The sequence below is a fragment of the Melozone crissalis genome, unplaced genomic scaffold, assembly GCF_028551555.1.
Source record: "Melozone crissalis strain CALT ecotype California unplaced genomic scaffold, PUWL_Pcris_2 ptg000029l_1, whole genome shotgun sequence".
NCBI classification, from domain to species: Eukaryota; Metazoa; Chordata; class Aves; order Passeriformes; family Passerellidae; genus Melozone; species Melozone crissalis.
This window is the reverse complement of record NW_026535807.1, coordinates 8,921,481-9,378,141: the sequence shown is the minus strand read 5'-3', so window position 1 is coordinate 9,378,141 and position 456,661 is coordinate 8,921,481. Positions and strand designations below refer to the sequence as shown.

The 456,661-nt window shown below is 51.8% G+C and overlaps 32 protein-coding genes and 1 long non-coding RNA gene across 47 annotated transcripts; 24 read left to right on the top strand and 9 right to left on the bottom strand.

The window, feature by feature from the left end:
• Positions 1-14,561: 14,561 nt before the first annotated feature.
• Positions 14,562-25,440, top strand: CCDC174 (coiled-coil domain containing 174). Its single transcript, XM_054280874.1, has 11 exons — positions 14,562-14,638; positions 16,059-16,163; positions 16,858-16,958; positions 17,843-17,901; positions 18,811-18,991; positions 20,506-20,601; positions 21,439-21,575; positions 21,955-22,049; positions 22,290-22,437; positions 23,225-23,359; positions 24,399-25,440. Exons 1-11 carry the CDS (start codon positions 14,597-14,599, stop codon positions 25,436-25,438), a joined length of 2,139 nt encoding a protein of 712 aa, XP_054136849.1. The 5' UTR covers positions 14,562-14,596; the 3' UTR covers positions 25,439-25,440.
• A 3,781-nt stretch (positions 25,441-29,221) lies between these two features.
• LOC128939901 (uncharacterized) lies at positions 29,222-32,066 on the bottom strand. The gene is made up of 4 exons (XR_008483266.1): positions 32,009-32,066; positions 31,877-31,932; positions 30,070-30,157; positions 29,222-29,557 (listed from the first exon to the last, which is right to left on the bottom strand). It is a non-coding gene; the product is annotated as an uncharacterized LOC128939901 (long non-coding RNA).
• A 36-nt stretch (positions 32,067-32,102) lies between these two features.
• Positions 32,103-36,291, top strand: CCDC51 (coiled-coil domain containing 51). Of its 2 annotated transcripts, none has more exons than XM_054281129.1 (5): positions 32,103-32,121; positions 33,496-33,738; positions 33,863-34,209; positions 34,516-34,680; positions 35,415-36,291. In XM_054281129.1, the coding sequence occupies exons 3-5, from the start codon at positions 33,892-33,894 to the stop codon at positions 36,189-36,191; spliced, it is 1,260 nt and encodes a 419-aa protein (XP_054137104.1). In that variant the 5' UTR covers positions 32,103-32,121; positions 33,496-33,738; positions 33,863-33,891; the 3' UTR covers positions 36,192-36,291. The 2 variants fall into 2 exon arrangements, with proteins under 2 accessions (XP_054137104.1, XP_054137105.1); XM_054281130.1 differs by lacking the exon at positions 32,103-32,121 and adding an exon at positions 32,304-32,686.
• A 7,651-nt stretch (positions 36,292-43,942) lies between these two features.
• Positions 43,943-121,088, top strand: PLXNB1 (plexin B1). 4 transcript variants are annotated; one of them, XM_054280790.1, is made up of 38 exons: positions 43,943-44,002; positions 65,513-65,574; positions 81,872-83,015; positions 87,554-87,736; positions 88,152-88,280; positions 90,050-90,150; positions 90,812-90,944; positions 91,641-91,797; positions 94,635-94,743; positions 94,842-94,950; positions 95,527-96,390; positions 96,522-96,647; positions 97,742-97,864; positions 98,819-98,912; positions 99,164-99,330; positions 100,356-100,507; positions 102,289-102,394; positions 103,570-103,706; positions 104,327-104,503; positions 104,695-104,863; positions 105,979-106,221; positions 107,462-107,638; positions 107,970-108,118; positions 108,481-108,581; positions 109,338-109,555; positions 109,743-109,921; positions 110,411-110,477; positions 111,034-111,180; positions 111,649-111,826; positions 112,620-112,723; positions 113,381-113,465; positions 114,193-114,359; positions 114,710-114,870; positions 115,112-115,259; positions 115,961-116,025; positions 116,107-116,182; positions 116,502-116,576; positions 117,119-121,088. In XM_054280790.1, the coding sequence occupies exons 3-38, from the start codon at positions 81,882-81,884 to the stop codon at positions 117,221-117,223; spliced, it is 6,615 nt and encodes a 2,204-aa protein (XP_054136765.1). In that variant the 5' UTR covers positions 43,943-44,002; positions 65,513-65,574; positions 81,872-81,881; the 3' UTR covers positions 117,224-121,088. The 4 variants fall into 4 exon arrangements, with proteins under 4 accessions (XP_054136765.1, XP_054136763.1, XP_054136764.1 ...); XM_054280788.1 differs by having other exon boundaries at positions 65,513-65,784; XM_054280789.1 differs by lacking the exon at positions 43,943-44,002 and adding an exon at positions 46,117-46,175 and having other exon boundaries at positions 65,513-65,784.
• Positions 121,089-123,477: 2,389 nt separating this feature from the next.
• Positions 123,478-133,754, top strand: LOC128939896 (SRSF protein kinase 3-like). The gene is made up of 12 exons (XM_054281123.1): positions 123,478-123,553; positions 125,007-125,108; positions 125,256-125,364; positions 125,844-125,931; positions 127,348-127,435; positions 127,684-127,790; positions 129,672-129,834; positions 131,032-131,117; positions 131,551-131,658; positions 132,067-132,136; positions 132,217-132,309; positions 133,567-133,754. Exons 2-12 carry the CDS (start codon positions 125,063-125,065, stop codon positions 133,752-133,754), a joined length of 1,146 nt encoding a protein of 381 aa, XP_054137098.1. The 5' UTR covers positions 123,478-123,553; positions 125,007-125,062.
• Positions 133,755-134,912: 1,158 nt separating this feature from the next.
• SETD5 (SET domain containing 5) lies at positions 134,913-211,166 on the top strand. The gene is made up of 25 exons (XM_054280686.1): positions 134,913-135,000; positions 160,791-160,965; positions 164,745-164,850; positions 165,728-165,939; positions 166,260-166,318; positions 166,723-166,910; positions 167,947-167,985; positions 169,498-169,740; positions 174,688-174,836; positions 175,155-175,272; positions 175,696-175,805; positions 176,090-176,336; positions 176,528-176,608; positions 178,895-179,203; positions 180,034-180,351; positions 180,977-181,219; positions 184,556-184,685; positions 185,883-186,154; positions 187,509-187,565; positions 188,979-189,446; positions 191,271-191,554; positions 194,242-194,375; positions 197,827-197,900; positions 198,078-199,411; positions 211,155-211,166. Exons 2-24 carry the CDS (start codon positions 160,895-160,897, stop codon positions 198,672-198,674), a joined length of 4,509 nt encoding a protein of 1,502 aa, XP_054136661.1. The 5' UTR covers positions 134,913-135,000; positions 160,791-160,894; the 3' UTR covers positions 198,675-199,411; positions 211,155-211,166.
• Positions 201,529-213,473, bottom strand: LHFPL4 (LHFPL tetraspan subfamily member 4). The gene is made up of 4 exons (XM_054280685.1): positions 213,016-213,473; positions 203,837-204,073; positions 203,633-203,649; positions 201,529-203,321 (listed from the first exon to the last, which is right to left on the bottom strand). Exons 1-4 carry the CDS (start codon positions 213,419-213,421, stop codon positions 203,313-203,315), a joined length of 669 nt encoding a protein of 222 aa, XP_054136660.1. The 5' UTR covers positions 213,422-213,473; the 3' UTR covers positions 201,529-203,312.
• A 1,543-nt stretch (positions 213,474-215,016) lies between these two features.
• MTMR14 (myotubularin related protein 14) lies at positions 215,017-246,146 on the top strand. The gene is made up of 19 exons (XM_054280885.1): positions 215,017-215,145; positions 215,214-215,359; positions 219,665-219,773; positions 220,797-220,872; positions 221,597-221,657; positions 222,172-222,294; positions 222,820-222,893; positions 225,646-225,716; positions 226,298-226,372; positions 228,684-228,750; positions 229,724-229,809; positions 230,035-230,111; positions 230,350-230,386; positions 231,842-231,912; positions 232,536-232,585; positions 232,769-232,907; positions 235,612-235,788; positions 242,456-242,611; positions 245,791-246,146. The coding sequence occupies exons 1-19, from the start codon at positions 215,017-215,019 to the stop codon at positions 245,966-245,968; spliced, it is 1,902 nt and encodes a 633-aa protein (XP_054136860.1). The 3' UTR covers positions 245,969-246,146.
• Positions 246,147-246,520: 374 nt separating this feature from the next.
• Positions 246,521-253,343, top strand: CPNE9 (copine family member 9). The gene is made up of 21 exons (XM_054280774.1): positions 246,521-246,620; positions 248,083-248,123; positions 248,207-248,253; positions 248,458-248,561; positions 248,745-248,784; positions 248,913-248,915; positions 249,375-249,451; positions 249,667-249,730; positions 249,843-249,946; positions 250,027-250,131; positions 250,496-250,537; positions 250,661-250,736; positions 250,807-250,860; positions 250,974-251,035; positions 251,316-251,362; positions 251,443-251,624; positions 251,818-251,945; positions 252,061-252,163; positions 252,238-252,295; positions 252,440-252,513; positions 252,627-253,343. Exons 1-21 carry the CDS (start codon positions 246,544-246,546, stop codon positions 252,777-252,779), a joined length of 1,641 nt encoding a protein of 546 aa, XP_054136749.1. The 5' UTR covers positions 246,521-246,543; the 3' UTR covers positions 252,780-253,343.
• Positions 253,344-254,032: 689 nt separating this feature from the next.
• On the top strand, positions 254,033-265,766 carry BRPF1 (bromodomain and PHD finger containing 1). Of its 2 annotated transcripts, none has more exons than XM_054280742.1 (13): positions 254,033-254,642; positions 255,532-256,491; positions 258,708-258,864; positions 259,944-260,075; positions 260,413-260,541; positions 261,499-261,811; positions 262,306-262,617; positions 263,593-263,880; positions 263,970-264,117; positions 264,639-264,775; positions 264,877-264,995; positions 265,102-265,256; positions 265,341-265,766. In XM_054280742.1, the coding sequence occupies exons 1-13, from the start codon at positions 254,047-254,049 to the stop codon at positions 265,522-265,524; spliced, it is 3,630 nt and encodes a 1,209-aa protein (XP_054136717.1). In that variant the 5' UTR covers positions 254,033-254,046; the 3' UTR covers positions 265,525-265,766. The 2 variants fall into 2 exon arrangements, with proteins under 2 accessions (XP_054136717.1, XP_054136716.1); XM_054280741.1 differs by having other exon boundaries at positions 262,303-262,617.
• A 346-nt stretch (positions 265,767-266,112) lies between these two features.
• OGG1 (8-oxoguanine DNA glycosylase) lies at positions 266,113-267,806 on the top strand. Of its 2 annotated transcripts, XM_054280764.1 has the most exons (7): positions 266,113-266,312; positions 266,395-266,687; positions 266,763-266,942; positions 267,029-267,207; positions 267,282-267,423; positions 267,516-267,565; positions 267,639-267,806. In XM_054280764.1, the coding sequence occupies exons 1-7, from the start codon at positions 266,203-266,205 to the stop codon at positions 267,699-267,701; spliced, it is 1,017 nt and encodes a 338-aa protein (XP_054136739.1). In that variant the 5' UTR covers positions 266,113-266,202; the 3' UTR covers positions 267,702-267,806. The 2 variants fall into 2 exon arrangements, with proteins under 2 accessions (XP_054136739.1, XP_054136738.1); XM_054280763.1 differs by having other exon boundaries at positions 267,516-267,806.
• Positions 267,807-267,945: 139 nt separating this feature from the next.
• CAMK1 (calcium/calmodulin dependent protein kinase I) lies at positions 267,946-271,544 on the bottom strand. Its single transcript, XM_054280758.1, has 12 exons — positions 271,477-271,544; positions 270,937-271,050; positions 270,091-270,222; positions 269,792-269,866; positions 269,584-269,722; positions 269,363-269,489; positions 269,193-269,268; positions 268,987-269,099; positions 268,805-268,883; positions 268,620-268,707; positions 268,412-268,538; positions 267,946-268,335 (listed from the first exon to the last, which is right to left on the bottom strand). Exons 2-12 carry the CDS (start codon positions 271,020-271,022, stop codon positions 268,280-268,282), a joined length of 1,098 nt encoding a protein of 365 aa, XP_054136733.1. The 5' UTR covers positions 271,023-271,050; positions 271,477-271,544; the 3' UTR covers positions 267,946-268,279.
• A 673-nt stretch (positions 271,545-272,217) lies between these two features.
• On the bottom strand, positions 272,218-274,851 carry TADA3 (transcriptional adaptor 3). Its single transcript, XM_054280755.1, has 8 exons — positions 274,336-274,851; positions 273,961-274,211; positions 273,686-273,791; positions 273,392-273,533; positions 273,161-273,264; positions 272,950-273,059; positions 272,633-272,818; positions 272,218-272,553 (listed from the first exon to the last, which is right to left on the bottom strand). The coding sequence occupies exons 1-8, from the start codon at positions 274,540-274,542 to the stop codon at positions 272,361-272,363; spliced, it is 1,299 nt and encodes a 432-aa protein (XP_054136730.1). The 5' UTR covers positions 274,543-274,851; the 3' UTR covers positions 272,218-272,360.
• A 267-nt stretch (positions 274,852-275,118) lies between these two features.
• On the top strand, positions 275,119-277,084 carry ARPC4 (actin related protein 2/3 complex subunit 4). The gene is made up of 6 exons (XM_054280770.1): positions 275,119-275,216; positions 275,401-275,519; positions 275,847-275,958; positions 276,030-276,125; positions 276,265-276,435; positions 276,872-277,084. The coding sequence occupies exons 1-6, from the start codon at positions 275,214-275,216 to the stop codon at positions 276,875-276,877; spliced, it is 507 nt and encodes a 168-aa protein (XP_054136745.1). The 5' UTR covers positions 275,119-275,213; the 3' UTR covers positions 276,878-277,084.
• Positions 277,085-277,509: 425 nt separating this feature from the next.
• TTLL3 (tubulin tyrosine ligase like 3) lies at positions 277,510-280,773 on the top strand. Its single transcript, XM_054280750.1, has 9 exons — positions 277,510-278,022; positions 278,147-278,458; positions 278,582-278,710; positions 278,778-278,892; positions 278,990-279,097; positions 279,351-279,519; positions 279,608-279,756; positions 279,833-280,079; positions 280,154-280,773. The coding sequence occupies exons 1-9, from the start codon at positions 277,819-277,821 to the stop codon at positions 280,695-280,697; spliced, it is 1,977 nt and encodes a 658-aa protein (XP_054136725.1). The 5' UTR covers positions 277,510-277,818; the 3' UTR covers positions 280,698-280,773.
• A 1,192-nt stretch (positions 280,774-281,965) lies between these two features.
• On the bottom strand, positions 281,966-283,883 carry RPUSD3 (RNA pseudouridine synthase D3). Of its 2 annotated transcripts, none has more exons than XM_054280766.1 (9): positions 283,795-283,883; positions 283,355-283,422; positions 283,234-283,278; positions 283,049-283,145; positions 282,853-282,960; positions 282,700-282,784; positions 282,504-282,630; positions 282,293-282,432; positions 281,966-282,212 (listed from the first exon to the last, which is right to left on the bottom strand). In XM_054280766.1, exons 1-9 carry the CDS (start codon positions 283,881-283,883, stop codon positions 282,042-282,044), a joined length of 930 nt encoding a protein of 309 aa, XP_054136741.1. In that variant the 3' UTR covers positions 281,966-282,041. The 2 variants fall into 2 exon arrangements, with proteins under 2 accessions (XP_054136741.1, XP_054136742.1); XM_054280767.1 differs by lacking the exon at positions 283,795-283,883 and adding an exon at positions 283,652-283,680.
• A 15-nt stretch (positions 283,884-283,898) lies between these two features.
• JAGN1 (jagunal homolog 1) lies at positions 283,899-285,070 on the top strand. The gene is made up of 3 exons (XM_054280768.1): positions 283,899-283,985; positions 284,185-284,282; positions 284,362-285,070. The coding sequence occupies exons 2-3, from the start codon at positions 284,194-284,196 to the stop codon at positions 284,822-284,824; spliced, it is 552 nt and encodes a 183-aa protein (XP_054136743.1). The 5' UTR covers positions 283,899-283,985; positions 284,185-284,193; the 3' UTR covers positions 284,825-285,070.
• IL17RE (interleukin 17 receptor E) lies at positions 284,964-289,065 on the top strand. The gene is made up of 17 exons (XM_054281202.1): positions 284,964-285,002; positions 285,089-285,301; positions 285,379-285,394; positions 285,654-286,028; positions 286,114-286,220; positions 286,292-286,415; positions 286,487-286,626; positions 286,708-286,776; positions 286,877-286,943; positions 287,032-287,219; positions 287,375-287,422; positions 287,524-287,569; positions 287,687-287,835; positions 287,906-287,974; positions 288,052-288,103; positions 288,178-288,279; positions 288,458-289,065. The coding sequence occupies exons 1-17, from the start codon at positions 284,964-284,966 to the stop codon at positions 289,063-289,065; spliced, it is 2,412 nt and encodes an 803-aa protein (XP_054137177.1).
• Positions 289,066-289,091: 26 nt separating this feature from the next.
• IL17RC (interleukin 17 receptor C) lies at positions 289,092-294,336 on the top strand. Its single transcript, XM_054281201.1, has 17 exons — positions 289,092-289,129; positions 289,613-290,211; positions 290,294-290,667; positions 290,854-290,965; positions 291,032-291,076; positions 291,235-291,374; positions 291,567-291,629; positions 291,782-291,836; positions 291,935-292,119; positions 292,199-292,249; positions 292,332-292,377; positions 292,488-292,600; positions 292,710-292,778; positions 292,858-292,915; positions 293,060-293,155; positions 293,231-293,269; positions 293,729-294,336. The coding sequence occupies exons 1-17, from the start codon at positions 289,092-289,094 to the stop codon at positions 294,334-294,336; spliced, it is 2,691 nt and encodes an 896-aa protein (XP_054137176.1).
• A 689-nt stretch (positions 294,337-295,025) lies between these two features.
• On the top strand, positions 295,026-298,176 carry CRELD1 (cysteine rich with EGF like domains 1). Its single transcript, XM_054280756.1, has 10 exons — positions 295,026-295,202; positions 295,668-295,750; positions 295,829-295,939; positions 296,024-296,115; positions 296,213-296,389; positions 296,476-296,571; positions 296,661-296,744; positions 296,857-296,952; positions 297,036-297,179; positions 297,284-298,176. Exons 1-10 carry the CDS (start codon positions 295,026-295,028, stop codon positions 297,502-297,504), a joined length of 1,281 nt encoding a protein of 426 aa, XP_054136731.1. The 3' UTR covers positions 297,505-298,176.
• A 95-nt stretch (positions 298,177-298,271) lies between these two features.
• PRRT3 (proline rich transmembrane protein 3) lies at positions 298,272-302,806 on the bottom strand. The gene is made up of 4 exons (XM_054280743.1): positions 302,734-302,806; positions 300,822-301,942; positions 300,590-300,730; positions 298,272-300,154 (listed from the first exon to the last, which is right to left on the bottom strand). The coding sequence occupies exons 2-4, from the start codon at positions 301,921-301,923 to the stop codon at positions 298,413-298,415; spliced, it is 2,985 nt and encodes a 994-aa protein (XP_054136718.1). The 5' UTR covers positions 301,924-301,942; positions 302,734-302,806; the 3' UTR covers positions 298,272-298,412.
• A 747-nt stretch (positions 302,807-303,553) lies between these two features.
• Positions 303,554-327,435, bottom strand: IHO1 (interactor of HORMAD1 1). Its single transcript, XM_054281200.1, has 8 exons — positions 327,380-327,435; positions 320,077-320,236; positions 318,571-318,728; positions 316,723-316,771; positions 315,981-316,068; positions 308,626-308,729; positions 306,660-307,853; positions 303,554-303,793 (listed from the first exon to the last, which is right to left on the bottom strand). The coding sequence occupies exons 1-8, from the start codon at positions 327,433-327,435 to the stop codon at positions 303,554-303,556; spliced, it is 2,049 nt and encodes a 682-aa protein (XP_054137175.1).
• Positions 327,436-331,870: 4,435 nt separating this feature from the next.
• KLHDC8B (kelch domain containing 8B) lies at positions 331,871-335,154 on the bottom strand. Of its 2 annotated transcripts, none has more exons than XM_054280759.1 (5): positions 334,756-335,154; positions 334,051-334,215; positions 333,635-333,859; positions 333,274-333,387; positions 331,871-332,489 (listed from the first exon to the last, which is right to left on the bottom strand). In XM_054280759.1, the coding sequence occupies exons 1-5, from the start codon at positions 335,126-335,128 to the stop codon at positions 332,293-332,295; spliced, it is 1,074 nt and encodes a 357-aa protein (XP_054136734.1). In that variant the 5' UTR covers positions 335,129-335,154; the 3' UTR covers positions 331,871-332,292. The 2 variants fall into 2 exon arrangements, with proteins under 2 accessions (XP_054136734.1, XP_054136736.1); XM_054280761.1 differs by having other exon boundaries at positions 333,286-333,387; positions 334,756-335,150.
• A 1,299-nt stretch (positions 335,155-336,453) lies between these two features.
• LOC128939659 (uncharacterized) lies at positions 336,454-340,617 on the bottom strand. Its single transcript, XM_054280765.1, has 5 exons — positions 340,422-340,617; positions 339,965-340,350; positions 339,167-339,327; positions 338,628-338,760; positions 336,454-337,148 (listed from the first exon to the last, which is right to left on the bottom strand). Exons 1-5 carry the CDS (start codon positions 340,573-340,575, stop codon positions 336,942-336,944), a joined length of 1,041 nt encoding a protein of 346 aa, XP_054136740.1. The 5' UTR covers positions 340,576-340,617; the 3' UTR covers positions 336,454-336,941.
• Positions 340,618-340,834: 217 nt separating this feature from the next.
• On the top strand, positions 340,835-346,033 carry CCDC71 (coiled-coil domain containing 71). Its single transcript, XM_054280757.1, has 2 exons — positions 340,835-340,875; positions 343,274-346,033. The coding sequence occupies exon 2, from the start codon at positions 343,335-343,337 to the stop codon at positions 344,505-344,507; it is 1,173 nt and encodes a 390-aa protein (XP_054136732.1). The 5' UTR covers positions 340,835-340,875; positions 343,274-343,334; the 3' UTR covers positions 344,508-346,033.
• A 7,892-nt stretch (positions 346,034-353,925) lies between these two features.
• LOC128939664 (laminin subunit beta-2-like) lies at positions 353,926-366,951 on the top strand. Its single transcript, XM_054280773.1, has 35 exons — positions 353,926-354,086; positions 354,825-354,874; positions 355,375-355,550; positions 355,654-355,777; positions 355,887-355,960; positions 356,062-356,250; positions 356,329-356,392; positions 356,466-356,671; positions 356,751-356,871; positions 357,108-357,296; positions 357,421-357,600; positions 357,985-358,097; positions 358,188-358,267; positions 358,431-358,587; positions 358,785-358,937; positions 359,030-359,188; positions 359,265-359,386; positions 359,511-359,631; positions 360,125-360,311; positions 360,489-360,632; positions 361,042-361,273; positions 361,619-361,782; positions 361,862-362,086; positions 362,829-363,043; positions 363,129-363,225; positions 363,681-364,059; positions 364,143-364,327; positions 364,399-364,628; positions 364,714-364,917; positions 365,259-365,403; positions 365,489-365,700; positions 365,788-365,925; positions 366,141-366,317; positions 366,408-366,564; positions 366,707-366,951. Exons 2-35 carry the CDS (start codon positions 354,844-354,846, stop codon positions 366,838-366,840), a joined length of 5,484 nt encoding a protein of 1,827 aa, XP_054136748.1. The 5' UTR covers positions 353,926-354,086; positions 354,825-354,843; the 3' UTR covers positions 366,841-366,951.
• A 186-nt stretch (positions 366,952-367,137) lies between these two features.
• On the top strand, positions 367,138-377,394 carry LAMB2 (laminin subunit beta 2). 2 transcript variants are annotated; one of them, XM_054280736.1, is made up of 33 exons: positions 367,138-367,325; positions 367,494-367,657; positions 367,749-367,884; positions 368,076-368,149; positions 368,251-368,439; positions 368,515-368,578; positions 369,463-369,665; positions 369,753-369,873; positions 370,179-370,367; positions 370,438-370,617; positions 370,694-370,806; positions 370,896-370,975; positions 371,053-371,188; positions 371,363-371,518; positions 371,630-371,757; positions 371,840-371,957; positions 372,073-372,265; positions 372,339-372,482; positions 372,589-372,820; positions 372,896-373,059; positions 373,139-373,360; positions 373,913-374,127; positions 374,218-374,314; positions 374,383-374,755; positions 374,826-375,010; positions 375,085-375,326; positions 375,393-375,596; positions 375,689-375,833; positions 376,130-376,337; positions 376,418-376,559; positions 376,637-376,813; positions 376,888-377,047; positions 377,131-377,394. In XM_054280736.1, exons 1-33 carry the CDS (start codon positions 367,268-367,270, stop codon positions 377,265-377,267), a joined length of 5,349 nt encoding a protein of 1,782 aa, XP_054136711.1. In that variant the 5' UTR covers positions 367,138-367,267; the 3' UTR covers positions 377,268-377,394. The 2 variants fall into 2 exon arrangements, with proteins under 2 accessions (XP_054136711.1, XP_054136709.1); XM_054280734.1 differs by having other exon boundaries at positions 376,885-377,047.
• Positions 377,395-377,725: 331 nt separating this feature from the next.
• USP19 (ubiquitin specific peptidase 19) lies at positions 377,726-398,911 on the top strand. 4 transcript variants are annotated; one of them, XM_054280737.1, is made up of 26 exons: positions 377,726-377,821; positions 381,760-382,004; positions 384,938-385,066; positions 385,616-385,749; positions 386,061-386,468; positions 386,793-387,060; positions 387,190-387,346; positions 387,448-387,519; positions 388,038-388,153; positions 388,480-388,694; positions 388,976-389,177; positions 389,260-389,393; positions 389,583-389,741; positions 389,823-389,933; positions 390,089-390,199; positions 390,354-390,455; positions 390,670-390,810; positions 390,973-391,091; positions 391,339-391,476; positions 391,565-391,929; positions 392,582-392,692; positions 393,219-393,435; positions 393,754-393,906; positions 394,014-394,177; positions 394,258-394,436; positions 396,258-398,389. In XM_054280737.1, exons 2-26 carry the CDS (start codon positions 381,896-381,898, stop codon positions 396,489-396,491), a joined length of 4,248 nt encoding a protein of 1,415 aa, XP_054136712.1. In that variant the 5' UTR covers positions 377,726-377,821; positions 381,760-381,895; the 3' UTR covers positions 396,492-398,389. The 4 variants fall into 4 exon arrangements, with proteins under 4 accessions (XP_054136712.1, XP_054136715.1, XP_054136714.1 ...); XM_054280740.1 differs by lacking the exons at positions 377,726-377,821; positions 396,258-398,389 and adding an exon at positions 398,733-398,911 and having other exon boundaries at positions 378,243-382,004; positions 388,486-388,694; XM_054280739.1 differs by lacking the exons at positions 377,726-377,821; positions 396,258-398,389 and adding an exon at positions 398,733-398,911 and having other exon boundaries at positions 378,243-382,004.
• Positions 398,912-399,891: 980 nt separating this feature from the next.
• On the top strand, positions 399,892-405,526 carry SLC6A8 (solute carrier family 6 member 8). Its single transcript, XM_054280749.1, has 14 exons — positions 399,892-399,997; positions 400,271-400,489; positions 400,838-400,969; positions 401,561-401,834; positions 401,912-402,044; positions 402,281-402,415; positions 402,507-402,610; positions 402,714-402,838; positions 402,918-403,030; positions 403,110-403,247; positions 403,558-403,660; positions 403,749-403,849; positions 404,034-404,204; positions 405,017-405,526. The coding sequence occupies exons 1-14, from the start codon at positions 399,892-399,894 to the stop codon at positions 405,146-405,148; spliced, it is 1,986 nt and encodes a 661-aa protein (XP_054136724.1). The 3' UTR covers positions 405,149-405,526.
• Positions 405,527-405,661: 135 nt separating this feature from the next.
• On the top strand, positions 405,662-408,213 carry LOC128939657 (epidermal differentiation-specific protein-like). Its single transcript, XM_054280762.1, has one exon. It carries the CDS (start codon positions 406,964-406,966, stop codon positions 408,020-408,022), a length of 1,059 nt encoding a protein of 352 aa, XP_054136737.1. The 5' UTR covers positions 405,662-406,963; the 3' UTR covers positions 408,023-408,213.
• Positions 408,214-409,085: 872 nt separating this feature from the next.
• On the top strand, positions 409,086-415,204 carry QARS1 (glutaminyl-tRNA synthetase 1). The gene is made up of 24 exons (XM_054280744.1): positions 409,086-409,233; positions 409,550-409,697; positions 409,771-409,880; positions 409,987-410,062; positions 410,346-410,410; positions 410,618-410,671; positions 410,869-410,926; positions 411,026-411,097; positions 411,265-411,350; positions 411,567-411,653; positions 411,748-411,847; positions 411,968-412,046; positions 412,167-412,275; positions 412,357-412,487; positions 412,614-412,706; positions 412,835-412,972; positions 413,046-413,133; positions 413,211-413,354; positions 413,426-413,530; positions 413,898-413,990; positions 414,208-414,335; positions 414,529-414,595; positions 414,802-414,927; positions 415,030-415,204. The coding sequence occupies exons 1-24, from the start codon at positions 409,087-409,089 to the stop codon at positions 415,078-415,080; spliced, it is 2,355 nt and encodes a 784-aa protein (XP_054136719.1). The 5' UTR covers position 409,086; the 3' UTR covers positions 415,081-415,204.
• A 1,092-nt stretch (positions 415,205-416,296) lies between these two features.
• On the top strand, positions 416,297-441,957 carry QRICH1 (glutamine rich 1). Of its 3 annotated transcripts, XM_054280745.1 has the most exons (11): positions 416,301-416,378; positions 417,346-417,406; positions 420,842-421,171; positions 428,424-429,440; positions 431,732-431,909; positions 432,494-432,648; positions 433,409-433,523; positions 434,851-434,959; positions 435,306-435,457; positions 436,151-436,241; positions 437,077-441,957. In XM_054280745.1, the coding sequence occupies exons 3-11, from the start codon at positions 420,863-420,865 to the stop codon at positions 437,267-437,269; spliced, it is 2,319 nt and encodes a 772-aa protein (XP_054136720.1). In that variant the 5' UTR covers positions 416,301-416,378; positions 417,346-417,406; positions 420,842-420,862; the 3' UTR covers positions 437,270-441,957. The 3 variants fall into 3 exon arrangements, with proteins under 3 accessions (XP_054136722.1, XP_054136720.1, XP_054136721.1); XM_054280747.1 differs by lacking the exon at positions 417,346-417,406 and having other exon boundaries at positions 416,297-416,378; XM_054280746.1 differs by lacking the exon at positions 416,301-416,378 and having other exon boundaries at positions 416,957-417,406.
• A 1,603-nt stretch (positions 441,958-443,560) lies between these two features.
• On the top strand, positions 443,561-456,021 carry IMPDH2 (inosine monophosphate dehydrogenase 2). The gene is made up of 14 exons (XM_054280753.1): positions 443,561-443,695; positions 443,790-443,838; positions 443,934-444,035; positions 444,257-444,331; positions 444,788-444,994; positions 448,107-448,194; positions 448,744-448,943; positions 450,004-450,094; positions 450,744-450,839; positions 454,375-454,518; positions 454,686-454,830; positions 454,916-455,059; positions 455,434-455,517; positions 455,779-456,021. The coding sequence occupies exons 1-14, from the start codon at positions 443,598-443,600 to the stop codon at positions 455,798-455,800; spliced, it is 1,545 nt and encodes a 514-aa protein (XP_054136728.1). The 5' UTR covers positions 443,561-443,597; the 3' UTR covers positions 455,801-456,021.
• The last annotated feature ends 640 nt before the right edge of the window (positions 456,022-456,661 follow it).

The following is a 456,661-nucleotide window of genomic DNA, read 5'->3' as shown; positions in this document are numbered from 1 at the left end:
CATATTTCTAACCAGAGTTACCCATCAGTTTAAAGGACAGTGATGGGAGTGATGGCACCTGAAGGCTTATTCCAGCCAGCTGGAGCAATCACTTCTAAGAGACATTTCCTGAGGACTGTTGGCAGCAGGAGCACAGATATAGCTCAGACCTGCTATACCCCACTAACAGCACAGAAAAATTCACTGACATAAAAATATATTTTTGCCCACATTTACCTTCAAACTGGAAACATAAGAAAGGATTGACTCCCCACCCAGCTAAACTTCCTAAAGAGCTCCTTTCCTTGTGCTAAATACAGCACATTTGCACAGCTTGTTCCCTGGAGGAAAACAACACCCCCTCCACCACCACCCCTTCCCTGCAATTCTTCTGTACTTTTGGGACTCACAACAAATCACAACTCCACAGCTGGATTGGATCAGGGCACATCATGCTAATTTAGAGAAAGTTTGTGATATGCCCCAAATACTCTGATAGCACAACTCAGAAGCTTTTTTGAGAAGGACTAATCTGAGCCAGGATGAATCCTAGGGAAAGGAAATGCTGCTTCTTCAATAGTTAAAATGCAGCACACAGAGGCAAGTGCTGCTGAGTTATATGACTAACTCAACCACCCACACAGGCAAATCACCTGCATTTCTGTGCCTTGATTTCCTCAGCTGTATTTTATAATTGCATGATGATGACCAGATTCTGGGCATTAGAAAATTATTTCCAGGAAAGCGATTGTTATTGATCCAATATTGTTCTCAGGAAAAGTAATGAGAATCTGAAACAAACATGGTAGAGGAAGGGGCTCTTAAAAGTAAGGTTAAATTGGCACTTTTTGTACCTAAAAGCTCCTCCAGTTTTGCCATTTACACTGGTTGTTCTCACAAAAGACTCTTTCCCTGAAGTGTCTTTAGACTGTCATGGCTACAGCAGTACTGCTTTTTAATGGACACTACTACCACAGAAATTATTAAACGTGAAAATAGCAGGCATCATTACTAGATGAAAAAGCAGCTCAGAGGTCTTAAGAATAAAATTTGACATATCCATTATTGTAGAAAGAGCCAAAGCTAGTGTGGTGAGATTTTCTTGAGCACTAACTTCAGTACTCACACAGGAAACCGGTTTAGAGAAAATGAAACATACCTAGAAGTACCAGTAGGGAATTCATAAGATTCATAAGCACAATCACAATACTTCTTTGGAGGGAATTTGTGGAGGGACATTTCAAGCAGCAGAAAGCCCAAAGAAAACTTCAGAAGTGACTAGCTATGTCACTGAGCAATGTCTAACCTGTCTGTATAACTGAAATATCCAGATATTAGGCAAGATATTAGGCACCACTGTGACATGGATACTGCCACAACTTTAGAAGGCACTGCTGTCCTCCTCCATCCTGCAGAAATGGTTATCAGACAAAATTTGTGAGGCAGAGATTGCTCTTTGGCCACATGGCCCAGGACAGGATGACCTGATTTGATTAACTGAGGATTTTCTGTGCCCTGTGCATTGGCTGCTTCAGCAGCTGGTGGTCCTTGCCCCACTGAGGAACACAGAGTACAGCAAGACTAAACTCCTAGCTGCTCCTAAGCTGGGCAAAAGGAAAGGTCTCTGCCCTGCAGTGCGTGCAGCCTAAATAGGCAGCATGGCTCAGTACAGAAACCAAGTTTTCCTTGCATGGGTATCGGGGAATTGTTGTCATCTTATTGCAGGGGTTCCATACTATTGGGTCCTTATTACAAGTTTCACACCTCCTTGGTGTTTCTCATGGGCTGCTCCTCCAAGCATTGACTCTTTCTTCTTCACAAAGCAGCCAACTGACTTCAAAGCCTCTCTTAACCAGCACACCCACTCTTTTATAGCATCTTCTTCTCATTGGTTACACCTGTGGCTGTTAAAGTCAGGCCTGTTCCCAATCTTTGATAATTGGCCCAGCTACAACCCCTTAGGGGTAAGATTACTTTCTACACTATCTTTATTTTCTTATATTCTATCCCCCTACAGGGTATCTCTCTAGGGCTGGGGGAACAATGGGAGGTCTTGAATTAGAGGTTTGCTCTTAATGGGTTGTAGAGAGCATGGTCTCTATGGTCCTGGGTAGCCTCAAACCCTACCTCTCCCTCCCAGCAGTTTTCAGTGGCACACAAGAGGGGACAGTTGGCTCCACTGTGCTTTAAATACCACTATAGCTGTAAGAAAAATAATATTAAAATACCATGTTTTCCAATCTCAGGAGCTGGCAACTGAGCAATGGTTCAGGCCTGTCAAAGCCTTCAAACCAGGATTTGCAAATGGGATGGATCTCACCTGGCCTGCACACTGCTTGCATGTGGTGGATGATAGACAGTGATGCCACTTGTGTGGCAAGAGGAGGCTCCCATGTAAAAGTCCCATTTTCCTGCAGGGGTTAAGGGAGAATGTCCAGGCTTTTTATCTTCAATTTTGTCCTTGACCGCTTTGCCTCCAGACAGCTCCAGCTCAAACTCTCCTGTCATGTGTTCCCTCACTCTGAGGGTCACTCATTTCATCATCTCACAGCGAGAGTAAGCTGGCTCCCTGCAACAAGGAAAGTCAGTGAAATGAGTCAATCTCCACTTTCAGCCACAAGCCAAATGACTTAAGAGTTCCTCTCTTGCCAGGTCTGAATCCATGAGGATCTGGCACTGGGGAGACCCTTAGGAGTGGTGTTCTGTCCACCCACCATTCCCAGAAGCTTGAGTGAAGATGTATCACTAGTGAGGTGGCATTGCTTCAACAGTGATCTGGAGTGAAACCCTCTGGGGAAACAGAGAGGACTGTGGGCTCCCTCCCCTCCATATTGGCCTGGCGCTACTGCCAGGCAGCACTCAATAGTTAAGATCAAACTAGAAATTACTTTGACCTATGTAATCCTACACAAAGGAAATCTATTTAGGTGTCTAGAATAATCTTTTCCTTTCTCACTCCCACTCCTAGACTTAATTAAGTAAAAGATAAATTTTCTTTTTCTACCAAAGCTGGGCTACTTTGCTGAGTATTGAAGCAGTGCACCCTGTGTCCTTACAGCTGTACATGGAGCAGGCAGGGACTATAGGAAATTTATTTCCATCCCACTGTGATATGTAAATAGCACATGACTGCATTAATGCAGAACCAGTCTCTACTTTCACCTCTCAGGCACATGGAAGGGTAGTGGGGATACAGAGCATCAATCTCTGTCACAGCACAGCGTCACAATGGGTTTGTCTCACTGGCTGCTACACTCACTTTTATACCCATACACAGCAGTGAGATCATGGAATTTAATAATGATCCTGTCATGGTAGAAGGTGAAAGGCAATTTTAAAATGAATTATCTTCACTTTGCTACCACCAGAGGTTGATTAATAGCAACTTTACTTACTAATCCAACTTGGTTCTGTTTTTGCCTTAAATTCAGGCAGTGCAAAGAGTTTACTTCTTTTCTTGCCTGCTTCTTGTCAGGCACTTCTTACTATGGATTTCTGCAGAAGTGTTCGTGTCCAACTAGGTTCTGAAGGCTGGAAGCAATCTGTCATTTTGACACTTCTGGGTGATACTCATCTCTCTGAATGGCTGAATACCTTTTAGACAGATGCCTTTGGATTTCACTGGCACAAGAATACACCCCATTTATGGGATCCTTGAGGATATGGTCACCTCTGTGCTCTGTTTGTGCTGGAAGGGAGCTGAAGTGCTCCTTGTTTCTGTCCCAAAGGCACACTTGGACTCAGCTCAGGAGCTGATTCTTCACCTCCTCTGCTGGAAATCATAGCATAAGCATGAAGGGGCTCAGACCCACCCTTCTTCTTCTTACAAAGTCATCTTCCTTATACAAGAACCCTACAAAGTACATGTACAACAAGCTCTGAGTGCTGAAGCAGTGAGGCTGCCTGTGACCAACCAGCCCAGGGGTTTCCGTGCTTGATTCTCTACTTCTGCAACACCACTGTCAGCAGATCTCTTCTCCTGGGCACAAGGCCTGTCTTTGCTGAGATGACTGCTGGGCTGATGCTAGCGCTGAAGCTTTGGTTTTGCTTCCCTTGAGGGTTCTTAACTTATAGATGCTGTTTAGAGCAAGTCACAGACACCAGTCACTTTTTCTGCCAACAACACAACATTGGCTGTCCACCTTGTTCTCAAACCTAGTCTTGTCACTTCCTGCCAATGCCCCACCACAGAGACCATCCCCATTTACCTGCCAGCGACCAGCACACAATACGGTGCTGGGAGGACCACAGTGCAGCAAGACAGAGAAGCTTTACATCTTCCTCACTTCATGCCCCAAACTATCAGTGTTGAAACAAGACTCCAAAGTCTGACAGCAGGATTTAGGGCCCTACAGTGCCCCCAGCTCCATTGCAGCTGCTGCCTATTGATTTCCAGGCTACTGAAACATGTCAGAAATTCAATATCCAAGGTGGCCATGCAATGTTACTCTGTGTACTACCCTCCACATGGAATCAGACAGCAGAGTCTGAAGCGTTAGCAGTTGATACAACTGCTTAATACCATTAATATTTGTTTACAACCATGCAACATAAGAGACAATACTTCTGGTCCCATCCTGTGTGAAAATCTCTGCAATTCAGCCAGTAGACAGCTTTGTCTGGGTCATTGTGAAGCTGCTGTGTGATCTGGAGTGTTACTTTGGAAGACAGGAGAATTTAAAAACAAGATTGAACTCGGTCACAGCAATGAAGAGCCATTTTATAACTTTTGATTTAAGATGGAGTTACTGGAAACATGTTCTTTCTTTCAAACTGCTTTCAGAACACCCTCCTTTCCTTTATCATATTATTTTTTTCCCTGCACACGCCATGTGTTGCCTTAGACATATACACAGCATCACTAATAAAATGTCACCATTTGCACCATGTCCAAGTGTTTACCTTCATAAAGCCACATAACCCTCTCAAGCAAGAACTGCGTTACCACCATTTACCCACAGCAGAAATCTCCAAACCATCCCACTGCTGCATGGAGGTTTTCATCCCAGGCATCCACTTAGCAGCAAGATTTGCCTCTGGCTATGTAAGGTTTCATCTCTGCTCCTCATTGCAGAGGTGCCCCAGGGAAATTTTACAGATCACTTAAGTGAAAGAGCTATCAGGTATTGGATAGTTGGCTCTGCACCTCCCAGAATGCCAGGTACCAGACAGCCTGGGAAGGTTTCCCATTAGGACATGCTCTACATTTTGCTTTGTTTTCCTGATTGACAAATTGTTCTTTATGTGAAAGGATCTTTAGGCTGTACCTGCACTCCCAAACTGCATTTTTCTTGGTTACCAGCTGTGCAAGTAAAAAAAGTTGATCACCAGGGATTTGTCATTTCTTCCAGGAATAGGTCAGTGTCTTTTAACAACCATGAAAGAAATACACAATGGAACTACTTCTGTGCCTTCTATTAGCATGACTACAGCATCTGCCATGCTCAGAAGTCCATTCAGAACTACAGTGGAAGGGAAGTCAAATCCAATCCCAGCTGCTCTGGACAGTCAGACTCAGGGTAGCTGCTGGCAGGTTTGACTCCCAAAAGTTTGGCCCTGCTGATCCAACAGTATCCAGAATCTTATGAACCAGAAGCTGTGGAAAATGAATTTATGAGGTGAGTTACTGTTGTGCATCACTGGCAGATGACTCAGGACATGAAGACAGGCTTGGATCCAGCCTTCACTCATGCTACAGTCTCAGGCTCCCTCTTTAACCAGAGTTGACATTAAGCACTCATCCATTCCACCAAAACCCACTGCACTTGATAGTAAGCAGAAAAACACCATCCATCCATCTCTCAGTAAAGCACATGACTGTTTGAATCTCATGGAAACTAACTTCAATATTGCCATTAGAAAAAATTAAGTGGTTTTCTTTTTTCTGGTTGATGAACAGAAGCAGTTCAAGCAAAGAGCAGGGTGCAGAAAGCAACACTACATCTCTGTCAACATATGTTAAAAGTCATTACTGTGACTGTCTTGCCTCCTGGTCCCTCTCATTGTGACCCAGCTCCAGCTGTCAGTAGCCCATTAATGACTGCAGTCTATTTCAGATCAGAGAATGAGGCAAGAGAGTTGCAAATCATTGATATTGACTGTTGGTCTTAATGGAAACACTCTGTAATTTTGCATGTACATTCAAAAGGGATAGAAAAATACAATAATTGTCATTTCAGTGTTCTGATGTCTTCCAAATCAGCTGGCAAGGAAATGAGCACTGTGGGCAAGAGCTAAAAAATGTAAAACCCCTTTCACTTCTTGCAGAGTGGGCAAGTGTTTCATAAAATACTGGAATTCACATTTTGTATGGCTCCTTGGTATAGTTGAGGGGTTGCTTGGCACTCATTAAGCCCTTAATAAAGAAATCATTGGACTTTTGCCTGATGTAGTTATTCAGTTTGAAGTATTATTCTAGTTCTCATTCCACTTGTCTATATTTGACTAATAGCAGCAATGCCACACACACTTTCAAGCTCTCTCTATGCACAGAGACTCAATATTTCTTTTCTCAATTATTGCTAAAATAACATCTACAATCAGTCTAAGCTTTCATTATACATATAGCAACACTTTGGTGCCTTCTGGGGTTCTATTTTAAGTAACATTTGCATGGGAAGGCCTGTATGGGGAGTAGCCTTCATATTAGGGGCTGAAGGCCCATTCAACAACAGGACAGGGATCACTCAAGCAAAAGGAACATGGATTTCCTTAGGATGTGTGTTTTGGTGTCTCTAGAAAGCTAACAACCCTTTTGGATAACTCCCTACCTATTTAATCTTCAATCTCAGCCCTTGCAAAGCCATTGTCATCTGGGAGATTGAAAGGATGGCTGCTATTTCAGTCTCTTAACATAAAAGCACTTGTCCAATCTTTATTGTAAAGAGCTGGACAAAGTAGAACTCAAAACTCGAGTCCCACTGACTCTCACCAAACTTAGACTGGCAGCTGGAAATCTGGGGCCAGCTCTTCTTGCAGTTCTGGGTTCTTCACTTGTCTTATTTCTCACCCAACTTTACATGAGACCGGAGGAGTGGCGAGAGGAAACCAATTTACCCCTCCAGTGCTGGCGAGATGACAGGGAGGTGCAGGGGAGACATTCATTCATGCGAGGTCCCCTCTGCCAAGGGCTCACGGTCCCGCTGAGACGGGAATTGCACAGCTCAATGACAGTCTCGCAGTGCCATCTACCGCCCTGAGGTCCCTCTGCCAGCGCGAGTGACAGCTCCGGGACATCGCTGCACAGGAGAGCCGGGGGAGAGCCATCCACCGCTATTCCTTTCTTCCATCCACCGCTATTCCTTTCTTCCATCCACCACGATTCCTTTCTTCCTTAGACGCTGCTCTCTCTTTTCCTGGGAAAATTACCTTAAACAGCATTTCGAGCCTCTCCTCAAACAAGCCTCTCCTCAGCTAATTTGTTCAGAAAGACAACGTATGTCTTCCACTTCATGGTTTTGGAATAAATGACAGGATGATGGATGGTGAAAGAACACTTTATTGCACTGTAGAAAATAAAGAGAAATCCAAACTAAAGTGGACCAAGGCTTTGAGCTACAGTGAGGGGAAAAAAAATCCCATAATTCCAAAACACCTAACAGCAGCTTTTCACTACCAGAGTGTCTGAGAAGGATTATATATACAAGATAGTTTTGTTCTCTTAATAAATTAATCATAGCTGCCACTTAGCCATCTATGCAGGCAGATGGTGGATGACTGCAAGGTAATCAATGCCCATATGGTAGAGAAACCCCATCCCCAATTATGCTGATTTAAATCTCTTTGGTGCATCAAGATAAAAATGACCCCGTGCCAGAGATGTGTCCTGCCTAAGTACACAGATCTGATTTTTTCCAATGCATCAGGAAATCACACATACAGCAATAATTTGTTCTATTATGCCAGCCCATTTTCTGCTCAGTGTCAAGAACCAGACCCTCCATAAACAGTAATTGTGTAGAAGTGATGTCTTCATGTTTGCATCTCAAAAATTCAAAGATCATTCATAACCACAGAACAAAGATTTATATATAAATACTTTTTTAAAATTCTTATTTATTAATTTATTCTTAAAAGAGTCACATCTTTACATTTCTAGCATTTCTAGCCTGGGAAGACAAATGAAAGACCTCAGGCCAGAGATTCCTGTTGGTCTAAGGGAAAAAACCATGCTGCTTTGTACTGAACAGAAATCCCACCCAGTTCAGATTGCAATGTCACCATCCAATACACATTTAAAAAGCATCAACTGCAATTCAACATTATTGTGCAAAGACTAAATTATTCCCCTTCTCCAAAGTAGCCTAGTAATGTGCTATAGGACCCAGATTTCTGCCAACATGTCACAAAACCTGAATCTGCTGCCATGAGCCTGCTGGTTTAAAATAATTCAGCTCAAACAGCAAGATATAAACAGAAGCATTTTACAAGAAGTGATATAAATATGACTTAGATCATCATTGTGACACTAAATGAACATAAATAACAGGGTTTAAACTCACAGCTAGAGTGTAGCCTCTTTGGAAAGTTACAGCTACAACGAGCATGTGTCTCTTTACCTGACACAATGAATAGCTCAGTGTTTTCTTTAAAAGAAAAACAGACCATAAAGTAGGTACATGAGGTTTAGAGCTCCCAAATGTTATGCTCTGGTAGATGCTTTTAATAGACAACTTTATCACCATAAAAGCTCTGTTAGGCCAGGTTCAGATTAAAGAGAGAGCTGTAAGCAAAGCAGGTATGCATTCACTAGCAGCATCTAGACCAGCAGTTTGGAAGGGGAACAGATTTCAAGCTGGAAATGTGCTTTCTTATGGGAAAGCTACACTGTGGATTCATTTCTTTTAAATAAAAAGTTACAAATTTTGGGATGAATCCTGCAGTTTTAACAATATCTATGAGCAGAAAGAAGCATTGAACTCAACCCCTTCCCATGGGCATGCCCTTGATTATAATCTCCCCTTTGCTGTCATGCTCCCCTCTTGCCTTACCTCTGCCCTGCATTCTCCGCAGACAAAACACAAGGCACTTCCTCCAGCCTGGCATCCCAGACCTAGAGACAAAGAAATACAAGTCTGTAGTGTCTCAAAGGAGTTTGCAGATGTGCAGCTGGAATACAAAACCCAGCTTCTTTATAGGGCTACACCTTGACAAAAAGAGACAATTCCATCCGTGCTTGCAAGGACAGGAAAACTGCTGCCTGCAAAGCCTGACTGTGAACCACCCAGGCTGCTCTTTGCTGCAGGCATGGAGCAACCTCGCATGTCCACAGCAGGAGAAGCAGATGGTGAAAGAAGGGTGGACAGATGAATGGGTAAATCACAAGGAGCTGAGTAATTCCTTACAGGGTATGTTTGTCTTTTATGCCAATCAGACAGAAACCACAGAAAACACATGCAGTCCAACAAATTAGAATTCTTGTTAAGGGGATCAAAATAGCCGCACACCAATGAAATTGGTAAGCCAATTTCCTTTGGAAGTTTCCTTTTTATATCTTCAGTGTAGAAAATATATCTATTGGTATCTCTTAGTCCAGGAAAACAGCAAAAACCTATTATTCTTTTGAACTTATGCTCAATTTTTTTTATGTTCATCAGACTTAAGAACATGCACACATTCCCCAAAGGAGGAAGGGTCACTATGACCATTTGCAGCAAAGCTCACTAAAATGCATACTAAAAAAATCATGGCTATCAATAACAGTTTTCTAAGCTAATTCTGGTTGCAGTAACTATGTCACTCCTACAGATTCTGTTGCAAGATGACATTAAGCCTATTTCTGATTGAAGCACTTGGATGCTCTTAGGAAATCCCTACTTTCAAGCTGTATTTGAGAGGAATTACAACTTCTATACAACTAGCACATAACAACATTCCCTCTCTCATAACATGTATGAAGACAGAAGAGAGGACAACACTGTAGACACAAGCCATGATTTAAAATGCATCATAAAACTGAGCATAAATACAGGTTCCCAGAGAACAGGACAAGGCTTCTTTAGATTGCCATTCATTTAGCATTAAGTCATCATCAGATTTTTTTTTCCTTTTTTTTTTTCTTGGACTAATTTTTAGTTTGCAAGCAAAACTAAGCACAAAAGCAATCTGGCATTGCAGCTTGTGACCCAACAGGCAAAAAACCAGAGCCACACACATGCCAGTTAAACACTTACTGTGTACCTATTCCAGTTTTGACTTTCTGCCTCGGATCATGCAAAAGAGCTCAAACATTTATCAAACCCCTGGGATTTTTTTCTCCTAGTCTGCATACCTGCCAATTACCTACCCAAATGATTCTAGCTTTTAGCCTTCCTGAAAAAAAAATCCACAATGTCCATCTAGACCTTCTACCAAAGGGCTTTTGGTTTCTTTTTCTGTTTGTTTTGCTGCAGCAATTGCCCATTTCTGAAAATACAATACAAAAATAGAAAAGTCTATACTACGGTCCAGGTCCCCTTAGGAAAATATAGAGAAGTAAATAAAACAGATATGCTGGGACTTGGTTTTGGGAAGAGATGTCATCTTTTCTAGGAAGGAAAGAAACATTTTTGGACTTCTGATGCTGCAAGGATTAGTTTGCAAACAGTTTTTCTTGATCCACAGTCACTTTTGGCCTCACACACACTAAGACACACAAATTCCACAAATACTCCTGCTAACCAAGAGCCTGCAAACTATGGAAAGCAAAGAAAAACTTTCTCTATTTCAAAAAAGATTTTTTTTGTTTACATAACACAAATTCTTCCATACAATAACTTCTGAGATGAAGAGACTGAAAAAAAAATATAAAAGAAAGCCAGAAGGAATTTCTGCATCCCTCAGAAAAACATGGATGGGTTGTCTTATGTTGAGTGGCTCTGAAAGTGTATGAGGACTGAATGCCCTAGCACTAGAGCTTATCTCACAAAATGTCCAGCTGTTATTTACTCAGAGTTTTATTTCATCTTAAAGCTAAGATGTAGAAAATAAGATAGAATATCAAGGCCTTAGGGTAGGATGAAACCTTAGTCTGAGATAAGAGAATCAGTCTCAGAAAAACAAAACCTCCAAACATCAATATTATTTGGTCTGGGGTTCCTGCAAGTTCTGGTTGGGGGATGTAGGAGAAATCCTCACCAAAGCTTTGAAACTGATTCATTTCAAGTTTGTGCAGCACCTCCCATCAATTTCATGAGACAGTGAAACATCACTGTTTTATAAAAAGTCCCCTTAGAACAATCCACTGTGATCCTCAATCTTCCTCAAAAATAATAAACAAGCTTTTTGTGTTGATGCAGCTCTGTGGAAACAAACACAATTAGACCTCATTCTAAAATGAGCAGCAGGATGTGATGAATCAATTATTCCCCAGGAATTCAGGGCTATCAGAAGTCTGAGATCAGACATGGTAGTCTATACAGACTTATTTTTATCAGAAAATCCTGATAAAAATAAGCACAGAAAAGCCACATTGAGCTTCTACTGTACACTGAAACAGATTCCTCCCCTTCCCCACCTCATTTCTTTATGTTAAGCTGTTTTACATCACAATTTGAAGTGTTCTTATTACTCCTTCACTGGAATTTTATTAATTCCTGTGGGCTGGATTAAAAGCATGCACAGAATAGCCCTTCACAGGTTAGAGTCAACATGGAGCATTTCTGGGGGTGGCATAATGTGAAAGCTTGTCAGCTCTTGGGCTGTAAATCCCAGGCCACTGAAGCGACACACGGTGCTCCCAAAGCCATCTGTGGTGTGTGCTCTCAGTGAATCCCCCAGCAGCAGAACAACCCCACAGCTGGGCAGGAGCAGTGTCCCCTCTGTCCCAGAGCCTGGCAGCACAGCAACCCCACAGCTGGGCAGGAGCAGTGTCCCCTCTGTCCCAGAGCCTGGCAGCAGAGCAATCCCAAGGCTCCAGCAGGGCTCCCCTCTGTCCTGCTCTGTTTTTCCCTGCCTGCTGATGCTCCATGAGAGAGAACCTGAGCTGAAGGTTATCTCATCATATAGCAGAGGTGGCCTTTGAGTCCTAGTAAAATAGCTGTATTGTACTTGGATATCTGTATAACTGTTAACTCTAAGCAGGATATGTAAATATCTCTATGTAAAACCTGGTTCTGGAAGTTAAAGAAAAGGGGAAAATATAGTAGAGGTGGCCTTTGAGTCCTAGTAAAATATCTGTGTTGTACTTTAATATTTGTATATAGGCCTTGCCCCAGTAAGTCCCAGTTGTTCTTGATGGGCTGCAGCTGTGGCTAGTGAAGATAACTGGGATAAAAGGGGGTGGGTTGGCTCAGTTAGGGAGAGCCTTGGAGGAGCCCTGACTCAGAAGCAACAACATGCAGAAGAAGGAGTCTGTGCTGTGAAGGTCTGCAGCCATAAGACAACACTGAGGAGGTATGGGACTTTAGAAATATGATAGCAACAGTATGGGACTCTAGAAATATAATTACAGCATCATCACACATGTTCTGTACAGCATCACTGACACTGCCTCATTCCCAATCCAGGCATGCCTAGCCAGACCTCTGCTACCCACAGAACAATCCACTGCTTCTTGCAAGGACACAAGTGCCAGCTCTGCAATCCTCACAGCAGCACGAGCCAGCTTGGAATTTCTAGGATTAATTCCTTTTTCCACATCTTGTTGTGCAACTCAGTAGCACAGATTTTCCTTACAGACTTGGTGATGAATCTCACTAGAAAGGAACATTTTAAGAACCAACCCTGGCCTGGGTTTGGGCTGTTTTTCCTTCTCAGTGTTGTCACTAGATGAGGTTTGAGCAGGCAATAATAAGTGATTTGTTGAAGTGTGATTTAATTAGAACAGCACAGATGTTTTCATTCATTTGTCCTATCTTCCAGTAATGTGCATTTCTCCTCTTCCATTGCAGGTTAAAATACTTCATGGCACTAATATGACCTGCACTTCCCTGTACCTGATGTCTCTCACCAATTCCCCTTTTAAACAGCCAAAACCAAGACAGCTTCATTGTCAGAAATTGCTTCATGAAGGCCAGAAATTGTTCTTTCTCAATTGCACACTTCACACTCCTGGAATACAGGTGCAGCTTTCTTAGCAACTGATTATCCCAGTCAGCATTGCAATTCTGTGCCCATAAAGTATTAAACACAGGCCTGACCCAGCTTGCCAAACACAAAAGTAATACATTTCCAAACTCAGAACTGTATCTGGTGCTTCTATCAGCTGTCACACTGCCAAGCAACAACACCAGAGCACCTTGTATTTTTCCACTTTATTAAAGACAAGTGAGAGGCAGCTTCTTGCAACCACAGATAACTGTGATCTTCATTATTTCAATTAAAACCTATCAGAGAGTCCTTTTTCTCCATGGGGATGAAAAATAATATAAAGTGTTAGACAGAATAATTAAAACTCTGGACGTCATTCCCCAAGAGCTCCTGTGCTCCTCTCTGAGGTTGCAGAGCTGGATCCATCACATGTAGGTAGGTTTGTCCTTGCTGTTTCTTTCAGGTCTCATCTCTGTGCACTCACTTATCAACTAAGGCAGCAAAGAGAGTTTTAGTTTGGGTTGGTTGGGTTGGGTTTTTTAATGGTTGTGTTTGGGGGTTTTTTGGTGTGGTTTGTTTTGGGGGTTTTTTTCTCTTGATGATACCAAACCCCTCAAGTTCTGAGGCTCTCAAGGTTTTGATAGGGGGTTGAATCAAACTTTGCTCTTTCTTTAGGTGTTAATCAGTAGCTATGGCTGGATGGCTATGATTAGGCAATTGCATTGTGAGCATCATATGTTTGGCTAATCTGCTGTTTTAAGAAAAAGAGAAGGGAATCCCCAAATGAATGGGCTGTCTGGATGAGAGGCACCAGGAGTGAAGTCAGAACTGAGCAGTACTTGGAGAAAGGTGATTCTGGCAGTAGGAGATTGAGGCAACTCATTGACCATCTACTCAAAATGGGCCCCAGACCCAAATGGAGGAAGAACTGTGCCTGCAGACTGATGAGCAGGAGAAGCAAGAGATGAACTAGCAAATAGGGGAGTTGGGTAATCTGTAACCAAGGAATGTTGATGCCTTTTTTTATTGAGTTGTATAAAGAGTGTGAAGTTTGGATGATTGGTAAATTAACTTTCCGTGGGTCACCACTCAGCTTCTCACTCTGCACAAACGAGAATAAAAAACAGGAATACCTGGCCTCAGCATGTGACTTGGCTCTGGCACCAGGTAATGAACCCATGTTGATGCCAAATTTGAACCATCATCTCGCCTATCCCAGCTCTGGGCCAGCCTGCAATCCTGTCAATTTCTGGCCACAGGGCAGTCCCAGATCCGTCACAACAGCAGCACCTCCAGCCCCGCGGCCCACAAGGGCATTTCCAGCGGGACGCCGGAAGGGTTTGTCCCGCACCCGGGAACAAATTTTCCCTCATTTTCGCCCTCAGTTTGAGCGCAGGGATTACCCAAAGGCAGACAAGCCCCGGACGGGAGCGCTCCGCCCCGGCCAACCCACCCCGGGCCGAGCCAGGGACCGCCCCTGACCTTCCCAACATGGCGGCGACGAGCCGGCCGCCCTCAGCAGCACTGTCGCGATAGCGCCGCGCCTCCGCCGCGCTTTACGGCAAGGCCGCCCGGCGGGGAGGGAGGCGGTGGCGGGGCCGGTCCCGCCATGGACCGCAGGAAGAAACCGCTGGACGTGGCCGCGTCCTCGGTGAGTGACTGAGCGGGGAGAGGCGAAACGAACTCCTCCGCCCGCCCAGGAGGCTTGTAGCGCTGTGAGGTGTGCTCAGCCGCGGGGCTCCCGCGGGCGGGGTGGGCCTGGCCGGCGCAGGCCGTGAGGCTCCACCGGGGACCCGCGGGTGCCGCCGCTTGCGGGGAGAGCGGCGCAGGGGAAGGGCCGGAGCTCTGTGTGCTCTCCTAACCCCGCTGCCGTGGGCAGTCACTGCGGCACATGCTGGGTTAAAGGGCTGTTCAAGGCCGTGTGCTGCATGTTGGGTCTGTGACAGTGTCGGGGCTGGGAGTTTGTCCCCTCACCTTCCTCAACAGGCACACGCCCTGCGCTCCGAACCCGAGTCTGCCCGGCCTGGGTTTGCTCGCATTCCTGGTGCAATTAAATTAAATTAGCCCATAACAAGGAACATAATTTTTCCTAAGGAGCAGAAGATCTGTGCTGTGGAAGATTAACTTCCCACCCTTAGGGATGGTGAGGTGCTGACCCTCGCTGTTCTCCAGGACGCTCACGAGAGCTCCCAGACACTTCAGATGAAGAGCTGTGTAAATAGTCAATTTATGCTAATAACTGTTAATGTTTCACAGTTAACTGTGAAATATTTTACATTGAATTTTTGGAGGATCACCTCTAAGCAGAAGGGAAAACGAGTGATTTTTAAGACACTGCACTTGGTTGTCCCAGCAACTTGAAAAGCCAATGCTTGGGACAAATATTGATACCAAAGTTTTGCACTTTTCTGGTTTAATGGGCAGCTCTGAATTTTTACATCTGTAGGACTTGCAGGAAAAAGTAGGAAAATACCCTCTTACAAACTAGCTTTGTAAAGATAACACCCCTGCTGATGAGTTCCTTAATAAAAGCTGAGGTGGACCTTGGTCACAGATGGCAATGCTACTCATATGTTTATTTAAAAAGAAGGAGAAAAAAAATCCAAAACTATTAAACAGTGCATAAAGCAGTGGGGAAAATATATGTTTTACTATAGCAAATTTTTATCAGTTATTTTCTGAGACAGGATTTTATTTATTATCTAATGGTTAAAAGTTCCCTTTTCATATTCAGTAGTGTTTTTCATTGCTCCTTCTCTATTTGTTTGTCATTAGGAGGCTGATAAAATCTAGACAGAGCTGTGCCTCTGTTATCCTCATTATGTAGCAAAGGATCAAGGCTATCTTTGGGGATTGTTTTAATCCCTAATCATAATTTGCATTCTGTGGTTTTTTATTTTGTTTGCTGTAAGAGGTGGTCTTGGTGTTCAGATCGGTGCTTCCACATAAAAATGCAATCAAATGCTCCTATAAGTGTAACTAGCAGGTTGTTTTCCTAGAGTTACAGATATTTATTGCAGTAACTGATGTCTGTCATCTGTTATTTATGTGTTGTTTTGCTGCTGGTGTAGTTGGTGGATCTCAAAGCTGAACTTTTCCGAAAGCAAGAGGAGTTCAAGAAAGAAAAGCTGTTGAAAGATGCTGGTGTCTTTGCAAAGCCCAGAACCTCTAATAAGGTAAAATTAATCTTCATTGTTGGTTTTGCCATTCTTTCTCCTGAAAGTAAGGAAGTTAATATTCAAATCTAAATAATAGTAAATACTCAGCTGTGTTTCTAGTCAAATATAAAATGTACATGATGAGAACATTCTTTAAAGTTCATTTCTAGGTGAAATTCCTGTGCAGAAAGCTTAGTATTGTGCCCATCTAAATCCCCACTTAATCTTCATTCCCCAATGATCTACACCCTTTAATTATAGGAAAAGATGTTTCTTTTTTTATTGGAGGATGTTGTATGATGCTGCAGGATGGAGGATGAGAGATTCTTCTAGACTCACTGAATTTCCTTGATAAATGCTCTGCTATCTGTTTGTGGTGCACAATAATGAATACAATGTACACAATTATCTCTCTTGTTTTGCTCAATACTGCACTTTGGCTTTTGTTCATTCTGTAGCTTTCTAGAAGCAGAATGTGCTGTTCCTGCCATATTTGAAGCGCATGCAGCATTTAGAGTGTTATGCTGCAAACAGGCCACCTGATTGTATTTTCTATCTAAAATGGAGGCAATAGAGAATAGAAACATTTTTTAGCTTTATTAGTATTTATTCAAGTGCATCATTTACATTATAGAGTTGAAATTTTTTTTTAATTGTTACCATTTCAATATTTTCATCTATTTATTTGTTGTTAAAAAATTGTCCTCTGCAGAAACCCAGTATCTGGACCAAGCAGAACACGGGAGTTGTAAATCGAGCTGCGAAGGACGTTGAGCAGAAGGCAGAAGAGCAGGATATATTGGATAAATCAAGGTAGCTCTTAGGCTCTGTAAGAAAGGAATGCTTTGCAGAATTTGTTCTTTGGTATTTAGAAAAGCACAGAAAGAAGTTTTTTAGACCAGCAGTTCTCATTAGACCAGGCAGTAATTCCAGTATCATCCATACTTTTTACCAGTAGTGTACAAACTGCATCCCAGCAGTCTCATGCTCCCATGACCTCACAGCTGTCTAAATTATCACAGCTGTCAGGGTACTGATTTTTTTTTTTAATCATCTTTAGAATTACCAGCCAGTGCAGTGCAATGTTAGAATTCTGTAGCAAAGTGTTTCTTGGGCTTGACAGAAAATAGCTTACATTTTCAAGAATTACCTCATTTTCTAAATGAGTTGGTTGAACAAAAAGATATATGTGGAAAATGCCATTTATAAATAATTTGCTGTGGTTCTATAAGCAGTTCCGTGCTCTTTGAAATTCCAAAACTTAGCTAAGGTTTTCTCTTTAGTTTCTAAGATTAGGTGTAACTTTGTGTTATCTCTTTTTTTTTCCTGTAAAACTGTCTTTCAGTGTCTGCAAATAATGGTTTCATTTCCAGTATTTATCTGACAGACCACAGTACTTAGATAAAGGTGGAATTCTTGTAACAGCATGTTTCTGCCTACTTGACAAATTACATTTGAGAATAAATTTGTAACTTCACTGAAATTATTTTCAGTATAAATTCTGGAACTGGAAAATATTGTATCTTTAGAAATGCTAGTGAAGGTTCAAAACAAAAGCCAGGCATAAGTCAGCTTCTAATGAACACCTCAGGCAGTCCCATGATTTTCCTATTCCATTTATCTAAACCTAAATAGGTCACTTTAAAATGTGCTTGGAATTGGTGGGATTGCAAGGTTCACTTTTTTTTTTTTTTCAGGAAGAAGCTTGAAGAGAAAGCAAAGCTGTATGAGAAAATGACAAAAGGAGACTTCCCAGGTGAGCAATACTATTGCAAAATAAGCATTTATATATGTATAAATTTTTGGAATTATTATAGAAACTGATTGACATGGTTTATTCCACTTTTAAAAGGAAAAAATATATATTTACTGGAGAAAATAAAATTACTTTTGAAGGGCAGCCTGACCAGGTAAAGCACTGGAGGCTTGTTTCACTCATTCATTAAGTGGGTGAACTATGTTCTGGTTTTTCAATACAGTATCTTAGAAAGACAAAAAAATTTGTTCTCTATTGTGCAATCTTTGGATTGCATTGCTGATGCTCTGTCCTGCATTCTGATTGTTGGGCCTTTATGAGGAGGAGAAGATCAGGAGAGGAGTCTGGCTGGTCCATATCTGAATGCAGCTAATAGGGATAGAGAATGCTAATCTGTTCCTTTCTTCTCACACATTCAGTCCCTTTCAAAAAGTAATTATTAAAATAGAATACAAATCTCCGTGCAATTAATCTGTTCTCTTTATCAGCGTCCATCTTCATCCACATGACCCCACCACTTTCCTCTACTTTCCTAAAAAGTACCCTCATGAATGCTTGGCTCCTGCCAACATACCAAATGTTAAACATCAAAAAAGTATTTGAGCCTTGACAAATCCTTTGCTTATGAAACAGTTAACAAGCAAAGAGTGTTTTGCTGCAGAGAATGCAGCCTTTTCTGTACTGCACACAATGCCCTGAAACTTCGATTCAGAAATAGACGTTATCACTGTGGAGCCACTTGATAGCTCTGGGTTTGTTTGGCACTGAATGGGATTTAAATATTCCCCAATACTGTAGTCAAGGGCAGTGCTGGCAGCTGAAAAGCTGATTGTAGCTATTTGGTATTGATTTTGTGCTCAGTTCTGTTCTTTTCATGGCTGTTTGCTAAGAATCGATTTTCTGCCTTAGATGAAGAAACTGAGGATTTGTACCTGGTGGATTTCACTCAGAAGATCATAGACAAACAGCACGAAGTACAGGAGCTGCAGCAGAGTGAAGCTGCTGGGAGGACTTCAGAAAGAGACACAGATGAGGAGGAAACTCAGCCTGAAGCAGACATTCCACCACCAGAGGACCCGGATGAGGAATGGTTGGTGCTACTGATTAGGCTCATCTGCCCTGGCCACTCTTATTCTTGAGAAAATACTTTTCTTTTTTAAAATGTGTGAAGTGACGCCTTTGTTTTTCGTGTTTGTTTCATACTACACATTGACAAGGAGGTGTTAACATTCTTTCATTTCTCCTATAAAGACAGTACTCCATGACACTTTAATTTCCACCCACATAGGTAACACTGCAATAGAATTTACATCTAGGATCTTGAGAAATTGCAATGAAGGCAATGTACTAAAGGGGGACAACGTCATCTCCTCTCTTATTTTCTTGAATAGTTTATGCAAATAGTCGTCACAGTGTTTGGTGCCATTTTATGCTTTGATGTGCTGAATTGAAATGTATTTTAGCAAAACTTGAGGATTTCATGGTATTTATCTTCCTTTCTTTAATTGTGAGTGACTTAAAAATGAGCAGTCATTTAACTGTACAACCTTCTCTTAAAGGAGAGAAACTCTGGTTGGAATAAGAACACGATTTTCAGCATTTCTTCCAATTTGCTGCAGCACAGCAAATAGTCTCTGACAGTTTTCTGTGTCATTCCAAGTTACCACTATTTTTTCATCTGAGACATTAGGAATAATTATGAAACTAGTCCTGACTAAACATTTTCATTTCCCATTTGTTTAAAATGCTTGTGGAACAAGAGATTTTTCTTCTGATAATCAGTTTAAACCAGCAGTAACCAATACAAAACAGCACTCCCATTCTTCAAATACTAAAGTGTAGATATCCTTAGAAACTAAGTAAAGGACTTACTGAAAGCACAGATCTTGAAAAGTTTGGGGGTTGGGAGCTAGATTGCCAGTCATACTTTTTCAGATGTAATATTCTTTAGAATGGGATAATTGAGGCAGCTTGATGCTAAAGAGCTTTCCACATTACAGGACAGTAAGTGTAGCTCTTAACAGCTTTTTCAGCAACTATAAATCAGATGTTCAGTACTATAAAGGGTTGAATAAGAAGCACAATAGCTTCAGAGGAACATTTTGCTTGTGTTTTAGTCAGCCTTTGTTATGCCAATTGAATGCACACTATCAGTCTGTTCTGAATGGCCTTTAGACCAATAAATGAAATGTATTGTAGCAATTTCATATCCACAAGAAGCCAATGCTGCATCATTATCTTCACCATGGGAAGCAAACAGTAGGCTGAGTTCTGTTTTGTTGTGAAAACTACGTGACATGGTTACTTTTGAACATTTTGTACACCATTTCATTGCCCAAGTGAACAGGGGTCTCAAAGGGAGATGGAATAAATGTCTGGTAGAACTGTCATATGCCCCATTCAGAACTGTCCTCTTAGTCTGGGGGTGTGTTAAGTGAAAAGCAGGAGCAACTGTCACACACACATTGGGAGGTGACAAATGCTCTTTGGAGATCTCCTTTGGAATACTCCTTGGAAAGGGTTAATGCTTCTGTCTTCTGGGTAAGATTTCTGTTAATCTGCAAATAGAAGTTTTGCATCACTTTTCTTTTTCTTTCATTACAGGGTTGATTATGTTGATTTCTTGGGCCGATCTAGACGCTGCATGAAGAAGGATTTACCAAGTCTACTTAAAATGGATCAGGAACTTCAAGGGAAAAGGTGTGGTTTCTCTAATGGAGCTGCTTGTTCCTCTCAGTATTTAACATTTTTTTAAATGAGAAGGAAGAGAGGCTGAGCTTTGTCACTCCATTCTCAGTTCTGAATTGATGTTACTGCTTTCTCTAGATTTGCATAATTTGTAGAGAAAGGTTTTAAGCAATCTCAGGTATTTGTTGCATCTTTTAAAAACTGGGGTCTTTGTATTTCCTTATACCTTCCATAAAATGCCAGGAAAGTGATTCCAGTTCTGTTTAATGTGGAAATTGATGATAGTCTTTTAGCAATTCCAAATTCTTCATGATGTTCAAAGTGAATTTGTTAGACCTCCATTTGTTTAGTTTTGTTCTTCTGTTAAACAGCTGTTTAACAACTCTTTTGTTAAAATTACTTCCATACTAATATTTGGGTATTGATATTTGAATATTAATATTTTGAGTCAATCTTTTGGGTAAAGCATTGTTTTGTTACTTTAAATATCTTTCATTTTCTTACATTAAATCTGAAATGGTCCTATATATGAATGCTAGAATTCCCACAGATGCTAATAACTGATTGTTTCTTCTCCCATTTTGTGATTTGATAATCATTTCATAAATCTTCTGAGAAATAATAATATTTTGTCTTTTAATAACCATGTTCTACTTGTTTTAGAGGCAGCTTTGTATTTCTATCTTGACCACATACCATAGTCATCAGCATTGTATCACTAAGTAGTGTCTACAGTGATCTGTGTTTTGTGGAAACTGCAATAGTGGATCAGACTAAATCATACTTGCACTGTTTGGTACTGACAAACTGGTAAATTCTGCTCTGTAATCCTTAATTTGTTTTAATTAGACAAGAACCTGATGGGAATACTCTGTTATCTGAAGACATGAGAAGAGAACTTCAGAGGCAGCAGTGGGAAAAGGAAGAGGAAGAAGCACTCAGAAAACCCATGGGACCCATACATTATGAGGACATCCGAGAAAATGGTACAGTGCCATACTTTGTATCACTTACCTTTGTATCACCAAAGAAATCAGTTGTAGAGGGAGCAAGGGAAAGTTACTTCCTGTGCCTCTGTGGCAAAGTGTAGGTGTGTGTTAAGCCACATGGGTAATAACTGTTGAAAGTTACCAGTACGTAAGTCTAGATTTATTTTTTCTTCAAATTGTATTTTTCTCAAATGTTTCTCTACCTCCTTCTGTGTTCTCCTTCAAGAAGCTGCACTTTATGTATTATCTAAAGCAATCTAAAACCAATCCAGTGTTGGTAATAATTCCACACCTGAGAGCAGGGTGCCTGGAGGCTGTAATTACTGCCAACTATAAACTGAATTTAACTGAAATCTGTTGTTTTTCTCCTTGTCAGAGGCCAGGCAGCTCGGTGTTGGTTACTTTGCCTTTTCTCGGGACCAAGAGCTCAGGCATAAACAACGGGCAACTCTGGATATGCTGAGGGAGCAGGTATGAGAGGGAAGAGCAGACTGGGCTGCCAGGGCAGGGTGGTTTCAGTGGTTACTTCTTTGATTTGTTGTGTAAGTGATTAGGTGATGCCTGCAACTGAGTCCAAAGCAATTTGGCTTCTTTTTTCCTGTTGAAACCTGATGCTTGCTTAGGATTGCTTTTAGTTGTTTTGTGAAGGAAGATATGTACTTGTTTATAATAACAAAGGAAGAATAATTCGTGTTTTGTTTTGCTGTTAAGACACTTGATCAGAGAAATAAACGTGAGCAGCTGAAGGAGAAGAGGAAAGCAGCTCTAGATGCAAGGCTGTCCAAACTCCGAGCACGGAAGATTAAAAAGTTAAGGGAAGCTGGATTAGAGGAAGAGGCAGAAAAACTGGAGAATGGAGGTATGATCTGTTGCCTTTTTAAATTAAATACTTGCTATTTCACCTTGTTCTTGATCTGTGGACAGACAGATTCTAATTTATATTCATTTAGACATTCAATATATTGATATTGTGTATTCTGTATATACAATTAACATAACTGTTAGGATAATGAGAGCTGATGTAATTGTGTGTAGATATAAAATCATGCCAGAAATAGCTTAATAATGCAGGTAGAAATACAGTATGTAGATTGTAGCCTTTTTCTGATTCACACCTGAGAGCTGGAATTACATGGGTTGATTATGCAGGTTGAGGCTAGAGCTGCTGACATTGTACTGGCCTTTTCTTCTATGAAGATGAGGTAGAATAAGTAGTAACAAGGCATTTTGATATCATTCAATAATACACTGTGACAGTTTCAGTGCAGTGTGAGAGTTGGAGATACAGCTGACTCTAGGATTTAGGATAATGAATTTGAATTCTAATCCTGTGTCTGTGCTGTCTCTCTTACAACACTGATAGTCAACTTGTACTGTCTGTCTCCCACTGGAAAATGTAGCTGTCTCAGAATTCCTTGCAAGTGATTAACTGTGAAGTGTTCTGGAAATGAAGAACAGCATTGTGCCACTGCCCACTCTTATGGTTGTTCAGAAGAATAAGATGCAAATTGTTTTCTCCAGTAAATGAAATAGAGATACTGTTCTTATTGGAAATACATGGAAATAAATGTTCCTATTTTTACCTGTGAGTCATACAGATTTTATTCTGTAACTGACAATCTCTACTGTCTCTTCCTGTGACACAGAGGTGAAAGGTGCTGCTGAGGAACCAGAACCTCCAAGAGTTACTGCAGCAAGTAGGAAGGTGGAGGTCATCATCCAGGAGAGGAGAGACACAAAGCCTGGAGTGCCTTATGTCCGAGAGTGGGATAAAGGCAAAGGTAAGGAAATGTGGATTCAGGAGCATTGTTGGGAAAGAGCATGTACACTGCCAGTTCCATTTCTGTTTTGTGACCAAAGTATGGTGAGACTGAGAAGCACTGAAATCTTTTCTGCCTCATACTGATGACCTCCAGTGTCCAGGGCACTGACGAGGATGCCTTAATGCCAGTAGCTGCTGTAATGTCCCCAAAAGTTTTCTTCTATATGAGTTACTGCATTTCTAAATGATCTTGACAGGTTGACAGAATGACAAATTCTGTAGTTCAGAAGATGTACAGTGTGATCTTTTCTTGATATATTCCTGTGGTTTCTGCTACCTGATAGGATGTATCACACAAATAGGTACAGCACAATACTAAAACATGATTCAAGCAGAGACCACTCCAGTGCCTGTGTCCCATTTTGAAGCATCTTCCTTGCCACAAGTGATAGCTGTCTTGTAGGTACTTCCCAAACCTATTAACTCATTTTGCACTATTAATCTAAGCTCATGCACATTCTTCTAATCTGATTCATGACTTCTAAGTAAAAGCAAACAAGGAATAGACAAAGCACATAAATGCCCACCTTCTTTAGTACCATAACAGCACTATTCCTCCTCTATGCAATACTGGTATTTCCAGAATCTTTATACTTTTCAATCTTTATGTTCCATTAATGAACATCACTGTGAGGGGAAACTTCATGATTCCATTAAGCCCTCAAACTTTCAGATCCTATCTCATAAATCTTTATCCTCTCTGACATTATTTTTTTCCTTCTTCTGGTGATGCCTGGTGTCTCACCAACACCCAGGCAGCACTGCAGCAAATACTGCACTCAGAAAGCAAAGGACAGCTTACTCTAAAATGCAAAGTGAACTAACTGGGGTTCACTGAAGGAATCTGCACTAGATTCTTGTATTTCCATGTAGATTGAGGTGGAAAAGGAACTTCAGGTGGCTTTACACAGTTGCATCTTTGTTTGCCAATTTGTTTTCCCTCCTGCCTGACTGACCTTCAGACCTTGCTAAATCTGCCATTTTCCTGTTTCCAACAGAACTGATGTTTGGACAATGGGAAAAGAAACAGGAAGAGCTTAGAGATGAGCGAGACCCAGAATTTGCACCACCTTCTGATTACTTTTTGGGACAAAAGAAAGATGATTATCTCCGAAGTCGGAATTTGAACAGTTCTGAAACCTCCTCTGAAAAACTGGAAACAGAGAGAGCACAAAACCCACAGAGGCCATCGGTGCCAGGGGGCAGTGGCAGCAGCACTGGAGATGTGCCACCATCACCACAGCCTTCCAACAGCAGCGTTCCAGTTCGGCCAGGCTCAGCAGAGCCCAGTGGCCGTGACACTCAGGGCGTGTCATCAGCAGAGGATGACAGCAGCGATGACGAGGACGTGCCACCACCAGCACAGGCTTACGGCTTCAGTGCCCGAGGTGTGCCACCCCCACTGCGGGGTTACGGCTACAGCGCCCGGGCTGTGCCACCCCCCATGCCAGCCTACGGCTATGGCACTGCCCAGGTGCCCTTCCCAGTGCAGGCCTATGGCTATGGAGCACCAGCAATGGTGCCACCAATGCATGGGTACGGCTATGGCACTCCCGAGGTGCCCTTTGCAATGCAGGCCTATGGCTATGGCACCCAGGGTGTGCCCCCAGGAATGCAGACCTGCAGCTGCAGTGCCCAGGGTGTGCCCCCAGGAATGCAGACCTGCAGCTGCAGTGCCCAGGATGTGCCACCAGGAATGCAGACCTGCAGCTGCATTGCCCAGGATGTGCCACCAGGAACACAGGTCTGTGACCTCAGCAGCCAGGATGTGCCACCAGGAATACACACTTGTGGATGCAGCAGCCAGGATGTGCCACCAGGAACACACACCTGTGACTGCAGCAGCCAAGAGATGCCACCAGGAACAGACACCTGTGACAGCAGCACCCAGGATGTGCCACCAGGAACGGAGGACAGTGGCTGCAGCACTCAGGATATGGCACCTCCAGCTCAGACTGACAGCGGTGACACTCCAAATCAGGAACCACTTTACCAAAGTTTAGATGATATGCTCTCTTATTACAGACAAGTGACTTGAGCTGAGCAAAAAGATAAACAAGAACCATGATCTAAAGAACTGGAATATAATTATGTGCTCAGCAGAATATTATTTTCCCACATATGGGAAAAAAAAGTTTCTGTAAGTACATCAGAATAAATCTCCTGGACACCTAAGCTGTTTAACATCACAGCTGTATTTTGCCCTGTTGGTTTTTTTATTCTTCCCTCTTTACTAAAATTCAACTCTTTGACACTTGGGCCTGAACTTAAGGGTATATTAATTACTTGTTAGCAAGAAATAAACTCATTTAGTTGGTTGCTCCCAGCTGGCTTCTGGTTTGGAGGTGCTACAAGTTCAGTGACATCCATAGAAACAGTATGGAAATGGTAGGTCCTCTGCTGTCAAACACACAATGATTTTGTTCCTCACTTAATCTCTTCTCTTTAAGGAAGTGCAGAATATTATCTAGTGAACAGTGGTGGTTCACCTGGCCTCTGCATTCCTGAAATCTATATGTAGCTCATAATTCTATGCAGCATTTTAGAGTGGAGACATTGCAGAAACCAGTAAGTAATGATGGGTAGGCTGAAAATAAACAAAACACTGAAGCAGAAGCTTTGACACCTGAAATTCTTACTGGTTTAGAAGATCCTCTCATAATTCTCCAAGTGTGTTTTTCTTGCATAAGGAGTTACATATATGGCTTTATTTAATACTTTTTTTCCAAAAACTGTGATACTGGAGTCATTAAATATAAAAGCAGACCAATCTCTACCAAACTAACTTTTATTTCAGAATCTTAGTAAATGAGAATACTTACTTGCCATGTAGAAGATTGTTATTTCTGAAGGTAATTTAGATCACTTGTATTTTAAAAGCCTGATACAAGGATAAGACCTAGCAAAATAGGTTAGAATGGGCAATTGCATAGATTGTTAAATGGCAGAGATAAAATAGTGAACATTTAAATGCAACAGTGAACTGGCCAAAGAGACAAAACTGATTTGCTCCTCTTGTGTGCTTCAGTCAGATCTCAGGCTGCTCTGCAAGCCTGGTGAACAGCAAGATGTTCAGTGTGACTGAAGAATATGCAGAACATATTCTGTCCTCAAATTCTACTTTAGCCTCAGCTCCTACATCACTGCCTTTTGCACTGGAATTTGCGGAGCAGGAACAGTACATTACAATTATGTATTCATTTAACCTCAGAATACGATTCTGAAGTAATATAATACCACTATCCCAATTTTGAAGAAAATGAGGATGGAAAATGTCTTAGAGAAGGTCACACCCAGTTTTCCAGGCTGGCTGATTTACACTAAGGAAGTTTCCTCTTCTAAGACCTCACAGAATCAGTATCTGGAAGCCATTCAGAGCAGGGTATAATTTCCTTGGAGCTCCACTAACTCTAAAGAGTGGGCAAAGTCTTTTCAAGCACTAGAGCTTGACTTGAATTGATTATGGCAATTGTATCCTTCAATAGATTTCCCTACAAAGAATATTTGTGTCTATTTGCTGCTATTTTAATTGACATCCATTTCCAGCTGCCTTTTGGACTTTGTTTTTTCTGTGCCCTTCAGACTGTGATAATTTTATGTGTATCTATGATTTAGGAGTTATATTGTCTTTGCATTAGTTTAACATTGAGCTGGAGCTGCAGTAAGGAATGAAATGCCATTTATTACATAGTGTTATGTAAAAAGATACAATCAAAGTGTTCCTTTGTTTAGTTTCATTTCCACAGCCTAATATTAAGCAGGAGGGCTCTTGGCCAGGAGGGCGGTTCAGAGCCTACATTAAAGTTAAGCCTGTTGAGAACAGCTCTCACTGCAGTGATCTGTCACTTTGCCATTTGGTCTCCTTCCCTCTTCTCTTGCTTTTTTGTTGAAATGTTTTTTGCATATTGTCTCATGCTGTGGAGCACACATTTCTGTTCACTGTCCTCCCCTCAGACCACCTCAAGTTAGCTTGGCTGGGATCAGCAACCTCATTCATTTCATTCAGTAATTCCTGGGGCAAACAATTCCTTATTGATTCACTGCCAAAGTTTTATTTCTCCCATGTTTTGGAGCATGCTATCTCCCTTTCTCGTTTAAACCACCCCCCAGGTTGCACACCAGTGGGAATGGGGGTGAGGGGGGCAGTGTGGGCAGGGATCTGCCACCACCAGTGTGTGACTGATGAGGGTGAAGTTAAACCAGCTTGTGCTCTCACTGAGTGTGCACAACTGTGAGCACACTGTCTCTGGTTGTGTTTCATGGGTTGGGGCTCTGCCCCAGGAGCTACCAGTGCTGCCTTGTGTTGCCTTCAGTGTTCTGCACAGAGCCAGGAGCAGCCCCTGCTCTATGTCTAAGGCAGCTTTGTCCTACATTTTTGTGTGAATAGCTTTCTGTTACCAAAGGTACTCTTACCCAAAATGCAAGAATGATGCAGTCTTGAATTTCAGCCTTCACACGCTCTATCTGGCTGGCAGGACTCAATATGATGTCCAGAAAAGTACTTTCAGAAATTACAATTTCCTTATTATCACCAAGGGCTGATTTATCCCCTTTTGGAGGACAGCAGGGCTCTGATGTTCCTATGAACCACCGGCACGTGAGATGAGGCTTATACCCGGGGTACAAACTACATGCCCGCAGCTGTGTGAGCTCAGGGCCGATGCCGCAGGGCTCGCCGGCTCCCGGGGGCTCGGGCAGCGGGGGAGCACAAGGCGAGGCCTCACGGCCGGAGCCTCCCGTGCCGCGCGGGAGCGCCCCGGGGCCGCGCTGAGGGAGCGCCCGCCGCGGGAAGCGCTGCGCATGCGCAGAGAGGCGGGCACGGCCCGCGCCCCGCCATTCCCGCGGCCGCCGCGCGGGGGCGGCAGAGCCCAAGGAAGGGCGGGACCCTCGCGCGCGGCCCCGCCCGGTCCCGACCCCGACCCTGGTCCCGGTCCCGGTCCCGGTGCCGCCCCGTGGCAGGGGCGCTGCCGGGGGCCCTCGGCACGGCTGATGGCACCGTAAGGCCTGCGCCTCCCGCTCCCAGGTGTCCAGGGCACCCCCCTTCCCACCCTGCTGAAACGGAGCCTCGCGTTTCAGAAGGAAGGAGGAAACGCCTCTAGTCCTTTAAAAATGTCTTTTTAACAAGGAAACCCTCTTAGTAGCACGCTGTGCAGTGAACACCCAACACCTGCTGTCTCTTCCTTAGGAGCCCAGACTGTGCAGGCCCAGATTTCCCATGTAACTCCCCCGTGCCACTGCAGCCCAAGAGTCTCGCTGTTCTCAGAAGCCATTCCCTCCCTGCAGCCATCAGCTGCCTTGCCTGACAGCAGGAACACTCTCTGTATCACCATTTCTCTTCAGTAAGGCCTTTGAATTGATTCTTGCCCCTGTGACTCCCACCTTGGGAACAGCACATTACTTCCTTCAAGTCTCCATAACCAATGTTCAGTCAGTGCCATTCATTTCGTGAATTCAGTTCCTGCTCCCCTCCCTTCTCCACCCCAAAGGCATCCCACGAGTGTGACAGACCTGTGATGTCGAGATGTGGCTCAGGAAAACGGTGCAGTGACAATTTGTAGGACAAAGGCGAGTGTATGTTCAGCAGGCAGTGGGCCTACGGGGCACTGCAGTGCTCCCAAGTAGGAACACAGGAAGGAGTTGTTTTGGAGTGGCTGCCCCAAGGTGCTGGTGATGGAAGTACAACCCAACTTTTGTTTAAAGAAAACTTAGAGCTCTTGGGAGAGCACACCCTGCTATAGCCACATCTCAGACAACTGCAGCTAAACATAAGCCTGCAGAATAAAACTGCAGATTTTAACACTCAGGCCCTGACTCCACAGTGAAAAGAGAGGAGAAGTTGAAATTTATTCTCACAAATTACTAACAAATGACCAGAGGCGCTCAGGCTGCACAAGGACACACACGGTCTTCAGTAAAAGTTTCATTTCTGGTATAAAACAGTAATGCCATTTTTAAACAAAACCTACAGGTAAAGAGAAAGTATCACATCTTAACAAAAAGGATTTATTGTGACTAAACAAAATGTACAATGTTTCCCAAATGACAGAATGTTTTCAAGACTCTCTGAAGTCTGCAGGTCCATTGGTTAACTTGATCACTTCACAGCCTGCAGTTTGATCAAGCTACTTTTTGCCAGACTTCTTTATTCCACCACTGGCTGCCAAAAGAAACAACACAGCTGGTTAGGTGACTGTGACAGAGCTTAGCTCCAAATGCAGTTCCTCATGAAGCTGAATCCCCCCATCAGACAGCCTGCACAGCCCTGGTTCCCACTGGTGAATTGTTTTTTATAATGAAGAAATTCATCCTCTCAGAGGACAAGCACTGGATCTTTTCAACTTGGAGGACTGTGGAAAAAGCCTACATGTAATACATCTGAAAAGAAAAGACTGGTGTGCTAAAAAAAAGGAGAAATGTCCCTGCACATACCAGGGTGCCAGACACAGTGATCTGCCTTGCTGAACCAGAACCTGCATCATCTGGGCATGAAAATGCACAGAAAAAAAATAGCCTCTGTTTGTTTCATATCATCTGTACCTGCCATCAACTTATTTATCTATGTCAAATAACCCAGAGGCACCTGCCTTTTTATGTTTTTCAAGCAAAACCATTAAATTTTTGAAGCCAGCAAGACCCCCAGTTCTCCTGCCAGGATGGCACCTCACTTACCCAGGGGCCCTTTTCCAGCAGCTTTTGCTTTCATCTCCTCAAGTTTCTTTTGCTCCTCCTTCTGTTTTTGTTTGAATGCCAGATCCGTCTGAAGGAAAGAACAGCAGCATTTTTTAACATCTCTTCCACAGAAAAATTCAAAAACAACTAAGAAGCAATGAAAAACAAATGTACTATTCCAGCAGCAACAAACACCTGACTGGACCGAGGCAGGATGGCAGAATAATGCGAAATATGCAGAATATTGCAAAAGTATCACAAAGACCACAAACTGGACTTTAACTCTGTATGTTTGGTCTTTCTGGAATTATTTTTCATTCTGAAATTATGATTCCTCTGGCTGATAGATGTTTGCACTAACACCATTCATGAACATACCCTCAGTGACACATGAAGCCCAGCAAACAGGCACTAACAAAAACATTTGGGCTATAAAGAATGTAAATAAAGTAAGGCTAAAGTAAAAGCATATTTCTTTAAAATCCTCCCACATATATGTCATTTTTGCTGGGTTTAATAAATTAATTCCAAGCAATCTAATGAGACTGCTGGCAAATTGTGCAGGCAAGGCAGCTATTGAGCCTCCTTGCTGGATGGGCCTCCAAATCCAGGAGAAGTCAGACATACTCTGTCCCTCAGATACACATTCTTCACAGACACCAAGGCTGAAAAGGACCCAGATTTTTAACGTGGCACTCAGGACTTTGGGGAAACTGAACTGAGGACCTTGGCAACTGAGATTCCACAGATTCTTCACCAGTCCAGTCTGTGGCTCATCTCTACAACTGCAAAGCTTTCCTCTTCTTTCATTAAAGCCTCCCTTGCTGCAATGTAACCATATTACTTCCCCTACCTACCCCTCACAGAACAGAATATTCTGTTTCTCTCTCCAGGTTTTCCTGTCTCCAGTTGGCTAATGTGTCTTTCCTAGTAAATCAATCCCTCCCATTTATCCACTTCTGTGGGGTTTTTCTTGCAATGTGTTGTTCCCAAGTGCTCACAGTATTGCAGAGCTGAGACAAAAATAAATATTACATCATTTGACACACAAATGTTTCTAACTTGCATCCTTGTAAACACTTTATTAGTTCTACCATTTCTTTAACAATAAAGCTTATTTAGAAAGCTACGGGTTTTTTTCTTTTTCAAAGAGGTATTGTATTTGCCTTTTTCCAAACAGTGGCACCTCATCCATCATGCACTATTCACAGAAATAGCAGCTGACATCCACACTTAAATGTAAGAGTTCAGAGTATCTCTAACACGCAATTCAGTAGTACATAATTTAATACATTCACTAGTACTTAATTCATCCAAACTACACAATAATCCCAGGGGCCGCAGTGATTGACCGAGCTCAGCTCTCAGTCTGACGCTTCTGCATCTGCTGCATCCACCAGCATGGTGGAACACGGGCGGGATGTCATCACGGCATCAGAGAAACACAGAATGGCTCGGGTTGGAAGGGACCTTAAAGATCATCTCGTTCCAAAGCCCTGCCATGGGCAGAGACACCTTCCACAAGTCCAGGTCACTCCAAGTTTCATCCAAGCCAACACTTCCAGGGATGGGGCAGCCACAGCTCTCTGGGCTGTGCCAAGGACCCAGCACCCTCACACGCAAGAATATCTCCCTAATATCTAATCCAAACCGCTTCTCTTCCACTTTGATCCCGTTCCCGCTCGTCCTGTCACTGCCTGCTCCTGTAAATGTCAGCAGGAACCCCGGGCAGCCAGGCCCGCCGGCTCCCTCACGGCCGGGCTCTCCCGCCGCCGCCGCCGCCGCCGGGGCTCTCCCGCCGCCCTACCTCATCCAGGTCCTTCGTCTGCTTCTTCGGCTGCTTCAGCGGCTTCTTCTTGCCGCCTGCAAAGACAGAGGGGACAGTGAGGGGCGAGCGGGGCCGGGCGGACGGCACCGACGGCCCCGGGCCCGGCCTTACCCTCCCGGCCCGACATGGCTCCGCTCGCTCCGCCCGCTCCCGCCGCTCCCGCCGCTCCCGCCGCTTCCGCCGCCGCTTCCGCCGCCGCCGCTTCCGCCGCCGGGCCGGGGCAGGTACGGGGCGCGGCGGGGCCGGGCCGGGGCCGGGGCCGGCCGGGAGGGGAGCGGCGGCTCGGCCGGGTCGGTGGAAGGGCCCCGGGCAGGGACGGGGTCGGTGGTGCGGAGGAAGCCGGCGGCGGGATGCGAGGGCGCCTCGGCAGCGCCGGGCTGCGCTCGGCCCGGCGCGGGAGCGCTGCGGGAGGCGGGAGCGCAGTTCCCGCTGGCCACCGGCTCTGTGTGCGGCAGCTTTTGGGAGTGTGTTTGTCAGAGACGGCAGGCAGAGAAAATGCTTCTTGCGAGGGAGGCGAGAGAGGAACCAGGCACGTAATGTCAGGTTAAGCTGTCACAACTTTCTTGTGTCCTCTAAGCTCAGGCTGAGATCACGTTCATCAGAGTCTGTGACTGCATGCATAGAAGTTCTTCTTCAAATGTCAACTTTCTTCCTCTTTTTTTTTTCTATTCTCCAGTACCCTGAATATTAGGTTAAACTCTTCAGGAAGTAATGCAATTAAGAGAGGGGAATTTTGCACTCTGGAAAAGACAAAATTGAATTGATGTTTGTTGTGGCCTGCAATGCAGAGTAGGTGTTCAGCACTGCTGTTGACAGGAGATGTGTGAGTGATGCTGGCAGGAGAGAGAACTTCTTTCATTTCCATGTTCTTGTGGGTTTGATCTTACATGTTAGGCATGTAAAACAACTGGTAAGATTTTCATAATGCCACTTGGTGTTATTATTAGTTGTTAGAACTAGTCAGCAAGGGAATGAACCTGTGGTGGTCAGAATTTTTCCAGCTGTTTCAGTACTTTTTTGTGGAGATGCCTGTATTAACCACCTAAAATTAACAAGGAAATCTGTTTTAAATAATTTTTTTAAACTATGCAACAGCTATCAAGTGTTCTCAGTAGTTTATGTTTTCATATTATATTAGTCAAAATCTAATATACTCAAATTTCATATAAAACCCGACTGAAAAGTTCTCCAGTTTCTAGTTTTTAGAATAACATGACTCAGTTGAATTCTGAGATCATATTTAAGATCAGTAGACAATAAACCATAACTAGCAGCCTGCTTTTGCAGGGTAAGCAAGAATTTTAAGCTCATTTTAAAATGCAGCCCTGTGTGTTAGAATGCTGTGCGTTCACTGCCTGAGATTTTTCTATTCTTGTGGCTGGTCCTGGTTTATTATTTTGTAGGCAGTCTCATGGGAATACTTGTATTCGGTTCAGCACTTCTGGGTTTTCCCTCTGTCCTTTGTGTTTTTGTCTTTGCATCCTTCAGCACTTCCTGTGTCTGTGCAATGTAGATAAAGAGAATGATCGAGCCACACTTCTTTTTTTATCAAGATTTTGTCCCTTCTCTGCCTTTTTTCCTTTTCTGTTCTTTTGCAGAATTGTGAGTACCTACCTGAGGCACAAACCACATTGTGCAGCTCAGTGCTCTGCTGAAGCACCGAATTTCTGAATTTCTCTGAAGTTACTCCTGCTGTTCCTGGATCTGCACATGATCGCTGCTCACGCCGTGGGTGAATTAGCAGTCAAGAAGCATGAAGCATGGTGGGAATACTTCCTAACAGAAAATCAGGAATCTGTGGCACAATTGCACTTTGTTGAAAATTTTGGAAAGTTCTCTAGGTAAGCAGTGGTGTAAAAGTAGCAATGGTTTAGTCATTCTTGAATTGATTTATTTTGGCACACGTGTAGTTGAAGAGCTACAAATCATCCATACTTCAATAACTTCTCTTCTTCTTCCTTGTAGCACTTTTATTTAGTAATTAAATTGAAGACATGGGGCCTATGAAATACAAATCAAGTGTGTCCTCAGTGTCCTGTGGTCTGCAGTATCACCATTCATTGCTGAAGTGGAGTCCCAAAGTGAATTTACATGTGGTGAGGACTTACTGCCCATCGGCGCCCAAGAGGCCCGAAGCCAAGTCTGCAGTGGAAATGGCCATGGGTCTCCTTCATCGCATCACAGAATCTGGGACTGCTATGGGGAAAAACTCCCTCCAAAAAGTGTCTGCAACGTGCAGGAACTGGTGGGACAGATACGAAGAATTTGTTGGAATCAATGAAGTTCGAGAGGCTCAGGGGAAAGTGACAGAGGTAAAGATGGAGTTAATGTAAAATTTTTAAAATAGAGCTGTATGAAGCATAAACACTGTCTGAGGCAGAAAAGGTTATCCAAGGAGAATTCTGTCTTTTTCTGCTTTGGCTGTCTGTGCTGGTACTGTGAATGTGTTCTAGGCTATGCATGTAGTAAATAGAGCTTATCCTCTGAATTGAAATGGAGTGTGTTTTATTTTGTTGGTGGTTTTTTTCCTCCCTCCACAAGAAAAAAAAATTATATATAATTAGCAATTTAGGTCTGTATGGTAGTAAGTCTCTAAAATAAATGCTCTTTCTTCTCAGGCAGAAAATGTCTTTATGATAGCTCGAGGGATAGTTCGAGAGGCCCGTGAAAATGTAGAAGCGCAACAGATGAAACTGAAGGAAATTCGGGATCGCTTAGACAGGGTCTCTCGGGATGACACCCAGTATTTAGAACTGGCTACTCTGGAACACAGGTTGCTGCAGGTAATTTGTTGGTACTTAAGCATTGGTGAATGTGTTGAAAATTTGTGTGCTTTGTTTCCTCACTAGTGATTGATTGTTTTTGTAGATGCAGTTCAGTTCTGAAGTGATCATAGTTAATTTGTTAGGGTAGTTGTTTTACTTAGTTGTTATCAATGGTTTGATCCCCTGTGCAAATTTTATATGTTAATGCCAAAGTAGAGTAGTAAATTTGGAGAATCAAACTGAAGATAATGAGCCTAGATAATTAATTGTTGTAGTGGTGACCTGTACATGAGTTGTTAAGAAAAAGCTGCCATTCGGTTAATTAACTCTCCATGCAATGAGAGAAGCTCTTTTTTGGCTAACCCATGGAAGTTCTCTCAGCTGCTTTCTGCTGGTGTCTGGAGAAGTTAGCAGGGCTGAAACAGTGAACATTATGGGGAGTGAAAGACCTTGCTCACTCATACCCATTTGCTATCATCACGTGGCAGATTCTCATGTACAAGATCTTCAGCTGTGATTCCTGATAACCTTTTCCATTTCTCAGACTTAGAATGATGCTTCATTGACTTAAGTAGGATTAATAAAGAAAATCCCACAGGCAAGGGAAAATTTCTGAAGCTACTAATAGATGTTCCCAATTTCCATTCCTTCAACTGCACTGGAGTTTGGGGATTGGTTTGGTTTTTTTCCTTTAGTATAGACTTTATAGCTTCATATTATACCTCCTCTTTTCATCACTCTATTTCTTGCAGGAAGAGAAGAGGTATCGAGCTGCATATTTAAATGCAGAAGAATCTGAGAGAGAAAAGTTCTCTCTCTTCTCTGCAGCTGTCAGGGAAAGCCACGAGAAGGAACGCACAAGAGCTGAAAAAACAAAGAACTGGTCTATTATTGGCTCTGTGCTGGGAGCTGTTATAGGTGTTCTTGGTTCCACCTATGTCAATCGTGTAAGGCTGCAAGAATTGAAGGTCTTGGTGCTTGAAGCACAGAAGGGCCCAGTAAATTTACAAGAAGCCATCAAAGAACAGGCCTCCAGCCATTACTTGCAGCAGAAAGATCTCAGTGATGTCATAGAAGACCTAAAAAAGGTGCTGCAAACAACAGCATCGAAGGGAGGGAAAGAAGGGGCTTTGTTAACTAGAGAAACCAGGAATGACTCCATAAAAATAGATTCTCTTTTAATGCCTTTAAATGAGCAGCTAAACTACATTAAACAAGTCAGTTCGTGTCTGGGGAGTTTACAGCAGCAGTTTAACAGTCTGCAGGAAAGCATCACACGGGTGCTGTCGGAGCTGCAGAGTGTCAGAGTCGCCATCCAGTCCCGACCTACAGAAAGAGTGATGCCAAGGCCTGCAGGGGAGGGCAAGGGCCAGGCTGCTGCTGTGAGAGATGTGATTCTGGAGCTGTGTGATACCGAGCGGAGACTGGAAACGCAAATCAAGAGAAGTTCTATTTACAGCACTGCACTGACATGTGCTATGTTTGCCATTACTCTGCCTGTACTCTATATCATCCTGAAAGGGAACTGATCCCTAATTAATTGCCACAACTTAGTAGATTAATAAAGGAAAACTTGCACTCTGAGTACCTGGAGTACAAGTCCAAATAAAGCTGCTGTAGTGTTTCTCATTATGCCTTCTCCTGTATATTTGAAATACTTGAAAAGCCTTAGTCCATTACTGCTGCAGGCTCCATGTCAAGTCTCTGTCACACTGTGCTTTTTAACAAGCAAAGGAAATGCCACAGCTTGGTCTTCTCATTTCATTCACTGTTTCACTCTTACTGTCTAGTCTTGTGTATCAAAACAGCACCCAAGATGCCCCTCTCAGCCCCAAATTGCATCTGTGAGGCCCAGAACGGCCCCTTCAGACCCTGAGTTGTATCCCTGCTTGCTCCCAGTGCCCCACATCATCCCACAGTGGTCCCAGTTGTTCCCATCAGGTTCTAACTCACCCCAATGGGCCCCAGTTTGCATCCCCGGTGGCCCCAGTAGCCCAGGACAAGCCCTGCAGTGTAATCAGATACAAATCCTGGGTACCCTGACCCACAGATCCCTGTACCCAGCCCCAAGCCACCCTGCAGCCCCCAGCCACCTCCCAGACCCCTTGAGATTCTGGGGTTCAGACACAGTTATTGCTGGGACAGACAGGTTTTGGGGCCTGGCCCATGAACTGGTGTCCCTTCATGCCCACTGTGCCCCTCTCCCCCAGGGGTGGGCACAAGGAGGATTCTTCTTCAGTAGCACAGTGCCAGAACTGAGCTGAGGTGAGCCCCCCAAGTCCTGCATCCCCTCAGAGACATCACTGTTCCCCTGTCACCTTCCCCAGGACACCATGAAGTCCTACTACATCTTCACCACCCCACACTGTGGCCACCAAGTAACAGAGCCTCAAGATGGACATGATACAACTGATTAAATATAAAGTGATTTTCACTCTAGAGCTGGATTTGTGATTTCCTGTTCCAATTACTCCTTTGCTCTGTCATTGATTTAAATGCCTCATGTAAAATTCTCTGTATTTTGCTCTTTATTTCTTCATAGTTTTGCCATTTGTTCATACAAAATCATTAGGAGTTATCTTAACAAACAGCTGGATGATGAATTTAAAATACACTGAAGCTACACAAGGTAACCTTTTCTGAGGATGGTTTGTCATGAAGTATCCAAAACATTTCTGAAGCTTCAGCTCTGTTATTGATATCTCCATGTCCCTTCAGGCAGGGAAAGAGGGAAAGGGTTCAGATCCAGAGCTGTATTAAGTATGATAGTGTTTATTCTGACAATATAAGCCAATTATGCTTTCTCTGCAGCCTCCTTAACCCGTCATTCCCAAGGTATTTTGTGGTTTTAGCAATCATCTATGGAGCAATCACTTTCTTATCCTGCTCATATCTCATTGGAACTTTCTCCAGGTTTGTTGTTTTGGGGTTTTTTCCTAATCTTGTCCTACCTGGCAATTGAAATGTTACTCTACAGCAGGTGCTTTTAAGCCAGTACATTAGCAGCAATAGACACAAACTACAAAATAATATTTGGAAAGAAGTGAAAGGTCCAGCTGCGTGTTTTTCCTGGAAGGACGAAAATTGGCTGATTGAGGCTAAACACTTGCTTGAGCAGTTAAACATCAGTATCTGTGTGTGGCCTCACACAAGGTTTCTGCTATGGCTCAGATAAGAGATCGTTTTCCCCCTGTGATGGCAGCAGGTAGGCAAATCCAGTGTGGGACTCCTGCTTCACAAGCTCTTCTGTGGGACCTCTGCAGGCAAAGGAGCAGCGTGCTCACTTCATGTTGCAGTGCTTTGTGTGAGCAACTCCCCTGTCTGGTGCACACTGCTGTGGTGGGGCTTTCTCCTGCTCTAACAGAGTTTGAAGTTTTGATTGCAAGCTCCTGAGACTGCAACATCTTTGGGACAGGATCTTGTGGCACCACCTTCGTTTGGTATCACTGGGTGCTAATGACAGAACAAAGAAACAATGTTAGGAATGATCTTTGATGATTCACCACTTGTAAGAGAAATATGAAAGTGCAAAAGGTGTTTTTGGGAAGTGCCACTGCTGATTTATACATTGATTATTTAGAGTGTGAAGTGAGTAACAAGTATTTGTCAGGGAAGCAGTTTGATCTGCTGGCTTCAGAACTGGGATAAAAATTCCCTTACACTTATCTGTATCAAGAAATGTGCATACCAATGAATAGAATTTTTCAAATCTATAATATTTCATTTTATCATTTCACAAGTATTTTTGCAGGTTATATTTCTTGCAGGAGCTTGATGAAAATCAGACAACTGTGTAGTTAAAGGGGAAGGATTAGTACAATGGTTCTATTTGCAATTTGCCACACTAGTCACTGAAAATTTTGTTCTGGCTTGAGGTTTGGGGTATTTTTTCAGTTTAACTACGTAAACTTGGCCCCCCTTACTATAACTGGCTGAATTTTTTATTTGACATCACTGAACATGTGGATTGTATATATCAGCATGGTTTTTAAATGCTGAAGGTTAGGCAGCTAAACTTGAAAGTCAGGGAGCACTCACTGAATTGTACTCAGTGGCATCAAAAATGAGTAGAGGTGTGAGACCAAACTTGTCTATAATAAATGAGAATACAAAACTGAGGGCTGTTTATTGCTCTAAAGAAATCTGCTTTTTACCCATTTAAAGAGAGTATTATGAGAGTTTGTAGCTTTAACTCTATGTATAGTTACAGGAAGAAAAAGTCAGTCAAGGACTGTATGAACAGTCAATGAACAGTGGCAAACAAATCTGTGATAAATGATTGTTTGAAATAACACCTGAAATTTGAGAAGAGCTGCAAGGTGTATGCATCAAGACGAAAATAACTGGTCATTTGTAGGAAGTTGTGAAGACTCAGGAACAGATCCTGTGTGCAGCTGGCAGAGCTCTGTGTTACAATAATTACCATGGCTCACTTAGTTCTGCTCTTCCTCGCTAAATCCTCCTATGTGAAGCGACAGCAGAATAATTTCAATTAGGGAAAAACCCTTGTAATTAACTGTGACTATATAATAATTAGGAGAGAAGATTTATGTATTCCCTCAATCCTGGATTAATCATCACTTCATTGTGGCAATGATCTAAATGTGTAGCTTGGCACTGCACTGTATGTGCACCCCAAAGCCAGAAGGTGTGGCTGCAGCAGTGGCAGCTCTGCCTGGGCTGGCTGAAGGCAATATCCAGGAGGATGCTAAAACATGGACTGTATGTATAATCTGTTTTGTGCTTTGTGCTTAAACCTTTGTCATGGTAACACAGGCAGCAAATACCTGAGTTTGAACAAAACCAGCACAGCTGTACAGGGGGTGTTTACCTGGGCACTCACCTCAGTTCAGGTACATTTGCAGCAGTGATTTATACAAGCACATGACATCTCAGTGCATGTTTCCTGATGATTCAGCCAGGACTAAGTGAATACTTTTTGCCTGTGCTCTTCAGGTCTATTCTAGTAAAACCAAAAAAAAAAAAAAAAAAAAAAAAAAAAAAAAAAAAAAAAAAAAAAAGAAAACACACCAAAAAAAAGTGCCCCCCTCAAAAAAAAAAACCCAACCAAGAAAACCCCACACACCACACACACCAACCTGTATTTTGTTGTTCTGTGGTATACCTTTGGGTTATTAAAAAGGTTTATAATGGATAGCTGAGTTTCCATTTTGGAATGAGGTCTCTCAGCAGATCCTTTCTTCAATGAGTAATTTCTGCTTGCTAAGGCTTTTGGAGACTTGAATTCTTACTCTGTGAGCAAAGACCTCTCTAGGCAGGATGGTTCAGCCCTGGGCCCCAGTGCCCATCCGAGGGGGATGGTGGCTGCAAAATCCTACCCAGGACTGAGCTGGGTGCTGTGTGCAGCTCAGAGGAAGGCAGTGCTCATTCAGATTAGTTCCTCTGTCTGGCAGGACACAGAAGCTGAATTAGGAGAACCTGGTAAGAGCAACAGGAAGCCCTTTGATAGATATTAACTATAGAAAAATGGGTGGCAGTGGCCTGAGCTTGGCCCTTGCTAAGCTATTTTGGGTTCTTACTGCTCCTTGAGAAACCACCAGTAACTCAAAAGCAAACAGCTTGTGGCTATGGAAATAACTGTGAATGAGGTCACTGCAGACTTCTAACAGTAGGTGCATTCTGAAGAGAAAAGCTGCCCTTCCTTCAACTCATGAAAGAACCAGAAAATGTTGCTCAAGAAGACAGGACAAAAGCAGTTAGATGTAGTGTAACAATCAGGATATATTTATTTATTTATTTATTACTACTTGGGTTTTGGATGTTCCAATATTTTAGGATCCTAGTCGGAAGTTGCAGGTGCTCCTGTTGATTTCTTTGTATCTGTTTGTTTGGAAAAGACAGTTCCTTTCACAACATGCCTTCTAAAAACAAACACTTCCCTCTTTGTGGAGCATAGGAGTGGTAGAGATGTCCTGTTTACCTCAGAAAAAAAGTTTGAGATTTGCTGTAGGAATGAGGTTTGTGAGCTAGGAAAAGGCAGACAATGCTGGATTTGTCCATATTATATTTAGAACTGTGTTTTATTGCCAGATTTTTGCTAGGAAGTTACATTCATGACCTCACTCCTAAAGCAAAGAGAAGTGAGATTTCTGGTGCTTGGCAGCTGGATGATCTGAGAAGGTCTGTGCTTAAACACAGCAGCAGGGCTCCAAGATAAAGGGATTGCCACGAGCATCCCAAGCGTGTTCTGCTGTGTTCTGCAGGGAGGAAGGCAAACCTATGCAAATAGGTGCGTGCCCAGTCCCTTGCTCTTCCCCTGCAGGTTCTGGGGTGTCGGCTGTTTTTTACTCAAAAACAGATCCTTAATCATCAACAAGCTGCTGCCAGCAGATCTGTAGGTGCCCAAATGGCCATTACAAATACCTTAATGCTGTTTCTGAAAGTTCTGACAACTGGAAGCTTGAAAGGAATGGAGTCAGATATGAAATAGGGCAGATGTAGTTAACCTTCAGCTGGTCCCTGAATTACTGCTCTAAATACACTTTATTCCCAGAAGCTATAGACAGTATTCACATATCCCTTGTGACTTCCTTAACTTGTCTCATCCCCTGCTTGGAGGGGAGGAAGAGCAAGAAGGAAATCAAAAGGAGCATAAGCAGCTGCTTGCCTTGTGATTATCATAATAGTTACGTAAGAAACTTAGCCAACCTGCTTAGAACCAGACATTAACAAGAGTTTTTACAGAAAATGATCCTTTAGGGATTTAAATATACCAAAAACAACACAAGAAAACAAACCTTCTGAACAAATGGAAATCAAAAATTGTTTTTATTTGTTCTTCAAAATGTCTGTTCTTTTGTGACACCATTTTCAGCTGTGTAATGTTTGAGAATTAGCTTTTTTCTCTAGGGTTTGATTGGTTTGTTTGGGTTTTTTTAAGAACTGCAAAATTTTTGTGCAGACTGATAAAAACTCTTCCCAGGAGGGGGAATGGTTAATCCCACAGGGGTTTTACACCACCCTTGTCTCTCAGAAGGGCTGCAAGAGGGGTGGGAGGGGGGCACTGTGACATCCCTAAAGTGCACAGCAGCTCTTCTTGCCCTGCTCCCAAGGCAGGGCCTGTCTCCAGCTCCCTGCACCAACCCTGCCATGGGACAGAAGCAAAAGCCTTTCCTTTCAAATGTGCTCTCACAGGGGTTTTTGCTGCTTTTTAAGTGAAGCTTGCAGATGTTTTTTACCGGACAGAAGGGGCTGCAGGTTGGGACTGGCTCTGGAGGAAAGGCACAAAGGGGATTAGTGTTTTGAGTCAGGAATGGGTTGGAGCAAAGAAAAGTTAAGGATTTTTTTTAAATGCTCTTAGTCACCAAAACTGGATTTTGGCAGATGCAATTTGAGTGCAGTTAAAATGTGTCTGATTAGTGAGATGATAATTCTGTGAGCTCAAAGCTAAACAGGGATTCAGTGAGTGGGGTGTGGTAATAGGATGGCTTTTTCTGTGCTGGGAGAAGAACAAGTAAGGGATCATTTCCTCATGGGAACCCTCACGGGTTCTGCACACAGCATAACCAAGGAGCAAAGGTCCAGAGAGGCAGCCAGCAGTTGCCTCTGAAATAATCCTTCCTTTGGGAGACCACGGTCATGCTGCCAGATCCTGGGGACTGTTCAGCATCTCTAAACTTTCAGAGTTTTTTTTTCCTTCATAAAATTTGGGGGCTGGGAGTAAGAGAGACTGATGTATTGTAACAAAGACAGTAGATGTTTAATGACACTTCTGAACGTGGGATTTGTACCAACTATGTCCCTCTGAAATGTCAGAAATGAACGTGGGAGGAAAGCCCAATTCAGACTTTCAGAGCAGCATTATGCCTTCAATGGAGATGTGTAGCTTCATCTGTAGCCAAAAAGGAGAAGTGATGGGCACCCCAGCATAAGGCAAATTCTGTATTTTGCACAACCCAGGCCAGTGCACCCTTCCTCAGTTTGCTTTTACCTGCAGCTCCTGTAACACTTCTTCACATCCTCAGAGATGTTTTCTTTCCTCCACACAGAATTTGTGGCCGGGTGCTTAAGGCATAACTCCATCTTTTGTCTGGGGTTGCCAAACATCTGGCAGTCAGCTCAGCAGGCAAATGACCAGTACTTACAGCCAGTCACTGCATGTATAGCGAGTCAGTTGTTAGACTAACTGTATATTCACTGATCAACAACACAGCAGAGCACAGCACATCTGGGGAACACAGAAGTTACAGTGTGAGAGAGAAAAATGGGGGCTTTAATTCTGTCCCTCTGTAGAACTGTCACTGACAGAACTTACCCCTAATTCAGAGAGAGGATTTTATGCAGTCAGTTCTCAGTGGCAAGAAATGCCTTTGTCTCTTTCACAGAGCACCAGACTCTGCTCTGCCCATAACTGGAGCTTCCAGCTTCACAGGAATAAAAATCACAAAACCAGCAGTCAGTTTATATTATACATATCACTTCAGGCGCTTCTGCTTTATGGTGCTTTTGTCTCCACCGACTTCCAGCCAGAATGGTATGTCCTTCGCTGTTTTGCAACTAGAGATAACTCTGCTTTTGTCACATTCTTCAATCTCGCTCGTGTGCTCGTTCCCACATGCGCTGCAAGCTGGAGCTGGGCTGTGCCTAAGCGTGCCGTTGCTGTGTGTAGGGGACACGCTGGCAGGTTCTGCTCCCGGTGCCCCGTGCCCTCCCCACTCACCCGCACCTCTCACCGGTGGGAGAGCCGAGCACAAAGGCTTCTCGAGCCTGACCGCAAAGTTACATTGCTGCAAACGCAGAGGAGAGATAAATGCTGCGATTTCTCCCAAAATACACAGCTTTAAGCCCAGCTCTCATCAGCGGCGCCGGGGACCCATCTGGCGCGGGACTGCGCGCTCGGACCGGCCGGCACCGCCGCTCGTTTTGGCGGCAACGTGCAGAACACTCCCGCTGCCCGGGCCTCGCTCGGTGCAGGCGGAGCTCGCCGTGCCCACCGGCAGGAGCTTTGGCTGCCCGTGCCCAGCGCAGGAGCCCTTGGCCGGCCGTGCTCACCGGCAGGAACCCTCGGCCGCCGCCGGCCCCCGGGATGGGGATCCCGGGCACGGCCCGGGGCGCGGAGTGGCCGCTGGCCACGCCCCCTCCCCGCGCCAGCCAATGGGGTCTCGCCGCCGGCCTCGTGCCGGAGGGGGGCAGCCGGATCCTGAGGGGCGGGGCCGCTCTGGGGGCGGGGCATCGAGGGGAGCGGACGGCTGCTATTGGAGGAGCGCGACCGGGGGGCGGGGCGGCCGGCGGGGAGAGGGGCGGGGCGGGCGCTCCGCGGCTCGGTGCGGGCAGCGCTCGGCGGCGGCGGCGGGAGCGGAGCGGGGCGGCCGCCCGGCAGGTGAGGGGCGGCGGGCACCGGGGCCGCGGGGAGGGGAGTGCGGGCTGCTGCCGCCGCCGCGCCCGGCCCGGGGCGGGGAAGCGCTGCCGGCGGTCAGCGGCCGGCGGCAGGTGCCGCCCGGGGGCCGCGCTTTGTCTCCGCGTGGGGGGATGGGCGCGGCCCCTCCGGAGCGGCGGCGCCTCCCGGGCGGGGCGAGGGGCTCCGGTGGGTCGGGAAAGCCCCGCTCCGAGCCGCCCCCGCGGCTGGCTGTGCGGGGAGCAGGGCGGGGGTCCCCGCGGCTCCGCGCCCGGAGCAGCAGCAGGAGCGGGCGCGGGGCTGGCGAGCCCCTCCGGCGGCGGTAGCGGAGCCGGGAGCGGTGGGACCGGGGGAGTCCCCGGGAGCTGGGCACGGCTCGGTGCGAGGCGGCTCCGCGCCCAGGGTCCGGCTGCCCGGGCGGGGGGCGCTGCCCGGCCCCGGCCCCGCTCCTCGGAGCGCCCTGACCGGGCAGTTCCCGCTGTCTGCAGATCTCGTTCTCCACCTTGAGCACGTTCCGTTTGAAAGAGTTTGCAGCAAGTGTTTGGGCCCCTCCGAGCAGGTGTGTTTTGTGTTCCAGGAGTTGCAATTTGAGATCTTTATTTTCTTAAATCTAAACTTTCTGTGGCTGCTGCTTTATCTCAGGGCAGCAGTCTGGAGCAGGAGTAGTCCTGGGAGAGTATCCGGAGCGCTGCGCTGGTTACAAAGAGGAAGGGGCTTACAACCCTGAGTGTTGTAAAACAGCGGGGTCAGTATTTTACTTAAACAAGTGCTCTATTCTGTGTGAGGCTGAATGGGATCTGCTCAGTTGTGACCTCACTTTTTGAACAGGGATCACAGAAGTGTTCCGCCTTGTGTATGAAATGCAGAAATCAATGACTTTTATTAATGATGTGTCTGTGTGACGTCAGGGGGCTAAGCCAGTGATGGAAGCATTCACCCTGATTCAGAGGAACGCTGATGCACTGAGATGTTTTGCTACGTGGTTTTGCATTGTAATGGGGAATTGGTGTTTTCCCCTTGCTACAAATGGGGCATGGAATTTCACAGGTTTTAACAGGGTCACTTTGAGAGGCCAGCAATGCCTAGCAAAATCACAGGAGAAGAGAGCAAACAAGTTATGGATTGAGAAGAATCAGGCAGGGAAGGTGACTTGTAGGCAGGTTGGTGCTGAGCAGACTATTTCTATGCACATCCACACCTGTGTGCAGCTGAACTGGACTCTGCAAGCCAAGGACTTGCCCTGAACTGAGATTTGGCCAGAAAGCATTTACTATAGCACAGTCATATATGGAATTTTCTCTTTAAATTTCTTCCTAACATGTGAAAAGAGTTAGGTTAGTAATACGATTAACAATATTTAATAAGATTAAAATCACCAGCATAACTCTTGAGAAAGGTGGGTGCAGACTGTCAGCAGTTGACATTTTTAATCTCTGCTTTCTCCCATGTGAGAGCTGTAAAGAGTTCAGGCTCCAAGACTCTGCTTGCTTTTCAGAACAGAAAAATTCTGCCCTCGCCTGCTGACAGTTCAGGTATTGCCTTACCTTTCATGTCCACCAACAGCATCATATTCCCGGCGCGGCCACGGGATGTTCCCATATAAGGGCAGAGGGAATAGCTGACAGAGGCTGTAATGAGTGTGCAGAGCTGTTCCCCTCAGTGCCAGTCTTTGTGTGAAGCGGGGCTGTTGCTGGAGTGTTGCTGCTGCTGGCACGCTTGGGCTTTCCTGGCAATGCCAGCAGAGCCTGCAAGGACTAAACCAGCCTGAAAAGTATCTGTTGCTGCCCAAGGTGGCCCCGTGAGCCTGGAGAGAGGCTGCCTGCCAAATTAAGCAGTGCCAGCTGTATGTTGGGTGTGCTCTGAAGGAAAAAGCACCCACCCAGGTTGCCTGTGTGGGGTGTGTGCTATCCAGCACTGTCCAACAGAAGACAAAAGTAATGGTACTTTCTGTCCTGCACTGTTGCTGTTTGCTTTCTGGAGTGTTCCTGTAGCCAGCAGAGATGGGTACAGGGAAACATGGTGTCTTTTTCAGTGTAAATTTCAGTGTCAGCTGGAGAGGGAGAGCAACAGACGAGGACAACTTCAGAAGAAGATGAAGCAGCCACTCCCCAGAAATGCTTGAGATTTTTTTCTGGTAAAAGCTTTACTGCTGAATTGGGTAGTGTACATTATTTCTCTTCTGTCATCTTCTCTGTCTCAGTCCTTCCTGCTGCCTGTCAAAGCAAACTCACAAGGACATCAGTTTCTTCTCCTCACTGACAGCCTCTCCGTCTGTTCTGTTTTCGTTTGTAGCTGTTGTTTTTTTTGCCTCCTGAAACTTCACATTGTTTGTTGTAGCCAAGTTCTGAGCCGAACCCTCCCAATCTTGCATAAGGGCATCTTGGAGGAAGATGATAGGACTTTGATTCATCCCAGCTTGGAGGCTGTGCAGGGTGGCAGCAGTCAGAGGAGGCATGAGCCTGCCTGCTTCCCTGTAAGAATTAGCCCTCTAGATACAAGCTGGTTTCAGGAAGCAGGGCTTGGACTGGCGCCCTTTTTGCTCACCTGGATCTTCAGTGAAACTTCTTTGTGCTCTGTGTGCTGGGATCTGGTGCGTTCTACTGACTCTCCTTTGCATTTCCTATAATCTGTTTAAGCCCTGGATTTGATTTGCATTTATTTGTGGTTCTTGTGAGTATCTGATTGCAGGATTACTGTATCTGAAAGGATTCATCTTCTGCTGTTCATAAAAACCACAGGAGGGCTGCTTTTGCCTTTATGGGAATGTGCCAGCTGCTCTTTCATTGTGCTGATATCGTTTTCCCTGTCCTGTTACTGGAGGCGTCTTTGATGACCTGATGGTTGTGATGATGTCTTTAGAGAAGATCCATATTGATCATTATTTGAGCTTTGTCTGGTGTTGTCTCAGTGCTGGAAGACAATTCCTATAAATTCTTGCATGTGTTTTTCAGAAACAAGTGACTGAGGCAGTGGGAGCACGTGCACAGTCTTGTGACTGTGATGATACCGCTGTTCTAGGAAGCAGAGTAGATGCTTAATTTAATTGGGAAACAGCAAACTCATGTGTTGCACTGTGTTTACTCCAGCACAGTGGGGAAAGCCAAAGGACCTTTCCTGGTGGCACACTGAACCTGGGAGGCTCTCTAAAATCAGCATGGAGGGGGTGGTTTTGCTACCTGCATTTTTCTCTGGCACCGTGAAGGATCAGCCTGCGTGCTGTGGTTTGCCACAGTGATAACTGAGATGCTCCCCTGCTTAATAAACTGGCCAGGGTTGGAGTTGCTGGAGCTCAGACTTGCAGAGCTGCAAAGGTGCAAAAACACGAAGGAGGATGTTCCAACCTGTACCAACATGCAGCCCTGACTAATGGGAGAACCACAGTGCTTTGGTATGAGCTCTCTGAGGCTCTGCCTCCTCTCCCCAACTGCTGAAGTAATAAATGCTGAGGGCTTGTTTTCACTGCTAATAATTTTTTTTTCAGCCAAGTAGTAACTAAGACATCTGAGCTATTCTGAGGTTCCAGGAAACAATTTAGGTATTCTTTTCATTAACTAGAAGTAAGTGCTGCCTCCCAATGCTTGTGAAGGAAAGAAAAAAGAAGAAACAAATGGTTTCAGTTTAGGTAAATTTTTTTGTTGTTGGTTTGTTTTGTTTTGGATTTTTTACCTTTTTTTTGTTTGGTTCTTTAGTTTTGTTTTATTATTGAATCAATTTTTAAATAGTTTCTAATATCCTGAATTTAATTTTAGACCTTCACTTTCAAGTCCTGCCTCCCAATCTCAGGAAAGAAAGAGGGGAAAAGGAAGCAGAAAACAAATTTTTGGCAGTATGATCTCATTTTAGATGTTGATCAAAATGTGAAATGAATCTTCTAATGAAACAGATCCTAATGAAATTTCCAGATGCCAGACTTTAATTGAATGGGAACTTTTGTGATGTGCTTGCAGTATAAAAACTGCAAGAACTGTTAGGATCACTTCTTCTGTGCCTGGTAAATGTGAGAGATTTTGCTTTGCTTTTGGCTCTGAAGTTCAACTGTGGAACAGCCTGGAACTGTTGAATTTCCCCTGGCTCTGCTCTTCACCAGCACTGCTGCTCTCAAAATTCTTGCAACTTCATAGCTACTCCCTTTTAGAAAATGATAATTCATTTCCCTTCTTGAAGTATCTGAACGCTGTAATTTTATCTTGCTACTTGTATCTATTCCTGGTCTATCTCGTGTGGGAAGTCTCCAGTCCCTGTGTCACAGGCTGTAAGGGGATTGATCTTTGGGGGTGGTGGTTTAGTTAGGCTGGTTCTGTACTGGGGACTGGAGTTCAGGAATTGTGTCACCACTCGCTCCAGATACCCACACAGAATCTGTGGTGAGCCTCTGGGATCCACAGCTGTAAGGTATTGACTGAATGGTTTGCTGCTGCTTTGTATCTGCAGGTGCAGACAATTTCAAGTCATCACCATTCTCCCTCTCTTTGCACTTTTCCTTAATTCTGAAATTAAAGGCAGTGCTTCTGGGTTTCAGTGAAAAAAAAACCATGTGTGTCAGCTTATTTCAGCATAATGTGGCATTGAGGCTCAGTGCTGGGGCTCATCCTGCTGCTGAAGTTACTCCAGGGAGAATGCAGTCCTTGTGTCCCACCCTCCCCTGCAGGGTGGCTGTGCCTGCAACCGTGCAGGTGGAGGAAGCTGATTGTGTTCAAGCATTTATGTTGATGAAACTTGTTTTCTGACTAAATTGCATGTCATTCTATAAATAGAATGGGTATGTTTGACATCTTACCCTGTTATAATAATTCTCAAAATTACTACATAGAAGTAGTGTTTTCAGCTGAGGGTTTCTGCCCATGTGTGTAATTTCAAAATAATTTTTGTTTCAATCTCTGCTTTTTTAGCTTTCCTGCACTGCACCATTTCCCAGTTTGGTTAAGTGACTTCCCTGCTCTTTGTGTGGAGCTACATTAAGAACTGGAGTGCCACCTGTCTCCCCCCCTCTGATCCTGACTCCAGGAGGTTGTGTGCTCTTGAAATCTCTCTGTGCTTGCAAGTGCCCATGTCCTCATCCTGCTGTGTGAGACGCTGCAGAATTTTTGGGTTCTCTAGTTTCCATAAAGAAATGCCAACCTCTGTGGACAGCTGGCCAAGCAAATGCTTGAGAAAATGCTCCTGGCATTGCCTGCTGAGTGTTCTGCTCAGCTGGAAGTCCTTCAGACAAAAAAATATGAAGCAGAGGAACCATGGCTTCAGAGATGGCCCTGCCAGACCAGGCTTTGTGAGAAATAATGTCCTCACTGAAGCTGTTGTAGGGTTTTGGACAGCTTGGAGTTAGTTAATGGTCCTGAAACAACTCTCTCTTTAGTACTTTCAGCCTTGATCCCAAGATTTTTTTGCATTGAACCTTCTTAAAATGCTGGAAAGATTGATTGTGTTAGTAAATTATGAAATTATATGTGAGAGCATTTTGGTAACACATGTGATGAGAATTTTGATCATCTGTTTGCTGTCTTCCACACACCAATCATAAACTCTTCTCACCTGCCTTCTACTGTCTCCTACTTCTAGTGTAGCCAAGAGTTGTGTGTGCTGGAGATCTCAAGTGCAGAAGCAGTTCCTGGACTTTTGAATTGTGCTGACATCAATATTTTGATCTTTATTTGCTTCCTGCTTGACTTTTTGCATACAGATTGCATTCTACTACTGAATGATTCTACCCCAGAGAATGGTAAAGCTGATCTGCAACTGAATTAATTGCATGAAATCTCTGTGTGCCACTGTAGGAAATGGAGAAGTACTAACCAGGGGCTTGCTTTATTTGCCAGATCATTTCAGCATTTTGATAGAAATTGATGAAATGAGGCTGCAGAAGGGCTGAAGTACCTGGGGAGACTACAGCCTTTGTGAATTTATGTTCTGATCCTTAGCTGAAACGTATTTTGAATTGCATTTTACGTCAGCCTGATACTTGAGAGAGATTTAAGACCAAGATTGCAAGGGCTTTTTGCTGTTTGTCCTGCGTGGCAGTGCAGCTTTCTGATGGCTGTGATGGAGAGGTGTGGTTCCCTTGTGTGGCTGTGCCTTCTGAGGCTCTAACGGGTAACACTGACTCGTACTGTTTATTTCCTCCTTTGATCTAAATTTTTTTCCTCTCTTATGGGGATTTGTAACCAGAAACTGTTCCCCAGATGTGTGACAGCCAGCAGAGGTGCATGTGCAATTTCAGAATGGCCCTGGGTGATTGCTACCAGCTTGTTCTCTTGGCAGCGCAGGCAGGGTTGGAATTGGCAGGAAGGCAGAGCAGCCCCTGAGGCTCTGCCATCCCCGAGTGCCTCGCTGTGCTGAGCTCCTTGGCCTCAGTCACAGGCAGCTGCAGCCCCAGAGCTGGAGTGTCTGCTTGTGCTTTGTGCCCAGCACTGCTGGGATGATGCAGAGCTAAAGGAAAAGGAGTGGTGGGGTAGAGCAGCTGCCATACAAATGCTGCTCTTGCTCTCTGTGCTGCCCAGAGGACAGGTACCTGCAGGATGACCTCCCACAGCAGCACAGATGGGCAGTAGGGACTGTGCTGCTGGCATTGTGGCCGTATAAGCAGCTGCACAGGACCAGATGAAAGAGCCATTTAGCCTGTTTTGCTTTCTCTGGGCTTGGGACAGTCAAGTCTCTGTCCTCACAGTGCCCAAGTCACCATGGCCCCTTCCTTCTCCTCTGAACTGGTCTGCAGGGGAGGTGAAAGCCTGTGTCAGTAGCCTCAGTAACAAGCTCAGCAGAGTGCCACAAACATAAAGGCTTCTGACAACCATGCTTTCTTGCTAATTATGTTTTTTAGTTATTCCTGTATGTTGTAGTAGCAGTTCTGTTGTAGATACTCGAGCTTTTAAAATGCATTTTCTGGGCATAGAACACAGACAGCTCCCTGCCATCGATGGTCTTGCAGGGAATTGTTCTGTTTCATTGTGGGTCTGATGCCTGTCTGTACAGGGTGGTGGCATCATGAGGCTTTCCTTAATGACCTATACTGATAATGGCCACTGTTCACAATGTTTAACTAGGCTCCACCACTGTGGAGAGCTGCCTCTCTTGAACTCTGTGAATAAGGATTGTGAAGAGTGGAAAGATTGGGCAAGTTGATTGACATATCACCTAACAGTGTTATTTTGGATCTAGTTATCCAAATATATCTACACCATCCCACCATCACAGACCTGTTGTAGCAGAGCTCTTGCCATGGACCTATGAATGCCAAACTCATTAGCTACAGACAAATAACATTGAATAGTGTTTACCCTCCAGTGGGTGACAGGGATGGGAGGAATTTGTGTGCTGGTGCTGCTCACGCAGTCCCAAGAACATTTCTGTTTAAGTACTTTTGCACTTTGGCATTCTGTTGCTGATCAAAGGTTTGTGTCTGTGCCTGGTGCAGGTGTTTAGCATCTACATGCAAGTCCCAGGATGCTGCTGGGATGCTGCTTTGCACTGAGCAAAGCTGTTATAGGAGAATGACCTGCACTCCCAGTTCTGTGGTTCCATCCTTTTCCTGAATGTTGGAAAGCCACTGGGCTGTGCATCTGTTTCCCTTCCTCCCAGTGAGATCCTAACGGGTGCTCCAGTGACAACTACAGACACTGTGTTCTGCAGGCTGCCACAGCCTGTTTGATCATCAAAACACAAATGACACCTGGCTGTTCAGCTCTGGGATTGTAATCTGCATCCCCGAGTGCACCATGTAGAAAGTACCAGAAGGCACCAGGTCCTAATGAAGGAACTTTGCCCAAAACACAATGTGTTTATTTTAAGCAGGTAGAAATTTTATGTCTGCAGTGATTCTCAAGGGAAATGGTCTCAAACAGCATAAACACATGGACCTTGTTATTCCATTCAGTAATGAAAAATACATCTCAAAAACCTCTTTTCTGTGTAGAGAAAAAAGAAAACTTTTTGTGCTTGTGAAACTCTTATCTCTACTGGGAACTGTCCTCTGAGTTTCTGCCTCACAGACTGAAATAGAACTGTTAGCTGACAAAATAGTACTAATGTCTTGGTGACCTATAGGAAGATTTGTGTTTATCTTCAGGCTGCTTTTCTGTGTATGCTCTGAGAAGTCTTGTGCCTTTGGCCTGTTTTGGACAGAAAGGTGAAAAGCTCAAGTGGAGGAAGGGGAATTGATCTTTTGAGAGCTGCAATAAAAAATAAAGTATTGCAGGACTTTCCCTCTAAGGGAGCAAAACACTCCCTTTTAAATGAAGACTCTGTTTACATGTGTTAATTCCCTTTGGGTTTTTGTGGGATGGAAAGGTCACTTTGTATCTATCTAAGCTATGAAAAAATCAATTGTTTAATCAATTTCTAAAGTAGGTTTAGTGAAAATGACTACTGTGGTGTGGCTTGGGCTTTGATATGTGGAGGTGTCCCAAAAAGCTGCTGGAAAAGTCAATGCAGGGCATTGCTGGACATAAGCTCACAGAAATTGTAGGGGAATTTTCTGTCCCATTCAATATGTCCACGGGGTGGTTTTTTTCCCCTTGCACAGTCCCAGCGTGGCTTCCTCCTGGTGTTCCTATTGAAAGAATGGATCGCTGTGAGCAGATCAACAAAGGCAGTCATGCAGTTCACTTGAGCAGTCATGCATAAATATGAGCAGACTTTCTGCTGTTCAAACTGATGGGTAGCCATCCCTGAAACCAGTTTTCCATGGGCTGCTTGTTCCTGCTGCTTGGAGCTGTCTTGGTGATCTTGTCCCTGACAGACAGGCAGGTATTGGTGTTCCCAGGTAGCTGAGCCAGGGGGTTCACAATGGGAAATAAATTTCTTGCTTTGAAAATACCAAGGTAAGGATTGGTAAAAGGCACATGTTTCATTCTACTATTGCTTTGCAATTATTTTCTTCCTAGTGGTGTGACAGACAGAGCCCTTCCAGCTGTCACACTGACCCACAGCCAAAGCTGTACCTGCCTTTACACAGAGCATAAACTCTCTGCCTTGTGCTCTTTGCACACTTAGGTGTGGGTTTAGTGTACAACACCAAATGAGAAGTAACACAAAATAAGAAGTGCCACACAATGGAAATCTGGTTAGAGGTGGAAGTTCAATGGGCCTGCTGCTAGAACAGAAGTAGAGGAAGGTACCAGTCCTTGTGATATGGAGTGCCTGGTTAACACCTACAAGGGATTAATGATTTTCATGCAGTCATCCTGAATAAGTCAGGTCTTTGGGGAGGTTTGAGTTATAATTTTGGTGTATACTTCAGAGGTGTATCCCTCTGAAGGGATGGATTGTGTTAATAGTAAGAAAGTGCTGCGGGAAAGGAACACGGCAGCAGGTGACTGTTCATGTGTTTCTTGGATGTTTGACTTGGAGCCATAGAATGGCATGAATAATTGATCCGTGCCAACACCAACAGCATACCTCATAATTATTTAATTAAAATAAAAGGCTGATGCTTTTGAAATCATGGGTTACTGGGTGCATTTCAGAAAGTGGTATTCCTAGCAGGTGACTTCAGCCAGCATCAGTAGTGTACTCTGCTGTTCAGTAGTTCATCAGTATTGTGAAAATAAGTTTAAAGCCACTGCTAATGTTGATTCAGCAGAGAAGCAGGCCATGCTGAGGACAAATTCAAAACCATGGCTAGAAATGATAGGAATGTTGGGATTTTCTTGCTTGAATATTCTGAATAGTATGTAAGTCTTTGGCAGAATGGGGGAGGTAGTGAAGTTTACCTTAGAGGTTTTGGAGAAATGATTAAATGGTGATTAAGAAAGATACGAGCTCCTTACCCTCAGTAGAGTCAGATAATTGACTGTTAGTGAATTGATACCATCTTTGCAGCCTGATTTCTGTAGCTCCTCTGTTATGCAGTAAAATGAGTCCAGTGAAATTGCATCCATCTGATACAGGCAAGTTTGGACTTCTGTGTGCCAGAGATGCTGATTTTTCACTGGTTGTGCCTCACCAAAGCAGTGACCCTGAAGAAGGGGAAGGAGATGGGGGGAGGACAATCAAATTGATATTTAAAAAAACAAACAAAAAGTAAAATGCTGTTCAAGGACTCAAGAAAAGATGCCTTGTACTGAGACACTGACAGGACCAATCTGTTGATTGCCAAAAAAGCTATTGAGAGGTGAGTTGGTTAAAACATGTGCATAATTGACTCTGAGGAGCTCCTCTTTAATCCAGCAGGGAAGGAATTAATGGCTCAAGGCAGAAGGCAAACAAATAAGAAATTAGTCTGGCCTCGCTGCCAGAAAGAATGATGGAGCCATTGTAGCAAACTGCAAGCAGAGTAGTGAACTTAGGTTTTGACCTCCAAAGGCCTTTAGTCTGGATGCCATAAACCACTACATTTCACAGAACCACTTAATGGGCTTTATGGAGGTGTGAGTGGATAAAATGGAACAGTGCCTGTGTGTTAGGCAGGAAATCAGAGCGGCTGTACCTTAAATTATGTGACTCTGACTAGTCCTGGTGCAATTGATTTCTGTTTTTCTGTGCTTTAGAAAAAACCCCAAGACCAATTCAGTCATGTTCTTCATCCCTGTTTGTTCTTTTCCTTCCAAACTTTTATGTCTAGATGTTTTATGCACCATTAGTGGTACATCCTGGATGTAAAGAATATTGTTCATGACAGGAGTGTCAGCTTCAGGCTTGTACTTCAAATATCTCATGAAAATGAAATCTTTATATTTTTTATATTTCTTAGAAATATCAGTGTAATGGTGAAATAGTGTATCTCACCTGTCTTGCAGTATTTATTTTATTGATTAAACTTTCTAGGAGAGTAGAGTTTTATTAAGCATTTAATGTGTAAACCCACGTACCCTAAGGAATTATGTTAAATTCCAGTGGCATTTAAGTAATTCAGTTTCATAATCTTCTCTTGCATTCAATGTGAAAATCCTATACAAGAAGCAAATCTGATGAATGTTGTAATTTAGCCTCTGATTGTTTCAGAATAACTTGTGATTGTTTACAGGCTGAAAATGAAAGAACTTTACAAGGCTGGGAAATCATTGTGCTCATTTAGTTTGATGCTGTGTAAAGCAAGGCAGTGGCCTTTCTTGAATTCAAGCTAAACATTCAAGTTGAGACTGAAAGTTAACAAAGAGAAGAGTTGCAAGTGATGGAGAGCTTGCCCTACTAAATACATTTCAAAATACCTTTGAGAAAAGAAGCTTGAAAAACAGACCTTGGTCTGCTCAGGCCAGAAATATGCAATTAGCAAATTATTAACCTTGTTGTGAATGGTTTAAGTAACGTGGTACTTGTTCTATTTCACTTCTGATTGACTATATAATAGCCACCATCAGCAGTCTCTGCTGTGTGCTGGATTGCAAAATCTGCTAATTAACACATTCGTTTCATATTGCTGCTGCCAATGTTTGCATTGAAGAACGTGGCTTTTTTTGGCCATATGGATGGGTGGGAATATCAAGATCGTGTTATGGCTCTGTGCTCATTCATGTGTGATGCTTTGTGCTCTGTTTTTCCCAAGACATCTAATCAGGCTTGGGGCTGAGCAGTGCCTTTTTGGAGAATCTTTAACTGAAAGGTCAAAATAAGCACAAGGCTCAGAGACAAGTCTTGCTGTCACTCTTCCCAGCCACCCCCCGCCCTCCTTTGTGTGTGTCTCTCCACTATACATATGTAGGAGTCCTTCACCCTGCACATTCAGCTGTTCTTTCTTTCCTGGGACTCAGGGTTTTAAGCGCCACTCAGGGTCTTCCCAAACAGAGCCAAACTCCGCCAGCTGGATCTCCCTCAGGCTGGGGGTGGGTGATTTGTGCTGTGGGAGCTCCTGGCACTCACCTGCTGATGGGGCTGCTGCCTTTGCACCATTGCTGTGCACTGTCAGCTGCCTGGCATCTCTGTGTCTCAATTAACCTCGTGTAGGTAGAGCAGGATTTACCCCAAAGGCTGTATTTGCCTATGGACTGGTATCTGGTGCTTCTTCAAGGGAGTGGGAAGGAAAGTGTGCCTTACAGTGGTCTCAGTGAGGGCTCCAGATGATGCCGTGGAAGCTGAAGACTTGGATTTGCAGTCCAGATCGGGTCTGACATGAGTAAATTTGTTCACACTTACCCTCTGCTACCTCCCATCCATGCACTGGAAGTGTTACCAGGAAACTCCCTGTGGGAGAGCATACCCATCACGAGGGGGAGATGGTAAAATCTGGGTATTTGTTCCAGCTCTTGGGGGGCATCTGAGGAAGATGCCTTTGTTTTATTGAATGAGAGGTATTTTATGGTATTGATGGGCTTGTGCCTGTTGTAAGAGCATTTGAGGCAGGCAGCTCTTTTGCTTTTGCTGTCACTATTTCAGCCCTGCTTGGTTTCTCCTTTCCCTTACCAAGTGCAACTGAAAACGAGGTACTGAGGCAGCCCATCTAGTTTTTTGTATGCAATCTAACAAATATTAGTGCTGGAAACTGGGCTCTTGCTGCTGTTTGTCTGGTAACATTACCCTCTGTTGTTTCCTTGTGCTGCTTTTGAAAAATGCTGGTTTGGTTTCTCTTTGAGAGGTGGTTGGCCCATAAATGTATTCCAACCCACCTAATAATTCTTCTCTCAAATCTTTCATCAGGTTTTTTCTGTTATATAGTTTAAAAGGAAAAAAAAAAAACCCAAATGCCTTCCTTTACCCCTGGAAACAGGAGTCGTCTTGTTCTGCTGAGCTGAGTGCTGCTCACACTGATCACTGCTGTTCCCTTTGTCTCCGTTTATTTTAGAGTTAAGTTATAAGCTGTTTAAGACTAGGCTATTTTTGTTCTGTATTTTTGCAGGATCTTTTACATGGGTCTTCTAAACATGAAAATAAATGCTCTTAAAGGCAAAAGTACCATCTGTATCAGGGCAAGATGGTCATTGCTCTGAAAATGAAGCTTTGTGGGTTTATTCTGATAAACCATTTTGGCAAGCACATGCCTGCACAGAGGAATGCCTGTGTCAGGGCTGGGCTTGTGACCATCTCCTGTCCATGTTGGGTTGCCCTTTGTCAGTCAAATGCCTTAGGGTATCACCTTCTCTCGGTCCCTCTTTGACAGTAGCCGTGGTGCTCAGCAGGGGCTCCCTGGCTGTGTTTGCTTTAGCTGGAGAGGTGTTTGCCTTCACTGCAGAATTCCAGTTTCCAGCTGCCAGGAAACCTGGAGCGCTTTTGTTGATTTGTTAGGGCACAGTGCACCTCAGGAATGCCTTTGCTAAGGAGCTGGGAGTGATGGAGGGGATCCTGCCTGTTGCAGTGTGAAGCCTTCATGCTTCCCTCTACAGAAACACCAAGCAGGAATCCCCCAAAGCAAGGCAGGGCAATAGCTCACTCGCTGACTACTTTGGAGGGTGTCAAAGTGAGACTCACTTAGGTCTCCCTGGCACAGAAGTAAGGCAATGAATGATAGCTGCAATTTTAAGTGAGTTTTTGTGGGAGATGATACTGTGAATTTCCCTACCAGAGGGTTTGTATGCATTTGGTCAGTGTTTAGAGCTGGCATTCCTGAGCCACTGACTAGGGCTTTTTTCTGGGAGTTGGCTTTGGGCCAGCTAAATCTTTTGCACTTGGAAGAAGCAAGTTTCAACCTCTTTGGATTTGGAAACTTCTAAACATTTTACAGTACGGATACAACAATGGATTTGGCTTTTTAGCTACCTTTGGAGACAGCAAAAGTCTATGCACTACAAGTTTAAAAACCACTGACGTGAGCATGTCTTCCTGTAGTGGGTTCAGCAGAACACCTTCATCCTCTCTAATGTGTTGCAGCCATCTGATGTGCACCCCTTTCCTTTGCTTGTATTGTATGCACACACAAATGCACATTTCTGGACTGTCTTTCACTTGAGATTTTGGAGGCTGTTGCCCTAGGTGATCTGAAAATGTTTGGTGTTTGTACAGGGTAGGGTGGTCAGCTGGTCACTTTGTTTTGATCAAGTATTTGGTAGTTGCAGAGTAGGTTGTGTTTATGGGGCATTGGTGCTGAGAAGGAATTTCCTTTCCTGGCTGAGGTAGAAAGGCTGTCCACGTACAGCTTTATTCCTTTGCTTTAGCATTCCTTGAGGTTGTTTCCCTATTTTACAAATGCATCTTTTGAGAACTGCCAGGAAAATGTCTCTCTCAAATGGAAATGGAAATTTCTGAGCTCAGAGGAATGAAAACCTTTGGGTCTGTGCTCACTGAGTGAAAAGAGGATTACCAACCAGCCATTCTCCAGTGTGCAAAGCAGTGGAGCAAAGTCTGCAGAGACCCTCTGAAAGTTATTGGCTTTCCCAGGGAAGGGTGCTTGTGAATAGAATTGAATGAGGTTGCTTGCGTCCCTCTTGGCTTCCCTGCTGCAAGGACAGAAAGCAGTGAAACTTGGAACTCACTAGATGCCTGAATAAAATGGGAAATGGGTTTTTTAAAGTAGATTCTTTGTGAACAGGTCTAGAGCCAGTGTTCCTGCATTACTGTAAGAGAATTAATGGGTTTGTGACTGCATTTCGGCCTGATAAAAGCAGGGAGGCAATGCTGATTTTTTCCAGAACTGCTTGAAGGGTTCAGAAATGAGGATGGTATGCTGGAGCAGATGCAGATGGCTTATTTTCACTGGGGACTGTTAAACCTGCCAAAGTGTAAACTGCATCTTAACAGGAAGATGTGAGACAAGGTCTGCACATCTCTCCCTCCTAATTACTACAGCTCAGCTGCTGCTGTCTCTTATACTTACACATCTGAAAGGTGACAATGACAATGTCTTGAATGGCAAAGCGATAGCAAGAAGGGTCTGTTTTGTTTTTTTTTAGTCTGCAACAAAGAAGTTATTCAACCAATAGTCAAAAATATCCCTATGAAAAATCTTTCTCCCAGAAACTGCATCTGTTATTCCAGAAAATAATCATAATTTCTGTAGATTTTGATGGCTTGTCTCCTGAGTGACTACAGGTAATGCAGCAATCAACTCTCTCCTCTTGCCCCTACCAACAGCCTCAGGAATGTTCACAACAGCAGTTGGACTTCCATTTTTGCTGTCCCTGCAGTTCTGCACTGGGTTGCCTCTGTACACATTATCTCTTTCAAGAAGTTGGAAAGCTCTTCTCACTTGTTCTGGCAAAAATCTCCTGTAGCATTTTCACAGTAGTTACTTTAGATGCCAAAACCCAGACTTTCGGATCTTCATCATTCATGGCATGCAAAAGATGAGGTAGTTTTTATGACCTCCTCTCAGAGGAACAGGTACTTCAGAGGGAAAGATGGTGCTGTGGTTGTGATGGCATTGCAGTGGTACAGCCAGAGTGGAGGCAGTGGCAGCTCCCAGCAGGGCTGCAAGTGACTGTTGGATTTGGTGTTTCTCCCTGAAAATCTGTTTTAGGTCAGGGTCTCTGCTGGCTGTCTTGTTGGTTAGCTACAAATGTGTTCAATCTTCCCTGACCCTTCCTCTGTTTCGCTGTATCCCTGTAAATCTGGTTCAAGAAACAGCTTTGTGGAAGTTTGTCTTCCTGCCTCCCCACCTGTTCTGTTTAGCTCAGGAGAACATGCTGCCAGGGCAGGATGGGCTCTGATCAGACACTGCATGGGCTGATGGGGCTCCTCTTCTCTGGGGACAAACACACAGCAGAGAAAGGGCAAAGCAATGCTAAAACCACAGATTTTTGTAGGTGAGAGGAGAACGTCCTTCTTCATAGCCAGTTCACAAATAGGGAATAAAAGTTGAAGCAAGGGGATGCTTGTCCATTTATATCAGCCTGGGAAACGGTGGATTTCTCTCTTGAGGCCTTTGCCTCAGGCATCTTGCCAAAAGGCATCTAGTCTCTATTCACTTCAAACACATACAGTTCCTAAGCCCAGAATGTGCAGAAGGCTCATGAACTGTGATCAGCTGAAGGCCAGAAAGTATGACCTGGTGCTTCATAAAAATCAATGAATTGAAGAGCTGTGACTTCTGGATGCTTTGGAAGTATGAGCAGCACCTGCTGTGCAATGTGAACCTAAAGAGCATCAAAGGGTAATCAGCTCAAACATGGACCTAACCTGTGTTTATGGTAGGAAAGTATCCTGGAATCTGTACTGAAAATTAGAATTTGCATAAGTGAAATTATTTGGCTGACACATGCAGTTGCTTTCTTTGTGGATCCTGTGTATGGGATTTCTTTCTTCAGAGCACAAAGAATTCAAGACAAATTTTACTTTGGAGCTAAAAGGCGTGTTTTTAGCAAAGGCAGTGCGAGCAGTGTTGGGACAGACTCCAGGTCTTTGGTGTTCCCGAAGAAACGCAAACAACTGCAGAGAAGGGTATAGCTCAGATCCTTTTGCCAGCATGCTTAGCAGGCAGCCCTGTACCAGATCTGGTTCAGGCTTCCACAAGTGACCTCTGTCACTGAGCAGGAACATAAAGAGCCTCAGTGAGCTTTGGCTGAACTAGGCTTTTGCCTGTCTGCTCTGGAGAGAGAGAGTAACCTCAGTGTTCCCTTCCCTCCCTCCCTCAGTGTGTCTGTGAAAATACTAACTTGATTTAGCTGCCAAAAAAAGACATTTGAAAAGTGTACATTGCTCTCCTGTGTCTCAGCTTCTGTAAAATATGGGTTATGGTTGGTTCCTGGATGTGGCGCTCAGTAATTTTACAGAAGAGAAAACGGCACCACTGCAACTATCCACACAACACTTAATACAGTGAGGTCTTAGTCTGTGCTAGGGCTCCAGAGTGCTATTCTGGGCATTATGAACCTGATTATATTACACACAGAGCTCAGATGGCGCAGAGCCACACTCAGGATATTAACTGTTTCTATTAAGCTTTGCATTTAGAGATCCTTCTGTCAGAGCAGGGGGGCAATGCTCAGGAGCTGGCATTCCCACAGCAGAACAGTGTGTGTGAGCCTGGTTAGGGAGTGTTTTGTGTTTCATTTGCACAAGGGATAACCCGAGTTCCAGAGCTTGCTAACTTATGGGGGCTCAGTGTAATAATCTTTTCAATGTACTTGTTTTTGTAGCTGCAGGTGTTGTGGAGGAGACACTTACTGATGTAGATGTGCAGGAGAAACTTTACAAAGTGCTTTAAATGTGTCATAAGGGGAAATCCATACATAGTGTGTCATCTGTCAGAGAATGTGATAAAGTGGCATTGACTGTGATTACTTGTGATTCTTGACAGCCTGTGCCCCTGAAAGAGTGTTTTTAAGACTTGTTTTAGTTTGTGATGAAGGTGGCTTTAGGAATAGTTAAGGTCCTTCCGTTTCTCTTTAAAAAAAAAAGTTTCTTTTCATGGTTTTGTTTTGTGCTGTTTCAGAGTTTGTAAAAACAAACACCCTGAAAGCCCAAACAACAACAATAATAAAAAAAACCCTTTGTGGATCACCTCTGTGAGCCAAACAAAGTTGATGAGTTTCTCACTGTTTGAATACACATTGTCTGCCAGGTGGGAACTGTGCAGCTCTTCCTTCCCTCATCACCCTGCAAGTGCAGGAAGAGATAAGAGGAATTTATTTAATCCTGCCCTCACACTGGCTGAATTTGAAGCACACTACCAGACAGGTATGCTGAATTTGGAGCCTAAAAGGCTGCCTTGAGTAGGAAAGGAAGGCAGAGAGTAGGGGTATGAATATGAGTAACATATCCTGTTGGGGGATATGAGGCACTGGGATAGTGCTAGTGGGAGAAGAGGGATGCTGGATATGGTAGCACATGCTTTTGGGAGAGTAACCTCTCGTCTTGCCCTGGAGGTAATGAGAATTTGCCTTTGCAAGGCTTCAGATTAAACCCTCTTCCCAATAAAACTGCAGTTTGCAGCTCCTTTCTCTGTGCTGGGAGAGATGCAGCTGTTGAGCAGGGACTGGCTTCTGTGCAGCCAAGTTATTCTTTGTAGGAGACAGAAACAAGTGGATGGAGGTTCCCATTTGCCATGTGGATCCACGTGCCACTGTTCAGTTCATGCTTTGGCTGATGGAGAGGGGCTGAGTTTGCGTGTGTTTTTCTGAAGACTATCCCCTTTCTCAGAAAGCAAACAGCTGACATCTTGACCTTGCAAAGGCTTGGACATCTTTACCTTTTGAAAGCACTGCTCTCCAAATGTAGGTCTGTAGTGCAAGAAATGCACGTGATGACCTTGGTCTTTCTGTGCCTTCTTGGCTACACTTTTTGTCTGGGATGCCAGTGACCCTGAGATCAGATTTCCCTCTGCTGTTTTGTGTTAAAAATGAAGAACAAACTGTAATGTGCGGAAACAGTTTGTGTGATGGAACCCATCAAAATAAACTAGAGGGGATGGTGGTGCTTGAGAGAGCTTGGCTGAATCTGGTAATTGGGCTGGTGTGAGAAATCGTTCATCTATCACACTGGGGATAGCGGGAAGGAAAAGGGCAGCCAGGAAGGGACTGAATGGAAATCAGTCCCCGAAATAAATATTGCATGAGTGGGGCATAAAGAGTCTCCTTCAAATCAGATTCTGTGCCTGAGCCTTCCTCCAGAATTTCCTGCAATTTAGACAAATGACCAGCTTCACATTTTTTTAAGTGGTGTTTGTGCTGAACACTTGCAGCCGTGCGTTCCCATCCAGCTGCTGAGCAGAAATCCTCGTTCTTCAGTCTTGCTGGGAGCCGCTCTGCGCTTTTTTGTGGCAGCAGCTTTTTGCAATAGGAGCCCCCCCCGGCCCAGGATGGCTTTTTCTGTGAAAGCAGGCAGCGAGGCCAGGCAGACATTATCCCTTGCCGGAAGGAGGGACCCGGGCTCCCTGGGGAGGAGGGACGGGGAGCGGGTGATTCATTGCAGCTGGCTGCAGTTTGGCCTCCCCTCTCTCTTTGCCCTGGGTGCCAGGGAGTGACAGCTTGTGGGCAGCAGGCCAAGCTGTGAAAAGAGGAGTGTGTGAGGCCTTTAGCTTTCTCATGCTTTATCAAGCTGCAAAGAATAGCTCGATATTCAGCCAGCGTTGGTGCAGGTCAGGAGAATGGAAATGCGGACTTAACTCCTGACATGCTGGCTGATGGCTGACCGCAGGCTCCGCGCCCGTGAGAGCGCTTTGTACCGCAGCGTGTGGGGCAAAAGGGAGGAGAAATGCCTTGATGATATGATAAAGATAACTTTTTTGTTAAGTGGGTAGCCTCTGGGACCTTCTGGGAGAGTGGAAAGATGAAAAAAGGGCTCTTGTGGCTTGCTGGCTGTGTGCTGGTGGAGGATGGAAACACTGGAAAGTAGAGCTGCAGCAATGACGAGCGTCCTGGGAAAGTGAGAGGGACTGTGATGGACGAGTGGCAGGGCTGTCCCTTCCCTGCTGGCACAGCACTGTGGGCTGCGGTGTCCGTGCCGAGGGCAGGACGGGGCCATGCCGGGATGTCCCCGGGTGCCGAGGTCCTGCCAGCCGGTGCAAGGCCTGCCCGCCGGCGCGCAGGGAGTTAAGCTCCGCATCGCCCGGGGGTGAGCCTACTTCGGGGTGTTGAGCTCCATTCCCACGGCTTTTCCTTTCTGAGGGCTGGGGGAGGGATCGCCTGGAACAAGTAAAATGCCTGGAGGCTGGAAAACAGCACCCCGGCCCCTCTGGCCTTGTGTTAGTCTGGGAGGGATCTGCGCTTCGCGGCAGGCTGGGCAGCGGCTGCCAAGGCCGGGGTCTGTCCCTGCTGGGCAAGAGCCGGGGTTATTTCTCTCCTTTACCAAAGAGAGATGGCTTTGCAGGCAGTAGAGTGCCTGCATAGGGACTGAATAACAGAATTATCAGCTGGAAGGACGTAAAGTAGAAATGAAGCCCGAGCAGTCCTGTGGGCAGATCCCAGTACAGGGTTAACACACAGGTGTTGTGGCTGAGGGAGAGCAGCAACGCTGCGTTCCCTACTGCACATGCACATTTCTCAAAGGCATAAACGAACGGAGTCCTTTCTTCCCGATGCTGACTCTACCTTCTCCTGCATCACTTTGAGGTGTTTGAAGTCCTGAGGAGCAGGAAAAGGGCAGGTGAAAGTCTGAGAGGCTGGGTGAGGGAATTAGTGAGTGCTCAGAGAGCAGCTGCGGCTACCTGTGAGCCTAAATCCCACTCTTTCTCCATCAGCAGTGCAGGGGTGTGGGAGAGCAAGAGAGCTTTGCCACATCCCAGTTTGCTGTGGAGCTGAGTGTGTCCGTGTGAGGTACTAATCCCAGCCAGCACCTATCTCCCACCAGAGGGAGAAGGGAGTTTGTGTACCTGTTCAGCCCCTAGAAAGACTCTGAAGTCCCCTCTGAGGTGTAAGGTGTGCAGTCCCTATTCTCCATAGGGACTTTTGAATTCAATGCAGGGTGAACTGATGTGAGCAAATGAGACCCAGAAGCAGCATAAAGGAGAGATGAGCTGTGGGCTCAGAGTTTGATTCTGCTGGGCTGTGTTTGCACTGTACAGACCAGCTTTGTGTTTATGCCAAAAGCCTGACAAAACTGTGGTTAGAGGCTGGAGTTTTGCTTGTGCTTTGGGTGTCTGGCCTTGCATCTGCCCCAGATCTTCTTTGCAAAGAGTGAAGTACTGTGATCCTCCCACTTGCTGTGCTGGCTCCTGTGGCAGGAGGATCTGAAGGGGAGAGGGTTTGGGGGGCAGTATTGCCTGTGTGGGCAGAGGCTTTAGGTAGCTTGGGTTAGCACCCAGGTACAGACCTTAGTGGTAAAACAGCAGGGTGCAAATATTCTGCAAATACCAGACTCGTGATGGATCTTGTTGATTATTAATGCCAGAATCCTAAGACTGGTGGGCTGGAGCCCTTGTTGTCTTTTCTGCACCCAGGCACCTAATAATGGTTGCCGAGCTTTGCTGTGAGTGTTCTGCAGCTCTGTGCTCTGTCCATTTATTCACCCAGCACTGTGAAATGTGGCTGGAGTGAGAGCTGGGGAATCAGGCGGATCTGAGCCCTGTGCAAGGCAGACCTGCAGTGGACGCACAAAGAGAAACTCTCCCTGGCTGCGAGGTAGCTTGGACCCAGGTGCAGGGAAGGCACCAGCGAGAGCTGGCTCCCCTGCAGGGACAGGGGTGTGTTCCCATTGTGCCTGTTCCGGTTTGCTCCTGTCTGGCCTCTTCTCATTATTCTCGCCTTGAGCTGTCTCAGGCCCAAAGGCAAAGTGCTGCAGAAAGCTCTGTGGGCTTTCCCTGGAGAGATGCGGGGTCCTTGGAGAGTGGCTGTTCAAGGGAAGCACTGCAGTGGGCTCAATTGAGGCTGTTTCAGGCTGCACAGCTCTGAGCTAATCTCCCAGAGGCAGAGACATTACTCACCAATCAGGAATGTGTCTGTATTTTTCCTAATGAGAACAAAACATTTTATCCCTGTTCATTAGCGGAGAGTTAGCGTGTGCAGTTGCTATGCCAACAGACTCCTCTCCTCCGCAGACACACACTGGGGGTGTCCTCCATGCCATGGTTAGAAGGGTGAGCAGGAAGGCTGGTTCTGGCAAGAAAAAGATCCCATTGTTTTCCCAGGGCTGCCTGGACTTTGTGCAGCTGGCCAGACCATGCCTTCTCGGAAGAAGGGAACCACAGCAGGAGTCAAGTGCAACAGATTTAATTTATTGGAAAAATAGTCTTTGCATTTCATGCTCTGTTGTTTTTTCCAGCTTGAGGCACACTCCTCAGTAAGAGAAATGAAGGTGTCTCAACGTTCCCAAGAGCCCAGATGGTAAGCAAAATGTGCCGGGAGTCAGCCCTGGGATGCCCATGGACAGCTGCAGCCCGCTGGGCTCCTCCGTGTTCCTGATCCTCTCCGTGTGTGTGGCCCCTGTCGTGCTGGGCAGCCTCTGGATGCTGCTGCGTGAGGAACCCACCTGACCAACTGCACCACCTGTGATTAGTTGGACGAGTTCTCCCGGCACGTGGTCTGCTGGAGTGAGTGAGTGGCTCTATGTGGGAGTGTTCACTTGTTCCCTTTGCAAAGGGAACATTCTCTTTATGCAGGGAAATCCTGCCTAAATCCCGTGAAGGATAAAGGACATCTCTTCAACACAAGCTCTGTTCTGTGGAGTTCTGCTGTAGGCACATGTATTTACTCCAGAAGTTGCCTATTTGCTTGTCATTTTTTTCCTTTTTCACCCCAACTTTCTTGAGAGAGTGATTGGGAATTGTGGGTTGCAATGCTACCAAAGTCAGGCCACTGCACACCTTTTGCAAGTCTTCTTGGCACCTCTGGTGCTGCACTTGAAATATAAAAACTAACTTTTATACTTTAAATTTTCTGTAGAAGGGAGTTAATTTAACCTACTGAAGAAACAAACCAAAAAAACCAAAACAAAACCATGAGTTTCTGATGGTGATCTATAAGTAGAAATGGGCCAGTGAGTGTTGCCAAATGTGAAGACAGACTCCTGGAGCAGGAGTGATGTTCATCTCTGTCTGTCAATCACCATGGAGTGTGATGAGCTGCTCTGTGCTGGCTGAGCTTTGTGGTGTTGACAGCTATAGACCCTTGAAGAAATGTCTCCCTGAAACTGAATTCTTTCAGGCTGCTTCCTATTAAACAGGATAGTTACAACTCTGCTGTCAGTCTGCCTGGTGAAGCACTCTGTAGGTGAATACATGCAATTTGAATATGGGAATTTGAATATCAAATGTAGGGTGGTACACCAGAGATCCCAGACTGAATGAGATGCTGGAGATCTGCAAATCTGCATGAACCTCTGTCTGGGAAGTGAAACCCTGGCACCTGGATACTAGGAGCTGATGCAGATGAGTCATTGACTTTTGCACTGGAGAGATGAGTATCATGTTAGAGCACTGGGAGTACAGGAGCCCTTCATCTGAAGGATTTCTGCTTGTTGGATTTGCAGCTCTAACGTCAGGAGAAATGAAATCAGCAGAAATAAAAGCAATGAACAAAATGAGACAGCAACCCCCAGCCCAGACCTCTCTGGGGTGCAACCTGAAAGTTTGGTAGTAGACCTGGATGGAACTCTTAGGTAATAAAGAGCAAGTTTGCAGAAAATCTCTTTTAATCCACACATCCAAGAATAAATGCTGAATACATGTGACAAATGTACAAAGATTGGAGAGTCTGGTTGCCTCAGCTTTGCATTGCTCTGGGTGGTTCCAGTAAAACCATTAACTCAAAGCAGTATGAAATAGGGAATGAGTAAGTACTTGAGATGACTTGAATTCAGGCCAGTCTCTTCTGGATCCATGCTTTCAGGGTATGTAAAAAAATACAAGATTGTAAGGAGGCCAGAGGACTGTGTGTTGTTGTATTCTTTGAGATTACTGAGGTGATTCTGTCCAGATCCTATTGAAAAAGTGCTCCAGCAGAACAGAAGTGCACTAGAGGACATGCTTTTTAGTACCTTGAAGTGTGAAAGATCATGTCTGAACAAACTAACTTCTGAAATGTGAGTTACGGTTATTATCTGAGTCGCGCTCAGCTTCATTCCTGTGCAGCCGGAGTAGCGACTTGGTGTTACCTAGGAGAGTGTTACTTGTTCCCTCCTCTTCCCTCCCCTCCCTTTTAAGCAGTTCAGGGACTGCTTTTCTGCCCTATTTTCTGTGCACGACCGGTTTTTAAGAATAAGCACAACTGCAGTGCTGTGTGCAAGGCAAGAGTTCTTCAGGAGAAACATTCACCTTTGCCTCTGAAAACACCTCAGGTGCTCACAGAACCTTGGGACAAGAGTTCTTTGTTTTTATCAGGACCAGCTATGGGCCATTTGTGGGGTGAGGTGTTCCTTCCAAACCCTTAGAGTGTGGTTCAAAACCCTAAATTGTGGGATAGGTTTATATTTTTAAGAAGCTGTTAGCACTGAGTATTGCAACGCTAGGTAATATATTGCTCTGTTGGGTTTTAATGGCCCTCTTTATCTTTTTCTAATTCCAGTTATACTTCTACATATCTGCATCTTTGAAAAACACTTATTTGGCTCTTAATAGTAAAACTGGCAAAGGAAAGAGTGAAGCCAGGAAAGTTATTTCAGCCTGACAGGAAAGTTTAGGTTGCTTACTCAGCTAAGCATGTATTATTAACAAACTTCTATATCTCATAAACAATGTGGGAAGCAATTAGTGCATTTGTGAACGAAATCGCTCAGGATTTTTGGGAGTCACAATACACACAGTCTCCAAACCCAGATATCCTTATATGACTCTGCAGGAGAACAAGGTCTGGTAAGAATACTGTTCTGTGTAGCATCAGGAAATCTATAAACACTGTGCCCCTCCTTGAGGAAAAACTGCTGGATTTAAATGTTCATGAAGAATGCGTGACAGAATAAAGCTCTGGCACACGGTCTTGTGAGGGATCCACCCTTCATCAAGGCAGGCTGATTCAACCATAAGATAATTTGTATTTTCAAAGAACTAACAGGGAGAGAAAGTTTTTTAAAAATACTCCATGTTCTGGTGGAAGAAGGATGCAGCTGAATTCTGTGGCTTGAAAGTAAACTTACTTTTGAACAAACTCAGTTTAAGGAGTTAGGCTGAATATTTTAACAGAGAGCTACCAGGTGGGCAATTCACTATAGAAGTGGGGAATCCCTGCTGTATGTGATAACCATCACACTAGTTCCTCCAGCTCTTATGGAAGTTGAGTTTTCTACAGCTTTAGGAAAACCATTGCCATCTTAATAGAGTTATCTTCAGTTTTTAGAAATGGAACAGCAGCAATAGTGAACAGAGGTGAGTGTTACCTTCCATACAAAGCATGACAGAATAAGTCGGGATTCTTCCACCTGAAAAACAATAAATGACAATTATCTTCAATTCCTGAATCACCTGGAAAGTTTAGAGGGGGAGGAGCCTTTTTTTTTCCTTTTCCATTAGAAGTATGAACAGGTTGCATGGAGTAAGCTTAAAACCAAGTAACAACTTAGTCCTTGATGTGTGCAGTTAACCTGGGAAGCTTCTTGCCACAGGATGTTGTGAATGCCAAGTATCTGTGTGTATGTGAGGACATGGGGCAGGTCTGTAGAAGAGGGAGCTATTGAAGGTTACTTAATGCATAGAAACCACCTTAATCCCAGGAAGTCCCTGAGCTGGTCATTGTTGAAGCCTGGGAGAGTATTCAGGGAGGTGAAGTGCTACCATGGGTTTGCTTCAGTCTGATGTTTCAGGCCAGAGCCAGACAAGTGCAGCCTGGTTTGTCAGCATGGGTGGGAGGGGGGATGCTAATAAAACTGTAAAAAAAAGGGAGTGGCACAGCTGGTGTTCTGGGTTGGTTCTGTGCTGCTGGTGATGTACAGCATGCACCTCTTGTTGCTGAAGGCACTGCCTTGGGCTGCTGGAGTCTGCAGGCTGTTGACTTGAATTTGAGGAGAGGCAGAGAGTATGTCTAGGAATTACACAGGTAGGAAAAGTGGTGTGAAGATGAATATTGTAAGCAGAGAAGCTGACTTTCCCCTTTTCTCTGTGGCAAATGCTGTCTCTGTTATTATGGGATGGTAGGTTTTATTGAGATACAGAGGCTGCCTTTCTGCCAATAGCCTACATCTTATTTGTGTTAACTTCCCTCCTTTGAAAGGGTGTTTCTTGCTTTGTAATGGACTCTAACTTCATTTGAGCTAAAATGGGTGATAAGCTGATGCATGAACAGTAAAACCTCTGTTCCAAAGCCTTTTCAAACTAAAAATGTCATGGCCTACGTGAGGTTCATACTCTTCAGAAGTACTCAAAACACTGGTCCTATTTTAAGTCCTGTCTAAACATTTAAAAATAACTCAGAAACAGGGCTCACTTCTAGATGCTTCACCCTTGAAAGCCAGCTCTTGCAGTTGGTTTTAGATGCTTACCCAAATGTTCAGAGGGCACAGTACAGAATAGCCCTGGTTGTTCCTTTAAACTTTTAATTCAGAAGGAAGAGAACAACGTCAGGCTATCTGTTATTTTGTCTCTAGAGACAAGGTCTCTGCTGTTTTGAGTTTTGGGAGTGGGGGGTTTAAAACTCTTTGTTGACTGATTTTGCTGCTGTGATCCCTGGGGAGCAGCTCTGCAGAGCTGACCGGTAGCGGAACTACGGTGCTGTGTATTCTTGGAGACAGCTCTTGTGACTGAAAACTGAGTTGGTGTGTTTTGGAAGCTACAGCCCCTCTCCAAGGACACAGAAACAATCTTGTGTGCATATCGTGTTCTCTAGTGAACAGTACTCCATGCAGTGGCTGAGGAGTTGGGTGCTCAGATTACTGACAGACCTGGGGCTAAGGGAGAATGCAGGTGGAGGGGACTGAAGTTCCTTTCCTGCTGATTGCTCCCCCTTTATCTTGATTTGGTCAACTCTGATGTGGGAAGAAGTTTCTATCCCAAACCCTAAGTCTCATCATTGCAGAGTAGCAATGTGCTCAGTTGTTACCCCATTTATGGAGTATTTTTCCTGGTTTGTTCTCATTTTCTGAATTATTGTTTTCATCAGTAACTTGGCTCAAGCAGAGATTCTCTCTCAGCTTGCTCCTGTGTGTGCTGGACCTGTCTGCCCTTCTCCAGTTAGTCTGTCCAGATTAGTTTTAGTTTGAACCCATCTTTAGCCAGTGTGATCTTTTCTATTCCTAGCTGATCCATGATTTTAACTAGTGTATTTCCCACTAAGCCCTTAGAAGATTTAAACTAAAACTTTTTCATGAGGCTAAATTTGTGTCAGCCCCACCATGGACTCCAGGGTTGACATTGGGTGGCTGATTATTCAGTTTAGTCCATATATAAGTCTGAAAAGTGCTGTCTGAGCCACACTTTTGTGGGGTTTTGATTAGTTATCTGTGCATGGCAGAGTAAACTGTTTCCTTTCCCAGAGGAAGGCACAGTCCCTGCCATGTGTGTGGAGTACACAGCTTAAAAGGACAGAGGAGGGCTGCCTGGAACTGGGACAGTCTGCAGACAGAGCTGTGATGACCACAGGCTATGGTTTATCCTTCTAGCACAGATGTGCATACTTCTCCCTTGTTTCCTTCCTCTCTGTTCTCTCTAGCTGTTCCTTCTAGCAGAGGAGCAGCCACTCAGCTGTAGAACTCAGTGCTGTTCCTGACAAACTACTGTAAATCTGGTTTTCCTGTCTCCTGGGCACTTTTTTGCCCAGGGGTGACCCTGGCAGGCACCATGGTCTTGAAATGCCAACAGTCAGCCAGTTATACTGGCTGAAGTTCCTGCTCATAGCAGTTTGCATTTCAGATTGGCACTGCAGACCTGTTTAGTGCATCTCTGCAGCCCTAGGGTGAAGGTCTGGGCTTCTCTCAAAGGGGAAAGGATGAGCCAGTCAGTCCTGCTCAGCCAGTGGCTGTCAGACTGAGCAGGTGGGAGTGTAGCAAACCAGATGAAGAACAGTCTCAACCAAAAGTCTTTAAAATTCATGGCTCTCGTGAGCAGGTAGCTGGTTCTGAACCTTTGTGCCTCTAGGAGAGCACCAAAGAAGTTTTCGCAGCCCTGAACCAGGAGCTCAAATATTTTGCCAGTAAAAGTTAGGATCTCCTTAATCTGAGTGAACAGAAACTTGTGTTTGTAAAGCCACTTGAAGGTATAAAATTTCTTATTGGGAATTTTTTCTTGTTGTACAATTCCTTGTTCTGGATAAGATGTGACCGGATGTCTGCATGTTAACAAAATAACTGGAGAACTCTTGTTCTGCATGGTTTATTTCTCCAAGTACCAAATCTTGCAGGGTCCCAGCTTCTGCTTCCTTTGCCACTTAATTTTACTGTTGCTTATTTTCACTCCTTCAGGCTGTGGACCCACTGTGGTATGAAGGGAGAGCATTGCCTGTTGTGCCCAGCAATAGTTCTCTCACCCCTCTCTATATGCAGTCTGGTGCTCTGAATTTTATCCTTGACACAAGAACTTCCAAGTGTGGGCCGTGTGTGGCATGGAGGGCTGTGACTGTGCAGTAGAAGAGTAAGGCTGCATGGCTGCTGCCAGCCTGTGACTCCTCAACCATGAGCACCTTGAATGCCCTTCATGGATGGTCCCTGGGCCACCATTCCATGTTGGACTCCATCTGAAAGCACTGAATATCCAGCCTGCATGGGACAGTCTTTGTTCAGAGCTGTTGTGACTGGGGTAAAGTTGATCCTGGCCCTCAGGTCTACTCTTAACCTGTTCAGGCTTCTGCACTTGTGTGGTGAGAGCTGTTGTTCCTTAGATGTGTTATGTAGGTGTGAAGCTTCCCAAGCTTGGGAAGGTCCCCAGGCTTTTTGAACAGCATGGTGTGTTGTTATCTGTTACTGGCTTTATGAAAGCCTTGGCCTTGGCTTCCTGAGGTGGAAGAAAATGTCTGGTCACCTCAGTTTGGATCATTATCTAACAGACCTGTGTAACCTAATTGCCAGACTATTGAGCCTGGTAGTTCACAGCTGATGACTGAGAACCTTGCAGGCTGAGGCACTAATTCATGGCAGATAATTGATCAAAGCGTCATTTCTGATAATGCTTTAACATAACTTGAGTAACACAAGGTAGAATATACCTCATCTTGGTCTGAAGGCAAACCACAAGCAGATTGTGGTAGTGATGTGGAGTTCTGTTTATTCTGCTGTCTCTTCTGGGTGGGAGGGGATAGGTACTACTCATGTGGCTGCATTGCATTAAATGTATTTGCATGTTGCTGCCTGTATTCATGGCTACAGCCAGAATGGCTGACACTCTTGGAGTGAGAGGGGAAGACTGTCAAATTGCTGTCAGGATGTATGGTTCTCCAGAAGATGAGGGGAGGGTAGAAAAATGAATTTTATTTTAAATGAAGGAAAACACCAAGAAGAATTCTTCCTGCCCACCCAGGGCACATTAGTTCTTTATAGATCTATTGTGGTACTAAATCTGAGACTTAAGGGTGTCAAGAAAATTTTCTTAACAGAGCACCTTGCTCTGCTCAGTGTCTTCAGAGCAAAATGATTTATTCAAGACAGGCTATAGTGCTTAACATTTCTTATTTGCATCTTGACACCTGGATGGTGGAGCTCGGGATGTGGTCCTTGTGTGTCTGTCTGTGGTCTGTACCACTGCTGGCATGAACTCCTTCTGTGGTGAGCCTCTGTTCTCCCTTCCACTGTGCAAACCTGCAGGGCTGATGCTGGCATGGAAACCAGGGATTTTCCTCTTGGAGTGAAAGTGAAGGACTGGTGCTTTTTCACAGGAGTTTCAGAGGATGTTTGAGGCTTCTCTCCTCTCTCGCTGGGTTACTCCAAGGCCAGGCTGGATCCAAAAGAACTTGCCTTGGGGGTGTGGCCTTTGCCTCTGTGAGAGCTTGGTTAGGGGTCACGGTCCTGTCCTCTGGGAAGCATGTGCTGGTTGCAGAGATCTCTCTCCCTTCTGCAGGGCATCCTGCCAAGGAAAACAGACTCTAAGGCAGAAGGGATTATGTGGAGATCGTGTGCTGTCCTGGCTGTTTGTGGATGAAGCAGCTGGACATTGCTGCTTTATAGAAATTGGCACAAACAGCTCTGGCAGAGCAGGATTCTGGCTTTTGTAGCTGGTGGAGCCAAAGCTGAGAACAGGAGGATCCTGGCTGAGGCTGGGAGAGGTGCCCCTAATGACAGGGAGGGCAGTGTGGTTGGGAAGGTGTGCCTTGTTTGAGGTGGAGGTTGGTAAAATATGAATCACATGTGTTTGAAGTAGTGATGAAATCCCAGATGAAGGTTTTCTGTAATACCTGGCCAAACAGTCTGGTGTGCTCCAGCTTTCCTTTCTCCCTGCTTAGAACGGATGGTCCTGACCTACTTTCAGCAGCCGTGGTTCTGCCCAAGGCTTGGCTGCTCCGACGGCACACACGGATCCGCTGTGTTCCCTCTGATGAGGAGTTTCCATCAAATGCTGGCAGACAGGGAAGAGCTGTTCCTGAAAGAGGGGCTGTGGGTGCACTCAACTTGGATCTGCCACTTCTGTGCTCTGTGGCTCTGGCCCTGGGTTTGCTTTCCCATGGTGTGCATTAACTTTTGTGTTGCGCTGTCAGGATTCAGTTAGATGGTATCTGAATGTTGACATGAGAGATTCTGCCTTCAGAAACAGCCAGGGAGGTTAGGCTTCCAGCCTTCTAAATATGTGATTAGGCAGGGCTGGAGTACATTCTTAATATTTAAAAATAAATAAAGTCTATAAATGTACCATAAAATAGAAGTTTAAATAGAATATCATCCTGGGGCAAATTGCAAAGCTCTGTGTAGCTCAGTGTCCTGCCTTTGACAAGATCCAGAGGCAGATGCTTAATGAGGACTGTAAGAAACAGGGCATGTATAATGTGGTGGATTTGTTGTAGGGTTTGTTTTTTTTTAATTTTTTCCCCACCTCTATTTGCCTCCCAGCTTATGACCATCATCAGTTTAGGGCCCTGCTTGGCATGAGGAGTTCTATCTCATCATCTGATCTCAACTATGTCTATTCTCCATGAATTTATATAATCTCTTTTCTCTCTTGTTTATGTTTCTGGTCTCCATGACATCCTACAGCAGTGAGCTCTACAACTTAATTATGCATTTTAAATGTTATTTGAAATATTCTACATCCAGCGACAATGTCCCTGAGCTGAATTAGGAAAGTTGTCTGTAACTTTGGTGAGTGCTCTCTTGTTTCTGTGTTGTAAAATATGGCAATATAACCATGTAATTCCATCAATAACCCCATGTTTTCCATCTTGACACTGTCATGTTTCAGACCTCTTGACTTTTCCTTATCTTCCCCCTGGTTGTTTCTTTGTCTGTCCGAAGTCCTGCTCTGCTCAGTCACTCCTTATATGGAAGCTGCTCCATGCTTTTGGTCATCTTTGTTGTCTCTTTTGTTGTTGTCTCCTTTTTCAGATGTGGGAACCAGAACTGCCTTCAGCATTTGACAGCATAATGGGGATATGTGTTTTCTTTCCTAATTACCCTACAGGCCGTATTTGCCTTTTTGCTTGATACTCAATACTGGACTGACCTATGAAGTTTTCAAAGTTTTTCTGAGTGATAACAGCTAGTTTTGATCCTGTTGTGTTTATGTACTTAAAATATTTTTTGTTGGTTTTGGTATTGACATTCTAAGATATTGTGTAGTTACTTTTAAGTGCATGAGTTTTATTTTTTACAGTCTTTGAATTTGATTGTGATTACTTTTTTTTTAATAATAAAATTTGCCACTTCTAGACATATTCCTCTTCTCAGATCTTACGTGAACATACTGAACAGTGCAGATTGCAGAGTAAGTTCTTGGCAGATCTCACTGATAACCCACATCTGACAGGGAAACACTTGTCTTTTAATTACTTACTAAATCATGATAGGGACAGTGACTTGATTTCCACAATAGGTTAACTTTTTTTTTCCAAGAGTCTTAGCTGACAGTTCTTTTAAGATCAGTTTATTTAATATTAACCAGATTAAAAATTGTCTCTTGGGTCTCAGTTAAACAGAAATGAGAAATCTGCACTTGGAATTTCCTGGGTGCTGAAGAGGTTTCTCTGTGCTCCACATATTCATCTATATTTTGGGCAACAACTGGCTAACTGGCTTCCTGAACTCATGCAAGCAAATTTGTTTTTATATGGAGTGATGGGCTTAGATTTATGTAGATTATCATAGAAACAGAGAATTTGCTCAGCAGACCCAATTGCATGGCTAACTTCAGTGAGCCCTGCTTTCCTTACAGGGTTTTATTAATGCTGTAAACCTGTCTAGGCTCTTTGGATATGCTCTAATAGAATGGGATATTTTTTTCCTAACTAAGTTTTTTTTTCCCTAATTGAAAGTTAAGTCACTGATGCAAATGTAACATGTGACGTGGCAGCTAGAAGATCAAGGGGTTCTTGTGTGGATCAAGGGGTTCTTGTGTGGGTAAATGGAGAACTGGTGGGTTCAAACTGGGTAAAATAACATTTGAGTGCAGTGTCAGCCAAAGGAGTGGCCTGTCCAGGTCAGGTCCTGTCAAAAGAAATGCTTATCCAGGTCAGGTAGCTAAAAAAGTAGGGTGTTGACAAATTGGGATGAGATCAGAGAGCTACTAGGGAAATTAAGTCTTTCTGACTGAAGAAGCTCAGACCACTTAATGTATCCATCCAAAGGATTACACGTGGCTGCAATCTGTGATTTGGGAAAGCTCAAAGCTGGCAGGATGTGGAAGGGAAGGATTGCATTATGCTTGTCTGCCCTTCGTCTACTTCTTAGGCATCTATTATTATCTGCTGCTGCAGCTAGGGTTTCTGTGTAGGTGGACCTCTGTCAGACTTAGAATAGCTGTCTTTATCTTCTTGCCCAAGGAGGATTAGGAAGGAGGATTAGTTTTCAAACCGTTCATACAAAAAGTGACTAGAAGCTTCTTTGAGTTGGAAGATTTTGTGACAAGTTAGACAATATGAGAAGGCATTTTACTTGGGGTAGAGAGCCCTCAGGCATCAGCTTGCTGGGTTAAGGTGGTAGTTTCTATAACTTAGGAGCCCTAAGAAAAAATCCTGGTATCATGAGGAGACTTAAATCAGGAGCTCATGGGCTAGAAGGGATGTTCACTGGTTTTCTTTTGATTACGCAGAAAGTTGGAGCAGATCCTAAAGGACTTTAATCTTCAAATGTGTAACACCAGCAGGACGTTATCTTTTGGTTGTGTTAAGATGCTGTGAAACTACCAGCTGGCTTGATTTTCCCTTTTAAAAATGCACATGCAGCATGGTCTTGAGTTCACATTGAGTTAGTGTTTGAGAGGATGGTGAAGTGGAAAAGTCAATCCTTGATTTGCCATGATAGTGTATATGTGAAGAAAGCTTCTTCAACAGTAAGCATCTTGTGGTTACTTTATATTCCTTGTAAATGTTTATGTAGTTGGTCTTGGTTTGTAAAAATTTCACTATTTAATGTTGTATTAATCATTAACACTTCATGAGCTAGTTGTACTGGAAGCTTAGTATTTATAACACATTTTCATCAGTGAAAGGATAAAGTTTGGTTGTGCTAGAGCTGTTTAGAGGAAATACCTGTTCACTATCATCAGTGAATTCCAGTACAGCTGGAATTAATATTTAAGTAGTCCCAGAGAGGTAGAAGCACTTTCTGCAGTTTTTCCAAAGAGCAATGCAGGAGCATTATTGAAGTTATCACATAGTTGACAATATTTTGTGAAACATTCTTTCAGTATAGCTTCAATCGCCATCCAGAAAGATACCTTGTAATGTTCAGCAATAACTATCAAGGATTTAGAAAACATAATTTTCCCAAGTATTTATCCAAGAATGCTATTAATTCTGGATATTAAGACAGAATTTCTGCCACCTTGCCATTTCATATTTGATACTGTCTTTAAGGGTTTGAGGTTTTTTAATAAGTTATTTTGACCTCATCTTTGGTGTTATTCACATCTGGTATAACAGAGCTCCCTTGTCTGTGCCAGTCCTGCTCTGACAGGATTGCTTGAACTTGGGATTCTCCTTGGGGTCAATTTTACTTGGAAAACAGTGGTTTGTGTTCATCTCTGCTGAAGCTTTTTGCTACAAGTCTTCTTAAACAACGGAGCAGGGAACTGCCCTGGTAGTAAGGCAAAGACTCAAAGAAGATTTATTTATTTAATGGGAATGCCATCTTTCACAGCAGAAAACAGCAAGTCTCTGTTGAGCATATGAAGCTTAGAAGGCGGCTGTAATTCAGGGCTTTTGTGCAGAAAGCATAGCAGTGGTCGTGTTCCTGCTGCTGGGCCGTTTGAATGTGCTGGAGCACAAGGGTCATCGTGCAGCTGGAAAATGGTGCTTTTAATTTTTAAATCTTTTCGTGCTCACACTGTGGGTTGGTTCTGCAAATGATAAGGTGGAAATTGCAGGTGCACATTTCAGAGAGCTATTTTTTTTCCCAAGGCTGATTTTGCTGGGTTTGGTGGTGAGTATAAAATCTAGCCTAGAAGTTGGAACATAACTGACCTCTCTATGTTTGGAGGATAGAATGTGGTATTAGGGAAATTATCTGGGAGGATTGGAATAATCTCTATGTGTTGATACGCTGTTAAAATGTGCCCAAATGAGTTCTGGGTTTGTTTCTTTATTAAATAAGCAAAGTTTCTCAGAGGGATACGTGAGGTCAGAGAGGTAAAAATAGTGCTACAGAAAACACGATCTTACTTCAAATTTTAAGTAACACAATAGTGCCATTGCTTTAATGTTACTGGTTGTTGTTAGGTGGTTGTGATATAAATATTCTGTGGCAGAACTGACTAATCCTCCAGCCCTTCTGTTGTGATCCAGATTAAATAAATAAAACTCAGCCGTATTATTTGGATATTAATATTTTACGGTGAGTTAGAGGCAGTGTTCAGAGTATTGTCTGGAACATTTTCCTGTTTAACGGGAATTCATCAAAAAAATGGAATATTTAAAATGAATCTTTAAACCTTGGCAATTGCATTCAGAATTAATTAAAGGCTACACACTTTTAGTGCAATCTGTCTACAACAGCTGTGTTATACACTAGCAGTGAGCACAGGAAGCAGAACGGTTCAGTAAATCCATAAAGAGCTCTGTAGTGTAGCCTGTCATGAAACCATCAGATTTAAATGTAGGTTATCCTCCTCCTTCCTGTCCTCCCAGAGAGGTTGTCATGGGCTTAACTGAAAGGCAAGCATAAAAAAGACAGTGATGGCTGTGCTTGAGAAACAGCTTGGAAAATGGAATCAAAACACACTGCTGGCTTTTCTTCCCTCTCTATTCTCATGTAGGGTGCAAATGCTTCCAGCTACTGATAGCTAGACAGTCATGCTCATTGCTAATGTATGTTTGCTCACCTAGCAATAAATACAAGTTCATTTGCTAATGGGTCTTTGTAGCAAAGAGCAACAAAGAGCACTATATTCAGTGTTTATCCATTGTGCAGGGTGATTAGAACCAGCCTGCAGAACATGCTGTACTACCATTCTGTTTTGTTTTCTCTGTTCTCACAGAGTCATGAGGACCAGACAGTAGTTTCTTATCTGAATCATTTTTAAGGACTAGCTTTTCACAAAGTGACTTCCAGGGGAGTATTGATGGCTGAAAGAAGAGTAGCTATATGTTAGAGCCTTGACCACAGCAAGATCTGATTATGGTCTGCTGGAATGAAGGACTAGTTGATTTTCCAACCTCTTTCCAGTACAGGTGCTCCAATAGGTAAAATGTTTTCAGTGAAACATTTGGAGCAGGTTCAAATACAGATCAATGAGCTTGTAACAAGATCCATGTTGCTGGAGTTGTGTCATGTGAGTTGAAGTAATGGTTAGCTCTGCCCTGGCAGTTGCCAATGGGGCTCCATGGGACACAGGGCAGAGTCGTGCAGCTTGTAGGCATAACCTCTAGCCAGAAAGCCACTGTTTCAGAATCCATAAATCCTGGAGACACATGCCCATTTTACTTTGTAAGTGTTGGCAGAGGAAGGTTGCATTAGCTAAAAGAAGATTACAGATTCCTCAGAGTGGTGTAGCTATAATGACATCTTGTGATTCTCAGCTGCTTCCAGATCAAAGATTCTCTTCTCCTTGTCATTGTTGCTGTTCACAACATAGTCAAGCTCCTGCTGTTGGGTGGCCATCAGCCTATTGCTTTGTTTGCAGGGATTTTCAGCTTTGAAACTGAGGAGACTCCAGACAGTCGTACAAGCCATCATGACATCTGCATGATGGCAGTGCAGAGGTGTAGAGACAGTTGTGTGGTTAGGGGGGTTTCTTAAATGAAGTTCTCTCCTACAGAAATGATGAAAAAGAGTTAAAAATAACTGTCATGTTGGAGTTGGAGCAAGATCTTTTCTGCTGATCTAAACCTGAGGGGATAGAGTCAAATTACATCTCCTTCCTTCAGTCTGTGTGTATCTTCTTGCTGGGTTTTCCCACATAGCGTCTCCCACACGGTGAGGGTTTCTCTCAGGTGCTACAGTGCACTCGCTTACCACTCTGGAAAAGAGACTCCTAGGGTAGTTCAGGGCTGTTTGCCAGTCTGGGTGAAGCAGAGTGTGTTCATAGCTCTGAAGCAGAAAGCACTAAGTGTCCATTATCAGGGCAAACAAAAGCCCCAGTGTGCACGTAGCCTAAACACAGCGCTGGTGGTGTGAATCAGTGGCTGTGGGCTCTGGGGGAAAGCTGCCAGCCCAGAGCCAGCATTCCTGTGCCTGGCCATATCCTGACAGTGCTGCCTACTTACCTACAAGAACCGTGTGAAGTGGAGCTTTTCCAGAGCTTCACAAAGCCTATATTTAATAAAGTGTTGTTTTTGTAATACCTTCTATCCGCTGGATTTCACAAGTAAACTAATCCTCTCAACTGGTCTTTAGGTAGAGCAAAGATGCCAATTTTACTGACAAAGGAGCTGGAAAGCAGACTTCTGGGGGGCTTTTCTGCAATAGCAGGGGAGTAGAAGATGGATCCAGAGTCTTACAGCTGTTGTTCTCAGCATTGCTACTGTGTTTTCTGCACATTGTGTGCTGGACATTGTATAGAATGAGTGTAAGACACAGTTTATGGGTTGAGAAGTTTGTGGCCTAAATTGGATAAGTCCTCCAGTAAATGCTGGAGTAGTTTCCTCTTGAAATGCTGCAGATCTTTTTCTGCCTCTGTGATTTAAGCACTTCTGAGCTAAATCACTTTGAGCTTATGAGGAAGACCCAAGAGGGCTGATGCCCTAGGAGGGGAGTGATGATAGTTTTCTTAACTTTTACTACAAAATTAATATCACCCCTGAGGAGCTGAGTTGCCAAAATGAGCCCAGCAGATTACAGGGCAGTTCTGGAGGAGATACTGTACTCCTCAGCTCCACGGAGCCTCTGACCCAGCTTGGCAGCTGTGCAGCTCTGTGCAGCTTTGATACCCTGCCTGCAAGAGGGAGGGAGGGCTGGAAGGAAATAGATTCACAGCTGCATCACCACCTACTTCTCAATTTAAATGAGGTGGTACTCATAGTAAATTATTGAGTACTTGCAGCTGTCTCCCTTTCTCCATGGGGAAAGTGTTAATCAAAATGCTGCAGGTACTTATTACCACATTTCCACCAGGCTGTGGGGATCCCCATCTTGTCCAGAGCAGTTGTTCCCATCCATGGCATGGCTTGAGTGGATCACAGTAGGTTTCAAAAGGAGTTGTTCTAAGTATTCTCTGGAGAGGAGCTGAACAGGTCTGGTGATTCCCTGGGTCTGTCCAACATCTACCCTGGACTTGCTTGCAGTTTGAGACATGGGAAGGAATGGAGCATTGTCCACAAAGCAGGCATGTTTAAATCACCTTTCATAGTACTGGGAAAAGTGCTGTGGAGAAATGAGTGTCTGTAAGAGACTTCTACCCCAGAGAGAGCAGTAACAGGTGAACAGGTAAAGGTGATCTCCCCTCACCTGGATGTGCTGTGTAAGTTCCCAGGAAAATGGGGACCCACAGGGTCTGGTTTGGCAGGACTGAGGGCAGACTGGTAGCCCCAGAGGGAGGCTAGGAGCTGAAGTGACTGATATTCCAGAGGCTTAATCCTGGCACCCAGGCTCTGCTTGGGTGGGTGATGCTAGTGGCAGAGATGGCATGAGAAGGTTTCTTCTGAAGCATGGGTGGAACAGCCTTAGACCCACAAGAGGCTGTTGATAGCCATAAGTGATAACAAAGAGAGGGTTTAATTATGATATCTACTTCAAGTACAGAGTGAAGGGCTTGTAAGTTTGCTCCAAATTGGATCTCAGCTGCAGTTTATTTAAGCAATGGTCCTGCAGGTTGCGTTTGTCTTAGACAGTGGTTTGTTTTACTGTGGTGTTGCTCATTAATACCATATGCAACATGCTGGCTTCTATGGAAATTTGGTCCTGTCCTGGAGAACTTCCAGTACCTCACCATAGCTCAGCTGTGTAGGAGTCAAGTTAAATGTGGATTTTTCTGATGTTACAAGAGTAGTGATCAGCTTCAATGTTGCATTTACTTGCAATATTGCAGCTTCTCCTGAGGATGCTGTGCCTGTCATCTTGATGTGGATCTGACTGAATTAAATCTCTGATACTCCTGAAGGCCTCTTGCTGTGGGTGCTATTGAAGGATTTTGAGTATAAATCTTACTTCTGGCTCCAAGGAGTTATAACAGCCTTTCCTCTCTTGCAGAGTGTTTACCATGCCTCTGGGAACGTTCCTCCTTCCTGTTCTCTGTTTCTTGGGAGCATCAATTCCACAGGGACTGCAGTATGTCACATTCTCACGCAATGCTACAAAATTCCTCCACCTGTCCATGGACTTGGAATCTGGAACCATTTACTTGGGGGCCACCAACTTTCTTTTCCAGCTGACATCTGACCTGCTGTTGGAGAACATGGTTCAGACTGGGCCAGTTCTGGACAGTAAGGATTGCCTCCCACCAGTCTCAAAGCTGGAGTGCCCTCAGGCACACCTCACTGACAATCACAACAAGCTGCTGCTGGTGAACACTGTGCAGAAGGAGCTCATTGTGTGTGGCAGCGTCCACCAGGGGATCTGTGAGAAGAGGAGCCTGGAGTCCATCGACCACGTCCTGTTCCGGCCAGAGAGCCCTGGTGACACTCAGTATGTGGCTGCCAATGATCCCAACATCACCACTGTGGGACTCATCGCCTACTCGAAGGATGAGGTGCCCTTGCTGTTTGTGGGACGAGGGTACACCAGCCGAGGAGTGGGAGGAGGAATTCCTCCCATCACGACCCGGAATCTCAGGGCCCACGGAGGGGATGTTCAAGCCACAGACTCTCACTCCATTTTCTCCTATGAAGAAACGGCAAAACTGGCTGTGGGCCGGCTGTCAGAGTACAACCACCATTTCATTAAATCCTTCACTTACCACTCCAGTGTCTATTTCCTCTTCTACCGGCGGGACCTCAAATCGCAGTCGCGCGAGTACAAGACCTACATCTCGCGCATCTGCCTGGATGACTCCCACTATTACTCGTACGTGGAGTTACCTCTGCTGTGCCAGAGCAAAGGCAATACATACAGCCTGCTGCAGGCAGCCTATGTCACCCGGCCGGGAAAGGAGCTGGCCCAGGGACAGCTGGACACTGAGGGCGAGGTGCTGTTCGCAGCTTTCTCTGCCTGGCAGGCTTCCTCTGGGAAACTGAGCGAGGAGTCTGCGCTCTGCGTCTACACAATGGAGGAGGTGGATCGCCTGACCAACTGGACTAGGGATGTTTGCTACATGAGAGATGGCAAGTCAGAAGAAGGGACAGAAGTGGCATATATTGAGTATGATGTCAGTTCCAACTGTGTCCAACTGCCAGCGGTAAGTGGCTTTGTGCTTTTGAGCAGTCTGCAGCTTGTTCCTGTGTTGCTCTGTGTTCCTGAAGTTGTCTTGCTTACACAGATGGACGTTGAAATCTGGGTTAAAAGCCTTTGGGCTCAGTCTGTTGTGCCCCACATGGGCAGGGTTCCTTACAGAGGGAGAGGAACTGTATGTGGCAGTGGGAAGAGCATCTGGTGTGACCTGGCCCTGAGGCCTGTCTTGTGGCAATACCAGGCCAAGGGCACTGAAGCTGCTGTTCAAGTAGTTCTTTATCTGTGTCATCTCCTGGTCTGCACTGCAGGGAAGAAGAGGAGCTTGTGTATGTGCTCCTCTGTGTGGGGAAGGGAATTTGAGGGGTGTGCTGGGTCCCTGTTGCTTATGGTGAAGTGTACCTCAAAACAGCTTCCTGCAAGGGCACTCAGGAACAAAAAGGAGCATTAGCAAAACCAAGTGTCATCAAAGAGATGTTCAAAACCCTCCTGGATGTGCTCCTGCGTAGCAGGTTTTAAGTGACCCTGCTTTGGCCGAGGGATTGGACTAGATGGTCTCCAGAGGTCCCTTCCAACCTTAATAATTCTGTGATTCTGTGCAAATCCCAGCTTCCTATAGACTGCTTTAGTCCTGCAGACTTTTGGGCACAAGAAGGACCTCCTCCTGAGCTGGCTCTTTTTCTCCAGAGCTGTAAAAGAGGTGATAATGCTTTACATTCAGTGACAAAAGCATGATGGGATGTTGCAGGATAAAAATTTAACCCAAAGTGGCTGTGACCCTGAATTCTCACCATCTGCCAGCCACACTGGCTGCAAAATCAGAGACAGTGATTCAAACAGTGCAGCAGTGCTCTCCTGGATGCAGTGTCCTGGCATGAGGCTCTGTGACCATGAGCAGCCTGTTTGCACCAAGGGTATTTCAGGTCCTTAGCAGAGCAGTGTGTTATCTTGTATCTTCCCTCCACAGAACAGGCTGTCCAGAGAATTGCCTCTTCCCAGCCTGGTACTGCAAAGAGCAAAGTGTTACCACAGAGCTTTAGAAGTTTCTGAGGTTGGTTGTGTGGTTCAAAACCAGTCTTAAAATTATGGTTTTCCTTTCACTAGCTAAAGTTGACTATACAGTACTTGTGGGACAAGGGAAGGGTAAAGAGCAGGCTTGGAGCAGTATGAGTGAGGGTGGGAGGAGTATGTAAGAGTTGGGAAGAAGGAGACTGCCCAGCTTGATGTCCTGCTTTCACTGTATTTCTTAGGCATACCCTGTGAGTCCTTTGAAAGGCCACATGGAATGACAAGTGATTTTCAGGGGAGCTTAAGGGGGTTAAATATTGAACAGGTATGAGCAGATGAATCCTTCTTTCAAAATGATGTAGAGTACCTTTATACCAATTGATCCAGTGGAGCAGTGGATGCACAGGGTGGGAGGAAAAGGCAGTCTGTCTGTGATTCCTGGTGCACGATCCCAGGGTCCCACCTGCGTGGTTTGGCTTGAGTGGGCTGACCATAATGTGATGTCTTATTAACAGGTGTGTCCAATGAAATGTAAATATCCCAACAAACCTGATCCTGCACCATTCAGCGCACGGTAGCGCTTGTCCTTCACATTGTATCCAACATCATGGAAAGGTCTGTGCCAGCCCCAGCCTACTCCAGTCAGGGCTGAGTGCAAGCGACTGTCAATGGACATTTTAGGCAGGAATAGTTTTAACTTGTTTTCAGTGGTGGCAGCTTCTGCTGGATGTAAGGATAATGCTAATTAATTTCACATTTTTCTGCCTCCCAACCAACTAGTGCGTAAGGTATGCCCTTTTCCTTAGTTAGATCTGCCTCTGGGTTTCAGTCCAAAAAGGGATGCTAAAATTGAGTTTTATAGTTCAATACAATCTCTTGAACTGGGGGAAAAAAACGCCAGCTTGTTTTTATAAGAATTTCAGACCCAGTTCATTTGTTCAGTTTGCTGGAGATTCATTAGTTATGAGATGCAGGAGGCTGTGTAGATGCTGTTTAGTGACTTGATAAATTGGAAGTGTGAAACATTTCTACGAGGCTTGGGAAGGCTGCATGTATTCTGTGGGTGTAGTTTTCAAGGCATGGATCTTGTCCTTTTGTTTTTAGTCCTCTTCATGCATAGATATAGCTTGTCCTATTGTTGTTTCCTACCTGTGCAGATAGGATACCCACAGCAGAATTCACAGCAGCAGCTGCTGCATTTCATTAAGACACTGGATGATTCCTCAAGTGCATTTTCTGCAACGTTGCCAAGATGTTATTCATTGCAAGCAATTCAAAGAGCTTCTATGTAAATTTATATAAGTACTTTATACAGACAGCCCCTGAGAGGCCACGGCTGGGCTGTGCCAGTGCTGGGAGAGCTTGCTCAGGTCATGTTGGTTTATGGTAGATAAAAGTTGTGTGTGAGGTGATTTGCCCTTGGCATCACATAAAGGCAACAGCAGTGCTGAGCACGACTGGCTTACAAATATTGCTGACTTGTATGTGGACATTTTTTAAGCAGTCTTTGAAAATTCAGCCAGTAGTGGGGTCATTAGGCTCCAGAATTTGTACAAAGGCTGCAAAAGATATCTAGAATCCCATTCAAAATAAGCAGTTAATGCTTTGGAGCATGGAATTTTGGCAGCGGCCTGCTTCCTAATAAATCTTAAAGGAATTGGATAGCTGGAAAAATAGAAGTCTTTAAGTTACAAGAAGATGATTGGAAGAAGTTTAAAAATCAAATGGCAGGCGGTAAGAAAAATATATACTACTAAAATTGAATGCTAGTTTAGAGGATGTTAAGAACTAGCAATTGTTAAAAGCTATAACCTCCTCAGACTTTGTCAGAACCTCACACCAAGTGTGCAGAAAAATAATTGAAGTAGTATTTGAAAGGAAAACAATAAAGCAGTGGACTGAAAGCAGTGCTAGTCTAACTGGCATGGTTTGTTAATAGGACAGCTGTGTCAAGCCGTGCTTCCCTGCTAAGACAACAATGCATTTGAGAAGGGAACAGAGCTGAGCCGGTTAAATATATTTTAATGTGGGATTTCCATAGACCTTACCAAAAGCTGCTGATTGCTTCTAGTTTCTCCAGGAAGTAGTCAAGTATTTAAAAAACAAAGCCTACAACAACACAAACCACACCAAAAAAACTATTAAAAAAAATTGAAAAAAGAGAAATGGGAGGAGAGGGGAGAGAGGGCCAGGTTTTCCATGGGATCAGTGAGTGGAGATGAGCAGACAGCTCAGGAATGCCATGAGGTGCTGTTATCATGGGTCTCTGACGGGGGCAGCTCCATTGCCTGGTGCCGGTTGGTACCGCGCAGCCTGAGCTGCCAAATGCAAAGCCACAGACATCAGGCAGAAGGAAAATGTAACCCTGCTCACAGGGAGTCTAAATTGAACCACATTGCCTGAGGCAAGAGACAGAGCTGGAGTCAGTATGGACTGCACAGTTAATGTGCTGCTCCATGCTTGGCTTTGTCAGAGTAATTAGTAAGGGGCTGGAGAGGAGAGTGAAAACATTATCCATAAGGGATTTCATGATGAAAATCTTGAATTTACACAAGGCACATTTTTGAAGACAAGACACTGATCAATTAAAAAATGGTGTTTAAGATACTAATTGTTGAGTGAACAATCCTGCATTCAGTCTCCAAAAGGATACTGTAAAATTGAAATGGACATGGAGCAAGGCATTAAGAAAGATATAAAGCACACAGGAACTATCCCAGACAAGACTGAATTTGTTACTTAGGAAAAAGATGAATCATAATGGGATATCTTTTCTCTGCACACAATAAATAGTAAATAAGTTTGCAGCTTTCGTTGTCCCTCTTTATAATGCAGTAAGTGAAGGTTTGGTGGCACTGGGAGGGAACTAACTGGAACAGAAGAATGATTGATGTTTCTGCACAGAGCAGTGGAGTTAATGTTCAGAACTCTCACAAGACTTAGAAGGATTGAAGTGTGCAATGTCTCTTGTATGTGCTCTCTGACTCCTAAGTGCAGTTAGTTAGCTCTTTGGAGCAGGTTGTGTCCCACCCTGTGTTTATGTATGTGCTGATGCACTGGGATTCTACTTCAGGCTTAGAATTTAACTTGTAGGGGTTACAGAAAAACCATGCAAATTGCTTGAGGTGAAACTTGTCACAAGGTGGCTTTGCACTGGAAACAGAAATTCTCTTCTTTTTCCTTTGTTCAGAAAAATACAAGTAATCTTCCCCAAAGCAGTGTCATGTCAGTGTGTAACAGCAATGTTTTTTGGAGAACTTGAGGGAGTTTCAATGCATTTCATTACTGATGCTGAATGAACTGGCTGAAATGTCTGCAGGATTCTGTGAGGGTACAGACAGCCAACATACCTAAACTAATTATTAAAATATGGGTGGTTTTGCCCTCAGTAAAAAAAGCTTAAGAGGAGTTAAAACTGAATTCACTCCTGGAGAATTTGGGTAGAAGAGGCAATGGTGGGAAGTGTTAAATGTGCTAATGTTATTTGTATCTTTTTTTTTTTGGTACTGATTTCCCTGTTCTTTTCACTCCTCCAAAAAGGACACCCTGTATGCCTACCCCTGTGGCTCTGACCACACTCCCAGCCCCATGGCCAGCCGGGTACCCTTGGAAGCTGCCCCTCTCCTGGAGAAAACTGAGGCCCGTCTGACAGCTGTGGCAGTGAATGTGGAAGATGGCCACACCATTGCTTTTCTGGGAGACAGCAGAGGAAGGCTGCACAAGGTATGATCTGCATGCAGCAAAAAGGATTAAACTAACCAGGGGTGCTCAGGTAAAAGGGGAAAAGGGCAGTGTTTCTTTTTGCTTGGGAAGTTGGCTTCCTATTAAAGATCATTGCTATCACATGGTCTCTTCTCACCCTGTACTGCCTGTGGAAAATGTGAATGCCCCAAACATGGTCACATTGCCTTTGGTTACATCTGCACTGAGCCAGCAGCAAGGCTGGTGCATCCTACATGGTTTGCACAGGTATTTCTGGGCATGTGCTTCACATGGCTCAAGTCACTGCACAGAGGTTCTGGTGGGAGATTAAAATCCTTGCACACAGCAGCAGTTCCAGTTTGTTCCTGTTGTAGAACAGGTGCCCCCAGCTCCTGTGGTAGTGCTTTGCCTGCTCACAACTGTGGCTCTCTTGCAGGTGTACTTGGGAGCCCAGGGAGAGGCACACACCTATGCTTCAGTACCTATCCAGGTGAACAGCATGGTGAGTGGAGACCTGCTGTTCGACCAGTTGCAGGAGCACCTCTTTGTCATGACCCAGTCAATGGTAAGAGCAATACAATCCTTTCCACAGAGGAGCTGAAAACACTGGATGTCCAGACAAACTGCTGGCAGGAGCAGGGGAGGCAGGGGAACTGCACCTGGCTAAGCCTGTGCTGGGCAGCAGCTGCCTGCCAGTCTTACAGGAATGGGAACCTTTCCCAAAAGCTGGAGGAAGCATGGAGAAAGCCTGTTAGCCTAATCCGTGGCTTGTTTGCGTGTGCATTTTCTGAAGTCTGTCAGGCTGTATCAGCAGTGATGGAGGAATGTGAACTGCAGGCTGTAAAAAGCTGCTCTGCTGGCATGAGTACAAGGGACCACCAATTCCTGGATTCCTGTGTTGAGCAGGAACTGTTTGGACAACAGTTTGCATCTCCATTTGAGCAGAAAAAAGCCTCTGGGTTCATATGTGACCCATCTTGGTTTTGCAGGAGTTTAAAAAGAGAAAAGAGAGATTTTGTGTCACTTCTGTTTTTAATCAGTTAAAAGATCAGGCTGTTCTTCTGTAACCTACAAAGAGCAGAAATGTGTGGGAAATGTCTTCAGATAGCAGAGGTGTTCTCTGACCAGGGATATAATAACAGTCTTGCAGATGAAATCAGGCTGTGGAAGGACGCATGTGAGGCACCTTTCTCTTTACCCCTGCTTTCTGTAATTCCTTTTGTGCCTAGAGGCAGTTGGAGGAGAAGAGGCATTGCAATGCCTCAGGCTTTTGGGATATTGGTGTCTGCTGAGTAGGAAATCCTGCTATGGATACTTTATTTGAGAGGATTTTTACCACCACTTGTATCAGCTCCTTGAACTGGAAAGAAAAGGATCCTGCTAGCAAAGGAAAAACAGTCCTTGAGTTACTCTGAAGGAAAGAACAAACAACAAATGAGAGCCACTACTTCCCTCTACTCCCCCAGTGCACTTTGAGATACTTGTAAAATTTGTAACGCTTCAAAGCAGGAGTTGAAATCTGTGAGTGGAAGAAGATTAGGGAAATCTGAAATATATCCTTAACAGTAGTTATTCTGCCAATTAAAGTATGCAAATTAAATCATGTACTTAGCAAAAGTAATAGGTCTGGGATTAGAAGTTGGTATTTCAAAGTAGATGACAGTAGTAGCTGAAGTGTAGTAGCAGATTAAAGAGGGCAAGAGGCTGAAATCAGCAAGGAGGGTAAGTTAAAGCAGAAGAATTTTGCAAGTAAAATTTACTCTGAGATGGCAGAAAGTTTTTGTTCCACGTTGATCAAAGCTTCAGGGTCTACTTTCAGTCCAAATGATAGTTCTACCAGGTAGAGCTGGGCAATAGTGCAGATGGATTCAGAGGCCACAGCTGTAGCTGCTGTCTCCAGCTTCAGTCACCTGTGTGTCAGGAGAGATGGTCTCACATGACAGAGTCCAGAAAAGCAAAAGAGTGGATGATATTCAGTCAGCTACTCTATAATTCACTTTGTTAAAGTGCAGTTTTATGACTAAATACAATTTCCTCCTTGCAAAATGTGTTGCAGAGTAACCAATGAATAGCAATACAGTTTGCTTTCCTCAGTGTCTCTCTACAGCCTGATGCTTAGATGTCCTTCATCTGTATGTGAAATGGCCATTCACATGGGCTCTGGAGACTTGTTCTCATTTTGTTTGTCTTTAAGGGTGGATAAATTGAGGATCAAAAAGTTATTTTGATGAGCATGTGGATGGTGAGACTTGCAAGTTAGGCATAAGAAGCCAGTGACCTGGGAGCTGTGTTGTGTGTGCTGTGTTTTCCACTTTTCATTTCTTTCTCTGACAGGTGGTAAAGGTTCCCATAATGGAATGTTCCCTGTACTTGGACTGTGAATCCTGTCTGGCACTGAAAGATCCCTACTGTGGCTGGTGTGTCCTTCAGGGAAGGTAAGATAGATCCCTCTTCACTGTAAGGATTTTGGAGGGGAGGTGCCTAGGGATTGTCTTTGCTTCCTCTCTTCCTTATTTCTGTGTCTAGATTTTACCTATTTTTAGTTCCTTTATAGGATATTTGCTCTAATTTACCATTCCTCTCTCTGCTTCCCTAAAACACTGCCAGCAGCAATAGCAGTTGCATATAAGGGCATCTTTCCATTGTTTTTTGGATCTTTGGCACCACTCACAATTCACCTGTTCATCAGATTTCAGCCTGGTTTTAGTCTGACTTCAGCTCAAACTACCACATTGCAAGTTTAGAGAAACTAGCTTGTCCCTTCTTCTGGTGTCTTATTTAGCACTACTTGTTCCCCTACTGACGTTTCTTAATGAAACATGGTTTATTCCAGTGTCTGTGTCTGCCTGCTGCCTCTGCTTCCCTGTGGAGAGTCACAGGAATTAGTTCATGACCCCTGAAGCCCAAAAGTGCTTACCCATCTATAATTTCACAACAGCTCATCCTGTTATTGAAGGTGGTGGGAGGCTGGGACTTCAGTGGCTTGTGCAGCAGCTTCCCCAAGACTTGCAAGGCTTGAGACAGGCAGTGTCTGCTTGCAAGCCAAGCACAAGCTGCTGCTCAGGTCTCTCATGGATTCTTGCTGTTTCCCTGCAGGTGCAGCCGTCGCTCCGAGTGCTTGCGGTCCAGGCTGAGTGAGCAGTGGCTCTGGAGCTTCAACTCTACACAGCAGTGTCTGTCTGTCCAGTCACTAACTCCAGCCAACATCAGCAGAGAGGAAAAGAGAAATGTGAGTGGGGGCTATCCTCTGATGGTGCTCAAGCTTATGGAAAGTCCTCTGCAAACTGAGGAGTCAGAAGTCTTTCTGTTGCTTTCACTGGGGTGCTGAAGCACTGAACCTTCAGGCACATTGTCTGCCTCACATGAAGGACTTCTCTCCTGGGGCAGCCAAGCTGTTCATTCAGTTGTTTGGTTGTTTCTTTGTTTTCTCTGAACCTAAATGTCCTTGCCTGCTAAGACTTACTGGGTATTCTGGAGTATGTGATGCCTGCTTGGATGGGGATCCTCCTTGTTTTAGTATCTATAAGGTGCCTGTGTCTGTGCTTTCAGTGTTTCTGTCACTTGCTGTCAGGAAGGCCTGAAAGGAGTGGCCCAAAATTACAGCTCCTGTCTGGCATGTGATAGATGACAGAAAAGCTAAGAAGGTGCTGGAGTGATTTGAAGTCTGTCATTGTGTCAGGAGGTGGCAAGAACCTGTCTTTTGCTAGAGGCTTGGGCAATGGGGGAAATTGTCAGTTGCTGGAGGGATGCCAAGCTCAGTTCAGGAATAGCAAGAGATGATGAATGGAACAGTCAGTCCTAGGAGACATTATAGGAAAATGAGCATTGTTGTAGGTAACTACTTTATGAGATTCTTGAAAAAACAGAACAAGAAAATTATATTAAATGAAGGCAAATTATTTACTGGATATTACTGAACTGACAGATATTCTTGGCCATCTCGGACTTACCTTCTCTGCGTGAGGAAGAATTTTACTCGTGTTATTTCGAGGATTACGAAAGCCCAGCAGTTCTGACAGAGTCAGGGATCATGTGCCCTTCTCCAGATCCCAGCCAAGCACCAGCTTTGCCAACAGGAACAGGTTAGTGAAATGCTTTAAATGGAGCATGATAGCTCTGATAACATTGTTGGGAGAGAGTATGTTGTAGGCCATCGTATTGGCAGGATTAACAGCCATGAATGTATGTGGACTGTCAGCAGGTGTTCATTTCATTCCTCATAATATCTGTTTGCTTTCTACTTGTGTCACACACATCCTGTGCTATTTTGGGCTGTTGCCAAATTCCAGTGCCAAATTCTGATAGTTGGAAAGGAGATCCTGTTTGAAGGGGTGAATGCAAATCTGAATGTGATCTGAAATGCAGTCTAGAGAGTGGCTGGTTTGGCAGCTTTTTCCTAAATCTGGGGAGAAAACTCTCATAAATATTGCTTTATTATTAAAACCAAGCAAAATGCAGCCTTCTCAAAATCCATGTAGTGGGAGAAGGAAGTACACATAAGGAAAGGCAAGAAGAGACCTTAAAGTCTGCTAAAGAAGAGTCCTTAAAGATCTAAATAAATCTTCAATGCAGCATAACCTCAGAAAATACACAGTCAGCCTGTGAACAATAGTTGGCTGAGTATTGCTGATTGGCCACTCTAAAGAACCTGGAAAGTTCTCAATTTGTTTTCTTTGCATTGGATTTTACCCAGCCTGTCAGTGTGAGCTCTGATGAGCTGATCTCTTCAAAGAGCTTGCTCATCTGAAGTAAAAGGCAGGTGTCCATTGGGACACATTCCACACCATTCACCGAAATGGCTGAACAGATTTTTCTGTGCAAGTATGCAGCTGGCTAATAGGTATGAAGCAATCTCCATGGACATAACATGACACCAGAACTCAGCTAACACACTCATTCAAACTCCTTCATTTTCAATATTGTTTGCAGCATTTTGATGCCTGGCTTTCACACTGCTTTAGTTGGGAACAAGCCCACCAGATCTCCATTCAGGGTGGTCAGGCAGAGGGAAGAGGGCTTCATGCAGTGCCACTGCAAGCAGAGTGGGCAGGATTTGCTTCTCTGTGTAGTTGTATGGACTTGAATGTAAGCACAGTTGAGAAAAATCAGTGTAGATAAAGCCACAGTCCAGTTCTCATTATTCTAGGCTTCAGATATTCTTATCAGCTCCTTTGTAAGTCAGCCTTGCTTTTATTGCAAGATACCTTTCCTACATGACTCTCATATTGTGTCTGAGACTTATCAAGTGGCTCCTGTTGTGTAGCATGAGCTTGCTGGTGGATGGTTTCTGTCTGTTTGATCTATTTGTGTTGTCCCTTTGCTTCCGCAGTGCTTCTCCCACTCAGTGAGCAGGCCTTCCTAGCACAGAGCTTTGCTGTTTAACTGTGCCAGCTTCTTCTTCGTGTTCTCTTGTTTCTCAGACTTCCTCTCTCCTTCACTGTATTGTTATTCCTTCTCTGGCTTCTGTACTCTGCTAAGATGAATTTGAAGCTGGTAACGAGATTCATGTATTGTTTTCTAAATGAGATCTCATTAGGGCCTCAGATACCAACACTTTCCTATTCCTACTTATAATACTTTTCCCAGTTCACTAAAATATTTGCCATTTTCTTGCTTTATTTTAAAGGTTGCATACCAGCTTATCCATCATGTGTAGCTCTTGAGCTCCAAGTTAGTAGCACAAACTCTTGCTCTCAGTCTGCAAGTGCTCGACCTCATCCTCTGTACTGTCAAACAGCATTATTGGCAGTCATGGGAAATAATGGCCTTTCTGGAGAAAGGAGTATTTATAAATATGGTGTCATAACCCTGAAATCCTGGGAGGTGTTAGCCCTTCCACCACTGCCAAATGCAATCACCTCTGTGACAGTGATAGGAGTTGGCAGTATTGCAGTGACTCCAGCCTCCAGCTGCATAGGATATACCCTTATTTTCTGCACATCCTGGGTTTCAATGCACCCCCATCACTGTTTTGTTAGCATACTTCTGCCCTGGCCATCCTGTCAGGAACCCAGCTTAGACCTGACTGGTTTTTCACATATTGTTTGTTTTGCTGTGACTAGAGATTGCTTGCTAGAGGAGCTCTGAAATCTCATTCTGAGAGGAACAGTGCACAAGGTTCTTGTTACTTACTTTTATTGCAAACTGCCCTAGTGAAACAGCAGCTCCTGGGGTTGAGCAGAGAATGCAGTATGCTCCCATTATTTGGAGAACTAGTAACCAACTCTAAGGCTGAAGGCATTTGTCTGGGACAAGATTAATAAGCTGATTTAATACTGTCTTATGCAAAATATCTCCTTCCAGTTGATGCTATCAACTGCAGTAAGATTTGACCATCTCTGCAGCTATTTGGTCTACAGAAAACAGTGACAGTCTCTTCCCAAAGAGACCAGGGCTATCCTTAGGGTTGTAATTGATGTGAGACCTGGATTTTAAAGCAGATAAGCCTTCAGTCGTGTCAAGTGAGATTACAAATCTTATAAACCTCTTCCCTGACTCACTTCTTAGTCTGGTCATAGAACAAAGCTCTCAAGGTAAAGGCAGCATGTGAAGGGCACATCAGTTCTAAGGTTTCATTTTCCTTTGGATGACAAAAGAAGGCAATCAGCTTTGAGCCTCAATGTTACTTCTGCCTGTAATACAGAGATGGCAGTGGAATTACAGAGATAAAGGTGGACAGATCTTCAGACTAGGCTTCTTTCCCATGGGTTGGCAAGAGCTATCACAAACTACTCCTGATGAACTTGTCCAACCTGTTTTTAGTGTCCATAGGATAATCCAGTGATTGAGATGCTAAAAGCCTGGAAGGGAATCTGCCTCAGTGTTTGACAGTGTCTATCCTAAAGCATTCTGCATCTCCTAACAGTATGGCAAACTTGTAGGGGCTCCATTTCTAAGAAATTTTTATTTTCATTTTCAGATCATGTCACCATAAAGCTTGTAGTGCGTTTCCATGACATCTTCATTGCTTCTGTGGACTTCTCTTTCTATGACTGTGCTGCAGTGGCCCTGCTGTGGAAATCGGCACCGTGAGCACCTGCTTTTTCTCTTCTGTAGTTTTAGGGAGGGTGGCTGTCCCTTTCTGGGTTGTCCTGTCTTAGCAACTACTTTTCTGTCGTTCTTCCAGGTGCCAGAAGTGTGTGAGCAGTCTCTGGGGATGTAACTGGTGCATCCAGCAGCACCTCTGCACCCATAAAGCGACCTGTGAGGAGGGAACCATTATCTACAATGAAAGGGTATGTCTCCTGCTCAGTCCTAGTCCTGTGTGCTCTCACAGCCCCAGTGGATGAGATCTTTTCTCAGGAAAAATAGCAGCTGTCAGTCACATCAAGCAAGGAGATGAGCTGTTGGAGCAAAGAGGAGCTCTCCTTGGAGTGACATGAGGCTCTGCATCCCTGATCGATACGACAGGTTTCTGTCCATCAGAAGTACCATCAGATGAAGCAGGTCACTGTCCTGGGGCTATGCAGCCAGTGTTGTCAAAGTGGAAGGACAAGAGCAAGCTGGCAGGGAGGTGGAACACATGCCCAGTGTGTGGCTGTCACAGGTGGCCTTGCATTTTTGTGGAGGATGAAGCAGACCTCCCTCTGAGAGGCAGGCATCTGTGGGAAGAGGGAGTGTTGCTGGATCTTCTGCACTGTGAACATTCCCCAATCCCATCACACAAGATGGTACAAGATATAGCTCTCATTAAAATCCAGAGGGTGGAACAGTGTCTTGTCTATGGGAAGTCATACAGAGTGTTTTTCTGCTTGGGTTTTACTGTTTCATTTCTTTCCCTCTTCTCTGCTCACCGTGTTGTTTCTTTCTAGGCTCAGATCCCAACCCTGATCGTGTATCCCTCTCCAGCTGCTCCCCTCACCAAATCCTCCACCGCAGCCCCCACCATGGCCACAAAAGCCGTCACCACCCCTGTGCCCGTGAGCCCCAGCACTGTGCCCCACACGGAGGCCATCCACGTCACGCCCTCCGCAGCCTGGGAGGTGACCACGGAGCCGGCGCGGAGCCCCAGCTACACCCACCTGAGCCTGCCCACCGAGGGCGCCTCCCTGCACGCTGCCACGGAGGCCCCGCTGCCACCGCCGGCAGACAAACCTGTCACTGTGCCAGAGACAACTTCTCCTGCTGCATCTGTGCTCTCCAGCCCGTCTAAGAACATGGATCGCATGGCCTTGCCCACTGAAGGGCCAGCCACAGCCCAGGAGGCCCAGCACACAGACCCACCCACCACCACGCTCGGGGGTAGCTCTCTGCACACATCTCCAGTGGCAGCTGTAACACCCTCCCCTCACGTCACGAGTTTCAAGTGGCCTCCAAGTCCTTTTCCTACCACAGAGGCACTGACATCTGCCATCTCATCTCCCCAGACCCCCAGCCAGGTGCCAGGGAGCCCTGTTGTCTCTGATGATGCTCCTGGATTGCCGGGAACTGAGCTCCCTGTATCAGGGCTCCCAACATCAGCTCCCCCAGAGTGGCTGCTGGAGGAGGGCACAGAACTCCAGGACACAGAGGACTGGATGGATTTGCTGCAGGCTGAGAATGACACTTCTCTTTTCTCTGCTTCTACTCTTCTGTCGGGCGATGGTGATTCTTCAGAGAGGGATGTCCCTGAATTTCCCAGGATCCTTCACCCTGACCTCGACTATCAGTATGATGCCCCTGAGTTTTGGGAGGAGGTAAGTTACTGGCCTTTTGTAATTCATGGTCTAAGGCTGTAACTCTTTGAAGTTTTCTTACAGATTGCTAATCTGAAATCTACAGATTTCAGCACACAGGAGGGGTTGTGTCCTGTGGGTTTTTTTTACAGAGTGAGGAGCCTAGCTGGGGTCCAAATGCATGTCCCTGTGTGCAGGGAATCCAGGGATCTTCGCTGTTTCCAGTCAATGTGGCGAGGAAGATAACCCTGCTGGGAAAGAACTTCCACCTCTATCAGGTAGGCAGCTCAATGCCATCACCATCAAGCAATTGCATTAATGCAGGGCACTGTTTGGACAACCTGGCCACTGGGCTGCTAAAAATATGTGTAAGATACAGGTGTGACTCTGCCTTGGTTTCTCCTAGAGGAATAACTATTTCTGTGCATAAAGAATTCCATAACTGGACGTCTTCATGTGTAGAAGGTCACCCAGAGAAAGGGAGAGTACAGGTGTGCACCAACCTGCTGGAGAAGATCTGCATGCATTTGGATTAAATTGCACCTGTGCTGCACTGCAGATGGTAGTTCTTGGAATAACTTTCTGCCGAATCCATCCTGTTTGTTTGTCTCTCCATAAGTTAAAGACAAGTCATCTGTTCCCTTTCCTTTCTGGCATGCTTATGTTAATGTGGCTATTCCTGCCATACCTGAAACTTTTGCAGTGGGGAAAACCACCCTTGACAGCTGTTTCTTGGGTGTGCCTCTGATAAAAATTCTCTTTGCTTCTCAAGACAGAAGATGATTTAGTAACCTTTGACAAAAAAACAATTCAGAACATGCAGCCCACAGTCTAATTGTTACTTTATACATTAAAGCTGACACACTGCACTGCTCAGAGGAGCAGAGCTGGTTCCAGAGAGATACATATCTAGCTTTTTTACAGGAAGTATCTAAGCTATTTGGTGGAAAGTTTACAGGAAAGAGACAGGGAGGAGAAATACACACTTAATGGTTTTGACATGCTCTCTCCTAATCTGTGTACTCTATTCTTCATCTCCAAGCTAGTGTTTCACAGGGATGTACTGGCATAACTTCACAGTCCCACTGTTTGGTTTTTTTTATTTCTCTCTCTGTGCTAAGTTCTCCACACAGTGGCACACACACTCCTTTCTAGGTGTTTTGTGTTGGTTTGCCCTTCATGTATGGAGGCAGTCACTGCATAGAGAGCCCTTGAATATAGAATAGAGTTGGCATAACGAGGGAAACTAGAGGAGCATGCTGCTGGCTTGGTGGCTTGGGGGAGGTGCTGAACTGGAGAGGGGCAGGATGACACCTGTGCAGCCCAAAGCTCTGTGTCACTGAGGAATGGTGCCATGTGTCTCCTCCTGCAGGACCAGCAGTGGGACTATGAGTGTGTCTTGAATTTGGAGGGGAGGACAGTGGTGATGGAAGCTTATGTGGAAGGAGAAGAAACAAACAAGTCCCTCTGTTATATCACCTGCCAGATGAACCAGGTGAGTGCTGTGCCATTTCACAGTTCATGCAGGTTTTACTCAGCAGGAGAATAGGATGGAAGGTGAGCTCTGGAGAAAAGAGCATATTTTGCAAAAGTATTTGTAGGCTATTTAGCACTCTGGGGCCTTTAGCTATGATGCTGCTGCCTGCCAGTACTGGTACCTTCAACTTCAGGAAGATTGTGCAGCCTGAGCCCTATGATCTGTTGCTGCACTAGCTGTGGCAGGGATGGTGCTGTCTCTGAACTGGCCAGCATGGTGCCACTCCTGCTTTAGCTTGAGGCACTGTTGTTTGTCATTCTCTGCATCATGACTCCTGTGATGATTGTTCTTTTGTGAGAAGAAAAATGCTGGTTTGTAGTACTGATTTTATCCTTGGTGATAGAAGCAGGCCTGTGGATTATAAAATTATCAGGGAAAGCTAAAACAGACATGTACACTTGTGGATGCTGGGTGAATTTTACTTAAGGCAAGATTTGCAAGCAGAGATGTTATTTTTACTTCACAAACTCATATAGTTAAGGGAGAAGAACAATACAGGCTCTTGTGCACGAGCCCTGCAGACCAATTGTGATCCTACATTGTCAGCTCTACTGAAATTACATAAATGCCAGCTTGAGCAGCTTTCTGAGCAGGTGGCTTGTAGATAGGAATTGGCCACTTAGGAATGCAGTTAGGAAGTTAGACGAGTATTGTTGTGAGCACAGACTGGGTTTTCAGTGCTCATCTTGGTGAACCAAAACCTGCTGCTCTTTCTAGAGCAGAATTGTGACTGTGAACCATGAGGACAAGCCTGTGCTGCCACTGCCCCAACTAACACAGCCTTGTCTGCATGCATGGAAGTTCCATGTAGGCTGTTTGTGCCATGTGCTGTTCAGTATTGAGGCTTCTTGCCCATTCAGCTGGTTTGTTTTTGCCTGAGTTAAGTCCTCTTGATGATCTTTGTCTTTGCAGTACAGTTACACAGCACCTCAACTCGAGTTCAATGCTGTGGTGTTTGTGCAGAGGCGGCGGCACCTTCGAGTGGACAGTGCTGCAGATCTTCATGGTAGGAGTGCAACACCTTCCCAGTAAAAACACAGCAGATGAGGTGGAAGGGAATTGAGAAATCCTCAAATGAGGCTTTTTATACTTGTGGTAGTCCTATCACAAGAAAACTAAGGAAAGCAGAGCTGCACTTGTGTTACTTGTCACGGGGGCAGGAGGAGGAGTGGGATCTGTACAAAACCCCAGGTTGCTGGGTTATGCTGTGCCCTGTGGGGATGTTTGCAGGTACCTCTGAATTTTTCTCCTTTGCAGTGACTTTTTACAACTGCTCTGTGGGACACGCTGATTGTAGCCGCTGCCAAACAGCTGACTCAAAGTACAACTGTGTGTGGTGTGGAGGTGACAACCCCAGCTGTATCTTCAGGGGCTCTTGCAAGGAAGAAATTGAAGACCTGTGTCCAGCACCTCTCATTCACTCTGTGAGTAATTTGCTCACTGGTGTACTGCACACAGGGCAAGGAGGGCTCTGTTCTGCAGTGGAAATCAAAGGGCTGTGAACTCAGAGAGCAAACAGTGCAGCTCATTCATTTATTGACCTTCTGAAGAGGAAGTTCAGTTGGAGTCCCCAGTGTTGTGAGAATTCTAGACTGTTGTTGCTGGGCTTTCAGTTTGCTAATAGAGAACAGTGGGGAATGATTCATTTCTATCTCAGCTGAAACTGGCACACCAGAATCATTCAGGAGCTGGGAAATGGTCCACAGGATGGATCCTCCAACTGTCCTGAGCCAGACCCTGGAACAGGTTGGCCCAACTAAGCCTGGGGCAGAGGAGGGTAAAACCTAATGGCAACAGCACAGCAATGATGGGAAAGGCATGACAGGTTCCTGGAAATAATTATTTTTTGTCTGTTTATTTTAAATGTTTCTTGCTAACTGCCACATGACAAGTGTCTGTAGCCATGTGTCCCTTTTGCTGTCAGCTTGTCCTCCCTTCAGTGGCACACAACATCCATGTGCTGCATCTTGTCTTAGTTTACCTTGGATGCTGCTCAGGGACAGAGCTTTGACATTTGTGCAGCATGCAATTCATTGTCGTCCTGATGCTGAGGGGGGAATGGTGCTTGCTGCTTCAATACTAGTAACATGTATTGGCTTGTGCATTCCCACTCTTCAGCAGAAATGCCCTGTGGAGTGGTCAGCATGTTGATGGGAAGGCAAAGTAGGGCAGTCTTTGCCTTCTAAGTGGATTATCACCTCTGGGTGGGGACTGCTGGCATTAGCGAGGTACGGGAAAGAAGGCTCCAACTGTGATGTTCTTTATGGACTTTCTTCTGGTGAGACTGCAGCCTGGGACTAGTCCAAGCCAGTAAAAGGAGTCAACAGCAGTGACCTAACAGGCAGAGTTTGCACCAGGGCAGCTGAAGGGCCCTGTGCTGTAGATCAGTCACCAGACTGTGGAGGTCTGAGATGCTGTGACATTTACCCGTGCGCGGATGTCTTTGCAGGTGTACCCCCTGTCTGGACCAGTGGAAGGTGGCACTAGAATCACCATCACTGGCTCAAACCTCGGGCAGAAACATCAAGACATTGCAGAAACTGTCACTGTTGCAGGAATTCCCTGTGCCGTAGATGCTCAAGAGTATGAGATCTCTAGCAGGTAGAGTATCTGTGAAACCTTCTCCCAGAGGCAGGCGCTGGCTTTTCCCTTGGCTGCTGACCCAGCCTCAGATGTCTTTGCCTTTGCTGTAGTAGGTGCTGAGCCCTGCACATTCCCAGGAAATACCCTGAGTAAGGTCACTGTGTGAGCACTTGCTGAGGCAGTGACCCTAGAGAGATAAGGGTGTGTACAAGGTGACAGCCAAACAGTGATGCTGTGTTCCAACCACACTGCCCAGACAGCATGGAGCTGTGGGCTCAGAACCCTGCAATTTCGTGGGTGTCTCACTCAGCCACAGGAGATTTCAATAAAGCAAAGGACATGGCTTGTGCAAGTGCCACTGATAGGGAAATAGCCTGACTGTGTTAACACAGGGTGAGGATGGGAGCATGTGGTTGAAGGCGCACCCCTAGACTGTCAGTCTGCACTTGCTAGCAAGACTTCCCCCCAGGAACAAACTCAAAGAAAAGATCCTCCCTGCCAGGGACAGATGAGGACATCCTGGTGGGCCCAGTGCCAGTCTTTTGGTGGCCAGGAATGCCTGACAGGTCACACAGTGGTTGTAAAAGTAGTGGCAAGGAGAAGGATGAGAAGCAGAAAGACCTATCCTCCTGAATCTGGCTCATGTTATTGATAGAGAATTGTGCAGCTGATGTGTCTGGCCAGGGCAGAACAAAATAATAAAGCAGTAGTTAGGTTTTAAGAGGTATGAATGGGGGATAAGGAGAAAAGGACATTTGTGTAGTTGGCCCGTGGCAGGGCAGGTAGGTGGGAGCTTTGGACAAGGGAGGGAGAGGAACCAAACAACCAGCAGGAGAAGAGGAGGGAAATTGTGAGTAAACTCTTATCAGAGCTATCACAAACATGTTTTTCCATTTCATGGTAGCAGTAGTTGTAGCACCCTTCCCTCTAGGAGCCAGGTAAGATCCTGCTGAGAATGGCTTGCTGTGTTGAGCAGTGTTGTCCTGTGTGCAATTTGTTTGTCTGAATCCATCTGCTTTCTGTTTTCATCCTAGAATTAGAGCTTAATCTTTCTGGGGTTAGCACTGTCTGTGTTCTGTATCTGTAAATCACCTGGCATCACAGGGTCTTGGTTTGGACTGCACTGCCTAAGTTCAAATTCCTCAGCCTCTTTAGTTGAGGGGATATAGCTGTGAACCTGGAACCCGCTCCTGAGCAAGGCCCAGACAAAATTAATCTGCTATTCAGGAGGGCTGGGAAGTCTCCTGCAGATTAGCTTTTCTGTTAGCAATTGAGTGCTGTAACATGGGACTCCTTGCTGCTCTGTTCTAAGTACAGTTTGACTTTTCATCAGGGCTGGGAGGAATGGCTGGTGCAGATCAGGGGATCTGGCTGGTTGCAGAGGCCACTGGCTGAAGACCAGGTCTTGAGTCTTCTCCTGCATCAGACACAGCACTAATGTGTGGATTGACCACTGCTGGCCTGAGGTCCCTCCAGATGCAACTGATTTTGATCAGCTCTGGAATATATAAGAGTTCTTGGACTCTGTGTATCTGTGACACAGTGGGATTCACCCTGTCTGTCCCAGAAAGAATAATTTTAGATAGGATGAGCCTGTTTGGAACCAGTCCCTGCTTTTTTCTGCTGCACCTAACCCAGCTTTTTTAGAGGTGTTTCTTAGTGTTTGGTTGCATATTCTGAGCACCAGATAAGGCTGGAAGAAGGGAACTGAGGCTGCTAGATGTTTTTAGGCCGTGCTGCAGTGGATGCAGCTCCCCTGCTCTCCCCTGGTGTGACTTTGGTCTTGCATTGTCCTGCAGCATCGTGTGCGTCACCGGCGGGAGCTGGACCGAGAGGTTTGGGCACATCGTGGTGGAGGTGCCTGGAGGAGGCCGTGGGGTTTCTGGTCATGTTTTCACCTATCAGGTAATAGAACTAAAATACCTCCCCTCTTTTCCCAGTACCTCTGCTAAATGGCTGTTTATGCATTAATTTACAGGACTCTATCAGGTACTTGCTGCTGGTAATTTTATGATTTTTTTTTTTTTACAATGGTAGCTGTTAAATACTTAAAGATACTCTGTATTTTTCCTCTGTTTCCAACTTGAAGACTTTTTCTTTGATGACTTAACATCTTACAAAGACTGCTGACTTTTCTTTTTGTTAATATGCAAATTGCTGTTTGAACATGCTTTTATCTTCTGACCTTCAGCAGCTGGTGGCAGTAAGTCCAAAATTCCTGTGCATTATGTGGAGCAATGCTTCCTATCATTTTTAAACATGTTTCTGATAACTTTTTGATATCTTAAACCCAGCAACTATGAAATAATACTTAAGTAACTTTTAAATACAATTGCTTCTTTTTCTTCCTTTCTGTGCAATTTATAAGAGATTCTGACAAGTCTTGAGTTGTTCCATTTTTGGTTTGATAGAACCATTTTATGTACTAGATTATGCTTGTTGCTCTTCTTTTGGTTATCACTAGGATGCTATTTAGAGACTAGCAATGGTGTACATGTTTGCTTTTTATCCTTTAGTCTCTTTCCTCCTTCTTACTTCATGGATCTTGCTTTTTGTTTGTCAGCAGTGACTTACTTGTGTCACTTGGCTAAATTTTGCAGCAGCTCCTCAGTGGTACTAAGTTTTTTTTTATTACAGCACAGGTCTCAACAAAAATTCTTAAAGCTCCCTGCTGTTAATCTCCTCATCTGTTAGGCAAACAAGCAATTTATTTTCTACCTTGTTTTTCCTAAACTGAGTTATTAATCCAGTTACTGATCTGAACAATCCCTTTGGACTGTTAATCCTCAGGTTTGTGTGTGAGGCTCAGAGCTCTGCTGTTTGCAGCATCCATATGCCTTTGGCACTCTGTGGAGAGGTCCTTGATTCATGGTTCTTGCTGGTGTTATTGATCCCTCCTCTGCTCAGTGAAGTAGCTGCTGGAGTACAGCTGAGGCCTGGCTGTGGTTTGGATCTGTAGCTTCTATTTTCAGAGCATTGTAGGCTACTGAACACATTCTGCTGTTTTCTTTCCTTGTCTTGTCTTTTGAGGTCCTTGTCATTCACTTCCCATTTTTTTTTTTTTTCCTTCCCTCTTCTAGAATCCAGAGCTGAAATCCATTGTTCCAACCCAGGGTCCCAAAGCAGGAGGAACCTGCCTTACCCTTCTAGGCTCAAAGCTGCTGACTGGGCATCCTAATGAGATCAGTGTCCTGCTTGGAGACCTCCCCTGCCAAATGTAAGATCAGAACTTGCCAGTATGCCATCTGTGCACTGTCCTAAGTCCTTCCTAGAGCCTCCCAGGGTGTGATGCTGCCTGGAGCAGCTGGAGCTCTGCTTTCCTCTGTGTTTCAGGGGATCTTCCCTGTGAGGGTCATGGCAGCAACCTCAACCATCTTAGATACTGGCCCACCTTCCCTGGGCATGAGCAGGCCTGCACACTTCTGTTCTGCCTGTCCCTTGACAGGACTGTAACCCACCCTGGCACTCTGCTTTTGCTGGTTAGGAGCTGAAGTTGGCTTCTGCAGCCTGATTCCAAGAGCTGCTTGCTTCCTTGCACCCAGGGACACATAAACCTGCCGCACCTCACTGCTGGTGAGGAGGTGCACATGCCTTGGTAGCATGTGTCCAGTCCCTTCAATCTGGACACTGATTGTACCTGCTTTTTGTCTGTGTGCTGCTCCCAACAGCTGCCCAGCAATTGTTACTTGCACAGATAAGGCACAAGAGCTTTTATCACGAGATTCAGGAAAATAGCAGAAGAGGTTTGCAGAATCTCTGCAAAGAGAAAGACACAGTACTATAAAATTTGTCTCTGCAGTGGCTGTGTTAATCCCTTGTTTTTCTTGTCTCTCCAAGCCTCTCTGAGATGACAGAGGATCAGCTGGCGTGCCAGACAAGCCCCAGCAATGTGTCCACAGAACTCCCAGTCACCATCAAATACGGGGAGCAGGAGCGGAGATTGGAAGGATCCCTCTTTAGATATACTCTGGATCCCAACATCACTTTTGCAGAGCCACCTAAAAGTTTCCTCAGGTAGAAAGAATGAGTGTCCCTTCCCCTGGGCAGTATGCTGGGGTTGCAGCACCAATGTCATGTCTCTTGAGTAGCACTTTGGGGTGAAGCCAGGCTTGTCAGAATGAGCATAAACTGAAGGATGGGAGCATGGACAAAACTGAGTTAATGAATTACAGGTGAGTCAGATCACAACTCCTTTTGTCTTTCAGTGGAGGGAGAGTGCTCAGAGTTCATGGATACAACTTGGATGTTGTACAGAAACCAAAGATCCGAGTTACGGTTTCTCCATCTGAACGCCGGCGCCGAGGAGTGGGGCGATGGCGAAGGATCGTCCCGGACTCTGAGTGTCCTGAGGGCTCTCTGTGCAGCATCCAGCAGGTAGCACAGCACTCTGTGGGGGTGTGGGTGCACAAGGGTTGATGTTCCACCTCTGAAGAAGTGGCCTTTCTGTCCCTAGGGCTTTTTTCCTCCCACCACTTGCTGTTATCTGCTTGGATTGTGCTAACAGTCTTGGCCCATGGAAGTGTCCTCTGCCCAGCTGAGAGGTTAAGCACTTCCACAAACATTTCCATGGGCTGGGTCTGCCTCTGCCTAGAGATGTGCAGGACTGTGATGTGGGACAAAAATAGCAATGCAGCAGTGTGGAGATAAAGCAATCTACATCTGAGCCAGAGAGCTTGTGTTGCTCAATGTGTCTGTGCTTCAGATTCTTCCTTTTGCATATTTCAATCTGTCTGTGTAGTTCCTGTGATGTCTTTCACTCTGACATACAAAACCAGGCAGTGAAATTACCAGCACCACAATTATTTTCTGCTCTCCTGCTGCCAGTCTGCTGAGATGGGTCATTACAGAGATATTGATGTGGTCATCAAGGTCACAGAGCATGCAGCAGAGTTTGCAGAGGTAGAGGGTGGTTTGACAGCCCGAGTACAAGAAGGATTTGCATCATTAGTGCAAATGATGAAGGGCTTCCTGTCATAAATGTGCTCCTGATGCACATGCATCAATAAAAGCTGGTTTTATCAATGTTCTCATGAAAGATTTGTGACTGTAGGGCAGAAAAAAAAATACTCTAATGCTTTCATTGAATGTATAAAACATATCCAACCAGGCATGGGAACACATTCACAGAAGCATTCAGTCTGGGAAAACAGCCTTGTATTGAAGATGTTTGGTCCTATTCTCTCAGAGCAGGGAAATCTAAAGCTGGTCTCTCTCCAGAATTTGCTGCCAGGGGAATGTCAGAGCTGATTCCCACTGCTGAGACCTTCCAACAAAACCAGTGCTATGAAAGCTTTCCTTTAGAGGAACATGGGGAATTCCTCAGATCTTGGATTTTTCCCCTTTACAGTTAAGCAGGGTTCTTCTGGCATTTCTCCAGACTAGAAGAATGCAGACTGGCCCCAGATTGTTTGGGGTGGAAAGTATTGCCAAGCTGCAGGAGAAGCACTGGTGTTCCATTACTGACACTTTTTTTTGCCTTTTCCACTTAGTTTGAAGAACCCTGTCTCGTTAACTCTTCCTACCTGATCCTGTGCAAAACTCCAGCCATTAACCTGCTGTTGAGGAGTGTCCGAATCAAACTGGAATTTATTCTGGATAATCTGAGCTTTGATTTCAACTCACTGCATCCCATGCCTTTCTCTTATGAAGTCAACCCCATCCTAAAACCATTGAATGCTGAGGACCCTGCCAAACCATATCGTCACAAGCCAGGAAGTGTCATCTCTGTGGAGGTAAGACAAAAACCAGCTGGAATTCATGTTCCTTGTATGAAGTTTTAAGTTGGTGTCCTGCAGCATCCAAAGTTTTTAAAGCATTTGACAGGTTGCAACCTGTCACAGCATATCTGCTTTGGCCTGTGAGAAACAGTTCATGAGGGAAAAGTGCATCAAAAAAGCCTCCTGAGTCCATAAATCATTTCTAGGGCTTCATAGGGCTTATGGAAACTTGTGGTTTGTTTTTGGGGTTTTATTTAATCCTAATAAACTGTTTGTATATGAGATATTAGTACTACATTATCCCCACATCCTGTTCTCAGCTGCTGACTCTATCATAACTACTTCGGTTTTGTCCAGAAATAACTTAGGAGTAAAAGAATCTTGCCAGTGAGGAAGACCTGTTACTAAGTGAAGGCAGAAACATCACTCATTAAAGATGATACAGAAGAGCACAGTGACTCTATTTTACTGTACATGCAAGAAAAAAATTTTCAGGTATTTTGTTTGTATGGAAAGGTACTTTTCAGTCCAGTACTCTTAAAGAAGGTAATGGCTGCAGCTGTAGGTGCAAATTCTCCACGTGCTGTCCTTTTGTATATGGGTGAAAAACTATGAGGATGTAAAAGCATAGAAATGCCTAGACCACTGCCATTGGAGTTGAATGCATCATGGAGGTGTAGGGCAGTTTGAGAAGACTGGAAGAGAACTTTAAAAGACAAGGAGGTTGATCTGTCAGCCTGTTGGGATACCCTGACAGAGCTCTGGGCTTAGAAAGCATTAAAGCATAAAAATGTAATTAACATCAGTCAGCATGGTTTTATTAAAAAAAGAAAAAGTCTTAATCCCCCAAAATTAAAGCAAATAAGAGAAATAGCACAGATATGTTATACCTTTGAAAGGCATTGATTGACTCAGCTGAGTGTGCAGGTTAACTGACATGAGACTACCTTTTTAAATATACAGAGTGAAGAGCTGAGCTTAGCTGGGTTTCGCTGAAGAGCCTTAAGAGGACAGGCTATTTATAACTGTACTTATGCAGTGTGCTACAGGTCCTAAAGCTAAATCTAAATCATATGCAACTGAATTTTTTAGCTTACAAACTTAACTCCTGCAGCCTATTCACATGTGAGCCTAAACAAAGAAGAAAAAAGGCTGCTTTCATCTCATGGTATTGGTCTCCTCCATCCTCTCTGAAGCCATGGTAATACGTAGTTGTTTTTTCACCGATCTCATGTGCTGTCCAAATGTATTTCAGGGGGAAAATCTAGATCTGGCTATTTCCAAGGATGAAGTTATGGCTATGATTGGGGAAGGCATCTGTGTGGTGAAGACACTAACAAGGAATCACCTGTACTGCGAGCCGCCCTCGGAGCAGCCGGCTCCGCGGCACCGCACCAAGCGCGAGGGCACGGACCTGCTCCCGGAGTTCACGGTAGGGCATCAGCAGCACTGCCAGGAACCCTGGCATTTCTAGAGGCATGTGCAAGAAGTGGTAGTGGGATGTGAAGTTAGGAAAGGTACAAGTCCTGCTGAGGGATGGGGAAGGTAACAGGGGTGGCAGGGAACTGGTCTTGTTCTCAAATTCTGCTCTTAAAGGCTAAAGTTGTCTGAAAGTAAACAGTATAGCTGGGTTCGCTGCTGTGGGACAGCTCTTCTGGGCAGCTGTGCGCCCCCTGTGCTCATTCTGGAGAAGCCCTGTGGCTTTGTATTTCATTCCTGCACAGAGGAATGGAATCATCATGGCTAATGCTTACTTCTCACAGGTTCAGATGGGAAACCTGAACTTCCTCCTGGGCCGAGTGCAGTATGACACAGAGAGCCAGCTCACCTTCCCGCTGGAGGCACAGATTGGTTTGGGTGTTGGTGCATCCTTTGTGGCACTGATTGTTCTGGTCATTGTCTTCATATACAGGTAAGAAGTGCTGGCATGGGTGAGGCCTTTAAGTTCCTCTCAGTGTTTTTCAGTGGGTGTCACCAAGCGTGTACATCTTGGGCCTAAACAAGGCTACAATTTTCTTTATTTTGTGCCAAATTCTGAGCCCCTGGTGGTGTTGGATGCAGGAGGCATGTTGCACTGCTAGTCACAGTCTGCACTGTGGTTCATTAGAATCTAACAGGTGCTTCAAGAGACGCATCTAGTTTATGGTATGCTGTGTGGTGTCCTGCAAAATTGATGCTTTGTAGAAATTGCCTCAGCCCTGGCAGCAGCATAGCAGTTGGCAAGGACAGTCCCTGGGCTAGTGCCACCAAGAACAATTTTCCTTCTTATTGCAGGAGGAAGAGCAAACAGGCTCTGAGGGATTACAAGAAAGTTCAAATCCAACTGGAAAATCTGGAAACAAGTGTTCGGGACAGATGCAAAAAGGAATTCACAGGTCAGTCACTGAGCTCCTGGGTTTCTGCAGCTTCAGGGAAACTTGGAGAACCACCCTCAACACTACCTCTCTTCCCATTCCTGTGTACTTGTCTACATAGCTCAGAGCAGGTGATAATTTATCCTGTGCCAGTGCATAGAAACGTAGAGCCAAATTCTTCCTTTTTTAATTGTTTAATTCAGGGCACAGTGATTTATACAGACCTCTCTCATTCTCCACTTCATTCTCCAGACTCAGGTGAAGAGGTAAAAGTCAAGACAGCACAATTGGAGGGATCTTAAGGACAACTACTAGCCCAATCTTTGTGTAGGGCAAATTGAATTGCAGCCCATATTCTAAGCTTACATGCTTTATACTTCAGCTCTTTACAACTGTGGGGTTCTGAAACTCTGCAGGTCACTGAGACTGTAGTCTCCAATTAATGTGTGAAGGAGTGAGGAGCAAGTATCTAATACTCTCTCTTTGCTGTAGGTAATGCCTGTAACCACAGATGTGTTGAACAGTGGCTTCCTCTTTACAAAATTGGAAACCAGCTCCTGATTGGAACATTCCTCATGCTATTTCTCCTGCTGCCTAGTCTAGCTTTAAATGTTCTAGCAATGAGACCCCAATATGCCTCTTCCTGAGAGGAAACATCCTTCCTGTTTCTCAGTCCCATGCTGCTGGCCCTGGTTCTTCCACTTACGTCATGCTCTGCACCATCAGTTGAGATCATGTCAGTTGTGTCATCCTCATGGGCATTTTCCTTTCCCTCAGACCTGATGACTGAGATGATGGACCTCACAAGTGACCTTGTGGGCACAGGGATCCCCTTCCTGGACTACAAGTCCTACGCAGAACGCATTTTCTTTCCTGGCCACCGTGAGTCCCCACTCCAGAGGGACCTTGACATCCCTGAGTGCCGACGGCAAACAGTGGAGCAGGGCTTGGTCCAGCTCTCCAACCTCCTCAACAGCAAACTTTTCCTCACAAAGGTAATGTCCCTCTCTCTGCTGGCAGCCTGCTGCAGGGCCAGAGCCATGGCACTGGCAGCAGGAGGTGGGCAGTGTCTGTTAAGGTTCATTCCTTAATAGTTATCTGCACCTCTTCTTCCAAGAGCCAGCAGCTGTGACTGCTTTGTTTGCAGCAGAGTCACACATTGGCTTTTCTGTCTCCCACCAGTTCATCCACACTCTGGAGATCCAGCGCACTTTCTCTCCCAGAGACCGGGCCTATGTGGCATCGCTGCTCACGGTGTCGCTGCATGGGAAGCTGGAGTACTTCACTGACATCCTCAAAACACTCCTGAACGACCTTGTGGAGCAGTATGTGGCCAAGAACCCCAAGCTGATGCTGCGGAGGTGAGTGAGCCAGCCATGGTCCCACTCCTGAGGGGACAGAGCCTTTCTGCCTGGTTGGCAAACTCTGAAAGGCTCTGCCAAGTCTTCTAATCCCACTTTGCTGTTTAGAGGTCTCTTGAGTTCACAGTCATGCCATGTTTGGAAGCTGAACTGAGATATCTCCCATGTTTAGATCCCAAATAGTCTCCTACCTGGTCATCCTTCTGATCTGAACACATTTCCCTTGTTTGAGACCAATCAGAGGCTTGCCACTGTTCCTGCTTCTTGTCTCTCCAGTTCTGTAATTTGGTGCCTCCTTCAGGCTGACAAGTGCTTCCAATAAGCAGAGATGTAAAAAGCATTAACTGTGCTGGTCTTGAAAGGCTTTTTTTCCTCTCCATTCTGTATCATGACTCAGAGTGCCCTTCTTCCAAACCAAGTGATCTTCACCTTCAAATCTCCCCTGGTTCTGCACCACATTCCTGTGACAAACCTGATGCTCTTTTTCAGGACAGAAACAGTGGTAGAGAAGCTGTTGACCAACTGGATGTCCATCTGCCTGTACGCCTTTGTGAGGGTGAGCTCTTTGTCCCATTGTAGTGTAGAGGGGCCAAAAGAGGGGAGACAGGCACAGCTTTGCTTTGTGCCTCACTTATAGCTGAAATAGTGCCAGGGTCACCTTGTATTTCAGGGTGAGGAATAAGGGCTGGGCTGCTCACTGGGAATGGGGATTCTTAAATCAGCATCAATACCACTTGTTTCCAGGATGTGTCACCAGGTCATGGAGGCCTCAGTGTAGCTCCTTTATCTTGAAACACACAGGACACAGGCTGGTCTGTGCGTGGGGGGACAGATGCTGGTCTAATTCCTTTTCTAGAGGGCTGGGGAGGAAGCAAGGATTCTCTCAGATTAGTGACACAGAGGCAGAACAATGCCTTGGTGATGTGCATTTCTCTGGTAGCTGGACAGTGCACTTTTCCTGTGCAGGGAGCAGGAGCTGTTGGCACAGGCTCTGTCTTTGCCTGCTGTGGCTCAGCTGCTGTATCCTCAGTCCTGCTTGATATCCATGTTTCCACGCCTGAGGCTCTGCTGGGAGGAGCAAGCTGAATTTCTCTCCTTCCTTTCCATGCCAGGATTCTGTTGGGGAGCCCCTTTACATGCTGTTTCGAGGAATCAAACACCAGGTGGACAAAGGGCCAGTTGACTGGGTGACAGGGAAAGCCAAATATACCCTGAATGACAACCGCCTTCTGAGAGAGGACCTGGAGTACCGCACTCTGGTAAGTGCCAAATCTTCTGTCCTCTTGTACAGCAGGGCTGGATGTCTCTGCTCCCATAACCGAAGCACAAGTGCAGCACATCCTGCCACTGTCTCCTGGGAGCCAGGTTTGTTCCAGCAGCACAAGTAGATGATGAAGAGCTCTGCTAAATCAGGCGCTTTTGCCCCAGGCTGATAGGAGCCTTCACCACACTCATCTGGTGTACGTGCTGTGCTGTGTCTAGAAATAAAGGAGTGACGTTGCTGATGGCACATCGAAGCTCCTGCCCAATGCTCTTGAACCGGCTTCCAGCTCTTGACACAAGGCTAAGAACACAAGACTGAGGTGTTTAACATCTGTGATGTTTTATCTTCTGAATCTCCCAGTGAAAGGACTAGTTGTTAACTTGCCTGAGTGCCAGCCATCAAAGGTGTAAATGTGTCAGATGTAATCTTATCAGCTGAGTAGCTGTGACCTTTTCTTTCCCAGACCTTAAATGCTTTGACACAAGCAGGAGTTGGTGCAGGAGGGGCAGAAGAATCTCAAGGGATTTCTGCGAAGGTGCTGGACTGTGACACCATAACGCAAGTGAAGGAGAAAATCCTAGATCAGATCTATAAAGGGACGCCATACTGTCACCGGCCAGACCCAGACACCCTGGACCTCGGTGAGCAGAGCTCTTTGGTGACAAAACTCAGTGAGGAAGTGAAGGAATGGTGGCTCAGTGTCTGTGCACAGCAGCCTGGCATGTGACATTTGTCGTTCTGTGCTGAGTGTGCAGAATCACTGACCACCCTGGCTGGGCAAAACAGGGAGGAGGCTGTAACAGAAAGAGGTAGGGGTGGGAAAGAAGCAATTGGGGTCACCCTCTTTCCCTTCATGGTGTTCTTTGCCAGACTCAGACCACAGCAATGGCTTGGTCCAAGGGATATGGAAAAAGTGTGGGAGGGGAGGAGGATTTGAGTGTAGTGCAAAGATGCTGTGGGCACTTCCTGGCAGCCTCTTAATAATATATGTCAGGGAGGATTTTGTCCATGGTAGCTAATGAATGATAGAACTTATATTGGGAGAGAAAACACTCAGTTTGCTGTCTTCTTAATTCTGTTGATTTAGGGATGAGAAGGTACTGAGGAAATAGTAGCTGATAAGAACTATGGGTGCATGTTTGTGGTTTGAGCCACCTCCCTGGAGAGTCACAATCTGACAGAATTTGTAGGAACGTGATAGGTCGAACATGGGAGGCCATGAGGCCACCTGTCCTTGTGCTCAGAGGGGTCTGTCCTGGGACTGCAGGACTCAGCATCATGACAGACACTTGCTCAGGTTATGTTGTCTGTGAAATAGCACAGGTAAAAGCTGACAAGGAGCAGAGGGTGTTTAATGAGGTCAGCCAGGTTGACGCAGATGATGGCTCGAATGAGCAGTTAATCCTTTCCTTTTCTGTGTTTCAATGGCTGTAGAGTGGAGATCAGGGCTGGCAGGTCATCTGATACTGTCCGATGAGGATGTGACATCTGTTGTTCAAGGAACTTGGAAACGTCTTAACACTCTTCAGCATTACAAGGTCAGAACTCACTCTGCCATTGCCATATCTCTCCTCTCATCCTTGTACACACTGTCAGGCTCTGTTTGTAGCTCTGGCTCCTGGTGAACCACTGTCAGAAGGTTGGACCTTTCTTGCAGAGCATATTCAAATTAAGTTGTTACTGTGGCTGCAGCCTGACTTCCTCAAACACAACCCTGTCCTTACCCCATACCTGAGATGTGGGCATGTGTAGGGCTTGGAAGGATAGGCACAAGTTCATACTGCAGTGAAGGTGATGTGCTGGATCTGTTCCTGTTCCAGGCCAGATCAGTCAGGAGGTGATGACACACTGAGCTGCCAAGTACCTTCTAACAATGGAAAGAGGGATTTTTTTAATTACCTTGCATCAGTGTGTTGTATCTTGCAGTATGTTAGTACCTTGCTGCAACATGTTCTAGATCTGAATGACCTCAATCCCTGAGTATTATCTTTGTTGTACTTTGAACATTTGTTCTTTAATTCGTACAGACAAGATTTTCTCACCCTCAGGAAAGACAGTGATGGTGCCTCTAAATCCCTATTTCTGTCCCTATTTCTAGTGATGGTACAGCCTGTTATGCTCTACAAGCACTTGCCTATTATGCTGATGAGAAACCTGCCATTTGCTTTGAATATTGTTGTTTTCCTTGTGTGCAGGTGCCTGATGGAGCAACAGTAGCACTCGTCCCACGCCTGACCAAGCACATCCACAGGGAAAATCAGGATTACATCCCAGGAGAAAGTGAGTTTGATGACTTGTTCTCATCAAATTACTTCAGAGCACTTGCCAGTTAGTGGAACAAGTCTCTTGATGTAGCCCCAGCTTTATGCTGATATAGAAGGCTGACACATGCCTTGGATCCTCATAGGATTGTCAGGCAATGTGAAAGTTTGGTCAGGTGAGGTCAGAGAAAAGCAAAAGTGTGAGAGCAGAGGAAGGCTGGGCTGGGTGTGAAAATGCAGAACAAGCACAGTTGTCTGACTCTCTAGGGCTGACCACAGTCTGCAACTTGCAGAAATCTTTGTGCCTTCAGGTGCTGAGCATGGCCTGAGAGGGATGATGGGATGTCAGGCAGTTTCCTTACAGCCTGGCAGAGTGGACAACTCCATTGATACTCCTGTGGCATGAGGGATAGTAGCCACAGGCTGCAGCTTAAGAGATTGAAATTGGATATGGAACAAAACTTCTTCAGCAAAAGGGTGGTTCAACCCTGAAACAAACCACTGGGGTGGTGGGGGATCTCTGTGTGGGGAAGTTTCCAAGACCTTGAAGGTTTTGGGTGAACAAAGACAACCTACTGTATAGTTGGCAATGTTTGTACTCTGCAGAAAGCTGGATAGAGGCCTCTAGAGATTCCTTCCCATCTGTGTTTCTGTTATACTGGGAAATCTTGCTTTCTTGGGCCTCACCTGGCCAAGGTCTACTGTGAGAGAGCCAACACTCATCTGTAAACAATTGCTTGGTTTAGAAACACCAATGCTGGAGGATGCAGATGAAGGTGGGATCAAACTTTGGCACCTGGTAAAACCAACAGAAGAGCCAGAGCTTCCCAAGCATCGGCGTGGGAGCTTAAGGGATCGGGAGCGGGCCAAGGCAATCCCAGAGATCTATCTGACACGTCTGCTCTCAATGAAGGTGAGAAGGAGCACAGATTGTGTTGTGCTTGGGATCTTGCCTTCCTTCATATCCCCCAGCAGATTGCAGGGGTGTGTTTGAAGATGAAGCAATACCCTTTACCTGCAGTGGCTTTGGGAACATTTGAGTCTCCTCTACATTTTGCTTTGTTCACAAGGTTCTCCCTGACCTCTGTTCCACACACCACAGGGGCCTTCTTTCTCCTTTGTTGCTGCTCCCTTCATGGGGGTGGAGTGCCCTTGGATGGATGAGGGGCTGTCACTGAGAAGAGGGTGACCTCTCATCTTTGAGGCCTAGGCTCTCTATTCCCCTCTGCCTGTGCTGACCCTGTCCTGCTTGATTTTCCACAGGGCACTCTGCAGAAGTTTGTGGATGACTTGTTCCAGGTGATCCTCAGTACCAACCGCCCTGTTCCTCTGGCAGTCAAGTACTTCTTTGACCTGTTAGATGAGCAGGCCATGCACTATGGCATTGCAGACCCTGAGACCATCCATATCTGGAAGACAAACAGGTAGGGTGTTCCTGAGGGCCCTGGAGGAGGCACTGCTGACTTGCTTCGAGCTTGCAAAGTGACAGCTACCTCTGCCTACTGAGGAGGAGCAAAATTCAAGTGCAGGGCAGCAGACCATAGGGTGAAGAGTTGGTTTTGCTGGGACAGCAAAGCAGAGAGATGCAGTAACATGTAGAATATCTTTCAGCACTGTAGCTGCCACCTCTGCTGATGCCCTTTTGCACTTCTGTCCTCTCTACAGCCTCCCCCTGCGGTTCTGGATCAACATCATCAAGAACCCCCAGTTTGTTTTTGATGTTCAGACATCGGATAATGTGGATGCTGTGCTGCTGGTCATTGCACAGACCTTCATGGACTCCTGCACAATAGCTGACCATAAGTTAGGGCGGGTGAGTACGGAAGAGAAGGGACCTTGGCTGGCACAGAGAGTTGAGTGCTGCCTTAGGAAGGCAAAAATGTTTACATAGCACCATGGGGACAGCAGGCCAGGCTCCCCCTGGCTCCCATGTGCAGCTGGAGAGGAAAGGGGACTCTTGGGAAGAGAGGAGGGAGGATCAGATTTTGTTTAGCAACAAGAAATTGTTGAGGAATGCTCTTTATTTACAGCTTGCAGTTTTTTGGGGGACAGAGCTGAATTCAGTTGGCTGTGGCAGACAGTGGGAGTCACAGGAGGTAACTTGGGACATTCACATTAGCCATTAGAAAGGCTTTCCACCATCACTACTCACCCTGTGCTGAGGGTGGAACAGTCCTGCACAGGTCACCACAGATGGGATGGGTGGATCTCTGGAGCACATCAGGCATCAGCTGTGCAAAGCCATAGCCAGTGTGATCTCATACTGGTGATCACCCAGCTCCAGGGGGAAGGCTGGACTAGGGATCCTGGGGTGCCTTCATCAGCTCATCTCAAGGTGCCTCAGACTGCATTACTAGAAGAGAACCTGTTATTTGAAGTGCCTCTCCATGCAGAGGACAAAAAATTCCCAATCCTGAACAAATGGCAGAAAATAGAAGTGTGTTACCTGCTGAGGTTAGTCTACAGCACAATAAAAGAGCTTTTCATAACCCATTCTGGTTTTGGATGTTCAAGGACTCTCCAATCAATAAGCTGCTTTATGCCCGGGACATTCCTCGCTACAAGCAGATGGTGGAAAGGTAAGTGATGGGTGTGAGGGGCTGTAGTTCCAGCAGGGAGGAGGGGGAACCATGCACTAATTCCTGTGTGCCCCTGTCCAGGTACTACGCAGACATTCGTCAGACCATCTCTGCCAGTGACCAGGAGATGAACTCTGCCCTGGCTGAGCTGTCACGGGTAAATAAAAGTATTTCAGAAGTCACCTGGCCCCTCACCTGTGCATCCAGGAGAGAGTTATTAATGCAAAGATGAGATATTCCAGCTGAGTGTGCAGCTCTGCTCAGACACACTGACTGTGCCTAGTGGCTGCCCTGCACCACAGGGAGGGTGAGGGTCTGCCCACCATGCACTGGAGAGAAGAAGGGGTAGTCAAGGATTCAGGGCAAGAAATACAAGAATTCCTGTTGCTTTCTTAATGAGTTGTGAGGACACAGAATTTGACAGGACAATTGTTAGATGTCTCACAGTTTTGTCTAATTTCTTTTCTTATAAACAGAATTACTCAGGTGACCTCAATTCCCTGGTGGCTCTACATGAATTGTACAAATACATCAATAAGTACTATGACCAGGTGAGTGTGTGTTTCCAGCAGGTATGAATATACCTTTGTTCTTCCACCACCCAAACAAAAAAACTAAAAAAATTAACAATTAAGAGCAGCCAGACTATTCCAACACTGTATTGTTTCATTGGCATGCATAACTCATGTCATGAGTTTGTTTCATTCTTATCAAAGAGCAAGGGAGGAGATCAGCAAAAAGAACTTATCTCTAACTTGGAGCCTCTTGGGATTTCATGTGTGCTTCTTTATTTTTACTTCAATATCCAAATATTCTACTTAAAAAAGAAATGCAGTTAGTTGAGATTAATTTACTAAAGACTTAATTTTCAGGTGAGACGTTAAGCTTTTTTTTTTGCTGTGTGAAGTCTGTAAGTTAGTACAAGGAATCTAGAATACTTCTTATGTGGTTAATTTGAGATTAATTACTGCATACCCACTCTAGACTAGAGCATGCTGAATTGCAGCTTGAGGTTCTCCATAGTGCATGGTGTTCAGCTGGTTGGGTGTTGTGTGCTGGAGAAAGGCTGCCAGTGAGCTCTGTCTGGTTGCAGATCATTACTGCCTTGGAAGAAGACCCAACGGCACAGAAGATGCAGCTTGGATATAGACTGCAACAGATTGCAGCAGCTGTGGAGAATAAAGTCACAGATTTGTGACAGGCACAGACAGACTGCTCTCCCCTGGCTGAATGGGGACAGTGCTCATCCCAGTTGATAAACAGGGTGTCCTGCTGCCATTGGAACCAGACTCTCCAAGGAACCTGCGGGTGACGTGAGCAAGGGGATGACCAAGGCAGTACAAAGTACAAGCGTCCTTGCATCTCAGAGAATATTTTTTTACAGTTTTTTTTTCTTTTTAAAAGCAAAATGAAACAAAAAACAAGGACAAACTCTGGTTTTTCCCTGGCAGACTGCTGAGGGACCACACAGGTCCTTCCTACAGATGTGAATGTGCCAAGTTTGCAAACCATGTTCTTGAAGAGCCAGGTGACAACACCAAGCACTGTCTGTGGAGTCTTCAGCCTTGCATGGATGCCCTTTCCAGTGCTGGAATACTCCCTGCTGCAACCACTCACTTCCTTGGGAATCAGGAAGCTTTTCTTGGGTTGATCACTGTGCTAACCTCTTTCCAGCTAGCAAGCACTCCTGAGAAACTCCTTGCAGCAATGTCCCTGCTGGTCCCAGATGTTGGATGTGGAAAGGAGAATGTCCAATGGTGAAGATCTCTTGTTCCCCAGTGTCCTGGTCTCTGACAGCTCGTGTGTGGCACCTGCTTGGCTGGAATGTGCTCACCAGCATGGGTGTTTGCCACAGGGCCCACTGTAAATGAACAGCACCCCTCACCCTTTCCCTCAGGACAATTGCAGTGTCTGAGAGTCGCTACCTGGCTCGCTTCGGTCTCCACTGACTCAGCTCGGATCTGTCTTCCTGGTTCCTTGTGGTCAGAGGTTGCCCTGCTCTTTGGAAAAGCACAACAAATGCCTTGTGCCACTCCCCCTTCCTCCAGTGTCCAGCTGTTCTGCTGCTCTGAACTGGACTTGTAAATACCCTCAAAGTTAATGTATTTAAATGCTAAAGGAGAATGTTTAACTTTGTGGCTTTGAGACAAAGCTTTTCTTGGAGAAGTATCTCTGTGCACTTCTACTGACAAACGTCTGTCAGCACTGGAGCAGTTTTCTCCACTGCTTTGTCTGCAGGGATAACTTGTGTCTCCCTTGTTGTACCAGCAGCTCGGCTTTCCCCGCAGCTCAGCCCCAGGCTCTCTTTGTGCTCTTCTCTTAGGCTTGCCTTACACCTAACTCTCAGCTCCACTGCTCAGACTCTCCTCTTGTGGCACATAGAAGGAGTATTTGGTGAGCTGTGAACTCAGAGGAGCTGTCAAGCACAACCATGATGTTCCCAAGGAGGGTTGGGTGTCCTGCAAAAAGGAATGATTTGTGCATGGAGGAGAGGGCTGGAGCAGGCACAAGCACAGTTAGCTGCCAGCTGTCACTGGGCAGCTCCTCACTGCTCCCTCCTTAGTTCCTCCACTTTGTGAACAGTCCTCTGCCCTTCTAGGAGCTAATTTATAAGGATGATTTACTTGTTCTCTTTCCTGCTCACCCCACCCCTGCCCCCCCCAGCTGCTAATTCCACACTGATGTCCTGTGTGCCTGGGGCAGGTACAGGTCTGACTCCTCTGCCGCTACTCTGAGGTGGTGATTGTGTGGGCCAGGAGGGAGCAGAGCTAGAACAGAGCAGGATCACATCCCTACCTCTCTTTACATTGCAAATAGCAGTAATTCCAGGTGTGCTCCATCAGCCCTGTGGCTTTGTGTGAGTTCTGAGCAGTTGCAGAATTGTTCTTGGAGCAGGCTAATGCTGGCCTCTGTTCGTCTCCTGTGAGCCTCTCTCAGCAGTATAGCAGTGTTCCCAGGTGTGCCCAGAGTATGAGCATCCCTGTGCAACCTTCTGCTCCTATCCTGCTGCACAGAGCAGCAGGGTGGCTGGCTGGCTGCTGCCAGGCAAAAATGGGGCTGCAGAGTTTGCCTCTTTGCCCAGGTGAGGACCAGTTAGGATCTTACTCCTGCCTGACCATCCATTTCCACAAAACTCATGGGAACTTAGCATCTCTGAAACCTTTGTCTTGACTAAATCTGATTGAATTGGTCACCCCGTAAAGCTGAGGAAAGGACAGCTGGATGGGAAAAAGCCAATACAATGCATGTTAGTAAAGCCCATTCTTTTAGGGACTGCAGGAGATTCCTTGGTTTGAGGCAGGCGCAGGTATAGCGGTGGAGTAGCATTGTCCCTTTGTGTGTTGGTGGATGGACTTTCTGCCCTAAGAAACAAGGCGTGGTTTGTGGCCTCTCCAACTTGCTCAGTGTCTGCCAGACACCACAGAATCTCTGCTGGATTTCTGGCTCTACAGACTGTCAGTGTCTGCCCCTATTTTTGCAGAATTATCTCTGCACTTTCCCAGAACAGAGTGGCTTGAGGCTTAATTCTCATTCCACCTCCCACTGGTATCCACATTCTCCTTGCTTCTGTGTTCCTGGATGTTGGAAATCATCTCCTTTCTCCAAGTGTATCTGTGAAAGTCTGCTTTTATTAGATTGATAATCAAGACTTAAAAATAGAGCTAAACATAGGTGATTGACTTACTTAACATGTTCAGCTTGTCCTTGCATGGCTGGGCAGGACACAGTGCCCAGTGCAGGTGCAGTGAGGGTGGACAGCTGGTAGTGCCCATCTCCTCCCATCCATTTGTCCTTGGTGTTGTAGATACAGCATCCTGCTCCCTGAGGACACACTGAAGGCCCTCACTGGGATCAGCTTGGGTGTTTAGGCATGGCCCCTCTTATCTCCGTCCGTGCCCTTCTCCTGTGGCAAAATCCATTTCTGTGGCAGGGTTCTGTTGCATTTAAATTTGCACAAAACAGGTTTTATTATGAAATTCCCTATTGCAGGGAAAAACTTATTTATTTATTCCTCCTGATCCTTCCAAGTTTTTTCCAGTCTCTGCCTGATTCCACAACCAACCGGACATTCCTTGGCAAGGACAGAGAATCCTGTCTGGATGTTCCTGTTTGCTCACAGGTAGCAAGTTCAGTGGGCACCAGCAGAGAGAGCCCTGCTACCGCAGCCTGCTGTGGGACACAGGGATGTCACTGCTCCACTGGGACTCCCAGGACCTCGATGTTCCCTGTGGCAGGCACCCAGCTCTATTTAGTGCTGTGGTCAGAGGGAGGGACTTGCTTTTGCCATGGTCTGGGTGAAAGGCTGAGAACTGATCAGTGTTAAGATAAATCTCCATTTGTGCATTTGAATGTCTCCTCCTTTGGCTCGATGAAGCACAGCTGGTGCCCACGTGATGTAGATGTGAGAGCTCCTCCTTTCATCTGTCTGATGGCAAATTTAGGCTGTACCTGAAAGCTTTTTGATTTTGGTAGAAATGATGGCTGATTTTTTAAAATGAAAATAGAGGGTTCTTGAATGCTGCTGCTTTGGTGGAATGCCATCTTTTTCAGGGTGTGCCCTGGTTGCAGCAAGATGCTTTTTTTTGTTGTTGTTGTTGGATTTTTTTTTCTCTTTTTTTTTTTTTTTTTTTTTTTTTTAATGTGTGCCTTTCTTGTGGGGATGGTTATTTTGGTTTCCAGAACACCCAGGGCATTTGCTCTTGTAGTCTTTTTCCTGGTCTGTGTCGTGGTGACTCTGCTCTGTCCCAGCCTTGTGACTTGGTGTCTGTCTGTCTGTTATGGTATGGCCTGACCTGCATTTATGCCCTGCCACACCTTAGGTTCTGCTCAGAGCGCCCAAGGTACTGTCTTTCTCAAGTTTGAATTAATAATTAATATAAAAAGCTTGAAAAAAAAATCTGAATTTTGTTACATAGTGTAATAACTGTTTGTAGATACTGTTCTGAGATGTAGGAATCTATTGGTGATATAAGAGGTTTTGTCTGTAAATAATCAGTTTAGAGTCAAAATGATTTTAATAAAGAGAATTCTTACACAATAATTCAATAAATTTTAATATACAATCTCTGTGTCGTGCTGGTATTGCGTGATGATGCAATTGCAAATTACACAGAACGTATTTGCCTCTTTTTCTTCCTAAGTGGAAACTGTACTCTGAAGCACCAGGACCTGGAAGCTGTGTGAGGAGTGAGGCTTTTCCCTCCTCCCTAGGCTGTGTTTCTTCAAGATAACCTTGTGCCTCCTTCCACCTGCATCCCTCTGCAGTTTCCAGAGCTCAAATACCATCCCTGCCCAGGGGAGCAGGCAGCCTCCCTCCACAGTTTGGCTGGCCCTGGGGCCGCATGGTGCCCTGGATGTGGTCTCTCACTGTGGGTAAGCGTTGCTGAACCTTCACTGTTGTCACTGTTGGTCACCAGCATGAGGCAGAAACCGGTGCCCCTAATTTACCAAAACAACTTAATTCTTAAATGAATTTCACAGTTCTTCCCAGACAGCAATCTGGCTCCTGGCCCATCTGTCCTCTTTTCTTCCCTCCCCTTCCTTTGCTAGCAGAGTTTTGTACAGTCTGCTTCTCCCCCTCTTTTAGTCCCTGCTCTCTGTACCCTGTGTGTCCTTGTTGCCCTTTTAGGGGTCACAAGCCACTTGTCCCCTGCCCGCTGCCCCGCAGGCCTCAGCGCCCGGCCTGGCGCAGCCTCTGCCCCCTCCCTCGGTATTTTTAGTGCAGGGAAGGCAGGTGAGAGCAGAGGGGCACAGGCAGGGGAAGAATCACTCTGGGAGGCCCTGGCCTGGGTTTGGCAGCCTGGAGCTGCAGCAGAGCTACTGCAGGCAGGGTTAACCCTTTGCTGCAGGGCTGGGGCCTGCTCTCGGCAGCCTCAGCCAGGAAACCCGAGCTGGAGCTGTGCGAGCCCAGGGCCCCTGTGAGGGGGAGGCCAGGCCGTGCCCAGCTCCAGTGTGAGGCTGCAGCTTGTGGCAGTGGGGGAAAAAAAATGTGATTCTTACTGTGTGTGGCCTTTTCCTCCCCTGTGTTGGGTGGTGCTGGGATGCTCACGTCCCTCCAGGGCTGTGGGGAGGATGCTGCTGTGTTTGCTCTCCAAGAGACAGGAACAGGGGAAGCAGGGGCTCTGTGGCCACCAGCACCATGCTGTGATGGTGTTGGACTGTGTGCAGGCACTGCTGGAGAGGCTGAGGTTCCTCAGGCCTGGCAGTGTGGCACAGGGGCTGGTCTGGGAGCAGGGATGGCTCTGCCAGGCAGAAGATGGTGCCGCAGAGCACGTCCTGCTGACACACTGCTGGGAGCAGGGGGCAGAGTCAGGCAGCCCCACGGTTTCTGGGTCTGGAGAAGGCAGAGCAGAGGGGGAGGATTTCTCTGTTTCCATCTCGGTAGAGCTGTGAATTTCCCGCTATAAATAGTTGCTGTGGAGACTGTGAATCTCCTGCAGGCTGACAGGCCTGCTGCCAGGGAGGCAGGGAGAGGCCAGCAGTAAAGTGAATCCACCGCAGCTGTCTGAGGTCCCCTGCTCTCCCAAAGCCAAGGTTGTTCCCAGAAGTGGTGCTGTGATCTGATACCCTGCCCCACTCCTCACCACGTCCATCCAGTGATGCAGAAGTTTGGTGGCCTCAAGGCCATCCCTCCTGGGGCAGTGCAGACTAAAATCAGAGCAGGACCAGCTGGTATCTCACTTTGGGGAGCTCCAGAGCGAGCCAGATGACAAAGGGAATGGCGTGTCCTACCCGTGAGCTGCTGCAGGGTGAGTCTGTGCTGGGGCCTGGGGCTCAGAGCCCTGCTGGGGCTGCTTGTGTGCTGCATGCTGTGACTTGCAGGGGTGCTGTGCTCAGCCAGGGCTTGTAGCTCTGTGGTGGTGCAGGAGCTGAAAGTGTGTATTGCCCTGCTGAGTTCTGCCACTCCAAAGGTCCAGGTGTCATAAGGCATGACTGGTGTTGGGCAGGTCTGTACACTGTTCCATGCAGGTTGGGTGGAGGAATCCAGGCCAGATGTGAAGCATCATTCCTTGTCCATGGCTCTCACAAACCTGGCAGGAGCAGTTCTTGGGCTGAAGTTCTCTGAGCTAGTCCAGGCCTGCAGCAATTCAGTGGGTTCTGCACAAAACAGTTGGAATGACAAAAGCAAAATAAGTTGTATTTAATGTGAAAGTGTCAAGAAATGAAGGGTTAAAAGCACCAATTGTCCTTTATCACAAAGCTTAGAAAAGTGCATTTCACTTTCCTGTACCAAGTTGCATAGCAACACTCTTCATCTTTTGCCAGTGCTTCCATCCAGAGAGGGTGGATGGAGATAAATCTTGCATGCCCGAGGACACACTTGGTTTGCCTCTGCAGCAACAGGGCTACCAGGGCCTGAACTGCCCAAAAGCTCCATCTGCCCTAGGGCTGAGTCTTGCACTTTGGGTCTGCCTCTGGGTCCTGTTTTCTGACTGAAGTCTCCTATCACCAGAACACTCCACCAAGAGAAGAAGTTGTTGAACTCCCATCTCCACACACCCATGAGTTTTCCTTTGGCAGGTGAATGGTAAGCTGCATGATTATAGCTTGCTTGCTCTCAGCTCAGGCCCTGCTGTCCTCATGATGTGAACAAAGAAGGCTCAGGCAGATGCTGGTGGTGCAGGAGTGTGTGAGGGTACCGATCAGCTTAGTCTGTGCACAAATAAGGAAAATTTTGACTTCAGTTCTGTTTCATAGAGATGTCAGGGAGCATTTAATGTAAAGAGTGGCCTGACATGCAGCATCCAGGGGGTTTATACCCAGAGACCGATTCTGAGCAGCATAAATGCAAGGGTAAGAGGTGTAGAAATGTGAGGAGGGGGAGGCATTTTGAGCTCCTTTCAGACTTCTGTGCAGGTATGGGTAAACAGAGTAACCCAGAGCTTGCTGGGTGCCCAAAGGCAGGCTGTGCCTCTGGCTGCTGTGCTGGGAGAGGAACATCAGCACATGGAAAGAAACTTCAATGTTTTGAAAAGTCAAAACATTGAGTCAAAACAGGTGCTCTGTCTCAGCAGCTGGAAGATGTTACAGCTCCAGAACAGCTCCCTGCCACCAGCACAGTCAGCCCTCTATAACTATTTCTGAAAATCTCCTGGTTCAGATGAGTTCTTAGCTTTAGTGACCTGACTTGGAGGATTTAAAGTTCAATATTTCTACCTGTGCTAATGCTCTGTGGGCATTGCTATCACCTGTCCCTAGCTCTGACAATGTGTTAGCCTGAAGCTTCAGCTGTACAGCCAGTGACATTTCCAAATTATGAAAGGCTGGGTTGGGAGTGCCCCAACTACTGTGGCTTAAATCTGTATTTCATGAGCAACAAGGGCTCTGGGCTGCTATTTCAGGTGACCAGTACTGAATGCAGCCCTACCTCAGTGCTGCAGCACTGGGGGCAGCAGTTGGGTCAGTCTGTCTGTGCTGTCTTGGTGTTTATGCTTCGGACTGTCATAGTAACAAACCCCAGGAGCAGCCCCTTGCCAGGATGTCCTGTGGCCTTGCTGGGATGTCACAGGATGGTCAGTGACAAACCCGTGCTCCAGCCCCAGGGCTGCACTGTGGGCAGAGGAGCGGCCCTGTAGTGTTAAGAATGCAAGTTCTGTTTCACACCCCTCTGGAGCAGGAGCCTTCTCCTGCCAGCCAAATCCCAAATTCTCTCCTCAGCCAGGATGGGGGTAGGGAGGAGGTGCTTTCCCTGCTGTGGGAGGGGATCCCACAGACCCCTCTAAGCCCCTGAAAATACACACTAGGAAACCTGAGACTCCCACCTGGCCCTGGCCCGGGACCAGCCTGCCAGCTTTCCTCTTCTGAACTCTTAAAATAATCCCTGTCTCCCTGAAGTGCCAAAAGTGTTTCTAACAGACTGACTCCAAGGTTGCTGAAGGGATTGGGAAAGAAAGGGGTGAGGGCACAGCAGAGGTATGGCCACCCTGCAGCTCTCTTGAAAGGAATAAAGTGCTGAAGCTCACACTGCCCGTGTCCCACAGCTTGGTGTCCCACTGCCTCCATCCCCTTGTGCCAGGACCTGCCGTGCTCCAGGGCCATGGAGGAGCAGGTGCAGCAGGAGATGCCATCAGCCCAGCACACAGGTCAGTCCTTGGCCATGGGGCTCCAGAGATGAGATCATGCCAGGCTAGAGGAGGCCCCTGGGACCTCTCAGGCTGTCCTCAGCTGCTCCTTCACTCTAAGAGCATTTAGAGATGTCATTAATGTCTCTTGGTGATGGTTTTCCACAGGAGGCCACTACCCCATGCAGGAGGGAGAGGTATTCAACACACGATACCAGGTGCTGCACAAGCTGGGATGTGGCACCTTTGCCACTGTCTGGCTGTGCCAGGACATGAGGTGAGGGGCTGAATGCCATCCAGGGAGGTGGGAAGGGGTGGCTGATATCCTGGGGGGGGGTTGGCCCCTCTTGCAGAAACAGCAGAGCACAGTCTGTGAGTGTGCCAGACATCCCTGAGCACCGGGGACACCTGACAGCAAGACCAGTGGGGTGCAATGAGCAGAGCCAGTCCCCAGAAATCAAAGAATGTAAATAAGGTGGCATCAGTCCTTGCTCTACATTTTCTTTTCTTGTTTAGACCCTGCAGTATCCATGTTCTTTTTCTCTCCAGTCCCTTGCTGGTCCCTGGGGCAGTTGTGCTGCCAGGTGCCAGAGGGAGGGATGCCCATGGGCCTGGCATGCTGCAAACCAAGGCCAAGGGTGCCTGCAGAAGGGCAGCCCCTTCCCTGGGGAGCCCAGGGCTGACTGGGAGAAAAGGAAGTGCTGCTGGTCAGGGCCACTGACATGCACTGGCTGACAGCTGTGGTTCATTTCCCAGGAGGAAGAAGCAGGTAGCTGTGAAGGTTCTGAAAAGCAGGGAAGGCTTTGCTGAGAGTGCCCAGGATGAGGTTGCTTTCCTCCGCTGTGTAAGTGAATTCTGTGGCTCTGTGCTGTGCTCCTGGGTGGCCACGGAGTTCAGGTTTGAGTATCAGCATCATCATCCCCTCTGCCTGCAGGTCCCAGTCCAAGGAGCTAGGTGGGGAATAGGAAAAAACCCTATTTTTTTTCCTATTCCCCACCTAAAAAAGCTGGGGAATTAATAGAAATCACTGGCCTCTGAAACAGGAATTTTCTCCTTCCTGCATCATACTGGGACATGTCCCACTTGCCTTGTCAGCCCATTTCTTTTAGCTGAGACTGAAATCCAGCAAAAAGGAGGAATCTGCAGAATGATAAGGTGGATAATCAACAGAAGAAGGTGGTCATGATCTTAAGCAGGACATGGGAGCATGTCTTCTGTACCTGTATCATTCACAGAGGAACATCACTCAGGGGACATTGCTGTACCACAACACTGATACTGAAGTAAAAGGAAATATCTGCAATAGAAAAAGATACGATGTACCAAAACATAATAAACATCTGAAGTCAGAAAGCTTCTTCTGGCCTCTGCTAATGGAGATGATAATTAGGTGCCTGTATCTGGGTTGTAGCAGGTTGCCTTTGAAGTTGGCTTGAACTGCTAGTTCTTGAAAGCTTGTGGTTACAATTCTTCCAGTTTGTTCATATACAAAGTTACATCAGCTTCAGATGAGAAAAAGCTATTAAATTCTGCATTTTAAATTACTCTGTGGCCTTTCTCCAACAGGTTTGAGGAAGGTTTAGTTAACACCTGTAAATCTGTAGGCCCTATCTAAAAGGAGATGAGCCAGATGCAGTGATGCAAGAGGAAGTACCAAGTGGCACTAATTTAATGCAATCAGAGGGCTGCTTTTCCACACATCAGCACAACCCTGTGTAGAGAGTGAGCCTTACCCCTGATTTATTATTAATTCTGAGAGACATGCCTGCCTATTCAGCAGCACACAGCTGTTTCCCAAGGCTTGTTCCCACCAGCACTGGGGCTTACTGCCTGCAGAGCTGCCAGAAGAGATGATCTGGTCTCTGCTTCCAGGGCTGCTCACTTCTGTTGTGCCAGAACAAACCTTCTGGCACTGGTGCAGGTGGATCTGGCAACTGCAAAATGAACCAAACCAAAACCCTGGCAGTTGTGGCCATGAAGAGAGGAAAAAGCCAGCATGAATTGCTGTACCAGGGTAAGTGCTCTGGGAGCACAAGCCCCCTGGGAGAGCACCTCCTTGTGACCTTGTGATGGTCCCACCTGGTCAAGAGCAAGACAAAACATGCAGAAACTCATTCCTGGTTTTCCTGATGTTGTTTTCATGGGATTTGTCACAAAGTGCCAGAAGAGAAAGTCTGTCAGACAGGATAAAACAGGTGCAAAGTGTCCTTGTGCACATATATGTCTCTGATTGCAGCTTTCTTGGAATCCTCCCCCTCAGGTAAGCTGCATGAAGAAGAAGGACCTGGCAGGAGAAAACATCGTCTGTTTGTTAGACGACTTCAGAATGATTGGAGAGAATGGTTTCCATATCCTTCTGCAGAGAGTGCTTTTCTGGGCCAGCAAAGCCTGGGCTTGCCTTGGAGAGCCACGGGATGGTGTAAGGCTGAGTGCTGTGCTGCCATGAGGAGGATGGGCAGGGCTGCAGCTGGACCAGGGCACATGGACATGGCTGGAGGGGAGAGGCTGAACCAGGAGGTATTTGGTTGCTTTGGTGAAAGGCAAAGGGTTGGTGGTAACGCCTTTCCTTGTTAGTGAATCCCTAACTCTTTCCCACATGCTTGCCTGGTATTTGAGGTGCTGGGTCCTTCCATTCGATGTCTGATGGGAAACTACACAGCCCAGGGACTGCCCTTGCCTTTTGTGAAAAAGTCTTTACAGCAGGTGAGAACTCAGCTGCAATCAGGCAAGGGTGCCAAGGGGCTGTTGGCTGTGGGACATGCCACAGTCTTCCTCCCAAGGGGAAGGACTTGGGAGTTACTGCCTAAGCCTGCAGCCTCCTCAGGTTTGGGAAGCAGTCAGGGCCACAAAGTGCCAAAAGTCTGCAGATGAACACCAGGGACTCAGGGCTGGCACTTCTGTTCCCATCAGCTCAGTAATCATTGGGTTCTCTGCTGCTTGTAGAAGTAGCAGGGGACAAACAGGCTGCCATAGTTCTGCTTCTTGTGGGCAAACCATCTCTGCCCTCCTGCTGCCCAGAGAAGTCCCCTCTGGCAGTAATGCCGGGCTGCTGGCATTTGCCTTGGCATCCAGCCATGGGTAGCACTGTCAGCTCCAGCAGCTTTCTGCATGGTACCACTGAAGGCACTCAAGGTCTCCCTTCCATCTTTACATGAATTTCTAAATTGCTGATTTGGTCAGCTGGTTCTCTTTCCATATTGAAGTTTCCCTGTGCAGAGCCAACTTTTCTTTCATCCCCTGTAAGGATGTGTTGTGCCTATTCAAAAGATGGTGAAAAATGAGTTTCTTCAGGGCTGGCTCTGCTTAAGGAATGGGAAACCTGAGTGGGGCCTCAGAATAGTTAAAATTACTTTTTGCCTCTTGTGCTGAGATTCATCAGAAGTCTGCACACTTGCCAAGATGAAGATTTGCTACCCTGATTCCTGTGCCCTTCTAGGGATACTAAGAGAGAAAATTGCTTCCTCCTTCATCCTATTTTCTGTAGTAGCCACTCCTTTCTCTAAAGAAGCTCCACTAACACCTGAGTAAGTTACACAAAAATGTAGTGGCATTACCTCTGTGCTCCATTTCATACTCAGGCTTTTGCTTGATACATTATCTGCTTTAACTGTAAAATCTGTTTTGTTTTCCCCCTTCAGATCAGCACTGGGGCAGTATTTACTTCTGATTCATTCCAGTTTAGTTATTTAAATCTTTCCCCACATTTCACAGTTACCATTTAAGGCTGATATTTCCCTGGGGCTGGTGTTCATCCCAGAATAGAATTTGATAATACAGAGAATATTTACCAGTCCTTTATGACTGACCAGAGTGTTAAAAAACAAACCTAAATCTCCCCATAGCCTTTTCTCTGTTACTGATTTCTGATAATGAGTGTTCATATCTGGTAGGTGTTGTTTATCTCTCCCCTATGACAGGCCAGGCTCTCCCTGCTGCATCACAAGCTGTTCTTTCCCTACATGGCTCTCCTGCAGGGCCCTGAAATCCTCTCTCTGCACTCACTCATGGTCTCTCCCCCTCCTGTCTATGTTATCCTGTGTCTTCTTCTTTCCTTGTATGATGGGACACCCTCTCATGCCTGTCATTGACACCAGTCCCTTTACATGTCACTGTCATTCAAATGGAAGTTGGGGGCTGGTTATAATCAGTGGCAAGACACAGAGGTCCCAGGACACAACAGCCATACAAACAAGAATGATTTTCAGGAGAAAGTTCAGCTTGGTAATCATAATAGCCTCCTCATAGCCCCCCCCCTCCTCCCACCTCCCTGGGCTTGCCCATCTGTGGACTGTCACACTGCCTCTTGCTGTGTGTCACCCCAAAGAGCCCTTTCCTCACTGGGCTGTCCAGGCCTCCCCCTGCTCCTGGGGCTTTGCTGTCGAGTGGGGTGATGAGACCCTTGTGCCTGCTCCCATTGGCCACCCCAACAGGAACCTTTTATTGCCAGGAGTTACCCTGAGTGCCCAGACTGTCCCTGACCTGCACTCCCACCGTGCCTGCTCACTCTGGGGGGAGAGAGCTGGGGCAGGAGAGGCAGTGGGGACCCTGCCAGGCCTGGTGTGACAGTGCTGCCTCCTTGGCCAGGTGCTGGCAGGGCTGCACTTCCTGCACAAGTGCTGCCGCATCATCCACGCAGACATCAAACCGGAGAACATCCTGCTCTGTGGGCACAGCAAAAGGCTCCAGAGGCTTCTCATGGCCACACTCCACTGTGACCAGGGAACAGGAGGGAGGCTAAAGGGAGCAGGTGAGCACTCCGGGGCTTTTTTAACAAAAAAGACCAGACTTAGGTGTTTATTGGCAGGAGAGAAATGAGAGGCAGCAGGTACAGATGCCTTAGGAAAGGTTCACATCTCCTACAACAGCCAGTACAAAACATGACAGCCAGTATAAAACATTATAGGCAGCTGATGCTGCTGAAAGGTCTCTCCTTTCTCTGCTTAACACAAACACCAGGCTGGGCTCAAGGCACCTACAGAAGTGTGGTGGGTTTGTGTGAAGGACAACTACAGGTCACAGATATCTGTTGACAGCCCCACCACGACCTCAGAGTTCACTCTCAAGGCTTTAGGTACAGGACAATTCCACGTGTCTGATGTTTTCAGCTGCTGAAAGGTTTACATACAAAAAGGCGTGATCAGAAAGCTGTATGACACTCCTGCTCTTTATTTCCCTCATTTCTGAAGTTTGTGGGAGACTTGTATGTGCTGCTAATCTTCAAGGCCTTCTGAGACATAATTTATGTGCACAGAATGGTGTGAATATTGAATAAGATGTAGAGCTGGAGAGTTTCACGAGAGATTATCTCATCTCCCAGCAATGAGACCTTTCATATTATCCTTGCACTGTTCTCCTGTGAGCATTTCTCCCATGACAGTGTTGTTTTGTCTCTCAAACTCTGGGGCAATCAGGGAATGCTAAATTAGTGACCGAGTCTTTTGCTTGGAGCAGAAAAGCACAATGTTAAGCATAGGCTGACAGCTCACTGTAAGACACTAAGCCAGGAATTACCTTTTTCTGGGATCGTATGGAAGTGTAACCTCCACATTGCTTGCCAAGCAGGCTGTATCCAAGGCCTGTGACAGCCAGAGTTGCTGAAGGCTGAGGAGGAATTACAGATGTTTTGGTTCTGACTGGTGCTCTCCTCTGGGCCCACAGTAATTTAATCTTGGTGCTAGAGGAACCCTGCAGCAGGACAGGAGCATATGGTCACACTGTTCCACTCCAAGCTACTGTTCTCCCAAACGTTCTCTTATGTTTTTACTGGACACCAGGTTTTTTGGGGGGGTCCTTCAAAAAAGAGGGGTGGCATTTATGATACAAAGTATTTAGGAGCTTTTAGGCCAAGAAACTTTAAGGGAAGGCACACATACCTCTCCTGTGGTAAGTGGTGTGTACCTGCTGGTTCAGAAAGACCTGATTTCTCTTTGTCCTTTCCATCTAGGAGGTGATCTTGGCAATCAGTTGGAAGAATCTGATTTAATGAGCATAGAGGTGAAAATTGCAGATCTAGGAAGCGCATGCTGGACAGTGAGTCTGCTCCAAGTCTCAATCCCATGACAATGTGGGATGCTGTGTGCTTCTTTCCATCTCACACTGTGTGTGTGTGTCTGTCTGTCCCTTTACAGCAGAACAGCTATTTCAGAGATGCTGATATTGGGGGCTGTTGTGTTTGCCACTCTCAGCTCCAAGCTGTGCACAGTCTTCCTGAGTCACTGTCAGTTTTGGATGTCTCTCCAGCTTGCAGTTAGTCCCTACAATTAGAAATGTATAACTATGTTCAGTGTGAAATGGTGGGAGGTAGATTCCCACTGGTGTCAGTGGGGCCAGGAATGTGCTGGCTGTGCCCTGTGCAGAGCTGAGAACACGCATTCATTTGTGTCCCCAATGTCCTGTCACTGCACAAGAAGCTTGTGTCCCCAGTGCTGCTGTGACTGGTTTAAGGAGTTTGTTTCTCTTTTAGTACAAGCCTTTTTCCAAGGAGATACAGACGCAGCCGTACCGGGCCCTGGAAGTGCTCCTTGGGTTAGACTACGGCACCCCTGCGGACATCTGGAGCACAGCCTGCCTGGTAGGACTGGGACAGCACTGCCTGCAGGGGAGGGGACAGACCTCACCTGGCCAGGGCAGCGTGTCCTTAGCATCCACCTGTCCATTTATCCTTCCTTTCTGAGAAGGCAAAAGGGGCTGTTGGCACTCGTTCACTTTAGGGCAAAAGTCTGCTGCTGGCACAACCCACTCCTAATTTAGTTTAAGCTCTAAGGCAATTCACATTCCATGTAGATTAGCTCAGAGGCTTGCCTGCATCAGGCACAGGCTGCTTTTAATCCTGATGGAGCTAAAGGTGTTGTTTGATTGTGGTACAGATCGAGCCAGTGTATTTCCAATCAGTTTTGTGTGATAAAGAGGGCAATATCAGTTAGTGGGCAAGGAAAACTCCAATACAATTAGTGAATTAACAGTGCTACTCCATTTCTAGGCTTTTGAAATGGCAACTGGAGAGTGTCTATTTGATCCTCAACCTGGGAAATACTTCTCCAGAGATGATGGTAGGACTCCATGAGTTTTATTCATTTCACTGACAGAAGTGTCACAGTCTGTATCTAAATTTTGTCTTCCCTCCATCTAGATCATGTTGCTCGTATTATTGAACTCTTGGGAAGAATTCCTTCTCAAATTGTTTTCTCATGGAACAAGTCAACAAAATTTTTCAGCAGGCCAGGTAAGAACTGGCATAAGGAAGTTTATTTTAAAAATCACTGCAGATTTCTGACACACTCCTACTCAGCTCATGCTGAACTCCCCCAAAAGTTACGCACACAATGCAGGCTACAAGCAGGGATGGAACATAAATGGAAATTCCATAAAGAGCAGTAACACCCCCTGCCCTGCCCTCTTTGCAATCCATGAGCATTCCAGAGATGAATGCAAAATCCTGAAAAATGGTCGTATCAAACACCAAACAGGGAAAGCATTTCCATTCTTTCTCCTTTGGATCTGGAGAAAATGGAAATACAGACAGGAAACAGCTCCGTGCCAAGAAGGCTGAAGAGTGTGTAACAGGCTGCACTTCACCCATTCACTGAGAGAGAACAATGATGACCAGGAATGGGACACTCATATCCTTCCAATGTGGCTGCTATATTTAGTCTTCTGACCCAACTGCAACATCTCTTCTGCTTTATTCTCCCCAGTTCCTTTCTCTTTGACTCATGAGTCTTGAAACCCTTCTTTGACCACAAGGCATCACATGACTCCACCCTTCTGCAATTTGGCCTATCATCCTTCTCTGCTTTCATGCTTACCAGCCTACCCACAGTTCATTCAGTGCTTAGAGCTGGTCCCAGGCTGGAATTTAATAAGCACCTCCCTGCACATCCATATCCTTTGCTCACACTTATGTCTTCTATGGTGCTCGAAAGAAATGAGTCAAAACTAGTTCTACATTCACTCTTCCTGTGAACCAACTAGGCCTGACCACGCATGCCTAACCTGAATCACTGTATTTACACCATGCACTCCCCAGGACGAGGGGTGCTCCTCGCTCAGTCATACACTCTGCTGGGCCCCACAGAGCTGGCTGGCATGTAACAAACTCAACAAGAGTCTTGCAGGCTCTGACACTGAAATAGCATGATGCATTCGGGTGCCTGTGGACAGGCACAGGGTACAAGCAGCAATGGCTCTGGCATGGTTATTCTGGGAACACTTTGTGCACTCTTGGCACACTCTCACCTAAGAAAAGTACTCAGGAACAGGGAGACTCCAAACACTAGCTTGAAAAGGGGGTTCCTGAGAAGCACCCGAGAGCCAAACCTGCAAGGGGCAGCGCAGGTGGAGCTTACAGAGATAATTCCAAGAAGAAGGCAAAGATCTTTCGGGATGCTTTGGGTTAATTCTGAGGCGAGGCGAGGCGAGGCGCGGCAGCCTCAGCCGTGCAGGTGTAACTGAGGCTCTGTGCCCACGCTGTTCCTGCCAGGCGCGCTCCTGCGGCTCTCCCGGCTCTTTCCCCGCAGCCTCCCCGGCATCCTGGCGGACCGGCACGGCTGGACACCGCAGGACGCGGCCGCCTTCGCCGCCTTCCTGCTGCCCGCGCTGCACTACGCGCCCGAGCGCCGCGCCAGCGCCGCGCAGAGCCTGCGGCACGCCTGGATCGCCGCACCGTGACCCGAGCCGGCTGTCCCCGCCTCGCGGGACCCGCCGCAGCCACCGCACCGCCCTCCCGCGGGGGCGGCGGGGCCGGGCCGGCTGTCGCGGCGGGGGCGGCTGCCCGCCCGCAACCCCCGAGCGCCGCCTCTGCCGAGCAACCCCGGAGCGGGGCGGCGGCTGCGCACCCCGGCGTGATCCCGCGGCTCCCTCCGCGCCCGGGCTCCACTCCCTTCCTCCCGCGGCCTGCAGCGCTGCGGGCCGCACGCATCGCTCACTGCGGGCAGCCGCAGCCGCGGGCCCCGAAACCGGGCGGAGCCCCTAGGCCGAGCTCGGGCACCGAGCGCCGCGGGGCCCCTCCTGCCCGGCTCGGCCGCCCCTCCTACCGCGGAGGGGCCGTCCCTCCGCCTCACTGCCCCGCGGCCTTTGTTCGGGGCACCAGGGACGGCGACCGGCCAGCTGTGGGAGCGCCGGCCCCGCCGGCCCGGCCCGAGTAGGGGCGGTTTCAGCCCCAGGCGGCCCCGCCGGGACCCCGTGACGGGACCCCCGGCCCGGCCCCCCTCCCACTCAAACCCGCGCGCGCGGACGTGCCGCGCGGCAGGCCCCGCGCGCCGGCGCCGCGCAGGCGCCCTGCGCCCCCCTCCGCCCAGAGCTCCGGCCGCCCCCCGCACCGCCCCTTCGTTCTGCCACGTGTCCCGACGCGGGAGTCGCCCCGCGCCGAGCGATCGCGCCCCGCCGGCCCCGCCCCTCGGCACGTAGCGCGGCTCGCCCGGCGGGCGCTGCCGCAGCCCGCCCGCCCCGCATCGCGTCGCGTCGGCGCTGCCGGCGGCCGCCCCCCTGCTCCCCGCGCCGAGTGGCAGCGCCGCGCGCCAATGTGGCGCCGGGACCGTGGGGCGCGCGGCGGGGCGGACGCGTGGAGCCCAATGAGGCGGCAGCAAAGGCGGGGCCGCGAGGCGAGGTCGCCAATGGCGAAGGCGGGAGGGCGGGTCCGTGGCGGCGGCGGGCGCCCCGGCGGGGCGGGACGCGGCGGCGTGACAGCCAACGGGGAGTGGGGTGGGCGTGCCCGGGGCGCCCCTGGCGCCGGCGCCGGGGATCCCCGTGTACCCAGTGCCGTTTCCGCCCGGCCCGGGGAGAAGCCGCCGCTGCCGCCGGGGGAGGGGCCGCCGCTGCCGCGGCTGAGCGCTCGCTCTCACCGGCTGCCCGGGACACGCCGTGGCGCCGAGCCGGGCCTGGTGCCGCGCAGGGGCCCGGGGAACGGGCCGGCCAGGTAGGCGCGGGCAGGCGGGAACCGGCCGTACCCGGCGGCGGGAGGGAACGCTGGGGCGGGCGGCTGGGCGGACGGCCGCGGGGGCTCCTGCGCGGCCCGCGGCCTGACGCTCTGCTCTGCGCTGTCTTGGCAGCCCGGTCGGCAGCGCCCCGCCGTGCCCCCGGAGGCCCGGCCCGAGCTGACCCGGTCTGGCCCGGTGTGCGGGCATCATGGCGGGCCCGGCGGTGCGCGGGCTCGGGACGCTGGCGGCCGGTGCGGTGCCAGGGCCGGAGTTGGGGCTGGAGCGGCCGCGGGGCTTTGTCGGCGAAGGCGAGCGCCGGGGAAGCTCCTCTGCAGTCCGGCCTTCTCCGCGCCCCCGTGTCCTCGCATTGTCCCGAGGGGCCGCGGGAGTCGTTGTCCGGCTCGGGGCAGCCTCCTGGCTGTGGCCGCCCGCCCCGAACCGCCGGCCCCTCCAGGCCTCGGTGGAGGCGGTGTTTGACCTGCATTTTCTGCTTTCTCATGGTGCCCGCGCGGCGCCTTCCTCCGTAACCCCGCTCCCGGCGCCGGCGGCTGCAGCGCGGATCCTCCCGCATTTCCTCGCCCGTCACCGCGGCCGCCGCCGGCGCGGGGGGGGTTCCCCGCCGCGGTGCCCGCGCCCCGGCCCCGCTCCGACCCCCGACGGCACCGGCAAGGTCACTGTCGACCGGCGGCTCGTCCTTGGGTGCCGGTGACCGGAGTTCACCGCCGGGCCGGGTGGGGAAGTGGCGCCGGGCAGCGTCTCGCCGTCCCGGGGGAGGGAGAGAGGCGAGGCCGCGTGTGGCCCTGTGCAAGGGGGGGAAATGGGTGTAGCAGCGATAGGGGGTTCGCAGCCCCTTCCCGGCCGTGTCCTCGTGTTCCTCTGACACCAGCGGAGATCCTGGCTGCGCTGCTGGGGGACAGAGCGCGTTCTGCGGGGCTGGAGAGGTCACGGGGTGCTGCACGGCTCCTGGGGCCGCTGCGGGCTCGGGCCATGATGTAATGAGAGCGTTGGGGGTACGGCGGGGGCGAGTCTCTCTCCTTGGGTGAGGGAAGAACTTGATGTTGGTGTCTGATGGTGTGCTGGTACGTTATGGATTTCAGGCAGTTGCCCCCACCCTGGCTGGGTGTTGCTGCCGGAATCTAAATCCAAAAAAGGAATTTCTTATTTATTTCAATAATCAGAGATTCCTCTTTTCACTTGTATAGGAAATACTAGGATTTCTTTTTTTCTTCTTCTTGTGGTTGACCCAGGAAGTCATCTTGTTGCCAGCATTCAGGGTTTTTTTTTTGCTGTAGAGGTGCAGGGAGGAGGGTGTTGCTGTGCTCTGGATCCTGTGGGTAAGCGTTGAAGGCAGTGACAGCAGCTGCTGTTGGCTCTGGAGCTCTGGTTGCTATGAGAAAAGCTTCACTAGACTTGGCTGCTATCTCCAGGGAAGGACAGCAGAGCAGCCTCCATTAGTGTAGTGGTAGAGGGATGGCTCACTTATGTTCAGCAAAGGCCTTTACTTTTTGGGCTGTTTCCACAGGCCTAAAGCAGAAGCAGGGATATGTTTTGGTCCTGTGGGACAAAAATGTCCAAGGTGGGTTTCATCACCGTTCTTGAGTTAATGGAATTGCATTAAAGTGTGGGTTGGAAGCCCCAAGTTACCCTTTCCACATATTTTGGTCTATGTGAAAAGTAGGGCAGCAAGAATTGATATGATCTTCCTGTGAAGTGAAGGCTGCAATTGTGTCTTTTTTGAACTCCAGTCTCCTTCCCAGCCAGTAACAGAGCCAGATGCTTTTCTTATTGTTTGTATGTCTCCTTCCTCCCCTCCCAGCGCCTGGGCCCCACTTGCCTTATTGACTGGAATTTCTGCTGTGTGCAGTGGGTGTGTGCAGCAGACACCAGCCTGCTAGTGCTGAGGAGGGATTTTCCATTCACAGACCAGGGAACTGTCAAAATAAAGTCCCGACTCAACTTTAGGACTGGAAACAGAAAGTGGGGAGAGGAGTTTTCCTCTGCTGCAGAGTACAATTTATTCTCTGAGCTTCTTACGTGCTTTTATGTCAAAATGTATAGGAAATGTTGCTCTGCTGTGGAATAGGGAGGTAAAACTCCTGTGGATAATGGGAAAGATTCCTCCCTTTCCGTTGACTCAAATGCTTGAAGGAACAGTTTGCAGGAGGCCATTTTTGACGTGACTCTGTATTGTGGAATCTGCCAGCTCCCATCCACACTCTGTCTGCCTGACTGCAATAGCTTCCTTTTTTTTTTTTTTTTAAAGGAAGAATGAGTGCCTTTCTTATCTGCTTAACTAACCATTTGGCACTGGCCCCTGTCTGTATGATATTGTGCTGTCGAGTTAGAGCTATCAGCATATTCCAGTTCGTTTGTTAGAGATGAAACTGTTAGTTGAGGTATGCAGCATGGGAATACATTAGCATTAGAAAACACTGCCATCTTTGTAAACTAACACCTATCAGGGGGAGCCCCTTGCCCTGGCCTGACTTACCCAACTCAGAATTACTGTGAGCTCGAAGCAAAAAATTCCAGGACCAGAATAATGTGAGAGATTAAAATATGCCCTTAAATCCGCTTGACTGGCAGCAATCATGTGGTAGATGCCAAACTCTGAGTAGCTTTTATATCTGAGGATCTGTAGCACACAAATTGCCTCACAAGGTGGGGTGAGCAACTTCTAACCCCCCTGAAACACATCAGTCTCTGGGGCTGGAGGTGTCATCTGCTGCCTAACCTGGAGTGACATAACACCAGTACTGAACTCTGAATTTTGTGAGTATGAAAACTGCTCCTTGTTTTAATGAAATACAGAAAGTGGTCTTCATGGCCCTGTAGTCTTTGTTTACAGTCTCTCTGTAGGTTGTTTACAGTCTCTCTGTAGGTTATAATGGGAATTGGTCCATTGCCTCACATTCTGTTGGATAACTGGCACTGCTTTGACAAGGCCCTGGCTCTTCATTTTACTGTCAAATCCCAAGTGACCTGAAAGTAATATTCCTTAGCTAATGTTGTCTGATATTTCCCTACTGCAAGGTGGGGTGATGAAATCCCATGTACATTTGAATCACTTTTTTAAAAGAGCCTCAGTTACTGCAAGATTTTATTTTAAAACTAACAGGTCTAAGTTGAAAAAACACAGGAAAGGGACGGCATTGAACAGGAATCTCAGAACATGCAAAAGTTATGCTCTTTTTTTCTGGAGGGAGAAAACCCAACCAGCTATCATGGATTTAAATTTTCCAAATGTTCCTTGAAGTAAAAAAACCCAAACATTTTAAATTCAAAGTTCCAGGTGCAGAATGTGCAAGGGAGAACTAAAAGTGTGATGTCCCAGACATGTAATTTATTAATCTGTCCAGTCTGTGCTTTCTCCCATTTTGGATGATTAGACTTTTACAAACTTGTGTTGAATGATGTGATGAGATAAAAATGTTTCTATCTATTCTGGCAATATTAAAACAAACATAATGACTGTTCAGAGGTTTGAAAATTCAAAAATCATTGTTCTCATGACATTATTGCTGTATTACAAAAGCACATTTGTGTTTTTACTCTGGTGCTGCTTGTGTGTGTAACTCTGAAATTTTGCCAATGAAATGCTGTGTTGTGTGCAGTGTATGAGAAAGATTGCAATAGGCAAACTGTTCTTTATGTGTACAAGATGTAGTAGCAGTGCTTGGGTTGAAATGTTACACATGCTAAAGTGTACAGTGTGTAAGCTGTAAAGTCTCAGTTGCCCCTATGAAACTTCAGCTGCTATTTGATTTTAAAATAAAAATTCTGTTGTGTTTTACTTGTCTATTTAGTTTTTTTTCCCCCTCTTCCAAATTAAAAGAAAAATAGCTATGGGTATTACAGCTGTTACAGATTCTACAGCCAGTCTTTGGCTCCCATGACCAACTTGTGGCAAGAGTTAGCACAGTAAGTTTGCACTTGCATTGTTAGGGACGGGTTTGTATAAATCTGGCTTAACCTAAACCTTTTGCTTGTTTTGATCATGGAAAAAGCCCCAGACCATAATGCAGCAAGAGTTCAGCATTTTGAAACTGTGGGAGCTGAGATTTTTTTTTTTCCACTTTTTCCTTTTAATTCCTTATTGAAGTTGCTTGGGGGATCTTGGTTAGGGTTGGTTTTTTTTCCACAGGATTTGCTATTTTGGTGGCAATTTTCCAGTATTCCTGTAGCAAATCAGCCGAGCTGCAGCCCCTGTCCCTGCTGAGCAGGGAGAATGTGCAGTGCTCCAGGCCTCCCTGCTGAGCTCACACAGGGGTGGGACTTGCTAAGCTGCTGAAATCGCAGCTAATGCCCACTGAGCATGCTGAGAAACAGTTTTTCAACTGCTCCTAGTTTAAATTTTTTTTCTATAATTAGCAAAGATGCTCTTTGTCTCGAAGGATGATCTATGGGACAAATCAGGAGGTTCTGGTTCATCGTCCCCCTTCCCCCTCCCGAGCCAGTGGTGAAGTAGTATTTTCCTGTAACAAAAATAGCTGAAGAGATTTTTCCCTCACTTCAACTGATGAGTCTGAACTTGAAAAGCTGTAGCCCAAAAAAAGAAACCTTCAGCAAATAATAGTCTTAATGCTAGTTTCTGTTGCCACAAGTCCTATAGGAGCATCAATATGGTTCTTTAAATTGTAAATCTGCATCATTCTGATCCTTAAATCTAATTTAAATGCTGAAACAAGTAGAACAAACAAACTATATTTTAAATAATATATTTGAGAAATAAAGTATTTCTTGGTGAGTTTTATTTCCCTCCTGCCAGACATGCACAAACCCCAATTATTTTAATGAGCAATATGGGAAATATTCAGCAAAGTGTACTGATGTACTCAGACTTGAAGGTGGAAAAATGTGGGAGGATTTGTCAGCGGTTTGAGTGGCAAGCTTTTAGTGAGCGGGAGAAATAATTTCTTTTGTGGTCAGGACTCTAATAGTCTCACATTCACCAAACATGAAGAAAAAAGGGGGGACTGAGAGAGAGGAACGTAGAAGAGTGGCATTGAGAAATGGTCAGGAATTTGACTTTTAGAGTGAAGTTCAGAAATGATCTGTTGTTTATGCTAAAGTGTAATCCTTATAAACTTGATAACGTAGACAGGTCTTGCATTCCTCCCTGAGGGTCACAGAAGGGCTAAGTTTAGCAAAGGGGAGTTATCCCAAACACTCAGATCTATCTAGTTTTCAAGGCAGGAAACTTTTCTGTTTTCATCCTGTTCTAAACAAGCCTAGGGTTTGTTTTTTGGGTTTGTTTTTTTTCACTTACAAGCAGCCTTTTGAGGCAGAATGTGAGTTAGCTTTAAAACCAAAATGCCCTAAAATATTTCAAAGTAATTTCATAGTAGAAAGGTCACGGTGCTTTTGATGTGTTCATATTTAGAACATGATTACAATTGCAATCATACACATTGACAAGAAGATATTGTCTGGATTTGGTAGCTGCTCGTTTAGTGACTCAGGCCTATTCCTGTTGTCCTCACAGAACTCATACCAGGGTTTTCTTCTGCAGCCTTGCTATTTACAGGACAAAATGTTTTCAGTGACCGTGCCAGCAACCTGGAAAACAGTTTGAAGTTCTTTCTGATTCTTTCTTTCTTTCTTTCTTGACTTTAAAGCAAGCAGTTTGAAATGCAACTTGTTGATAGGGAAGGCGTGTGAGACCCTGCCACCCAACTTTTTAACAGAACACGCCTGCTGCTACTGATTCAGTAAAGGGAAAAAAAAAAAGAAAAAAAGAGGATGCAGCTTGGAATTTTAGTTCATTGGCATCAGATTATGTGGCCTCTTGGTTTTGCATGACTTTGAATCATGAAAATAAGTGGCAGAGAATTTTTGAGGATTATGTTGATGGTCATATTTGGATAAGGAAGCCCACATAAGACAGTGTTGCTCACACTGCAGGACAGAAAGTCACTTCTTGCTTCTGGGAGCAGAATATGGGAGGTGCAGAGGTTATAGCTGGTGGAAGTGCAAGACCTGGAAGACTGAAACTTCTCATCACAGATCCAGGTAGTGCAGAGAATGGGAACATAGAGGCATATTTTTCAGTGTGGTCATGTTTCCCAGAGCTGCCTCTGCCGAAATTACATCTTTCTGGGAATGCTTTAAGTCAGTTTTTAGGACTGGAACCCCAGCAGGATGCTGGTGTGGAAACTGCTGCCAAGGAGCAGTTCTCAACTGTTTTTATGGGAGAGAGTGAGGAGGTGAGAACGTATCCTTGCTTGTAGGCAGGAAGGAGTACACTGGGAGAAGTTTGAGAACCAGTGATTTGGGAAACTGAAGTGCCCTGGGGGTTCAACATGGAGCCCTTAAAATAGCATGCCTCAACCTGAGCTGCACTATCAATTTATAGATACTTGGAAGAGTGCACAAGCCTTTTGCATTTGTGTGGCCTTTAACTAAAGACACTAAAGCATTATTTGCTGTGTTTCAGTGGCATTGAATTGGAATAGCTTATAATGTTACAAGAATGCTTTCAGTAACGTGGCTGTAGATTAACTTTCACTACAGGTAAGATCTGGAAGCTTCCTGTATAAATTAATCTGAAGTGAGCCTTTGAAGAAAAGATGACTGCTTGATGGAGTTAAGCAGGCTCTGTTTGACTGGAGAGGAGACTGGCTTGCTGGCTCAAAGTTCTCTTGCAGTTTTATGAACTTAAGGATGCTGGGGTTCAAGATGGCCTGGAAGTTAAGAGGGAACAAGGATATTTGCAAGGTGAAAGTCAGGTTCTGAGCTTGTCACAAACTCGCTTTGTTGTGCAGTTCTTCTAATTTCCACCTCAGGCTTTGCTTGTATATGGAAATTTGTGTGTTAAACTGGAATGGGTGTTCGTGACGCACAGTATATTCACTGCACAGCTTTGTGCAGGTTTTTGGTGCACAGCAGTGTTCCATGGCAGTTCAGGCTGTTCTTCCCAATGTCACTTTTGCCTCTCTTCTGGCCCATGCCTGCCCTAGTAGCGAGCTATTCAGGAAGATTATGATTCAGAAAACAAGTGCATTTCATTTTTGAAAGGAAGAGTTTTCTGCTGGCTTCTGCCTGAACTGCTTGACTGTGGGGTCAGGTTAGCACCAGTGCAGGGAGGGATGGGGAGGCTGCACTGAAGCCGTGCCAGCTGAAGTCAGCTTGAAACTATTGCAGAACTGCACCCTGCGAGCGAGGTTACTCCGGGTGAAGTTACACGAGACAGCTGAGCATATCCAACTGCTCTGCTGCTGAATGGGGGAAGTTTTGTTCCCCCTTGCTCTCTCACCCAACGGGGAGTTCTGCCTTTTTTGCCTGCCAGCTCTGGATCCTGCTGGATTCCTTTTCTGAACTCCTCCAGCTTGCTAACCCAGCAGAAAGCTGTGTTAGGGTTATTTTATGTTTTGGGTTTTGCTGGATTATTTTTTTGCCAAGATAGTGAGCTGAACTGGCTCACTGAGAGACTTGTCAGGCATCCAGAGCCCTCACAAAATAAATAGGGGAGAGCATATGGGTGGAAGTGCAGAGGATGTGGTGGGGACCGGAGAAGGGGAACAGGGTCTCCGCCTTTCGGTGCCGCACCCAGCACGGCCAGCTCAGGCTGTCCCCTGGAAGTTCACTCTCTGAAAGGAGACTGAGCCACCATCCCTGCATGCTGACAAACCTGTGCCAGTCCCCGAGTTTGTGCCCTTGATCACTGTGTGTGGAGTGCTTTATTTAGACAAAGCCTTAGTTAGCTCCCTGCTTGAAAATTGGTGATGTAGTCTTGCCTTCATCTTGTTTGTTTGAGAAGCTGGTCAGATGTGACTTTAATGTAGGCTTGATCTGTGATGGTGGAGAAGTGTTACAGCCTAAGCTTGGGGCTTAACTGTTTCAAACCAGCAAAATATTGTAGGTATACTTTTGCAGAAAGTCAATACAGCTGAAAGCTGGAGTGATGGCTCATTTTGGAAGATGAAAAAAGTTAATTGGTATAAAAATATTACTAATCTAAGTTAATGCACAGATACACAATATTTCTTTTTTTATACACAATATACCACACAATATTTCTTTTTTTTTAACCTAGGAATTAGAAAGTCTTTGGTTTGTATTTTCTTGCCAGTTGTTACGGGTAATGAAATACCAAGGTGTGCAGAAAATTATAAATTACTGAAGATACACTGTCAACAGTATAAAAAAAATACATGGTGTGAATTCCATATAACTTCACTGAAAATATATAAAGTATGACTGGAACAACACAAAAATGTAATTCAGCCAAGGCCAGTTGCAGCAGAAACTTCAATCCTATTTCTTTAATATGAAAAACTTGGTTATAGCAAATTTGAAATAAAGCAATTGTCTGTGCACTACAGATCCTGTTGGGTGCTGCTCTGTCTGCTCACTGCGAGCTGAGGCTTTGTCTCATACCTGGTGAGACTACTTGGTCTAACACAACTTGAGGCAGCATTTTGGCTGTTTGTGTTTGAATAAAGGTATTTAAATGTTAGCATGTCATGACATCTCCAAACGTGTATTGCTGTGCAAAAAAAATTCATGATGGGTGTGAGCAGTATGTCTCATAAGCAAGAAATCTCATCTGTTGCAAGGGTAATGTTTTATTTAATGAAAACATTTGCAAATAGCCCCAAATCAATCACTTTGCCATAAGGGAACCAAGCAGAGTGTATGTGCTGCCTTATCGTTATAGCTGACAGCAGCTGTGAGTTTTTGCAGTGGGGAGCTGAACGCCCAGGTGAGCGCTGGGTGATGTGTAAGGAGAGCTCTGGGGACTCCATGGGAGTGCCTGTGTCTGCTCCCACCCATGCCCCAGGCTAAGGACTCGGGCTCGGAACACATCATTCATCTGTGACAGAGGCTGGGCAGGAGGTGGAAAGTTATACTAGGACGTTGCCTTTTGGGGTATGCCATCCCAAATCTGTCTCTTTAGATATGTCCCTTATCAGTAGGATCTCTGCTGAGGTTAAAGCTGTGACTTGTGAGATAGGCAGAGGAAATACTTTAACTCTGCCCTGCAGTGGTGCTGTTTGGAGGGGCTGTTTGTCGCCTGCTCTGCCTGAGGTGGGAGGCGCTTGGATGCCCAAGTCCCAAGGCTGTTGGCATTCTTTTCACACCTGTGGAAATCACCATTAGTGCTGCTAAGAGTGGTGCTTGTTTTCTTTCAGCTTAGCTCCTGAAACACTTGGAGCATGGTGTGGGTCACTCAAAGTGCAGAAGCTGAGCACAGAAGTGTTTGCATCTGACAACACAGGTTTGATCTCTGGTGGATTCTCTTTGGCCACTGCAGGTTCAGAGTATCTTTTATGAAATGTTCAGGTACAGAATTTGTAAGAAGATTAAGAACTCCCAAACTGAGGAAGGACTTTCCCCACAGGCTGCCATGGAACAACATAAGAGTTGAAATTGATGTGTCACAGTTCCTGTTTCCTGCTCCTGCATTTCGAAGTCATATGCAGACAGCAGTAATAAACTAATAAAGAATAAAGCACTAGCATGTTCTAAAAGTGAGACTATGCATTGAAACCTGCAGTCATTAGTTAAGCCTCTCTTGGGTGCAGCTTGGGACTGTCAGCTTGAAACTGGTCAGCAGAAATTTGTTGAATCACACATGGAACGAGAATCCCAGGGAGAATGAAATGGGATATCCAAATGTTCATGTAGTGTAGGTTCTGTGGTTTTTGCAGAACTGTATGAAAGTGTAACCAGGTTCCTCTCCGTGAAATCCTTCACTTGAAAAAAAATTTTAAAGTTTTTAAACAGTGTGGCACAGCAGAGACGGATGGGGAGCAGGCTGTTCTTGTAAGCAAAGTTTGTAGCTTTCTGTTGCTCCTCCAGTGTCAGAGTTGAGGCGTCATTCCTTTTTCTGAGTAATAGTGAAGCAGTCTGTTCCCATGAGAGTCACTGGGCTGAGGCAATACTTGAAAGGAATTCTAAAATTTTCAGTTTCACATGAAGAGAAGGTTGTGAAGGAGGAAAAAAGTAGCTTTGACACATATTTTAAAAATGTTGGAAACTTTTTGCTGAAGCTGTTGAGAGATGGTTGTTACTGAAATGGTACATGATTTTAAAATGTAGAAATTTGTCTTAAACAATTGGACTTTCTATGAAATTCTGTTAGTACTGAAAAGGTGTCATTTAACTTTGCTCAAAATCTCTGCAGTTACACTGATCATTGCTGATTTTTGGAGTCTGCTGCTTCCCTCCTAGGATATGTGTGTGGGTCCTTAGCTTCTAGTGATCAGGAATGAAATGTGTGAAATGGCCAGTGGCTGAAATGTTTTTCAGGTGCTTTTTGCCCCCTGAAAGTTCAAGATGAAATGCTGGCAAGATGAAGGGCCCCCACTCCTGTTCTGCTTAGAGCTAGATACAGCCCTGGCTTTCATGTCAGAAACACTGTATGTGACATCTCAGGAGTGGTATTTTGATCTTACTGATAAAAATATTAAGGCACAAAAAAGGACTTGCATAGGACATCTTATAAGCAGTGTGGAGGTACAACATATTTGGTTTGGGGGTGTTTTTGGCTTTTGGTCTAGTGGTGCAAATTGCAGTTTTAGGTGGCTGTCTCACCCACACAAGTCATCACCTCTGCCTACATGTCCATGTTCTGTGGTGTTGTGTTCCTTCTCTATGTACCTTCACTTTCTTTCAGTGAAGCTGTCAGTGGTTTTAATACTGCTGTTAGTAGGTGTGGTGGGGAGTGCATTACGTGGTGGATACAGGTGAAAACACCTGTGTGAGTTGATGATGGGAAAGCATGGCAGTATGAGCCAGGCTGTTTTCCCTGCCTGTTCTCACTAGCTTTGTAATGCTCCAAGGTAGTTTGGGTTATGAACAATGCTGCTACTGATTTGTAGCCACAGGACTGATAAGCTGTGTAAAGGGGCCTTCAGAGTACTTTGGCAGACTGTGTTTGGATATGTAGTGTGCACAAAATCTATCTGCATTACTCAGGAAGATAATTCCTGTGTTCTGTGTTTAGATCATTCTCCTACCCAGCTCTTACCCAGCTGAGGTCTCAATAGTTCTCAGTTTTTCCATAATGACAAAATCAAATTAGCCCTATGAGTGGTGCATGTGAAATTCCTTTTGGTTAAAGCACATTGCCCTGAATATTTCCAGGCTCTTTTTTTCTTTTTTTCTTGTGAAAATTCAACATCTTGTGTTTGGAAGAGAAAGGAGAAAAGATGCATATGAGGAAATGCTGTTGTTTAAGGTACAGGGAGGAACAAGTAACTTGTTTCTAGAACATAATTTGTCCAGCTGTGAGTTAGTCATCTTCAGTCTTATATAAAATGCATCCAGTCTAAATAGTTGAGCATCTCCCTCCTGAATGCAGCAAACCTTTGATGCTTATGTGAAGATGTGAAGCTGTAGCAGGCACAAGGCATCATCTTAGCAGTACCTTCATACTTGGGAACCTGCAGCATCCATCATACTGTCAGGCCTCATTTACTCATGTGATGGGTTTTTTTTTTATTTTATTCTGTTCCACATTTTTTTCAAGCTTAAAGAAATTCCTTGCTGTTGGCAGAGAATACAGCACTAATAATTCCAGACAGGAGAGCAGAGAACGTAACGTGAGAACAGGGTTGACTCTTGAATCAGACTGAAGGTTTTGTTCATCTCTGACAGGGCCAAAAATTGATGTTTGAGGAAGAATGTAAGGTGAGGAGATCACAGGATCTTGGCTAATGTTACTAATTTCAGTGTCGTAGTTCCTGCTGTTACTTTACATGCAGCCCTGCTCTTAGTCACTGGGATTTCACATAGCTGTTCTTCAAGGAAAGGGGGATAACTTGACTATTATGAAATGCTTTTATATGGATAAATGTATTTCCACACAGGTCCTTTGTTTATATAATTATGGAGGTTTTGGAGGGGTGGGGGAGATTTTTCTTAGTGACAAGCAGGAACTTGTAAGCTTTGTAGGAACTGGCATGTGTGAGTTGAGAGATATTCTGTGCTAGTTAAGGTATGATGAACAGCCTTGTTTAGGTAGTCAAGAAAACTGATGTTGTACAGCAACAACAACACTGCTGAGTGTGTTGTTAAATAAATGTATTGATAAAGAGAGGTGTTGATAAATCTTATGACTGTGGACATGGAAGATGACTTAAAATTCTGTCAATACATTTCCCATTAATACACATTTCATGAAACTGGGGAAGCTGGCATCTTCAGTCACATATGTATGCAAGGGAAAGTCTCCTTAGGAGGGGTACTCGGAGCTGTGCTTCACTTGGGTAGTTGGAGCCATTCTTCAAAGGCTTCTGAGAAAGTGTTTGATGTAGTTTTAGTTCTAAAAAAAAAGTTCTGCAGTTTTTTCATTAGAACTAGAAGTACACTGTGCTCACTGTGAAGACTTAATGGCTTGGGTTGATGCTGCTTGGGGACCCCAAGGCTGCAGTGCATTGCATGATTTTTGTGGTAAATCCATATACTGTTTTTGAGGCTGTACTTGACAAACATGGCCTAGCTCTCCATGTAAGCTGCAATGCCAAGTGTAAAAATGACTAGGTGAGATTTTCCATTCTTTGTTAGGTGGAAAGTCAGATCATCAGAAGGTTATTTTTGGCCTTAAAATACATAGTTACACAAAGACTTAGTGGCCCTGGAGAAGAAATGAGCAGTGCCCTGAGCAACTGATCCAAGCTGGCCCCTGCTTTGGGGGTAGGGAGACAGTGTTCCAGTTGGTTTAACTTTGAGTGGTCCCTTTAAATGTGGATTATTCAGTGGTTGAGTGCAAGACTGGGTGTAGGAGGTCTGGGGGGTCATGCCTGTTTTGGGTGGAGAGGGCAAAAGGTGGGAGGAAGAAGGCTATACTCTGATACTGGAAATGTTTGTGCTGGAGAAATTGCATTAACAGTGGAGACCTGAAATATCTGAGACTGGAACTTGGCAAGGACACACCTAGCTTTATAGATGTTTGTGAGATGAAATCAGATTTTAATTCACTGTTCTTTAGATTCTTTTTATCTGCATGGCATAAAATATTTGATGATTCTTGATCACTAGAGAGGTGCTAGCGGGTAATAAAGTATATTTAGAGATCTCTGAATTGTTTTGCTACGTTTCAACAAAAGATGTGAATCCATCCAGATGCAAGGTGATGCATTTGTTATCAAAACAGCAGACCCACCTATAAATTGTGAAACAGAGTCTTGGAAAGCAGTAGCTCAAAGGGCTTTAAGGTCTTTACAGCTTGTTGCCTGTGCATTGTACTTGGGCCATTATTTTATTTAAAAGTGTTAATGTGATTCCTGGACATATTGAAGAGGAGGGGGAAAAAAAGTGGGGAAAGGAATGTGAAGCAAAATAAGTAATCTTATAAACACAGCAGTGTTGAGACTGATACTGGAATTGAATTTTGGTTTCCATGCTTCAAGAAGAATGCCAGTGTATTTGGAGAGAATTCAAAGGACAGCTGCAGAAATGATCCAGGGACTGGAAAATAAGCCTCATGATGTGAGGTTTAAAGGAGCTCAACTTACTCAGCTTATTGAAAAGACAATTGAGAGAGGACTTGATCTTTCTGTAAAAGGACTTGTGAGATTTGCTGACAAAGACATAGCAATATCAACTGAGGTTAGACAAATTCAATTTTGAAGTACAGTTTCTTAGCAATGATAGTAATTGAGCATGGGATTTGTTTACAGACAAGGGGAAAGGAGCAAACATTCATCTTAGTCTTTTACGAAAGGCCCAGCATAGTTATTTTTGGAGAAAATACATTGCAATTTATTTTTTTAAATTATGATAATATGCCTTTCCTGACACTGGAGTTTAAGAATCCTTGGAGATTTTGTGCCATGATCAGTTGGTGCAAGTTCAGGTACATGAACTTGCAGTCACAGCCAAGATCATGAAATTAAGATGAATTTAGAGGAGAAATAGTTAAGCTGGTGCTAGAATACTGCCTTGCATAACACACATGAGATGTGAAGGGAACTCTGAAATTTAATGCTTTGTGGTCTGCATCACTGGAACGCAGCTCTTTCCCATACTGTGTTTCTTCAGATGTTTAAGATATGGTTAAGGCTTTCTGAAAGCCCCTACAGAGAAGCCCTGATGTAACTGTGTACACTCACAGTATTCAGATGAGCATTCCTGCATTCCAGTTCCTGCAGCAGAAGTCTGTAAATCTTTTTCATCCTTTTTTAGAAACAGTATGAAAAAAATTGCACAATGGCAATATGATTATAATTCTTCTGAGAGTAAGCACAAACTCTCCTGGTAGGTTTCATTCTTAAATGAATGTAGGATATTATCTATCTCTCAAGTTAACTGGACTTGTTCAGAAAGTTTATTTGTGTTGGAAATAATTGTAAGAAGTGGTGTTCTGATGGCACTTGTTTGCTGGTTTTCATGCTGTCCAAATGAGAGTACTTTAGCAATTCTACTTGTCCATCACATTGTAAATTCACCTTGGGGAATCGAGTGACTCAGTTTGGTAATGGCTCCAGATCATGCTTCTACTTTTTATTTGCAGTTGTGCATTCCACCACTCCCTTGACGGCTGCCAAGTTTCTGTATTTCCATAGATTACCTTGTTCCAGATGCTTTGCAGACATGCAGAGCTCTTAAATTCCCTTCTGGTAGCTCTCAAAATCTGCTGCTTTGTGCAGGTGGAGCTCTCCCGGTTGGTTCTGCCTGAGTGCATGCTCGTCCTTGCCTGTGCAGAGGAGGACCTTGAGCTACCTGGGCCGCTCTTTTCTCCTGTGTGGCTGCATTCCTGCCTCTCCTCTCTTCCTCCTCCATGTCCAGTCAGGGAGGAGCCCCATTGCTGTCACCTCTGCAGCTGTGCAGTAAGAAAATGCTTCTATGTTCTATGGAAGAAAAGGCAGCTGAACATTTTCTATCAATTTGTCACATAAATTGTGCTGTTTCTGAGGTGGGAAAGAAGTTATCTGGCAGCTGGAAGTTTCCTTGCTTAGGGCTAGAGGGATAGCAAACTGCAGGAACGTGTTGGGGCACTACACAGCACAAAGCAAAGACCTCCAGCTTCGAAATCAAGTGCAGCAACCCCTGCTACTCACCTTGTCCAGACAGCCCTGTCTGCCTTAACCTGCAGGAGCAGCTTGCAGGAAGAAGTCATAGCTGCACACAAAAGAGGTTGTGAGGGCTCAGTTTAAGAGTAGGGAAATCTCCCTCTTCCTTGTCTTCCCTCTCAGATGTGTCACTGTCCCCCTCTCCACAGCATCACGAGGCTGATGGAGAGGACCTGCTGGAGAAGGGCTCTCAGTCTGTTTAGCCTGAGCAGCTTTTCACATTTCAACCTCTTTATTTCATCCTGTGGTTGTACATACATGTGCTTAGTTGCATTTATGATAATTATGAAAAATACCCTGAATGTATCACTCTGCTCGTAATTCAACACTCAGAAAAGATGGAGGTACAGACAGCATTACAAAGATGTGTTACAGAACCACTCACTCAGCATGGCTTTCATGTGAGCTCTAGGTGAGCACTCTTGGCCAACTGTTTGATGTCAGTGCTCCTGTGTTACCACCCACAAGCAGTTAAGGTGGTTGATGGTGTGCTGTGTTCTTCTCAAAGGAAGAAATTACTAATTTATGTGCAAGTCATCAGAAATAAATCAGGTTTAAGTGATTTTTGTCTTTCTTCAGTCACTGGTTGCAGTTGTTTCACTGCTAATTTCTGGTCATCTGCATTTACTTTGAAATTGTGTTCAACTGGATTATCTGTTTTTTATCTTCTTAATACAAAAATGGACTATTCAAAAAAGTGATCGTGGCTCTCAGCACTGTCTCGCCAAGCTTTACATTTGTTGCCAGCAGTTAGGAAGTTGGTATTTGGGAGTTTCCTGAATAAGCATTACACCTTTTTCTCTGTGACTGTAAGAGTAAGTCTGTGATTATATTGTTTTACAAAAAAATGTACCAAAATAACTTTTAAAAATTTATATTCCTTAAATATGGTTGGACCAATGTATTGCTGGCTGCTGTCTTATTCTCTAAATCTGACTACTGGGTGAACATCCTCTCTGCATGGAGGATCCAACATGCAGAGCTGGGGCATGCCAAGTCAGTAGTACCTGCATTTTGGGACCAGTGCATATCTTACCTGTGCCAAAATACCATATAATGTGAGATGCAGCTCATCCAGAAAAGTGAAACACGATAAAGAACATCTCTTGGACATTGTTCAGCATCATTGAGTGGTTGGAAGCCCCAGAAGGGGAGTTAAGGATTTTTGGCTGATGCTGCCTTTAGGCCTCATGAGTGCTCTCCACCACTGTCCTACTGACTCAGTCTGCTCTCCAACAGGTTTTGTGCTGGGAAAAGCATATCTGCCAGAAATGTGTGGATTTGCTAGGGGTCCCAGAACCATCTTACATGACCATGAGTGCAGCTGGGCACCAGGTCCTGGGCAAGTGCTACAGTTGGTGATGTCTCCTAGAAAGATGTCCTTGAGAAGGGGATGTGGTGGGACAGTGCAGTGGGCTGAGCCTTGAAACTTGTCACAAAATGGCAATATTGCCAAAATCCTGTACAATTCACTGGATTTTAATGCCTAAGAGTGATTATGTAGCTCTGTGATGGATCTGACTCTTGCCATGTGCAGCACAGGTTGCAGGTGATTTTGTCACCCGGTTTCTCACTCGAGGCCCATCAGACAGACCGGTGTTTGTGGAACGCGGCTCAAGAGCGTTACACAAGCCTGGAGTAACTTCCTTACAACCTGGAGAAAAATGTATTTGCATGATCTGGAGCCCAGGTGCAAGGCTGCAAAACTTGCCGGTCACAAACCACAGAGGCCCGGTTGGAGCTGGAATGGCACTCGGTGATGGTTTGGGCAGGGGCGAAGGGTCAAAACGAGTCCTGTAATGGAAAGCAGGGCTGAACCTTCGCGTGGGAGCTGCGGCTCCATAATTGCCACACTGTGTGATGTTGCCATGGCTGCCCAGGCAGTCCCTGCGTGGTTTCCTGATGTGTGAGAGCAGGCCGAGGCTGCCGGCGAGCGCAGAGCTGCCCTACGTGTTTGGGGAGCTCAGGCGTGCGCTGGCAAGCCGCGGTGATGGGAGGATCCCTGTGTGGGAGATTGGAGGCTTTGAGCTCAGTCTCTTCCCCATCTCTTCCCTCCCAACAGATCAGAGAACGGGCTGTGATTTTTGCAGGACTTTAAAACACCTTTTTTTTTTTTTCCTTACTTATTTCTCTCCATTGCAAAGTTCTTCATTCTGCCTCAAGCCGGGGTCGTGCTAGGAGCGAGGCTGCAGTGTGAAATGGAGAATCCTGGGGGCACGAAGGAAGGCCTGGGGGGGCTTGCCGGGCCTGGGGGACTCTGGCATGTTTTGATCGCAGAGCCTTTGGCTGCCTTGCCATCTGCATAGCCTGTGAATAGTTTTCTCTGGCACAGACCTTGTTCCTTAGTGTTGCATCATCTCTGGGAGAAAGGCCAGGTCCGGAGCCCCAGCACAAAGGCTTTCTGAAGCCGATGAAGCTTGTTCTGTGTGCGGAGCGTCTCTCTCCTTCCTGTCGTCCTTTCCATGAGATTCCTGAAGCGGCCTCCGTCCGACAGCCCCCTCTCAACAGCTGCTTTTTCTCCGCCGCTTCCTGCACACCTGGCTGATGCAACGTCTGCCTGGGAAGCGCTGCCGGAGCCTCCTGTGAAGCGGGGTTGTTTGCCCCGATGGGAGTGGCCGGGCAGGCGGCCCTGTCACGTGGAGGCCCTAAATAGATGTATAAAGGAGACCTCGAGGCACAGGCAGAGAGTATTTAGTGGGATTATGCAGAAATCTTTTTTCCGATACTGGGGCTGGAGGTTGCAGTCCTACTCCTGGCAACTTGTTAGTGGTTAGGCTTCCACTGGTTGTAAGTTCGGGATACTGCTCTGTGCCAGTAAATCCTGCTGATTCCCCTTCTATATTCAGCGACTTCCCGTGACTCTGGACTGTCTGAATTCTCATGGGAACTGTAATTCTCTGGCTTTGGATGTGATCCTAGTTATTGCCCTTTATTGCCGAGTTTCCCTCTGACCTTGCATGTGGTACAGTCTTTTCTCTCTGAAATACCTTCAAAACGCAATTTCAGGGTCTAAAGGTTTTTTTCTTTTTGTGGGAGGGTTGTCTGACAAGCTTTTAAATTTAATGTTTGTCTACTTAGGAAAGTTTAATGGTTGCATGAATGAAACCATTAATGTGAATACTATTGTATCCACAAGCAACAAAATTTAGAACAAGGAACCACTTTGGTCTGTTAAGATTGAACCAATGTTATTTACATTATTTAAATTAACCTTGAATCTTACTTGATCTGTAGCCATTTTCTGGTGTAGGGAGGTCTCTTAAAACCTGAAAACATAGGGATATATATGGACAGGGTGTGGTGGACTGAGCAGTGGTACTTCCAATATTGCTTTTCCTAGTTATCAGCCCCATTGAAGAAATTTATTGCCCCTAGAACAGTGTCTAAATGGGAATATGTATTTTACCTGTTTCTGCTTTTAGTCCAGTCTTCTTGGCATCAGCTGCAATTGATGAGACATGGCAGTGTTTCCTTCCTGCCACCTGTTTTGGCAAAGACTTAGACGAGATGGTCGCAGCAGTAACATCAGCTGCCACAGCTGGATTCACTGGAGGTTGGTTGTCAAACTCTTAAACTCAGAGTATCTGTTCTGAACCTTTTTGTTTGCATTTTTGTGACATACAGGCATTTGACTGTTCTCCTTCACCTCATGGGAAAAGGGAGCAGCAACCTCACAGTATAGGACCAGCATAGCAATTAGGATGTGTTCCCTGCACTGCAGAATAGTTTTGCCCTATGACTGTTACAAAATCAAAAGTTTGTGGAACTGGAAGAGAAAAGGGATATTTTTCCTCTCTCCTATTCCATGTACTTTAGTAATTTTTTGTCTCAACTGTGATGCCTTATGTGTAATCCTTTTTTTCTCTTGTATTACTATATATTTTCCAGAAAATAGTAGAGAACTGTATTTGCAAAAGTAAAATGTAATAAATACAATAAAATATACTAAATTAAAAAATATAATTTTAAATGCTTCATTATTAGAAGAATTTGTCACCTTTGCCAGCAACTTGGAATGCTGTGAGATAGAGCCACTGTAAAGCAATGTTTTTAGCATAGAAAGGGGTTCTTTTTGAGTCTGTGGTATTTTTCTGAATTTCTCCAGTATTTCTGTTATTAATTTAGTTTTATTCTGCTGATTTTAGATTTTCATAGTGTTGTGATATTTTCTTGAAGATTTCCTCTGTTTATGACCCTTAAAATTATGTGGGCTTTAATATGACATTCTTGGTTGGGATAATCCTTTTTGCATTGCATTGTTGTCATTCCTTTAAAACACTGTCTGTGTCACCTGCTCAGCACACTGTGTGTGCAGACCATGCAGATGCTGCCAGGTCCCTTCTCGTCAGTGTGGGGTGCAGGCAAAGTTCCCTGGCATGTGCCTGCCACCTCTAGATAAACATACCTCAGAATAATTTGGTCTGCCATGGATCACTGCTACTCTTGTAATTTGCTTCTACTTTCTAATATGGCATTTTTATGGAATTATCCTTATTAATGACTCTTCAACCAATTTACAAGCAATAGAAATTAAACTTTATAGTAAGGTTCTGTGATGCAAATTGGATATTTTAAGAAAGTCCAAACAAAGCCTTGTTTGGATCTTTATTTCTGGAGCATATTGAACAGTCAAGGATGTGATTGAATTGTCCAGGAGAAAGTATTTCTGGAGGCAAAGTCTTACCCGCCCTTTTTTTATCTCCTACTAAATTTCTATTTTTTATCATAGTATCTGAAATCTTTAATGATTTCAAATGAAAACAGGATTTTGTTTTGGTTTGCTTAATATCTTGACTGCCGAAGCAGCAGCAAAGTTTTGAGGTTATTCTTTTTGCTTTTCACAGTAATTTCTGCAGTCTTGGGTCAGTTGCTAAGAGTACTTGACTATGCATTTTGTAATTTCTCTGCTTGGTTTAATTCCTATCAGTTGCTCTCTCATTATTTGTAGTCCCTTAAGGTGTAGTTCACAGAGGAGTTTAACTAAAATTGATGTTTTCTTCATGAGATAAAATGATGGAATTGTGTTCATGGATATTGTGAAAATTGCCTTAAAATGGCTTAAACCTAGTTTAATTTTTTTATTAAATTTACTTACTTTCCATCTGTTTCCAAATTTTATCAAAATCAGTTTAACTTGCTTGTACCTCATATAATGGCTTACGTAGCCTTCACTGAACAACTTTATCATGCTGACATTGGCTAAGTAGGTGTATGCATAAATATGTGTTGAGGTAGTGTGTAGTGCTTTCACAGGCCACTTCAAGAATAATGGGAATGGTTAATATGATTTCATATCTTGTAGGGAACAACTTGACTGATGCATAGGCCCATGGATACCAAAAGCATTTTTAATCATCCATATTCTAAAAGCAGTAGTCTTGCTATTCCCTGATCTTTGACTCCAGCTCTTGTGAGTGTGATGAGCAGGAACAGCTCTCACTGGGTTCTTGCTTTTTGACATTTTACAATTTTAAAATGCTGTTATTCTTGTTCTAAGAGCTTGTCAGTGTTTTTTCAAGGTTTTCTAGATCCCAGAGAGCAAAATGAACTCTGAACCAAATATGTACATACAAGCATTTCTTTTTGCATATGGTTGGATGCCTGTAAACCAGGGGACAGTTTTGAGAAAGGCCTAAGACAAATCAATCTTTAACCATTGTGCTATACTTGTCAATAATTTGGTTATCGTGGTATGCATAGCTAGTAATGAATTCCAGTGTTGCCTGTTACTTTGATCCTTCCTGTAGCAGACCAGGACTGAGTTCTCCCAGACCCCTTGGGATAGAATTGCTGTCTTGCTTTGTCAGCCCACTAGCAGATGATGTATGGATGGATGTAATGATTATAGTGAATACTTATATCAATATTTCATTCTTTAAAACTGGCACAGTTGTTTCCTTGCTGCTTAGTGAACCCAGCTTGTTTTCAGAGCAGAGCTAAGCATTCCTATTGGTAGATTGAGGCACAATTCAAGTACTTTTAGCAATCTGTTTCACAGTCAGTTGGAGCTAAATGATTTAAGCATTTATCTGCTCTGCCCCTGTGTCTGTGTAGATGTCCTTATAGAGCAACATGTCTGAAATTCAGGGAATTTGATGCATTTTTTTACCTAACTGTTAAATACAGAAAACCTTGATCTGTTTCTGTTTGCTCTAAAGGTGCTTTCCCTTCTGTCAAGGATCTGACCTTGACATGAGGTTTGTGCATGAACAGGGAGTGCTTGGTTGGACTCAGGTGGACTGTGCACATATTTGAGTGGCACTGGCTGATGAGAACACTATGTCAGCATGGTAATGGAAGCTGTTCCTGTTTACATGAGATGTCCCATAGATTTTGATTATTCTGAAATTTCCAGGGGAAAAGAAAAATGAAGAAGATTTAAGATGCTAACACTTGTTACACTGCTCCACATGCCAAGTGATTTGCCACTGGTGCAGATGACAGTGTGAGTATGAACTCATCAGACCTTGCTGTTTCTGTCCCAAATGAGGCTGCCTGAGAGGATGCCAAAGAAGGCTGCATGGCAGAGCTGCTACTACCAGTTTTCCACCAGCTCTGGACTGGCCTGTGGCAGTATGAGGTGCAGGAGAAGAAAGTGCTTTGAATTTTATATGACTGGTAGTCGCGTGGGAGCTTAAAAAATGTGTAACTCATTATACACAGAGCTCATCCTTTGTAGGTGACTTAGAGGCCCATTGCTAAGCATAGAGAAGATGATGGTGGTTATTGTTCAGATATTAGTAATTCTGGGTTGTAAAAAGTCTGGAATCTGTTTCCAGTTTGGGACTTCAATAACTGGAGTTGCTGGGAAGTGTGGGGAGAGGTAAAGGAAGCGCTTGTCTGTTCTTTACTGTCTGCAAACAAGAAGTGGTTGCTGTCATTGCACATAGAGGTGATTTCCCTGTTCTCCCTGCCCTGGCTCACATGTTGAAGTTTTGCATAATCAGAAAATGCTTTTGTCAGTTTGTCCACGATATGGTTGTACCAGTGTTACCTTTTTATCTTTCTTGGCCATGCATAAGACACTGGTTGCACAATGGTAAAGTATTTCAGGCTCTCTGTGGCCACAGACTCACAGATGTGCACTGACCCTGCAGAGGAACAGGATGAATCTCTGTCCTCCCCCTGCTTGGTAGCTGCTTTGCCCTTGAATCTGTGACCGTGGGAGGGTGCAAGGGACACATTCTGTCCCCCCCTGACATTGTACAGCATCACCTGAGCAGCACCAAAGGGAGATGGAATCTGAATTTAGGTAGCACATGCAATCTGTGAGGCTGTGCCCAGGGTTTTTTCTCTGCAGGGGAAATTTTCATGATGCTCACAAATACTCTGTAGAGTCTGTCAGCAGATGTTGCACACCATGGGTGCCCAGCGGTGTCTGTATGACTGGGACATGAGTGAAGACAGGTACAGCCACATCTTGAAGGAGGAAACTCTGGTGAGCTCTTTGACTCACCATGCTTGATTGTCCCTGTTAGTACAGACTTTTAACACCACGAGTAATAAAGTGAGTTTCCAGCAGTAAATTTTCTGCATCTGCTTTATTTGTACATGGATGGCACTGGCTGTGGAAGTGAGCCAATGCAGCGCTGCAGCCATTGCATCCTAAACAGCGTTCTGAAAATTCAGTTCACTGTTACAGCAGCAGGTGTTGCTTAACCTTCCCTTGGCCAGCTTTGATTTATTACAGTCCTTTCTGTCAATACAGGATGTTACCTGAAGTAACTGAATAGCACATATTCACAGTGTAGCCAAGGCAGCACTCGCAGTGGCTCAGTCCCTTGGCATGTGACCTGTGCTGAGAGAGAACTGGGGATCCCAGCTGGGCTGGCTGTGTGGGTGGATGCTCATCTGGGCTGTTCTGATGATGTTGGGGAAGACCAAGTATCCTTATACCAGTATGACTGGTTAAGGAGACTGCTGTGTAGGTGCCAAATGTGGAGGAAAAAATATCTTTAAATGCTGCACTTTGAAAACCAGCTAAATATTATCTACCTGTTAGGCCATCAAAATTCCCATCTCCATTTGATTTCAAGAAGAATTGTGTTGTAAGGCAGACAGATTTGTGCTGTGGTCTGAAGCTCATTAGATTTGAATTAAGACACTGAATTTAGTAAAACTTCTTCCAGTGGCAGCAGAGAGAACTGGGTGTGACCTCTGGTTTTTTTCTCCTTCAGCTGTATTTTTGGGGGTAGAGGTAGGTAGGACCTTGGGGATTGAATGTACAGGAAATTGGCCAGTTTGGTAGGTGAACATGTAGATCTCAACCCCAGAGTTTTCTGTCAGGCTGGTGTTCTGCATGTTAGCAGGCCAAGTGTCGTGAAGTCCAGACTGTAATGTAGCCTGAAGGTGATGTGGTCTTGGACAGCCCTTGAAGCTGGTCTCAGCAATTCGTTTTGAATTGTCACATTGTCACAGTTGAAAGTACACATAAAATAGCACCAAACAGTAAAATCTGAACAAGGGTGATAGTTGGGGAAGTATTGCTGGGTCAACATAAAAGTGAAGTGGAATTTGCCTTGTTTAACCTTTCGATTTGCTATTTCATGTTTCTCCAGTAATCTGCTTCCCAAAAATGGGAGTTCAGACCATATCAGTGCAGTAGCCTTTGTACAATACTGATAGAAAGAGGCTTTCCTATGAGAAGTGGGTGAAAACTTGTCCCAGTTACCCCTGGACTGCCCAGGTATCCTGTGACTCTCTAGTCCAGAAGCTGCACCTGAAATCCTCCAGTTCTGCTGAGTCACAGGCAGGCGGGAGGCTGGAATCCATCCTGAACTGTCAGGCTGCTGCCAGCTGGGTACAGTCATTGGCAAAGGCATGAGATCAATAGAGGGAAAAACATCTAAACAAGTATTTAGAAAGATTACTGGGTGTGGGGAGAGGAAGAGTTTTCCATGTTCCTTAAAGAGAAGGATGCTTCAGACACTGACAAACTTGTTGTATTGCTTTTAACCTTGTGCTAGAGTTTTACGTGACTTGGTTGAAGCAGGGATTGATGTCTGTAGCTTTTAGCTGTATTTTAGGAGCAGTTTGTCTCATCTTGTGGCAGTGTAGAAATCACAACTCTTGTCACAAGCACAAGAAAGGGTAAATAAAACACTTCTGGAAGGTCCTTTTTTTTTTTTCCCCAGAAAACACACTCAAGGACACTGGGCTGTCTTGGGTTGGAACTGCTTGTGAGCTTAGTCCTGCCTGTTTCCTTTTTCATCTCCCACCTCCCTGTGAGACCATTGCTTTGGGGCATAACAGGGAATTGCCATAGACCACTTAGAAATCTTTATGTGCTACTTCTGTAATTCACTGTATGCCTGTCATACTCTCTGAAAGATTTTCCATAGGGATGTATGCTGAAGAAGGAAAGTATTTCCTTGTGCCAAGACAAGTGGCAGACAAGTGGCCTGCCTTTTAAGACAGGAAAAGGCAACATAGCATGTAGCAGTTAAACTTTCTGACTCTCACTCTTCATTTGCCCTTATAGTGAGTGTGTGTTTTTGTTTTTCTGGGGGTTTTGTGTATTAAACAATGGCTGGGCTGTGGTGTCCAAAGGCAGTTCCCTGTGAGAAATTCACTACCCACAGGAAAAGTTGGCTCACGGCCTCTCTGTAGCCCAGGAGGGTTCGCTGGCAGAGCCCCGAGATGCGGGGAGCATGTGACAGCGGGCTGGTTTGTCTGCGCTGCCGGAGCCAGGGAAAGGCGGTGGAAAGTATTCAAGGCTGCCCTTAAAGTTTAACGTGCAGAGAGGGTGGCTGTCACCATTTTTCTTTGGTTTTGCAGCTACCTTTGCTGCGTGCAGAAATGCAGCTTCTTTCTCTTTGTGTTGTGGGGGGGTTCTCTCGAGCTGTGTAGAATAATAGCTCCTTTATGCTCATCTGTGTTACTGAGGCGATTTACATAACGAGGAGCTGATCCCATTTCACCTCCGGCCGCCATCCGACCCGAGGAAGTCCGCGTTTATCGGCAATTTCTCTCGCGGCCGTACAAAGCGCTGTGGTCAGCAGGGAAGGTGGAGCCCGGGCTTCCCCTCACGGCCGGCGGCTGCGCCCCGGTGCCGCCGTGACTCACCCGGCTCCCCGCACACAGCCAATGGTCCCGCCGCATTCCCCAGGCGTCTGACGTGGCTGTGCCGCGGGGAGGTGTCGGGGACAGCCGGGGCCGCTGTGTCAGGGCTCGCTGAGCCAGCGCCGCGCAGTCCGGGATGGGCCTCGTGGCCCTGGGGAGCCCTCGGTGCTGTGGGAGCGGCTGCTCTGCCGCTCACGCTCCCCTGTGCTGTGGGCCTGGCAAATGCACCTCCAAACTGATCTCCAGGGAGAGGTCTCAGCTCGGTCCACCCTGGCATTGTCTAGTTGTCCACAGAGATGGGATTTTCCCTACAGCTCGTTTGGGGAAAGAGTTAGGAAATGCTGATGGAGGGCTGTGGGTGATAGGTGACAGCTGCTGCTTATATGCAGAAGGAGCTAATAGATTACTTATCTGATAATTATTCCTAAGTTTACTTGGGGGAGGAGGGAACTGTCATTATCAGCTTTAAGGCAAAGCAGCTCATTGCATGTCAGTCCAACACTGTAAAAAACCCCCAGCCTCCCCACCAAACTTCTGCCATGTACCTCTTCCCTGGCCCTACATATGAAAATGAAGTAAAAATGATGTGGCATGTCACTGATGGAAATCTATTTCTGCTTTTCTTTGCTATGAAAGCCTTCTTTAGAGGCATCCAGGGAGACCTGACCCCATAACGGAGATGCAATGCTTTGTTTCTACCCCGGTAGGTTTCCCCATGTCCGTGACGTGTTGGCCGAGGCTCTGCGGCTCCTCTCCGCCCTCGGAGCGGCCAGTCGCTGCCCTCTGGACTCCGTGATCCCCGACGGGCGTCATGAGCATTGCAATCCCTCTGGGAGTCACCACACCAGATACGTCCTACTCCGACATGGCTGCAGGATCGGAGTGAGTGTTACCCCAGGGATGAGGAGAAAGGAGAGCGGGAGGGTGCCAGAGGGCTCACCTGGAGTCGGGCTGTAGGATTGGTGCCCGTGCTTTCTCCACTCGGGAGAAAGGGGCTGCTGAGAGATGGGTATTAACAAATGCAGTGTTATGGAAATTGGTAAGTTTGACAGAGGATATGGGGAAAAGGAGAATTCCAGCAGTATGAGGCACTCAACCTTGGGTTTTTTATCAGCTTGGCTAGTAAATCTATACTCAAGTGCAGGCTGTCATGCATTTGCTGTACCCAGGCTTGACGTTGGCATGGTACAAACCAGCTCCTTTTCCAACAGCTGCAATGTGAGGGATCAGCGTGCTGAACCTTCCTCTCAGTAGAGCCTATTAGCTCAGACTTGGTACCAGTCTTGTGTGACTGATTTGTGGAGACCTTTGGAGTTTGACAGAGATGTGAGACAGCATCAGCCTGGGTAGGCACCTTTATTTTGTTTCTGTCCCTGAGCAGACTCCAAGGAGCACACCTCAGAGAGCATCCTTTGGAGTCCCCACCACAGGATCATGTGCAGGGCTCTCACTGCAGCTTTATCTCTGAGGCCTGTTGGAGAGGACTTACATTTCTTTAAAAACACTCTGCTTCTGCAGAGTCAGGAGCATTTCAAAATCAGGAAATACTGCATTGTGATCTCTTCTTAAAACCCTTGTTTGAATGATGTCAGCTAGGATTAGAATATGTTTTTGTCAAGGATGAGAGCAAGGGCTGAAGTTTATTTCTGTGTGCTTCTGCCTCCTGCTTACCTGCATCCTTCTTTGAAACACAGAGTGTAGTATCTCTTTACAAAAATCTACAAATGACGTTTTGGAGATAGGTTTCTCCCATGTATTATCTAGAGGTATCTATTATGCAAATACCTGCATGTCAGCTGGATCAGTGTAGAACAGAAATTGCTCCAGACTATTGATTTTGATCTGTAAGAGCAGTGGGCTGAGGTTTGAATCACTGTTTTTCCCTTCCATCTCACCCTAATTCGACTGTGCATAGAGTTTGACTACATGGTTGTACTCTCTGCAAGACTGCTAATGCTCTTTTTTGTCTGTCTTGGCACTGACCCCATTCTGGCCATTCTGCTTTGTGATGCTTCATTCCATCCTAAAGCCCACATTTTTACATGTTGTTTTTAAACAGAGAATCAGAATCTAGTAAGTCACTCATCTGCGCTGGTTACATGATCCTTCACTTTTCAAGATCTATCATTTAGTACTGCTTGTCACCCTGCTTCTCCCACAGCAGCTCTTTGAAGACTCAACATGCAGGAATTTTAAACTGTTTATGGCAGGAGGAAGAGTGCTAAATAGTTTGCTCATGTACTTTGCTTTCGAAGCTGAGCGTGGTAGGGAGAAGAGCCAGATGTGTCTGCGCATGTGTCCCTTGTAGCATTTAAGTATCAAAAAGACTGACTGTAAACCTTCTGCAAAGCATTTTCTTTTTCCCTTGTCAGAAATTTGTAGGTCCAACTTGAGGCTAGGCTGGAGTGCTTCGAAAAAAGGTGTTTGAAGATTTCTGAATTGGTTTCTCTGCCTGTTTTCTAAAAATTGGGAATGCCAGGACTTCATTCTCCAGGCTTTGCATCAATGCACTGTTACTGCTGAAGTGTCCTTCATGGGTCTGTTCAAAGTTAAGGCTGTCCTTCACTTTGCCTTTGAAACTCTTTGGTTTGATACATTAAGTCTGGGGTACCTGAGCTTTGTACCTCTTAAAAGGAATTTATTCTGAGATGTGCACCACGAAGGCAGTGGGGAAGGTAAAAGGAAAATGAGCTGATCTCTTTACAGGCTGAGCTTTAGCATCTTCCCCAGCCTCTGATACAGAGAGGAGGTGAAAATGGTGTAGGGTGTTGCTGTTCATCTGAGGGTGATATGGAGGCTGCAGAGTAGTTTTCTGTGTTAGTCTGACTGCATATTGGGAGGTGTGGAAGCTCCTTGGCATGCTGCTGCTGAGGAAGCATGGGCCCCAGCGTTGTTGCCCCTGGACACCGTTGCACCAACAATTCTGAAGTTTTATTGCTAATGCTTGCAGAGCATTGCTGGTATTCCAGTCTGACTGTGCTTAGGAATGTGGGTGACTTGGACAGAGGACATATCTGCTGTTTAGAGAGTTTAGGCTCTTTTCCTTCTAATACTGAAATATTTCTGAAAGGGTTATTAAACCTGAATGGATTTGACACTGTACCAATCTGAAAGTCCTAAAGGATTGTTGCAAAGGCTGGATTATGTGGCAAGCTCTACATGGTACCTTTTATTAAGAAATACATCCTTTGAGAGAGAACATCTATATCTCCTGCTTCTGACAGTTTAGCTGGCTGTAGTCACATTGAAAACTGACTGAATTTATCATGTCATGCACCTAAATCCTGAGCTACAGAGATGTTTTTTGCATAGGTGTAATGTCTTCTACTTTCTGCAGTTCTTTGTACAATAAATTATTGCTCCTCTATGTTGCAAAGACAGACCCACCTTACTCCAGAATAAGCCAGAAGCTCAGAGGTTGGTGCCTTGGAGAATAGATGAGGTTGAGTGGCAGGGTGGGGCAAACTTCAGTGCAGCAGAGATTTCAAGAGCTAATAGGAAGTCCAAAGGGCAAGGGGTTACTCTTCTTGGGTGCCTAAGCCCTGCCCCACGTGTGATTGCTGGCCATTGTTTGATGGTGCCTGATTCATGCTGACTATGTAGGACCCACTGAGAATCCTGTGAGATCTCACCAGAGCAGCAGAGGTCTGAGGTAAAGTTTTCCTTTTCTATGTTTTTCTTCCCTGCTTGCTCAGCTCCATGCTGTAATTTTGATGAAGATTCTATCTGCAGACATGATTCAGTAATATTCTGCCATACTCTGATACAGGCCCTACTTCTGATCTGTGCAGGTTATCTGACTTGTATCTTCTCCTTGTAACAGAAGACAGCATGTTTCCTTGCTGGTGTTCTGTCTGTAGCCTCATTATCTAATATCCCCTGCATTGAATTGCAGCTATCCCTTCTCTGAGTAGGTTTTCTGCAGCTTTCTGCTGAGGATATACCTTTGATTTTTAGCTGTTTTTTTTCACCACCCTGTGGTGGAAGAGTGCATTGTACCTTAGCAGCAGATTTCCTGTTCTGCTCATTGCAGGCTGTTGTATAGAACGCACAGGGTGAATCTGATCTGTCTGTGACCACTATCTGTCCAGGACATGGATTTTGTTGTCTCTTTGTAACAGGAATCTCCAGTTCCTGGTAGTTGCTGTCAGGATAGCTGCAGTTTTCATGCAGGCTTTATCACAGGATGTTGGACTCAGTAACAATTGGTATCTGAGGGAGAGAGAAGCAAGTGCAGGTGCAGGAAAGCTGCTTAGCTGCAGTTGAAATAAGCTGTTGCAGAGATGAAATGGCAGTACTGTTCAGTGGCTTTGAGATTAGGCTAGCTGGGTTCAGATGCGAGTGCTGAACTAGACCCAATTTCCTCAACAATAAGGAAACTGAGCTTCTTACCTGCTAATTACCTTTTTAACTTCTCAGACTGAGACCTAGTTTTAATGAGCTATATAGGGTGGCCCTTACTCAGTTCCTTCCCTCTTAAAGCAGGTTCATCCTGTACAGTTTCTGCACACATGATGCTTGGTGAAACGCATGACACCACCTCGATTTCATGAAGTTTCTTCATTTTGAGCTCATGTGTTCAATAGAAAAGAGCAGTGAAATACTGGCACTAAAAAAAATGATGTTGTATTGATGGGTTTTACTTCTGGCCCTTTCTGCAGCCCAGAGTCTGTGGAAGCTAGTCCAGCTGTCAGTGAGAAGAATGTGTACTCCAGCCACGGCTATGGGGCCACCCAGAAACACAGCTATCGCGGGCTGCCTTACGCAGTGAGTACTCTCTCTGCAGTGAATCAGCTCTTTACTGTCTACTTTTACTCTTTTCTGCTTGTTCCATAGTTCTTTGCCTATTAAGCCTTAGGAATTTTGGCTTATTTCTTAGGGAACACTAAGTTAGAGCTGAGTTCTGCCATACGTTTTTCATTTCTGTGTTTATTGTTTGTGAAGTCTCGCATACTCTACAGCAAACTTTATTAGTGTTCTAGGTGATAGATTTTTAACTGAATGAAATAAATGAATGAAGTGTGAATACATATGAATATATAATATTTTCCTGGTGGTAATTTTATGCCCCATTTGGTTTATTGTGCACTATTTATACTTGTTTCAACTGCATAGATTTTCACAGTGGTAACTTAAAAGAATGAGGATCAAGGAGCAGTCAGGAGCATGGGAGGGGGAGCATGGCTTGAAGCTGTGGGATGAACAGGGTGTCACAGAATCATTGAGGTTGGAAGGGGCCTCTTGAGATCACATAATCCAACTTCCCTGTTCAAGCTCTGCCTGAGCAGGTTGCTCAAGACCATGTCCAGTTGAGTTTTGAATATCTCAACAGACAGAAACTCTACATCTCAGGGCAGCTGGTTCCACTGTTTAAACACTTATGTCATCTCAGATTATTAGCAGTACAGCAGTTAATGTCGAAATAGCCTGGTTGTTTTCATAGGTTTTGAGTTTAATTCATTGGTGCTGAAGGAAATAATTTACATGTTTCAGAGCTATTACTGTACCTTCTTGATAGGCTGAGGAATTCAAGCTATTGTTTTACACGAGTTAAATATTAACCTGGGAACTGTGGATTTGGGACTTCAGTTTCTAGGCATCATATCTTCACATTAAAAGTAGTACTGCAAATACTCATTTTCAGGATCATAATTATGGAGCCCCTCCTCCTCCAACGCCGCCAGCCTCTCCTCCTGTCCAGACCATTATACCTCGTGCAGAACTGAATGGCCTGCACTCACCTGATGAGGAGAACTCCGGGGATAGTGAGAGCTCCTCAGAAGGGGAATCAATTCCCACTTGGTGCCACTGCAGTGTCTCTCAAGATGGTTTCCTCCTCAAGTGTGAAAAGTGCAGGTAAGCTTTGGTGCAGTGCAGATCTGGGCTGCTCCTTGTCTTGACTGCTCATACTGAACCGTGTCACCTTTGGGCTGTGGGACAGACTTCCTTTTGCTAACTGGAGCATTCTTTCCAGTGCTTTACCCAGTATTGACCCTCCTCCTTTGCGTTGTCAGCCTGACAAGTGTTGGTGGCACCAGGAGTGGAGATGAGGATGTTAAATCGATGTTCTTATCATCCTGGGCCCCACTGAGGGCACGCATCTTGTGACATCCTGTTGAATTTCAAGTGACTTTACTCCTACAAACCAGCTTCAATTGTGCATTCTCCTTTGGCAGAGGAATGAGCAGGGGGAAGGTGATCAGACTCCGCCACCGGAAGCAGGACAACGTGTCAGGTGAGTTTGAGGTTATAATTCTGATAACAGTGTCTTTATTTTCTTTCTTCAAGACCTTTGTCTTTTGGATGCTGTAATCATTTCACTGTGATCAGTGCCAGCTAATGTTCTTTGCTTCCCAACCACTGGGATTTTCTCCTCTCCTTACGCTTCACCTCAGTTAGCTCTAGGGAAAATCAGATTATCTTGCGAACAGAAAAGGAGAATTTTCATCAGTGCCATTCTGTGACATATCAGAAGTTTGGAACACCTGTTCCCAGTTTGGGTGGGAAAACTGAGGTGGTATAATACTCTCAGGGAAGAGCTATGCAGGGGCAGCAAGTTGTCTTGATGAAAACGGACATAAGGGTAAGCTGTGCTCTCAGGGATGAGAAGCTGTTCTCATGAAGCACTTGTCTCTCTAGGCGGGGACAGCAGTGCCACTGAGAGCTGGGATGAAGAACTCTCGCCCTCCACAGTGCTGTACACGGCCACGCAGCACACGCCCACCAGCATCACGCTGACCGTCAACCGCGTCCGCAGGAGCAAACCCAAGAAGAGGAAGAGGAGTACAGAAAAGGCTCGTGCTGCTCCAAAGGCCAAAAAGATCAAGGTATGTGGAGAGAGACAAGGTTGCTGCAGTTCCTACCAAATGCTGTGCAGAGTGTTGTTATGAGCAGGTTGACAAGCGGGCAGCAGACAAGATATTTTTGTTCTGTCAAGAATTGCTCTTTTGGGTGTAATAATGGGACGCCTTGTATTTGTGACCTGCTGGAGTACGTGGCTGTTGGTTTAAAAATTACCTTGCTGGAGCTCCACCCTTATTTCCCAATGCTGTCCATTCATGCTCAGCGCTTGGACTCAATTACATATTTTTTCCTTTTGCTGTATTAGGATTTGGGGAAGTAGCTTTTGGAGTCTGGCTGTTTGTGGGAAAGGGTCAGTCTGTGAATAGAATGAAAAATGAAGGGAGCGTGGTATTTTTTAGCAGGCTTTGTTGAGGAATTTGGGCTGCAGAGCTTCTTGGCACTGTTCTTCAGGGACAGAGATAGTGCCTGTGTGGAAAACTATGTAGGTAGTGATGAACATTTGTTGAGGGATGACTTTACTGTCTTGTTTATGAGGATCTGGGGACTGAAATAATTTTGAATTGCTTATATTGGAATGCAAGTGTGTGAGCAGCTGGTTCTTTCCCATCATCTGCCAGCTTTACCATGATTTTCCACAGGCTAGGTTTCCCTTGAAGTTCTTCTGGTAGGCACTGATTAAATAAAATACTGGGGGGCAGGAACGATGTGTGGTCTGGAGGGGTTATTTTGTTGTTGTGAACCACCTTAATTCCGTTGCTGGACCTTTCTTGTGTCAAAGCAAGTGAGGTTAGTTGGGAAAGTTTTGGTTTTGATCTTGACATTTTTACTAAGTGTGAGGCAGGCTTTTTTAGTTCAGAAATCCTGGCCATCAAGCTTTTCAGCAGTTTCAACTGGATTTGCATTGCAGAGTCTCTTTTTGTTCAGGTTCATTGTTTCTTGTGTAGGTTTTCCTGTAATTCTTGCCATCTTTTATTAAGGATTGAAGTGAGTGTGAGATTCTAGTTCTTAGGGAATTTATAATACTTTGTTTTTTTCTCTCTCTCCTTGTCTGGGGGACAGGCTTTTCGAGAGGGCTCACGAAAGTCTCTGAGGATGAAGGTGAGTAGAAATGACAACCCTCTGTGTTGGTGGTGGGGCTTTTCCCCCTTTATTTTTTCCCTCTTTTGGTTTCCCTGGGAAACTTCTGATTGTGGGGCCAGCCTTGTAATAACTCCAACCTTACAGTGCACCACAAGGAGGCCTATTCAAAAGGCTATCACAGGAATGGCCCCTTGAACCTTCCATTTGCTTCTGATAGCTTCCAGTCAGATAATGCAATCCAGTTCTGAGAGGTGATTGATTCATGGCACTTGGGAGTGGGGTGTTTGATGTAAGGGATGTAGAACTGGTTGTGGCTGCTCTTCTGTGAGGGCAGTTATTGTTTGATTGCATCAAAGCTATTTCAAGCTTGGACATCAAAGTAGTTCACAAGTTTAATATTGGGAGTCCCTAGGAGTGCTGCCTTGTTTGTCTCCACATCCTCTTACTAGGAATGGATGGGACAATATATTTATCTCTGACTTCCTGCAGTAGTGATAGGTGTGGCCACTGAATAGGAAGGTTATTTGACAAAAAAAGTAGACTTGAACTGTAAGCTGCATTTATTTCTAAACACAAGAGGTGCCTTAAGGTTTGCTCAGCTCCACCTGACCCCAGTCCTGCAGCTGGCAGTGGCTTCTGGCAGGTGGCTGAGAGGAAAGAGGACATGTGGTGTCCCTATGCACCATCTCCATAGCATGCAAGTGACTTGAGAGGGTAAAAATGCATGGCAACTCTTACTATGTTTTTAATATATATGATTAAAATAATGATTGCTCTTCACTTGTCCTTGTTACTAAGACCTCAGTGTCATATGTGTCTCAGTGCTTTATGAAGTCAGTTGAGTTGCTGAGCTCTGGAGTATTTGTTGAGCTACTTCAACTACTGCCAAGTAAAGAATGAAGCTTAAGTCTTTTTCTTTCTACCAGCTTCTGTTTTCCCCTCCTTTACAAGACAGTCTAAACGGATTACCTGATTTTGCCCTCTCTTCTTTACTGTGCTTAAGACTTGCAGTTTTAACCCTGTGGGTATTAGCTTATGCTCTACATTCAGTTTCTTGAAACTCTGGTGACCATTTAGCTAGAAGGTTCAGGACTATTTTTGGATCAGTCACTGCAAAGATTGAGATGCAGTCAGCATCACTAAACATTGTGTTAGCCATTGGTGGGTTGACTGCAGGACAAGCCTACATGAAATTTATTTGCCTTTGTGTGTTCTGTGGCTTTGCTTTTTTAATGTACTTAATTATTTTTCCAAAGTGGCTTACATTTTTTTTTCTGGCCATGTGCTAGCCTAATTTTATTTTATATAGCAGCGCCAAGTACCAACTTTCAAGAGGTCTTAGTTTTGCACAGAAATCTCAGTAGATTTCTGAGTGACACTGTTGTACAATGTTCTGGAGGGTGCAGATGCTGAAAAATGTGTCCTCATAACCAACACTTACATAGCTTGTAGCTTATTCATGTGCTTGGAGCACTGTGGATAGGTTTTCCTGCTGTGTACTATCCATTCATTCTTTGCTGTTTGGTGCAGAATTCCCCTTCTGAAGCACATGCCTTGGATGAAAACACAGCTGAAGGGTGGGAGAATCGGATCCGCCTCTGGACGGACCAGTACGAGGAGGCCTTCACCAACCAGTACAGTGCTGACGTGCAGAACCTGCTGGAGCGGCACCTCAACTCTAATAAAGACTATGTGGGCAAAACTGCTATGCTGGACACAATCAACAAAACTGAGCTGGCCTGCAATAATACTGTTATTGGGTCCCAGATGCAGGTGAGAGCAAGCAGGACAGAGGGGGAGTAGGTCAGGGCATGGTGAGCAGTATTGTAGCTCAGGCCAACAGGCAGAGATTTGATACACAGTGAATCAGAAATCGTGCCAGTCAGAAATTAACAAATATTTGCATTAGACTGAATCAGTGTTGCTAAGTTGGGGATGTTTTGCACATTTCTGTAATGTGTTTAACAGGTATTTTGTCATAAATACTTTGGTCACTGAATGGCCTGAGACAAAACCAGATCTGTCACTTGCTGGAGATAGGAAATTTCCTGCTTTCCACCTGAGTTTTCCAGTCCCCTTTATTTATTTTTTATTTTATTTCTTGACTCATGTTGTGTGGAAGGCTATTTTAAAGAACCTTTGAGCATTATTTCAGTATTTTGGATTATTTGGACTCTTGTAACTTCCAAATACTGCACAACTACAGCTGACTTCAGGAAGCTGGTCTCTCCCTAACTTGCCAACCATGAGCAGTGGTTGGTGTCTTGCCATCTTTATGGAGTGCATGTAAACAAGCAGAAACAGGAAAACAATGTGTTTGTGTGGTGTATGTCTTCCCCATTCATACTCTTGTTAGCTGTTGTTTCATCTTATCTATACTTTATTGAACAAAGTTCAGCCTTCCTACCCAGTTTAGGCTTTCCTGGGCCTTCCTTGTCCAGGAGAATGGAGATAGGTGCATCTGAAAGGGTGGGCTCCAATAGAGAAGTGGGGCATTTCTTCTGTGTAAAGGGAGCAAAGTCAGAAACCTGAATATCAAGTATATGTTTGTGCTTGAATCTTTCTTGTTTATATCAGCTGACTCAGTGAAGTTCATGTGCTCCCTCCTACCTTTCCCTCTGCCTTCATGCAGGTGAACCACTTCAGGCAGAGCACAGATAGTGCCAGTAAGGGAGAGTGCAGAAAGAGGACTTTGGACCAAGCTTTCTTCCATTCTTGCCTCTGGTTCTGCAATAAATAAGATTTCTTGTGGGGGGGGAGAAACATTTCTTTATAGCCTTTCTATAGAAAGCAGGAAATGCAGATAAGAAAAAGTTCTACTTCTCTAGAAATCATAATATTTTTTGAGACTAAATGTAACCAATTCTGTCTGCCTCACATGGGTTTTAGGAAAAGTCCTGAAATAAGTAATAAAACACATGCTGTGTTTCTTGATATGTGTGCAGCACGACACAAGACTATAAAATATACCATAGATAATGTGCTTGTTCTTGCCATGCTCTTTCAGCCTCTCCCTCCCCAGTACAGGCTTAGGTTTTCCCATAGGAAAATGTGGCCAGTATTGCAAATCAGAAGACTCCAAATGTGATACATGCCAAAGAAACAAAAAAGTTGAAACTTGCAAAACTTGTTAGTGAGCTGTAGTTACTGTAAACAAGCTGTTGGCAGGTACTTGTCATTGCACATGCTGGGAAGGTGTCAGGGGTCTTTGTAGTTTCTGTTGGACACTGAGAAAAAACCAGGTGCCTGTCCTGGGTTGCTGCTTGTCACTCCTGTGTCCTGCTGTCTCTGCTCAGGAGGTGGCTGTGGAGTGTTGTGAGGAGGGCACCTGCATAGGTGTGGAGCACGTGCTTTCATGCACTGTGTTCTATTTTTGTTTCACTCATCTCACCTTTGGTAGGCAAACTGAGAAGGCTTCTTGGTTTGCATCAGTTGTCTATTAACTAGGTATCATTATTGAACACAAAAATAGCTTTTCTGTGAGATAAGGGAAAATAGGTACTTTGAGCTAGAAAAAAAATCAGGAGGCTGTGCAAATATACATTTGCCAGCTGTGTAGAAATATTGTTGCTGCTCTCTTAGGCCATGAAGACTGGAGGGAGGAGAAAGGAATAAAAATAATGTTTTATTATGCCCTGCATACTCTTAGTAGTTCACAGAGTCATTTGACTTCAGTCAACAATGATGCAGGTATTTACTTAAAAGAGATTGAGATGTGACCTGAAAGCTTCCTCAAACCAGGAAGAGTAGGGAAAGATGGGTTAACAGTTATACATGGAGGATATGGGATTTTGTTCATTGGAATATTTTATGTAAGACAAGAGGAAATGGTCTCAAGTTGCACCAGCAGAGGTTTACATTAGATATTAGGATTATGGTTTTTTTACCAGAAGGTTTACCAAACTGGAATAGCTGCCTGGGGGAGTGGTGGAGTCAGTATTCCTGGAGATATTTAAAAGACTTGTGGATGTGGCACTGTGGGATATGGGTTAGTAATGGACTGGTTAACAGTTGAACTCGGTCTTAGAGGGCTTTTCCTAAATTATTCTGTGATTTTATGATAAACCAGTTCTCAGCTGTCCTCATGATGCAAGGGGAAAGTTGTGAAAATATGAAGCTGTTTAGTGTTATGAAGAAAATCATCTTAGTCCTGGCTACTGCCAGTTGCTCGACAAACTGAAAGCTGTGAATCACTTTCCTGACTATTGTTGCCAAGCCAAACCCAGGGTTAGTATTTGCCCTTTGCTGCCTCTGATAATTGCTGACTTGAGCTCAAACCCCTGACTGATTTCACATTCTGAAGTGAAGAGCAAAAGGGCCTTTATAAAATAAAGCCACTGAGTATTATGCAGATGTTGCTCTGCAAACATATCAGAACAGTTTTGGCTGATTAGCAGTCAGCAGTCCCTAGCCTGTGACATGAATAAAATCATTTGTTCTTTTCACACATGAAAGCATGGCAGCTAATCCACTTCATATTTCTAAATTCAGAAAATGAAAACAAGCTGAGCTGTGTCTTACCAGAAGAGCTGTGAGATCATTCCTCTTTCACCAAACTCAGATAAATAAGTTACACAGATGCAGAGTTTCTCTTTCCTGCATGGACTTTCTCCTCCTTTGACCACCCCAGCTTATCCCACCTGTATTCCCCAAGTCAGTCATGGGACAAAGGTGAGAGTGAAGGCTACCAGACATTAATTTCTGAAAGATATTATCTTTTTATGCTCTTAGAGTAGTAGAACAGTTTAGGTTGGGAGGAACCACTGAAGGTCATCTGGTCTAACCCTCCTGTGTAGGGCCAGCTTAGGTGAGAAGGTATAAAAAACAAATCAGTGATAGTATAGAAACAGAATTATTCAACTGGAAACACACTGGGTCCTAATTCATCTAGTAGCTTCTGATACTTCTTATCTCCTGTCCTACACTAGGAAATCTGGTCCCATTTATTTATTTGTTGCCATAGTTGAATAGTACAGAGTACTAAAAGTAATTTAGCCACTACTCCATGTAGTGTAAACAGTCTCATCCTACAGCTCACTCATATCATGGGTTTGTTGATCAGAAATCAGAACCAACAGTGTGGCTTCTTAGACTGGAAATAGCATGTTTCTGTGGACTTAGGGAATCCTCTGTGAGCTTCTGTCAGGACCAAGACCTGAAGAGATGAACACCCTGCAAGGCTCTCCAGAGTCTCCAGTATATATATCCAGGTTTTCCCAGTTGCTGGCAGACAGAGTGGTATAAAACAGATAAACCCCATGACAAATGTGGCCCTGGATTGTATCTCAAGAGGAGCTCTGGACCATTACTCCCATCTGAATAGGTTTCAAGTGAATATTTTTATAAAGCTGTCTTCATCCTGGATCTGAGTGAGAGAAGTCAACAGATAGATCTTACTTTACTAGCTCATCCAAGATCTGCAATATAATGTTTTATAGAAACAACAAAAGTCATTTTCTTGAGGGGGTTTTAAACAGAGGAGATAGAAGATCCCAGTCAGAAAAAAGGGTTTAAAAGACCTGTGGTTCAGTATTTTCATGTGCTCAGTACAAGGGTTTTGCTGGGTTCCCAGTGCTGAGTGCTGCCTTAAGACATTAACTTTTATTTCCACAAGGTTAAAATATCATGTGTTCTGTCATTATTCAGGCTGAGCCCCTTAAACTAATTTTTATGCATTTCAGCAGAGTGCTCAGTAGCTGTTTCTAATGAAGGTTCTCTCAGGAAAAATTGAGAATGTGCTTTCAGTAAAATTTTGTGGTTTACTCCTAATTTAGATACATAATTGTCATTATTACCAAAGTCAGAGCACTTATGCTTCAGTTCACTTTGGAAAAGTATCAAAACTGGGCCCTTATGAGCAGGGAATGGAATGGTGAGGAAGGAACAGGCACAGCAGTCATGGTGAGGCAACCAGTCTTCTTCACATAATCTTTACTTACAGAGAGGTTTCATCTGTTAAGTAAGAAAAGTACTTTGTTTTTATGGAAAAAGTCTTTCCTATACCCTAGTGCTTATAATATCCCTTCCATTATTCCATAAAATATGTCATATTTCGATGTCTGTACTTAAAGAATGTTGTGGTTTCATGCTGTCAGACACATTGTTGTGAAAATCAGTTGTAGTAGAGCTGAAGACTTTAACGTATGTTTTAATGAACTGTCACTACTTCATTAAAAATTTTGTTCCTCATGTTAAAAAAAAATTTAAATCAACAGCACTCGTTGAGAAGAGATAAGTAGAGAAGTTTCTGGATGGAGATGGAAATTGCCAGCTTAAGTCTTTGGCCTGTTTGCTGGAATTTGCCATCCTCTGCAGAAGGAAAAGCTTGCATTTTTTTCCTCTGAATGTGTGACAACCCACAATTTAGGGAAGATTTCAATTCTTCTGGCTGTGAAAGTGGCCATAATTGCAAAGCAATTCCCAGTTAGTAGCAAGTGACAGGTCTGGTTATGCCTCCTAGATGCGAGACTGAAATACTCGGTCTAATAGATTTGTCAGACTATTGTTGAAGGAAAGGAATAAATACTGTTTGCTTTTGATAAATATTATCAAGGTTATTGCTCATTACTGAATTATTATAAAATAACCAACATATTCACCTGACAGAGTTTCTGTGTGTTGCTATTAGAATATATTTTCTTTTTATATAGGTAAAATATTCTTCATGAGTTAGAGGCCTTTGGTTCAAATGTTCCTCTTTTGCTCTGGTTTTTGTTACAGCTGCAGCTGGGAAGGGTGACTCGGGTTCAGAAGCACCGGAAGATCCTGAGGGCAGCGAGAGACTTGGCACTAGATACCCTCATAATTGAGTATCGAGGGAAGGTTATGTTACGGCAGCAATTCGAGGTCAATGGGCATTTCTTCAAAAAGTAAGAGTACTATGAAATGATGGGTATGAGAGCATCGTGGCACAGAGAGACTGGTGTCTCTATGGGATAGTGCTCACTTAGAGGGTCCTGTCAGCTGTGCCTTCCATAGAAGTGGGAAATCAGATATATCACCTCAGCTTGATGCTCTGCTTATGGACCAAACCCTCTGAAATAGATCTTTTAAATAGCTGGAAGTACCTAACCCCAGAGCAGTAGTGCTGATGGAAGTTCTGCTTCCAGTGAAGTGAGGGACCTGTTAACAACAGTGCTTTGGGAGTTGGGGTGTTTTGGGACTGAGATGTTGTGTTGTTTCTGCAGGCCATATCCCTTTGTGCTGTTCTACTCCAAGTTCAATGGCGTTGAGATGTGTGTTGATGCCCGCACCTTTGGTAATGATGCCAGGTTCATCAGGCGGTCCTGCACTCCAAATGCAGAGGTAAATTCTCTTTTCATCATCACTGTTACTGCAAATACATGTTTTACATAAGCTTAGTGCTTTCCCTAACTCAAAATGCACTAAGTACAGTAAATTCTCTGTGTCACTTGCCTGTTTGATGGTTTATACTTGGAATATGAGACAGTTTGGGAACATGAGGGAGGTTTTTTTGGAAGAGGAAGATTTCTCTTATGTCTTTCCTTTGGCTGCACAATGATACTGAGGGTAAGCAGGTGGTAGTAGTTGTAAGTGGAAAAGCACAGTATGAGACAAGAGCAGTGAAGCAGGCTTTTCCCTATGGAGAATTTGGGATAATTACTCATAGAGTAGAATAAGAGCTACTTTGCAAAAGGAGACTTCCTTCTTGGAAGTAGGAAATGCAACCTGTGGAGACATCAACTTCTTTCTACTTCGTTTAACAAGGTTCGTCATGTGATTGCTGATGGGATGATCCACCTGTGCATCTATGCTGTTGCCACCATAGCCAAGGACACAGAGGTTACCATCGCCTTTGACTATGAGTACAACATCTGGTGAGTCCTTCACCTCACCCAGGAGCTCTCCACTGCCCTCCTGGACTGGACATCTTCTCCAGCCCTTTCCTCGCATTCTACATATTGCTCCGTTTTCTACTGAATTGCATTTCCCGGCTATTCTGTCCAGTTCTGCTGGCATATTCTCCAATAGAGGCCATAAGGTAGCCTGCTGTCCTTGCTTTGGCACGTGGTGAGATGTTTAGTAGGAGATGTATTGAATGTCTCTGTGCAGGGGTTGAGAAATGAAGAGTGACACGAATTATGTTTGTGTTTTGGAGCAGCAATTATAAAGTGGACTGTGCGTGTCACAAGGGGAACCGGAATTGCCCTGTGCAGAAACGTAGCCCAAATGCTGCAGAACACCTACCTCCACCTGTTTTAGGCACACTCATTGGGGCAGAAACACGCCGGCGAAAGGCCCGACGAAAGGAGCTGGAAATGGAACAGCAGAGCCTTGCGTCCGATGAGAACGGCACTCAGCAAACTGAGGAGGTTCCTGAGGGACCTGCAGCAGTCAGTGACAATGAGGTAAAATCTTTGCCCCCTTGTTATATATGTTAGCATTCAGTGCAGCAGGAGTCTGATCCAATAGCATTGGAATCTGCAGAACAGAAACTGCAGGAAGCGTTTTTTTTAAACCTTTAGCGCCTTAAATTACCATAGAAATTTTGGTAACTTTGGAACAGTACTGGGTTACTTAATCTGGGTTTCTATCTCAGGTGCCAGAGAAGGAGGAGAAACAAGAAGGGGAGAAAGAGGAGCCTGTAGATGAACAGGGAGCCTTGGTCCACAGCAGACGGGCAAGTAGCTCTCTCTGTCTGGGTATCACCCTCTTTAGGACTTACTTGATGCAGTGACCCACAGGTTCAGTTGGATATTTCACTTGTTTGAACACAAATCCCATCTGTCAGCGATCTTCAGTAATTTGATTAGCAGCAGCAAAAGAAAAAAAAGGGGGAGTAAAAAACCACCGAGGTTTGGTTGACTTCAAGTCACAGGATTTATGTTAGGGTGCTGCAGATTAGGAGATACACTATAGATTTGTTTCCTCATTGAAAGGTTTAACTGTTAACTTCAGGGCTGTTCTATAGTCTAAAGCGCACCGTTAGCAGAACCATCAGCACTAGGTTCCAAAAAGGCAGTTGGACCTTTTTTATGTTCCTGCTGCCCTTCCTTATTGCCAGTATAAGAATTTATGGCACTATATAAAACCATAGCATAGTTTGAGTTGGAAAGGGCTATCAAAGGTCACTTAGTCCTACCCCACCTCAGTGAGCAGGGATATCTTCAATTCGATCATACCATGAACCAGAACCTGATTTTTCTTAAAACTTGGTCATTTTTGCTGGGTTAGATTTGTAAACAGGTGTCTGTTCGGTGTATGGTTTCATAAACATGTTGCCATGTGGGGAAAAGAGTGGGATCAAGTAGCAAAAGGCAGTAAGAGGAGTAGACAGTGGTATTGGCACTTATTTAATATATTACTTACTTATATCTTAGTGCTCTGGGATCTTTGATAATACAGTCTTATTTTAGCCTTCATCTTTACTGAGTAGAGCTGGTGTTTTTTTTCTTGTGTTGCTTATGGCTCCTGGGATTGCTGCCTGGATTAGAATGTGTTATGCATGTGAATGGAGCCATTCTGGCTCTTAATTTGTTAATTTAAATAAACAAGAGAAAAATTCAAACAAAAATGCAAATACACAAATAAAATAACCAACCAACCAGAAACTCAAGGGAGAAAAACAGAAAAATTGCTCCCATCCTTTTACCAGCCAACAAATGTATTGAAGCTAGGAATTCCCTGGTCTTTTTTGCTCACCAGTATCATAATCACCTGTCTTCCTCTAATCAGGAATACGAATCTGCCAAGTGTAAATTTCCTGAGAATGCTTTAAATGTTAAGATAGTGCAGCAACCTGGAGAGCCAAGGGCCATCCAGTGGAGAGATGCTTGGATTAACTGATGGATTTTTTTAGAACAGATGAGATAAAGCAGTCAGTTTGCACTGAAATTTGCATGAGAGCAGTCATCCATCAGATTGGCCTTAAAGCTTTGGAGGGAAGATTTCATTTTAATGCAGGGAGGCTGATCTCTTTTTGGGACAGAATAGTTCAGTAAGCCTAAGTGAAGTGTTAGTTTCCTGTCAGTCTGTAAGCCCTGTTTCTGTAGGTTGCACCAGTTAATCTGCTTTAATGCGATTCAGTTTTCTATACTTGGCATCAGGTAAATACCCATCTCTGTAGTTTCCCCAGTCTCTCTCTTTGTGTGTGTGTAGTATTTTTTAATAGAAAACTGTAAAGGCCAGGCTATGGACTCCAAGTTACTTCCTTCATGATAAATCTCAGAAGACAGTTGACCCCACTTCTTTAAACCCACTTGATTCTTGCCAGTCACTGCAATATTATTGTACTGGGCTTTTTATATGCATAGGTACCAATTATTCCTGACACAGCCTGGTGATAAGATTTCCTGTCCTTTGTGTTTACCTAATAAATTGACTTGTTTTGCCTTTCTATTCTCTCATATTCTGTTTTTCTTATCCACTATGTAAGCTGCTTAGACCAGAGCTTTTATTTTTGAGCTGGGTCATCTTCTGACATTCTTGCTGGGAAAAGAATTAATCTGGAACATTTGTGGTGTATTACACTTGCTGCAAATTACTTAATCATGTACATCTATTGCCCCTGGCTTCTGTTTGGTTGGTCATTGGCAAATAGCTGTATTTGTTTCCAAATCATCTCTCCACTCTACTTTTGCTTTCTTACGGTTTTTAATTCTTCAAAATTATGCATTTCCTTGTGGCTGTTTTATTAATATAACTCAGTAGTATCTAAGTGGTCCTATTTAAGAACAAAGTCAAGTTCTTCTACTTGGCTACAAACACATGATTATGTTGTTATTCTGGGAAATTTGCCATATTGAAAAATGCAAATAACTGATAAGAACTGCTTCTCTCTGTCCTCTCTCTGGCTTTTGTCATTGCTATTTGGCAGTTGTTCTCTTTGTGCTGCTTCCCATATCTGTTCTTGCCTTGTTTATGTGCATAATTCACCATGCTTACTTCAATTTCCCTTGTGTTGTAGTCTCGGGAAGACAGGAAGGTGGAAGCCATCATGCACATGTTTGAGAACTTAGAAAAGAGAAAGAGGAGACGAGAGCAACCATCAGACCGTAACAGCACTGATGCTGAAATCAACGTCAGTTCTGAAGCTCCTGAGCTGGAAGAAGTGAAAACAGAGACTCCTGAAACTGAAGATGGAAGTTCAGCACTGAGTGCTCCTCCTGCTCCTCCGCCTCCTCCTCCACCTCCTCCTCCTCCTCCTCCTGCTCCTCCTGTTGCTAACAGTACCAGCAGTACTGGGGTGAACACACGACGCTCCTCACAAGTAGCGGTAAGATGAAGATAGAACTGTTTGCTATCTTGTACAAAGCTCAGGTGCAGCATTTCTGATCATAAGATCATTCAGGTGGGGAGGAGCTTTGTGGGCTTTCTAGCCCATTCTGAGTTAGATAAGGACAGCTCTGAAGCTAGACCAGGCTGATCAGTGTTTTACCCAGTCTTCTCTTGAAAACCTCCAGGGATGGAGATTGCACCTCTTCCAGTTCGTGACTGTTAGGTTGAAAAAAATTTTCCGTGTATCCAGTCTGAACCTCTCATTTCAGTGTATGTCCATTGATGCACCACTGCATCTTCTTAGTGGCTTCAGGCTGTTTGTAGGAAGACTGCTGTTACATCCCCCTCAGTCCTCTCTAGGCTGAACAAGCCCAGCTCCTCCTCCAGGGAAGAGAACTGGTGTGAGCTTAAGTTGGATGCGTAAGTGCAGTGATGAAAAGTTCTTTTCTTTTTGTTTGGGTTTTTTTTTGACCCAGTCTACTTTGGATGAATGTGTTCCCATTTTATGGCAGGGCTCAGACACTTGCCTGGAGTGCTCCATGTCAGCTCAGGTCAGGAATAAGAGCAGTTATCTCAAGACAAGCAGCAAGTTTCCTATTGCTGCTTTCTTCCTAAAGACCCATGTTCTGTCCTTTAAGAATGCAGAAGACAAAACGATAATGTGCCAGTGTTGAAGGGTCCCCAAGGCCATCTTATGAACCAACACAGAGTCCAACAAGATTTTGAGAGTCAGGTAGTGTCAATAAATAAATCTCAATTCTTGATCCTGTATGCAGAGAAAAGGAATACTCTTAGAGGGGCTCAAACTAATGACAGTTTATTTTGTAGGATGCTGTCCCTGAAAAAACAGTGGCTAAGCCAGCTCCAGCAAAACCCTCCAGGCCCCGACCAAAAAGTCGCTTCTCCCGATACCGGACCAGTTCAGCACAAAGACTGAGAAGGCAGAAACAAGCCAGTTCCCAGCAAGCTGAACTCACACAGGCTGTCCCAGAGGAAGGAAGCACTGCCAGCTTGGTAACCACAACAGATGTCAGCAATGTGGAAGGGCCAGGAGAAGGCAGACAGTTGACAGGATCTGACCCAACTGCTATCCTGGCTACAGGATCCCAGTCTAAAGCTGCAGTAAAATACCCCAAAACAAAAAAGGTAAATATGATCAAGTGCTCAAAGTTGGGATGGCAGGATGGCAGGTATTCATTTAGGGCGCAGCAAAGAGGTTAACTTTCAGCTTAGAATTGAAGACCAAGTAGGAATGTGAGTGCAGCTGTCATGTACAAGCTAGAATAAAGTTGGAAGGGAGGAAAAATTGCAGAAGCTAACAGGCAGCTGCCACATACTGGGCATAAATTAGCTGGTTTTGTTTAGAATCTAGTTTTGAACAGGGTGATCAAGTTTTTGGAGAATCTTCTGATAAGATGAATGGGGCATAAAATCAAACTACTTCTGTGACATTTGTTGGAATCTATAAAATTAGAGGGTTTTGAGAAAGTTGTGAAAAAGACAGGCTCCAAAAGACAGTAAGGAAAGCTCTAGAGACTGATTGTGGATGTCCAGTCCTGTTCGTCGTTGTATATAATCTGCCAACAGCAACATTGGGTTGTGTCTCCAACAGGTGAGAATTGGGTTTGACACAGGAAGTCCTTTCTGTTGAGAAGGAGGAGGGTTTTAGCAGTGGGCTGACCTGAGCATTGCTTCCCATACACCATTGTGCCATGTTGCCTTTCTTCTTCACCTGTGCTGATTGCCCTGACCTGTGTGTTTCCTCCTTCAGTACCTGGTTACTGAATGGCTGAACGACAAGGCAGAAAAGCAGGAGTGTCCAATTGAGTGTCCTCTGCGCATTACTACAGACCCAACAGTTTTGGCAACCACCCTAAATATGTTGCCAGGTCTCGTGCACTCCCCACTGATTTGTACCACACCCAAACACTACATTCGCTTTGGTTCACCTTTCAACCCTGAGAGACGTCGAAGGCCCTTCCTGCTGGATGGCATTTACAGCTCCTGTAAGAAGGTATGTTTGCTCGTGTCTTACCTTTACACTGTGTGTGCTCATCTTACTGGCCCTCTTGGAAAGTTGTTGTGTCCTTTTGGAGTTTATTTCTGTGTATTCCCACTGAGCTGATGTGTTGATGCAGTGTCCAGGCTATGACTGCTGACCTCCTTGCCAGAGGTCAGTTTTCATCCTTGCCTTTTGCCATGGTAGAAAAACTGTTCTGGGACTGCCCTTTTAGAAATATGTACTTTCAGATCTGCAGTGGCTGTTTATTATCCAGCATACACAATTCAAAGAGTGTTGATTGCTTCCCTTAGAAAGCTTAATATTAGTACTTTCACAGTCAGAGGATGGTTGGCATTGTGGGGATAGGACAGTGTTGCAGAGGAGCTCAAGAATCCAGTGCCTCAGTTAAGATTCATTTTCTTCGGAGAGCCTTTGTGGTTTAAAAGCTTTAGTTTGCCTTTTCACAAGAACAAGTCCACAGCTCTTTGGCATCACAGACTGCCTATCTACAGCAGATACTTGAGACATGCAGGAAGCCTGAACCAGGCCCAGCTAAGGATCTAGTTCCTCCAGAGATGACCAGTAAATGCCAGTATTTACTCATCTGCAGGAAAGGCAGGGTAGTTCACTCAGTCAGATTTGTATTGGAATCCATCTTTCCTGTTGCCTGCTGGTTTTACTCAGAGACTTTCCAGTTCCTGTGTGATTACCTGAGGACAATTATACAGAAATCTTTTCTTCTCTCCCTGTCTTGGTGGCTTTCAGGTACCATGTCCTGGTTTCTTTGCCTTCCTTTGTTTGAGGGTATTTTTCCAGAGAGAATCTTTGGACTTTACTCTTTTCCACCTTCAACCAATTTGTTGTCATGCCCTAACAGTTTCTTCAGTATTTTCTTCATAGGTAAAGCTCTTCACGGTTGGTATGTAGAGGTATGACAACACCTTGTCTGTTTCTGTGTGCCTGGGCAACCTCCTCATGCATCTTTAAGCTGAGAACTGCAAGGTTTGAGCTTCTTTTGAACCTTAACAGTGTCTTTGAGCCCCAGGGAAGAGAGAAATATCCAGAGCAAACCTGACAGAGTTATTTGGAGTTCTGTGCTTGGTGCAGTTGCTGTACAACTGGCCAGCAAGTTCAAAATTGAGGGAAAACTATTGTCATGGAACAAGTCTTCCAATCTGTTGCTGCATTTGACTCTTTTCTAGTCAAATGTTATTTTCACTGCTGGACAGGGAGTGGGCTAGTCTCACTATTGATGACTTCTGTTTAGTCCACACCTTCTTTGAAGTTGTGTCCAAAACTGGGTGTTGTGTTGCAGCTGGGACATTTTCAAAGCAGAAAAGTTGCTTTGTGTCTTCTGACCTGTACCCAATTTGTGCATCCCAGTATGACTGAGTTTTCTTTGACAGGTTGATTTAAACTCATGTTCAGTTTGTGATTTTGTACGTTGCTAGAACAACTCATTGGTTTTGTAGCCTGTAATTGTAGAAGTGATTGTTCTAGACTCTGCTAAGCTGTGTCATGTTTTTCCCTATCCATTTCCCAATTTAGTAGAAAAATTATTAATGGTGTCATCCAGCATTCTCGTTTCATAATCTGAAAACTTAAATATGGTACCTATTCAATTAAATAGTTATTAAAGCATTGAAAGTTGCTGTGTCCAGAACAGGTGTTGCAGAAATAATTTGTTAGATTTCTGCTTTTTGAATGTAAATAATTATTAGCTGTTCTAGTGAGAGGTTTCATCCATTTCATAGGAGATCCCTAGCTTTTTCTTGGAGGATTATTTTTAGCATTTGGTGGTTTTATGGTTTAACAGTCTGGAGATATAGAAATCTGCTTCTTATGTTCAGGAATGCTTAGAAAACTCTCAGGGAACACCTTCTTTTCAGCCAGCTGAGGTCTAGAAATGGTCCAGAACTTGATGATATGCTCTCTCAAGACCTGATCTGTGTCTTGTCTATTTTTGACTACTCAGCCAAGGAGGTTGATTTATAAAGGCTGTTGAAATAGATCACATATTTTCTTGGATTGTCAGCAGGCCTCATCCTTAAACTACTGAGAACTGTGCCAAAAAACTCAGCTGATGATGTCAGTTTGCATCCAAAGCATGGCAGTGTCTGAACCTCGCAAGGAAACTGAACTGTGAGCTGCTCTCACGTTAATCACACCCTGTGCAGTGACTTGGCTGGCAGATCAGATGCCACCTTTGAGGTAGAGGTGCTCCAGACTGGCTGCCACTTCTCCCTTTTGCTGGCGGCCACAGTGGAAAGCCTTGAGCTCCATTTGAACAGAGAAGAAGTGTCTGCTGTCATTAGTGAAGGCCATCAAAATAGATGCTGTCACCTGCTCTTCATCCTCGCTTTGAAGTTTTCACTTTGAGGATTGTGGCCACTGAGTGTGTGATGTACTTTCACGATAGCTTTGAGGAGTCATAAGACACACGTGTATCTCTAATAGGATACACATTGCTGGCATGCAGATGAACTGTGGATTCCTGAAAGGTAAAAGTACAATTTTAAACCTCTCTAGGACAAGAGGAGTCTGGATACTGGAGTGAGCCCCCTGGGTAAACCACACAAATGAAAATTGCTGTTTGATTTTTTTCTGCAGTTTGCTGTCATTTCACTGGATCACCTGAGTGTTTTCCCCTATGTTGTGGCAGATACCTTTACAGTAGAATAAGCAAAGATTCCTGCCTGCCATCAGGAGTCAGTTTGTATCAAGATACAGGGCTACCATACCCACTGCAGCAGCTGATTTGCTGAGGCTTCAGTTCATGTTCACTTTGTTCACTTGTGTGAGAAACACTCTTAATTGTCCATGTTCAGAAGACTACTGTGACTTACCTTTTTTGTTAGTAGCTGAAGAAACTATTTGCTTTTATCATTCTTTTCTTGGTTTATGCTCCTTGAAAACTGCTGCTTGCATTTTAGTCAGATTTTTTTTTTTTTGCTCAAATTTGCTCTCCTTGGCAGGAAAGAGCTTTTTTACAAAAATCAGTGGTTGTACATAGTTCATTATATTTGTGTCCCTTTTCTTTTAAATGACTATTGTTTTAATAGATTTAGGTGCCACCATCCAGCATTTTTATATTTATAATTTGCTCTTTAATTATCTCTGTTACTGGTGACGATTGCTGCTCACAGAGCCCCTGTCAGGAAGGGCACAGCCCCAGCACAGCAGTGGTGGGCTCAGTGCTCCCACCCAAGCACACACCAGCGAGGTAACTCCAGGCTTCTGAGCAGCCTGCCCTGCTCCACAGCAGTGTGGGAGTTGGAGTGCATCCTGCAGGACTGCAGACAAAGTACCCGAGGAGTTTCACGTTTATGCAGTCTCGTTCTGTTTCAGCGCTGGATCAAACAGGCCCTGGAAGAGGGGATGACTCAGACCTCAGCAGCTCCGCAAGAGAACAGGACCCAGTGTCTATACCAAAGCAATGACAACAGCAGCTCCTCCAGCATCTGCAAAGATGACACAGGTAAGTGCTCAGCACCATCAGGGCAGCATGGGCACTGGAGTCAGACTGGGGAAGGTGCTGAACACCAAAGGGAGCTGTGCAAGTGGCATTTAACGTGTCCTGCTGCCCGATGGCACAGCTTATGGGTAGGTGAGAATGTTGCTTTGCTGTTCATTCAAATTTCTGCAGACTCATTCTAGCTTGAGCATTTGTGATGGAAATACTGTTTCTCAGTATTTCCTTGTCAAAAGATAATCACTTAACATTGCATTATCAATCTCAGTGCTCTGGGATATCTTCAACAATGGAAGGGAGGGGTTAGAGGGAAGAGAGCCCAGGATCATCTCTTTTCAGCAAGGTGCTGTTAGAAGGTCAACTAAATACTTGCTGACTGTGGGAAGGTGTAGCAAAGTCTTACAGGCATGTGTGCAATAAACAAATCACTAAGTAAGTCTCAAGGATGGAGAAGTTAAAATCTCTGAGTAAAGCAACAGAATGGTTAAATATTGTGTCTGAATTTACAGAGAAAGAGAGTGCAGCTCAGCCCAGTCAGGGATCAGTTTTCCAAGGATGCCAGACAGGAAGCTAGACATCACACAGATAATACAAATTTGATTATTGAAAGGTGAGATGAATAGGAAATAAACAGAATGCCAGAACCAATAAATGTACCTCTCGAGCAAGACGTACCCTGTGGAATTTACTGGTGATTTGGTTTTGGTTTTTTCTTTAAACTAAGCATCAAAAATATTATTATTTTGAAGAGAGGTAGGCCTGAGGCAAAGGCTTTAATCCTTAGTGGAAGTGGAAATGTGCTTGGGCTGTATTGATATAGCATATAGAGAACTGTTAGGTTCAGGTAATGAAAACTGAGCTGTCTCTGATTTGTTTGTAAGAATCACAATATGTCCTCTGACCTCTCTCCTCTATTCTCTCCTCTTTTTAACCTTACATGTCTTCATTTCCCCTAGCTCCCTCTTGTGCTTGCTTCTAGTTGAAATATTTGCTTTCCTTGTTCAGTGCATGTTCCTGATGATGTATTGTTCTGTTACCAGTCTCTAGACATTGAATAGAAGTAACTCAGAGGTACTTCATTTTTGGGAGTCTTTTGTAGTTGCATTGAATACTTCATTTGGGCTGGGAGTAGGGGGAAGAGGAGCATGTGATGTGCTCATGTTCAGTGGGTCAGCCGTGTCCTCAGCTCAGTTTGTGTTTCAGACTTGCTGAGTCCCCTGAAGAAATGGAAGTCTCGCTACTTGATGGAGCAGAACGTGAAGAAGCTGCTGCGGCCGCTGTCCCCTGTCACGCCCCCGCCTCCCGTCCCTCCGGTCCCTCCGGTGCCTCCGGTCCCCGGCACCGCGAGCCCTCAGCTGGCCACGCCCTGCTCGTCGCTGCCCGGCGAGGAGGAGACTCGCAATGGCTACGGCGTCATGTTCTCCCCCATCCCCTCTCTGGCTGCCAGCCGCTGCAATACTCCACTACAGTTCGAGGTAAATCCGCCCGGGACTGGGGGTGCTAAAAACAAAACAGCAATATCTGCAGCAGAGCTGGCACTAGGACCTTCCTTTTTGAGTGTGTATTCCTGAGCAGCATCACAGTCTCAGCTTCAAGAGCACCGCTGCCTTCCTCTTCTACTTCACTTCTGGACAGATCTCCTGCTCTGTGAAATGTCAAACTTTGCTACAGCCCAGCCTCCCCTCACTCTGTAGCTATCAGTAACATTAGTCTTATCTTTTTTTTTTTCTATTTCTGCAGAGTAGCTCCTAATTTCTCAGGTTTTTCAGTGACCTTTAATCATCTCCCCCACTTCAGATCTCTTTGCCAATGGGGTTTTCACCCTGCCACTTCAAAGAGTACAAGTATTCCATTTCTCAGAGGCTGTAAAGCATCCTTGGCTCCTCTTTCCTCAAACAGCTTTCAGTAACCCAGAGTATGGTAGCGTTACTTCACCTCGTCTTCCACTATATTCTTTGGTTTTACAGACTGAGATTTTTCAGACTCAATTTTGTAATGTTTTTAGAGTGGAACCAATTTAGAGAATGTTTGTCCCCTCCATATTCATAAGAGTGGCCAAAAGCATGATGCTTCTGCTTTTTTTGTGGAATTTGTCAGAACTTTTTGTTAAGAAATTTCTGAGATTCCTCAGTTTTCTGCTTTGCAGAAGACAGTGACTCCTGCTATATTTCTCTGATAGCAGCACAGCTCTGGGAATCCTGCCTCTCTGATTCTATTTTAGGCCTGCTCAGTAGCATGGAAAGGGAAGTGCTCGGGAAGAGCCCTTAACAGTGCTGTCTCATGCATACACTGCCTTCACACATACAGGTGCCCAGATAATACAACATTTCATAAAGCTGGCTGCTCACACCTCTTCTCTTGACTTGAGCTGAAAGGTGGCCCACGGTGGATTGAAAGAGACATGTTTGTTTTATAGTATATGTCTATGAAATGTCATCTTAGTCTTTGGGGTCTTTAGTTTACTTTCTGGGCTAAGCCAGGCTTTTCTTCTCTCCTCTCCCATATTCTCAGACTAAAAACCATAAGAGTCTTTCTCTATACTTCATGGTGCAAAGTCTGTCTGACAGCACCAGAAATATAGAGGTAGCTGCTGCTTTTCTTAACATTCATGTGCTCTGGTTTGGGTACTAAGTTGCATCATGAGATGCAGTAACCCAGCCCTGTCTGTGCTTCCAGGAAGCTTTAGCAACTACTTAGCCAAGCATGATGCTGTCCAGGCTGGGGCCAGTTGTTTAGAATAGCCATTGCTAACCTGTGTGCTTTTGTACATTGTAATTGCCTCCTGACTTTTGAAGTAGATGAATAACTAGATGCTTTTCCCTCCTCTAGAACGTGTCCTCCCCCGAGAGCTCCCCTGCGCATAGGCCCGAGTCCATGTCACCTGAGGTAGTTCTGGGAGCCTGCTGGGAGGGGAGGGAGGGAGGAGTGTGCAGGCACTGGGAATAAGGGTGGAGCTTTAGTCACAGCAAGGCTGAGGAGAATTTTCAGGGTTATCACAACAAAACAAACTAATTGAAGACTGGAATTCAATTCATTTGTTGACCCTGGTGGGAATCAGACGGTGCAAAGACTCAGTGTGTCTCAGCTACTGAGGTGCAGGCAAGAGATTTGGGGATCCTGGAATTGCCATCACCAATTTCAGACTCAGCCCAGCCCATGAGTGGTCTGTGAAATTTACTGAGTAGTGGCCAAATGACTGCTGGGGAAGGGAAAGCATTCACCTCTATTTTTGACTTACAAGCACACAGTGGTACACCTGACCTGTTCTCTTCAGCCTTGACTTACCACCTACTCACTTGCAGACTGAAATTGTTGAGGAGATGGTAAAATGTAGTATTTTGCTTAGCCTGACCTGTTGTGAAAGATGAGATGAGCTGCCTTGCTCAGTGACTGTTTCATAGTAGAAAATTCGTGCTCATCTCCAAGGTGGTGGATTACTGGGAGCTGTAATACAGCAGGGAGATGTTCTCAGCAACAGCAGGAGGGCAGAGCTGGTGCCTGGTGCTGCTGTGTTTTTCCCTCTGCACTGTAGTCCTGCAAAGAGGATGAAATCTTGTCAGTTGTACTCATTGTTTGAGATCCTGACATATTAATGTGGTGAAGGAGATGATTTATTCTGCTGTCCTGGAGGGTTTTTGGCACTTTAAGTAGATAAATGAATATACTGTTGTGTTATTGCCTAGTGCTCCACAAACTCTGACAGCACAAAGATGATGCCATTGTGGTTTTGTTGGAAACTGTGAAACGTAAAAATGCAGTAAAAATTAAATGAATGTACTATTGTTAGAGATTTCCAAAGTTCACAATAAGTGAAAACAAATGGCATAGAGGTCCTGGATATTTTATTGTTAGGAAGTTAGTAGTGGCTGACTTGGGACAGGCAAGGACTTGGCTAATAAAATAGCAGAAGGACAGCAGATCTGTTCTATTCTCTCCTGGCTACTGCTCTGTATGAGCAGTATGCCTCCGATGTATGAGGCAATTGAAAATGCTGAGTTTAATTCATTAACTGCCTGGGGATAGTGTTGAGCTTTATCCTCTTGCTGCAGAAAGACTGCTGAAGGGGAAGGGGCATCCTGTATTGGACAGCTGAACTGATCATTGTTTAGTCTCAGTCATTCCCCTGTGGAATGAGTACAACAGTGCAGGAAAGAACCAAAGGGGTATTTAGAAAGGAACAGGGAAAAGGGAAGCTAGCATTGTACAGAAGGTTTTCTGACTTAAATTTCTCTCCCTACTTTTGCCTGACCTTTTTCCTGACTGCCCACCCCCCTCCTATATCCTTCTCGGATTTCCCAGGTGTGCCTCCGATCCGAGCTGGATTCCAAGGGTGGCTACCTGGACTCCAGTGCAAACACCTGCCAGGAACGGCCCTCGCTGCTCAGCTTTGCATCCTCTGACGTGGCTCCACAATCCTCCATAAACTCTACTTCAGAGATGAACTTCCCAGGGAAAAGTGGGGAAGCACAGATGCTGCTACGAAGCTCTGATCAGGCTTTTCGGACAGAGTTTAATTTAATGTATGCCTTCTCCCCACTGAACGCTATGCCCCGCGTGGACGGGCCGCTGCGGGGCTCTCCTCCTTTGGCAGACAGGAAGCCCTTGAATTCGGATGCAGGGTGCTGCAGCTCTCCTGCAGAAGGGTATTTCAGCAGACACGAGTCAGGGCTGCTCAAAGAGACAGCACATGGGTCCATGTCCCCCTGCAGCGAGAGGGCTGCTGAAGGCACCAGAGCTGCTCCCCAGAATCCACCACAAAGGAAGAAGGCAAGTACTCCTGTGAAAGAAATCCTTACATTGCCGTGAGGTTTACTGTTCCCACTCAGATTACTGCAAAGACAGGCAGAACAGAGAGTCTGGGCAAGTTATCCAGGCATCCAGTGCCTGGGTGAAAAACAGTTACAAGAGGGAGAGCTACCCTTTAGGCAAGATTTTGATATGAGAAGTGGAAAAAAAGACACCACGGTGCAAATACCTCTTCTGGGATCACAGAAAAAAGAGTAGAATGCTGGCAGCTTTCATTAGCAGTTGTTAAACTGAGACAAGACCCAAAGCAATAACACAGTGCAGCTGTACAGCTGGTGAAGGTGTTATTTATCAGGATGAAAAGGGTTCTTACTGGGAAATAGAGTCTAATGTTTCAAAAGAAAACATGGGCTGTTTACTAGAACATATTAGAACATTTCCATAACATTGCAACAAAAGTAAGATGAAGGTTATTTAAATTTTAGCTCTTTGAAACTAAAAACACAGGAATATAGTTTAACAAAACCAAATACATACTGGTTTCTTACAGCAGCCCAGTGACTCTCATGGGACTAAAACTGAGGTAAAATGTTAAGTCAGGGTAGTGCTGTGATAAAATTGGGTACTCATGGGACAAATTATCAGTGCCTTTTCCTGTGCTTGGAATTTTTTTTATGGCAAGTGTGGTAACTGAGATAACTTGTATAAGGGTCCAGCTGGATGGAATATCTTATTTCTTTTCCATTTCTGGAGTCTCTTGATTTTTTTCTTTGTTTTTCTTTTAAAATTACATTTAACTTAAAACCTTCATATGTTGAGTTACTTTTAGAAATAACTTGTTCAATGTTTTAGCATCATAAAGCCTTCTGTATGGGCATTGAGTCATAGCTGATAAATTCTTCAGCAGAACTGCCTTCTGTGAGTCCTTTATGGCTCCTTTCCTTATAATAACTTTGAGGGAAGGCAGGCTGAAAGGTAAATGCCCAGCTGGAAATATTGGTTTCTTTTTGGTTCTGCTGACCTTGTGTTCCAAGGCTGCTTTATCTTTGGTTGGTGTCTTTGATAAATCTGAGACTGCTTTGCCCAAAACACATTCTACCTTGGCTACAAGCAGTTTGTTTTGGTGGTAGGGCTGAAGTTTGCAATGCCCCCATGGCAGGAACCTGCTCTAAGCAAGTTAAAATTCTGTGCAAGGCTTCACCAAGCTTTTAGTGTTAATGTGGCTGAACTAGTGCAGATGAACTGGGCACTGAAGATATCAGTTTTGTGAAGAAGACTTATTACCTGTTTTGGTGATATTGAAAAAAATTATATTTCAATACAGATATTGAAAAGAATTACATAATGTCGTGAACCAGTGAGACTGTGTGGAGGGTTTTGAGAGGAGGGAGGTTATAGAAGCTTGTTACTTGAATTACATCTCCTGAAGTAATGTGAAAATCCAGGTGGTTAGAGAAGCAAACGAGCTGGATGTTTCTACTGATATATTGGTGATAAAAAGTAAAAGGAGGGTGATCATGGCACTCTGAATTTGCACCACTTAGCTCTTTTCTGGAGCATCTCCACATCCAGCAAGAATTGATAATCCCAGTATGCCTTTTCAAGTTTTACCTGCAGACCCAGAAGATGTTTTTGGACAGTGTGTGGGCCTGTTCCTCCCCGTGTCCTGGTGCCCTGTTCCCTGGCCCATGGCTGTATTTCCTCCTGGTGTCCTGGTACTCTGTTCCCTGGCCCATGGCTGTGTTTCCTCCCCATGTCCTGGTGCCCTGTTCCCTGGCCCATGGCTGTGTCTCCTCCCTGTCCTGGTGCCCTGTTCCCTGGCCCATGGCGGTGTTTCCTCCCCAGGTGTCGCTGCTCGAGTACCGCAAGCGGAAGCAGGAGGCCAAGGAGGGCGGCGATGGCCGCGGCGCGGGGACGCCCACCCGGCAGGGCAGCGGCGCCTCCGGGGCTGACGCGGACGGGAACGGCCCCTCGGGCTCCACAGCACGAACTCCGTCCTCCCCACAAAGTGGCTTCTCCCCTTCTCATCCCTCCCTGCCTCACATTGAGGACGTCAGCCCACCGGACTCGAGGGGCTGTAGTTCCTCATCATCGCTCAGTAAATCCCAGGACAGCATCAGCAGTAGGTGGTGAGTGTTACCCTTCCAAGCAAGCCTGAGATTCCCCTAAGGGAAGGACCAAAGTCCCCAGGGGGCATTTCCATAACAATATGTGCAGTGAGATGGATTCATTTGGGTCTCTTGGTATTGTTCTCTTTCATAATTGCTAAACAGCTGTGAAGGATACCAGCACTCTTCTCAGCCTGTCTTTCAGTTGTTGGTTTAGGTATCAAAAAGCTGTATTGAAAGGTACAAACTTAAGCAGCTGTTGCTCTTCCACAAGTTCCATTTTGAGGTCTCGGGTTGTAAGGTCTTGCCCAGGTAATGAAAGTCTAATGCAGGTCTTTTTTGGCTGAACCTTCACTCTTCTTGGATGTGAGTGATACTAAGTCCGCTCCTGTTCTGAAGGAAAGCTCACAGGCCTCTGTAGCTTTGCACTTGAGAAGCAGGGACTGTGCAACAGCTCCAGCTTTGCTAATTTGCCGGAGTCTGGTCACTGGCATGCCAAAGGCATGGACAAACCACCTTTATCATGGTTACCCTGAGAAGGTTTGATAAAGGGAAAGTCTTCAAATATTTTGAACCTGGTCCAAAACATGAAGTAGTGCACTGAATTGCCAAGTGTGGGATTATGGTGCCAGTGATGGCTGGGAGGTTCTGCTGACTGGATCTGTGTAGGGCACTGGCTCTGCTGCCCTGGAGTGAGGTTCTGGTTGTGCACACCACCAGCAGAAAGGCACACACAGACACACAGCCCCTTTTGTGATGCTGATCTCCACATACATGGCTGGGTCACTGCTCGGGAAATGGCAGGGGGTTGGCATGAGGAGAAATTCAAAGCAGTGCTGAGGACAATGCGAAGTATGAAGTTTGTGTTGAAAGCACTTGGGTGAATTTGGGGGAGTAATAGATCTGTTTCCTTCCTTTTTCCATCACTTTTCAAGCAGAGTTTAATGGAAACAATTTGTCTTTTACCTCTCTGACAGTTTTTTGTCTACCAGAGGACCTTCTGCCAGATATTGGGACTGGCCACAGCTGAGGCAGTCTGCTAATGATTAGTTTATCATCATTATTTTATTTTCAAATATTCTGTAAAAGTGGCAATAGCCCATGTTGTTCTCCTCCTGTGCTACTTCCTTCTGCCTATAAAAGAGTAGGAAAAAAGCCAGCCAGCTGAATGAACTAAAACTAGTTCAGGGTGAGGTGTCAGTGTGGCATCCTTGCTTTAGTACCATCTTTTGTGTTCTCTGAGCTTCATCTGCTGCTCCCTCAGCAGGTCCTGCTCTGGCTTCAGTTTCCCACATGGTTTCAGGAGTAAGTATTGTGTGGGTACAAAGATCCCATTGTTATGGCACACTGGATATAAAGTTGAAACCATGCTGATAGGTTTTGAAGTGGGATTAAGCAGATTTGCTGCCTTTAAAATCCTTGGGTTTCTGTGTTTTAATGGGCATGGCTGACAAATGTACACTCACTTTCTACTTTTAAAAATATATTAGAACCTGTTACTGAGGTAAAGTGACCCAGTTTCGTCTTTCACTCCCTATTCTTATATATCAGATACATTTCCAGACATTCACAATAATATTAGGAACAGAAGAAATTGGTGGGAACTAAAATTCCATGCCCTAATGTGTAGAATCTTCCAGATTTTTGCTGAATTCTGCAATAATTGAGAATAGCTTTCATTAAAATAAAAAGAAAACCACAATGGTTTGTCTATTTCAGTTGCCAGGATAAAGCCATCACAATGTAAACAGATGTGCTGCTGCACAGTAAAGCCAGCCTTGCAGAAAACAAGTCTCCAAGCAAACAAAATATTAAAAAAACCCTAATGGAAAGCACAGTTTTCAATACATCTTAACAAAAATAAAATACAGAAATCAGTCAATATCCAGCTAATATGCATGCTTCCATCATATGCAATGCATTTAATATAACCTAAATATTTAAATTCAGGCACGTTTAAGGCACAAATTCACCAGTGTCCAGAGTAAAGGCATTGTAAAATCCCTAGTCATGGTGATGCTGTCTCTAGGTTAAAAGACACATTTCCAAAGAGATTTGGATGGTTCTGTGCCTGGTAGATGGAATGTTGACCCAGGGGGCTGAGGTTTGTCTGTAGCTCTTGTTTTTCTTCAACAGTTTGGCTTTAGGAAAACCACTCCACCTCTTTGTCACCCTTAGACAAGACACTTATAAAATGGAACAATATCTAGCATTAATCTTGAGTGGAGAGTTTTCACACTACAAAATTAACAGGACAAAGTGGCATTAGTGGGCAAAATGGCCCAGCAAGCTCTGCTCTGGAATATTGCAGTATCCAACTATATTGCCTTGGCACTGTCTTATCATAAAGGTATTGAGTTTGCCTCTGCTTAGTTTCAATGAATGTAATTATGCAAAATAACTGCAATTAATCTTAAGCCAATACCAGGATTTTCAAAAAAAGGTTTGAATCTCAAAATAATATTTCTGTAACCAGGTGATTTACTGAACTGGATGCTCCTACCATGTTTTTGATTAAAGACTTGGTGTTCTGAGGGCAGTAGCATCATGATAGCAGGGACCTGCAGTCTGAAATCCCACTGGAGGTTTTTTACATGGCAGAAGCAGTTGAGAAGTTTGTTCCTCATCCACCTATATATCTGGTGGTCTCTGATCCCCTGTGCACTGGGGATGTTGCTCCCCCTCAGCTGTGCCTGGTTTGGTTGCAGGATGGTGCCGACGTCGGTGGAGCGGCTGCGGGAGGGCCGGGGGATGCTGGAGAAGGTGCTGAGGAGCGGGGCCAAGGTGGCCCAGAGACACGAATCCTCCCCTACCCAGGACTGTGCTCCTGACAGAGATGCAGGTAGGGTGGGGAAACTTGGGCATGTTTGCTTGGAGGGACATGATGTGCTTGGAGAACTTTGCCAACTTGTCTGTGAAGCTGGTTAGTTGTACCTTCATCTTTAACATTATCAAAGCTGCCTTCTGCAAACCAAACTTTGCTGTTATTCAGATATTGCTTGAGCCTGTATCCCTCTCCTGTTGGACCTAGAAGACTTCTAGATTTTTTTCTAGGGATTGAATCCAAGACTGTCTGCACCTTGACTCTGACAGGGACAGCTTCTTTGTCCTTGCACAGATGGGTTAGCACCTCCTAAGCTCTGAAAGAGCTGTCATTTAATTGGGTAAACATTCTGACAACTGTATTACCTCGTTTCTGATCAGTTTAGGGCAAGTATGTATTTCCTTCATTGCAAATCAGGCTGCAGTAAGGTGTGTTTGAGACAAGCTTTGAAAATTGGCTTCTCATTTGGAGTTCTCCTGGTTTTGTACACCTAAGCACATTCTTTTAGTGCTTTTTCTTCATCTAGTCTTGAGAGGAAGTCCTCTTCTCTATCTAGTATGTCACATTTTCATGAGACCCAATTGGGAGTCTTTTCCCTGTCTTTCCCATACCAGTGGAAGTGGTTTTCCTGGTTAATTTTTGGAGGGGTAGGCAAAATTCAGGCTTTTGGAACAGGTCTTTGCCCAATGTTACTTGTACAGCTCTGGCTCTTCAGTGTCACCCAAGACTTAGGATGGAGTTAAACTTTCATCTGCAGTGATAAATTCTTTCTTGTTACATAAACCCCATCCCATTCTGTGTTGTGAAAACCTAATGCTGCAGCTGACAAAAGTCATCTTGTTTCCTTCATCCTAGCACAGCAAAGTACTTTTTTTCTTTTTTTGCTTGCTCTGGCAATTTCTTCAGCAGCTTGTTTAGATTCTTGTTTAGATTCTTTGAGCCACCTCCCCTCCCCCAGTTGCTGCTCTGCTTCTTAGTGAAACAAATGGGTGGCTGAGTCCCTGCTGTTCCTGGTAGCACCTGGAGAAGTTATGAAGATGCACATTTTCACTTGCTGCTGCTGTAACAGATAATATTAACAGGAACTAAAAAATCCCAAAGTTGGAGGGTTTGCTGATGAGGCATGTAGCAGTGAAATGGAATTTGTGTAATTTGTTTGCATTGCACACTTCTGAGAACTGCAGCTGCTCTCAGCAAAACCTGTCACTTCATATATGCTTGAGGTTGACACAGGCCAGTACAGCCAAGAAAAGCAGTTATGCATGTCCTTCCCTTGTGCAGGTATTGAGAATAGGGGAGGAAGATGTTGGCTCTAGCTTTTAAGTTTACATAAAGCAAATTCAGAAAGGTCATAGTTTATTTACCATTGGTAATTTAGTCTTTCAGTAGTCTTTAACTTGTCAAGGTTTCTTTCTGGGAACAGGCACTGCCAGTAAATTGCATAGCCCTACTGGTGTGCCCAGCCTTTTAAGGAACAGTTTCTTCCAGAAATCTTTAGATTTCTTGTGGTTCTCGTACTTGACTTGTGTTAATCACAGCAATCTCTGAATTGAGCAGCTCTCCTGTGCATGACTTTTTAACAAAACATGTCCTAAACTTCTGAATTTTACCATTCTGCATTAGTTGTGATGCTTTGAGAAAGCTGACCTAGAACAGAGGCTAGACAGAGTTAAAAAATAAAGTAGTGATTTATTAAAAGGCCTTAATGGTGGATACACCTTGGGCAGCACAAGAGCTTGGCCAGGCTACACCCAAGATGAACTGAAAATGGCCACAAAATGCATCACCAGTCACAAGGTCTCACATTTTTACAAATTTTGGTCCATTTCCATATTGGAGTTAAATGTGCAATTATGGCTTTAGCTTATGAAGTTCTATCCTCCTTGTTTTTCTCTTTTCAATTCACTGTTGTTTATACTTTTTGGGCCTGGAGCTTGTAACAGCTGTCCTTGGACAAGCTGGAAAAGGATTGTTTTGTCTACTTACCTTGTGAAGAGAACTTGCCAACACATAATATGAAGCTCAGAGTTACACACTAAAGCAGCACAGAATCTGAAAAATATAAAAGCTAAAACTTAAGGTATCACTTGGAATGTCACCAAACAGCCCCTTGCTGCATCAGTGACATTTCAGAAATGGAAGGTGGCACAGGACACATGCTGGAAGCTTCACGCCCCGGTCTCTGTGCAGGCCTGTGCCCTGAGGGAATTTCTGAGCCTCAGGAACAGGCAAGAGCTACATCCAGACCCGTGTTAGCTAAGCCTGCACTGTGGTGTAGCACTGAGAGGACAATGGCAGCAGAACCACGGGCCCTCCTGGCACTGATGCTTGTGTCAGTGCAGCTGGGGCAAAGCCAGACTTGTCTGGCAGAAGCACAGAGCAGACTGAGGCAGCGTGTCCTGTTTCATGACTGAGACACATCTGTCATATAAATTTGATACTAATCCCAGCATGTTCCACCAAGGCATTTCAAACGTGGCTGCTGAGAATCCCTGAGATGCTGCAGATAAACAGTTCTGTCTCATTAGTCTGCAGGAGAATTCTGATGTGAAATCATCTAGTCCCAGCAGCTTCACCCTCCTGCAGAAAGCAGGATCACCATCCTTGGTTACAGGGGTAGCAGCTGAAGCACACAGTGGCACAGTGGCTGTGGCACTGCTGTAAGTGCTTCTTGCCTACCCCAGGTCAAGTTCAGTGGTATGGTAGGGCAAGAAGCTCACCCACCCTTGAAGTGCAAGAAAGGCTTACTCTGTCAGGAAGCATTTTATTCCTCTTGGTGTCTCACATATCTGAGGTGGATCAGAGTGTGCTGTATGCTGCCGGTGCCCTTCAAACCTCAAAGCATTTCCATCATCTTGGCCTGTTAGAAAAACAGGCATTTCATTTCTGAGTTCCAGGAGTATCTCTGTTTGTAGCAGGTCAGTTGGCTTATAAACCATAGTCCCCAAAATGGCAGCATGGGATGTCTGTCTTTGGAAGCATCTGGATCTGCCTTTGAGGAAAAGCCACCACAGGATCCTGCTGACAGCCCTCTGAGCAGGGCAGTTTTGTCTCCTGAGATGTAACTGTATCCAGTGTGGATTCCTGTAACCAAGACTGAGTGAAAAATTAGCGAGTCCCTAGAAACCATCTTCTGCCTCTCATACACTGAAGAGCCAGCCAGGGGAGCCCTGGCTGTATCTGTGCATTATCTCCAGGTGTGATCATTCAGACAGGCTGGTCCAAGGCAGCTTGGCTTTGTGATGAACCAGAGCACACTGGTGTAAGGGGAGTGGCCACTCTTACACATGTGGCTCTTCCCACATGTTAAGGTTTCCCAGTTGTCTTTTGCTGTGTTTCTTCAGTTTCTGAAATGGTGGTGGCTGGGGAGGCTGGAACACAAGGGCTGGACTGTGAAGTGTCATGTGAGAGGAAGCTGCTGTGGCCTCAGTCAGTGGGGTGAGGTTTAACATCTGCCTGTACATTGCAGATGCAGCAGAAGGAGACACTCCAGAAGCCCACAAAGGACCAGCAGTTTACAGTCCTTCTCGATACAGCTACCAGGTAAATGCTTTCATATCTTATCTGCCATTCTGAAATAAAGCTTTTATAAGGAGGGAAACAGTGCTTAGCTGCCATTGTTCACAGTGCTGCACTAAGCACCTTAGGATGAGAGGCAGGTAGGAAACGGAGAAGTCAGCCTGACATGCATTTTCCTTTTTTCCCGCATGCCTCGTTCAGCTGCTGCAGTCTGACAGTCCCCAGGCAGAATCCCAGACCCTGCTCCAGCAGAACTCCTCCCCGTACAGAGGGCACCTCGCCTCTCCTGGATACAGCTACCGAGCAGCAGCACAGAGGACAGGACACAGCCTGTCCCACGGTTCCTCGGAAACATCCCTCTCCTCCACCTCATATTCCAGCCCTGCCCACTCGGTCTCCACAGACTCCTCTGCCCTGTTTGCAGGGAATTCGGGGTATTTCAGCAGCCAGCAGCACTCTGGCAGCGTCAGCAGCAGCCTCCTGAGGAAGAGCTGCCCTGCGGCTGCCAGCCCGGCACAGCAGCCAGCTGGGGACTCTCTGTGCTCGGAGTCGGGCTCCCAGCCCTGCACAGGCGTGTCGGGCTCTTCCTCCGCTCCCCAAAGCGCTCGCTCACTACAGTCAGACTTGCGGACTATCAGCCTGCCCAGCTCGGGCCAGTCTGTGCTCTACCAGGGCTCCCGGGGCGCAGTCATTTCCAGTGCACAACACTATCCGCACCGCGGAGGAGGCAGTGTCCATCAGTACAGACTGCAGCAGATTCAAGGTTCTGGAGTAAAGACTCAAACAGGACTTTCCTAGGGCTGCCTGGACTTCAGGAGGACAAAACTGCCCATAGCTCCTTCCAGTCACCCCTGGAAGTGGTTCCTGGGCTGGTGTTGAAAGCTTGCACCTGATGCTGGGGTGCCAGGGGTCAGAGGCTGAGGTCGAAAATGCACGGGTGAGATTTGTGAGCAGTATTGGCCTCTGGCCTGGTAGGAGAACACAGATTTCTCTGAGGCAGAGACTGTAGCAAAGCAGTTCCCTGACATGTGGGTACATTGCAAAAACAAAAAGAAACAAACAGAAAAGAAAAAAAAAAAAGAAAAAAAAAAGAAAATGGTTCAAGTGCAATGACTGTGGCACAGCCTCTGTCTCTGGTCCGTGCCCATGGCCACAGTCACACATGCAGCACGGACACAGTTCTGAATTCAAAAGCAGTTTAAAGGAAACGTTGGGGGAAGTTAACTCCAATCTCTTTATAGGTCAGGTTCTCAGTGCGTTCTGGGGAGGGCTTTAATCCGTTACGATCATTCCAGTCACAAGCAGACGAGCGCACACGGCTGCCTTTGGGCTTGGGTCGCCACTGCCGCCGCCGGGGCTTTTCCAGGGTATGGGAGAGTCTCCGCAAATGCAAAGAGCACGGGAGGGTTGGAGGTGTGCCTGTGGCTGCAGAGGATCCGGGTGCGCTGTCCTGCGCTGCTTCATTGCAGGTCTGTGGTGAACGAGTGGTTTTGAGGTCGCTTAAGGAATCTGTGAACAGGAGCGCGGCCGGGGCCGTGCTGCCGCGCCGGGACTCTCTGGCTGTGGCGTGCAACGCACAGGGGATGGCCGGAGGCCTGAGCAGTCAAGTGATGCTGCGGCACACGGGGGCTGCAAGGGGCAGTGGTGGGGTGGAGGGCGGGCACCCCGGCCTGTGCTGAGCCAGAGGCTCTCCAGGCAGTGCCATGTGGGTCTTTGCCAGCCGCTGTCACCCACTGAGCGTGGCAGGAGAGCCAGCCCAGACACAGTGCGCTGTGTGTTCAATTCCATACGATTGCCAGCTTCTTTCTCACTTGTTTACTGTAATATCGGGCGTGTTTTTATTTATCTAATTTTATATTCAGTTATAACCATAGTAGGTTAGCTAATATATGACAGGTGTCATCCCTGGTGCTGCAGTGGAACTTCTCCTTTCTCTTGGATAACATAATGCTGTGAGTCTGTCTCCCCTCTCCTTGCAGATGCACAGTCTTCTTCCTCTTTTTTTAGGACTGTTACAGATTTCTCTAATTCACAATTGAAATCAGGTGTTTGTTCAGCCTAGGGGAGACTTTTAAAATATTGAAACAAAGAGTAGCTTTCTCACACTGTCTGGCTGTGAGCGTGTTGGGATGGAACTTGTCACCCCGCAGTTGGGTGTCTGTATACTGTATAACATAGGTGTAAACTTCACTCGGCTTAGCCCTGGAGGTGCAGCCTCCCCTTTCGTGCTCTGAGCAGCACGGGGCAGACGGGCTCTGCCCTGCCAGGCGGCGGGAGGGGGCCGGGGGGCCCTGCCCAGAGGCTCCAGCACCTTCGGGCGCAGCAGGGGGGCAGGAGGGAGGGACCCTGGAAAGCTCTAGGAAAGGTGGGGGCTGTAGCTTCTTACTCTAGTGGAGTTTTTACACCATGCTGTAACATTTGAACTTTCACAAGAGATGTAATAATTTTGATAATAAAAATACTTAACTTGAAAACTAGTATTGCTGAATTTCTTACCACCTTGAGCACTGGTGCCCAGGACATAGGGCAAGAGGGTGAGGGCATGTAAGTCTCTTCCCTGTCTCCTGCAGGGTTAGCAAATCCTTGCAGGAGCAGCCTTGCAGACCTCCCTGCTGCCTTCTGCCAGGTGAAGCTGGGAGCTGCTGTGGGAGCTGCTGTTCCTTAGGAAATTCCCTGAGCTTCTGGCTGGGGTTGTGGGATTTTTGGCTCTGCTGCTGCTGTTCTTCTTGCCCAAGCTTATTTGGGGAGGAGATGGATTTGGAGGATGTCTCCTGCACCACTGCACCTGCTTTAAAACCTGTTTTCTGGTTTCCAGGGTTTTCTTACTGCTTGCCTTTTCCTTAGGAAGCCTGACAAGGGCTGAGCCCGGTGTGGGGCCTTCCAGGCATGTCTGCAAGTGCTGGTTTGAGGTGCCCACGGCTTCTGGTCTTCAACTGCCCTCACTTGTGAGAACGTTCCCCCTGACACTGTGGAACAGCATCTGTCATGGTTCATTCTGTCCTTTTGTGTCCCCCAAAAGAGTGGCTCCATATCCAGGACTCTTTCCCTGAAAGCAGCTGTGGGTAGCACCAGCCCTGCTCGTCTGCCATGTGCAGGGCTCACCTGGGCTGTGAGTGTGTCCCACACCAGGGGAGCCAGACCTGGCCAAAGCTCTCTGCAAGTCCCAGAGCTCCCCATGTTGCCCTCACACAGCCTGGAATGTTCTCCCCACTCTTCTACCAGAGCATGCCATTAAACTGACCGGCCATGTAGTTTTTTTCCATCAAGACACTGGAATATGATGAATTTCAGGAGTTTTTTGATTAATTTCATGGATTTGCCTATCAGTCTGTGTTAGTCAGTGAGCTGACAGACTCATCGTGCACTGTGGACAGGCAGAGGGACAGGTTCAAAGGCTCCTTGGGATGGATGGGATCCTGCTCCACCCCCTGCTTTGTCTGTGGGACAGACCCTTTTTGGGGACTCCCTCTGGCCAGAGCCCCTCCTCGTGTGCCAGCCCATGTGGGCAGAGGCTCAGCTCCACAGGCTGCAGGATGGGCTCCCCACCACAGCTCAAGACATTCACAGGGGCTTCTCTGGCCTCCCACCGCCTTTGGTGATGGCCAGGAGGAACCCATCCCAACCCTCCCCACAACACAGGGCTCCGAGCTCGTCTGGTTTGAATTATATTTTTCAATAAGGTTTTGTGAAACACTGTATCAAACTTTGTACTAAAATACAGATATATTACAGCTACTGTATTCCTTTCTCCACTGATTTTCTTGGTTTGTTTTTCCAATTCATCTGGCAACAGCACTCTCAAGCTGGCAAGACCCGGGCGCTGCGAGTTCCTGTTGACCTGGTTCTGGGGGGCAGCTGTCGGAGGGACGCGGGCACCGCTGGGCTCATGGCTGGCGGAGGGCGCTGGCAGGAGTGCTGGCACGCACTCCATCCCGGGTGGCTTGGGCTCCCAGATGGTGTTTCGGCGCAGCTCCATCCCCCACCGCCACCGCAGGGCCTTAGGGCACCACTTACCTGCTGCAGCCCGCCCCTGGTGCGTGTGAGGCGCTGGGTCCCGCAGGGCCCTTCCTGCCGTGCCCCAGAGCCTCCACGCTGCGTGGGCCCATCCCAGGACCGCGGTCCCACTCTGCTCCCTGCTCCCACTCGCCTGCTCCCTGGCCTTGCTCAGTGTCTCGGTCCAGCCCTGCCAGGGCTCCAACAAGCCCCGGGGGCCCTGCCCTGGGCCCTGCAAGGAGCCCCAGCTGCTCGCACTGAGACACGGCCAGTGCCGAGGACTTTATTGCATTGCGAGGGCGGTGGTGACCCAAGCCCCTGTGGCCAGGGGAAGCCCGCACACACACGCTGGCCTGGCCAGCAGAGCCACAGCCGGGCTGCAGCCACCCGTGCCGGTGTCGGCTCTCGGGTGCCGTGTGCGGGCCTCCGAGGCCGCCGGCGCTGCCCGGGGCAGCAGCCACGGGCTCCCCGCACGCCATCACCGCGGGCCGGCGAGGCACAGCCGGGAGGCCGGGTGGGTACAGGAGCGCTCGGGTACACCCGGCCGTGCCGTGCGGCAGGGAAAGCCTTGCTGTCACCAGTGGAGATAAAGCACCGTATGGGGATGGGGAGGGAAGGCGTTTGGCAACAGCCCGCGGCCGGCTCGGGGAGGGGTCTTGGCGGGAGGGTCCTCCTGTGCCCGCCCGGGGGTTTTGCATGTTCAGCTGCTCCCACTTACCAGGGCTTACATTCAACGGCGGCGCCAGTCGGGTGTCCCAGGGCCGGCAGCAGCGAGGCCCCTGCGGTCCCCGTGCTGAGGGGAGCGAGCAGCAGCCTGCGGCCCCAGCCACGCACCAGGAAACAACCGTGTCCTGGGCTGGACTCCCGGGGCGGGGGGAGAGGGGGCTCGAGTCACTTTACCCTGTTTAGAGAATATGAATTTACATGTAAAAGTAGGGGTTGGGCCCCATCTCGGCCACCGGGTCCCCTGGCTGTGGAGACAGGATCACGGAGCTGTACAAAATGGGAGTGGGGAGGGGTCCGGGACCCGGAGCAGCCGGCACGGGGCGTCACTGGGTGCGCGTTCGGGTGGGAGGCAGCGGGTCAGGAGTCCTGGGGATGTAGAAATCTGTTAAAAACTCCAAGACTGTTTTTTCCTTGAAACAAAACCGCAGCTGGATTCTGTTCTTGAACAAAGCGGGTTTGAGGCATCCTCCCCCGGCGGCGGCCCGCAGGCAGCGGTGGGTACGGAGCTGGCAGGGTGCGTGGGATGGCGGTGCCGGCGTGGACATGGAGGTGGCCATGGATGCGGCGGGCGGCTGGCGCATCCCTGGCACGGGCACCGGGGCCCGGAGGGCGGCGCGGGACGCGGTGTGGCCGCTGGCAGCAAATGAAGGGCAGGACAGGGAGGGAGCGCCCAGGCTGCCGGCCATGGGAAGAGGGTCCTGCTGCGGATGGTCGGCCTTATATCCTCTGCAGGGAAAGCACAGCAGGTTGGGGATGGACTTGGGCTGCCCTGACTGCACCATCGTGCTACTTGCATGTGCCAGGCATATGCCTGTCCCCATCTCTGCCACCCTGTCTCTGCTGCCTCCCTTCCCCATTGCCCCCAGCCCTGCTGCCTGCACAGCCAGGGTCCCCCATCCCATCCCATCCCATCCCATCCCATCCCATCCCATCCCATCCCATCCCATCCCATCCCACATCACGCAGACACCAAACACAGTCACACCCAGAGACACCACAGAGGGAGAGGGGACAAGACAGTGACACTCATGGCTTACCGCAGTGCCAACAAAATCTGTGGAAACAGAAGAGAGAGAGGTCAGGCAGGGCAGAGGCTCAGCAGCTCCCTCCCACCCTGCCCAGCCTGGCTTGCCTTGTAGGTGCCCGTTAAGCCCACAGGACCCTTGCCAGGCTGCCAGAGGGGCCAAGCCCCCGCCCCAGGCTGCTCCCACCCAGGATCCCCCCAGCAGCACGGTGCTGACCTTTGCTCTCTGTCTTGAGCTCCTCGTGCAGCAGGTCGTTCTGCCGGTTGCCGAGAACAAAGGCCAGGAAGGAGAGGATGAGGGCGTTGAGGATGCCGATGATGGCCAGGATGTAAGCCCAGCGTACAGAGCAGTCGCCCAGGGAGTACTTCCCTGTCTTCTCCCCACACATGTCCCGTATGGTCTCTGCATCCCAGCCATCGGGAAAGATCATGCAGCCCAGCACCAGGCAGAGCGCTGCAAGAGGGAGAGGAGGGGGAGGCATCAGAGAATGGAGTGGCAGTGCTGGTGCTGAGCCCCCCAGTCAGTATGTGAGTGCAGCCCATGCCTGGCAGGGAGCCCACCTTGGCCCCACGACAGCCCAGCAATGTGGCAGGTGACAGCCACCACTACCTCAGGAGCCCCAGGGTTTTTGGCTGTCCCAAACCTGGCCCACGCACAAATAGGGACTTCAGGCTCTTGGTTTCTACCAGCATCAGCCACAGGATCGGTGGCTGCCCACGGGCTTTCCTCATCACTACAAGCTCCCTGCACGTGGGCAGGAGCTATCGGTGCACTGTGGGCAGGGATGCTGCCTGGGGAGAAGACTGGCATCCCCGGGAGCCCCCACACCTGACACCCCACACCTGCAAGCACCACTCCCAGAGGGGTCACCTTCCCAGCAGGCCTCCACCCTGCACACTCTGTGCTGAGCAAGGAGACATCAGGGAACACAGGGATGGAAATGCCAAGACAAAGCCCGTGACTATCAAGGTAAGGAGGTGACTTTTTCTGACTACAGCAAGTACAAAAGCTCCTCGCCCCATATCAGCTGGAAAAGCTAAAAATAGTAATGATGTTGGCTGCGGTGCCCTGCAGGCACTTTTGCCCTGAGTTAAGGAAGAAACAAGAGGTTTGTGCCCACACCAGTAAGAAGTTCTCTCTCCATCCCTTTCAGCAAACACCCTCAGGCAGGCAGCTGGCGGTCTGGCATGAGCTTTCTGGGTGCTGGCATGTGCTTTGCACTGCTTTCTATGGGAAGGGAAATCCCAGGAGGGAGGCAAGTGCCTGCAGGGCATCACACTGCACCCAGGAAAGGACAGGGACGCTGGCACACAGTGTCATGCAGCAGCTGCTGCCTGGTCTCTGACTCCTCCACACACATAAACCCCCTTGGTACAAGTGTCTGTAGACAGTGGCAAGCCCTGCATGCTGATTTACTGCAGTGCACAGCCCTGGTGCCACCCCAGCACCACACAGAGCCAAGCTGTTTCTCCAGCACATCACCACCAGGGACACCCAGCCAAGCACAGCCTGTCTGGGACTGGGCCAACCCAAAACCATCCCTCTGAAGGAAACCCGGTCAGCACCAGCACCGTGCACTGCATGGGAAGTGGTGAGGAGCAGCCTGGCCTGCTGCTGACCTGGGCACCTTGGAACAGGATGGCATTAATTCAGCTGAGGGCCTGAATTAAAGGGGATCAGGTGCAGCAAACCTGTGCCAGGGATTGTTCCTGTGAAAGCAGAGATGCTAAGAGGATTTTAGGATCCCCTGAGCTCCCAGTGCAGTGCAGCTGTGAAACAAGCTAAGGTGCTCTGTGACAATCCCCACCAAGGGGTGGGTTTACCCCCACAGCACTGCTCAGGCTGGCACAACCCAGCCTGGAAATGGGCACAGTTGTAAGAAATCTGCTGAAATCATAGAGGAGGAGGAAAGGACTACAGGTACACAGTGAGGCTGGGGGAAAGCACAGAAAGCAGCAGCTCCAGCTGCCTGGGTGGGCAGCAGACCTCAGCAACAGCCACTCTGGGCCCAAAGGAGAACAGGGGCTGTGCCCAAGACAGTAGGCAATTATGAGTTTAAAAGTCAGGCACCAATTTTACCTACACCAGCAAGGGCTTGGGCAGGCTCCCAGCCTTTGTGCACAGCCCTCAGCCAGTCCTTCACAGGAGCAGAACAGCAGCCCCTGGGTCTGTCCCTGGACTCTGCAGGCAGTGTCACATCCTCTGCATTCCTGAGCTATTATTCAGGGTAAAGGTGGGTCCAGCTGCCCAGGTAAAGCAGAAGCCTGCCAAGAGCTCACTGCTCTGAAAACACCACAGGTGAGAGGGTTTCCCAGGACATCTGCAGGTCCCAAACATGGCAGAACAGGCAGCTATGCCATGGCACTCATGGAGGACATGAGAGAGAGGGTTTAAGGCAAAACTAGGGTGGCTCAAAAAGGTAAGGGAGACACTCATGTGGTGGGTTGCCACAGCACAGTCACAGAGGACATGCAGTGATGGCCACTGCCAGGGCACTGCCTGGCTCCAGCCTGGGTCTGCTTGTTCTGATCCCTCTCATCCCCGTGTGCCTGCTCTGTACTGCGCCAGGGCAAAGGGAGGCTGTGCCCTGTCCCACCGAGCAGGATCTCTGCCCATGCCCTCACAGTCCATTTGACAGAATTAAACAACAAATTTACCACTGGGCAGAGGTGTGTGCCCAAGTCACCCCACATACCCAAATGCCTCTGCCTGAGAGCGACTGGCCTCTTCCCAAAACCCCTCACTGCTGTACAGCTCCCTGGAAGTGGCTGTGCTGCTCAAGGCAGGTGCTCTCCTGCTGAAGAGCAGCTCAGTGCTCTCCTCTTCCCATCTGCCCCACGTGTCCCCAGCAGCAAGCTGAGTCCTCTGCTCTGTCACAAACAATTCCCTTTCCTGCACTCCCCAGGCCACCCAGTGTCCTGGAAACACCTTCCCGTGCCTGCAGCAAGCAGTGACTTTGAAAAGCAGAGCAGGAACAGGGAGGGGATCTCACACAGTCCTCGGTGCCTCTCCAACAGGTCTGAGGGATGTGATGTTCTTCCTGCCCATCCCTCTAGCACTGTTCTGCCAGCACCTACCTCCAAATGCCCCAAGCCCCCTTGCAGACCTGCAGGAAAACCTTGGGTTTTGTTTAAAATAGCAAATTTCTATGCCTGCAACCACAAGAAAAACATCAGGTGATGACTCCTATGGAGAGCCACTATTAAAGAGGAAAAAATAACCCAGCTCCTGTCTATTTTGCTTTTAATTCCTGTTCTTCTGAGCCTGTGGGTGCCAGTCCTCACTGTCAGTGGCACCAAGAGTGGCTGGCTGGTCTGCCACACCCCACAGCTGCCATCCTGCCCCTAGGCCCTGGGCTACAACTCCCTTTCCTAGAGTTTTTCCAATTGTAAAGACAGTTTTGAGAGCAGGCATTTCAGTGATCACTGGGACAGGGTGCATGCAGAGGGAGGAGATCCTGCTGGGGCTGGGGCTCTGACCCCATAAAGCTGGCATTTCTTGGCTTTACAGCTGGTTCATGGCTTCTCACTCCTCAGTGCTCCCTTGTCAAGGTCCATTAGAAACAACGGGCATCTCAAGGGCTTTTGATATCCTCACAAAATAAATTAATCAAAGGGAATGCAATGTTATGACTCAGGCTGCAACACTGGAGCAAGATTTAAGCAGAAAGAGGAGTCTCCTCCTGGCAGGACAACATCTCCTGGTACAAGGTGCATTTAGCTAATTTGGACTGTCTGAGTAACTCCCATGTTTGCTGAGTACCGCCGCCCCTGTCCTGAGCAGCTGTGCCTGCAGGATTAAAATCTGATTTTTTATTTACTTTTTCTGTCTAGTTTAGTCTGCAGGGGTGAATGAAAACTGGCTTTTACTGCTTGCCATGGGTGGAAAGAGCTCAGGACATGCCCTGCAGCTGAGGTGGGACCTCCCCCAGAGCACCACACCACCACAGAACACACAAACAGGAAGATGTGAGGTAATGGGGGGAAACCAGCAATCACTGGGTCAAAAAAGAGCTTTTTAAACTGGCATGGGGACAGCACATCCAAAAACCCCAGGGAACAGGGGCTGGGCTGTGCTGTTGGGGTCTAGAGTGGCTGCTTCTCACCAGAAAACCTCCTGAGAGCTGAGCACCAAAAGGAAAGGGGACAAACACAATCCCCCCTCCTCCCCCTAAAAACTGAAATCCCTCAAAAATAAATCAACACTTAGGGCAGCGTGCTCTGGACGGCGAGCACCGGCCATTTACACAGACACGAGCTCCCTTACGGCGTTTTGCTCCACAGGCTGCTTTTGTGCCAAAAAATCAGCGGGATTCAGAATAGAGTTATGAGTTTGTATGAATCAGAACTGACAGTTGCTTTATCTGGAACAACAGTTCAGGGATGTAAGCTCCAGGACACGGGCTCAGCCCCTCCCCGCGTAGCCGGGCACGTCGGGAGCCGCCACGCGAGGGCCGCGCAAACCCCGCGGGGCGGCCGCGGAGCGCACGGCGCTGCACGGGTGCAGGGGTGCGTGGGCTGCAGCCCCGCTCCTGTCCCCCCTGCACCACCTGAGCGGTAGGGGAGGGAGAGGGGAACCTTCAGGAAAGCTTTTTTGGCGGTTCAGAAGGCAGTAATTCAGCAAATGCCGAGGGTTTAGCAGTGTGGTTATTTTTGCTGCAAGGTCAGCAGGTGGAAGTGGCTCCTATACGGGCAATATTTCTCCTTTTGACAGAGAAAGGGCCTGAGGATAAACTGCAGAGTCACAGGATAGTTAAGGCTGGAAGGGACCTCTGTCTCTTCCAACTCTCTTGCCAAGGGTGACCTAGAGCAGGTGACACAGGAACGTGTCCAGATGGGATTTGGATGACTCCAGAGACAGAGACCCCACAACCTCCCTGGGCAGTCCCATTACTCTCCAAGCCAGTTTGCAGGAGTGGGATCTGCCTCATATTTTTTCATTAAGAACTTCAATGAATTACTTTTATATCCATGAAAACAATATTTTGAAACCTCAAAGTCTCTGAAAGGACTTGGTTCTCCAGCAAGTCACAGTCAGGAAGATGAGCCTGTCCTGATGTGGTTCAGCAGAGCCACTGCATTGCTGCCAGAACCAGGGAGGGTCTTGGGGCTGTAGCACTCACCCAGGCCAGATCCTGCCTTCCCTTGGGGCTGAGGCTACACCACCACAGAGCCCCACCATGCTCAGCCCAGCAGCTGCCAACAATTCCCTCATTACTCCTCCCCGTGGATATACCACAACCATGCCCTGCAAGGGATCCCACTGAGGCAGCTGCAAACACAGCTGAGGTGCAGAAGATGAAGCCCTGCTTAGGAACCTGCCTCTGCTCTCAGGCCTTGGAAGGGCCCATCCAAGAGGTGAGTGTAGCTCTGAAGGGAGTCCCCCAAAGCAGAAGAGAGCTCAGGTGGATATGTATTACCACATTCTCCATCAGGAAAGGTGGCTGGACATGGCACAATCAATGCCAAAATGCCACCGATAAGGACAAAGCCCAGCCCCAAGGCCAAGAGCATGACCCAGGTGGGAAGGCACCCCGTGTGTTGTGTATCCCGAAGAGGGAGTGTGAAGGTCTCACCACACTGACTGCTGGACCTGGAACACATGGAAACACTTGAAATGTGGCCAGCCAATTCTTCCATGCAAGCAGGATGGTGTGCTCAGCTGGCTGCCTCTTTTGACCCTCAATGGGCTCTAAGTACAAAACCAAAGGCCCTCTGGAAGCAGCCCTGGGCATCAGTGAGGGTAATCATCCTGATGGGAAGCACATGGATGCAGTGTCCCACAGAGCTGGCTGGGCTGCCAGAGGGGCATCGCTGCTGGGCACCAGGACAACTTTATTCAAAGCTCAGAGTTAACTCACAGGGTGAGTGTCTGTGTCTTATGCTACAGCAGAGTATTGGGGAATCACAGGAAATGCTCAGGCTCCTGGGTGGTCTGGTGGTGGTGTATTCCTCTGCTCTGATTTCCTACAGACAAATCCCAAGGGAGAACACCCTCACAGCCCATTCCTCTTCAAGCCTCATCCCATGGAACTTTCTGAAGGTGCTCCTCTGTGATTTGGAGTACTGGGGTGGCATCAGGTGCTGTCAGTCATACAGTTGTTGACATGCTCATGTGAAGGGCCCATCTCTGGTTTTATAACAGAAGGATTTAGCAAAATCTCCAGTTTTGCGTTACTGGGATTTTGAACAGGGCAGATGGCCACATTTCAATTTGCGATAAAGCAGAGTCTTTCCTCTTAATTAGATCCAGTTTCCTCCTAGGGGGGCAGTGGCTTTTGAGCTGGAGCTTTCTGTCAAGCTCTAATTAAACCCTGCCTTGATTGTTGTCCACTAATTAGACATCGATGATTTTAAGTTTGTTGGTTTTTGGATTTTTTTTGAAAGAGATCCTGAATTCCTCATCCTCCTCCCCCACATCCCTGCACTTGGTTTTTCTCCTCTGAAGAGCCCATCCATGCCCACAATCAGCAGCCCTTTACTCTGCACCAGCCATCTCACAGGGATGGGGTGGGGACACCTCTACTCCATGTCTCTGCCCATCACCTGCCTCACTGGCTTTCACCAGTGAGCCCAAGAGACTTTGGGCCCCACAGTTGCTTCTGCTGTGGTAGTGCAAGTCCTTCTTCTGCTAAACCCTCACTGAGGCAGGAGGAATTTCCTTTCCTTCTCTGCTCCCACAAACTCTCTGCTCTGACAGAATCCTCCAACCTCCCAGCGAGGTCAATCAAGTTTGCCACCATGGTGTGCCAGAGCCTGTATCAGGCTATGTCCCTGCAGTAAATCTGGCCTATGGCACTCTCTCCATAGGTCATGGCAGCTCCTTCTCCATGCTCAGGGTAACACATCCACCTGTGGCTGCCTCACACATTCCCAGGGAAATTCTGCCTGACCCCTGGCAGACAAGAGTCTCTTGCTGGGACACGCCACACCCCCACCTCTGCATCCAGGCCCTCTCTGACAGGAACATCAGCCTGTCCTGTAGGACAGCAGCTCTCTCAGGCTGTCCTGTCTCACGGTGGGGTGGAGGGCCAGTCTGTTAATGGTGCCTTGGACTTTCCCCAACAAGAAGCCATGGAGCCATGCTGCCCTGGGAGAGCTCCAAGCCAACCTGGGCTGGCTGGGGCCAGAAGAACCAGCCCATGGCCCACTGAGCTGAGCACTCAGGGCTCTCACAAGTGCCATTGTCAGCACTACACATGTAATTACAAGGTGCAAAGTGTGACAAGGACAAGCCCCAAGGCAAGGTGAAGGGAACCCAGAGGTGACAACAGCAAAGTGCTGTCATGGCCACCCAAACCTGAGCCAGGACAGGACAGGAGGCACTGGGGAGCAGACCCAGGGCTGCCTCCAGTGCAGTGCCCTCTGCCACACAGCTCCCTGAGCAGCAGCAGCAGCTGGGCACCCCACGCCACTTGATTAAGCTGCCGACAATCAGTAGGATTTGGGCTCTGAGCTTGCTTTAAACTGATAAATCTTCAGGATGGGGAAAATTAAAGATGAGGGAATTTCCTGATAAGCCAAGGCAGCTCCAGGTCTGGCTGTGGTCCTGATCTGGGTGAGGGGAGGTCAGGCTTTCCAGCCCCAGCCAGCTGCAAGGGAAAGAGCTGGGCTAGCTGGAAGCTCCTCACACAGAGGGGCTGTATCCTTCCACATCAAGGACTGGGGCCCTTCTCACAGAGGGGATGAATGGGGTCCGTCCATTAGGAATAAGGGGCACTGTAGGTCCTTCCAGTGGAAGCTCTAGGTCTATTCACACTTAGTATGCAGTGGAGAGTGTTTGTCATACCTGGTAAAACTGTGCAGGGAAGGAAGTGAAGGGTCTTGCTACCAAGGGAAGTTCAACATCATTCTTAAGGATCTTTCTCCCAAAAGGACAGACCCTGTGTGAGGACACCTTGGAAGTCTGTGCATAAGGGGATACTTGGGATCCCTTTCAATACAGGCATCAGGTCCCCTTCTGGGGAAAGGTCTGGGTTATTCAGTGTCACTTTGAGGAGTGAGTCTGTGACAGTTCTGGGGTACATCTACAGTGGGGTCTCATTTGTGGAGGGACCTAAGGAGGATCTATAGACAGGGTCACTTTTGGTGGGGGTTAGTTACTGGGCTTGAGTGGTCATGTCTGGGGAGACATCAAGGGAGATGTATGGTGTACCTCTGTGCGAAGCACTGGAGAGAGCTGGGAGAGGCCTGTGCTCACAGCCCTTTCATGATGCAGGAGAGAGGGGCCCTGGGTGCAACATGTCTGTAAGGGGGAGCTGAAGGGTGCTTTTACAGGGATGGGGGATCCATGCATGGGCTTCTTCCCATAGTGGGGTCCCTCTGGGGACTGAGTGTTCCCCTAAAGTGAGAATCTCTCGGGGACACCCCACATCTCTGGGGATGATGGGAGGCTAGTCCCTGATGTGGAGTGTGCTGGGGTGTCTGAATCCCCAGGGATTCAGGGGGCTGATCCAGTGTGTCCTAGGCCATGTTTAGGGTGTCCCAATGCTGGTCCTTGGCTGGGGTGTACTCAAGTGCCCCAAGGTGGGTCCCTAGCCCAGGATGTCCTGAGGGTCCAGACTGTTCAGTCTGTCCAGGTGTCTCAGGGTAGGTGCCTGTTCTGTGGTCCCCTGAGGTGGGTCCCTGATCCAGCTCTCTGGCTGTGTCCCAAGGAGCCTTATGTCTCCCTGGGGTCAGACCTTGCCTGGGGAATCCCAGGCTCCAGTGCCCCGAGCAGGTGTGACCATAGCTGGTGCCAGTGCCTGGTCTGGATGTCCCAGGAAGCTCCAGAGCATTCTGAGGACATTTCTTGGCTGAGAAGACCCATGGCCCTACAATGCTTGTACCTGTCCAGCTTCCTTGAGTGATCTCAAAGTTCCCTGTGGCCAGCCTCTGCCTGGGGAGACCCAGGAGCCAGTGCCTAGAGCCAGCACCTGTTTGTGGTGCTCTGCCAGTGCCAGTGCCCGGCCTGCTTGTCCCAGGAAGGCCTGGGACGTCCTGGGGCCAGCTCCTGGCTGGGATGCCCTATGGATACACAGTACTTGTACCCAGCCCAGCTTCCCAGAGCAGCCCTTGTGTTCCTTGTGGCCAGGAGATACCAGGGAGGCCTCGGTGCCAGTGTCCCAAACAGGTGCCCATCTGTCAGCACTAGTACCTGGCCTGGGTGTCCCAAGAAACTGTGGGGCTGGCTCCTGGATCCACGGCCCTGCAGTGCTTGGACTCAGCCCAGCTTCCTTGAGCAACCTTGCTGCTCCCCGTAGCGAGGGACCCCACTCCCACTGCCGGGGGTTCCCCGGGTGCCGCACGCTCAGCGCTGCCCATTCTCCCCACCCGTCCCCGCCGCCAGGCCCGGGGCAGGCCGGTGTTCCCGGTGCCGGTGTTCCCGGTGCCGGTGTTCCCGGTGCCGGTGTGTACCTGCCAGCAGCTGCATCCAGGCGCAGATCTTGTAGACGGTGGCGGTGTTGCAGAAGAAGAACAGGGCGAAGCAGGTGATGCAGCCCAGCGTCAGCACCATGGAGAGCAGCACGAAGAACGCGGCCGCCTGGAAGGCGCCCGAGGGGATGGTGCTGAAGTCGGTGAAGGAGCCGCGGCACGACAGCTCCCGGCCCGCCAGCCCGCTGCCCACGCAGTAGTGGAACAGCCCGAAGTACCCGGGCTTGGGCGTGTTAACGCTGTCGCCCACCCAGTAGGGCTGGATGAAGACCACCACGTTGATGATGGCGAAGCAGATGGTGAAGATGGCCCAGAGCACGCCGATGGCGCGCGAGTTCCGCACGTAGTTGTCATGGTACAGCTTGGAGGCTTCCTGCGAGGGCAGCATCCTGCCGGCCGCCGCTGCCGGAGGGCGGGAGGGGCCGGGGCGGCGGGGAGCCCGCCCGGGGTCGGCGGGGCGGGGGGGCCGCGGCCTAAGAGCGCCCGCGGGCTGCCGGGCCCTGCGACACCCGCGCCGCCATCTTGGCTGCCGCCTCTGCGCCCCGCGCGTTCCCGCCGCGCGCGCGCGGCCGCGCGCCCCCCCGCCACTGCGGAGCCGAGCCCAGCCGAGCCCGGGCCAGAACCCGGCCGGGCGCAGGCCAGCCCAGCCCAGCCAGAGCCCAGCCCAGCCCGAGCCGAACCGAGACCCCTCGAGCCCGTCCCCCGGGGATCGGACCGCTCCGCCGCCTTCTGCTGCGCTCTCCTCGGGCTCGGCCGAGCGACGGGCTTGTCTCGGTTCGGCTCGCATCCACTCGGCTTGGCTCGGCTCGGGTCACCGGGCCCATTCCTCTCCCCCGGTCCGACAGGACCGTCCCCTGGACCGACCCCGCCCGGGGTGGCGGCGGGGCATGGCTCCGATAAGTGCTGGAAGGTTCCCGCGTGGCTGCCTTTGGCCGGAGTGCGCCCGCAGGGAGCGCGTCCATCCCCCCGCACCCTTCACGAGGCCGGGGGAGGCCCGCGGGGTGCCGACGTAGCCCCCGGACGGGCAGCAAACCTTCCCCACCCTCCTGGCGGGGACGGAGCAAGTAAGTTGCCACCACTGTGGCTTCACCCCGCTCTGGGGCAGCAGGAGTCGACCCAAAATCTCTGACAGCAAGGCCAGGTACACGGCTGTGCCAGCTCAGATGTGGTGACAGGGCTGGGGTGCACAGCGTGCGCCAGGCTAGGTGTGGTGGATGGCTGGGCTGGGGTAAATGGCTATGCCAGAAGTGTCACACAGGCTGTCAGCACTTGTATGCCGGCAGGTGCCCGTGAGAAATCCTGCCACCGCCCCGTCAGCCTCACAGCCGTCCCGAACCCAGCAGAGACCAAACCACGTCGGGCCAGTTTATTTCTCAGGCAACGAGATGCACCGCGTTAGCTGCAGTTGAACTCGGCTGTCATTAAATGTTTGTGAAGATTCGCAGCTGATTTGCAAATCAGACAAATGCAGATGACAACCACATTGTGCTCCCCTGCAAGAGCCAAGGAGCCTCCGGCTGGGCACGGGCACTGCCCGTCACCCTCGGCACGCACAGCCCAGGCTGGCTCCGTGGCACTGCCCGGGCACACGAGCCAGTGCCGTCCTCAGCCGTGTCCGGGCAGCGATATCGCTCGCCCCGCAGCTCCTCTGCCACGGCTCAGTGCGTGCGACTACACTGCGGGAGGGGCTTCTTTAACTAAAACCCGTTTCGGGACTCTTCCTTTAGGGCAGCGCCCTGGGCACGCCCGCCAACGCCACGGTCGGACCCATTCGGCGAGGCCTGACAGCGTTTGCCGCGTCTCGCTGCGGGTGTAAACGCGGGGCCGGAGCAGAGCCCCGTACCCCCGGAGCGGAGCTCGGTACCCCGGGGCGGAGCGCGGCGCGCCCCGATGACGCCGGGAGCGGGCGGAAGGGGCGCGTCGCGGGCGGGCGGAAGCGGCGGGCGGGACGATGGGCCCGAGGCGGCGGTGAGCGGCGCGGGCATGGCGGCGGCGGCGGCCCGCGGCTGCCCCCCGGCGGGCTCCGGGGACCGCTCCCTGGCCGAGCTGCTGCTGGAGTTCTCCCGGGCACAGTACCGCGCCAAGGACGGCGGCGGTGTCGCTGCTGCCAAGGTAAGGGCAGCGGGGCACGGGGGGCACGGGGAGCGGCGCGGCGGGCATTGAGCGGTGGCTCTGCGCAGGTGGAGCGGATCGAGCGGCGGTGCCTGGAGCTCTTCGGCCGCGATTATCGCTACAGCGTGATCCCCAACGTGCACGGCGAGGTCTGCGCCCACTACCCGCGGCACATCGTCCTCCTGGAGCGCGACGCCGGCGCCAGCCGTGACCCGTAAGGCCCCCGGTTCCCGTGTCCCGTCCCGGGCAGTGGCGCCCGGCGGAGTTGTTGTCCCGGGGAGCTGCCGCGCCCGGCGCTCCGAGGCTCCCGCCGGCCGGGGAAGCCCTGCGCGCTGCGCTGCGCTAATTATAGCCGGTGGTGTCACCGCTCCCGGGACTCCCCTCGCTGCCTGCCGGGGCTCCCGTGGGGCTCCTCCCGGGGCTCTTGGGCCGCCCTGGGTAAAGCTGCCAAGCTGAACCTGTTACTCGGGGGCTGTGGAGGAAACGGGGGTGCTCCAGGGCAGCACCAGCTCCCATGCATGTGGCCCTGGAGCAAACCTGAGCACAGCCTTGGCTCCTGGTGATTGTTGTGTTGCAGCTTGCCCGAAGGCTCAGGGTTGTGAGCAAGCCTGTGTGATGCTCTCCCCACCTTGATGCTTGATGAAGTACTTGTGTCTTGCAGCAAGGCCTCTGATGTGGGAAATTTTAGTCTGCAAATCATCTCGGGGCAGGGGGTCTGATAGGGGCTAGGCAGACAAGACAGCCTAGACAGATATTTCTGTCATTCCAGAGCAGGTTCCAGATTATTTTGTCTCTCCCCACCATGGTGAAGGGGTCAGTGGGCACTGAGGTTTAGTGAGCTAATGGGAAACACTTGCTCAGTTTGGTGCACATGTGAGCCAACACATCTCTGGACTTTGACCCACAAACTCAGGATCACGTTGGTCTCGCTTCTGGCTGAGTATGAGCTGCTGCTTCCAGCTCCATCCACAGCCTCTCATTTTACCTTTTCCTTCAACTAAATATAATGCAGTTTTGCAGTCTGGACTGTGTGTCCATGACAAGAGTGATGTGTTTAAAAGGAGGGTCAGCAAGTCCTTCTCACATGTCCAGCTGCTTTGCCTGAGGAAGGAAAACCATCAGCTGCCGTGCTGACTCGTAGGCTGGGTGCTGTAGGAGGGGGTCTTTGGAAACCAGCCACAACTGACTGCCAGGTGGGAGAGCTTCTGCCTAACAGTTGGATGAGACTAGAAAAGATTAAACCCCTTGCTGCAAAAAACAGGAAACTGAAGTTTGAAGCTGTTAAGTGTAACTAGGGGAAGCTTTAGGGAAGAGAAACTGAATGCTTCTGCTTTTCCTGCTCTTGCAAGAGGAAAGGATGCTTAATTTTTCTGACAAGTATTCAAAACAAGAGTACCTATGCTTGGTACCCCATTTTCTTCTGTGACTTTTGCAAGCCAGCAGTGACAATTAACTGTATTTATACTGATTCTTGGCAAGTTTTGATTTACTGTCTGAGAGTCACAAAAACAGACTACACTTCCTGATTTCAGCATGATGATTTTTGTAAAAGCTGCCAAGTCATTTTTAGACAAATTCAAGTTTTAGTTTAATCATTTTACTCCTATGGAATAATTATGAAATAGAGACCATTGCACTTCTTGTGTTATGGAAGGAAAGAACCTCTTCCAGTGAGCAGAGCACTCCATCCAGGACTGAGTCTGTTTGGCTGCCTCTTGTGGAACCACAGAATGGTTTGAGTTGGAAGGGATCTTAAAGGTCATCCACTTGCAACCCCTACTGCTATGGGCAGGGATAACTTCCACTAGATCAGGTTGCTGAGGGCCCCATCCAACCTGGCCTTGAATGCTCCTGTTTTTATCTTTGTAGTGTTTTTAATCAGCTGGTAAGATCTACTTGAAGCGTCACAACTCCGAGAATACCGAGGTGCTTTGGAAGCAGTTTTCACATGTACAGACTCTTTGCTGTACCATCATTTCTGTCAGTACAGCTGCTTCTGGAGCCATGTGGGGAACACCAAAAAATTTATGTTTTTTAACTCAAATCAGTTCATTCTGTAGCTGGGCAGCTGGGGGAAGAAAGGACTTTGCTTGATCAAAGTTTGCTAACAGTACTCTGAAATCCAGGCAGGTGCAGGAGGAATTCTGTGTGTTTTGAACCTTTTGCTTTAGATTTTACTCCCATTTATGCTGCATTTAATCACTAATCCTGTAAAAGCATTACACCTGTTCTTCAGAGCAGCTTCCCCCTTGTTACAGGAGTCTTGATACAACTGTGTTTGTTTTACCATGTTCATCTCTTGCATTACTGAGGGTGGTTATTGAGATGAGAAGATCTGAGAGCCTTATTTGTAACACAGCCATGACTGCTGGCAGATGGGTCTGTCCAGTGTGTGTGCAGGCTTCCCAAGGAGCAGGGCTGGTGTGCCTGGGAGAGGGGCTCATCCTTGCATGTCCCCAGCAGGGTGCAGGGCTTCCTGCTCACTCTGTGTCCTGGGCTCCTGCCAAGCTGCTCACACTCATCTGCGGGTGCTGCAGAAACCTCTCCAGGGAAGTGCAGTGAGTGACACCTGTTGTCTTGTCTCAGCTCCCAGAGAGGTGCTTCTCTTATAGTTTCTGGTCTTTCGGGTATTTCAGTTTTTCTAACTCTCATTTTCTTGGAAGCAGTGCCGTGGAGCTATTTTGGTAACACTGCATTTAAGTTTTTGTTTCCCTCCATATTTGCTTTTGTAAAGGAAACACAAAGGGAATTGGAGCAGAGTGCAAGATATATCTCTTAATTGCATGCATTCATTTTAAAACAGCCCCACAACCAAATCTGTGCCTCAGAATCTTTTGAGTTTCAAAATAGTTTGGTGTTGGGAATTATACGTGAAGTCATCTCTTCTCACTCTTGCTCACATTTTCCTGCCTTTCCAATTAGCACCCTCATGTTCACATTGTTTAAAGAAGATTAGCTTAGGTTTTTGTTCTTTAAATTCTGGTATGTGTCAAAGGTCTTTGGAGCTGAACAGCAAAATAATTGTATATGCAGGAAAACATGAAAAAACTTAAACCACCACTATGAATTCTGAGAACCAAATCCTTCTATTAAAAAAAAAAAAAGTACTTGGAAGTCTTGTGTTCTGTTTCCCTGCTTCTACTGGCACCACCTTGTATAATATTTTCCATAAACAGATTGATTTCCATTTTAATAATAGGTTATTTTTGTAATCCTTCCCAGAATGGCAGCTGCTGGTACATTGCTCCACACTCTCAGTGATTCTGAAGTTTAGCAACTTTCATTAACTCCATTGTAAAGGTATTAATTTGTTCTTAGGCCAGTGTTGTCCTTTGTGTTTGAGTTCTCCTCCTCTGTTGTGCTCTCCTTCACCCTGATGCACATATTGCTGTGCATCTGCTCATCTTCATCTGCCCTTTCCATCTGACCCTGGTGGTTTCCCTTGCAGCATAGACTCTCCTACTCATCTTCCTGTGCCTCTTCAGGCAGGGGTGGGTCACCAGAATCAGATGCTTTATCTCAGCTGAGAGCCTGTGCTCTGCACAGCAATGCTGGTACTTCTGCATCTCTCTAGGGAATTTCCCATGATCTTATTTTTCCCCTTTTTCAGATTTACCGTGTGGATAATGTATTAACATCCAGAGATCAGGCAGTTCATCTGTCTCTTACACTGTGCTCCATTACTGGGAAGGCTGCCTGGAAATTCTTGTTAACCATCTCCAGGTGCATAGCCATGCAATTTTGTATGTCCAGACTTAACCTGGTTTCTAATATATCACTCTGGATGCTTCTCCAATTCCAACTCTAGTCCTCTTTACATTGACAGTTCCTCCTTGAGGTCTGTGTAGTTCAGAAGTGAGTGTGGATTCCTGTCAATGTAGGATGATACTTAGACAAACTGGAGCAATTTTAACATGTTTCCAAAATGTCTCCCAATATGAAACACAATTCTATTTTACCTTCAACAAGAAAACCAAACAAAATGTATCTCTGCAGATCCAGCTGACATTAATCTTAAGTACCCTGCTCAACCCACTAGCTGATTTAGTTGCTTAATTACCTGGCAACACAAATGCTTGAGGATCACAGAGTGTTCAAGATTTGATTTTCTAATGTATTTCTTTTTTTCTTGCAAAACTATCTCTCTGAGCTGCTTCTGAATGGAAAGGTGATAGCAGGGGAAACAGAACATGTATTTTTGTAGGCACTGAGTGTCCTTCCCTAGTAATCCACATGTTGGTCTGTGGCAGACCCTACTGGTGGTGCTCATGTTTGCCAGTTCCTGATGGTGCCATCATGTACTGTGCATTGGTCTTTCAAAATAAAACAAAGAAGCCAGAAAAGTGTCCAAATGTGTTGGACAGCAGCAGAAGCAATTCTCAAAGTGTTTTCATGCTTACTAACTTCAGAGCAGACTTCTAGGGGAAGGGATGGGATTGCAGCCCAGGGTTTCTGTGGTGGCTTTGCTGAAAAGTGTGTGAGAAGATGCTCTGTACTGACCTGAGTCTCTGTCCCTTAGGTATGAGAGCACTGTGCAGGTGGGCAAACTGCAGGACCTCATCAACCGGAGTAAGATGGCCAGGTGCAGAGGACGCTTTGTCTGCCCAGTCATTCTGTACAAGGGAAAGGTAAAGTGTCATGGGTTACCTGTATTTGCTGAGAAAATGACCTTTCTCTCTGCCATTTGAGCTGTGCTGCCACATCTTCAGTCACTTGTCACTTTTCCAAATGGTGTAAAAATCTGTGCTTAGGTGCAAGCAGGCAGCCTGAAGTAGCAGGTAGCAATTGCTGTCTAGGCTGCATAAGTTGGCATTTCAGGCTCTTCTCCCCCACCAAATCGTGAGCCTTGCACCAAAGGGCTAACTTTTTCTTTTCTCCTATGTACATCCCTTCTGAAATCCTTATGATATTTGGCATTTCAGAGGGGAAAGATAATTATTGTCCCTGTTTGTCCCTTGCTTTTCCCAGCAAGTCTCTTTGAGTAACTTTCCTCTCTCCAGAGAAGTTTCCTTTGTCTATTCCCTTGGGAAGCAAGATTGCATAAATGGTCTTATGAATGTGTGGGCTTGTCTGCATGGGGATCTGTAAGAAAGTGAAATTAGATTCATTTTTATGTGAATTACTTAAACTGTGTTGAAGCCATGTAGGAATAGTCTAATTTAGAATTTAAGTAGCTTAATTCAGTTTTCTCAGTTGAATTTAGAAACACTGTATGAATAGCAAAATCATACCTGTGACAATTTTAATCTGGCTTGATTGAAGCCATTGTGGGCTGCATCTGCTGACCTTTTTTGCAGGAGTGAACTGCCCAGAGTCATCTTGGGACCATCCATAATCTCATCCAGAGGAATGTGGAAATAAGGCTCAAGCAGGGTATTAACAGAGCATGTGTTGCTAACTTGGCAGGAACTGACTGTATTAATGCATTGGAGAACTGGAGATGAAAATATGATTTAAAAACTAGCTACAGATAAAGGCACTTGGGAGTTTGCTGTGTTTGGAGAACTCAATCCTGGACCAGGGTTAAAGGGCAGACAGCTGAGAGGTGATAGCTGTAGATACCAACCCTTCTATGTAACCTGACAGCAAATAGGCATGATAAGGGAATGACTCCTGGAGCCTCTGTGATTAATAAAAAAATCTTCCTCCAGCATATTTGCAGATCAGCAACACTGGCTGGCTGGGGAGAGCTCTATGGGCGCACTGGCTACAACTACATCTTCTCTGGTGAGTGAGGAGCCATTTGTCACTGTCTGCATGGTAATAAGGCTAGTGAGTGCTGGGACAGAGAGCTACACATGAGGCCAAGCTCTTCCCAAAACCAGTGGGAGCTCTAGCATGGGCTGCTTGTATCAGGCTTAGCATAACAGAGCAAAGAATGAAACCTCATGTCCATTTCCAAGCACTGTATACAGGACAGTGCCACACCTCAAAAGGGCCTCAGTGAGGAAAGAGCTTGAGGTTGAAGAGTGAGTTACAGGAAATATATAGGCAAATAAAGGCATCCCAAAGGATTCAGGGTAGCAATTCCCAAACACTGGGGATGGGAATAATGGAGGAAAGAGGATTAGAACTTGCTGTTGCTTGACTAATCATTGGGAATCAGTGCTGCTAATGGTTAGATATATTGGACTCCAGGGAAAGCTCTTAGGGGAGTAGTGGGTGTCTATGGTGTGGAAGCTGAAGCTTGGCTTAAAAAAGCACTGCATACCATTTTTGAAGTGTCCTCTGGCTTTCAGTTATGGGTTTGACCTGCCCAGGTACTTTGCAATGACAAGGAGTGTGGGCTACATTAGAAAACAAGATTTTCAGGAAGAGGCATTATGGGGAACCACACTTAGGTGTGAAGAGAAGGCATTAAGCCATGACCTTTCTGTTTGTATACACATCTTGTCGGATTAGGGATCAAGCTGGTTCACAAAAGCTTCACTTCTTAATGCCTTTGTTGCAGGAGGTTCTGATGATGCTTGGGCAGATGCAGAAGACATTTCTGAAGAAGACTCTGCATTTAGGTTTGTATGAATGTTTGGGGTGAGGAAAAGGGAGTTTGCTGACTGGCTCAGCCATTCATTTCTGCTCTTTCCTAGTTTGGGTTTTGGGCACAGGCTTGAGACCCATCAGCAGGCTCAGGGTCTTACTTTCCTTGCTTTTGGAAAAGAGTCTTGAGTATTAATGGCTGGTTGAAGCTTGCTAATTTATTTTCAGAGGAAGAGCCAGACACAGGAATATGTAGAGCCATTAAAATGCATTTGAAGGGTGTGGCTGTGTTTACTTCACCTAAAAGTACATCTCCAGGCTGTAGAAATTGTGTTGTATCTTATGTGTTTGTTGCAGAACAGAGTGAGATGTGGGAAGGGACCATAAGCACAAAGCTTGCAGTGTCAGTTTGCAGAGTCTGACTTGGCTCATGCTCTGCTGCTTATGGCTGGAAGTGTTCAGGGAAGAACTGTGGCTCATCTGGGAAGAATCAGACTCACCTTGGTCAGTCTTCCATGCTCACCTTGCTTGCCTCATTCTGTCTTGCAGAAATGCAGACTCCCAGCTGTTTGACAAGGTCAGAGGGCACGACATCAAGCTGCTTCGATACCTGTCTGTCCGATACATCTGTGACCTGATGGTGGAAAACAAGAAGGTGAAATTTGGCTTGAAGTGAGTCTGGGTTCTTTTGCTTTTGTGCAGGCTTTGGTTTGCAGCTAGTGTAGCCCTTACCTGTGAATTTGCTGTCAGGTGTGGACTCAGCATCCTGGGAGCAGTCCTTGGAAGAATTCTACAGCAGAATACAATTGATGCTGTAAAGAAAACCACAAGGTTTTAGGGCACAGAAAACTGTATCAATGGGCAACATAGCTGCTTTCATCTGTCTTCTGCAGTCTGAGTGGCTTTTTCCCTGTAGATCTTATAGTAATGAGACAGTCACCCCTTCAGAAGGGAGACAGCAACGGAGCCCTCTGTGCATAGGAACAGAGAGAGCTTTTTCTCCCACTTATCTTAGAGAAAAGCCTTAGTGATTTTGGGCTGTACCTATTTATGTGGATGTGTTGAGTAAGTTCTGCCCCTGCTCGCAACTGAGTCAAGTCATAGCCCAGGGAGGTGCAACAGGTAGATTTTTGGGTGCTGGTGTCTGTGCAAAAAACACTCTGTAAATATCTGCTGTTCTCCTTTTGTCCTGTGCAGTGTGACCTCTTCTGAGAAGGTGGACAAAGCTCAACGTTATGCTGATTTCACACTTCTCTCCATCCCATATCCAGGTACAGGAATGATGTCCAGAGGGATTCACAAGGGACAGGTGACAGTCTGTTTCTGGGCACTGGGAAATAACTCTGGGTGTGTATATGTAAATGACCATGACTTGCTGAATGTTTCCTGTGTTCCTTCTCGAGAAAACTCCTTTAAGCTGAGAACAGTGCAATGAACTGGATGCTCTGGCAGTGAGTCAGCATTAGGCACTCTTTGAGGTGGCAAAATAATTTCCCAGCAGTCCTTATTAATTCAAGCACGGAGCAAAAGTCCCAGAGGTGGAGCTGGTTAAGATGGCCTTTGACATTTCTGCAACTCTAAACTACTGCTTGATGCAAAATACATATCTTGTTCTTTGTTATGTAAAGACCCAATTCTTGAGGGTAATTTCTAGTCTGGTGTTCCAGAGCTCCACTGTAAGAAATCCTCAGTGCTTGCAGAAGAATTCACCTGAGCCTGCAGTGTTCAACAGAGGCAGCCCTTTGCAGCCTGTCTCCTTGGCTGTATCCATCCCTGTGCCTAGCAACCACTGCTGGGTCACTCACTCTTACTGATGAACTGAATATTCCTGCTGCCTGCTGATGTCAGGCTTGGCGACAGGATCAGATGGGAGGCTGCTGTGCTGAGGTCTGTCTGCAGACTCTACTTTCTCCCTAATGCACAAAGAAAGGGAGAGGAGAAAAAAACAAAACTGGCAAAACTCTGGTGGACAATCCAGACCCACACTTCCATGATTGCTAGTTATTGCTCTTAAAGATTTTTTTTAAGGTATGTTTCCTTTTATACAGAAATTAGTGACAATTCATAGAAGCTGCATGAAGATTTTTATTGAGTTTGCCATGCGGGTTGCTTAAGTGTACAGAAATGAGAGTACTACTGCTTTCTGTAGTACATAGCACGGATACATGTTGCTGCTGCACACATCACCAGACTTGGAACATGACAAAAACTGTGTACACAGGTCTTATGTAGGGCTGTAAGGAATGAAGAAGTGACTCTATAGAGTTAAACTGCAGAGTTGTTTCTGTATGGGGATCTGCATATGGTAAGCAATATTATTCAGTGATGGTCCTTCCTCTTCTGCCCTCTGGGACAGCTGCTTTCTTTTAGCAGCTCTTCACTGCCACACTAGAGATAAACCTTATAAAACTGCAAATACTCCCTGCAGATGTTGCCTGATTTCAGCAGTGCTGGTCCGTGGGGGAATGTTGTCATTCTGTTAAATCTAAGGCATACACATCTAAGGATCAGCAACCCCTCTAGTGACTGGCCAAATGCTGTGATACATTCTTATTGATGTTTCCAGGGTTGCACAGAAAGAATTTCTGTTTTGTAACTTGTTTCTGAAGTTATTCTGAGATCCTATTGCCTTAGGTGAGCAAGGCAGTGTCCAAATAGAGTCATAGAATTGCTGTGGTTGGAAAAGACCTTTCAGATAATTGAGTCCAGTTGTTAACTCAGTGCTGCCCAGTCCCCACTAAGCCATGTCCCTGAGTGCCACATCTACCTGTCTTTTAAATACCTCCAGGGCTGGTGACTCCACTCCTTGCAGAGGGTGCACTTGATCCCCTCATCCAGGTCATCAGTTAATATATTAAACAGGCCCCAATACTGAACCCTGGGGAGCACCACAAAACCTGGGGATCAGATAGCAACTGGATTTAACTCTGTTCACCACCACTCTTTGGGCTCAGCCATCCAGACATATTTTACCAAGTGAAGAGTGAGAACTGTCTGAAGTGAAAGACTTGAGTTAAAATGAGGTGTCTGTAGAAGCTTTCGGTGTTTGTGGATGCCAACACTTATGCCATAATCCCCTATTCTTTGCACGAAGTCATTGTTTAATTTGAGTTAAATCTCAACTGACAGACTGTGTCCTGACTGCCTATTTGAGGATTAGTCCTATCCTTGCACAGATTCTTCCCTTAATTTTTTTTCCATTGAAGTTACTTGTGACTTGCAGGGTGGGAATCTCTCTCCATATCTGTGCCTGCCACAGGGGTGTCTGGGTGCTGTGGGCTCTGTGGCACTGCTGAGGTGTGCACAGCACACTGGCAGAGGTGTTTTCTGTAGCCTGCAGGCAGCTGCAGTGCTAATGGTGCTGCTCAGCTGTGACTAAGTGACTGCGGCTTGCAGCAGAGACTTCAAATGGTTGTTTGAGAAGAGCTGAGCCAAAGGACACACTTCAGGAGGAGAGGGCTTGGGGGACAGCTTGGAAGTGGTTATGTACCTCCTTCCTTCAGATAGGGTAAATCCCATGTTTGAAAGAGAAGACTTAAATGTGAGAGAAATCAAGCCGCCTCTGACAGAGCCCTTTCTTGTTCCCTGCAGCAGATGCCCTGTGAAAATTGGCTTTCCCCGGGGCTCTGCCAGCACCTTCTTTTGGTGGCTCCTTCTCACTGTGCATGTCAAGCTGATGCCTTAGATCTGTGCAAAAGTCCAAGGCCCTGCAAAAACAAAGCACCTTGCTGAAACCTTTTGTTCAGGAAAAAATTAAATCAGTCCCTCAAGCTCCCCATTTGCTGTAGTTGGAGTTGCCCTTTGCTGTGTGAGTGTCTGTACTGCTGAGTGCCCTGGGCTGTTGTTGCTGGAGGCCTCAGCACAGTGTACTGAGGATTACTGCTCTTCTCTTCCCACAGGCAGCAGTTTTGATTGGTTTGGATTTCTGGAGCCTGGGGCTGCCAGCACTCCTAGTCCCACAGGCACTTCACTAGTCAGATACCAGTTAGCTGAATCGTTGTTCATTATCTCTTTTTCTTGCAGGCTGTGAATTTTTTAAGGACTACAAAGACCGGGATTATACAGCTGAAGGTCTCATATTTAACTGGAAACAGGTACATGGATGTTACAAAACGGAGAGTTATGTGTTTCACTGGGTTTAAGTCTTGCCTCCCAGTTCCTCAGTGATGCTCTGTATGTCATGTGCCTATTTCTAATCACAAGGAGATATAAGAGATACAGAATGTACTAAATTACTGATTGTAAAATTAGTATGTAAGATAAATTAATCATTATCCTGAAGTCTAGGATGCTTGACCTCTCACGGAAGGTATGGGTTGCTCCCAGTTTTGAATTCTGACCTTACAGATAGTCTTGGTTCTCAGTTCTTTCTTCATATTTTGTCTCCTGCTGAGGGGATGGTTGAGTGGGGCAGTCTTATAGAAATGCAGAGACTAATATGCCCAGCTTTCACTCTTGGGAGCACATAAAAGCTCCTCTGTCCTCTGGTCCATTAGTCGTTCCAAGAGTCTGGGTTTATTCTTACCTCTTCAGGACTTTGCATCCAAAGATGCTTTGCTGAGATGTTTTCTTCTCATGCACCATTTGGCATTTGTTGTCTTGTTTTTTTTTTCTGGAACTCAGTCCCTTTGAGTCATGACTTTTCTCTGACCGACTGTGTCTGGGTTTTTTACAGGACTATGTAGATGCTCCATTAAATATCCCAGTCTCTCTGACCCAGTCTCTGAATATTGATTGGAGCGAGTACCAGGTGAGCAAAGTGGATGTCGCTGTGGGAGGTCAGGGATGCATTCAGGAAGGATCAGGAGAGGTTTGAAATCTGACTTGCTCCTATTGCTGTAATCTGGCTCACTTCATAGCATCCCAGTGGGGGCAAGGCTGCTTGACAGTTCAGAACAGCAGTGGAAATCCTGTACCCAAAAGCTCCGTGGCTTGCTGTGCCCCAAGGCAGCTGACTGTAAAGTCAAACCTTTTTTTGTAGCTTTCAAAAATTTGCAATCCATTAGGGAGATAGGTTGCTAACAAAGGTAAGGAACTAGACAGGGAACAAAGCAGTATTACCTGTTCTCAGTCTCAGCTCAACATGGGCCTGCCCTGGGCAGACTGCCTTGGCTGTGGGAAGTCTTGAGAGAGACTCCTCTGTGGGCAGGGCCAAGGGCACCTTCTTCATGGGCATGCAAGGTGCCTTCCTATGGGAGAGGAGCAGATAATCATAACTGGCCATGACAGGTCTCCACCCTGTACTATGGACAGCGTGGCAAACAGTAATTGAACTCTTCTGTTTGCTCAAGCTTCAAAGTCTACCTTTGTTCACAACAGGGAGTATCACCTTATACTACTGATTAGTATGCTCAGTTTCACACATCAGTGGATCTACCGGGTTTTGAGGGGATTGACTGTGCTGGAGCATGTCACATTATTGTGCCCTGTGGCTGGAAGCACCAGAGAACCAGCAGAGCTCCCTGTGCTGGGCCACTGTTTGTTGTCAGTGATGTAAATACTGTTTAAGTGCCAGCATAAGCAGAATCACAGAAAAGTTGAAGCAGAACTAATAGAAGTAGAGCTTGTGTATGGCTAGAAACTTGTTCACTAGAATACTGAGCAGCCCGTATTTTAAAAAGGATATTAAAAATTGAAGAGGGTGTAATAAATAGATGCAGAAATTATTTGAGGCCTGGAGAACATGCTTCACTCAAAACTGAAGTTCTCAGTCTGTTTAGCTAATCACTAAGGTGATTAATGTGTAAGTACATTTTTAGGAAGAAAATAGTAATTCTAAAGCACTCTTCAATCTGGGGAAGAGGAGCTGCACAGGAAGCAATATCTGCATCTGAAATCAAGCCTTCAGATAAGGACAAGCAGTCTTGCATATTACTTTTGAGGATAATCTGCTGGAACATGCTGCCAAAGGAGTAATGAGCTGTCACCCCTCTTTGAGATGCTTCTCTGGGCAAAGATGTTGCCAAGTGCAAGCCTCAGGCTTTACGTGGGGCAACCGAAGAAAACTTTTTGGTTCATGATACAGAGAGATCAGACTGGATAATTGGATGATGCCTTCTAAAATAAGCAGAAGATGGATTGAATTGGGCAGATAAAAGATTTTGTAATTATGTGTTTTTCTGCTGCAGGCTGACTGTGTTCCCCGTTTCCCTAATGTTTTGTGGCTCTGCAGGCTCCATGGCTGAGCAATATGCTCTGTGTCTGACTCTAGTCTTCAGTGTGGTTACACACAGATGTGCACACATGCAGGCACACAGCAAGGGTTCTGTTGCTTGTGGTCTCATGTCACTTGCACCACTAACACTTTTGCCATGAAATGTGTCCCACTCTGCTTTTTCCTTGCCAGTGCTATCTTATTTCCCTTGAGCTAGTCCTGATTCTGATCAAACCACTGAATTTCCCTGCATCTGCTCGTGACATGATGGTCAAGTGACAAGCTTGGGTTTGTTCTGAGGTTCTTCACCTGTATGTCCTGTAGTACTGCAGTTCTCTTGAGTTCAGAGCCCTTCTGTAGTTCTGCTGCTACTTGGGGGTTACTGAAGAAGTCCAGTGCCTGTCTGGAGGGTGCCTGAGGGTCAGCAGCCAGCTGGGGACATTTTCAAGGACCACAGAGTTTTGAGCAAAGTGCTTGGGTTGTGGGAACAGCCCTCTGGCCTTGGCCTGCTCATCCCATTGTGCTGCTGGTGTTGCACACGAGGCTGGAATGTGGCTCAGCCACTTGGAAAAGTGCACGTGTGCAGAACTGGGCCAGTGCTCTGCAGGTGTTTGCTGCCTCTCTGAGCAGGGGCTGCTCGCAGCTTTGGGGCTGCAGGCAAAGCAGCTCCTCTGCCAGCCAGGAAGACAGGAGAGATGCCCTTTTATTGTTTTGTTTGTCTACCTGTTATCTTGTCCCAGAGTGCCTTTTGCAGAGATTGGGGAGATTGATACAAAGGGGAAGTCTGTCACTTTGAGGAATGGCCATGTGGTTATTTCTGCTTTGCTGCTGTTCTGGATGGAGCAGCTCTGAACTGCAGAGCAGCCTTTGGCTGTGACCCTCACCACCAACATTCCTCTTCCTGCAGAGCTGGGACCTCGTACAGCAGACACAGAACTACCTGAAGCTGCTGATCTCCATTATCAATAGTGATGGTAAGGCAAACTCCTTGCACCCAGCAGTGTAAGTGGAGCAGCCACTGTCCCTGAAGAACAGCTGATGGTATCAGTGCCACTGTGGATCAACCCCCAGTACAGAAGTCACTTTTAATTCAAAACAGGGTGATGGTCCTACCATCTCAGAACTCCAACTCCCCTCTTAGAGAGGGACTTGCTGATTCCTTGAAAACCCTTTCCTCCTGAATATGAAGGGAGATCTGAAAACTTAGCCTATTGTTTTAGTACTTTAAACCTGAAGAGTAGGAACCTTGTGTCTTTGCTTTTTGATTCTTGTTTTGCTGGTTACCTGTGTTTTGTCTCACCAACACAGGATCTCATTTTTGCCTGTTTAAGAGCCCCTTCCACCCCCATTCACCATGGACACTCCCAACTCTTCAAGGAGTGTCCCTTGCCCGGTGTGGCATCCCATTCCCTCTGGGCACTGTGACCTAGCACTGATGGATGGAGCCATGGCTGGCTCTGACAGCATGGCCAGCTATAGTCTCCTGCAGTAGCTGTGTTGGGACACACTGCAGGTTTTCTATGGGGTGTAGGATTTGTGCCTTGTGTGTGCCTCTGCTCAGTGTGCAGTAGGAAGAGTAGTGAGACTGAAAAAAATGTTCAGTTGGAGCTGTTTTCTCACCAGTGTAGGAATAGATTGTGATAGTGGGTTACAGCTGGGGAGGTGTGTGTTCAGGGATAGTAAAGTGATGTTTATACCTAATGACTCTGTGTCCTGTGCAGCTGTCAGGGCCAGGACAGCACATCAGCTGGTGCTGCTGACAGCCCAGGACACTCTGAGCAATTGGCTGGCTGCTGGATTTAAGACACAATGTTCTGGCTGAGCTCTGCTCTTGAGCCTGGTCTGTGGGTACAGAGAGTGGCTTGTCTCTACAGATTTGCCATAAAGAAATCATTCCTTTCATTGCAACATCCTTTTTTTCCCTTCTCCTTCCTGCCCCTGGAGCAGATGACAGCGGGCTCCTGGTGCACTGTATATCCGGCTGGGACCGAACGCCTCTCTTCATCTCCTTACTGCGCCTCTCCTTGTGGGCTGTGAGTACCTGGCTGCCTCCTCTGTTTCTGGGCCTGACTGCTTGGAGGGTGAGTGACTGTCACCAGGCAGTGGTGGTGGAGCTGTTAATGTTCCTTCAGACGTGCTGTCACAGGCAGGTAGAGGAAGATGGGCACCCTGGATCACCGTGACAGTTTTCATCAGATCGTGAATTCCCAAGTTCTGGTCCCCAGGGCTGCTGCCTGAAGGCTTTGTTTGCTTTGCAGGATGGGCTGATCCACACATCCCTGGATCCATCTGAGATTCTCTATCTGACAGTGGCCTATGACTGGTTTCTCTTTGGGTAGGCATGATAAGTTTTACTCACATGTGCAACCCTGTGCAATGGGGGAGAAACCTTGAGGGGTCATTTTATGTTTGTTCACAGCCAAAAGTTGATGTTTGAGCAAGTCCCAATGAGCTGGGACAAGAAGGGCTGATGCCTTTTTTTTTACCTGAGCTCAGGCATCTGGCTGTTCTTGACAGCTTGTGCTCTTGTGCTGATTCTGGCATGTGACTGAGCTTCCCTTGCTCTCTTTCAGGCACATGTTAGTCGATCGACTCAGTAAAGGAGAAGAGGTGAGTGTTGGTCTGGGGCAGTGGCTGAGCACTGCTTTGTGTTCTCAGGATAGCTTTTTATGGTAGCAGCATTCACTGCCTGCTCCTGGTAGTATCAGTGATGTGGCTGGGCTCTAAAAAGATTGTTCAGGTGCTGGAAATACAAGGTAAGAGCCTTGCCCTGTCACTTTGTGATGCATAAGTTGTGGGGTTACTTCTCTCTCAGGCTGCAGTTTTGTTGGGGGGTGTCACTCCTGCCAGTTTCTCTCCTGTGCCATTAGTGTTCAGGCCCCACATCAGAGGGTGCTAGGACTTGCTGTTCAGCTCAGCAGTGAGAAGGATGCTTAAGGTGTGTGACTCCTTGAAAATAAAGCTGGATAGTCTTGTGTGCTTGTCCTGAGAGCCAGCCCTCCTGCCTGGGTGCTGCAGCTGCATGTGGCTTGCATGTCATCACAGGTTCATGGAGCAGCTTGTGCTGGTTCTGGTGTGTGGGTTTGGTGGGATGTGTCTGTGGGTGCACATGTGGGCCTGGAGGACACTAAAAATTAGTGGAAGGAATTCTCTTCAAAATCTTTTGCTGTTGAACAACAAGAAAAGATTGCTCTGACTATAGTTGCAGTATAGAGCGCTATCATGAGTAGAAAAGAAATGGGGTGTTTGTCTAACCCTGTTGCTATTCCCTTGCTCCTTGAACTCTCACCTTACTAAGGAATCTTCTGCCTTCAAACAGCAGAGGCACAACTTTGGCCTATTTTCCATCTTTCAGGGCTACAGAATCCCCTGAAAGAGTCAGTATCATTCCTCCTATTCACTCCTTTCCTGGAGTTCTGCTGGCTCAAGCCTGAGAGCTCTGCTCTGGTGCCTGCTTGGTCATGGGTGGAGTCAGTATCTGCAGCAGGAGAGGGGGTGCCTGGCTGCCTCTCTGCTCCCCACTTCTCCCAGGAGAAGGGCACAGCTCTGCAGGGGTGGGTGAGGTGGCAAAGGCACAGTGGGGTGAGTGATGCAGAGCACACTGGGGTGTGGCAGGGCACGAGCTTGGGGCCACAAATGCTGTGGTACCTCATGCTTCCAGAGGTGGTACTGGTCTGCTGCTGAGGTGGAGCATGTGGCTCTAACCGTGCAAGTCCTGCTGGGTTTGCTGCTCACCTGGGTGTATAAGCAGCTGCTGCCATCTCTGTCCATTCTGCACTGATGGCATAAGTACCTGCTGTGGGCTTGCAGCATGTGTGCAAGGCACTGATAAGGAGACTTCTTGTTCCCTTTCCTTTCTGGGCCTCCCCGTGGCAGGGAGCAGAGGGGCAGTTTACATGGAAGAGAAGGCCCAGGATGGGATGGTGGCAGCCCGTGGCACACTGGAGGCTGGTAGCTGCAGATTTTTTGTTATCTTCTTCCTGCCAGCACCTCCTCATCAAGATAAGAGGCTGCATGGAGCCTCAGGTTCATTCCTGAACCGCTTTTCTCTTTCCCTTTGCTCAGATTTTCTTTTTCTGCTTCAATTTTCTGAAGCACATCACCTCTGAGGAGTTCTCTGCTCTGAAGTCACAGAGGTAAGGAGCCTGTGCTTGCTGCTGCATGGGCTACAGAGCCAGGGAGCTTGTTAGTGCTGCTTCTTTGGGGAGATGGAAGCCCTGGTGTCCTGGCCCAGTTTTCTTTAATTTATTCTGCACTCTGAAGGCTGCAAAACGGGGCCGAGGCTTGTGAGATGCCACGTTGTGCTCTGAAAAACTGTCCATGCTGAAATGTGCTCTCTGCCTAATGACTGTCCATGGCTGCTTTAGCACAGGTGAGCCCAGAGGTGTGTGCTCTGGCTCAAGCAGGCTGCACAGCAAGCTCCATCAGGCACTGGTGGGCACAGAGGGGTGGCTGGTTTGTAACAGACTGCCCGGCATCAAACCTCCTTACTTCAGGAGGGACAGAAAGAAGCAAAGCCCACTCTGGATGCTCTGAATAAGCACATCATGTGCAGTGTTGCTTGTTGCCACCTTCTCACAGCATAGGGAGTTTGGGTTGGGACTGTTAGGAGGCAGACAATGCACACTGGCCCATCTCTCCCCTCTGCCCCTGCATAGCTAATTCCCCACTACTCTGATCTGCCGTGTGTGACAGAGACCTGGCTATGGCCAGCCTGCCCTGGAGTGTGCCTGAGGTAACTTTGTCTTTCCATCCCCAGAAGGAAGAGCTTGCCACCTGGCTTCACCCTGGAAGAGATCTGCATGCTCAGTGAGTGTCAAGCATCAGTGCCCCTGGGTGCTGCTGATGGTTCATTGTTTGTGGGCTTGGGTTTTCAGCTTCAGGATGACCCCAAATGGGTGTGCTGCCTGTGGGGCCTTGCCAGAACACAGGGTAGAGGGAAGTGAATGAAACCAAGCTGGTCTTCAGGTAGCTCTGTTTTCTTATCTCTAGAGCAGAAAGACCGAGGCAGCACCACAAGCCTGAGCAGTGACTTCTCCCTGGGGATGGAAAGTTCCCCTGGAGCAGCTGGGAGCTTTACCTATGAAGCAGTGGAGCTGATGCCAGCAGGAGCACAGGCTCAAGCAGCATGGTGAGGAGAAAACCACTTGGGCTGAACAGAAGGGGCTGGCTCTGGGCCTGATGGAAAACATATTTCTGAAGTGTCTTGCCCTCCAGGTTTGCTCTCTGTAGCATGGAGTCCTTACAGTGGGGGGAGGAATTTGGCTGTCAGAAGTTTTGCTGCAATTTGTACTCCAGAGCTTCTGCATCAAAAGTTGGAGGCCACCCCATGTTAAAAGGCTGCCAGGGTTCTGCAGGGATGCTCCAAAGTTTGTACATGGATGAGAGTAAAGCACATTTGTTTCATTTTCACCAGTTTCACTGTTAAACTTCATCCACAAAGGATTTCATTACTTTTAAAAGATTGTTCCAAACTACCAGAAAAATTACATTTCACAGCAGCCTCCCCAGGGAAAAGTGGAGATGGTTTAGCTGCCCTAAAATGAAGCTTAATCAGAATTTAGGAAAGACATTATACACAGGGAGTGTCTGCAGTTAGTGGGAGCTGGGCTGGGTGGCCAAGAATTCCCTCTAAATTTTAGCCCCTCTACCAGCATGAGGTGTGTATGCTGAAAGCAGGTTCCTGCCTGCAGCACTGCTTAGAGACATTTCCAGGGGAAAACACAGAATTTTCAGTACTGCCTCTTGATAGAGGGTCACAGAGGACTTGCCTGGGGATGCAGGTGACTGTCTGGAAGAGGAGAAGGTGTCTGGCAACTCTGCTGCTCTGGGACAGGTTTTGGACTTGCTTGTGGAGTTTCTGGTGCTGTTTGGGGATTTCAGAGCCTTGCTGTAGGGTTGCCCCTCTCAGTTTAATTTTTCTCTTCTCTCCCTCAGCACATGTGAAGATGCTATTTTATATTGCAATTATTTTAAATTAAATCTGGGTTGTGCTGGAGGCATTTGAAATCCTCTGGGACTGAGCTTGCAGCCATGCTCGTGGCAGCAGCCTTTCTAAAGCACATTGTATGTTCAGTCTAAAGTGCTGAGAAGGGAAAGGAGAGTATCCCTGCAGAATCACAAAATGGAGATGGAGTGTCCCAAACTCTTTGCTAAGTGAGCAACACGGAGTCCTCTTAACACACAGAGCCTACCTATCTACATCAAAGTGACTACATTGAGTAGAGAACAATTTTCCATTTGCAGGGCTGCAGGGTAGTGAGCTGGAAGCATTTGTGTTGCTCTGAGTGCTCGGGACATACAGACTGGATTCTGCTGCACAGAACCTATGTGTGCTTTTTACAAGATGTGAAGTGACCAGAGCATGCTGGAGGAGATATCTGCACTTGTGTGGATCAGGGCTTGATTTTGCAATGTGCTTCCTAACTCTGGGTTGCTCTTATTTCTGTGGGTGACCTCAGGCTGTGATGGGGCCAGCAGCTGCTCTGCAGGGATGGTTTGGGCCATGCTGGGGGGCATGAGCTTGGGAAAGGGGAATGTTGTGAGCCTTGCCATGAGTGCTCAGTGAGAAGACTGGTCACGGGTGTTTTACTGCAGGCTGTTGTGGCTCTGTAGTCTGGAGAATACATAGGGCTTGCTACAAGCTGGATGAGCTGTGCTCTTCATAGCATGAGGGGATGTACTTTGTTGTGTTGCCCTGAAAACAGGTGGCCTCACAGTCTCTGTGCAGGGAGAGGCATTTGATTTTTAGCTGTTCAGACCTGTTTCTGCAGGCTGTACTTGGAGATGTTGGCAGCTATGATAACATGAGATGAATAAAGCTTAAGAGAGGCTGTGGTGTGATGTTTGAGGGTGGACACCCTTCAAAAAATGAAGGGAGGATATCGCACTTTCCACTGTACAATGAGCCTGTCTTTAGCTGCACTTGCTGACGGTGCTTGAGATCTCAAAGCTGAGATCCCCTTCCATGTTTTAGGAAGAGTTCCCCTAGAGTTTATTAGCTTTAGAATTTTTCTTTTTTACTTTTGTACATAGAGAGTCTTTGTCCAATTCTGTGTGGTCTTGGAAGGGGAGAAATTCTTGGGACTCTTCCAGGGGGAAAAAAAACCCAACAAACTGTAAGAAGGAAAATCTTCTGAACGTGGAGCAGCAGTGATATGAATTAGTCCCAGATGTGTACTTGTTTGGCATGTAGTTGGATGGTACTGTGAGCTAAGGCCTGATGCAGCAATGGACAGTGAATCATGACTGAGTCTGAATGTGCTGGCTAGGAAAGAAGCCAGAGCAGTTTGGGCTGTCAGCATAGACAGAGAAAGAACTGAAGTGTACCTACCTCTGGAGTGAGTGTCAGCTGTAAGCACATGGTCAGAAGTGTGGTCAGTTGTGCCCAAAGGGAATTGCTGAAAGGGAAAGTAACACTGTGGTGTGTCCCTGTCGCCCTCAGTGCGCACGAACGCCCACCTGGGCTGACACTGAGGAGTTGGAGCAGATTGAAATGGTCTTTCCCCACTGGGAGGCCCCTTGCTCAAGGCATTTTTGCTGCTAGACTAAACAAAGCAATGCTGTGTGTGTGTGGGCTGATGCATTCTCCCATCGCTGATTTGCAGGTCACGTGGATGGTGGTCTATAAAAGAATGGGCTGAGATGGGCTGAGCTCAGTGTACCCCCTCGCTGAGCCCTTTCCGTGACTCATGGCTCCTTGGGAGGGAGGAGGGCAGGTTCAGTGGAAACAAGAGCTTGTAGCTGCTGGCTAAACTCCAGCCTGTGGTGGAAAGGCTTCCTAGTTGGAGTACATAGAAAAGTCAGCTTTCTTACCCACGTCCTCTATCCCTCAGGAGGAAGAGCTGTGCATCGTCACCGCAAGCCGTGCTCTGGAGCAGAGCACAGCAGTCTGAAGACAGGCTGCCTTCCACAGGGATGGGTGAAGTCAAGTCCTCCAGCTCCTCCTCATCAGCCCATTCTGATAACTTCCTGAGGATTGGAAGCAGCCCACTAGAAGTGCCCAGATCCAGGTGAGGTGGGAGCAGGGCATTTCTCAGCAAAATGAGTGTCTGGTAAAGGGAGCGCAGGGCTGCACTTCTATGGCTCTGAAAACACTGGAGCACCTGTGTTTGTGTCTACAGACAAACAAACCTCGGGAGGCCTGTTCCTCTCTAGTCTGACCTTATCTGAAGTGCTGGCCCTTGAACACAGACACTCCTGCCTGAGCCCCTAGAGGAGCAAGGAGCTGTGCTGATAACAGCCAGCTGTCATATGCCTGTCCTCAGCGCATGCCTCAACTCTGAGCTCTGGCATCTCTGCATCCTGCATGCTTGCAGCTCACAGCACTTTCTCTGTCTAACACATCCACCAGGGTTTGAAATGGCTGTGGTGTTTGGGGAAGGAAGCTTTTCAAACCAAGCAGACCTCACTCTGCATCTGTCCTGTCCCCCTTTTCACCTGCTGACCCTCCTGATGACACAGGTTGGAAAAAGCTGGGTGCTGGTGACAAGCAGAGGTAGGAATCTGCTGGGAGCAAGCTTCGAGCACTGTGCCAGCACAAAGGAGTTCTGCCCTGAAGGCTGAGTGTTCCTGCTGGGGAATGGGGACCCTGGAGCTGAGCCTAATCTCACACCGTAACAAAGGCACCCTTCTGGAGTCTGACACTGCGATAGGGCAGCGCCGAGCCGTGAGCTGGCCTGGGGCAGAAAGAGCAGAGCCTGTGCAGCAAACACTGTGTTCAGGCCAACATGGAATAAAGAGACCCTGAGATAAGAGGTTGCTAACAGCGTCATATGCTCGTGTGGCCTCTGCAGGCTTTCTGATGAGTCTTTTTGTAGTGATTCTGAATCAGCCACCAGCCAAATCTGAGTACTCTCTCATCGTATGGAAAATAAAATAACAAACAAGCAAAGCATTGAAAATTTATAAGACTTTCTTAACAAGTGTCTCACGATTCCAGAGAAAAACCCCAGTGTCTGACAGTTTTCATAAATGAGGGTAACTGTTCTCCCCAGGGAGAGATATCAATAGGAGGGGTTGGAATTGTTGCTGGGGCCCACCTCTGCATTTTCTGTAAGATGGAAAGAATCTCCTGAGAAGAGAATACTGGAAAGAAAACAGCTTGTCTTGGGAGCTGCTTTGTTCACAATGGTAGTGCCACAATTCCTGTGTGTGGTCCCATGCCATTCCCAAGGTCTGACAGGCTTTCAGTGCTTGCTGGTAGCAAGCTTGCAGCCATGCTCAGTAAGAAGCAGTTTGTAATGCTTCAGCCAGACTGCTCTGCAAGAGCAAAGAGAGAAACAGGAGTAGGTGGAAGAGCACCATAGTGAGGGTTAGGGTTGCCTTATCAGGCACTGTCATGGGTTGCAGTTTCTGGATTCTAAGCATGGTATGTTTTCTCCTGAAGGAAGTTCTGTCATTCCACTTGGCCTTTGATCTCCCTGCTTCAGCTGTGATAGTCTGAATTGCTCTGGTAGATAGCACAGTACCTTCAGCCACCATTTTCTACCCTGAAGAAAACAGTAGGTCCCATTTTGGGTGGAGGACTGTGATGCAAGGAAGAGGTAATTTCTGTCTCTTCACCTCCTGAAAAATTGTGGTACTAAGATGGAAAAGCAGGAGCACAGAGAGTGATCAGGATGCCAAAAATACCTTTATTCCTGCAGTGCTGCTGGCAGGTCAACACCTAAGGCTCTTGAGATGAAGAAACCACTATACTTGACTTCCTAATCCTCTGCGTGGCCATAGCAACAAAACACTTTCCTCAACTTCTGCTGCAGTGGTTGAAATGGTTGCTTGTAAAATGCCAGCAGGTGTCCTTCAGGTAGTTCAGGTCAACAGCCCAGTCCAGGTGCTGGCAGGCAGGGGGGCTCTGGAGGGAACAAAAAGGCAAGTCAGAAGGAGACATGAGGATGGCCTGGGAGGGGGGAACTGGGCTGCCCTAAAAGAAGGGGTCACAAATGCCCAGTCAGACATCAGGAGCCAAGCACCTCTCCTGGCCAGGCAATGTCAACAGGCTGCTGCTGTCACATTACCAGCTCATCTTGTGAATCTTGCTCTGATCCAGAGATCCTGAGTAAATTCCAGGATGATTCTTGTTAGGCAAAGCAGTACAAAGGCAATTCCTATCAGTCTTTCTGGCTTATTTCAACATGATGGTAAGATCACATCTGCAGAAGACAAACACACAGGAAGATATTACATAGACTATTTGCAGAGTAGAACAAGGTGCTGCTTGTTCTACAGAGAGCTCTGAGTATGGCAGTCAGTGTGCCTCAGAATGAACCCTCTGCATGCAGTGGGGTTGCAGTTTGCATTTGACACCAGCAGTCTAAGCATCCCATGACACTGCAGAAAAATTCTGTATCTGTGTCAGGGATTTAGCGTGTGTCTACATAGCACTAATGTGGATTAACAGCTGGATAATCTTTGGTTGAATGTGCTTTTGCTAAGTCAATTAAACAAAACCCAAAGTACTATGATCTAAAGAGTCGAGATCTGGAGGAGTTAAATTGCAGAGGATCTGCTTTGACCAGCAGTCACAGAGAATTCCCTTACTTAAGGGCTGCAGATGGCTGAGCTGTGGCTCTGGAGGGAGCACAGTGGGACAGAGGAGCTGCTGCCCCTTGGCTTTGGGTGTTTTGTTGGTAGTGAGAAGAGTGTGTGTGCACTGTGTGTCTTGCTCCTTACAGCCACCTCACTCAGAAGGTGTGTATGCAGTGTGACAGCTTGGGGTAGTGACCACAGCAGGAGAGGAATTGTTTACAGGAATGTTTTCTGGAATTACTGCACGACCGTGCCACAAAATGGGCTTGCTGGCTGGCACATGACTATGTGCTGCAATCAGAAATGGTGCTCACAGAGAACAGGCTGCTGGGGCACTATCCCAGCCTGTAGATAACTGTCTGGGATTCAGCCAGGATTTGCAGTGCTTGGCAGGGTGCCATACTCCTTGCCAATATTGCCCACGCAAAGGTGGGAAGGGCTGCCCTTTACTGCAGGTTGCCACAGTCTGCCTGTACATACAGAACCTACTTAATGCTTCAGATTGAGGCAAGAGCATATGCTGGCCAATGAGCTGCTTCCCAAATAGTCCTAGGTGTGTAGAAATATGTCAGGTGAGCAGGAGCAGCAGGGGCAGGATGGAGCCTAGCTGTTGGCACTTGGCACTCATCTCAGTTACGTATTAAGAAAGAGAAGGATCCCTGACTTTTGCTCTGCCTCCAGGATTGACTCTTCTCTGGCAGGCAAGTGAGTGTCCATGTGCTCTGAAATACTGTCTTGTGCTGCATGTTGCATGGAAAGCACTGACCTAATTAAAGGAACCATTCCAGGTTAGGAGCTGCCAGTTTATGGCCTGCGAGAGGTCCCTTCTTGTGTGAAGGAACAGCTTGCAGCTCATCTCTGTTTTGCTAATCTAATTTAGTTAATCTTGCACTTTTGAGGGAGTTTCTTCCCACTCGTGGACCTGAAGAGGTGGGTGTGTGAAGCTCACTTTGATTCTTTTTCTGTCTGCCATTAGATGTCTGTGGCAGAGACAGCAACTTGAAGATTGGCTGTATCTCATCTCCTCTAACCATGTCAGCTCTGCTGCTGTCCGGCTGCTTCCCAGCGCTCTGTGCTGCCCTCACTCCTGGCCAGCCTCTGGCATGGCTGTCATGTATTGCAGGCATGCTGTTCTTACGGACTTGGGAACTGCTTCTGGTGTCCTGGCAGTTCCAGCTTGTTCCCAGGGCCTCACTGAAGCTCTTTTGGGGCTCTGCAGTAAGGCTTTACAAGAAATATTCAGGGTAGAAATTACAGGGAGACTTTCACCTCTAGCAGTGACTGGATTGCATGGGGGTGCAGTCACCTCAGACATCTAGTCTTGGTCTCAAGCCAAGCTCAGCTTTTAAGAAGCTCTGCTGCCATTGAAGTGGGAGCACAAAATTTCCCATGCTGTGTCTTCCCAGGCTTAGCCCCTGCTGTCTCTTGAGGCTGTTCAAGATGCTTCTTGATTGTGACATTTCCTCAGGAGCCTCCCTTGAGAAGGCTTTGGGAGTAGAGGGGAAGGTCTGCCACAGTATCTTACCTCTGCTGGCCAGGCTCAGCTCTCTGGGCCAGGAAAGAAATTACTGAGACTCATTGCAGAGTCAATCACTTTATTCAATGAATTGACAAGTGTTTATTCTGCTGCCTGGAGGCAAGACACAGAATTGACTGCCTTGACCTCTTAGACCCCAGTGTTGTTGCATTAGATGAAACCTTACTAAGTTTGCACAGCTGCTTGACAGGGTTGGGGACCACAGGAAGGGCTGGAGGACTAAAGAGTCACCAAGTCAGTCTTACAGGAGATACACTATGCTTTTATCAGCCTGTCCATGGCAGAATTCAAAAGATTACTTGTTCCACCTCTAAGAGGTGGTGTAAGATCAGTTTAATCTTAGCTGACAAACGTGGAAGGTGACCAGCAGCTGGAAGCCGTGGCCACACACCCAAAGCAAAAATCAATTTTCTGTTCACCTTCTTTAGCAGAGATGTACCTGACTGGTGTGGTTGATGATATTGGGCAGGGGGATCTTTTTACTGTCCCTGGTGCCCTGGATCATGGCTTGCCATGTGGGCAGAGTCTCCTGAGTAGGCTACAGATACTACTGTCCCTTTGCAAGAGCTGCAGAACTCTGTTCTCTCTGGAGATCCTGTGTAGTCCAGGCCCTCCTCTGCCATTCATGCTTACCCTCTCCAAAACCTTTGTTTCTATCTGGCCACAAACCTGTCCTCTGTTCAGCAGCTTATTGCTTTTTCTGGCAGAATCCTGTCTCTGCCTACTTTCAGCCCAAGCCTATTGCCTGCAGATCTCTTTACTCCTTTAGCTCAATTTTGTGTCACCATGTGTGACACTCCTGTTTTTCCTGTCTGGCTGTGCTGTGCTCTCAGGGAGGTGTCATCTTCCTCTTCACTCTGCACTGAAGCAGCATTCCTCCATGCTTCTCCCTGGCATCCTGCACTGTTCCCACTGTGATTCCATCATGGCACAACACTGTGGGCTCAAACACTCTGCCTGCTCTCCTTCACACTGACTCCCTCCACTTTATCTTCCAAAGGCGTGGAGAGAGGTAGATGTCACTGAACAGCAGCTCCCCTTCCCTTACAAATTCTTTGCTTTCCAGGGAAGGTTATCCCTGTCTGATCTCCTGAAGGTGTTTCTAACAGTGTGTGCTTTGCTTTTGCTTTCAGTGAAGTGCCCTCATTCTTACTCAGGTATTATGTACCCCAGGAAAAGCACCATTTTGCATTACAGGGTTCTCCCAATGCTCTAACCCTCACTCCTCAGTTCACTGAGCAGCCAGAGAGCAAGATCTGTGTGAGACAGGTGAAGCTCAGCTCTCCCTGATTTCTGCTGTCATGTCCTTTCAGAGCCTGAGCTGCCACACAGGGCTATTACCGCCAGACTTGCAGCCATGATGGGAAGCTGATACACAGGGAATTGTGACTCCCTTTCTCTGCTTGTACAGCCAGCTCAGGACATTTCACACTGCTCAAACTTGGCTGTATTGATCAGACTAATTAAATGGCAGGCCTGGAATTAGATGGAGGTTGCAAATAGGTTTCCTGCTGTGCATCTCTTCCCACTCTTGCTTTCCAGTCTAGCTCAGGTCCTTCTTGCTGTGGGAGAGCCTGTCTTTGTGGCTGTTCTCTTGGTCCCTTGGGGAGCAGCTGCAGTGCGCCACTGCTATTCTTAGCTGTGAAGACAGCGTGCAAGTACCTGGCCCAGCAGAGCTGGAGCACTGCTCTCTGCCCAGCAGAACTCAGATAAATTATCCAGAAGATCTTGGTAGTGTGTAATTGAGCAGCTCTGCCACAGGCTGTGCTTCCAGCTATGTACACTCTGCTGTGCAGCAAGGCTTAATAATTGCTTGCTCCCTTGGAAGCCAAGAGCTCTGGCTTTGTCTCAAGTGATTGTGCCCTCTTCTCTGAGATTTTGGAGGGACTCCTCAGATTCACTTGCCGTGTTTCATGCTTCTTTCTTTCCTGGTGGGAGATTGCATACATCAAACAATTATTCTTCCTTGGCTATTTAGCCTGTCCTGAAGATGTTTTGTCACCTGCTTTCTGGCACAGTCCTTTCTTTAATACAGAAATGAAGGGGGTAGGTGTCCTGGGTACGCCTTGAGCCTTGGCTCTGTTCAGATCTGGTGGTAATGTCTCAGGAATGATCTGCTTTCTAACTGCTGCCAGAGCAATGATCTCTGAGTCTTTCCCAGCACTAACCAAGTCACAACCTTGATTTGCCCTGCTGCCCTGGGATGTGCTAACAGCTACAACAAGCAACAGGGGAATGTCCCTTGTACAGCACAGCTTTCACATCTGTGAAGGACTCAGGGCAGGATATGCTGTTCCATCTCACTAATGGGTTTCTCAGTTCTGCATGGCCATCTGCTTCGTGCTGGCTCTCTCCTGTCCAGCTCCTGGTGTGCTCCTGCTGCTTTGTTGGCCCCAGCCAGCTTGGCTCTCCCTTCACTTTCAAAGGAAAGGCTTGGTCTGGGGCCCAGCTCGAGCTGCATGTTGCGCCCTGGTCCCCGCGTGTCACAGCGCTGGCACGGGCGGTGCTGGCCGCGCGCCCGGCAGGTCCCTGGCAGCAGCAGCAGCAGCAGCAGTGAGAAGCTTGTGGCTGAATGCTCTGACTGATGGCGCCGTCTCCCTCTCTCTCTGCCCCAGATCGGCCGACCATTCTCTGCCCGGATCTTCCGTTTCCACAGACTTTGGCAGCTGGCAGATGGTGACAGGGTGTGGCAGTATTCGGGAGCAGGCAAGCCTGAGCGCGGACGCCTATCTCCCTTGCAGCTTCCCGGATGAGTTCTCTAACACTTGCCTGTAAGTGTCTTAAATGCAGGATCTCTCCTTGGGTCTCTTGGCTGCCTGCGAGCGCTGCAACTTTATCGCTCTGGCACTTTCGGAGAAGCCTGGGAGCCCATAACCAACTGTTCCACCTTCTCTGCCTCGATGGTTTCTATCCACAAACTCAGTCCCTGAGCACTCTTTGCTTATGCTGAACACGGAAAGAAAATGGCACTTTCTCTGCCTAATGATGGGGAAGTTCTTTGCTTTCTGTAGGAAGAAGAGGTTTTTCTCTCTTCCTCGAAGATGCTGAATTTGGGTATAATTGAGTGCAGTTGAGGATTCATGTTTGTCAGGACAGGACTGGTAACCCAGATTTCTTGCTTTTCGATTTTGCTCACCTACATCTTCCCACTGGGGTCAGATCCTTGCTGGAGTAAGAGAAGGACTTTCCTTCTGTAACCCAAATTTTGTCTGGGCTTGTGCAGTATCATTTTCAGGTGCTGTGCCTGGTCGATGCAGAGCCACAGAGACCTTGTGTCCTGCCACATCCTGCCATGTGAAATGGCTGGGAGGCACATGCTCCTCCCCAAATAGAAATCCACCTCTGGAAGCTTGAAAGACTGGAGATGCGCTTTAATTGCTGTTAGAGGAGAGCCTTGGTTTGTGCCTTCAGGCTGCAAGCTCTTCATCAAGAAACTGAAATGGCAGATCAGGGGCTGCTGCTAGCGAGCAATGCTAGAGCTGTGCTGCCAGATGCTCAGTCCCTTACTGAGATCTGAGTACGTGCTTTGGAGGCTGAGGGCAGGCGACATGAAAACCCGTGTGTCCTGTGCGACAGCTGCCTGCCCTGCCTCTGTGTCTCGTGTGGCTGCGTGCTGTGCTGCTGAACAGAGCAGAGCAGCTGCCTTCAAGTTACAGTGAAGCTACAAGATCCATGAATTGACAGATCAAAACATTGCAAGAGATGTTGGACATGGCCTGGCCAGGATTTGTTCTTCTCCTTTCCTGAGGACACATTGAGCTGTTCCTGCAGTATTTTGGAGATGGGCAAGGGAGAAGGGACTGAAGGATGGGCATTGAATAGTGACTGCTTTACTGTGTCCTGAGCCTGGCTGTGCTTGGTCACTGCTGATCACCAGCAAGTTGTTGCTGCCCTTGGAGTTGGATCTAATGTCAGAATAGGGAATTCAGTAGAGAAACATGAATCAAAGTTGATAGGCCTTAGGCTTATGCAGTTTGGAAAGTGACTGCTTGGAGCAGTGGATTCAAATGGAAGAGAACAGTAGTGGTGCTTCTCCTGTGGGTGCTCTGCCCTGTTCAGCTATTCACTAAAGCTGTAGGTTGCTTGAGGGCTGGGGACTGCTCAACTGAAGGTGCCAGGACCAGGCACTGCACTGAAAGGATGAAGAGTTCCCAGTGGTGTCGTGTCGAGCTTAACCCAGAGCCTCTACCCTCTCTCTGTTCTGCATCAGCCTTGTTTGCTCGGGACTCCATTGTGGTTTTATCCCAGTTTTTGCAGCCCGACACAGTATGATTTTTTTTCTTTTAATTCCATTTAAGTTCCCACTTTGCATCTTCACTGGCAGCAGCTCGATGAAGGTATGCTTTTCACAGCCTACTTCTTGTGCTTGTGTGGGGCTTGTCAGGGCTTCCTTCGAGCTGGGGCTTTGACAGCCTCCTCTCATCCCGCACCCCAAGCTGCAGGCAAGCGGGCAGGCTGTAGGAAGTGTAGCGGGGCAGAGTGCCGTGGATTTGGCAGGGAAGCGCGACCTGCCTCCGCGGTGAGCAGCTCAGGGCGAAATGCTGCAGCCCGTCTGCAGGTCTTGGTGTGGAGCAGTGGCTGGCTGCTTGACCCTGTGCCTTGGAGTGTCTCGCTCCACGAAACAAACCGAAAGACCCAAATACAAAATCTGCCTTGTAAAGAGGTGCGAGAGCCACGAGCCACGGGACCTCACTGCTGCACGCCCTCGCTTACCTCTGCGCGTGACATCCGAGATCGCTGCACTCGGGTGCAAGTAAGTCCTGCCTTCACGGAGTTTATTTTAAATGCTAGCAGGTTTGCGAGCTCCACGTCCTAATTAGGTTGCCAAAAAGCATCGCTAATGTGTTTAGATATGTTGTTGCCTTTTTTTGCCCTCTGGCTTCTCTTTATTATCAGACACAGTAAACAGCGGCCTGGTTGGCTGCCTCGGCATCGCTTGCTGTTTATAGGCCTCCCACCATATCCTCTTGCTGCTGTTTCCGGACCGAAGCTGTTGGCTGTGGGTGGTTAACACTTCCATTCAAATGAGCTGTGCCAATTTATAGCCAGCCCAGGCGCTGGAAGATTAAAGAGAATTTTTTATGGGGAAGGTTCGCACTGTGCCCTTGGAGTGACCTTTGAGGAATGTCTTAATCTCTCTGGGAACCACTGGCTTGTCGCAGAGGCACCACAGCAAGGATCGTTTGAGGCTGGAGAGCTGGGAACAGCTGCCTCTGGGCTCCAGTCTTGCTTTCCCCTGCTCCCTCGGCTAGTCTTGCCTTCCTTCTGCTGTTTTCCCCCTGCCCCTAACCAGGTGTGTGGATCAGCAGGAGAGGAGAGCAGGTCCCGTGGGAAGTCATGCCCTACTCTGCTCCTGTTTGCCGAGAGCAGCCATGCCGGGGAGCAGAAGTAAAGCGCTGCTCAGCTCTCCTCTTCCTGTGGCTGGAGTGTTCCTTGGGGCTTTTGTCACCTTGTCTGCTCCTTCTCATCCCCCTTCCACAGAGCTGTCTCTGCTGGCACAGGCACACGAGGCTGGGGCTGGTGGAAGTGAGGGATGGTTGCAGATAGGTTGGAAGCAACTGTCCAGGCACAGCACATGTGGACAGGCTTCATCTGTGTGAGGGGAGGGAGCTGGCATAGGGACTGATGTGAGCAGCCACTTCGCCAAAGCACCACTTCGTTTATGAACTGCAACCTTATGAACACTATGGTGGTGGGAGAAACAGGGGACAGTGGGGTGTGTGAAGGAGGAAACCCCGTGGGGAGCAGGAGACTGAGGCTGCAGCTGGCTCCGTGGGTTGGATGAGGAGGCAGTGGCACCAGCTGCCACCAGCGCTGTGGACAGAGCCTTTTTGCCTTGCACTGCCTTAGCCACTGCAGCCCGTGGAGCAGCACGGCCCTGTGTCAGGAGTGAGAGCTGGGATGTGGAGAGCGATGGCTGCAGTCACTGACCTCCCCTTCTCTCTCCTAGACTGGTGTCACCGAGTGACCGTGAGTGTCGTCTGGAGGAAGTGCGCTCTGCCTTTCTGGCAAGCTACAGCCGGACCATCGGCCTAAAGGCCGTGCCCCCCAGCCCCTCAGGGGCCATCGGTGGCCTCCTCGAGCAGTTTGTGCGGGGCGTGGGACTGAGAGGCAGCAGCACCCTCTGAGCACGGCGTTCCCAGACCACTGCCTGGAAAACTGGGGCTGGCACGTCCCCCAGCAGAGTCCTGGGACCCTCTCCTTGGTGCGGGCACCTGCTGCACCCAGCGCCCGCCGCCAGCCCCCCCTGCCTGGGGCTGGGGGGTGCGGGGTCTTCGGCGAGTCTCTGCAGTAAATGACCCGAGCTGTGCCCTCTCCTGCCTCCTCTCTGGGCTGCGGGCGGGGGCTGCGGGGGCGGCGCGGGGGAGCCGCTCACTATAAATAGCCCGGCCCACTCTTCGCGAGCGTCGGCACCGAAATAGCACCGAACCGAGCCCGGGAGGAAGCCCCCGTCGGGGCGGGATTGGGGCTGAGCCCGTTGTGCCCCTGCCTGGGAATCGCGGGCGGGACGTTCCAGTGGAGCCGAGTCCCGGGAGCCGAACCCCCTGCTGCCCGCGTTGGTGCCACCGCTGCCGGCAGGGAAGGGCCGTCGTGCTCGAGCTGAGCCGAGCCGAGCCGTGCCCGTGCCGTACCCGCCCCCGGGCGCGCCTCCTCGGCGGCGCGGGAGGAGGCGGCGCGGAGCATCGGCGGCGCCCGGGCGGGGATGGCGGCTCCGGGAGCGCTGGAGCCGGCGGCCGGCAGCGTGCCGGGCACCAAGGTGGAGCTCACCGTGTCCTGCCGGTGAGCCGGGAGCCGGGCAAGGGAGCGGGAGGGCGGCGGCTAGTCCGTGGAGACGGGTGGGTGCGAAACGCACCGGGATGCGCTGTGGGGCTGCTCGCTGCGTCCCGCTGTCCGCCGCTCAGGACCTGGCTCGAGGCGTTGGGAGCTGCGCGTCCTCCTCTCTCCGCGGGTAGCTCTCGGTGCCAGGGCGTATGCCCAGCGTCCCTCTGCCCTGCTGCTACCCGTCCCTTCCCCTACCTGGGGTCCCACGGGATGCTGTCACCGGGCACGGCTGCGTGAAGCGACCCGATGCCCTCACCCGCGGCTGGAGCGCGGGACGGCCGCTCGTGGGGCGATGTTTGTGGGAGGTGGGTGATGCTGGCGGGACGCGGGCTGCCGGCGCTGGCTGCGAGCTCGGTGCTCGGGACCGGGAACGTGGCAGCGGGATGGGGGCTGCGGAAGAGGGGCTGCTCTGTGCCCCAGCTTCTGGCCAGGGTCCGCCGATCAAGCGGCGGCGGCTGAGCCGGTCTGCCCGCGGCTAAATATAGCCCGTCGGAGGCACCGCTGCTTGCGGCCGGGGCTCCCGCTCGCAGGGACAGGCACAGCGTCCTGCCGGGGGGGAGCGTCCCCGTGCCGTGGGTCCTGTGGCACGGAGTGCCCCGACCGGGGTGGGTGCCTCCAGCACATCCCCGAGCTATGCAAACTCTGGGCCGGGCCGGGGGCTGTTGTGCCTCCCCGCGGCTGAGCCCTGGCCCCCGCTGCCAGCTTCCCTCACAGCAGGCAGAGGGACTGTGGGTCCACGGGACCGGGCAGCTCCAGGCAGGGGCCGGGGGTCACACCTGGAGACAACCCAGGGCAGCCTTCGGCTTCGCAGCCCGAGGACCCAGACCAGGGTGGGGTCTCTCCCCTGCGTGCTAGGGCCAGGGGAGCCGGCTTAGCCCCGCAGCCCCCGCCGTGCCCCAGCCCACCCTGTGCTGCCACCCCGGGGGTGCGGGAAGTATCCCAGCAGAGCCGGTAGCATCCCCCGGCACTTCCCGGTGTCACACCGCGCACAGGACGACGATCAATCGCTCTGCCGGTAGGTGTGTCGGGGGATGCCCACTGGCTGCTCAGCCCCTGCTCCAAGTCTTCTTTCTTCTCACTTCTGCACCCTGCCATTAGCCCAGCTCCTGCTGCCGGGGCGCGGCGGGCACTCAGCCGGCGCCGGCGGCACCGGGGAAGGTTTCATCCTGTAAATGGGTTCCCTGTCATGTTCAATCATCATCAGCGCTGGAGACGCTGCTCGCCGCTTGCTCTGCTGCCCCACCGAACCTTGCAGAGGGAGCCAGCGTGTCTCCCTGGGAATGCCGATGCTCTTATCCATGGGTGCCAGCACGGCCTTCTGGCATGGTGCTGACCTGTGATCAGGGGGACGGACATGGGGACCCGTTGCTGGGCCAGGTGGATGGCACTCAGGTTGGCTCACACCTGGCTCTTCCCCCAGGAACCTGCTGGACCTGGACACCTTCTCCAAGTCCGACCCAGGTGGGTGGCAGAGCCGGGCAGGGAGCATGGATGGCATGGCACAGACACGGCACGGCAGCCTGGCTCTGCTCCTCTCTCCGCAGTGGTCGTCCTCTTTGTGCAGGTCTCGGGGAGCAGCGAGTGGAAGGAGGTGAGCGTGGCCCCCTCTCCTGGCTAATCCCCGGCTGGGTTAAACGGGCCCATATGGCCACCCGTGTCCACGCTAATGATCCCTCCCCGTCCACGCTAATGATCCGGCCCCGCCAGCAGCGCTAATCCCCCTCCGGGATTAGCGCCGAGGCAGCTGCGATGGGGACGGGTCCTGGGGGGGCCGCCCTCACCCCTCTCCCTGCAGTTCGGACGCACCGAGGTGATCGACAACACCCTGAACCCCGACTTTGTCCGCAAGTTCGTCCTCGACTACTACTTCGAGGAGAAGCAAAACCTGCGCTTCGATGTGTGAGTAGGGGGGCCAGGGAAGGGCTTGGCCCCGCTGAGGGTGGAACAAAGCACCGAGTCAGTAATAAATAAGGACAATAAATAAGAATACAGTGTCAAATAGCACGGATGGCCGGGGAAGCGGGGTTGTGTGCTGGAGCATCCCTGCAGGCACCAGCTCAGGGCTCTGCTCTCTCACACCAGCTACAATGTGGACTCCAAGAGCTGCTCCATTTTAAAGCAGGTGAGCACAGCCTGTGCCGGGGGGACACCCCGAGGCTGTGCCCTGTGTGGGTGCTGTCGGGGGGACATGTGCCCCTCGGCAGGCCCTAACCTGCTCTCCATCTCTCCATGCCCCATGGGGACTGGCAGAAGGTAGGTGCCTGCCACACACCTGCCCCTGCTCTGCCCTGGGAACGCTGAACCTGGGAGTGCCTGGTGGGGCAAGATGGGGCCAGGACACTCCATAGGATTGGCTTTTGAGGGGTAAGATGGGTCTAGGGTGGCCCAAGGGGTTCAGGACAGGTCAGGGCATGGAGGGCAGTTTGGGGGAGCAACACAGGATGGGTCCGGGGATGTGAGTTGGCCCTGGGGGCACAGAATGAGTGTAAGGCACATGGAGTGGGCACCTGGGGTAGTCCTGGGGATGAACAATAGGTCCTGGGCTGCAAGTTGGCTCTTGGGTCACAGTGTAGCTTCAGGAAACAGGGTGGCCCAGAGTCAAGTTGATGGCAGGTCCGATGGGTGCATTGGGAGAGAAAGTGGTAGGTGTGGGTGGTAGGGGACTGGGGCAACCACCCTCCATGGTCTCATAGTGCTTTCTTTGGGGCACAGGACTTCCTGGGGCAGGCATTTGTGGCACTGGGAGAGGTGATTGGGTCCCAGCGGGGACGCCTGGAGAGACCCCTAACGTGAGTCACACCCTGTGGTGAGGTGAGGTGGGAGGGTCCCACACTGTCTCCACCACCTGCTCCTCTGGAACCCTCCCTGCATGTCCTGTGCTGGGGATTCTGATCACACTGCCAAGCACCACCAGCTGTGGGACAGAAGCCCCAACCCTGACCTCTTCTCTTGTCCCTGAACTGTCCTCCTTGTCCCCGAGCTGACTGTGTGCCTCTGGTTCCAGGGGTGTCCCAGGGAAGCGGTGTGGGACTATCTTGCTGCTGGCCGAGGAACTGAGCAACTGCCGGGTGAGTACCCGTGTACTGGCTGCAGGGTGGAGAGGGCTGATGGTCCCTCAGTAGAGCAGCTGCTGGTGCCAGGAGTGAGGAGGTGGCTGGCAGTGACAGTCCCTGTCCCCAGGACATCGTCACAATGCAGCTGTGTGCCAACAAGCTGGATAAGAAGGACTTCTTTGGAAAATCCGATCCTTTCCTCGTCTTCTATCGTAGCAATGAGGATGGCACGTGAGCACAGGGACCCAATGGGGCATACAGGGTGCCAACGTCACCAGACGGCATGGCCCAACCCTGCCCTGTCCCCCCAGCTTTACTATCTGCCATAAGACAGAGGTGGTGAAGAACACACTGAACCCGGTGTGGCAGCCCTTCACCATCCCCGTGCGCGCCCTCTGCAACGGCGACTACGACCGGTACAGGAACGGGGACGGGGACATGGGCAGCTGTGGGGCCAGAGCAGCGTGTGAGCAGTTCTTGGTGGGCTTGGCCCTGCAGTGGCAGGCAGCTCAGAATTGGGTCCTGATTGGGTTTTTTTCTCTTTTGCAACCCAAATTACATAAAGGCATCCCCCTCCTTTCCAGGGCCCCCACCATGACCCAAATTTCCCGCTCCCTCCTGGCAGAGCCGCAGGCTGGGCAGGCAGGGCGGCTCTGCTGGAAGTTGGTGGGCAGGGTGCTCACTGCGGGTTGGGCTGTGGGCCTGGGGATCCCCAAATCAGGGGCTGGAGGGGCTGTGCCAGCCTGGCTGATGGCTTACCCTATGTGCCTTCACTTTCAGGACGGTGAAGATAGATGTGTACGACTGGGACCGGGATGGGAGGTGAGGGAAGGGACACCAGTGTTGTATTGCACTAAATTCTTACACACCAGGGTGCTGCTGAAGCTTCCCAGGGCACCTCTCAGCCAGGTGCCTGGCTGTACTGACCCTGTGTTCCTCCTGCAGCCACGACTTCATTGGGGAATTTGCCACCAGCTACCGGGAGCTCTCTCGAGCACAGAGTCAGTTCACAGTGTATGAGGTAGGGTGGTGGGGCAGGGTGAGGGCAGGGTGCACTCCATGCTGAGACTGACTCATCCCTGTGCCTGCAGGTGCTGAATCCCAGGAAGAAATGCAAGAAGAAGAAATATGTGAATTCTGGCACTGTGAGTGGGGCTGGGGAGTTCCTGGGCCTCCTGCCTTCCAGGGGCTGGTGTGGCTCCACCTGCTGTGTGTGCCAGGTTCAGGGGGCTCCAGATCTGATCCCCAGTGCCCACAGGTGACACTGCTCTCCTTCTCTGTTGAGTCTGAGTTCACCTTCGTTGACTACATACGGGGCGGGTGAGTGGGGGGCCGGGAGCCCCCCGGCTCCTCGAGATCCCCCGTGGCTGAGAGTCTCGGGTCAAGGACAGTGGTGACAGTGAAGGTTCAGCCTGGGGGTGACAAGGGGACAGTGGGGCTGGGAAGTAGATGCAGAATGGTGGCATGGGGCTATGGGGTGCTGGCTGGGGAAGGGGGGCCGAGGCAATGGGTCTGGGCAGGGAAACTCCAGCACTGTGGGGCTGGAAGATGGTGTCCCTGTGCCATGGGGCCGGCAGCCTCCCTCACTCTCCCCCTTAAGGACACAGCTGAATTTCACTGTTGCCATTGACTTCACGGCCTCCAATGGTGAGTGCACCTGGTGTCTGGGGGGTCCCCATCACCCTGGGGCTGGCCAAGGGGCGGGTGTGATGGGCACTGTGCCGCAGGGTTGCCATCCCAGCCCACCTCGCTGCACTACGCGAGCCCCTACCAGCTGAGCGCTTATGCCCTGGCACTGAAGGCAGTGGGGGAAATCATCCAGGACTACGACAGCGACAAGCTCTTCCCTGCCTATGGCTTTGGTGCCAAAGTCCCACCTGACGGCAAGATCTCCCACCAGTTTCCTCTGGTGTGTCCTCCCTGTGGGACGGGGCTGAGAGTGAACCCAGATCCCCTGGCTGTGGGGCAGAGCTGGTCTTGGGGTGCCCACAGCAGCTTGGCGGGGAGGGGAAGCACCCTGGCAACATTCTGCCCCAGCATCCCACAGCCTGGGGCACCAGAGGCTGTGGTCCCCCTCCAAGTGCCCCATCTCTGTCCCCCAGAACAACAACGTGGAGAACCCCAGCTGTGCCGGCATTGAAGGCGTGCTGGAGTCCTACCTCCAAAGCCTGCGCACCGTCCAGCTCTACGGTCCTACCAACTTTGCTCCTGTCATCAACCAGGTGGCTGGGTGAGCACTGGGGCGATGTCCCCTTTGCCGTCCCCAAATGCCACCTGTCCCACAGCAGGGTCGACTGCCCCACACCAGTGGGGTGCTTGAGGGCCCCCATCCCTTTTCCCCATAGGACAGCCGCCCAGGTGACCGATGGCTCACAGTACCACGTCCTCCTCATCATCACTGACGGTGTCATCTCTGACATGCTGCAAACCAAGGAAGCCATTGTCACCGTGAGTGCACCCTTGTTGCTGAGTTCACCTCACATGGACACTATCCTGGCTGACACCCTGCCTCTGCTCCACAGGCTTCCTCCCTGCCCATGTCCATCATCATAGTGGGAGTAGGTCCAGCTGAGTTTGAGGGTGAGTTGGGACTTGGGGACACCAGGGAAGAGGGATGGAAACATTTTCCCTTCCTCTGGGATGCCAAAGATATCCAAAGGGCTGGTGTTTCCATCCCCGGTGTTCATCCCACCGAGGCTTGGTGACACCAGCTGTCACCCCCAGCCATGGAGGAGCTGGACGGTGATGAGGTACGGTTGTCTTCCCGGGGACGGTATGCTGAGAGGGACATTGTACAGGTAAGTCTGGCATTGAATCCAGACCTGCTGCGGGTGAGAGATGCTCAGTCCCCCTTGCTGAACCCCACAGCAATAGAGTTTCCAAACTGACTGCAAACTTTTTGCCCTCAAAGTTTGTGCCATTTCGGGATTACGTGGACGACTCAGGCAACCAGGTGCTGAGCATGGCCCGCCTGGCCAAGGACGTGCTGGCTGAGATCCCTGAGCAGCTGCTCTCTTACATGAAGACCCGTGACATCAAGCCTCGCCGGGCAGATCCCGAGTAGCTCTTCCACGAGCCATGGGACTGACTGGTGGGGCGAGGATATGTCACCTTTTTTCTGCCAGTGACCAGGGCTTAACCATGGAGATGTGGCCTCTTTAGGGAGATAATCAGCTGCTATGGTTGGTCAAAACAGGGCTGGGACCCGGTTCTGGCAGTGAGACCACAGGGCTGGACATCCTCGGCTGCCCCTTCCTCCTGCCCGATGTCCAGCAGCAGGGCGGGACTGTTCCTGGACCGTGGCAGTGCGAGCAGGGCCAGCCGGGAGGAACACGGTGTGTGCCACGGTGTGCGTGTCCTTGAGAGCAGCCTGGCCTCTGCCCCAGGGGAGGGCTGACCCTGAGTGCCTGCCTGCACCCCGCTGCTCCTTGGGGCAGCGGCCTCGCCCTGCTCCTGCCTGCGCCCCATTCCTGCCTGCACCTCGCTGCTGCCTGTGCCCGCTCCTCCGGCTCTGCTAACCCGGCATGCCTCACGCCCTGCCGCACGGCCGGGGCTCCCGCCGCCGGGGGTGCCGGGGCGGAGGGCAGGCGGGTCTCTACTGCGTTACCGACTGTAAATAAACTGCTCAACCGGGTCTGCTGCCGTGCTGGGCCAGGGGGAGCGGGGAGAGCGAGGGGGGCGGGAGGACCGGTAGGGCGGGGGTGGCCAGGGAGCCGAAGGTACCGGGCGGCGTGTAGCCGGGCCGGGGGAATCGGGAGGACCTTGAAAATTGGGGTGACCTGGGGGAAGGAGGGGTCCGGAGGGACCGGGAGGACCGAAACGGTGAGGGGGCCGAGGGGGGTCGGGCTGGGGCGGGGCCGGGCGGTGGCAGCGGGGTCTGTGATTCGAGCCGGCAGATTCGTCACCGTCATCGCGGCGCGACCCGGCCCGCTCCCGCCGTTCCCACGTGGCCTCCCCGCGCTATCGTCGCTGCCGCCGCCGCCTTCCCCGTCCCCTCCGTCCTCGCTGCCTCCGGTCCCGCCCGGTGCTGCTGCCCGGCGGTGCCGTGGCGAAAGTGCGGTTGCTAAGGGCGGCGCGGCGCTTTACCCAGGGCCGCCCCGCGCCAGGCGCCGCCGCAGCTCCATTGTTGGGGCCGGCCCGGGCCCGCCGCCGCCGCCGCCGCCGCCGCCCATGGAGCCGCCCGCCCGCTGAGCGCGGCCCCGCGCCGGGGAGCGCCGCCGCAGGGAAGGAGCGGGCAGCGGGGAGCCAGGCCAGGGCGGCCGGGGCCCGGGGAGGGGGCGGCGGGGCGGGGGGCCCGGCCCGGCCCGGCCTCGGCCCCCCGCGGCCCCGCCATGGGTGTAGACTTCGACGTGAAGACCTTTTGCCACAACCTGAGGGCCACCAAGCCGCCCTACGAGTGCCCGGTGGGCACCTGCCGCAAGATCTACAAGAGCTACAGCGGGATCGAGTACCACCTGTACCACTATGACCACGACAACCCGCCCCTGCCCCAGCACACCCCCCTGCGCAAGCACAAGAAGAAGGGGCGCCAGGCCCGCGCCGCCAACAAGCAGTCGCCCAGCCCCTCCGAGACCTCCCAGTCGCCCGGCCGAGAGGTGATGACCTACGCCCAGGCCCAGCGCATGGTGGAGGTGGACCTGCACGGCCGCGTCCACCGCATCAGCATCTTCGATAATCTCGACGTGGTGTCCGAGGACGAGGATGTTCCCGAGGAGGTGCCCGAGAATGGAAGCAATAAGGAGAACACGGAGACGCAGAGCGTCCCGCCCAAATCTGGGAAGCACAAGAACAAGGAGAAGCGCAAGGACTCCAACCACCATCACCACAACGCCTCGGCCAGCACTACCCCCAAGCTGCCCGAGGTGGTGTACCGAGAGCTGGAGCAGGACACCCCTGACGCCCCGCCTCGTCCCACCTCGTACTACAGGTATTGTCCGTGGCTGGGTGCAAGGAGACTCCCAGGCTCATGCCCAGGGTTTGGAGGTGGAATTGGCCCCGCTCTCTTCAAGTGGCTTGCCTGTGGCTCCTGGAAATGGCCTTTGTCTGCCTCTTCCAGGTCTCACAGAAGTGGCTGTATCATGGTTTCAGGCTCCTGGGGCTCTGCCTGGTGTCACATCACAGTTCTGTGAGGTCTGTGAATCTACAGAACTCTCAGTTGCTGCTTAGCTCATTGCCGGCAGTTTGATTGCTGTGCATTTTCCTTGCTGGAAGGGCACTTAAAATCAAAACAGAACCCCAATGTGTCCTTTTGCCTCTCAGTCTCTCTTTGGAGGTATGCTGAGATATTTTGAGAGCCCTTCAGCACCAAGGTGTACCTGTAGGAGTTGTCTGTTTGTGGGCGTACTTTTAAATTGTTTTCTTACAGTACTTTGTGAGAGATTTGGTGGATGCAGTGGCCCCAATTAATACATCAGGCAGGAGTTAACAGAGCCCCATAACTGGAATTAGTGAAACATGGCACCTCCATGCATGGTTATCATGTCTTGGTTGTGAGGCTGCTGCCTCCAGAGCACTGGTACTTGCTGGGTGGCCCATGCAGGCCCCCTCCTTGCACTGATGAGTCTCCAAGGCCTGACCTTGCTCCTTAGACCAGTTTTGTTTTGTCTCGAAGTTGCTGTTGTGCCGCTGTGCTAGTCAGGGTGCAGCAGCACCTTCTGCTTCTGCATATTCCTGCCTTGTCCCTGTTTCTTTATTTTGGCTTATGGCTCAGCTGGAGCATTTGAACATTCCCTCAATCACAGACAAATCCTGGAGTTGGGGCTCAGCAGCTCCAAACATGTCAAACATGGCCTTACTTGCCCATGCTGTCCTTCCAGGTACATTGAGAAGTCGGCAGAGGAGCTGGACGAGGAGGTGGAGTACGACATGGATGAGGAGGATTACATCTGGCTGGACATCATGAACGAGAGGCGGAAGAACGAAGGCGTGAGTCCTATTCCCCAGGAGATCTTTGAGTACCTGATGGACCGCCTAGAGAAGGAGTCCTACTTCGAGAGCCACAATAAGGGGGACCCAAACGCCTTGGTGGATGAGGACGCCGTCTGCTGCATCTGCAACGACGGGGAGTGTCAGAACAGCAACGTCATCCTCTTCTGCGACATGTGCAACCTGGCTGTGCACCAGGAGTGCTATGGGGTGCCCTACATCCCCGAGGGACAGTGGCTCTGCAGACGGTGCCTGCAGTCACCCTCGCGCGCCGTGGACTGCGCCCTCTGCCCAAACAAGGGGGGGGCCTTCAAGCAGACGGACGATGGGCGCTGGGCACACGTGGTCTGTGCCCTCTGGATCCCCGAGGTGTGCTTTGCCAACACCGTCTTCCTGGAGCCCATCGACAGCATCGAGCACATCCCGCCCGCACGCTGGAAGCTGACCTGTTACATTTGCAAGCAGCGTGGCTCTGGGGCTTGCATCCAGTGTCACAAAGCCAATTGCTACACTGCCTTCCATGTCACCTGTGCCCAGCAGGCCGGGCTGTACATGAAGATGGAGCCCGTCAGGGAGACGGGTGCCAACGGTACCTCCTTCAGTGTGCGCAAAACCGCCTACTGCGACATCCACACGCCGCCAGGCTCCGTGCGCAGGCTGCCCGCCCTCTCCCACAGTGAGGGGGAGGAGGAGGATGAGGAGGAAGAGGAGGAGGGGAAGGGCTGGAGTTCTGAGAAAGTCAAAAAAGCAAAGGCCAAGTCTAGGATCAAGATGAAGAAGGCACGGAAGATCCTGGCAGAGAAACGAGCTGCAGCACCTGTGGTTTCCGTGCCCTGCATCCCCCCTCACAGGTACGACCTGCTGCCCTCTCTGGACTGGGGAGAAATTTCTCCTTTCCTCCATGTTTTGTGTCCTCCTTCCCGTGTGGGCATTATCCTATCCCCTCAGCTTTTGCACAGGTACTCTCACTTTGTTGCTGCAGAGGACTGTGGTGGTTTCCTCTGAGAGTCCTGCAGAGAGGCAGGGCCATGCACTGCCCTGCAAAGGTGTCTGGGCCCTCGGCATGGCAGGAAATAGCTGCTGTTAGTTTAGCAGTAGAGAGTGAACTTGGCCGGATGTGTCAGGAAGCAGCTGGAGGTTCCCAGCACTCCTTTCCTGTTGCGCTGACCTCAGGCACTGGAGTAAACGAGGCGGGAAGGAGGAGGGAACTGCTCTCGTTTCTGCTGAGGTCTGTTTTCTCCTGAGGCTGTGTCAGGCAAAAGACAGAAGTGTGGGAGTGATTCAGGCCTGGGAAACGGGTTAATCCCGGGGTTATTTTGGCTCTGGAGTAGAGAAGTTTGGGGTCGGGATCACTGTGCTCTGCTGAGCAGAACTCATCCATCCCAGCAGCCACGTATTCCTTGCTGGGCTTCCTCAGTGCTCTCTGCCAGGCACAGCAGCTGCTGCTCCCTTTCAGCGCTGCCTGTTGGAGCAGGGCCGGGCAGCCACGGGTGCTGAAAGCTGTCTGTGAGGAGGGGTGGCTGGAGAGCACCAGGATCCTGCCTGCCAAGGAACACCACAGTCCTAAGGCTGACTCCCCAGTGTGAGGCCTCACGAGGGGTTATGTTTCTGTCACATTCCAAACCTGTGGTTTCATGGGAAGGTGCAAACACCCTCTAGTTACAGTTGCAACTGCTTTGTGCCTTGCTCTTGTTAGATTGTTGGGCTGGCGTGGAAATCCCAAAACAAGAGCATCTAAGAGCCTTGCCAGAATTTGTCAGTGTTTATAACTCTGGATGTCCTCAGCAGCATGTAAAAGCACATAAGGGCATCCTATGATGTTTTTGGACCTCACTGTCACTCTGCAGCAGGCAACACCCAGTTGAGCACAGGTTGGGCATGGAGCATTGGCTTTTGTGGTGGTGAGCCACCAATCCTGAGCTGGTGAGCTCCTGCGGCAGGAGCTGTGGGGGGCTGTGACCATGGGACACTGTCAAGACTCTTAGACTCTCAAGACTTCTCTCCTGTGCACTTGGATAGGAGCACATGGAAGCCATGGGTTATGCTCTCTGGGCAGCATTCTGGTGACTTGGGGAGACAGGTCTGCCACAAGGCTGCTGGCTTTTTACCATGGTCTGTTTGTGTCCCAGACATGTTTTTGCTCATTCAGGGCTTGCTTCATAGCAAGAGCCTCTTTTTCTTATGTGTGGACATGTTGGCAGTTTGTAGGGTCTTGCTGCTATTGCATTCACAGTGAAAGTACACTGAGCTAGAATCCTGTTGGGATTAATTATTCTTCAGGGGCTGTTGCCAGAATGCCACGTCTTCCTGTGGGAGCTGTGCTTGGCCAGTGATGGCATCTGAGGCTGCTGTCCCCAGTCTCTTCAGCTGAGGCTGATGCAGGTTGGGTCATCCTTTGGGAAAAGCTGTCCCTGGGAGGTGGGCGGGTTCATCCCTTTGTCACTCTACTAGCAGGGCATCTCTGTCCAACTCTGCTGAACAAGGCTGTCCCAGCCCCTCCAGACTATCAGCTGTGGTAGGAAGTAAGCAATCCCTTTTGTGGTGTTCTGGGCTGTTCAGGATAGTCTTGGATGGGACGTCTGTTGTACTCATGCATCCTGCTCCCTCCTTTGCTTTGCCAGGGTTTGAGTTTCTCTGGTAGCATTTGGCCAGACCCCCCATCACAGCAAGTGGCCCTCAGCCAGGTAAATAATGGTTTTGGGGTAGTAGCACCATAACACTCGTGGTCTCAGGCACCATGGGAGCTGTTAAAGGTCCAGCACCCAGTGTGGCTGTCTTGCACCCCAACCTGCCCCAGGCTTTGCCCGAAAGTTGACAGGAAGTAGAAATGAAACGTGAGTTATGGAGAGGCAAGGCTGCACATTTCATGGCATTGAAATGTGTTGTGCCTAGGCTGTGTGACTTGGTGTTACAGAAAGTCCTGCCATATAAAAGGATGTTCTCTCCTTGAAGAACTTCTCAGCTCTGCTGGGATCGCCTTGCTGATACTTGTCCCTAGCTGGGGCTTCTCCTGCAGCAGCCAGGCTTGATTTGTTGATGGACTCTGTGGTTCTTCTCCTTTCCTCAGGCTCAGTAAGATTACAAACCGTTTAACCATCCAGAGGAAGAGCCAGTTCATGCAGAGGCTGCACAGCTACTGGACTCTGAAGAGACAGTCCCGCAATGGTGTCCCCCTGCTCCGCCGCCTGCAGACACACCTGCAGTCACAGAGAAACTGCGACCAGGTAAGGGCTGCCTGGTGGGGCTGCAGGGAACCTGGCTGTGTGCGTGCTTCCTGCGCCTTTGGAGCTGTGGGCTTGGAGCCTTAGCTGCATGCAATGCCTGCAGGTGCAGAATGGGGGTCAGGGGTATGAGCTTTCAGACGAGGGAAGGGCAGCCCCAGCTGCTTTTGCTGCTTCACCTTCTCCTCCGCTCTCAGTGTTCAGAGAATTGCCAGGCAGCGACGCCACTGGCAGCCTGCCACACGAAGGGAATCCTGCCCTCTCAAGCTGCCACACTGAAGGTATTTCCTTTCTTGTGCCTGCATTTAGCCAGTAGTGATGGCAAACCTGTCAGAAATGGCTCTAATATGAGGCCACTGTGCCAGGCAGTGTTGAGAGAGATGGCCAGGGATCTCTAGAAACAGTCTGGACTGAACCAAGGCCTCTCTTCTAGCTTCTGATACTGCTCCAAGAGTGCTCCTTCTGGGTGCTGCTTCCAGCCCACAGTCAGCACTTCACAGATGTGAAATCTGGTGCCAGAGAGAAAGATTTTTTCTTCTGGCTCCCCATCTGAGCTGTAAATCTTTCTGAGCTCTCTGATGACTGTGACTGGGCAGAGTTTTCTCCTAGCTTTGTCTGCTCTTATTATTTTTGCTGGAGAAGAGTTGAGGCTGCTTCTGCTCAGTTTTGGCTATGGCAGGATAAAAGCTGTAATTTTTTTGGTGCTCCAAAAATGAAAGCAGGTAGAGCTGTTGTTCCCTTTTTGAGCTGTTGCGCTTTGTCAGAGCTGTGAGCAGCAGCACAGACCTCTTGGGCAGCTGCAGGCAGTCAGTCGGTCATGTTAGGAAGAGTGTTTCCAGAGGCTGAGGATTTTCACCTCCTGACATCCTAAGGGCTTGATGACCAAGGGGCAGGTATTTAGCTCTTGCCAGAGGTGAGACTGAATCACCTGCCTAGGTTACAAGAAAGGAGCTGTGACCTTGCTGCACCAGCAGGTCAGGCATGGTGGTTCCTTTTGCCAGAGAAGAGCCCCAGCACACAGTCAGGAAGGTGGAGATGGGAGCACATATTCTATCAGCTCATGGTCTCTGATGTTCCCACAGAGAGACACTGAGGATAAGAACTGGGCCCTGAAGGAACAGCTGAAGTCATGGCAGCGCCTGCGCCATGACCTCGAGCGTGCGCGCTTGCTGGTGGAGCTGATACGCAAGCGGGAGAAGCTCAAGAGAGAGACGGTAACGACTGCCCCTCCTTGGGGAGCGGCTGGGGTGGGCGTCAGCAGGGGCTCCTTAGGGTGCTCAGGTGTGCCGGGGTCCCCTCGGCTGTGCTGCGCTCTGCTCCGATGGCTCCGAGCAAAGGTGGCTGCTCTGCAAGGCACAGGTGGGACGCACAGGTGCTGGAGCCGGTGTTTCACCTCTGCTCCCACAAACGGGGCTGAGGGGCGCTCCCTACCCCTCAGCAAGGAGAGGAGAGGGGTTGCTGTCCTGCAGGGCTGCACTGCTGCTCCCTGGGGACAGTCCCCACTGCCTGCCTAGGGCCAGGGGCTCAGCCCCGCTCTGTTCTTTGTTTCAGATCAAAGTGCAGCAGGTGGCACTGGAAATGCAGCTGACCCCCTTCCTCATCCTCCTCCGCAAGACGCTTGAGCAGCTGCAGGAGAAAGACACAGGCAACATCTTCAGTGAGCCGGTCCCTCTGTCTGAGGTAACAGAAAACTACGAAGTAAGAACCCCCTCCCCAGATTTCTACTTCACTCAAACTTGCCCCTTGCTTGTGCCAAGGGCTGCCCAGGGTGTGTTCTGGTCCAGAAGAACCCTGAGCAGCCTGGTGCTGGCTCATGGCAGCATCACTCGCTCACCAGAGGGGGTGTGCAGCAGTGCCCCTCCTGGGTGAGCCAAATGCAGAACAGCTGAGTTGGTGACAGCTGGGGCACAGCACTTGACTCTTCCTCTGTGTGTGTTACTGGTGACACCCCAGGGTCTGTGAGCAGTTGGGGATTCCCGCTGGGGAAGGCAAAGTGCCAGCCCTTAGCACTCAGCGTGCTCTTACCTGTCCTCTTGTGAAGGCCTCTGCTAGATGACTGAGCACAGCACAGAGATGGGTTTGACCCTTAGACTGTCACTGCTGCAGGCAGGAGAGAGAATTCCTGAGACTGTCACTGAGTCCCTGCCTGGGAGCATGGCAAAAGTCCACATGGTCTCTGCAAGGTTCTGGCAGCAGGTCAGCATGGAGGTTTCTTAGCAGATGGGGAGGAAGGCTGCACCATCTCACTTGCCACCTGGATGGCTCTGTTTTACCTTTCTGCACTCACCTTCACCCCTGGGGCTGCACTTGCAGCACCCTCTCCAGGGAATAACATGTAGCATACTGGATCCCAGCTGCCTGCAGGCAGGAGTTGAGGACAGGATGCTGGCATGTGTGCTGGAGCTGTAAAAATGCTTCGGAGTGCATATCCGCTCTAACAGGTTGAGCACAGCACATGGGCTTCCTAGTCCGGAGGCGTTGCTGTTCCTCAAGCTGCAAAAGCAGACGGCATTCCCCGATGTGCATTTGGGCAGAGCACAGGGAGTGATACCTGATTCCTCTAACAACTGTTTTCTTGGAGCAGGTACTGCTAACTGTGGCTCCTGGGCTCTTAACTCTGGCTCTTTCCTCATGCAGGTCCCAGACTACCTGGATCACATCAAGAAGCCAATGGATTTTCAGACAATGAAGCAAAATCTAGAAGCCTATCGCTATCTGAATTTCGATGACTTTGAGGAGGATTTCAACCTGATCATTAACAACTGTTTGAAATACAATGCCAAAGACACGATCTTCTACCGGGCAGCCATCCGCCTGCGGGAGCAGGGAGGCGCTGTGCTGCGGCAGGCTCGCCGGCAGGCAGAGAAGATGGGCATTGACTTCGAGACAGGCATGCACTTCCCCCACTGTGTCACAGTGGAAGAGGCTCAGATCCAAGACATTGAGGATGGTGGGTATTTGGTCCCTGCCGTGGGGTACGAGGGCTACTAAAAGGTAAAGCCTGGGCAGAGTCAAGGCACCCAAGAGTCTGAGCTGCCTCTTCTGGGAGGTTAAGTCAAATGTTGGGCTGTGTGTCCCCATTCCCTGGAGACCTGGGGTGGTTTTGCTAGCCGGGTACTTATCAGCCCCATTAGGTTGGTTCTAGGCAGTGGTTTGTCTATGTGTCCTTTCTTTCCTGTTGCATCCTTGTTCCAGACAATGTGAACCCCAGTATTCTCTATACTGCTGATCAGACGGCTTTCCCCAACTAGCTGAGTTCCCACAGGGCTCCTTCTCTTGGTCTTTTAGGTTAACTTCCCTAAAGGGTCCACAGGTGTTTGGTGCCATGCCAGCTCCTTCTCCCCTGCAGAGAACCTTGATTGCCTCATGCCCTTTCAGGTAGAGGAGCTCCACTGGAGTTCCCAATTTCTTTCATCCATCTGCTCCTCTTTGTTTCCCCAGAAGATGTGCGGCTGCTGCTCTCAGAGAATCAGAAGCACCTGCCATTGGAGGAGCAGCTGAAGATCCTGCTGGAGCGGCTGGACGAGGTCAACGCTGGCAAGCAGAGCATTGGACGGTCTCGCCGGGCCAAAATGATCAAGAAGGAGATCACAGTGCTGCGGCGGAAGCTTGCTCACCCGCGGGACCTGGGCCGGGAGGGGCTGGAGCGGCACAGCTCCTCTGCCAGGGGAGTCCTGCAGTCCCACAACCCCTGCGAGAAGGACCTGCAGACAGACAGTGCTGCAGAGGAGAGCAGCAGCCAGGAGACTGGCAAAGGTAATACTCCCACCAGAACTGCCAGTCTGAGGAGCCATGGAGAGCTGCCTCTGGACAGGCCTGTCTGGGGAGAGGCTGCCCTGGCAGGTGCCTCCTTAGGCAGGAGGACTGTGTGGGCAGCTCCCCACACACACCTCGCTCTTCACTCCTCCATGGAAATGAGGCAGGTGGCCTCTTGTGGGACAGTCCCTTATCCCACATCCCGCTGTGGGGACTCCTCCTTGCCTGTAGTGCCTCCCATAGGGGCGAGTGCTGAGTGTGATGTCTGTGTCTCCGTGGGCTCCCTCCCAGCATGCACACTGGATAGTTTGTGGTGATCTGTGCCAGCCAAGCAGGGGGGATTGGATGAAGGAGGCCATGTCCTGTGTCTGGAACAGCCACAGCCTGATGTGTTCTTGCCCCTGGGGAGGGTTGGCAGGTTGTTGGTATTCACATCTGCGGTCAGCAGTGACCTGGTGAATTCATCTCTTTGTCAGCCAAAGAACTGGATGCTGTTCCAGAGATCACAGTTCCAGCTGTGTGGTGTGGGGCATGAGGTGGATTGTTTCCTTCTGATAGGACCTACCAGCTTGGCTGCGTTGCCTGGTTTCTAGGGGCATTATGGAGCAGGCTGCCTTCAGTGTCCCTTCCTGCCAGAGGGCATGGGAGGGAGTTGCAGCAGCAGCAATTGCTGACCTCCAGCTGCTCTCCCAGGGCTGAGTCAAACAGGCCAGCTGCCAGCTCCCTGGATGGAGATGGTGAGCTGGGCTCTGTGGGGAGCACAGCAAAAGCACCAGGCAGAGCTACCATGTGTCACTAGGCATTTGCCACCTCTGCATCCCAGTCCTCTCATCTAATCATGGAAAAAACAGGTTCTTCCTATAGTGAGGGAGGATCTTCTGAGATCATGTTCATCAGAAACAAAGCTGTTTCGTGATACCACTGCCATGCAGTCCCTGCCATCAGGGCTGCAGCTGACACCTTCTCCTTCTTCAGGTCTGGGTCCCAATTCTTCTTCTACCCCAGCGCATGAAGTAGGCAGGAGGACCTCTGTGCTCTTCTCCAAGAAGAACCCTAAAACTGCAGGCCCTCCAAAACGTCCAGGACGCCCCCCAAAGAATCGAGACAGCCAGATCCCTCCTGGGCATGGGAGCAGCCCCATTGGGCCCCCCCAGCTCCCAATAATGGGGTCCTCTCAGCGGCAGAGGAAGCGAGGGCGGAGCCCGCGGCCCAGCTCCAGCTCTGACAGTGACAGTGACAAATCCACGGAGGACGCTACCATGGGTGAGTGCAGCTGGCCACCTGTGCTCCCACTGGCAGCACGTGGCAGGCTCTGGTGCAGTGGTAATGCTCTTTGTTGGGCTGTTTTTCAGACCTGCCAGCCAACGGTTTCAGCAGCGGGAACCAGCCCGTGAAGAAGAGCTTCCTGGTGTACCGCAATGACTGCAATCTTCCCCGGAGCAGCTCCGACTCGGAGTCCAGCAGCAGCAGCAGCAGCAGTGCTGCCTCAGACCGCACCAGGTACTGCCCCTGCTGACAGCAGTGCTGCCCAGGGTGGCAGTGGGCAGCTCTCAGCCTTGAGCTTCTGGATGAGCACCCCGTTCGGTGGTCCCCATCTTGTTCATCCTGCAGCTCAGCTGCTAATCCCTAGAAGTCTGTGGAGTGTGTGCCTTTTTAAATGTGAAACCTAAAGGTGAAAGTGTGCAGCAAAGCGCTAGTAGGAAGCATGAACTAGGGAATTCTGTTGGCACAGTGGCTGTTCTGTCATTGGCCCTTCCAGCAGCCTCCTGCCTGCGCCTCTAATTCGGAAGAGGGCACATCTTCTGGTCCTCCCAGGTGGAACTGGGTGAGGGTCTGGCTTGCACCCTGGCAGAAGCACCATCCCACCTTTCTGCCTGCTAGGCCTGCCAAGTCCTTCCCGGTGCCAAGGCTGGCATTTGGAGGCCACAAGCCCTGGTGTGCTACCAGCCTGGCCCTCTGGAAAACAGTTTCTGGAAGCTTAACGTGACTCCTAGTGATAGCTCTGCTCCCTGTCTCCGCAGCACAACACCCTCCAAGCAGGGCAGAGGGAAACCCTCCTTCTCCCGAGTGAACTTCCCGGAGGACAGCAGTGAGGACACATCAGGGACAGAGAACGAGTCCTACTCCGTGGGCACGGGACGAGGTGTGGGGCATGGCAGTAAGTACTGGGCTGTAGTAAGTACTGTGGCTGCACAGCTGTGTGCCTGGCTGGCACCATCACCCAGGGGACACAGCTGACTGCCCTCTCCTCCTGTACAGTGGTGCGTAAGGGCATGGGGCGAGGCGCAGGGTGGCTGTCTGAGGATGAGGATTCTTCCCTGGATGCCCTGGACCTGGTGTGGGCTAAGTGCAGGGGCTACCCCTCCTACCCGGCATTGGTGAGTACTGCCTGTGATCGGGGCCTGTGAAACCCACGTCCCCTCCCTGCAGACTGGCTCCTGGGGTCCCTGTTCTCCTCTCAGCCCTCCCCTGGTCGTTTTGCAGATCATTGACCCCAAGATGCCGCGGGAAGGCATGTTCCACCATGGGGTCCCCATCCCCGTGCCCCCCTTGGAGGTGCTGAAGCTGGGGGAGCAGATGACTCAGGAAGCACGCGAGCACCTCTACCTTGTCCTCTTCTTTGACAACAAGCGCACTTGGTAAGGCCAGGGAGCCGAGGGCTTTGGGGGGGTCCCCAGAGACGATTGTAACCCTCAAACGAGGTGGCCCCCCGCTCTCCACAGGCAGTGGTTGCCCCGGACGAAGCTGGTGCCTCTGGGGGTGAACCAGGACCTGGACAAAGAGAAGATGCTGGAGGGCCGCAAGTCCAACATCCGCAAGTCGGTGCAGATCGCCTACCACCGCGCCATGCAGCACCGCAACAAGGTGCAGGGCGAGCAGAGCAGCGACTCCAGCGAGAGCGACTGAGCCGGTGCCACCGGCCGCTCCCCCGCCGAATCTCAGGGCAAACGGGGCTCGGTGACCCCCACCCCGTGCAGCTGGCCTGCACCCACGGGGGGCCGGGGGACCGGGAGGGGTGGGGCCGGTCCCCCGTGCCCCCCCCACTCTCCCATTCCCGGTGCCCGCTCCCCCCAGCCCGCCGCTCCCCGGGATGCTGTTCTGGCCGCCGCCGTGCCCCAGGGCGGCCCTCCGCGCCCCTCACCCCCGTGCTGCCCCCACCCCTGGGCCCAGCCCCTGGCCGGCCCCGCGCTCGGACGTTGTTTGTATTTATTTTGAAGGAAGAAAAAAATCTATTGATTCTTAGAAAATAAACCTCCACTGCGGAGCCGCGGCCGCTGCGGGCGGGGAGGGAGCGGGAGCGGGGGCGGGGGCGGGGCGGGACGGGCATGTGCGGCGGCTCCGGCCCCGCTTCCGGCCGCGAGCGGAAGCTGTGCGGGAGCGGCGGGCGCTCCGCCCGCGCCCGTGTCTCTATGGTGGGGGGTGCGGGGCCGGGCCGGGAGGTGCGGAGCCGGGAGCACGGGCTGGGCCGCTGTGGGGAGGAGTGGGGCCGGGCCGGGGCTGTGGGGCAGCTGGAGGCGCAGCGCCGGGCGGTGTCTTGACCCGCCGCCCCCGCGGGTAGCGGCGCGCAGTTACTCCCCGGCCCCCATGAAGCTGCGGGACGCCCCCTCCGCCTGCCCGTCCCTGTGGCGCTGGTTGCCGTGCCCGCCGGCCGAGCTGCGCCTGGACCTGGTGCTCTCCTCGGGACAGAGCTTCCGGTGAGCCAGCCCGGACGTCTCGGGTGTGCCCCGGCCCAGCTCGGCGCGTCCGAGCTGGCCCCGACCCCCCCGTGTGCGGCAGGTGGTGGGAGAGCAGCCCGGGGGCGTGGACGGGTGTGCTAGTGGGCCGCGTCTGGACACTACGGCAGGACGGGGACCGGCTCTGGTACACGGTGTACGGCGAGGAGGATGAACACGAGGAGGAGGAGGAGGAGGAGCGGGATGTGTGTCCCGCCAAAGCGGCGAAGCTGAACGCCGCAGAGACGGAGCGGATCCTGCGTGACTACTTCCAGCTGGACGTGGGGCTGTCGGCCCTGTACCACGCCTGGGGGGCGGCCGACCCCCTGTTCCGCAAGGTGGCCAAAGACTTCCCAGGTGAGGCGGCCCCACGGAGCTACAAGGGTTGGCATAGCACCTGCTCGGCGTCCCCTCACCGCATCCTGCCTGCAGGGGTACGGGTGCTGCGGCAGGACCCCGTCGAGTGCCTCTTCTCCTTCATCTGCACCTCCAACAACCACATTTCCCGCATCACTGCCATGATCGAGCGCCTCTGCCAGGCCTTCGGCCGCCGCCTCTGCTGCCTCGATTCCCGGCCCTTCCATGCCTTCCCATCCCTCTCGGCGCTCACAGGTCCACCACCACCTCGCTGCTGCCGCTGTGATATCGCCGTGGCCTCGCCTGCGCCCACTCACGTCCCTCTGCTGTGCCCCCCCCAGGTGCTGATGCCGAGGCTCGGCTGCGGGCGCTGGGCTTTGGCTACCGGGCCAAGTTTGTCAGCGGCAGTGCGCGGGCCATCGCTGAGGGGCTCGGCCCCGAGGGGCTGTGCCAGCTCCGCTCCGCGCCCTATGCCGAGGCCAGGAGGGTGCTGTGTGCCCTGCCTGGTGTAGGTGCCAAGGTGGGTGCCAGGACGGGGGTGGGACAGGGAGCAGAGAGCAGCACTGGGGGCTGACTGGGTGCTGCTGGTGGCAGGTGGCCGACTGTGTGTGCCTGCTGTCCCTGGACAAGGCGGAGGCGGTGCCTGTGGACACGCACGTCTGGCAAATCGCACGGCAGCGCTATGGCGTGGCGCTGGGCGGCAAGAGCCTCACCCCCCGGGCCTACCAGGAGATCGGTGAGGGCAGGGCTGCGTACTGATGTGGGACCCTCAGGGATGGTGGATGGTGCAAGTGTACCCTCACTCTGGTGTTCACCCTCTTTCTGCAGGCGACTTTTTCCGGGAGCTGTGGGGCCCTCATGCTGGCTGGGCACAGGCAGTGAGTACCCCCCTTCCTGGCACCCTTGTCCTCCACCCCAAGCCATGCCCACCCCATCATCTCCCCATTCCAGGTCCTGTTCTGTGCTGACCTCCGCAAGGGCCAGAAGCCAGCTGGCAGCCAGCATCAGGCCTGAGAGCTGAGGCTTGGACAGCCATGGGAGTGGGTTCCTCTAGGGACACCCCAGGAGGAACAGACTTGAGTGGGACACTGTACCTGCTGCCAGCCTGGGATGGAGGGGTGTGGGCAGCTGCCTGGTGCTTGCCCACTGTGTGCACGGGGGAAGCTGCTGCCCTGGGCAGTGAAGCTGGAGGGGTCAGGGCTGTGTCCAGCTCCCTCAGTGCAGAGCTGAGCCAAGCACCTTTGGCCTCTTGTCTTTATTACAAGCAATAAAATAGAAACATCCATTTGGAAAATTGTCCTTGAACATGCTGGGGTTGAGGGTGTGAGACAGTGCCAGGCCAGGCGTGGAGGGAGGGAAGGGGTGTGGGAAGGGGCCTGGGACAAAGCCCCAAGCTGGGGGGCTCTGTGGTGTGCTCCTGCCCCGACGCAGAACTCTGCTCTGAGGCTGCAGTGGGGGCAGCTCCACATAAGCAGGACAAGCCAAGCAGGGTGCCTGCACACTATCTCCCCTGCTCCTGCACTGCAGAGCCCCCCACCCCACATGGCTGGACCCCCTTGGGCCCCCTTGGAGGCAGCTGTGTGGGGCCGTGCTCAGTCTGGTGGGAGACGCTGAGCTCTGCTTGGGGGTGGGCGCCCACACTCTGACCCTGCAGGGAGGAACAGGGTGAGATCCTGGTGGCAGCTTGAGGGCTCTGGAATGGGGATAGGGGGTTCGGGGCTCACCATTGCTGGTCCCTCCGACCAATGGTTCGCCAGGGCTCGTGGGAGTTGTCTGCCCAGGGATGTCCTGGCTGGTTCCCAGCTGCAGCTTTCTCATGTGCCTCACCACCGCCGTGGCGTTGAAAGCTTGCTACTGACCCCAGTGTCAGCTGGTATGGGGTGCCTGAGGGGCTGCTGCACCCCCTAGCACCCACCAGCACCCCACACTCACCTTCCACTTGCTCTTTGCAAAATTCTTCTTGATCTGCTCGCTCACTGACTGGTGGATGTTCTTGTCCAGGGCTGTGTCCCCGGCAATCCTGGAGCAAGAGAGAAGTCCGCCAGGGCACCCCTATCCCATGGCTGCTGTGGGGGGAGCTGGAGAGGGGGGCAGACAGCAATTGGTCTCCCCATTACCAGGGATGCTGCAGGGCTTGCTCACAGGTGAATCGCTTGGCAGGGTCCTTCTCCATCAGGTGCTGGATAAAGTCCTTGGCTGCAACAGAGCATGGAGCAGCTCTGAGTGTCCTCTATTCCTCTGGGTACTGTGAAGCCACACCAGGCTCACAGGCCCCACTGCCCTGGTGGTCTCAGCTCACCTGAGTCTGAGATATCATCCCAGTAGGGTGAGTCAAACTCGTACTCTGCCTGCAGGATCTGCTCAAAGAGCTTGGCATCGTTCTCATCATAGAAAGGGGGGTAACCACAGAGCCTGGAGGGGCAGTGGAGAGGGGGCTGCTGGTCCCAGGCAGCCTCAAGGTGCCAGGCCTCCAGGAGGGGAGGGAGTGGGAGGGGGGATACATACAGGATGTAGGCAATGACTCCGATGGACCAGCAATCCACTGCTTTGCTGTAGGGCTTCTGTGCTAGCACCTCAGGGGCTGGGGGGGAAGGCAGCGGTGAGGGGGGACCCCAACCTGTGTGGGGATCCCAACCCCACACCTAGGGTGGTGGCAGCCCGTGGCAGGCGCTCACCCACATAGCCAGGGGTGCCGCAGGCTGTGGACATGACACTGCCACAGCCCTCGATCTTGGACAGCCCGAAGTCGCTGATCATGATCTTGGAGTCCTCATCCATGCTGTAATAGAGCAGGTTCTCGGGCTGTGAGGAGAGGAGGGCAGAGGGAGGGGTGACACTGGGAACTCCTGCTGCCTGGTGCCATGACAGTGCTGTGTGTTCCCCCTCAGCTGCTCACCTTCAGGTCTCGGTGGACGATGCCCATGTCGTGCAGGTATTTGACGGCGTCGAGGATCTGCCGGATCAGGGCGCTGGCGTCGCGCTCCGTGTAGAAACCCTTCTCCACAATGCGGTCAAAGAGCTCCCCCCCCGAGACCCTGCAGGGATAAGCAGCACCTGTCAGCACGGCCCCCCTGCCCCTTCAGGAGCCCCACAACGTCACTCACAGCTGCATGATGAGGTAGAGGTGGGTGCCACTCTCGTAGATGTCATCCAAGGCCACGATATTGGGGTGCTTGATTCTGCAGGGGGAGGCACAGGGGGGTGGTGAGAGGGCACTGGGCTGCCCCCACGCCAGCCCCCAGGGGACAGGGAGCAGCCAGGCTCCGTGCCGCAGGTCATCACGCGCCGCTGGCTATTTTGGGCACTGGCAATAACACGCAGCAATGAGTGCTGGCACCGGGGGGCTGTGCCGGGTGGGGGGCACAGAGTGAAACCCCCACCCCGGTGCTGGGACGGCCCCTACTTGTGGAGGACGGCAATCTCATTCTCAATGCTGGTCTCCTTTCCCTCCAGTGCCTTCTTGGCAATGCACTTGATGGCCACGAGCTTCCGCGTCGCCTTCTCCTCCGCCAGGACCACCTCGGAGAAGGCCCCCCTGGGGGGGTGAGGGATGAGCAGGGCACGGCGGCCACAGCCGGAGCGGAGCTGCCGATGCCGCCGTGCCACGATTGTCATGGCGACAGGCAGAAAGTCCAGCTATTTATAGGAGAAAGGCAAGCAGGAGCGGCTGGCTGGGATGGCCAGACATGGACCCTGCCAGCGATAGGATGCCTGGAACCCTCCACCCTCCCAGGGTGGCTGCACCATCCCCAAATCAGGCAGGGTAAGGCTCTGGTGTTACTGAGGTCGAGCCGTGCTGGGGCTGAGCCCCCATGTGTGCTGCAGTATTCCTCTGCTGTGCCATCCTGGAGCACCCAGGGACACCCAGGAGCCAGCCAGAGCTGTTGGCAGTGCTCAGGTGGGGAAGAGACAGGAGGGACAGGCAGTGTGTCCGCACTGTGCTGGGCTCTAAGCCCTGACAGAATTAACCTGCTAATCCAGCCTAAGAGCCTTACCATGCCGTGGGCACTGCCAGGAACCCCTCTGCCAGCCAGGGGACCACCCTCAGGTACCCTCGGCACAGCCCAGGAACCAGCCAGTGCCTGAGGGAGGTGGCACCTGTGCCCCACAGCATGTCCCCTCAAATGCAAGTCCCACCCTGGGCAAGGATATGAGCTGGTTCCATGTGGAGGATTGGGAAAAGCCTGAGGGGCCAGACCCATCACCACAAGTCACTGTCACTGGCGTGTCACCCCAGTCTGCAACTCACGTGCCCAGGACATCTCGGAAATCATAGATCCGCTGAATATCCTCGATCCTCTTCTTCCAGCTGGGCCCATCCTGCCCCAGCGGCATGGTGCCCTGTAGGGCCACCCACTCCCACCTGTGACACGAGTGGGGACAGGCTGTCAGCGTGCTGGGATGGCATGGGGACACGGGCATGACAGGGTGCTACGGGGCGGTGGCTGTCATCCCGGGGTGATGGGAAGGAGCTGTGCGACGCAGGAGTTTTGGCGTAGATTGTCCCAGCGGGGGAACGCGCTGGGACCCTCCCGATGCCCGCCCATGGGCGGGTGCGGGGCGGGCAGACAGCGAGAGGGCTCCAGACACACGCGTAGGTGCCCGGGGGGGTCCCCACCGCCATTCCCCGCGCCCGCCAGCCGGCACAGCGGCGGCGGGCGGGACACGCGTGGGAGCGGAGCTGCGTGGCGCGAGTGATGCGCAGCTCCGCCGCCGCTACTCAGTGTCCCGCTTGGACACGACCTCCTCCGCGCGTGGGCACGCCGCCCCCGCCCCGGCCCGCCCTTACCGACGGCCCCGGCCCCGGGCCCCGCGGCGGAGCAGCGGCGACTCCTCCCGGCGCGGCGCCGCCGGACAGCGCTGACGTCACGCTGAGGGCGGGCAGACGCGGCCGCTGCCAATGGGAGGGGGCGGCTCGGCCGCGGGAGGGGCGGGGGGGGGGACACGCGTGACCGCGGGCGCGCGTGGACACGCGGGAAAAGCGCGGGGAGGGCGGCGAGCGCGGCATCACCCACACGCTCCCCCCGCAGCTGCCGTGGGGATGCGAGGGCATCCCTCGGGGAGACACGAGTGGAGTGCAGGACAGACCCGGCCCCGCCACTCCTCGTTCCCCTCCCCAGACCGAGCCCACCCCCCCACAGCCGGGCAGCGCTGTCCCCAGTGTCACCACACCGTCACCTGCACACGGCTGCCTTTATTGCCGGTGCTCGCGGCAATAGAAACCACCGGAACATGGAGAGCTCGGCCACCCACCCACCAGGCCCCCCACCCCTCCGGCCGCTTCCCGTCCCCACTCCCCCTAGTCCACCCGTGGGGCTGGGATCTGCCTCTGCCCCGCATCACAGAGAGGGACAGGGGACCGTGGGAATCGCACCATCACATCTGGCCCCTGCAGTGACCTGGCTGATGTCACCGGAGTAACAGGGGAGTGCAGGGGGGACATGGGAATGGAAGGGAGGGACCTCCACAAGTCCACGGAGTGCCCAGCTTGGATCAATGACAGCCCCACACAGGGAGGAGACAGCAGCTGGGCTCCTTCATCCAAGTAGGGAGGCTGAGCACACTCAGGGCATGGGGGAGGCTGTGCCAGTTCTGTCCCGTGGTGGCAGGGCTCAGGCAGGGCAGCCCCCTGCCGGTGAGGTCCACACAGAGTGGGTGGGTCCTTGGTCCCTGCTACCCATCCAGCAGCTTGAGGATGCTCTCCCTCTCCTTCAGGGTCTTCCAGGCCTGGTCCTTCTCCTTTTTGGTGGGCGTGCGCTTCTTTTGCCGGGCAGCCATGATCTTGCGGAATGCATCCATCACCTCGTTGTCGGCCATGCGGACACGCTGCCGCAGCTCCTGCCGGTGCAGCTCCTCTTTGGCCAGCCTGGGGGCACAGGGGGGTGTCAGGCCCTGCCAGGCAGCCAGCCCCGTCCCTGCACCCACCCCAGCCCGCTGGCTCTCACCTCAGCAGCTCGTGCTTCTTGGTGCGGTTGTGTGCGCTGAGCGCCTTCAGCTCCGCCTGCCTCTTGCGCAGCTCAGCCAGCACCTCGTCCTCCGAGTCCTCAGCCGGGCGGTCCTCTGACTCCAGCAGGCCCTGGGCCACCAGCTCCTCCTTGATCCGCCCCTCCAGTGACTTGGTGTGGGGGACACTGCCGGGGTGAGAGTGCTGCTGCCCACCACACGCCCTCTGCTCGCTGTGCCTCGCAGTGGCAGGGAGCCAGCAGCGGGCTCGGTGCACCCAGGGGCAGTGCTGAGCTCAGGGCCCGCCCCAGCTGCTCACCTGAAGGGCTTGTTCTGGCTGCGGGGAGATGTGCCAGCACCGTCGGCTCCCGAGTCCTTGCCGGTGATCTCAGGGATGGGGGAGTCCTCAACAGGGGAGATGATGTTCTCCTAGCACAGGGAGCACCAGGAAAGGGTTACAGCGCTGGGTTTTGTCAGCAATGCCCTACAGTGCCAGGCCACCATGGCACAGCACCATCAGAGCCCCTCACCTCCACAAGGGCCTGCAGGAGACGCTGTGTCAGGGGACCAAAGGGACACCCATCCTCTGGCTGCTCGTGCTGGGCTTCTGACTTCTTCAGGAGAGCATCGACATCTAGGAGCAAGCGGGAGAGAGGAAAAAGCAACCCCAAAGACACAGAGATGAGCAGAGGGCCAAGGCAGCCTCAGCCTTTCTTAGGCCTGGCTCCACTGGGCACAAGGCAGGGGTGGGATTGGGGCACCTTTAGTGTCCAGCTCAGTCAGCGGCCCCAGGACACCTTTCTTCTTGTCAGCAGCAGCTGCAGCCCGGGCTCCATCCTTCTGCTCCTCCAGCAGGTCCTCTTGTGCCCAGCGTTGGGAGTAATGCTTCCCCAGAGGTGGAATCTGCAAAAGCAAGGCTCAGCACAGCTCCTGCAGCCTCTGCCTTGCCTCCCAACTCACCAGTGCCACGGCAGCATCCCAGGCAGGAACAGTCACTGTGAGGTGCCAGAAGGGATGGGGAGAGAGAGCAGAGGAAGGGGCTTAGGAGCTTTCACCTTGTAATGCTCAGCCTCATCCTCCGGCGGCTTGAGCAGCTCCTCCAGGACTCTGACCTCCTCGTTGGTGAGGTCGGCACAGTACGGCTCCACTGATGCCCAGAACCTGCAAGAATGGATGAACTGTGAGAGGGAGCTGCAGGGGAGCATGTGGAAGGTGACACATGTCCCCTTTCCCCATGTGGCCCCTCTCCTCTCGGGCTAGAGGCAGCTCTTGTGCCACGTGCTCCAAGGAAGGAGAAAGATGATCCCAATGCCTCCCAACACCCACCCACCTGTTTGGAGCATCATTTTTGGGGATGCGGGGCACATCAATGGGATCATCCTGGAACTCGTATTCCTGGATCTTGGGCTGCAGGTTCTTAGACTTGGGCCGGCCAGGCCCAGGCCCAGTCCCATGGCCCCCTTTGCCCTCCAGCTTCTGCTTCTTGGGCTTCCCATGTTTTACAGATGTGCCCACATCGTGGTCCTTGCTCAGCTTCAGGAACCGCCGGTCGCCCTTCTTATCCTGCCAGTCCGTCAGGATCTGGAAGAGAGTGGTGTCCCATCAGGGCCCGTGCCCAGCGCTGGGCAGGGCAGAGCAGAGGCAGCCCCTCGGTGGGAAGCAGCCAGACCGAGAGTCCGTCGCTGACCCAGCGCGGCCCCAGCACCTGTGTCTCAGCCTCCAGGACGCGAAGGCGGCGGCTGGCCGAGGACAGCAGCGTCTCCAGCTCCAGCTGCAGAGTGTCCAGCTCCTCGATGCCGATGCCATCGTCCTCCGAGCGGGCCAGCACGGCCGTGTAGCGGGGACACACTTTCACGTGGTCCACCGACTTGAAGTCATGGAACTGCAGCGGGCAGTCCTTCAGCTCGCTCATGGTGGCCGGGCACCGAGTGGGCTCTGGGGGACCGACGGGAACACGGGGGAGCCGGGACGGGGGAAGCCGGCAGGGAATGGAGTGGAGTGAGGGGCTACGGAGGGCCGGGGGGCATCGGGGCTCTGTGGAACCGGGGCAGGGAATCACCGGGGCGCTGAGAGGAACGTGGGGAGAATCACCAGGGCGCTGAGGGAACAAGGCGGGGGGGATCACCGAAGCGCCGAGGAACCCGACGGAGGGATCACGGCGGGGAACCGGAGGGCGATCACCACGGCGCGGCGGGGACGCGGCGGGGGCGGCCCCGGGGCGCAGCGGAGGCCGCGGGGCCGGGTCTGGGCCGGGCGCCCCTTCCGGCCCCGCGGGCGCCCCGCCCCTCGCCGCCCATTGGCCGCACCGCGCCCCGCGCCGCCGCTCATTGGTCCAGCCCGCCCTCCATCTCCCTTCCCTAATATGGAAACGCTGACAGGCCCGTACCAAGCGCGGCGCGGCGCGGGGGGAGCCGCTCGACGTCTCGCCGCCGCCACCCGGCTCCGTGCCGCGGGGGGGGCCAGGCCGCAGGGCGGGAGCCTCCCGCCGCCCCCCCTCCCTCCCGCCGCAGTGGGAGGTGCCGCGCATCCCGGAAGAGGTGATCAGCCACTTCCGCCTGGCCGGCCCGGAGCTCCGCTGCCACCATGGTAGGGCGGGGGGCGCCCCGTGAGGGGCGGCGGCACCGGGGGGGCCGGGGAGGGTCGGAACCGGGGCCGGCGGAGTGAGCGGAGCTGCGGGGGCTGCGGGCTGCTGCTCGGGGGCTGGGGCAGGGGGAAAGACCCGAGCCCGGGCTCCGGTCGGGGGTCTGACGCCGCCGCCGTGTCCCCGCAGACTGCCACGCTGCGCCCGTACCTGAACGCGGTGCGCGCTACGCTGCAGGCCGCGCTGTGCCTGGAGAACTTCTCCTCGCAGGTGGTGGAGCGGCACAACAAGCCCGAGGTGGAAGTCAGGTACGGGGGCGGGAGGGAACAGCAAGAGAGCCCCGCGGAGTCCTGGCTGCCCGCCCCGGGGGCCGCTGGCCCGTTCCTGCCGTGCCTCGGCCACCCCCAGCCCTTAGGCACACGGCCGGTGCCGGCAGGGAGCGGGGAGCGGCGGGGAGGAGGAAGGGGATCTCGCTTGGGGCCGAGGGAATGCCTGCCCTGAGGGGGAACACCTTCGGGACGCGGGAGCATCCTGTAGCAAAGCCCCCACATGCCCTGATCCCTGCGGCTCCCCTTCCCTGTTTCCCACAGTAAATGCTTCCTTCTGAGTCACTCGTGTCCCCCCTCTGTTCGCAGGAGCAGCAAGGAGCTGCTGTTGCAGCCGGTGATCATCAGCAGGAACGAGAAGGAGAAGGTGCTCATCGAGGGCTCCATTAACTCCGTGCGCGTCAGCATCGCCGTGAAGCAGGTGAGGGGGGCTCGGGCAGGGGCTGGCAGCTCAGCCCCCGGGGAAGCCTCACTTCCCTTTTCTCTCTCCAGGCTGACGAGATCGAGAAGATCCTGTGCCACAAATTCATGCGCTTCATGATGATGAGGGCTGAGAACTTCTTTATTCTGCGCAGGAAGCCCGTGGAGGTGAGGTGACAGGGAGGGGACAGAGCAGCTCCTGCCTCTGCCCCTGGCGCTGGGAGGGTGCCCAGTGCAGAGCTGGGATGTGAGCTTGCATGGCCAGCGGTTTGGGTGCTAAACCCTAGGGTGCTTCTCTCTTGTGCAGGGTTATGATATCAGCTTCTTGATCACAAACTTCCACACGGAGCAGATGTACAAGCACAAGCTGGTGGACTTTGTCATCCACTTCATGGAGGAGATTGACAAGGAAATCAGCGAGATGAAACTCTCTGTCAATGCCAGGGCCCGCATCGTGGCAGAGGAGTTCCTTAAGAATGTGAGACTCTGAAATGGGAGGAGGGGTCTCTGATTTTGGGAGTGGGGTGTGGGGTCAATGCCAGTGTGGCCCTTGTGCCCAAAGCCCCCCAGTCCCATTAGTGAGGACGGGGGCGAGGAGGGCTTTTGGGAACCTCTCTCTTGGGGACAGGGAGGAAAGGATGCCAAAGGCACTTGTATCCCCTTTGCTCATGAAGTGCCAGCTTTTGAGACCCCCCAGAGCTGCTCAGTGGCAGCAGCAGCCTTAGGGGATGAGACCCTTTGGTGGGTGCTGAGATGGATGTGCAGTGCCTGGGGAGGCAGCGGGAGAAGCTGAGCACGGATCCCTGTGAACAGTGGCCACCCTCAGCCTCCATCCCAGGTGCCAGGAGGGTGGTGAGGGCTCTCAGAGCGCTGCAAGCAGGCACGGGACTAACAGCCGTGTGTTTTCTCTGCAGTTTTAGGCCGTGGTGCAGGACCCCGTGGCTCCCCTGTGCTTGTGCCCAGCGGGCACCGTGCCTGTGCCTGCTCCCGTTTCTCGAGGATCGCCGGGCGGGGCCGGGCCCTGCCCGCCCCTCCTGGGCTGGGCGGGAGCAGCCCCTGCTTGCGGCAGCGCGGCCCCGCCGCCGCCCCTGTCTCGTCTTGTTTTTTAAACGGTCTTGTTTGCTGTACCCACCGCCTCTGTCTCCTCCCTCCCGCCGCGCTGGGCCACACCGGGGGGTGGGGGAGGGCATGGAATGGGAGCACGAATGGAACTGGAGGGGCACAGTGCAGCAGCAGCAGCCAACAGTGGGGTCCGCCCTGATGGTGTGTGAGGGCCATGGGGGGTGTCAGGAGAGTATGAAAGGACTTGAAGTTGGCCTGGGGGCAGCAAGGGGCTTGGGTTGTGGGGCACAAAAGGGTTTTGTGCAGGGTGTGAGGTCTGAGTGGGGGATGGCTGGCTGTGGATGTGGGGGGGCTGTTTGTGTCCCCCCCGTGTGCAGTGGAGCCATCGTGGTGGCTGGAGCTGGGGCTGTGACATCACAGCGGTGCTGGTGTTGGGGAGCCATATCCTGCATTCTAACACCAGTGGTACTGGGCTTCAGAGGCCATGTCCTGTGCTGCACTCCAACTTCAGTCCCCAGCAGGACAGGGGAATAGGCCAAGCTGCTTGGCACAGAGGAGGAAGAGCCACCCAGAGCTCTCCTCAGGCTGCCATGGGACAGTGTGACCCAGAGAGCAGCACTGCAGGCACACAGCCCTCCAGACAGGGACAATACTTGAGCAGGGCACACTTCAGCCCCCTCACGGCCCAGGAGGCTGGGGACAAGGGTACAGTGGGGTATCCTGGCTCTGTGCACTGCAGCTGGGACGGTGGCACAAAGCTCGGCAGGTCGGAGGCTACCCTTTCAAGGCCCCAAAGTTCATGTCAGAGGCAGGCAGGTCAGTGCTTTCTGCCTCCCCATGCCTGCCCTGTGGGACTGGGGACATGGGGACAGTGGGCTCAGACAGGGCTGTCCTCACAGGGCATTCAGCAGCCACCAGCAGCAGCCACCAGGGTCGCTGCCAGCGCTTGTTTACCCTTGAGCAGATCAAGAAGGCCAAGCTGCATGTGGAGAGGGCCGTTAAGGTGAGGGACCCGATTTCACACACCTCAAATGCCACCTGCTTGCATTTATTGCGTTTCTGGCTCAGGAGAGCCGAGCCAGAGGAACAAGAACTGGGGCAGGCTGAGCCCACTGGTCTCTGCACAGGAGAAGAAGATCTTCATGGTGCAGGGCCCCTACCCCATCATCCGCCAGCTGCTGCGAGCCCGGGGCTGGGTGGAGAGGAAGGCGCCCAGGACGGGCAGACAGCTGGAGCAGCACTGCAGTGACCAAAGCAGGCAGCGGCAGCACACGGCGCCAGGCAGCGCTAGTGCTAAGCAGAGGGAGGTGCTGCTGAACCCACGTGGTGGGGCACAGCCTGTTGTGGAGAGCACAGACCCCCTGCACTACCCATGGCTACCTGCCGAGAAGGAGGAAGAGCAGTGCGATGAGGACCCGCTGTGCATCCACCGCCTCATGGTTAGCAGAGAGGGCTGGGGCTGAGCCCTGCCACTGCCCCAGGCATGGGCACAGCCTCGGACAGGGCACGAGGGTGGTGGAATGGGGGCTCTGTGTCCCACCCTGCCTTCCTCCCTCCGCCAGTCCTACCTGGCACGGGACCAGTTGCCAAACTTCATCTGGACCAACTTCCTTGAGACCGTTGACCGCCAGCTGCTGCAGGAGGACAGCGTGCTGAACCACTATGCCCGGGTGGATGCATTCACCACCAAGGTGGGAGGCTGGAGCCCTTGGGCAGGGGGATGGGGTCCAGTAGGGACTGACAACTTCCTCTAAACAGGAGGGGCTGTGCCTCAGCCTACAAAACCTGCCGTGGATTGAAAAAGCTGACCCCAACGCCTTCTTCCCCCGGTGCTACCGGCTGGGGACCAGAGATGATCGAGAAGCTTTCATTGGTGAGCTGAAGGCTGTTGCCATCCTGTCCCTCCTTGTGCTCCCACTGCCCCAGTGTCCTGCACAGGACTGGCTGGGGATGATGCCTCCCTCTTGCAGAGGATTTCCGCCTGACAGCAGCACGCAGCCTGCTCAAACTGGCCCTGGAGGAGGCTGGGGACAGGCCAGTGAGGACTGAGCAGGTCCCAAACTCTAACAATAGGGAAGGTGAGTACCTGGAGCTAGGCCTGGAGACGATGGCAGAGAGTACAGAGTTAGGGACAACTGATGGCTGAGCTTGGAGGCACAGCCTCTGCTCATGGCTGTGGCCTGGGATCCCCCACTCCCTCCTACTAGCCCAACTCATGGGTGTTCTGCTCCCAATGCCATACCCATGCACCCAAAGCCACCCATCCCACAGGGAGGCTCTGTCCCCAAAGCTGGCATAGGAGTCACATCTCTCACCCCAAGCATTCCACAGCACAGCCAGGCTCCCCCCTGTACCCTGAGCTGGTGGAAGAAGCCCTGGAGGTCTGTAAGCAGCACCTGGGCGTTCTGCAGCACGAGGACATCGACAGGAACACCCCATCCCCCTGCAGGACATGCATCGACTGGGACAACTTCCTGCAGCAATACTACCGTGTGGCACAGTGAGTGCTGATGGGGGGACATCCCCCTGGCATGGGGGAACAGGGGCACTGTGGCAGGGCTGCTGCTGAGGCCCCCTTCCCCCCACAGTGAGGGGGCAGGGCTGGTGCTGACCAGGCAGCAGCGGAAGCAGTGCCAGAACCTGCTGCAGAGCCTGGCAGAGAAGCTGCCCCAGCTTGACATGGAGGGCAAGCTCAACGTCTGGATCCTCAAGCCTGGTGCTGAATCCCAAGGCAGAGGTAAGGCTGGGGGAAGTGGGGAGCACACAGAAGTTGCCCATTTAGGAGGGGTCCCACTATGATGCCTGTTTCCCAGGCATCATCTGCATGACACGGCTGGAGGAGATGCTGCAGCTGGCATGGAGCTGCACTGCACCCTCGGTGCAGGTGGGCAGATGGGTGGTGCAGAAGTACGTGGAGCGGCTGATGACCATCTTCGGCACCAAATTCGACATCCGGCAGTGGTTTGTTGTGACTGACTGGAAGCCATTGACCGTCTGGTTCTACCAAGACTGCTACCTGCGCTTCTGCTCGCGGCCCTTCTCCCTGCATCACCTGGAGCGGTGAGTGCCCACCCCGGCTCCCCACACCCCAGCACCCGGCACCCCCTGACCCAGCCCCGCTCTCCCTGCCCCAGTGCCAGGCACCTCTGCAACGTCTCCGTCCAGAAGTGGTACAAGACATCACCAGACCAGGACCCCCGCGTGCCCCCCGACAAGATCTGGTCAAACAAGCAGTTCCAGGAATACCTGGCACAGGTGGGGCAGGCGGATGCTTGGCACGGGGTGCTGGTGCCCGGCATGAAGGCGGCGATCCTGAACGCTCTGCGCAGCGCCCGGGACCGGGTGCGCTTCCGCAAGGGCAACTTCGAGCTCTATGGGGCCGACTTCGTTGTTGGGGAGAACCTCCAGCCCTGGCTGCTGGAGATCAACTCCTGCCCCACCATGAGCCCCTCCTCGGCAGTGACCCGACAGCTCTGTGCCAACGTCCAGCGGGACACGCTGTGCCTCGTGCTCGACCGCAAGGACAACCCCAGATGTTCCATTGGAGCGTTTGAGCTCATCTACAAGGAGGTAGGCTGGGGGGATGGGGGCTACACACCCCCCAGACACCCTGAGCCCCTCCAATACCTGCTGTCTCCCTGCAGGCAGCTGTGCCCAAGCTTCTGTCAGGACGTGTGAAGCTGCTGGTCAAAGGCTGTTCCCTGAAGAGCCTCCAGTCAGAACAAGAGCAAGCCCGGGACCAGCCCCCCAGGACTCTCCAGGACCCTGTGTTCTCCAGGGCCAGAGAAGCCCGCGTCTCCAAGCGAGCCCAGCGTCATTTCTCCACCACTGCACTCAGTGCCCACAGGCTCCACGTGTCCCCAAGGGCCAGAACCACCCATGCACGCAAGCGAGCACAGCGTCATTTCTCCAACTCTGTGCCCAGTGCCCCCAAGCTCTCCCTGTCCCCAGGGGCCAGAACCACCCAGGTGCTCTGGAGAGCACGGCATCCTTCTCCTAGCACGGTGCCCAGTGCCCCCAAGCTCTCCCTGTCCCCAGGGTGCAGAACCACCCAGGTGCCCCAGAGAGCCCGGCATCGATCTCCTACCACGGTGCCCAGTGCCTACAAGCGCTCTGTGTCCCCAGCGCGCAGAACCACCGAGGGGACCCAGCCCAGAGCAGCCACAAAGAAGCTGCCACCTCTGCAGCAACAGAGCCGCTGCCCTTCCGCCAGCCCTGACCCCCCAGCACCAACAAAGTCTCGGGCCTCCCCTACCAGGAGCCGAGGGCTGCCACGGCTCAGTCACCCACCTGAGCAGCCCCGGATCAGTGGCTGTCCCCTGGATTGGGTGCCGATGCCACCACCCCGGGGAACCCTCAGACACTCCTGGCAAACCCAAGGTTCTGCACGCTCCTTCCCTCCTGCCAAGCCGCCGCAACAACCTCGGTCTGCACAGAGCACCGGGACCCCGTACCTGGAGCAGAAGAACACAGCAGCTCCCAAAGGGATGCAGAAGACTTGGGACACTGAGACAGCCCCCGGAGTGGACAGCACCCTGCCTGTCCTTGCTGAGCCAACAAAGGCTGCCTCTGATCCCAAAGAGATCCCACTGCTGTGTTGTGGTACCCAGCTCCTCCCGTGCTTTAAAATGATTCTGTGATAAGGAGTCTGTCTCGGACCTTCTGTGTGTAACAGCTGTGGGGAGGGGTAGGACAGCCCCTGGGATGGGGCTGTGGGTGGGAACTGGGGCTGCCAGGGCAGAGAGCAGGCAGGAAAAGCTGCCTCTGCTCCTGCCTATGGTCGCCCCTGCCAGACAGAGCTGCGCTGGGTGATGACGCTGCTGCACTCCAGCACTTGGAACCAGGGCAGGCAGAGAGTGGTGGCAGGGCTGGTGTCCCCAGAGGCACAGCCAGGAGAAATGCATCCTCTGTGTGCCAAGAAAAGAACTGAGTGCTGGGCCACCCAGGCAATGGGGGGGATTTTAATGGGGTGGCAGAGAGCAGAAGGGTGGAGTGGGTGTCCACGGCAGCACTATAGGGCTCCTAGTGCTCAGGCAGCCCCAGACAGCGCAGAGTGTGCAGGAAGTATGGTGGTGGGGGGGCACAGAGGGGGCCCTCGGGCAGCACTAGCTCCTGCAGGTGGATGTGGAGTGGGAGGCGATGGAGCTGCTGTGGAGAAAGCCCCAGCCGGGACAGCAACTCGTCGTCCAGGACCTGCAATGTGAGTGGGCAGCTCAGTGGGATGACTGAGACTGTGCTGAAAGCCCCACCCAGCACCCAGCCTGGCCACGGACCTGAGTGTGGGCCGGGGCAGATTCAGGGCTCAGGAAGAAGGGCACTCCCAGCACCCTGCCCACACGGGAGGAGTGCTTGTGGTCACCCAGGGCCGGGCACAGCAGCAGCGTCAGGTGCACCTGGAGCTGTTCTGGGAAGGCTGAGGAGGAACAGGGACAAGGTGAGATTGCAGGGGTCAGGAAGGTGGCAGAGGTGTTGGGGGACACTCACCCGTCCTGGGCTGGAGCTGGAGGAGGGCACAGCCCCCCACGGCACTCAGCACCCGGTAGCGTGTCAGGGTGCTCTTCACATCCTTCCTGGCCAGGCTGCGGCGTCCTGGGGCTGGGACTGGCACCACCTGCAGAGCACAGCCCTCAGCACTCCCTGGGCTACCCCCTGTGCCCCCAGCCCACCGGCACACCCTTACCATGGCTCTGTCCCCCTGCTGCTGCCAGCTCAGCCCTGCGGAGATTTCACCCTCCACCTCTGCTGGGACTCCCACGGTGATGGCACTGCAGGGTAAGGTGGTGAGAAGGGGATAGGACTCCCATGCCAGCATGGCAGGGTCCCAAGGACTCACCGATACGTGGCAGGGTACTGGCCTCTCCAACGAGCATCGGTGAAGAACTGTTGGAGCTTCTTAGTGGTGTGGTAGCAGCTGGACAGGAGGACAAGGCCAGAATACTCCCTGTGGGACACGGCTGCTTGAGACCTGCAGGGGGAAAGGCAGCCCCAGCTCCACCCCAGGACCTCCAGCCTGGACCCTCCTACCACACCTGGCAGGAGCCTTCACCACGTGGAGCTGAGCAGGGAGGCCCAGGCGTCGTCTCAGTGCCGGCAGCAGCGCATCCAGGCTCAGGTCCCCAGGACGCCCTGCAGAGGTGCCGGCAGGTCAGCAGCTGCTGAGCCCCCACGCAGACACCCCCAGCCCTGCAGACCCCCATTGCTGTGCTGTACTTACCCAGAACGGGGAGGCCAGGGGGCTTGTTCAGTGCCAGCAGGGCTCCTAGTGAGGGGAAGTCTGGTCAGGATGTACCTCCCTTACTGTGTCCCTTGTCCCCACTCTCCCCTGTCGCAGGTACCTTCCCGGTGCACCACGGAGCCCTCCAGCAGCCTCAGCGTCTCCTTGGGGCCCAGCAGCCGCCTCCACCTGCAGGGGATGGAGTGGGCAGGGGGACACAGGTGGGACTGCCCTCAGCACCCACCCTGCACCCCACTCTGCGTGTCCATAAATCTCACCCACCACTGTCCGCCCTCCTCTCCACGTGTGTCCGCACCCTCACGCTTCCCCGGCCCCTCTGCTCGCACATCTGCGACCCCACAGGTACGTCCCCAATCCCACAGCCCCCCCATAACCCCAATTCATAACCGCTCTGTACCCACGCGTGTGCATCTCCAGGCGCCAGCACACCCGTGGGCGTGCGCCCCACGGGGGTACACAGGCACTTCTGCACACCCGCACCCCGCACATGCACGCACCCCATGTATCCACCCCATGCATCCACCCTCGCCCCCCGCTGACCCCGCGGTGCGCGTTCCCGGTCCCGGGCGCGCCAGCCCGCGCACGGCGGCGGCGGCACCGGCGGCGGCGGCGCTCCCGGTGCCCGCCATGGCGGCGGGGCCGCGCCTGCGCCGAGCGGTGCCCCCGGCATCCGGAGCCGGCAGCCGCGGCCATAGAGCAGCGGAAGCGCGGGCAGAGGGTCCCGCCCGCAGGTGCGGCACGGCGGCGAGCGGCGGGCCGGGGGTGTCAGCCCCGGGGGATCACCGCGGGGATGTCCCGGAGGGCAGGGCGGGCACGGGGAGGGAGCCCCGGGGCTGTCGCCGTGGGAGGGAGGCCCGGGGGGCTTGTGGCGGGGCTGCGCTGGGGAGGCGGGCGGGGAGGGCGGCCCCGCCTGACGCGGTGTGTCCCCAGGACAGCGCCATGGCCTCCCGCGGCGGTCCCCGCGCCCCCGGCACCGACGGCAGCGACTTCCAGCACCGGGAGCGCGTGGCCTCGCACTACCAGATGAGGTAGGTGTCCCCTCTCCCGGGATCCCGGGGGGACACGCGACCCCAGCAGGCCCTGATGGCCCCGCACTCTCTCCTCCAGCGTGACGCTCAAGTCGGAGATCAAGAAGCTGATCTACACGCATGTGGTCATCTGGCTGCTGCTCCTGGCCCAGATGGTCGTGGGGCACCTCAAGCTGCTGCCCCACGACCAGGTGGCCATGCCCTATCAGTGGGAGTATCCCTACCTGCTCAGCATCCTGCCCTCCCTGCTGGGCCTCCTGTCCTTCCCCCGCAACAACATCAGCTACCTGGTACTCTCCATGATCAGCACCGGCCTCTTCTCCATAGCTCCCCTCATCTACGGGGCCATGGAGATGTTCCCCATGGCACAGCAGCTGTACCGCCACGGCAAAGCTTACCGCTTCATCTTCGGCTTCTCGGCCGTCTCTGTCATGTACCTGGTGGTGGTGGTGGCCGCGCAGGTGCATGGCTGGCAACTCTACTACAGCAAGAAGCTGCTGGACTCCTGGTTCACTAGCACGCAGGAGAAGAAGAAGAAATGAGTGGGGATAGGTGGGCTCCGTGAGGTGCTGAAGCTCTGCAGTTCAGTCCTGTGGGGCAGCGCTGGCGCAGCTCCGGTGGGTGGGGGATCCCCGGGGACCACGGGTGGGTGTCTGAGGCACACCACGGCCCCGCGCTCGCATGCACGGGGGAGACCCCCGAGGGCCGGGGCCGTGGAGGGTCCCTGGGGTGCGCGCCCCGTCCTCCGCGCGTTGCTCTATGGAAATAAAGCACCGTCCGCTCTCCCACGCGTGTCTGCGCCGCAGGAAGCGCCGCCCGGCGGGGTGGGGGGGCCGGCGGGACCGCACGTGCCGGTGCAGGAATGCGGCGGGGCCGGCCCGGGGCGGGGCGGGGAGCGGCGGCGCTCGGCCATGGGGCGCCCGGAGCTGCTCGCCGCTGCCGCCGCGCTGCTGCCGCTGCTGCTGCTGCCGTCCGGGACCGGGGCCGCCGTGACCCGCCTGCGGGTCTCCGCCAACTTCGTGAGCGCCGGGGAAGGGAGGTGGGGGGGAAGGTGGGGGCAGGCGGCGCCGCGCTCACCCCGTCTCTTTGCTTGCAGGAGTGCCGGGCCACCGGTGAGTAGCGGCGGGGCAGGGCTGTCAGCGCGGGGCTGCTCCTGCCCGCCCATACCGGCTCGGGGTGCGGCGGGACGGTGGGGCTTCCCCTGCCCGCGGCTACTGGGTCCGGGAGGATGGGAGGGCGAGGGTGGGGCGCTCCAGGTTTCCGGGGCACCGGGCTCCCCTCTTCCGAAGCCTCCCGATCCCCGAAACTTCCTGGCTCCTGGGGCTCCCCGCTTCCAAAGCCTCCGGATCTCCGGGGCTCCCTGTTTCCCAGCACTCTCGACCCCCAAAGATTCCCGCTTCCGAGGACTCCGAATCACCGAGGCTCCCGGTTTGTCAGGACTCTCGATCCCCGGGGCACCTCCCTTCCGACTACACCTCCCCGGCACTCCCCGGGGCTCTCCCCCTTTCCAAGCCCTCCCAGCGCCCGGGGCTCCTGCTGCCCGCGGGACCCCCGGCGCACGGCCGCCCCCCGTCTGCTCTCCCCCTGCAGCCGACAGGACGCTGAGCCGCCCCCGCTGCCGCCGCCCTCCCCGCCCCGAGCCGCCGCTGGAGCCGCCCGCGCTGTCGCTGAGCCGTGCCCGGCTGTGCCTGCCCGCGCAGCCCTGCCAGCCCTGCCTGCGGGTGCGCCTGGCCCTCCCCGCCTCAGGTACGGCCGGGGGTGGCATCCCCTGGCAGGGGACACACAGCCAGTGCCCCCACCCATGTCAGCACCCCACGCCGGTTTCTCGCAGAGCTCGGCGGTGTCCGGGGACTGCACCTCGCCTTCCGGGAGCTGGGCTCCAACCGAGCTGGCTGGCTGCAGGTGTGGCAGCGACGCCGGGTGTCGGGCAGCTCCGCGGTGAGTCTGCGGGGCGGTGCAGCGGGGCACACCGAGGCCCGGACCCCGCACTGAGCCCCTGCTCCCCGCAGTGGCAGGTGCAGTTCGACTGCTTCCCGGCAGAGAGCGGGCGGCAAGTCCTCGTCTCCCTTCGCACCATCCCAGATCGGGGCTTGGCCCTAAGCTGCAGCCATACGGTCATCGCTGAGCCACCCGGTGAGACTGAAGGGCTTGGGAGGTGTCCCGGGGGGACGCCGGTTCCAGCTGACCCGCTGGCTGCTCTGCAGGGCCTGTCTTTAGCCATGCTTGGCTCCCTGAGCTGCGGGCCATTGATGTGCGGGTGCCCGCGGGTCCCCCCCTCATGGTGCGGCTGTGCCACCAGCTGGCCCTGGAGTGTGAGGAGCTGCCCCGGCCCTTCCACCAGCAGGTAACGGCTCTGCCCCCCGACACCCCCGTCCCAGACTGGGGGACACAGTCCCTGCCAGCTGATGCTCCCTCCGTGTTGCAGGTGCTGGTGCCCGGAGGCCACCACATCTCACTGCCGTATGAGTTCCTGGTGCCCTGCCTGTGCATTGAGGTGAGTTGCCCTCCCCTACAGCCATCAGAGCCCCTTTGCCCTCCCATGAGGAGGAAGAGGGGGCATATCCTGCTCTGACCATCATGTTCTGCTGCCCCAGGCCTCCTACTCCCACCACGACAGCCCACGGAGCAAACACTGCCCCTTCCGTGACCGGCCAGATGCCTGTGAGTGCCTGGTGCCTGTGGGGAGGGGAGCTGAGTCCCAGGGGTGTCCCTGGGTGTCTCCCCACCCCACTGATGTGGCGCCCCACAGATGGCCCCGAGCTGTGGTCCTCGGTGCACTTCCACGACTTCAGCACCAGCAGCAAGGACCAGATGGCAATGCTGCTGAGTGCCAGCTGCCCCCTGCACCCACGGGCCACCCTCTGCTGGAGGGAGGCAGCAGATGAGGCTGCACCCTGTCACGACATCCCCAATTCCACAGCCAGTGAGGACGAGCAGGTGAGGGCTCCTGACCTTGAGATGTCACAGGATGTGGGACCATGTCACTCGCTGGGGCATCCACTGGATCTCAGGGTCCCTGTAGGGCAGTGGGTGGGCACTGTGGCTGTGTGGGTCAGAGATGGTAACTGTGACACACTCTCCATTTGTTCCAGGTGTACGTACTGGACAAGGTGGACGTGCACCCCCAGCTCTGCTTCCGAGTAAGCCCCTGTGGGTGGGTGGGCACCATCTCAGAAGGGGCTGGGGGCTGTGGTGGGTGAGGGCAGCTCACCCTGCCCTTTGCTGATCTCACCTCCTTCAGTTCTCCTACAAGAACAGCAGCCATGTGGAGTGTCCCCACCAGTCAGGTGAGTCCTATGAGCGGGAGGCAGCCCTAGGCTAAGCCCTGCCCTGCTCTGGGGTCCCTTGCACCCCTCACCCTGTCGGGCATCCTGCAACCTCCCCTCTCTCTCTGGTGGCCGCAGAGACTGCCTGGAATGTCTCAGTGAGTGTCTGGGGGCTCCAGCTGCACCTGCACCTCACCTCCCGCATCCCTGCAGCCTTCAGTGCAGCCCTGTGCCAGCGCCGGGGTGGGCAGTGTGAACCCGAGGCCCCGCTCTACACTGTCACACAGGTGAGTGCTGCAGAGCTGGGGGGACGTGGTGGGGACAGACCCGCACTGAGCCTGCTCTTGTGCTTTGCAGCCAGAGGGCTCTGCTCCAGGGGAGTTGGCGCTGCTGCTGCCAGTGCAGGTCCTGGGCAGCTGCGTGCTGGTAAGGCGACCCTTGTGTAGGCATCTCTGCTGTGGGGGACCCAACATGGTCCCCCTCTCACCCAGCCCCTTCCCCAGGTGTGGCGCTCGGACGTGCATTTTGCTCGGAAGCAGCTGCTCTGTCCCGATGGTGAGAGGGGGTCCTGGAGGGGACTCAGGGGGCAGTGGAAATGGGCAGACAGCCCCTTACTGCCCCTCTCCCAGTCTCCCGCAGGCACTTCGGGCTGCTGGGGCTGGTGCTGGCACTGGGACTGGTGGTGACTGTGCTGCTCCTCAACTGCCGTGGTGCCTGGAGGCCAAACGATGGTAAGGAGCACCCAAGGGGGCTGCAGGAGAGACGGCAGGAGGGGCTGGAGTGCCAGGGGATGCCAGTTCCCAGGCTGCAGGGGGTCCCAGGGTGGTGGATGGCAGATGCTGTTGGATCCCAGGGGATGCCAGTAGGACATGGAGCTGAGCTGTCACTGCTGTCCCCTCCACCCCGCAGGTGTCCCTGGCAGGCGCCCCGTGCTGCTGCTGTACTCGCCCGACTCCGAGGAGCACCTGGGGCTGGTGTGTGCCCTGGCCGAGCGGCTGCGCACGGGGCTGGGCTGTGACGTGCGCCTGGACCTGTGGGAAGCGGGCGGCCTGGGCCAGGCGGGCGCCCTGCCCTGGCTCTACGCCCAGCGGGGCCGCGTGGGCCGCCAGCGCGGCACTGTCCTGCTCCTCTGGAGCCGGGGCAGCGCCCGGCTCTTCCGTCGGTGGCAGGTCGGGATGGCCGACGGCACGCCCGGGGATGCCCATGACATTTTTGGGGCAGCCATGGCCTGCCTGCACGGGGAGCTGGGGGCGGCGGGCCGTGGCAGCGGGTGGGTCCTGGCGTACTTCAGCCGGCTCTGCAGCCCCCGCGATGTCCCCCGACCCCTTCGGCCCCTGCCCACCTACCGCCTGCCCCGACAGCTGCCCGGGCTGCTGGGGGCGCTGCGGGGCAGCCCCCCGGCCCCTCGGCACTGCCGCTGGGGCAGGGCTGGGGCCCTCCTGCACCGCCTGCTGGACGTGGGGCCCAGGGAGGGCAGTTCCCCGCCCCGGCCCCCCGGGGCAGCTTCTGGCACCTGAGTGCCCAGGCTGGGCCTGAGCTGGGCATGGCCGCAAGGGGTGCAGGGCGTGGTGCAGCCCTCCGGTGAGGGCAGGGCTTCTGCCAGGAAAAGGCAGGGCTCAGGTGAGCGTGTGCCCACTGCAGCGGCAGGAGGGGCACCCATGGTTGCCCCGGGAAGGGCTGCAGGGGTTCGAGCAGGACTGGCCTCAGTCATGGAGTGTGCTGCTGGGGCTGGAGTGAGCATCCAGCTGGCATCTCTGGCCAGGAGCGGAGATGCTGTCCCGAGCAGGGGCAGCTTTATTCCCACACAGGGACCCGCTCCAGAGGAGAGCCCATAGAAGCACCTTTGGACGGCACAGCCAAGTGAGGAGTTGGGGTGGTGCAGGAAGAAACTGAGAGATGGAGGCTCCCTGCCCTGCCCACGCACAGGTGGCTGGAGGGGCGGGTGCTGGGCACAGCCCGGCCCTGCTCTTTGCCTCGACATCGCCAGCAGGACTTGGTCTGGGGTGGAAGCAATAAAGGCGTCATTTCACCCTGCCCTGTTGTCTCTGTGGTGTCCCGGGGGAGATTCTTTGGTGCCCTGGAGGACCGGGGGCTGCCCAGTGCTCTCTGCAGCACGGCGGGGCAAGAGGACGCACCCGCTTGGGCACAGCCTGTACCGGCACGGCTGCCACACCGTGTCCCACAGCCGCGGCGGCTGCCTGAGGCCAGCCTGGCACCGTGCCCGTGCCATGGAGCCAGCTCGACCCTGTGGGGCCCCAAGCCCTCCGCAGGGGTGGCGGGACACGGAGCCCTCCGCGGCCGGTGCGGGAGCAGCAGGCCCCACCCAGGGCGGCTGCTGACGCCACGCAGGGAGCCGGGTGTCCGGGATCGGAGCAGGAAGCGGGAGCCGCCGGCGGCGGTGGGGCCCGTGGAGTCGGGAGAGGGCTGCCGGGGAGCAGCCGGCGTGGGGCCGGGGCACCCCGAGGCCCCGGCCCCACCATGCACGCACTGGGGCAGCTCCTGCTGGTGCTGGTGGCGGGGTCGGCGGGTGGCCGTGGGGACCCCCGCGACACCCTGGCCTGCTCCCAGGTGGGTTGGTGTCCATAGCGCGCCGGCATCGGGCACCTGGCACCACCGCCGGCCTCACCCCTGCCTCCCCCAGGGCCTCACCTGCCGCCTCTTGGGTAAGTGCATCACCCTGCCATGGCCCCTACCCGACCCGGGGCATGGGGACTCCCCCCCACGCTGCCCTCTGTGTCCCCGCAGACACCGATGTGCTGTGCGGGACAGAGCCCCCGGGACCCCGGCAGGAGCTGGCCCTGGCCCGTCTGCGGCTGGAGCCGGCGCTGCGCTGCACCGAGCCCACGGCCTGTGCGCCCTGCCTGGAGGCACGGGTGCGCCTGGCCTTGGCACCGGCCACCGGCACCGCCGCCGAGTCCCCCCTCTCCGCGCAGCCGGGCACCGCTGGGTCAGAGGACAGCAGTGATGGGGGACAGCGGTCACCAGCGACTGGGGCCACCCCGTCCCAGCCCAACGTTACTGGGCTGCTGCTGCTCGCTGGGCACACGTTTGCCTCATCTCGCTGCGTGGCCGTGGAGGTCTGGGCACCCTTGGGGCCCGCACTGCGCGGCCGAACCGTGGTACGTAGATGTGGGGCACCGGGGTCAGTGTCCCCACACTGTCAGTCCCTGGGCATTTGGGATGTAGACGCTGGCATCAGCGCATCTCTGTGGCATGGGGGTCCTGTTCCTGTGCCCCAGGGAGGTGGGGTGGCAGCTGGCGGTGCCGGTGCCTCACCGCAGTGGGGTGGTGGTTTTCCTGCCCAGGGCTGGGTGATCTTCCGGTGCTTCGAGGCGCCGCTGGGCTCCGAACTGCACATCTCAGCATACATGAACTCACGGGGCCGGCAGAGGCTGAGCCAGCAGCAGCGGGTGCCAGGTAAGCCCCGGCAGGTCCCCTGCAGTGGCCCCAGCCCCTCTGCCCACTGATTCACTGTCCCCACAGACTGTTCGTGGCCCGCAGCACAGGATGCTGTCCCACAGTGCCAAGGTAGGTGCTGGCATCACCCCACCTCGGTTTGCATCCCCTGGGGAGAGCCGGGCAGTGGACACCAGGGGGGAGAGTGACCCTGGGGGTGCCGTGCCCCATGCCATGGTGCTGGGCAGACAGTGCCTGGAGCGGGGTGACCTGAGCTGCCTCTCACACAGTGCCCAGGCTGCGGGTCTCCCCGGGGCAGAAGGAGGTGGTTGTGGAGGTGGAGGGGGCAGCAGTAGGGCACAGCTACACACTCCGGCTCTACCACAACCATAGCCATGGCACCAGTGGGCCAGGGCGTGTGGTGACCATGGTGAGTATGCACCCCATTCCCTGACCCGCTACCTTGCCTGTTCTCTGGTTACTGCCCTCCTCCCCGTTCCCGAGAAGCCATGTCTGTGTTATAGGCAGTGTGCTGGGAGAGGGTCCCCTGGGAGCAGATCCCCCTGGGTGACCCTGCTGGTGGCCATTTGCCACGGGGTGACCCACATCTGGTTGCTGGTAGCAGAGCAGTCCCATGAGCTATGTCCTGCCCGCCGATGAGGTGCTGCCCTGCCTCTGCCTGCAGGTGGGCATCTGACCGGGCACTGTGGGGGTGGCAGGATAAGTGGCCTCTAAAGAGGGGCTCCAAGCTCCATGTCTCCCTCTGGCATCCCAAGGGGGCCGGCCAGATCACGGTCACAGCATGAATGCTTTTCTTGTCTTTTTCCCCATCCCCAGGTCTGGCCGGAAACCCAGGACCCACTGCGGGCCACCCTGTGCCCCTTCTCTCATGGTACCTTCACTCTGAGGCTGGGCTTTGGGGGGCTGGGACACAGAGGGGCTTGAGGGGACACCACAGGGAGTGACACTCCTGTCCTGGTGCCGCTGCAGATGCCGAGGCCTGGGAGCGACTGTGGGCGCGGAGCCGGCTGGTCCTGCACATCGAGGGGCACGTGCTGACCTGCTCCCTCTCAGCCCCCTGCGACCTCCTGGCCGAGCTGGTGCCCTGCTGGCAGCCAGTACCCTCCAGGCCCTGCCAACCCCTGCCTGGCCTGCAGCAGCCTGCCGGGGGGAAGGTGAGTGGGGTTCTGTGGGGCGCTGGGGGCTTTGGGAAGGATGCTGGTGACAGTTACAGAGCGTCCCTTGCACTCACAGGGACCCCAGGAGTTCGGAGGGCTGCGGCCACACCCCAACCTCTGCGTGCAGGTAGGACACTACTCTGCCCCACAGCTGCCCCATGGGCAGCCCCACATCAGCCCCAAGCACTGTTAATCCTCTCTCTGGGCAGGTGTGGAGTGGTGGGCAGGTCCGGCTGACCCAGTGCCTGCGGGACCGTGAGTGTTGCTGGGGTGGGAGGGTAGTGGCAGCCTGTGGGTGCAGCTGAGGGGTGGGACCCCTCCTTGGCCTCCCCTCACACCTACCCAGCCCTCTGGCACATTCCCAGGAGCGCTGCCCGGCCGCCCCGATGACCTCCTGCTGCTGCAGCGTGGGGGGAATGCCTCACTGTGTGCCATGGAGAGGGGTGCCTGCACACCCCTGGCCAGCTTCACCAGCAGGGTAAAAGAGGAAGAGACCCCCATGTCCTGGCAGCAGTGGTACTGGTGGCACAGGGACCCCTGTGTCCCTCAGTGGTGGCACTGCTGTCTGACGTGCTGTGTTGCTGCAGGGAGCAGGGCACCCTGGGCTGCTGGAGCAGGATCTGCAGCAGGATGTGGCAGGGGGGCAGTGCCAGCAGGTCAGTGTGAGTGGGCAGTGGGCTGTGGGCAGTGGGCAGGGACTGGGCAGTGTCTGACGTGTCCCTGTGTTCCCCACAGCTGTGGCACCCATTGAACAGAACTGGGGTTACACTCTGGGCCTGTCCCCTGCACAAGTGTGAGTGTTGACAGCCACGGTGGGGGAGAGGAGGGCTGAGGGAGGGCTGAGGGAGGGCTGAGGGAGGGAACCCCCCCTGTGGAGCCACTGGAGACCTTTGTTGGGTGCTGGGGGCCCTCGGTGGATGCAGATCCTGCCCTGCAGACCTGCGTACCCACTGGGCCCTGGTGTGGATGGGGGTGCTGCTGGGAGCTGCCTGTCTCCTGCTGCTGCTCTTGATGAAGAAGGAGGACATGAAAGGTGAGTGGTGCCCTTCTGGGGGCTGTGCCTGGCCTGGGACCCCTCCTGGGACCTCACTGCCTCTCCTCCCTGCAGGATGGCTGAAATCCCTGAGGGCTGGCTATGGCTCCAGTGGTGAGTGTGTGTTGAGTCTGAGGCCTCGGGGGGAGTGGGCAGTCTGTACCTATCCCAGAGGGGTCAGAGGACAGAGTGAGGGGGTCCCCCACCCAGATTAGTTCATGTTTGCCTGCCTGACAGGGTAGTTAGGGGTGTAGGGAAACGAGAAGAGGGAGAAGAGGGTGAGAACCCTATGGGGGGTGGGAGGGGGCAGATTGCAACCTGCTTCCCACCATGCCTGTCCCTTAGGGTAGGTAAAGGATTTGGCAAGGGGACTGGGGGACTCACATCAGTGGTGGTCTCAGCTGCTTCCCATCGTGGCTGTGCTTTAGCTTGGGTACAGGGGGTGCTGCAGGGCTCGGCTGACAGAGGCAGGGGACGATCTCCCCCACCGTGGGTGCCTCCCAGCATGGCTCCCACCACAGGCTGGGTACAGGGTGCCCAGAGGGATCCGGGCACTGATGATCTCCCTTCCAGGTCCGCTGCAGGGCCGGCGGGCCCTGCTGGTGCACGCAGCAGAGCCGGTGGCGGAGCGGGCAGCGTGTGCCTTGATGGCAGCTCTGCACTCCCTGGGGCTGGCGGTGGTGGCGGCGCCGGGAGGTGGCAGCGGGGTGGCAGCTCTGGGGCCGCTGCCCTGGCTGCACGCCCAGCACCACCGGGCGCTGCGTGACAGCGACACCATCATCCTCCTCCTCTCTCCGGCAGCCGTGGCTGCTGCACAGCAGTGGGACGCCGGGGCCAGGGTTGTGCCGGAGTCCGGGGCCGCTGAAAGCAGCCTCGGGCCCCGGCACAGCCCTGACCCTGGCGATGTCCCCGCTGTGGCACCCTGCGAGGTGTTTGCGGCGGCTCTGTCCTGCGCCATGCCGGTGTTGGCGGTGGCCCAGGGGCACTACGTGGTGGCCCGGCTGGAGGCCCTGGTGCCGGCAGTGCCCCCAGCGCTGCGGGCAGCCCCTGCCTTCGCCCTGCCCGCCGACATGGAGCGGTTCTTGCAGGCGCTGGCGGGCCCAGCTCGGCACAGGGGCCGGTGTCTGGAGCCACACGTGGCGGCCGTGGCCGAGGCTCTGCAGCGGGCGGTAGGAGAATAAAGGGTGACAGTGCTTTTGCTGAGTGTGAGTCCAGCTCTGAGCCCAGCACGGACTGGGATGGGTGGGGAAGGGGTGATGGGGTGGACTGAGATGGCACGGAGAGGGATGATGGGGAGGTATAGGGGCAGGAAGGGGGCTGGGCTGTGTGGGGCATGAAGGGGAAGGGGTTTTTTGGTTGGAGGGTGGATGGGGAAATGGACCAATTTGGGGTGATGATGGGGAAGTGGGCCAGCTCATTGGAGCATGATTGGCAACTGGGACAGTTTGGGGGAAAGTGTGAGAACAAACTGGACCAGTTTAGGGTGAGATGAGGGGGAACTGGGCAAATTTGGGCACAGTGGGAGGGAACTGGATCAGCTTGAGTGGAGGGGGTGAAGGTCAACCCACCTGGTTTGGCTGGGGTGGGAGGGATATTTAGAGGGCCCCTCCCAGGCCAGGCGAGGCCCGGGATGGTGCGCTCCGGGCACCCGGTCCCGCTCCGTGCGGGGTCACCCACTGCAGCCAGTCCGCGCACCCACGTCCCGGGCCTTTGCGCGCGGCCCCTTTAAGGCGCGGGTGGGCGGGCCCATGGCGCGGCGCTGATTGGCTGGGAGCGGGGGGCGGGCGGCGGCGGCGCGCGGCCATTGGCGGGGGCGGCGGCGCTGAGTCAGCGGGCGCGGCCCACGTGGTGCGGGCGGGGCGGGCGCACGATGGGGCCGCTGCTGCCGCGCTCGCCCCGGCGCGGGGGGCCCGGGCTGGGGGGGGCCCTCCTGGGGGCCGCCCTCCTCGGGGGGGTCCTGCTGGCCGTTCACGCCGACCCCGACCCACACCGAGACGGCGCCGAGCCGTGCCGAGCCTGCCGCGGCCTCGCCGACAGCTTCATCAAGGTGCGCGCCGGGGGAGCACAGGAGTGATGGAGGCCGCGGCGAGGGGGCACACGGGGGGTAAAGGCACCGAGGGGTGTGGGCTGACACAGCCGCTGCTTCGGGGGGGAGCTGGGGGCCAGGGGACAGTGACGGGAGGGGCCCACGGGTGGCAGACGTGGGGGACACGGCCTGGAGGTGACAGTGAGCAGGGTCAAGGGGGGTCCTGGGTGGGGTGATGTTGGGGGGCCCAGAGGAATCACAGACCGGGGGATAAGGGTGGTGACAGGGCCCGATGGAGGGGTGGTTTGCGGGGGACAGTGGTGAAGTGGAGGCACTCCTACGGCGTTCCCAGGGGCACAAGGACTGGGCTCTGGGGAGGGGAGAGGGTGGCCGGTCCCTGCAGGTGATGTGTCCTGTGGAGCCCTACGGATGGAGAGGTTATTGGGGGGGTTTCCATGCCTGCACTGCCGCTCCCCTATCACCCAGGGCCTGGAGCGGACAGAGCATGAGGGCTTCGGTGGGGGTAACACGGCGTGGGAGGAAGAGAAGCTGTCCAAGTACCAGCACAGGTAAGTGACCCCAGTGAGGGGCTGGGGCAGCCCAGCTGCTGCAGACATTATACCCCACACTGGCTTGTGTCCCTGCAGCGAGACCCGTCTGCTGGAGGTGCTGGAGGGTGTCTGTGCCCCCTCGGACTTCGCCTGTCACCAGCTGCTGGAGCGGAGCGAGGAGCACGTGGAGCAGTGGTGGTTCCATGAGTGAGTCTGGAGACAGGGACAGGGGGTTGGCAAGGGGCACAGGCAGGTGGCAGGGGGCTGAGTGCTGTATCTTCCCCTCCCCAGGCAGCAGCAGCACCCTGACTTTTTCCAGTGGCTGTGTGTGGACAAGCTGATGCTTTGCTGCCCACCCGGCACCTACGGTCCGGACTGCCGGTGTGAGTAACTGTGGGGTGAGCGGGTGCTGGTGGGACAGAGGGGCTCTCCTGGCTGCTGCCCTCTGTCCCAGCTGCCAACTGGTCTCTCCCCGTGCAGCCTGTGCGGGCGGGCCCCGGCAGCCCTGCAGCGGCAACGGGCGCTGCGATGGTGACGGCACGCGCCGTGGCACCGGCCTGTGCGTCTGCAGCCCCGGCTACGGCGGCCCCTTCTGCGCCGAGTGCGGGGACGGCTACTATGAGGCCTCACGGAACAAGAGCCACCTCGTGTGTGCTGGTAGGTGGGGGCTCTGCCGGTGCTGAACAGCCTGGGTACAGGCAGCTCCCCCCTGCCCGTGTCCACGTGTCTGTCCCTGCCCGCAGAGTGCTACCAGGCGTGCGGGCGCTGCACGGGTCCCGAGGACTCCAGCTGCCTTCGCTGCAAGAGGGGCTGGGTGCTGCATGAGCACCGCTGCATCGGTGAGTGAAGGCCAGGGGTGAGCTCAGGGCCGTGGGGGCTGCGTCCCCAGAGCTGAGGCTCAGCGGGGCCGTCCCCATCTCTCCTGCAGATATAGATGAGTGTGGCACAGAGATGGCGCACTGCCGAGCCAACCAGTACTGCGTCAACACAGAGGGCTCCTACGAGTGCCGAGGTCAGGGGGAAGGGGGGGTTTTCGTGCAGGTGGCTCTTCCCTGCTTGGGGCCAACCTTGGCTGGGCTGGGAAGGAGCTCTGGCAGCAACCCTGGCTCCATTCCCTGAGGCAGACTGCTCCACGGCTTGCATCGGCTGCATGGGTGCTGGGCCGGCTCGCTGCAAGAAATGCAACAAGGGCTACTGGCGGGATGGAGCCAAGTGCCTGGGTGAGTGCCTCCCATGGACTGGGGGGCCATACTGCCCCCTCTTCACTGCCCAAGCCCAGCCTGACCCCTGGCTCCCCCCCTAGACGTGGATGAGTGTGCCAGTGCCGAGGAGCCAGTGTGCACAGGGGTGCAGGAGGTGTGTGAGAACACAGAGGGCAGCTACCGGTGCGTCTGTGCCCAAGGCCACGTCCGCCGAGACGGGCAGTGCGTGGAGGACAAGCCCCCTGGTATGGCCTAATGCAGTGCAGGGGGACATTGGGCAGGGGGTGTGGGACGTGAGGGGGGACTCTTGCTGGTCAGCTGTGCCCTCCCACGAGTGTTGTCCATGCAGATGCCCCAGAGAAGGGCTTCTTTGATGACGTGACTGATGACGAGGTGGTGGTGCTGCAGCAGATGTTCTTTGGTGTGATGATCTGTGCCCTCGCCACGCTGGCTGCCAAGGGTGACATGGTCTTCACCGCCATCTTCATTGGCGCCGTGGCTGCCATGGCTGGCTACTGGCTCTCTGACCGCAGTGACCGTGTCCTCGATGGCTTCATGAAGGGCAGATAGCTCTGGAGCTGCTGGGCACAAGCAGAGGGGCAGACTCAGCTTGGGGTGCAGGGCCTCCCCCAAGCAGGGCTGGCTGCCAAGGCTGCATCCTGTAGATGCTGTGCCCTGCATGCGTCCCCCAGCCCCCCCCCTTAGCATAGGGTCTTGTTTTCCCTGTCCCTGCAGAATGAGCCAGGAGTACCTGATCCTGGGGGCTCCCACACAGCCCCCTCTGGATGGAGGGGTGATGCCAGGCAGTGCAGCATCGTGTGGGGGGCACAGCATGCTGCCCCCAGCTCCTCGTGCTCTGGAGGAGAGGCCGGGCATTGTGACAGGTGAGGGGGTGGAGGGGCAGGTGAGGGAGGGAACCTGCTGTCTGCCCCCAGGCTGGGGCTCCTGGCCCTGTAGGACTCCCCTCCCATGAGGCCGTTCCCTGTGGGAGAGTGGGGGGCTGGGTCCCCCCATGCCCTGAGCTGTGCGGCTGGGAGAGCTGCCCCCCATCCCTGGGCAGAGCCCATCTCCCCTCCCAGGCTGGGGGCCAGGGGCCCCTCGCCGCTGGCAGGGTGCTGTGCTGGTGAGGGGGCCCTGCTGGATGCATGAGTGTGGCCGTTGCATTTGTCCGTGGTTTGTCCGTCGGGGTGTGCCCATCTGTCCGTGTGTCCATATCTCAGGAAATAAAGCTCTGCACACCCAGCTTGGCTGCTCAGGGTAGGAATTGGTGGAGATTGGGGGTGCTGCTGCCCACCAACGCTTTCACATGCCAACAGGACCGTCTCCTCCCAGCATAAACTCTTTATTTCTCTCGTTTGGCACAAATGGAACCGCCCCTGCCCGGCCCTACAGGGGCACAGGATCAGACCCCCGCACCCTCACAGTGTCCTCACCCTCACATCGTCCTTCTGCGCCCCCAGTCTCTGCTTGTCCCGGGCTCAGAGCTCAATGGTGTCGCTGGAGAGGCTGCGGGAGTCCAGCGCCTTGCCGAGGGCTGGGAAGGCGCGGGGACCCTCCCGCTCGCAGCCGGGGGCTCCGGCGGGCACCAGGAGCGGGGCCCGGCTGGGCGCCTCGTCCAGGGGCAGGCTGTCGGGCGAGGACAGCCCGTGGCGCCAGGGGTTCCAGCTGATCTTCAGCGAGCTGCTCTCCAGCGAGCTGGCCGAGGCGGTGACGGTGACAGTGATGGTGCCGTGGGGCTGGCGGGGGCCGGGCAGCTCCGTGAGCGAGCTGCAGCGCACCATGCGCCCCAGGCCGGGGGTCTTGTCGGGGGCAGGGGAGCCGTGCAGCGAGGAGCCGGAGCCGCGGCGGGCCCGGCCGAAGAGGCCGTCGTGCAGGAGGTGGCGGCGGCAGAGCGCCTGGTCGATGCTGCGGCGCAGGTCGATGGGGGACGGCGGGCGGAAGATGAGCTCCCCCAGGGAGGGCGACGAGCCCTGCTCGAAGGCGGCGCAGGAGCGGGCGGCCAGCATGTTGGGGCACTTGGGGCTGAGCCCCGGCATCCCGGTGCCAGCTGCCCAGACCTCGTTGCTGTCCTTCAGAGCCCGCAGCGGCAGCTGCTCCGCCGGGTTGCGGATGAGGTTCTTGGAGATGTCGTTGGCGGGTGTCCGCTCCGCGCCGCTGCCGCCGGTGCCGCCGCCGGCCCAGTCGTAGCAGTTGTTGGGGTATTCGGGTGCCTCAGCTTTGCGGCCGGCGCAGAAGTACCGCAGTGCCTTGGCCCAGCAGGAGTGGCCGGCGGGGCTCCGGCGGCGGCACCGGCAGCACACGGGCTCGGCGGCGGCCGCCAGCAGCGCCAGGGCCGTGCCCAGCTCGCCGATCCGCAGCCAGAGCTGTGCCGCCCAGCTGGGCCGGGAGAAGCGCCCCTGGGGCCCCAGGACCGCCCGCAGCCACACGGCGCTGAAGAGCTGCAGCCCGCAGACCGGCAGCCCCGCCACCGTCGCCGCCAGCAGCGCCCGCGCCCCCGGCTGCGGCCCCGGCCCCTCGCAGGGCGCCCGCAGCGCCCGCCAGCACCCCCAGAGCCCCCCCAGCAGCAGCAGAGCCCCCGCCCCGCAGCCCAGCGCCTGCAGCCCCAGCGCGGCCGGGAGCCCCAGCCGAGGCGGCAGCAGGTCGGCGGCGCCCATCACCGCACCCTGCAGGGCAGCGGCAGCCCCCAGCGCCGGCAGCCCCCGCAGCCGGGACGGCAGCAGCTGGAGCTGGGCCAGGCGCTGCAGCCGCTGGAGCAGGAGGGCAAAGGCGGCGAGCAGCAGGGGGAAAGGGGCCGTGTTGAGCAGCAGCAGCGCCGGGCTGGGCAGGCGGCCCCGTGCCCCGTAGGGATCCAGCAGCAGGAAGGTGGCCCGCAGCAGGCAGGCGGCCAGCAGCAGCCCGTGGGCCCCCACAAGGTGGAGAAGGTGTGGGGGCCGCAGGATGGCTGTCCCCGCCAGCCCGGCCAGGCAGCCCAGCGCCAGCAGCAGGAACACCGCAGCCAGTCCATAGACGTGGGCCTCCCAGGAGAAGCCCAGCTGGCGCTGCAGCTCGGCCCAGCGCAGCCCGCTCGCGTTGGCCCCCGGCGCCGGCGGGGCACGGACCGTGGGCTGTGGCTGCGGCGATGATGGATCCCGGGGCACCGGCTGAGGCGTCGTCCCTGCCCGTCGCCACGTGGCCGAGGGGGCCGCGGTGCTGGAGGCTGCGGGCTGCGTCCCCGGCGTGTCTGCAGGTAGGAAGGAGGACAGTCGGGGGAAGTGGGGGGCTTGGTGCCGCTCGGGCCGCACCTGCACCCCGCACTGCGCTGCATCAAATGTGGCACCCCGACACTGCGGCGGGGGATGCCCTGTGCTGGCCGGGCTTTGCCCACCGGTGCCTCCCGGGGTTTTCTCTCAGGACGCGCCGTGCAAGGGGTGGCACAACCCCGGTCACGTCCCCCACCCCCTTGGGGAAGCCCCCACCCACCGAGCATTTAGCGCTAATCCCTGCGGGCAGGAGTAGATTAGGGCCGCTGTCAGGTGGCAATCCTGATTGAAGGTGTCACTGTGTCCCGGCTGGGCAGCCCAAGATAGCTGCCATCCCCCCGCCAGCCCCGACGCCCCGGGGATGGGCTCCCACAGCGTCTGCAGAACGGATGGGCTTGGACGCAGCCCTGTATCACCTGGGTGCGTTGTCCCGAGCGTCCCCGTGGTGGGATGTGCCGTTGGCTGTGGGGTCGTTTGGGTGGCATTTGGGACACTCACAGGGCCCACGGCGCCCCGGACCTGCTGCGGGGAGCCGACGTCTTCCTCGGGCAGCAGTCCTGAGAGAGAGAGAGAGAGCAGGGCGCTGACACCTGCAGGGCTTGGTCCCCGCCATACCAAGGGGTCCCCCCGCACTGTGCTGGCTCCTACCTGTGCTCGGGGTACCGGGGGTGCCCGTGCTGGAGGCGGGGGGTGGCGCAGGGCCGGTGCTGGGGACAGACCCTGGGACAGGCTGAGGTCCCCGCTGCCCCATAGTCCCAGGGTCCGTCCGGGGGCCTGCATCGCCAGGGCTGGTGGTGGCGTGGCTGAGCGGGGCCCTCCGGGTGCTGCGATGGAGGGACGGGAGCGCCCGAGTCCAGGGCTCAGCCAGCCCCCAGGACGGGGCAGTGTGGCGCAGCCGTGGGGCAGAGCTGGGCAGAGCCGGGGAGGGGCTGGGGGGCCCTCCCGTGTTCCCCCAGCTGCCCACCAGCTGCACAGAGCCAGGGCTGGCATGGGGACCCCAGGCTGGCCCCGTTCCTCCGGGATCAGAGACAGGGGCTGTGCCCGGCGGGACCGACTGGCTGCTGGCTGAAGTGAGTTTGGCATCCTGAGAGAGGCCCGGGACCGCCGTGTGTCCCTCTGCTGCTGTGTGTCCCCCTGCCTGGGCATCTGCTGTCCTCATCCCCGCCGCCAGCGTGGGGTCCAGGGCAGTGGTGGGTGCGGCTGGCTGAGGGTTGGGGGTGCTGGCTGTCTTGGAGACGCTGTGCCTGGACAGGGAAAGGCCCTGCCCTGCCCAGGGTGGCCCTGAAGAGTCTGCTCCTCTGTCCGTGGGCACCTCAGGGCCCGGCGTACCCAGTGCGGAGCCGTGGGGCAGGGGCCTGTCCTGGACTTCAGCTTCGTGCCCTCGCCAGGCAACAAGCGGCTCCTCTGTCACAGCCGGGACTGCGCTGCCGTCCCTCCAGACCTTGCTATCAGCACCTGTCGTAGTGGTTTCCATCTCCAGGGGTGCCCTGGTGCCATCCCCTGCCTGCAGAGGTGGGGACCAGTGCACGGGGTGCTTGACCCCCCAGCGCTCACTCCTTGGGGCCCCGGCACCGCTGGGCTCCCCCGATGCCTCCCAGGCAGGGGATGGGCCTGGCCACTGCTGTCCCCAGGCACGGCTGTGCAAGGGGTCCCCACCTAAGGACAGCCCTGCCGGCGCCACCCCCTGGGCTTTGGCGGGGACCCCGGTGGCCAGGAGCATCCCCCAGGTGACGAGCTGTGCTGCAGCCATGGTGAGTACCGAGTCGACCCTGTGGAATGGGGATGTGGTGAGCCAGGATCCGCGGCAGATGCCCGGGTAACTCGTGCAGCTGGCCGTGATGCTGCTGTGCCCTTGGCCACCCACTGCCCAGGGAGAGAGACAGTGGCTTGGCTGTCCCTTCCCGGGTAGCCCTGGGCTCTGTTCCCAGCTGTCCCCGTCCCAAGTGACCCCATTCCCAGTCTTCCCTTTCCCAGTGTCCCCTGGTGTTCCCCATCCCGGTGTCTCCGGTGTGGGTGGTCCTTGGTGCTTAGTGGCCCCGACCCCGGTGTCCCTTTCCGTCCTTAATGTCCCCTCCCCGGTGCTCAGTCCTGGCGTCCCTCTCGGTGTCCCCTCCCCGGTTCTCCATCCCCAGTGTCCTCGCCCGCTGTCCCCGCCGCCGGCGGCCCCGCTCCGCCGCGCACCGTTCACCTTGGCGCGTCCCGGCCGCATCCCGGCGGGGATGCTCGGTCCGGAGCCCCGCGCTGCCGCCGCACACCGGCTCAGACCCGCCGGGCCGGGAACGGGGCCGGGACCGCCAGGCTGCTGCGGCGGCGGCCCCGCGGCGCGGTGCGGATTACCGGCGGGGCTGCGCAGCGGAGTCGGGCCGCGGCCGGTGCGGGACCACAGCGGGGCCGGTGCGGCCGCCGCATCCCGCCGACCCCACCCGCAGCGCGCCGGGCCGGCTCCACCGCTCGGTGCCCGGTGCGCGGGCCGCGGTGCCGCCAGCCCCCTCCCGCCGCCCGCCGCAGCACGGGCGGCCCCAGAACTGGTGCCCCGGGGGCCGCAGCCCCCCGCGCTGACCTGCCGGTGCTGGTGGCGGTGCGGGCGGGCCGGGCTCTGCGGCGGAGCGGGCGGCGGCGGCAGCGGCAGCCGGTCACGCGCCGCCCCGAGCCGCGGGCACCCGCACGGGAGCCCGCCCGCACCGGGAGGGGGGGCGCGGGGCACGGCCGGGGCCGCCGCCGGGACGGGATCCGCAGGGCCGGCCACGGGGGAGAGCGGGTCCGTGGGGCTCAGCTCAGTCCGGGGCAGGTTCGGGTGGGCTCCCAGGCACGGGTTCTCCGTGGCGCAGCTCCTCCGGGACGTGGATTCCGGGGGGCACCGGGGCAGGTTCCGGGGGTCAGGACGCGGCGGGGCGGCGGACGGGGGATGCTGCCCCTGGGACGGGCCCGGCCGAGGCTGGTCCCGCGGCCGCCGGGGATAGGCGGAGGGAGAGGGCAGTCGGATCCACTAGCAGGGTCCTGAGGGAGGTCTGAGGGGGCCCTGCCCCACACCTGCCCCACACTTGTCTCTCAAAAGCTCAGCACGGATATGCAGCACCCTGGCAGCCACTGGGATGTGGGGCCCTGCCAAGGTTCAGGTAATTGGTTAATCTGCTTAATTGTCCGGCTGGAAAACTGCCCACCCTGCCCAGGCTTGAGCTGGCAATGGTAAGGCCACAGCGTCAAAAAGTCCCATCAGCTCAGGGCTCCATCCTGCAGGGTGACATCTGCACTCCAGCTCCCTGCCTGCACCCCTGCTCCTCCCTGCCTGCACCTCAGCAGTGCTTGAGCCACCAAAGTCTTGGCAAAGTCCTGCCATCCCCATTGCTCCTCTCGCCAGGCCAGCAGGTACATGTGGCACCTCAGGTCCCCATGACAGCACCTGTGTGCCGGCAGTAGCGCACAGTGTCCCACTCCTGCTCCCTGCCACCTCTCCATTTCCAGGGCACTGTGTTCACCACTAGCACATGAGGCATTTCTGGTCCCTGATCCCCTCCTCTGTGGGGTCTGGAGGCCGTGGCAGCCAGCTGAGCACAGGGTCTGGGAATCTGGCCAATTTGGGCACACTGGGCCCCAGAAGGCAGGCAGGGCAGGCAGCTGGTCTGGGGAGGCCACACAGGGGGAGAGTGCAGGCGATCCTGCCCTGCACCAAGCACTGCCAGCACTGGGCACCACTGCAGCTGGATGGTCTCACCTGAGGAAGGTGCAGCTGCAGTGCTGGGTGTGCAGTGGCACTGTGGGGAGGGAGCTGGCTGTGCCCTGTATGCCACAGCCATTGGAGCACCTTCGGCACCAGGCAGGGGCGCAGCAGCCGCCTCCACATCCTCGGTGCTGTCAGAGGTTTCCTCCTCTGCCAAGTGACTCACTGGCAGATGAAAAGCTGAGCCCCTGCTCTGTGCTGCTGCAGCAGCCACGTGCCTGCTGCCTGCACAGCTGGGTGGAGGATGCACCATCCAGTTCTCTCAACCCCTGTGCCCAGGGCCACCTTGGTGTCACAGGCTTTTCATCACTGTTCTCCCCCAAGAAAGGTTCCAAACGCCAGTTTCAGAGTTTCAGAGAAAATGGCCCCAGTTAAATGCCCTCAGACAGACTGGAACCCAGCTTTGCTTTTTTCCTGACCATTGTTTGTGTTTTATTGTTCTGCCCTGTGCCCTCCACAGTTCTTCTTGGCCATGCTGCAGGAGGAACCACCCTGGCACCTTCCCTGGCTGAAGGGTGGGACAAGACCCTCACAAATACTGGTATGGCAGCTCCATGGACACAAAGGGCAGGAGAAACCACACATACCTGGGGCATGGCTGACCCAGCAAGGAGCCAGTGACAGTGAGTTGGGAGTACAGGCTAGGAGGCAGGACCAGCTCCTCCAGGGTGCAAGCAGAGTATCTTGGAAATCCACTGCCATGCAGCATACACAGTTCCATTTTTGTCCAGCAAGGCTGGGAGAGGAGCTGCCATCCTCACAGCCATACTGGGACAAATGCCCTTGTTGGCAGCTGAAACCCTGGAGGAGACCCTGAGTGGGAATACACAGGGGGACTGTGGGGGCCAGGGTGTTATGCTGGGGCTTCGTCCCATGCACCAGGGAGGTTGTCCTGTGCAAGGGGAGGCATTGCTGGCTGCTCCTGCTGTTACTCCTCCATCTCCAGGGATTTTGTTTTGCACTGTGCTCCAGTGTGTGTTTGTGGCAAGGAGCTGCAGGGTCCCCAGGGAAGTCCTGCATTGCACCCCACGGCACTGATGCTCCATCTCTGCGTGCCAAAGAGCCGGTCCCTGCTCTGCCTCTGCACAGGGGCTTGCAGCAGACACCTCCAGAGGTCCCTCCAAGCTCAGCCATGTGCTGCCGAGCTCCCAGCATCCGCACCAGGGGCTGCACAGAGACCTGCACCAGTCCTTGCTAATTCCAAGGCACACGGAGTGGAAAGCCCACCGAACAGGTTTTGCCCAGCGTGCTGGGGGGGCGGGTACACAAGGGCAATGTAAATAACAGCCACTCCTGCCGGCAGCCATCACCAACACCCTTCACTGACAGGGGCATCCCAAGGCTCTGGGGACTCCCCTTATCTAACTATCCCCCCCACCCCAGCTTCTCCTTGTTAATTAATATCACTGGACCAATGTTAAGCTGCAAGGGTGAAGGTTTCTGTCTTTAAATACCAGAGAGGAGCTAAAAAAAAGAATCCTCCTGATTCCACCATCCAGGGGAGTTAAACAGCTAAAGAACAGCTGCCTATTCTCCTGCTGGAAGAGGACTCTACCTCTCCCAAAAAAACAAAACAAAAAAAAAAGAAAAAAAAAAAAAAAAAGAAAAAAACTCAACCCAACATAGAGACACTGGGCTCTGGTGAAGATGAGTTTATTAAAGCCAGAAGAAAGGGATCACAGCCATTTCCCATGGCATAGCTGGATAATTTGAATTTGTGGCATTCTGGTTTTGTCAACACCAAAATGTTTCTTCTGCTGGTAACATTTCAGATCAAAAATCAAACGTGACACCAGTGTCCGAAGCAGTGGGAGCTGCCCACAGTCCCAGCTGGGCACCCTGAAGAGAGTTGCTCTGTGGGAACTGGGACTGTCCAGACATCTCATCTGCTGGATCTGCCTGTTGTATCTTTGGTTTCTGAGAACCACTGGCCTTGAAAAGGGTATGTTGGAGAATTCTTTAATCAGCCAAGAGATACAAAAGACAAATGAAGTAGAAACAAAATAACTTCCTGAATCTCTGAAACTGAGGAATTTCAGCCTGTAAGGAGAAGAGATACAGTACTGGACAAACCTGAGACACTGGGGTTTGGTTTTCCTCAGTTAAACCTCTCCCTGCCAAACATTCACAAACAACTCCTGAGACAAATCTGAACCTGATTGAAATCGACCAGAACAATACTACTCTACTAAAAACCTGAACTTTTACATAGCAAACCAACAGAGATACTCGGAGTGAGAAACAGAGTGAAGCCTCGGGGCACAGCGATAGCATTGTATCAATCTAGCTGAGGAATTTCCAGTAGACCTCGGTGCCAAATCTGACTGAACTGACAGTCTGCTCTGCCAGCCCTCTCCTCCCTGGGAATGTCAGGTACTTCACTGCTGTGTAAATGTGTAACTCAAGCCCATGGCATTTCTGCTGGGAGCAGGGAAGTAAAGCAGCACAGATCCCTTCGGCTTTCCAAGCCAGGGGAGAGCCCTGCTTAGTCCCTTACAATATCTCCAATTGGCAATAGCACTTTCAAGCATGCAGGCCTGAGTCTTGCCTCTGACTATGCCAGTAACACACCTAGAGGAATAAACTGCAGCTGAAATGGTCATCCTGCACTAGGGGCTCTGAGCATGAAACAAACCCCTTCAATCAGAAGAATCACAATCTAACAGTAAAGAGCAACAGGCTGTTTTCTGCTGTGCCTGTGGATTGACAGGGTGTGGTTTCTTGGAGCTTGAGGGGCTTTGGAGGCTGAAGTAGCTCATTTGCTTTACATCTGTTGTGCTAGACAGGGAGAGTACATTCTCCTCGGGAGAGGAATCCAGGAGATACCTTTTTACACTGGAAACATTCATTGTTTTTTTAATTTCAAGACTTCTCTTTCTTCTGCTTTCAGGTTGTTGCAGGCTTTTATCAGAGTGTGGCACTGGTGTGAAATTCTTTGTAAGCCCCATCTGAGCACTGCTGAGGATCTGCTGATGGGGAGCTGCAAAAACCAGGTCAGAATTTTCTGAATTGAGATCAACCAAGTAGCTGTGAAGGGTATTTTTTCTGGAGCTTTCCAAGTCAATAATCCCAGTTGCCTTCCTCTGCTTCAGCCCACTGTCAGCACATCCAGAGCGTTCACCTTTCCCCTTAGTGGAGTGTGTTGTCTTTCTCCTTATTGCTCTTTTCCAGGACATCCTTCCTGGACTCAGTTTTGTTTTGTTCCCTACAGCTGCCTTCTCCACCTCATGGTTTGTGGGCCAGTTGCTGTATCTTTGCCCAGGTGTAGCTTTCTGTGTAGAATGGTGGCAAACTTGAGGCTGCTGCTGCTGTGATATTGTCAGGGGTTTAAACCCTCGAGTGCCTCTCCTGAACGCCTTCCTCAGGGGGGTTGGTAGAGGCCCTTCCAGTGGTACAGGACACTGTTTCCTCTGACTACTCCCCAAAAAGTGTCTGCCAGCCCAGCACATGCAAGGATGGGCAGCACAGCTCTGTGTCTCCAAGCTGCATTTCACCTCCTGCAAGAAGGTGTTTGCTCTGTCACAGGCTGCTGTAGCAATGGGGCTGGCTTTGTCTTCTGAGGCTGGGTTTAGGTCACCCTTAGATGTGCCATCTCCAGTGAGCTGGTTCCCTCCAGGGGAGGCTCTGTTTTGCTGTCCCACTGTCACACAGGGGAAATAAGACCAGCCTGAACAGCTGCAAACTCCCCTGCCTGGGCAGCATGGCTTGTGCAGGTGCTCCTCACTCAGGACACAGTACTGGCACAGCCCAGGGGAGGTCTGGAAAGATTTATCTGCCGTGTGGGGGGGCAGGCTGGCACCAGACAAAAGCGTGTGCTGCCCAGCTGAGGCATTACACGGCGTCAGGAAGCCAAGTTCTTTACACGACTTCAGGAACTGGTCATTCAGCTGGGCTGGCAGGGACTCCAGACCCTCCTTCAGCAGCTGCATACTGGATTTCATATCCAAAATCTCAGCATCTTTCTGGGGAAGCAGAAAGCAGAGCAGAAGCAGTAAAAAACACACAAAAAGGCGCAATAAGTAAGGACATTTTAGGTACTATGTATCAGTTTGGTATTGACCCAAAGATTAGCAATTTGCATCTTCTTGTGTAATAGATATCCTCAAACTCTCCCACAAAGGTGAGAGGTTTGGGACTGGAGCATCCCCCTAACCCAGAGTGTGCCCCCTCTCCTAGGAGCACTGCCTTCTCATGTGCTGGTGTGACACATCCTTGCCAAAAGCAATTCCTGCAGCAGGGCCTTTGGAGAAACCAGCCCTGATCAGGAGGTCTCTGACAGTTCATTCTTGTGTCGCTCACATCCACTTGTTTCCTTTTCATGTCTTTTTTCCTCTCCCTGTGACACACCTGGCTGAAGGGACAAGGTGCTGAGGGACGAGCTGCTCTCCCCTCACAGGCTTGCACTGCACATGTCTCCAGCAAAGGCATGTGTCAGGTGAGGAAGCAGAGAGTGCTCCATCACAGCCTGCCACAACAAGGCACTGTTGGCTTCTTCTCTTACCGACCAGGGCTTTGTCAGAGCTTACAGCACTGTTAGCCAGTGCCTGGGTAAGCCTCTGTCAGTAGCTGGCCTAGAATTAGCTTTTTAATATGTCTTTCCCCTTTCATTATAACAGGAGCAGTCTGCTTTATAATCCACCATTCGAAGGCAATTTAATATTCAGTCAGTATTTTGAAGAAGCAGGAGAAATTCAGAATGAGGACTCAGAATAAAAGATTAATTTCTTCACTTACGGCTGCAAGTCTCCTCTCCATCTCCAGCAGTGCCTGCTCCATTTGGCTTTTTTCTGTCAAAGCTTTCAGCACCAAGCTGCAGTGACTTTGAAGAGCATCTTCCACTAAATAGGGAAATCAATAAAAACCACATTTGGTCTTTCATTTGTAAATGTGAATAAAGTGCTATCAGTACTATTGCTACTCTCTGCATGGCTTGGCATGAATCACCACATGATTCTCCTGCTGTGATCTCCCCAAGCCCCGAGCAATGAACAATGGGGTGGATTTTTAATGGAAGACACTTGACATTTATAAGATGCTGCACATAGTCCAAACCTCATTTACTGCCCTCTGTTAATGTGGCAGCTGGAGAGGAGAGGCTGTGCAGAGCTGCAGAATTTGGTAGGCTGAATGCAGGGAAGGCTGAGGCTTGGTTGTCTACCAGGTGCACAACAGGCATGGCCAAGGCAGGGGGACCCCAGCATAGCTGATCCATCCCTGTATAAACAGCACTGTCATGCAACCAGGTGATGGGAAATGGGGCTTGAACTGGATGGAGGTGTAAGAAGTTAATGGCTAAGAAGTACAACCAGAGAAACTGTGTCACAAATGCACAGGAGGCTGAAAATGGAAGGAAAACTGCTAGAAGGAATAGAGAGAAATTATGAAGGAGTGTGCAAAGAATTGGAATTTCCATTTGCCAGTCATGGGAAGGGATGGGGTCAGAAATCACCTGAACCAGGCAGCTGTGCCCAGCACTTAGTAGTGGGGGCCCCAGCAGAGTCCTGTGGAGGCACAGGCTCCCTGGGAGGGTTTTAAATTGAAGCAAGTTGCTCTTGGCTTCAGTCAGTCTTTTTGAAAAACTGATAAAACCCCAGGGATTTGTGTTATATGATTGTATAACTATATAAATCCCCCCATACAACTTCAATTACTCTTATAGGAACCACTGCTGTGCCTAATACATTATGGGATAGGAACACAGCTTGCATTGTGTGTGGAGATGAAAAATCTTTAGCAATCTTGTGGAAGTCTACTTTAAATTTGTAAATTAGGACAGAGAGAAAGAGCTGAGAAAGAGTGGAGAGGAAGAGCTAAACATGTCTGGTCTTTCCTGTGAAGGGTGCAGGAAGGTGTGTACAGATGGTGAGGAATGTTGGCTGGCTGGCACAGAACAGGATCCAAAGCACTCTTGCTAAGGTAAAGCACTGCCAAACCAATGGGCCAGGATAACTGAAACCCTGGAGTGCTGGAGCACTGCACACCTGAGAGAAATCAGAACAAAGCCTACATTTCAACGAGCTGCTACAAGAGCTCTGCAATTAATGAATCTTCTTTTGCTACAGATCCAAGGTGTTTGATTGACTTTGGTGTCAGAGGAGCTGAGAGCCCATCTGAAGCTGTTCCTGCTCTGCAGTGTTTATCTCAGCTCCTTGCTGAGCACCTCTTGCCCCACAGTGCTGTGCTCAAAGGCTGCAGGGCACTGGGGATCCCTTCTCCTCCTGCTCAGCTCTTTTCATTAAGCTTCCAGGGACTTAATTATCTCAGTGAGCTGTGGCCTTCTGTCAAACTGGAGATGGAATTGGTTAAAGAGCTAATAACTATTAGGGAGCGGCGGGCAGAAAGTGATTGTACAGGCTTTGCTTCTGAAAAAACAGGGATGGTTTTGAAATTTTGGGAAGGAAGAAAGGAAAACAATCTGAGCAATTATGGGCTTAGTAATTTGTTCTCTTATGGTGCAAGGTCTTAGAACAGACTTTGAGGAGAAAAGTACTCAAATATATGAATTTGAGGGAAGGGAAATAGAATAAGAACAAGATTTTATAAAAGGTGTATTGTGATTTAATACTCTAGGACAATGCAGGTGACTTCTTTGTCAAAGACAACACAGTGGCCTTTCTGTAGATTCAAACGAAGCTTTTCACTGGAAGTTGTCATGTAATATAAAAAAAAGGAGAAAAAATAAGGAGAAACTTAAAAAATAAGCCTCAACTAAAGGGAAAACATCAGCTCTTGAGCTGAGTGGCATGAGGGGACAAGGCAGCTCTGACAGGTGCTCATCAAGGCCTTCTCATGAGCCAAACAGGCTTAAAATCTGCTATAGCCACCTGGGTGCAAAAGTCAAATGGCATTCAGTTATTTAGCAAGTGACACAAGGATGTAAATGCCAGCCCCAGAGGCCACAGGTGACACTGGGCAGTGGGGTGAGTGGCAGTGCACCAGCTCTGGCTGACAGAACTGCTATGCACCCCAAGATGTCTGGAAGCCCACATTCCTTCCCAGCTGTCTATGTGCAAGGAAAGAAAGAGACTGGGCTAGACATGGGCAGAGAAAAGCTGCAAGTTAATTAAGTGCTTACATGGTAATCTCCTCTTATGAAAGGAGATTGAAAGTGTTTGTCCCATTCAGCCACGCAAAGCTGAGGCGCGGGGTGGCGCAGGGCTGAGGTGCCACTCAGGGATGGGCACAGGGAATGGCACCTCCTGGCACCAGGAATCCCCTGTGCCCTGCTGGGATGTTAACTTTGCCTCCTCCAAAGGAGCCCTGCTGGGCACAGTGCACACAGCTGTCATTTGGGAGACAGAACCCTGCAGTTGCCTTATCTGTGCATCATCCTCACACACACTGAATTAAAACCACCTCCCAGACTGGAGCTCGAGGGGAATTTCTCCATTATATCAGGATGCACATCACCACATGGCTTTGCCTTGTTCTCTGTAGGAGCTTGACTGATTTCTGAGGATTATCTGCAGGTATTTCTAACAATATGCTGTTGCAGTCAATGTGGTTGCTGTTTTTAATCTTTTAGTGTTTTGCTCTGACAGATTTAGACTGTTTTAGAAACCTGGAAATCTGTAATTTGTAGGATGGGTTTGTAATGGGGGAGTGAATGTTTGAGTGGGCCTTTAAGACATTTCATCTCCCTGATTGGCAACAAAGGCTACCTGCAATCTGACAGGAGGTTTTGGGGGAGCCTGCCAAATTACAAAGAGAAGGAAAACAGTAGTGACTAAAGGAAGAAACTCCTTTCATGTCACTTTATCACCTTCCATGTCTATATCATGAAGATACGGGAAGGGCAGCATCTGCAAGCTTACCTTGCTGCTCTTCTCCATATGCCTAATTTTAGCTCAGAATTATTTTTAAAACTTTCTGGTTTCCCTAATCTATCTATTCTTCTTAAACATACTATCCTCAGTCTAAAAATAGTCCTGCATCCACTGGGCTTGTGATCTGCACACACATTTGACTCAGCACAGCGTGCTGCCGGCAAGCAAGCAGCAGCCAGCCTTTTGAACGTGTTTCGTTTCTACGTGTAGGAGTGTTCTGCAGAAAAAACCCTCAGTACAGAGGAGGGGACTCTCCTTCCCTCCCTGCTTCCATACCCAGAGAAGTGTTCAGACTTGTCAAGCACTAATAAACAAGGTAAAAATAAGTGTTAATAAAGGCTTACCGAAAAAATAGGCCTTGAGACAGCCAAATTAGATCAGATCAAGGACCCTGTTACGTCTTTTTTCTTTGAATATGATCAAGAAGGGCTGCTTCAGAGGTTTTCTTCAAATAAACCCTGCAGCAGATAGTTACTGAATAACTTGATCACAGACAGGAAATCTTTACTCAGTTAATGGGTGACTTATGCACAGACTTGTGCCTCTCTCGAGGTAATTTAAACAAAGCAGTTTTTTACAATCTGAGGCATTGCTGTGTTTTGATTTGCTGTACCCTTGTGTTCTGATGCTGCTGTTTACAATAACAACATTTGGAATATGAAATCTGGCATGAGATAAAAGGCTGAAGGACCTCGGGGTAGGGCTGCCACCCTGTGCTGCAGAGAGTTCCCTGCAAATCAGCCTGTGCCCAGGTGCAGCTGCACTCCCAGCAGCTGAAAACTACAGCCTGAGCAGGCAAGGGAGGGAGCACCAGCCTCCCAGCCCAGGAATATTAAACAGCAACTGCTTCTGATGTCTCTCTATCATCATCTACGCAGCTCATCCTGAGATTGGCACTAGCAGCAGAGCCACTTTAAATAACACTTTGGAAGGAGGTTGGTTCCCCCATGCCCAGATTCAGTAGGGGAAATTGGAGGTGCCATAAACCTGGTGAGACACGGGCAGGGAAGACAGCTCTGGAGCTCACCAGAGCACTGCATGCTCTCCCTGGGCAGCCATGGGGCTGTGCCAGAGGGTGAGAGAGTTGGCTGACATGGCTGCACCCTGCTCAGATACACTCCAAGCAGTCAGCTGGCAGGTTTGTGCTGGCTTAGCCTGGGTCCTGTTCCACAAGACATCAGAGAGAACCTGCATCAGGGGACTGTGGGATGAGCTGCCCCTGATCTCACCCTGTGCTACAGCACACACTGCTCCAAGCCCTGAATTGTGACAATGAGGGGTTCCAGTATCTACTGGAACATCCACACTTCCTCTCACCATCCATACGGAGCTGTTTTGGAGTCTGGTTAAGTCCCTCACCTCAAGTTAAGACTAAACCTCTGGTTAAGTCCCTCACCTTTGTCAGTCACTGCATGTCTAGTTAGCAGCTACATGGAAAAAAACATTTTTTAAATCACTTTCAAACTTTTTGACTGTTCAATCCATACAGGACATAAGGGAGTCTGAATTGGGTGTCCCAGTCTGGACCATACTGTTCAAGGTAAACAAGTTCAAATCTCACCATTTTAAACACAGCATGTCCCCTGGAAACTTTGCCAGCAGCTGCTGGGCATGGGGAATCTGGAAGCAAGTCATGTTTGAAAACTGCTCACTGTGCCCTGCATCTTGTCAGAGAACTGCATCACCTCATACCTCTGCAAGTGACATATTGCACATTATTTTGTCACCCTTGATGGCAGTGTGTCAGAGGATTGCCTGTGGCACTCAGACTGGGAGGATGCTGCTCGTGTGCACTGCAGACAAGGTGTTGTGGAGGATTCAGCTGCTCTGAGCTGTCACAGCTGGAACTACCAGATACAGAACAGCAAAGCAGCAAAAGAGGGCTGAGTGGTGAAAATTGACATTTGTATAAAAAAAATAGAAGACTTTAATAGAAGTGTGGATATGAAAATTAAAATGTGAAAAATATGAAAAGAAACAAGCTACAGGAGTGGAAACCGGAAGGAAATAGAAAATAATGAATGGGCAAGTCAACCAGAGAAACTGTATGTACATAAGGTGGAAGAACTGAGGCCACAGGGTCTGTCTGCCTCTTTACCTCCCTGTGCACTGCCCACTGAGATGTGAGCAAGGCACAGAGAGCCTGTGCCTCTGTGGAAGCTGCTCAGCCAAACCTTGTATCATCTCCAGGGCCAGACCCAGCTCTATCCACAGTGTGCAAGCACATATGGACAAACACTCAAAAGAGAATATTTTAAAAAATCTTCCTGCACAGACCACGACAGCCCAGCAGCACTTGGAAATACATTTTGAAAAATATTTTCTGTTTTGCTCTTGCCTGGTGGCTGTGCAGACTATGCCAAATATGCTTGCTACCCACTGCTAAAAATGCAACCTGAGATACTCCTTATAAGCTTTTAATGAAGATAGACTTGATTTCAAGTTCCACCTTCCTTTGGTTTTCAGAGCTGTTGGAATGTTCTGGTGCACTAGTTCTCTTCATCTTCTGCATTCCTCTCCTACATGTGAAATCCTTCACTGCCAGTGATTTAACATATCTCTGCCATGTAACCCACATCCCAAGGTACTGTATCATCACTCTCTGGCATTCAGAACTTTATTCACTCTGAATTTAGCTCTTTCACCTGAGTTTTGGAATTTTATACCAGTTTTTCAAGGGAACTGCCTCTTTTCAAGGCACTGGCGTAGTTATCTATTTTGTGGGAACTTAATTATCCATCACTGTGATATCAGTCAAATGACAGTGTTTATCTGCAATTAACCAGTGACAGATGAACCTCCCAGAAATATAAAAAGAACAACATTGTGCAGCATGTGATGATTTTCATTATATATTCAACATTCTGCAGCATGATGCATTACAGAAACTGCCAATTTTTCTTTTCAATTGCTTTGAAAATCTAGCAGCATGCACCTCTGGGAGGTTTCTCATTTCATTCAAGGCACATTCATTGAAAATGGATATGGAGAGGAAACAGGACAACTGAGTAAATGATATGGAATGAAGAGGGGGAGCCCTGAACAATAGATTTGATTTTCAGTGCCATGACAACAATTTCTGTCCACGAGCTATGTGAAATTAGGCAAAGTCCTGCTGCAGAGTGGACAAGTTGAGGCACTGAAGTAATTAGAAGGTGGGAAAATGTGTAAGAGGGAATTTGCTGTGCTGGCCAAAGCAGACAGATTTTTGTTTACATTAGGGTCCCACCAAGAGCATTTGCCAAGCACAGCAAGGGAATGTTCTTAGTACAATGAGATTAGTCTTTCAAATGTACAGCCTATCATGGCCTCCAGCATAATGAATCAGACTCCACTCTTTTTGCTTGAGAGGGCTCTGTTGATTTAAAAGCTATCTGTCAGAGATGTGCTTTGTGGGAGCCACATTTTGCCACACAGTAAATACCACTGTGCTTTTGTGAAGGTCTGCTGCCTTCATCTCACAAGATACAACTCACTTCACGTTTCTTGTGTATATTGAAAATGGCCTCTTGCTCTGGCACAGAGCAGAGCAACTCTGAGCAGTCCTGACAGAGTGTTGATAAAGCATCACACCAGCATTAAAAATTAATGTACTCTCAAAGGCTCAGTTCTAAGCTAAATTAGAAACGATTTCTTGAAGCATTTTCCCTCAGTAAAGATTCTGTGATTAGCCACTTGAGAGACAGAGTTGTTCAAAAGTATTTTATATTATTAGCTTTTCTGGAGGTCACCCTTTTATCATGGCAATAGTGTGCTTCACTATGTGCTTCTCATTCAAGAAATGAGCAATACTAGTTTTGTTTACATCCAAAACTTAATCACTTCATGCACAGAGGAGCAATGGAAGACTTCAAACTAACATATGAAAATCTGAGAAAGCCCTAAAAACTGAATGTGGATACTCAGGATATAAATATCTGAGTTATTTTTTACTGTGTATTCCATTAGTACTCCAGATAGCCTAAAAATGATCATACTCCAGACAAAACACAAAACCAGAGGTGTGTTTATCAATTTGAGCACAGTGTCTAGCCATGCCACACCTAAGTACAAGAGAACGGAGAAAAGGAAAAAATGAGATAATAGGAATGGAAAACCTGACAAGTCCATACGATGGATAAATCTTCTTTTCTCTCCTCCCTAAGGGAGAACAGCTGTGAGCAGAATGAGTTGCCCAATTCACCCCAGCCTCCAGACAACATGCTGACATTTGGCAGTTTGACTGTGCCCTCTGCTGTTAACAGGAGCACAGGAAGGACTTACATGTCTTGAAAAGGGTTTCTAGGCCAACCAAACTGGATTTGAGTTTGGAATCAAGCATTTCTTCAAACTTCTCGAAGCACACTGGCAGCTGTAAAAACAAAGGTAAATGGGGAAATTCAAACATTGCCTTTTCTTTGTTTGCAAAATCACATCCCCAGATGCCACAGAACAATGACTGCAACTCACGAAATGAAACAGCCTGAAAATGGTTGTTTATCTGTCACTTGAAACAATTTGTGCAGCTGTTGGTTGCAACCCCAAGGAAGATCTGGGATGGCTCAAAAGGCTCATGAAATCCGAACATATTTCAAAAAAGAGATACTGATCTGTAAAATAGGGTTAATAATAACTAATAAAATGAATTTTAGAAGTGTTGGGTCAGAGACCTTCACCTTCAGACCACAATGACTAATCCTGAGAGTAGACTGCTTTCTTCAGGCAGAAGAGAAAAAGAACTGATATTTGCAGGCTGCCACTACAGCTTGTTTTGCTCTAGAGACCCAGAGAAATTCCACTACTGGCTCTGAGGCAAGTCCCTAAAGACCTTGACCCTAAGGACACAAAGGCAATGGTATATGCAAAAAAAACCCTTACAGTTGTTGGTTTAAAGTATTTGAGTGCTTAAGACACAGAATGTAATATTTTAGATATCAGCATAGCAAAGGAGAGAAAGTGAATACTGAATAGTCTGTAGTATTTCTAACTCTTCATTATTTTACATTCTGAATTTGAAGTAACTTACCTCTTGAAGCTTGTCTTTGATGCTGGAAATAAAGGTGCTTAGGACTTCACTAAAATGGAAAAAAACCAACAAGTATGAAACAGAAATGTAAATTACTGAAGTGTACAAAAATTGAAAAGATCACTGTAAAAATGAGACATGAAACACTGCAAGGCATAATGTAGAATGAAATGTTAGCACAGAAACATGATTACTTCAGGGGGCATAACCCTTTGAAGTCACCTCAGTTGTTTCAGGAAAACATGGACTCTGCAATGTAAAGTAAGAAAAAAATACATATTCACACATGCTCCTATATATCAAATACATGAAGTTATGGGGTTTTTACTTTCAGATTTTTGGCTGTCTGTCAGATTTTTAGCTGGCATTTGCCCAGCTGTCCATTAGCTGCTGGGGTGTGAGCGCTGCGTTATAGGCTCCGGAAGGACCCAGCCTGTGACGTGCCAGTTGCTGCGATACACGGCTATTGTGCTTGGACTAAAATAACTGTGGGAAAAACACAGGAAAAGCTTCAGCATCAACAAAGCCCAGGCCAGGAAGAACAAATACTGCAGATCTTTTTCTCCTGAGATTATGCCTGCGGTTTCTGTTATCTGCCCTTTTAAGTTGAGCCAGCGTATCAGGAACCAGGCTATACTCGTGATTAACTTGCCACACCAAAATGCACGGACGGTTGCTAAGCAAAGTGATAACCTTTTCCTCTCTGAAGATTTGGGTCATTTGAAGTCAATCATTTGAGTGATCTAAATTACAACAGCCAAAAATATGCAGAGGCCAGGTAGAATCTAGTTATAAGAAATCTCTCTAGCCTTGTGGAAAGGAAGATACTAATTTTCTTAGTCAAACTTGAGGGGGATATAAATTGATAAATTATATGCTTATCTTTGAAAAGATAATATAGTTATTTCTAAAAACAGGCTTCTAATCTGGGAGCAAGTCTGGAGTGTAGGAAGAAGCATAATTCATTTAAAGAAAAAATAAGGAATAATTATGAGTGATGCCTAAACATTTAAAAATACTTTGTCATTTCATTACAAAAATCTTCTTCTAATAGGCAATTGAGAATAAAATTTTGTCTTATCAGAAAGGCAGTGCCTATTAAAAAGGCAGGAGAGATACATAGCCAGATTTGATCAAAGGCTTTCAATAAAAACACACTTCACTTTGGATGTTACATTACAAAATGTACAGTGCTAAGAATTATTTATAGGTGCACTGGGGAGTTTGCCATATTTCATTTTTGAGCTTCAAATTGCTGGCTTGTTCCTTGAAGTCCTTCAGGACCTACAGGTACCTGTAATTCTTGACATCTGACAAAGAGTAGATGCAAATTACATTAGCAAATAACACTTGTCTGTTACCAAAAAAAACAATACATAAAAATCTTGTATGGAAATAAAATTCTAGAGATATGTGCAGGTTTATAAAGATGCAATCTGCACACAAGTGTGATTGGCAATCCCCTCATCTGGCCCAAATGTGAAGGCCACCCTCAGAGTCCCTTTTATCACTCCCCACATAGACTATAAAAGTTTGAGAGAAAAGGGTTTTCACAGAGAATCAATACAGAAAAAAGAAACAATGCTGATTAGATAAAGACAAAGGTAAATTCAGGTTAGAGTTTTGCTGTTCAGTGGGGCTTATGGCTGAATGTGTTACATAAACTGCAAATAAACACTATTCTCTTACCTTGCAACTCTTTCTAATTAGAAATTATTTAAAACCTGAAAATACTTTTCTTGGAGAAGTATGCAGATATGCCATATGTGATTTGTAAGAGGGGAAGAAGGAGCTGCAGAGAGTGAAAACCACCAGAAGAGAAAGAATTTCCAGTGGATGTCTACATACCGGTCATATTTGTCCTTTATTTTGTTCTTATTCACTTCAAAATTTTCCAAGACACTTTTTGCTCTTCCTGCACCAAAATTAAGAGAGCCTTTTTCTCTTGTTTCTTCATCAAATAACTGTGGTTTTGTCTGGTATTTGGTAAAAATACTGGGCTCACTCTGTGACACAAACAAAAGAAAACTGTTGAAGTACAAAAATAATCAGAACATTAATTAGAAGAAACCATTTGTTTATCCAGTGCAGACAGACTTCACAGTGATTGGACATGACAGATTACATTGGATGAGGAGATTAAGAATTTTGTGAGATTATGCCTCATTTAGTGTGCCTAGTTAGATCAACTCTCTGTGGAACTGAGACCCAGCCCCAATTCCTCCAGACACAGGAGTTTCTCTCATCTTGAGGGTTTTCAGTTTGCTACAATTATAAGGTGTGCTGGGTTTTTCCCCTTCTATGTTCAAGACAGGGACTATAAATGAATTTCAGTGTTCCTGAAATTGTAGAAAAGTTCAAGTTGTCAGTAGAATCTCCCTGTACAGGAATCTAAAAAAAAATCTTATTGAATTGCCTGGTGGATGACATCATTTTGCTGCCAACTAGCAACATCGACAGACTGTAGATGAGTTTTTCACATGCTTCAATACACATTTTAGAACAGAAATTTAATATTAATATGAAAGCTTCATTCTACAAAATTTCCCGACACTGTGTGATGAAAATGGCAATGCCTTTTCCTTAAAACATAAAAAAATGCAAATTTCATCAATGTTTTGCAATTGTGAAAAGTGAATTTCCTGGTTTGTGTTTGATGAAAACTGCTCCTAAGCAAAATACATAGGACAGCAGATAGCATCTGGAACTGAAGGACAGCCTGGAGCCTCCAAGCTGGCACAGCTGCTCTTCCCTAATCTTTGCTCCAGGTGTGTTTATTCTGATCTGATTCTCTCTGTTAGCTGTGCAGGAACTATTTTAATGGAGGCTGGCAACACCAGAAACCATGAGCTGTAGGAGGAATATTGTGAGCATAGAAACTCTTCACCCCTATCCAAAATCATCCAAGCATCTACCTTAACAACAGAGCAGCAAGGTCATTGTCAGTGCAGGGAAGCAAACACTGAGTAGCTCTGTCATCCTTGCAGAAAGCTAAGGAAGTGAAATACATCATTTTTGAAAGGAAAATAGATGTAATATTCTGACTTAGCTAGGTAGGTGGTCTAAAGACATTAGCTTGAGAATAATTTCATATTATTTCAGTAACTTAAAAAATGTGATTGAAGAAAATCATACCTATCTCAATAATAATTTATAGCAATCTGTTATAAATATCACACTACTCTGACCAGGCTGCTACTTTGTCTTGTCACAGTAAGGATGTGTATGTAGGAAGAAGACAACTTGATTTCAGCAGTTACTGACATTTGCAAATGTTACCACCTGATTTCAGCATTTTCCATTAATTTGCATGGTGGTTGTGTGCCTGCTCAGGGCTGAGGGAGTGAGACTCACATCCTGGGAGTTCTGCTGTCCCAGCTGCGTGCCCAGCTCCAGCGGTGCCGCTGCCGACTGCGCGTTCTCCGGGCAGAACTGGGAGCCAAAGAGCAGCTGAGAATCACTCAGGCTCGAGTAGTCACTGGCAGTGCTGCTCCTCATGGAAAACTTATTGGGCCTGAAATGGGGCAGAGAGGGAGGTGAATGAGTCTGGAGTAATTAAAAAGCCAAACAAAATTCCCTACATGGCCTGCTGGAAGTGCTACTCTGGATAACAATTTCTGCTGTAACTCAGGTGTTGCTTCAATAAATTGGAAGGCAGCTCCAAGAGAATAAACAATAAACCTTTCTGACTTATTGCTGACATTTCTTGGGCGTTTATTCTCCAGATGCCTTAAGTCTGACACAGTAGAACAACAAATAAATAGAGGTAGCATATGGCTGGATGAACTGATATGAATAGTTGGAAGTATTTCAAACATATTAACATGCTACTCAAAAGTGTTCTTCTTTCCCTTGAGCGTTACTCAAATAAATCTTTCCTAGATATCTTTGATTTTTTGCTGTGTTGCTCTGATTCTACTCCTCTTCAGAAACACTCTCATACTCCTCTCCTGCTTTATGGGCTAGGCTTGTGGCACAGGAGCAGCTTCCCTCAGACAAGGGCTTCCCTGCCCAGCTGCAAAGCTTCTCATTGTGTTGGAGCCTGACTCCGATTTTTTTGTTAGCAAAGGTGCATATAAAAGCTTTCTTTCATTTTTCACAAGGAATTGTAGAAGGGTTTGGGTTAGAAGGGACCTTAAAGATCACCTAGTTCCAACCCTCCCACCATGGGCAGGGACACCTTCCACTGCACCATGTTATTTAAAGTGCCATCCCTTCTGGCCTTGAACATTTTCAGAGATGGGGCATCTACAGCTTCTCTGGGTAACCAGTGCCAGTGCCTCATCATCCTCACAGGAAGGAATTTTTTCATAACAATCAGTCTAAATCTACTATCTTTCAGTTTAAATTATCACTATTCCATTGCTCCACATCCACAAGGTCTGGCAGAGTGTTTAGGTTAGGACCAAACACAAAAAACTGTATCAGGTTTATATTCTCAGCTCTTGCTTTTTTTGAGCTACCAAGATGGAGAGATGTGTTGCTGCCTTTGGAGCTGGGGACTAGAGACCAAAATAAATGAAAATAATTAATGAAAAATTTACACAAGATTTTTCTTCCATGTCAAATGATACAAGTAAAGGAGAAGGAATAGGATAATAACTCATGTGTATAACAAGAGATGATCACCTCAACATTTATTAGCAGTGACGTGTTTGGTTAATCCCCAGTTTTGGAAGGAGCCCAAACATCATAGACACAACAGGGAGGGGATTTAGCAGCAGCACTTGAACTGCTTGGTCTCCATTATACGCTAGTGTCACTGACAATATCATATTAATGCTTTTGGCTCTAAGCTCACTGACTACACTGAGCTGCAGGCAAAAATAGATGAGGTATGGGTTCCTGAATTCTCAAAAAGCCTGATAAGTCTGTCTGAATTCAAACCTTCTCCCTTAATCCCTCTCTGGACCCCAAATCTGCTAAGAAAAAAATCTGACTACAGTTTTACTTGCACAGTTTCTTGTTTCCATCTCAGCTAAGCTTTGTAAAAAAAAAAAAAAAAAAAAAATTTTAATCTACAGGCAGTATGTGGGGGAGATGTGAGCACATGGGCTGCCCTGACCCCACACAGGCAGAGGCCCTGCCTGCAATGTAAGCATTACATCTCCTGCACCAGTTTTATAAATCTTTCTGCTCCTGCACCAGTTTTCTAAATCCTTCTGTCTTCCAGACAAAACAGCTCCCTCTTAGTTTGAGGAAGGGTTTTTATAATCTTCAGATGCTTTGTGGTCTTGATGAACTGCCTTTGAAATTGTCCAGTACAATTGGTGAATATCACACCCCATGGTACGCTCGTTTTCTCAGATGCTTTGTGTTATTTACTACCTGAAGCACAAGATTCTTATAACAAAGATTTTATGAGGAGTATTGAGCTGACAGGACTTTATGAGCCAAGTGACTTCCTAGGCTTACCCTGCACTACAACCAAAGGCAGCTGTTGGCTGCTCTGGAGCCCAATTTTTCTGTTTTAAGTCCACTACCTCAGCAGTTGGTTTAGGAATGATGGCACTTCTGCAAATTAAAGGGCAAGGTGAAACAGATGTCTCTTTTGAATGCACTCATTCCCCTGAGCAATGCTTTCTTTATCCCTTGCTTAACACTGCTGGCAATTAATTTACTAACAAGACCATCTGGGCAAGCCATCAGCCTGGCGATGCCTGGCCCAGTCCTGGCCCTGCCAGAGAGATCAGACAACGACGATCAGATGTGGGATCAGATCCGTGATCAGGCAACTTCAGCTCTTCAAACCACCTGACCATTCCCTTCAGAATGCCAGAGATTCAGGGGTGCATGTTCTATCCTAAATATAAACCCTTTCCCATAAACAGCAAGGAAACATCCCAGGTATGCAGTTCCACTTAGCAGTCCCTCCTAAGTGAGGAGTGCAATAGTTACCTCAGGAGAACTTCTGGCTTTCTGCTAACATGAGCCATGCTCCAAATCATCTGTGTTGGTGCACATAACATTCCTTTGGTACTGGCATTAGCATATTCATCCAAAGCAAAACCAGCTTTAGATATGTAAAACAAGTTCTTGACAGCTCCAAAACATGGTAAATCATCCTCTGCTGACTGATGGTCAAATGACTGCATTTTCCAACCTAACTTAATGCAAGGTATTGCAATATTGGCAGCTCCAACCCTTTCTCGTGACATGAGCGTGATCTAAAAAATCTGCAGCGCTCTGCATATCTGGGGGGTCAGCAAGATCTTCCCAGGCTCTGTTTCCTTGTTGTCAGTGGAAATTCCCCCTTTATAGGAGGAGTTAGAACTTTCAGGAATTTCTTTCATTTTTCTAATTTTCTGATTTCCACTCCAAGTATTTAACACAATCACATGCAAACATTCACTTTTCATTCAAAGGTTCTGGCTTACCTCAAAACAAACATGGCATGCAATAAATACCCTCTTCTAAAGTTTCCTAGATATTCTAGGCACACTGACAAACTAAAGCTTCATAACTGTAAATTGCCATAGCCCTCATCAATCTTTTTTTAAGAACTGCTATTTGTATTCTGTTGTTTGGATCTGTCCTAATGTGTCAACACCAACGTTTAAGAGTCATTTGAAAAAGTAAACTGAGACTTTTACAATATGCAATGTAACATTTATCTGCAGTGCTGCTATAAACACTGATTTTCTCTGGTTCTGTCATCCCCACTGAACCTGTGCCAACATCCTTCTTCTTCTCAAGCGCTATGGGTGAAGCTCACTTACACCTTTCTGACACATTTCTTCAAAGTGCAGTAAAGCCTCTTTCCCAAAGAAATCCTTCTCTCCTAGTAGCAGTGTCTTGAGTAGGATCAGTGCCATAAAGTCTCTCTTCTCCTGGTTTCCCTCCAGAAAATCTCAGAGCCCTTTCTGCTCCTCCTCATTTAGGGGCCAGGGCTGAATCACAACAAATCCAGTATAAATTCTGGGAGCTGCCATTCACCTGCTCTCCCTCCTGCCTTTAGCCTGTATCTATAGGAACTGTCTGTAGCTCTGCTATTCTGCTCTCATCCTCACTATCAGCTGCCTGCCAATGTGCTCAGCAAATGAGCAAGGATCAGCCTTGGCTTTGGGTACAGGGGAGCTGGAGGAGTTAAAATCAAAGAGTTTTAGCTGCTCTTGCAGCCTCCAGCCATTTGCCATCTCTTCACTGGAAACAGTCACAGCAGAAAATTATTATTCTGCTTCCTGTCCTCTGGAATGGCATGACCTGCTTGCTGCAAATAACTTGCACCACATCCTAAAAGGAATTTCTACAAACACATTCTGGCACTGGCCCTAATGCATTAACCACGATGAAATCCCTCTCAGTTATTCAGCTCAAACACTCCCTCCAGTTTCCAAATTTCAGGTTCAAAATCCCTCTGGTCTTATTTTAATTTCTCAAGATCACTCCTACTTTCTATGACTTTCTTCATTATTCATTCAGCTGTGATTCAACACTGCCCAGACATCCTGACCTTGGCATCCATGTAACCCTTTGTCCTGAGCTGTTACAACAGAGCCTTTTCCTTCAGAGGAGATTGGCATTCCTGCAGAGTGGCCCTGTTTGCTCCTACAAAATTCATCCCCAACCATATTAAAAGTTAGGCATCTGGAGATAAGGGGTTTTTTTGCTACTCCCCTCTCTAGCCTGAAGCCATCTTCCAGCCTCCACTTACAGCCCTGGTTTCTCATTCCTGTGAGGCTCTGGAATTTTACAGCTGCTCTCCTGGTCTTTGTCTTGCCTGTCTTCTTCATTTTCTGCTTCTTCTTGAACCTCAATGTAACTTCAAAATATGTGACCTTGTGATTTGGGATGGAATTTCATGGATAATGGATTGAATGAGGTTTTTAAACTTGGAAGTTATTCTCAAGAGCAGAAATAAACCATACAGAGTAGTGGCCCAAGTAGGCCTTAACTTCAAGAAGCTGTTTAGAATGCCTCTTTAATATTTTCATAATTTCTTGGCCTTACACACTCTCTGGCAGGCTTTCTGCTTCTGATGTCTTTGGAAGTCAGTATATGAGTAGCTTTTATGCATTTTGCAAGTTACTTCTTTTCTCATGATACAAGAAATTTCTCATAACTTCAATTTAAAATCTATATAATCAAGTCTGAATAATCCTTCTCCCTCAGGCAACCATTTAACCCTTTGGGTTGTACAGTTTAATTTAATTTTTACTGAGTTTTATTATTACTATTCCAGTGTCTTTTTTCTTTTAATTAACAGCAGTGGATTTTTTGGCTTCTGCTGCTCCTGCAGAGATACTGACTCCAGTTCCCTACTGCCACTCTCATGGTAGCACTACAAGAGCAAATGGCCTGAACAGGGATCTTGTGCTCAGTTCAGGGCCAAGGCAAGATGTGTGCCTTCCCCTGAGAGCCCCTGGCCAAGGCTGATGGTGTTGATGGTGCCTGAAAATGTACTTTCAGCATCACACCCCTGTGATGCTTATCCAGTCAGTCAAAGGCTGATTGAAGCATCAGTGCTTTTGTGGCTGCTGTTCTCTCATCCTCTGTGATCTCCCTCTGCCAGCCCTCCAGGCTGGGCAGGCAGCAGCACTGCTCAATGTGGCACTTTCTCTAATGAAGGCTGGCATTTCAATCCATAAAAACTGTGTCCTCTGTCAATACACTCAAATTGAGCCTAAGCTCTCCCAGTATAGCTGTCATGTGTCCCCCTTCCACCCTCTAAAATAACTGGCACCCTGATACTATTGTCCAACCTGATCTTATTCCCTCTGCTCCATTTCTCAATTCCCTGTTATGTCAATATTCATACATAAAACCAGCTGGAGCAGAGGTTCTGGTTCCCCACACCCTATTTCTCAGGCTGTTAGGGTTGCAGAGAAGCACTTGTGTGTCTGACAGATAACAAATAAAACCCAGAGCACTTTGGGGCTTGTGCAGAGCTGTGTCTGTGAGGGCAATGCATCACTGGAGCTCTGCATTTCCTGGGGACCTGGTGGCAGCTGCTCTCAGAAGTAACACCCTGACTCAAACTTGCAAAGAACTCACAGAGTGAGTCATGCTCTGCCTAGATTATACGCTGATTTTATGTTTCATTTTTAAAGCTCCCTGACAGAGTTTTCTGGGGATTAAACAGCATACCCTGCTGTGGTGGGAAAGGTTTCTAGTAATAGAAGTCAGCCAGGGAAAAGTAATCAACACTTCTGCCCCCTTTTTAAATACACACACACATTCACATGTTCCTGTGGGAAACTTTTCTTTCCTTTAGAAAAAGTTAATTGTCCACAGAAAATTTTCTCCCCCTTCTTACCTCCTCTAAAAACCCAGCTGCATTTCCAGTAACATTCTATGCCCTATTTGACCCTTTTGAACTCACTTGTAAAAAATGTGGAAAATGCTGAGGAGTGGGTGTTAAAATCTTGCCTATATTTTCTTCCTGCATTGATAAATGAGTTAAAAGGGAAGATGTTGTAGGTGATAGGCTACTTTGGAGGAAGAAATTCAAGTGATCCCTTTCCAAATAGGCATCTGTACTTCTTCCACTCATTTCCTTCCATATGGCACAACTACACAGAATTATTTATATATTTTAAAAATAGATCTTATATATCATGTATACAATATAAAAATGCAATTATATATTTTATATATGTTATGTCTTTTAAATATATTCTCTAAACTTCCCCTCCTCAGTCTCTGACTTGAAAAAAAGTCACAGGTTTTCAAACTTAGAAAGAACTTATTGAAAACTAACAAACCTCCCATAAAACAAACAAAATTAATCTGCAGGTACCAAGAAGACAATAGAGTTAAGCAATGCACAATAATAAAGACAAAACTGTGAGAGATAGAAATAAATTTTCCCCTGAATGGGCTCCCCTTTGCCCCCTGCATCTGTGCAAAATTCAGTTAATTAATATCTATATGACAAGTATTTCTATAATGGGCAAGAAAATGACTATTATGTTTTCATTATCATCCATCATTTTGGTAACATCTGGCCAAAGAGACAGTATGACTAAAACTGTGAATTTGAACAAGTTAGTTATGTAAGTGGGTTAGTTAACTAACAGAGGGCCAGAGTACCAAATTAATCAATTAGCTTTTCTGGAGTCAAAAAGGGGATGAGTACCACTGCCTTTTTTAGCCATGTGATACAAAGGATGCTCTGAAGTACAAATTGCAGCTTGTCTTACATATTTGCCCTCCAGATGTTTATATCTGAATATTTGTTGTTTCACTGTAGACTGGAGATGTGCAGAGCTCTAGCTGCTCTTTGGCTTCTGCTGGGGAGAAAACAAGCCATGTGTATAAATGCAGGATATGGAATAATTTTTGAGTTACATAATGTGCAATAATGCTGCACATCACGATTCGTTCTATCTGCCCTCTGCACAGGCAAGAGGAACACTTGACTTATCTAATGAGATGAGCATGGCTCACAGGGCTTCTCCAAATACACCCTGAATGGACAAGGGTCCAGCTTCCAGCCAATGCTGATTTTTAGAATCCCACCAATGGTGGGTCTATGGCAGTGCTGGCAGGCTGGGGACATAAACAGGATCCCAGGGCAGGCTAATGAATTTCCATTAGACATTCCTAATTAGCCACAGATCAGTTCTGGACATGTTTAACCTCACCTGTCATCACCCCTGCCAAGTGTTTTGTTTTACATCCCATCCCTTCTCCATCTCCCCCCACCCACACTCACCCGAGGGCTGTCGGTGTGCTCAGCATCTCCTTGATGTTCCAGATGTTGAAGTTCATGTTGTTCTCAGGGCTGACAGCCTGGCAGGCAGCCCCCAAACAGCACCACGGCCCTCACGGCCTCTCCCCACCAGCAGCGGCCATGGTGCCACAGTGCCTGGCAGGGAGGAGGGAGATAGAAGATGGCCAGCCCCACTCAGGGCAGCATCACCTGTGTCCTGTGGCTGTGGGGACAGCCCAGGGGACACAGCCCTGCAGGCCCAGGGCAGGCCTGGCCTGAGGCCCTCCACAGGCCTGGGATGCAGCCAAGCACTGGGCCTGCCCACCTGTGGGGCCTGAGGGGCCCTGGGGCAGTGTCTGGGTCGCACCCCAGGGCTGGGGTCCCTGGGTCTCACCCCAGGGCTGGGGGGCCCTGGGGGCAATCCAGGCCTGAGGGTCCTCGGGGTCACCCCAAACTCAGAGTTCCTGAATCACACTCTGAGGCTGGAGAGGCCTGAGGGTCCTATGGCAGTCTCAGGGTCTCATCCCAGGGCGAAAGGTCACTGGGATAATTTCGGGACTGAAGGTCCCTGGATTTCACCTCAAGGCTGGAAGCCTCTGGGCCTCACCCTGAGGCTTGAGATGCCTCAGGGTCCTCTGGGGGTCTGTGGGGTGACCCTGGAACTGAGTGTCCCTGGCTGCTTCCCTGGAGGTGAGGGTCCCTGTGGTCACCTCAGGGCTGAGGGTCCCTGGATCTCACCCTGTGGCCATGGACCCAGGATCAGCCCCAGCTCCAGTCGCTCTGCCTGCCAGCCTTTGTTCCTCACCTGGAAGCACAGCCCCAGGCACAGGGGGTCATCACAGGACACTGGGAGGATGAGAAAGCCGAAAGCTTGGAACCTGGCACACTGAGAGCTGCTCCCATGTAAGCATGGCAGCCACAGCACCCATTTCCTTTATTTCCAGAGCTGTGTGGTTTCTTATGTAAATACCTCTGGCAGAAATGCAGAAGGATTTAATTTCATCCATCAGAAATATGACAAAAATAACCACCATCTAAACATTCCCCAAAGAAACATTCTCAAATATGGTTTTACTGGATTTTTTTTTGCCTTGTGGTTCCATAACACCCATGTTTAGGAATGCAGAACAGGCATGCTTGCTTGCCTATTTTTTCCTCCTTTAATTCAAAACTATTTCAATACTAGTTAAAATGTTTGTCTCCTGGCTCTGAAGATACTCCATAAGCACTAAACCACTGGAGGAATAAGGTTGACATAAATTCATGGATAGATCAGGGGAATTACTTACATTCCCCTTTATTCTCTTCTGCCTTTAGTATTAAAGGCAGCCCAGAGCTCAGGGGTGTCAAAATAATGGCTTTCTTGATTTATCTATCTGGTTTCCTAATCAAATCCCATGTAGATAAAGCTTTCACTTTAGATAAAAAAATAAAATTCTGGTCTTTTACCCATAAAAAAACTTATTGGAGCAATTTCACTGCATTGCTTTACTTGACATTACAGCACTGGGGTTGGTTTAAATAGCTTGGATCAATCAAGGCAGCTTGATATGTCCCAGCTCAATGAGGAGACTCTGATGTGTTGATTTTCCAGGACCAGAGTAGGGAGTTGCAGCTTGGGCCGTGTTCTTACCTCAGGGATGGGATAGTGGCTGGGCTGTCCAAGGCAGGCATGGGCTGGAAAGCAAACCTTCCTCCAGAGTGCCAAGCCGATGGAAACGTTAATGTTTATTGCGATTTTTAAGTAAATAAAAGCCTTGTTTTGCTCCTGAACGGCCTGCAGCTCTGTTGTACAGGCAAGTACTTGGCACTGCTGCCAAGAGCCTTGCTGTGCATCCAGGCCCTATATGGTCCTGCATCATAAACAGTGATTTTCCAGCATTTTATTGCTCACGATTGAAAAGTTGGCCCAGATCTCCCTCAGAAGAGACTGTAGAGTCCTGTACCCATTTGCAGTGCTTCCACTGCCATTAGAAAAGGAATTGCTGGTGCTGTGCACACTGGTGATAAGGCTCAACATGTTATTTTAGGTACTTAGAAAGAGCTGTTCCTATTTCTGATGTGGCTGGAGCCTTCTGGTATGAACGTCTAGCAAGTTTGTGGAATAAGATAAATGAGATTTTTGTATTTCCATCTCTCCTGACAACGGAAAGAAATTTCAATATGGAAACACATTTTTTTTAATTATAGGTCTGACAGCTACCTCCATTTCCATCTCCCCCGTCCATAACACACTCTGGGGAGATGAACCACGTTGCCAGGCACTAGCTCATAGCTCTCCTTATATCTGAAACAGTCTGTGCTTCTAGCATTAGGGAGGGTAGCCAGATACCTTGTAGTCTTTCCTTTAGTAAAAATTAGCAGAAACTTCCAGGAGATAGACAGCAATATACTTGGTACATTCCTCAACTTTTTTGACTTCACAGCACATTTCATTAGAAATTCACATGAGTTCCTCAGTTAATAACATGTCAGTCTGCAAAAGTGGCCAGGACCCTCATCTCTCCATTCCTGAGATGTCCTTGAACATTTTCCTGGTAACTTTTCTCTCCTCATTCAAATGGGATTCTGATCTTGTGCTCAAAAGCAGAGATAGAAAAGACTGACAATTCCACACGTAATGAGAGGTCACAGATTCCTGTTGAACTCGGGTGGAGGAACCAAGACAAAAGGCACTGCAGTGGGTCAATGTGCCAGGAGAGTGTGTGCAGGAGGCAAAGTGCTGCTGACAGAGGGGCAAACGCCTGTGGGGCAGGGATCATCAGCCTCACTGCTGGAAACACCACACAGGGAAGCACTCCTGAGCTCCAGCTTCCCCCTCCAGCATCCTCTGGCTCTTGCAGCTGCCACTGCCTTGAATTTGGAAAAGTAGCCTTGGGCACCCCATCAGCAGCAGGGAGCTTGTGAAGTTGGCACATAGGGATGTCAATTTGCCAGTGACTCAGCATCTTGATTTATCCCCCTCATGCAACGCTCCTGCGGGAAAAGCTTATTAATCAGGCTTGTGTCTCCAACGCAGCTCCATGATTTAGGGTCCCCCATGACTAAAGGTTTAGCGGGATTGGAATTATTACATGCCTTGGTGGATTCTGGAAAGAGCTGTGAGGGAGGGGAGACATACAAAAGTGGCAGCAAGTGGTCTATCCCCTTCCAGGACCCTGAGAAGGACAAGGCCACCAGGGTTTGAGCACAGACAAGGGAGTGCTGTGAAATACTCATAGAAGGCTGGAGCACACTGCACTCAGAAGAGGTGTCCCTCTGTCCAGCCCCCAGTCACAGCACAAACCACTGACCTCCTCCCCACCTGCCAGTGCATCTTCCCAGCTCTAATTTGGGGCTCAGTGTTGATGCTGGCTCTGGCACAACTGTGGTTTCTATGGCAACTCCAGAGGCAGATGCAGGGATGCTTCCAGCTGAGGTACCACCAGCTTAGGTATCCCAAGTTGTTCCTCCCAAATCACAGGCAGTCATGCAGTGCATCAGGACAGATCCTGCAGTCACTGTGCCAGGTGGGCACCAGAGGCAATGGAGCAGCAACATGAAAATGTCTTCTGAATGCTCTTTTATGGATAATTTCCAATTTTTCCCATGCTGTGATGCCCCCAAGACATGGCACAGCCTGCCCCAGCAGTGTGTTGGATGCTGCCTCACTCTGATGGGATTCAGTCTCCTGTCTCTACAGCCTTGCAGCCCACCCGAGGCTCAAACTGGCTGTCTTCTCTGAAAGGTCAGGCATCTGTACTTAATATTTACACAGACTTGTGAGATCTTTCTAGTGTACCAATGAAGGACCAAATCCCTCACCTGCTTTCTGCTTTGGGTGTGAGACTCTGTGTGGAGCCAAGAGCAGCAAGGCTCAGGTGAGCCCATAGCACTGGGTAACTCAAGTGTCACCTCCCTTGATCTCACAGTGCACCCCTAAACATCACCCACAGACACCACCAGTTTGGAGCGTACATTCCCTTCCTGTAAGCATTACATTTCAGCAAGCAGGGTTGCAGTGCTCCTGCCTACAGAAGCTGGACAATGTTGGGCTCAGCTCTCTCCCACACCAGCCATGGTTCACCCTTTGAGTTGGGGCCGTGGTGCTGGATGGGGCCCATGAGCCCTGACATTAGGCATCTCTTCTTTCTTCTCAGCATCCTGGCAGCCCTCAACATTCCCTGCCTCTCTCACACCCTGGGTACCTTCAAAAAAGTCCTTCCTCTGCTGCTGCCTTCATCCCCCCACAGCCTCTTCACCCACAGGAGGCCAAGCAGGAAAAAGGCTGTATCAAGGCAGGACAGCCACTGCTTAGCTCCCCTCTGCATCTCTACATCACATTGCTCTGTTCATCCAGGAGGTGGGGAGAACAAGACTTACCCTTGCTCCACCGTGTGGGGGTCACTGAACTCTGCCTTGGGAGGGATTTTCCTGACAGGCTGCAGCATGTGTCTGCCCGGAGTAGGATAACCAGAGACGACATGACTCCAGTGGGATAAAACTCCACATGTTTCATTTATTTGAGGTGCTACATCACCTCCCAGGCACTGAGCTACAGGGCACCTCTGTGCTACATGAGACATCGACTGGGTCTACGACGACACAGCACTCACTGCTACACACACGGCACAGATACGCCGTGGCACAGATGGGGCCGGACAGGGCAGTGAGGCCAGCGGCAGTCCTGCCACCGCTGCTCCCCCCACGCTGCTGGCGATGGCCATCCCACCAGGCAGGAGTTTGCCCTGGGCTTCATTGCCACAGCGCTGCAGGAGCTGGGAGTTCCCACAGCTCCAGCTGCTCTGGTGCCTGGCATCATGGGACAGAGGCTTCCTGGAGCCAGGTCACCCTGGGTGAACACATGGGCGCTCACACACCCTGTCCCCGTCTTCAGGCACTTGGTGCTTGGCCAGGGCTGGTCCCCGGGGTCCCACTCAGGGCACATCACGCAGGCACAGAGCCTCAACAGCGCCACTGGGACCCTGGGCCACACCGCCGATGATGAAGAGCAGGCTGGGTGCTGGGCAGCTGGAGCAGGAGCAGCGGCCAGTGGGCATGGGGGGCAGCGGCTCCCACTTTTTCTGTGAGAGGCTGAACCCTTCCACTGAGTCCAGTGGGCAGGACTGGTTCCCTGTGGAAGACAGAACCACATCAGCCTCTGTGCAGCTCCCCCGCCCCTCACCCCAGGCTCTGCCTTTCCCCCTCCACATCTCTTTGATGCCTCAACAGGGACCCTGAGCTGCACAGGCTTTGAGATCCCAGAGGCAATTAGTGGGGGCACAAGAGGATTAGAAGAGTCCCCATAGGGATGGCGGCTGGCACTAATGCCCCACCTGCTGGCTCTGCCCCCTCAACCACTTCTCGCCCTCCCCCCCTCTCCGTGCCAGCACTCTGCAGGGATAAGGCAGCTCCAGCTGCAGCAGGACTCAGGAGCAACGCCACACTGCAGGAATGCAGCCAGCACCATTCCCTATTCCCACAGCAATCTTGGGGGTCTGGCAGCCCTCCCTGCAGGGCTGGCAGTGCTGTGGCTGGCACCAGGCTCCCCAGGCAGCCCTTCCTGCTGAATGCCCTCTGCTGAGTGACAGCTCTAACCTTTCCCCAGCTCTCTTGGGAGAGGGATGCAGCACTGCAACCCTGCACAGCGGAGCTGAGCCACTACTGGGCTGTGTGAGCCCAGAACGCTGCACAAGAACAGGGAAAATCCTGATTGGGGAGTGAAAGGGGCAAGGGAGACAGTGGGTCAGCCAGCAGGACAGGGCAGTAGGGTCTCCCCAGCACTTGTGAGAGCACAGAGAGATGTTGCTGCAGACAGTGTTGCAGTAACCTGGCTTTGCACAGCCAACCTCCTCACTGCCATGCAGATCACTGATGTGCCCCAAAGAGTGGGGATGGGAACACGGCCACACTCCTACCCCCAGCATTACCGAGGCCACCCACAGCCACCACTCTTCCTCCCAGGCATCCAGCCACGAAGTCAGCTCTCTTCTCTTTCATACGGATGGTGCGGTTTGGCTTTCTCCACACACCTGGGTATGAGAGGGAGTGAGCATTGCCCGCTGGGGTTTCCCCTCTGTACACCAAGGCCAGAACACCCACAGGTTAATCACTCCCTGGGACCAGGGAGCACAGGATTCATTCAGCATGGGTACAAGGGGCTGATTTTCAGAGCCCATATAATTATGTCCCTCAGGCACAGACACCTCTCACCAACCCACAGAATCATCCCGGACCCACAGTAGATGCTCCCACCTCACCCAGAGACATGGAGCTCACCCTGCGCAGGATCAAACATCTCCACGGTGTTGACAAAATGGGGACGGGAGTAGAAGTTGTGGGGCCCTGGCTGCTGCAGCCCCCCCAGGCTGAAGACAACTCCATCAGCCATGGCACAGGCGGCGAAGGCGCGGCGGCTGGGCACGCTGGGGTAGCGTGTCCAGCTCCTTGTCTCCACGTCAAAAGCCTCAAAGGCGGTGACAGGCAGCTTGCCTTGCCGGCCTCCTATGCACAGAGGAGATGTAGCTGCCAGTGCCCCAAGCTGGCACTATTGGTGTGCTCAGCAAGCACTGCTGGCTGCAGTGCTGGGCACTATGGAGCCATGTGGGGTGCACCAGGTCATTCTCTGACCAGGGAACAGAGATAGAAGAGGGTAGAGGCACAGGGGATGCTCGGTTTGCCCCAGCAGCACCTACCCAGGACGAAGATCTTGTTTCCCTGCAGGAAGGCAGAGGCCCCATAACACGGTGTGGGCATGGAGGGTAGGGGCTGCCAGTGATCCTTTGCCGGCTCATAGACACGGACCAGAGCCTGGGGAGAGGTGTCCGCACCCATTCCCCCCAGGGCGTAGACAGCCCCATCTGGAAAAGAGGCCGCAGTGAGGCAGGGGGATCTGTGGGCAGCACCGAAGGGCTGGGAGTGCCCCCATGCCCTCCAGGGCAGGCAGCAGCGCTACTGCTGAGCCCCACAGCCAGACACTGCTCCAGGGCAGCTGGGGACAGTGAGTACAGCCAGGCCTGAGCCTGGCAATGCCCTGACTGCACTGGGACCCTCTTGCCCCCCTCTCCATCCCATCCATCAGGCACAGACAAGAGCACAGGGCCATCCTCTAATTATTCTCGGCAGTATCATCTCCCTGGAGACACCATGGCAACACAGCCATACTGCCAAATCCTGCTTCCAGCGCGGCCGGCACCCCTGCCCGCTCCCACCACTGTCCTGGCATCTCCTCTGCCCTGCCCACTGCAGCCTGGTCCATGCCACAGCATCCCTGTCCAGGGAGCAGACATGGGCACCACATACAGGGACGAACCCTGGCTCCTGGCAAGCTGCACTGTACCAAGACTCCAAGGATGCTTAGCAAACTTTGGGCAAGAGTCACAACATGTTCCTATCCTCACCTCTCTGCACAGCTGAGATGCCCATGGAGGGCTGAGCCAATGCCGCTTTCTTCTCCCATTTGCCCTCATCCACGTGGTAGACCTCAACGGAGGCGAGGGGGCTCTGCGCCGCATCCACACCGCCCACCACCAAGATCTGCTTGCCCAGGGCGAGGACGGCAGCGCCAGCCCGCGGCGTGGGTAGGGGTGGGAGCGTGGTCCAGCGCTGTGCTTGGAGGTCGAGCACCTCAGCAGTTCCCAGGGCTCGCCCGGCGCCCCCGCAGCCGCCCAGCACGAAGAGCTGCCCGTCGCGGTGCGCGGCGCTGCAGTACACGCGCCGCGTGGGCATGGCGGGGAAGGTGGCCCACGCGAAGGCGCCCGCGCCCGCCGCCATGGGCCAGCTCAGCCGCCTCGGGGGTCCCCGGGCTCTGGCCCCGCCGTGCCGCCCATCCGGCCCGGCTCGCCACTGGTCCGGCCCACGGCCTCCTGCGGGGAGAGCATCCGAGTCAGAGCCCAGGCGCCCATCGCTCGCCCAGCCCCAGCTAGCCAGCTCCCCTCGGCGGTGCGACAGCTCCTGCTTCGCGGGGCTCCGCACTGCACCCCGGGCTGCCTGCCCACCCCCTCCGGGCTCCCGACTGCGCCCCACGGCTCCCTGTCCGTCCCCTCCGGGCTCCCACTCCCTGGGGCTCTCTGCCCGCACGTACCAGTGCTCTTGCTTCCCGAGGTTCCCGCACCCCGGCTCCCACTACCCGGTGCTGCTGGTGCACAGCCCGCACTCACTGGGACCCTCGCGCACCCTGGGCTCTCTACCCGCATCCCCCGGGTCCGTACCCCGCAGAGGCTTCCCGTTCACAATCCGGACCCCGGCAGGTTCCTGCTCTCGGCGCACCGTCCTCACCCCCGGCGCTGCCCGCACTCCCGCCCGCAGCCCCCGGCGCTCCGGCGCACTGCCCCGCAGCCCGCACCCACAGGGCTCCCGCCCACAGCGCGCTGGCACCGGCGTCCCCCGGGCTCCCGCTGCAACGCTCGCGCCCCCGGCGCTCCCCGGATACCCGCCCGCAGCCCCGGACGGCCGCTCCGCCGTGCCCGGACTGCCCGCTCCGCTCCGCTCCTCTCCGCACCGCCGCTGGGAGACGGACAGGGTCAGGCACCAGGACCGGGACCGGGACCAGGACCGCACTCACCTCTCCGCCCGCTCCGCCGCTCTCCCCGCCGCTCCGCGCCTCTGCCCGCCCCGGGCCCGCCCGCTGCCGGTGGGGGCGGCGCCGCGTCCGCCCCGGCCCCCCTGCCGTGCCCCTCTCCCCCCGGCCCGGCCCTCCCGGTGCCACCGGCCCGCTGTGCCCCTGCCGCGTTCACCTGGCCGGGAAGGAACCATCGCAGGGAGAGGGGCTGGAGAGACCCTGGATCTGCCCTCCCTTGCTGTGCGCTGCCGATGCCAGAGCCATGCAGTGCCGGGCTCAAGGAGTCGGGAACCCACCGTCCCACGCTAGAGATGACCCCTATCCTGTCACCACTGCAGGGACAGAACATGCCCTACTCTGAGCACGACCTTGCTGGGGTCTCTCAGCAGCATCACGAAAGGTGCACATGGGTCTCAAACCCTCCACCAACACTTTTGTCCCCACTTGGCTGAGCCAGGCAAATGAACACGCTGGGAAAGGCGTTTCCCACCCACCAGCACAGGCAGAGCCAAGGGCAAGCAGGAAACTCACACAGAAATGAGCTAAAAAGGTTTGCTTTAAAAACAGACAGAAGTGACAAGGCATCCGCCGAGAACACCACACCACAAATGCCACCTGGGGATGCTGCTGCTAACACTGTACTCATCCTGGCACCTGCTCTGCACCAGCCATCATTGCAGGAGCAGGAAGTGAGGTGCAAACACTGAGAGGCTGCCTGCATCACAGGATGGTGGAAGGGACCTGCCTGGTGACTGCAGAGGGACAGTGAGCCCCAGCCCTCATGCAGAAGTGGGCACCCCGGGCAACACTGCCAAAGACTGGAAAACCATTTCCTCCAAAAATCCCATCACACAAGCTCCCAGGATGCTTGTGTTTGCTCATGGAAGGTCCTGATAGGACTGAACGCCCACATTGCACATTGGAGAGGTAACAGCTTGAAGCAGGAGCCCGCCTGGGACTCTGACTGCATGCAGCAGGAAGCGGGTGGTGTCCCAGTCTGGAGGCACTCAGCCCCATGAGGTGCCATCACTGTCCATCCCACTGCTGGCTCGGGGTGTCCTTCTCCATGCAGGCCAGGTAGCGGTCGTAGTTCTCCTCACACCTCCTCACACAGTGCAGGAAATAGTCCTCATCAGCAATGGCCTCCAGCAGATTGGTTTGCACCAGGCAAATGTTGTACAGTGCTGAGGTGGGCACGCTCCTGGGACTGCTGCTGCCCTGCTCTGAGAATACCTGCAGGGAGAGCAGAGCCTGGCAGCAATGCACACACCCCAAGGTGTGCTCTGCCCTCCCCTCAGCCAGGCGCCTCCATGCTGTATGTCAGGAGCAGAGGGCAGGGTGATCCTATCCCCACTGCAACAGCAGGTGAAATTTTTGAGATTTCCCCCTCTCCCAGAAATTGCCTTTGACTCTGAACCAGCATGTCATATGTGCCTGGTACTCCCTTAAGGAAACAGGCCACACCATGCAGCTGGAAGAAAACGGCTCTGTGGAGCAGCTGACTCCAGGCAAACCTCTGCCAACAGCTCTTCCTTTAGCTACCACAGGATGGAACAGGGACTTCACCTTCTGATCTCCACCATGGCCTGTTTAAAGCCACCTGGCAACCTGTTTCACTCCTAGTGCCGCTCTGTCACCATCACTGAAATGGGGACAGCCCTTCAGAGCTGGTGGTGATGCAAGAGGAGGGGAGAATGGCTTTCCACCTACTGATCCTGGCTGCAGGACAGCAAGGTCCCAGCAGTGACGATAAGCCCTGCTGGGAAGATGCTTGGCTGCTGCCCAGACTCCCACGAGGTCTGCTGCTGCCATAACTGGATCCTACCTGTGTGATCCAGCGTGGGAGCAGCCCCAGGGCTGGCTGCATGGCTGCCATGAGATTAGCACAGCAGCCTGACTGACCAGCCATGCAGGCTACCAATGCCAAAGGAGGAACTCCTTGATCACACAAGATAGCCTGATGCTGAAATGCAGCAAGTGTAGCTGTGTGAGCCACGCTCCAGCTGCAGATCTACATGCAGCAGCCATTGCAGAGGCTCCCCTCAACCAGGCATGGCACAGCCAAAGCCTGGTCCTGACAGGTCTCTCCAGGCAGTAACAATTCCTGCCACCAGCTACAAATGTGTAAACTGAGAAAGCTTGTATGGAAGGGAACATCCAATGAGCATCCCACCCCTTTCCATTCCCAGGCTGCCTGCCAAACACTGCAGACAATTCACTGGCTGCCGTGTTTCCCCCCTGCACCGTCTCCATATGGATGGAAACAGGCAGGGGTTGAGGATCACCCATGGACCTGCAGCTCTTGTTTGAGCACTGACAGCTGTCCAATGGCCAGGCATGGCTCTGTCTGTGTAAACATTCTGTTTCCCAAGTGTGCTCCCCACAAACACTGCCCCTTCCTTCACTCAGGCAGGTGACAAGGCTGGCAGCCCTGATATCATTGCTGCTGCCTCCAGGGGCTGACTCAGAGGGGAGCAGAGGCAGCCAGCACCCGCTGTGCATTGCTGACAGCTGATCTCACCCTCCCTGTGCATCGCTGCACCAACACTGGTGGCACAGGATGCAGTGACATCAGGGCTATGCCTTGACCCCCTCTGCAGCCTCATGAAAAGGGGTCAAAACATGTCTGACCTTGCCAGGGATACCCCAGTGCAGGCTGCAGGGACACCCCAGTGCAGGCTGCTGGTGCCAGAGGGGCCTTCAGCCACCTACCTGGGGGTGAACAATGGTGTCTCCATCATCCAGCCGGATGTTGTCATCAATGAAGATGTGCTGAATGTCAGGATCATGGGGGTCTATCCACAGGGGCTTCCCACCCCGGGAAGAGAACTGATTTCTGGCCCACCTGAAACAGTAAGTGGAGAAGGAACAGTCAGGGCAGGAAGAGGGTGACAGCTCCCAGGAAATGGCAGACTGTACTGCAGGCCCAGGGCACCCTCTGAGCCAGGGAAGCAGGATGGAGAATGGTCCACAGGTCCTGCTGCCCATGCCCTCCCAGAAATGAGGCATTTTGCATCAAGGTGAGAAATCAGGGGGCCTTTGGAGAAAAGCAGGAGGTACACCAGGGGATGGGGACCTCAGGAATGGTGTGAGAGTCCCATCAGGCTGCCCACAGGCAACATGGGAAGTGCCTAAGTGATAGAGACCCCAACAACATACAGGCTTCAAGACTAGGAGCTATCCCAGAAACGAAGAGAATCACAGGAAAGAACATAATGCCCAAGCGACTTTCTCAGTGCCCTCTTTCTCACCAGTCAAAGTGGTCTTGGAAGCCTCCAATTCCCTCAAAGGAGCTGAAGAAGTTGTAAAGCTTTCTTTTGTCATCCCGGGTGGCCAGACGCTCTGCTCCCCGCGTTAGCACCACCTCTTTCTTGCTGCACCGTATCTGGCCAGGGGTAAGGTCCACAGGGAGCTGCAGGACCACAGAAAATGGGAAAGGAAAAGTTTCCAAAGCAGACAGGTTGTTTCACTGGCAGAGACACTAAGCAGCAGGGTGGAGACTCCCCACCACTACAGTGTGGGAGGATGGTGTTGGGAAGATGACAAGAGGAGGCATGGAATGCATCCAACCAAAAATCATCCCCTCCCCAGGGATGGAAAGGAACGACTTCCCCAGGGATGGAAAGGAATGTGCTCCTGGCTGCACACTGCCCCCATTTCAATCTCTGCTATCTGAAAATACTCCAAGGAATAACTAAAGCATCTTCTAAAGCTCATTCCCTCATTCCCAGCACTCCTGCCCAGTGTGCTGCCAGGGGAGGAGAGTGCAGCTGTGATCGGCTCTGGGCCAGGGAGCCCTGCTCTGCTGCAGCAGCCCCTCCTCGGGAGAAGGCACACTCCGTCCAACACGGGATACCCCAAGAGGAAACCATTCCACACAGGATCTGCACACACATGCTCCCCCACAGCTCACAGCTTCATCCAGAGAACTCCATGCTTTTAAAAGCAGTCTGGCCAAGCAGCTGGAGAGCAGTCTGACGTGGGGGGGGCTCCGTGGGACCATCCGGCTGCCCTTCCCCATCACCACGGACCCTCAGGGCGCCACTCACCGCCACGTCCCGCAGGGCAGGGAACTGCGGGTGCTGCCCGTCCAGAGCGCTGCGGACGGCCTGCAGGGCGCGGGGCAGGTCGGTGCCGAAGGTCCTGAAGACAACAGCGAAGGCCCTGCCATCCCGGTGCAGCGTGTCCAGGAGGCGGAAGAAGGAGGGCAGGATCAGGTGGTAGCGTTTGCCGGGCTCCCCTGGCACCGACAAGGCGTCGTGCGGCCGGCCCGGCCACTCCAGCAGCCGCAGGTGGCGGGCGTGGAGGTCACGGAAGCGCCGGCCCGGGCCGGCCTCGGTGAAGGCGGGGTCCCGGCCGTGGCGGCTGTAGTAGCTGAGGGCGCCGGGGCACGGGGGCCGCAGGGACGGGCGGTCGCTCACCCACTCCCACTCGCCTGGAAGAGAGGAACGTGCTCAGCCCCCTCACCGCCACACGAGTCCCCGTACCCCCGGCCCCGGCGCTCACCGGCAGCCCCGGCGCGGCCCCAGGTGACGGTGCTGAGAAAGGTGTTGAGCGCCGCTCGTGGGGCCTGCCCCGTCACCGTGTCCGCCACCACCACCGTGTTGTTCAGGTCCACGTGCAGAACCAGGCGCCGCCGTCGCCCGGCCCCGCCACTCATTGCCCCGACACTGGCCCCGTTACCTGGTGACGGCGCCGCTTCCGCCCCCGCCGCTTCCGCCAGCGGCGCCCCCTGCCGGCCAGGGACGGCCCTCGCCGCCGTTGCCGTGGTCACGGCGGGGCCGGGGGCGGAGGGGCGGAGCGCGGGGGCGTGACAGAAAGGGCTCCGTGACTGTGGGCGTGACCGCGGCCCGCGGAAAGGGACGGGAAGCGGAAGCAGGGCCGCTTCCGGCGCCCCGCGGGCGGCCATGTTGGAGCGGCGGGTGCGGCGCAGCGGCGGGCACGGGTCTGGCGGCAGCCGGTAGGTTGGGGCCGGCGGGCCCGGGCCCCACGCCGGCTCCCGGGCGAGGGCACTGCCGAGCCGCCCGCTGGGGCGGCCTCGGAGCGCTGGAGGCGGAGCCGCGGCGCTGAGGGCCCCGCCCCGGCCCCCGCCCCCCCGGTCCCGGGAGCCGGCGCGGGCCGAGCGCGGGTGCCGCACCCCCTGTCTGCACCAATCACCTCCCGCAGCCCTGCCGGGCGGGGCCGGCCCAGGCGGCCTGCCCGCCCCGGGGTCCCTCCGGCCGGCGGGCCGAGCCGTGGGAGGGTGCAGCGGGAGCGAGGGACGGGCGCTCGGGAAGGGGCACCGCCTGCGCCGAGGGGCGGGCCGAAAGGAGAGGCCGAGCGAGGACCTGGCGGCCCTGCCGAGCCTTCCCTGGGACTGCGCACCGGCCTCCGGCCCCACAGGCTGCCCCAGCCCCGCGTCTCGGCCCTGCCCGCAGCCACTTCCCCTTGCGGTGCACCGGGAAAGCCCTTTCCGTGCTTGGACAGCCGGGCCTCTAAACCTCGACCTTCCGGTGCTGTGCTCGCCCCGTGCCGGGAGTGCTGTGCTCCCGTAGCCCCCCACAGCAGTGTGGCACGGGGGGGAACCTGCTGTCAGGAGGTCAGACTGGCCCGGGGTGCGTCTGCTCGTGGCCGGCTTTCCTCCAATACAGCTGGCACCGCACCAAACAGCACCGAGCAGTTGATGGTGGAAAGTCCTGTTCCCATGAAATGTCACAGCCAGAACACCCCTTCAGATGTCCCAGCTGCTCCCGGGCTTGCTGCAGCCTGAAGATGATCCATTTTGCAGCCTGTTGAGCATATGTTGTTACATGTGCTTCTTCGTTGGTCTCTGCCTCACCACATCAAAATTACCATTACACCTTCTCTGGCTTTCCTGTGCCTGGCACTGCTTGGTCACTTTGCAGGTGGTGACTCTCAGTGCTGGCTGGTGACGCTGCCTGGGGCTCTGTGGGATCACCTCCCTGCCTGCCTCCCCTCCTTCGTGGGAGATCCCCCGCCTGCCTCTGAACAACTGCATTATCCTCCTCCAAATCCCTCTTTGGCCGTGACGTCTGCAGAGCACTTGACTGAGATTAGTCTGTCATGTGGAGGTTCTTACTCCTCCACTGACCTGTGCTTTCCCTTCTGTGGCTGCTCTTGCCTTGTGTCTCTTCCCTGCTTGTGCAGCTGGCGGCAGCACGGGCTCTGCTCCTGTGCTGTGTGAGACCAGAGTTCTGGGGGAACGTGGGACGTGAGCAGTTCCTTGTTCTGGCTGCTCAGGCACTGACTTCTCCATCACAGCTTTCTTGCCTGTGCACTGCCCTCTCCAGAACTGTCTCTGACACCACCTGCATTTCCCTGATCAGGTTTTTTTAGCTGAATCTTCATTATTATTTTGAGATTATCAATAAAGCAAAAGATTTTATGTTGGTCTAGCATCCAGCTGTGGAGCTGTGAGGCCACCAGGATCAGAGTTCTCTTGAAGGGCTGCTCTTCAAGTCCTGCCTGGACTGCCCTTTAGTGCCTATTTTTTATTGCAAGCAATAATTGATGCTTTTATGCTGGGCAGGCAGCTGCACAGTGCCCTGAGTGTGATCCCAGTGTTGTCCCTCAGGCCTTTGTACACTTGGCCCTGGTGATGCGTGTTTCCTTCATACCGCCCTGCTTGAATTTCCTGCTTCCTCCTCACTTGGCAGCAAGTGTCCTTGGATCAGCACCAGTTTGCTGTGACAGCAAGTTGTGGACCGCTGTTCAAACAAGAGAACAGCAAGGAGCAGTGCTGCCTTGCCACAGCATTCAGCATCAACGAAGCACAACTGGAACAGCCTCCAGCCCTGCTGCCAGGTCTCCAGGAGGAAGCTGCAGCTTTGGCAGGGGACTCAGAATCAATTTTTGGGCAGCATCAGTTTAGAAGCTGAGAAATTGAAGGTGGTGCTGGGATGCAGTTGAAGTACTTAGGCATTTCTTAGTGTTGAGATGGCTCAGTGGTGCTGGTTGAGATGTGTACACAGGGAAAAGGTTCAATGAGGGTTCAGTTTTTCCCAGAGAAAATGAGATCTGTTTGTCCAAAGCTGGGGTGGGTCAAACTCAAACTGGAAATGAGCTGCAGATTTTGCTGAGTTAATCATTGGAGTCCTTCATCTTGGGGTGAATTGGATGGGATTTCCTGAAATCTTTGTTTAGGTTGGAGGATATTTTTGTGAGAGATGTTTTAGTTTTATTTCAGAGATAAATGAGTGACAGGTTTTTCTTGGTGATGCTTCTATGTTGGATTGAGCCCAGAATCTGACCCAGGGTTTGCGACTAGCCATGCCTGGACTTAATGGTTTCAGGTCCCATATTAAATACTTGGATAATTTCAGTTGCTGTAAGCTAACTGTCTTCTTTCTCCTTTTGAGGTGTCAAGGGTTGTTTTTCCAGTAATTTGGACCTTTTTGAAGCACCTGCTTGCCTAATGCCATGAATATTGCAGTGAATCATGAGGAAGAAAAAGCTGTCCATTCCTGGTCAAGAATTTCCTCTGCAGGACAGAAAGTTCTGGAGGAAGCCCTCCGAGTCTTCAACCCGATGTCCAAGGATCTTTCGGACACAGAGACCCAGCTGGTGGCCTTCATCCAAGGCCTGAAGGAGGAGGGCTACCAGCCCACGATTCTGAGGAGTAAGGATGTGTACGGGTACAGCTCGTGCACGGCAGTCACGCCGAGTCAGACGGGAGAGAACACACAGCGCAACTGTGCCAGCACCACTGAGCCCACCCAGAGTCCAGCCAGGAACTCAGGGGCAAAAGTGGCCCCTTTGCCCACCAGCATGCCAGTGAGCTCTTTGAAGGTCTCCAAAGGGGATTCCAGAAATCTCCTCTTGAGCTCCTTGAAGCAGACAGGATCTGGCACATCCAAGGCGGCGACGGTGGGCTTCCCTACAAGCATGTATCCTGACGTGTATCCAGCTATGAGACTGTCAGTGGTTCTGGAAGCCCTGGTGCCACTGAAAACTGCAACGTCCTGTTTGGAGTCCAAGTACACACAGGGGCGTCTTGGCATCTCTCCCTCAGACCTTAAACTCCTCAAGACTTCAAGTGCACCAAGGCAGTTTTCTTCAGGCAAGAGCACTAAAATTATTGAAGGCAAGGGGTACAAACGTTTGGTTAAGAAGCCACCCGATTCTGGCAGCCGTGCTTTAAAGCTTCTGAAGGGACCAAAGGGGGGAGTGCTGCAGGAGAGCAACGCCTGCAAAGCCTCCGGAGTTCTCAACGGGAGATTCGCAGGCAGCTCGTCCCAGGACTGCGCCACAGCACCACAGCCCAAGACCTTGAAAATCAAAGATAAGGAAGTTCTGCTGGGAAAAACAGAGTGGAAGGACAGCAGCACTTACCAGGAGGGCACTAGGCAGAAGAAGAGAAGAGCTACAGAGGCAAAAGAAGCACCACAGAGGAAAAAAGCAAATACCATTCCTGTCCGAAAGAAAACTCGAAAGGCTCAGAGCACTTTGAACCTGCTGAAATTCCGGACCATCAAGGTGGGCAACTCTTCCTCTGATGATGAAGTGAGGAGGAGAGCACAGAAGATTCTTAGGGTCAACTTGTCCCCTGTGATCCAAATTCAGCCCTTGTCCCATTCTCATAGTGTCCCCTGAATTTCTTCACTTTGTCACTTTTTTTTGTAAGTAAGTAAATACGAGCCTGGCACCAGAGCACAGAGAGGCTTAGGAGTGACTCTGTGTCTCTGGTGCCAATATGCCCACTAACCTGCAGACAGAGCAGCCCACTCACATGCTGTTCCTGCCTGTCTGCCACTGCTGTGCAGAACTGGCTGCAGAAATCCAAACCCCTGTTTGCGAGTGTGGGACAGTGACTGTGGCCAGCATTGAGCTGAGCAGGCCGGAGAGTTCACTTCTCACCACGCTCCCCTGAACGTGGCAGGCTGTGCTCTTGTGCAGGGGAGAACACAGGACTTTCTCATAACATTGATGCACTGTGATATTGCTCTTTTTCAAGCTGTACATTTACTGGTTTTATTTTGATCAAATTTTATAACTTTATTATCTATATATCTATATATCCATATATGTGCATATGGCCCAGGAACTGTGGGAAGATGCACTTCCTCCATCCCTTTGGGATTGGGTTTGATAGCTTTTGTTCCTCCTTCCCTTCAGCTAGCCTTTTGTTCAAAGGTGCCAGAATTCCTTTGTGGTTCATTGTTGTGACAGTCTGTCCTGAGCTCCCTTGAGCAGCTCAGAGGCAGCAGCAGTGTTGCCACTTGTTTGTCTCCAGAATGCCAAACAATCTGGAGAATTACCAGCTGGTAGTTTTAATCCTGTTTTCAGTATAACCTCTGCATAACAGTGGGGGAGTGTCACAGGGCTGCAAGTCTGTCTGACATCTTTGGGCACCTCCTCCCTTTGTGGGTAGCAGAAGTTTTGAACACATGGTAGGGATTTGCCTCCGAAGAGGATTCCTCCTCAGCACCCAGCATTACTCTGCTCTCCTATACCCCAGGTGCAGCTATGGATCACAAACTGTGACTGTTAGAGCCAAAGGGCTGGAATTGTTAGCATGAACTGTGTAGTGTCCTGCCCCCCATGTAACTGCTCTGCTGCTGCTGGGTGTTCCAGGAGCAGATCCCAGGTGCTGGTAGAGAACTGTTGGCTTTGGCTGGAGTTAAACCACGACAGAGACACACGCTGTGTTTGAATGCTTTAGCTACGTCCTGCCAGTCCCAGACTCAGTGGGATACTTGAGCCTGAGTTGAAGCAGAAAAGTGAAAAATTTGGGAGCACATACACCAGCACTTAAACACAGAGAGTTGCTTTCTGTGGTTTGTGGGGATGAAGCAGTAGGAGGGGAGATGGGCATCATGTGGGGGGTGGCAGCCTTGCTGTGCCATCGGGGATGTTGTGAGAAGGTGTGTGTCAGGTGTGAGAGCTCTGTGTGGAAGGAGGAGTGCAGGCTCTGCCATCCCTAGGAGGCACTGCAGAACCGCTGCACACGGCTGCTGTCACCTCCCTGCACCGGGGCACGCTGTTGGATCAGAACACGGCTCTGTGCTCTCTGCACTCCACAGGGAGGGATCTGCTAATCCCAGGAGAAACACCTCACTGGAGCAGTTAGTGCTGCTGCTGTCACCTGGAAGGGACAACCTGCTGTCCTGGGGAAAGGAAGAGGCATTGGGCTGGGTATGGACTTGTCTCTGTATATTGCTGTCTGCTCAGATGTCTGCAGCAGTAGTGTAATCCACTCATTCTCTCACCAGCTCAAAATACCAGTTGTCTGACCTAATAATCTCTGTGGACATTGGCTGAGGGGATGAGCTCCCCAGGGAAGTCCCAGATCCTTATATTTGAGCCCCACCCCCCAAGCACCTGGTTGGATTTCAGTGGTTTATAAAACGGGTCAGTGTCTGATCCCCAGCACAGAAAGGAAGACTGGTGTGGAGAGAAGGGAGGAGGTTCATGACAGGGTGAGAAGGCAGGGAAGTTGAGTGTTCTGAGGTGCATCTGGGTTCTCCTCTCACCCACATAGAGCAGGGTGGAGGTTCACTTTCACTAAGCAACCTGGTCTAGTGTAAAGTGTCCCTGCCCATGGCAGGTTGGTTGGAACAAGATGGTCTTTAAGATCCCTTCCAACCCAAGCCCTTCTGTGATTTTATGATTCAGGGAATGATTGCAAGCCCTGAACCCCAGACTTGGGGTCTGAGTTGCTGTCAGAGATCATAACTTGCAGTGTTTGAGAGTGACCTGTGAATGCCGCTGCTTGGCTGCCAAGGAGGAGGAAATATTTTCTTCTGCTTCTGTGTTTTAAAATGCCCTGGCAGAGAGTTCCCTGTCCTGACCTGGTGCTGGATGAACAGGGGCTCTCCATCACTGTCAACTGGCCAAAAATTGCTTTGTTCCTTTTGTTCCCACTCCTTCAGACCTTTCTCATTCCCACGCTCTCAAATGCCAGGTCTTGAAGTCCTGCACTGGTGTTTCTCTTTTGGGCTGTTTCCCGAGGAGGGCTCTGAACTCCTGCCTGTGGTATTGCTGTCAGGCTGCTCAGCAGCTTCCCCCGTTCCCAGACCCTTATAAGGGCACTGAGAGCTGTCTTTGGAGTCTCCTTATGCAGCACAGGCGTCCCAGCTGAGCCCTTGGCCTCCGCTGGGAAAAACAACGTGCATCAACAAGGCTGAATCCAGGTCGGAGCCTCTTTTCCTCCAGCCTGAGTGGGAAGCTGAGCACCTGAGGCCAACTTACCAGGGCACATCCCTCCTCATCACTGTGTGTCTTCTCTCAGCTGTACTGCTGCCTGCCTCTTCACTCTTTTCTATCACCTCTTGTCTTTCACAGCTTGGGTCTCTGCCAGTCAAGGACTTGACTTGTATTGTTGCTTAACACATCCAGCACAGCATCCAGCCTTTGTGCTGCCGTGCCTTTCCCAGCACTGAGCTGAGTTCTGTGCGTGCTTGGTGGTGACAGTTTGCCCTGTGTCCTTCCAGGCACCAGCAAAAGGTGTTCTGCTCCACAGGGAGAGACAAGCTTTGGAAACACCTCTGTGCCACTGAGGCTGCTGCCAGGGAAGTGAGCACTCCATAGCTGTGTGCTCAGGGACTTGCTCATCACCAGTCCCCTCTGTCAGCTCTCCTGTGCATCTCTAACAGACCACAGGGCCCTGAGCAGCAGGGCAGCGCTTAATCTCCATTCCCTGCCCTCCTCTTGTCTCTTCCTCCTCTTGCAGGTGCTTTGGGAACTTGACTGAAAGGGTTGCACGTTGTTATAGAGGGGCTTTACAGCCTCTGTGCCAATGCAGCAACTGCTGCCCTGGTACCAGCCAGCACTGGCAGAGGGGGTGCCTCAGTCTGGCACAGGTTGGCTCCCCCATCCTTCAGCTCATGCCCAGGTGTGGGTGCTCCTGGTGCCCTGGGCATGTAACACTGATGTGCACGAGGCTGCAGAGGGACTCTGTGTGCGTGTTGCTCTTTGCTCTTCAGGGTAGATGAAGGGTTTGATCAAACCAGAGCTACCTAAGATCTGATCTAGCCAGAGGTCTCCTCCACAGGTCCCTTCTATCCTGTGTTAGTCTGTGGCAGCTGAGTAACACTTGCAGGGATCCGTGCAACAGTAACTGGCAGGCACAGAGAAATGCATTGCCCAGAGCGCTGTGGTCTCTGCTGAGCATGTGGTATGCACCTTGTCCAGACCTGTTTCTGTATTAGTCACTTTGAATTCATCCAAGTGCCTAACCTGGCCTGTGTTGTTCTGGGCACTGTGACAGCAGAGAGCTTTGGAGACTCTCTGAGGAATGCTTTTAACGCATGGATTTGTGCCACTGTCACTTCTAGAAATGATTCAGCTAGCGGTCAAAGGGCTCTTCTTCCATCTGATTTTTTTGGAAATAATTTCTCCTTTTGTTCAGCTGCCAAGGAGCAGTTTATGCTTCCTCTCCAGCAGACAAGGTCCTTGAGCTTCCTGCATGCTTCAGATGTCCGTCAGCAAGGTCCGTGGGGAGAGCAGCCTGTCCGGCAGGCAGCTGAAGGGGAAGCTGACATCAGATACCAGTTGAAATCACAAGTTAATTGGTAGAAATGTTCTGAAGCTCATGTCCACTGTGATCAGATTTCACCATCTGCCACTGCTTATGGTTGTAGAAGTTTCTCCTCAGCCTCTTCCCTGCAAGCCATGTAGCATGTGGCTGCTGCTGCTTCTAAAGTATTTGCATCCCCATGAGCCAGCTGCTGTAGCAATCCTTGTACAGAATTTCTGGAGCACTTTTTTTGCAAAAAAAAAGAAGGGATTATTTTTGTCCTGCTTGGCAGCCCATGAGTGGTATTTCAGTGTGTGGATGAGGTGTGCTCCCTGGAGTGCTCACCTCACTGGGCAGCTCTCAGACCAGGTCATACTACCAGGGCTGGGGTTAGTGGGCTGAGATCCCCCCAGTGCCTGGTGCTTCCTTGCATGGAGTTCAGCCAGTTGCCAGCTAGGAACATGCCAGGGGAATCAGCAGCAGCACGGCATAGACGGGTGATGCTGCACATGTGGCTCCAGGGTTCTGCTCCACAGCTGCCCATGGTTTGTGGCCTGGCCTCCAGGCCCCCTGGTACACCAGGAGCATTTCTCCAGCTCCAGGTGTGGCAGGAGGGGCTGGGAGTTTTGGAATTGAGCACAGAGTTTGTGCCCTTTAAATTGTGACTTGTGCTGTGTTCATGGCCAGAACTTGCCAGCGTGTGGGGGTTCAGCAGTTCTTCCCCTTTGGATCCAAGTTCCCTGCCCTGTCTAGAAGCTGGGCCTTTGGCCATGGCTCAAGGGATCCCTGAGTATGGAGAGCAGCTTTGTCTCTGAGCTCCAGCTGGGCAGTGTGACACGAGCTGGGCAGCTTCCCGGGCAGGAAGGCAGGTTCTGGTGGGAGGATCCTTTTTTTGGCTGTGGTTGGCAGGGTTGGTGCTGAGCTGTGGAGCACCGGCTGCTCAGCCAGGCTGGTTGGTTTTTGTAGGAGTGACAGTTTCTTTTTCAGTCTTCAAAAGGGCACTGGCCTCTTTGCTCCTGTGCTCGGATGGGGATGGCCTTGCAGGAGTTGAGGTGGCCCACAGAGAGAACAGCAGTTTTGGGATATCTGGCACCTTCCTGACAATGCTGCAGCCCTCAGCTTTGCCAGCTACCTGGGCTGGCACAACCTGTGGAGAGCCCAGCAGGGCAGGATGCTCCTGAGCCCTCACATTCTGGACTCTGCTAGAGAGCACCATGCTAGGGTTTCCCTCTCCTTGCAGCCTCTTCTGCCTGGAGCTGGATGCTGTTAGGAAGGTGCCAGGTGTCTTGGAGGAATCTTGTCCCAGAAGACATGAGAGGCTAGCCTTTGTCACCAGGTCATCCCTGAGTGTGGAATGAAGCTTGTCTGTAGTTGGGACACTGCTGGAACTTGCAGGTTGGCCAGCAGCTGCCTCCAAAGCCATGGTGCTTAGGCCAGACCCCTCCCTTTGCCTAGGAGCACTAAGGAAGGCTGGTGAAAAAGCAAGAAGCTGGGAGTAGGGAAAGCTAAAGATGCCAGCAGCACCTGGACAGCCAGCAGCCTGCTGCTTCTGTGTCTGCTGCAGGAGATGTGCAAAAGAGGAGCCAAGGCTGTGGTTTTCACATCACTGTCTTCCCTCCATCCCTGCCTGGCCACAGAGCTCCCCCTACCCTGCCTGGCAGCAGCACATGGGCACTGGTGCTGCAGGGGAGTGGGAGTCCTTTTGGGGCAGGCACCCCCCAACCCTTCATTCCCATCCTTCATCAATCTCACAATCTGGCACTGCTCCTGTGGACTCCAAAACACCTTCCCCAGAGAGTCCCTTAAAGGCCTTATTATCGTCTGGGACTCTCTCGTTATTTTCTTAATTAGCCTTTTCCATTCCTGTGTTCCTGTGGCTACAGGCAGCCCCTGTGAGTGTCTGGTGATTCCCACAGACACAGGCACATGGTGCTGCTTGAAAAGAGAAGGTGCTGCAAAGCTACCCCCAGAAATACCTCCCCTCCTGCCCCTGCTGCACCGCCCTGCCCAGGCCAGGACTGGGACAAGAGGAGTGTCAGTGTTTGTTCATGGTGGGGAAGGCACCGTGTGATGCCCTCTCTCCTCCTGGGTCCTGGTGCAGCTCTCCTGAGCTGAGGAGGAGCATTTCCTGAGCACAGGCATGGCAGCTGCTCTGAGTGACACGGGGGCTCTGGGTGGGCACTGCCCGGCCACTCTCTGCCAACCAGCATCTCCATGAGAGCCGACTCCACACAGCTGCACCGACCTGCTCCAGCTGAGAGCAGCACGAGGGGCTCTGCTGTGGCACTCCTGGGTGTGGGGCATCCCAAGCAACACTGGGGAGCAGCAACTGCAACCCGCAGGAGGGCGAGTTACAAACTTTGTATCATGATTTTACAAATGACCATCTTGTTCTTGAGTGAACTTTTTACTGTTTCATTTGTTTGTGTAGAATGTTTCTGAAGTTCTAATAATATTTAATGTTAATATGAAGCTGGGCTGTTCCACACTCAATGTTGTATATTTTGGAATGGCATTGCTTAGTGAAAAGACAGCGTTAGTATTATTCCACTCTTTGGAAGGGAATGGGACAAAAAACAGACTGTCACTTTTCTTAAATGAAGTGAACTTTTTGTTATGAAGTCCTAGCAGGTGTCCAGCCCTTCAGTAAAATGGTGCTCAGAACCACCCAATGTGTCCAGCGTTTCTTTGGGCTATGACAGACAGCTCCTCCCTGGGCTCCTGCTCCCAGCCCTGTGTCAGCTCCATGGAATGGTGTCTCCTGTGTGCCAGCTGCTGCATGGGGCACACTCAGCTGCAGACCACACCCCCAGCTCTTCTCCCCACATCTCCCAGGGAAGTTTGGCATTACTCAAACTCCATTAAGGATTGCTGCTTTGGGGTGGGAAATACCACTGGTGCCTAACTGGGATAAATCCACATTCCTGGTTAGTTCCTAGAAACATGCAGGGTGGCACGGTGCTGGCAGGTTCTCTGCCAGCCCCAGCCTGCCTGCCCATCCTCTGCCTCCTCTCTGGATCTGCCCACTCGGCAGCCGGGACCCTCTGCCCGGCTAATTCAACAGAAGCGCCATTGTTCCACGGTTTGCGATCTGGATCCAGAGTGTGCTGCGGGGCTGTCAGTGCACTGACCCAGCACTAATGCTGGTGGGACCGTGGCCCTGGGCAGACAGCAGCTCCGGTGCCGTGCTGGAGCTCATTCCTCGAGAAGGGAAGTGGTTAAGTAATTCTCTGCTCATTAAGGGTGTTCGGGAAAGTGCTGGCTGCCTGCTGCGTGCACGGAAGTCGGTCCAAGCAGGGCTGGCCAGGCGTGAGAGGCTGCCCTGGAGCCCAGGGGCTCTGCCGAGGATGGGGGGGACGGGGGGGTCTCTGTGCCGCTGCAAGAGTGCCCTGATCGCTGCGGAAAGGTGCGGGGCAGCGAGGCTGTGGGCACGCGAGGAAGCGGGGGATGCTCGGCAGGGTTCAGATACCGGTGATGGAGGGCAGAGCTGCTGGCAGATCTCCGCCGGTGGAGCTGCCCCCGGACAGGCCCTGTCCCCGGGCAGACCCGGGCACCCCCACGCGTTCGGCTCTGGGGCAGAGGAAGGGATTGCAGCTTGGCATGGGAAGTCAGAGCAGCCTTAAGGGAGGTGCCTGGACATGGACTGGGATGCCTCTCTTGTCCCTCACATCCCGCTGAGAATCCTTCCCTCCCACTTTTACTTTGCTTTTCAAGGCCAGAGATCCTGTTACAGTTGCCTTTATCAGGCCTCTTTGGATCTCCTCAGAGCAGATGAGGTTTGCTTGGCAAGATCCCGTGACACAGACACGCTGGCCAGCGCTGATGGCTCTTTGTCAGCTCATCTCCTGCCAGCTCTCCCAGCTCACAAGGTGGTAGTGGTGCCTGACCACCAGCCTGCCCTGCTGGGCCCTCGCTGGGCACAGCCTGGCCCCTCCTCCAGCCTTCCCAGTGCCGTGCATGGCTATGGGGAGCTGGTAGTGCGCTGTGCACAGCATCTCTTGCCCTGCTGAGGTGCCTGGCTGTCTCAGGGTGTCCCTGGGGGTGTGGGTTTTGGCATCCCTATGGGCGAGAGCTGCTTCTTTGTCTGCCCATGACCTTGCTTGGCGGCGGGTGGCCAGAGCGTGGCCTTGGCGTGGAGAGCACACGGCTCCTCTTCCTTCCTTTGCCCTCGGCCTTGGCTAATAAAAGGCAAGGCACTATCCCTGTGTGACAGTGCGGGCTCTGTGGAACCCGGCCCTGGTGCACAGCCGTGCTCCCTGCAGGGCTCAGCACCCAGCCCGGCCGGTCCAGAGGATCCCAGACAGCACCGAGCAGCACAGGGTGAGTGGGGCATGGCAGTGCCCACAGTGCCAGCACTGGGTGTGAGCAGGATCCATCTGGCAGGGTACCGGGGCAGTGCAGGGCTCCTGGTACTGCTGCTAGAGACGCGCCCTGCAGAGGCACAGACGGGCCCGTGCAGTGCGGGGCGAGTCCCAGCCGGGCTGCCTGTCTCAGCAGCCGCACGTGCTGCGCAGCCGGGCACAGCCGCCCTGTGGGAATGCTCTCCCGGCCCGCCTAGGCACAGGACACTGCTGTGTCACACGTGGGCCACCGCCAGCGTGTACCTTCCTCTGCCTCACCTTGGCTAAAGCTCGGTGCAGGCAGGTCCCTCCCCTCGCCTGGCACGGCTGCCGGAGGAGGAGACAGGCACCGGCCGCCCTCCTCCAGGAACAGCAGCTGAGCCCAGCCGGAGCCCAGCGGGCCTCCGTCTCCGCAGCCCACCCGGGCCACCAGCCACTGCCCAGCACCCCGGGCTCCCACGGGCACAGGTAGGAGCCGGTGCGCCGCAGGGGAGATCCTGGGCACGGCACAGCTCTGGGGCATGGCACAGCCCTTGGCACACGGCGCAGCCCATGGCATGGGCTGGGTGCTGGCAACTGGCGTGAGGCAGCACACAAGGAAGGAGCTGTGGGGTCCCTTGGCAGTGACAGGCTGGGTACCCCCACCCCTGCCATGCGCTTCCTGACGTGCGCCGGACTTTGCCCAGGGAGCTGTAGCAGTGGGCAGGGACAGGTACCTTGGGAGGGAGGGGACGTTCCCGTACGGCAGCATCGCCGCCGTGCCCGGGTGAGTTCCTGGTAGAGCAGATGCCCTGCACGGCTCCACCCTTCAGCGTAGCCGTGCAGGTGCCTTCGCTATGGGCCATCCCCACCTGAGGCGAAGGATGATGCAGTGACCCCTGTGCGGCTGCACCCGCCGCTCCCTGGAGCATCAGGCACCCACCCATCCCACCATGCTGCCCCCACGCCTCACTGCCCGCGGCGGCCGGCACGTTCCTGCCGCGCCGTGCCGGGAGCCCGGGGAACGCGGTGCCTCTGGCCCGCCAGCCCACGAGGCGCCCTTTTGTTCGCCGGCGGGGCCCACCGTGCCGCCTGGGGGCCGGGGCGTGCCCCGGCTGCCGACGCCTGGCCGGCCTGGCCTCCGCGGGCGGGCGGGCGGCGGGGGCCTCCAGGCAGAAGGAATCGGCAGTGACATTCCCGTAGCCTGGAGACCGCCGTCCCTTTCAGCGGGCAGCCCATTTGAATAAGAATCGTGCACGGGGAAGGGGGGCCAGCAGCCGCCATCCCATCGCTGCCCTTGCCCCGGCTCATTTCTGCGCTCCCAGCCCAGGGGCAGCGGGTCCCACGCCGCCCTCGGCCCTGGCCTTGGTCCCGCCGGACGCCGCAGGACGCCAGGTACAGGGGGTTCGGGGGCTCGGGGACCCTCGTGCCAGCACGTGGCTCTGCACCACCTTGCCTATCGCCCTGGCACGGCTTCGAGCGGGGCGGGTGCCAGAACGGAGCCGCGGCTCCCCCGCCGCCCCGAGCCCCCTTGCCCTGGGCTGGCTCCGTGCGGGGGACAGGAGAGATGTGTTTGGGCAGAGCCGAGACCAGGCTTTGATCCAGCACTTGTGAGGCTGGGAGCGGGAAGTACCGGGAGAGGAGGAAACACAAAAGACAACTCCAACCTAAATTTAACAGCGGGACCCTGGCCAGAGTCAGGGACGCCCTTGCCCAGCCGGCTCCAGCGTTCCTGGCTCCCCTCCCAAGCTGGCCCTGGCCCGGTGCTGGTACCCCCAATGGACACTAGTGACTCTCAAAAGGATAGATCCATTCTGAGCCAGGCAGGGTGGGGCACGGCACAGTTCGTGCCAGCTCTGGTGGGGCATAGCATGGCTGTGTGCCTGGATGTGTGTGTGACAGTCCCGCAGAGCTGCTCAGGTGGACGCTGCATGTCATTCCGGAGGGCTTTTAGACCCAGCTGCCCCAAATGACCCTGATTCCTCGTGTTGTCCCTGGAAAGCACCATCATGCCGGTGTGGGGGGTGCATCCTGGGGTGCAAAGTCGTGCTAGAACCAGGAGAGGACAGGCACCAGCTGATTTGCACCCCGTGCCATACGCCCTATTGCAGTGCCATCTCCATTTTCCACCAGGCAGATCCCGTGGTTGCCCATGGACCTCTTGGTGCTTGCTTTCCTCCTGGGTAAGCATTGGCCTTGGGGACACCCTGCATGCCCACACTGCTGGGAGCTGCGGTGGTTCAGGGACCCCAGTCTGGTTGGAGGGTGCTGGGCAGCGGAGGTGGTGGCAGTGGCGATGCTCCCTGCCTGGCAGCGCCCACAGCCTGACTGCCACAAAATCCAGCGGGGAATCCAGGCTGCACTAAGCCCTGTTGGGATTAGCAAGCGCCTGACCTGGCTTCTGACTCCCCGCGGCGCTTCTCGGCACCCTGGGGCTGCCCGGGCCCCCAGGAGCAGGGGCAGCCCAGCCCCCCAGTCACCCTGCTCCCTGCCCCCGGTCACGAGGCTGCAGCGCTGCTGCCAGCACCTTTCCGGATCATGGAGCTTCATGCTGCATCAGTGGGTCGGGATGCAGGGATGGGACGGGATGGGATGGCTGGGGGTGGGGTGGGTGCGTGGGGAAGCAGGGGGTGCCCAAGCACCCCAGTGCAGCCCCCAGCCTGTGCCCTCATGCTCTCTGCAGTCGGGGGACTGGTGGTAGGGGGCTGGCAGGAGCCTGACCTGAGCCACGGCTGCGCCCGCGGCAGCTGCTACCCAGCCACTGGGAACCTGCTGGTGGGGCGAGCCTCCCGCCTGAGTGCCACCTCCACCTGTGGGCTGGATGGGCCCCAGGAGTACTGCATCGTCAGCCACCTCCAGGTGAGCCCACCCAGCCCCAGAACAGCTCCAGCACAGACCCACACAGCCAGGCACTGGTGCAGTTTCCATCACCCATCCCTGATGGTGCCACTCCCTGGCACAGGACTCGGAGAAATGTTTCACCTGTGACTCACGTGACCCGTCCCTGCCTGAGAGCCACCGCATCGAGAATGTCATTTACCTGAGCAGCCCCCATGACAAACGGACCTGGTGGCAGTCGGAGAACGGTGAGGTCAGGGTGGCACTGAGGTTGCCCCAGATGCATGTGCTGTGGGGCTGCATGGCCATGGGGGTCTTCCCCAGCCTCAGCCATCTCTGTCTCTCTCTGTCTCCCAGGTGTGGAGCATGTCAGCATCCGCCTGGACCTGGAGGGCGAGTTCCACTTCACCCACCTCATCATGAAGTTTAAAGTGGGTCCTGGCACATGGATCCCTGGGATGGGACGGGATGGGACAGGATGGATCTGGAGGGGCTGTGGGTCTGGTCCCCATCCCATCCTGTTGTCCTGCAGACCTTCCGCCCCGCGGCCATGCTGGTGGAGCGCTCAGCAGACTTTGGGCGCACCTGGAAGGTGTATCGCTACTTTGCCTACAACTGCTCCAAGCTCTTCCCTGGAATCCCCAGCCACTCGCTGGGGCTTGTGGATGAGGTGCTGTGTGACCAGCGCTACTCTGAGATCGAGCCGTCCAGCCACGGGGAGGTGCGTGGGGATGGGGTGGCGCAGAGCAGGGCCAGGGATCTGGGTGGAATGGGATCACACATTCCTTCCTTCTCACAGGTCATCTTCAAGGTGCTGGACCCCTCCATCCCCGTAGCAGATCCCTACAGCCCAGACATCCAGGGTATGTTGCCAGGGTGTGGGGGATGCAGGGCTGGCTGGTGTCAGGGCAGGTGCTCACAGTGACACGCCCCCAGACCTACTGCATGTCACCAACCTGCGGGTGAACCTCACCAAGCTGCACACGCTGGGGGACAACCTGCTGGACTCACGGCGGGAGGTGCTGCACAAGTACTACTACGCTGTGGATGAGCTGGTGCTGCGCGGGAGCTGCTTCTGCCATGGCCACGCTGCCCACTGTGCCCCAGCACCGGGTGCCCCGACACCCTCTGTCCCTGGCATGGTGAGGCACACGCACCCACCAGCATGGCACGGTGCCCCATGGGACCTGCCAGCCCCACTGAGCTGGGTGCTCCCCCCAGATCCACGGGCGCTGTGTCTGCGAGCACCACACGCAGGGGCTGAACTGCGAGCGCTGCGAGGATTTCTACCAAGACCTGCCCTGGCGCCCGGCCGAGGGCTCCAGCACCAACGCCTGTCGCCGTGAGTGCCAGGCTGCCAGGCTGAGCTGTGCCAGGGGTTTTGGGGTGCCAGGGCTGCCAGGCTGTGCTGTGCCGGGGGTTTTGGGGTGCCAGGGCTGTACTTTGGGGAGCTTTGCAGTTGTGGTTCTGCATATCAGAGTAAGGGGAATCCAGGTAAGGGAGGTTTGGCACTTGGGGTGCTGCCTGCCAGCTGTGGGCTGTGGTGCCACATGCCATGCCACGGTGCTGTCCCTGCAGGCTGTGACTGCAACGAGCACTCACGGCGGTGCCACTTTGACATGGCCGTGTTCCTGGCCACGGGGAACACCAGTGGGGGTGTGTGTGATGACTGCCAGCACAACACCATGGGCCGCCACTGCCACCTCTGCAAGCCCTTCTACTACCGCCACCCTCGCTCCGACATCCGGTCCCCCACTGCCTGCGCCCGTGAGTGCCCTGGCACCCAGCCCCACGGCTTGTCCCAGCCCTATGGCTCCTGGTGCCACCTGCCCCAGCCTCACGGCTCCTGGTGCCAGCAGCCAGAACTACTGATGATCCTCTCTCTTGGCAGCGTGTGACTGTGACCCAGCAGGGTCCCTGGATGGAGGTGCCTGCGATGGGCACACGGACATGGTGCTGGGCATGATTGCGGGGCAGTGCCGCTGCAAGGAGAACGTGGCCGGGCCCCGCTGTGACCGCTGCCGGCACGGCGCCTATGGCCTCAGCCACGATGACCCACAGGGCTGTCAGCGTGAGCTGGGAGCCAGGGATGGCGTGGGAGAGGGGATGGGGGGATGATGGAGGGGTAGGGAGGAAGGGATGAAATTGGAGGGATGGGGAATGAAGAGATGTTGATGGAGGAATGGGGGTGGAGGGATGGAGGTAGAGGTATGGTGATGGAGGGATGAGGATGGAAAGATCTGGGATAGAGGGACGGAGATGGAAGGATGTAGGATGGAGGGATATGGCATAGTTGTATGAGAATGGATGGAGGGATGGTGATGGAGGGATGGGGGTGGAGGGATGGGGATGGAAGGGATGGTGATGGATGGATATGGGATGGGGAAGGAGGGCCATGAAGCATGTGGGCTGTAATCCCACTGGCACCCCCTCACCTGTGCACGTGTGGGGGCAGCATGCAGGTGTGACCCACGGGGTACGGTGGCAGGCAGCTCCCCGTGTGACCCCATCAGTGGGGACTGCTACTGCAAACGCTTTGTGGCTGGGCGCTCCTGCAGCCAATGCGTGGTGAGTGCCCCAACCTGTCCCCAACCCTATGGCAACCCCCAGGGCTGGGTTGGCCCCACACCTGCTCTACATGTCCCCTCCTCACTGCAGCCCGAGTTCTGGGGTCTGAGCTACGACCTGGGGGGCTGCCGGCCCTGCGCCTGCGACTTCGGGGGAGCCTACAACAACCGGTGGGGCCCAGCACAGCACCTGTGGGGCAGGGGTGGGGATGAGAGTGGGGGCAGGGCTGGGAGTCACACATGGGGGAGGGAGGGATGGGGACAGAGATGGACGTAGGGAGGGATGAAGACACAGACAGAAGGACAGATGTAAGGACAGGATGATCACCCTCAGGTGCTCCATGGAGGATGGAGCATGTCCCTGCCGTCCCCACATCATGGGGCGGCAGTGTGACCAGGTACAACCTGGCTTCTTCTGTGCCCCCCTCGACTACTACACCTATGAGGCCGAGCAGGCCACCGGCCATGGCCACAGCCACCCTCAGCTCCCGGTGAGTCTCCTTGGGGGTCACTGTGCTTGTGCATGGCTGTGACCGTGCACCATGCTCCATGCATAGCTGCCGCTGTGCTCTATGCATGGCTGTCACCCTGTCCTGCATGTGGCTGTTATACCATGCCCTGTGCATGGCTGTCCTCGTGCACGGCTGTCCCTGTGCATGGCCGCCGTCCCCTGACCCCATCCCTGCAGGGCGCCATTCGGGTGGAGGTGCCCCAGGACTGCCTGGAGTACGACACCAGGGAGCCGGCGGGGCGGAAGGGACGCTCACGGCATCAGCACAGCCCCCTCCGTGCTCCCCAGCCCCCCGTCCCCTCGCGCCGCAGCCGCCAGCAGCCCCCCAAGGTGAGGGGGCAGGGGAGGGCACAGCGAGGCACTGCAGGGCAGAAGTGGCTGGGGGTAGAGCCAGGGCCAAACTGTGCCGGTGCCCTGCCCAGCCGGATGTGGAGGAGGTGGTGCGGGACAGTGCCGGGCGCATGGTGACCTGGACAGGCTCGGGGTTCGCCCGGGTGCGGGACGGGGCTGGCCTGACCTTCCGCGTGGACAACATGCCCTACGCCATGGACTACGAGCTGCTGCTGCGCTACGAGCCCGAGGTGAGCACGGCCACAGCCACGGCCACGGCGTGTATGGCACAGCTCAGCCCTGACACTGCCTTGCCTGTCGCCACAGTCAGCCGAGGACTGGGAGGCCGTGGTCAGTGTCAGCTCCCGGGTGCTGCCCACCAGCCCTCGCTGTGGGAACCTGCTGCCCTCCGAGCAGATGTACCGCCAGAGTCTGCCCCACAGCCAGAGGTGCGATGGGATGGGCTGGGGGGGCTGGGGATGGGAACAAGGGAGGTGGCTGGGTCCTGCTGCTGCTGTCCTTTTGCTGTCTCCATGGCCCTGCTGTGTCCATGAAACACCTGGCTCTGTACAGGTACGTGCTGCTGTCCCGGCCCTTCTGCTTCGAGCCCAGCACCCCTTATGAGGTGACCATGCGGCTTCAGCGGGCTGGTGTCACCCAGCGCCACCCCGGTGCCTTCATCCTTATTGATTCGGTGAGGGGAGTCCCACTGCCCCTTGTACCTGAGGCTTGGCAGGGGTGGGATCATGGGCAGGGACAGGGAACCAGAGGCTGGAGTGGGAAGTGAGCCCCCCCTCTGTTGATGCACATGGGGTTGGGATGGGGATGAGATGAGATGAGATAGGGTGGGATGGAGATGGGGATGAGATGAGGATGGGGATGGGAATGGGGAAGTAGATGTTGAAGGGGAAGAGAATATCAATGAGACTGGGAATTTAGATAGAGTTAGGGTTGGCATAGGGAAGTCAGCGTGGAAGGGAATAAGGAAGCTTCTGGGGATGGCACTTTTTATGGGAATATCAGTGGGGTTGGGGGTGTCAATGGAGCTGGGGCTGTTGATGGAGCTGGGGTAGTTGACCTCAGCAGCACTGGGACTGTCCTGGAGCACATGGATCCAGCCTAGCGGTCGGTGCCACAGTGGAGGCTGGTTGTGCCCCCCTGCCCCATCTCCTCTTCCCTTCCCCCAGCTGGTGCTCCTGCCACGGGTGTCAGAGTTGCCAGGGTTCCATGGGGCAGAGGCAGCAGCGCGCCAGGAGGAGCTGGAGCGGTACCAGTGCCTGGAGGTGTTTCGCATGGCCCCCCCTCGCCCCCTGGCCGAGGCCTGTGCCCGCCTGGTCTGCAGCGTCTCAGCCCTGATGCACGGCGGGGCACTGCGTGAGTGGGGAGCCTGCAGGGTGGGACCCACGAGTGGGCAGGGCTGGAGCCCTGCTGGGGCAGTGGGTCAGGATATGCCCATGGCATGGTGGGCAGGAGAGCAGTGGCAGGGCGTGGGCAGGCGTGGGCAGGTGCAGAAAAGGCAGCCCTGGCCCCATGCTGGTCCTGCTCCCACAGCCTGCCAGTGCGACCCACAGGGCTCCCGCAGCAGCGAGTGCCAGGTGCAGGGCGGGCAGTGTGAGTGCAAGCCCCACGTCATCGGCCGACGCTGCGACCGCTGTGCTCCCGGCAGCTTCGGCTTTGGGCCCCTGGGATGCAGCCGTGAGTACTGGGATCTTCCTCTGCCAGGAATTGCTGTCTCTCCTGTCTGTCTGTCCAGCCATCAGCACCCTCTTCACTTGTCTGTCTGTCCCATATGTCCATCTCAGCCCTGCTGTCTTGCAGCCCATGGGTTCAGTCACAGTTATCCATCCATCCATCCATCCATCCATCCATCCATCCATCCATCCATCCATCCACATGAGCCCCCTGTGAGCATTGAGCTATCCTGCACTCCCTCATCTGTCTGTCCACCCATGCTTTTGTGGACCTGTGTGTCCACATGAGCCCTTTTGTGCCACAGCCCATGGAGTGAGCATGTTCTGGGCGCTGGTCCCCTGTCTGTCTGTCTGTCTGTCCACCCCTGTGTCCCCGCACTCATGTGCCTGACCCGAGTTGTGCTGCCCTGCAGCCTGCACCTGCTCCCCGGAGGGCTCGGTGTCCCAGCTGTGTGACAAAGTGAGCGGGCAGTGCCGGTGCCAGCCTGGCACCGTGGGCCGGCAGTGTGACCAGTGCCAGCCCGGCCACTGGGGCTTCCCTGCCTGCCGGCCCTGCCAGTGCAACGGGCACGCCGAGGAGTGCGACCCCCGCACGGGCACCTGCCTGCACTGCCGCGACCACACCAGCGGCCGGCACTGTGAGAGGTGAGCCAGCTCCACGAGGAGGCCAGGGCGTGGCATGGGGTGGTGTGGCATAGAATGAGGTTGGTACAATGGAGTAGGACAGGATGAGATATGATGGCATGGGATATGTTGGAATAGTGGGATGGATTGAGATGGGCTGGCATAGATATGATCAAATGGGATGGAATGGGATACGATGGAATGGGATGGGATGGGATGGGATGAGATTGAGATGGAATGGGAGGTATACGATTGGCTAGGATAGGGTGAGATATGATGGTACAGGATACAATGGAATAGGATGGGATGGTGGGATGGTATATGATGGATTGGAGGGACCCACTGGGTCCCCCCTCGTCCTTTCAGGTGCCAGGACGGTTACTATGGGAACCCAGTGCTGGGCTCGGGGCAGCAGTGCCGGCCCTGCCCCTGCCCCGGCTACCCTGGCACACGGCACTACCACGGGAGCGCCTGCCATGCGGACGATGAGACACACCACATCGTCTGCCTCTGCGCCCCTGGATACGCGGGTATGGGGGGGCACGGGGCAGCAGGGACCCCCTGCCTGGGGCTGGGGGACCCCAGCACCTACAGCCCCCCTCTCTGCAGGGCCCCGCTGCGACCGCTGCTCCCCTGGGTACTTTGGGGCTCCGGAGATGGAGGGGGGGGAGTGCCGGCCCTGCCAGTGCAACAACAACATCGACACCAGCGACCCGGAGGGCTGTGACCCCCGCACGGGACAGTGCCTGCGCTGCCTGTACCACACGGCTGGGCCCCACTGTGCCCACTGCCAGCCGGGCTACTACGGCAATGCCCTGCAGCGCAGCTGCCGGCGTGAGCAGGGCTGGCGGGGCTGTGGGGCTGTGGGGCTGTGGGGCTGCGGGCTGCGGGGCTGCAGGGCTGTGGGGCTGTGGGGCTGCGGGCTGCAGGGCTGTGGGGCTGCTGGGCTGTAGGGCTGTAGGGCTGTGGGGCTGCGGGGCTGCAGGGCTGCGGGGCTGCAGGGCTGTGGGGCTGCTGGGCTGCGGGGCTGTGAGGCTGTGGGGCTGCGGGCTGCAGGGCTGTGGGGCTGCTGGGCTGCTGGGCTGCAGGGCTGTGGGGCTGTGGGGCTGCTGGGCTGCGGGGCTGTGAGGCTGTGGGGCTGCGGGCTGCGGAGCTGTGGGGCTGCTGGGCTGTGGGGCTGTGAGGCTGTGGGGCTGCGGGGGCTGTGGGGCTGGGGCTGCACCGGGGTTTGGGATGGGGAGGTTGAAGTGATGCACGGGCTCAAGGCAGGGATGAGGTGTGGGGTTGTGGTTGGGTGTGGGTGATTGGGGTTGGGTCAGGGAGAATTTTGGGGTGTTGCAGGGCTAGTGTTCAGGGCCAGGAGAGGTTTGGGGCTGTTTGAAGAGGCGGGGGGCTGTGCTTGGGTTGGGGCTGGGCAGGGGACAGGGATCGGGGTTGGTGGGGCTGTGCAGGGTTTTGAGGCCAGGCAGACTGGGGGGCACTGGGGTCAGGCAGATTTGGGGTGCTGGGTTCAGCACCACACTGCCTGGGCAGCGGGTATGGGCTGAGCCCCACATGGCCATCCACCCTCCTGCAGGCTGTGGCTGTGACCCACGGGGCACGCTGGCCTCCCACTGCACCGATGGCACCTGTGACTGTGACCGTGGCACAGGAGCCTGTGCCTGCCGGCCCAACGTCGTGGGCAAGAGCTGTGATCGCTGCGCACCCCACTTCTGGGGCCTGGGGGGGCCAAGGGGCTGTGAGCCCTGTGGCTGCCACCCCACACATGCCCTGCACCCTGCCTGTGACACAGTGAGTCCCCTGGCACCCTGGTACGGCTGCACTGCCCTCCTGGGGCCCAGTGAGCTGCACAGTGAGCATGGCACTGTCGCTGCAGGTGACAGGGCAGTGCCAGTGCCGGCCTGGCTTCGGAGGTCGTGTCTGTTCCCAGTGCCAGGAGCACCACTGGGGAAATCCTGAGCAGGAGTGTCGAGGTGGGAGCACATCCCAGGGACTGGGGGAGCACGGGCTCTGGGGATGGGGGATATGGGGGGACTCTGGGTGCATAGTGAGACTCTAGGGAAATGAGGGCCCTGGAGATATTGTGGGAGCTCTGAACATGGGACAGTAAGGAGACAGTGGGACACTGGAGACACAAGTGACTCAGGAGATCTTGGGAATGTGGTGGGACACTGTGGGCATGACAGATCTTGGGGAAACAGTGGGATGCTGGGGACGTGGTGGAACACTGAGGACATAGCATGTCTCTGGGGACATGCAGGACTTTGGGGACCCAGTACTTGGTGGAACTGTGGGGACAATAGAAGATGCTGGGGATAGATTGGATTCTGGAGACACGGGAGTATGGTGGGATGCTGGGACAGGGTGGCAGTCTGGGGGCACGGGGCTCCATGGGAAGGCTGGGACACACCACCAACTGTCTCTGCAGCCTGTGAGTGTGAGCCGCTGGGTGCCGAGAGCCCGCAGTGCGAGCAGGACAACGGGCAGTGCCGCTGCCGGCCGGGCTTCGGGGGGCTGCACTGTGACCGCTGCCAGCGGGGCTACCAGGAGCCCTTCCCCCGCTGCTCGCCCTGCCACCCTTGCTTTGGGCGCTGGGACCTGGCCGTGGGCAGCCTGCGGGAAGGGCTGCAGCGCCTCAGGGCACACGTGCAGGCACTGAGGGAGGGGGGCTCTGCACTCCCTCTCAGCCCCCGTCGCCTGCGGGAGCTGGAGGAGGCTCTGGGACACGTGGAGCAGCTGCTGGGAGAGGGGCACAGCCCTGGTAGTCCCCTCCTCGATGGACTGCCCAGGCAGCTGGGTGGCACCAGGCAAGTGTGCATGTAGGGCTGGGGTGGAGGGACCCACCTCTTATCCCTGCCCGAAAATTTAAAGCCATCCTCCCTACCCAAAGGATGGAGCTGGATAATTTCGGGAAGCACCTCCAAGAGTTGGAGCAATATCTCAACCAGCTGGCGCAGGCGGATATGCAGCACCATGGCCGGCTAGCTGAGCTGAGCCGCCAGCTGGGGGGTCTCAACCGAACCACCTCCCACCTTCAGAGCCTCCTCGGCACTGTAGCAGCAGCGGGATTCAGCGGTAAGAGCAACCAGCGAGGTTTGGGTTTGGTGGCAGCCATCCCTGCCCAAGCCTGACACCCGCACCCGCAGAGTTCTACCGCAGCATCCTGGCATCGGCGGAGGCCTCGCGGCAGGCGGAGGCGCTGGCCAATGGCACGGCTGGCGAGCTCAGCAGGGCACAGATGACGCAGCGGGCGACCGAGCGGGCTCTGCAGCAGCGGGGCGCTACCTTCCGCCGTGGCACAGCCGCCGCCCGGAAATCCTTACGGGAGACACAAAAACGGGTGATGGGACTCAACATTGCCAGGATCAATGAGAAGGTGAGAGCAGGACTGGCAGAAGTAGTGTGGGCATCGCCCGCCATGTAGCGTTGAGCTGCCATTTCTACCACTGGCATCATCACAGATTTGCGGGGCACCCGGAGACCGGAGCTGTGAGGACGCGTCTTGTGGAGGAGCCTTGTGCCGAGACAGTGAGGGGACAAGGCACTGCGGTGGCACTGGGTGTGCAGGGGCACTGCCTGTCTCAGCTCGAGCCCTGAGCAGTGCTCATAATGCCTCTCAGCAGCTGGAGGTGACATTAGGGCAGCTGGGTGTTGTGGCACAGAAGGTAGGGGTGGTTGCTCCATGGCACTTTCTGGGGTCCCCTTGTGTCCCCTTTGCATGTCCTGTTTGTGCCCTTTCCATGGCCCCCTTCTGTGTCCTGTTTTTTCCTCTTCCATGCCCTCAAGCATGTTAGCTCTGTATGTGTCTCTTATGCCCATTCAGAGATGTCCCTTGTGCCACTTCTATGTGTGCCCCCTTGGGCCACTGCTGTACCCTCTGTCCCCTTGCACCCCCCTTGCACGCTCCTTTGCAGGCTCACATCCTGTCCCCTCGTACCCCCTGCTCACCCCAAATGCCCCCTCCCGGGGCTGCCCTGTGCCCCCTGCTCAGCCAGGTGCCCCTCAGATGCAGGAGGTGCAGGAGCTGGCACGGGGGGCACGCCGCAGGGCAGAGGAGGCGCTGGGGCGCTCTCAGGCCGCCCGCAGCCATGCAGAGAAGGCAACAGCCCAGCTGCGGGACTTCATCCGCCGAATCAAGGCCTTCCTGGCAGGTAGTGACAGCACCGGGTGGGCACGTGGGCATGGCAAGACTCCACAAGCCCACCCTGAGCCCACCCTGCTCCCCTGTCCCCACAGAGGAGGGAGCTGACCCAGGCAGCATCGAGCTGGTGGCCCGGCAGGTGCTGAACATCTCCCTGCCCAGCAGCCCTGGACAGATCCAGGAGCTGCTGTGGGAGATGCGGGAGAGCATCAGCCAGCTGGAGGGGGTGGATGCAGTCCTCAACAGCACAGCGGAGGGGCTGGCTGTGGCACGGGATCTGCTGGCACAGGGACAGGAGGCCAGGCAAGTGGTGGGACCATGCTGGGGCAGGCAGGGATAGGGTCAGTCCCCCTGCAGGAGCAAGGGCTGGAGCTGCCTGTGCTGCTGCAGGGAGCGAGCAGAAGGCATAAGGGATGAGCTGGTGGGGACACAGCAGGCACTGGAGGTGGCACGGACACAGGCGATGACAGCAGGGAGCACCCTGCAGAGCGCCAGGGATGCCATCCAGGTGGCTGAGAAGAGAGCCAGGGAGGTGAGGAGCACGGGCTCGGGGAGTGGAGCTGGTACTGCTGGGCACAATGGGATCAGTGCTGTGCAGAGGAAGACTGATGCCTTGGGCACATTATGGGTAGAGAGGCTGGCGCTGGGGAAATGTGGCTGGCATGGGGCAGGTGCCAGGGCAGTGGGGCTGGCACCATGGGCATGGTGGTTGCTGTGCCTGCTGCAGCCGGTGCCCGTCCCTGCCAGGCGGAGCGCAGGCTGCAGGCGCTGGACAGGAAGGAGTCTCAGGCGCAGCGGCGGCTGCGGGAGCTGGCACAGAGCATCGCCACCCTGCAGGAGCACGGCCGGGGCACTCGCCACCTGGCCCAGCAAGCCAAGGATGGGGCACAGCGTGCCACCACCACCTCAGGGACGCTTAGCCAGGTGAGCTCCATCCCTGCCTGGTTATGCATGCCACCAAGCAGGTGCTGGGTGCTGCAGGTGCTCAGCCTTACCATGCCCTCGTGCTGCCAGGACCTGGCCCAGGTAACACAGCGTTATGTGGTGCTGAAGAACCGGGTGGGCACGCTGGACAGGGTGTCTGGTGGGGCCCTGCAGCGTGTGTCGCAGCTGATGGCAGAAGCCCGAGACCTCCTGGACAAGGCCAGCAACAGCAAAAGGAAGCTGGAAGGTGGGAGGGAGCACATGGTGGGGTACATTTCCCGCCACCTCTCCATACATCTCCCCGCGTCCCCCTGGGCCAGTCCCACCGGGTGTCCCGATTATGGGACATGGTGGGAGGCTGCACTGTGACCATGTTGCGCGTCCCACAGATCTGGAGCAGCGCTTTGGGGCCAATGAACGGATGATGGCGGCAAAGGTGACACGGCTGCAGGCTTTGGAGCAGCAGGTCACCGGGCTGTTGCAGGAGATCCGGGAGAAGGCCAACGCTTACGCCACCTGCTAGGGACCACTGGCGGGACCGGGGGCCGGTCCTGCCCCGCCGCCCCGCAGGTCCCCGAGCCCGGGAGTCCCGTCCACTCTGCAGGAGCCTTTAGTGCGGGCGCGCCTGCAAATAAAGCCCTAAACTGTGTGTGCCTGTGTCCGATGCCTTCTGTCCAGCCTGCTCCTGCCTCCTCCCGCCTCTCCCGGCCGGCCCGCTCCCCCGCTCCAGCCGGGATCCGCCCCGCGCTTTCCGCGCAGCCCCGAGCGCTGCGCCTGCCGCCAGTTCGGAGGGGCCGGGAGGGGACGGGGAAAGGACTGGGAACGGGAACGAGAAGGGGAACCGGTGAGTCAGGACGGGACGGGACGGGACCGGCGGGCACCTGCCGAGCGCCCCCTTTGCGCGCCCTTTGCGCCCCTTTCGGTCCCGTCCGGCCCCGTGGCGCCCCGCGATGCGGAGCCCGGCGAAGCGGAGCCCCGCCGTCCTGCTGCTGCTGCCGCTGCTGGCCGGTGAGTCCGCGCCCCGCGCCGCGGCGGGGCCGGTGGGCGCCAGGGTCCGGCCCGGCCCCGCCGTCCCGTTTCCGGGCGGTCGCGGAAGGGGCCCCGGGCGCGGCGGGGGGAAACCCGGCCCCGGCCCCCCCGGCCCCGCAGCGCCCTCAGCCGCCCGCCGCTGCGCAGGGCTGGGGGCGGCCCTGGCCCCCGATTCCCCCCAGGGCTGTGCCCGCGGCAGCTGCTACCCGGCCACCGGGGACCTGCTGGTGGGACGAGCAGCCCGCCTGAGTGCCACCTCCACCTGCGGGCTGCGCCGGCCTCAGCCCTACTGCATCGTCAGCCACCTCCAGGTGAGTGGGACGGGACCTGAGGGGACAAGACAAGGATGAGGGGCACGGGACATGACTGGGGACACGCGTCATTGAGCCTTCCAACTCGCAGGAGGAGAAGAAGTGCTTTATCTGCGACTCCCGGCGGCCCTACGATGCCCGCACTAACACCAACAGCCACCGCATCCAGAATGTGATCACCAGCTTTGCCCCCCGCCCCAAGAAAGCCTGGTGGCAGTCAGAGAACGGTGAGTAGTGGGTGGGGATGGTGGAGCATCCTGTCCTGTCCCGGGGGGCTCTCCTTCCCTTCCTCCCACACTGAGGAAGTGTGAGTCAGCCTGTGGCTGCGGCCGCGCCCCTGGACCACTGCCGGGTGGGGGGGACAAGCCCCCGGGACCTGTGAGTGGGTGCTTCCACTTGTCACACTTGTCACCCCCAGGTGTGGAGCATGTCAGCATCCAGCTGGACCTGGAGGCCGAGTTCCACTTCACCCATCTCATCATGACCTTCAAGGTGGGTCCCAGTGTGTGGGGATCCAGGCTGGGACAGGACGGGATGGATCACGCCCTCAGGGACTGTGGGGCTATCCCCTGTCCCACCCGGGTGTCTCGCAGACGTTCCGGCCCGCGGCCATGCTGGTGGAGCGCTCAGCTGACTTCGGGCACACCTGGAAGGTGTATCGCTACTTCGCCTACGACTGCGCTGCTTCCTTTCCCCACGTCCCCCACGGGCCCCCGCGCCGCATTGATGATGTTGTCTGCGAGTCCCGCTACTCTGACATCGAGCCCTCCACTGAGGGAGAGGTGAGGCCCTCGTAGTGTCCTAGGAGAGGCAGGGGATCCCCTGCACTGCTCTCATCACCTTGCTGTCCCTTCCAGGTCATCTACCGGGTGCTGGACCCTGCCATTCCCATCCGGGACCCCTACAGCCCTGCCATCCAAAGTGAGTCGCCAGCCATCTGGGCTCCTGCTTGGCTGCTCTATTTTGGGTGTAGCTATTTTGGCTGCTCTCTCCCTGCTCTGGGCCCTACACAGGGATCAGGACCTGATCCAGCCTGCGGGGTCTTGGGCCCCTCTGCACCCTGCCCTGTGAGAGCAGCTGAAGATCAGGCTGCATTGGGTTAAATGGAGGAGGATGGCTGTGCCACGGCTGAGCCCAACACCAGCTGTGGTTCGAGATGGGAAGTCAGGCTGGGCATGGGACACAGTGGGTTAATCACCCACCCAAGCTAAATTTAGCCTGGGAGCAGGAGGGGTGGAATCTGCAGGGCAGGGCTTCTGGGAAAATGCAGTTCTGGGGAAGCTATCCTGTGTTCCCAAGGCCCCCAGGCTGCACCCACCACACCAGGCACAGCCATCTCCTGGGAATGGCCCCCAAAGGTGAGTGCCCTGAGACACGTAAAAGGTGCTGTGCCAAGAGTGCTGTCCTGCACTGGTGGGGTCCCAGCCTGCCTCTGCTGTGGGAATGCAGAGCCCTGCCCACGCACAGCCAGACTGTGCACAGCTACGTGTGTGGGAGCTGAACCCCCGCAGCTACGTGCAGGCCAGCCTGGCCACATGCAACCACGTGCCTGTGAGCCAAACCATGCACGGGCCTGGGCCAACACTGTGTGATATAGAAAACCACAAAAGACCAGCCTGATACCGTGCAGCCCTGCATGGACACCCCATGCTGTGCACAACCCATCCCAACCATGCCCAGCTCCTCTGAACCACCCACAGCCTCCTGTGCCACGCTCAGCCCAGCCCAGCTGTGCCCGGCAGAGGTGAGCTGTGCATAGACGTGCCCAGCCACCCTGTGCCAAGAGGAGTCTCTCCCTGCCCTAGACCTGCTGCGTGTCACCAACCTGCGGGTGAACCTCACCAAGCTGCACACCCTGGGGGACAACCTGCTGGACTCTCGGCGGGAGATCCGGGAGAAGTACTACTACGCGCTCTACGAGCTGGTGATGCGCGGGAACTGCTTCTGCTACGGGCACGCCTCTGAGTGCGCCCCGCTCAGCGGGGCCCCTGCCACCACCGATGGCATGGTAGGGCGAGCCAGGCCTGTGTGCCCTGCTGCAGCTGGGTAGCTGTGCCGCCTGGTCCCACAGCCCCTCACTGTGGCATCCTGGCAGGTGCACGGGCGCTGTGTCTGCAAACACCACACACAGGGGCTGAACTGCGAGCGCTGCGAGGATTTCTACCAAGACCTGCCCTGGCGCCCGGCCGAGGGCTCCAGCACCAACGCCTGTCGCCGTGAGTGCCCTGCTGGCACTGGCTGCTGGCACAGTGATCCCAGTGCCAGGGCTGCCAGGCTGTGCTGTGCCAGGGGTTTTGGGGTGTTGTACAGTGGCATGTGGTTTGGTGGTGACTGACATCATGCAGACTGGCTGAGGGGGTCTAGGGTGCCAGGGCTGTACTTTGGCGAGGTTTGGGATTGTGTTGCTGCATGTCAGCGAGGAGAGCTCAGGCAGGGGAGGTTTGGCAGGCATCACTTGGGGCGCTGCCTGCCAGGTGTGGGCTGTGGTGCCACATGCCATGCCACGGTGCTGTCCCTGCAGGCTGTGACTGCAACGAGCACTCGCGGCGGTGCCACTTTGACATGGCCGTGTTTCTGGCCACGGGGAACACCAGTGGGGGTGTGTGTGATGGCTGCCAGCACAACACCATGGGCCGTCGCTGTCACCTCTGCAAGCCCTTCTACTACAAGGACCCCACCAAGGACCTGCGGGACCCCGCGGTGTGCCGAGGTCAGTGCGGGACAGGCTGTGCAGGGGAGTGCTTTGGTGGTCACAGTGCTCACCCTGCCTGTCTCCCCAGCCTGTGACTGTGACCCTGAGGGTTCTCTGGATGGTGGGCTGTGTGATGGTGCTGATGACCCAGCCAGGGGCCTGATTGCGGGGCAGTGCCGCTGCAAGGAGCACGTGGCTGGTCCCCGCTGTGACCGCTGCAAACCCGGCTTCTTCGGCCTCAGCGCCGACAACCCGCAAGGCTGCCGAAGTAGGTACCAAGGTGGCACCTATTGGGGTTGGGCATGTGGTTTGGCATTGCTGGAAACTGCTGGCTCTCCATGCAGGGTGCCATTGTGACCCCCGTGGCACGGTGGCTGATGGCAGCCGGTGTGACCCTGTCAGTGGGGAGTGCTTCTGCAAGCGGCTGGTGACCGGGCGCAGCTGCAACCAGTGCCTGGTGAGTGGGGCTGTGCCACGGCCCCTGCACAGTGCTCAGCACTGCAGCACACAGACAGCTGCTCTTTAACACCCTGTGACCCCCTGCAGCCCGAGCACTGGGGACTGAGCCACGACCTCCCAGGCTGCCGGCCCTGTGACTGCGATGTGGGAGGTGCTCGTAACAACCTGTGAGTCTTTGCGGGGATGCAGAGGGCAAGGGGCACCTCTCCTGGCATCAGGGCTGATGGTGCTGCTGGGGTACCAGGTGTGCCATGGGGACAGGGCAGTGCCAGTGCCGCAGCCATGTGGTAGGACGACAGTGTGAACAGGTGGAGACCGGTTTCTACCGCATCAACCTGGATCATTACACCTATGAGGCGGAGGATGCACGGCTGCATCAGGTAAGGAATGCAGGTGTCCCTGGGGAGGACATCAGGCAGAGCAGCACAGTGGGTGCCCCTTTGCAGGGTGCCCAAACCAGCAGGCAGTGGTCTGCCTCCCTACTCAGGGCAGAGCAGTGCCTGCTGGCCAAGGTGATTTTCAGGGTCCCATCTCACAACACCTGCTTGCACCAGGGCTCAGTGGTGGAGCGTGAGCCGCCCCCAGACCGTCCAGCTTCCTGGACAGGGACAGGCTTTGCCCGCATGTTGGAAGGCGGCTGGGTGGAGTTCCATGTGAGTGATGTGCCTTTCTCCACCGAGTACAATGTGGTCATCCGCTATGAGCCACAGGTGAGCACCAGATGGTGAAGCCAGCAGTGTGATGTATTGCCAGATTGGGAGGTAGTGGTGGGGAGTTCCAGATGGTCAGGCTTTTTGACACTGCCCCTTCTTGGCTGCCAGCACCCAGAGGCCTGGCAGGAGGTGAGGCTGAAGGTGCTGCGCCCCAGCCCTGTCTCCGCCAGCAGCCCTTGTGGGAACACCATCCCTGCCGATGACCAGCTCTCCACCAGCCTCCCCTCCGGTGCCAGGTAAACACCTCAGTAGGGTTGGGCTGTGCTGGGGCTCACTGGAGGCACATGGCTGCCCTTGCTCTGTTTTGCCCCCATCCAGGTATGTGGTGCTGTCCCAGCCCATCTGTCTGGAGCAGGGTGTCTCCTACACGCTCCGCCTGGAACTGGGCTGTGCTGCTGCTCATCAGGATCCCACTGCCAGTGTGCTCATCGATTCGGTGAGGGGCAGACGGGCACTGGGATGGGAGACAGCAACCCTTTAGGGGGATAGGATACAGCCATAGGGAACACAGGGAGAGAGGGACGTGATGTCCCACTGACTTTGCCCCGCAGCTGGTGCTCCTGCCCCGTTACTCCTCACTGGAGATGTTCATTGCGGGTGACCCCAGCTCCATGGAGCGCCGGGAAACCTTTGAGCGGTACCACTGTGCCCAGCCCTTCCACGCTGCAGGGCCCTCGCCTGTGGCTGAGCCTTGCTCCAGCCTCCTGCACAGCCTCTCGGCCATCCTGCACGACGGGGCGCTGCGTGAGTACAGCCCCACACCCTGTCCTGCCCCTGTCCCACAGCAGCTGGCGCTGACCCTGCTCTCTGCCCACAGCCTGCCTCTGCGATCCCCAGGGCTCGCTCAGTGCCGAGTGCCAGCCCCAGGGTGGGCAGTGCCAGTGCAAACCCAACGTCATGGGACGGCGCTGTCACCGCTGTTCTCCGGGAACCTTTGGCTTTGGGCCCGGCGGGTGCCGACGTGAGTGCCAATGGGAGAGGAGCCCGGGCATCCCAGGGCTGGGGGCATGGGGAAGGGGTGCTCTCTACAGCTCAGGGCCGGACGCCGTGGGTGCTGTGTCTTCCAGCATGCCAGTGCAGCCGTGAGGGTTCAGTGAGCACCATCTGTGACAGCACCACCGGGCAGTGCCCCTGCCGTGAAGGCACCCATGGCCCACGTTGTGACCGCTGCCAGCCTGGCCACTGGGGCTTCCCTGTGTGCCGGCCCTGCCAGTGCAACGGGCACGCCGAGAGCTGTGACCCTCGCACAGGCAGCTGCCTGCGCTGCCGTGACCACACGGATGGGGAAAGGTGCCAGAGGTAGGTGGGGTACGTGGCCAGTCTGGGGCAGGGTGCTGCCAGCAGCCCCAGCTCCTGCTGACCTCCTGCCTGCAGGTGTGCAGCCGGACACTTTGGGAACCCAGCGCTTGGCTCCGGGCAGCACTGCCGGCCCTGCCCCTGTCCTGAGGGGCCCAGCACCCCCCGCCACTTCGCTGCCTCCTGCTACCAAGACAGCCACTCCCAGCAGGTCATCTGCCACTGCAGCCCTGGGTACACAGGTGGGTACCTGCCAGGGCACACTCAGTGCCTGCTGGGGTGCCCTGTCCCCAGGCACTGCCCAGCGCTCTGTGTCAGCAGGTTCCCGCTGTGATGAGTGTGCCCCTGGGTACTATGGGGACCCTCTGCAGGGCGGGCGCTGCCTGCCCTGCCAGTGCCACGATAACATCGATGTGACGGACCCGGAGGCGTGTGACCGGCGCACAGGGCAGTGCCTGCGCTGCCTCTACAACACTGCAGGGCCCCACTGCGCCGAGTGCCAGCCCGGCTTCTACGGGGATGCCACACGACACAGCTGCAGGCGTGAGTACCCACTGCCGGCCAAGACAGACACAGACTTGCCTCCAGGGCCTGACACATCCTTGGGGACCATGTGTACCAATGGCTGCCCCTGCCTGTGCACAGGGCTGTGGAGTCCCTGCAGCCCTGCCCTCTAACAGGGTTGTCTCCTCTGCCCAGGCCCAGCACTGTGGCGCAGTCCCTGTGCCCATGTCCAATTTATTCTTTCCCATTTATATCCTATTCTCATGCCCATTCTTGTCCCCGTTGCCATCCCATCCCCACTGCCATCCATCTATCCCCATCCTGTCCTTATGCCAGCTCTATCCTGACCCTAGTCCCATCTCCATCCTATCCCCACCAGTGGTCCTCATGTTACACACATTCCACCTCCATCCAGTCTCTACCCCATCTTTGTCCAATCTCTCTTTCCATCCTGCTTCCACCCTCATCCATCATCATCCCACTCCTGCTCTGTCCCCATCAGAACTTCCATCCCATCTCCATCCCAATCTCATTCCCATCCTTGCCCTCATTCCCTCAACTCTATCTCTGCTCAGTGCCTCTTGGTTCCAGGTTGCTCCTGCAACCCCCTGGGCACTGATGCCAGCACCTGTGGGCCCCAGCAGTGCCACTGTGACAGGCACAGCGGGCAGTGCCACTGCCTGCCCCATGTGGAGGGCCAGAGCTGTGACCGCTGCAGCCCCAACTACTGGAACCTGGCCAGCGGGCAAGGCTGCCAGCCTTGTGACTGCCACCCCCAGCACTCCCTGTCACCCACCTGCAACCAGGTGAGACACGACAGGGACAGGGGTTGGGGGATGGGATGGGGCTGGGGGTGTGCTGAAGCAGTGCCAGCCTGGCCATGCCATGTCTGTCAGTTCACAGGGCAGTGCTCCTGCCGGCCAGGCTTTGGTGGCCGGACTTGCACGGACTGCCAGGAGCAGCACTGGGGTGACCCGCGGCAGCAGTGCCGAGGTGAGAGCTGGTGCCAGCGGGGGGACCACAGTGGAGCCTGTGGTGCCCTGACACTACTTTCCCTGCAGCCTGCGACTGTGACCCCCGTGGCATAGCCAGTGCCCAGTGCCACCGCAGCAGCGGCCACTGCGACTGCCGGCCTGGCATCTCTGGAGTCCGCTGTGACCAGTGTGCCCGGGGCTTTTCTGGTACCTTCCCTGCCTGCCAGCCCTGCCACCCCTGCTTCGGGGACTGGGACCGTGTGGTGCAGGATCTGGCTGCCCGCACCCGAGCGCTGGCAGAGCGGGCCAGGCTCCTGCAGCACACCGGGGCTGCCGGCGCTTTCGAGGGCACCTTCCGGCAGCTGGAGGAGAAACTGGCCGCTGTACGTGACGTGGTGGCCGCCCGCAACACCACTGCTGCCACCGCTGCCCACCTGACACACACCATGGAGGGGCTGCGGTGAGCACCTGGCGCAGGGCATGGCTCCCAGGGTAGCCGAGGGGCAGCTTTTCACCCCCGTGCTTTGCAGGCGGCAGATCGAGGAGGCAACTGAGAGGCTGACACGGGTGGAAGGGGAGCTGACGGCCGCTCAGGATGCCAACTTCAATGCCAGCCACGTGCTGAACACTGTGGACCGGGGCGCCCGCGCCCTCAACCACAGCCTGCAGGACTTGGAACAGCGGCTACACACCCTCAAGACTTCCAATTTCCTTGGTGAGCCACACCACAGAGGCAGGCCAGGGTGGTCAGGCCACGGCCGGGGGTCTGACAATGTCCCTGTCCCCCAGGTGCCTATGACAGTATCCGTCAGTCCTACCAGGAGTCACAGGAGGCCGAGCGCCGGGCGGACGCCTCCACCCGTGCCATGCCCAGCCCTGTCAGCAGCTCGGCCGGCACTCGGCAGCGCACTGAGCAGCTCCTGGCCAGCCACAGGGATGGCTTCAACCGCCACAACGCAGCCAGCCGGCGGGCACTGATGGACCTGGCAGCGAGGGCACAGGCGCTGAGCCTGCAGCCGCTCAACGAGAAGGTGGGACACGGGCAGGGAGCTGGGGAATGGCACCCAGAGCTGGGCTGATCCCGTGCTGCCTTGCAGGTCTGCGGTGTGGTGGGAGATGTGCCCTGTGCTGAGAGCCCTTGTGGGGGTGCCGGGTGCCGGGATGAGGACAGGGGACGACGCTGTGGTGGTCTGAGCTGTGGTGGAGCCGTGTCCAAGGCTGACAGTGCTCTGGACCGGGCACGCCATGCCCAGGAGGAGTTGCGTCAGGCTGCCAGCGACATGGCCCAGCTCTCCCACAAGGTGTGTGGCACATGGGTGCTGGTGGGATCTGGTGGCACAGCCACGCTCTGCAGCCCTTGGGGCTGGCACCGAGGGTCTCTGCCCATGCTCAGGTGGCAGAGGCCAAGGGGAAGGCAGATGAGGCCCGGCTGCGAGCACAGGCAGCCCTGGACAAGGCGAACCAGACCAGGGTCCGTGTGGAGAGCTCCAACAAGGAGCTGAGGGAGCTCATCAGCCATGTCAAGGCCTTCCTGAGCCGTGAGTGCCGGCATGCCAGTAGGGCTGGCCACCCCTACCCAGGGCTCTGTGGCTCTGCACCTGCACCACACTGCACTGACCCTGCACTGCACTGCCTTGTCCCAACACTGCATGTGGGCTGTGCCACCCCTGCCCCATGCTGCATTGCCTGGTCCCTGCCCTGCCCCAGCCATCCTGTGCCCTGCAGCCATCTCTGGCCCCCCTGCCCTGTCCCATGTTCCCCTCTGCCTTTTGGCCTGCCTGCCCCCTGCACCCCGGCGTGCTGTAGGGAACACACTGACTGCTTCCACCTGCAGAGGAGGGGGCTGATCCTGAGAGCATTGAGGTGGTAGCCAGTCGGGTACTGGAGCTGTCACTCCCCGCTGCACCGGACCAGATCCACCGCCTGGCCGAGGAGATCAAGACGCGGGTGCGCAGCCTGGCCAGCGTGGATGCCATCCTGGAGCAGACAGCCAGTGACGTGCAGCAGGCTGGGCAGCTGCTGCAGGATGCCCAGCGGGCCAGGTGAGCCCAGGGATGTGAGGACTCAATCCCTCTGGGGAGCCCAGGCCAGGCCATGCTGAGGCCTTGCTGTGTGGCCACAGGGCTCGGGCAGAGGCAGTGCGGGGCACGGCCGAGGCCGTGCGGCAGGCGCTGGAGGAGGCACGGCAAGCCCAGGGCATGGCTGAGCGGGCGCTGCAGCAGGCTGCTGGTGACATCCAGCACAGCGAGAGTGCCCTTGGCATGGTGAGAGCCCCATCCCCACGACCACGGGACCCCATCCCCACTGTGCAATCACCAAACTGCCATGCCACCATCCCCAGATGCAGACCCAGACAGGAAGTGCAGAGCAGCAGCTGGCAGGTGCCATGGAGCTGATCGGGCTCCTGGACAGGCAGACTGATGCCCTGAAGGTGAAACGTGCAAACAACAGCCTGGCAGCCACGCGTGCCCAGGAGGCAGCCAGCACTGCGCGGGACCGGGCCGGCGAGGCCAAGCAGGTGGGTGATCAGGGGGACAATGTGGCAGCAGGGGTCCCGTGGCGATGCTGCTGACCAGCCCCGCTGCCCAGCAGGTGCTGGACGGGGCACTTCGGGACCGGTACCGGACAGCGCAGGAGCTGGTGGAGCACCGAGCGCAGGGCGTGCAGCAGGCGGGCAGCCGGGCACAGCAGCTGCGGGAGGAGGCCGCGGGGCTGCTGCAGGACGCCCAGGGCAAGCTGCAGCGGCTGCGAGGTGAGGCCGGAGCGGGGATGCTGGGGCGGGGCTGGGGGCAGCGGTGGGAGGCCGGGCTGACTCATGTTCCCGTGTCCCTGCAGCGCTGGAGGAGGAGTACGAGCGGAACGAGCGGGTGCTGGATGCCAAAGCGGCCCAGCTGGGCGGGCTGGAGGCCAGAATGAGGGAGGTGCTGGCCACCATCAACCAGCAGGTCCAGATCTACAACACCTGCCAGTGATCCCCGAGGGCCTGGACCCCCGAGCACCGAGCACTCAGCCTCCCGCCGCCCGGCCCCCGCCTGCCCCGCGGCGGCAGGCGGGATGGGGGCTGCAGGGTATCCCGTGTGAATAAAGTTGCAGAGCAAATCTCGCCTCCGTGCCGTGGGCCGTCCACCACGGGGCGGCTTCCCCCGGGTGGGAGCTGGACGCCACCGGGTATGGGGCACAGCGGGGCGGGAATGGGCAGCGGGGCTGGAGGGCACAGCGGGCGGGAACCGGCAGCGGGGCTGGGGGGCACAGCACAGCCGGGATAATCCCCCAGAGCAGCCGGCAGTGCCAGGCTCAGCCCCGGAACGCCCGCGGACCGGCCAGGGGCTCCCGCGCGCTCCCGGTGCCGCGGGAACGCGCCGGCACCACCCCCGGCCCGCGTCACGTGACTCCCTCCCTCGCTCCCGTGTCACGTGGACGTGCCCGGCGGTTCCCGGAAGTGCGTCACGGGCTCGGGCCTGTCTCCGTTGTCGGCCCGCTCGGAACTTCGGCGCGGCACAAACAGACCGGAGCGGCGGGCGGGGCCGTGAGTGCGGGGAGGGCCGGGCCGGCCGGGCCGGGGCGGCGGCGGGGCCCGGGGGCGGCGAGCGGCGCCCGGGCCAGCGCGGGGTGAGGGCCGCAGCGGCGGGCAGGGCCCGGGGGCGGCGGGAGGCCGGGATGCGGCCCGTGGGCACGGGAGCCGGGGCGGCGGAGAGCGAGGCAGGCAGCGGATGGCGGTGGCGGCGGCCTGTGCCGGGACTGAGCGGAGAGAACGTGCGGGGCGGCTGAGCCGGGCCCGCGGGGCTGAGAGCGGTGCTCGGCAGGACGGGCCGAGCGCGGCAGCCCCGGCAGGAGCCGGCGCGGTGACCTCGTGCTCTGCCCGCCGGGGCCGCTCGCACAAACACCGACCGGCCGCATAAACACCGTTCACACAAACACCGCTCACAGAAACACCGGTCACACACAAACACCGCTCACACAAACACCGTTCACACTCCCTTTGCCCTCTCTCGGTGCCCGGGGCCGGGCAGCGGTGTCCGGGAGGCCGGAGCCGCCGGCTGATGTCCGAACGCTCTCATCACCATCCCTGCCCATGGCCCGCGGGTTGGAGCTAGGTGATATCCATGGTTTCCTTCCAGCTCACACCGTTCTGTGGTTCAGTGATCGTCCCCGGAATGAGGGAGCTGGGCCTGCCGGGTTCCCCACTCAGCAAAGGCTCGCTGCTGTCACACTGCGTTGGGTGCACAGTGATTTCCACGTGGGTTGGAAACATTTTGTGTGACAGTGCTGGCTTGAGCAGCTGCCCCAGGGACTCTGTGCTTGCCCTGGCTCCACCCGTGTGTCAGGCATGCCCAGAAACAAAAATAAAAGTCAAGCTTGAGCCTTGGGATTTCTGGTCCCTCAGGGGAGCAAGAAACAGAAGGTGACTGAAGTATTTGTGTACATGGGGGACGTGTTTCTGTTAGCTGTGTTTAGGACATGGAGGATCCAAAAGTCCCTGGAAAGATGATGCTGTTGGGATAGCCAACCTTGTCTGCAGCTACCCCTGGAAAGGCCTTTGGGCACTGATGGGGAGTGCTGTGGACAAGAATCAGGGAGCTCCTCCTGCCAAACCTGCCCCAGGCACGGAACACAAATTGCATCTCATTGAGCCCTTTGTGCTGTCCTTCCTGGTCTGGTGCTGCTCTGGGGAGGAGTGGCCCTTCTCCTTGGCCTCTTGCTCCCTTTCCTCTGGCCAGTCAAAATATTTGCAGTCTCAGCATGAGCTGGGTTGGGAAACTGCTCGGGGGCAAGACACAGTTAGGAGAAAGCCCTGGTTGGATCTGGATCACCCCACAGCACAAAGGCAGGGAGAGCAGAGGACAGGGAAGCACTTCTGCTCCCTGCAGCAGCATGGCCACGCTGCCCTGGCTCTGGGGATTGAGTAAGGTTTTGTGGGAGTGCCCAGCTCATCAGGTGTGTCCCAGAGGTTCACCTGGCATCTAGCCAGAGCAGCCTTTCGCCATCTCTCCCCTGCAGTGACTCCTGCTGTGCCAACAGGAGTGGTGCCAAAACCTTTGTGCACCCAGGGGCTGAACGTGCTGCCCGTGTGAGCGTTTCCTGGTGGCAAAAAGTCTCTTATTCACCTATTTAATCCCTGAGGAACCTGTGCTTTCCCTTCACTCCTCCAAAACTTTGGGGTGTGTGCAGCAGCCTCGGGCTGCCATCAGTCTGGCAGCTGCAATGGGCAGAGCTCCAGCCCCCTTGGTCCCTGCCTGCTGTGAGGAATGGCTGGCAGCAAAGCACCCGGGGCAGCTGAGCCTCAGCGAGGCGTGAGAGCAGCAGGCTTCTCCTGGAGCAGTGACAAGCAGCCATGCAACCCTGCCTCTCTTCCTCACCCCTTCTTGGGCAGAGGCCTCTCCTTTCTCAGCTCTCCAGGACCCTTCTCAGAGCTTGCTTTCAGCCCTGCCCAGCAGTTATCCTCTGCCACCCCTTTGGAGGTGCAGGGCAGGGCCTCTCCTGACCCTGCATGAAGCAGTCGCTGCTTCTTGAGTCCTATTTTTCCTGAAGTTTTCACCCTGGAGGCAAAAGAAATACAACAAAAAATGCTTTCCCATGTTTGCCAAGCCCAGGTGAGCTTCTTCAGCACCAGGGGACTGGAGCTGAGTGACAGCCTGCAGCTGGCATCAGAGGCCTAGCCTGGTGAATCACTGCCACTTTCCCTGCTGTGGGGGCCCTTCCCATTCCATCTGGAGCCAGAAATGCTTCTGCATCCTGGAGAGACCCAGTGAGTGCAGCAGCATGGGGGTGATGCTGCTGCCCTCCCACACTCTTTCAAGCTCTTTGGGACTGATGCTGGACCCTGCTCAGCATCTCAGTCTCCAGGTCACTTGGGCTTCTCCACCGTGGGTGGCAGGAGTTGTCTGTGCCAGGCAGTTGGGCTGGACTCAGCTTTTCACTTGGCTTCAGTGGTTCTTGGTGGTGAGGGTGGGTTGGCCTAAGACGAGTGGTTTGGATGCAGCACCGGTCATGGGGCTGGCTTTGCCAGAGCTGAGGGCGACACCAGGCTGCTTTGATCATTGGGCTTCCTCTCAGTTTGTGGCTGCAGCTCCACATTTGTGGCTGCTTGTTGCCCCAAACATTTCTAGGCAACAAATGCCCTGGCAACATGGGGCCAGCAGGACAGAGCTGGCAGTGTCCTTCCTCTGTCAGGGTGCCTCCCTTGGAGCTGCTTCCTGCCATGGCCGTGCCCATGCACAGCGAGGGGTCTGTGCTTGGCATGTGGGTGCAGGCAGAACAGGGTGTTCCCGAGGGACAGCTTGCCTCCCAGTGGAGGAGAGGCTGGCTCAGGGGAGCTGGGCTGGGCCAAGGTGTTGTTGGGCTTGGCTCCACGTCCTCACATGGGAGCTGGGCCGTGGGCTGCGTGTGAAACGGTGCCCTGGGAGCTGTGGCAGGCAGCTGGCACCTGGGGGTGGGCAGGATCCCAGTGGCTGGGCCTGTTTCCGTGCTGCAAACCCCTGCAGGCTGGCAGGCTCTGCCAGGGTCGGGATGTGCAGCCAGGGCAGCGAGGGAGGAAACCTTCCCAGCTCTCTGCTCTCACCGCCTCCATGGAGACGCCTCCAGTGGGACTGTTTTCAGGGGTTGTTTTGGCTCTGCTCTCTCAAAGCCCTGAACACTGCAGGGTGACACTGATAAGTGCACCTGGGCTAGCAGCTCCCAAACCCTGTAGGGCAGCTGGGTTTGTAGGGAGGGCATGTCTACAAAGGGGGCAGGGGTGAACAACTTAGATGCCCTGCTCAGCCTACTCTCTTCCTGGGCCACGAGGAGCAGAGGTGTCCTGTTTCCAGGCCAGGCCCCGCTGACGCCGTCTGTAAACTGGCTGGGGGATAAATATTCAAGGTGCAGTCATGCTGGTTAAGTTCCCAGCTAGTGGCAGAAGGGGGAGGAACTCTCCTTTCGCCAGGGAGCTCTGCTCTCGTCTGTCATGGGAGCCTGTCCCAGGCCTGCTTCCTTCTTAGGGTGTTACAGGCTCCTATTCTGGCGCTGTTGCACAGGACACTGTTTGACTGAAATAGCTGTTGCTCCAAGCTGTGTGACAGGCTCCCCCCGTTGACTCTGGAGGCTCAGTTTTGCAGATCCAGACCTCCTCATGTCCTTGCCCTCAGCTGTGTCTCGGGGTGTTAGTGGCAGCAGCTGCTCTGGGCCGGTGTTGCTATAGTGGGAGCCATGAGCATGACACTTGCTTTCCAGGTTTTTAATGCGTGCCACATACTGAAGACCCCTGATTGTATGTTGGGAGCTCTGACAAGCCCATGCTTTTGGCAGTAAGCATTGTAGCAGCTGTGATGAGGTAGGTTTCCTCACTGAGTGCTGCATGGGGCTTCCCATAAACAACATGGTGAAGGTCATGTAAGGGCACTGGCCCTGAGGCAAAGAGTGGATCCTGCTGCTGTTGGGCCTTTTCCACCTGCTCCTCCTGCCATGCTTGCTGTTTCCTCTCTTTAGGCCATTACTTCCTTGCCAGAGAGTTTGACCACAGAGAGTCGCCAAGATAGCTGGGCCAGGAAGAAAACGTCGCACCCCTGACCCAGACTCCATTAGCGACCCCGGCGGGCTGTTTGTGTCCTCCAAACGGCTGAAAATGTCCAGCAGCACAAATGCCCCTGGCCAGAGGAGAGCGTCTCGGGGCTTGGATGATGCCACCAACAAGAAGAAGCAAAAGGATCGAGCCAATCAGGAAAGCAAGGAAGGTGAGAGCCCCTCAGCATCCCTGGTGAGCAGGCCTGTGGTGTCTCAGCCCCGCAGCCTGGGAGCCTCTCAGCCATCTGCTGCAGGATAAGCAGATTTAACTAATCACTTCCTGCAGCTTATGGTAACCCGTGTGATGTGGGATCTTCTTCGACACAGTGTCCTCCCTGGACCTGTAACCTCCTTCCTTTGGACACTACTTAGCCCCAGCAATGTTAGGAAGGTCGGGCCTGTGGCCTTGTTAGCTAAAGTCTGGAGCTGGCCTTGGTGATTGTTTCTAGACTCTGCTTTGGACTGACTTTGATCTGCCCCAATCCAGTGAGAGTGGAACTGAAACCTGTGAGTGCTCTTGCAGCAGGAGGCAGTGCTGCTTCTTTCCCCTCAGTTTGCTGAGGCCAGTGTTGTGAGGCAGTGACCAGGAGTGCAAGGCCTGCGGGTGGGGCTGGTGCTTTAGCTTCTGAGTCAGAACAGGGTGTGGCTCAGGTGAAGTAGTTGCTGTAGAGTAATTCCTTCTGTAACTGTCTTGTATCCTTTGACAAAAATGTTGCTTTGGGTGCAGGGGATGCCTGTGGGCAGGATGCCTGCAAGAGTTTCTGTGGCTCTGGGAAGCTGTTTGATTTCTGTGCCTGCTCTGCTATGATTATTGTAACCTCAAAATCACAGGGTGTTTTATAGGCCAAGGTAATTGAGTGCTTGGCGAGGTCTGCCAGAGCGGCCGGGCACAGTCCCTGATGTGAAATCCCACGGTGCAGAGAACAGCACTGTGCTTTCTCTTGTGTGGGAGGACTGTGCCTCTGGTAGGGCTTGACTCTGCATCCTCTGACGTGGGGGCCATCTTGAGGGCAGCCATGCTGCCCCTGTCCCCTCTGTGAGTGGTGGTGAGGGGCTGTATATCCTCCAGGCAGTGCTACTGCCGTGCTTCTCGCGCTGCCAGCCCCACCAGCACTTTGCACCAGTGGCTGTGGTGGTCAGCAGAAGTTTCCTACTGGTTTGTAGCCAGTCATGGAGGCAGTGACAGCCTTCTGAGTGTTCTCGAGTGGAGACCACAGTTCCTGTTGCCATTACTTCTCTGCTTCAGGAGCAGGTGCTGTCGCTTTCAGTTCCTTACCTGGCAGAGTTCACTATCCTGTGGGGCTAGAGCAGGCCTGGAGACATTTCTGGCTGTTGGAGATAATTCTGTGAGTGGCAGGGATTAGGTGTCATGTCAGTTTGGTTCCCCACCCTGATCTGGAAGGAGGTTTTCAGATGTGGACATTGGCAGCTTGTGCAGGAATGGAAATGTTAAAGTGCAGCTGGGCCACGTGGTTCTCTGGTTACAGCAGAATTAGTTTGAGCATGACCAAACACCAGGTTCTTTCTGTCAGATCAAGACAGGACTCCTCTATATGGCTGGAGGCGGGGACCTGGTGAACTGAGCTGGGCAACACAGCTGAGCCTGGGTGCCAAAAGCTCACAATGAGATGTGCCTCAAAAAAGCAGTGCCTCCATGGTGCAGAATTGTTGTGTTGCTCCCACTCTGGTGCTGTTTAGAGTAGGATATGGTGGTGTGACCCAGAGCAGCTGGAGCAGTCCTGGAGCTGACTTGCTGCAGTGCTGCAGGCAGGACTCTGGGGAAGGAGAAATGTGAGAAAGCAGAGGAGGGAGGTGGGCAGCACATGCAGGATGAAAGGCCTGGACACAGATTCAGGGTAGAAAGAGGTGATGTGTGAAATTTTCAGCATCAGCTTGCTGGCCTATGTTGTGAGGTGACAGAATGACAGACCTGGCTGCACTCTGCTTCTCTGCCCACCAGTGTCTCGCCCTGAGCTTGAGCAGGCTGAGACTGCCCAGGAGAAGGACTCAGAGGAGGGTAAGTGGAGGTGTGTGCCAGCTCTCACTGCATGGCCATGGAGTGCCCTTGCCAAGGGATCTGAAGCTCTCACCTTGTAGTCCAGTGCTCTGCCATTGAGCAGAGCTAACGTGAGCACTCCCTTGCCTCAGTGTTTATCTTAACAGTATGTGGCCTTCCCAGGGGCAGAGAAAGGCTGTCTGCAAGGAAGAGGCCCTGGGTATGTGGCCGGCTGCTTGCAACTCAAGTGTCACAGTGTCACTGAGCACAGGCCTGGGACACCTTGCTGCTGACACCTGCTCTGCTTGTATCTGAGTAGGACATGATGCTGTGCTGGGAACATCTCAAGCTGTGTCACCTTGTGGACAGCATTGGCTGGTTTCTGTCCAAGTCCAGGCCTGCTTTGAGGACAGAGTAGGATGTCCTTGTGCCCCAGGGGTAGAACAAACCTGATTGAAGTCAAGGTGATCAAAATCACTTCCTTGTGTTGAAGACTTCAGGGCATCAAAGGCCACACCTGGAGTGTGGCAGGCACACAATGGAAGTTCTGCCTGCACCAGAGTATCGCTGCTGCACTTTTTTCTCACCCGTTACAGCGTACTTGCCCCCTGGCCAGCCTGCACATCTTTCATCCTTGTTAGCCACCCTCACCCGGCAGGAGTACAGTGCTTTGATGGTTGCAGCTGGGCTGCTTGGTTTGCATATGCAAAGGGGAAGTGGCAATTTCTGATTGTGGTCAGAGTCCACCTAAATCCCCCAGAGTAATTCTGTGGCTTCCTCGTTCCTTGGGAAAGCAGTAATTGCTTTGTCGTTGGCAGGAGCCACCCTCTCTTCCCAGCTGCCACTGCTGCTTGTGGCACTGCCAAGAACAGCGTTGCCTTTCTGATCTCTCTTGTTCCCACTGGGATTCATCTGCCCTGCTGCAACATGTGTTCTTGTTTGTGGCCTCTCTGATGAGGGCAGGTCCCTTTTAATTGTCCTGATCTGTGTTCCCTGCGGTGACCTCCTTAACTGCGTGTGTGTTCAGGCTTGCGTTCCCCAGCCAAGGAGTGGGCACTTCAGGCTCATTCCCCAGCAAGTGGGTGACACTTCCCTCCCTTTTCCTAGAGCTGCTGCTGGACTGGAAGCAGAATGCTGATGAGATCATTATCAAGTTGAATTTGGGCACTGGAGCTCTGAAGGCAGAGGATGTACGTGCTGATTTCACTGACACGGACTGTGTGGTCAAACTACCAGGTATGGGAACGGAGCAACTGCTGCAAGCATTTGTCCATTGGGATTTGGCACAGCTCTGGGCCAAGCACAGGGTTGCTGCAGGCAGACATCAAACTTTTCCCTCAGAGGCAATGCCCTGCTCTCAGCTGGCACACAGTCAGGCAGCAGACAGGGACGATAGGAGAGCATTGTAGAGCTGGGGAGGACAGGAGCTGGCCTGTGTGCCAAGTGATCAAATGTGCACGGCCACGCCAGTGCGTCTCTGTCCCCTGCTTGCTGGGATGGCCGAGTCAGTGCCGGGTATCCTTTGGAAAAGTGACTGTGCCTTTTAGGGTGGGGAGACCCAGGGCCTTCCCGCTGGGAAGAAGGCCAGCCAGATGTACAAAGCAAGTTCAGGGAAGCTGGCTGGAGCCCTGGAAGGCTCCTGGGGTATGGTGGCAGCCTGCCTGCAGCCTTCTTGGCTCTGAATGAGTGCTTCCTTCATCCTGGGGGCAGGTGAAAGGGGGCTGTGGGTTAGGTGACAGCTGCCTGGAGCACTGCCTGAGGTACTGGTTCCCCTCTGCTTTACAGACGGGCGCCAGTGGAGCTGTCAGTTCTATGAGGAGATTGAGAGCTCCTGCAGCAAGATCCAGTGCAAGAAGGGCAACTTTCTCCAGCTTGTGCTGCAGAAGAAGATCCCACTCCATAACTGGTCTTCACTTCTGGTAAGGAGGGAATGATCTGTCTGTTAAGTGAACTCATGGAGCCCTGGTGAGCTGGGGTGAGCTCCGAGCTCCCTGCTGTTGAGCTGCCCAGGGAGCAACATGGGACACATCAGTCATCTACGTGCTGCATGAGCCATCTGCCACTGTCCCGGGGAGTCATACCCCTGTTTCTGCCTGCCATGCATTCCCAGGTTCTGGAGTACAGTCCTGGTGCAGTCTGGGAAGGGGGAGTGAGGGTGAGGGGCTGATAGGGATCCTGAAAGATGCTGCTACCTGAGTACCTTCCCACTGTGCTGCATTGCTTTTTACAGAAAAAAAGGAAAGACGGATCCAAAGAAGTGGCCAAAGGGGCTGCGTGCTGGGAGAACGGGAAGGAGAAGGCTGCTTCTGCAGAGCTGACCCCTGAAGAGCCGAAGGCTGAAGGCACAGAGCCACCGAGATCCCGGCGGGAGCCCTCCAACCCCAAGCGTGCTCCAGGAAGAAGCGAGGTCCTGGGAGGGAAGAGCCCAGCCAGCCCAGGGACACAGAGTGGCCCCAGTGCCAAGCGGGCAGTGTACCTCAAAGTGGCTCCCACGGAAGAGGAGCCGAATGCCCGGGTCAGCGGGGGCACGGAACCCAGCAAAGGGCACGGCACGAGGGCCGGCAGCCGCCGCAACGGCAGAGCCAGCCAGGCTGATGCACCCGCGGCCCTGGCAGACCTCGCGCTGCCACTCGAGAAGGTACCTGGGCACCTGGCTGGGCAGGGTGCCCCTGCTTCCTCTGCCCTGTGCGGGGGATGCTGGAGCCAGCCCTGCTGATGAGGGTGAGGTGGGCTCCGGGATGCTCAGGGCTGATAGGAGAACCTGTGGTGGAGGAGAGGGTGAAGTGAGGACCCTGCAGTTGCTGTGCTGTGGTGCTAGTGGGGCTGGGCTGGCATGGGATGTGTGGGGGAAGCAGGTGGTATGGAGCTGTGCCTGACTGGCTGGCAGGAGCCGCAGTGGGTGGGCCAGGGCAGCTCAGGGGTGACAGTGTCTGTTGTTCACTGTGTGTTTCTGTATTGAAAGGCTGTGATTTTGGCCAAAGAGAGTGTTCCCGTGGAGATGCCACCTCTTGCAGCTACCACAGAGGTGCTCCCCCATCGTGTTGCCACCTGTGTTGAGAAGAGAGTCCTGCAGCCAGGCAGCCCTACTGAGGCCTTGCGGAGCCGGGACTGCCTGCCCATCCTGGGAGAGAGCTCTAAGGCTGTCCCAGTGGCCACCCCTCCCATGGGCAGGGATGGTGAGAAGAGGGACTGGTCCAAGGACGACGTGGCTCTGGAAGCAGCAGCTGATGGTGAGTGGCCAGAGCCCATGGGGTGAGCCTGGTCAGGAAGGTCCATCTGCTCAGGACCTTTCCTGGGTTAGCTTGCAGCTCCAACATGCAAGGAAGATAACCTCTCTCTCTGTGGTTTTCCTTACTCAGAGCCAGAGCCTTTTGTAAGCCTGACCTTTGTCAAGAATGACTCATATGAGAAGGGCAATGATCTGGTGGTGGTGCATGTCTATGTGAAGGAGATCCACAAGGAGACATCCAAGGTGTTGTTCCGGGAACAAGACTTCACACTAGTGTTCCAGACGAGGTACAAGCTTGCCTCGGGATGATGCCAGGCCGCTGCAGAGCTCCTGATTGCAGCTGGGCTACTTGTTTGTTCACCTCTGCTCACTCCCAATTTCTCTGCAGTGATACAAACTTCCTTCGTCTCCATCCTGGCTGTGGGCCCCACACGGTGTTCCGGTGGCAGGTGAAGCTCAGGTATGAGTCCTGTCCTACTAACCCACACCAGGGCAGGGGAGATGAGAGTGCAGAGCTGGAGCAGGAACCAGTCCCATCTGGAGGTTCTGTATGGGGAATGCTCGTTTCCTCATCTGGAGGTTTCACTTACACCATGCTACACTGGTGCTGTGAGCCTGCTCTGCCTTGGCTCTGTGCTCGCTTGCAGGGGAGGAAATTCCAGTGTCTCCTTGCCTGCAGTTTGCCCCAGGCTGTTCTAGAGCTCTTAGGGACAGAGCTAGACCAGCTTGTGTGCCCTTTGGGTAGGATGTGCAGCAGGAGAGAGCCAAGCAGAATGGATCTGTCAGAAAAGGGATGCTCTGTGTGCTCAGTGTGGCCAGGCTTGAGGGTTTCCACCCTGCTTTGTCAGGGCTACCTCAGGATGTGTGCTAGCAGGGTCCCTACTGCCTGGAGGCTATGGGTCTGCCATGCAAAGGCCTTGGCATGTCTGAGGCTGCTGTGGGGTCTGGGGCATCTCTCACTTGCTTTGTGCCTTGCAGGAACCTTATTGAGCCGGACCAGTGCACGTACAACTTCACGGTGTCTCGCATCGATGTCTGCCTGAAGAAACGCCAGAGCCAGCGCTGGGGGGGGCTGGAGGCTCCAGCCACACGAGGTCTGCACCCTGCCTTCTGTCCTGCCTTCTGTCCTGCCTTCTGTCCTGCCTGCTTGCTGTGCTGCAGGGGGCCATGGGCCCTCCTCACCACTGCCAGCTGGTGCTGCATCCTCTGGCACGGAATGGTGGGGAAGGAGAGGGGCTGAGTGGGTGCAGGTGGGAGGGATGTGAGGCAGGGTGTGAGCCAAGTGTAGGGGAAGGGCACTGCTGTTTCCCTTGCTCACGGGTAGGAGAGGGCCTGTGTAAGTGTGGACTGAACAGTTCAGCCCCAGTGTGGGCAGTGTATGGTGCTGCTAACCACAGGCCCACCCTTCCCCCTTTTTAAGGTGCAGTGGGTGGTGCAAAGGTTGCCATGCCTACAGGCCCTACCCCTCTGGATAAGAACCCTCCAGGCAGTAACCAGCACCCCCTCTCCAGCAAGGAAGAGGCCCGAACCAGCGACAAAGAGAAGCCACGTGTGGAAGATGGGGCTCTGGATGGTGTGGCAGCCCGTACGGCCCCAGAGCACTTGGCAGTGAAGCAAGAGCCACACATTCCTTCGGTGAGTGTGGTCACACTGGGTCTGACCTGGATAGGGGAAAGAGAGACGCCTCCTCAGAGCTGCTCTGGAGACTGATGTACTCCCGGAGGAGGACGTGGTGCCCCTCACTCATAGTTGGCAGGACTGGGGGCAACTGTTGGCCTGTCTGTCCCAGTCCAAGTGGGAGATGGTGTGATGGCTCCAACCCTCTCTAGGGGTTTTCTTGGGCTTTTGAGTTCCTCTGGTGTTCCCAGAGACACTCCCTGAGTGCCACACCCTCACACCTGCCTCTGCTTTGGCAGCCCAAACCAACATGTATGGTGCCACCGATGACACACAGCCCGGTGAGTGCCGAGAGCGTGGAGGATGATGAGGATGAGGATGAGAAGAAGAAGGTCTGCCTGCCTGGCTTCACAGGTCTGGTGAACCTGGGCAACACCTGCTTCATGAACAGCGTCATCCAGTCCCTGTCCAACACCCGGGAGCTGCGTGACTACTTCCATGGTGAGCCCACACGGGGAGCCCTGCAGAGCTTGACCACTTAGATGAAGCCAGCAGTCACCCTGAGCTCCTGCATCTCTTGCAGATCGGTCCTTTGAGTCAGAAATCAACTATAACAACCCGCTGGGGACGGGTGGACGCCTGGCCATTGGCTTTGCCATGCTGCTCAGAGCACTGTGGAAGGGCACGCACCATGCCTTCCAGCCCTCTAAACTGAAGGTAGGGCCCCTGGCATTGGTGCTCACAGGAGCAGCTATGGGTCTCCAGCATTCCTTTGTGGGCACCTGGCTGCCCGGCAAGTGCCACAGAGAGCTGTGGGTATGGGTGGGTGCAGCCAGGGTTTGTGCATGGGGCAGGCAGTGCTGCCAGAGCTCTGCTGACCAGCCCTGACTGCTGTGCTCCCCACAGGCAATTGTGGCCAGCAAGGCCAGCCAGTTCACTGGCTATGCCCAGCATGATGCTCAGGAGTTCATGGCCTTCCTGCTCGATGGCCTGCATGAGGACCTCAACCGCATCCAGAACAAGCCCTACACAGAGACTGTTGACTCGGATGGGAGGCCTGATGAGGTGAGGGTGTTCCTCCCCCAGAGTCACCGGGGAGAGCAGCCTGGGTGGTTTAATGAGGTGCTAAGCCCTTTCTTCCTGCAGGTGGTAGCTGAGGAGGCTTGGCAACGACACAAGATGAGGAATGACTCGTTCATAGTAGACCTCTTCCAGGGCCAGTACAAATCCAAGCTCGTCTGCCCGATGTGCTCCAAGGTAGGGCAGCTCTGAAGGTTCTGTCCCTGTCCTGGTTGTGCAGGAGTAGGCTCGTGACACTCAGAGAGCACAGGTCACAGGGCAAGGCTGGGTCCATTGGATCTGCTGCTCAGCCACAAGCACTTCCCACAGCTGAGTGTGTTTTTGTTCTCCAGGTGTCTATTACCTTTGACCCCTTCCTGTATCTCCCCGTGCCCCTCCCACAGAAGCAAAAGGTGCTGACTGTCTACTACTTTGCAAAGGAGCCACACAAGAAACCCATCAAGGTAAGGGATACCTTTACCCTGGGGAGGGAGCCGAAGAAGGCTCCTGGAGGTGCCCCAGGCAGCTGGTCATGTGCCAACTGGCCAAGTCCTGTGTTGAGTAAGGGCCCTCATGCCTTAGTGTGCTGTGACTAATATGGCACTTTCTCGGTGGCAGTTCCTCGTGAGTATCAGCAAGGAGAACTCCAGTGCCATGGAGGTGCTTGACTCAGTTGCCCACAGCGTGCGTGTGAAACCAGAGAACCTGCGCCTGGCAGAGGTGAGAGTGCTGGGCAGATACCTCCTCTGGAGGGTTGGGCCACCACAGTAGGGCCTGGGGATGTCCATCTTTCCCTTGTGAGGTGGTGAGATGAGCACAGCATCCTTGGGCTGCTGCTCTTCCCACAGCTCACTGTGAGACTGGGGTCTGTGGCTCTCTGAGAGGACACATAGGGCAGCCCTCACACGGCCATGCTCCACTGCTTTCCTGGCAGGTGATCAAGAATCACTTCCACCGCATGTTCCAGCCCTCTAACTCACTAGACACAGTTTCGCCAACGGACCTGCTGCTGTGCTTTGAGGTGCTGTCCCCAGAGCTGGCCAAGGAGCGTGTGGTGGAGCTGCAGGTCCAGCAGGTAAGAAGGCATATCGGGATTGCTGGGAGGGATGCAGGAAGGCTGAGCACTGAGCAGGAGGGGCAGAACTGCACACAAGGGCAGTTAGCTACAGCGAGCATGAATGCCCACCTTGTCCTGCCCAGGTGCCCTTCCCTGTCCAACGGGTCCTTTCTCCTGCAGCGTCCACAGGTGCCCAGTGGCCCTGTTGCCAAGTGTGCAGCCTGCCAGAAGAAGCAGCTGCCAGAGGATGAGAAGCTGAAGCGCTGCACGAGGTGCTATCGAGTTGGTTACTGCAACGTGTGAGTTGGCTTGGTGCCTGGCAGGGATGGAGGATCTCCTGCTGTGAAGGGTTGGATGGGAGAGCTCTGCCTGCTGGGAGAAGGTGGGATGGATCTGCCCTTTGGGATGGAGCCAGTTGAATTCCTGGTGTTCCCCTTGTCCCCAGCACACTCCTCTGGCCCTGCACTGCTCCTTCCCAGGCTGTTCGAGGATGCTGAGTTCAGCGGGGGCTGTTTGTATGTCTGACATGCCGTGTATGTGTTACAGGGCATGTCAGAAAACACACTGGCCAGACCACAAGGCCTCGTGCCGTCCTGAGAACATCGGTTTCCCCTTCCTCATCAGCGTGCCCGAGTCCCGCCTCACCTACGCCCGCCTGGCCCAGCTGCTGGAGGGCTACGCCAGGTGAGAGTCTGGGGAAGGAGTGTGCTTCTGCCTGGAGCTGAGCTCAGCCCCGTGTCTGGCCAGCTCTAACTCCCACCTCCATGCCCAGGTACTCAGTCAGCGTGTTCCAGCCTCCCTTCCAGTTGGGCCGGATGTCACCGGAGCAGGGGCTGCAGCCTCTGCACTCGGACAAGCTGGAGCCCCTGGCCAAGAGCAGCTGTGCAGCAGCCACCTCTGCCCCCGAGCTGGGAGATGGGGACAGGGTTTCCAGCCTCCCTCAGGAGCCCCCGCTCTCCCCAGCTGTGCCTGAGCTGCAGCCAGAGATGGGGGATACTACCACTGTCCGGAGCAAGGTCCTGACAGCCAGGAGTTCCCTCCTGAGCTTGGATTCAGGGTTCTCTGAGCACATGGAGTCACAGGGTGACAGCTGTTGTGAGAAGGAGCCATCCTATGAGAGAGCCCTCAAGCCAGAAGGTAAGAGGTGCTGAAGCGCTGGCTGTGTCTGTCCCGGGACCTCGGGCAATTCTCCCTCCTTGGGGTGACCTTCCAGCACAGCATCTCTTCTACACATGTGAGCTTGGTCTGGAGACTCTTGGGATCACAGATGAGGACATGGGAGCTTTGTTTTGGCACTCTTGCCTCACCTGAAATGCTTGTCTACCCACGCTCTGCCCTGCCCTGGCAAAGCCCAGGGTGTAGAGCAGAGACCTGATGAGCAGAGAGGCTGGAGTGCTGTGTTGTTGTGGGAGAGGTGGGAATGGCAGAAGTCCTGTGGGAGCAAGGCAGAGCTGGTGCAGGCTGAGCCCCTGGGGGCTGTGAGCAAAGCACTTGGCTGGCTCTGACTCAGCTGCATGGGACCAGCCTCTCGCGCTCGGCTGCCTGGCTGTCACGTTTCCAGACACTCGTCTCAGGATGGCAGCAATGTGCAGTGAAGGGGCAAGGCAGGCAGAGGAGCACAGCTTGCCAGGGGCAGGCGCCTGCTAAAAATAGTCAAGGACACGGGCACGTGGTTGTGTCCCTTCAAGGCCGTAGCATGTGAGGTGGGGGTGGGGGCGCTGCAAATTCTTGGCCCCTACGCAGGGCAGACAGGCAGTGCCACCACAAATCTGTCCCTGCCTCTTCACAGCTGCCATCCCTGGGTACCAACACACTCCAGACTCACTGAGTGCCCGCGCCACGCAGTTCTACATCACTAAGATCGATGCTGCCAACCGAGAGCACAAGCTGGAAGATAAAGGTGAGCCAGAGCCCTGTAAAGCACCACCTTCATCCCTTACAGCCTCTGGCAGGGTAGTGGATCTGCCTGGCCAGGGTACCAGAGTCTGCCTGGCACGAGATGAGCCCAGGTGTCCACACTGGACAGTAAAAGCTGCATCTGACAGGGGAGGGAAGGGCTCTGCTGCACAGAGCCTCTGTCTAGAATCTCCTCTTGGGCATGACATTCCTGCTCTCATCAGCAAATAGGCCAGTTCCTTCCAACCTCATGTATTCTCAGAGGGTCTGTGATCTCTGGGTCACCTCTTTGCATAGAACGTCCACACCAAGTGCTGTTTGTGAGGGTGCTGCTGATGAGAGGGCTGTGCCAGTGTTGCACCCTGCAGGCTGAGGGGCTCTGCATGATGAACCTAGCCAGGGGGGTACCTGTCTCATTCTGGCAGCACTTTTTGATTTCTGTATCTAACTGGGATGGGCAGGATTGCTCCAGCAAGGTGGCCTGGTATAGCCTGGTGGGGTAAGTGTTTGAGGTCTATGCCCCTTCACAGGTGACATCCCCCTGGATCTGACAGACGACTGCTCCCTTGCCCTGGTGTGGAAGAACAATGAGCGCCTCAAGGAATTCGTGTTGGTAGAATCCAAGGAGTTGGAGTGTGTGGAGGATCCAGGCTCAGCCAGCGAAGCAGCCCGGGCTGGCCACTTCACCCTGGAGCAGTGCCTCAATCTCTTCACGAAGCCTGAAGTCCTGGCCCCAGAGGAAGCGTGGTGAGGAAGGCAGCAGGGTGGGTTCCAGCCAACAGGCCCAGACAGCAGCAGGGGTTTCCCAGGAGCTGCCCAGGCCTGCACGCTGTTTCTGCTGGCAGCCAGGAACAATGGGCTGGCTTTGCCTGTGCACTCGGAAGGGCTAAGCCAGCAGGGAGCAAAGCTAATGCTCTGCAGGGCTGTACTGGCCTGCCCTTGACAGAGCAGGCTGAGCCCTTCCACATACCCTTTGCCAGCCTTGCATGTGGGGACCCTGGGGCTGAGCTGGGCTGCAAGGACTGAGGCTCTCTCCATGCCAGTAACGAGCACACTCTTCCCCAGGTACTGCCCCAAGTGCAAGCAGCACCGCGAGGCTTCCAAGCAGCTGATGCTGTGGCGGCTGCCCAACGTCCTCATCATCCAGCTCAAGCGCTTCTCCTTCCGCAGCTTTATTTGGAGGGACAAGATCAATGACATGGTGGACTTTCCTGTCCGGTGAGAGCCCAGGGGATGGTGTGCCTGGGTTGGCACTGCCTCTGCTGACCTGCAACCCAGCCTGCATAAAACTGATCACCCTTGACGGTCACTGTATCTCTCTATAGGAGTCTGGACCTGAGCAAGTTCTGCATTGGTCGGAAGGGTGAGCAGCACCTGCCTATGTACGACCTGTATGCTGTGATCAACCACTATGGAGGCATGATTGGAGGGCACTACACAGCGTACGCCCGCCTGCCCAACGACAAGAACAGCCAGCGCAGCGACGTGGGTGAGCATCTGTCCCCCTGGCCACCCCGCTGCTCCCGCAGCCGTGACTTGTCTGCTTGCTTAACCCTTCCTCCTCCTCAGGCTGGCGGCTCTTTGACGACAGCACAGTCACCACGGTGGATGAGAGCCAGGTGGTGACCAGATACGCCTATGTCCTCTTCTACCGCCGGAGGAACTCTCCTGTGGAGAGACCCCTGCCAGGACATCCCTCAGACCACCGCGCCGAGCGCACCCCCTCTGCCGAAGCTGCTGCCAGCCAGGTGAGCACTCGCGTCCATTTCGCCGCTGTTGGAGCCACAGAGCCTTGAAATGTGCTCAGGGGCCCTCGTGCAGGGCCCTGCCTGTCTCTACCTGCACCCACAGAGCCTGGTGCAGCTGTGGTGCAGTGTCTGCACCCCTTTGATACCAGAGAGCTTGCGTCAGCTGGGCATTGGAGCCTGTCTTGCCTTGTTCTCACTGTGGTCTTGGGACAGTCCCTGTCCTGAGGGGTCACAGGAGAGCTGGTTTCATCATCAGTGTGGAAGTGCTGATGGGAGGGCACTGGAAGAGGAAGAAGGGGGCACAGCCTCACTGGGGTCTGCACTGGAGGAGGGGCTGTGAGCGGTGCAGTAGGATCTGGTCGTGCCAGGGAGCAGTAAGAACTTGCCCTCCGGAGCTACTTTCAAGGCAGGGTGGGGAACACTTTCTGCTGGGGCCCAACTCAGGGCCAAGCCAAGTGCAAAAAAGGTAAATGCCAGTGCTGAGCTAGAGGCCTGGCAACCTTCACAGGGTGCTGTAGAGAAACCTGCCAGAGCGAGCTCTGTTGCTGGGTGGCCTGGGAGGGAGGGACGGGGGTGGGCCAGACGGCAGGGTGCTTTCAGAATGCTTTCAGTGGTAGGGAATGGCTGCACTGATCTTGTGAAAGTCAGGAAGGCCTAGGCTGGTGCCCACCTGGTGAGATCCTATGCACCGTTGTGCTGCAGACGTTCCCTCCATGCTCAGCACCTCTGTGGGCCCGCAGAGTCTGAGGACAATCCTCAGTTCATCTCCAGCATGACTGCACATGTGTGCCCTGAGGGGCCCTTCTGGCCTGGCCTCCCTGCCCCTCTGGCTCATCCTCCCCTTGGCCTGGTGTTATTTAGGCATCCCAGCTCTGCCCTCTTGCCTGAGGACAAGCTGTTTGTCTCTGAGGCCGGCAAGGCTGTCTGGCATGTTGGTGTCTACCTGCTTGGGCTGTTCCTGCCCTGCGTGCGTGTCCTAGAGCAGCCCCACTCACTGGGGGCACCCTGAGCAATGAGAAAGCCACGCTGCTTTTCACACACTGGTGGTGAGAGGCTTCAGGGACCGAACTGGCACTGTGGCTCACTGTATGCCCCATGGCACTGGGGTTCATCAGGTTGCTCTGTGGCACTGGGGCTCATTGGGCCCCTTGCAGCACCGGTTCCCCTGCAGTAATGGGATGCATTGGATCCCAGTGGGGCTCAGCAGGTCCCCAATCACCCTGGACCACCTGTGCCCTCCAGAGACCTGCTCCCTCTGACTGGCTGCTCTGCATGATCACCACCATGAAGGGCCAAGCTGTGGTTGGCTGCCTGTGGAAAATCATCCTGGAACCTGGGCTACAATTGGTTGTCAGAGCATTCCTACCCTCCAAAGCAGAGCTGTGACTGGCTGTACTGGCACTGCGCCTCCTGCTCCTGCTGCTCCAGCTGGCTCTGGATTGGCTGTCATGTGAAGGATCCTGTTGGGATCACAGAAGCTGGGCTGTGATTGGCTGCTGCCTGCTCCCTTGCCTCCCGGACCCACCAATGCAAGCGCATCTGCTCCATCGGGATCCAGCTGCTGGCTTCACTCCCTGCAGTCCCGTGAAGACCCTGCCCGGCAGCTGCCCGTGCTGCCTCCCACAGAGCCACCCAGCGGAGCCCCACACACCAGAGACCCCGAAGAGCTGCGGGGGCGGGCGCGACCGCGACGGTGCTGCATGGGGAGGCGGGCTGGCTGGGCACGGGGCTGGGCTTGCAGGCAGCCGCCTGCCCCGGGGGATGGCAAGGGGTGTTGCCCGTTGTGTTCTCCAAGTGCTGACGCAGGTTTCCACATCGCAGGCTTCTCTGATCTGGCAGGAACTGGAGGCTGAAGAACAAGAGCTGCAGCTTGAGGCACCCCAAAGGCCTGCAAGAAACTCTTGGAGGCCCTGTGGCCAGAAGCGAAGTCCGGGCACCCCCCAGCACCCAGATGAAGGCTGCGTCAGATACTTTGTCCTGGCCACCACGGCTGCAATTGTGGCTCTCTTCCTGAACGTCTTCTACCCACTCATTTACCAGCCCCGCTGGAGATAGGCCCAGGCGCGTGGCCAGCTGCGGGAGCAGGGCCGCCAGGGCACGCGCCGTCCTAGGACGCTCTGAGACCAAGACATGAGGCAGCAGGACAGAAATCGCTGGGAAAGACTCGCCAAGGGAAACATGGGGCTGTCGGCTCCTGTCTGTCTGCTCTGGCATCTCCTGTGCCAGCTGGCAGGCCTGTGTGGCCAGCCTGCTACTTTGCCAAGGCACAACCCAGAACCAGAAGCTCCTTTGCCCTTCCTTGCTGCCCACTGGGAGTGGGGAAGACCTCAAGGCTACCTGCTGCTCAAGAAGGGACGTTGCTGCTGCAGCCTTGCTGGGGCCTGAGAGCCCTGTGGGCACATCAACCATCTCTGCTTGGCTCCCAAGAAGGAAATGGAGACCTGCCGGGAGGCTGCAGCAAGGGCAGGATGCCCTGACACGGGCCTGGCTGGCCACCTCTCTCAGCTGTGCTGCTTCAGGAGCCTTGAGCTCCCCTGGGGCTGGGTTACCCACGGTCCTTGGCCAGCCCAGTCTGCCCTGCTAGCCTTCTGCTGAGCCTTCTGGTGCCAGCCGCCTATGTGCTGGGAGCGTGTGCCACACTCCTGTGCTGGGGCTGGACGGGCTTGTCACCAGGGGCTTGTGTGCTTCCCTGCTCAGCCCCAGACAGGGCCAGGGAGCCTGGCAATCCAGACTGAGGTGCCCATGGTGGGCACCGTGGGGCTGTGTGCTGGTAGCATCTGGGGGAGTTGGTCTCTTCAGGGCAGTGTGGTGCAGCACCTCATTTGCGAGGGTGCCAGCTGCCCATGCTGCGGGAGAGGCGTGGGGTCAGGGAGCACAGATATGGCCATGGTGCATTAAATAAAGCCAGGTTTTCCAAAAAAATGCAGTATTCCTGTCCTGTGTGCTGGGACTCCCACACAGAGGTGAGGACTCCACACTGGGGTCACCTGAGGCCACTATGTGACCCAGCTGGCACCAGAACCATCCCTTGGGCTTTGCTGGGTGCCTGGTGCACCTTGTGCGGCAGCAGGCTCAGGAGTGAGCTCTGCCTGCCCGTGCCATGGGGCACAGGCTGGGCTCCAGTCCCAGCTGTGGAGTGATAGCCTCATGGGACACGTGCAGGGTGTGGGGATCCTGGCAGGGCCAGGAGCAGGCAGTCCCCTGAGGCTGGGGCACAGGCTGCCACTCCAACCGTGTCTGACATTGAGACGTGTTGCCCTTGGCTGCGTGTGGCTCAGACGGCTCTGGTGTATCTGGGTGTGAGAGGTGACTTCAGAGCCCTGTGACTTTCTTTTCTGTCTCCACTGCTGTTCTGCTGGCAGTGCCCTCAGCTGGCCTGGGAGGGATGCTTTGCAGTGAAGGGGTTCCTCTGTGTTTTAGGCCAGGGCCTGAGCTGGACTCCCCCTACCTTTGTCCCACACCCCTCCTCCACGTGCTGAGGTTTACTCCCTGCCCAAGCAGGTCCCAGCCGGAGAGCACAGCAGGGCTGTGCCGTGGTCATGAGGTGCCTGTCCTGGAACAGTCGCCTCATTGTCTGCAGCCCTGGGTCTCAGCAGCTTCCCCCGCTCACCCACGGTGCCGGCCTCGTGGGTCTGAGTCAGTGCCCGGCGCCGGTGGGCTGACCTCTGCTCTGACTGCTGCTGGCACCCCAGCCTTGGGGCCCACAAGCCGCTGCCTGCACCTGCCTGACCTCACCGGCGGTGGGTGGCCGGCAGTGAGACCTGACAAAGTGCTCTCAGCCCTGGAAATCCCCTCTGGCCCTGCTCTGTTCCTCAGACCTCCGGCAGGCACTGGCAGCGTGCCTGTGGCCCGTCACTGCCGCCCGTGCTGGGGTGCAGGGCTGTGCTCCGCCCTGGGGCAGGAGTGCTGCGGCCTGGCCCTCCTGCCGGGCCAAAGGGGCTGCCTCCAGCGGCCCTGGGCACACTGCTTCCCTTTGCCCTGTCCCTGGGCACACTGCTTCCCTCTGCCCTGCCCCCTGGGCACACTGCTTCCCTTGGCCCTGTCCCTGGGCACACTGCTTCCCTCTGCCCAGTCCCTGGGCACACTGCTTCCCTCTGCCCTGCCCCCTGGGCACACTGCTTCCCTCTGCCCTGCCCTGGGGTTTGCCACCAGATGCTGCTCTCCAAGCCCAGGGGCTGCACATTCTGCGTGTGGAGCTGTGTCCCCCCCGGGCACCTCTGCAGACCCCCGGGAGCAGGGAGGGAGATGGGTGGGCAGGGTGCAAGTCTCCCTCTCATGCCCACCTTCTGCTTGCAGGGACTGCCCCCGGTGCCGTTCGGATCCGGCCTGGCCCCCGAAGGAGCCCCGCCGCTGGCTGCGGAAGGCCTCCCCGAGCGTTTTGCCAGCCCCGCCGAGCGCCCAGCCCCCTCCTACAGCAGCATGGAAGAAGTCGACTAGGGTGTCATGGGGGGCCTGGCCTGGGGGTGTGGGCCAGGCCAGGCACTGGGGGGTGGGGGGATGGGGGGAATCGGGGTTTGTCCTGCGCTCATTAAACTCTCTGAACTCCACTCGCCTCTGCTGCCTGCTGTCCCTTGGGACCCTCTGCCCCCTCGTGAGTCAGGGCACCATGTCCCCGGTGTGCTGATAGGACCCCCAGCACTCTGCTGCCACGGGTGCCCTCGTGCTCCAGTGTTCCCTGGTGTGACTTGGTGCTCGCTATCCCCTAATATCCCTCAGGGACCGGTGCCATTGCCGGGTGCACTCCGCAGCAGCGGCAGGGGACACAGTGTTCCCTGGTGCCTGCTGCCTCGTGTGCTCTGCTGCTGGCTGCTCCCTGATGTCTCGTGTCCCCTGTGCAAATCCCGCCGCTTTAGTGCCCCGTGTCTTCTCCTGTGCCCTGGTGCTGGTGGGACGAGCCGTGCAAGTCCCGGAGTTTCAGTGCCTGTTGTGCACTGAAGTGCCTCGTTCCCGCTGCCTGTCTTGTCACCTGCTGTCCCTAGCGCTCTGCTCCCTGGTGTCCCCGGGCGTGCCCTACTGCCTTGTGTCCCTCGCGCCCGGTATCCCCCGTTACCAACGCCGCCCCTCGCTGTCCGTAGTGCCCGGAATCCCGCCGGCTGTGCCTCGTCCCCCCGTGCCCCCCGCCTCGCCCCGCGGCCGGTGCCAGTGCGTCGGAACTGCAAGTCCCGTCAAGCCGCGGGCGGGTGGCGCGGCCAATGGGGCTCGGGGGGCGGTGCGGCCGGTCGCTGCCTCCGCCGCCGCCCGGTGCCGCGGCGCAGAGAGCCCCGGAGCGGCCGCGCGGCGCCGGCCCCGCAGCCCGGCTCTGAGCCGCCCGCCCGGCCCGGCCCGCCCCGCCGCGCCCCGCCGCCCTCAATGAGGTTCTTCCGACTCACCTTCAAGTGCTTCGTGGATTGCTTCTGAGCCCCCCTCGGCCACGGAGCCGCCCCCGACCCGCCCCCGCTCCCCGGCCCCCCGCGACATGCCCCCCGTCCCCACCGACACGGCCGCCCCGCAGCCGCCCGACGCCCCGCGACGCGACGCCGCCGCCGCCACAGCCGCGGCCGCCGCTGCCCCGGCGGGCTCCGGTAAGCGGGGAGCGCCGGGGAGGGATGAGCTTGGGGAGGGGGAGAGGGGGGCCCACGGCCACGCGCGACCGCGGCGCGCCCCCTCCCGCCGCCGCGGGGTGAGTCACCGCTCTGCATTGTGACGTCACGCGCCGGCCTGACATCTGACGTCACGCCCCTACGCGCGGAGAGGGGCGCGGGGGGGGGGGGAGGTGCTTCCCCCCCACCGCCACGGCGCCCCCACGGGCGCGCGTGACGGCGGCGTGGGCATCCCCACAACCCCCGTCTCGGCAGAAGGCCCCGGCGGGGCGGAGGGCACAGAGCCCCCCACGGCGGGCGAGGAGCGAACAGTGACGGCACCACTGGTGCGACCCCCTGGTCCCCCCAAAGAGGCCGCCCCCGAACGGGAGACATGGACCCGGCAGATGGATTTCATCATGTCCTGCGTGGGCTTCGCCGTGGGGCTGGGCAACGTCTGGCGCTTCCCCTACCTGTGCTACAAGAACGGCGGAGGTGAGCCTCGTGCTCGCCCCACGCTGCGGGGGTGCGTCCCGCGGCGCGGGGGGCACCCCCTTCCCGCCCCGGAGTGTGTGCCTGGGGCTCGCCGCACGCTGGGTCAGCTCGCCCTGCGCCTTCCAGGGGCTCCCGGGCCGGCCCGCGGTGTTCCGGAGTCACTCACGGGGCGGGGGGTCGTGGGAGCCCCCCAGTACTGCCCGTGCTGACCTACATCGCGGCGAGGGGAGGGCGCGGAGGCGCCTTTGCCATTCGCTGCGTCCGGGCGGGCGGCGCGGGAAGGGGGGAGCGAAAGGGGGGGCCGGGGGGACGGCGGCGGCTGAGCCGGCCCCCTGCCCCCGGCCCCAGGCGTCTTCCTCATCCCCTACCTGCTCATCGTCTTCGTGGGCGGCATCCCCATCTTCTTCTTGGAGGTGGCTCTGGGACAGTTCATGAAGCAGGGGGGCATCGCCGCCTGGAACATCGCCCCTCTCTTCAAGGGTAACGCCGCGCCCTGCCCGCGCCCTGCCTGCACCCTTTCCGCGGCCCCTGCACCCTGGCCAGGGCCCCCGGCACCCTGTCTGCACCCTGACTGTGCCAGGCTGCACGCAGCCTGCTGGGGCTGGCAGCACCCTGCCCACGCCCTGCCTGCTCCCCTGCACCTTGCCCGCGTCCCACTGCCGCCCTTTGCCGCGGCCAAGGATGGCAGCTGCCTGCACCTGTGCCCCGTGGCACCCCGTGCTGCCCTGCCTGCCTTGCCTGCCCCTGTGGCTCCCTGCCTGCATGCTGCTGGGTCCCAGGCAGCTGCTGGATCCCCAGCTCCAGAGGTATCTTGCCGGCTCCCCCCTGGTCCTGTGCCATGCTGCCAGCTGTCCCCACCCTGTCCCGTCCTGCCTGGGGCTGCCAGCTTCCCTGTCCCATTCCCACTAGCTCTCTCCTGTCCTGTCCTGTCCAGGACTGCCAGCTTTCCCTGTCCTGTCCCTGTCAGTTCTCCTCTGTCCTCCCCCATCTCTACAACACCCCGTATCCCACTCCATGCTGGCTGCCAGATGCCCACAGGTGCCTGCAGGCTCTGATCCCCCCGTGCCACAGGTTTAGGCCTGGCCTCTATGGTGATCGTCTTCTTCTGCAACTCCTACTACATCATGATCTTGGTGTGGGGGCTCTTTTACCTGGTGCATTCACTGACGGACACCCTGCCCTGGGCCACCTGTGGCCATTCCTGGAACACGGAGCAGTGCACGGAGCTCTTCAACCTGGACCTGTGCCAAAATGTCAGCATTAACACCACTGCCAGCACTTGGACCTCCAACTTCAGCTGCACCAACATGACCAACAAGCGCTCGCCTGTTATTGAGTTTTGGGAGTGAGTGTGGGAGCCAGGAGGGTGTTGTCTGGGGCTGGGAGTGTCATGCTGGTGCTCAGCACAGCCCCACTCTGCAGGAACAAGGTGCTGCGTCTCTCTGGGGGACTCAGCGAGCCGGGGGAGATGAACTGGGAGATGATCCTCTGCTTGCTTACCACCTGGGTCATTGTCTACTTCTGCATCTGGAAGGGTGTCAAGTCGACTGGGAAGGTAATGCTGGCAGGGGGAACGTGCGTCAGGGCCACTGGCATGAGAGAAGACTGCATCACATGGCACTGTTGGCTCCTGCCCCCCTGTGCCACAGCCCACAGGGGTGGGAGGCCCGTGTCCGGGAGGTGCTTGCAGCTGCTGGGGACGTTCCCAAGCTCTGGTCCTGCTGGGACACCCGTGGCACGTGACAGAGAGCCCTGGCCTGGGGGGTCTCATGGCCACCCACTGCTCTTCAGATTGTCTACTTCACGGCGCTCTTCCCGTATGTGGTCCTCATCCTCCTGCTGGTCCACGGAGTGACACTGCCTGGCGCGCTGGGTGGCATCATCTACTACCTGAAACCTGACTGGTCCAAGCTGGTTGAGGCACAGGTGAGGGCACTGGGGAGAGCAGCAGAGAGCTGGGTGCTAAACAACACCCTGGCACCCCCATCACCCCGTGACATCATCCCTCACACCCCAGGTCTGGATTGATGCTGGCACCCAGGTGTTCTTCTCCTACGCCATCGGGCTGGGCGCCCTGACCGCGCTGGGCAGCTACAACCGCTTCCACAACAACTGCTACAGGTAGGGCTGTGCCAGCTGCAGGCAGGCCCCCCAGTGTGCCCCAGTGACCCCCTGGTGTGTCCCCCAGTGCCCCCCAGCACTTCCTTAGATGCTGTGCCCACAGGGATGCCTACATCCTGGCTGTGATCAACAGCTGCACCAGCTTCTTTGCCGGCTTTGTTGTCTTCTCTGTGCTCGGCTTCATGGCCTCTGAGCAGGGCGTGGACATCTCCAAGGTGGCCGAGTCTGGTAAGTGACGGATGCTGGGTGCCAACGGTGTCTTCTGTGTCACCCCTTGAGTGGAATCTCTGACCCCACTCTCCTGCAGGTCCCGGGCTGGCTTTCATCGCCTACCCCAAAGCTGTGACGCTGATGCCCTTGTCCCCGCTGTGGGCCACGCTCTTTTTCATCATGCTTCTCGTGCTGGGGCTGGACAGCCAGGTGCTGTGGCAACCGGGGAGATGGGGAACAGGGAGAAGATGGGTGGCCCATCCCCACTGAGCTCTGCTTTGTGCCACAGTTTGTCGGTGTGGAGGGTTTCATCACGGGCATCCTGGACCTGTTCCCCCAGCCGGGGGCTGGCTCGCTGCGCCGTGAGCTCACCGCTGCGCTCTGCTGCATCATCTGCTTTCTCATTGACCTCTCCATGGTCACACAGGTGGGGGACACAGCAGGGACACTGACGGCCAGCCCCACACCGGCCACCTGTGGCTGTTCCTGAGGCATCATCTCCCATGAGATGCCACTGTGGGGCGGGAGCTCACTGGGGCTGCTGCCCTCATGTCAGTGGAGCTGCCTATGGCATGGGGGTCTCTGTGGCACAGGGGTGCTGTGGGAGCAGGGTGCCCATGGCATGCAGGGTGTTCATGCCAGGTGGGGTACTGGTGCTGGCAAGGCTATGACTTGCCAGTGTGGCAGTGAGCGGGACAGCCAGCACAATGCTGGTGACACGGGCACCTTCCTGGCAGGGCGGCATGTACGTATTCCAGCTCTTTGACAACTACTCGGCCAGCGGGATCACGTTGCTGTGGCAGGCTTTCTGGGAGTGCGTGGTCATTGCCTGGGTCTATGGTGAGGCCAGGGGGACAGGGGGAGGGGGACTTAAGGGAGGACACGAGGTGGGACGCAAGTGCCCCAGCTGACGCCCTGCTCCCCACAGGTGCCGACCGCTTCATGGACGATGTGGCCCGTATGATCGGCTACCGGCCCTTGCCCGTCATGAAGTGGTGCTGGGCTGTGGTGACTCCGCTGGTCTGCGTGGTGAGCGAGGCCACGGCCCGTGGGGACACGCGTGTGCCGCCGCCCCGCGCTGCGCCGCGGGCACGGAGCGCCCCCCGGCGGCCGCTGCCGGCACACGCGTGTCGCTGCCGTGGGGCGAGCGCGGCTCGGGGGCTCGGCCGTGACCGCGTCGGGGTGGGGACCTCACCTCCCTCTCTCCACCCAGGGCGTCTTCGTGTTCCACGTGGTGAACTACAAGCCGCTGACATACAATAAGACATACGTGTACCCGTGGTGGGGGGAAGCCATCGGCTGGGTCCTGGCACTCTCCTCCATGCTCTGCATCCCCTGCACTGTTATCTACAAGCTCCTGCGCTGCAAAGGCTCCTTGCGCGAGGTGAGGGCAGTGCAGCGGGATCACTCCTGCCTCTGTCCCCACCCCATTCTCAGCCATGGTTGTCCCCTTCATAGTGCTGTCAATGGCCCAGTCTTGGCCCCAGTCAAATTCCATCATCCGCATCGCCGTCTCAGTCCCATCCACCACCAGATCCCATCCCTGTCTTTATCACTGTCTGATTCCCATTCAAATCCCACCACTATCCACATTGCCATCACAGTCCCATCCATAGCCAGGTCTCATCCCTGTTGTCATCACTGTCTCATTCCCATCCAAATCATGAGCTTGTCCCCAGTGTCTCACTCCCACCCAAATCCCATCCCTGTCCCCGTTGCTGTCGTATTCCCAGTCTTACCTGGTTCCCACCGATGCTTACATCACTGTCTCAGTCCTATCCCTATCCCTGTTGCAGCTAGATCCTGGGCACATCCCCATCACTGTCTCCTTACAATTCCTGTCCTTCTCTCAATCTCATTTAGTCCTTTTCCCATCCTAGACTCGCCCTGTCCAAATCCTCTTCCTATCTTCATTGCTCTCACTCCTATCAGATTCCTATCCTCACTGCTGTCTCACTCTCAGCCTCACCCAAACCCCATCCTTGCTGACATCACTGTCGTAATCCTGTCAGTCTCAGTCCCATCCCTGTCCCCGCACAATCTCTGTCCCTTTCTCAATCCCATTTCAATCCATTTCCTGTCCCAGTCTCACCTCCACCCCCACCCAAATCCCATCCCTTTCCTCTCCCTGTGCGTTGCTGGGTCCCGGCAGTCCCAGTGCTGTTGTTCCTGGGCGCTGACGCGATGTCCCCACAGCGCTGGCAGCTCCTGACCACTCCAATCTGGGGCCAACACCACCTGGAGTACCTGACGCCAGAGGCAGAAGCCAAGCTGCTGGCCCCAGAGCCCCCCAAGGAGAAGGCGACGCTCTTCGAGACTGTGATCTGAGCGTGGGGAGGGTCGCGCTGCTCCCGCCCGCCATAGCAATAATGCCAGCACCGCCTCCCACCCACCCACGCTGCCCCGTGCCCCCCGCGCCGCCCCGGCCGCCGGCCTCGCTCAGGGGGAGAACGCAGCGAGCTGGGGGGTGCTGGGGGCCACGGAGCCAGGGCAGCCACGGGGCACAGGAGGGGTCCCCGGCGCGGGGGAGCGCGGCAGCCCGGGGGAACGGCAGGGAGGCCACCGGCTGGGGGAGCGAGAGGGACAGCCCTTCCCTGGCCCCTGCCCGCGGCCCCCATGGCCCCCCACTCACTAACTGCTTCCCGTAGCGTTTGTCTGGTGTAACCCCAACCGCCCCGACATCTGGCAATAAACTGGGAGACCCTGGCAGTCCTGGCACTGCAGGCAGGGGAAGTGGGGCACCAGCAGCGGACAATGAGGGGCGAGGTGTGGGGTGGCACTGGCCTTTGGGGGACAGCGGTTTGAAGGGAATAGGGTTCAACAATTCAGGGATGCCTCGGTTCCTCTCTTGGGTGACTTGCGGGGTACAGGCTGTTGGAGCAATGGGGTCTCCATCCTTCTCCACCACAGGATGTGGGTGCCTGCAGGCTGTACCAAACCCTGGTGGGACCGGGGGACCCCATGCAGCCAAGGGCTGGCCTTGCTAATCAGCTCCAAGAGGCAGATTTTAGCCCAGAGGCTTTGAGGGTTTTGACTGTCCCCAGGGGGTGGGTCAGGATCCAGCTGTACCCCACTGGGAACTTTTCGTATCAGCCTTGTGCCTCCCCACTCCATGCACTGTGCCTTGGGAAAAACCCTGGCCTGCTGAGGGCTGTATGGACAAGTGGATGAGGCAGCCTCTGGGCACGTAGCCAGAAGTCAAAGGCTTAACCTTGCCCCAGAAGCTGTGAGCTGCCTGAGCCCTGTTTCAGCAGGGTGCCAGCTAGGCAGTGCACATGCCCTGTGCCCCACAGCAGGAGCTCCTGGGGAGGCCAGCTCCAGTTCATGCCATGGCAACCTGCATGGAGCCCGGAGGAAACCACCAGCATGCTGTGCTTGGAGTGGCTGCCTGCCAATGCCTCGGTTTGATGTCAGCGTCCTGCTGTGCCCAGCATCCCACCCCAGCGGTGCCTGGGGCACCCCATGAAGCGACAAGGGGGAAGAAGTGTTCCCATCTGCCCCAGCCATCCTCAGAGGCTGGGCTGGAGCAGTGCCACCATGGCAGGTGTCCATATCCAATTGCTGGGATCACCAGGGTTCAGAGGCTCTTGTTTTGGGGCGCCGGCTTGCCCCACCACGATGCCCTCTCACCCTGGTGGGGTGAGCCAGCAGTTCCTGCCCCACTGGCGATGCACACTGTAATTAGCGCGGGCAGGGCGGAAGCATCACTGATAATTGGCGGTGACTCTTCAGCAGGAGCCTCACGTGCCTGGGGCACGGCAGGACTTTCCGGCAGGGCTGGTCTGTGGGACCGGCTGGCATCCCGGTGTGCGGGGCCTGGCTGACTCCCCAGCACCAAGTGGGGACAAGGGCTGGGCTCGGGGTGCGGGGGCGAGCACTGTCATCGCCTTTGCTTCGTGCCGCAGCACGCCCTGGTCCCACCACCCCTTCCTAAAAGGCACAGCTGCAGGGTGCTGCCAGCACAGACGGTGAGAGCACGGGGCCCAGGCAGCAGGTGGGCAAAGGAAAGGCAGAGGACAAGAGTTAAAGGGGTGCCGAGGTTTGCCTTTGCTTGCTGGGCTTTCCTCAGGGTTCTCCTGTAGCCCCCCGTGAGCCCAGAGGAGGGGACGTGGCCCCTGTTGTGCCCAGGCAGGGGCGGGCACCATGAACCGGATCACAGTGTTCGAGCGTGCCAACTTCGAGGGGCTGAGCCGAGAGTTCACCTGCGACGTGCCTGACCTGCACGAGCTGGATTTCGGGAACTGCATCGCCTCCCTGAAGGTGGAGGGGCAGCCATGGATTGCCTACACGGACCCCAAGTATGAGGGGGAGCCGTACGCCTTCGAGGAGGGCGAGTACCCCTCTGTGGATCGGCCCAACAGCTTCTCAGCACTGCGCCTCGTGCACCACGACCTGGGGGACCCCCAGATCACCCTCTACGAGCACCCCAACTTCCAAGGCGCCTGCAAGGTGGTGACAGAGGAGACCAACTTGGCGTATGGGTACTTCAACGACCGGGTGGCCTCGCACACGGTGCAGCGAGGGGTCTGGCTGCTCTACCAGCACCCCGGCCGGGGCGGCTGGCACTGCCTGGCGTGGCCCGGCGAGCACCTCGCCGACTACAAACTGGAGCTGAACTTCCAGTCTCGGCTGTCCCACCTGCGCCCGCTACGGCCTGGGCGGCCCCTGGTCTCGGCACGTCTCCTCTGGGAACAGAAGCGGGTGGAGGAGGAGCGGGAGGTGCTGGTGGATGAGATTGAGGGGGTGAACGAGACCGAGTCGGAGCAGGCGCTGGCGGCCAGCAGCAGCCGGGAGTATGGCACCACACTCTGGCAGAGCTTCAACTTCAGCAATGCCACCAGCCTCAAAGCCGGGCTCTCCTTCACGCTGACCGTGGAAGCCTCCAACATCTTTACAGTGCAGAAAGGGCGCAGCGAAAGCAGCACTCGCCGGCAGCGCGTGGAGGTGCAGCTGCCGGCCAAGATCCCCCCGCGCACCGCGCTCAGCATCCAAGTGCTTCGGAAGGAGGTGACGCTCTCCGTGCCGGTGCTGCTCACCATCACCCAGAACGAGAGCGTGCGCACCGAGATGGGCGAGTACCGCAGCGTCTCAGGTACCAATGTCAGTGCCCGCTATAGCTTAAAGCCACTGCCAGCTACGGGCAGGGAGCAGGCGGCCACAAAGGGGACGGACACAGTGCCTGGCACCAGGATGGAACTATAGCTCTGTGCCGGTGCTCAGCCATGGCTGTCCCCTCCGTGGTGTGGGACTCACTGTGACACCAGCGTTGACTCCAGCACCCACCCATGGAGGAGCCAGGACCTGCCTTGTCTGGTTGTGTCCGGTGGCTCTGGCTGGCAGGACCTGCTAGTGCCTCCTCCCACCCCGTATTTCCAATAAACCCCCTTCCACAACCACTCGAGTCTGCTGCTACTCGGGCTGAGGTGGGAGTAGGATGGATGGGACACTGGGCTAGGGGGGCACTGAGCTAAGAGTGCCAAGCTGAGGGGGGATATCGGGTTGGGGCAGGGTCTCCCGGGGAGAGGCAGAAAACGTGGGGTTGTGGAGGACACCCGGGGGCACCGGGCCGGAAGAGCTGGAGAATACCGGACTGGGGAAGCTGGCGGGGCAAAGAGAGAGCTGGGGACACCAGACTGGACAAGACATCAGATGGGGCGGGAGGGGCAGGAGGACACTGGGCTGAGGCAGCCAAAGTTCCACCGGTCTAGGGAAGCCTGGGAACACTGGGATGAGGGGTGTACTAGGGCAGCGAGGGGGACAGGGGAGATGGGAAGAGGGCGGACACTGGGTTGGCAGGGCCAAACGACCACGCACGATCCGGGGGAGCTGGGGACACCGAGCCGGCCTGGCCCCGCGTACACCGTGCTGAAGCCGCCACCGCGACGCGCTCTCCACCACAGGACCTTGGGCACGCGCATCCCCAGGGGCTCGCCGCAGGGCCCGCGCCCGTCGGGGCAGGCAGAGACGCACAGGGCACACCGGAGGCGCGGGCAGCAGCCGCGGGGCGCCGAGCGCCGGGAGCGGGGGCGCCGGGCGCGATCGGAGCCGAGCCCGCCCCGCCCCGGGCCCGCCTCCAGCCCCGCCCCCCACGTGGCCGCCGCCGCCGCCGGTCTCTTTAAATGATGCAACAGCCCGCGCGCTGAGCCCGCCTCCCGCGCGCCCATTGGCCCGGCCCGCGCCGGTCCCTCGCCTGCTATTGGCCGGCACGGAGCGCTCTCGCTGCCGGTTGGCTGGGCACGGCCCCGCCCCCGGGCGGAGGCGGCAGCATGGCGGCGGCGGCGGCAGCGATGGCGGCGGAGGAAGCGGAGGAGGCGCTGGGGCTGTTCACGGGCATCGGCCTCAGCGAGGCCAAGGCGCGGGAGACGCTGCGTAACGGGGCACTCAGCGCGCTGCTGCGCCGGGCTGTGCTGCAGGTGCGTCCGCCGCGGGTCTGCACCCTGATCCCCGGTCCTCGATCTCCAGTACCCCGTCACCCCGATGTCACCTGGGGACCCGGCCACCCCGGGAACTCGGTACCCCGGTATCGGTGTCACTCGGTAACCCGATCTCCGGTGTCACCCGGGTACATTGGCACCGTGGTCCCGCTGTCACCGCCTCGACCCCAGCCTTGCTGGGCCCCCCCAGCCTCCCGGCCCTTGGCACTCCCCTGTCCCGCTGTGCCCCCCGGTGCCGCCGGTTCGCGGGGCTCGGGCCCCGGTCCTGTCCTGACACTCTCCGGGGTGGTGACAGGCTCGGAGCGCGCTGGGCCCGGCGCTGGACAAGGCCACCGGGACACTTCTGTACAACGCGGCCGCCCGCCTCAAGGACCCGAAACACCTCGGCTTCCTCGTGGGCTACATCGCCCGCAGGGAGATCCTCACCGACCTGCAGCTCAGCGGTACCGTGCGGCCCCGGCCCCGGCCCCCGCCCGGCCCCGCGTGCACCGCGCTTCATCCCTGCTCTGTCCCCAGCTGCCCTGGAGTACGTGAGGAGCCACCCCTTGGAGCCCCTGGACGTGGCAGACTTTGAGCGGGCTTGCGGTGTGGGGGTCTGCGTCACCCCCGAGCAGATCGAGGAGGCGGTGAGTGGGGCTGTGACCCTGTGGGGACGGCACAGGGGACATTGGGCTGGCTCCTGCTGTGCTCCTGCCTGCCTCGCTCACCCCGGGGTCCCTGTGCTGCTCCCAGGTGGAGGCTGTGATCAGCAAGCACCGAGCAGAGCTGCTGGCAGAGCGCTATCACTTCAACATGGGGCTGCTGATGGGTGAGTGGTGACACCGGGGCAGCCCCTGCCTGGTGCTGGTGGCCGTCACGTCCCTGTGCCTGACTGCCAGTGCCACTGTGCTCCCCCAAATCCTGAGAACCAGCCCTTTGCCATGGGGAGATGTCATCCTGCCAGATCCCACACACAGGCAGGGCCATAGTGCCCAGCAGCAGGGACAGCCCTGGGGCAAAGGGACAGCCCTGGGCATTCTGCATCAGCTCCCTGGCTGAAGCTGCCCCGGGCTTGGGCCCTGCCCCTTGCCCACGGGGTGCCCTGTCTGCAGGGGAGGCACGGAGCCAGCTGCGGTGGGCAGACGGGAAGACCATCAAGAATGAGGTGGACCTGCAGGTGGGTGTGAGGTTACTGTGTCAGGTGCTGCTGTGGTCCCCTGGGTGTGCTGTGACCTGTCAGTCAGTCCCCTAGAGAGCCCAGCCCTGGGGACAGCCTGCCCCACCTAGGTGCAGGCAGGGTGAGCAGAGTGATGACTGCACAGGACACTAGGACACACCTAGTCTAGGAGCCTTTTTGACTCCTGACTGTGTCACTCTTCTCCAGGTGCTGCATTTGCTTGGGCCAAAGACAGAAGCTGATCTGGAAAAGAAACCAAAGGTAAGGAGAAAGGGAGGCTGCAGACTTGGATAGTATTTTCTTGCCAAGTGTCCCGGCAGGATCCCAAATGGCTGCTCTGGGCTGAGCTGCCACCATGGGTACAGGTCTAGAGGGAGCTGTGGGGCCAGCAGGCTGGGCCAGGAGGGGAAGGTGTGTGCTGCAGCTGGGCACTCAGCATGCTGTGCTGGTCTCTGCAGGTGGCAAAGGCCCGTCTGGCCCCAGCAGAGAAACAGAAGGTGGCTGTGGTGGAGAATGGTAAGAGACTCTTCCCCAGCCCTTTAGTTCCTGCTGGACCTGCTTCCAAGTTGGGCCCTGGGAGCTGTGATCAGGGAGCTCAGCCCCATCTCCCTGCAGGTGACATGGGCACAGAGACAAAGTCACTGCTGGAGCAGCTGCGAGGAGAAGCCCTGAAGTTCCACAAGCCAGGTGAGTGCAAGGTGTCGCTGCCATATGTGGGGCCACTCCACTGGCTCTGTGTGGTCCCAGCTCTCTGTGCTGCAGAGAACTGGACAGCTCCTGTGTCCTTCCCCCCTGGCTGCTGGGCTTGGCACAGTTAGGGCAGTGCTGCAGCCCTGAGCATCCTCTGCCTGCAGGAGAGAACTACAAGACTGAGGGCTACGTGGTGACACCCAACACGATGGCCCTGCTGAAGCAGCACCTGGCAATCACGGGTGGGCAGGTGAGGCCATATCCCACAGCCCAGCGGTTCCGTGTGACAGTGACACCCCACAGGGGTGGGTGGGGAACACACAGCTCACAGGGGCACAGCAGAGGCAGCACCCACACAGCACAGGGTGCTCTGCAGGATTGCCAGGGGCTCATGTCAGTGTCACTGCTGTCAGGGAAGGTAAAGATCTCCTGCTGAAGGACAGAGGTGTCCCCTTTGCCTCTTCAGGTACGGACACGCTTCCCTCCTGAGCCTAACGGGATCCTGCACATTGGCCATGCCAAGGCCATCAACTTCAACTTTGGCTATGCCAAGGTAAAAAGCACCAAGCCACCCTGGCCCTGCCTTTCCCTGCTGCTTGGCTGCTGGGCCCTCAGGGAGCAACTGCTCATTGTCTCTTCATCCCCAGGCCAATGGTGGCGTGTGCTTCTTGCGCTATGACGACACCAACCCCGAGAAGGAGGAGGAGAAATACTTCACAGCCATCCGGGAGATGGTGGAGTGGCTGGGTACGGCTTGAGATGGGGAGGGCAGAATCATGCCAGGTGCCAGGGACACCCCTGCATTCAGGTCTTGCTGCTGGACCTTTGGGGTTCCTCCAACCTGTTCCATTTCACCCATCCCCACAGGCTACCAGCCTTATGCAGTGACACATGCATCAGATTACTTTGACCAGCTCTACACCTGGGCCCTGGAGCTCATCCGCAGGTGAGCGTGTGGGGCAGTAGGAATGTGCTGGGCTGGTGTTGATATCCTGCACTGGTCAGGGCTCCCCCTTACTCAGGAGATGGGTCACTCAGGTCTGGTGGTGGCATTTCCTCTCCGTAGGGGTCAGGCATATGTCTGCCATCAGAAGGTTGAGGAGATCAAGGGCCACAACCCACCACCCTCGCCGTGGCGGGACCGGCCTGTGGAGGAGTCACTCCTGCTCTTTGAGGTACTCCTAGCTGGGGCAGCTGCTGAGTGCCTGTGGGCTCTGGATCTGTGGCTCAGCTGACAGCTTCCCCTGTCTCCACAGGATATGAGAAAGGGGAAGTTTGGGGAGGGGGAAGCCACGCTGAGGATGAAGCTGGTGATGGAGGATGGGAAGATGGATCCCGTTGCCTACCGTGTCAAGTTCACTCCACATCACCGCACTGGGGACAAGTGGTAGGGAGGGCCTGCCATGTCCTGGCACATGTGGTGGGGCTGGATCTGGATTTCCTGGTAGTGAGGAGGTATCAGGAGTGGAGCAGCACCATGCTCTGCCCTGAGCTGACTGCATCTGCCTTGCAGGTGCATCTACCCCACATATGATTACACACACTGCCTCTGCGACTCCATCGAGCACATCACGCACTCCCTCTGCACCAAGGAGTTCCAGGCCAGGTGAGCACCATGCATGGCATGGCCCAGGGCTGAGCTAGACCTGGGAGCAGCACCTGGTGGCTGCCAGAGTGCTGGGAGACAGCATGTCCATGCGGCTGAGCTGGGCTGTGCCTGCACCTCCCTTGCAGGCGCTCCTCCTACTTCTGGCTGTGCAACGCTCTGGACGTTTACTGCCCCGTGCAGTGGGAATATGGGCGCCTGAACCTGCTCTACACCGTGGTCTCCAAGAGAAAGATCATCCGCCTGGTGGAGACGGGTGCTGTGAGGTAGGAGCAGGGCCAGCTGCCATGATGGGGCTCACCCACAGCATGCCTGGTTCTCACTCTGGTGTTTCCTCAGGGACTGGGATGACCCACGTCTCTTCACGCTGACGGCCCTGCGCCGGCGAGGCTTCCCCCCCGAGGCCATCAACAACTTCTGTGCACGGGTAGGCTTTGGGTGGGCAGGGACAGGGCAGATGGCTACATCCCCTGGCCAGCATGGTCACAGCACGCTGTTCCTCAGGTTGGTGTGACAGTGGCCCAGGCGACAATGGAGCCGCATCTGCTGGAGGCTTGTGCCCGGGAGGTGCTGAATGAGCAGGCCCCCCGTGCCATGGCAGTCCTGGAGCCCCTCAAGGTCACCATCACCAACTTCCCTGCTCCAAAGGTGAGACTGCCGTGGGCTGTTGTGGGAGTGGGGTTTTGTGAGAGCAGCATTCAAGCTCTCTTTCTCCCCAGGCACTGGAGGTCCTTGTGCCCAACTTCCCAGCCGATGAGAGCCGTGGTTTTCACAAAGTGCCCTTCCACCAGACCGTCTACATTGAGGAGACAGACTTCAGGGAGGTGAGCCAGGCCCACTGGGCTATACTACCCTCACTCCTGGAGCTATAGCTTGTGCGGCAGGAGCCTGGCAGCCCTGGAAATGGTGTTGGTGCTGCACACAGAGGTTATGGGTGGGTGTTGAGCACCTGACTGTGACTCCCAAATGTGGCAGCTCGGATGGGCACCGGGCAAATGCTGCCCTCAGCCTGGCCAGGACATGTCCAGCCAATGGTTCTCAGCGTGGCCTGTCTGTGGGAACATCCCACAGCAACATGGGAGTTCAAACAGCCCTGGGATCACTGATCCCTGGGATGGCAGAGAGACATGCTAGAAGGGGGACCTGCTGCCCATGCTGGGACCCCTCATGCAGCCGTGAACTCTCTTACAGGAGGCAGACAAGGGCTACAAGCGCCTGGCGCCCGGGCAGCCGGTGGGGCTGCGCCACACTGGCTACGTCATCACCATCCAGAATGTCATCAAGGTGCGTGGCTGTGGGCACTGGTGACATGAGGCTGGGCTGTGCAATGTCATGCTGGCTGCTCTGGACACAGGGAGGGTCAGGCTGCCTGTATGGCTGCTCTCTGCCTGCCCTGTGCCTCACAGAGGGGAACAAGGTGTCCCCGAGCTGTGGGGCTGGGGGCTCAGCCCTGGGCCTGCCACATGGGATAAGACTGCTTAGCTCGTCTCCTCTCCCTCAGGACGTCAGTGGGCGTGTCATTGAGCTGGAGGTGACTTGCACTAAGTCGGATGTGGCAGAAAAGCCCAAGGCTTTCATCCACTGGGTGTCGGTGCCACTGGCCTGTGAAGTGCGGCTCTACGAGCGGCTGTGAGTATCCCAATGCCAGCCAAGGCCAGCACAAGCTCAGCAGTGCTGGAGCAGCAGCACAGCTGTACAGCAGCAGGCCCTGCTGGGGTCTGCCCAGACCTTTGGTGGGAAAATTGATGTTCTGGAGTTCCATGAGTGGCACCATGTCCCCTCATTTGGCAGCTTTGGGATAAGACTCTTTATCTCATGGCAGGTTTTTGCACAAAAATCCTGAGGACCCATCGGAGGTACCTGGTGGCTTTCTGAGTGACCTCAACCCTGTGAGTAGCGGCAGCAGCTGAGGTTATGGGCCCGGGGGGAAGTGAGGACCTCCTGCACCCAGTCCTGAGGCATCCACTTCCATGTACCCCCTACCCCTCTTGGGGCAGGCCCTTACTGTGTCTCAAGGGGAAGAGGAGCTGGGGGGAGCTGGGCTGTGCAGAGGACAGAAGTGTAGGGGTGCTGGCTGAGCTGTCCCCCCTGTCAGGACTCCCTGCGTGTGGTGCACAATGCCCTGGTCGACAGCTCTGTCCGCTCTGCCCGGCCCTTCGACAAGTTCCAGTTTGAGCGCCTGGGCTACTTCTCTGTGGATCCCGACAGTGAGGAGGGGAAGGTGAGCCCTGTGGGATGGGGGCAGTGAGGCAGCCTGCACACACGTGTGCAAGCACCCCCTGCCCGCCATGGGGCTCTGAGCACACCCTGTGTTTCTCCCCAGATGGTGTTCAACCGCACAGTGACACTCAAGGAGGACCCTGGCAAGGCCTGAGGGATCTGCTGCTGCTACACCACCGTGGTGTGGCTTCCCTGGGGGTCCTTGCACACCTCCAGTGCCACCGTGCCTTGGTGCAGTCCCCTGGGGTGCCCCACAGCATCGCCTCAATAAACAGAGATCCCAGCCCTGTCACTGCACTGTCACTGCCTCCTGTTCTCCTGCTCAGTCTCGGGGTGCTGGGGTGGGGGTGGTCTCCTGTTTGTCCCCCTGATGTGTTGGGGTGTGTGTGGGGTGTCTCCCTTGTTTTGGGGGCACAGTCTGCTCCTATCTGCTGTGTAGCACTGCTGTGACCCCACGGGAGCTGCAGCTGCCCCAGCCAGCACCATAAGGTTGGCCTGTTGGGGTGGAAGGGAGAGGTGTCTCCGGGGGTGCAGGCAGGATGGGCGGGTGCAGGGGCTGTGCTGCAGGGCACAGGGGCTGCAGGCGAGTGTGCACGCTGTGTACAAACACCGCCGGAGCGCCCTCCCCCCTTAAGGTGGACTCGAGCGGGGCGCGCCCTGCTCGGCCCCGGGCTGGGGTCAGAGCGGTGTCCCCGCGGAACGGGCATGCACCCCGTGCCCTGAGCCCCGCGTCTGTGTCCCTGCAGCTGAAGGAAGTGCAGGGAGACCCTGCCCAGCGCCACGGGCCACCTTAAGCGGGGCCGTGGCTGGCGAGGCCGCGCCGAGCACATGGGCCCGTTAAAGCAGACCCGGCGCGGTCCCGCGGGGCGTTCTCCGCCTCCATGGGGACGCTTCGCTCCGCGCTGCCGCCCGGGGCAGGGCGCAGCCCCTCCGCTACAGGCCGCGCAGGCCTCGGCGCCCTTCCCGGGGAGCCCGTGCGCCGGGTCCGGCCCCACACGGGCGCGACTCGAAGCCTCGCCCCAGGAGCTGCGTGGGGATGGGGGCCGGGCGGCACTCGCATGCCGCGAAGGAGCGGGGCGGCCGCGAGGAGCTTCTCGGCCAGCGTCGCTCCACGGCCACGCGGTGCTGGTGGCATCCCGGGTATCCCGACTGCGCGGGCTTCGTCCCTGTCCCTCCGTATCCCCGCCGCGTTCCGGTGTCCCCGCGGCCGCACGCCCCGCCACGCAGGGCGCCCCCCAGCGGCCGCGCCCTCCCCGCGCCCCGCCGTGGCCAGGCCCCTTTAAGGCGCGGGGCGGGCCTGGGGGCTGAGCTCTCGCGGGGCTTGGGAGCCGCGCTCTCGCGAGGCTGGGGCAGCGCGGTGATTGGCTGCAGGGGGTTGAATGTAAGATGGCGCCCAGGGAGCTGTGAGGGGAAAAGACTCGGGGCCGAGGCGGCGGCGGCGACAGGGCCGGGGTGAGGCGGGGCCGGGTCACGCCGCGGCACAGCCGGGCCGGCGGGCCGGGATAGTGCGCGGCGGCGGCGGGGCTGGGTGGGGCCCCCCTTCGGGCGCGGGAGGAGGAGGCGGCGGTTCCGGGGGCGGCGCGGGCCCGGCGGGGAGGGGGAGGGGGCGGCCCCGCCTGCCGCGCGCGCGCGCTTTCCCGGCCCGCGCGGGCGCGCCCCCCGCTCTTCCCCCCCGTGCACCGGGCGCGTCCCCGTCACCCCCCCCGCCCGGGCGGCGAGGCACCGGAAGGCGCGGCCTGTGCGCGGCCCTCGGCGGCCCCGTCCTCGCGGAGCCCCCGACATGGCTCCTGCCGGGGGGGGCGGGGGAGGCGGTGTCACGGCGCCGCCTGCGGGCCCGGCCCGGCCGCCCCGCCGACAGACAAAGGCGGCGGGAGCGGCTGGGGCAGTGCCGGGTCCCCGCGGGCGGGGGAAGCCCCACGGGCTCCGCGTCCCCGCTCGGGCGGGACGGAGGCTGAGCCGCAGCCGGTGTCTCGGGGCCTAAATACGGAGCTTCGCCTCGTCTCGGCTGGGTGGCCGAGCGGTCCGTAGCGGTCCCGGCCGCCTCTCGGGGATCACCGGGAACACCTGCGGGGGGAGGGTGGGGGGATCGCCTCTGGATGCGGTCACTGCTGCTGCTGCCTTGTTCTAAGTTCTGTGTGCCAGTAACTCCGGCGTTACCGCCGTGCCGCGCCTGTCGCCGCACGGCGCTCTGTGACAGATGTGCTCGCACAGTCGCTCTCAGTCCCACCAGGCTGGGGGATACGATGGTGACAAATTGGGCATCTCGCAATTCCTCAGTAGGAGCTGCTAGCTGCGGGGATGATCATATCTTTGTTTCCTGATTTTTTTTTCTTAATGGAATACATATTAAAAATAAAATGACTTAATAAAGAAAGAGGAACTGGGGATGGAAAGGGCTTCTTTGTTCTGTCTTCTCCAGAACGTTACAAGTCTAAGAGCTCAGGACAAGAGCAGCAGAAATACATGCAACATGGTGACTGGTGAGTCCAGATTGTCCACATGCTGCAAGTTGTGTGTGTGTTTTCAGTAACCTCAGTCTAAGTTTTATCAACTAACCGTATGTGCTCATAATCTTCAAAGAATTTCTTGAACTTACTTCTTGAAAAAATGCAGTTATGCTGCACAGTGAGGCGTTATCTTCCTTTATTGGAGAAACTTATTGCCTGGATGCTCTTATTTTAAATTCTAAAATGCAATATTAAAAACATGCTGCTGAGATCCAGTGAGGGTGGAGGTTTGCAGTTTCCAGTGTGTGTCTGTGGGATAAATGGAATGCACAAATTATTGTGTTTTAATAACTAAAAGTAGTGACTGCAGCAGCAAGCTGTATGTGTTGCCCTGCAAAAGCCTGTTGAATGCACCCTAGAGCCTTACAGAGGTTTTCTGCCATAAGTGCAGGTTGGTTTAGTTTTAATAAGTAAAAGTTCTGTGGGTGCAGCATTACATTTCTGAATCTTTCTGGACCTGGTACCTCCACTGCTGCCCAGGCTGTTGGGAAGTGCAGCTTTGGGTGCTTCAGTGCTTCTAGTTAAATAATCTCAAGCAGCCTTAAAGCTGATACAAATGACTCTGGGAGACACTTTTACCTCCTCCAGGGTCTGTAACTGCACCTGTAGGGAAAACCCAAGGAAGATCTTGCTGCTCTTCTGGGGCAGGAGCAGATCCTCATGGCATGGTGGGGCTCTGGTCCATGCCTGGCACTTGGAATTCTGCTCAGCTTAGTGGCTCTTAGTATAGTCACTTCAAGAAAATGTAAATGATTTTTTTTCCATGGTAGAAGAAAGGAAAAAGATTTCTTCTGACAGCTTGTGAGAGAGGAAAATTTACTAGTAGGGGAAGACTGGCCTAGTAGGCTCTTGATTTGATTCTAACGAGAACTAATTGAAATGGACCAGCTGAGCAGGGTCAAGGATTTGTGTTTAGGAAATCAGTGCTTGCTTTAAGATTTGTATTTAAGAAATCAGTGCTTGCTTGGTGCTCAGAAGAGGTTGGTGATTGTTTGGTGGTGGATCTCTGCTGCTTATGCTTCTGGGTGTCTTGTGGCTTCTGCTCTTACACAGGAGAATGATGTAGCTTGTGAAAGAAGGGTTGGAGTTTCAAAACCAAAAGTGAGGGCTAACAGCTCCCATTGGGAACAGTGGCCCTGCTGACCTCCTGACTTTCTCCTTTGAGGAGATTACCAGAAGGTGGATAGCTATTCCCTGAGTTGTTACAACACACTAAAATCCAATGCTGGAGCAGGAAGGGAGCACCTGGGAGAGGTGAGCCCATCCAGTTTAGCAGCAGCTGGCTGTCAAGGAGCATCTGTGGCACTTGTGTCTGGGATCCTGCTGTCAGAGAACATCTGTGGCATTCGTGTCTGGGATCCCAGCATGGCATCCCTGAGGCTTATTCTTCCCTCTCCAAGCTGGATCTGCTAGTGCACCTCAGGGTGGACGTGGAGAATGATGATTCTCTTCTGAAAGCCTCACTGTAGTATTGAAGGCAAATACTTGAAAGCTCCAAGTAGAAGACTGGGACAAGTTAATTGCTCAAAATCTGTTTTCCAGCCTCAGTATGTAATGGAGCATCATGCAGTTAGATACAAAACACATTTCAGTGTGCCTGCTGTAGGTTTTGTCTGAGTCCCTATGGATGCATTACCATTGTTGTTCTCCCCTGGTTTCACCCTGCCCATATGGTTACCTGGGAAGGGGTTAGCAATCTGTGCTGTAGAGACACAGAGCACTCTAGGATAGCTCCTGAAAAAGTGAGTAATGTTACTGGCTCTGTCACCCAGAGCTGGCTTGAAAATGTCAGATTGGTGTCTCAGAAAGAGTGATCTGTCCAGATGTGGGCTCTGCAGGAGCTTCTGTGTGCTGATATTTGCAGAGCTGTTGGATTTGCTATGTGAACACCATTATTTGGTGTTTTTTCCTAAACATGTTGTATATTTTAAGAATATCTTCTACAGAAATATCATACAGCAACAAATATGTCTTAAAGACTTCAGAAACCATAGATAGAGCACAAGTTACCTCGTGTGTTCCTGTTACCTTTGATATTTCTTTTTCTCTTGTGAGCCTGGTCCAGTGCACTAGCCATGAACCTCCATGTAAACAAAAGCAGTGTGTTTGTACTGCTGCCACATAACAGGGAAGAGGGGTTAGTGTTTGCTTCAGCTCTGCCAGGTTTTGGTGATAACTGCACTGGACTTCCAGTGAAGGCCTAGAGTTAACTCCAGTTTTCACACAGGCTTTTGCAGCCCTAAGTTCAACCATAGCCCTGTCTCAGTTCTACTTTGTTAAATCATGGTGAAAGGATACCTAAAGCTCTGGTTTTGTACCTGTTCTCTTTAGACCTACAGTCATAATGTACATAGTGATGTCTGTCTGTTTTTCCTCCTTTATGCAGCTTGATCTAGTAGTGCTGAATCACCTCTGCTAGTCCTGATCTTGTGGTGTTTCACATCTTTTCACAACTGTCTCAGTATCTGGTGATGTTAAAGCTCAAATGCATTTATGCTCTATCAAGGCTAATTACTGCCTTAGAAATAACCAGCATACTCACTGCAGAAACAATTTGTGGGTTTAAACAAGGGAAGTCAATAAGAGAAGAATGCTGTCAGAGTATCCCCTAGAGCTGTCTGTTCTCAGGTGGAGTTATCTTTGGTCCTGGTGGTTTTCTTCTTTGCTTTCACTTCCGCCCTGATCATCTTAACTTCTTTTTCTGTCTTTCTGTTGTCTTCACACATGGCATGTTTCATGTTAACCTCTTCCTATATTAAAAGGACATCAAGAACTGGTGCTGCAGTTGCCTTTGTCATTTCCAGAGCTGTGTTTCTCCATGTGTGTAGCTCCCAGTTTGAGGAAATTTCTCGATTGCAGCGCTCTCCTTTTGCTTGCTGTGTTCCAGTCGATGAGGCTGTCCTAGTCCTAACAGCAGTGAGCTGAGTGCTGCGTCTGTTGCTCTCTGTTGTGCTTCCCATCAGCTGCCTAGAATAGAATGCAGGGCCTGACAGAGCACACTGCTCAGTTTGCCACCTCTGGGCCGCACATATTGATCCTGAGCCTCTCTCACTAACAGTGCATGCTGCAAACAAATGGAATGTACCACTGGATCTGTCTGGTACAGGACTTGCCTGGTCTGGGTGAAGTACAGAGCAAGGGGAGTTTACGTGGCAGTGATCTCTGGGAGGAGGAGGAGTCACACCTGGGTGTCATTCAGACTCCCCTGAGCTGCCAAGGGTTAATCTGAGAAATGTGTAGTAGCACAAAATGCCTCATAAAACTAAAGCATCTGTCCTGGGCATCTGGCTGTGCATGTTTGCCAGTTTTCATACAGTACTTGGTATGAGAGATTAGTGACTGGAGTTGAGAATATCCTTGCATCAAGGAAGTGCTGTAGTTAAGACTTTTACTTTCTCTTTCCTTCAGGAACCCTGAGGACCTTGCAATATGAATAATTCTCTGGAGAACACCATTTCCTTTGAAGAATACATCCGTGTGAAGGCACGAACGATCCCCCAGCACAGGATGAAGGAGTTTCTAGACTCCCTTGCTTCCAAGGGGCCAGAAGCTCTCCAGGAGTTCCAACAGACAGCCACCACCACAATGGTGTATCAGCAGGGTGGCAACTGCATTTACACGGACAGCACTGAGGTGGCTGGGTCTTTGCTTGAACTTGCTTGTCCTGTGACAACCAGTATCCAGCAGCAAACTCAGCCAGAGCAGCAGATACAGGTGCAGCAACCCCAGCAAGTGCAGGTAAGCATCTGAAATAGTCTCTGAATGTATGTGTGACTGGCCAACTGATGGAGTAGTGTCCAGAGGTGCTGTCTAACCTTAAGCCTCAGACAAGTACTTAAAGGGCAGGGCTAATTAACTTCAAATAGAACAGCAATATTTCCCTTTCATTTAAGGAGTTTGGTAGTAAATTTCTCTCTTGCCTCCCTGGAGCCCTGCTGTAGGAGGAGCCACTTACATAGCAATGGAGTGGTGTCACCTATTGGAGAAACAGTCACAGTTCTGGCATGTACACAGCTCCAGGAGCCTTGTGCTCTGAAGCTGCTATAAATACCAGCCCCCTCTGGCTGTCTGATTGTTCAGGCTGGCTGTGGGATGGAGCTTGCCTTAAGGATTTTTTTTTTTCTTAATAACATCAATAATCTTTAAATAGTTTAACTTGAACATTCTAAAAGTTGTTCTTGAACTGACTCTTAAGTGAGGAGGAAATGCAAGAGAGTCAACTTGAGGATGTGAATCAGGGGAAGATACTGGAAAGGAATTCTAAAGGATGCATATGCATCAAGGTAGATTATATGTTTGCACAGTGGAAGGAGCTGTCTTTTTTTTTTTTTTAAGTAGATATTACATTAGGTATTTTGTTAAGTAAGCAAATCCACTATCAGGAAAAAAACCAACAATTTTATAACTTAGAGAATTGCTTTTGTCTTCAGATACATTTTGTAATTTGAAGAGTTCATAGGTTCATAGGTGGCAGAGCATTTACTAAAGTTTTTCTATGATATGTTTCTAAACAGCTGAACCCTGGCTATAGCTGTAATTCTGATACACTACACTTGAGATATGAATCTTTCCTGTTTCTGTAGCAGAATGAAAAGCTGCAAGCTCTTTCTTTTCTTTTTTTTTTACAACAAGTGTGGGTATGGAGTCACAAATGACTGGAGTTCAGGTGCTGTGTACTTGCTGCAGTGCAGTAGACTTGTGTCAACAGCTCACTTGTGTGTTTTTATCCTACAGCAAAGACAAAACTCCCTCACCGGTAACTTGTCTCCAGTTACTCTCTATTGAATAAATGAATGCTTAACTGGGACTTCTGTAACCTGTTGCCCTACAGTGACTTGTGTTGAAAGGCTTTTGAAGAACAAAAACCTGAGCTCTTTCAGGCATGACTTGGATCTCTGCATGAGGCTGTTAAAACTGACCAAGAGTGTGTTTGGTTTTACCAGCTAATATGTTTTCTGGAAAAAGTGGTTTTTTGGGGTTTTTTTTTCAGCAGAAGAGCTAGGAGGGGTTGGCTTTTGAGTGCCTCAGCCTTGAAGATGTGGAAAACCCCCAGACAAATTGTAAAAGTCAAAAGGAATTTTTTTTTTCCCCTCTCACTCTTGCTGCCTCGTTTCAGAACTACCCAATGTTCAGGCTTGACCCTTGCAAGGCTTCTAGTAACAGAGATAGGGAGAGAGGTCATATATCTTGTGCTCCAGAGAAAAATAACCTGACCTTCTTGTAAATAAGCATAGAGTTGCTGCCAGAGACCAGTTTCTGATTTTGGAACTGAATGACCTGCACCCTGAATATGAAAAGCTTCTCATGAAAATTAAGATTTCAGCAACTTTCCTGAAGAATGCTGTTTACCCTCTTCTCCTTGTTTTTGATGTGCCTCTGCTTTTAGATACCTGCTTCCCATCTGTGCAGATCATCATTACTATTTGTGTTGCCTACCCTGCTGCTCACTTTAGGTGGCACATTTGGTACTAGATGTGGCTGCAGCTTTTGTGTGTCAGCAGTGCAGCAGAACTCGGGTGTATTTGAGCAGCTAGCCAAAATTATCTTTGTTTTTCTGCAAGAATAGGGTGGAGAAGAATGTCTTTACCCCTTTGCAAGAGTGTTTTTCTGTTTTTCAGGATTTCTTATTGAGACCTAATTTATGTTAAACTCATGATTTAGTGTTCACTGTGGCATCAGTGGCAGGGCTCATTTTCTGGGTGAAGCTGGATTTTGTTGTGGCTGGGGAGTGACAGTGTTCCCCCATAGCAATGCACCTGCTCCAGCTGGCTCCCTATGCTGAAGTACTGCTTGTGTTTTATTATGATGAATTTTGGTCACCTGCTGAAGCCTCTTAGCTTTTGATTAAACTTGTCATCCTGATACTTTTGATTAAACTTGTCATCCTGGTACTTGGATTGGTAATCTGTTTAGTTCTTGCTAATCCAATTGTAAGTCAGTGGAAGACCCTGTGAGTGACTGTGCTTGTGTCTGGCAGTGTGACAGTGCTGCTGGGGGTGATAACACTTTGACCAGTCAGGTGACCTCACAGTTGAAAGTGCTGCTGGTGATCTTACAATCATGGAGATAGTGCTCAGGTTTCATCCTGGGTTTTACTTGCTGTGAACAACTAAAGACAGAGTATCACTGCTTGCTGCTTTTATTTATTCTAGAACAATGAATTTGCTCTTTGGAGAAGTTGTCGCCTTAAGGTGTTCTTGCCTAAAAGGCTCAGAAAAGTCTTAGCAAATGTTTATTTTAGAGGATGAGTGGATGCAGCTGTTGGGTTATGTACACTGGTCATTGCTACAGTTTAAGTGTCCTGGAGCTCCCTCCACACCCAGTATCACAGGGGTGCCATAAGTGACCTTGAGAAGGAGCTGAGTTTGTCAAGTTGTCATACCTTGCTGTGGATCAGGGAGTGGCAGGGAGGGTCTGTGTTTTGCTCCAGTCAAGGAAGTGTTTTATCAGCTCTGCTTTTGGTGACATTGTTGCTTGTTGGTGCTGTGCATGGAGGCCATGGAATTGATGGTGCCAGTGAAGTGTTTAGTGCTGCTGGCTTCCCAAATATGGTACTTTTGCAGAGGTCAGTGAACCTCTTGTGCCTCTTACCCAAGAAGCTTTCACTGAAAGAATATCAGAGGACAGAAAGTATCTTTGCTTATGGTGTGTGTGGAGGAAATCCTCAGTTTCAACTTTTTATGAACACTCTGATGTCTAGGTGGCAAGATTTTCTTGGGCAGGGCTTGAGAGGAGGTTGCTACATGTGAGCAAGATCACAGAACTGTGTGGGGAATGTTTGAATGCCTGTGTAAAATATCTTTCAGTTAATACTTGTGCCTTTCTAATTGCTCAATTCCTTATGTGTTTACTGTTCACTCTATTCTGTGACTTCAGACATTTATAGGAGGCTGGACATTATTAATGACACAAGGCAGGGAAAGGTGCCCTTAAATAGCTGAGAAGAAAGTCTCATCTCTGGCTCTGCACAGAATGCATCTTTGCTTCTGATGGCTCTGCCTTCCTCTTGCCTCTGTACTGGTCCTGAGGTTTAGCTTGAAGGCAGAGTTCCTATTTGGTTATGTTTGAAAAACATACCAGTATGATTTTAGTGTAGCAGCAGGTATTAATTAGCATTTGCTAGGGCTGAGTGGGACAATTCAAAGAGTGGTTATAGTCAGGAGTGGTGTTTTAGAGGTGGCATCTGTCTGTACATGGAAGTACTGTTCTGTTGGAGAGGTAAGCTGGTTTTCCTTGGTTCATGTGTTTTAACTGTCTTAGACCTAAATCCCTCCTCAGTGTACAGTTTGACAGCATAATCTTGATATTGTAACTGTTTAAACACACCCAGGGCCCAATTTAGCTGATGGAATTCTCTCTGTGATGTTGATGAATGAGCAGAGGAAAGGCCTGGAGTGAGAGTCAGTGTGGCACTTGTTGTGAAAAGCTGACTCGCACCCTTCCCGCAGCCCTTGTTTACTTGGATAGAAAGGACTTCCTGTAAAGTGCTTAAATAACAAGTTCTGATACTTCCTGCTGCTTCACTGATCAGTCTTTTCACTTACTCTTCGCTTACACTTTGCATGTCTGTTTTGTACTTGCTTGTACACTTTCTGGTGTGGCTTTAGAGGGAACTCTTGGTTACAGTGTTAGTTTTTAGTGCTGGACTTGCTTTAGCTTAGCACTGTTTAGTGCTGCACTTGCTTTAGCTTAGGGCTGTTGTTGAGGAAAGTGTATTTTAAAGTCTTCTGTCCTTAAATTTGGCATAAAAAACTGAGATTACTCTTCTCGTGCTCTCATTAACTTTTTTCCCAAATGTTTGACTTAGTGTGGGAAGTTTGAGATCTACCCACATTACTTCTGGGGGCATTTGGAGCATACTTCCTGCAGCAAGTTGGCCACCTGCTGAAGCCTTCTTACCTCTTGTAGGTTTGGAGCCTGTCATTTGGGGTTCCCTCCAGATGAAACTAAGCTGTGAGATGCAGTCTTGTGTTTTGGTGATGTCAAACTAGAACTAAATTTGAAATAGTCTTCTGGAAGGCATAGTGTGGACATGTTGGTACATCTCCAGTCTTGCTCTGGAGATCTGCTCTTGGTCTGTATTACTGCTTGCTGGTTTAAATACAGCTTCAGAAACCAAGATCTCTTTGTGAAAAGATGCATTTAAGAGCCTGTCAGGTGCTGTAGGAAAAGCTACATATAATGGTTTAGAGTTAGGTTTTAGGAAATATTAGATAATCCAGTCAGTCTGTAGATGAAAGAATTAACAAGCAAAGAAAATCTCAGTTGTTTGAGAACTGCTGTTCTGAAACAACTGAGCCTGATTCCTTTTTGGGCAGAGAATCCACACAGAGCAGACATGTTCTGACTCCTACTTGAAAGTTTCTCTATCAACTATTAGGAAAAAAAGTTTTGGCAAGCAGGCTTCAGATGTTCTCATGGTCCTAGGGTTACTTATTTACTCTTTGCATTTGCTCAGTTCAGGACAGAATATGTTTTTGGGTTTGATGTGACAGAAGATTTCCTTTAGGGGAATTTAGTTCTGCTCTCCTGTTACAATACAGGGTTGATTTCTGACAGTTTTGGTTTTCTAGGCAGCTGGTACTTGGTCCAGCTTCCAGCCACTTCATGGTGAAAAGGCATTTCTCTGTGTCATGGCAGCCTGCTGGGAGGTGATTCCTTCATGCTGTTGGATCCAGACTTTTGGCAATAAATAGTATTTCAGTACTGGTAACTTGGCATGTTCCTTTCTTGCACCAGTAACCCAGGAATTGCCAGCATAACATGTTTTTGCCTTAATCTTTAGCATAAGATGAAGATTTAAAGTCCCCTGTTGGTCTTGGCCTGTAAATTTAAAGCATTCCCCTTTGTACAGAGTCTTTTATAAAGTCTGCTGCTGCTGAGTGTAATTCTTTGTCCTTTTTTTCCTCAGATAGCAAGTTAGACAATGAGGTCAATATAAGAAGCCTCTGGTCTCAGACCAGGGTAAAGCCTGTGGTCATAGCAAATAAAGCAAATGTTTCTTGTGTGAGACCAAAAATATCAGTGCAGTAAAACATGTAATTTGTTCAATCTTTGGCTTTTGCCTTGCAGGTAATCTTCTGAACAAGGATTTAAATTAATAGTAAAGACCATATTAGTGATTTTTAAAGTGAAATATTTTGGAAAATTCTTGCCTTAGGGGTGTGATTACAACTGGCTTTCTAAAACTGAGCCCTTCCCTGGTACCCGTGTTTGGGCCTGTTTGCCCAAGGCAGTACTCATGCTGCAGGGCAGAACAATATCAAATAGAACTGAGAAAGCATCCCATAGGTGAGTTCAGCTTTTTCAATGCACTGCCTGATCAAATCCCTCATTGATGGAGCTTTTTAAACCGTCATGCTGACATAGGGTCACATGCTTCTTGTTACCTAGCAGGAAATTATTACAGAGTCACCACGTCATCTGGATGACAGTCTCCTGCCCAGAGTTCCCAGAAGGAACTATACCCTGTTCTTCCTGGAAATCAATTAATTCTTAACAGGAGGTGACTTATAAATCTGGCCTGCCAGTGGGGCATTTTGCTACCCCAGTTTTTTCCTTAGCAACTCTTAATTGGCTGTAAATGAGTCCTTAACATTTTTCAGGACTTCTTAGCAGCGATGCTGGGAAGTGAGATTTTGTGCCCAGCAGGCCTGCATTGTAGTTCCTTTTGGTATTGTCAGACTAGTGTGCTGTCTCTGCAAATGCTGCTTTAGTCTGCCTGGATCCAGGAAGTGAGGTAGAAAAAGGTGAGAGAACTGTGAGTAGGAAGACATTTAGTCTTGCAACTAAAGAAGTCCAGGTTGGCTTCAGAAAGAGGTGTTGAGTAATGAACTGCCTCGCTTAAGATGAAGTGTTAATGAAGCCTAGAGAAACAGATGGTCATGAGTACCTGGGAAATCGCTTCAAGGACAAGGCAAATGCAACAACTTGCCTCTGTAAATGTGAGGAAAAGTGGAGAAGTGTCTGGACAAGGGATGTGAAGCTGTTGGGACCTGAAATTTGTGCTAGGGGCTACCTTTGACTGCTGGCTTTCAGTGTGCTGCTGGACTGCTGCTAGGTATTGTGGCAGACCTTGGACAAATGAGCATTAATGTGAGAGGGTGTGATTTTTTTTTCCCCCTCTAAAATAAAAGGAACTGATTGGGAATCAAGTCAACAGATCTGTCAGTGTTATTCAGCATTGTCTAAGTGCGTGAGCTAGAAAATAAAACTGAGTAGTCTGGACAATAACTGGTATTAAATGGAATAAGTAAATAATGAAAAAAGGTTGGTTTTAATTATCATTGCCAAAGAAATTCTTCTAGAGTTTACAAAACATGCTGCAGCATAGGCCATTAATGCATGACAAAGATTGAGGTTGAACTTGCCACATTCTGTGTTGGCACCCACTTGAGTAGGGTTACTATTAATGATAGGTTTCAGAGTAATATTCCTGTGCTTTATGAGGAAAGAGCCAAGTGCTGGTTTCGACTTACCCATATTTCATAGTGCCTGTCACCAGCAAGTGATCCTGTGGCCATCTTGGGACTGGGGTGGGCAGCAGTAGAACAATCTTTAGAGCTTGGTAAGAATGAGGCAAGCTCCTGTGAGTGTAATGTGAATGACCTTTAAGTCTTGGTATTGCAAGACCTGTGCTAAAGTAACATTTTAGCAATGCAAATAGTTTTGAAGACTCTTGGATTCCAAGGGTGGAATCTGTTGGCTTGAGCCCATGGAGCTTTGAGGGTGGAGATGTAGCTCACATGCTGTTCTGTGTGTGCTGAGAGTCGTGTGCAGTGCTGAGCAAACACATCTACTGTATCACTGTTATCAACCAGGCACTTCTAGAATAACTTGGCTTCATTTTCCTGAAATCTTTACTAATGGATTAATACATGGAGTCAAAAGGGAGCATAAAAAGCCTGGAGCATAGTTCTTGAGTGCCAGACCATCTCTGCTGAACACTGGTGTTTGCTGACCTCTAACTGGTGCCTTGGTGTCGTTGCAGGTTCAGGTGCAGGTCCAGCAGTCACCGCAGCAGGTCTCCGCCCAGCAGCTCTCTCCACAGCTCTCTGTCCATCAGGCTTCAGAGCAGCCCATCCAGGTGCAGGTGCAGATCCAGGGCCAGGCACAGCAGCAGGCATCCCAGACAATACAGAGTCAGTCTCTGCAGAGCCCCAGCCCATCGCAGCTGCAGGCAGCCCAGATCCAAGTGCAGCACGTGCAGACTGCCCAGCAGATCCAGGCTGCAGAGCTACAGGAGGAGCACATACAGCACCAGCAGATCCAGGCCCAGCTTGTGGCAGGACAGGCCATTACTGGTGGCCAGCAGATCCAGATCCAGACAGTTGGGGCACTGTCACCCCCACCTTCTCAACAAGGCTCCCCACGAGAGGGAGAGAGGCGAATCAGCTCTGCGAGCGTCCTTCAGCCGGTGAAGAAGCGTAAAGTGGATATGCCTATTACTGTGTCCTATGCTATTTCAGGGCAGCCAGTTGCCACAGTGCTGGCCATTCCTCAGGGCCAGCAGCAAAGTTATGTCTCTTTAAGGCCAGACTTGTTAACAGTGGACAGTGCCCACCTGTACAGTGCCACTGGGACCATTACTAGCCCCACTGGAGAGACGTGGACCATCCCTGTTTACTCTGCTCAGCCACGTGGTGACCTTCAGCAGCAAAACATAACCCACATTGCCATCCCTCAGGAGGCCTACAACGCCGTCCACGTCAGTGGCTCCCCCACAACTCTGGCTACAGTGAAGCTGGAAGATGACAAGGATAAGATGGTGGGAAGTACTTCAGTAGTGAAGAACTCTCATGAGGAAGTGGTGCAGACTCTTGCAAATTCGATCTTTCCAGCACAGTTTATGAATGGCAACATCCACATTCCAGTGGCAGTGCAGGCTGTGGCAGGGACATACCAGAATACAGCACAGACAGTGCACATATGGGACCCGCAGCAGCAACAGCAGCAGCCCACACCACAAGAGCAGGGGCAGCAGCAGCAGCTACAAGTCACTTGCTCAGTAAGTTAAAACTGCCTCTTGGTCTCAGTTGGTGATTAACAGCTTACAAATGTTTTGGAGAGGGAGCGTGCCAGCAGACAGCTGGTGTCTGGGAAGCAGAGATGCATCTGTCCCAGAAGCCTGAATGTGACACAGGGCACTTGACTCCTGATGGCTGTAAGACTTTCATGTGATAATGTTGGTACATAGTTATAGGATTCAAAACATTCCAAAAGAAAGCACAGTCTTGATCTTAGTGTTAAAAATTAATAGATGCATAGTGATTGCCAGAGTCTTCATAGCAGGCATTCTGAGATCTGCAGTATTTTCCTGAGCTGTTCCAGGGGTTGCAGTGGATAGGCAGGGATAATTGCAGCCAAATAAGGTGTGCTAATATGTACTAGTCATGATCAGTTACTTTGTGTTGTGTTGCACCTGGGACTCCACAGCAGATCTGGTGCCCAGGTGAAGTATTGAAATCTGACTTGTTGTGAGCAAACTTCCAGGATCAAATGTACTTTAGAGTACATAAGACATTTAAAATAAAATACCCTAAATACATAAACAATTCCAGGAGGAATGTACTCACTCTCTGTGGGGGGCAATAAAGCTACTAGAGGTGAACATCATGGTTTTGAGAGTTGACCCTCTCAAAACTGTGAAACTGAGAAAGAATTTGCCTGCCTGCCCTGTGCTGTCCTGTGGCATTGTGCTTCTAGAGGATCTGGGCAAGTTGCAGCAATTTTGGTCTATTTGTGAAAAATACAAGTTTGTTAAGAAGCACGTGCCAGTTCAGCAGATTCATGTCAGCCTCTGTCCAGCCTTCACACTGGACAGAGGTGTCTGTGAGGTTAGGGCAGAAGACTGTCCCTTGGGTTGGGCTGATGGAGGGAGTTGGCTCTGGAAAGCTTTCAGCTCTCTGGAGAGTAATGTGGCAGCACTGGAGGAGAGCAGAGGCTCAGTCCTGGTTCCTGCAAAGACAAGGTGTCAGTTCACCCTTGGAGTTGTGAAGGCAGAGAGAGGCTTTGCTTCACAACTCAGTCACCATCTGCCTTGATTAAAGCTGGGCCTTCTCAGGCAGTCTCTCTGCTGCAGCTGCAGGGGCTGAGAAGCAAGAAGCTAATAAGAGTTGATGCAGAGAATAAAAAGCCAGCCAGAGGGAGTTGGAAGGCTCCAGTCTGAGGCTCTTGCAGTCTTTGCCTCTTAAACTGTTGGTTTTTTATACTAAGTAAGGTACAGGTATTTAAAGTCTCGATCCTGTCCTGTTTTCCTATGCCATGGGCTCTAGTACTGTGAGAGCAACTTCCACTAACATTGACATTTAGCAGTATCAAAGGAAAAGCTGCTTTTTGGAGTAGCTCTTAGGAAGGAAAAAGCAAAACTGCTTTGATATAAGAATTGCTATTTCTGTAACATTCAGGGTACCAGTGAGAGTTTGACTAAGGTCTGTAAAGCTGTTAATTGAGGTAGTTATGAGATTCTGTGGCATGGAATTGAAAACCTGTAGTGATGAATGCAGAGTGAGTGCAGCTGAAGGGTTGCTGCAGGTTTTAGATTGGTGCTGTTGGTTGCCTGACAAATAAGTTTCAGTTTGAGATTAAAATTCTTGGTGACCTAAGGTCCCACTGCAAAGTAAATTTCCAAAGGGTCTGGAGATGCCTTAGGTCTGTAATAAGTCATGCAGTCACTCTTCACACAATAGTAGGTAGTCCCCATTAATAATATTTGGTATTTTGAGAACATTACATTGAAATTGAATTGATATTTTGATGCTGTGTTCTAGTCTTACTGCTTTATACCTTTTACAAATGAATTAATCTTATTTATCACTATGCTAAGAACAGAATGCATTTATTCTGTGTGCCTGTTATGTACTGCTTAAAGAAGAGAGTCTGGGTAGGAGGGATGGCAGTGGTGTATGGCATGTGATTGTACCCAGGACCTTCCTTAGGGCAGTCTAGGTGTGGAGCAGCAGTGGTGAGTGAAGCTGGTGGCCCCTTCCTGTTCAGGGCTGGTGGTCTCTGTGGGCTGCTCTTGTTGTGAGATGGATTTCAGTGGTGATTCAGAGTGACAAGTGAGCTGAAAAGATGGATCTGTCCATTCAAACTGAAAGAGTTTTTGGAGTGTAGAATATTCTTTTGTGAGCAGCAATTCAGGTCGAACAGCAAAAGTTGCATTCCTTGGATTAATTTCTTGTTGGGAGTGTTGCAGAAGGTTGGTATCCTGGGGCTACAGGCTTTGTGGGATTCTTGGGTTTTGTCCAGCTGTTGCATGTTGAAGTGTGTGTATAAACTGAGGGTTTTCTTTCATAGGCTCAAACCGTTCAGGTTGCTGAAGTTGAACCACAGCCGCAGCCACAGACTTCACCTGAACTTCTACTTCCAAACTCTCTGAAGCCAGAAGAAGGTCTTGAAGTGTGGAAAAGCTGGGCACAGACCAAGAATGCAGAGCTGGAAAAAGAAGCCCAAAATAGACTAGCACCTATTGGAAGTAAGTGCCGTTGACAATATGGCCTTTGTTTCCTTTCAAGTAGGATTAGGAGTGACTAAAATGTTATATGTGTGCTGCTCTGGAAAACCCTTTTGTTTAATCAGCGATTGTTCCTAAATTTAAATTTTAATTTACTCTGCAGTTCTAATTATTGTGTATTCCCAGTGCCACAGGACATGTTTTAGCTCTGTGCTGAGCCCCCTTGAGCCCCCAGGCTGACAGCAGTAGAAAAGGGCACTGCATGGCTGTGGTGATGGACAAACTGTCCATCCAGGCTGGTAGAACAGTCATGGAGTTGCTGTTTTGCTGTTGCTGCAGGGCAGCATTTCACTGGGGACATGGTGAAAGAAGGCAATAGTCATGCATTTGGTAGGGCAGAGGATCTTCCTATCAAACTCTTGCCTGTTTTATTATTTCTGACAGCCTGAGATCTGGATTTATTTCAACTTGCATTACTATACTGGGAGAATGAGGTAGCGCTGGACCTGCCAGATAGAATGGAGACGTGGGAAATCTTTCCTGAAATGTTAGGAAATAATATGGCTTTATCACTTCAATAATATAGCTTTGTTTTGTTTTTCCAGGGCGTCAGCTGCTGAGGTTCCAGGAAGATCTGATCTCCTCAGCTGTGGCTGAGCTGAACTATGGTCTGTGCTTAATGACACGAGAAGCTCGGAATGGTGACGGTGAACCCTATGATCCAGATGTGCTCTACTACATCTTCCTGTGTATTCAGAAGGTAGGATGGGACAGCTCCATGTGCTGCAGAACTGTCCCTGTTGTCAGCATGTGTAGGGGGACTCCTGGTTATAAAAATAGACACTGTGACTTCTATTAAGCTTACCAACAATTTTATAAGAAAAAAATCTCTTTGCTTAAAAACCTTGAAAACGTGAGATGACTTTTCTGTCCTTACTGCAAGCAATGCTTTAGTCTATGAGTTAAGTTTGTGAATAACTGAGTTCAGTATCACAGTGAAAGTAATAAATCCATTTAGCTTTTTTTGATTGGGAGAAGAAGGGTTGGATGATGTTTAAAGAAGTTGTCAATGTCAAGACTTAAATTTAGTTGAAGCTTTAACAGGCAAGAACTTAGCTTTATGTGCTGTGGGAAGTATGAGCTTTCTGGAAGAGCTGCAGGAGCAGAGCTACACTTGAACAGGGAAATTGAGCATCCTTGTTGTTAACCTGAAAAAGTAGCATCCACTAGTCTTGTGAAATAACTAGAAGTGAACACACCTGAAATAAAAGGTGAAGTCCAATCAGCTTTACTTTGTAAGACAGTTTTTCCTTTTTCTGTCCTGGCATTGCCATGATAGTAAAGGAGATTACCTACCCTGTATTCACCTTGGTGCAAGAGTACTCACTCTTTAGTAAAGTGCATTAGCCTTCAGTGCTGTGCTGTAAAATGCTCAGCTGAGCATGTGGGCCCTTAGGATGAGGTCTGCTCTGAGGAACACACTTGCTGCCACTGTACTGGGCTGTTGTGATCTCTTACAGTATCTCTTTGAAAATGGCCGAGTCGATGACATCTTCTCAGATCTCTACTACATTCGCTTCACTGAATGGCTGCATGAAGTTCTTAAGGACATACAGCCCCGTGTTTCACCTCTTGGTAAGGGCTATTGTTCAAGAACTTTAAAACTTCCTAGAGCTTGGAATGTTTAAACTGAACCTACAGCATGAGTGTAGTCTGAATGGAAACCCTTTTGAAGTTTGTGACATCCCTAGGCTAGCTAATGCTGGTCAGGGAGAAAAATGTGATGTTCGCAGTGAATGCTGGGGTTACTGCAGTTGTCAGGCTCTAACCCTGACTGTCATTGAGCATTATTTGTCTGTCACTTGTCACCAGTCAGAAGGCACATTGTGGGGACTTTGTAGTGTCATAAGATTGGCTTACTTGGCAGGCAGCTGATCCTTGATTTGAATCAGGTTTCCTCATATGAAGTGGTAATACATCCTGCCTCTAATATGTATTGTTTCTTTGGGAGATAATACAGCAGTGTCATAGTGCCATGTAGCCAGATGGATACTGTCTGCAGAACCAACTGAGTGTGAAAGGAAAAAACAATGAGTGAATAAAGCCTCCAGTGCTGCAGTCAGTTGCAGCTCAACCTTGTGTTTAGGAGATCATGGCAACAGGGATGGATGGGGGAGGCAGTTCCAGAGGAGACAAATTTTGACAGAGAGCTGTAATTGAACTAGGTAAAAATTGTATTTTCAGAACATGGAAACCTGGTTTCTCATTGCCTAATTCCCTTTGATATGTTTGGACATGAGTGAAGAAGTTAATTCTTATGTTCATTAAAGTAGCTGATGTTACAGGCTAGGTGGCTAAGTGGCACCATGGTTTTGGAATCCTTTTGTTTTCAGTCTGGCTGTTTGATCAGTGCTTTGACATTCCACAAACCTCACAGTTCATACTGCTGTCTTTCTGTTTATCTGTGTATTTGGAGTGTAGTATTTTTCTTCTACACAAAGGGGAAAAAATATCTGAGAATTAAAGGATTACTCATGTGTTCAAATACATCACTTGGCACTGTGTGCGCACTGAAGCTGTGCACAGGGCCAAGAACTGATTTGTTACACTGGCCTGCCTGCTCTCACATATTATTGGATTAAGAGCATCTGCATTGGAGTCAAGCCAACAATTAAAAGCATTTAAGTGCATATTCTCTTCTCTGTGGGCTGGGATGTATAGGCATGTTGCACAAGCATACTCTCCACAGCCAGAGGTTGATAGATATGTACAAATGTTTCCTAACTGTACCTGCTATTTAAAAAGTTATTTGCAGAGCACTGAATCTTGACATTAGTGAGAATCTCCTCTTTCTCCTTCTGTTAAGATTTATATGCTCTCCAGTACTTACAGACTGCAAAATGCTGCCTGTGCTCATGTTGTGTCTGTCCCCTGGCATGATGCTGACCTCTGATTATTGCAGGTTACATCCTCTCCAGTCATGTAACAGAAGAGATGCTGTGGGAGTGTAAGCAGCTTGGAGCTCACTCCCCTTCCACCTTGCTCACTACACTGATGTTTTTTAATACAAAGTAAGTACTCAGGTCCTAGGGAATCTTGGGGAATAAAAGAACTTCAGAGACCTTAACAGGATTGGTGTGAAACTGCTGCACTGCATGGGGCAAAATCACAAGTTTCAGGTGGTTGCACACAAAGCCCACTTGTAGCTTCATCAGACAAAGATGCAGTATAACAAGGAAGTGAGCTAGCAGAGGGCAGACTGAACCTGGGGCTTTTGTATGCTTTGCTGCTGGAAGAGTCCTTAGCCCAGTGGTTGGTTTGCAGCCTGCTCATGATGACTAAAGATAACTACCTTGCTGTTGTGACTGTGTCCCTTGCTTGTCTCTGAATGTCCTGTGTTCTGTTCTTGCTGCTCAGATACTTCCTGTTGAAAACAGTAGACCAGCACATGAAGCTGGCCTTCTCCAAGGTGCTGAGGCAGACCAAGAAGAACCCTTCCAATCCCAAGGATAAAAGCACGAGTATCCGCTACATGAAGGCTCCAGGCATGCACCAGACAGGACAGAAAGGTAGTGTCTAGGAGGTTTCTTTGCTAATATTTTACTTACTTGGGCTTGAAGAAGTGGATGAACCTGGAGATGTTTGCAGGTAGGGAATCCAAGGCTCTGCAGTTACCTGGAGCCTGGCAGTATGTGTTTTCCATGCATTCTCTCCAAGAGAGGATAGTACCTTCTAATCATAACCCTGGGGACATACCTTGCCTGAGGCATGTGGGACTCATCAACAACTAAGGATAATTTTTTTGTTACTTTTGCTTTTTTGTGTTTTTTTTTTTTATGGGCAAAGAGACTATTGGGTGTAAGTGCTTATGAAGAGATGGAGAAAATTCTTTGGGAGGGCTTCTCTTACCTTGATTCATGTGAACTCATAAGAATTCCTATGTAAGTACAATCTATCCTCTTAAAAGCACAGGATGCAACTGAGGCTTTGCAGTCTCAGTAGTGATATTTCCCTCATTTTGTGCACTGGTTGAGGAGAAATGGAAAGAAGGATATGGATGGGTTGTGATCTTCTATAGCCTTAGGATATAGCAAGCTCTGCATAATGCTTTTAAGCATTTTTAGCCAGGTGCCTCTGCCCTGGAACAGCCATATGTCTCTTGCTAGTTCTTGTATGGTGACAAGGTGCTGCAGTGTTGAGGCTCTGTGGTGTGCTGTGCTTACACAGAGTGTCTGACAGACTTCTGGGGGGCTGGTTTGTAGTTACAGATGACATGTATGCAGAGCAGACCGAGAATCCAGAGAACCCCCTGAGGTGTCCCATAAAGCTGTATGACTTCTACCTCTTCAAATGGTGAGAGCTCTCATTGTGTGTGTGGTGCTTGTCTTCTGTGCCTGGGGAGCTGCACCCTGTGCCTGGCTGAGTTTTCAGTGCTGTGATACCACTGGCACAATTTCTATATTTCCATTAATTTACTTAAATGGAGAGGGGTGCTGAGGTGAAGAGTGGGATTAACTCTGGTCGCATGTAAATTGAATTTTTGGGGTATTTAAGAGACAAATCCTGATTTGTGAACTGGCTGCTCTTAATCTTGGACGTTTGCTGTGTTGACATGAACTTGTTCTTCTGCTTGTGAGTTGCAAGTCATCTGGAAGCATCTACTACTGAAAGCAGGATTAGAGTCCTATTCAAACTAGCTTCTGAACAAAAATAAGGACTTGCAATGGAGATTGGAGTGTGCCTCAAAGGATTAATCTCTAAATTATGAACTAGCTTCTGAACAAAAATAAGGACTTGCAATGGAGATTGGAGGGTGTCTCAAAGGATTCCTCTCTAAATTATGATGATTCTGAAATTTAATGTAATGGTTCATCTGCACGTGGCCTGAATGTGAAAATGCCCCATCCTTTCTTCACTCTGCAGGACCCCTAAAGCCATGTGTGCGTTTGCTTACCAGTGTTAAATAAAAACTACTTTGTTGTAGTCCTCACCATGGCTTTTTAACCTTGGCATGTCCTAAAACTTCAGAATGAATGTTGCCCCTAGATGTATCTCTGTACCTTCATCATGTGTGTCATCAGCCAGCTGTTCACTGTCAGGATTTGTGAAGCCTGGGGTGAGGACAGCGGTGCTATCTCTGTTCCAGCACATTTTGTTAGTCTGGTTGTTTCTGATCTTCCTCACGCAGCCCCCAGAGTGTGAAAGGCCGGAATGACACCTTTTACTTGACCCCGGAGCCGGTGGTGGCCCCCAACAGCCCGATCTGGTATTCCATCCAGCCCATCAGCAGAGAGCAGATGGAGCAGATGCTCACCCGGATCCTGGTGATACGAGAGATTCAGGAAGCTCTTGCCGTGGCTAATGCCAGCACCATGCACTAAGGCATCCTTCGTGGCTCAGATGGGGTGGGGCAGGGTGATGGGGGAGGGACAAGCAAAGAGAAATTGTACAGACTTTTACACTAAAGGAGATGCCTAAGTTTTTGGTTTTTTATTGGTGTAGTTACGAAGCCCTTTTAGGCTTCTTCTCTTTAAAAGAATCTAAAGGAAAACCTACCCATTGTGTATCCTACCCAACACACCAAACTGTTGGAACCGTTGGAGGCTGCATATCCCCTGCGAGCTGGGAGCTGTGGAAAGCTGCTGGTTGACTCTGGGTTTTTTTTTTTATGATGTAGAAAACATGAACTACAGGATTGGCCTGGTTGGCTGGGGCCTCTGTCTCCTTGGAGCACGTGCAGCCTAGAGGGCACAGAATGATGGATGGACCTGCTCAGCCAGTGGAGGAGAGGCAGGCATCTTCTTTTCTTGTGCTTGGACGTTAATTTGCTGTTATCTTGGAAGAAAGAGGAGAGAGTGAACTGCAATTATGATTTATACAAAAAAAACAAAACAACAATTTCTATTCAGACCTTTAAGTGACATTTTTAGATGTTAAAAGTACAAACTTTACCACACTCTTCTTTTTTGGCCTAACATTGAGGCCTTAAAGCTTGAGGCTTCTGTGCCTGATGGAATTCTTGTAACATACACTTGTGTATCATATAAAGATACCACCCTGTTTCTCTTATGTATTCTTACTCTAGTTGTTTATTAAGAATGACGAGCACGTCTTTTCAACATGCCATTGAACAATGTGTCTTTATTTGGGGAAGAGTGAGCTGTGAGGGTGGGGGGTCATTATACAAAGATCAGTATGCAAACTGGTTGTTTTCATCCCTGTTCATGCTTTCCAGCTCAGCTCTGCTGGATTTCTTTCACCCCTACAACTTATGAAGGTAGAAGGGCATACACTTCTGTTGAAGGACCTGAATGTCTGCTTGCTGATGGAAGCTCAGTGCCAGGCTAGGAACATGGGATCTGTGAGACCAGATCAGACTGTCCTAATGTTCTGTGGCTTTACCCCTAGGCAAATCCCCCTCTTTCCACGTTTTCAAATGCATCACAACAACAGCATGATGGAGGGGTAGTGGAGGGAAAAGGCCTTCCAGGAGCAGCATATGGCTTACTCCTGCTGTTTAACAGCCTTTTCACAGTTTTTAACACAGCTGTGTAGCTTTTGGCATCATTCATGATCATAATCCCCAGCCCTGTAGCCTTGCCTTGCTGCATCTTAAATGGTTGCTGTATTTTATATCATTAACAAATAGTCTGCTCTTTTGAAGCCAGCCAGTAGCCAACTGTGCTTGAAATGGGAGATCACTTGCCAGGCTTGTTACTTGTGCCACCAGCTTCTTGGATGCAGAGAAATTACTCTGCTTCTTGAACTTGTCTTCCCTGCTTCTCCACCTCATGTCCCTTCCCTGTTCCAAAATACACAGATAAATATTTAGATATATATTGCAGTAAAAGAACTTAAACTTGTGTACAGGCAAGCAACTTTCCTGAAGCCTCTGTTGTCCAGCACCTATCTGTATTGAGAAGGAAGGTCTGCCCTCTCTGTTGGTTGTGCAAGAGTGTAAATTGATGAGAGTAGCCAATGTTCCCTGTCTTTGTGCTTGTGAGCAGTGTTGAGGTGTGCAGCTTAGAGAGGCTTCCCAAGGCCCTGATGCTTCATATTGATGTTGGTGTTTCTGAGGGAGCAGGTGTGCTTGAGTTAGTGTCAGTGTGAGCAGTTTGTTCCCTCTGCAGGACTCTGTGCTCAAGTAGGTGTGTGCAGAGAGGTGAAGTAGCAATGCACTGTTGTTGTTTTAGACTCTTAGCTCAGTGTCTGCCCTCAGAACTAGGCCAGAGGAAAACAGCCTGGGATCACTGCTCAGATCCCAGTGGCTCAGCTGGGAAGATGGTGCTTAGGGTGGGTGTAGTGCTGGCAGCAAGTACTGGGACCTCAGTTTGTCTGCTGGGAGCCAGCAGTTGCCCCATTGTAGGGTGGCTCTTGGGATCACCAGTACTGCTTCAGCTGTCAGAAACCTCTGTTCCTTTCACCGTATCACAGTGACTGGCACGTCCATCTTTGGCCCTGTTTTCAGTCTTTGAAGATATGGCTGGGGCAGGCTCCACTATTCCAAGCAGTTGCATGTGCCTGCTGCACAGGGTGTGCCCAACAGGCATCCACAGAGTGGCTTTCCCTTTCTTTTGGGCAGTTTGTCCCATCATCAGAGCAGAGTTGGAAATCCTGCTGCCTTGGCTGTCTCCATCAAAATACAGCAGATATTAAATAATCTGCCAAATCCACACTGTACCAGTTGTTTTACTGGGCAGCCTTGAGAGTCACCTCTTAACACTACACATTGACAGGAACTTCAGCTGAGCTTTCTGGGGAAACAGAATTCCATGTTACCTTAAAATTCTAGATTGTGCACTTTTCTTACTACTCTTAACTGCAAGATGATCTCAAGTCTTTGTAGGGGGAAGAGTTCTCCTTGGAGGATACTGGTTAAGAACAGGGAAACTAGGCACATAGTGAGCTGTGGAGATCTCCTGATGATTGATGGACTGGAGTGTTTCCATTTCTTTCTCATTGTCCACATGTACATAGGAGAGGATCTGCTGATGCAGAAGTGGACTGCTGCACTGTTCTGTACTGTCTCATCAGAATGTCCACTGTGTTCACTTCATTCCCTATTTTTAGAGACAATCGATATACTGTGACTTAAGGATTATTTTCCTGGATCTGGCTTCTAGTCTGTCTCTCTGGAGCTAGCTTAAAAGGTACAGTATTTCTAGAATTTAAATACCATGTTCTTTGATAGTGAAGAACATGATCTGCTCCCTTGTAGGGGCTCGTAGGAAGACGTGCACAGAGTAGCACAGAAGAGTGCTGTGGCTTAGGGTTGCTATCCACATTCTGGGAAATGTTCCCAGTCAAACATGTAAAATAGCTTTTTAACACTTTCCTATAACCAGCTTGACTGCTGCTTAAAGGGCATTCCCCCTTGGCTCTGAGAGTGCCAAACTGCTTGTACTGCTCTTGTATGCGTGTATATATTGACAGGAACTCTCTGTGCCCTATGCCTTGTACGAGACAGGCTCAAAATGCATCCATCTCTAAATGAATAGAGCTGAGAAGTCAAGCTAGAGACCCTGTGTTGTTGATTTTGAACTGTGCCCATCTTGTCACTTTGGTATGAAAGGAACCATAGAAAGCAGAGACTGTTGTAAAGCACCTCACATTCTGACATGAGACTCATGTATTGTCCAAGCTCTTGACGTTTAGCAGTGTTGCTTTCGTTAGGGAACTTGTAGCCTCTTACACGTGTCCACAGCACCATTAGATTTTCATTTGCTTTCAAGAGGTCAAGCATTTCCTCTTTAAGTGGTAATGGCTGAAGCAGCGGAGAGCAGACTAGGGAGTGATTCTTCACTCCTGTCTAAAGCAGTGTATAAAGGAAATGGTCTAAGAACTTCATAGGGCTCTCACCTGTTGGCTGCCTCTCCCCTAGAGGTTTAGACTTCAGAGGGGTCACAAGATCTGAAGTAGTTCCTGAACTGTTCTGCCTTGGACAATACAAAAAGACTTAATCTGATTTCTAAATAAGAATCCTCTTCTGTACTGTTGCTGCTAGGGCAGAAATTAAGACAGTCTTGTTCTGAGCTGCATCAGGGCTACTGTCTGCCTTGGCATACATAGAAGGGATGAGGCCTCAAATATTCCTATGCTATGATAAGAGCAGATCCAGAAATGGTAGAAAAGAGCCCCCTGAGTGTACAGGGGTTGGAGGATTGCTGGTACTGTAGTTTCTCGTCCTCTTGCTGGACTGAGTGCTGCTGGACACTGAATGGCTGTGCAGCTGTCCAGCCATACCACGTTCTTACCCAAGTTTAACACTGACTGACTTGGAGTTAGCGCTTGGACTCCTAAATCACTCTTAAAGTGGGATATCAACTGTCTTCCACCATATAGGGGGCTTTTCTCCCCATCCTGTTGCTGGAGCTGCTCCTCTCAAACATTACAGGGAATGCACCTTATCCTGATGATTCAGCCTCTTCTGTTTTGTTGGTGCCAATGCTTAGGAAAGAGCCCTTCTTGCTTATACCTCTTCCTACCTTAAGGAACATCTCAATTCTTCCAGAAGTCTTGCTGCCATGCTTCCCCCAAATCTCTGAAGCGATTGCTGTGTCCCTACTCGTTGGTTTCCTTTGCTGCGTGGCTGAAGCTCTGCTCTGACGCTGCAGTCACATTCCCTGTAACCTTGTGCATGGCACACACGTTTGCCTGCTTCTCCTTTGGCGTTGGAACTCAGCAGAACGGGAAGGCAGATTAAACCCACTTACAGCAGCAATAAACCATGTCTAGAGCTCGAGGGAACTGCAGGAGAGAATGAGGTGGAGGGGATGTCTCAAAAAGGCAGGGTCCAGTTGCAGCCCAAAACCTCGCTTGATAATGAGTGTGCAGCCTATATGCAAAATACATCTTGTCTGTCCCTCCTGTGTTGACCCAGGTCTAAACAGCACATGTGATTGGCATCCTGCAAAGTGACCTTCAGAACTCTCCAGTAGCTTTGCCCCGTGAGTAACTCACACTACAAATCATTTTAAAGAGATGCACTCAACTATTTTTTTAATTTAATTTTACTCTTATATTCTCTGCTCTTTGTAATCTGCTTGGAAATAAAATGTTTTTCCCTGCAGCCTTTGTTGTAGTCTGTTTGAGAATCATTAAACTTTGCCTGATGTTTCTGTTGGAACAGAAGCCAACACGCCTGTTTACTGCTGTGCCTGTGCCTGTAGCACAACAGCTCAGATCTGTGTGTCCCTCCCAGGTAGGCTCAGCAAACCTTTGTTAGCCTGTTCTTTTTTAAAATAAGGGTAGAGAGACCTGTCATGCTGATCTTGGTCTGGCACGATGCCTCCTGTTGTGCTGATCCTGTGACAGGTGATGCTGACTCGAGGGTGCGTGTCCTTGGCAGGCGGCGCTTTCCGATCTCTGTTCACTTCCTGTGTCCTACAGGGCAACATAAGGAACACGTTTCTTGAAGCTGTTTTCTGATCTTTGAACAAGGAATTAACCTTCTGCAGCAGGCAGTTGTAGGCACAGGAGCACTGCACTGTACTTTAGTCCCTGAACTAGTTAGTGTTAGACAGGGGCTTGCCTTGGGCAGGGTGTTCTGGGGAGCCGCTCAGAAGGGGTGTGGTTGTCTCATGTCCCTTGTGCTCTGAGGCTGAGTCTGGAATGTCACAACAAGTAAACCAAGAGGAGGAAGTTGTTCAGTAACCTGCAGTACAGGAACTTTTCCTGATGCTCAAATGGAACTGCAGGGATGGGAACATCTCATCCTGGAAAAAGCCAACTGCTGTGTCCTGTAAGGCTCCTCTGAGGCAGATCTGTGTTTGTGCCTGTTCTGCTCCTCCTGGCACAGTCCCCCCGCTCTTCTCCAAAATCCTCCCTCCAGCCCCAGTCTGTGGCACAGATCTGAAGGTGCTACACCCCATCCCCAGTGTGCAGCTGTCCTCTTCACACTGCTTGTTTGTACAGCCTGGCCTGGTGGCTTTGGGAAGAGGGGGCTGATGCCTAGCTGGGATCACCTTGGATTCTGTCTGCTGAGACTGCTGCCTCTCTGCCTTTCATTCCCCTTTAAGGTGCAAGACTGGCCTCGCTGCTGCCTCTTGACTTTAATCTTTTGTGCAGCTCCCTTTGACTTACAAAATTGCTTTGGATTCTGCTGGCTTGTCCCAGCTCTGCATTCACCAGCGCCCCAACAAGCCCATTCTTGCCTTCTCAAGCTGTGGGAGTAGCTGGAATCAGCTCCAAACCCACAGTCTGTGCATGTCACCATGTCATCTGTAGCTGGGCTTTTTTAGGTGGTCTTACAGCAGGCATCACACTGTACTGGTGCCACAAGCTGGTGCCAGCCAAGGCGGAGCCTGGCACGCAGGGCCTACTGGGCTGCACTGGAGTTCAGCTCTCTCCTGTTGCCTCCTGCCGGTACACGGACCCGGCTGCTCAACCTGAGTACAGGACAGCCGCGATGACGCGATGTCACCGGGCTGAAGACGTACGAACTCGGTGCCGAGAAGCTGCTCAGGAGGTGCTGAGAGCGACAGCCGTGCCCGGTGTGTGCCCGCTGCCGCCCGGCACAGCGCAGGCCGGGAGCCGCGGCTGTGCTGCTCCGCTCCGGGGCCCTCCGCGGGGCCAGGGGGCGCTGTCGGCCCTGGCCCCTACCGGAGGCGCTCTGTCCGCGCCGTGGCGGGGCGGGCACAGCGGGTCCCTCCCGGCGGCCGTTGGGGCGCGCGTGCGCTCGGTGTGGCGGGGCGGGCACGCGGCGGGGCCATGGCGGACTACCTGATCAGCGGCGGCACCGGCTACGTGCCTGACGACGGGCTGACGGCTCAGCAGCTCTTCAGCTGCGGCGATGGCCTCACCTACAAGTGAGTGCGGCCGGCACGGGGGTGGGACCGGGACCGGGACCTGGGGCGCGGGGCCGCCGCGGTCGCTGACGCGTCTCCCCTCGTTCCCCCGCAGCGATTTCCTCATCCTCCCGGGGTACATCGACTTCACGGCCGACCAGGTGGTGAGTGGCCGGGGCGGGGGAGCGGGCCGGGGGCCGGGCCGGGGGTTGCGCCGGTGCCGCCGCTCACCCGCCGCCGCCGCCTGCCTCCCCGCCAGGACCTGACCTCGGCGCTGACCAAGAGAATCACCCTGAAGACGCCGCTGGTCTCCTCGCCCATGGACACGGTCACCGAGGCCAGCATGGCCATCGCCATGGCGGTGAGTGCGACCCCGTGAGGGCGGGTCCCCTGTGCCGCCCTCACCGGGCTGGCGGGGCAGGAAACGCTGCCTGAGGCGCCCGCGTGGCTGCCCCGGGGTCCCGCAGCGCCTCGGGGCGAGGCCGGGCCCGGAGCTCCATCGGTGCCGGCCCCGCTGCTGCAGCCTGCCGGTGCAGCGCGGGCAGGGGCTGCGGTGACTCACAGCCGCCTTTGTGTCCCCAGCTGACCGGAGGAATCGGGTTCATCCACCACAACTGCACCCCGGAGTTCCAGGCCAACGAGGTGCGGAAGGTGAAGGTGAGTGCTTGTAACGGCAGCACCAAACCGTACTGGCACAGGGCGCTCTGTGGAGGTGGGAGCGGGTCTGGCCTCGCTGAATGAGCTGTGTGAGGAGATTGCTGACGTGTGCCCGATCTTCGTGTTTCAGAGCTGTAGTGCTGCCAGGGTTTGCAGTCACAGCCCTCTTGTTGTGTGCCAGACACTGTCTGTGGTCAGCCTGGGACTTGAGTCCTCCTGGTGTGGGAATATTCCCCATCATTTCAGGGAGGAGGTTAGCCTGGAAGCTCTTCCATGTTAACGTTATTTGGGTGAGCCTTGTTGCTGGTTTGAGAGTCGTCCTGTTGGTGAGCATGTGGCTAGGCTGGGTGATGGCAGACCCGTGTGAGTGGCTGCAGTAACCTGCAGGCACGTGCCTCGCTCCTGTCTGGCCTGGCAGTGCCACTCAGCCTGGCTGCTGGATCTGCTTCCTTTCAGAAATACGAGCAAGGATTCATCACAGACCCCGTGGTGCTGAGCCCCAATGACCGAGTGCGAGATGTGTTTGAAGCAAAAGCTCGTCATGGATTTTGTGGGATTCCCATCACGGACAATGGGAAGATGGGGGGCAAGCTGGTTGGGATCATCTCGTCCAGAGATATTGATTTCCTGAAAGAGTCAGAGCATGACCTGCCCCTCGGTGAGGTGAGAAGTGCTCACACCTGAGGGCTGTGAACACTATGTTAGGAAGCCGTGTGGCCTGTGATAAGGATAAGGGTGAGTGTGTGGCTGTGAGGGTGTTCTGCCAGTGGGAGGGAGCAGCTCCAGCTTAGCTCAGCAGATCTGTCTGTGAGTGTATTTCCAGGGGAGAGTGTCTTGCTCATTTGCTCTCTCTGAGCGACTCCTGCAGTGCAGACCATGCAGTTTGTGTGAATCATGAGGATTATCTTTCAGCGCTGTGGAACCTCAGCCCTGCTTCACTAATTAATTGCTGGTGTTTGTGGCTGTTGCTGTAGTCCCGCATGCTGGCACCGCCAGCTTTGTAGCAGCTGTGCTCTGCCCAGCAAACTCTCCAAGTGCTGAGCTTCCTTTTCTGGGCTGCCTTTCCCTCTATGCATCATCTGGATTACTTGTTCTTTAAAATAACCCCCTGAACTTGCAGTCTGGACTTCATAATGCTTCACTGTCAGACTCCCCTGTGCAGGAGAACGTTCTGTGATTCCAGTTACACAAGCTGTAACTGGAGATCTGCGGTGCTGTCAGGTTACACCACCAGTGCCTCTTGGCCATGCTTTCGTCTTGGCTCACAAATATTTTTAGCTCTTGCTGACCAAACGTGGTGTCACATGCTGATCCCTGTTTGGTTTGAAATCAGCTATAAATACAAGATAATGATACAAGAGCCTTAAACTAGGAGCAGGTTATAAAAGTGCATATGGCCCTTTGAAGCAATGCTGCCCATCAGAGGAGCCAGATAAGGATCTTTCCTCATACTTTCTTTGGGTCATTCAGCACTGCAGAGCAGGAAACTTTCTGCTGTCAGTGTGTGGTGCTTGTTCTAGATGACTGGAAGCTGGCCAATGTGACACCCATTCACAACAAGGGTGGGAAGGAGGATCCTGGTAATTACAGGCCAGTTAGCCTGACCTCAGTACCCAGTAAGGTAATGGAGCAGTTCATACTGAGTGTCATCACACAGCACTTACAGGATGGCCAAGGTATCAGAGCCAGCCAAAAGGGGTTTAGGAGGGGTAGGTCATGTTTGACCAACCTGATCTCCTTTCATGACCAGGTGACCCTCCTGGTGGATGCAGGAAGAGCTGTGGTTGTTGAGTGCCTGGAGTCCAGCAAGGCCTTTGGCACTGTCTCCCCCAGCACACTCCTGGCAAAGCTGCAGCCCAGGGCTGGGACAGGAGCACTCTGTGCTGGGCTCAGAACTGGCTGGATGGCCGGGCCAGAGAGTAGTGGTGACTCATGCTGCATCCAGCTGGGGCCAGGCACCAGGGGTGTCCCTCAGGGCAGGAGGGCTCTGCAGGGAGACCTGGAACAGTTGGATGGATGGGCAGAGTCCAGTAGGATGGAGGTTAATAAGTCCAAGTGCCCAGTCCTGCATTTGGCCACAGTAACCCCCTGCAGTGTTACAGGCTGGGGACGGTGTGGCTGGGCAGTGCCCAGGCAGGAAGGGACCTGGGGGTGCTGGTGACAGCTGGCTGAACATGAGCCAGCAGTGTGCCCTGGTGTCCAGGAAGGCCAAGGGCTCCTGGCCTGTGTCAGGAATGGTGAGGCCAGCAGGAGCAGGGAGGTCATCCTGCCCCTGTGCTCAGCACTGGTGAGGGCACATCTCGAGTGCTGTGTCCAGAGGAGGCAACGAGGCTGGTGAGGGGCTTGAAACACAAACCTGTGAAGAATGTCTGAGGGAGCTGGGGGTGCTCAGCCTGGAGAAAAGGAGACTCAGGGGTGACCTTTTCAGTCTCTACAACTCCCTGAAAGGTGGTTGTAGTCAGGTGGGGTTGGTCTCATTCTCCAGGCAGCAACTGACAGAACCAGAGGACACAGTCTTAAGCTGTGCAAGGGAAAAATATGGGTTGGATATTAGGAAAGTTTTTTACAGAAAAAGTGGTAAAGCCCTGGAATGGTCTGCCTGGGGAGGTGGTGGAGTCACCAGCTCTGGATGTGTTTTAAAAAAGGCTGGATGTGGCACTCAGTGCCATGGTTTAATTGAGGTATTAGGGCATGGGTTGGACTCGATTATCTTGAAGGTCTCTTCTAACCTTGTGGTTCTGTGACATGTCTGTGATGCCTCAGGCTTCTCTTGAGGTGTGGGTTCTGTCACAGCATTTTTGGTAGATGGAGGCATGGTCAGCCTCTTTCCAATGCAAAATGTCTGTTCTTATGGTATAAATAACTAAAATGTTCCTTCTTTGTATGCAACTGACCTACCTTCCTGAAGGGTTAGAGAATGCTCCCTTTTAGCTTTGCCCAGCCTTCTCAAATAACCTTTCATGGGGACTTGATGATCACAGAATGCTGTGGTTGGAAAGGGACTTGGAGGTCCCTTGTCAAGCCACCTGCTCAAGGCACGTTGAGCTGGTGGAGGTTTTGTGGGGCTGTGTCTAAATCTCCAAGGATGGAGATTTCATTATCTCTCTCAGCTGCCCTCCCAGTGGGAGAGCACTGTTGTGATGAAAGCCACCATAGCAGGTCAGATGTTCCCCACTGTCCAGCTCTGCCCTTTGCTTTCCACCGTGTTGTGGTGCTTGTTTTGGTTGTCAGAGTGAGCGTGGCTGAGCATATTTGGATTGATGCAACTCCTTTGCCCCACTGTCCTTACCAGCAGCAGCAGTGGGTTATTCTGGGCAGAGCCCTTCCAGGGCCTGTGCACTGGAGATGCTGCCTGAACACAAGATTGAGGGCAGCACCGTTTCTGCCAGCACAGCATGGGACTCCCAAGCTGTCTCCAGCCCTTATTTGCATGTGCTCCAATGAAAGGGAGAGCTGTTAGGGTGATATCCCAAACAAGGGTCATCTGAGAGTTGTCCCTGGTTCCAGGTGCTTTCACTTGTGTTCCTGAGGCCTTCTGCCATCTCCTGTTTTCAGGGCACTGATGGGCTTGGGGCCTGATGCCAGAGCCTGCATGGGGACAGCACACTGGAGGCTTTTCCCGTGTGTTCCTGGAGGCGTGTTGCTGTGCTGTGGGCTCTTTGTGGAGCACTCCTGCACGGCCACTGCAGAGTGTTTCACGTAGGCAGGGGGGTTTGGTATTTTCAGATCAGTGTGAAGGAGTTCTTGTGACTTTTTATCTTCTCCCACCCACTAGATTATGACAAAGCGGGAAGATCTTGTTGTGGCCCCAGCTGGCGTAATGTTGAAGGAAGCAAATGAAATTCTGCAAAGGAGTAAAAAAGGTACCTGTGGCTGTCTGTGGCACGAGGGAGAGCTGTGAAAGTGCTGGGTGAATGTGGGCACACAGTCCCTGTGTGGGTGAAACATGGGAGACAGCGGTGAACACGGTGCCCACAGCCCTCTGCTGGGGTACAGAGTTCACCTGCCTTCATCTCAAATGTATTTGGAGTTGAGGGATTCTTGGCAGCCCAGTGTTCGGCTGTCCAGCCACGTCTTTGATTTTCTGGCCTGGTCTTTGCATTTCAGTGCTCAGTTCATCCCTCTTAGGGTTTAGTAGTTTCACTTTTAACAGGGTGTTGTGCATCTAGTTATTAAAAAATGCACACATTTTCTATGGTTGATGTAAAAATACTGAGTCCTTGTCCAGTCCTATAGACTCCTTTCTCTGTTTCTCAAGCCAGAGCTGCTGGCATCCATGGCCAAGCAAGATTTGGTAACACACCCGAGTCTCCATCTTGTAGCAGTTTTTGCCTGCCTGCTGCTGCACTGCTCTGAGCTAATGCCTGTGTCCTGCAGAAATCTGCAGTGATGTTCTCTCTGTGTGTTTCCAGGCAAGCTGCCAATTGTTAATGAAGATGACGAGCTGGTGGCCATCATTGCCCGCACTGATCTCAAGAAGAACAGGGATTACCCTCTGGCTTCCAAGGACTCCAAGAAGCAGCTGCTGTGCGGTGCCGCTATCGGGACCCACGAGGATGACAAGTACCGGCTGGACCTGCTGGTGCAGGCTGGCGTGGACGCCGTCGTGCTGGTGAGCACCCCTGGGCATTGTGTCAGCCTGGGACACTGGGGCTTGAGTCCCCAGGCTGGATGAATGTCACTGTCTTTGTCACCGGCCTTTCTGTGTTAGAATATGGGCAGTTTGTTGACCTCTCAGTCTTGTTCAGGTTGGAATCCTCAGATTGGAGGGATTCTTCTTCCCTGGAGATTTATGTGACCTGAAGGAGTTCCTAGGGTGCATTGAAGCCCTGAAGGCTGTGAAGAGAAATATTATCAGTTAATACAGAATCTTCTACAAATACCTCTTGCACTCTGCCACCAGCCTCTCTGATGTTCCTGACTAGTTTTGAATATTCAGCTTATCAGTTTCCCTTCGTCCCTTTGGTGTTTGTTACTGTGTTACTCTCTTACTGATGTCCAGGAGTGATCAGTGAGCCCAGAGCTGCTCTGCTGGTCTCCCTTTCTGGCCTGTAAACTTTCAGGCACAGTTTTCACTGCCTGTATTTGCACATGGTTTTCTCATCGATTGTGGTACTGTGAGTGTGCTGTGCTCTGAGGGCACGGCTGTGCAGTGGGAAATGTTTAACAGACATCATTTGACTGGGTCACAGAGATTGGCAGGGACTGAGGGCTCAGTGCCCCACATCTGGTATTTGAGCTGCTCTGCTGCACAGTAAGGAGGTGCATCCCCCCACCTGCCCTGCTGGCTTTCACAAGGAACATTCTCAATTTCACCTGTAGTTTGAGACAGGACTGACAGTGTCCTGCTGATAGAGCCAGATGGTTCTTATCCACAGCCAGATGTTCTGCTTGTTGCCTTCTGTAGAAGCTACAGGATTAAACCTGAAGGATATTACTGAAGTCTTTACAATACTGAAGTCCTTACAATGTACTTCCCTTGTGCAGGGAAATGCATTCCCATCTTGGCAGCAGCTTCTGCTGGGGTTCCATGCCCAATGTGGGGAGTCATTTTGCCCATTACTCAGCTTAGCAGAGACCCCAGCAAGCAGAGTGAAAATCTGAAACGTTTCTGAAGCTGCATTTGTAATCTGCAGAAATTCTGGTTGAAACTGATTTTCTTTCTGTTGCAGGATTCCTCTCAGGGGAATTCCATCTTCCAGATCAATATGATTAAATATATTAAGGAGAAATATCCCAACCTACAAGTTATTGGAGGAAACGGTAGGCATGTGTTGAGGACTCTTGTCTTTAAATGACATTTGTTTCTTAGACACAGAGGGAGCTGCAGGGATGTGAATGAAACGATCGTCTTGGTAAATTTCTATGGGCTTAAAATAGTTTCCTCTGACTGGAGAAAGGCCACTGCAGACACAGGGGAGTACCTTACTGCTGCAGATACTTAAAACCTTTGTTCTGCAGCACAGCATGTTACAGTTCTCCATGGCACATTATGCATTAGCTTATTTTACACACCAGTTTAAAATTTTGCTTTGTAATGAGTACTGCTTGATGTGGAAATCTAGTGGCAATTTTCCCTGCCTCTCTACAGCAGAGCCCAGTGGTCCTTGTCTTTACCTGGTGCTGTTACCCTGTACTCTGCCCTCCCTACCTCATGTGGCCCAGAGAGTGTTTGGGACCGTGCCATGACTTGTGCTGCCTCAGCCTTTGGGTAGAAGTTGCAGAATAGCCTGAAGGGGCAGTGTCACCTCAGCCACTGTGGCAGCTGGAGCAGAAACTCACTGCCCCTCCCTGACAGGCCTGGCTCTGCCACAGGCTGTCAGCCAGGGTGGGGGATGCTGGCAGCCATGGGGAAGAAGTGTTGTTTGCAAATGTGCTTGTCTGCTTTCAAACCGATTTTTGCTCCCCACAGTGGTGACTGCGGCTCAGGCCAAGAACCTGATTGACGCGGGGGTTGATGCCCTGAGGGTCGGGATGGGCAGTGGCTCCATCTGCATCACACAGGAAGGTGAGAGAGATCAGCTACTCCTAAATAGGCTGAAGACACGTGTTTAGTAGAAATTCCCTGCTGAAAAGCAGCATGGCTGGGATGGAATTCTCCCTTTTGAGGGCAGTGTCCATCAGGAAGATGTCTTTCACCCCCTTTGTCCAGGACTTCCAACCCTTGGGGTGGCAGCAGCAGCAAAGGCATTTCCCAGGACTGACCGAGACTGAGTAGAGCCGGTGTGGCAGATGGTGGCTTTGCCTGAGGGGAGCTGGTGGCTCGTGTGGAATGGGGCTGGCAGGCAGCTCTGCAGGGAGAGGGGCTTACTGGATCCCCAGTGCTGATGGGTGGAGCACACTGGGCTGTCTGTGCTCCCTTTCCCTGGCAGCAGTGTGTGTGATGCTTGACTATTGATCTGGGCTCGATGCCTTTGCAGTTTCCAGGCCAAAATGGGATTTCTTGCTTTTGTCTCTGCAGCTAGACAGAGCTTGTGTGGGGCAGAGGCTGTGCCACCCTTAGCTAAAAGGCAAGAGGGGCATCCCCCAGGGCCTGAAGAAAGTCTGTCTTGACGACAGACTCGGTGCTTGTGTGTTGAGCCTCAGGTGGGGTGCAGAGTGGTGCAGCAAGGTGCTGCAGTCCACCAGCACAGCCCCTCACTGTTTTGGTCCTTGGTCTGTGCCACAGGAGGCAGTAAATGAGCAGCTGCTTGGCTGTAGGAGCTGCATTGGCTCTGCCCTTTCCAGCATGGAGCCTGTGAGCAGCCCTGGACCTGTGCTGTGTTCCTGCTTTGCCTGGCTGCAGGGGTTCCAGTCAGGGCAGTGTCTCAGGTCAGCTTTCTGAGGAGGGAGGAGTATCCTTGGGCTGACACTTCCATAGCCAGAGCAGAGCCAGGACACACATGCCCTGCCCTGGCTCTGAGGCAAAGGCATGCTCTGATCTGCAGAGTGGTGAATGTCCCTGGGCTTCCTCCAGCTGCCCTGGGAATGGGGCTGGGTGCTGTGTTTGGTGAAGGTGTAGAGCAGAGGCAGAATGTGGCACTTCACAGGAGATGTGGTTGCAGAACTCTTTGCCTGCAGCTTCCCAGGTTTTTGGCACTGTTAAGGGAAAGAGCTCTGGCTTTTTGGGGTTGGGGTCACCTCTCTGGTGGCTGCTGGGGTAGGGCGAGCATGCGCTGTGCACAGCCAGGCCTGGCTGCCTTGGATCTGGCCTCTGGCTTGGCTCAGGCTAGGAAGGGTCTCAAAGTCAGCTCTGTCCCACCATATGCTCTGCCCAGTAGCAGGTCACTTCTGGGGTCCTTTGTTCTGCTGCTGTTCTTCTGTCTCTAAAATGTGTGTGTTTGTTTTTGTTTAGCTGCTCCAAAGATCCCTCCAGACCTAAAGTCCCACAGCCCCAAATGCCCTTCTACTGTCACGGGCACCTATAGTAAGTCACTTGCCCTGTTCCCAACCCTAATTATGTGTCTTGAAGCAGGACCCTGATTTGGCTGCACATGGCCCTACTGCTTGTTTGAGAATAATTTAGCTGTAGATGCACTTGGGGTTTTGTGGCTTTGGATACTGGTTTTGAATCTAAAATTAAATCTGAGAAGCCTCTCTGATTTCATAAAGCAGAATCTGAACTGTCCAAGCTGAGGGAACTCAGGCCTGTCCTGTCTCCACTCCAAATTCCAGTTAGGAGCCTGATTGTGCCTTTCGGATCCCTAACCAGGCATGCTCCTGCTGATCCAGTACTGGGAGGTGATCCCTGAGCAGTTCTTGATCGTGCTCAAAATGTAGCTCTAATTCTGGGCAAGTTGTGCTCCCTTCCCCTGGAGCTGGCTTCCCTGAGTTACAGAGGGACTTCACTGCACCTGGCCACCTTGGCAGCTGTGTTCCATCTTCTCCCCACCAAGTCCTGTGGAGAGAAGGAGCTTCTGCCTGCCCAGCCCAGGGTGCAGTGTTCTCTGCTCTGATGCTCTGACCAAGCAGCCCCTGCAAGGGAAGCCTTAGGCTTTGTCCTTGCCCCTAGTTCTGACACACCCCAAAGGGAGAGGTTTACTCTTGCAGATCCTGGCAGGTTTTCTCTAGCAGATGATTTTGTAGGGCCACCCTTTGCCGATGCACTGAAAGGGACAAACCCTTCCCTGACCGTGTGATGTGTGTGTGTGCTCAGAACCCCGCTTGGGACGCCTGCGCTGCGGGGCTGTGGCACTGGGCACTGGGACACTCGAGAGGCACGATGCTCCCAGGGGCCCTGAGCCCAGCTGTGCCTTAAAAGGGCTGGTCTCTGTGCTTGAGAGGTTTCTGCAGGCCCTGCACTGTCTGTGGCACACTCCCATAGACCCTGGACTCAAAACCCTTCAGAAATGGGTGTTTCTCTCCACAGAGCTCTTCCACAGCAGCATTTTGCAGCTGCACTGTGGCCTTCAGCAGTGCAGAACTGCAAGACCATCTCTTTAAGGGCATTGATGATGAAGCTGGCAGCCTCTCCCTGGCTGGCTGAGCCTGAGCTGAACGCTGGGGTCTGATTAAATTTAGTTCTGTCACAATCTCAGCCTGCAGTCTGGCTGCCCTCCCTCAGCAGCTGCTGCTGAGTGCAGGGAGTAGAGAAACTGTATCCTCCTGGCCCCTGCAGGCCTCTGCCAGGGACATGCTGCCAGCACTGCCGCCGTGCAGGCTGAACCAAACCTGGATTTTACACTCCAGAGTACTAATACTGAATCACCTTAATCTTTCCCAGTTTATGGGACTAACCATGACTGAAGAAAAGGCTTCCAGTTGATGGTGGGGAAGGGACGTCTCCCTGAGAGAAGCTTATCTCAGTGTTCTTGCATGCCTGTGGCTGACAAACATCTTACAAGACATGCCTTGTGCTGGTTTTCCTCACATAACGGGAAGCTTAACTGCTACTGACTGGGAAGAACAAGTAAATCCAAAGCTAAGAACTCTCTCCTCATGGGGCAGCTAAACTTGATGGAACCCATTGCAGGGCAGGAAGATAAATTATTACCAAACCATTCTGCCTCTTTCCTTTTCCACTGCTGCATGTGTGTTTGTGTGTATATGCAGACCTGTATGCATAGATATATTTATATCTATAGCATATACAGGCATATGAGCTCTCTCCCAGCCAACTGCCTTTCCATTCAAGAGGCACATCTTACAGATGCTGGGTACATGGACAAGGGGTCTGGCAGCTGCAGGAGAGAGCCAGCAGTGGGACATGGCTACATGCCTGGGATGCTTTGGAGAGGGGCTTTTGGAATTTGCTTTATTTCCTTCCCAAGCTCCCCATGTGTCTGCCGTGCACAAGGATTGAGCCACGAGTCTTGTCTGATCCCAGGCATCCAACCAAAGCCCCCAGTCCCGAGGTCACTCCCAGCTTTTTGGAGCCAAGGGCTGTGAGGACGTCTCAGCAGGCACCTCCCGGGCACCCGCTTCTCTTGGACTTGGCCCAGGGAAGGAGCGCCCGGGGATTTGTGCGTTCTGAGTGCCGGAGCATGCGTGTGCAGGGAGCCTGAGCGAGCCTGCTGGGACGGGGCCGTGCTGCGGGCTGGGGCTGAGCTGTGTCTGTCCCGCAGTGCTGGCGTGCGGCCGTCCCCAGGCCACGGCGGTGTACAAGGTGTCCGAGTACGCGCGCAGGTTCGGCGTCCCCGTCATCGCCGACGGCGGCATCCAGACGGTCGGGCACATCGCCAAGGCCCTGGCACTGGGGGCCTCCACAGGTGAGCACACCGTGGGCAATCTCCCAGGAGGTGTTTCCATATGGCACCACGCTGGGCACGAGGGCCTTTACCTGCAGGTGGCTGCAGCCGGTGCTGTGCCCAGGAACCCTGAGGGGGTTTGCAGCCACTGTCACTGATGTGCTGTTCCTGGTGATATCTTGTGCCAGTGATGATGGGCTCTCTCCTGGCTGCCACCACGGAGGCCCCAGGCGAGTACTTCTTCTCGGATGGCATCAGGCTGAAGAAATACCGCGGCATGGGCTCCCTAGATGCCATGGACAAGAACTTGGGCAGCCAGAATCGGTATTTCAGGTCAGAGATGGTGCTTTGGGGCAGCAGATCAAGCTTTTGGGGTTTCTGTGCTTCACAAATACCCTTGATTTGTGCTTTCATGCAGTGAGACAGACAAAATTAAAGTGGCCCAGGGGGTCTCCGGTGCAGTGCAAGACAAAGGCTCTATCCATAAATTCATTCCATACCTTATTGCTGGGATCCAGCATTCCTGCCAGGATATCGGTGCCAAGAGCCTGACCCAAGTCCGGTGAGTGCTTCCCCATGCCTTTGTTCTGGTCAGGTCATGGTGCTGCTGTCTGAGTCCCTGTGCAGCTGTCCTCAAGCTGTGGTGTGTTCTGGATAATTTGTAGCTCCCTTCCCTCATCTCCAGCGGGCAGTGCATAATGGATCTGCCAGCCTCAGGGACACAAGAGTATGGTCTGTTGTGGCATATTCAGCTGGCTGGGCTCAAAATGTTGGGATTACATTACCTAGTGTGTTTTTGGGAGCACAGCAAAGACCATTCTGGCCACAGCTGGAGGAACCAGTGACCCTCATTCCAGATGTTCCAGCTGAGCATGTGCCAGAGCACTGTCCTCCCTGGACTCTGCCTGGCTTGTGACAGGTGTCCTTCCCCCTCAGAGCCATGATGTACTCGGGAGAGCTGAAGTTTGAGAAGAGGACAACGTCTGCCCAAGTTGAAGGAGGGGTGCACGGCCTCCACTCGTAAGTGCTTCTGGCAGGAGCCTTGTCACCCTGGGGGGTGTTGGGGGTGAGGAACAGCCATCCTGTACCTCAGCTGCCATGCCCTTGGCGTGCCATTCATGGGCTTGCCGTGGCACCACAGCCGGGCCAAGCCCTGGCCTGTCGGGGGGCTGAGGCTGTTCCCCTCCCTGGGCTGGCAGGATCTGTCCCACACTGCACCTTGGTCCCTGACCTGAGTGAGGTGGGTCGTAAAGGGGCTCCCTGGTGCTGCTTCCCTCACAGGTATGAGAAACGCCTCTTCTGAGAGATCTGTGTCTGTCCCTGTGCCACCAGCCCTGCGCTGCTCTGCGTGGGAGCTGCTCTTGCTGCAGAAGTGCCATTATTCTGGGCTGCCTGGAGCTCCTGCTGTCCCTTGGCTGCTTCCTGACCACCCGCGGGGCCCGCCTTCCACCCCGGAGCCGTGAGCCTGGGCTGGAGCCTTGCACGTGTTGGCCATGTTTTACAATAAAAATATTAAAATATGTGCAGTTGCTGTCAGCCCAGAGCCCCTCTTCCTTCTTCACCTCCCTTGCTCTCCATCCTTGGCTCTGTCCCTTGCTTCCCACACTGTCAGAGGCAGCTGATAACCTCTGAAGGGACTGTGTGCATGTGAAGGGTGACAGGGAGGGGAGAGCCTGAGACAGAGCTGAGTGGGTAACACAGTGTGGCTTCTTTACAAATCCTTCCTGAGAGCAGAAAACAAAGGCTGGACTGCTGGGTAAGAAAGCAAACGGTTTTACATTGCCATTATCTCCTGCTGGCAGCTGCCAAACCCAGGCTGCACCCCCTTGGGCTGTTCACCGTGGAGTGTCTGCCCAGGCTCCAGCAGAGCAGTTGTTTGCTGGAAGGTGAGCAATGCTGCACTGAGGGGCACAAGTTTATAAAGGAGCTGATCTGCATTTCTGCAGGCCTGAGCAGGGCAACCTTCCCTGGTTTGGCAGGTTTACCTGTGAGACACTCGCTAAGCAAAGCCACCCAAACCTTGCAGCTGCATCCCCTGCCTCTGCCTGCCAAGGTGGCAGAGTTCAGGGCATGAGGCTTCCATGTACACAAGGTACATGTACTCTCTTCCCCAGAGGTGACATCCCCAACTATGAACCATCCAGTTCAGGACAGGGACCCTTTC

Excerpts from the sequence above, each read along its gene's own strand:
- CCDC174 (XM_054280874.1), top strand. The coding sequence starts at position 14,597 with ATGGACCGCAGGAAGAAACCGCTGGACGTGGCCGCGTCCTCG. Across the intron at positions 16,164-16,857 it reads AGCCCAGAACCTCTAATAAG|AAACCCAGTATCTGGACCAA; the intron begins GTAAAATTAATC and ends TGTCCTCTGCAG. Across the intron at positions 16,959-17,842 it reads GATATATTGGATAAATCAAG|GAAGAAGCTTGAAGAGAAAG; the intron begins GTAGCTCTTAGG and ends TTTTTTTTTCAG.
- CCDC51 (XM_054281129.1), top strand. The coding sequence starts at position 33,892 with ATGGGGCCTATGAAATACAAATCAAGTGTGTCCTCAGTGTCCTGTGGT. Across the intron at positions 34,210-34,515 it reads CTCAGGGGAAAGTGACAGAG|GCAGAAAATGTCTTTATGAT; the intron begins GTAAAGATGGAG and ends CTTTCTTCTCAG. Across the intron at positions 34,681-35,414 it reads TGGAACACAGGTTGCTGCAG|GAAGAGAAGAGGTATCGAGC; the intron begins GTAATTTGTTGG and ends TATTTCTTGCAG.
- PLXNB1 (XM_054280790.1), top strand. The coding sequence starts at position 81,882 with ATGCCTCTGGGAACGTTCCTCCTTCCTGTTCTCTGTTTCTTGGGAGCA. Across the intron at positions 100,508-102,288 it reads GAGTATGAGATCTCTAGCAG|CATCGTGTGCGTCACCGGCG; the intron begins GTAGAGTATCTG and ends ATTGTCCTGCAG. Across the intron at positions 114,871-115,111 it reads CATATCTGGAAGACAAACAG|CCTCCCCCTGCGGTTCTGGA; the intron begins GTAGGGTGTTCC and ends TCCTCTCTACAG.
- LOC128939896 (XM_054281123.1), top strand. The coding sequence starts at position 125,063 with ATGGAGGAGCAGGTGCAGCAGGAGATGCCATCAGCCCAGCACACAG. Across the intron at positions 125,365-125,843 it reads TGGCTGTGCCAGGACATGAG|GAGGAAGAAGCAGGTAGCTG; the intron begins GTGAGGGGCTGA and ends TTCATTTCCCAG. Across the intron at positions 132,137-132,216 it reads ATACTTCTCCAGAGATGATG|ATCATGTTGCTCGTATTATT; the intron begins GTAGGACTCCAT and ends CCCTCCATCTAG.
- SETD5 (XM_054280686.1), top strand. The coding sequence starts at position 160,895 with ATGAGCATTGCAATCCCTCTGGGAGTCACCACACCAGATACGTCCTAC. Across the intron at positions 175,273-175,695 it reads CCTGCACTCCAAATGCAGAG|GTTCGTCATGTGATTGCTGA; the intron begins GTAAATTCTCTT and ends TCGTTTAACAAG. Across the intron at positions 191,555-194,241 it reads GACAGCATCAGCAGTAGGTG|GATGGTGCCGACGTCGGTGG; the intron begins GTGAGTGTTACC and ends GTTTGGTTGCAG.
- LHFPL4 (XM_054280685.1), bottom strand. The coding sequence starts at position 213,421 with ATGCTGCCCTCGCAGGAAGCCTCCAAGCTGTACCATGACAACTACGTG. Across the intron at positions 204,074-213,015 it reads CTGGATGCAGCTGCTGGCAG|CGCTCTGCCTGGTGCTGGGC; the intron begins GTACACACCGGC and ends TCCCTCTTGCAG.
- MTMR14 (XM_054280885.1), top strand. The coding sequence starts at position 215,017 with ATGGCGGCGGCGGCGGCCCGCGGCTGCCCCCCGGCGGGCTCCGGGGAC. Across the intron at positions 219,774-220,796 it reads TCATTCTGTACAAGGGAAAG|CATATTTGCAGATCAGCAAC; the intron begins GTAAAGTGTCAT and ends ATCTTCCTCCAG. Across the intron at positions 232,586-232,768 it reads GGAAGAGATCTGCATGCTCA|AGCAGAAAGACCGAGGCAGC; the intron begins GTGAGTGTCAAG and ends TCTTATCTCTAG.
- CPNE9 (XM_054280774.1), top strand. The coding sequence starts at position 246,544 with ATGGCGGCTCCGGGAGCGCTGGAGCCGGCGGCCGGCAGCGTGCCGGGC. Across the intron at positions 249,731-249,842 it reads AGGAACTGAGCAACTGCCGG|GACATCGTCACAATGCAGCT; the intron begins GTGAGTACCCGT and ends CCCTGTCCCCAG. Across the intron at positions 251,946-252,060 it reads GTCATCAACCAGGTGGCTGG|GACAGCCGCCCAGGTGACCG; the intron begins GTGAGCACTGGG and ends TTTTCCCCATAG.
- BRPF1 (XM_054280741.1), top strand. The coding sequence starts at position 254,047 with ATGGGTGTAGACTTCGACGTGAAGACCTTTTGCCACAACCTGAGGGCC. Across the intron at positions 260,542-261,498 it reads AGCCGGTCCCTCTGTCTGAG|GTCCCAGACTACCTGGATCA; the intron begins GTAACAGAAAAC and ends TTCCTCATGCAG. Across the intron at positions 262,618-263,592 it reads CAGCCAGGAGACTGGCAAAG|GTCTGGGTCCCAATTCTTCT; the intron begins GTAATACTCCCA and ends CTCCTTCTTCAG.
- OGG1 (XM_054280763.1), top strand. The coding sequence starts at position 266,203 with ATGAAGCTGCGGGACGCCCCCTCCGCCTGCCCGTCCCTGTGGCGCTGG. Across the intron at positions 266,313-266,394 it reads TCCTCGGGACAGAGCTTCCG|GTGGTGGGAGAGCAGCCCGG; the intron begins GTGAGCCAGCCC and ends CGTGTGCGGCAG. Across the intron at positions 267,208-267,281 it reads TGCCTGGTGTAGGTGCCAAG|GTGGCCGACTGTGTGTGCCT; the intron begins GTGGGTGCCAGG and ends TGCTGGTGGCAG.
- CAMK1 (XM_054280758.1), bottom strand. The coding sequence starts at position 271,022 with ATGCCGCTGGGGCAGGATGGGCCCAGCTGGAAGAAGAGGATCGAGGAT. Across the intron at positions 269,490-269,583 it reads TCGTCCACCGAGACCTGAAG|CCCGAGAACCTGCTCTATTA; the intron begins GTGAGCAGCTGA and ends CTCTCCTCACAG. Across the intron at positions 269,100-269,192 it reads GGAGTCATTGCCTACATCCT|GCTCTGTGGTTACCCCCCTT; the intron begins GTATGTATCCCC and ends CTGCCCCTCCAG.
- TADA3 (XM_054280755.1), bottom strand. The coding sequence starts at position 274,542 with ATGAGCGAGCTGAAGGACTGCCCGCTGCAGTTCCATGACTTCAAGTCG. Across the intron at positions 273,792-273,960 it reads AAAAATGATGCTCCAAACAG|GTTCTGGGCATCAGTGGAGC; the intron begins GTGGGTGGGTGT and ends CCATTCTTGCAG. Across the intron at positions 272,554-272,632 it reads AAGAAGCACGAGCTGCTGAG|GCTGGCCAAAGAGGAGCTGC; the intron begins GTGAGAGCCAGC and ends CTGTGCCCCCAG.
- ARPC4 (XM_054280770.1), top strand. Across the intron at positions 275,959-276,029 it reads TCAGCATCGCCGTGAAGCAG|GCTGACGAGATCGAGAAGAT; the intron begins GTGAGGGGGGCT and ends TTCTCTCTCCAG. Across the intron at positions 276,126-276,264 it reads TGCGCAGGAAGCCCGTGGAG|GGTTATGATATCAGCTTCTT; the intron begins GTGAGGTGACAG and ends TCTCTTGTGCAG.
- TTLL3 (XM_054280750.1), top strand. The coding sequence starts at position 277,819 with ATGTCAGAGGCAGGCAGGTCAGTGCTTTCTGCCTCCCCATGCCTGCCC. Across the intron at positions 279,098-279,350 it reads AAACTCTAACAATAGGGAAG|CACAGCCAGGCTCCCCCCTG; the intron begins GTGAGTACCTGG and ends AGCATTCCACAG. Across the intron at positions 279,520-279,607 it reads CAATACTACCGTGTGGCACA|TGAGGGGGCAGGGCTGGTGC; the intron begins GTGAGTGCTGAT and ends TTCCCCCCACAG.
- RPUSD3 (XM_054280766.1), bottom strand. The coding sequence starts at position 283,883 with ATGGCGGGCACCGGGAGCGCCGCCGCCGCCGGTGCCGCCGCCGCCGTG. Across the intron at positions 283,279-283,354 it reads CTCCGTGGTGCACCGGGAAG|GAGCCCTGCTGGCACTGAAC; the intron begins GTACCTGCGACA and ends TCCCCTCACTAG. Across the intron at positions 282,785-282,852 it reads CAGTACCCTGCCACGTATCG|TGCCATCACCGTGGGAGTCC; the intron begins GTGAGTCCTTGG and ends CTTACCCTGCAG.
- JAGN1 (XM_054280768.1), top strand. The coding sequence starts at position 284,194 with ATGGCCTCCCGCGGCGGTCCCCGCGCCCCCGGCACCGACGGCAGCGAC. Across the intron at positions 284,283-284,361 it reads GCCTCGCACTACCAGATGAG|CGTGACGCTCAAGTCGGAGA; the intron begins GTAGGTGTCCCC and ends TCTCTCCTCCAG.
- IL17RE (XM_054281202.1), top strand. The coding sequence starts at position 284,964 with ATGCACGGGGGAGACCCCCGAGGGCCGGGGCCGTGGAGG. Across the intron at positions 286,944-287,031 it reads CCGTGACCGGCCAGATGCCT|ATGGCCCCGAGCTGTGGTCC; the intron begins GTGAGTGCCTGG and ends GGCGCCCCACAG. Across the intron at positions 287,836-287,905 it reads CGCTCTACACTGTCACACAG|CCAGAGGGCTCTGCTCCAGG; the intron begins GTGAGTGCTGCA and ends TGTGCTTTGCAG.
- IL17RC (XM_054281201.1), top strand. The coding sequence starts at position 289,092 with ATGGCCGCAAGGGGTGCAGGGCGTGGTGCAGCCCTCCG. Across the intron at positions 291,375-291,566 it reads CAGGGCGTGTGGTGACCATG|CAGAGCAGTCCCATGAGCTA; the intron begins GTGAGTATGCAC and ends GGTTGCTGGTAG. Across the intron at positions 292,250-292,331 it reads ACCCCAACCTCTGCGTGCAG|GTGTGGAGTGGTGGGCAGGT; the intron begins GTAGGACACTAC and ends CTCTCTGGGCAG.
- CRELD1 (XM_054280756.1), top strand. The coding sequence starts at position 295,026 with ATGGGGCCGCTGCTGCCGCGCTCGCCCCGGCGCGGGGGGCCCGGGCTG. Across the intron at positions 296,116-296,212 it reads CTACGGTCCGGACTGCCGGT|CCTGTGCGGGCGGGCCCCGG; the intron begins GTGAGTAACTGT and ends CTCCCCGTGCAG. Across the intron at positions 296,572-296,660 it reads GCATGAGCACCGCTGCATCG|ATATAGATGAGTGTGGCACA; the intron begins GTGAGTGAAGGC and ends TCTCTCCTGCAG.
- PRRT3 (XM_054280743.1), bottom strand. The coding sequence starts at position 301,923 with ATGGCTGCAGCACAGCTCGTCACCTGGGGGATGCTCCTGGCCACCGGG. Across the intron at positions 300,731-300,821 it reads CCCCGGTACCCCGAGCACAG|GACTGCTGCCCGAGGAAGAC; the intron begins GTAGGAGCCAGC and ends TCTCTCTCTCAG. Across the intron at positions 300,155-300,589 it reads GCTCGGGACAACGCACCCAG|ACACGCCGGGGACGCAGCCC; the intron begins GTGATACAGGGC and ends TCCTACCTGCAG.
- IHO1 (XM_054281200.1), bottom strand. The coding sequence starts at position 327,435 with ATGAACTTCAACATCTGGAACATCAAGGAGATGCTGAGCACACCGACA. Across the intron at positions 320,237-327,379 it reads AGCACACCGACAGCCCTCGG|GCCCAATAAGTTTTCCATGA; the intron begins GTGAGTGTGGGT and ends GCCCCATTTCAG. Across the intron at positions 307,854-308,625 it reads TGGAGAGGAGACTTGCAGCC|AAAGATGCTGAGATTTTGGA; the intron begins GTAAGTGAAGAA and ends CTGCTTCCCCAG.
- KLHDC8B (XM_054280759.1), bottom strand. The coding sequence starts at position 335,128 with ATGGCGGCGGGCGCGGGCGCCTTCGCGTGGGCCACCTTCCCCGCCATG. Across the intron at positions 333,860-334,050 it reads AAACAAGATCTTCGTCCTGG|GAGGCCGGCAAGGCAAGCTG; the intron begins GTAGGTGCTGCT and ends CTCTGTGCATAG. Across the intron at positions 332,490-333,273 it reads TGGCCTCGGTAATGCTGGGG|GGAACCAGTCCTGCCCACTG; the intron begins GTAGGAGTGTGG and ends TGTCTTCCACAG.
- LOC128939659 (XM_054280765.1), bottom strand. The coding sequence starts at position 340,575 with ATGAGTGGCGGGGCCGGGCGACGGCGGCGCCTGGTTCTGCACGTGGAC. Across the intron at positions 339,328-339,964 it reads CTGCCCTGCGGGACGTGGCG|CTCCCTGTGGACCTTACCCC; the intron begins GTGAGTGGCGCC and ends GTGGTCCTGCAG. Across the intron at positions 337,149-338,627 it reads ACACCATTGTTCACCCCCAG|GTATTCTCAGAGCAGGGCAG; the intron begins GTAGGTGGCTGA and ends CTCTCCCTGCAG.
- CCDC71 (XM_054280757.1), top strand. The coding sequence starts at position 343,335 with ATGAATATTGCAGTGAATCATGAGGAAGAAAAAGCTGTCCATTCCTGG.
- LOC128939664 (XM_054280773.1), top strand. The coding sequence starts at position 354,844 with ATGGACCTCTTGGTGCTTGCTTTCCTCCTGG. Across the intron at positions 363,226-363,680 it reads TCCTGAGCAGGAGTGTCGAG|CCTGTGAGTGTGAGCCGCTG; the intron begins GTGGGAGCACAT and ends CTGTCTCTGCAG. Across the intron at positions 366,565-366,706 it reads CAGCAAAAGGAAGCTGGAAG|ATCTGGAGCAGCGCTTTGGG; the intron begins GTGGGAGGGAGC and ends CGCGTCCCACAG.
- LAMB2 (XM_054280734.1), top strand. The coding sequence starts at position 367,268 with ATGCGGAGCCCGGCGAAGCGGAGCCCCGCCGTCCTGCTGCTGCTGCCG. Across the intron at positions 368,579-369,462 it reads CTACAGCCCTGCCATCCAAA|ACCTGCTGCGTGTCACCAAC; the intron begins GTGAGTCGCCAG and ends TCCCTGCCCTAG. Across the intron at positions 372,821-372,895 it reads GATGGGGAAAGGTGCCAGAG|GTGTGCAGCCGGACACTTTG; the intron begins GTAGGTGGGGTA and ends TCCTGCCTGCAG.
- USP19 (XM_054280737.1), top strand. The coding sequence starts at position 381,896 with ATGTCCAGCAGCACAAATGCCCCTGGCCAGAGGAGAGCGTCTCGGGGC. Across the intron at positions 386,469-386,792 it reads TCGCGCTGCCACTCGAGAAG|GCTGTGATTTTGGCCAAAGA; the intron begins GTACCTGGGCAC and ends CTGTATTGAAAG. Across the intron at positions 388,695-388,975 it reads AAGAGCCACACATTCCTTCG|CCCAAACCAACATGTATGGT; the intron begins GTGAGTGTGGTC and ends CTGCTTTGGCAG.
- SLC6A8 (XM_054280749.1), top strand. The coding sequence starts at position 399,892 with ATGCCCCCCGTCCCCACCGACACGGCCGCCCCGCAGCCGCCCGACGCC. Across the intron at positions 400,970-401,560 it reads CATCGCCCCTCTCTTCAAGG|GTTTAGGCCTGGCCTCTATG; the intron begins GTAACGCCGCGC and ends CCCGTGCCACAG. Across the intron at positions 404,205-405,016 it reads GCAAAGGCTCCTTGCGCGAG|CGCTGGCAGCTCCTGACCAC; the intron begins GTGAGGGCAGTG and ends ATGTCCCCACAG.
- LOC128939657 (XM_054280762.1), top strand. The coding sequence starts at position 406,964 with ATGAACCGGATCACAGTGTTCGAGCGTGCCAACTTCGAGGGGCTGAGC.
- QARS1 (XM_054280744.1), top strand. The coding sequence starts at position 409,087 with ATGGCGGCGGCGGCGGCAGCGATGGCGGCGGAGGAAGCGGAGGAGGCG. Across the intron at positions 411,848-411,967 it reads GGAGATGGTGGAGTGGCTGG|GCTACCAGCCTTATGCAGTG; the intron begins GTACGGCTTGAG and ends CCATCCCCACAG. Across the intron at positions 412,276-412,356 it reads AGTCACTCCTGCTCTTTGAG|GATATGAGAAAGGGGAAGTT; the intron begins GTACTCCTAGCT and ends CTGTCTCCACAG.
- QRICH1 (XM_054280747.1), top strand. The coding sequence starts at position 420,863 with ATGAATAATTCTCTGGAGAACACCATTTCCTTTGAAGAATACATCCGT. Across the intron at positions 432,649-433,408 it reads TCTTCCTGTGTATTCAGAAG|TATCTCTTTGAAAATGGCCG; the intron begins GTAGGATGGGAC and ends GATCTCTTACAG. Across the intron at positions 433,524-434,850 it reads GCCCCGTGTTTCACCTCTTG|GTTACATCCTCTCCAGTCAT; the intron begins GTAAGGGCTATT and ends TGATTATTGCAG.
- IMPDH2 (XM_054280753.1), top strand. The coding sequence starts at position 443,598 with ATGGCGGACTACCTGATCAGCGGCGGCACCGGCTACGTGCCTGACGAC. Across the intron at positions 444,995-448,106 it reads ATGACCTGCCCCTCGGTGAG|ATTATGACAAAGCGGGAAGA; the intron begins GTGAGAAGTGCT and ends CCCACCCACTAG. Across the intron at positions 455,060-455,433 it reads AAGAGCCTGACCCAAGTCCG|AGCCATGATGTACTCGGGAG; the intron begins GTGAGTGCTTCC and ends CTTCCCCCTCAG.